At 45.3% G+C, this 576,716-nt stretch overlaps 6 protein-coding genes and 2 long non-coding RNA genes across 9 annotated transcripts; 3 read left to right on the top strand and 5 right to left on the bottom strand.

Moving 5' to 3' along the window:
- Window positions 1-14,739: 14,739 nt before the first annotated feature.
- GABRA4 (gamma-aminobutyric acid type A receptor subunit alpha4) lies at window positions 14,740-100,183 on the bottom strand. The gene is made up of 9 exons (XM_084860321.1): window positions 99,428-100,183; window positions 99,000-99,118; window positions 71,406-71,473; window positions 68,579-68,799; window positions 68,386-68,468; window positions 67,589-67,732; window positions 52,598-52,750; window positions 37,541-37,800; window positions 14,740-15,348 (listed from the first exon to the last, which is right to left on the bottom strand). The coding sequence occupies exons 1-9, from the start codon at window positions 99,508-99,510 to the stop codon at window positions 14,821-14,823; spliced, it is 1,659 nt and encodes a 552-aa protein (XP_084716447.1). The 5' UTR covers window positions 99,511-100,183; the 3' UTR covers window positions 14,740-14,820.
- A 49,949-nt stretch (window positions 100,184-150,132) lies between these two features.
- GABRB1 (gamma-aminobutyric acid type A receptor subunit beta1) lies at window positions 150,133-338,437 on the top strand. The gene is made up of 9 exons (XM_084856854.1): window positions 150,133-150,595; window positions 150,794-150,885; window positions 151,364-151,431; window positions 261,904-262,124; window positions 294,012-294,094; window positions 324,900-325,037; window positions 325,130-325,282; window positions 326,557-326,798; window positions 336,913-338,437. The coding sequence occupies exons 1-9, from the start codon at window positions 150,516-150,518 to the stop codon at window positions 337,258-337,260; spliced, it is 1,425 nt and encodes a 474-aa protein (XP_084712980.1). The 5' UTR covers window positions 150,133-150,515; the 3' UTR covers window positions 337,261-338,437.
- LOC146344183 (uncharacterized) lies at window positions 164,665-180,375 on the bottom strand. The gene is made up of 4 exons (XR_014792590.1): window positions 180,112-180,375; window positions 172,585-172,687; window positions 165,772-165,847; window positions 164,665-165,683 (listed from the first exon to the last, which is right to left on the bottom strand). It is a non-coding gene; the product is annotated as an uncharacterized LOC146344183 (long non-coding RNA).
- LOC146344184 (NADH dehydrogenase [ubiquinone] 1 alpha subcomplex subunit 13-like) lies at window positions 168,686-169,136 on the bottom strand. Its single transcript, XM_084860320.1, has one exon. It carries the CDS (start codon window positions 169,124-169,126, stop codon window positions 168,686-168,688), a length of 441 nt encoding a protein of 146 aa, XP_084716446.1. The 5' UTR covers window positions 169,127-169,136.
- LOC146344182 (uncharacterized) lies at window positions 280,064-283,997 on the bottom strand. The gene is made up of 4 exons (XR_014792171.1): window positions 283,930-283,997; window positions 282,111-282,241; window positions 280,822-280,999; window positions 280,064-280,264 (listed from the first exon to the last, which is right to left on the bottom strand). It is a non-coding gene; the product is annotated as an uncharacterized LOC146344182 (long non-coding RNA).
- Window positions 338,438-352,006: 13,569 nt separating the features above from the next.
- COMMD8 (COMM domain containing 8) lies at window positions 352,007-363,775 on the bottom strand. 2 transcript variants are annotated; one of them, XM_084856857.1, is made up of 5 exons: window positions 363,715-363,775; window positions 359,152-359,307; window positions 356,872-357,024; window positions 354,453-354,608; window positions 352,007-352,529 (listed from the first exon to the last, which is right to left on the bottom strand). In XM_084856857.1, exons 1-5 carry the CDS (start codon window positions 363,754-363,756, stop codon window positions 352,509-352,511), a joined length of 528 nt encoding a protein of 175 aa, XP_084712983.1. In that variant the 5' UTR covers window positions 363,757-363,775; the 3' UTR covers window positions 352,007-352,508. The 2 variants fall into 2 exon arrangements, with proteins under 2 accessions (XP_084712983.1, XP_084712982.1); XM_084856856.1 differs by lacking the exon at window positions 352,007-352,529 and having other exon boundaries at window positions 353,850-354,608.
- A 22,352-nt stretch (window positions 363,776-386,127) lies between these two features.
- LOC146344179 (phospholipid-transporting ATPase VD-like) lies at window positions 386,128-460,361 on the top strand. The gene is given in 24 exon segments (XM_084859778.1): window positions 386,128-389,076; window positions 390,415-390,640; window positions 398,951-399,155; window positions 401,569-401,654; window positions 402,404-402,434; window positions 402,437-402,512; window positions 407,569-407,700; window positions 408,783-408,894; window positions 409,036-409,292; window positions 412,407-412,609; window positions 413,346-413,528; window positions 414,002-414,638; window positions 416,286-416,392; window positions 419,062-419,188; window positions 422,851-423,035; window positions 428,524-428,812; window positions 430,123-430,275; window positions 433,514-433,590; window positions 435,351-435,476; window positions 437,069-437,269; window positions 438,180-438,260; window positions 438,522-438,626; window positions 443,493-443,680; window positions 444,824-460,361. Coding segments are annotated over 24 exon segments (4,194 nt in total). The 5' UTR covers window positions 386,128-388,790; the 3' UTR covers window positions 444,945-460,361.
- LOC146344178 (phospholipid-transporting ATPase VD-like) lies at window positions 446,385-568,921 on the top strand. Its single transcript, XM_084859776.1, has 30 exons — window positions 446,385-446,425; window positions 446,578-446,643; window positions 453,473-453,591; window positions 454,576-454,643; window positions 456,757-456,773; window positions 460,278-460,419; window positions 487,174-487,288; window positions 487,757-487,931; window positions 490,750-490,944; window positions 496,663-496,867; window positions 499,450-499,535; window positions 501,909-502,015; window positions 505,229-505,360; window positions 507,840-507,955; window positions 508,103-508,355; window positions 516,678-516,892; window positions 517,683-517,865; window positions 520,518-521,205; window positions 525,480-525,586; window positions 527,275-527,401; window positions 530,042-530,226; window positions 546,140-546,428; window positions 549,752-549,828; window positions 554,604-554,729; window positions 555,643-555,843; window positions 557,471-557,551; window positions 557,809-557,913; window positions 561,204-561,391; window positions 564,931-565,059; window positions 568,451-568,921. The coding sequence occupies exons 1-30, from the start codon at window positions 446,385-446,387 to the stop codon at window positions 568,476-568,478; spliced, it is 4,566 nt and encodes a 1,521-aa protein (XP_084715902.1). The 3' UTR covers window positions 568,479-568,921.
- Window positions 568,922-576,716: the final 7,795 nt, after the last annotated feature.

Here is a 576,716-nt window from a genome sequence, read left to right as displayed (position 1 = left end):
ATCATGAATTTTGTTTTCCTAGCATTTTAGCACCCTAGACTTTTAGCTGTCCTGTTTTCAATCTGTATTTTAAAACTCTGCATAGCTGCTAGGTTTTATTCTGGTTGTACTTTTATGTTGTAGTTTTAAGCCTTCATATGTTATATTGCTTTACGTTGTACTTTGTGGTTTTAATTTTTGTGAACTGCCCAGAGCGCTTTGGCTATTGGGCACTGTATAAAATAAATAAATAAATAAATGTGCAATCCTACAGTCCCTGGGAGGGCGTCCCAAGAGCCTTAGGACAGATGAGATCCCCCTCTCCATCTGAGGTTTAGATGGAGAAGGAAGTCCTCCTTCATAGGGTTTTCCTTTGTGGCAGCAGAAAACTCCACCATTAATGCTCCAACTGTGGGAACAGCAAAAAGGGGACATGCTGGGGGTGGATTGGAGCAGGCTTTGGATCCACTAGATGCAAAGCCCTGCCTTTCGCATGACATGCTCCTGGAATGGTGAGTGGGCGGGAGGGAAGTATGCTGCCAACCCTGGGGCAGGCATACTTGTTTTCTCTCCCACTGAGACCAACAGGAGAGAAAATCTGAAGGGGGAAAATGTCCCCCCAAAGAAGACAAATAAAAAGCCCCCCTGCCAGCACAATTCTTCCTCCCCGACCCCGATAGGATCACTCTGCCAATGTGTTTAGGACTGCAGCTTTAGCCAGTTTATACTGATCCAGACCAGCTCAAGCTGCAATCCTAACTAGAAAGTAAGCCCCACTGAAGACGGTGCAACTTACTTTCAAGTAGACATGCATAGGATTGGGTTACACAAAATCTGAATAAATGCAATCCAATTGCAGGGTTACTGTGCATTTTTTTTTTTTTAAACCCTCTCCCTAGTCCCTACCCTTTCTATTACTAGAACCTGGAGTCATCCCATGAAGCTTATTGGTGAGATATTCAGGACAGATAAAAGGACTTACTTCTTTACACGGAACATGGAATTCACGCCCACAAGATGTAGTGATGGCCACCAATTTGGATGGCTTTAAAAGGGGATCAAACTCATGGCAGATGAGGCTATCAATGGCTACCAGTCCTGATAGCTATATGCTACCTCCAGTATCACAGCCAGTATGCCTATACGCACCAGTTACTGGGGAACACGAGCGGGAGGGTGCTATTGCACTCATGTCCTAATAGTGAGTTTTCCACAGGCAGCTAGTTGGCCACTGTGTGGACAGAATGTTGGACTAGATGGACCCTTGGTCTGATCCAGCAGGGCTCTGCTTATGTTCTTATGTTCGTATTCCCATTATTCATTGACTTCTTTGATGAATTTGAGGGATTTATCATTCATCTGCTTTGAAAAATAAGTTAGGAAATATTTCCCCCCCATACACAAACATGATCCTGCATTACAAAAATATCAGCAAGGGTGTTTTTTTTCTCCCCATAAAATAATATATGCTACCATAAACATTAATGAAAGAATGCTACTGATTTGCAGGAGATAACTGAACTGAAAATCAAGATTCATCTAAAACTGATGAACTTTAATTCAAAGGTTTTAAGTAGGGATATGTTTAATGCTCAGACCCTGAGGAGTTGACCATACCAGCATCTTCCGTTTTGTCAACACCTTATGTTAAATGCTGGATTCTGAGATGCCCACCCAAAGTTATAATTTGACATTTGACATTTGGGAGGTCAAATCCTGACAATGGCACAGATGCGCATCAGAATATAAATGCCCCAAAACATTTTAGCTGCAGCATCAAACTATAATTAATTAAAGGAAGAACTTCTTAAAGCGTACTTAGAACAGGCACTTCCTTTTTTTTTTCAGGAAAAGCAGCTGTGTGGAGCTGATCCAGGGAGGGTAGGTGGATTTATTCCTTTCCTCCCTGTGCCATTTTCATGCCAAAAAATCCCTGCACCTGCTATTTCTCTCTCTCTCTCACACACACACACACACATACACACACACTCACCCCACAAAGCTGCTATTTTGGGGGATCAGCAACCTGGGGAGCTGATTTTGGCACAAAATCAGCTTGGGAAGGAAAGGGTTAAAACCTGCTGCTTCGTGTATCATGGTCCTGATCCAGATGGGGGCCCGACAAAATTGCTTTTCTTTATTTTTTTAAATTTATTTAAGAGATTTATCAACCGCCTTTTAGAGAAAACTCCCATGACAGCATACAAAATTTCAAACCACAAAACAGTGATAAAAATAACAAAACATTGATTAAATCAAAATCAACAAGTAAAACTAAATAGCACCATATACGCCACAACACCCAATGAAGTCCTCTCTCAATTAGAGGTACATCTTTAGGGCCCACTTGCAGGCTTGTAAGGACAGACGGGGCCTGGCAGACATCAATTGGAGCAGAGTTCCACAAGCAGGGGGCCATTCCCAAGAAGGCCCTATGCCTTGTGCTCGCTAGTCTGATTGCTTCGACAGGTTGGCACACAAGCTGGGCCTCTGATGTTAATCTCAGAGTGTAGGCAGGTTGGTATGCATGAAGGTGGTCCTTCAACTAACCTGGGACCAAACTGTTCTTCTCCTGAAAAAAAGAAAGTGGCTCTATTTCTGAGCGTGATTTAAAAATATATGCTTAATGTTCCCTGTGCTTCATTCCAACAGCACACAGTGGGGATTCAGTCATCATGGGGTTTTAAAAGTAGCAGATATTATGGGTGTCAACCCTTGTTTTGTAATGCTCTGAGAGCAGAAGCACATCCTCCCCATTGAATCAATGAGCACTAGCAAATACTCAGATTTCCAAAGATCAGCACAATGTGCTAGTAATACAGAGCTTAAATGTATAACACTATTTTAATTCTCTCCTCTGTTTTTGTGAAGACAGTGGGAAGCCAAGCAAAGCAGCAAGTTGCTTCCTCATGCCAACACCAGAACCAGGACAACTGGTCATCTGTGCTGTTGCTGTAGTTACAGGATTGGACCACTAACAAGTAACTGGTTAGTCTTGCTGTCTGGCAGGCAATGCAAGACTATGAAATTGGCATTGTCTATGAAATTGGCAATTTCATAGGCATGAAATTGGCACAATGCAATCGGCATCTCCATCAAGTTGCTGCCCTGCCGAATAAGTGGCATGACGTTCAGATAAAATAATTCATCTTCCTACATCTATTATGGCTGAGGACTGTAGGGATAGGACTTGACCTCAAATTCTCTCATTCCAAAAAAAGTTTTTTTCCCATATAATTCTACCATACCCCTGGTTACCCGAACAAACTCTACTTGAGACAAAGTTGTAGCTATCATACTCATCCCTCTGTGACCTCTGGTAAACAGGTTTTTTTGCAGTGCTTCAAAAACCTGCAAAACCTGATTGGCCAGAGGCAACAGAAATTAATGGGTACAACATGGGCCACCCCAATGCCTCTATCATACTGCTTTCAGCTTTTAAGAATGAATGGCCAAGTTCACACGAACACTGCAGCCCACTGTGGCCCATTCTGTGGCCAGAGTGGGTTATGGTGTCTGCCAGCAGCCATTTTGAACATTCAAGCCACAGTGGGTGGTCACCGTAGCTTATCGTGACATCTAAACCCAGTGGGTGGGTTGTTGGCGTAGTTAACCACTCACAACCCTAAAACAGCCCATGAGTTGCAGATGGTTTGTTAACTATGCCAACAACCCACCCTCACCAGGTTCAGATGCCAAGATAAACCACAGCGATCACTCCCTGCAGCTTGAATATTCAAAATGGTCGCTGGCATGTGCCACAACCCACCATGGCTTAAATGATGGTGCAAACTGGACCACTATCTGTCTCCAGCCCCAGTTTTAAATGTAGAGCAAAAACCAGAGAATAAGAATTCAATTCAACTAAACAATGAATGAAGCACATACATCATCGTAATTGTTTCCTTGTCTTCTGTAAATACATGATTCATGGTTCCTCCAATGAATGAAGTCCCTCGCAACTGAAAGGGGAAAAGCTCCCAGCTGCCAGTGAGGCAGTGTCTGATGTTAATTGGTACAGTGATGAGATTCATTAAGCCCTTCAAACTGAAATGCAGGTAAAGCAAAATATTCATGATTTCTGAAGCTCCCTCTTTTCCTAAGTTCCCACATAACAGGACAACAAGCAGCCATGCTTGTTAAGAGTCAAGACAAGCCAGGTTACCATATTTTAACATGTGCTCAGTAGATCCACTGAGCAATTCATGCAGATTTCTGCCTCCCCCATCAATCTGCATTCCACCTTATTTTGTTTAATGTTTAAACATGCTTACAAATAAGAGTGACTTAAAAAGAAACATTTTTTGTACTCTCTGACAGTCACAGTTATATATCTTGTTTCTCTGTAGAATAACACAGTGGCTTGTGATATTCACTCCAGAAGACACCGTAGATACAGAAGGTTGATAAAATGAACAGCAAGCATGCTGAAACCGGATCATTGGCAACAGATTTTAAAAAACACACACACCCCGACTGGATCAACAAACTCATCCAAAGCTAATTACAGTAGCACAATACACATTAGTTCTCTTGTCTCATTATCTTCTGCTTCTCGATGCCCACAAGACATTTGATGTTACAGATGGAGATATATACTGTGTGTGTGTGTGTGTGTGTATGAACCCATTCCAAATGAGCTTTGATTTCTTAAAGGGAAATTTCTGGGGTCAGGGAGGTCCACATTCCAGCCCTGCCCCCCAGAACCGACTGGGGGCTGCAGCCTGCGGGCCACATGTTACCCACCCCTGGCTTAGATGTACAGCTTCTGGCTAGATGCACACCTTGTAATCTTACATCTCCAGGGGAAGTCAGTTGCACGTCGGTCCCCTGAAACCAATGGAAGAACTAACTCGGTCCAATTAATGATGAACATTCCCTTCTGTGGCTCCGGGCCTTGGCTTAAATCCTAAGATAGTTAACTTATCTGAACAATGTGGAATGGGGCACAAGGGCTGCTGAGGAATGGGAGGGCAGGGGGAATTTTCCTTCCATGAACTTCCATACATCAACGTATCTTAGGATCCAAGCCCCCTTTTGAGCAGCAGCAGCAGCCCCCACCCCTGAGATTGTTGAGGAGGGCCCCCAACCCCCCAGAAATGCTTCTGGGGGGGTGTAAGCAGCTGCAGGGGGGAAGAGCGGAGAGAAAACTTTCATTCCCTCAACTTCCTTAAATGAATGTATCCTAGGATCCAAACCAATGGCCCTGATCCAGCTCAAGTTAGTCCTGAAAGCCCCATTGAAAACAATACGGTAATACGGCTTCCGTTACTCACCACTAACTTGTCCATTAGAATGGGACTAAGTCACAACCAGCTGACTATAGCTGGACTGAGGCCACAATTGACTAAACATCTTACAATGGTCTTATTTAGGCCCAGTTCCCACAGTGCCGGCCCTACCATTAGGCAGTCTGAGATGGCTGCCTAATTTCAGGCATCATGAAAGGGCAGCAAATGGTTAGCTATTTTATTTATGATTGTATCTTTACTTCCAGGAAGGGGAAGAGGCACTTGTGGGATTTTCCGCCTCAGGTGCCGAAATAACTTGGCCAGCACCTTGACTGGGCGGTGGGGGGGGGGGGCATTAGCTGTGTTCCATCAGACAGCAAGATCTTTTGGGTCAACCCTGATGACAGCCCCCCACCCAAGAAGCTTGAGAGCAGAGCTGTTTTGAGGAAGCATCACAAGGAGCCACCATTTGTGACAACCAGCTATCTGTGCAACTGTGATGTGCAAAACCACACAAATCAGAGCACCCACATATAAAACCTCATGGAGAAGTACGAAATTACACAAAAGGTGCTTCATCATGAATGAAGCACACTGGCACATTCCGCACGTTCCCAAGGGGCTCCTGAGAGCTGGAAACATTTGTTTGTTTGTTTGTTTGTTTGTTTAAAATGACAAATTCATGTTGTTCTTTGAAAAATTCCTGGCTAGATCTGGGATGTTTTCTGATGCCACCTTCACAGAATTGCTTCTGTTTCAGGGATTCCTGATACATTTGCTAATTTACAAATAAAAAAAGAAGCGATAAGTTCTCTCATTCATTCTCTTCTTCAAAAGGATCAAGGCTACAATTTGACTTCAAAAGGCAGAACACACTGTAATACGTTTCACTTTCCAGGACACTGACTGGACACCTTTGCAATGCAAGAATATAGAAAGGTTCCCCCACCCCACCCCAATAAATCAAATTACTTACGTATTACAAAGCAACACGGTAGAAAATGCTTTTGAAAGCGTATCTGTTGCATTGGTAGACTCACTCGTGGAAACCAAACATACTCAGCAGCGTTGTATCTACTTGGCATTTTACTTCTCAGAGATTTACGCTTGGAACATTAAAGAAGCATGAGATAAAAATGTTAGGCGCTATTGTTATTTCTTGATGTGAAAGAGAAGTATTTTTTGTCCGTATTTTTGGATGCAAATATATCGATGTCAAGATGTATTTAATGCAACCCCTTGACCAATAAAAATACATTTAATGTAAGTTGACAGGGGTTTTTTTTAACAAGAACATTTGAAAATTATCTCAGGAAATCACCTAATATTTTTGGTGGGGTGGGGGGTTGCTTTTCTCCCCTTCTTCCTAATTAGGGGTGTATCCAAACACGTAGGCACCTACTTGCATTCTGGAGTGGTACAGCCCCGTGAGGGTGAACAGATATCCTATTCCTAGCTTCAATTCCTAGCAATCCTTGTGCTGGATCCAAGAATTCAGTGGGGGCAGGGAGAGAAAGAACAGGAGGCAATTTGAGGCTTTCCTCATGCTCATCCGGGATTTCTTTTAAAAGGCCCATTGCTAATAAGGGGCAGCATGAAATGACAAACACCACTGAAGCGAAAGAGAAAATTCAGCAGGGTGCAAGTGAGATGAGGGGAGAATGTCAGTTAGGGATTAAGGCAGGGGGTGGTGAACCTCTTTCAGGCCAAATGCAATTTCAGGGAAGCTCTTGCAGGGGGAGGCAAAAAAAGGTGGGCAGAGCCAACATACTAAAGAGGCTGGGTCCAGGAGGTTGTAAATTCCTCCTTGAGAGAGGGAGTGGTGCCAGCCGCTTTAAAAGAGGCGGTAATCAGGCCACTCCTGAAAAAGCCTAACCTGGACCCGAAGGACGTTAACAATTATAGGCCAGTGGCCAACATCCCCTTCCTGGGCAAGGTGCTTGAGTGGGTGGTTGCAGGACAACTCTAGGCACTCTTGAATGAAACAGATTATCTAGATCCCTTTCAATTGGGCTTCAAGCCTGGTTTTGGAACGGAAACTGCCTTGGTCGCCCTGTGGGATGACCTCTGCCGGGAGAGGGACAGGGGGAGTGCGACCCTGTTGATTGTCCTGGACCTCTCAGTGGATACCATCGACCATGGTATCCTTCTGGATAGGTTGTCTGGGTTGGGAGTTGGAGGCCCTGCACTGCAGTGGTTCCGCTCCTACTTGGATGGCTGGCTCCAGAAGGTGGTGCTGGGGGATTATTGCTCTGTGGCATGGCAATTGTGCCATGGGGTTCCACAGGGCTCTATTTTATCCCCCATGCTGTTTAACATCTACATGAAACTGCTGGGGGAGGTTATCCGGAGGTGTGGGCTGAGGTGCCATCAATATGCGGATGACACCCAGCTCTACCTCTGTTTCTCATCAAACCCAGGTGAGGCAGTGGCTGTTCTGAAATCAGTGCCTGGGCACGGTAATGGACTGGATGAGGGCCAGTAAACTGAAACTCAATCCAGACAAGACGGAGGTACTGTTAGTGGGTGGTTCATCTGCCCGGCTAGGTGAAATTCAACCTGTTCCTGAGGGGGTTGCACTCCTGCTAAAGGATCAGGTTTGTAGTTTGGGGGTGCTCTTGGACCCAGAACTGTCACTTGAGGCACAGTGGCACAGAACACCTTTCATCAGCTTAGGCTAATTTACCAACTACACCCTTATCTGGACAGAGATAGCCTAGCTGCAGTTATCCATGCTCTGATAACCTCTCATCTGGATTGCTGGAATGTGTTATATGTGAGGCTGCCTTTGAAAATGGTCTGGAAACTTCAGCTAGTCCAAAATAGGGCAGCAAGATTAACAGGGACTAGCCAACAAGATCACATTATGCCAGTACTTTTCCAGCTGCACTGGCTGCCAGTCCATTTCTGGGCCCAATTCAAAGTGCTGGCATTAACATCCAAAGCCCTAAATGGCTTGGGGCCAGGATATCTGAAGGATCACCCTCTCCTATATGTGCCTGCCCAGATCCTAAGATCATCCTCAGCAGTCCTGCTCTGTGAGCCCTTGTCAAAAGAACTGAGGTGGGAGGCTATCAGGAAGAGGGTCTTTTCTGCTGTGGCACCCTGGTGTGGAATGAGCTCCCTAGAGAGGTTCACCTGGTGCCTACATAAGTTGTATTCCTTTCGGCACCAGGTGAAGATCTTTTTATTTCCCCAGTATTTTAGCATCCTAGTCTTTTAGCTCTGCTGTTTTCAATCTGCTACAATATTTTAAATCTCTGCATTGCTGCTAGGTTTAGTCTGGTTATATTTTTATACTGTAGCTTCAAGTTTTTATATTGTTTTCAAGCTGTACTTTGTGGTTTTAATGTTGTGAACTGCCCAGTAAATAGAAAGAAAGAAAGAAAGAAAGAAAGAAAGAAAGAAAGAAACCAGCCTATTTCAGCTTAAAGCTTTTACTGCCAGTAATTAAGCCTTAGGGAAGGCATTTCAATCTTTTTTAATGGGAGGAAAACCCACACAAAAGCCAGGAAACCACCAAGCAACAGCAGCCCGGAGAAAGGCAATGGGAGCAGGGAAAGAAGGCGTGGCCATCTGCAGAATCTCAGAGGGCCAGACTGAGATCCCAGGAAGACCAGATTTGCCCCACAAACCTGAGGTTCAACGCCCTGGATTAAGGCAACCCTAACAGAAGAGTACGGTTATAGTCACATCAGATATCAAAGGCACCTACAGAATCATGGGGTAAAATCCAACATACGTCCAACTTAGAGTAGACCCACTGAAATGAATGGGACTTAAGTTAGTCATAACTAAGTCCCATACAATTTAATGGGTCTACTCTAAGTAGGACTTATGTTGGATTTTATCCATGGTCTCCTCTGGATATAAGCACTTTGATGTAACCCAGGTCTTGTTAAACAGAGGGAAAGCAATGCTTTATTGGCAACAGTCCAATAAATGGTAACCATTTGTTGTGGTGGGTTAGGACTCTACCTCAACAGCTGAAAGGAGGAAGTGGGACTGCAAACCCTTCGCTTCTAGGGGCCCAGCTGCTTGAGGGGTTGAAGGCAGAAAGGGTGCAAGAAGGAGGATGTGAAGGCGTCAAGGAGAGATGGAACATGTGGTGGGTACATGGGATGCAGGAGCCAAGGATGTGTACATCCAGTGAGTTTTCTACGTGGAAGATGAGATGTGCAGAAGATTTAATAAGTTAAAATGGGCTGCGTGCTACTTCACAGGAACAAACAGCACTTTTCCCCCACATCATGATGCACTTTAGTCTCTGACCATGTGAAGAAATTTTAGTCTGAAGTAGCTGCTTACCCAGGGACAGCTACAGCGCAGCCACCCCCACGCAAGCAACTAGTTCACTCTCAGAGAAGCCTGCCCAACTCACAGCCCACCAAGCCAAACACAGCCCACCAGCCATAAATGGTGGTCTAGCAGATACCCAGCAGCATGACCTGTCCATGCAGTCCAAGGAAGGCGGCAAAAACAGATGGTTTGTCAAGCCCCTGGTGGCCCACCAGACATGGCTCCTGGGCTTTAGACAGCTTGATGGGTCACCCACTGTCCAGGCCTGCCTAAGCCTGAGGAGGGCCACAGTCTTGTACCCAAATACAAGACAGCACAGAGGAAACGAGCACTGTGGAGACACTGTAACACAGGGATGGACAACTTGTGGCCCTCCAGATGCTTTGGACTACAAATCTCACCAGCCCTAGCCAGCATAGCCAATGGTGAGGGATCATGGGAGCTGTAGGCCAAAATATCTGGAAGGCCACAAGTTGCTCACCCCTGCTCTGACGTAACCCACACTAAATGTTTTTACTATATACTACTCATAGGCCCTTGAAGTCTTTAAATCATTGTAGTAGATTTTCAGCAGCGTCTAAGGTTCGCAATGCACCATCAAGAGTGCTCCTCCAGCCGCCAGCTCTGCAATGGGGGTTTTACCTGCCCCAGATCCTCTCCCCAATGGGAGAAGACATGGGGCAGGCAAAGCAGTTTCAATGCACGCAGGCCTTCTCCAAGGGAAGAAGACCCATGCACAGCAAAGAGAATTCCCAGGGGACAAGTCAGGAAGGTCTTCCTTCCGAAGCAACAGCTGGGGACCAAATGACACCGGGGGGCATGGCCTCCCCCCAGCCTCATTCTGCCCACAGAGAGCAGGGGGATCATCCTTCCCCTGGACTGCAGCCTTAATCAGTAAAGGCTTAATCTAAAGATGGAGTTCTAGCAAGCTGCCAAGCACGGGACCTCAATGTTAAAATTGTATGGAGTCAGGTGAATTGTAAGAAGATATCCTGGGAATTGCAGGAGGTTTGAAGGGCATGAAAATGACTTATTAAGATTTTCCTGTGCTTCTCACAGAACTGACCGATTCCTCCATACGGAGAAAGCAGCTTACTTTTGTGAATACTGTATATGGTCTGCAGTAATCCATTATTTTAAAATATGACATTTAGGCTGCAGTCCTATGCACACTTACCTGGGAGAAAGTCCCATGGACCACAGTTGGACGTACTTCTGAGTAAACATGTATAGGATTGCACCGTTATTTTCCCAGACAAGGATTCTGATTTGGGAAGCCAAAATGAAGTCTAGCAGTTCTACCAGAGAGGTAACTGAAATCATAGTTTAAATACATTTAGGGCGCAATCCTATGGGGATAGGCGGCCACCTCCGAACTCGGAGGCGACCGCCTATACAATGCAGAGCAGGAGAAGCATGGAGGGGATTGTTCCCTCCATGCTTCTCCTGCCCTGCATTTGCAGCTAGACAGCCGATTTCAAAAGAGGAGTGGGGGAGGAGGCTGCCAGATGACACATAGGATGTGTCATACCGGCATTTCTGCTTTTCCCGCCCCAGAACACTCAGTTTTGGCCACTCCACGCTCCTCTTCCAAGAGCGGGGCTGTTCCGCGCTGCCTGCAAGACAGCGCAGAAGGGGGGGAAGGTCGGTTCCTGGAAAATCACATATCCTATGGCCATCTAGCCACTGACTAGTGGCCATAGGATTGCTCCCTTAAAAATTTTCATATAAACCAAAAGGTTTTCCTGCTTTTCTTTCACTGGGAAGGAGGCAGTACTTCTTGTACTTCTGTTTAATATATTTTTACAAATCCATCAGGGATGCACAAGTACTTTTATATGTATTGTCCCTGACATTGCAATTTCCTCTCTGTTTAAATTATTGCAAACAACTGATTTTGGAAGGAGTTGTGTTTGTTTCCTTGAATTGAACTTTACCCATATATCTTTAGAAAGAGGGGGCAAACTCTGACTGCCTATTTTTAAAACCACTGGAATGCCACAAAGTAGAATTCTACAGGTGATCACAGTGGGTTCTTCATTCACAACGTAATTCTCACGTGCTCTATGAATACAGATTTGCAATTTGCATTGCAGGTAGGGGTGCACGAAAGTCCCTTACCTGTCCTCGAAGCTTTTCGCGGTGGGGGGGAGGCGCTTCGCTGCTCCCCCCGCAAAGTTCAGGCCAGGGGGGGAGGCTTCCCACCTCGCCCGGCCGAAATTCATGCCGGGGGGGAGGCGCCTTGCCTCGCCCGGCCGCGAACTAAAAAGTTTTAAAAAAAAACACGCTCCCATGATCGGCTACGTGACAATTAACGTAGCCTATCACGGCTAGATCTGCAAAGTCAGCCATGATAGGCTACGTAAATCGTCACGTAGCCTATCACGGGTGACTTTAAAAAAAAAAGAAGCGCGTACGCAAATGGCGGCCCCCATAGGGAGCCGCCATTCGCGTTCCTTATTTGGTCGCTGTAGTCTACGTAAATCTTTATGTAGACTACGGCGAAAATAAGGGCAATGCAAATAGCGTTGCCCTTATTTTCGCCGTAGTCTATGTAAAGATTTATGTAGACTACAGCGACCAAATAAGGAATGGGAATGGCGGCTCCCTATGGGGGCCGCCATTATCCGTACGCGCTTTTTTTTTTTTTTGAAGTCACCCGTGATAGGCTTCGTGACGATTTACGTAGCCTATCACGGCTGACTTTGCAAATCTAGCTGTGATAGGCTACGTTAATCGTCACGTAGCCTATCACGGGGGCGTTTTTTTTTTCTTTTATTGGAAAGGCGGCGGCGGCAGCCGGTCAAAAGACCGGCTGCCGCTCCCGCCCCGGACGAAGACCCGCCGAACCACTGGCCGGACCCGCTGCCGGGAGGGACATTCGCCAAAGTTAAATCCCGTCCCCGGGGGGCATGCGGGGGGCGGGGGGGTGCAGAGAATTTCTCCCCGAAACTTGTTCGGGGGGCCAAACACGTTGGCGCTCGGCCCCCCGAAGTTTCGGGGAGAAATTCTCCACCAACCCTAATTGCAGGCATACATAGCAGAAAGCTGAATGATGGATTGGTGAGTACAGACTACAGTGTACTCCCCACCTCTCATGCACCAAGTGGGCTGTCTTCCTTTTGGTGGCAGTGTTATTGATATCATAGGCACTAGCCAATAGACACATACCACAGTTGGCTCTGCTTCAGTTCTAATGGAACCATGCTCAAAAGATGCAAAACTAGTCTTTAATCCAGGTCCTACCCCCAAGCGATTCCCCCAGGACAGAAAAATGTTAAGTCTGTTTGGAAGGAAAGCTAGAGCACTGTCAAACCACTTCCCTAGCTAAAGTCTTATTGAGAGGCATCTGTGATTAGGTCACATTGATATTATTAGAGAAAAAAATGAAATGAGCAGCAGAGAGATAATGCCCAGTGAGAACTGACTGGTGAAAAATTAAGTGGGGAGTGGGACAAATGAAGGGCAAACCAGGAAGAGATGCAGCAATGAGAGAAGGTAGGAGGAGAAAAAGAATTTTGCTGGAAATAAAACTTGGCAGAGTTGATTTTCCTTTCCTTTTCAGAGGTGAAAATCAAGTAAAACCCAGGCTGCATTCCAGAGTAGTCCTGTAAGACTAAACTAAAGACATTTCCTAAGGATTACTGATATCCTCATCCTAAATGTTTGCTCCAATGCAACATTAGTATAATGTTGCTGCAATGCCACAATAACTTCACATTAGATTGGCTGTGACATAGCTGAAAAAGCCCCATTCTAAGCAGCTTTATGATTTGGCTGAACTGTTTAACCACTGAAAACAATGAAAATCCCACAAACGGCTAATTTCATGTGTTACCACAGTGGTGTGAGATCCTCTTTGCTATGGTCTGATCCCATGTCCAGATGGGAGCTGGACAACTTTGATATGGGAAGCATATGCTTACCCATAGTACTAATTAGTGCCATAATAAAGTCCACAAGACACAGGTAACATATGAATGGATCTTAAATTGCTGTGACTAAGGCCACCTAATCTGGAACAACAATCTTGACCCTGGTTCCGTATTCACATACTCAAGCTAAAATGGATTAGAAATTTAGAACAGTTATTCCACGCAAAAATGTGCATGGCAAGTGGAGGGAACAGTCCATCCTTTTGGCACTCCCTAACTATAAAACAACGGCCAAAGGGTAAAAGTTAAGTGATCTCAAACCTAACATGGAGCCAATGAAAAAATAATGGTTTAAATTGGTCTTCTCCAACCTGACGCACTCTAGCTGTGTCAGGCTACAACTTCCATCATCCCCAGCAAGCACGGTCAATGAACAGGTGTCGTCCAACACATCTGGGCAACACCAGGTTGAGGAAGGCTGGTTTACGGTACAATCCTATGCATGTTTAGACAGAAAAAAAGTCCTACAACTCCCAGCAGTGCTGGGAGTTGTAGGGCTTTTTTTCTGCCTAAACTTGCATAGGCTTGCAGCCTTAAATGATTAACAGAGTACATACAGGAAATGCAGGGTAATACTCCTGCAATCCAGCCCAGGTTCAGCACTTTTGTGTCCCATTTATATTAATGAGATGGAGACTCCTTACGAACCACCCATCCTTAGTTCATAGGCATAATAGCCCGTGCATTGACATATGAAATAGCTTAGTATAAAAATATCTACCGGCTTATTTGCATAATTCTTTTTTTCCCTAAAGCTTCCCAACATGAGGCAAGTAATTTTGCTTCCCCCGCCTGCTACCTGACAAAGGCGGCAATCCTATCTGCTCACTTACCTGGGAGTAAGCCCCAATGAACTCAAGGAGCTTACTTCTGAGTACACATGTATAGGATTGCACTGTAAATATGCTTCCTTTAAGGGAAGGCCTTTACCAGCAAAGGCCTGAATAACTCCCAAGTAACAGCCACCACACCTCATATTGGAACATACAGTGCTGAAGCTATGCAATGAAAATACAGATTTCTAGGGATCTGTGTGCACGTTAGGAAAAGCCAGTCCATACTTCTTGCCCATCTGTATGCCACTGCAGTTTATTTCCATCCCATCTCTGTCCTTCCCAATGGCCCAGTCTATTTCTGTTCAAACAGAACACCATTTGGAGAAGGCCCAGAAGCCTGTTCGTAGCCATTTCTCTCTCTGTTTGCCGAGTTAATTTACCTAATAATATCTGCCCTTTACCATGGGAAAACGAGCACAGAGCTTTGTTTAAAAAACAAGCATTGAAGGTTTCTTTTTTAAAAAATGGTTTTAAAAGAAGAAACTCTGCATTCAAATGTATTTCCAATAAACTGCAGAAAACTACTACATAGCAGCAAGACTACATTAGACTTTTCGATTTTTCCATGGTGTCCTTGGATAGATACACCACCCAGTAGACCATGTTAAAAGCTCCAAAAGTGACAGGAAACAAAATGCGTGCATATTTGTCGATCTTACTGGTGCCAGAGCTTGAGGGTGGGGGAGCGGGACTGGCAGCGGACGGCTTGGCAGATGCTCCCAAAGTATTTCCTGTAGTCTGAATCTGCTCCAGTCTAGATCCAAGTAAATGATGAATGGACGGAGACCCAGCTATAGCTTGCTGGGGTATGTATCCAGTTAAAACTGGGGTAGAGGGAGGAGCCGAAGGAGTTGCTCTCGCAGAAGCCAATGTTTCCGATATGCTGATGCGGCTGAATGGGTTCGGACTTGATGCGGAAGGAGAGCGCGGCGTGACGTCTGAAGGCCCCTGAGTTACTGCTGAGGGCGGCACAGAACTGTTTCCTGCATCGATTCTCTTCCCACTCTCAGTTTCTGGCTGTACTATGGCGTTCGTTCTTTTCCTCACATTTGAATTTGAGTCTGTACTCTGCAGTATTGAAAGAACAACATCAGCAGTTTGGGATAAAAACGCTCACAGAGAAGCCACACAATCTTCAGATAAGCGCAGACATGAAAATATTCTGTAATGGTAAATAGTAAAAAAAAAGCACCCTCCTGAAATTTAGGAATGGGGTAAGGGTGATAAATGCAAAGGTGCTGTTCAACAATAAATCTCTTCCTATCATGTATGGGCAGAAAGAAATAATAATAATATACCAAGTTAGAAATTCACCGTTGTTCTAAGCCTAGACTCACTACTAGATTCCATCTCCCCAAATTTTAATTGTGATGGTAATATAGATAACAGTCAGTTGTAGTAATTATTAGAGATGCTGGTGACTGGTAGCTATTCTGTATATTTCACAAAATGGTGGTACTTTGCACTGCAGTGCTCTCCAAACTGCAGAGTGGGAGCGGGTATTGTTTTAATGCTCTCTCAAATAAAAAGCTCCCTGCATGTAATAAACCAGCACATCAAAGAGCCAGGTATGCTAAACCTTTCTACTTGAAGAGCTAGTTTACTACATATAAAGAATGGTGTTTTTTTTTTAAATATGGGTGGATATATCAAAATCCAACTTCCTCCACCTGCAGTCAGTGGTACAGTCCAGTAGTCTACTGCCTCAGTTTACTACCTCATTCTGTGTAATGTGCTGAACGGTTCTGACAACAGGGAGAATATTTACTGGAAGTCCCTGAAAAACTAACCGCATCAATGGTTCTTGAAATAATCCAGGTGTTCAGCTGTGTTCTATCACAACTCTGGCTCCATTTTTATAAGGCCTCTTTAGATATTTCAACATGTAATGCCCCACATATTTTGTAAGCTGAATTTCAAAACTGGATGTAAAGCTTGTTCATAAAAACTGAATATGCCGATCCTCACCCTAGCTGTGCCTGAATGCTTATCCCAGTGTGAAATGATACAGAGTGACTGACCTTAATACTCATAGCTATGGCTACATGGCTCAAATTTGAATGTTTTCAAGGAGGAAAAAAAAACCCCTCCACATGATTGCACAAATGCCACCAAATAGCTCATCTGACCATTTCTTCTGTCTGACAAAAAAAAATATTCCAAGAAAACACTGTCTCACCCTGGACCAAGTAACATATGGAACTGATGGCACACCAGAAACAAATACACTTATTTCAGTAAAGTCTATTACTACACTATTTTATGCTCTTGATTGGCATCTGTAGGGTTTCCAGGAGGGTAACCATGTTAGACTGTTAGCAAAAAAAACAAACAGCCTTGTGGCAAATTAAGAACTAGCAATTTTATTATAGTATATGCCTTTTGTGGACTAAACTCCATTTTATCAGATAAGCTTATGCCATAATACATTTTCATCTTTAAGATGCCAAAAGACACTTTGTTGCTTTATCTGTAATCTTATTCCCTATGGGCAAACATTATTGGTGGGGAGAGGAGGTTGACCTAACATTAACAGAACCACCTGTATGAATTCAGTATCTGTCTCTGTGGCTTCCAGTGCAAGCAAAATGTCCTCCTCCATTCACCTGCTTATGATGAGCTGTGGACTCATCTATGGTGGATGTTAGATAAAAACATCTGGCAAGCAAAGTGTTGGTCAGAACAAACCACAAAGATTTCAGGAAAGGCAATGTGATCAGGCATTTCGGCCACTACCACATACAACAAATCCTCTCTCAGAGAAGGAGAAGATTCCTATCATTTCACTTCCCAAGATTGAGACGATACACATATGGTTCTCCTGGATCCAGTGCTGCTACTACAGTCTCAGATGGCAACTGTGAACATCAATGTGTTCCACAACTTGTGTCACGCTATTTTAGTGTAGACTGTAAATATTATTTGATTGATTGATTGATTGATAAATGTATTTCCCACACAACTGTGCCCAAGTTCCATATAGTGTTGGCTTCTAATGCTGTAATACTACCTGTGAATTGTAGGTATCTTTTGTGTGGAGCATTGTTTTGTGATGATAAATGATTTTAAGCTAATAAACATTACTACCAATTATACCTAGATTTTAAAAACCTGCAACCTTTCTTGAAGGATAGAGACAGGATCCATCAGATGTAAAGTCTTACACACACAGACACACTCACACACACACACACACACTGCTTTATTATTATTGTTTTAGGGAGCAATCCTATTGAGACAGACCGTCACCTCCAACTTCTTGTGAAGTTGGTGGCAACTGCCTATCCAGTGCAGGGCAACTAAAGCATGGAAGAGAGGATTCCTTCCATGCTCTAGCTGCCCTGCAGTTTTCCTTGGATGCCCAATTTCAGGCACAGTTCGGGGAAAGGACGGGAACAGGGCTGGAGACCACATAGGAAGCTGGCTAAAACAGCTTCCGTGGTCTCTTCCCCTCCCTGCCACTGAGCGTGTCTCCTTTTCGCCCTGTCCATGCTCTGTGTTACGAGCACAGACAGGCATGGAGTGGTAGCTGCCACGGTTCTTTCTGCCCCAGCTACAAGGGGGAGGGGGTGGGGAGTACGGTTTCCCGGCTATGAGCTCGTAGCGCTGTCTACAAGCTCGGAGCTGGGAAATGGAAAAATCCTATCTCCCCAGATCCTGTCAAGTTTTATTTATGACTGTAAGCCACCTTGAGTGCCATTTTTCTTGGTAGAAAGGTAGGGTACAAATCAAATAGATTACATACACACACAGACATTCTCTCTACACACACATCTGTAACAATTCTGCATGAAGCTTAAATGTATACATGTATACAGAGAGCTTCGGCTATTGGGCGGTACAGAAATGAAGTGAAATGAATGAATGAATGAATGAATAAATATGGGACAGGCATGCTGATCATTCACAGCAGCAATAATAGATGATGCCGAGAAGATGGATGGGATTATTTTTCAGACATATTTTTTCACTGGACTATTCCTGCGTTGCCTTTGATTGCTGCTAACTGCTATTTTCTGTCCTCATTTGTAAGGGTTGGATTATTGTTAGAAGGAGGAGAAGGAGAAGCAGAAAAATATACTGATGGCAGGCAGTACTGATGACTCAAGTTGATCTAGAAAGCCTGAGTCACATTCCAGCATGTGCAACCCTAATTACACAGGCAGGCCATTTGTTTATCTTCATACATGATTTGTGTATGACCTATGGACAGGCAAATGAATTTTTAGCATCTTAAAACACATTGCAATCAATGATGTACTCAACAAATGTGCACATGCATTCATACACATGGGGGCTATGGCTATAGCATGTCCGCAAAGTGGAAGCAGAAATAAAGTATAATGTCTACTTTAAAGTATACAAACCAACAGTTATTTAATGCCAGAAGAACAAGAAATATGCTTAATTGCACTATATGAATTTCTAAAAGAACAATTCTATACATGTTTTCTAGAAAGTAAGCCCCACTGTATTGACTGGTGCTTACTTGCAGGTAAGTGTGCATAGGATATTGCCCTACATCTTTTTCTGTACAGATTCTTTTGTACAGTGTTTGTCAATGTCACTTTACATGGGTGAAATTAAATGATAAGAAAACTTGATTGTGCCCCTGAATATTCTTTTCATTTTGAATCATTTGGGGGGCATCCAAAAGCTGGAACACAATTTTGTACAGCCACAGCAATATATGACAAACAGGAATAGCTGTTTCAGGTGGCCTTTTCAACAGTGCTGCTATTAAGCACACGCATTGTTATTTCAGCCTCCACCTCAGCACGTACTACTGTAAACGCACACAGGAATGTTAGGATTGTTCGTAGATAAAAGCTTGTTATCTTTTGGGGGTTTGGTTTGGAGGTTCACCAAAGTGGTGATTATGCAGGTGCAAGTAACATTTTGCCCAGGTGGCCTTGATTTCAGTTAGGGTGAAATTTGTACTATTAACAAAATTGGCTTGTGAAATCCTTCCCACCCTTCATGCTCCACCACAATAAAAGAGCATTTAGCCATCCCCTGTTCCAAACAACAGCTGAAATGTTTTTGAATATTGTTTGGAGCTTTTTACGGGAGGCTGTTTTCCACAGCCAGAAATGACATGATCCTGACTTCTTCATTCATCTCTCAAGGACTCATACGAGATACTGCTTTCATAATCACCACTGCAAAAATCTTATCAGCTTTATTTGCTGCAAAGGCAGGATAACCCGCCAAACGTCTTTGCAGGCATGTATAAATATTGTAATTAATGACACGACCACCTCTTTCCAAACAGAAGCACATTAAATTGACCGTGTGTAATGCAATGGAGTATGCCGTTGGCATAATTTGCTGCAAATCTGTCTAATCTATTGCTAAACATTATGGCAGATCTATTCAATAAGATTGCATGGCTCACTTTAGGGTACAAAATCTATCTCGATTCAAGTAGAAAAAGAAAGAGGAAGTGGTAATCTCTCTCTTACAAAAACAACTCAAAGATAATTTCCTGTTCCTACCCCACCATCCAGACTCTCTAGGTATGACTGCCACCATGTTAAAGTGGTGCTCAAGCACGAGCAATCCAAGTTCTTCAATTTTTAACAAGGTTTGCCTGTTAGAAACAGCTGTTCATCTGCACTGCAAATTTTGAAAAGAAAAAAAAGTCCTCTGGGCCTCCCTAATCCTCCACTAGAGCCAGAAAAGGAAATATTAGATCGTTTTGCATGTATTATGACAAGCAAGCCAATTTTGCACTCCAGTGAAGTTGGATTGCAAATTTAGGATGAGCTGAAATTGTGCATCCTTGCAAAAGTTGAGATTTACAGCAGCCAGTTCACTGGCATATTAATCAGCACTGCTAAAATGGCAAATGTGAGTCACATAATTACGCAACAATGGAAAGAAGCAGGCAAGCAAAAGATATAGATGGAGAGCCATTTCGATGGATAGTTTCAAACCCTTTCCCTTATGTGCTAGCTTACAATGGAAAGGGAACTGTTTTGGTTGAGGGCAGGCATTGAAACATGTGGTCCTCACCTCCAATTTGAAATGGTAAAATCCTGGGAACACCGTACTGTGTGCTTTTTCTGCACGTTTTGAGTAAAATGACATTGGATTGTATTAAAAAAAATGACTAACTCTCTAGCCTTTACAGCAGCCTTCTGCAATCTGGTGCCCTACTATTGGCTATGCTGACAACAATTTAGCACTTAAAAACTAAGCATGGTGAAACTAAGAGAAGACAAGCCTGTCCACAGACTTGCAGTCTAATCTATGTGTTAAAATTAAGATTAAAGAGGAAAGGAGTAACTGCTTGTGGATTTGGGTTCAGAAGGAACCATGAAGGGAGCCCTAAGGGTCAAGGATGACTTCCGTTCCCTGTGGACACCAATCTCATTTCTCTGCCTACTGAAAGGAAGCACAGAAACGTGTTTAGCCTCTGAATGTGAGAACGATTTGGCTGGATCAGAGCAAGTTCATCCAGTCTGTCATTCCCTTTCCCATGAGCCAGATATGGATGCTCATAAACAGGGCATGGTGAGGTTTCCCCAAACATCTGGTCTTGACAGGTATAATGTCAGTGTACTTGGAAACTAGCTATCATGCGTCTGATGATGATGATAAAATAGATTTATATACCGCTTACCATATTTTAAAAAATATCTCTAAGCAGTTTACATGAAAATACATTAAAACAGAACATTTATAGAAACAGTAAAACCAAGTATTCACAATGCGATAATTAACGAGCAAATGTTATAAGGATAACCAATGCCTGTGTTGGTTCTAAGCTTGAACTCACTAAGTGAGCAGAACAAATCCTTTACCATTTCTGCCAGTGTACGCACACCCCATTCCTCCTTCCCCCTGATTATTCCACTATCTTCCAATTAGAGCACTATTTGCCAACGACATAACCCAGCGTGGGCAGCACTCTCTGAAATAAGCTCAACTGGCAGCCTAAAGAAAAAAGTGAGCACGAAAAGAGTGAGCAGGGATGGACAATCTAAAACCAGCTTTGTTTTCACTTGAGCAACAAGCTGTTCAGGCTGAAGAACGCAAGCCAGAGTTGGAGGCTCTATAAGGCCAGGTGGAAACCTCCTGCCCCCCATGTGTCACCATCGATGGGACCTCACAACCAGGGACCGGCGAATGAGCGATGTTCAAGATTGCAGGGATTCTCCGAACACTGTCTTGCTGCTTGTCTCGTGCCTGGTTCCCGTTTGCAATCACTGCTCAACCTGTGCAAATGGGAAATTTGCACAAATTGGGCAGCAATCAAACAGGAGATTTGCACAAGTTTCCCCAAATTTGTGCACATTTCCTCCATGGACTAAAGTGATTCAGGAAATTTGCACAAATTGGACTGCAAACACGAGCATGTGTTCAACAATTTACAAATACTTTTGGAGGACACATGCTCACATTCAGAGCTCCAAACGGGGCATGCCCGCATGTTTTGAAAGCAAAAACGGAATTCTCATACATCCCTACTAACAGCGACAGAGAGAGCAGGCTAACAACTCCCTCTGCAGTCAAGCTACTCCAGTGGAACAGGGGCTATGGCAGTCCATTACCAGAGTCCCTGCTAAGCTTTGACTTCTCTTGCTACGAAGCTGCGCTATAGTGATTCAGGCCGTTTGTCCATCTAACACAGTACTGCCTCTGTGCTTTTGGACAGAGGACTTTCCCTGCTCTGCCACCTGAATTGCTGGAGATGCCAGGGACCTAATGTGGAATATTCTGTATGCCAGGGGTAGACAACTTGTAGTGGTCCTGATGTTTCAGCCTACAACTCCCACCAGCCTTAGCCGGCATACCCAATGGTGAGGAATGATGGGAGGCGTAGACCAAAATGTACGGAGGGCCACAACTTGCCCACTTCTGCTATATGCAAAGCATGTCCTCCTATTGCCAGGCTATACGATGCTGCTTTGTGGGGAAGAGAATCAAATTTGATCTTATCAGCACACATGACTAAAGAACATCTGCATCATCTGTGTAACATGCAGCAATATTTCCTGCAGGATTTGACCTTTTGGTGTTGTGACTCACAGGAAAAATAAAGTCAGCCTATGGTCAAGGCTCCATGAGCTACCTGGCAACTATTACAGAACCTGGTACCTCAGCTTTTGCTTTATTAAAACCATTTCTGCTCCATTTATTTTAAGCAAGCCAACATTTTAAGCCCTGAGCACATAATTAGCTTTCTCCCACTGACGTCAACAGGACTTAAGCACAGCAAAGTCTTGACTGGATGGCACCCCACGTTTTAGAGTGGCTTGGCATACTTTTCGGGCTTGTGGACAGACACTGCAAAGGCTCAGACGCTCTCAGAGCCTAGCAAAACATTCCAGGGATTCACGGCTGCTGCCAATCCACATCTCTCCCACGTGTCTCCACAGTAACATTTACTAAAAGGAAGGACTCTCCAGAATAAGAACCTGGATGCAGAATAAGCTCAACAAATGTACAGCTTAATGTACAGCTTCCTTCCACGTTACACCAACACATACACTCCTGTTCTCCCTTCCAGAATTCTGCTTGTAGTTGTATTCCCAGTCTGGACTAACCTGTGATTCACCTGGGGCATTTTGAAATACTGGCATGGATCATCACAATTATCACAGTGACTTTATAGCATCCAGTGCTTTCCACTGTAAAGCAAAAGACAAAGAACTGGAATAGACATGAGAAAATACTGAATGCAACAACATCATGTCAAGTGTTTCTTTTACTAGACATTACCAGAAAGATGGATGGGGAGGACGCAGGTTGGTGGCGGGCACATGTCTCCCATAAATATCTAGCTAGGCCTCAAGAGGGATTTTAATGAAAATCATGATTCTGTTCTTCATACTCCTAGATTAGGTTTCTCTTTTTTCCCCAATAAATTCTATTTTTAAATATGTATAGATTTTTTTTAAAAAAACCTGGTGATAAAGAGCTTCACTGTGAATCAGGGTCACAGCAAAATGTTTCTTTTTCTGGTAATCTCCTAATCTTTATTAGCACAATATTTAACCCTTGTCATGTACCCCTGGGGAGGGTACAGCTTAGAAACTAGGTCAGCTTCAAGCAAACCCTCTTCTACTGTTCGGTATGTGCTTCAAATTAAATGAGACATTGTCCAAAACAACAGTTAGTGGTAATTTTCAAACTAGCTCAGTATCTTTGGTTATTTAGACTACTACCCCATACACTACAGGAACTACTGGTTATGTTTTGACTTCTGTGAAAACTCAACACAAAGGGAGGCACTAGAGTCCAACCTCAGAATCTTTCCTGTTCTGCTAAGTACATTTCTCTCACAATTGTCCTCCAGTATTCTCTCCACTTGTATTTTATACATTATTAGGTCACTTCGTAATTGTATAAATTTCACAAGAAAAAGAGGGCCTGGAATATTGGCTAACAGTGTAGGGTGGCCAGGTATCCTCTTTTACAAAGGACAGTCCTCTGTTTGAAGGGCTGCCAGAAAGCTCTTTAGGAACTCCATTAAGATTACCTGAAGGAACATCTTCTCCCATATATCTGCATGGACCCTATGATCACCTCCAAATCCCCTCCTCCAGGTGCCCCCACTAAATGAGGTAAGGGAGGGCCTTTCCAGTGGTGGCACCCCAGTTCTGGAATGCCCTTCCCAGAGAGGCTCACCTGGCACCTACATTGTGATCTTTTTAGTATCAAGTGGAGACCTTTTTATTTTTTCCAGGCTTTTTAGTCCTTCATTTTTGTTTTTTAAATGTGTTATTGTGTCTTTAGATCTCTACACTGCTGCTGGCTTTTACCCTTGTTTTTTACTTTGGTTTTACCATGTTTTAAACTACTGAAGTTTTAATATTATATTTTATCATGTTGTATTTCATGGCTTTGATTTTTGTGACCACCCAGACAGCTTTGGCTATTGGGCAGTATAGACATGTAATAAATACATTCTGAAGAACCCCAGTATTCCCCCAAAGGTTAAATCTGAAAACTGCTGAGCTGCTTCGATGGAGTTGGGAGCAGCAACAGGAGCAGGAGATAAAGAGATCGTTGGATGATGCAGAACAACCTTCCACAAGGTCAAATGCCTTGCCACAAAGCAGGACTTCCATCTATCAAGTTTCCCATAGATCAGTCCATACAAGCCAGGCCACAGTGTTACAAGCAGAGAGCAAGTGGTAAAGAGATGCTAGCCCACTAAATAGCAATGAGGGCTTTTCTTTTCTTTCAGAAATTAAATTGGGGTGTTGGACCTCTTTCAACCCAAGGGCTGAATTCAATTTCAGAGGAGCTTTTGGAGGTCATGTTCCGGGGGGGGGGGGGTGACCAAAGGCAAAAGGGGTGGAGCCAAAAATGCTGCCATATTGCAGCTTAAAGCGCTTACTGCCAGAAACTAAGCCTTAGGAGAAGCATCTCAACCTTTTAGAGTGGGGAGGGTTGGAAACGTGCGAAAGCTGAGAAACCACCAAACAACTGCTGGCCAGGGGGAAAGGAGTGTGGGAGGGGGAAAACAAGATGGCCATCCAGGGAACCCAGGAGGCTGAATTGGGAAGCCAGACAGGCTGGATTTAGCCTGCGGGGCTGAGGTTCAACACTGCAGAATTAAATGTTGGGTATTTAACAGGACCAGCTTGAAATGCCATCTGTGGCAGAACTGCCCCATGGTTTCCTTTGTTTAAACACAACGTTAAGGGTTTATAGCTTCTCCATACATTGTAGGTTGCCTGGTGGGGGTGTGAGGATGTATGGGATGGTGAGTGGCTGAGTGCCTGGGTCCGTGTGATTGGTCAGTGAGAATGCGGGGAGGGGGGAGTTAGAGTGAGCTAAGAGAGGCTGTCTGAAGATGAAAGGGAGAGAGAGTGGTCTGATCTATTAGATAAAACATCTCCTGGAGATAGGGAGAGGTGGTTAGCGGTTTTAGGCCTTATAATAATCTCAGTAAATTATTTTGATTCTTTTACATCAAATCTGTACTGAAGTCTTCATCACACTACTTATACTTACCCTAGGTAGAAGTTAAAAGAAGGGAACAACTCACACACACAATTCTACTCTAGGAAAAAAGGAGTATAAGAAAGGTGGTTAAAGTGGAAACCTGAGCTGGGTGGGAACAACCTGCCTAGGTGGAAGCAAAGACCAACCCCCCATCTTGAGGGACCATAACCTGGGTGAAGAGAGGAGTGGTTTCATCACACCATCATAAGCAAAAAGCTCTTCAACTCCATCATGCTACACCCATTCATCCTGTTGCTGGTCTTCTGAGATATTCTCCCAAGCTAGAATGTGTGTGTGTGTTTCCCCCCCAGTTATCTTCAAACTGCAGTAACTACAAATATTAACTTCTTCAAGCCAATTACAGCTTATGAATTTACCTAAGCAAAAAAAAGAAAAACACAATTTTGAACCTAGTTGCAGTCACAGGCCAAATAAACCCTATATGGAACCTTGCTTTGATTTCCAACAAAGAGTCACACATAGCTGGATAGGAGAATTGGGCCCATGAATTTTGCATGATTTCTAGCTTGTGAGAACCAGTTATTCACTCACTGCCTCAAAAATACTGGGTTTAAAAAAAAAAAATATTTAGATAAAGCAGTGCAGCGAACCATTATTTTGATACTATTGTTTTATGGGAAGCTGGAGACAAATAAAAGAGGGAGAACCTGAAAAAAATGCAAAAGGAAGGCTGATTGCTTTTGTGGTGACTATAAGGAAGAAGCTAATAAAGCCAGCATTAGATGGCATCTATATGTATAATACAATAAAGTTACCACATTTAAATTAGCTTACAAGGGAAGTGTGAAAACTGTAGTCTTTGGAGGCCTGTTAGCGAAAGTTATTATACTGGCTGAGCGTGAAAAAGTTGAAATTGTTTATGCTTTAGGCAAAATGTTGGTATTTACAGTAGAAACTGGGGGGGTAATTTAATGATAGGTATAGACGTAAATCTCAGAAGCAACCAGAAGATTTGAAACGCTCTTTCATTTCAAGTGCATTTATATCTCATGAGAGTCATATCATGGCCACAGATGGTCCAAACATAAACATGGCTTTTCAGGCCTCTTGTGATGTGTACACCACCATGGTGTACATTGGACAGGACTTTCTACTGGATTTTCCCATCATTCCATGCAATCAAAAACTGATCTCCATCCGAGGATTAATAGCAGCTGTGTGAAGAGCTCATCTACAGAACCCATTTTGAAAGTTAGGGTCCAGATATGGACCATGAGTGAATACAGATGATGCTTTATCAAATGGAAACTTACCATGTTGTGCAGGTCAACATTTGGTAAGCCAGTTGCTTGTATCATCTTGCAATTGTGAGAATAATGTTACATCGCTGCTTGGCAAACGATACAGACAACCAATTTATCAAGTGGTTACATGAATTTACCAAGCAGTTACATTGTGTTAAGTTAAGGCTAAAGGTTGTATCCAGTGTTAGTCCTCCTTAGAGTAGACCCACTGAAATTAAAGGGACTTAAATTAGACTAGCATTGGATACAACCCTTTGATTCCTGGAAGGCATGTTCCCCCTGCTTTAGAAAGGCAAGATAGCAATAATGTTTTAAGTTGTTAGAGCTACAAACTTTAGTGAAGTAATTATGTTAATTAACGGAGCTGACAATAAGCAAAGATTCTTGGATTTGGATGGCCTGCCAGGCTGAGTCAAACACCACCTCCTTTCTCCCTCAAAGCAAAGCTTTACTTACTAGCTGAAACCCATACTAATATGTCTTTTCAACCGGGATCATCTACAGTACTGATGGTCTTGAACTTCTTTGCTTCTGAAGCCATGTTTTGTTCTGGTTAGGGATGTCAGAGAATTCTGCCACGGATCTCGGTGAGGCCAAATGCCAGTGCATTCGGCCCCCCGAAATCCGTGGCGGAACGAAGGGCCCCCCACACAAAAGGCGCACAAAACGGAGCACTTACCTGCTGCTGTCCGCGCTGACTTGCGAATGGCAGCCGCACTGCGGCCACCATTCGCTTCCTCATCATAGCTGTGATAGGCTACGTAAATAATTACGTAGCCTATCACAGCTAACACAGGCTGTTAGCTCATTTGCAGTTAGCTGTTAATGACTGTTAGCTGTTAGCTCATTTGCATCCCTGAGGAGGCCATGATAGGCTATGTAAGTATTTACATAGCCTATCACAGCAAGCTAAAAAAAACAACAGCGTACGCAAATGGCAGCGGCTGCGGTGGCCGCCATTTGCGTTCCCTTTTTTTCGCTGTTTTTCACGTAGTGGGAGCTATTTGCGTTCCTTTTTTTCCTGCTGTAATAGCTTACATAAATATTTACATAGGCTAAAATGGTGGGGGGGGAAGGAACACAAATGGCACCCACTATGCTATTTGCATTCCCCGTTTTTTTTCGCCGTAATAGCTTACATAAATATTTACGTAGGCTAAAACAGCGGAAAAAAGGGAACGCAAATGGTGGCCGCTGTAGCCGCCGCCATTTGCATATGCTGTTTGTTTGTTTTTTGGCTGCAGGCTGCCCAGCAGCCAGATGTCCGGCTGCGGGTGGCCCCGGCTGGCGGCTCCGCAGAATTTCCACGGAGCGGAGCCGGCCAGGTTAGGTTTTCGGGGGGAGGTGCAGAACGCCTCCCCCAACCATGAATCACCCCGTTGAAAAGGTAAGTGACTTTCGTACATCCCTAGTTCTGGTGTGTTACTATAAAGGGGAATATTCTACATTTTCAAATGTAAGTAAAAAAAACCCTTAAAATATTTTATTTCCCCTTGTAGTGATGAGGAATAATGTTTGCTTGTCAAATTGTATGCTGTCTCACACTTAACAGAAACTCTCTTCTTTCTTCAGATATTACACACCTTGGGAATTACTTAGGGTAATTCCTGTGCATGTTTAGACAGGAAAAAGTCCTACAACTCCCAGTACGCCCTAGCCAGCACCCTTAGCCATTGATACTTTAAAGATCAAACTGGAGATGGGATAAATGTGTATCATGTTCTGTTGAAGTCAACAGAGTCCTTATCTTCCAGAATAGTCAAGAACATTGACATATCTTGCTCTTTCCATTTGCAAAGTCCAAGGAGAAGATCACATAAAGCAGGCCAAATCTGGCCCACCTGGGGTCACAATCCAGCCCTAGATGGCCACTCTTCCTGGCCCCACCTGCTTTCCCCAGCTGCCAATCATTGGTGGTTTTGGCCCCACCCCTTTTGCCTTCAGCCCCGCCCACCACTGGAATGCCACTCCAGAAATAAATTTGGCCATCAGGCTGAAAGAGGGTCAACACTGCTGATATAAACTATACAGATTTGAAATGTCTTACTCAGCAGAGACATTAGTTCAAAATTCCATAAATTTGTTCTGGCCTGTATCAGCTGGAGGGCAGAAGCCTAGGAATTTGCTTCATTTCCCCACTCCCACCCCAAATGGTTAATGTACTGTAACAACTTCAGCAACATCAGCATCTGGCTCATGCCTTGGAGAAACAGCATCTCGAGACTTCAACTAGCCCAAATCAAAAGAACAGGCCATGATGCTAGCTAGGGCAACATCCTTGGCCCACATTCACAACCATGCTTACTGCCATCAAAATACATAAAGCTTCTGATAAGAGCACCGCACTCTTCAGCACATTTCAAATGCTGACTTTTGCAACAGTTAATTGAAGCTGATCACTGAGCACTATAAAAAATACTGCTTATTTCATCTGTCAGCTAATGTATCACAAAATGCAATTAACTCATGTTTGTAGGGCTGCCAACTTTTTGAACTGGCCACTGTCACTGCAACTTTAAGAGCAGATTGACGTACAGACATGAGCAGCAGAGAATGATTATCTCCATGCTGTGAAAAGCTTCCAGTGCTGATTTCTGCACATCCAGCTGCTCTTAAAGACACAGGAGTAGGCCAGACTTTTCCCCCCCCATGCGGAGGCAGCCTTACCAGTAGGCAAGAGAACCCCCCCCCCCATCCAACCAAAACCAATTGGGCAATAATTACAATCCCATTTCCACTCAGGTCAGCCAGCAATGATTTCCGAAAAAATCCAGATAACAGCCTGACAGCTCAATCCTTTGCATCAAACTGGGTTCAGTGGGGCTGATTCCCAGGCACATGTACAAGGATTTCAGCCACAATTTCATACAAACATGATATACTTAATAACAGTTGATTCTTTCACACATTTCAATTGTCAGATGTTCCTCTGCCCCAATCCCAAATGGTCTCACTGCCTAATGTTGCCAACTGACCACAGCCTGATCTGCTCTGGAGCTTTTAACAGTGGTTTTCTCTGAAGAAATCAGTGTGTGAAGCTTTCCGCAGCATGGAAATAAACAGTATCACCTGCTATCATCTGTAGGTCAAGCGGCTGTAAGAGCCACAGCTATAGGGACCAGTTCAAAAGCTGGGAACATTTCTCATTGCCTAATAGACTATTCTGACGGGAACCATTACATAAACCTGAATTATCAATGCTCGACTGTAACAGAGTAAGTGTTGGGATCATGATGTCCTTTGTTATATGTTCTTATTGCGCATAAGGGCTACAGCAGAGGTGGGCAACATGGGCTCCCCTGGCCTTTTTTGCAGCCCCCACTGCCTCCCCACCACCACTGCTGCTAAAGGTAGAGGCGGAGCTAACCAGCCTAAAGGCTGTTAACTTCCTATTTAAGCCTCAGCCTTGCTCTGATCTTTGCTGGAGCAACATACAGACAATTTTGTCTGCTGGCTAACCCCAGCACCACTTGGAGCTGCCTGATCTCTTTCCACCTTGATTCCTGAGAAGCCTGAGCCAACCTGATCCCTGCTCAAGAACTGATTCCTAACAGAACCCTGCAACCCAAGCTACATCCCAGAGCATCATCAGAACTCATGGCCTGAAATGGTACCCTGACCCCCCAGAAGTTGCCCACCCCTGAAATACAGTGTCTCAGGTCCCTTTTTAATGTATGTTTTATATTGTAGTTTAAATCAATCAGGGAAGGATGTGGAATTGGATTGTGCCTACAAAACTGTTCTCCCTCACTAGAAAGAAAGAGGAAAGGAGACTGGAGAGACTGGAGACCTTTGAGGCTTTTTTTGAGTCCTCCCTTTGCCCCTACTGTATGAATTGAATGCTGTTACTCATGGCTTTGGCTAGTAAAAGTTTGTATTATCTAAGACACTCTGTCACTTAAAGTGGCCCAAACTCTCCTTGTGTAAACTGTGACATCTGATCAGCACCAACCATAGATATTCCGCATTCTAACATCACGGAAGCAGGAACTGAGTTGTGGATTTTCAACTGAAATTAAGATAATGCAGCATCAAACTTATAGGTCCCTGGATTTCTTGACTCCTATCCTGCATCCTACTGCTTAGTGCTTTATATATTTATTATTTATTGATTTACTAAAATTTTAATCCACTCAATAACGTTCTCTGGTCAGATTACAGCTAAAAGAATAAAACAAATAGTAAACAACAAAAAGCACAGGAATTATTAGAAAATATATAAAACCAGCCATATAATCTAAAAACTAAACTCCAAAATGCCTGAGAGAAAAGAAAAGTCTTTGCCTGGTGCCCAGAAAATAACATTTGGGGCACAAGGCAAGCCTCCTTGGGGAGGGCATTTCGTAAACAGAACCTCTCTCTTGTAGCCACCTGCCTAGCTTCCTTCAGCAGGGGCACATAGAGTAGAACCTCCAAAGATGTCCTAAAGGTCCAAGTAGGTATATATGGGAGATAGAATCACAGAATAGTAGGGTTGGAAGGGGCCTGTAAGACAATCGAGTCCAACCCCCTGCTCAATGCAGGGATCCAAGTCAGAGTATCCCTATAGAATCAGAGAATAGTAGGGTTGGAAGGGGCCTGTAAGACCAGTGAATCCAACCCCCTGCTCAATGCAGGGATGTTCCTTTAGATACTCTGGCCCCCAGCCATTTAGGGCTTGAAAGGTCAACACCAACATTTTGAATTGGGCTCAGAAACAAGATCAGAGGCCAGTGCAGCTATGTACTAGCATCACATGATCACATCAACCAGTCCCAGTTAGCTGCCTAGCAGCTCTATTTTGAACTAACAGAAGCTTCCTAGCTTTTGCAGTAGCCTATGAGGAGGTTACCAGAGCATGGAGAACTGTTGCCAGGCTCTCTCTGTCCAGACATGGTTGCAGCTGGTACATCAACCTCACCTGATAGAAGGTGCTTCTAGCCCCCGAGGCCACTTGTGCCTCAAGGGACTAAGAGCACCCCTAATCCGTGCACGTGATCTTCCAGAGGTAGTGCAACCTCTCCCCAAATTAGCTGAACATAGGGATGGCGGAGAATTTCTCCCCGAATCTTCAGGGGGCCGAGCGCCAATGCATTCGGCCCCCCGAAATCGGCGGTGAAATTCTCCGCCACCCCCCCCCCGCCACCCCCCAGGATGGGACTTACCTTTGCCGAATGTCCCTCCCAGCGGCGGGTCCCAGAGGCGGTTCGTCGGCCTTTCGTCGGGGGCAGGGGCGGCAGCCGGTCTTCTGACCGGCTGCCGCTGCCGCCATTACAAAGTGTAAAAAAAAAAAACCCAACCGTGATAGGCTACGTAACAATTAACGTAGCCTATCACGGCTAGATTTCCAAAGTCAGCCGTGATAGGCTACGTAAATTGTTACGTAGCCTATCACGGGTGACTTTGAAAAAAAAAAGCACGTACGCAAATGGCGGCGGCCCATGGGCGGCCATTTGCGTTCCTTATTTGGTCCCGGTAGTCTACGTAAAGATTTACGTAGACTACCGGGACCAAATAAGGAACGCAAATGGCAGCGCCCATAGGCCGCCGCCATTTGTGTACGCACTTTTTTTTTTTTTCAAAGTCACCCGTGATAGGCTACGTAATGATTAACGTAGCCTATCACGGCTGACTTTGGAAATCTAGCTGTGATAGGCTACGTTAATTGTTACGTAGCCTATCACGGGTTTTTTGTTTTGTTTTGTTTTTTTAGACTTTGTTTCGCGGCCGGGGAGACGGGGCGCTTCTCCCCGGCCTGAATTTCGGCCGGGCGAGGCGGGACGGCTCCCCCCCTCGCCTGAACTTCAGGAGGAGAAGCGAAGTGCCTCCCCCCCACCGCGAAGCACCCCTGCGAAAAGGTAAGTGACTTTCGTACATCCCTAGTGAACATTACTAAACTGGACAAACCTGCTAACCATACCTCTGCCTAGTCTTGATTGAGCTTCAGTTTACTGGCCCTCATCCAGTCCATCACCCTGTTCAGGCACCATTTCAGGACATCCATTGCCTCACCTGCGTTTGACGAAAAGGAGAGGTATAGCTGGGTGTCATCTGAATATTGATGACACCTCAACCCAGATCCCTGGATAGCCTCCCCCAGTGGTTTCACGTAGATGTCAAATAACATGGGGAATAAAACTGAGCCCTGCAGAAACCTGTGGCACAGTAGCCCTGGAACAGAGCAATAATCCCCCAGCGTTACCTTCTAGAAACAGCCATCCAAGTAGGGATGGAACCACTGTAGAACAGTGCCCTCAATTCCCAATCCAAACAGCTGATCGAGAAGGACACTATGGCCGATCGCATCAAAAGCCACTGAGAGTGGCTTTTGTGTGTGCAAAAGGCAAGGGAAACCTTAGGCTTGTGTGTGTGCATCCATATGCCCATGTGTGTGTGTGAGTGTGCGCACGTGTGCTTCCCCTCTGGTGCTGCCCAATGTAGCCATCAGGGCCAAAGGTTGTGCGCCCCTGTGCTAGAATGTATGCCCATGTAAATAGGGGACAATATAGCAACTTATTCTTTCCTAACTGGATTAGGAATCTTTTTCAGTGTTCAATGCATACCCCTTTGGCCCAAATGATTTGCATTATCTGTAGGCCTCTTCTCATACTCCCCCCATGCAGACAGAGACCACATGAAGGGGGATCAGGATTCTGCCTCCAATCTTTAGCAAAAGCTGAGAACAGTCTCTGTGGGCAAACAATCGACGTAATCAGGGTTCCCAATCACGAGTATGGGCCCTGCACACATACAGTTGGATGCACACAGAGCTCATTTTCAGGTGCATGCACACAAGTCAGTAGCAGGGCCCGTGTATGCAACCCCCCTACATGCATTCACGCTATACATGAGAAACATGTGAAAAAAGACCTTCTATTTCTATCTACAGTGGGGAGAGAATTATGTCCATTTTTAATTTATTCTTTGGACCAACTAGTGTGCAGTACCCCATGTCTGGGGGCCACATCTGGTCCTCCTGGCATCCCAATCCAGCTCATATGGCCATGCCCCTTTACCCTGGTCCCACCCCCCCTTTGCCCCAACTACTGATGGTTGGTGATTTCCTGGCTTTTTGAAGTTTCCCCCCATTCTAGAAGGTTGAAATGCCTCTCCTAAGGCTTAGTTTCTAGCAGTAAGAGTGTTAAGCTAAAATGTGCTGGATTTTTGACCCCACCCCTTTTGCCTTCAGCCCCACCCACCACTGGAATGCAGCCCCCAAGAGCATCTTCAAAATGGAATTTGGCCCTTGGGCTGAAAGAGGTTCCACACCCCAGATCTAGTTATGCCACCGTCACAAGGGGGAAAGGCGTTCATTATCTACACGCTTCTCCTAGACTTCATCATAGACTTCTGGAACTTTAGAAAGGGAAGGAGTAAGCAGGGTTGGGTGTGAATTATCTGAGAAGGAACATTTTGGCTTCAACCAAGAATTGTAATCAAGGCAATTGAAAATCAATGCATCTTCAATCTCATAGAGTGCCCTGATGAACACAGCCAATGCAGTTAGCAGTTGTGCAGACAGAGATGGCAAAATGCTGGGAAAGGAAACAAGCATGACAAAGCAAAGAATGGCTTTCGACAGGGGTGTTGCTAGGCACTTAGAGGGTTCGGCAAGCAGGCCCACAGGACACAAATCTGCACCCTGCCCCAGATCATCCCAACCAAAAGAAAAAGTTTTTCTAAGCCATGCAGGGAGAGGTGGGGGGGGGTGTTGCAGCATGTGGGGAGGGAAGAGTTAACCCTTCCCTTCCCAGCTGCAATCCCCCTTGAAAATCACTCCCTGCATGGCAATTCAGCTAAGAAAAACGCCCTTCTATTGACACCAGTGGACACTCAGGGCTCTGGGGAATAGATCTGGGGCAACGGCCCTGGCTCTGGATCTCTTATATTGTAAAAAACTGTAAGAACCAGGGAAGCCAAAGCACCAGTGCCTCCACTCATGCTTCCTGCTGAGTGTATGAAGAAGAGCGTGGCACATCTTCATCTGTGAACAGATGCACATGCTCGCATTCCAGCTGGAGGTTGCACACTTTCCTGTGGGGCGATGGGCTGCTCTCTACTTTGAACGCTGCTAGGATTGGGAGAACAAGTGATGTCCGCAATCACTGAGATTCTCCAAACTCCAGCTTGGAGCTTGGACTGCCTCACTCCCGTGTTTTCCTGTCTTTTTCCCGTGTTTTCCCGTCTTTTTCCCGTGTTTTCTCGTTTCTTTCAAATTGGGGAAGTGCACATTTCGAATGGGAAAGATTCACATTTTTAAAAAGTGTGCTTCCATGTAACCAAATGCACACTTTTTTCCCCACAGACTACAGCGTGACAGTGTGGATTTGGGGGGGGGGGAATCTGCATTTTTTTAAAGTGCGCATTTTTCAAACTCAAACGCAAGCTTGGGGAAATGCGATATTTTCCCCCAAAAAGTGCTTGGGTTTGTGTTCATGCCGAGACATAAATGAGGCTAATTTGAGTTAAAAATGAACCAAAACGAAATTCTCACACATCCCTAAATACCACAAGATGCAGATGCACCCATTCTTCATCCACTGCCACCCATCTTTCCCAATGCATTACATAACATCTGAAGCCCACAACATACCCATGACAAAGCCCAGGCTGCTTTTAATCCCCATGAGGCTGCTCACTTGCAACAAATGACTAATGCATCCATGTCTGGATGTCACAGGCTAGTGACTTTGGAGGAATTATTTTTGAAGCCTGTACTTCTGTAACAGAAACGGAATCTTGGAGGCCATTAAGGAAGAGGAGATCAGATTCAGACTCAAGACCGCCTGGACTGTAGAGCATTGGAAAGCACCAACTGTATACAGCAGGCATAGGCAATCTATTGCCTTCCAGATATTTGGGGCTACACCTCCCATAATCACTTAACATTGGTCATGCTGGCTGGGACTGATGAAAGTTGTAATCGAAAATATCTGGAGGACACCAAGTTGCCTACCCCTGGTAATGTAGCACCTCTGTGCCTCCAAGGAAAACTACCAATGCAGATTTATTTACATATATAATGCATGTTTTTATTTGGGCCAATGGCTGCACTGTTTGAATTCTAACAAACATGCCTGCAATCAAATCAAATCCCCAGATTTCTGGACAGTGTCCTAAAAAATATGCAACTTTATTTAAAAATGGACCAACTGCAAAATAATGCAGGCACAGTTGTTGATTGTTAACATCTTCTTCAGGCAGCAACATGGTCTGACTCAGCCTCAATGAGCTGAGGTTCCATTTTCTAGAAGGGCTTCTCATTTGGCCTTCTGCCTCCAGTAACACCTTAAAGGAGAGCAATTTCCTTCCACCAGATCCAATGATAACAAAACCCCGCACTTTCTCCATTTCTTTTCTCGCGCTCTTTCATGCTTGGTGCTGAACAGCCTGGTGTATATCCTTCCACCCCTGCCTGCAGTATCCAATCCAGTTGGTTTGGATGGGAGCCATTTGTATCAGTGAAATGTTTTGTGAAGGAGCGGCCTGAAGAATTGTCTCGAAAGGGATGTTTCAGTATGTTGTTCACACACCGTAGTCACCAGTTTGAAATGTCAAAAGCGGGAAGGCTGCTGCTGCTTCTCACTTCGAAAATTGTGGCAGGGTATAAAAGGCGTGGTCGGGGCCCCACGGTCAGCACTTACCTACAGAGGCATGGCTGGGCCAGAGCCAGTTCCAGGAACCAAGCCCACAGCAAATCCAGCCTCCTCCACAGAATTAGGGCCCAGCTCAGGGGTGTTGAACCTCTTTCACCCTGAAGGCCAAATTTCATTTCAGAGAAGCTCTCAGTGGCCACATTCAAGTGGTGAGTGGGGCAAAAGGGGCCAAAGACCCAGAATTCCAGCATATTTTCACTTAAAGTTTTGATTGCCATTAATGAAGGCTTGGGAGAGGCATGGGAGAAGGGTGGGACTGCATAAATGCTGGGAAATTATTGATGGTCAGGGGAAAGCAGAGGAGGCGTGCCTATCTGGGAAACATCAAAGGGCCAGATTTGGACCCCGGGCCTGAGGTTCTGCACCACTGGCCAAACTACACGTTACCTTTTCTGCACAGTTCCGGCCTTGAGCACAGGGTATGTGTGTTTTGTTTTGTTCTTCCTCTCCCCACCCCGCCACCGCAAGAGCAAATTTGCACTGCCAAAAAAGCATCCACTGAACTCCAAGACTACAACTCCAGTCAGCCATCAGATGGACATATTTCAGCTCTCCCAGGGTGGTTAGTAGGTACAGATTGGGTGAGCAGACAGTCAGAGTTCTAGGAAGCAGGAAGGCACGGGGAACCAGACAGACAGTAGCAGCCTGGAGGCCTAAGCCAGCAGCCCCTCATCATCTCAGAAGCTAGGATGTCTGAGGCAAAATCTGCCTTGATTTCCTAGGAGCCTGCGAAGCAGTCTGTCAGCAAACAGCAGGAGAGGTTGAGGCACTAAACCAAACAGCAGGAAAAAGCCAGGCCCCAAGCTCAACCCTGGCAGAGACTCGTAAATGAGCCGACCCCTTCGACCTATATATCGGTCCTGTATCAACAGTACTATGGGGGAATCTCACAGCAATGTGAAGATTTTCCTGACCTCATATATGATTTTCCCTGACCTTGCTTGTCTAGAAAATGAGACCCCCCCCAAGGGAGCAGAGCAAAGAAGTCTGACATAAGGGTGTAATGGCGGCTGCTTTTCTCCTTGCTGACATGGACACAGGGGTCGAGGGACTGAAGGGAAGAGGCAAAGGTTAAGTGCAGGCGTAGCTGAAGCAGCAGACAGAAGTGACACTTTCATGTCCTACTTGTGGGCTTCCCAGAGACATCTGGTTGGCCACTACGGGAAATGAGATGCTGGATGAGATAGGCTTTCGTCTGATCCAGCAGGCTCTTCTTATGAGAGTCCCAAGGGAAGCCAGATGCCAAAGAAAAGCCAGACGGGGTAAAGCCACCTAGTAGAGGAACTGGGGCTGGCAGTTGGCCATCCAACTCAACTCTGACCCATCACCTTTCAATATACATCTGACAGGCATTTTGCTAATAAGCTTCGAACTTGTATTAAATCAACAAAATACCGTGGGTGCCTCGTCTGCACACTTTTCCTTCTGCACGGGAGTCGCTGGAAATTCAGGGGCAGATTTCATGGCTTTCCTTTTTGCTTTTTCCGTTTGAACATTAGTGAAATAGTTGACAGCCGCAAATTCGATAAGTGCAGAGAATACGAAGGCAAAGCACACGGCGATGAACCAGTCCATGGCAGTGGCATAGGAGACTTTGGGCAAGGAATGCCTTGCGCTGATGCTCAGAGTTGTCATAGTCAAAACCGTGGTTATTCCTTGAAAATAAGACACAAAGCAAAATTGGATGCTGTACTTATGCAATTCGGAATCAAATCAGATTTACTTTTTGCAACACTCCTATATATTTGGGCCGGGGGGTCCTCACAAAATGGTACAAAACAAACCTCATGTAACATGTGCCAGTTCAATTCATACTCCGTGTATTCTCTTCCAGTAAGGGAATCAATTGTTTTGAAGCATTTCAATACCCTCCTTTTCTTTAATTTTTTTAAAAAGTGTATTTGAAGATTTCATTAAAATGCAGTGGGGCCAGTTAGACCCCAATTTGAATTAGGGGCGATGAAACGCTCAATGGGAAAGATATTGGTGTCTAAAGCGGCAATCCTATACACATTTACCAGGGAGTAAGTCCCACTGAATTCAATGGGGCTTACTTCTGAGCAGACATTATATGATTGCAATGTAAATGACTCGATTTGGTGAAAACTATAGAATGACAGCACAATCACTATTTTCAGTTGTTCCAGAAGTTACAGTCATAATGAGTGGACCCATTCTAAATTTTTAAACCTATCTCCAGATGACAGGAAAATCTCAGTTATCTTTATTGCATTTAGCCAAAGGCCATTACAGTTTGGTAAACAGTATAACAACAAAAATAATCCATAATAAGATTTAAAAGATTGTATTTTATCTTAACTGTAAGAAACTGTCCATTCAGGAGATATATCAGCAATCCTTTAAAATTTATGATTAAGAATGACTGGAATCACTGATATACATAATTTCCTGGTGGCTACAGCAAACAATGATACTATATAGGAAACAGGGTGTTGCTTATCTGCCAGTAATTGCATCCCTGTATCCTGGGGACCAGGAAAGAGCAAAGTTCCATGAGAGCTCATGGAAATTAACACCGTGTGGTTATTTCACATCCCAGATATCCCAACTAACTTGTTCCATTCATTTCAACGGGTCTACTCTACATAGGATATTATGGGTTGTATCCAATGGTGTAATTCCACTAGTGCAAAGCTCCTACCGGTGGTGGAAACCCCATTTCCAGCCTTACACCAGCATCAAATCCAGTACTTTGATTCTGCATGTGCAAGCTGTTGTGCAAGGCATTTCACAAGGGGTTCCACAGTGCATTAGATTGCACTAGATTCGATGCTGATGCACTACTTGGTCCGCTAGCATCTGTGCAACCACCAGCGGAACAACATCAACTCTTGTAATTTTTCTGCCAGAGCCACACCAAGTAGAACCCAGTGATCCTGACAGCAATTTCATATTTTTACATGAAACTGCAATCATCACATTGGCTCAAGAGTGCTTCACATTGTGTTGCATTGCGGCCACTGTCAAATGAATCTCGTTGTTCTTGACTTAATTGTGACCTGTCTGACCCCAACACTAATTAAAATAATTTTTCCAAGCGTAACGGGGTTTAAAAAGTGGTGAAGGCAAAAACATCAAAACTACTTTAAAGGGTTTTGGAGGGTATCAGAACTGCAAATCTAAAAGGTTCTGCTGAAGCTCAAGACTCTAAACGACAGTGATTCTACTGTACTGTAAACAAATTCTGTTTACAGCTGCTTTTTTCCTTTTCCTTCTTTTAACCAGACGATAATAAGGACGAATGAATTCAATTTTTGCTTTTTTGCTTTAAAATAGTATGAGAGACTATACATTTTAATAAAGCAGCCGAGGAGACAGCAGTATGTGACCAAATACAGCAATACAGTGTTTCTCCTGACAGTTCTGTAATATAACTCTAATGATACGGAACAATCCACTTACAGTGCCTGGACTGAGACTGCAGCTTAAATTAGTACAGAGTATAATCACCTCAGGGAAAGGTTCTCTGTGTTCTGCAATTTGGTGTGCATGCACGTAAATGCACAGACTGTCAGCATTGCCTCTGAGCATATAGAGTGCCAGAGTAGCTCGGATTCTGAGGAAGAGCTGCTACACGTGGGGGAGGAAATTTCCCAGGCTTCAGAGGCACAGCTGCACGGACAGCCCTCCCCTTCACACATCCCTGGGAGTGATAGCGAACAGGGGGAGGCGAGGGAAGAAAAACCTGAACTCTTAGACGCAAGACGCAGGCGCAGGCAAAGCAGGAAGTCGCATGGGCGGAACTTCGGCGCTCTGCCCGATTCGCTCAGCGTCAACAGCTGCGCTCAGATGTGTCACGGGATAGGGGGAGATCTTCCCCTCCCACCCCTTAAGTTAAGAGAGCTTGCCACCTTTTTCCCAAAGGAAGGATCAATTTTCATAGTTTCCCTTTGAACTAGGGATGGCGGAGAATTTCTCCACGAATCTCCAGGTGGCCGAATGCCAACGCATTCGGCCCCCCGAAATTGGTGGAGAAACGGTCCGGCCCCCCCACCCCGGAATGGGACTTACCTTTGGCGAATGTCCCTGGCGCTGGCGGCTCCCGGCGGCGGTTCAGCAGCGGTGGCCGGTCTTCCAACTGGCTGCCGCCACCGCCATTTCCCAGTAAAAACAACAACAACAACAACAACAAACGTGATAGGCTACGTTAAGATTTACGTAGCCTATCACGGCTAAATTTTCAAAAAACACCGTGATAGGCTACGTAAATCCTTACGTAGCCTATCACAGCTGACTTTGGAGAAAAAAAAGAAAAAGCGCATACGCAAATGGCAGCACTCATGGGCGCCGCCATTTCCGTTCCTTATTTGGGCACGTGTAGTCTACGTAAACATTTACGTAGACTACGGTGAAAATAAGGGCTACGCAAATAGCGTTGCCCTTATTTTCACTGTAGTCTACGTAAATGTTTACGTAGACTACATGTGCCCAAATAAGGAACGCAAATGGCGGCGCCCATGGGCGCCGCCATTTGTGTACATGCTTTTTTTTCCCCCCCAAAGTCAGCCGTGATAGGCTACGTAAAGATTTACGTAGTCTATCACATGGCAGACTGCAGGGACGGAAATGGCGGCGGCTACAGCCGCCACCATTTGCGTCCCGGCCGGCCAGGAGGATTCGTGGCCGGAGGGACGGGGCGCCTCCCCCCCGGCCAGAATTTCAGCCGGAGGGACAGGGCGCCTCCTCCCCAGCTAGAATTTCAGCCGGAGGGACGGGGCGCCTCCCTCCCGGCCAGAATTTCGGCGGGGAGGAACGGAGCGCCTCCCCCCCCCACCGCGAAGCAAGCTGCAGGACCAGGTAAGTGACTTTCATCCATCCGTACTTTGAACTCCCTGAAGGCTGTTTCCTTTGTAGTCTGTGGGTCTCTAGCAATTTGCATCTGTATGCCTCATTAGGGTAAATGGAATTAAAGCCTTGGAAATGCAGCCTCTTGTCTGAGTGTTGATTTGGCTCCTGGAGTTCTCAACCGGGCAAAAAGGGAATCCTGACACAGACCTATCCAGCTATGGAAAGCTGGGCTTGGAAGGTTTGTGCTTAGATTGCATCCAAATTCACATCCAAAATCATCCACATCGCAATATACATCTGGACACAACGCATCTAATGTACGTTCACAATTACTGGGCAAAATATGGGTTTGGGGTGCAGATTCTCATCTCTCTTGCAATGTGGAAAGACAAGGAAGGAAGGGAAAGGGCATGAAAAGTGTGGGAAGGGGGAGCAGAGAGGAAGTGATCTCAGCATGTACTAGACCAATTGGCAAACCATGGTTTGGGGACTGGAAGTAGTGCATAGGCTCCCAAGTTCCTTTCTTCCCTGGTTTGCTCTAGTCCAGCCTTGCCCAACCTGGTACCCTCCAGAAGTTTTGGACTTCAGCTCCCATCAGTCCCAACCAGCATGGCAAAAGATCAGAAATCCTGGGAGTTGTATTCTACAACATCTGGACAGGACCAATTTGGGGAAGGCTCCTCAAGTCGAACCACAGTTTGCCATTCTATCTAAACTGGGGTTGGTGCTAACCAGGTATGCCCCCAAACCACAGCTTGAAACTGTTTTGAAGAGAGTCTGCAAACCATGGTTAGTACAAACCATAAATTTCCTCCATTTAGATGCCATGGCAAACGATGGGCTGAATCCAATAGGGCGTTTATGTCCCCACCGATTCCTTTCTGCCTGCAGATTCCATTCTGCAAGCAGTGGATCCCACCAATTCCATTGCACAAGCAGGACCCAATGCTTACACAAGGGAGCTTTAGCGCTTCCTAGGGGAAACACTCATTTCTGGAATGAGGCAGGTCAGCGCAGCTCCCTCATGCGAGTTCCGCCGACCTGCTGCCTTCCAGAAACGAGGGTTTTAGCTTGTTTCTGTTTGCCTTGGAAGTGCTAAATCGCCATTGTGCAAGCGCTGGGGGCCAATTGTGCAACAGAATTAGCAGGGTATGAGAGAATCCGCAGGGGCATGAGCACCCCGCTGGATTCTGCCCTGTGTTTCTAACAAACCAGGAGAGTGAGGAGGGAATCCACTTGTTAAGGGGAGAGGAGAAGAGGGCCTGTCCAGGCCCTAGTTTGGTAGCCACCTGCCATGATGGCTGAACTGAAGCAGATGGAACAGATGGTATCCTTACAGATGGAACCAGCCCCTTACTGAAACAGCATTGATATTGCATTGTGTAGAATTCAGAAATGTGGGGCAGGGACTGTGATGGTAAACTCCGCCCATGCTACCAGAGCCTGCTTTTGTTGATTCTGCACAACAATAATCTCATTCGACACTGGGGAGTGGCCATAACTCAGTGGTATTGCTAGGGATGGAGGGGCATTTTCTTTGATCTGCATTTTCAGCCAAACCAACCTAATTCATACTTCCCAAACTAATATATGGAGTTCTCATTCAAGTTGTGCCCTGCTCCAAATTTTGTGATGCAGTGCTCGGCTGAAAAATTGCACTCAAAAATGCATATATTAAGGAAAGTTGTGTACAAAAATGCATACATTGGGGAAATGTACATACAAAAACGTTTATGTTAGGAAAGTTGCATACAAAAATATGTATATTAATGAAAGTTGCATACAAAATGCAAATTCTGTGTGTGCATTTTTTTAAAAAAACACAGACCCATGCAAGAATTAGACAGAATTGACTTATGTCCAAATACATGTGATTACCACACAGAGCAGAAAGAGGTGTGTTTCGCCGATCCCTATGTAGAGGATCCTATGCATATACAAGGTCCCTGCTTCAGTTTCAAGGTAAGACATCCCAGGCCACGGCCAGCCAGGAGAGGCAGTGCTACCCTAGAGACAGCTACTCTCTGGGTCCATAGAATAGAATACGGCAGCTCTTTATAGCAATCTAAATTGTGCTGCATCATCTAAGCAAGGATTCTATCCTACTGCAAGAGGCTTGCTTTATTTGAGAAGTGGCACATATTATTTTAAAGGGACCTTTCAGATTAATGTAGGAATTCCAAACACAGCAATACACTACTATTAATCCTTCTCATTCTCTCTGAGGGGATACACAGAGATGTGCAGCAGAGAAGCGCTCCCCAGATATTTGATTGTATGCATTATCCTATAATGTATGCTATTAAAAACTCTAGTCTTTTCAGAGAGGATATGAGATTGTCTAACTGGCATGCAAATGCTATTATATTATGTTGTAGCCTAAACCATGGATTTTGTTTTTCCTCTCATAATCCAAAGAGAAGAACTGGTGACATCTATATAAAAGGTAACAATTCACTGTGTAATGCTTTGGAAAAATGGCAGGATTACCACTGGACACTTTGCAAGGCAGCTCCTTGTCTGTTAAAAGCTTTTTGCTGGAAGTCTGCTAGAGACAATATTCAACAGGAAATATCATGGAACGAGACCTATTTTAATTCCAGCATATATCCAGAAAGGTTTTAGCTGAAACATTAACAATAATCTATACATATAGTAACCAGTTCCCAACATTCTGGGCTCCTTCACATGGAACTTTTATCCTTCTATTGAGATTGCTCACTCACAGAAGTTTGCGGGTCCTTTTCACGATGTCATCAACCATCCAGAGGTATCTCCTGGTTATTCCATCTCAAAAAGATCCGGAAATAATGAACTATTTATTTTAAGTCGGATTGTTACGTGATTAAAACAGCCACTAGATGGTGCTGTTTCATGTAGTTCTATGGAACCTTGAAAATTAAAACCTTCACCTCTCAGCAATCACGTGGGCACTATCTGTGAAACGGCCTTGGTCGCCTTGGTAGATGATATGAGGAGGGCTCTGGATAGGGGTGAATGCTCCTTCCTTGTTCTCCTCGACCTCTCAGCTGCTTTCGATACCATTGACCACGGTATCCTCCTGGACCTCCTGGAGGGGTTGGGCATTGGGGACACCGTATTGCGGTGGTTCCAGTCCTTCCTCTCCGGCAGGTACCAGAGGGTAGCACTGGGAGAGGAGGTTTCGGACCCGTGGCCACTTACTTGTGGGGTGCCACAGGGTTCCATCTTCTCCCCGATGCTATTTAACATCTATGTGAAGCTGCTGGGGGCTATCATCAGGAGGTTTGGGGTGCAGTGTCATCAATATGCGGATGACACGCAGCTCTACCTCTCATTTAAATCTTCACCAAGGTTGGCCGTAGGATGCCTGTCCAAATGTCTGGAGACGGTGAGTGGCTGGATGGAGAGGAATAGGCTGAAGCTGAACCCTGACAAGACCGAGGTACTTTTGGTGGGAGGCAAGAGGAGGCTGGGGGATGTTGACCTGGTGTTGAATGGGGTACGGCTACCCTTGAAAGACCAGGTCCGCAGCCTGGGGGTCATTTTGGACTCCCAGCTGTCCATGGAGGCTCAGGTGTCAGCTGTGAGCCGGACAGCGCTGTATCAACTCCACCTGATACAGCGGCTGCGCCTCTTCCTTCCCGACCATCTGCTCCCATCGGTAGTACATGCCCTGGTCTCCTCTCGTTTAGACTACTGTAATGCGCTCTACGTGGGGTTACTCTTGAAGATGGTTCGGAAGCTGCAGCTGGTACAGAACGTGGCGGCTCGCCTGATTAAAGGCAGCCGCCGGCGAGATCACATCACTCCAGTGCTGAAGGAGTTGCACTGGTTACCAGTTGTTTTCCGGGCCAAATTCAAGGTGTTGGTTTTGACCTTTAAAACCCTATATGGTTCCGGCCCAGCCTATCTTAAGGAGTGCCTCCAGCAGCACCAGACAGGCTGCTTAACAAGATCAGCCTCAGATGGCCTTCTCTCTGTCCCATCAGCCAGGACAGCTAGACTGGTGGGGACAAGGGAGAGGGCCTTTTCTGTGGTGGCCCCCACTCTGTGGAACTCCCTCCCTAGGGAACTCCGCCATGCCCCCTCTTTAATGAGCTTCCGTCGTGTATTAAAAACGTGGTTGTTCAGGCAGGCATTTGGGGTGGGTTAGGGTATTTTAGAAAATGTTTTTATTGTAGAATTTTATTGTTTTAAACTGTTTTATTGTACGCTATACATCGCCCAGAGTGGCTGGGTGACCAGCCAGATGGGCAATTAATAAATTTAATAATAAATAAAATAATAAAATAAAAATCTGGGAGCCCGCTGTAAACGCATAACGGCTCCACAATGGGAGGACTGTGGGGGCGTTCTTTAGTGTGAAGGCAGCCTCTGTCTCTTTGTCTAGATCTATACATTCCAGAGGAAGAAGTGGCAAGTAAGTGGTAGAATGGACTGCACCACTTTGGAGCACGGGTGGGGGTTGATCATTTTTAAACTGGGGGCTACATTCTACTGGTCAGCAAGGCTGAAGTCAAAGGTGTGGGGCCAAAGCCAAAAGAGGTGAGGACAATACCAGCAGATTTTAGCTTAAAGCACTTACTGCCAGTAACTAAGCCTTACAAAATGCAATTCAACCTTTTAGTATGGGGAAGAAATCACACCGAGGCGGGAAACCACCGAATGACAGGCAGTCAGAGGGGAGAGTGGAAACTGGTGACATAGGGGGAACCTGGTGATGTGAGGAAGGGGGCGTGGCCATCTGGGGAACATCAGATGGATGGTTTAGAACCCCAGGCAGGCTGGATTTGGCCCCCAAGACTGAGGTTCAGCATCCCTGGCATAACAGTGCAATCAAGAACAGGATCGCTACATCACTGGCTTGCTCAGATCTCCCTTGCCCCAATCTGGCTCCTAGAACATGTCACTTGTTCCTAAGTTTTTATATGGTGGGGGGAAGAATCCACAGATCACCGTGTGCGTGCGTGCATGTGTGTGTTTGTGTGTGTGTGTGTGTGTGTGTGTGAGAGAGAGAGAGAGAGAGAGAGAGAGCCTTCTATAAAAAATGTTCCACCCAGAAAAAAGCCTCGTTATGTCAGCTTGCAGATGGAGAGGTGCAAGCAGAATGGCCGTTCGATGCCCTGCTTCTCCCAAGTCAACCCTAACAAAATAAACACAGGCCACCGGAAGCCTGCAGCTCGTTCGAAAGAAGAAGAAGAAGAAGCAAGCACTGAATTACATTCCTTCCTGAAAGGACAGCATTTTCCAAACTTAGCTAAAGGCTGCTGGCTAGAAAATTTCCATAGAAACTAGAGTATTTTTGTAGCATTTACACCTTTGAACACAAAGCAGACTAGCAATTATTTCCTTTTTCAAATGACTTATTACCATAAATGCATCACTACAGTACAGTACAGGTATTGCTATGTGGTCATCAGTCCTGCTTACACAGGACAGTAAAAGACAGCAACCTTCTCTAAATTACCTTGTGGTCTCTCTGGCATCTCCCTCTGAGCTCCGCTGCTGCCATGGCCACTCTAACCAGGGTAGTTTATGTTGCCAAGCCACTGTGGCATGGCTACGCCCATCCTGCACCCCCTTGGTAATCCACATCCACTTGGTGTAGTTGTCTGTGGCGTGCACACACAAATTCTGTCCCGCCATCATCTCTGGTTAAATAATTTTTGCAGATTTTAATACAAATCTGCAAAATCTGTTTGACATGAGACAACAGTGGGATGGAGGTGAAATAAGCCTATAATCCAGTACATGCTTACTTTTGAGTAGACATGCATAGGATTGTGCTGTAAGTTTGCATGCCACAAAGCAACAAAGCACTTTCAACTGCATACAAGTTTAAAAAAAAAAAACTCCAAAAAAAGTAATTATCTGTCTCCAATCTAACAAAAACAGATATCACTGAGAATCAAATTTCTCTTTTAGCAATTAGCAATTTCTTGCTGGAATAAAAATGTGGAGGGATGTACCCATTCAGATTTCTCATTTCAATGAAAAGTTTGCGCCTTCAATTCCTAGCCAGGCCTCATCTTAGCCTCTTTTATTGGTTTCTTCAAAATGTACCATTGAATAGGTCTTTGGGCTCAATAGTCCCCACTTGATTAATCCTTCTACAAGGCATGATAAAGAGGGGGTTTAGAAAGATGTCTTCTTTAGAAAATTGCTTGAGCCACATCTGTATCCTCTGCCCCTTTGTCAGAAACCCAGATTTACCCCTTATCTCCCTGGGTGTTGACTCCATGCAGTTTATCTACTTTGTGTTCAGCGTCCATTGTAGCATCCTCTTTCAAATTGCATTTTAACGTGGTTCACTCTAATATCCAGTCACTGATTTTCCCTAATTGCTTTTTCAATCCACCCTCACCCAGGCAAGAGGAGAAAGGAGGTAGTATGGCGGCGAAGCTGACATTACAAATTCGGGGCCTGAGGGTACCTGCTCCTTACTTGGGCAAATCTCCCATTCCTATCAGTTGGGACATGCACACAAAAAGATGAATTTCTAATCAGGTGGACTTCTGAGAAGGAGCTCTGCACATACACATGAGAGCAACCAACTGTAGGCCTGGCCCCTGGCTTTTGTTGTTGTTGTTCAGTCGTTCAGTCGTGTCCGACTCTTCGTGACCCCATGGACCATAGCACGCCAGGCCTTCCTGTCCTGCGCTCTCTCCCGGAGCGTGCTCAAGTTCATATTCATTTCATCCGTGATGCTATCTAGCCATCTCATCCTCTGCCGTCCCCTTCTCCTTTTGCCTTCAGTCTTTCCCAGCATCAGGGTCTTTTCCAGGGAGTTTTCTCTTCGCATTAGGTGGCCAAAATATTGGAGCTTCAGCTTCATTATCTGTCCTTCCAATGAGCACTCAGGGTTGATTTCCTTTAGGATGGACTGATTTGACCTCCTTGCAGTCCAGGGCACTCGTAAGAGTCTTCTCCAGCACCACAGTTCGAAAGCATCAATTCTTCGGCGCTCAGCCTTCCTTATAGTCCAGCTCTCACAGCCATACATTACTACTGGGAAAACCATAGCTTTGATTAGACGGACCTTTGTCGGCAAGGTGATGTCTCTGCTTCTTACTATGCTGTCTAGGTTGGCCATAGCTTTCCTCCCAAGGAGCAAGCGTCTTTTAATTTCATGGCTACAGTCACCGTCTGCGGTGATCTTGGAGCCCAAGAAAGTAAAATCTGTCACTGCTTCCATTTCTTCCCCTTCTATATGCCAGGAAGTGATGGGGCCAGATGCCATGATCTTAGTTTTTTTAATGTTGAGTTTCAAACCAGCTTTTAAACTCTCCTCTTTCACCCTCAACAAGAGGCTCTTTAGATCCTCTTCGCTTTCTGCCATTAGGGTGGTATCGTCTGCATATCGGAGGTTATTGATAATTCTCCCAGCAATCTTAATTCCGACCTCTGATTCATCCAACCCGGCATTTCTCATGATGTACTCTGCATATAAGTTAAATAAGCAGGGTGACAATATGCAGCCTTGTCGTACTCCTTTCCCAATTTTGAACCAATCGGTTGTTCCATGTCTGGTTCTTACTGTTGCTTCTTGACCCTGGTACAGGTTTCTCAGGAGACAGGTAAGGTGGTCTGGTACTCCCATCACTTTAAGAATTTGCCACAGTTTGTTGTGATCCACACAATCAAAGGCTTTAGCGTAGTCAATGAAGCAGAAATAGACGTTTTTCTGGAATTCTCTTGCTTTCTCCATGATGCAGCGAATGTTGGCGATTTGATCTCTAGTTCCTCTGCCTCTTCGAAACCCCGCTTGTACTTCCGGTAGTTCTCGGTTCGCATACTGCTGAAGCCTAGCTTGTAGGATTTTGAGCATCACCTTGCTGGCATGTGAAATGAGCGCAATTGTGCGGTAGTTTGAACACTCTTTGGCATTGCCCTTCTTTGGAATTGGAATGTAAACTGACCTTTTCCAGTCTTGTGGCCACTGTTGAGTGTTCCAGATTTGTTGGCATATTGAATGCAGCACTTTAACAGCATCATCTTTTAGGATTTTAAATAGCTCGGCTGGAATACTGTCATCTCCGCTAGCTTTGTTGTTACTAATGCTTCCTAAGGCCCACTTGACTTCACTCTCTAGGATGTCCGGCTCAAGTTCAGTGACCGCACTATCATGGCTATCAGGGACATTCAGATCTTTCCTGTATAGTTCTTCTGTGTATTCTTGCCACCTCTTCTTAATCTCATCTGCTTCTGTTAGGTCCCTGCCTTCTTTGTCCTTGATCATGCCCGTCTTTGCACAAAACGTTCCCTTGAGATCTCCAATTTTCTTGAAGAGATCTCTAGTCTTTCCCATTCTGTTGTTTTCCTCGATTTCTTTGCATTGTTCATTTAAGAAGGCCTTCTTGTCTCTCCTCGCTATTCTCTGGAACTCTGCATTCAGTTGGATATATCTTCCCCTTTCTCCCTTGCTTTTTGCTTCCTTTCTTTCCTCAGCTACTTGTAAAGCCTCATCAGACAGCCACTTGGCTTTCTTGCATGTCTTTTTCTTTGGGATGGATTGAGTTGCTGCCTCCTGAACAATGTTACGGACCTCCGTCCATAGTTCCTCAGGCACTCTGTCTATCAGGTCTAATCCCTTAAATCTATTCCTCACCTCCACTGTATATTCATCAGGGATATGATTTAGGTCATACCTGAACGGTTTAGTGGTTTTCCCGACGTTCTTCAATTTCAGCCGAAATTTTGCAAGAAGCAGCTCATGATCTGAGCCACAGTCAGCTCCAGGTCTTGTTTTTACTGACTGTATGGAGCTTCTCCATCTTTGGCTGCAAAGGACATAATCAATCTGATTTCGATATTGACCATCTGGTGACGTCCATGTGTAGAGTCGCCTCTTGTGCTGTTGGAAAAGAGTGTTTGCTATGATCAGCATGTTCTCTTGGCAAAACTCTATTAGCTTTTGTCCTGCTTCATTTTGTACACCAAGGCCATGCCTGCCTGTTATCCCGGTGATTTCTTGACTTCCTACTTTAGCATTCCAATCCCCTATGATGAAGAGGACATCTTTTTTTGGTGTTAGTTCTAGAAGGTGTTGTAGGTCTTCATAGAACCGATCAACCTCAGCTTCTTCGGCATCAGTGGTTGGGGCATAGACTTGAATTACTGTGATGTTGAATGGTTTGCCTTGGATTCGTACTGAGATCATTTTATCATTTTTAAGATTGTACCCCAGTACTGCTTTTCCCACCCTTTTGTTGACTATGAGTGCTACTCCATTTCTTCTAAGGGATTCTTGCCCAGAATAGTAGATATGATGGTCACCTGAATTAAATTCGCCCATGCCTGTCCATTTGAGTTCGCTGATTCCCAAGATGTCGATGTTCAATCTTGCCATCTCATGTTTGACCACCTCCAGCTTACCTTGATTCATTGATCTGACATTCCAGGTTCCTAAACAATATTGTTCTTTACAGCATCGGATTTTCTTTTCACCACCAGACACATCCACAGCTGAGTGTCCTTTCGGCTTTGGCCCAGCCGCTTCACTCTTTCTGGCGCTACTTGGAAATACCCTCCGCTCTTCCCCAGTAGCATATTGGACACCTTCCGACCTGAGGGGCTCATCTTCCGGCGTCATATCTTTTAGCCTTGTGATACGTTCCATGGGGTTTTCTTGGCAAGAATACTGGAGTGGGTTGCCATTTCCTTCTCCAGTGGACCACATTTTGTCAGAACTCTCCGCCATGACCTGTCCGTCTTGGGTGGCCCTGCACGGCATAGCTTATGGCTTCACTGAGTTACGCAAGCCCCTTCGCCACAACAAGGCAGTGATCCATGAAGGGGCCCCTGGCTTTTACCCAACAACAAATGCCAACATGTCATGGACCAGCACCCCAGACCATCATCCTCATAAGATTCTGAACCCTCATCCTCAGAAGAGGCTCTGGAGTCAGTAGGAGAACACTGCCATAGAAAGGCATCATGCACCTTCTATCTCCTCAGGACCCAGTTCTCCAGAGGAGCCTCAGAGGGCAGCTCCCCTGCATCTAGAGGAGGCTCCATTACTGTCCTCAGACTCTGAGAACTCAAGCCATGAAGGCATGCCACAACCACTCCCACGTCACCACAGCCTGAGGCTGCTAAAACAGACTAGGCCCCTTTAAAGGTCACAGCTGCAGTAGATGTAGAGGCAGAGCTAACCAGCCTAAAAGCTGGTAACTTCCTATTTAAGCCTCAGTCTTGCTCTGATCTTTGTTGGAGTAACATACAGACAACCCTATCTAGCTTCCAGCCCCGTTTAGAGCTTTCTGTGGTGCTGATCCCTTTTTGTCTTGCATCCTGAGAAACCTGACCCAACCTGACCCTTGCTCCAGATCTGATCAATAACAGACCCCGGCAGCCCTAGACACATCACAGAGCAGCATCAGAACCTGTGGCCTAAAGTGATACACTACATTGGGGTGGGAAACTTGTGGACATCCCGATGTTTTTACCTACAACTCCCATCAGTCCTAAACAGCCTAGTCAGTGCTGAAGGATGGTGGGAGTTGTAGGCTAAAACATCTGGTGGGTCACAAGTTCCCACCCTTGTCTGCATCATTAAATGGCACAAGAACTAGTTGCCCCTCCCCCTCAACACCTACACACACCTGATATTTCCTCTTGTAGCCTCAGGCAGCTGATTTTAGGTATCACAAACGGGCAACTAATGTTTAGTTTTTTTAATTTATTATGATTGTATTTTTACTGCCAGGGAGGAGGAGAGGCGCTTGTGGGATTTTCTGCCTCAGTTGCCAAAATACCTCAGCTGCCATTGGGTACTGTGTACCTTGAGTTGCGGGACGGGTGCTACGCGCTATTCTCCCTCAGGAAAGTCAGCGTTCTCAATTGTGTGAAGAGCCTCCACAGATACCAGAGACTCTCCTCTTCAGAAAGTTGACCTCCAAGAGTAGAGGGTGATGGAAACAAACAAGGAGGGGGGCAGGTCTAGCATGCTCCCTTTCCTCACATGTTTCGTTTAACCACTGTAAGAACATCTAAACAGAGCTCAAGCAGCAGGTCTTTGCAAAGGTCACCCAGTGAGCTTCGTGGGCTCTCCCACACTGGAAGCATTCAAGATGAGGCTGGACAGCCATCTGTCAGGGATGCTCTGACTTGGATTCCTGCATTGAGCAGGGGGTTGGACTCGATGGTCTTATGGGCCCCTTCCAACCCTACTATTCTATGATTTTATGATTCTATGGCTGAGTGGGATCTGAACCTGGATTTCCCCAGTCATGGCGCAACATCCTAACCCACTGGTAAGGAAACTCAGACCTGGGAGTCAAATCTGGCCCTCCTGGGGTCCCAATCTGGCCCAGATGGCCACATCCCCTTCCTCTGGCCCTACCCCTTTTCCTACAACCACCAGTTGAGCAGTTTTCCCCTCCCAGTCTAGAAGGTGGAAATGCCTCTCCTCAGGCTTGGTTACTTTAAAGAGCTTTAAGCTAAAATATGCTGGTATTTCTGGCTCCACCTCTTTTGCCTCTAGGCCTGCCCACCACTAGAATGCGGCCCTCAGGAGCTTCTCTGAAATAGGATTTGGCCCTCAGGCTGAAAGAGCTTCCCCCCCCCACTCTAACCGCTACTGTTTCAGAACTAGTGACTGCTACGAAAAAGGAATAACAAAGATTAAAAAATACATGGGAAGTCAATGGTGGTACTTACCAAAAACAGTTCGGGCAGGAACAGACTCCTTATTGATCCAGAATGAAACCTGGGAGAGGATCACAGTCATGATGCATGGGATATATGTCTGTATCATAAAATAGCCCATTTTCCGTCGGAGGTGGAAATGCACCGTCATTACAACATATTCGCCTTTTTGGGAAAAGCAAAAATTAATGTTTTACTCACTACAAGATTTTCTAAAAAAAATTCAAAACACCCAGTCTAATTTTTTTTTTAAGGACATCTCCAGCAACTCCAGTGGCATTCAACTGATCTGACTCTGAAGGCGCATGACATCGTTCTGCTATCAAAGTGGAACAGGTCACAGAATGGTCAGTGCCTTGACAGTCTGGAAGTCCCATGTGAGCTTCATGATGGAAGACCAGGATATTTCATAATAAATGAAAGCCACGCTGAGCCCAAGGAAATTAAACAGATCTTAAAATAATGTGCTCCAGGAGACAGAACGTAAAATATGAATCAATAGGCTCTGCTTGACATCCCTTATGCGTTATTAAAAAAAACAGAGTAGGTATATCTGGAGGTGGAGAAATAAGAATGAAAAATATGAGCATCTGTTCTGGTTACTGCAACCTTCGCTAATATGATGCCTCCCAAATATGTTGGACTACAACTCCCAGCATCCCCTGGCCAGCCATGCTGGCCAAGGGATGCTGGGAGTTGTAGCCCAACACACCTGGAGGGTGCCAGGTTGGTGAAGGCTGCATGGCACCATCATTATTACCACCATTTTTTTTGTTAACAGATGAACCAAGAAAACAGTCTTCCTTCCACTAGAGAAAATCAGTTTTGAGCCAATAAACCACAGAAAGGGTTATTCGTCAGGTGCTGACCTGGCACAATCCACTGGGAAGTTGTCCTAGGCAAGCACTGTTGGAATGAGTGGAAAAGGCACAACAGCAGCGCCACATGCTCTTTGGGGGGCTGAGTAGGTCCCATTCATTTCAGTGGGGCCTGCTGGGGAAAACTCCCCATTGTGTTTGGGCCATCTGCCTTCCCTATGAACACCCCTCCCTGCCTGGTCTAAATCCTGGTCCAAAATAGGGCAGCAAGATTGTTAACAGGGACTGGCCTGCGAGCTCATATTACGCCAGTACTTTTCCAGCTGCACTGGCTGCCAGTCCATTTCCGGGCCCGATTCAAAGTGCTGGTGTTAACATTCAAAGCATTCAAATCTAAACAGATTCTGGAGCAGAAATAAAAGATAAAATGAATAAAACACTAGTTAAAAAAAAAACCAGAATACCTATTTAAACTTGGGTTGGTCAATCGGGGAAAGCTTGTTGAAATAAAAATGTCTTCAGCAGGCACCGGAAACAACACAATATTGGTGCCTGCCTGACCTCCAGAGGCAGGGAGTTCCACAGAAAGTGAGCCACCAACACTGAAGGCTCTTCTCTGGGTTATACCAGGCTATAGGTCCATGTGGAACCACCAGGAGCATCCCATCTGATGACTTTAGTGACCAAGCAAGTTGATAGGGGAGACAGTACTCTTCCAAGTACCCTGGCCCCAAGTTGTTTAGAGTTGCATGCCTAAAAGGGGCAGCTCCTGTTAACAGCTGAGCTGCTGCATTCTGCACTAGCTCCAGCTTCCAGAGCAGGCGTAAGGGCAGCCCCACATACAGCACGTTGCAGTAATCTAATCTTGAAGTTACTAATGCCTGTACCACTGTGGCCAAGCTATCCCTGTCCAGGAGAAGACCATAGCTGATGAACCAGCCGAAGCTGGTAAAAGGCACTCCAAGCTGCCATGGCCACTTGGGCCTCCAGCGACAGTGATGGATCTAGGAGTACCCCCAGACTATGAACCTGAACTTTTAAGGGGAGTGCAACCTCACCCACAACAGGCAATGAGCCTATCTCCCTGACTCAGGAACCACGCACCCACATGACTTCCGTCTTACCAGGGTTTTAAAACATTGGTTTTCTACTGGTGGGTAGGGGACCCACTACTAAGCTATAGCCTAGTCCAAGGTGGGTCACAACAGCAGGACTACCACCATAGTGGTAACTGCATGTGTGGGTTCCAGGTCTCAAAAAGCTGAAGGCTAGTGCTTTAAAGGGCAAAACCCGCAAGTTGAATTGAGCCCAGAAGCAAACTGGTAACTAGTGAAGCTGGCAAAGGATCAGTGTAATATAAGAACATAAGAAGAACCAAGCTGAATGAGGCCACAGACCTATTTAGTCCAGCATTCCGTTCACACAGTAGCTGCCTGTGGGAAGCCCACAAGTAGGACATGAGTGCAATAGCACCCTCCAATATCATCCAATCAAATGGCTCCCATGTGGAAGCCACATTCTGAACCAAATGAAGCTTCTAGAATGCCTTCATGCACAACCTCACATAATAGTCCATCAATAAAACTAATGGAAATTCCAGTACATCAACGCTAAGCCAATAAACACCAGAAAAGCTATTTATTGGATAGTGACATGTGGCACAATCCACTGGAGAATTGTACAGGAGAACTTCCCAGTGGACAATGTCAAAAATCTTTCCTGTCCCTCTGCCCCCTTCCACAATAAACACTCAAAAAATAAATTCCAAATGTAAGATCATGTATTACATAGAATCCATTTAAATGGATACAAATTGGTTCATGTTCCAAATGGCAGACTCAATCAAATCATATATAATCCTCCTGAGGTATCCTAAGAACTAGGTCTGTGCAGGGATCCCCCCTCCACCTCGGAGGCTGCTCTGAGGCTTCCGAGATGGGTCCAACTCGCTTCCGACTGCTTTGGGTGGGCCCTGACCCGCTTCAGCCTCTGGAGCCAACGCAGGATTCAGATAGCCGAATCCCACTTTGGGGGAGGGGGCTGCCACGCAAGCCCCCAGCTCGTTACCTGGGATCTGGGGACATGTGCCGGCAGCCATCTTCCTATTCCGGAGTGTTGTCGCCACCACCACCAGCTCCTAGGCCCTTGGTACATGTGCTGGCAGCCATTTTCCCATTCCAAGGAGTCACCATTCTTGAAATGGCGACTCCCTGTATTTCCAAAAATAGATCCTGCACCATTTAAAAAATGGCGACTCCCTGTAACAGAAAGATGGCTACTACTGCACATCCTGAGGACCCAGGTAAGGAGCAGGGGGCTGGGTGGTGGCAGAAGCGGGCTTCTGGACCGCTCCAAAGCGCTGCCAAAGAGCTTCAGAGTGACCTAATCCACTTTATGCCCCCTCTGCCTCCCCTCAGAAGCAGCATGAAGTGGCCTGCTTCAACTCAAAACTTGGGCTTTGGGCCAAAGTGGTGCACAGACCTACTGAGAATTTACTTTTCAAAACCCTTTAATAAAAGCATTGCTTTATATTGTCTAGGAGCATAAGGAGGGACCTCATACCAAGGCAGACCACTGGTCCACTTAGCTCAATATTGTCTGCATCGGCTTTCCCCAACCTGGTGCCCTCTAGATGTGTTGGACTACTTCTCTTATCATCCTCGGCCAGCATGAGCTGCACTATCTGAGGGTGATGGGATTTGTAGTCCATCACTGCCAGAGATTGCTGGGTTGCGGACGGCCAGTCTACACTGATGGGCAGTGGCTCTCCAGGGCTTCAGACAGCCCTACCTGGAGATGTTGGAGATTGAACCTGGGTCCATCTGCACATGAAGCATGTGCTCTGCAACCGAGCTATGTCCTTTTCTGACATGCATCTTCATCAGACACTTTTATAAGGCAACTTTCTCAGATATATTTATAATTGTGTTGCCACTGAAACTGCCAAGTCATACATAAAGAACACTCAGAGATGGTTCAGCCTTGGGATGGCGGAGAATTTCTCCACGAATCTCGGGGAGGCCGAATGCCAACGCATTCGGCCCCCTGAAATTGGCGGTGAAATTCTCCGCCCCCCCCCCGGGATGGGACTTACCTCCCTCGAATGTCCCTCTCGGCGGCAGGTCCCAGCGGCGTTTCGGCGGGGGCGGGGGCAGCGGCCGGTCTTCCGACCAGCTGCCGCTGCTGCCATTACAAAGTGAATTTTAAAAAAAACCACACACACACGTGATAGGCTACGTAACGATTTACGTAGCCTATCATGGCTAGATTTCCAAAGTCAGCCGTGATAGGCTACGTAAATCGTTACGTAGCCTATCACGGGTGACTTTGAAAAGAAAAAAAAAGCGTGTATGCAAATGGCGGCGCCCATGGGCGCCGCCATTTGCGTTCCTTATTTGGGCCCGGGTAGTCTACATAAAGATTTACGTAAACTACGGCGAAAATAAGGGCAACGCAAATAGCGTTCCCCTTATTTTCGCCGTAGTCTACGTAAATCTTTACGTAGACTACCTGGGCCCAAATAAGGAACGCAAATGGCGGCACCCATGGGCGCTGCCATTTGCATACACGCTTTTTTTTTGCGTACACACTTTTTTTTTTCTTTTCAAAGTCACCCGTGATAGGCTACGTAACGATTTACGTAGCCTATCACGGCTGACTTTGGAAATCTAGCCATGATAGGCTACGTAAATTGTTACGTAGCCTATCACGTGTGTGTGGTTTTGTTTTTTTACATTCACTTTTTTATTTCGCGGCCGGGGATTTGTATTCCACAGCTAAGCTCTAAAGGGAGACTCTAGTCATGGCAAAAGTGTCAAGATGTGTCCAAAAAGTTTTAAAAGAGTAGGGATGATTCAGATGAGTCACTGATCAAAATCAGCATGAGGGAGAAGTACATTTCATTAACAGCAATTGGCCTCCACTCTCTTGGCTTTTAGAGAGGTGTAAAGACACATCTTTTTAATTGAGCTTTTTAAATCATGCAGTTGTTTTAGGTAGGGATGGCAGAGAATTCCGCCATGGATTCCAGTGAGGCCGGATTCTAAAGAATTTGTGGAATCTGTGGCGGAACAGCCTCCTGCCCCCCCCCACGGAATCCCCCGGGATGGAACTTACCTGGGGTGGATGCGGCAGATTTGACGGCGGTGGTTCCAGCAGTGGCGGTGGCTCTGGCGGTGGCAGCTGGTCTCCTGGCCAGCCACAGCTGGGCTGCTGCAGCCGCCATTGCCGTCCTTGCAGCTGTGATAGGCTACGTAAGAATTTACGTAGCCTATCACAGCTAACCCCCTCAAAAAAAATCAGCGTACGCAAATGGCGGCGGCTACAGTGGCCACCATTTGCGTTCCCTATTTTTCGCCGTTCTAGCTTACGTAAATATTTACGTAGGCTTTTACAGCAAAAAAAAGAAAGGAACGCAAATAGAGCCCACTATGCTATTTGCAGTTCCCTTTTTTTTCCGCCGTAATTGCCTATGTAAATATTTATGTAGGCTAGAACGGCAAAAAATAGGGAACGCAAATGGTGGCCGCTGTCGCCGCCACCATTTGCGTATGCCGTTTTTTTGGGGGGGCATGCCATGATAGGCTATGTAAATACTTAGGTAGCCTATCAAGGCAGCCTGGAAGGACGCAAATGGCGGCCACTACAGCGGCTGCCATTTGCGTCCGCAGCAGCCCATCCGCGGCCGGAAGTCCAGCTGCAGACGGCCCTGGCTGGCTGCTTCGCAGAGCCATGGCGGAGCACAGCCCGCCAGGCAGGATTCCAGGGGGGAGGACCGGATCTCCTTCCCCCCCGTCGACGATTCCAGGGAGAGGGACGGAGCGCCTCCCCCCCCCAGCAGATGCCCCGACCGGAACCAGGTAAGAGATTCGTAGAGATAGTTTTAGGGTCGATCTACATTGCACCCCCCATCGCAACGAATTCGGTGTCATGTCAGGTTAAACGCTCTCACATTAAAACGTGATTATCCACACTTAGCAATTTTCCCCGTTGCAGTGCTTCATCGAATGCGCGAGCTCAGTTCACACTTGAGTGCTGTACTGTTTTCCTGCTCTTAAAGGCAGAGGCTCTCATTGGAGGATCAGAAACTCTTCCTGTTTCTGCTGATTCCACGCCGACCACGCGGCAGTGGCGCGGGAGAGGCTTGTCGTTTTCCATGTTTTCCTGGCCTTGGGGAAAATGACCAGCTTGTCCCTTGCCGCCGCCATTTTAGCAGGTGGGGGTGGAAGGAAGAAGGAGGCACCTCTCCTCTTCCCCCCCCCCACATGCTTGAGGCCAGGGCGAGTGGCTGGGGGGTGTCTGCCAATGCTCTTTTCACCGTGCCAGCCCTTGACACCCAGCACGAGGAAGAGGGGCAGTGGCAGTGGCACCCAGTGCTCATGTTTTGGGGGGGGGCTGCTGGCATCTTCGAAGATCCGAAGCTTCACGTCGGCCCGGTCAGTAGTTGGATGGGCGACCGCCTGGGAATCAGGCTTCCTGCATTGAGCAGGGGGTTGTTCTAGCCCTTCAAATGAGACTAAGTTTTACCCCCTTCTATCCCCCACATCGGCGTTTTAAAAAAAATTAAGGCATTATCTTCGAAGAATCGTGGCTTTGCCACAATTTTTTTTTCTAATTCAGGCATGATCTTTGAAGATTCGAAGATGTGAAGCTTCGAATCTTCAAATCTTCAAAGATCATGCCTGAATTAGAAAAAAAGTCACAGAGAAGCCACGATTCTTCGAAGATAATGCCTTAATTTTTAAAAAAGCCAAAGCGGGTGATAGAAGGGGGTAAAACTTAGTTTCATTTGAAGGGATAGAACAACCCCCTGCTCAATGCAGGAAGCCTGATTCCCAGGCGGTCGCCCATCCAACTACTGACCGGCGCCGACCCTGCTTAGCTTCCAAGATCAGACAACCTCGCGCACATCCAGCCCTTTCTTGTTGCTGAGGAAACATTGAGTGCTGAGGAAGCTATGCGATCAGCAGCTGGAAGACGACATGGGGCCGTCGAGAACTATGACTGGACAGGAGGGAAATACAAACACCACCATATATGGGCAGGCAGGGGAGGGGCTACGACCAGATACGGTAGTGAAGGCGGAAAATCAGAGCACATTAAGGAGAAATACCGGGATATCAGGGTATTGAAAGCGGGAGCACGGAAGGAGGAAATTCCGGTTCCAATTAGAGGCTGGTACTACGTAGTGTGAAAGACAGGTGGTGAAACCTCATTGGAAGTGAAAAAACCCGTAAGTGTAGATCGGCCCTTAATGTTTTTACTTTTCTTGTTTTCTTATAGGGATGTACGAAAGTCACTTACCTTTCTAGGATTATGTTGATGGGGGGGAGGCGTTCCTCCCCCCCCATCTACGTAAAGATTTACATAGGCTAAAATGGCGAATCAAAAAAGGATGCAAATAGCACCCGCTACGCTATTTGCGTTCCCCTTTATTTTCGCCATCATAGTCTATGTAAATATTTACGTAGATTAAGACGGCAAAAATAAGGAACGCAAATGGCGGCAGCCGTAGCCGCCGCCATTTGCGTACGCATTTTTTTAAAAAAAAAACCCACCCAACCATGATAGGCTACGTAAATATTTATGTAGCCTATCACATTGTGTTTTGTTTTGTTTTGTTTTGTTTTGTTTAAACCTAGCCATGATAGCCTATGTAAAACTTTACGTAGCCTATCACGTCTTTTTTTTTTTTTTTACAAGCCTGGAAATGGAGGCGGTGGCAGCCGGTCGGAAGACCAGCCGCCGCCACTGCCGCCGCCGCCAAAGCTGCCACCAGAGCCGCCGCCGCCCGGAAGATCCACCACAGCTAAGTCTCGTCCCGGGGGGGGGATCCGCAGGGGGGGTGGGGGGCAGGCCGTTCTGCCACGGAGTTCGGAGGGCCAAATGCACTGGCATTCGGCCTCACCGAGATCCGTGGCGGAATTCTCTGACATCCCTAGTTTTCTATTGTTTACATTGTTGTGCACCACTTGATGGCTTTTTAGCAAAGAAGGTGGTATAGAAATTTTAACAACAAATGAAATAAAAAAACAGGAGTGATACAAAAGGATACTGTCAGGGTGGAAACTGAGCTGATAGAACCCCAGAGCACTTCTGATTCTGAGGAGGATCAGCAATCCGTGGGAGAGGAGCCAGCTCATCCCTCACAGGCACAGCAGCTGGCAGAGATTCCTCCTGCTGGCATTCCTGAGATAGTGACCCAGGCAGTGAGAGAGTGCGGGAGGGGGGCTTGCTAGACACTCAACGTGGACGCAGGGAGCGACGAGTGATGGAGGGTGCGGAAAGGAGGCGTAGCGCCCGTTTGGCGCGCAAGCAACGGCCGCGTCCCGTGGACCCAAGGGAAAGAGGGAGGATCTCTCCCTAGCACATAAGTTCAGAGTCTTCAAGTGATTCTCCTTCAAACGGGGACCTACTGCCTACCCGGAGCATAGGCTACTCTGCTGTTCATTGCTTAGTCGCTGGTGATTAGCATCTGAAAGAGTCATTAAGTTGTAAAAGGATTAAAGACTTGAAAAGAATACTTTTGTCTGTGTCTTGAGTTGGCTATTGGAGTGTACTGAAAGAGACCGCTAGGGTGCTCCTGACAGATACATTATTTCACATAAAATTCACAAATGGATTTTGCTTTCACAAAATCACAAGAGAAAAATTGTGGCGATGTTCAGATACGGAAGAGGACCACATGACTCAGTGGATGATAAGAATATCTGCAGTTGCACTTTAAAAGACACAATTCATACAGCAGCTCCTCAGAAATGAACAATAAAAATGATACGGTCTGGATCCAAAGAAACATATGACTATTTCCCATTGCCCAATAGGGTTTTGGACTTGTGTTTCTCAGGCAGTAACCCTCATGCCACACAGGAAACCTCTTCAGAGACTGAGGGAAGTTTCAAAGGCCATGTAGGGTGGTCATGTGTCCTCTTTTACAGAGAACCATCCTCTATTTGAAACGCTGATCTGTTCCATTTGTTTAAAAATAAAGAACCATACAGACAGTTGCCCATCAAGCATTAGCATATGGACAGTGGAATGAACAGGCGGGCACACAGGTCACCTGGTCCCAGCCTTCCGCACTATGGTGAGATGGACTGTATTTCTATAGAAACTGAAATAATTATTTGTAAATCTGCATATATACACATGAATTAGCAAGTGCAAATTTTATGCAAATTGCTATCCTCTTTTGTCCTCTTTTTGGGTGATGCACTTCTTCTTTTTTTGAAGTCAGTGCCACCCTAAGCAGATGATATGGGATGGGGATCTTCCATTCAAAACAGGTTTAAACAAAACCGCTGGGCACACCAAAGCCCTTGGGAAAACCTAAGGTAGCTCTTTGGATCCTGACCTAAATTTCTATCCATCATAGGCAGGTTAATCACCGTTGCCTGCTTTGATGATTCCTGTGTCTTTCTCTGAAGAGACAGGTCCAGAGTAAGAAAAATAAGTTGTTTACCTGTAATTGATGGCTTTTGGATGGTCGTTTGTGGAGTTCCATATGTTCTGAACTTGTACAGAGCTAACTCTAGGAACATGCAAGAACTTTAGCCAGGTGACTGGCACTCTTGCCCCACGCCTTGAGAGATTTTTCACTTTCTGCACATGATTTGAGGACTGGGGCTTGAGGGGATGGAACTGATCCTTCATGGCTGCTGTAAGCGTCAAAAGGTGTCAAGGGCTCCTTGGAGGCCTCTCTCAGTCTAATCCAGTAGCCAGGTCCAGACACAGACAAAGGGATTCTTTTCAAAGCTTTATTCCTCGTTTACAACTTAACAACTCTACTGTTAGCAACTAGATATGAGCAGCAGAGTACCTATGCCCTAAGTTGGAACAGTTGGTCCCCGTTTGAAAGGGAATTACTGGCAGACCCCTGAACTTAAGGACTAGGGAGAGTCCCTCCCCTTTTCCCTTGGATCCTCTGGGTGCAGCCGTTGTTTGCGCGCCAACCGGGCACTACGCCTTTCTGCGCCCTCCATTTGGCGCCTCTCTCTGCGTCGGCGTCGCGCGTCCATCAAGTCTGCTTCCCGCGCTCTGTCACTCCCAGGACTGCTATCTAAGCTAGAAATGCTGGTGGGAGGAATCTCCATCAGCTGTTGGCCCTGGGAAAGAGGAGCACGCTCCTCTCCCAGGAGCGACTGCTCTTCCTCAGAATCAGAACTACTCTGGGATTCTATGGGCTCAGTGTCCCCCCTGACAAAAGGCAATGAGTAACATCGCTCACTTTCACTCGGTTTGTGACTGCACAAATGATCTCTTGAAGAACATCGGTTACAGGTTGGCAACATGATTTGCTTCTTCGTGGTGTTTGTGCAGTCCCACATATAGCTGGCTAGTTCGCTTCCCTGCCTGGGGGAACGTTAGTGGTGTCTTCGGCAAATGAGCCCTGCAGATCTGCTTCTCCACCAGCTACATCTGTGTCTTCTGCACAGGTTCAGAGCTTAGTCCTTCAAAAACATGGATGGTGTGAGCCAGGTGGCCACTTTGCACAAGTCTGTCACAGAGACACCTCTGGGGAATGTGAGAGAAGTGGTCATGCCACTGGTAGAATGGCCTCCACCACAGCTGGGGGAGCTTGCTTTGCCACCTCATAGTAAATGGTGATCATATGGACCAGCCCACAAGAAAGCTTCTATGGAGGAACTTGGAGACCATGCTTAGGACTGGCATAACAAATGTATACAGGATGGGGAGCCTCCAGCCTGAGGGTCAAATGTGGCCTGCCAGGTCTTCCTGAGGCCCTTGCTGGGACCCTGTCCCATCGCCAATGTCTCGCCCCTTCAGAGAAGGGAGAGGGGAGTGACACATTACAGATATGTGTGCGGAAAGACTGGACTCAAAATGCTATATACCCTAACTCTTTGAATTGCTTTTCTTAATACTGTTTTATATATTATTTCATTTATACTCTTTCATTCACCTAATCAAGCTTTCTTACTATCAATAAAGATTGCTTCTTACTAAAGTCCTTTCTGAAAGCTTGCTATCTGTCCCTTCCTCCTTCTTTCTAATTCATGGAATTGGCCTGGATCACTGTAACCCCGAAAATAATCCTTTTAGCCAAAGTCAGTGGAAACATTCTAGCCCAGGTCAGGAAAGAGGGGAGAGGGAGTGTGAATGGAGAGTGAATGGTTTTATTGCAGGAGGCCTGATGGGGGTGCTTGGGTGTGTGCTGAAAATTGCCAAAGTATCCCTTACGAAAGATGGAGACAGACTAAGTCTTTAAAACCTTGAGAGGTGTTGGGGAATCAGAAGGATGTGTCAGTCTGTCAGTAAACAACCATCAACCTTGGAATTTAGGGTCAACAAAGAACGCATCGAACTCCTCTTTGATGCCATAGGCCCCCACAAAGGAAAAAGAGGATAAAATCCCTGAGCCTGCCAGTGTTCAGGAGGGGCGTGGTTGTATCTGGATCGTTGTATGTGCACATACCAACAGTACCCTCGATCCATGGGACACGTGTCAAGTGCTCTGGCCAAGTGCTTGGCAGCGTGTGGTGAGTATGTATTGGGTAGAATTCACGGAATAGGATTTTACTGTCCAGGGCATAGATAAGGCGCAGTTATCTTTGTACTGTCATACTCACTGTTTTGGAGGTTTTCATACAGACAGCAGGTTCTGGCTTGAACCTGGCTGAAACTGTATGCCCGTTACACAGACTAACTGTACATTAGGTCATTTAAGGCACCACGTTTGGGTAACTAAGTTGTGACCAAGGAACATAAAGTTCCTTGAGGTACTGCTAGGTTGTGATTGAGGAGCATGTAGTTCCTTGAGGTGTTTGTAACTAAGAGGTAAACTGCCTCTTAAGCCTCAGATAGTTTGCAACTCTCTGGGGAAGCTCAACTGTTGTTTCTTTATTGTCAATAAATCTCCTTTTTCTTTCACCTACATTGGTCATGTGCATCCATTCTCCACCTCAAAAGATCCCAATTTCCTCAGCCTGATCAACTGAGGGGTCCTGGGTATAAATTAAAATTTAAACCTCACAAGGGGCCAGTTCCATCAGGAGCCATCATTTCAAAGCGCTCCTGGCACTCCAGGGGGGTGTACTGCGGTGGCAGAACAGGTTTCCTTTCTTTTTTTCTTCTTAAACTGTACAATTGTATTTTTACCACAGCAGCTGGCATCCTAGTCTAGCAACTATACTAGAATACTAAAAAAAAATCAAGGAAGAAATGAAAAAAGACACTAAAGCTAACTCTGGAAGAAAAATTCCCCAAGAGAATGATATCTGAGCTTCTGCTAGCATCACTTTCAGAAGGATCTGAGAGACAAAATGCTCATCTGCCCCACAAGGCATGCACAGAATAATATCCTCTCAAGGACAAAGGCAATAACACCAGATCCCTGGCTAGAGTGCTAGAATGTTCTTTGTGCTCAGGGCCAGCATCAGAACCTGGCATCACTGGGCAGCTGACAAGGCCCCAGGACCCGAATGGGGCCCACCTCTGATGCCTGCCTTGGGTCCCCCTTAATCTTTTTTGCCTGACCTGGCCCTCTAAGCTGTGCCTGGTGGCTGGATCTAGCCACCCTTTCAATTTCCCACCTTGTCCCCAACCTAGCACCACTCTGAGGCATTGTGGGAATGAAAGGAGTAACTAGTCTCAGCCACCCAGCACTCCAGGTAGTGCTGCCATCACAGCCTGGTAAGCCCATCAGGGCCCACTAGCAAAGGAGGGGGCCCAGCAGAGGACGCCCTGCCCAAGTTGCACAGGTACCTATATATGGAACTGCACAGAGGCCCACAAAAACAAAGAAGACGAGCAGACTGGGGGCCAAACAAAGAAGACGAGCAGACTGGGGGCCAAACTAAACTTTCTGCTAATCATGCATAGAGTAGCTATACATGATTGGCCTACTTAGTTTCGTGTAACCACATGGGAGCCCAATTCAGATCAGGACCATGGCTCTTCGGGAGCGGGAGGTTAAGCTTCCCCCCTCCTGTAGTCCAAAATTCCACACACACCCATGGCAGGGGGTGTTAAAAAACAAAAAAAGTCTCCACTGGAATCCAGTGCAGATGTTTTTCCTTGCTTTTCCCCTCCCCCGGGGGCGAGATTCCAGGCTGAAAATGGGAGGGAAGGAACTTAACATATACCCCTCTTGAATAGCCAAGGTCCTGATCTGAATTTGGCCCATGCACAATTACACTAAAGTAAGTAAATCAATCACGCATAGCTCTGTTATGCATGATTAGCAGAATATTTAGTTTGGCCCAGGACTTGATTTCTCTGCTACTTCATATCCATCAACGTAACACAAAATAAATAAATAAATACATACATACATACATACATAAATACATACATAAAACATAAATATAACAATAAATAACATAATGAATAAGTAATAAATAATAATAAGAAACCCCTGGAACAGCCAACACTGCGTTATATAGGAAAGTAGCCAATGGACAGGGAGTGGGGAATCAAAGACCTGTGCATTGCAAGAACTCAAAGCAGAGGGAATTACTATGGCAACAAGTAGGCCTTGCACAAGCCAATATTACACGCCATAAACCACAGGACCAGTGAGCAAAATGGGAGAAAAAAGGAAGTGGGATGGTTAAGCCAGACTCAATTACATCTGCCAGAAAGGGAATGAGATGGCACCCCACCCCACTTTAAGCACTGCTCAGGTGCTACCGAAACTCCCACATAAGAGCTCATGAACGTCAGAGCCAAGAGTATAAAGAACTCTTAGCTCTATAAACAAATAAAGGCTTATGTATGTATTATTATTATATGCTGCCTTTCAGGACACATATCCTACGAAGGGGGCTTATACCTCACATAAAATGTAACAGCATCACAATAAACATTATTAACACATTTAAAAACAGATAAAGGCTTATTAAATATATGTCATGCTCACGTGTTCCTCCATGCGCCTATCTAGATAACGTGCGGCCTACAAAACCAAACACAGTCCACCAGAAATGGATTGCAGCTCGACAACCTCTCCCTATTTCTGCTTTTACAGTCTTGGGCAGGCTCCAAACCCAGGTGGGCTACTGCGCTCCTGGTGGGCCACCCGACATGACTGATGAGCCGCCTTTGGCTTGGTGGGACACAAGAGGTTCAAGCCTGCCCTAAAGGTGCAACTGTGCACTATCTACCATATCACTATTCTTTCTTCCGCACAGTAAAAATCCCCCTTTAAAAAAGGAAGAAAGCACAATAGAACTGCTCAATTAATTGCTGCAATTCCACCCATCTTCCCCCACACACACCACTTAAAGGAACGCTATCAACAACGTGAGCCTTCTGGTGGAAATTCTCATATGAACAAATCATTCCCAATTTTGGCTGCTTTTCAAACTTACATTTAAATCAAGGGAAATCAAATGTAAAGGCAATCTGGGTGGGAAGTTGATTCTTTGCTGTTATGCATGATCCAGAGTGCTGAAGAAGCTATCAGTACATACTGCGATCTGATCAAGATCAGGCAGACAGTTTCCTAGCAACCAGTATCAGAGTCTTGGCTAGATGTTCCATAATGGATCGATGATATCTCGCTTACTGATAATATTAAATACATTATGAAAATATTGCTTTGTCTTGCTATCAATAATGCCACTCAGAAATCTGTCGGCTACATCTGTTCCCTCTGTTACTTAATTCTGTCATGATCTCTGCTACAGCATTGTTAACTGCACCAATAATAGACGCTTTAGTAATAGCATCATCATAACAAACCAACAGCCATCAATTTAAGAAAAAAAAATACCCATGGATCTTAAACACCGCCACTTCTCTCACTGTTGCCGCCTGGTGCTATTTTCTAACACTAGCAACAAAACAAAATGGCAGTAATAGCTGTTATGTTTTCATGTGTTTGCTCCGTCAGCATTTCTAATATGAATTTATGTGGACAATCTGCATGCTATTCGTAGTACAAGTCACAACTAAAGATCAACATTTACAACTCTACAGCTATGAAAATATGTCAGTCGCTACAAACTCCCATTTGATTGATTGCATTTTCAACCGTCTTCACTTTGCTTTCTGAAAGGAGACAGTATATTGGCTTCAGCGTAAGCTTGAAGACAAGCCGTCTAAGATCTGTCATCGGCTTATGCCTCTCAGGCTGTTGATATCTCCAGGATATCATTGGCTAAAATAAAACCATTCAACTAATTCCATACCTCAAGTTGATTGTCACCAACAAGATTCTTACCTGTAATGGATTTAACAGTGTCAGTGGATGCTGTGTGCCCAAGCAGGTCATACTGAACTAAACTGGAAGACTCTTCAGGGACTTCCACTGAATTCTTTGGCCCTTTTGTCCAGGTGTAAATCATTTCGCTCTTTGGATATGCATCTGAGCAACATATAATCAGAACACATGAGTGGGATGTTTGTCTGGACTGTACTTAGGAACTGATCTGATCCTACGTAAAATCAATGAAAATATTCTTATTGATTTCAATTGATCTAAGCAAGGGGTGCAGAACCCCTGGCCCAAGGCCCTAATCTGACCCTCTGCAGTTCCCCAGAAGGCCACGCCCCGTCGCCCTACCTGCTTTTGCATGATCACCCATCGTTTGATGGTTTCACAGCTTTTGTGCAGTTTTTCCCCATTCGAAAAAGGTGAAATGCCTTCCCTAAGGCTTAGTTATTGGCAGTAAGAGTGTTACACTAAAATATGCTGTGGGTGGGGGGGAGGGGTATTTTGGCCCTACCCTTTGGCCTTCGGCCCCACCATCACCACTAGAATGTGACCCCCACGAAGTTTCTCTGAAATGGAATTTGGCCTTTGGGCTGAAAGAGGCTCAACATCCCCAGTCTGGACTATAATTAGGAACTGATCTGATGCTAGCTAAAATCAGTGAGGATATACCTACTGGTTTCAATTGATCTAAGCTTCCATATATTACAAAGACACCTGTCTCTTGCTATTCTCTGACCTGTTTCGTATGCAAAACAAAGTTAGGAGGCTCTACCATGATGCAAAACGTTATAACAGTGACTTACAACTCCCAAATTTCAGAGGACAAGCGTGGCCATCCATCGGGAAATCCACCAATCTCATGGGACACTCGGCACTTATGGTGAGCCTATAAGGAACCAAATCGAATTAGTCCTAGGATGGGGTTTTGACTCAGCAGTAAATGTCTCATGAAAAAAAAACTAGAAGTACAGAAACATAGATAGATAAATCAACTACCTCATTGTATATAGGATGGTGCCATTTCTCATTATTCTAAATAGTTTATTTGGGGCTGTCATGTTATGTGAGACAGATTTTTTTCCATTCCGGAAGAAAGTGTCTGGTGTCCACACTTTGGTAACCATTAAGTTGTTTAGTCTTAGAATTTCAATTGGACCATCATATTTTAATCTCTTGTCCACCCATGTCTGGCGGAAGAAAACATCCATCGTGTATTCCTACAGTAATTTGGAGGAAACACAAACTTAATAAGTTTTATATGCATAACCTTTCTATGAAAATCCCTCAAGGACAAATTCGCCATTGGTAACTGTAAACCCCCTAAACACATTTCTATCAATTAAACTGAACTATGTACTCCTTAATACTTTAATTTTCCACATTAGTCATATAAATAAATTGCTATACATATTAAATCAATCAAAAATAATTACTATAATCTAATAGAATGGCAAGAAGCACGCAATTAAACTTGTACTCTAGCACAGAATTGGAAACAAAATGATTAATTCACTAACATACGTTAATAATTTTTTAGGTCCATGTTATTTTTAAAGAGATGGACAGATTAAAATATGCACCAGGGACACGTAATTACTTATATCAACCCAAATCAAAGAAATATTATTTAATTTCAGCAAATAAAACACTGATTGGATAAACCAAAAGGAAAACAGCAGGTCTTCAACCAAATGATATTGCCTCTGATTTAACCATCACTTATCATACAAGAGTCTTTCCAGTGGCCTTTGTAGGACTAGGCAATGTGTATATATTAGTGCTATGCTGAATCCTGCCCTTAATTTTTGGGAACTTTTTCTCTCCCTGCAAATGGCATTGTTTTTTTCTCCCTCTTTTGCAGGGAGGGGGAGAATTTCGGAGAGTTGTTTCTTTGGGGAGCGGGATAGGGTTTCAACATACCTTTTTTAAGTGTAGTCAATTGTTGAAGGGTTTTCTATTTTTTTTTATTTTTTTAAAAAACACTCCATGCACTTGTGGAAGCCGAAGGCTCTTCTCCAGTTGGGAGTTCTTCCTGAATGCCTATTGGAGAGGGCGAGGTCACATGGTCTCCTGGGAGGTCAGAAAGAACTGCCAGGCTGGAGAAGAGTCCTGGGATCCTGCAAGCACAGGGGGTGTTGTTTAAAAAAATAAAAAATAGAAAGAAGACCCATCAATAATTACCTACACTTAAATGGTATGTGGAAATCCTGTCCCCCTCCCCAAGGAGAAAATTCTCCAAAATTCTCACCCCTCCCAGCCTCTTTCGCCAGAGTTTTTGTTTTGCCCCCACCCCTCCACGAAATGCTGAAATCGGATTTTTTGGCACAGCACTAGTATATATGCCCTAATGTGGAGCTTCCTGTAAAGCCCAGTGTGCATATGGAGATCCAGTGCAAATTGACTACAGAGCAAAGAGGCATAAGCCTTAACGGGGAAGGCAGCTGCAGACAGGATGTGCACACGGAGCTATTCCTTCCACTGAAATCAGCCCTTATAGGCTCCTAATAATGTTTACTTAGAAGTAAGTTCCACTAAATTCAGTTGGGTTTCGTCCCAATCAAACATGCAGTGGATGAAGATCTCTATGATCCAGTCACAAGATCAGTAGGCTCTTCAGAACCACACATCAAACAATGCATGGATCAATCAAGAACAATGCAAAGGCTGAAGTCATGGCTGTGAATTCACTGTGACTTTATTAAACAAAACAAAACAAAACAAAAACCCACCACAGAATGTGAAATTGGATGGAGAATTCAACTTCCTGAGAATCTCAGTTTGCGTGTTATTATTTTATTTATTTATTTAATATTATTGTTAGGCCGCTTTTAAGGGTAAAAGCCTCTCAAGGAGGCATACAAAATAAAAACCATGCAAAAACATACACATAAGCAATAAATATACAATCAAATACTATAAAAACTATTTTTAAAAAATTACACCAATAAAGTCTGCAGCCCACAGACTATGGGAAAGCCAGCAAAAACAGGTGGTTCTTCAGAGCCTTCCTGAAGACCTGCAAAGAAGGGACCTTATGTACCTCTGATGGAAGCTGATTCCAGAGTTGCAGGGCCACCACTGAAAAGCCCCTCTAAGTCTAACCAGCCTAACTACCCCTGGCAGGAGGCAAATGAGAAGTACCTCTGATGATGATGATGATTTTAAAACAACTTTCTAGCTAGCCCTTATAGTTGTAACAAGATATGCTTGAGTGTATGGTCAATACTTGGTGAAATCTCAGAAGCTGGAGGGGTTACTGAAAAGCTTTCTACTTGTTGGGGGAACAGCTTCAGTGTCCTGCATAGCTTGTTCCCCCCCCCAATGACTTGCAAGAGCAGCATAAATTATGCAAAATAAGACAAATCAGGCAAATGTGCTTAATTGGCATAAGTTATACAGTTCACAGTATTCAATTGTTCTTGGCTCAGTTTTTTTTTTTAGTACAAAGACTGTAGTGTTGACTCTGGTACCAAAGACCTCTGTGCATGCCATTTTTGTCTTACATTCAACAAGGTTATGAATTATTCTATACTGGATTGATCATTCTTCAAAGAACTGGCTTGATCCTTTCCATAGCAGGTGTCAATCTGCTGAAAGCAAGGTTTTTTTTAACATTGGTCTAAATCCAGCACGCACAGGAGGGCTAGAATCAGGGCTGCCATGTCTAATAATAGCCTGAAAATTAAGCTGCTGCTAATCTTCCCTACTTTGCAAGATTGACAGTAGTGCACAAAGGCACTTGAATTAGTCGTTCACTCGTTTCTGGGGTTCATTACCCCCCCCCCCAAAGCCTACAAAATAAATTAAATCAAGCAGTACATACCATCTCTACATCAGAAACAGGTCCAAAACTGGTGACATAGATATCCGTTTTGACTTCTGTAACAGGACCTAATGTACGAAAAGGAAGTGAGCAAGGAAAATTGACATGTTTCAGGTTAAGAAGCAGAAAAAGTTGTGCTTGCAGGTAACACCACATCTTATGCAATTGTCACTTTGACAATTCATTAGACTAATTGGAGGAAAATGCGCGGGCAGCGCATTCTTCTGAGCAAGCCTGCTGTACTTGGAGTTTCCTGCATAATGTTGATTTTCATACAATTCACTTTGCTTACATAAGTACAATGGTATAATTCATAAGCAGTTTTATAATGCATTGTTTCCATTGACATGGGTAAGAACATGCACGCACAGGAAGATCTGAGAAAAGCATTTTTAAAAGGGGGGTGGGCTGAACCTTCAAACCATAATCACCAGATCTACTTCAGACAGGGGGTGAGGGAATGTACCCCTGCTTTCCCAAATGGTCAGGTCATACATATAACACCAAACCATGGTTTGGCACTACCGGACTGAACCCTTTGCTCCCATGCTCCGTCCTCCACTTGCATACTGCACTTAGTGCCTGCTGGTTTGCAGCAAACCATGGTTGGCAGTTACATCCAAGCTAGCATGCTGTGGTTTGTGCTGCCCTGCAAACCAGGATTGCACACCAGGATGTTTTACAATAAATAAATAAAACAATAAATAATTTAAACAGCTAAAAACATATTAAACCATTAAGCAAGCTAATACTAATTTAAAAACTAAAACAATAAAACAGTTAAAACAGTGTGCTATTGAGCTATACTCCATGGCATAAACAGTTTTATAACAAGTGAAAGGAAATTATCATTATTATCATTATCATGCACTGAGCAGGGGGTTGGACTCGATGGTCTTATAGGCCCCTTCCAACCCTACTATTCTATTATTATTATTATTATTATTATTATTATTATTATTATTAAATACTATGGGAAGGATTCAACAGTGTGCTACCACTAGTGCTACTGATGTTGTGCCAGCAGAAACCAACACTTGAGCAACATCAATAGCACTCGCTAGCAGGACAGATTTCCTGGGAAACTCGTTGCACTAGCAAGCACTATTGATGTTGCAGAAGTGCTGGTTTCTGCTAGCACGACATCAATGGCACTAGCAGTAGCATACCGTTGGATCCTTTCCTTAGAGCCTGTTCTTTCTCTGAAGAGCTCAGAACAGCTTTCATGTATTTCTCAGATGGCAATTTCATCCAAGCAGTCCACAGAGCCGGCCCTGCTAAATTTCAGCAGTTTGTTTGTAATTGTAAGCTGCTTTGTGTTTCTCTTGGTTAAAGAAAAATGGTGCCCAGTTATTAAAATTTAAAACTTAGAAAATAACATTACAACTGTGGAACGTGGTATCAAAGCATTCTCTGGGCCTCCCTGTGTAAAAGCACCAGGCTACCATTCAACACACCCCATTCACAGTCTACTAACTCTCGTAACAAATCAGCTACAAAGGCTGCTTTCAAAGGATCCAGATAATATTCATGCCTGGATCCAATCTTGCTGAGGAAAAGCACATATTACCTGAGAGTATGCTCTGATTTGTGGGTCTCAAGTTTAGAAGCAGCCCTTGGACAAAAGCCCTAAATGACTTGGGATCCAGGAATCTGAAGGAACACCTCTTCCTGAACCTGTGCCCACGCTCTTCTATCTCTGGGGGAGGCCCATCTCATTGTCCTACCATTAGGGGACATACTTCAGGTGGTGACACGAGATAAAGCCTTCTCCGTGGTGGCACCCCAACTTTGGAATGCCCTCCCTCAAGAGGTACACCCTGCATCAATTTTATAGACATTTCGGTGCCAGGCTGAGGCCCATCTGTTCACTCCAGCATTTATGAGTGGTTAGTTGCCTCTGCAATCAATCTGGCTGCTGATTGTTTTAATTGCTTTTATTACATGGATATTCACTGCATTTTATTTCTCTTTTGTTGTTGTTGTTGTTGCATTAACGTTGTCTGCCCTGGGATGTTTTGCAGAGTGGGATATAAATACAGCAACAACAACAACAGAGTATAAATTTCAGCTATACTGATTTCATGGCTGCAAAAAGCACACTTACAGCTCAATCTAATCTTGGCTTGGGCTGTTTTAACTTACCTTTGTAAGAACTGAATGGTGGGCACTGACCAAAATGTTTACAGAATTTGGCGCTTTTTAGTTTAGAAAAAAGGCAAGTCAAGGGGGATATGCTAGATATGTATAAAGGTTTGCCTGGTATTGAGAAAGTGGATAGAGAGAAGTTTTTCTCCCTCTCTCATGATAGTAGAAACTATCATAGAATCACAGGGTTGGAAGGGGCCGACAAGACCATCGAGTCTAACCCCCTGCTCAATGCAGGAAGCCTGATTCCCCAAGTACTAGCCGGGGCTGACCCTGCTTAGCTTTCAAGATCATCCCATGAAGTTGAATGGTGGGAGATTCAGGACTGTTGAAAGGAAACACTCCTTCACATAGCACATAGTCAAACTATGGAATTTGCTACAAGATGTAGCGATGCCCACCAGCTTGGATGGCTTTAAAAGGGGATTCGACAAATTCCTGGAGGAGAAGGCTATCAATGGCTAGTAGTCTGGACACTACAAGGTCCTGCCCTTGCCCACCACCCATCAGAACTATGATGATGAAGGTACCTGAAGCAAGCCTTCCAATGAAGACTTCAGCAAAGTGGTAGGTTCACATGGGCTCATGATATACACAAGTTTTATTTCAAAAATATGTTGTGTAACTTAAGGCGCAATCCTATGCTATGCTGGCTAGGGCACGCTGGGAGTTGTAGTACCTTTTTCTGTCTAAAGATGCATAGTATTGCACCCTTAAAGACCTGTATCACACTTCCAACAAATGCCTACATGCCAGGAATCCAATTGTTATTACGCTGGGCTGCACAGAAGAGGACATCCCATATTTCCTTCAAAGTTCTAGGCTGTTGACTTGATTGGGATATTTTAAACAGCTCTTGCAACCTAGCAGGCATGGTGACAACATTCTTTAAGACTTTGTTACAAAAGGTAAGGCATATTTGCCTTGTGCATAACATGGTTGTGGGCGCAAATGTCTCTGTCAAAATGCAGAAAGAAAGCAATAAGCAACTAGCAAAGTGAAATGATTACTTCTTATTAGCCAGATATGCAGGTTTCAAGCTGCTAACCTCACACAAAATAAAAGCTTGCAAAATTACCTGACTCCAGTTTCTAAATTATGGTTAAAATATCAGTTAGGAAGAAAATGAATGCAGTAATTGCTATCAGTCTTTACCAACAAAACAGGAATATGCATGCTAGGGTCAGATCACAGCCACCTCAATCAGCTCCTGCAGTTTTCTAGTTCAACATTGTCAAAAATCCTTCACTTTCTTCTATATATTTTTTGTTTGATTCATAACTCATCATGACGGTATAACTGCTTTTAAACCAACACCTGGAAATCTCACTGTTTTCCATTGAAATGAAGCCTTTCCAGACACTGCTACATCAGTTTGGGGGCGTTGTTATTGATTTTTTACAGTACCATTTACACCCATGGCACCTCTACAGAGGAAGCAAAAAATACCCCTGCTCCAAGGGTCCTACAATCTGAAGTTGAAAACACGGGCAGAGAACAGAGGGAAGGCAAGGTTCAGATGTAAAAGGCAAGGAAACAAATGTGATCAAATGTACTAGATTTGGGAGGGGGAGATATACACTTACTTGGAAGTAAGTAAGTCCCACCGAACTTAGTGGAACATACCCCTGGTAGGCCTGGAGACCAAGTCCTATGAAGGAAGGTCGAAGGAAATGGATAAGTTTGGAGAAGAGACAATTAAAAGGAGATGCAATGGCCATCTTCAAATATCTGAAAGATGGCCATATAGACGATGGACCAAATTTGTTTTCAGTTGCCTAGAGTATAGGGCCCAAACCAACCAATGGGTTCAATTTACAAGGAAAAGGATTTAGATGAAATATTAGGAAGAATTTCCTGATGGTATGAGCTGTTTGAAAAGAGGACAGACTGCCACAGAAGGTAACAAACTGTCCTTTGTTAGAGATTTTTAAGCAGAGGGTTGGAAGATCACCTATTGGGGGTGCAGTAGTACCAGGGGTAGACTAGATGACCACTGAGATCCCTTCCAACTTTATGATTCTATGTAACATGCATAGGCTCAGGCATAGTCAGGAAAATATTAAGGCCATGTTGCTCAAACTCTGGGAACCTGGGCCCCATTCTATTTGTCTTCTGGGCCTTTGCAACCCAGTACCAACCATCTTTCCTTTGGGGCATGGGTGGGCAACTTCTGGCCCTCCTATTGTGTTTGCCTACAGTTCCCAGGATCCCTCACCACTGGCTATTCTGGCTAGGGCTGATGGGAGTTGTAGGCCAAAAATCTGAAGGGCCACAAGTTGCCCACCCCTGCTGTAGGGGGATGCTGAGGTTCCTGAGACCATCTTCAACCAAAACTACACATAGGAAAAATGTTCATGAGAACCACGCAGTGGCTCTTCCTGAGCTCCCTGGAAGATCAGGTTGGGATGATGGGGCAGTGGGAGACCTGAGAACTTTGACACGAAGGCCTGTTGAAACATGGCTTCCCCCTGAGTGGTATAAAGGCCCACTACATCTGGCTTGGGCTTATCATCACCATGATAAACTCATCTGCACCTATTGCAGGGCATTTGCTTACATGTGTTTACAGAACACGCAGGTTCTGCATCAGCAGGTTCCCCTTTGCATACCATCAAGTACTGCAATAGCAGTCAAAGAAACTTTGTATAGCACACAGTACAGGAGCTTCAGTCCTCATGGAATGCCATACACTCGATGGCTGCTTGTTTCAAATGTACATCCCACCTATCTTCCAGAAAGAACTCAAAGCAGGTTAAAATAAAAAATAACATTAAAGCTACTAAAAGTGCACATATAACATAAATCCTTCAGCCCATTTCTTCCTTCCCTTCGTTGTATCTCACACAGTTGATTGTAAGTTCATCAGGGCAGGGGCCTGTCTTTTTGTTTCTTTTTTAAAAAAGTCGTATCCTCTGAAGGTTCATGTACCACGATGGCAGTATATAAATTAAATTATACTCAGAATTACAGGCACCTAATACATGCCACACTTATATTACAGGCACCTAATACATGCCACACTTATATTAAATAGTCAGCAGTTGGAAACATTCCTATTAAGATCTATTACCTAAAAAAATCAAGCTAAAAATCCGAGTATGCATTCCCTGAAGTGTGAGAATTTGAGTAGTGAGGACATTTCAAGTAATTAAAATGCCAGTTTAACACCACTTCAGACAGTGTCTTCATACTTCCTTGGGCGTTTCATTTGCAAGCTCAGGTGTAAGACACAAACATGAAATACCAGTCAGGGCTTACTACGTGGTCCCTAAATTTATTTTGGCTTATAATTCAATACACCCATGACATGTAGAACAATCTGTTAATGAGCAAAATTGTTTAATTACAATATGTATAGTTTTTAAAACCTAGCTTCTCATGATACAGTTGAACAATCAGACATTGTTATACCTAGCAGACAATGATTATATAGGAGCCAGTTCATGTCGCATTTGATAAAGCTGGCTGCAGCTTTTCGGTGGACCTTCTAAAGTTCCACCAAAATAAACACCTTCTAAGGTTCCCAGTTTGCATTCAGCACTCTAGGAACTGTTTGTAGATTCAATTGTGAGCATTTTTAATGTCAGCTAAATAGCAGGGGAGCTTTAAACACTACAGTGGGCACTGTCAAATATGAATCACAACTTACAGGAACACATATTTCAAAGAATGAAAAGCAACCCAGTGCAAAATCCAACTATTACTCAGTTTCACGTCATTCAGGGAGAGAGTTCAGCATCGCAATAAATGGGCTAACCAGACGGCAGCTGTGCTTCTGGTCTTAGGGCTGTTCCAAGACATTTGTTGCCTGAGGTGAAGAACAAGATGGCGCCCCCCACTCCATTCCACCTACAAAAGCCAACTGGACTAGCAACTGAATCTTACTTCAACACCAGTGAAGGGACAACATTCTCCACTTCCCCTGAGAGCAGCAAGTTAGCCGAAGGACTGCAGGACAAGTTGCCTGGAACACACAGCTCTGTCTTTCAACAGAGGGAAACAGCCAAGGGGTTGCTGCTGCTGCTGCCGCCCCTCCACACCAGTCGGCATCTGCCACAAGACCCAATCACTTCACTCTGCCCGGGGCTAGGGATGGCCTTGACCAATCTGTTCTACTTGAATACCTACTCCAACTCTTCTTGTCTGCCCTAGCTCATTAATGTATGGGCCCAATAAGGGTGCTAATCAAAACCTATAAAGCCCTGAACACAGGGCATCTTCTCCAATATGTCTGTTCCTGTTCTTTGACATCTGGTGAAGCATAATGATAGAATACTGTCATGCCTAAGAGACTGAGCTACAAATTAGGAAGTTCCCATTTGGGGCATGAACCTGCTTAGCAGACTTAAGAAAGCCACACTCTCTCAGCCTCAGATTCCCCCATTTGCAATATGCAGATAATAATACTAACCTACCTTACAGAGTTCTTGTAAGGATTAGTACGTATCTGAAACCTTTAAACTCTTGATAGCACTAAATAACACTGCGCATTTATAACCTTTGAATTCAGCCTTGCACTGTGTTTCCATATTTTGAAATGTTATGTCTGCTGGGACTGGGCACAAAATTGGGCCCCGGGGGGGCGGGGGGGGATACTTAGTAATTTTTTAAAAATTTATTACAATATTTCTATCCTGCCTCTGCATCTCATCTCCAAGACCTCCAAGGCAGCTAACATCATGAGGATTTAAAACCAACAATATCACACGCGCGCGCGCCCACACACACACACACAGAAGATAAAAAGAAAACACTTTTTAATATTCAAGAACCAGAAAGACCCAAAGCTCACCATAACAAATATGTTTTCACTAGATGCCAAAATAACATCAGGCTCAGATGCTTCTCCCAGGGGAAGGGAGTTCCATAACCTGGATGGTAACACAGACAAGGCCTTTTACTGCATCCCTTCCAACAGCATATCTGAAAATGGTGAGAAATTGAGCAGGGCCTGAGTGAATGGTCAGAATCATGCAGTAAGAGACTGTCCTTAAGCATCCTGATCTCAAGAGGTTTAGGGTTTTATAGAACCTGTTCCCTACTTTTTTAGATTTGTACCTTTGGATTTTTAAAAAGTGTTTATATGTGATTTTGATCCTGCATATCATAGAGTATAGCATGCATGCATGCATATATATATATACACACACACACACACACACACACATACACACACACACATTTTAAAAAACCTAAGCACTTCATTTACAAACCCACACACACAATTACAAGAGCAAAGTTTTGGGATTCATATCTGTATATGTTTATATTTGCTGCTTGTTTTACATATTTGATTCTGCTTCTGCTAGCCTTGAGAGAGTCATATGCGGAGGGTACTGAAATGAGTCAACTGTACATGGTGACAATATCTTAAAGGAAAATCAGCTGTAGCAAAGAGGCAGAGTTTGAAGGAGGAGGAGGAGACAGTTAGAAGGTCAAGGAGAGAATGTAGGCCCTGTAACTGCTCTGTAAGAAATTCTTTTAATAAAGTACAGTGTTTATATTAAGTTGGGAATTGCTCCTCCCCATAGAAAAATGGATTTCTAGCCTGTGTGGCTGCAAAAATAGGCCTGAAATGGTATCTGGACCCCTTTCAAGCCTATCTTCGTAACTAGCTACAATTTTTTTTAAAAAAAAAAAAGCTGAAGTCTATACCCCAAACCAAACTCTTTGCTTGCATAACACTTCTTCAGACTCATGGAATATACACTGCCCTGCTTTTGCAGAGTCTCTGCAGGACCACAACATGCCTGCCAACAAGTCCCCCTACAAGCTGAGACTGTGCTCTGCAACCTATCCAGAATCCTCTACAATGTTTCCATGGCAGAGATTTGCTGAGGCTCCTCAGTAAACAAACATAGCAGGGCCAGGCAACTGTTTTGGGCCATGGGCACATTTAGCAATTTGAGAAACTGCACTACCACAAAATGGCTGCTGTGGGAGGTGTGGCAAAGGACAAGTAACTTGCCCAAAACACTGAGTACAAGGCAGAGGTGCAGTCTGAGCCCCAACACACTAAACAATTCCTTTGAACCCACAGTTCAAAGCATCAACAGAAACCTTTTTCACAACAATCCCAGGTGCCGGTAAGAAAATGTGTTAATTTTTTTTTTAAGTGTGGAAGGGGTAGGGCACCTAGGTGAGTGCTAAGAAAGATGTCCAGAGGGCACATTGGTGCCCATGGGCACCATGTTGCCTACCCCTGAACTATAGAATTTATAAATGTAAAATATTTCCCGAGGGAAAGAAGTTTGAAAGCAACCACATCTCTGCCATCTTCCTCACTCCTGATCCAAAAAGGCCATGGGTAGAAATGATGAGGTAATTTGCTTGTCACTCTTATTCAGCACTCAACCTACCAGCTGAGGATGCCAACAAGGTAGATAACTGGGGCCAATTTCGTGATCAGGACACCTGTCCACTGGGGACAGTGCTAAGAGTACTATCACATTTTGCCAAGGTCACTGAGCAGTAGACAGATGGTTGTAACTTCAGTCACCACCAACCTGGGAAAGGAATCAAGAAAGACAACTTGCAGGTAAATAGTCCCATATCCTCTTAGCAGTCCCATGAGTCATCCAGTTTTGCTGTTTGGACAGCAGCCTGGAAAAGTGATCAGCCTCACTTCATGGCTCACAGGCCGCTCATAATGTTATTTTTCCATACTAGTCAAATAAGTGCATGACAAAGGTAGAGAAGCGTTTGGATGGATTTTTAATACTCTTTATGTGAACATCCACCCTAATCTGAAGATTCACAGAACATTGCATTCTTTGCATTTCCAGTTCTTCTCTTGTTTTCTCATATACTAGCTATTGCCCATGTGCCATGTTTCTGGGCTTCTAGGGGCATCTAATTGGTCACTGTGGGAAATCGGATGCAGAAATGTACCTGTAGAAGGAAAAGCAATGGGGAAGGTCGCTAACTGGAGCAGAAAAGCAGCCAGCAGGAGAAAAGGGTTAAGACTCTTCCCTCTTCCACTCAAAACTGTCCCCTCCCAAAACTGCTTTCCATTTTAAAATAAAAGATCTCTGAGGCTTTGTCAGACACATTTGTATGTAAGCATTAGTTTGCTCTTATGAGATGGGGTTTGCCCAAGGCAACCCACTGAGTTCATGCATCAGCTCAGATTTGGATCAGGGCCTATTGGTTGAAAGCTCATGCTCTTGGCCACTAAAGGATGCAGTTTTGCTTCACTTCCAAACTTTTACTTCCAACTTAAAATCTTTAAGGTTTCTTTTCAGCTTCTGTGGAAAGCTTAGAAACCAACACATTCTCTGTCTGACTCCTGCAATATGTAGGAGAACAAAACGGCTGTCTTCACAGTGCCAGAGCCATCACTAGCCTCTGTGGAGATATTCCACACAATTCCTGATATTTATTTATTTATTTATTTATTTAAGTAGATCTCTACTCCTTTTTATTTATAACAACAGGGGGAAACAAACAGGCAATGTTCTGCCCAATTGTTCAGTAAGAACTAAACCCACCCCCAGCTTCCATTGTCCGGCCAACAAGTGTAAAGCTACTGATGGATAAGCACATGCCGTTTTTTGAAAAAAAAAAAATTAAACGTATCACCATCATCAAACAAAAGTAGGGGGTTCAGGGTTTTTGTTTATTTGTTTTACTGTTTCACACTAATTTACGAATACGATGAGCCATTCTTCTCACACCCACAAAATTCTGGCTATAGGTCTGGGCCAATCAATCTTATAATGGTGTATTTTGGAAGTGACTACATGTGCAGAGCAATCCTATATATGTCCACTCAGAATTAAGTCCCATTTAATTCAATGAGACTTACTTGCAGGTAAGTGAGTAAAGTATTGCAGCCTAATGGTACAATATTATGCATATTTACCTGGGTGCAAGCACTACTAAATACAGTGGGACTTATTTATACCTAAAATATATATACTTCTGAGTATGTGTAGGATTGCACTGTACATTATTTAGCTAGATCTCTTTTCTGCTTTATCACAAGGGATCAGGGTGCAGTACAATATCACCAGGGATGGAATAATTCATGGCAACTAAAATATGTGCTCCAATGACTTATTAGTTAAGGCTATGGAGGGCTCCACTGGCATGGGAGGAGGTTGAATCCACATATTTTTGTCTTAGTGTTCTCTCTATAGCCAGTAAACTACACTGGCTATCTGATACAGCCCAGCAGCTAAGAATACAAATTCACCTTTACATGTTAGGGTGGTTTTAATGAGCCAACTCCTTCACTGAGAAATTAGAGAGGGTTTTGGTGTGTGGAGATACAAGCACTGTTGCAGTCCTTCTGATTATTTCCTTCTACAGACTGAAAGAACAGCAAACTCCAGTGATAAATGGGAGTGGATAAACTATGCTGTTGCATTAAATTAGTAACAATCAAAATGGCACGTTAGAGATTAAGGCAACCATCTGGGTAATACTTACAAGCTCGCAAATCCCACTGAAGAGAAGGCAAACTTGTAAGTCGTGTGAGGCCTACATCCTTTAATCAGCATCTGTGAGGAACAGCCACCAAATCCAACCTGAGAACACTTATGATCATGGCTTAAATAAGCTACTAAAAAAAAGTTATAGAATAGCCTACACATAATCACACATATTTTCAAGTGGTCAAAGTGCTTCACTTTCAATATCTCAGTATTTTCTGGAAGATGGGCCTGTATCAATATCCCCATACTGCAGAAGGGGGATTGTAACCAATGGTGGCTTGCCTAGGGAGTTTGTGGTTGAGGTGAAATTTGAACCAGCAACTTTTGGTCAGGATAATTCACTAGGAGGTGTGTGGTCAGCGTAAGAAGGATTGAATGTCTGCGTTGTGTTGTGTGGTTGATTTGGTTGCCTTTCCAGAGTTGAGCAATAGAAAAGCTGTAGTAGCCTTCGCCAACCTGGTGCCCTCTGGATGTGTTGGACTACAATTCCCATCATATACCCCATCAGCAGCAATGCTGGCTGGGGATGGTGGGAGTTGTAGTCCAACACATCCAGAGGGCGCCAGGTTGGGGAAGGCTGCGCGAAAGAGACATTTAAGCAGATGTAATAATAGTGTCAGTAGACTCTGGGCTTGAAAGGCAGGATGGATGGATGTTTACACTTGTCACTTTAGAAAAAAGTGCAAGGTGCTTGAGAGGGTGGTGGTGACAGCATTCTTGGAGGATATTGATTGCCTAGACCAATTCCAGTCTGAGTTCTGGTCCAATTATGGGATGGAATCAGCCCTCATCATGATGAATGACCTTTATCAGGAGAGGGTCAGAGAGAGCGCAATTCTGTTACTCTTATCCGATCTCATAGTGGCTTTTGATACCATTGATCATGGTATCCTCCTGGCTTGCCTCTGTGGACTGGGGTTTGGGGCACCGTTTCCACTCCTATCTCCAGGGGAGTTTCCATAGAATAGCATTGGGGAACTGTATATCAGCCCCCTGGCAGTGTTGCCTAAATATCCACTGTTTAAATGTTGGTCCATTCTTTGAATTTCTCAATGCATTCTTGTTAAATAACTGAATTTTCTGTAGTTCTATAATTACGACTGACCAAACTTCCTTTGTTAGGGAGATTACTTATTCTTGGCCCAGGACAGTCAGTTGAGTTTCCTTTCCTCAATGGAAGCTAAATGTTTGAGATATCAGGAGGTCAGAGCTTTGAGAAGTTGACACAGCCCACTCCAGCTAAGAAAGGGCAGCTGATATAAGGTGGAGTGACCTGGTTTGCCCATAACAAGAAGCCACCATGGGGGAATTTCCCTGTTGGGTTTGTCGTCACAGTGGCTGCCACCAGTTTGAATAGTTGAGTCATGGCGGGGGCACGCCATAGCTTATCGTTATGTGCAAACCCAGCAAGGGTGGGTTGTTGGGTGGTTGACAATCCACCTGGAACCCATGGGCTTTTTTAGGGTTGTGGGTGGCTTGTCAAGCACCCCAACAACCCACCCTCGCTGAGTTCTCACATAACAACAAGCTACAGCAAGCATGCCCCCATCGTGGCTCAAATATTCAAAATGGCAGCTGCTGCCACAAAAAGAAGCCCTGCAGGGAAATTCCCCTATGATGGCTTTTTGTTACATGTGAACCCACCCTGTATGTGTGTGTGTGTGCATGTGAAAGTATAAGTGAGCATGAGAAGAACAAAAGAAGATGTTTGTGGACAGGCAGGGACAGAAGCATAAAGAGAGAGTGTGCTGAGAGTCAGCTGAAAGCTAACAGCATGCGTGCACATCTCTCTGGGGATCTGATCTGGGCTACTAGGAGTACATATGCTGCTTGTCACCATGCTCTACTGACAGAATATGACAAAAACACCATAACCTTCCAGTGCGCTCTCTTCCAAAGGAAGCCAAGGCTGAATATAGCTGCCCCTTCACACCACTTAGAGAAGTGGGGAGCACAAAACAGCATAAAGACCTCATCACTGTTCTGATCCTACCAAATGTTTTGTCCCAACAACAATATGTCAATCTCACTGTGCAGTTTGTTGAGTGTATGGCAGGGGAGCTTTGTAAGTTTCAATGCCTTTTTAAAAATATTCCATCAACACATGGCCTTTTTTCTTTTTATCACACATTGGTGTGCACTCTCTGTTCTATTATGACATGGAAGAAAAGCAGAGCCCACTGCTGATGTCACCGTGCCTTCCATGGATTTCTGCCACCACTTTCTGTAAAGCACCACAGAAGCTGTAAAACACTACACAGCCAATGGATGCTATTATATTGCTCAACTAAAGAAGCCAAGATCTGGCCATATACTAGCCAGGCAAGTTATGATCGTTTTAAAGCAACTGAGCATAGACATCTGTGTGCTCATTTCTTGGCCCTAAATAAATTAATGAAAGATGACAGTAATGTCATAATTGTAAGATGGAAATTTTGAAGTTCAAAGCACTGCTACTGTAGAAATATGGCCACTCAATGAATTACTACTGAGACACTAGCCTTTCAAGGCTGGGAGTTGTAGGACTTTTTTCTGTCTAAACATGCATAGGATTGTGACCTAAATCTGGTACTCAACCCCTATAATGTGAGTCTTCCCGCACAATAAATTTGTGGACTTAACTCCCGCTCAGCTCAGTTCTCTCAGCTCCAGCTACAAGGGGGCGGGTGTGGGGACCACGGTTTCCCAGCTACAAGCTCGTACCTCTGTCTACGAGCTTGGAGCTGGAAAACCGAAAAATCCTACCTCCCCCAGACACTGTCTTGGGGACACAGGATTGCTCTCTCTGGGTCTGTCTATACATCACAATAAGCCATGGTGGGTTAATTAACTCCAGGGGCTTAGCAGCATGAGTGGGCGGCCATTTTGCATATTCAAGCTGCGATTGTGGCTTGTCGTGTTGCACGAACCTGGAAAGGATGGATTGTTGGTGTGGTTAACAAACCACCCCACAACTCATGGGCTATTTTAGAGTTATGAGTGGTTTGTTAACCATGCCGACAACCCACCCACGCAGGGTTTGCACCACACGACAAGCTGTAGTTGGGGCTTCAGTATGTAAAAGTCACTCGGCACGCACCCCAACCCACCATAGCTTAAATAAATGATCATGCAAACCAGGTCTTAGTGTTGTTCCAAAGCATTGTGGGGGAGTGGGAGCCACTGCTACCAAAAAATGGACGGGAATATTCAAAGAAGATTCTGCAAGGATGCATTCTCCTTCTAGGTGGGTGAGAAAAAGAAAAGCCTCAGAAATTTTCTCAGGAAAATGTCTCCTGCTCAAGTTTTGGCTCAGCTCAAGTCAGAGTAGAAGTTAGAATTATTTTTAACTTTTAATTTATTTTTTAAGTGGTACATGTGGCCCTCCAGACTTTATTGAACTACAGACTCATCAGCCATGACCATTAGCCATGCTGACTGGAGCTGATAAGGAGTTGGAGTCCAACAACTAAAGGGACACAGGTTCCCCTCCCCTGGTCTAACTGTTCAACAAGCATGACAAATTTGCAGAGGCATGAGTACTGGGGAGGTTGGGAAGATCCCACGGTCAAAAGGAGCAGCAGTCACAGGCCAGCTGTGGGATCCACCCTCCTAGGAATTCCCTCCAAAAGGGACTCCTACTCTGGAGCAGAAATCATCCATAGGGATCTTACGGCAGAGTGGAAAGCTTACTGCAAATCCCAGGTGAGATTTTAGTCAGAGTTTGCAATACCCTTGAAAAGGAGGGCTTGTCCAAACCTCCTTAGATGAGCGGGTTGCTTACACCTCCCTTCTCCCTTATGTCCCTTAACCCTAATGCTCCCAGATGCTATAAAGTGTACAGACTGGGGCTAATTTTAAGAGTCTGAATCAATATCATGATTGATCCAATTCCTACTGAAGCCAAGGAAGTTTTGCTGTCTTTGATTATGGATACAGCCCATCTTTAGGAAATCTTCAGGAAGCCAATAGTATTTCCACGTTCTCTCTCCAGGAAAATCGCATGACAAATTATTACTAAAGAAAGATTGCATCATTGGAGGCAGGGGGTGAGGAGAAAGAAAAACATCTGAGCTTCATCAAACACTTAAGACTTCATTCTGATCTAACCTAGAAAGCAAAAATGTTACATGCTTATTTATTGCAATAAACCAGTTGGATTTTATTTATAACTCACAAGGGGCGCAACGTAGCAGAGTTAACATGTTTAAGGCCCATTTATTTGTTATTTATATGTTATTAAATTACATTTATATTTTCCATGTTATTTCAACAGGAAAGTTACGTACACGCTTGACTGTCTCTGAGCTCCATATAACTTTAAACTGCTTAACTTTGGCTGGATTGTGCCCCAACATGTTTAGCAATGGAAGTGGAAACATTTTTATCTAAGGCAGCAACATCTACAAGTTAGCTACCAGTGCAGTTTTAAAGGGGGGAAAGAAATGGATCTTACCGGACATTGGCAGAACTAAGATAGTAGAAAAGGTACTGGGACTGAGGATCTCATGGAAGGGTAGAGAGGTATGGAGAACGGCCCACAGCCCCCTCAAGGTAGTGCTTTAACCTTTTAACATATCGCATGGCCTCAAGAACTAGAAACTTGCTTTTTGTTGTTGATATTTAATCCACTGTTTATTATTATTATTATTAATTACATTTCTATACCACGCCATAGCCGAAGCTCTCTGGGTGGTTTACAAAAGTTAAAACATTAAAATACAAAATACAAAGTTTAAAAACCATTTACATAAAAACATACGGGCAGACAACACTGAACTTTTAAAATAACCTTTACAATAACTTTCCATAATGTAGTAACCTAAGAGGGAACTGATACACATAAGGGGGGAGAAACAGGATGAGCAGGAAGGACGTAAGAACATGAGAACACGAGAAGAGCCCGGCTGGATCAGACCAAGGGTTCTCCTAGTCCAGCATTCGGCTCACACAGTGGTCAGCCACCTGTCGACCAGGAAGCAGGGCCTGAGCGCAACAGCACCCTCCCACCCACGTTCCCCAGCTCACTGCCTCTGGTACTGGAGGTAGCACATAGCCATCAGGACTAGTAGCCACTGACAGCCTTCTCCTCCAGGAATTTGTCCAACCCCCTTTTAATCCCATCCAACATGGGACTAGTCTTCTTCTCCTAGGGGTTAGCATGCCAGTCAATTTCCCAGTCAAATATTGACAACTGAATGGTCACTGTTTGTCTGCTATTTGACTGTGGTGAAATATCATCAAATATTGTTGACTATATTTACGTACTGACTTTCTGAAGCCAAGCATGGTGGTTTACAAAAAGTTCAGAAAACAACTTTTCAGTGAAGCCAAGAATGTCACTGTGTAGCTGGCAGCTTACCTTGACAAATGACTTTAAAAAATTACTTATTTTGTAATACTTGCTGTAACTTTGCTTTATTTCTGTTTTAATTTTAAAAAAATACTTTTAAAACACTTGACCATTATTAGACAATATTTGACTGGTCATTCAAACAAATGTTTTTTTGACTGGTCAAATGCCCAGACCCATCTTCCCCTTTCATGCATTTCCCCTCCTGCCTTAAAATCATCCGAGGAGGCCCTGCTTTGAGTGTGTCCATTATCAAAGATTTGGACGATGGCTACCAGATCCAGAACCTTTCCCAGGATGCCACCCTCTCTGCTCAAAGAAGCCCATCTGCCTTAATTTTCAGAATATACAGAACCAGTGTGGTTTAGTGGTTAGAGTGTTAGACTAGGACTGGGAAGACCCGGGTTCTAGTTCCCCACTCCGCCATGAAGTTCACTGGATGTCTTTGGACCAGTCACTGACTCTCAGCCTAAGCTACTCACAGGGTTATTGTGAAGATAAAATGAAGAGGACGATCATGTACTCCAACTTGGGCTCCTTGGAGGAAAGGCAAGATATAAATGTAACAAATAAATAAATACTGATAAATATGTTCTTGTTTAGGAAGGAATTTGGGTCACTGGATAGAGATTTGGGCTCACTCTTATTGGCTGGCTGATTTATGGATCTGTTTTTTTCTCATTATATAGGATGCTGCAATTTTTCTATTGTGATTTATGGTATTATTATATTTTTAAAGCTTCTTTGCCACTTTTGAGCCCTGTGGGTAAGGAATACAGACATGAGTTTTAGAAATAACATCATTTTGAAATAAAAGCAAAAAAAAAGGTGATGAGAAACCAAATTCCACAATGGAAGGCATAGCAATGTCCATGCCGTACACAGATTATTTCACAGAATCTGGCAACATCAACCCAGCCACTGTGATCTGTGCAGAACCTTTCAAGAACTGGATACACTGACATGGTGAATTAGCTCCCACATTAAATATTACATTGCTTGACAACAAGCAAAACAACTTCAACATTAATTTTTTTCTGCTCTCCAACATTTGTTTACTATGTTTTCACTGGTGAGTGACCCACTTTTAAAAAAAAGTCACTTGTATTATAAATATTTATCAGCAAAAAAGCCCAAAACCAAGAGGAAAAAATACTTGATTTTGGGTTGTAAATATTTTAATGATTATTCAGCTGCTATTACTCTAGGTTATGTCAAAGAAACAAATCTTTGCACACAGCTGCATGATTAAATCATAAAATGAGTTCTTTCTAGTTCAGCCGAAAGGTACCGCTACTCCAAAAAAAGCAACACAGGGCTAGAGATGCTATCTCCAATGCACTCCAAAAATCAGAGTGCATTGTTCAATATATTTCTTACAAGCTTTAAAATGCAAAAAAGCATTCACCTTTTAGTTTGAGCTAGAGAGCAAGATCCCCTTCATGGATCACTGCCTTGTTGTGGCGAAGGGGCTTGCGTAACTCAGTGAAGCCATAAGCTATGCCATGCAGGGCCACCCAAGACGGACAGGTCATGGCAGAGAGTTCTGACAAAATGTGGTCCACTGGAGAAGGAAATGGCAACCCACTCCAGTATTCTTGCCAAGAAAACCCCATGGAACGAATCACAAGACTAAAAGATATGACGCCCGAAGATGAGCCCCTCAGGTCGGAAGGTGTCCAATATACTACTGGGAAGAGCAGAGGGTATTTCGAAGTAGCACCAGAAAGAGTGAAGCGGCTGGGCCAAAGCCGAAAGGACACTCAGCTGTGGATGTGTCTGGTGGTGAAAAGAAAATCCGATGCTGTAAAGAACAATATTGTTTAGGAACCTGGAATGTTAGATCAATGAATCAAGGTAAGCTGGAGGTGGTCAAACATGAGATGGCAAGACTGAACATCGACATCTTGGGAATCAGCGAACTAAAATGGACAGGCATGGGCGAATTTAATTCAGGTGACCATCATGTCTACTATTGTGGGCAAGAATCCCTTAGAAGAAATGGAGTAGCACTCATAGTCAACAAAAGGGTGGGAAAAGCAGTACTGGGGTACAATCTTAAAAATGATAGAATGATCTCAGTACGAATCCAACGCAAACCATTCAACATCACAGTAATTCAAGTCTATGCCCCAACCACTGATGCCGAAGAAGCTGAGGTTGATCGGTTCTATGAAGACCTGCAACACCTTCTAGAACTAACACCAAACAAAGATGTCCTCTTCATCATAGGGGATTGGAATGCTAAAGTAGGAAGTCAAGAAATCACCAGGATAACAGGCAAGCATGGCCTTGGTGTACAAAATGAAGCAGGACAAAAGCTAATAGAGTTTTGCCAAGAGAACACGCTGATCATAGCAAACACTCTTTTTCAACAGCACAAGAGACGACTCTACACTAGGGATGGCAGAGAATTTCTCCCCGAAACTTCAGGGGGCCGAGCGCCAATGTGTTCGGCCCCCCGAACAAGTTTCGGGGAGAAATTCTCCACACACACCCCACCCCCCGCACCCACCCCGGGACAGGACTTACCTTTGCCGAATGTCCCTCCCGGCGGCGGGTCCGGCCAGCGGTTAGGCGGGTGTTCATCCGGGGCGGGAGCGGCAGCCAGTCTTTTGACCGGCTGCCACCGCCACCATTCCAGTCAAAGAAAAAAAAAAACACCCCCGTGATAGGCTACATGACAATTAACGTAGCCTATCACGGCTAGATTTGCAAAGTTAGCCATGATAGGCTACGTTAATCGTCACGTAGCCTATCACGGGTGACTTAAAAAAAAAAAAAAAGCGCGTACGGATAATGGCGGCCCCCATAGGGAGCCGCCAATCCCGTTCCTTATTTGGTCACTGTAGTCTACGTAAAGATTTACATAGACTACAGCGACCAAATAAGGAACGCGAATGGCGGCTCCCTATGGGGGCCGCCATTTGCGTACGCGCTTTTTTTTTTTAAAGTCACCCGTGATAGGCTACGTGACGATTAACGTAGCCTATCATGGCTGACTTTGCAGATCTAGCCATGATAGGCTACGTTAATCATCACGTAGCCTATCACGGGGGCGTTTATTTTTTTTAAAAAAAACTTTTGAGTTCGCGGCCGGGCGAGGCGAGGTGCCTCCTCCCCGGCCTGAATTTCGGCCGGGCGAGGCGGGAAGCCTCCCCCCCGGCCTGAATTTTGGCCGGGCGAGGCGGGAAGCCTCCCCCCCCGGCCTGAACTTCGCGGGGGGAGCAGCGAAGCGCCTCCCCCCCACCGCGAAAAACTTCGAGGACAGGTAAGTGAGTTTCGTCCACCCCTACTCTACACATGGACATCACCAGATGGTCAATATCAAAATCAGATTGATTATGTCCTTTGCAGCCAAAGATGGAGAAGCTCTATACAGTCAGTCAAAACAAGACCTGGAGCTGACTGTGGCTCAGATCATGAGCTGCTTCTTGCAAAAATTCGGCTTAAATTGAAGAACGTAGGGAAAACCACTAAACCATTCAGGTATAACCTAAATCATATCCCTGATGAATATACAGTGGAGGTGAGGAATAGATTTCAGGGATTAGACCTGATAGACAGAGTGCCTGAGGAACTATGGACGGAGGTCCGTAACATTGTTCAGGAGGCAGCAACTCAATCCATCCCAAAGAAAAAGACATGCAAGAAAGCCAAGTGGCTGTCTGATGAGGCTTTACAAGTAGCTGAGGAAAGAAAGGAAGCGAAAAGCAAGGGAGAAAGGGGAAGATATATCCAACTGAATGCAGAGTTCCAGAGAATAGCGAGGAGAGACAAGAAGGCCTTCTTAAATGAACAATGCAAAGAAATCGAGGAAAACAACAGAATGGGAAAGACTAGAGATCTCTTCAAGAAAATTGGAGATCTCAAGGGAACGTTTTGTGCAAAGACGGGCATGATAAAGGACAAAGAAGGCAGGGACCTAACAGAAGCTGATGAGATTAAGAAGAGGTGGCAAGAATACACAGAAGAATTATACAGGAAAGATCTGAATGTCCCTGATAGCCATGATAGTGCAGTCACTGAACTTGAGCAGGACATCCTCGAGAGTGAAGTCAAGTGGGCCTTAGGAAGCATTAGTAACAACAAAGCTAGCGGAGATGACAGTCTTCCAGCTGAGCTATTTAAAATCATAAAAGATGATGCTGTTAAAGTGCTGCACTCAATATGCCAACAAATTTGGAACACTCAACAGTGGCTACAAGACTGGAAAAGGTCAGTTTACATTCCAATTCCAAAGAAGGGCAACGCCAAAGAGTGTTCAAACTACTGCACAATTGCGCTTATTTCACATGCCAGCAAGGTGATGCTCAAAATCCTACAAGCTAGGCTTCAGCAGTATGCGAACCGAGAACTACTGGAAGTACAAGCTGGGTTTCGAAGAGGCAGAGGAACTAGAGATCAAATCGCCAACATTCGCTGCATCATGGAGAAAGCAAGAGAATTCCAGAAAAACGTCTATTTCTGCTTCATTGACTACGCTAAAGCCTTTGATTGTGTGGATCACAACAAACTGTGGCAAATTCTTAAAGTGATGGGAGTACCAGACCACCTGACCTGTCTCCTGAGAAACCTGTACGAGGGTCAAGAAGCAACAGTAAGAACCAGACATGGAACAACCAAGTGGTTCAAAATTGGGAAAGGAGTACGACAAGGCTGCATATTGTCTCCCTGCTTATTTAACTTATATGCAGAGTCCATCATGAGAAATGCCGGGTTGGATGAATCACAGGTCGGAATTAAGATTGCTGGGAGAATTATCAACAACCTCCGATATGCAGACGATACCACCCTAATGGCAGAAAGCGAAGAGGATCTAAAGAGCCTCTTGTTGAGGGTGAAAGAGGAGAGTGCAAAAGCTGGTTTGAAACTCAACATTAAAAAAACGAAGATCATGGCATCTGGCCCCATCACTTCCTGGCATATAGAAGGGGAAGAAATGGAAGCAGTGACAGATTTTACTTTCTTGGGCTCCAAGATCACCACAGACGGTGACTGTAGCCATGAAATTAAAAGACACTTGCTCCTTGGGAGGAAAGCTATGGCCAACCTAGACAGCATAGTAAGAAGCAGAGACATCACCTTGCCGACAAAGGTCCATCTAATCAAAGCTATGGTTTTCCCAGTAGTAATGTATGGCTGTGAGAGCTGGACTATAAGGAAGGCTGAGCGCCGAAGAATTGATGCTTTCGAACTGTGGTGCTGGAGAAGACTCTTACGAGTCCCCTGGACTGCAAGGAGGTCAAGTCAGGCCATCCTAAAGGAAATCAACCCTGAGTGCTCATTGGAAGGACAGATACTGAAGCTGAAGCTCAAATATTTTGGCCACCTAATGCGAAGAGAAAACTCCCTGGAAAAGACCCTGATGCTGGGAAAGACTGAAGGCAAAAGGAGAAGGGGACGGCAGAGGATGAGATGACTAGATAGCATCACGGATGCAATGAATATGAACTTGAATATGCTCCGGGAGAGAGCGCAGGACAGGAAGGCCTGGCGTGCTGTGGTCCATGGGGTCACGAAGAGTCGGACACGACTGAATGACTGAACAACAACAGAGAGCAAGAAACCAAAACAACAACAAAAAAAGTGGTCCAGGTTCAATCCAACTTAGATTTAAAAGGCTTTTCTCCAAGGCTTTCTATGAATTGTCTTTGAGCTTGAAATATGAACTTAAATTAAACCCCATCTTACAAACCTTATACTTTCCAAAGCTCCTAGGTTACAGGGCCACTTCACACATTACATGGCACGAACCCCAGTTTTGCTGCTAAGTCTGCACTCAGCAGGAAGCCCCAAGCCTATTCCATACATTAAGGGTGCAATCCTATGCTGGTTGGGGAAATGCTGGAAGTTTTAAGACTTTTTTCTGTCTAAACATTGCACCCCAAGTAACCTTGCAGTGTCTCACCTTGGTCCATCCATGTCCAGCCAATAAACTGCTGCAGAAATTATTTGCCTCTTCTTGTCACTTTGACCATGTGACCACCAACCCCTTAAATTCCTACACTTGGCTTCATGTCTGCTACAAGATCCTGCACATTCTTCCTGTCCTTCCCTTCAAAGGCCTGCATGACCTGGCTGATATTATTTCTCTGCTCTTTTATCCCAACATATCCCTAACCAGGATTCCTTCACTTGTCTAGCTCCACCACCCTCAGCTGCCCAAATGCTCCATGAAAGAATTTTCCCCTTTCTCCCTTGCTGCCCCTTATGTCTGGAATTGACTCCCAGAGATCCCCCTGCCTGACTTTCTTCAAACCCCTCCTCCAAACTCACTTTTTCTGGAAAGCCTTTGTAACAACTCCCTAGTAGTCCCAATGCCCTGCTATAACTAAGCCACATGTACATGTGGGCCGGAAATAATCACATATTATTCCCCCATTTACCCCTACTTCAATTTCCCTCCCCTACCTCTTCCTCTTGTTTCCCTTGTGTCTATTTTTTTTTTTTTTTTTTTTTACTGTAAGCCCCTCAGAGTAGGGACCTGCCAAACCTGTCCTTTGTCAAGTGCCAGGTATGGAAGATGCTCTACCAGGGGTCAGCAACTTGTGGCCTCCAGATGTCCTACAACTCCCATCATCCCACACCATTGGCTATACTGGCTAGGGCTGATGGGAGCTGTAAGCCAAAAAATCTGGAGGGCCACAAGTTGCCCATCCCTATGTTATATAAACAAATACCAACAAACTAACTTGGGTTTGCCATCAGATGTACACTCAGCCACTCCTGCCACTCAGACTAATGTACCTGAATGATAGAAGTGTTTCCAAGCACATCTTTGTATCATTCATACATTGTATGTTAAGGTGTACCCCAGCTTTCCCCGACTTGGTGCCTTCCAGATGTTTTGAACTTCAGCTCCCATCAGGCAGCATGGCCAATGTTCAGGTATCCTGGGAGTTGTAGTCCAAAACATCTGGAAAGCACCAGGTTGGGGAAGGCTTTTGTACAGCTATAAATTCAGTGTGTAAAGCAGCCCAAAGATTCATAGTCTGTTCCATCTAGCATCTAGAACTAGACCCATGTCAGTGTGAACTCTGTGTAACAATACTATTAATCTGGACTTCCGATCAGCCAACTAACACGTGACCCTGTGGATCTCTTTTAGCTCTACAATGTGTATGCATCCCAGCCATTCCAACAGATGAACTCACATAGAGTCATATACAGTTTAAACCACAGAGTCATATACTGCTGAAACTCTTTCAGCCTGAAGGCCCAATTCAGTTTCAGAGAAGATCCCAGGGGCCACATTCCAACGGTGCTCCACTGGGTTGAAAGCAAAAGGGGTCGGGCCAAACATACCAGCATATTTTAGTTTAAAGCTCTTCCTGCCAGTAAGCAAGCCTTGGGAGGAACATTTCAACCTTTTAAAATGGAAGAAAAAAAACATGCAAAAGTGGGAAGGGCATGACTGGGACTCCAGGTGGGCTAGATGTGGCCTGCACCCCTGGTTTAAACTGATTAAACCCCAGTTCTCTGGATTCAAGGGATCCCTCCCTGTGCATGCCCAGCAGCAAGCATGAGCCGCTTACTATGAATGACACCATTGTGTGGGTGGGACCGATTGTGTGGATCTTTCCAAAGGAATCTGACCACACTGAATCAACTTCTACCCTGCTAGCTGTGCTTGGGGAGCTGACCTCCAGATGACTGGGATTTTAACTTTATGTTTGTGGTCGCTCTTTCTTACCAGGGACAAGCCCTGCCGTGGAACAGGAGGAAACACCATGCATCAGGTAGAGCCACTGGGGAGGGAGAGATGAAGGCCAGATTTGGCATCCGAATGGTGCAGCAAGACAAGCGTTGGCCCTATGTGAGGCAGCAGAAAGTCTTGGGCCAGCACAGGGGCACAGGAACCCCGAAGACAATGACATTTTAACAATGACATTTGGAACGGGACCCTAAATGTAACATTTCCAATTGTTTAAGAATATCTAACTGCCTCTTTCTCAGTTGATTATGAGATATGTAGGAGATACCAAATATGTATGGTAATATATTTTAGTGAGTCAGCTTTGGTAAGTGGGCCACATGGTGGAACTAGGAGTTGATGCACCTGTTCATTCAACACCTAGATAGCTGATTCTCAGCTGTTACGAAAGCACAGGTACTGACTAATGCAAAGATCTAAGTCACTTCAGATGAATAATGTCATAATTTTGATTTATTTTTCAATTGCCATCCCATTTTTTAGCCCTCTAAACATTTTAAATCTCAAAGAAGGAAAAACAGGCTAGCAAGAAATACATTTAAGTTCTTGGGCCAGTAGAACATTCTGTAACTCCCAAAACCATGGGCTCTTGGGCATTGCAATTGTTTCTCAACAAACAAATATAAATATTTGGAGAGAGAACAAAAAGACTTGTGATTAAACTGATATCTATCTGAAATAATATTTTAAACACTATGCATTATATATTTGATTTTGTTCAAAGTATAGCAGCCTTTCCCAACCTGGGGCCCTCTAGATGTTTTGGACTTCAATTGCCATCAGCCCCAGCCAGAATGACCAATGGTCAGGAATGCTGGGAGTTGCAGTCCAAAACATCTGGAGGGCACCTGATTGGGGAGGCTAAAGGATAGGCTAGAACAGGGATGGGAAGATGTTTTGGACTTCAACGCCTAAAACCCCCTGCCAGCGAGAGCAATGGTCAGGAATGCTGGGAGCTGAAGTCCAAAACGTCTGGGGACCTACTTTCTGCCTACCCCTAGGCTAGAACACCCTTCCCCAAATTGGCACCCCCCAGATGTGTTAGGCCACAACTCCCATCTTACCCATGTTATCTGGGAATGGTCGGAGTTGTAGTCCAACACATCTGGACAGCACCAGGTTGGGAAAGGCTGGGCTAAAATCAAAGGATTTTATCAAAGGACTCCTGGGCTGCAATCCAAAACTCCCTCACTGAGAACAAGCCAACAAAGTGAGGGTTAGTTCCGAGTAAACACGTGCAGGGCTGTGCTGTGCTTAAGCAGCTGGACCCAGCAGAATTTTTACTCCCTCTGCCCAACTGAACAGCAGGCTCCCATGTCATATCCCAAAGTGCTTTTGAAACTAGGCTCATTTTCAAAAGCAGTTTGCCACATGACATGGGAGCTGCTCTTCAAGAAGCAGAAGTCCAAAGCCCTTTATGTGTGCCTGTGTGACTAGTGGCACGGTGCTTTGGAACCTCGCTATAGAAAATTGGCTGCTTTCCCATTCTTCCTCAAAGAAAGCTCTCTATCACTCCAAGATTTTCATCATCTTACACGAACGGAAGCCAGCCAAACAAAAGATATCACCCCGCTGATGCACCTCCAAATATCTATGACAAGCGGATATAACATTTTCATATATACACGCCCAAGACAGAAACATACGGAAAAGACTGGGAAAGTCAAACTGCTTTTGCGTAACTGATTGTCTCTGACACTTTGATAAGGTTAGTTTCATCTACACTTGACATCCTTAAACAGACTTCAAAGAAAGCCCAAGTTCACTGAAAGGATGTCTAAAATAAGCAGAAGCTGATAGTGCCAAGTTGCTTCCCATTACATTTATGCCTGTCCTGGCTAACTGCATCTATGGAAATTACTGGCATAGATACCAGCGAAGGTGTATCACATGCCTAAACAAAGCGCTTAAGGGAAGGAGCACAATGTTTTCACAGAACAAGGCTGGGCAAAGTCTTCTCTCAATGCTGGTTGCATAGTAGCCCAGAAATACCTCCATCATCACTTCATCCTGCATTTGGGCAATACCCATCTCCAGCAAGAAGGAACAGCTGAAACCAACCATCAAGAATTCATCATGAAAGTAGGGGGATGGAGGACACTTACTGTTAGCACAACCTTCCCCAACCTGGGGCCCTCCAGATGTTTTGGGAGGCTGAAATTTGAGTCAACTTGGGTTGACTCAAATTTCAGCCATCAGCCCCAGCCAGCATGGCCAATGGCCCGGAATGCTGGGAGTTGCAGTCCAAAACTTCTGGAGGGCACCAAGCTGGGGAAGGTTGAGGGATAGGCTAGGATACCGTTCCCCAAATTGGCACCCTTGTAGTTGGATTGCAACTTTCATCATCTGGGATGATGGGAGTTGTAGTCTAAGGCCAACAAAAAGGGGAGCCCCACAAGGAATGCCAAAATGCCAAAAGCAAAGGGGTAGACAAGAAGGATGTTTTATTCAACAAAAGAAAAAGGTTCCAGTGAGTTTTGGACCACTTGCAAGTCCTTCAGGGAAATCTAAAAAACAATATGCAACATTTACAGACTTTCAATATTCCCTGTGTTCAATAGCATATACCATAACACATTTGGAGGGCACCCAGTTAGGGAAGGCTGCTGTAGGACTTTTAGTATCTCCCCTGGGTCACAAGCCGAAACCATACTTGCCCCACCTCCAAATCTGGCCTTGGGTTGACTCAAATTTCAGCCACCAAACCTGCTGCATCAAAAGAATGAAGAAGTATAACTGAGGGTGGGGTGGGAATTAAAGAAAACCAGGAGAAACTGCTGTTAAAAACACACACACACCAGAGGATCCCAGTATTGGCTATTTATCTTTTCTAGATCTAAGAGATGTGGGGAGCATGAACGTTATGAAAAAGGGGCATTAAGACTTCTTGCTGCTATAATCCATAAAAAAAAAACCACACACACGATGGGATTTTTGGAATTGTGAACATGGTTGCCAAGATCAAGTCAGAAGCAGGTGCAAGATTTCAAGCCTTTGCGTATATATTTCTTTCTTTTCTCCCCACCATCGCCACCAGGGTGTCAGAGTGTGCGGGTGTGTTTTTAATCCAGAGGCAGCAGCTGCACTTGCTCTCCGTTGACAGAAAGCCAAGTGACTGCTGCCCCCAACATGGCAGGATCCAGGCAACCAGCTCCCAACTTCTCTCATCTCATGATGTACTGGATCCACAAATGAGGCGGGCGGGCAGGCGGGGGGGGGGTGGAATGAACAGCTGCTAACTCCCTGTTTTCTCCGCTTCACGTGGCAGGATCCGAGAAGGAGAGGGGCCCACCAACTGGCAGAGAATCTATACAGCAGTTGCAGCCTTGCCACTTGCTGGATCACCAAGGGTGCACGGGTTTGACGGGGAAGATTTTTGTGAACCGCCCAGAGAGCTTCGGCTATTGGGCGGTATAGAAATGAAATAAATAAATAAATAAATAAAGATGCAAAACTTCCTCCCTCCTCACCTTACATGTAGTGGAATTTTGACGGATGGCTGCTGCAGAAAGCGGAACAAGGGCCCAGGAAACTGGTCTTGGCAGATGTGCTGGACACCGGTGCGTGGCTTTGGCATTTGCAAGCTTCGAAAGAGCAGGTTTGGGCGCCACAATTTGGAGCAGCTGGCGGGTGCTCCAAATCATAACCAGAATCAGCATGATCTCCCCCACTCCCCAATTCCCCTCCTCCCCATCCAAGCAATCAGATGCAAGAGAGCTGGAGCAAAAAGAAGCGCGTTCAACATGCCTGCGATTTCTCAACCACAACGTCAAAATAAATAAATAAAAAATTTACAAAAGGAGAAAGATCATTACTTTGTTTGTTTGTTTGTTTGTTTTGTTTTTGCTTTTTGTTTTGAAAGGCACAGGAGCATACCTAGGCGAATTTTTCCCCCACAGACTAGACACACAGGCAGACTCATCACAGACAGCAGGGACCGTACACAGTAACCATACCCCCAAATCCAGGACGCAGCCTGTTGTCATAACCATCCAGGAGACGGTCCAGGATGCGTGTGAAATTCTCCGGCCATAATTTCTCCTCCTTTTTGGGCTGTCCCGGGGGCACGGTGAGACTGCAAGGCGGAAGCGCAGAAAAAGCGTGGTTATGACTGAGGGGCGCGGAGGGCCGGGGAGCGAAAAGCGATAGGGCATTTTAAGCTGCGAGAGATAAGAGAGCCACCATTAGTGGGGAGAGACGATCGGGTAGCTTCGGTTTAGCCCCCAACTCTCCATCATCTCTCTCTCACACTCTCTTCCGCTCGCCTTCCTCTCCGCAGCCACCCAAATCCAGGGCATCAGGTGAGGGTGCAAGAGAATTGCGGGGCGGCCCGGGGTGAGGTGGGACGCGGGGAGGCGGGGGAGGGTGTCGTCCTACTACTCACCAGGTCGTCAGGCACAGGAAGTGTACGAAGGTGACAGACAGACCCGAAGACATAGCGATCGCTGGCTCCTTGGCAGAAACCATCTTTGCTTGCCATACTTCCCAGCCTGGGTGCACGTTCCCCCGGCGCTAAACGCCTTGTCCAGAGAAAGGATCACACAGCCGCGAAAGGAGGGAAGGCGGGGAGGTGTGTGTGTGTGTGAGGGGGGGGGGGGAGATGGAGAAGCCGAGCGGGGTGGAGCGGGAGAGGGAAGCGATCCCACCACCGGCGCACACGCTCTGCCAGCCGCCCGCCCGGAGATCGAGCAAGGGAGCCGGGCACACGCCAGGAGAAGGGGAAGCAGCCGAGGGGAGGGAGGGGAGCCTGGGCTGGGCTTGGGCCCCGATCCCTCGAGCCAAAGCCCCGGCCGCGCAACGCCTACATCTCGTCGGGACTGCTGGGCGCCGAACGCGCGGCACGTCGAGAGACGGGACGCGCCCGCCGAGTTCCCCTCCGCCGAATCCCTTCTCCTTCCCTCTTGGGGGCAACAGGCTTCCCGCAAACCCCACCGCTTCCTCTTTCTCCGGCCCCTTCCTTCTCCCCCGTCGTCTGTCCCCGCCCCGCTGCTCGGCCAGAGAAGGGAGGTTGGCAACTGGGCGTCGGGCGGATTTTGCCCCCTCTTTGGCCGTCCTGAAGTGTGGACTCTCTCTCCCTCTCGCCAGCAAGATTGGAAGCGGGCAGGGAAGGCTCCCGCAAGTTCCCTGGCTTCGTCTGACTGGCCGCCGCCACCAAGAGGTCAGCCCCTGAACCTGTTTTCAAACGCTGGGGCTCAGCCTCGGGATATGCCAAGCAATTATTACATATTTATCACTGCGCGCCTCTGCGCATAGGCAGAGTGCCTTTCCGCCCAGCCTCAACCTACCCCCTTCCCACGCTGAATCGGAGACAAGGACTTTCATGTCGAAAGGCTGGTCTTGCAAAAAGGGAGACATCCAAGCGCCTCTCCCGTTACAGTGCAAGGATCGCCGAAGGATCCCACACCAGGGGAATGTGAAGCTGCCCAGGAAATCTGTTCACAATGTCCCAGACTCATGCCCTGGAACATATGAAATTATAGGAAAGAGTGTATTTGAGCATGCACAGAGTGTTATTTCCTCCCGTCATTGGCTACACCGCAGCCAATCTTTGTAACCTCTGGGATGAGGAGGAAAGGCGTCTGAAGCCACAGAGGCTTCAAAAATACTGCTGCTAAGGCTTGAGGCTTCTTAGAAATTGGAAACTGAGACCTGATCGGCAGCAGCACTAGCAGTTATTCCTTCCTTAAAATGGATTAAAAATTGCTCGCCTCCCTCAAGAGTTAATTTTTCTTTGGGAAGGAAGAGGAGAGCGGGCACGTAACAACTGACAAGAATTGTCATTCTGCAAAGTCCAGCATGGACTTCCTGCCCCCCCCCTTTTTTCAAACAGCATCAATTGCTACTTCTCTCATCTTCCACCTTACCCATCACAATGGCCCATCAGGGACCCTTTTCAGGGTCATTATTAAGCCTCCGTGACACTATCACTTTCACTTCTTCGAAGCCCTATTTTCCAGAATGACGCAGACTTGCTGTCACAATTCCGTTCTTGCGCGCGCGTGTGTGTATGTGTGTCTGCCTTTCCTATTCCTTCCCAGATGTCTTGGCCGTGATCATGGTGATGAAGTCTTCATGTGTCTTGATTGTCTTTTGTTTTGAGAGAGAGAGAGAGAGAGAGAGAGAACACCAAAAACAACCGGGGGGGGGGGAGGAATAACACATTTGTTCCTTTGATATGAGAGGCTGGATTACAAGGCAATTTCTTCCTACAGAGATGAGATTCTGGCATGGAACTGAAGTGGTGCGGCTGGAGGAGTATGCAAATCACAACTGTACTGCAATGTTAGAAACAATGCCTGCCCTCCCTGCCCACCCCACATATGCAACTGAGTTAATTATCCCTGGGCACTAAACACAGAGATGTCAACCCGGCAAGAGTGGGGGTGGGGGCAGTCAGATATATGCCTGTGCCTTCAGGATATTCCTCACAATGATCAAGCCAGATTTTGGTGACCCAAATAATTCCCATCACATTTGCTGCAAGGGATTAGGCGCCGGTTCCCAGGATCTATTTAGAAATATTTTTCGGCCCAATCGGAGCTCGTCGGATTTCTTCAGGCGGAAGTGCTTCATGCAAACAGTGGGTCCACCTTATGTAGCAGGGGGTCCTTCGACCTGAAGGCCACCGTGTACCGTGTACGTCAGTTTTATCTGGGATATTGACGTCTCCCACAACTCCTAACCACCAGGGCTGGAACGAATGCTGGGAGCCGTAGTCCAACACATCTGGTGGGCATCAAGTTGGGGAGGCTGCCCTGGATGTAGGAGAACTTCAAATCAAATGACTCATATATTCCAGTAACACTAGCTGATACACATCAGACACTTAATGCATTACTTTAAACAGGGTGTGTGTGTTTCTGCCATCGAAATAGAATCTGATGATCTTCAATGCTATTGCGTCCTTCAATTCTTCCAGATTGGACTTCAGATCTTGTTCCTATAAAGGTGCCCTCCTATGAATCCTTTTCATAAAACATACACACTTACTCTCTCCTTGAAATCTAGTTCATTTTATCACTCTTTCGAAGGCCTTCATCTATATAATAACTCTTCAGAATAAAGGCCTGCTTGGTTTTGTGAAGCTTGTCATATTCTACTCACCTCTGTGTGGAATCTAAGATCACTACATGAAAGTAAAGGTAGCACTATTAAGATTGACGAACACATGGACCACAGTACTGGGTAGATTGGGGATCAGCAATTGGAGGACCCATGGCAAAAATCTGGCCCCTTGGAGAGTACCAGCTGGCCCCCAGACACCAGCCCCAGAAAAGAGGGGTGTCAAGAGAATAGTGACTATGGCAATGAGATTTGTTGGCAGTTCACTCTGGGGCTGATGGATGGGGGGTTGGCTCACCACCCCTTGCCCTCTCCTCCAAGTGCCACCCTCCATAAAACTAGTTTGCTGCGTGGGACAGTAGATTTACTTACAGTCAGGGCCAGAAATATCAGAACAAGGATAACTGTTTTGGCAGTTGGGCCCTGTACACCACCACATTGAAGTTGAAAGGAAACTCACCCAGATGGGAGCGAAGTCAGGACTTTCAGCTGTAATTCAAGGGACACCTGAAAAAAAGCCTGCCCAGTTCTGGAATAAGATTCTTTGGACTGATGAGACCAAGATTAACTTGTACCAGAATGATGGGAAGAGAAAAGTATGGAGAAGAAAAGGAACAGCTCATGATCCAAAGCATACCACATCATATGTCAAACATGGTGGAGGCAGTGTTATGGCATGGGCATGTATGGCTGCCAATGGAACTGTGTCACTGGTGTTTATTGATGACCTGACTGCTGATCAAAGCAGCAGGATGAATTCTGAAGTGTGGAGGGCTGTACTTTCTGCTCAGATTCAGCCAAATGCTGCCAAACTGATAGGATGCCGCTTCATATTGCAGATGGATAATGACCCAAAACATACAGCAAAAGCTACCCAAGAGTAGGGATGTATGAATCCCTTACCTGGTTCCAGTCGGGGCATCTGCTGGGGGAGGGGGAGGCAATCCGATCTTCCCCCCTGGAATCCTGCCTGGCCGGCTATGCTTCGCGGAGCCGCCGGCCAGGCCAATCCGCAGCAGGGCCTCCAGCTGCTGCCGGGCTGGTGGTGCACAAATGGCGTCCTGTGTAGGGGACACCATTTGCGTCCCTATGGTAGCCCTACGCCATTTGCGTGGCCGCCTTTACCGTGATAGGCTACATACTTACGTAGCTTATCATGGCTGCCTGCAAGCACGCAAATGCGGCTGCTACAACGGCCACCATTTGCGGCTGCAGCAGCCCGGCAGCGGCCGGCCGAGAGACCAGCTGGAGCCGCCGCCGCCACCGGAGCTGCCACCGCTGGAGCCGCCACCGCCGCTGGAGCCACCCCAGGTAAGATCCGTCCCGGGGGGATTCCACGGGGGGGCGGGGGCCATCCTGCCATGGATTCTGGGGGGGCAGATTCTAAAGAATCTGGCCTAACTGGAGTCCATGGCAGAATTCTCTGACATCCCTACCCAAGAGTTTCTGAAGGCAAAGAAGTGGGATGTTCTTCCATGGCAAGTCAGTCACCTGATCTCAACCCAACAGAGCATGCTTTTCACTTACTGAAGATAGGACGGAAGGCAGAAAGCCCCACAAACAAGCAGCAGCTGAAGGCAGCTGCAGTAAAGGCCTGGCAAAGCATCTCTCGGGAGGAAACACAGCATTTGGTCATGTCCATGGGTTCCAGACTTCAGGCAGTCATTGACTGCAAAGGATTTTTGTCCAGGTTAAGGATTAAAGGCGATCCTTAAGTTTGAAATGATGTTGGTTTGTTCCATTACTTATGAGCCACCAATGATGGGGGGGGGGTGCATGCCACTGGCTGTCCTTCCTGAATGGTTAGTGTCCCACTTTTGTCACACCCCTTCAATTACAGCTGCAAGTCCTGACTTCACTCCCATCTGGGAGTGTTTCCTTTCAACTTCAATGTGGTGGTGTACAGAGGCCAACTGCCAAAACAGTTATCCTTACTACAATATTTCTGGCCCTGACTGTATATCACAGTTTATTTGAAAGACCTGAGAGAATCCTTCCCACTTAGCAACACCCCTCATCCCACCACATCAAGTGAGCACTTTGCTCTGCTGTAACCCAAAAGGTTTGCTCCAATGCTTTTTCCTGCAGCTTACCCTGACACTGTGACCTGGTTCACACATAACACTTAATCCATGGTTCGTGATATCTGAACCCAGCTGCACAATCCATGGTTTGTTAACCACAAACAACCCAGAAAGAGAACCCATGGTTTTTTGTTCATGGGCTGTGTCCCCAGGCTACAGAAGTGACAAGAGTGGTAAAAAAAAAAAACGGGAAAAAACAAAACACAGCTGCTCTACATGCCAGTAGTACAGCACCACAAAGGCATTTGGGACATAGGGAGGGAGTGGGAGAAGGAAATGAGAAACAAACAACTCAGGGATTGAGAAAACTAACCATGGTTTATTCAACTGTCTGCCAGACAAACGCTGGGTAGAGCAACAAACCATGGGTTAGCGTTATGTGCAAACTAGGTCTACTTGTCATTCCCATCCAGGGAATGGTGGTAAATTTCAGATTGCGGGAGCTCATTATGACAGCCCCTTTAGCCATGCGCTCAAAGAGAATCCATAATCATCCCCCCCCCCCCCCCGGCAGGGTTGAGAGACAGAGATACTGACCTGGTTCTCATGATCATCGCAGGCCATCTTGGCTTATTAGCCATGGTGGGTTGCAGTGCCAGCAGGCACCACATTACCAGTGTAAACTGCCACTACCATGCTTCTTGTGTTGTCCAAACCTGACAAGGGTGACAATCCTACAAGAGGCCATAGGTTCTGAGTGGTTTGTTAACCACCCCAATAAGCTACTTTCACTGCATTCTGACAACACGAGAAGCTGCGCCTGGCAAGGGTAATTATGCAAATCAGCTGGCACACAACTGGCACGTGCAGGGTGGTTAACAAGCCACCTGTAATTTTGTGTAAATGGGCTCTTTACGGCTGCATTTTGCACAAAATCAGCCTTTCTGTAAAAGGCCAAGCTGCCATTTTTATGCAAAATGGCAGCTTGGAGAGGAATCTGGAGGCCATGAACTTGACGCACGCTGAGTCAGGCAAGCGCAGGGATCTGTAGACTGGTATTCAGTGGGCTGAGCCGCCGAGAAATCACCGAGCTTCGAGCCCCAACCTGGCGCTTGCGACATCCCTAGCTGGGAGTAAGCACCACTGAACTTAGGGGTGCTTTCCTCTGACAGAATCGTTTCAACTTGTAAGATACCCTGAGCTTTAATTAACAAAAGATCTTCAGCCAGCTAAAATGCCTTAAGCTTTTAGTTGGAGATGCAAAAAAATCTTGCAATTAAGTGTTATCATTGAAATCGCTAGCGTGAAGTAGGGACTGCATCAAAGTAAAGACATATCCAGCATCTGCTTGAATATTTTCATTTGCTGACTTCCTCTATGCTTATCTGTCACAAACAATAGTGAAAACTTGAAAGCCTTGTTATCACCTCCTAATGCCAGAGCATACAAGATCTGACAATTACTCTGGTGCTCTGGCAGATAATGACATCTCTCCTGCTCTGAAAAATGTCCCAGAGCTATGTTCCCTACCCCACTGATGATTCCCACACACTACTCCTGCAGTAGATGTAAGTCTCAGCCTGCTCTCACTGACCCAGAGCATAGTTTTAGAAAGCAAATTTTTATTCTGACTTCTGTTGCTGTCCTTAAAGCAACCCTCATTATCTGGTGCATTTTGCAATAGTTGGATCACTCTCACAAGCTTACGGGCTGCTGAGATGGCAATTCTACAGGGTTTGGGGTAAAAGGGGAGCTCTGGTAAGGGCCAACAACCAGGAATAACTAATTGTGTTCCCACAGTGGCCAAGGAAGCTCTCAAACAGCCTTAGGAAGTTCACACCCCAAACATGGTGATGAAACAGAGCCATGCACTTGTGGCTTGTCTCTAGCACTCAGAGGGATGCAGTGGTAAGAACATGAGAACAGCCATGTTGGATCAGACCAAAAGCTTATCTCGGCCAGCTTTCTGTTTCTACCAGATGCCTTTGGGTAACGCACAAGGAGGACATGAGTGCAACAGCACCCTCCCACTCATATTCTCCATCAGTTGGTAGTTAGAGACAGACTGCTTCTGATACTGGAGGTAATATAGAACCATCAGGACTAGTAGCCACTGATAGTCTTTCTCCTCCATGAATTTGCCAAATCCCCTTCTAAAGAGAAGTATACTCTTTCTTGACCTAAAAGTGCCATTTAAGGTGCAATCCTAGGCATGTTTAGACCAAAAAAAAAAAAGCCCTACAAGTCCCAGTATTCCCCAGCCAGATATGCTGAGAGTTATAGTCCAACATGTCTGAAGGGCTTCAGGTTGGGGATGCATGGTGTACTGAGATCCACTGGAATAAAATTCAAAGTCCACAAACTGGTATGTGAAAATGTTATATTAGATTCTGTCTTATTTTTAAAGATGTAATAGTAAACTCCCATCAATCATATGTTCCCCCAAGGTGCAATTAAAGAGAATTAATTCAGGGTTAAATGCTGTATGTACAGCTCCTGAGACATGACTTCAGAAGAATGTGCTATAAGCCTTGTGGTTGCTTCAAGGTATCTCCTCCCTGCTTGATCCAGAGTCCAGCACTCAGTTTGCTTTCAAGCTGATACTTGCTGCAAAGGTTGTGTCCTCTACGTTTGCTGGAGTCTTCAGTATCTGGGTCAACCGCTTAGGAATTTTATTACATTTAGCAGTATATAAATATCACAAATAAATAAATAAATTTGAACCCTGAACCACACACAGCGTCCATCTCTCCTCTTCTTCAACTCCACCCATCCCTTCTCATGTGTCAAAAATTCATTTAGCAGAGTAATTTTGCCTGTGTCAGACAGGAGAGGGTTGAGGAGGTGACACTGGCATCTGCGCTGAGAAGTAGAAGGCACCTGCATTTGTGCACCAGTTTCCGGTGACTCCCACTCCTCCTGCTTTGCTTGCCTGCAGTGTGCAGCAAAATGCATCTAGGTCTGGAGAGTGTGTGCTCTGAGATCGTAATTTGTTAGGGTAAATTTGCAGGGCCGGCCCTACCATTAGGCAGAGTGAGGCAACTGTCTCAGGCAGCAAGTGCTGGGGGCCAGCAGTGGCAGCCCTCCAGCTGTTCCTCCCAAGCCCTCCAGCCACTCTCCTCTCCTGGAGGGCAGAGCTGTGTATCCTACACAGCCTGCTTTGCACCTCCTAAACTAGTTGCTGCCCTCAGGTGTGGTGGAGTACACTCTCCAGGGGGCAGTGTTGCAGTAAGATCCAACTGGCAATCCAGCCGGCTTCTGTACATGGAATGGATCATGGGTGCCTCATCTCAGGCAGCAAAATCTTTTGGGCAAACCCTGTAAATTGGTGAAATTGAAATCATGGGACGGATCAAATTTGCACTGCACAACCTGTGATCATTCAAGCTAAACATATCCTGCCAGACGAGGCATGTATAGCAGCCTGCCAGGGCAGGACTGTTCCACTTATAGGGCTCAATAAAAATGACCTCCCAAAATTCTCCACCTTAGTTGCAGACAGTAAATTTGGAGTGAGGGAGAGGATTTCAATGATGATTTCAGCAGGAGGGGGAAAGAATTCTTCCACTCTTTGAGAAAAAAAAAATCCTGAACATTTACCAGAAAATTCTTTTCTGAGGCATTTCAGCTCTATTAATTGTGAATGAAGCCATTGTCAGTCCATACAGGTGAATGAAGGAAGCAATGCACTAAAATATTTTAAATATTTTAATTTTGTATTTTGACTCTGTTTTCTTTCTTTTATTGTTGTTCATGGCTTAGGAACCCTGTTGGATGTAGAGTGCCATATAAATCTTATAATTGAACAAATAAATTGGGGTTAGGCAATCTTTTTGGACTGTGGGCACATTTGGCAATTTGAGAAACTGTCCTGGGCACTACCACAAAATGGCTGCCATGGGAGGCGTGGCAAAGGACAATTAACCTGTCCAAAGGGCTGAGTACGAGGCAGAGGTGAGGTCTCAGCCCCAATACACTAAACAACTGCATTGATCCCACAGTTTTCAATACCAACAGATACCTGTTTCACAGTAGTCCCAGCAGCCGGTAAGAAAATGTTTTTGTGTTTTAAAGTGGGACGGGTAAGCCACTTTGGCAGGTGCCAAGAAAGATGTCTGAGGGTGTATTGCTGCTCATGTGCACCATATTGCCGACCACATACATACATACATACATACATAAGAGGGGAGAGCTGGAAGGAGTTCAGGACTAAGCCCATTGCTTACTTCAATAATGCAAAATAATACTAAGCAATATTAAAAAATAGATCCACAGTTGTACCTCAAACACTCTATCCAATTCACACATGAAGGGGGACATTTTTTTTCAAATATTCACAACTGTTGAAAGTTTCCAACAGTTGTGGGGAGTCCAAAAAAAGAAAATTCTCAGAGGATTCATCAGAAAATTGATTTCTGGGAGATTTGGCTCAGCACTCAGAAAGAAGCAGTGTTTGATCTCAATACTGGCCATGGCTTTGCTAAAGATGCTCTCCTCCTTTGCTAAAAATGGCCCCTCTCTAGGATTTTGCACTGACTGGCTTTTGATAGTGAACCACAGAGTCCCAACTGGCAATCAAACCAGTCAGGCAGTGGCTATCCAAAGTTCCTGGCATGTGTCACACCCCATTTGTTAGGGTGAGAGCTAAAAACAGTCTAGCCGGGAGAGTTGCTGCAAGGAACAGGTGTGGAGTTGAAATTTGTCTAGATTTTTTTTTTTTAAGCATTCTAAACTTTCTGAACTTGGGTCCAAGGGGTGGCACCAATGCTGCTTGGGCCTTATGCGACCTTGGGACTAGCAGTGCCTGCTCGCTCGCTATCTCCTCAGTCTGCATTTTCAGGAAAAAGAGATGTTCCACAATGAACCCTTTGTCTTGTCCACAGGAAACTGATCCTATCAAACTTCCCTGTAGCTTTGATTAGTAGTGCTGTTAGGTCATTTTAGACGCTTTAAGTCTTATGCATGGCCTTCTTTATTCACTACAAAATGTGATAAGTCCTGCTGCATTTGGGTGGCCCTCCTGTTCAATCTGCTGAGTGGGGCCCTGGACCTCTGCCCCAAAGTCCTTACCAGTGACACCTCTGAGCTTTTATGGTGCTGTGGGAAGTCAGTGCTTTTGTGTCCAATACAACCTCGGTGCAAATCCAGACTTATCTTCAGCAGCAGGTAGCTTGGCATCTGTCTCCATCTTGGACATCCATCAGAGGTCCTGTCAGAGGATTTTATATTTTGAAGGGAAATGCAACAAGCTTGGCCAAATACATAGCCTGGAATTGTTTGCTCTGTGTTTCCCCCATACTAGGGCTCGAGGAAGCAAGTGCAAATGAGAAACGGGAGGAGGCAGGTGAAAGGAAGGATGCCTAAAGGCCACATCCTGTTCACTTCATGGTTGCTCCCAGCTGTTTATTAAATGGCTGTTTTGACTTCTGCAGTGAGGGGGCCAGAGCTAGGATGCTGGGAGGAGTCTTGGGGAGAGCTGTTCAGCACACAATGTTCCCCTTTTGAGGCTTCTAAATTATGATGCAAAACATATCATAAATTCTGGTTGCCCTGAGCAACTGTAACAATCCCTCTGCAGTTTTCACACACTGCTGCAGGGCCAAGGGAAAGTGGCTCACAGGCAGCTCTGAAGCAGTGAAGAGAAAAGACCACTTTAGAGGTGCTGCCACGACCATGAAGGTGAAAGCCAAGGGGCTGAAGCCCTAAGGTTCGCCTTCGCACTCCTTTAGAACTAACAACAGGAGCTCCAGGTTGTCCTCTCTGCTCATGGCTCCTGTTCCCTGACATAATGTACTGCATGAAATATAAACTTAAGAACCCTGCCGCTCCTAAGGGTTGAACATTGGGGCAGAAGTCCAGGGCCCCACACCCCAGGGGGCCCAAATGACCCCTCAGAGAGCAGCAAGTGAGTGGGGCAGCAGCAAACAGGCCTCACCTCAACATCTGGGCCAGCATGGGCATGCCAGGGCCTACCAAGGCCAACACTGGTTGCCACAGCATCCATTCTTATTTTTATAAACATTGTACAGTCAAGGGGCAACCAGGTGGGCATGCACATGGTTTCAGATGCTCATGTTATTATTTTTGATTTAAATACAGATTATCTTTTTCTACAACAAAATGCTGCTTATTCCCAAGTCAATGTGTTAGCATCAGGGCAGCAGAAGCAGAGTCCATTTTATTCCTGTGGTGTGATGGTGCTATGATTTCCGTGAGTTTAAAATGAGAAACTGCCCATACTCTGAGTATTTCTTTTTCCTCTGGGTTGGCAAATAGTTTTGTTTGTTCGCTCGTTTTGTCTGTTTTGCTCTAAGATGTCAGGAAGGAATGTAGAAGCATTTGTAAATGCGGTGGGAGGGGCGGAAGAGAAATGTTAGTTTCGTGCTTCACAAGTGTAGTAATACACACAGCAGTCAAAAGGAGGTCCCTTTAGGAACATAGGAACATAGAAAGCCACCTTATAATGAGTCAGACTGTTGGTCCACCTAGCCCAGTATTGTCAACACTGACTGGCAGAGGCTGTCCAGGGTTTCAGACAGGATTCTTTCCTCACCCTACCTGGAGAAGCCGGGAATTGAATCTAGGACCTTCTGCATGCAAATCATGTGCTCTGTCACACTGAGTTATAAGACAGAGGCAGGGAATCTGAGTTTCAGGGCTGGGAGCCAAATCCAGCACTCTGGGGTTCCCCAAATGGCCACAGCTCCTTTCCGTAGCCCCATACCCTTTCCCCCAACCATTTCGTGGTCTCCTGGCGTTGGTGCAATTTTCCCCATTCTAGAAGGTTGACATGCCTCTCCTAAAGCTTCGTTACTGACAGTAGGAGCTTTAGGCTAAAATATGCTGGTATTTGCTTATATTTTTGGCCCTCCGTCAAAATCCGTCAGTCTCACCCACCACTAGAATGCGGCCCCCGAGAGCTTTTCCGAAATTTAATTCAGCCCTTAGGTGGAAAGAGGTTCAACACTGCTCTTGTTGTGTTGTCATAAAGTTGTGTTGTCTTGTTGTGTTGTCATTTTCTTGTCATAAAGCCATTAATCCCAAGCTCTAAGATTACCTGGCTGCACTGCTGCTTAAGAACACACTAATCAAGGCAAGCCATGGTTGTAGGACAGCTCCAGGCACTCTTGAATGAAACGGATTATCTAGATCCTTTTCAATCGGGCTTCAGGCCTGGTTTTGGAACGGAAACTGCCTTGGTCGCCCTGTGGGATGACCTCTGCCGGGAGAGGGACAGGGGGAGTGCGACCCTGTTGATTCTCCTGGACCTCTCAGCGGCTTTCGATACCATCGACCATGGTCTCCTTCTGGATAGGTTGTCTGGGTTGGGAGTTGGAGGCACTGCACTGCAGTGGTTCCGCTCCTACTTGGATGGCCGATTCCAGAAGGTGGTGCTGGGGGATTATTGCTCTGTGCCATGGCAATTGTGCCATGGGGTTCCACAGGGCTCTATTCTATCCCCCATGCTGTTTAACATCTACATGAAACCGCTGGGGGAGGTTATCCGGAGGTGTGGGCTGAGGTGCCATCAATATGCGGATGACACCCAGCTCTACCTCTCTTTCTCATCAAAACCAGGTGAGGCAGTGGCTGTTCTGAACCAGTGCCTGGGCACGGTAATGGACTGGATGAGGGCTAATAAACTGAAACTCAATCCAGACAAGACGGAGGTACTGTTAGTGGGTGGTTCGTCTGCCTGGCAAGGTGATATTCAACCTGTTCTGGAGGGGGTTGCACTCCCCCTAAAGGATCAGGTTCGTAGTTTGGGGGTGCTCTTGGATCCAGAACTGTCACTTGAGGCACAGGTGAACTCAGTGGCACGGAGCACTTTTTATCAGCTTAGGCTGGTATACCAACTACGCCCTTATCTGGACAGAGATAGCCTAGCTACAGTTATCCATGCTCTGATAACTTCTCGTCTGGTTTACTGCAATGCGTTATACGTGGGGCTGCCTTTGAAAACGGTCCGGAAACTTCAGCTGGTCCAAAATAGGGCAGCAAGATTGTTAACAGGGACTGGCCTGCGAGCTCATATTACGCCAGTACTTTTCCAGCTGCACTGGCTGCCAGTCCATTTCCGGGCCCGATTCAAAGTGCTGGTGTTAACATTCAAAGCCCTTAACGGCTTGGGGCCAGGTTACCTGAAGGATCGCCTCCTCCCATATGTGCCTGCCCGGACCTTAAGATCATCATCAGTGGCCCTTCTCCGTGAGCCCCTGCCAAAGGAAGTGAGGCGGGTGGCTACTAGGAGGAGGGCTTTTTCTGTTGTGGCACCCCGGCTCTGGAATGAGCTCCCTAGTGAGGTTCGCCTGGCGCCTACATTGTACTCTTTTCGGCGCCAGGTGAAGACCTTTTTATTTTCCCAGGCATTTTAGCTTTCTAAATTTTTATCTTTGCTGTTTTAAATCTGTATTTTAAACTCCTGTATTGCTGCTAGGTTTTATTGTGGTTGTATTGTTATATTGTGGTTTTAATGTTCTATATATTTTAAATTGTTTTATTGTGTGTTGTTTGGTTTTAGTTTTTTGTGAACTGCCCAGAGAGCTTCGGCTATTGGGCGGTATAGAAATGAAATAAATAAATAAATAAATAAATAAATAAATTTCTCGCAGTATTTGTATAGCACAGTATTGTTTATATTGCATGAATAGGTAGAGCAACCCTAGAGCTAAATGCTTCAAAATGATGACTTCCACCAGCAGGTTAAGGGGCCCCTGTTTGGGTTGTATGCATCAGAAGTAGTGTTGAGAGAGAACGTCACTATCTTCCTAGAGACAGTGATAGTCATCCAAACAACAGATGCAGCACTAAAACTGTTACTGGACTCTACCGTATCAGACTGCAGGTCACGGAATCACATGATTGAAACATCTTCTGCATAAAACAGAGGGATGATGGGAGTTGTAGCCCAAACCACCTGGAGGGCCACAACTTACCCACCACACCAGGGGTATACACCAGGGATATTTTCCCTTGACAATTTGGATTACTGCTTACCAGATACTTCTAAGGGTAGACCTACGTATATCTTACAAGGAAATTGCGGGTTCCCTACAGGATTCATAGAGTTAATGCAGGGACCTGAGGGTACTTGCAGGGGAGAATCAGGGGCCAAGGGAGAAGTTAAGTACCCATCTTACCCACCAGTCCTCCCTTGCAAATAATACCTCCATTTATTATCTCAGCCTGTTTGGGGAAATGTGTTTCCTGAATCCTGAGATGACATCATGTAGGTCTGTCCCAAGTTAAGCAGATGCTTACTATGCCCACTACATCACTTTGGCAAACGCCAATACTAAGGGGGGAAATGAAAAACCTCATGACAAGACCTCAAAACAAAAGAATGTCTTGGTTCCATTTCTAATTACATATCAAGATGGAGGAGCATGAACCTGTTGCTAGTACACAGGACCGGTGTCAAGGGTAGGCATGGTTAGGCGTCTGATAAGGGCCCATGCCCTAGCATGGGCCCACTGACAAGTGGCCCAGGAGTTGCTCCTCCTCTTCACCATTGCAACCTGCACTGAGTTTCACTCTGGCCCAGACAATTATGGTGGTGAGAAGGAGGAGCAGTAGATGCTACTGCCTACTTGCTCACTGGCTCTCTCCCTGTCAAGCAAGCGAGCTGTCACAACGATGAGAAAGAGGATGAGAAGCAATAGCAGCCGGCTGGTGACAATGGTGGTGAGAAGAGAGACCCACTGAGGGAGGAGGTCCATTGAGGGTGTCTTGCCCAAGAGCCCCCAACCAAAACCTGGAGCCAGCACTGCTAGTGCATCAGAGCTATTCTTAGCTCCAAGTCCACGCACAGCTACTTTAGCTTATGTTTAACCTAAGACTAGAGAGAAGATCAGTTTGGAAGATTAAGTTATAACCTGATACCATATCTCTAAATTTCCACTCTCAGTGGGTTCAGAATGAAATTCCGGAATGGAAATGTATTTACTGAATCCATTTCACCTCACAGTGAACAAATCTCTACAGTCAGGCTGAAATCCATGCATTCCTGCAACATTAACAGTCTATTGCTTACCAGCAGGAAGAACACTGCACTTAGATGTATTCTGAATTAACTATCAGAATGTATTCATCGTCGGGCAAATAAGGAGATTCAGCCAGCTGGTTGTTGCTTAAAAGAACCAAGCACTGCATTTGTTCTAGCTGATAATATCACTTTGTAGCACACATTCACTGGTTGCATCATGGGGTGTGAAACATCTAGCTATATGCCCTTACCTACCCTAATAATTCATCTTGGGGGGAATCTCCACAGCGACAGGCTTGGTTCTCTTTCTGCTTTGCTGCACTTTTTGTTGGAGTCGAATCTGCTCTGTCTGGGGACACATGAGGACTGAAATCCCAGATTATCCCAAGGCTAGCCTGGGGCTCTCGGCAGGTCGCATGGCCATTTACTGCAAATTGTTTGGGTGGCTACTGGGAGGAGTCTTGTCCATATCATCACCTACACAGCCTGTCCCCCCCCACTCTCACCTTGTTCCACCTCTTCTGCTTTCTCTGGCCAGTGTGTGTGTTAGCACCCCCACCCTCCCCATCCTATGTCCAGCCCTCCCCACGCGATTTTTAAAAAACTTATTTTCCATCAAAAACCACAATAGCACAATAGCGCGACAGGACTAAATGTACGGACCCATTGATTCCATTTTATTTGGGGTGCTGGAACCATCAGATGGAGTAGTCTTTCCTAGGGGACTTTGCCATCTTGTTTCCCCAATGGAAGTAGTTTTTCCCATTCCCATTGAGAAAATCCCCAGGAACACTACAGCGACCACTCACATTACCGCAATAGTGGGGACACTCAGTCACTTTAGGTAGCCTACTTTCAATCTTCAACATATCCCCCCTTCAGTGCATGTTTACTCAGAAGTAAGAAATAAATCTCACTCCCCTGCAGTGAAAGGATGAAGGCTAACTTCAGTAACTTGCACTCTTTCGCTTCTCCAGTGCTCCCTTAGATCACTATAGCAATGTTATGCTTCTTTGATATTCTGTAGTTTCTCTGTTGTTATGTAAAGTCCCTTCTCTGCTTTATCACTTTATCGCAGTAACAATCTTTCCTTCTCACTGCGAGCAGTGGAAAAGAGAAAGGGAGATGGGGGGGTTGGAAGTGCACACATGGAGGAAAATGGGGTGGAGAGCAATAACTCTGCAGCAGATTGCAGGGATGCAGTGAAATTGGGGTGGAGGGGAGCTCTCAGGAGCCTTCAGATGCTGCACTTGAGGACTGGGGATTTTAGTTTCTTCAGGGAAATTTGCACACACAGGGAAAATTAGTTGCTCTCCATTCATCATGTAGTAGCAGCAGGGAGCCTGCGAACAGGGGGAAGGAGAAAGGGAGAAGTGACCCCTCACATTACCGCAGTAGTAATTTTACTACTTTAGGTTGCCTGCTTTCAATCTTTAACATACCCTCCCCCCTTCTGTGCATGTTTACTCAGAAGTAAGAAATAAATCTCACTCCCTGCAGTGAAAGGGTTAAAGGCTAACTGTAGTAACTCACCCTACAGCACTCTTCTGCCTCTCTGATGCTCTCTTAAATCACTATTGTACTGTTGTGCTTCTTTGATGTTCCTTAGTTTCTCTGTTATGTAAAATTCCTTCTCTGCTTTATCTTTATCTTTATCACAGTAACTTCTCATTGCAAGCAGGGGGAAAGTGAAAGGAAGAAAGGGAGGGTTGGAAGCAATAGGCAAAAGTGCACATATGGGGAAAAATGGGGTGGGAAACAAGCCTCACTCATTGGTGTCCCCACCTTTTTTTGCTCTATGTCCACCCACCCCATACCCCACTTGTAAATAACTCCACTACCCCCCCCCCCCCCGGCAGTTGTGGTTGGTGAAACGGGAGTGCTTACTTCGGGTTTACAATATAGCAGCAATGCGCTATTTTGACATTGCGCTTTTATGCAGTATTGATTTAAGAGGATTATTTTTTTTAAGGTAGAGACTGCTGAGCAGAGCACACCTAAACTTTTGGGGGGATAGCCATCAGAGATTAATGGTAGGCAAGGCAAAGTAAATACCATGAGGCAGCTCAGAACTCCTGAATGGCCAGCTGCAAAATGGCGGAAACATCGGGGGGATACAGGGAGGGGAAACATTGGGGGAACACCCCTTAATCAGGGTCAGTGAGGTGAGAGCCAGGTGAAAGACACACCCCTGGGCAGGAGTATCATGCTAAAGTAAATGCAGCAGGTCGGTAGACACCGCAACCCAAGTGCAGACAAACTGAATGAAGGAAAAGAATCAGACTAAAAGTAGTCACAGAAAAACCAGTTTTTCTGTGAAAATCTCTGGGATGGCTGCGAGATGGCCATGATGTCATGTGCCCTGAATGACCTCAAAACACAGCCAACTTGCAGGAAATCCTCCATGGAGACACTCCCTTGGTTACTGATACTGCACCATCCTAAAACTAGGGACTTTTCAGCACTCCTAATTTCCCAACCAAGTCCCTTCAGTCCCCATTCTTGCCTTTTGTGATCAGCCTGAAGGGCAAAAACATGCAGCCAGAGCATGATCTGAAGTCCCATTCAGTCCAATGGGAGAAATTTTAGCATATGCTCTAAGTATGCATGCGTGCATATAGTTAACTTTCCCAATAACACTTAAAGCAGCTTAACGTCGGATGGATTGTGCCCTGTATATCAAATAAGTACCTCTAAGGAAAGGAAAGTAGGATTTAGAGTCGTATCTAAATAGGGAGGGTCTACTGCAGTATTCCCCAACCTGGTGCCCTCCAGATGTTTTGGATTTCAACTCTGATCAACCCCAGCCAGGAGGGCCAGTGGTCAGGACTGCTGAGAGTTGTGGTGCAAAACATCTGGAGGGTACCAGTTTGGAGAATGTTGTTCTACTGTCTTAGACATCCTTACAGCCTACCCCTACAAAGAGAAACAGCAGAGCGAGTGAAGTCAGAAATGCGTGTTAGTAAAAGAAAAGAAAAGAAAAGAAAAGAGTCTTGCGGCTACTGCTGTTCTTAGTCTTTTAGTCCTGTCCCATCCCCCCCCCCCTACTCTTGGACATTCATCCTCCTTAAAGAAAGCAAAAATGAAGTGATAATATAAAGAACAGTGCCTGGAAGGATTGACAGTTGGGTAGCCACTTATGCATTGCCAGAAGTATTACACACACGCACCCCAAAAGGGACAGAATTACATATGCTAATTATAAGTATAGATGCACATTTGAAAATAATGACGATAATTTAGATAGAAGTACAATGTATGTCTCACCATAATGGAAAAGACTCTGACCCAGGGACCTTTGTGCTTGCTCAGTCTCCTGAGCACGGAGTCAACCTCAGACTCAACCTCAGTCTCCAGGTTGCCAAGTGCAGAAGATGGCATGGGCAACTTCAAGGCCCTGACACACCCTTCTTGTGGTTCTTTATCTTTAAACTGGGTGTAGACTGGGCAGCCTTTCAATTCAAATAGATGACTGTAGCGTAGGACACTTGGCCACCATCGTAATTGAGTGTCTTTCCGTCATCAACCAAATATCTGCGGCCCGTTCCCACATACTTACAGTAAAGGAGCAGTGTTTCCATCAAGGGAATTCAGCAAATCTTTTATATACAAACCTGAGAAATGGAACCCCCTTTAAAAAATAAAAATTAAAAATCATCATGCCCATAACTCTGTCAATCCGCATTCTGAGAACACAGTCCAGTTTCTTTGATAATCTCTAGAGTTTATACTTTGCAAACCTTATACCACAACTAGATACCTGATCATATCCATTCATATTCAACACTTTACTGGGCCAGTTTGATCACACATTTATTACATCCTATCGTGCATGATTTTCCCCAGTGCGCCAAAGACCTCACCACTTACAAATTGATTGTGGTGCGTACACGTTGTGTGTTCTCAAACTCAAGTGTAGTTGGTTTTGAACTTCAGCCAGGACAGACAATAAGAGCGCAATCCTGTCAGGATAGGTGGCCGCCTCCGAACTTGGAGGTGACCGCCTATCCAATGCAGGGTATTGGGGATATTCTCCTCCATGCTCCGGCCACCTTGTATTTGCAGCTAGATGGCCAATTTCAGCTGTCTAGCCACGGGACTTAGGAGCAGGGAGGGGAGGCTTCCTATGCATCGTACTGGCACTTCAGTGCTCCCCGCCTCTCCCCACTGCTGGGAATGCCCCCTTTCGCCCTGCTCTGAGCTGCTTGTCCAAGGGCAGAGACTGGGGAGTGGGGACAATCCACACCGCCTACAAGGGGGACGGGGAGGGGAGGCAGTTTTCCAGGAACCAACCTTGGAGTGCAGACTTCGACACCAGTTCCCAAAAACCGAACAATCCTATGGCCATCTAGCCACTGTCTAGCAGCTATAGGATGGCACCCTAAGTTCACTTTATAACAGAGCAGATGCTTTGACAATAGACATAAAAGTATTTGACATCCCAGGGGAGGAAAACGACTGTAACTCCAAACAGGCCAGAGAAATCAGACTTCTGTGCACTTCAATGAACTGGAAAGAGCTGAGCAATCCAGCATTTAGAAATGAACTTGTAAACTGTAACTTCATTTGGCAAACGCTCAGTAAGCCACGGTAGTATTATGCTTAATTCTCAAAGGGCATGCATCCAATCTGCTCTTGATTACCATCTGCTGGTTACTGCACAAAGCAGTGTTTGCAGACGTATCTCTAAAATGAACTGCATTATAGCATCCCATCAGAAAAACAAAACTACTACAGCAGAAGTTCTAAAGGAACTTGGTTCTAAAGGAAGCAAAAGCCGAGTGTAGACAAACCTGTACCCTGGATTTCCGTACCCAGGAAAGCTGATTTAAATAAACTCAGAACAATGATCAGTAAGGTCCCATGGCAAGCGACTCTAATGAGAAAAGGAGTCCAAGATGGGTGGGAGTTTTTTAAAAAGGAAATTCTCAAGGCACAATTACAAACAATTCCAACAAGAAAAAAAGGTGGAAGACAACAGAAGAAGCCAATGTGGCTTCACAAAAAACTTAGAGATGACCTGAAAAAAAAAAAGGATACATATAGGAAGTGGAGAGAAGGCCAAGCGACAAAGGAAGAGTACAGGCAGATAGCACAGAATTGCAAGGATGGCGTCAGGAAGGCTAAAGCTGAGAACGAGCTGAGGTTAGCGAGGGATGCTAAAAGCAACAAAAAAGCTTTCTTCAGCTACGTGCATAGTAAAAGACAGAGGAAAGAAATGGTTGTTCAGCTATTAAATAAGGATGGCAAAATGATAACAGATGACAAAGAAAAGGCAGAAGTGCTCAATTCCTACTTTGGCTCAGTCTTCTCCCAAAAGAGGGTCTATGACCCCCCTGGCAAAGGCGAAATACAGGCTGAAGGGGCAGGAGTGCAGCTTGAGATCAATAGGCATATGGTCAAGGAACACCTAATTACTTTGAATGAGTTCAAATCTCCAGGGCTAGATGAACTATAACCCTAGAGTAATAAAGGAACTAGCAGAAGAACTCTCAGAGCCACTGTCTATTCTCTTTGAGAAATCATGGAGGACGGGTGAAGTGCCAGATGACTGGAGGAGGGCTAATGTTGTCCCTATCTTCAAACAGGATAAAAAGGAGAAACCTGGGAACTACAGACCAGTCAGTCTGACATCAATTCCTGGGAAAATTCTGGAGCAGATGATAAAGGAATCCATCTGTAAGCATCTTGAAAACAATGCAGTGATTACTCGAAGCCAATGTGGATTTGTCAAGAACAAATCCTGCCAGACAAATCTGATCTCATTTTTTGATCAAGTAACTTCCCTTGTGGACTGTGGGAATGCTGTGGACATCATATACCTCAACTTCAGCAAAGCTTTTGACAAAGTGCCCCATGATATCCTGATGAGCAAACTAGCTCAAGTGGGCTAGAGGAAACAACAATCCAGGGGATCCACAGTTGGCTACAGAATTGGACTCAAAGAGTGCTTATCAATGGGATCTTTTCAAACTGGGGAGAGGTAATGAGCGGGGTACCGCAGGGCTCAGTCCTGAGCCCAGTGCTCTTCAACATTTTTATTAATGACTTGGAGGAGGAGGAGGTGCAGGGAATGCTGATCAAATTTGCAAATGACAAAAAATTGGGCAGGATAGCTAATACTTTGGAAGACAGAAACAAAATTCAAAGTGATCTGGATAGACTGGAGCGCTGGGCAGAAAACAACAGAATAACATTTAATAGGATAAATGCCAAGTTCTGCACCTAGGAAAAAGAAACCAAATGCACACTTACAAGATGGGGGATACATGGCTCAACAACACTACAAGCGAGAAGGATCTTGGCACTGTTGTCGATCACAAGCTGAATATGAGCCAACAATGTGATATGGCTGCAAAAAAGGCCAATGCCATTTTGGGCTGCAGTAATAGAAGCAAAGCTTCAAAATCCCGGGAAGTACTAGTTCCCCTCTACTCAGCACTGGTTAGGCCTCATCTGGAGTACTGTGTCCAGTTCTGGGCACCACACTTTAAGAAGGATGCAGACAAGCTGGAGAGGGTGCAGAGGAGGGCAACAAAGATGATCAGGGGACTGGAAACAAAGCCCTATGAAGAGAGACTGAAGGAACTGGGCATGTTTAGCCTTGAGAAGAGAAGACTGAGGGGAGATAGGATAGCGCTCTTCAAGTACTTGAAAGGTTGTCCCAGAGAGGAAGGCCAGGATCTCTTCTCGATCATCCCAGAATGCATGACATGGAATAATGGGCTGAAGTTACAGGAAGCCAGATTCCGGCTGAAAATCAGGAGAAACGTCCTGACTGTTAGAGCAATACGACAATGGAAGCAATGACTTAGGGAGGTAGTGGGCTCTCCCACACTGGAGGCATTCAAAATGAGGCTGGACAGCCATCTGTCAGGGATGCTCTGACTTGGATTCCTGCATTGCGCAGGGGGTTGGACTTGATGGTCTTGTAGGCCCCTTCCAACCCTACCATTCTATGATTCTATGATAAGTGTGTGTGTGTGGGGGGGGGGGTTAGCAATGGTAATAAACAGCACACAAGAATAGTGGGTTTGATACTGTGTTATTCATGAGCCTGATTTACAGCGTACATTTTAAGGGGTCTTCATACCACTGTACATAAGAACATAAGGAGAGCCCTGCTGAATCGGACCAAGGATCCATCTAGTCAAGCATTCTGTTCATACAGTGTCCAACCAGCTGCCCTCAGGAAACCCACAAGCAGGACATGAGTGCAACAGCACTCCTGCCCATTTTCCCCAGCAACTGGTGTACATAGACTCACTGCCTCTGGTACTGGTGGTGGCATATAGCCATCAGGACTAGTAGCCATTGATGGCCTTCTCCAGGAATTTGTCTAATCCCCTTTTAAAGCCATCCAAACTGGTGGCCATCACTACATCCTTTAGCAGCGAATTCCATAGTTTAACTATGCGCTATATGAAGAAGTATTTCCTTTTACCTGTCCTGAATCTCCCATAAGATGACCCCGGATTCTAGTATTTTGAAAGAGGGAGAAAAATGTTTCCCTATCCACATTCTCCACACCATGCATAGTTCTGTAAACTACTGTCATGTCTCCCCTTACCCTCCTTTTTTCCAAGCTAAACAATCCCAGCTGTTGTAACCTTCTCTCATAGGGGAGATGCTCCAGCCCCTTGATCATTTTAGTTGCCCTTTTCTGCACCTTTTCCAGCTCTACAATATCTTTTTTTAGGTGTAGTGACCAGAACTGTACACAGTATTGCAAGTGTGGTCACACCTTAGATTTGTATAGGGGCAGTATGATGTTGGCAGTTTTATTCTCAATCCCTTTTCTAATTATGCCTAACATGGAGTTTGCCTTTTTTACAGCGGCTGCACACTGGGTTGACATCTTCATTGAGATGTCCACCACAACCCCAAGATCTCTTTCCTGGTCAGTCACTGCTAGCTCAGATCCCATCAGGCTATACTTGAAGCTGGGATTTTTTGCCCCAATGTGCATCACTTTAACCTTGCTTACATTGAACCCCATTTGCTATTTAGATGCCCATTCTCCCAGTTTGGAGAGATCCTTTTGGAGCTCTTCACAATCCCTTTCTGTTTTAACCACCCTGAATAATTTGGTGTCATCCACAAACTTGGCCATTTCACTGCTCACTCCTAATTCCAGATCAATTATGAACAGGTTGAAAAGCACTGGTCCTAATACAGATCCCTGTGGGACCCACTATTTATTCCCTCCATTGGGAGAATTTACCATTTATTCCTACTCTCTGCTTTCTGTTCTTTAACTAGTTACTGATCCATAAGAGGACCTGTGTTCTTATTCCATGACTAAGTTTTCTCACGAGTCTTTGGTGTGGGACTTTGTCAAAAGCCTTTTGGATGTTCAAGTAAACAATGTCTGCTGCATCACCCCTGTCTATATGTCTATTGACACTCTCAAAGAACTCTAAAAGGTTAGTGAGACAGAACTTACCTTTGAGGAAGCCATGTTGATTCTTTTTCAGCAGGGCTTGTCCTTCTATATGCTTACTAATTTTATCTTTAATAATGCCTTCAACCAATTTACCCCGAAAAGATGTTAAGCTAACTGGCCTGTAATTTCCCGGATCCCCCCTGGATCCCTTTTTGAAAACTGGTATTACATTGGCCATCTTCCAGTCCTCTGGTATAGTGGCTGATCTTAGGGACATGTTGCATATTTTGGTTAGAAGATTACCAATTTCATATTTGAGTTCTTTGAGAACTCTAGGATGGATACCATCTGGGCCCAGTGATTTATTTGCTTTCAGTTTATCAATAAAGTTGAGAACTTCATCTTTTGTCACTACTGTTTCCCTCAGTTCCTCAGACTCCCTTCCTGAAAGCATCAGTTCAGGCACAGGTATCTGTTCTATGTCTTCTGCAGTGAAGACGGATGAAAAGAATTCATTCAGCTTCTCTGCAATCTCCTTGTCCTCCTTCAGTACTCCTTTAACTCCATTGTCATCCAATGGTCCAACTGCCTCCCTAGCTGGTTTTCTGCTTCTGATATATTTAAAGAATTCTTTATTGTTGGCGATATGCTCTTCAAAATGGTTTTTTTTTTTGCATCTCTTATTGTCTGCTTGCATCATCTTTGTGCAAGCTTGTGCTCCCTTTTGTTTTCTTCACTTGGGCAAGACTTCCATTTTCTGAAGGAAGCTCTCTTTTCTCTAATAGCTCCCTTAACACTGCTCGTTTACCATGCTGGCGACTCCTTGGACTTGTGGTGGTATACGTTTCAGCTGGGCTTCTATTATTGTGGTTTTGAGTAATCTCCAAGCATTTTGAAGGGATTTAATCCTCTTGAGTCCCCCCTTTTAACTTCCATTTCACCAGTTCCCTCATTTTAGAGAAGTTTCCTCTCTTGAAGTCAAATGTGACTATGTTGGACTTCCTGGGCAATTTCCCACTTAAATATATGTTAAATCTGATAGCACTGTGATCACTGTTTCCAAGTGGTTCAACAACATTTACATCTCATACTAGGTCCTGGGTGACACCATTTAGGATTAAATCCAAGGTCGCCTCCCCTCTGGTCGGTTCCATGACCAACTGTTCTAGGGCACAATCATTTAGGGCATCTAGAAATGTAACCTCTTTCTCGTGGCTGGAACATGCATTTATCCAGTCAATGTGGGGGTACTTGAAGTCTCCCATTATTACAACACTTCCTTGTGTGGAGGCCTCCCTGGTTTGGTTTTCTGTCTCAAGGTCACTCTGAGCATTCTGGTCTGGGGGATGATAGCATGTCCCTAGCACTAAATTAGTTCTGGAGCCTGGTACTGTCACCCACAGAGCTTCTGTGGAAGAGTCTGCCCCTTTCAGGTGTTCTAGTCCGCTCGGCGCTATACCCTCTTTGACGTACAGGACAACACCTCCCCCAGTACACCCTTCCCTGTCCTTTCTATAGAGTTTATATCCAGAGATGACCATATCCCACTGGTTCTCTCTGCTCCATCAGGTTTCTGTAATGAATGACCACTATATCCAGGTTTTCCTTTAAAATCAAGCACTCCAACTCTCCCATTTTGGCACGGAGGCTTCTAGCATTTGAACAGAAACACCTATACACGGTATCCTTCCCCAGATGACTCCGGCGTGTGCATCTTTTGCTATGGGACATTGGCACTGTAGAAACAAGAGTCCAATTTTTCCCTATTCCTCCTCCTCCTCCACCTCATCATCATTCTAAACTATGGTACAAACATGCCTTGAATGGAATATTGGGCTCAGATGTGCAATGGCTGGGTTCAGATCACTGCTCACCTGTAATAGCTATGAGCATGTCTCATCCTCAGTTCTGTAAGTTTGCACCTGTAAAATGAGAACACTACAGGGTTATTCTGAAGATAAACCATGTTTGTAAAACACCTGTACTCCATCTAAAAAAAAAACCCTGAAGAGTTTTTATTACAATGTTCTCAATTATCCAAATAAAGTAACATTCAAACAAAACAAAAGCAGGGAAGTGGGATACAGTGTTTTGACCATGTAAATTGGGAAGACAAATATATTGGACTGCCAACTATGATACATAGACACTTTCACTCTCAAACTGTTACTGAACACACATGGTGAACTCGTGGGTTTGCTCTCTTTGTCATACTTTGGAGCAAGCTGCTCTTCACCCCAAATCTTGGGTGACCTGACTTCACTGGGGAGAAGGTACAATGTATCTCTTTATACAGAGACATATTGCACACATCCATCCAACTTTTTAGAACAGAAAAATAGTAGAGATTCTACTATGGAGTTTCACTTGGGATTTTTTTTATTGCACCTCTCAATATGCATTAACTTTTGTGGTTACCAAGCACTGACAATCCTGGAGAATATCTGAAGCAGTGGAGGCTGGTGGCTCTGATTTTGGTGGGGTTGTGGGTCCAATCTGGGTTTCAGTCAGAACCAGCCAGAACTATAAAGGAGTTATCCATGGTTCTAAAACTATTTGGGGGGATATGGTCCAGAACCTTGAATAGCTCATTTAGAGTCCTGACTTGTTCTGACTGAAACCTTGAATGGATGCATAGCCCCACTGAAATTAGAGGCACCAGCCTCCACCGATCTGAAAGGGTTTGATTTTAACGAACTCTTCAGTCAACCGCAGAGTCTATCACAGGCCCAACTAGGGATAGGACAAAAGGTTCCTGACTGGCAACCACCATTTTTCCCAGAATGCCCCAGACATACTGCTGTTCCAGAGCATTCTGCTGGGGGAAATGGCAGCCACCAAGGGACACCCTACTACATCAGGAAAAACTTCCTCACTGTTACACGACAATGGAACCAATTCCCTAGGGAGGTGGTGGGATCTCCCACACTGGAGGCATTCAAGTCGAGGCTGGACAGTAGGGATGTACGAAAGTCCAACCCCCTGCTCAATGCAGGAATCCAAGTTTCCGCAAACTTACCTTTGCGTAGCTTGGATTCGCGGTAGGGGAGAGGCGCTCCATCCCTCCCCCCAGAATCCTCCCTGGGCCAGCTCTGCTCCACAGCAGCTCCACGGAGCCGCCAGCCAGGGCCATCCACAGCCAGAATTCCAGCCGCGGATGGGCTGCTGCGAACACAAATGGTGGCCGCCATAGCGGCCGCCATTTGCATCCTGCAGAGCTGCCGTGATAGGCTACATAAGTATTTACGTAGCCTATCACAGCAAGCCAAAAAAACCCAAAACCAGCGTACGCAAATGGCGGCAGCTACGGCGGCCACCATTTGCGTTCCCTATTTTTAGCCGTTTTAGCCTACATAAATATTTACGTAGGCTATTATGGTGAAAAACAAGGGGAACGCAAATAGCGTAGTGGGCGCCATTTGCGTTCCTTCCCCCCCCCCCCCCGCTTTAGCCTACGTAAATATTTACGTAGGCTATTATGGTGAAAAAAATGGAACACAAATAACGCCCACTACGCTATTTGCATTTCCCTTGTTTTTCGCCATAATAGCCTACGTAAATATTTACGTAGGCTAAAACAATTAAAAATAGGGAACGCAAATGGCGGCCACCATAGCCGCTGCCATTTGCGTACGCTGTTTTTTTTGGGGGGGGGCTTGTCATGATAGGCTACGTAAATACTTACGTAGCCTATCACAGCCTCCGCAGGGACGCAAAAGGCGTCCCTGCGTTAGCTGTGATAGGCTACGTAAGTATTTACGTAGCCTATCACGGCTATGATGAAGAAGTGAGTGGCGGCCATAGGGCGGCCGCCATTCGCAAGTCAGTGCGGATGGCAGCAGGTAAGTGCTCCATTTCACGCGCCTTTTGTGGGTTGGGGAGGCGGGGGCTTCATTCTGCCATGGATTTTGGGGGGCCGAATGCACTGGCATTCGGCCTCACCGAGATCCGTGGTGGAATTCTCTGACATCCCTACTGGACAGCAATCTGTCAGGGATGCTCTGATTTGGATTCCTGCACTGAGCAGGGGGTTGGACTCGATGGCCTTGTAGGCCCCTTCCCACCCTACTATTCTATGATTCTATGATTCTACCTGTAGCAGAGCTTTCAAAAGTAAGTGAGGGTGCGATCCTATGTGTGTTTAGACACAAAAACAGTTCTACAACTCACAGCTTGCCCTAGCCAGCATGGCCAGCCGGGGCATGCTAGGAGTTGTAGGATTTTGTCTAAGGATTGTGCCCCAAAATAACAAAATTAAGAGGGTGAGGTGAATGGGAGTGTGAGTTTGGGGAAGGGCACAAACTTTACAGATGAACTGCTTCCACTTACTTTCAAATATGGGATAATTATTACAAAAGTCCATGTGCCATGGTGGAAGAAAGCTGTTCATCTGAATCTACCCGTTCAGCTCCCCCTAACTCCTGTTTTTCTTGTTTTTAAGCCATAAGGAGCTGGCTTGTTAAGCACAATGAAGAGCAGGAGCCAGGTCTGTAAATGATCATTAAAAAACACAGCTTTTTAACTACACAGCTACAATGTCTAAATAAACCATTTTAAAATGGGGAATGTGGCATAGCAGAGCTGCATATCATGTAACTATGTTTCCATTTTAAAATAAAATACATTTTTATACCAAATTTTGTCTAATTCCTGATGTTACACATCAGTCCAACCCTTTCATTTCATGTGTGTGTGTGTTCCTCTGCCAGTCCTGCTTTCTATTCAGACCCATTTTTAGGCTCATGAGGATGTCTTATCCATTAACATATTAGTAATATTTATTCATTGCTTTGTCAATTGCCCAGTTTCTGTTTCTCTAACTTTTCTCATTCACACTTTTCCATCCCCAAAGTGCCAACATAGATTACTGTCTATTTCTCAGCCTTCCCCCCACCCCCAAATCCATGATTCTCCTTCATCAAAGTTCAAGCTAACTTTTTCAGACTTCTTAAATCAAAACTGGATTCACAGTTCATCTTCACACCCATTTTCATTCACATTACTTTGCTTCAGCCAGTGGTGAGCAGATGGTGAGTGCTAGATGTTACAGGAATGTATGGGAAACCATTTGGGTGGGGCACGGGGGGCGGCGGGAGTAGGGAAAAAAATGGCTACAAGATTTGCTAACAGTATGATGTTTATGGGCCATTCTGTCCTGCTTTTCAATGTCAGTTTTAGTTTTGTCCACAGAGCTAAGAAAAAATGAGAGTGACACCATGGCATTTTGCTACCTCAGGCAAAGGACAAGACAGCACTGCTTCCCACCCGCCCACCCCAGTCCTGTACAAAAGCCACCCAAACTGGTAGATGATTTTGTTTTCAGCATTGTTGATGGGACAGTGTCCTCCCTCCACTGCACCGGAGAGCAGCAGCATATCTTAACAGGCCAAGGGCAGGCCATGAGAGCTCGCTAAGATATCCTGCTGTTCTCACATGGCACACAAAGCTCTCTGACAGCTTACTGCCACTCCCTGCCTCTTGCCAGCATCTGCTGCATAAGGTGGCCACCTCACCCTGCCCAATGGTAGGGCTAGCCTTGAGTGAAATGCTGACTCCACTCCTAGATCCCATTGAAACCTGCCATTTCAGGGACAGATAAGGGGGCATGTTCTACCCCAGCCTTCCCCAACCTGGTTCCCCCCATATGTTTTAAACTACAGCTTCCATCACCTCTGATCATTCGCCATGCTGGCTAGGGCTGATGGGAATTGTAGTCCAAAACATCTGGAGGGTACCACATCGGGGGATGCTGCCCTACTCCTTCCCCTCTAGCAGGCAAGCCCCATTTGCCTGGCATTGGTTGCCAATGCCATCCAGCTAGTCATATTCCAGTAGAAGCAGGCAAGGCCAACCCAAATGCATGGAGCATTTGTTAGAGCCAAGCCAGAAGTGCAAGGTCTGCTCACCATGTGAATATGGCCCCTAAAAGTTTCACTGAAATTGAATTAAGCCATCAGGCTGAAGAGGTTCGACACCCCTGTTCTCTGGACACCTCTGGCAGGATGGATTTTTGGTCATTCTGGTTGCAAAGACCTGGCTGAGGAGTCAGACCGGACTCAGAAGCTTTGTAAGAACAGTTGGAACCAGTGGAGGCTGGTGTCTCTGATTTTGGTGGGACCATACATCCATTCCGGATTTCAGTCAGAACCAGCCGGAACTCTAAAGAAGCTACCCAAAGTGCTGAACCATATCCCCAAACTAGCTCCAGCACCTTGGATAGCTCCTTTAGCATTCTGGCTGGTTCTGACTGAAACCCAGAATGGATTTACAGCCCCACCAAAATCAGAGCCACCAGCCTCCACTGTTACAGATCTTCTATGGGGTTGTCAGTGCTTGGTGACCGTATACTGGTAACCCTATTGGCCCTTTGTGTTAAGCAGCCCCTGCTGAATTGGCAAGTGCCCCCCCCCCCCGAACCATGAATAGTGGTAGTAGTGACTAGGCAGGAGTTTCCGCTACAAGAGTCCAGAGTTTCACATACACGTGCACGCGTGCGCGCACACACACACAAACCCTTACACTGTAATGTTGGAAATGTAGAATTGAATGGGGTGAAAGTCACAGAATCATAGAATAGTAGGGTTGGAACAGGCCTACAAGGCCATCAAGTCCAACCCCCTGCTCAATGCAGGAATCCAAGTCAGATTTCACTTTTTGATCTCTACCAGTGGTATAGTGGAGCCAGGGCTCAGAGAGACACTGCCCAGGCACTTTTTTGTTAGCACAGACACTGGTGTCCTCTGCCACCCCCACCCCCCTCAGAATTCCCTGTTCCCTCTGAGATCAGCTGCAATCCTCAGGGGAGCAAGGGAGAACTTAATTTTACAAGTTGTAATGCAAAGTATTCTGGGGCGGCTTGGTCTTAAATGGGCACTTATTAGCTGTACAAAAGACCTGCTCCTGTTGGAGAGGAAAGCTGCTAGAACTGGCGTGTTGATGTGGATCAACTCAGCTGGCTGAATGTTTGGAGTCTCCTTGGGAGCATGGCTATGGGGACTGTCATGATTAACACCTGCACTTCAAAACTGACCACTGACCCCTACAGCATCATGGACACACTGTCACAAGACCAGCTTGTCCTCAGTTGTAAATGACGTGGTTCCAGGGCTGTGGTTCAGGATCTCTGCTTTCCCCAGGCATAGAAGAAGAATTGCTGCATGCTAACGAGGAGGAAGCAAACAGTGACTAGATCCCTACTGTCAGGTTGTCACCATTACTGAGAGCCAGATCCCAGGCTCACTTTCTCGACACCAGGAGTCAGGTAAATGGCTCTGTTTGAGGCATCCTTCAGGAGACACAGTGCCCACTTGGTGAAACAGAAAACCCCCAAGGAGCATGAATACAACCAACATGAGGCCTTTGTATCTGCATATGGGAGGACGACTCCAAAAACCAAATGTGAAATGGCTCCATCTGGATCTGCTGGTTCTTTAGAATCATAGAATCATAGGATAGTAGCGTTGGAAGGGGCCTACAAGACCATCGAGTCCAACCCCTGCTCAATGCAGGAATCCAAGTCAGAGCATCCCTGACAGATGGCTGTCCAGCCTCGTCTTGAATGCCTCCAGTGTGGGAGAGCCCACCACCTCCCTAGGTCATTGGTTCCATTGTCCTATTGCTCTAACAGTCAGGAAGATGTTTCCTTGTATAGCATCCTTGCTACCCACCTCCACGGATGCCTATTTCTTCATACAGATCTCCTGATCCTGGGAGCAGGCAATGCCGTGGCTCTTGATCAAGGCTTGGACACGGAAAGCCCTGTAGCTCTATTCCCACGGCCTGGCAGGCTCCTCCTTGCTGCCTCCTTGCTCTAGCAACTTTGACCTTGAACCATCTTTCCTGGTCATTGCTGCCAGTCAAAATGCTGCAGTTGCCTGTACAGTTGAACAACCTCTCAGCTGGTTGTACCAGCTGTAGCAAGGGTAGGCAACATGGCACCAATGCACCCCCAGGTATCTTTCTTGCTGCCTGCCAACATGTCCTATTCCTCTCACTTAAAAAACAATAATTAACACATTTTCTTAGCAGCGCCTGGGATTTCTGTTGTGTTTGAAATGGGTGCTGAAACTTGTAGGGTCAAATGAATTGTTTAGTGTGTTGGAGTTCTGCCTTGTACTCAGTCTTTGGAGCAGGTTACTTGTCTTTTGCCATGCCTCACATGGGATGGCAGCCATTTTGTGGGGGTGCCCCACAACAGTTTTCCAAATTGCCAAATGTGCCCATGGGCTGATAAAGCTTGCCTACACCTGAGCTATACTAACTTATTTGTATTTTTAAAAGTTCTCTTGGCTGATTGAAAAGCTAAGATAATAAAAAGAAGTTGTTGGGAGCAAGTCCCATTGAACTCAGTGGAAATTATTTCCAAATAAGCATGCCTTAGATAAGGGGGCAAGTCGTTCTTCATTAGAGTTTCTTTCTTCCCATTGTCTCCTTCACATCTTGTTCATTATCATCCACACCCATAGGAGAAACTTGCTTGGGTTGCTGGCTTCTGACAAGTTTCAACACACTCTCATTAATCAGCTGTGATTCCCTGAAGAGCTTCCTCATCTTTAGCACTTGAAGAAAGCCAATAACATGCTGATGCAATTAAGAAGCGCCAGGCTGTTAATTTAATGTTGCATAAAGCAATGATATAGCATGGGTCTGAACAGATCCTCTAACATGCTCACAATTTCCAGCAAAGCTTTGAGCACCAAAACCCTCTGTCATGGAGTCAATAAACGTTAAAGGCAAATTAAGCAGTCTTCAATAATTGGGCTGCTGTTAATAAATTAGACCCAAGACTGCCTCTTCCACATAGAGTTGGAGATGTGAAACATGGATCTCTGATTTTAACCAATCCTCATACAAAAACTAGGCTTCGGGTGATGGAACAAGGCAGCCAAAAGCCTCCACTGAAACATGGCATTTCTGGCAGAAGCTGAGAATTTAGGTCACATTAAAGTCAGGAGTATCGAACCTCTTGCAGTCCAAGAGCTGAATTCAATTTCACAAAAGTTTTTGCGGGATACCTTCCAGTGGTGGGCAGGGCCAAAGGTGAAGGGGGTGGGGCCAAAACATCAAAAATACCAGCCTAGTTTGGCTTAAAGCTGTTAGTGCCAGGAACTAAGCCTTAGGAGGGGCATTTCGCCTTTTAGAATGGGGGGCAGAGGGGAAACTGTACAAAAGCTGGGAAATCACCAAATGGTTGGTGGTTGAGGAAAGGGGGTGGGGCCAGGGAAAGGGAGTGTGGCCATCTGGGGACCCCCTGAGAGACAGATTGGGACTTGGGCATAATCTGATTTGATTTGACCTGCAGACCTCAGGTTCAACACCCCTGTATTAAGCAAAAAAGTGGCTTTGGGGGAATCTATCCCAGTCAATTTATTGATGCTATATGTTGAGTAACTATTACTGCTGTTAAGGCTGTAATCCTATATACTTGCCTTTTTTGCAATTTAATCTTGAATATACTAAAGAGTTGTCCTTTAAACCTTGCTAAGAATCTTGCTGCCATCCACAAACAGACACCCACACAAATCTGCAGAAAAGGGCAACCCAAATGATCAAGTGACTGGAGCAACTACCCTACGAATCAATTTGGGGCTATTTAGTTAGCTTAGAAAAAGGGGGGGGGGATATGACAAAGATGTATAAAATTATGCATGATGTGGAGAAAGTGGAGAAAAAGAAGGTTCTCTCCCTCTCCCATAATACTAGAATATCTAATAAATACTAGATCCTTATGTCATCTAACAAAGATGAATAGTGGGAGGGTCAGGAAACAAAAAGGAAGTACTTCTTCACACTGCAAAAAGTTAAACTTCCTTAAGATGCAGTGATGGCTACCAACTTAGCTTTAAAAGGGGGTTAGACAAATCCATGGAGGATAAGGCAATCAATGGCTGCTAGTCATGATGGGAGGGGTTGTGGCTCAGCAGAGGACCTGTGTTGCATGGAGAAGTTCCTAGGTTCAATCCCTGGCATTTCCAGGTGGGACAGGAAAAATCCCTGCCTGAAACCCTGGAGAGCTGCTGTGAGTCAGTGTCGACAATTCTGGGTGGGATGAACCAATGGTCTGATAACAGCTTCCTATGTTCCTATGATGACTACACCTTACTTCCAGTGCCAAGGACAGTACGCCTCTGAATACCAGTTGCGGAGAACACAAGTGGGAGGGTCATTGCACCCATGACCTCCTTGTGGACTTCCCAGGGACATCTGGTTGAGGCAGAGAACTTATCAGTTCTTCTTTGTAATATATCTCTCATTTTGTCAATAGCATGATCGAAATGTAACTAATACAAGAGCATATACTATCCACAGACAGAGAGACCGAGAGAGATGGAGAAAGAGAGAGAGAGAGAGAGAGAGAGAGAGAGGGTGCTGAACTTCCCTAGATGCGTCAATCAGACTTTGAACTTTGCTGTGAATCTTGCTGTTCCTGCTAAACCCTTTGCCTTTTTCCTCCCACCTAAACCTCAAATGGTGTCACTGGCCATCTGTCTTTCAGAAGGGGCTGGAAGATCATTTTGCTCCTCTTTGATCATATGGCCCTAAAAGGGGTTTCATGTGTGCCTTCACTGAGCAAGCGAAGTATGCTCAGGCAGGGGGAGAGCAGCTCACTTAGTCTTATATATCACCTTCTGTTTGGGGCTCTGTATGTACATGGTTGGAGCAAGTAATTGGCAGGTCTCCTGCGACCAAAAGATGTGACACTCACAGTGGATGGCACTTAAATTCACACACATCCCATCCCTACCCCACCCCTGCTTCAGTCGGCAGAACTTATGGCTGTGCTGCAGGGACTCATTTGCAGCACTTTCTACATCTGAATTGTCGTGGGGGAAGGGACACACATAAAAAGAGATGGATGCAGTGGAGGCTGGTGACTCCTATTTCAGTGGGGTGGTGTATCCATTCTGGGTTTCAGTCAGAAACAGGCAGAACTCTAAAGAAGCTATCCAAAGTGCTTAACCCTAGCCTCAGACTGGACCCTTGAACCTGCAACTGCTCAGACTCTGGAAATGTGACAGCAGCCAGAGATTTTGGCTGCTCTGTACCTTACCTGTTTGTGGAGGACGGGGTGTGGACAAAGCAAAGGGAATCCCCGTTGTAATCTCTGATCACAGACAGGACATTACAGCAGGCATCCCTCTCCCACTTCATCCCACAACCCCTTAGCAGCCATGGGATGGGACTTTGGGAAAGGGTGGGGCCTCATCTGAGGTGGGATGGGCTGGCCTGGCAGGCCAAACTGGGCCATGGGCTGCCCATCCCTGGATTAAGATCATGGCTTTCAAACTTTCTAACTTCAAGGAGGCTTTCTATAGGAACTTTACTGCTGAGCGACCCCCACTTGTTGCAGAGGATCATGGGGAGTGTTTTAGAGGTCATAGCTAACTTGAGGCACTGGCCAGACTTGCTGGGCCTTGTTCCCCCATACCACCAAGAATTAGAGCTTGCTCCTCATTTTATAAACACCCCCCAAAGGCTAGTTATAACCTTAAAAGCCCTACACACCTTAGGCAAGCATCATTCCTCCTAATACGAATTCTAGCCTTTCCGTGCTCATGCTTACGCAGCCAAAGCAACAGCATCCACAGAGAACAGAGGGGTATCAACAGGTACCCATGGTATCACTGAGGTTTGCCGGAGTACAAAAAAATCTTCAAGAAAAACAAATAAACATTCCAGAACAGTTTCATAAGAACTCAGTGACATGGAACGTTGAGAGACTAAAAAAGAGAAAAACTGACCATCAGGTAGCAGGCAGAATGGAATGGAGTGTCTGGAAAGGGAGGAGGAGGTATATGGAGAGTAGAAAGAACTATCACATTATCTGGATAAGTCGATTCCTGGTTCACACTGAGAAACTACTTTAAAATGTCCCCAGGGATGGAACAAAGAACTTCCCATAGAAATCAATGAAGAAATCCAAATTTTTAATATAGCTAGAATTGGGCACAAGGGGGAAAAAAACCTAAAATGAAGATTAAAAAAAAACCAACAGACCAATGAGGACTAGGCATGCTCAGTGGGCATGGAAGGCTGACTAACACTTGGAGGGGAGGAAAATTGGGGGGAAGGGAGTGGAGTGATTGGACAGCTGAATAGAAGCGCTCCAAACTGCAACACTTTGTTGCAGGGCTCCACTTGTACCTTAGAAACGTGATTTTTCAGATAATTCGTCTGCGCGTTGACTTGTCTGCTGAGGACTCTCAGCCCATCTGCCAGCCACACACAAAAATGTGGAAGATTCTTGTGAGAATTCTAGAGTGACACTAGCGAAGTGTCCCACATGAACTAAGAATGTACCCCAGCACATATTGAACATGCTTCTTGTGGGTATGCATTGCAGAATAAGATGGATCGTGATGGACAAGCTGATTTTTAGGAATGTTTGTCCACTATTACTGGTCTTCCCTTTGAGGAACTCAGATAAGCTTCTAAGGAACCCCAGCATTCCCCAGAACACTATCTGGAAACCACTGGGCTAAGGCATGTTCATTGTAATGTCCTAATGGCGGGAGGGAGCTATGAACATGGATCACTTTAATGGAGGAGAAGGCTCTGGAAGCTTTGCACTAACAGAAAGCATTTCTGCTTGCCCACAGTAGAACACCCAGTTTTTGCCAATCCCCCCGCCCCCGAATCCACTGTAGCTCCCTGTGCCCCCTGAAAAACTGCTCCTGGTGGTAAGTTGGCCCACTGAACAGTATGGGATATGGCATAGAGGATTGCAGTAGGTAAGGGGAATTGCAGTAGGTAAGGGGAAAACTCAGTGCCTTGCCTTGCACAAGAAGAACTGCTTTCTGCATGTGAGTAGGCACCACAGGATACAACCCAGCACACCAAAGCTGCCGCCTAAACTTTCCATTGAGATACCTATGGTTAACCAGCCATGTTTACCAGTCCTAGTCATTTTAGTTCCTCAATACAGGGCTGGTTCCACATTTGAGTAGCGCCTGGGCAAAGTGCCTCTGGTGGGCCCTTTTGTCCATCAGTGAGTCCTGGAGGGCTTATCAGTGGTGGCTCGTGCTCACTGGGGCTGGTGGGTTGGAGGGCAGGGCAGACACTCAATATTCTTTCTACTGAGATTGCGGGCAGAGGGCAGAAGAAGATTGTGCATGGCCATCGGCAGCTGCAGACCCTGCACTGGGGCAAATGTACCTGGTTGGGGGGGGGGATTTCTCTGCCACAAGTGGGCAGGGGAGAGATGGAGGATTGCCACCCCATTCGCCCCAAATGTAGAGCCACCTCTGGGACTTCTCTGGTCATAGCAGCAGCAGCATTGTGCCGAGCAGATGCATCTAGCTGCCATTTGGATTTCCCACAATAACATGACGTAGTGTTGCTCCAGGGCATTGTGGGAAACTTCACTGGCAGGTAGACCTGCTTAGAGCATCAGCCTGGGTAGCAATTAAAGGGGAGCCCAAGGCACAGCCAGTGGTGGCCTCCTGCCAGAGCATGGGAGCTCCAGCACCTGCCCATTGCCCAAGGATGCCAGATGCTGATGCCATCTCAGAGCATACGTCCTGTGCCTGCCTTCCCATAGACAGAAAACTAGACAACTGTGCCTGCATAATTCATGTGGATGCAGATACAATTGGAACTATTTCATATTTGTACAGTGACTTAAAAATGTAAAGCACTTTACAAATGCTGTGCATCACCAACTAGGTCAGTATTTAACCCCAAGCCTTGATATTATGCATTTTGCACCTTCCTTCCAGTTGGTTAATCCATAATCGGCTTTCTAAATATTTCTTTTATTGGACATAGGCCACCACAGTACATGATATTAATGCTGTGCAAAGAAATAAACTGCCTTTGGCTGAAACTGCAGACTTGGAATGGCTTAGCCAACAGGCTGCCTACACAAGAAGGAAACACACTGCCACTTCACTGATTACTTGGCTTGCTGTGATAGAAGGAATGGTGTTGCATTGGGTGGGTGGGGGGTTAAGATGAAAAAATTAGAAGGTAGTGGATAGAGGCAAGTAAATTATGCCAATCTATTAAAAATACATTTAGATGAGCTTCAGGCAAACTTTGAGCAGACTGAATTTTAACAGCACAGTAGAGTTCTGCATACATACAAGCTTAAGTGGGCCTGTGGGTAGGCTTGCCAACTTTTGATTTTAAAAGCTAGCCCTCTTAGCAGGACCAGATGCATGACAGAGACAGTGTTCCGATGATTGACTCTTGGCTTAATATGCTGAGATATGAGCGAGATGTTTGGCTGCACATGCAGCCCTTTCCTTTCTCCCTTCATGCAAGCGAGTGAACAAACCAGGAAGTCTTCAATTATCCAAACAAGGAAACTATGGTTAACAGCTACAGAACAAGCCAGGATTTTAAACCATGGTTTGAAGAACTGAAGTCAGTTTAATATCCTGGCTTGTTCCAAAGCTGGTAACTATAATTTCCTGGTTTGGGAAGAAATGGGAAACAATGGTTAATTGATGACTTCCTGATTTGTTTTGCTCACACCACCAAGGGAGGAGCATAGGGGCTGAATATGTGGCCATAAGCCTTGTTCATACTTTGGCTTATTATGCTGAGATACAGTCACCCAAATGCCTGAGTCAGGGTGGATGAGAAAGCAGAGTGAGAGCAGAACCTAGTGGAGTTAAGGGGAGGGCCCAGCAGTTTTACCACATGATCTACACAAGCAGATGTGGTAAGACTGTTGCTGAACTGTACTGCTTTAGATTCCAGGTGGGGATTGCGCAGTTGAATGCCCCTTCACCACACATAAAAATTCCCTGCATAAACCTCACATTTCAGAGACATAGGTAGGCAACCTTCTCCCCGATGTGTGAGCCTATAATGAATAGGGTGTTTTTATATAAAGAAAAACAACAAAGAATCTTCTGGCACCTTAAACACGAACAATTTTATTATATCCTAAACTAGGGGTGAGGAACCTGTGCCCCTCCAGATGTTGTTGGACTCTAATTCCCATCAAGCCCAGCCAGCATAGCCAATGGCCAGGGCAGATGGAAGTTGTAGTCCAGCAACATCTCATACATAGAATCATAGGGTTGGAAGGGACCTACAAGACCATCGAGTCCAACCCCTTGCTCAATGCAGGAAGACTGATTCCCAGGCAGTCTCCCATCCAAGTACTAGCCAGGGCTGACCCTGCTTAGCTTCTGAGATGATCAGACAAGATCGGGTGGAGGGCCACAGATTCAATCCTGCCCTATGTGTTTCTGGACTATGTGAATCTGATGAAGTGTTGTTCTTAGTTCACACACAGACATACACACGCTTGAAGAGGGTAGAAATGGTTTATGAACAATGAGATCAGAGGGAACGCAAGTTGAAAAAGAAGTACAGAGTTTGACAATTATGTTAAAGCTTAAATGTGTGTAAAATTATTTCAGTGGCCATTTGCAAATGGTAACACAAACATCCTGGCATTGGGTTTTTTAAAAAACTATTATCTTTCTTCAAGCCAGAGGCAAAAGAACTGAACTTCATGATAAAGTTGTAATTCAGCAGTTTCATGCTGGAGTCTCCCTCTGAAGTTTCTTTGTGCAAGAATGGCCATTTCAAGGTCAGTAACAGAGTGTCCTGGGGGACTGAAATGTTCTCACGCTGGTTTCCGAATATTGCCCTGTCTTATATCACATATCTCCCAATTTAGATAATACTTCTTATATCTGATGAAGTGCTCTCTAGTCCATGCAACCTTATGGCTTAATACATTTGTTCATCTTTAAAGTGCCACAAGACGTTTCGTTGGTCTTGCTGCAACAGGCTGACATGGTTTCCCCTCTAGACATCGTTGGTATGAGGAAGCATTCAATCATACATTCCTGGTGTGGTACAGTTTTGCCTCTTCATCTGCCTTCGTAGATTAAATCCAAGTTCCATGCAGCATGGCCCTGGAACCAAGATCCAGACTCCAACCCTGTTCAGGCATTCTAGTCCATGGGGGCAGGGGGGTGCACTTGCTGGCCTTGCCCCATCTGTCATTATGGATGGGAGAATCAGAGTGGCCCCAAGCTTGTCAAAGTTCTCCCTGTTCCACCTTGAAGCTCAGCCCAGATCTACACCTTGTGTCACATCATGATGACCCTGTCATGGTAAAGCTATATCCCTCTTACGCATTCATGCCTCGTAGGACACACAGTGATATTTGTTGTGGTATATTGGATAAGGTGGAATTAAAAGCAGGAAATAACACTACAATAGCGGTATATAGAATGTGTAATGTGCCCCAACAGTTATTAGTGCACTTTAATACCACCATAAAGCATTAGGGTAGATCTAACCTCAGTCCACCTCCTACCTGTTCCTGAATATGAGCTGCTGCTGTTGTTGTCTGAATGGGGGAAACTGCACATTTCTTTTAAGCGTGCACCCAAGCAGACACATTTCCCCCATTGACTAAGGCAGGGATGGGGAACCACAGGCCTGGAAGCCAAATCTGGCCCTCATGGGGTCTCAACTTGTCTCTTTGGGGTTCCTCAGATGGCCATGCCCCATTTCCCCCCCACTGCCAATCATTTGGTGGTGTCCTGGCTTTGGTGCGGGTTTTTCCCCATTCTAAAACACTGAAATGCCTCTCCTATGGCTTAGTTATTGGCAGTAAGAACTTTCAGCTACAATATGCTGGTGTTTTGGGTGTTTTGCCCCTCCTTTTGCCTTCGGCCCTGCCCACCACTGGAATGGAGCCCCCTCCTTTGAAATTGAATTCAGCCCTCAGGCTGAAAGAGGTAGGGGTGTATGAATGGTGCAAGACCTGTTCCGTCTGTGTTTCATGGATTGTCAGACGCCTTTCATTCCGTCCACCCATTGCCTGAATCTGATTTTCTTTTTTGTTTTGATTCCAAATTTGTGCAAAATGCACATTTTCAAGCTTTAGCCTACGGGGGAAATGCACATTTTTGGCCACTTTAAGAAATTTTTGGCATATTTTCCATGCCAGGGAAGTTAGAAAACAAGTCTGCAGAATCTGCCCGACTGGGGAAAATCTGATCCGCTCTGGAATCCGTGGGCCGGATTCATGAAAATCTGAACTCATTTGGTTCCATTGCAGATTTCTCCAACATTCCTAGAAAGAGGTTCCCCACCCCTGGACGTAAGCATGAAAATGCAAACTTTTTTCAAAATGCATGTTTTGAAGGTGCACATTTTTCTAATGAATGCATTTTGTGAACATGATTGCAAGCTTGGGAACATGTGAGCTTTGCCCAAAAAATGTGTTGGGGAATGCGAATGGGGCACATTCTGTTCAAACCTGAATCAAAATTAGATTCTTGTACATCCCTGTCTGTGACATCACTGCCTTCCAGCCCCACCACCCCCACACACAGGAGGATGAAGTTCCACAGTAGGGGACCTGCTGTATGTACCCAGGTTCCCCATGCGTTTTAGAACCCTGAGTCATCCAAGTTCTCAGTCATGCAGGGAGGCACATGGTGGCAGCAAGAGAGCCAAATGTGGACTGAATCTATCTACAAGATACACCACCTTCCTAACAATCCCACATTGGGTCAATCTGGGTTCAAATATGGTTGTGTGAAAGTGTCCTGAAATACATTCTACAGGGCTGGTATCAAACTGATGTTGCACATTATGTGTTATTAAATAAATCTGAGCATAGAAGGGGAAAACATCAAGCTTTTGCCTCATCTTTTGGAGCCAACCCTCCTACACGACTGCATAGATGGTCAGCAACTTGTCAGCGATGACATAAATAAAAAAACATTATCTTGGAAGAGCCATTTGCTTGTTTTGTTTTATTTTGAAAGGGTCTCAGCTTCCTTGTTTCCATAAATCACTGAACGTTTTGGATCTACTTTCAGAATGTAATTTTTTTTAAATTAGAGGTGCTCAGGTTCATGCCTAAATGGTAATCAGCCCTCTTTTTCAGAAGCCTCTCCCTTGGTGTCTCCATTCAAATGTGCAAAAAAATAGTATGTGGTAGAGTTCTTCCTGGAGTGTACCGTTTTTGAGGGGAGTTGTATGGGAGTTGGATATTGGAATTAATCACAGAGACCTCAGAGGTCATCTAATCCAACCCCCTGCCAATGCAGGAGATCTACCGCTACAGCATCCCTGCTAGGTAGCCATCATACCTAGTGGCCATTAAGTGTAGTAAAACAAAGAGGCAGAAGGTGGGGAACTGGCTATATGTATCTAGACCAGATTTCGCCAACCTGGTGCCCTCCAGATTTGTTGGACTACAAGTCCCAATGGCCAGGCTAGCTGGGGATGATGGAGGTTGTAGTTCAATGCATCTGGAGAGCGCCAGGTTGGGGAAGACTGATCTAGACAGTCAATGGGCACAATCAAGAATTTTTAAGTCCCATTGAGTTCAGTAGGAGGAAGCTAATCATATACTTAACTCTCCCATAGAAACTGATAGGACTTAAAAAATACTTAACCATGGCTGGAGTTTGAAATGTACCCCCAAGCTTTATATGTGACTTCTTTATATATTTAAAAATAACAGTGTTTTCCAAATGTCATGTTTCATTTTGTCCCCTCTTCCCCCCAACCCCGATACATTTATAAAACCTATACACAATTATAGGTCAGGGTGTCATTCAGTTCTTCATTTCTTGAACAAGAGGTGCAGGTGATTCAAGCCTACCCCTGGAAGTCTTCTCCTTCTAGATGGGGAACATTTTATTACTCAGTGGCAAGGGGAAGGAACTCTGTTCATTCACAGTGGTACTCTGCCCTTATTCTTTCACATGTTCCAGGATTGAGTTCTGCCATTGGAGAGGAGGAGAGTTTTGGAACTAAGGCTGGGTAAGCCCTAGGTCAAATTAAATCTTGCTGTCAGAGTCACATTGATCTCATAGAGAACGGGACATCATGCCTGCCTGTATGAAGATGCACATAATATTATTTCTTTCCCATTATTCCCTCTGAGTATCTATGCTTTGGAGCCTACCAATGGTTCCAAAGTCTACATTAAAAAAAAAGTAAAGATGCTCCAATAAAATATGTTAATTACCTTCTTTCACAGAAAACTCTGAAATCAAGAAATCTCAATTCCACATTCCCAGGCCACTGAGCAAGGGAGTATATGGAGCATGGATCAGGAGGGATGAAACTGAGAAGGTTAACTGTTATATCTGCTGAGCTACTGAGCAGGGAAAGGAGTCAGTGACATAACAGATTGTTCACAGAAGCCTGATTAATCAGTCTGAAATTGCTTGTAGGAGGTCGGAATAGGTAACAGCATAACACTATATACTGGTGCTGTTTTACTCACTCTTGAAGGAAACATCAGTTTCTTTGTCTGGAAAGACAGTGTCTTATTAATTGAGAATTGGCTCAATCCAGCCACAAATGAAGGGGTGATTTTAATCAAGTTTTACCAAGGTTGAACCCCCAGATCCTTAGTGCATGCAGAATCTTGGCTAAGAATGAAAGACCATGGGCTGATACATATGAAAACACATCCCTTAATCACTGAACGCCTGATGATTAATAGGTAAATACTGTGGACTTCCCCTGATTATGTTTTATTGGACAGTTCTGGGTTGTAGCCGCAGTTGTATGGTAGGTTTTGTCTTATGCTGGTGTGCGTTGATTTTATGAATATTTGCTGTTTTATCACCATATTGGTTTTTATTATATGAATGTTATTGTTGTAAGCCACCTTGGGAGAGGTCCTGTCTTGAAAGGCAGCCTAGAAATATTTTTAAATGAATAAATAAAATATAATAAGAATAATTCCATTGGGTTCAGTCGGTGGTGATTAATCTGCTATGGTCAGTGGGATTGCAGAGCAAACAGCAAAGGGTTGACTCCTCTCCTCCTAAGGCAGAACATTTTAAATAGAAAATGTTCCTTCTGGAAAGAGTGAACCCCTCCGTCTTTGGCTCAGCAGGGTTGGCCCAACGCTCTTGAACACCCGCGTAGCAGTAGTGACTTCCTAGGCCTTAAGCCCCAATTTCTCTTCTTTCCTCCTTTGTTATGTGCCTAGGCCAGAACAGTTGGGGGAAGAAGTTGTGTCTTCACCATCTTCTGCATTCAGCCTTTTGGTGCCATCCAGCACAGCCCAAAGGAGGGAAGAGAAGCAGAAGGGCAGCTGTTTTCTTCCAAGCAGCTCTCTTTCCCCTGGCCATAGCCAACTGGGTGTGCCTCAGTGTTCCCTAATAACCAAGTGTTAAATCCAATGTTAGTCCAACTAAGAGTAGGCCCATTGAAATGAATGGGACTGAAGTTGGTCATGATTAACTAGAGCCCCATTTATTTCAATGGGTCTATTCTAAGTAGGACTATGGTTGGATTTAACCCCTAGCACTCCAGAGGATGCCTCCACAGCTCTTTCTTGCATCCAACCTGGCTCATGGCCTGAAGTGGGAGAGCGACAGGCTGCGGAGAAGGTGGCCTGAACATGGAAAACTCAGCAAGAGTAGGCTGTGATTGACATTATGAGGACAGGTCCCACAAATGGGTGTCTGTCAGCTGGCACTGATCGCTCTCTGCTCACCACCCCATGGGAAATGGTGGGTCAGTCACTCCCTCTTACCCAGGGATAGGGGCCCCTCACCATTCTGATCTCTGGCATCCGGCTAGTCAGCAATGTGGGGTGTGATGAAAGAAACTTCTTAGATAGCAGTTCGTCCCCCTTCTCTTATTCTCTTCAACCCCTTCTTCCTGCTCAGAGCAGGGCCAGATCCAAGCAGCACTGCCATTGCCTCTCCAAGTCTCCATGCATGCTGTCACACACAGAGAGAGACAGGCACATGTAGGATCTAGCTGTAAGGCTGCAATAAGGGTTTGTTTGTTTTTAATTTAAAAGAATTTCAGATTCCACTATGCTGGAGTACAGGCACTCCAAGCATATGCAAGAGCTGGCTATTTTATTTCTTTTTAGAAAGGAAAGAGGAAGGTGAAACTAACACATCTTGTCAGTTTCAACTTCTGCTTTCCCTTCTCCCTTCCAAGAAACAGCATTTCAAAACAATGAAACATAGGAGCCCCTTCAAACATCAGGAGAAGGGATCCAGTTGAGGATGTAATGACATTCCACAGTTTTTTAGCCCCCTTCTGAAACTGAAAAAGATCATGGGGTTGAATTTGAAATTAACTAGAAAATTGGTCAGGCAAGTTTCCTAGCAAGGAGAGAGGTATGAGTGGAAACATGGGAGAGGTATGAGTGGAAAATGATAGCATTTGGAAACACATGCACACCCCATAGCATTTTGTGAATGAGGCAGAATGATGGCACTATAAAAGCCTCACCTGGAAGCATTCTACAAACTTCAGTAAAAGTAGGGATTATTTATTTATTTTATTTATTACATTTATATCCCGCCTTTTTTCCTCCAAGAAACTCAAGGTGGCGTACATAATCCTCCTCCTCCATTTTGTCCTCACAACAACAACCCTGTGAGGTGGGTTGGGCTGAGAGTCTGTGACTGGCCCAAAGTCACCCAGTGAGCTTCCATGGCTGAGTGGGGAGTAGAACCCACATCTCCCAGCTTCCAGTCCAGCACTCTTGCCACTACACCGCACTGGATGTACAGTTTGTGTTAGATCTGTTTTGTCCACATTTCATGGATTGTTAGGCATCTTTCATTCTGTCATCTGCTCTTTGGTGGTATTGGGGGGGTGTTAGGGTTGTATGAGAATTACGTTCCACTTGCACAAGTGCATATTAGCACTAATGTGCAAGTGCGAATTTGCACAAATCATCCCCCAAGTTTTATTGTTTTTTAACCACTCCAAGTCCACATGACTTAGAAAATGCTGGTCCACTGCAGGAACTGCAGGTCGTATTCATCAAAATCCAAACTCATTTGAATCTGTTGCAGATTTCCCTAAGGAAAACCCACTTGGGCATCTCCTACCTGACATAACATTTTTTATTATTATTTATTATTTATTAAACATAAGAACTGCACTACTGGATCAGACCACATAGTCCAGTATGTTGTTTTCAACAACAGACAGCAAGATGCTTCAAAGAGGGTCAGAAGATGATGGCCAATGCCATCGCCATCGTCATCATCGTCATCATATGGCATTTTAGAGACCTATTTTTAGATTTTTCTGGCTGTTTCATCAATTCCTTTGCTGTTTGTTGTTTTGAATTGTATTTTATTCTTTTAAGTATTTGTATTATATATTTTTAAGTGATAGTATGGCATCTTAGACTTGTAATTATTTGTATTCTGCCCTGAAAACATTGGTTATTGGAAGGAATAATAATAATAATAATAATAATAATAATTGCCCCCAGCTTCTAGTATTCATCAGTGTACGTCCCCTCTAGACCTTTCTCTATGAATTTTTATACAACTATAAAAACTGTGTCACCTCGTCTTGCAATTAGTTTTCTGCGCTTTCAACTTCTGGGATGGGGAGGTAGGCAAGCCCACCAGTGCAGGTGAACTGTGGTCATGGATCATTGAAACATCTGGCTTCCTGGCAAGAAGCAGCCCACTTGTTATCAATTACCTCTTCATTAGCATTCCAACCATGTTTGGAAGCAGAAGAATACATTGACCTTTCCAAGGGGCACATGCCTCCTCCATGCCCTGAAGCACCATAGGGGAGAGGTAAGGAGAAGAAGCAGAGAATACTTCCTTGTGGCTTCCTCACATTCTGCACAGAGACTGTAGGCCACAGTCTCTAGTCTCTAGTCTATAGCCTATATCCTCTTGCAGGTGCCATTCTTCTTAGTCTTGTAGCCCTACCTTTCTTTCCCAATGCATGCCCACTTATCACCATGCCATCCCATCTATGGCCATGCCTAGTAGAGGCTGGTGGCTCCGATGTCAGTGGGGCGGTGAATCTGCTCCAGGTTTCAGTCAGAACCAGTCAGAACTCTAAAGGAGCTATCCAAGGTGCTTTTGAACCTTGGATAGTTCCTTCAGAGTTCTGACTGAACCCCAGAGTGGATTTATCACCCCACTGACATCCGAGCCACCAGCCTCTACTGGCCATGCCTCTTCTTAAAAGACACAGGCACAAAGAAAGATCTATATAGAAACACAAGCCTGGCATTCCATCATGCTCTGGCACAGCCTTCCCAGCCTGGCGCCCTCCAGATGTTTTGGACTGCAACCCCCATCATCCCCAGCCAGGATGAGTATTGGCTACGCTGGCTGGGAATGATGGGTGTTCCAGTCCAACACATCTGGAGGGCACCAGGCTGGGGAAGGCTGCTCTAGCATGAGCAAGAGAGAGAGAGACCAGGTTGAGACTTGGGAGGGAAGAAGTACGACTCAAGAGAACACTGAATTCTCAGTGACTGGGGGTCCCCAATGTAGCCCACCCTGGTTCAATTGTGTATCTGACTGCACTCTGACCAATCACAATTCACACCTGTCCCACAGCACACATGAACAGTACACTGTGCTTGTCATTTAAGGCCCTCCTCCAGGTGCCTCCTCGGGGGGGGGGGGTTCAGAAGGTGGCAACAATGGAGGGGGCCTAGTGGGTGGCCCCCCAGTTATGGAATGAATTCCCCAGCAAGGCACGTCTGGCACCAACATTGTTATCTTTTCAGAACCAGGTTAAGCCCTTCCTCTACTCGCAGGCGTTTGGCGGCATAGGGTAGGTTTTTAATCAGATCAAGGGATATTGTTGGGATATGAGTGTGTGCATATGTGTGTCTCCTCAGCTTATATGTTTGTAGCTAAACTGTTTTTATATTACACATAATACTGTCTTTTAAAGGTTTTTAAACACTGTAGCGAGCTTTGGCTATTGGGTGGTATGGAAATGTAATAAATGGATGGATGGATGGATGGATGAATGAATGCCTGCAGCCTCTTAACTGCTGTACTTCAATCCTGATCCTCCCTTCTCCCATAAGGTGTCCCACCCCATGCCCTTCCAATTTCTGCCCCCCAGAAAGACCCCCCTTTTGCCCACAAAACCTTCCAAATGAACCTAGAAACCCCCATATTATCTTTGCCTGTCTTAAAATACTTTTATCTTTTTCCTATAAATGAAACCTCTTAAGGGCCTAACTACACGTGAGGTTAAACGCGGATTCATTTACGTTGTTCCTTTTCGTTTAAAGGAAAAGCAGCTGACTGGTGAGGAGAGGTGGTGGATCAAAAAGTAAACAGTAAATAGCCATTTCTCTGCCTCTCCCCTGCTCTGTGTCAGAGACTGGAAAGGGGGCAGGGTGACTTCCCCAGCCAAGAAACTGCCTGCAACCTCCCACCACCACTGTGCCCATTTCTTAGTTCTGCCACTTCTGGGAGGAGCAGGGCAGTGTGCAAGCAAGAGAAGGCAGCAGCCACCCCTCCCTCCCGCTCACCCACTCTGAGCACTCTGGCAATGAAGACTAGGCCCACAGCGCTGCCTGGAGACAGAACATGGGCAGCCACCTCTGGCTGCTCTCCCTCCCTCCAGGTGGCGCAGCATAGGGGGTCGGTCATTGAAGGAGCAGCCACCTGCCCACCTCATCCTCTCACTCACCCACCTGCACTCTCCAAGTGGTGGGGTGGTGGAGATTGAAGCGAATAGCCCATTAGCCTCTACACACCAAGCAAGAAATGAACAGGCCAGGTGGCAGCTGCTCCTCCAAGGAGCTGTCACCTTTTGCTTGCTCAGTTCTTCCTGCTGCATCACCCAAAGAGTCAGGAAGTGCAAGCAGGTAGAGCACTGCTGAGAGAGAGGGCAGGTGAGCAGCTGGAGGGAGCAGCAACCGTCACTTGCCCAGTCAAGTATAGGTTGGCAGCTGGAGGGAGCAGCAACCATCACTTGCCCAGTCAAGTATAGGTTGGCAGCTGGAGAGGGAGCAGCAACCGTCACTTGCCCAGTCAAGTATAGGCTGGCAGCTGGAGGGAGCAGCAACCGTCACTTGCCCAGTCAAGTATAGGTTGGCAGCTGGAGGGAGCAGCAACCGTCACTTGCCCAGTCAAGTATAGGTTGGCAGCTGGAGGGAGCAGCAACCGTCACTTGCCCAGTCAAGTATAGGTTGGCAGCTGGAGGGAGCAGCAACCGTCACTTGCCCAATCCTTCCTGCTGAGAGAAGGGAAGTGGAGCAATTGTGTGGCAGCAGTGGCTATTCCTGCAAGGATCAAGGTGCTGCTCCCTTTTGCTCACCTTTCTCTCTCTCTCTCTCTCTCTCTCTCTGGGTGGTGCCACATACAGGGTTGGAGTTGGACATGGAAGAAGTAGCCACCTCATCTTCTAAACTGCTTGTCTGGATCCTCCCCTGGGTGGTACAGTGACATGGTTTCTCTCCAATGAACCAGATCCTCCTTCTGTGCTACCAAGAGAGAGAGGGTGAATGGGGAGGGGGGGCAGTGGCAGCAGATCCTTGCAGAAACAGCCCCTGCCCCACATGACTGCTCACCCTTTCTTTCTCTCTCTCAGCAGCCGGAATTGGGCAGGTGACAGTTGCCGCTGTCTCAGATGCTCCCCTGCCCTCTCCCGCTGCTCCGCGGCTGCCCCTCTTGCACCTCCTGTCCCCTTGAGCAATGGTGCAGGAAGGAGAAGGCTTTGCAGGGGCATCCAGAGGGAGGGAGCAAAAAGAGCAAGCGTCTTGCTCACTTGCCCTCTGCCGACTCTCTCACTGGGTGGTGTGGAGGGGAGGGAGCCGTGGGTGCCTGCTCCAGCTGGACCTTGGGGCCAAAGTCCAGAGCCCTGCAGCGGGGGGGGGGGGGGATGGCCACACAAAGAGTGGCAGGTGATGAGGGTGAGAGAGGCAAACTGTTGTATTCCTGCAGTCATGACGGTGCTATGATTAAAGTGAGTTTAAAATGCAAAAGTGCACATGCATATTTCTTTTTAAAACCAGGGTTGGCAAACAGTTTGCTATTGCTGTTGTTCTAACATATACAGACAGGGCCAGAAATATTAGAACAAGGATAACTGTTTTGGCAGTTGGCCTCCATATACCACCACATTGAAGTTGAAAGGAAACACACCCAGATGGAGCGAAGTCAGGACTTTCAGCTGTAATTCAAGGGGTTTGACAAAAGTGGGGCACTAACCATTCAGGAAGGACAGCCAGTGGCATACACACACACCCATCGTTGGTGGCTCATAAGTAATGGAACAAACCAAGATCATTTCAAACTTAAGGATTGCCTTTAATACCTGGATGAAAACCCTTTGCAGTCAATGACTGCCTGAAGTCTGGAACCCATGGACATGACCAAATGCTGCATTTCCTCCCTCGAGATGCTTTGCCAGGCATTTACTGCAGCTGCCTTCAGCTGCTGCTTGTTTTTTGGTCTTTCTGCCTTCAGTCTTGTCTTCAGTAAGTGAAAAGCATGCTCTACTGGGTTGAGATCAGGTGACTGACTTGGCCATTGAAGAACAGCCCACTTCTTTGCCTTCGGAAACTCTTGGGTAGCTTTTCCTGGAAGTTTTGGGTCATTATCCATCTGCAATATGAAGCGGCGTCCTATCAGTTTGGCAGCATTCGGCTGAATCTGAGCAAAAAATATAGCCCTCTACACTTCAGAATTCATCCTGCTGCTTTGATCAGCAGTAGGGTTGGCAGAGAATTTCTCCCCGAAACTTCGGGGGGCCGAGCACCAACGTGTTCGGCCCCCCGAACAAGTTTTGGGGAGAAATTCTCCGCACCCCCGCACCCCCCGCACCCCCCCCAGGACGGGACTTACCTTTCCCGAATGTCCCTCCTGGCAGTGGGTCCCGGCGGCAGTTCGTCGGGTCTTCGTCAGGGGCAGGGGCGGCAGCCGATCTTTCGACCGGCTGCTGCCCCTACCATTCCAATAAAACTAAAAAAAAAAAAACGCCCCCGTGATAGGCTACGTGACGATTAATGTAGCCTTTCACGGCTAGATTTGCAAAGTCAGCCGTGATAGGCTATGTAAATCATCACGTAGCCTATCACGGGTGACTTTAAAAAAAAAAGCGCGTACGGCTAATGGCGGCCCCCATAGGGAGCCGCCATTCACGTTCCTTATTTGGTTGCTGTAGTCTATGTAAAGATTACGTAGACTACGGTGAAAATAAGGGCAACGCTATTTGCGTTGCCCTTATTTTCGCCGTAGTCTACGTAAATCTTTACGTAGACTACAGCAACCAAATAAGGAACGCGAATGGCGGCTCCCTATGGGGGCCGCCATTTGCGTACGCGCTTTTTTTTTTTTTAAGTTCGTCGAAGAGAGAAGAGAGGGCTCTGGGTTGCCCCTCCGCCCCGTCGGCCGCTTCTCCTTCCACACAAAAGCGGCGAAAGCTCCAAAGGTGGTGCGCGGAAGCGCTCCGTCGCCTCTCCTCGCCACCGTGGTCACAGCGGACGACACCGGCTCAAGGCGCCAGCCGGCTCGGCCTCCCCTGAAGGGGAGCGGCAGGGGAGGGGGGCGACGAGGAGAGCCTGGCTCTGGTCCAGGCCCAGGGGAGGCTGGTGGTCGGGGGGGGGGAGTGAACCCGCTTTGGGTTTCAGCCAGAACCAGCCAGAACGCTAAAGGAGCTGCCCAAGGTGCTGAGCCTATTTGGGGGTTGGGTCCAGCACCCTGGACAGCTCCTTTAGAGTTCGGGCAGGTTCTGGCTGAAACTCGGAGCGGATTCGCGGCCCCGCGGACCCCAGAGCCACCAGCCTCCACCGCTCCGGTCTCCAAGCGCCGGGCCGGCACGGGGTGAGCGGGGAGGCGGTGGCGGGTCCCGGCCGGGGCGGGCGGCGGCTGCCATTGGACGCCTGAAATCCGCCCTTGCCCCACGTTGCTCCTGGGCGAGCGGCAGCCTCCAGCAGCGATGCGCGACGCGGGCTGCGTTGCCAGTCCGCCCGGGCCCAGGCTGGAGGAGGCGGAGGCGGAGGAGGCGGAGGAGGAGGGCCGCCTCCCGAGGCCGCAGCCCGAACCCCGCGCCGCGAGATCGGGGACTTTCAAGGTCCCGCCGCCTCGCCGCGGCTCGCTTGACCTGACATTGCTGCGGGGCTTAAAGGTGCCTTCGGAGATTGGGCCGGCGCCCGCGCATGCGTCGCGCTCTCGTCGGCATCAGAGCCCTCGCCTGGATCGAAAGTTGCATTCCTTGAATCTTCACGGGAGGGGGCGGGGAGCGGAAAGGGGGACGGCGGGGGGGAGAGGCAGCAACTCTCCACCCGGGGGAAGGAATGCGGGCAGTTCAGCTCCGGGAGTGCGCGGGGATCGCGTTCTTCCCCGCGATGATCGCCATGGTCTGCTATGCCAAGAGGTGAGGATGGAGCTTGGACGCGGGCGGACGTGTGCGCGCGCGGTTAGATCCCATCCCTCGGGAGTCCAACTCAAAGGATTCGCTTCTCTCCTGGGAGGCTGGGGGGGGGGGCGGTCTCGTGCGCGCGCGTGTGTGTGTGTGCGTGTGCGTGCGTGCGCTCGTCCTAAATCCTCTCCCATCTGCCTTGTTCCACCTCAGCGTGAATGAGCCCAGCAACATGTCCTACGTGAAAGAGACCGTGGACAGATTGCTCAAAGGATACGACATTCGCCTGAGGCCGGATTTCGGGGGTAAGTCTCCTCGGATTTGTTTACAACGGGAAAAGGAGGCTGCCTTGCGGTTTCCTGGAGGCAAAGGTCAGCTGGAATGCGAATTAGCCTACAACTTGCTCCCCTCCACCCCCCATCTCCTGGGTATATCGTACTATGGGATTATGTATATGTCTCCTTCTGACACACACCCTGACACATCCCTTTGACACACACGCACACACAAGAATGCACATCTATAGTAACTCCAAACATATTGGGTCTCAGTTGGTTCTGTTAAGAGCTTTCCCTATATCGAATAGCTTTCGGATTTCATGGAACTGTTCTTCACACAGGTAAAAGAGTGCACCTCCATTTAAGCATGTGCGCGTGTATTCCACGCGTGCGCGCACATTCACGCTGCTAATGCAATATTGTGAGCCGCAGGAGTGTGGTCTTCTGACTCATGCCCCTGCTGACCATTTAAAAACAAACAAACCCCTTTTTTTCCGGTTTCCAGGCTCTCCCGTTGATGTTGGGATGAGAATAGAGATCGCCAGTATAGATATGGTCTCAGAAGTCAACATGGTGAGTGCTCCCTTGGAATAATGTGTAGAAAGTCCTGGGGTGCAGACCAGGACGGGAGGGGGAGGGGAGGCAAGGAAGTGAGCTGCATTTCCTATAGCAGAACAGCGTTCGCGAGAGAACGGAGATTTGTCGAGTTTAACGCCGTCGCGTCCTGTAATTCTTCGGTATGTTGGAGAAATCCGTTCGGGGAGAGTTTGTCACCTTGCCCGCTTCACACACACACACACACACACACACACGAGTGGTTTTTTTCCCCCCGACTTCCAAATGTGGAACGGCGCCATCTGCCGACCGCCACGGCTTACCAAGGAGTTTCAGCACCGCGGACAGCGACCTATTTCTAGGCTTTTCTCGCGTTTCTGTACTTCTCTCTCTGTGGCGTCTGGTTAGGCATGTGCTATAACAGGGCATCAAATTGCGAGAGCATATTGGAGAAAGAAAGAAAAACGGGGGGGGAGAGATAGAGCAAGGCTGAGTGGTTATGAAGGATGGGGGCTACTTGGGGATCAAATGCTGAGGAAAAAAGCAGGGCTGGTGGGAGACTATGGATCTCATCTGGACTGGTATGCAACTTGGAGTTTTCTGTATTCTTGCTGGCGCAGCTCACATTGCAGCAATCTAACTCTTGGAATCCATGCGATGGAGCACAATAGACAGGGCAAGATGTTTCTACTAAGAATTCATATTTATTTATTCCAGCTTAAGGTTGCACTAAAACAAACCCCTGCTATTTATTCTGTGATCGGCTAAATGGCAGTGACCGTGCTATCATATAAATGATGTTGCCACTAGGCAGGTCTGACAGCTGCATTGCTGCCTGGGATATCAAAGCCTGCTGATAGCCCCCTAAGGTTCTGGCTGTCTCTTGTGAAGATGAACTGTAATTGCTGAGTGATGATTGTTGAATATCAGTACTGACCTGAGGAACTCCTGCTGAGTAATAAAAAAGGATGACAAGAATTAAGGAGGAAGGTCTGGAAGACCTGATGCAAGACACAAGCCAGATCATGAATTTGCTAACTACTAGCTTAACAGAGCAGACCCACTGGGGTTTCTTGCTTGCTACTGGAAAATGAGGGGCATGTTATATTTATTTCTTTAATTACTCAAGCTTAGTAGATGTTTAGCCCACTTTTCAATTACACTCTTCAAAGCAACTCACAGCATTTATAAACATACAAGCAATGAAACAAAACCATATAGCTAGGCTCAAGCAGGAGCTAGCATATGGTAGTAGGTGATGTTAAATGGCCCTTTGATGGCAGAGAGAAGTCCAGCTGGAATCCAAGTAGGCATCTGGTGTTGTCTTTGCTTGCATCTCTCCCTCTGTATGTTTCAGTTTCCTTCATTGAGTAAATAGTAATTCATGTAGAAGTCTTGATGGCCAATTTGTACTACTATTTCTGACGGTATTGATTTCCATCCAAGTTGATTTTTAGTGAATGTGAGTACAGATACTCATAGATACTCATAGAATCATAGGGTTGGAAGGGGCCTACAAGGCCATCAAGTCCAACCCCCTGCTCAATGCAGGCAGCCTGATTCCCAGGCAGTCTCCCATCCAAGTACTAACCAGGACTGACCCTGCTTAGCTTCCGAGATCAGACGAGATTGGGCACATCCAGCTATATAGTTATACACATTCTCTTCCATACACACTATCTCCACTCTTCTTGACTTTGGGGGTATAGGCAAGTGTTTTATCTGTTTTAGTGATGGTTTTATTGTATTGTATTATGTTTGTAATTTTAGAGTTATGATTTTAATGGTGCTTATATGTTGTACTGCTTTATATGGGTTGTTAGCCAACATGGCCTCCTTGGGAGGAAGGGCAGGATATAAATCAAATAAATAAATGCTAATGATAAAATTCATCAGGCTCCACATCTGACATTCATTCTGGCTATTCCAAATTCTAAACAGCAGAAGAATGTGAAGAAAAGGGGTGCTTGGAAAGGAAATCTCTTCCAGATGTTATCTTGTCAAAAAATGATTCCCATAGTATAGAGCTGCCTCTTTCTTTCTTTCTTTCTTTCTTTCTTTCTTTCTTTCTTTCTCTCTCCATACATATAATTTATCTGTGGTATTCTCTGCATGAGCACTTGAAATTATTTATAGCACAAACTACCTAAATCACAAAAAAAGCCACAAAGAGTTACTTAGCAGTAAGCATATTCTTCAGTCTAGTTCTGGGTACCTGAACCCAAGTAAAATTTGCATGTTTTACTACATTCAGTGCAGTGATCCACACAAAGAAATAATTAGGAGAAAACTGTCTACAACTGGAACATTTTCCTTTGTAGATGGGATTATGGTAACCAAAGAATCATGCTTGAAATCTCAACTATTCTAGAGAGGAAAATTACAATTAGTTGACAAAGGTTGGGATCTCCAAACAGGGCAATCTGTTCCTTCTGACAAAAAGCTGTAAATAATGGTTCATTTAGCCTGACACAACTTGTATCAACCTTCTTGCCTGAGTGTGCATTTAATACTGCCCCTAGCAAAGTTGAAGACATTGCTCCAAGAGGAGCCTATGAATTTCCAGACATTGGGAATAGCTATTAATCTAACTGAGAGTTGAGGGGCTCCAAAATGTCCTTATGGCTATTCTGAAGAGCTGTGTGGGATCCATGTGTGTTCTTTATCCCAGCCATGTTTTGCCTGGATCTGGAGGGCAGTAGGATTCATAGCATGTTTGCCCTATGTCAAGCCTTTCCATGGCTCCAAGCCTTGCTGAGGTGACATACATGTGGTTTGTAGTATCTCAAGAGACTGTTCTCTCTAGGCCAGTAAAATTGGTCTAAATGGCTTATAACAATCGGGATGCCCAAGCTGGCCAATTGGGTTTACTGGCAGGAAGGCAAAGAATATTGCTTCCTCCACATCTGGGTGCAATGTGTCGCAAGTGGGGCAAAATATCAGGTCACTCATCCCTACGCCCCCCAGGCAGAGTGCTTTCCTGGGCCTTGTGGACATACCGTCGCAAAGCATCCTTCTATTACTATGGATACACCTACCTTTTCTACTGGGTACACTATACCGGTCTTTAACGTTAGATATATGAGAGAACTGGAAGATATCTGCAGAGGCACAGAGGGTCATGGGAGTATTGCCATGGGACCAATGACATTTTGTACAGATTTCAGGTTTTAGGGGGCCCTGGGTAAGGTGCTTTCCACCCCACCCCACCCCATGACCCTCCTGGTTTTCCACATTGCCATGCTTTATTTTTATTTTACCTGGTAACAGTGGTGATTCTGACAGCAACTCTGGCTCCTCCTTCTCCTGCTGCTGCCACCGCACTGCCAGAGGAAAGCGCCACAATGGTGGCAGCCAACCAGTCAAGGCTGCAGCCCAGCTTTCCTTTGGTAGCATGGTGCCAGGGGGAGAATTGTTTATCTGGATTGGGCTTGGGAGGGACAGTTTTAAAGTGGTTCCAGTCCTTTCTGGAGGAGCGGTCTCAGAAGGAGGTGCTGGGGAACTTCGGTTCAACCCCATGGCCATTAGCCTGTGGGGTGCCGCAAGGTTCTATCTTGTCCCCCATGCCTTTTAACATCTACATGAAACTGCTGGGGGAAGTCATCAGAGGTCTGGGCCTAAATGTCATCAATACGTGGATGATACTCAGCTCTACCTCTCATTTCCATCTGCACATCCCAGGGATGCTGTGGACCTCTTGAACCAGTGTCTGGAGGCTGTTTGGGGATGGATGAGGGTGAACAAGCTGAAACTTAATCCAGACAAGACAGAGGTACCATGAGTTGGGAAACCAACTACTTCAGATGGAGGTTTACAATTGGTCTTAGATGGGGTTGCACTTAGGGGTGGACGAAAGTCACTTACCTGTCCTCGAAGCTTGTTCGCAGTGGGGGGGAGGCGCTTCGCTGCTCCCCCCGCGAAGTTCAGGCCGAGGGGGGGAGGCTTCCCGCCTCGTGTGGCCGAAATTCAGGCCGGGGAGGAGGCGCCTCGCCCGGCCGCGAACTCCAAAGTTTGTTTTTTTTAAAAAAAACGCCCCCGTGATAGGCTACGTGACGATTAACGTAGCCTATCACGGCTAGATCTGCAAAGTCAGCCGTGATAGGCTACGTTAATCGTCACGTAGCCTATCACGGGTGACTTAAAAAAAAAAAGCGTGTACAGATAATGTGGCCCCCATAGGGAGCCGCCATTCGCGTTCCTTATTTGGTCTCTGTAGTCTACGTAAAGATTTACATAGACTACAGCAAAAATAAGGGCAACGCAAATAGCGTTGCCCTTATTTTGCCGTAGTCTACGTAAATCTTTACGTAGACTACAGCGACCAAATAAGGAATGGGAATGGCGGCTCCCTATGGGGGCCACCATTATCTGTACGCGCTTTTTTTTTTTAAGTCACCCGTGATAGGCTACGTGACGATTAACGTAGCCTATCACGGCTGACTTTACAGATCTAGCCGTGATAGGCTACGTTAATCGTCACGTAGCCTATCATGGGGGTGTGGGTTTTTTTTCTTTTATTGGAATGGCGGGGGCGGCAGCCGGTCGAAAGACCAGCTGCTGCTCCCGCCCCAGACGAACACCCGCCGAACCGCCGGCCAGACCCGCCGCCGGGAGGGACATTCAGCAAAGGTAAGTCCCGTCCCGGGGGGGGGTGCGGAGAATTTCTCCCCGAAACTTGTTCGGGGGGCTGAACACGTTGGCGCTCGGCCCCCCGAAGTTTCGGGGAGAAATTCTCCGCCATCCCTAGTTGCACTCCCCTGGGAAGCCCAGGTGGCTGTGGTGTCCAGGAGTGCTTTTTACCAGCTTAGGCTGGTACATCAACTGCGGACCTATCTGGAGAGGACAGTCCTTGCCTCAGTTATCCACACACTAGTCATGTCAAGCCTGGACTACTGTAATGCACTATATGTGGGGCTACCTTTGAAGACAGTTCAGAAACTCCAGCTTGTACAGAATGCAGCCGCCCGAGTATTGGTGGGGGCAAGGCGATTCGATCACATAACGCCTATGCTGTGCCAGCTGCACTGGTTACCGGTGCGTTTCTGAGCCCAATTCAAAGTGCTAGTTTTGACCTTTAAAGCCTTAAACGGTTTGGGACCAAGTTACTTGAAGGACTGCCTACACCCATATCAGCCTGCCCACACTTTAAGATCTGAAAGAGAGGCCCTTCTCATCTGCCTACCCATGAGAGCAGTCAGGTGGGTGATTACACGTGAGAGGGTCTTCTCTGCAGTGCCCCCCCCCTTTGGAACAAGCTGCCATCGGAGGTCCGCCATGCTCCGTCATTGCAGGCTTTTAAGAAGGCCTTGAAAACATATTATTTTACCTTGGCCTTCTCTTAATATGACTGTTATTGTTGCTGTCGCTGCTGTTAACATTGCTGTTGTCTTTTATTGTTGTTTGTATTGTTTGTATATTTTTATCACTTTTAATATTTTAACTGTTTTTGTGCATTTCATTGCTGTAAGACGCCTTGAGAGGGCTTTTGCCCTGAAAGGCAGCCAAGAAATATTATAAATAAATAAATAAATAAGCAAGCCACCACTGCTGCTCATGTCAGGGTGTTGTTTGGGGCCTCCAGTCCTTTGCCCTATGGTCCAGCCCCACATGACTGTAGATCATTGCATAAATTGATAGCCTCATGTACAGTCTGGTATGTAAAAAGGATCCCCGTAGGGGCAGCTACATGCATGCATCCCTTTGGCTTGCCGGAGCTGCTCTTCTGTCCAAATGAATGCTGAAGCCCATGGACAAGGAACTTCTAGATTGGACTAGAGCTGTGCAGGGAACTCTATGCTCTGCTATATTTACGTTTGTCATTTTTAGCCACATTTATGAGCTGTTTAGCAGACGTTTCCAGCTTGTAGCCAGTAGTATTATTGTAACCGCCAGACTGGTGGCTCCAATGTCAGTGGAGCAGTGAATCCACTGTGGGTTTCAATCAGAACCAGTCAGAACTCTAAAGGAGCTATCCAAGGTGCTTTGAGTCCATAGGAGCCAGGACCCAGAGGCCCAAAGCATCGGGACTTTTTGATTAGCAGGTGACATCATCTGCCAGCCCCTCAGAATCCTCTGTTCCCCCTGAGCTTAGCGGCAGTCCTCACAGTAGATGGGGTTGTGGGGGATGAATTTCCCCAGCAACAATATATTGTTGTGAGCAATCCCTGTTGTAAAGATCCCTGTTTGGAGTGGGATGGTCTAGAATGGGCATTCAAGATCCATTTGAGTGTACAAAAGACCTACTCCTGGTGGCAATGAAAACGGCTCAAAGTGGCTTCTTGATCTGGATCAATACAGCTGCCTGCATTGGGGGGGGGGGCTCTCTTGGGGGATGTGACGATGTGGGGACTATCATGATGAGAACCTGTCATGATTAGCTATCCCAATACCCCTGGTAACCAGATAGCAGAGTTCAGGCTGTAGATTAATTCTTCACAGTTGCTATCAAGTGTAAAGCCAAAAGGCTTATTTTCTATATTAATTATATAAGTTAAATCACAGAAGACTTGCCATATGAGTAATGCTTTATGCAAACTGAGGCAATGTCTGGTATCCATCAAAATAAGAAATCTCCCACCCTGAGCAGATGGAACTGATTGATCAACACACCACTGTAATGCAACCCAGAGCACTGGATCCTCTTTCTATCCTTATTGTCTAGCAGATGTGCTCCATACCAGTGGAGGCTGGTACCTCCGATTTAAGTGGGGCTGCAAATCCATTCTGGGTTTCAGTCAGAACCAGCTAGAACTCTAAAGGAGCTGGGGATAGAGTTCAGCACCTTAGATAGCTCCTTTAGAGTTCTGGATGGTTCTGACTGAAACCCAGAATGGATTTACCAGTCCCACCGAAACCAGAGCCACCAGCCTCCACTGCTCCATACCCCACACGATAAAATCAAGCTCCTCCCATGTCTAGAAATTGCGATCTAGTTCTTGGATGGCCGGCCTATTCAACTGGAAGAGGAACAAATACTTTAGAACTCAGTTGCTTGGGAGCCAGTTAATTCACACACTCTGTAAAAGTTGAATAGTGCTGTGTTTAAGGGGAGGCTGGTAGTGTCTCTCTCTTTGCTCTTCTGTGGCTCTAGATGGCCATAGTTGACTTTATTTTTCAGGCTGCTGGGGTAGACATTGAGCTTCCTACCTTGAGAACACATTGGGTACTTGGCATTTAAAAAATAATATTACAATTACGTTTGATTTTTATTTTACTGTTTAAGCGATTAATTAAGTTGAGCAACATCAGTTTAAAGATATTGGGCTATTATAGGTTTTGCTCTTTCACCTCAGTTTCTGATATATTCATGTTCCCAGTGTGTTCTCAGCCTCCACTAACACTCCCCCAGAATGTCTGGCTATGGTCCTGAAATGCGTCTTCCTCCCTGATACGCAGAGAAGGAGGGCAAGCAAATCTCACCAAGAGACTGAGGGTGCTCCTCAGATAAAGGAGGAGCGTCCAAGGGATCCATGTTCAAAGCCAAGGATCTCTATTGCTCTAAAACATGGGTGTTGGACCTCTTTCAGTCAGAGGGCTGGATTCCATTTTGGAGAAGCTCTTGGGGACCGCATGCCAGTAGTGGGCAGGCCTGAAGGCAAAATGGGCCCAGCCAAAATGCCAGCAAATTGTAGCTCAAAACTCTTCCTGCCAGGAACTCAGCCTTAGGAGAGGCATTTCAGCCTTTTAGAATGGGGGAAAACCTGTACAAAAGTTAGGAAGCTACCAAACAATGGGTAACTTGAGCAAAGGGGCCAGGTCCAAGTGAAAGGGGTGTCGCCCTCTAAGGAACCCCGGAGGGCCAGATTGGGACCCTAGGAGGGCTGAATTTGGCCCCCAAGCCTGAGGTTCTGCACTCCTGTTCTAAATGGAGGTCTTTGTTGTAAAAAATGGAGGTTGTTGTAGTAAAAAATGGACGTCTTTATTCTAAAAAAATGGAGGTCTTTCTTCTTAATAGAGGTCTTCATTTAAACCAGGTGGAGTACTTTGAGATCGTGTTTGAAGTTATAATTTTTTTTAAAAAACTGTTAAGAAATGCACTTTTCCAAAAGATCAGAAGCCATGTTACCATCATTTGATGCAAGACTGGGATATTAAGCATGCAGTGATTGTAAAACACAGACACAGATATGTTTGTGGGGCATTTTACTATCCCAAGCCATTTTCCAAAGTATTGTGGGGTGGTAAAATGCCCCACAAACAAACATATGTCTGTGGGGTTAGAAGAAGTAAGTTGCAAACTCAAAGTATTAGAAAAGTATCATAAAATAACTGTCAAGGTAAAAGTTTAGGTAAAACTATATTCTTACTAAGAACTAAGTAAGTTCTTAGGGGTTAGTTCAACATTTTGGGGTGTTGAACTAACAGTCTGGGGCATTTTCTAACCCCATAACAAATCTGTCTCTGTGAGGTAAATGTTCCTCAATAAAATCCCATGTTTTGTGCCAACCTGCTGTCATTCAGAGTACTTGAGCCTGCTTCCCTAGACCAGTTTTCTTTGGAAAATCCATGGAACATTGTTATACTCCTGATACATTGCCTGGTTATGGGGACATAAAGACACCCCAATGGCAAAATCAATAGACTCAGGGTATATTTCACATCCCACATTGGGATTTCTTTCCAGAAAAAAAATGGTAAGTGATAAGAGGCTGAAATCTGGGGACATTATGCAGGTGACAGAAAGCAACCATGTCATGGGAGGATTCTGTTGTAGTAGTAAGTCTATAGCAGCATATGAAAAGTGCTTGGGGGGCAGGCTTTCAGGCTGCCTGGTTGTAGCAAGGTTAAAGGAGGTAGATATACCATTCCTGCTCACCACCAATGTCAGAAACCTCAAAAGCACCTATATTTTTGGCCTACTCAGTTGTTCAGCAAACTGAGAAACTATTTATGTAACACTCAAATGGGTGTATACGTCAAGTATTCATACCTTTTCTTTAAAATGAGAGGAAGATAGTTTATTATATTTATTTTATTTTATTTTATTTTAAATTATTATATCCCACCCTTCCCCCAAAAGGAGTACAGAGTGGCTTCCAATATTAATTACACAAGTACCAGCAAAACAACAATATAATCCTACTGTCACCATAAAACACCTTAAAATACAACAATGATGATCATCTAACCTAAAAAATACCAAACGCAACAAGTCAGGAACCAAGTGCTTTTGTATATAAAAAGGTCTTTAACTTGTGTTTAAAGGTATTCACAGTGGGAGCTAATCGCACCTGTCCTAGGATGGAGTTCCATAATTGCTATAGCTACTATTAGGTATTAAAAAGTAATCACAACAAATGCTGTTACCATTCACTGCTTTTGAAGAAAATATGCAATTTAAACCTGAATTGACCCTAAAAGTGATCCTTTAACATGTGCTAAGAATCTTGCCCTTCCCCCCCAAAAAAAAAACCCATTGTCCCTCCCTAATGAAATGGTTCCCCTTGAAATGAGGGGGTAGTAAACATTCCGGCCACATGATATATCTACATTATGTGGAATAACATGATCTGGGCATAAATAATATGGCAAGAATATGGAACAACAAAAGAAAACCATGCTTAACTTCCATGGACGAGTCAATTGGACTTGGCAGCAAAGGGCAGCCAAACTGCATCAAAATTGACAGAAATTGAAACTGCCTGGGGATGATGGCATGCTAAAATTGTTGATGGAAATATTTAGTAGCTGCCATTAAGTCCGTGCTAGTGACTCAGTTAGTAGAGACATTAAGGAATCCCTTCAGGAAATTCCTTACCAGACATTTGGACAGAGGAATGAAACATGTATGGGTTTCATCCAAAATGCAAGGATGAAAACATCCATAGAACCACAGGCTAATTGCTTCTCTCTTACAACATACATGATTATGGCATCTCTCATCTCAAATCAACTTGATGAGCATGGAACTGTTCACGGTGCTCTTAACAACAGGGGAGAATGGAGGTTTACAAGTTCCAGGGATGGCAGCGAGTGGCTAATCATTGTTGCTGTTCTGACTCCGGATGTTCATCCCTGGCTTTTGTGAATGCTTCAGCTCGCTCTGGCCCAGGACTGCCCACGAGACAGGCAAGCACAAATCTCTTTTCTCCTCTTATCAAGATGCAGTCTCACAAGATGGTCAGCCATTTAGCGCAGACGTCGTTTGTGCAAGAAGGCTGGCACTTACCTGTACCAGCCCCATTTTCTCTACTGCCACAGCATTCTTCAGCTCCACTGTCGCCGCCACCATTTCCTCAAATCCCAACTCTTATGTCTGTGCTGCTTCTGTTCTGCCTTCGGTTATCCTCCTTGGCACTCCTGTATCTGCCTCTGCTTTTTCTTGTCAACAACATGCAGCCACTCCCAGTGGTGCGATTAGATAATGTTAGACCCTGGCGGGTAATGGCCTTGGTGGTGGGAGGCTTTAGACAGCCATGTGCGTTTCTTCAGTTGCAAAGCACACAACTAACATTTCTCTTCTCCCCCAACCCCACTGCCATTCCATGTTTTACAGCTGCTTCTACATTCCTGTTACTTTAGAGCAAACCCCCAAAACAAGGAACTCCTCCTTCCACCTTGGTCCCAGCCACATTTCTGGTTAATAAAGGCCAGCAAGGATGTCACATAAACATGATGGCCTCAGCGCCACCTGTTACATCTTTGCCTGCCCCCTTCATCTTGGTTTTGCTCTATTTTTTTGCCTCTTGAAAATTTATTTTGAGCATTTGCTGATCTGTGTACATGGGAGGATGTATGTCAGTCACTTACACTTTACTTGATTGCTGTAGCGCAGGGGTGTCAAACCTCAGGCTCGTGGGCCACATTCAGCCTGGTAGGGATCCCAATTGGGGGCCCTTGGGTTCCCAGAAGGCCATGCCCCCTTCCCTTGGCCCTACCCCCTTTCCCCCTGCTGCAGATAAATTTCCCAGTTTTTGTGCAGTTTTTCTCCATCCTAGAAGGTTGAAATGCCTCTCCTAAGGCCTAGTTCCCAGTAGGAAGGGCTTTAAGCTTAACTAGGCTGGTAATTTTGGTATTTTGGCCCCTCCTCTTTTGCCTTTGGCTTCACCCACAGCTGGAATGCAGCCCCAGAGAGCTTCTCCTAAATTGAATTTCACCCTCGAGCTGAAAGAGGTTCAACAGCTCTGCTTTAGGGAATGCTGGGGCAACGTGAGGGCAGCTGTGGCAAACACAAGAACTGCATAAAGGGCTGAGCTCTTCCAGTTAACTGATGGTGTGTGTGTCTGGTCAGAAACTTCCCATGTTCCTGGTTCAGTGTATAGGAGAAAACCAGAAGCGAATTGTAGGAAGGAATCCCACTGAGAGCCAGTGTGCTGTAGTGGTTTGAGTGTTGGACAGGGAGCTGGGAGACCCAGGTTCTAGTCTCCACTCACTTGGCCATGAAGTTCACTGGGTGACTTTGGGCCAGTCACAGACTCTCAGCCCAACCCACCTCACAGGGTTGTTCTTGTGAGGATAAAATGGAAAGGAGGAAGATTATGAACGCCGCTTTGGGTGGCTTAGAGGAAAAAAGGCGGGATATAAATGCAATAAATAAATAAATTGTAGAGATCCACATTTTTCTGTGCTGTGATTTCATTAACCATGCTGAACCATGTCATTCAAACTCCCATGAGAGCAGGGCAACGTCTACCCACTTATCAACCCAACTTAATGCGCGTTGGATGCCTGCAATTTGTGCATCTCAGACCGGGGGGGGGGGGGGAGTCTGAATGGACATGCCTCCATGTCACCAAGCAATTCAAGGTGTTTCTGAAATCAAAGACCACCAATGAGAGTGAACTGAAGAAGTCACAATCCCCTGGTTTAGCACACTCTGTCCCAAACTCCCACAATATGTTAATGGAATTCCATTCTGCCTCTGGTTTTGTTTTGTTGTACATATGCCCTGAAATGTACAAAGCATCTTTCAGATCTACAAGGTGACCCTCTGGCATAGCAGCAATTAATAGCAATTTAACAGAATTTCACTATAACAAAACCCTAGTGGAACGTTTACAAGAATATGAAATGAGTTCATTAGCAGCAGGGTTATGACAACGACAAAGTTGATTAGACTCCATCAACAGGAGCTGTCTGTGTTTTCCTAAAGCAGCAAAGCAGCATGTTCTGAGTTAAACAGGCTGTTTATAAGAGTCGTCAAAGAAGGATGGTATGTTTCTGTCCACTAGAAAAAGGAATTGTGTACAAATATTCCCTGAAAGGGAACATCTGCACCCAATACAGTAGTCAACCACATTTTTATTCGTTGATGTTTTCCCTAAAAGCTCTCGCCAACCTCTGATCAGGGGGGAGAGGAAAACCTCTGGCATGAATGTGTGGAGTAAGTTTGGTTACTGGGTATGGGGGAGCATCTTGTGGGAGGGGATCTTTTGGTGTGAATATAAAGGTGGCTGCTGAATACTGGTTATGTAGAAGAAGTTCCTACTTCAGCAGAGGGGAACCTTCAGCCCCGGGGCGAAACGTGGCCCTCTGGGTTTCCCCAGATGGCCACATGCCTTCCCCTGGCCCCACCCTTTTCACCTCTGACCACCAATCATTTGGAGGTTTCCTGGCTTTTTTGCAGTTTTTCCCCATTCTAAAAGGTTGAAATGCCTCTCCTAAGGGTTAGTTCAGTAGAGGCTGGTGGCTCCAACCTCAGCTGGGTGCTGAATCAACTCTAGGTTTCAGGCAGAACCAGTTAGAACTCTAAAGGAGCTCGCCAAGGTGCAGAAGCACCTTGGATAGCTTCTTTAGAGGGCTGACTGAAACCCAGAGTGGATTCACCACCCTGCTGACATCAGAGCCACCAGCTTAGTTACTGGCAATGAGATCTTTAACCTACAGTGTGCTGCTGTTTTCTGTATTCTTGGCCCCACCCTTCTGCCTTTGGCCCCACCCCCTTGCCTTCATCCCCACCCACCAGTGTAATGTGGAACTCGAGGAATTCTCCAAAACTGAATTTGGTCCTCAGGTTGAAAGAGATTCGATTCGAGACCCTTTCCTACTTGGCATCTGGATTTCCGAGTTTAGTTTTGGTTAGTAGCTGTTTAGTAACATCTTAGGCCTTTTCTAAGTGAGATGTTATGGTGAAATTTGTTTGTTTTTTAATGTGGTTTGCATGTAGGTTTTCTTATTGCAAGACCTGGAACAAATTGTCAAAACAGGACACAAGTTGCTGAATGAGCATGTTAAAACAGTCTGCATAAGAGAGCTGAAGGGAAATAGGGGAGACAGTATGACCTGTGCCCCAAGAACATTATGAAGCTGTATGGAATCTGATACCTGAAGTATTGTTTATTCAAGGGCCTCCAACCTCTTTGGGCTGGTGGTACAGCATGGTGGGATTGCATCGCCATGATGGCTGGGGATGATGGGGGTTGTATTTGTTGATTTATGGATTTGATTTGATTTGATTTGTACCTTGCCTTTCTACCTCAAAAGTGGCAGTCAAGGAAGAGTAGTCCAACACATATGGTGGTCAGCAGGTCAGTGAAAGCAGCTACACAAACTTATAGAACGTAGCTAGCAGCCTTCCCCAGTGTGTTAAAGGCTGAATTCCTAAACATCTTTATCATCATATAAATCCCATTGAACCCAGTGGAATTTTGTGAACATCCTTGCATTTAGGACTTAGTGATAAGCAGTTTTCTCTCCCTAGAACAAGACCTGCAGCTGTTATTGGTTGCACATTGGTCTAGGGAGGTACGGACTGTGTAAAATCCACCCCATCTGTGTTTCGTGGACTGTCGGGCAGTTTTGTTCCATCGTCTGCTCACAGACGGATGTGGATTTTTTTCCATCATGTGGAAAAATACGCAAATAATTATGTAAGAGGGTTTGCAACAATTTACATAATTTTTCTTAGTACGTAACATTTAGCATATTGTCCCCCATTCCATTCCACTTTTCAGAAACATGCTTGTTTTCCTACGGATAAATATCCGTACATTTTGGGAAAGTAAAAAAAAACATCCAAAAGTCCACAGACTCTGTGTGGCCTCGGGGGGGCGGGTGTCACTCCACAGCGGATTCTGCAGGTTGGATTCTTAGAAATCCAAGCTCATTTTAGTCTATCTCATATTTCTCCAGCATCCCTACATTGGTCAGTATGGCACAAACTCCCCTCCCCCTAGAATGACAATGGGGATTATGGGAGTTGTAGTCCAACACATCTGGAAGGTTCCCATTTTGGGAAGGCTGGCTTACATCCAGTGAGTCTGTGGGTTGTGTGTCTTGGCTGTTTATGGCTGCTGTTCCAAAGCTATGCTAAACATCCACATCTCAGGAACCTAAAAAGAAATCAGGAAAGATAACTGTAAATAGGGCATCCATTTAAGCAACCAATACCAGAACAACATTAGAACCTGAACCACTTACCAGGGCTTTTCTTCATAATCATCATGACTCACCAAGTGTTGCCATGGGAACAGCTATATTACATGGCACTCTGTCTCTGAAATACAAAAATATCTGCATGGAAAATATTCATTTATGCCCCTTGCATTTTGCAGCACCTCTCCTGTTTTCAGATACTAGCTTTGCAGAATTAATGAATTCCACCATACCTGTGGATGTAATTCCACAGGCTGACATCATTTGCTAAGAAGGCTTTCTGTAAAGATGTACAGTATCCTATAAAGATGAATCCTATATTTGTTTTTAATTAAAGGAAAATAATTTAATCAAAGGAAAAGAAGAGCCATGGATTCAACAGAAGATGTAAATGATATTCCAGTATGGCACAAATCTTTAGTGCGGTTCAGTGGACAGGGCGCTGGGTTGGAAGGTGGGAGAAGTCATGTTGAAATATTTGCTCAGTAATTGAAATACACTGGGTATATGTTTTTTTTAAAAAATAGCAGGTGCAGATAGGGACCCTGGCAGGAGGGGGGCTTTAACCCTTTGACCTGATGCAGTAGCAATCTGGATTGAAGGTTGGGCAGCACCAGCTATTTGCATCAGAAGGAAAGCTTCCATTGGCTCCAATGAGAGATTGCATTTTACTTGGTCCCAAACAATTCAATGGGAGTCATTGGCACCCAGACGCAACCCTTCAACCCCTGCCTGCATAGCCGTGTCCTGGTTTCTGTCTCTTGGTCATGCTAGAGTGTGACAGAATGTTGAAATAGTAGGATGGAATGTTGGGAACTGGCTCTTATAGATAGACGAGTGAACGGACCTGGCTTTGCATGGGTGGAAATAGCCCTTCTGTTGATACACTAAGCCTTCAAGCAAACTTAACAGCTGTCTGAGCTGGACACATTATGCCCGCCCCATCTAAGTGAAGCCACGCCTGCTGACACACCTAGGAACAGCCCCTGTCATGATGCACCCCTATAGCCCCCTGAGGGAGGGGGCTGTCCCTGAAGGGGGCTGCCCCACAGCAGGGAGAGGGTCAGGTGTATAAGTGTGTCCTTTGACCTGCTAATTTGCTGCAGCTTCAAAACTGTATGGAGTGCAAAGACAGACCGAAAGAAGGACAGAGACACATCCTCCGTATGGATAAAATCTGCTTGCTGCAATGCTGAATCAGGATGCAAAGTTTGTTTGAAATCAATCAAATGGTACTGAAGCAGTACATCTTTAAAAATTTTGATTGGCTGCCATTTTGTTTCAAGATGGGAGATGGAATTTTCACTGTGCCTATAACCATCCCGGATAGAGGTAGAACAAATCCTGAACGTTTCATAACAATCGGATGTACAGTTTTTGAGTCCATCGAGGACATACAGACAAACACTCCCTTTTATATAGATAGAAGATAAATTGGCAGGTGTGATGACTGATGATGAATGCTGAGAATCCAAATCCATCTCTTTCTAGTCAGCAGCAGCAGCGGCAGCAGCATGGCTCCAATCCTATTCTCATTTCTCTTGGAGTAAGACCCACTGAATTCAGTAAGACTTCTGGGTTAGACATGCAAAGCGTTGCACTGCAAGGTGGTTTAAACTGGCCTTCTTTTGTTATACTTTAGACATTTCAAACACCAAGATTTTAGAGTTTCTTTACAAGCAGAAAAAAAAGTATGATGGCAGGAATGGTAAGATATTATGGGATGCTGCCAGATCAGTACTGTTTGTTCTACTCCCATTCATTCAACAGCCCTATATAAAGAATTCCACAGACATGAGGTGAAAGATAGGTTACATTTTATGCCTACCAATTTTCAGAGAGCCCGCTTAAATGTGAAAGGTTAGGGGGGTTGCAATAGAATCTTAGCCATTTAGGTCTTTTTTCCCCAACTCTATATTTAGCTCAACATATGGCACTGTATCAAGAGTTAGAAATGAATAAGAACTCAAAGAGAAATATGGAATTAATGGCAGGGCTCAATCAACTAATGCTACCACCCACTGTTCTAGCAGTTTCATTCTGCAACTTAATAACAACCTGAGGCCAAAGTTTCTCCAGAATCTAAAGATCCACTGACCTGTGAAGGAAAGCTTTCAGTGTTTTCTTCTGTAATTGTCCCTATTTGTGGGGAAGACATTTGTGATAACAAAGCCGAGATGAATAATATACATGTATTTCTGAGTGGGGATTAGACCCCAGTCCTAGACAGACACTCAACCCCACGGGTGGGCAACACTGAGCCTGCAGGCCTCATGTAGTCCTTGCCACCCCTGAAAAATGTTTTAGAAACAAAATGGCACTCCACAGTGTCTACAGAGCACAAAACGTGTCAAATTCATAATCACAGAATCATAGAATAGTAGGGTTGGAAGGGGCCTACAAGGCCATCGAGTCCAACCCCCTGCTCAATGCAAAAATCCAAGTCAGAGCATCCCTGACAGATGGCTGTCCAGCCTCGTCTTGAATGCCTCCAGTGTGGGAGAGCCCACTATTCAGCTTAATAGCTGGCTAAATTTAGCCCTTTGGGCTCCCCTCAGCACTGTGCAGCAGTTTGCCACTGCCAATATAAGAAATGTATTTCCCACACACACACCTCTCAGTATTGCCCATGGTGCAGGGTGTCCTGGGGGCAAAAATGGCCTCTGGACCTCCCATCGTCGCCCTCCCCAGCCCTGTCCATACCACACTGGCTCTGTGGCCCAAAGTTCTGAATTCGCTGGCTTCAATGCTTTTTTTCATAAGAACAGCCAGCGGAGTGGAGGGGACACAGACAAGCCAGAGAGCTCTACTTGCTGTTTCCACTCAGCCAGAATTTCCCAGTGCATTGCTGAGCACATGCCAAGGCCCACACATTTCATTTTCATTTTCATTTCATTTCATTTCTATACCGCCCAATAGCCGAAGCTCTCTGGGCGGTTCACACAAACCCTGCTGCCGCTCACACGTAAAACTGGCAACCAAATTTAGCATTGTCGAGCACGCTCTGCGGGTGCAGGTAAAAGAGCTCGTCGAGCGTGGGGGGCACCCAGCGTGTGGTGTGGAACAGAGACTCACCGACCTGCCAGCCGGGGATGTCCTTCATGATCTTGGCCTCCTCGTCGAGATTTTGACGCAAGATGCGTAGCATCCTGCGGTCATCCTCAGCCATAAGAAGGGGAAAGATGGCCACTCGCGTCTCCAGGTCCTCGATGTTCAGGCGCCGCCTCTCTCGGTTCCATGTCACAAGGGAATAATAGCCATAGACGAGGGTCCCAATTCCAATGGCGAACAGGCTATAGCCCGAGAGCCCCCGCCGGGGCAAGTTCCTCTTGTAGTCAATGGGCCCGTACCCGCCCGGCGGCGGCATGTCCTGCTTCACCTTCCCGGCTCCGGCCGCCATCTTGGGAGCGGGCAGCAGATCCCACAAGGAGATGTGCTGCCATACTCTGGAGCCTCCTGGCCCTCCTCACTGTTGCTGCCTGTTCAGCTGTCCTCTGTGAGCATTCCAACAAGTTCAAGAGGAAGGAGATGGTGCACCCTCTGCTTCCCTTGTGCTTTCCCACCCTCTGTGGGCGACTGTGCAGGTTGACCCCAGAGGGACAGAGTAGGAGGCAGCGGGCCCACAAAGAGGCACTTTGTCCAATGAGAGCAACTTGCTCAAGCCACACACAGCAGAAAACCCAGCGCCAGCACTGGGCGGCCCAGGCTATCCAAAGGCAACTGGAAAACATGGCAGCTGGATCCAAATTGATAACACTAAGATCACTGATCCTACTAAACACTGTAATGCTCAGCGGTCAGGATAGTTTCAGCTCCTGCATACGGGGCTTGTTTTTTGCGTTGTTTTTCCCAAAGTCCTTCCCCTCAGAGCCATTGCAACACAACGTCGACCTACAAGCTGAATATGAGCCAACAATATGATGTGGCTGCAAAAAAGGCAAATGCTCTTTCGGGCTGCATTAATAGAAGCACAGCTTCCAAATCCCAGGAAGTACTAGTTCCCCTCTACTCAGTGCTGGTTAGGCCTCATCTGGAGTACTGTGTCCAGTTCTGGGCACCACACTTGAAGAAGGATGCAGACAAACTGGAGAGGGTTCAGAGGAGGGCAACAAAGATGATCAGGGGACTGGAAACAAAGCCCTATGAAGAGAGACTGAAAGAACTGGGCATGTTTAGCCTTGAGAAGAGAAGACTGAGGAGAGATAGGATAGCGCTCTTCAAGTCCTTGAAAGATTGTCACAGAGAGGAAGGCTAGGATCTCTTCTCCATCATCCCAGAGTGCAGGACACAGAAGAATGGGCTCAAGTTACAGGGAGTCAGATTCTGGCTGAACATCAGGAAAAAAGTCCTGACTGTTAGAGCAATACGACAATGGAAGCAATGACCTAGGGAGGTGGTGGGCTCTCCCACACTGGAGGCCTTCAAGACGAGGCTGGACAGCCATCTGTCAGGGATGCTCTGACTTGGATTCCTGCACTGAGCAGGGGGTTGAACTTGATGGCCTTGTAGGCCCCTTCCAACCCTACTATTCTATGATTCTATGATTCTCTCAGAGAGCAGGACCACAATTGCATCTAGGCAATTGCATGCCAGGTTCCGCACAGCAAGGCAGACAATGCAGCTGGCACCCTCTTCAAGGGAGGACTGTGCTGACAGCTAAACACTGGGGAGATTAAATGCAGTAACCTTGGGTGTTCAGTTTTCAGATGCTGCTCTCTCCCAGGGCACTTTCACAAAGCATGGCTTTCTTTCTAGAGATATGGGGAGAAAGAGAGTGTCATTAATTCAATAAAAGGGGGACATGCTATTGTTACGTGGTCCTCAGCGTAATGACAGTATTTCATATTAGGGGCAGATCAACAACTTGCCATAGCCAGTGGTAGGGTGACCATGTGTGCTACTTTTCAAAGGACAGTCCTCTATTTAAAGGCATCCTCTATTTGAAGGGCTGTCTAGTCTAAATCCACTTAAAATATAAAGAACTGTCAGTAGGGCGAGCTGGTGCCTTGAAGCTGACCCTGCCAATTTCATCCCTGCCAGCCTCCCTCCTAGCTGCCTGGCTTTTCTTTGGGAAGCTGATCTCATCTTGCTTCTCTAATCTACAGCTTTGATGGGATTATTGGGTAATGCTGCCTCCTGTTAAAAAGGCAGTTAGCAGAGTGAAACAAAAGTCAGAATAGAATGAGTGTTTACCAGTTCCACATGCACACCAGGCTAAAAAAAAGATCACACCATTCTTTAGTGAAGAAAAGAATGGTTTACTCAGTTTCTTGCATAAAAATCCAGGTACAGCTTACAGTTTCAGACAAAATGTGTTCAGTCCATTCCTTCGTGTTCTGTAACACTGGCAGGAAAGAGAGAGCAAGTACGTGTGCTCCCAGCAATGGTGAAAGTCCGGGGGGGGGGAGGAGCAAAATCACCGGAAACCACCTTGTAGGCTATAGAGATCCTAAGGTTAGCTGTGGCCACCATCCCATGCATTAACTAACTGCAACACTGTCCCCTTCCTGAAACATGAAGCCGAGGTTGCAATATTCCCAACAGGTTTCCCTTTGCGCTTGGTCAGATGCCTTGGCTAATGAGCTTGCTACAAAAGGTCCAATGTTGCAGAGATCCAGATTCTTCCTTCCTCTCTTAGAAGACCCCTGAGCTTGCTGGGGAGCATGGACTTCCCTGTCCCTTAGCTCCATACCCACCGCAGGCCAGGAATGGAGGCCTTGGTTCTATAGTTTGGGGATGCTTTCTGGAGCTGGACTTAGGAATTCTGACATGTCTTGAGCCAGGGTTTGCAGCTAGGCACATGGTTTGGGTAGATTTTCTCCAGTTTCAGGGGAGAGGAAGTAATTTTAGTTGTGAAATTCTTTGGGGGCATCAGGCTTTTGCCTGGATCGGATAGTCCCAGTCAAGGTGTGGAATTTATCAAGTGTGTAAATCAACAGCAGCACTCCACTGAATGCTATGACATTAAAAACCATGTCAAAACCTGCAGATGTGATCTGGCGATAAGCGGGAGGTGTCATGCTGTTGCTCGGCAACAGCAGAAGGTTGGTGGGGGGGTTACAGCTGTTGCTTCTGAGTCTGGCAAAAGTTGGCAGATGCAAAGGACAGTGGTGTGACAAAGCATATTTGTGGATCATGACCCTACAGGATTGCAAACCAGCCAGCATGTCATCTTCTTGGCCAATTCTCAGAATTGGAGGTTGCAAAGATGAAGGAAAAAATCCATCCAAGCCTTTCTTATTGCACATATATAGTGGCTGCATTTGTAGTGGAGAGTGCATGTGCACTGTTAAGACAGTACATCGTGAATAACAATGTGTGTACACTGCCCTGCCATCTATATACCCCCAGGAGTTAAGATCAGCAAGAGGGATGTTGGTTCAAGTGCCAGAACCACTTCATATGAAGCTATCTGCTACCAGAAAAATACCTTTATTTCTCCAGATGCTCTCTAGAATCATCGATTTGTGGCTTTCTGGTATCTAAACACATGTATTCCACCAAATGATTTGCCTTAGGTCATTTCTTTCTTTTAAAAATTCTTTTCCTTGGGAGAAAGGAACTCTGCATATGCTCAGAGGCACCCAGTGAAAAGTGTCAGAATGTTCATGAACAAAAAGGTATAAAACTCTTCCATATGGAGTCTCCGGCAGATCAAGCACCCTGAAAACATGTGTCGGCTTTTCAACAGCAGGATGACCTGGGTTCAGAAATTCACACTTAGTTGTACTTTAAAATAGTCTTTCCAAATATCAGCAGTCTGTGGGAAAGCACGCTCCTAAATCACGATGTCCCATGTCCCTACTGAGTAATCCTGAGGCTGAACACAAATTGTATGGCTCCCTCAAGAGTACTCACCTTCACAAATCAGTTACCAAATTCAAGGCCATCATTTCAAGTCATTATATGTGATCGTACCAAGGGGATAAGAAAAGGCAGCCATAGTCTTCGGTTTAAAGTACTGAAACAAAACAGAATTTATTTATTTATTTATTTATTTATTTATTTCATTTCTATACTGCCCAATACCCGAAGCTCTCTGGGCGGTTCACAAAAATTAAAACCAAACAACACACAATAAAACAATTTAAAATATATAGAACATTAAAACCACAATATAACAATACAACCACAATAAAACCTGGCAGCAGTGCAGGAGTTTAAGATACAGATTTAAAACAGCAAAGATAAAAAATTAGAAAGCTAAAATGCTAAAATGCCTGGGAAAACAAAAAGGTCTTCACCTGGCGCCGAAAGGAATACAATGTAGGCGCCAGGCGAACCTCACTAGGGAGCTCATTCCAGAGCCGGGGTGCCACAGCAGAAAAGGCCCTCCTCCTAGTAGCCACCCGCCTCACTTCCTTTGGCAGGGGCTAGAATTTCTAGTGTTTGATAACTGGTAGGGAATGACCCATGTATATTTCTGATTGAAAGCAAGTGGCTAATATTGCAGCAAGAAGCAAGCAAGGTTAGCAAGATTAACAGGAAGAACCCTCCAAAATGAACTGGAATGAGAATAGTTCTTAATCCACTCAACTCAGTAGCAGAAATATGTTGAGCAGACCCAGATGCACATCAGTATGTGGCTTGCGTGTCTCTACAGAAGCAGTAGTGTGTGTGTGTGTGTGTGTGTGTGTGTCGAACTTGCAGTTAAAACTCTATTTATTTTGCCAGTGTAGCACCTCTTTTCTGGGGATTTAGCCTTCTGGAATAATGAAGATATTGTTATCAGTGCTAGCCCATCCATATCCTTTGTCAGACAAAAGAATGTTAGTGACTGGTTGAAAATGCCTTGTAGGAGCTAAGGGCTAGAAAATAACTTAGAGATGTATCCGGAATGTGAGAGCCATTTGAAGAAGGCGACATTCCTCCTCCCCCCACAAAACAACAACTCCAAAACAGCTAAAGGTTGCTTATGTGTTGCCAAAAAAAAGGATACATATCACCTAAAAAGAGGACAAGAAGGGATAGATAGCATATTTTTCTATTGCCTCACATCACCTCAAATACAGTGCTCTTCAGTGGAGCCCATTCACATGTAGAGGACTATTTTGAAGGCATCCTCTGTTTGTAGGGCTGTCCAATCCAGGTCCAGTTCAAAGATAAAGAGCCCTCAGAAGGAAGAGCTGGGCCTTGAAGTTGCCCATCAACAGCACCTGGACAGCAATCTGAGCAGCCACACAGGTCACCCAATTCCAGTTTTCCACACTATGGTGAGATGTAGGGATGTCGCAGGAGTCCGAGACGGGAGAGGAGTCTGGTGGACTCCCTCTTGCTCAGCCTCCCAGACCCCAGTCTGCTGACAATTGCACTTGCTGGACCCTATTCACCATGCTACACAAGCTGCTGAACAGTCCGTGAGCACTTGGTGAGCGGTGTGCAGCCACCCATTCCTTCAGCGAGCTGCCATTTGGGCTAAAAATGGTGGGTCTTTTTTTATATAAAGGGTCTTTTACGCAAATGGCAGCTGTAAAGCAACCATTTATGTCTGTAAGCTTTACGGCCACCATTTGCATAAAAGGCCTTTAACATAAAAGAGCTAGCCACCATTTTTATGCAAAATGGCAGCTTTCTGAGGGAATGGTCAGCTCCGTGGTACAGCGAAAAGGGGCGAGGGTCCAGCGAGCGGCACACAAGGTGGACTGGGGGAGTCCATCCATCCCTAGAGAGATCGACTGTATTTCTATTTAAATTATAATAGTAATGGCTAAATTTGCATCTGTGCATATAAATTAGCATATGCAAATGTTATGCAGATCGGTGCCCTCTTTTCTGGTGATATGTGTCCTCTTTTTATTATGATTCGTAAGTGGCTACCCTAGAGGAGCAAAAGCACCAGCCTCTATGACTGCCCTTGTGTGAAGGCAGGCAAAAGAGGGAAAGTGGCATAATGGCCAGGGAAGGATCCCCCGGCCCAGAATGCAGTTCATCCAACAGGCCCAAGGACTGTTCATTCCACAGGGCCTGTGAGGACCAGCAAGGCTGTTCCCATAAGCTCTAGCGCACAATATTCCCTCACACTGACAGCTATTTACTCCTGGCTTTACCTTGCGAGTGATTCCAATGCAGCACAAACCTGTGGCATGATAATTACACTTGGCTCTGTGGGACTGCTGAGTGACATGCTGGGATATAGCAAAAGGCAACTGTGAAGCTAGCTTCAGCCACTTCAGCTATCCGCTGCGGTATGTTTACAAGCGCATACATCAGCAACACGGAGATGAAAAGGAGCCATCTCTAGGTGCTTAGCAAAAGCATGCCAAGGCTTGCAGGGGAGTGGGTGGGGGTGGGAGGGAGGGACAAAGTCATGCTCCTTGGCATCCTGCAGCAAGATCAATTGAGGGGGGGATCTAGGCTGTCTATAGGTAGGCTCTCCAGAAGAACATCCAAATACGCTTTAGTAGAAAACCTAAAAATGAATCAAACGTCCTTGAAGGATAAACCTAGACCTTTTGTCATTCTCTTGGACAAAAGCCAGACTTGTTGGGAAATGCACAGCTAGCCGAGATGATACTGTCAAATGCCTCTACGTGACTGTGCACTTTGGTACCTGTGACTATATGGAAAATCCTTTTTCCACCCAGGCTGTACGTGCTGGGAACTACCTGTAATTGCTAACGTGCTTCTCGGAGCTGCAGCCATGTTCTACATATACACATCAAATGGCTCAGTGTTGAAGTGTGAACTGGCTCTTGATTAACCCAAGATTATTTATTATCATAACCCAATACTGGTAGGAAGAGAGGGGATAAAACACTACTGGGAGAGATGGGCTGTTGGATGACCTGGACTAGCTCCCAACCCAATTTTCTTTTGCAATAGCTCAGCAAATGGCTTCTGGCTTCCATTTGAGAAATGGTCAGGTCTTTGTTTTTGCTGTTGCTTTCCCTTGTAATGTGCATCTTGGCACTCTTCTGCTTGAGCCATAGAAAGCTATTGCTCCACAGGCGCTATTCTACAATGTAATTTCTCTCTATGGTTTGGCTTGCATAGGTTGATTTGCCAGGGGCTGCCTAATGAATGGCCCAGGTTTAGCACAGGGGATCAGGAAAAGATGGTGTTCAGCGGCCTCTCCAAATCGGAGGATCCTATGTTTGCATTTCATTGGGATATCCCCCTATCTCTCTGATGTAGAGATAGATGAATCAGTGTACTTTCAGACCATATCACTTTCACATGCGTTCACTCGCAAATCCATGCCATCTCATTTCCACAGTAATCTGCAATTGTTGTTGTTGTTTTGATCTGCACAGAACTTCATATTTATGTATGTATTTTTACACGCATTTTCTCTCAAAAGGCACATTTTTGGAACATATTTTTATGTTGATGCCTTTTCTGAGCCAAGAAATGCGCTGGAAGATTTGAGAAATGCAAAAAATGGGCGAATAACTAAATTCCAATTGGCACATTGGTCCAGAAAGTGCAGATCAGGTCGATTTGTATCAGAATTTGCAAAGATCAAATTGCTCAAGCATCCTTTACTCTAACGTTGCTCTGCATAAGGCAGTTCACACATACATATTCATCTCTAGATGACTGTAGTATCAACTGGTGACTCACAGGTCTCAGTGAGCCATCACCAGGGATAGAACATTTCTGTTGCCTCACACTGGCTCAAACACAGTGGAGTCCATTCACACATTCACCTGCCAGCCATCAAGTATAGAGAATCAAGGGATGCATTTGCATTTGGGAATCTGCCCAGTGTGAAAAACATATCTATCTATCTATCTATCTATCTATCTATCTATCTATCTATCTTTAGGTGAATCATCATTTCCACCTTGCTTTCCATGTCTAAATGAGAGAATACAGCAATGGCATTCCATCCAATTTGTATGACAAGCTATGGAAAGCAAATCTTCTTCATTACAATATTTAGCCTCTGTATAGCACTTTAGTCTATAACCCTCTATATCAGGGTACTGAACCTCTTTCAGCTGCATTCAAGTGGTGGTTAGGGCAAAAGGAAAAAGGAACAGGGGCAAAAAAAACCCAAATACCACTATATTTTAGCTTGAAGCTCTTATGGCCAGTAACTAAGCCTTGGGAGAGGCATTTCAGCCTTTTAGAAATGGGGTGGGGACGAAGCAAAAACTGGGAAACCACCAAATGATAAGTGATTAGGAGAAAGGGGTGGGGCTGCCAGAAGGGGGCATGGCTGTCTGGAAAATCCTGGAGGGAGGGATCGGGACCCCTAGCAGGCCTGAGGTTTAACTTCCCTGTTCTACTACACACTTAACTTCAGTGGGACTGTCTTCTGAGTAGACACATACAGAATCCTGCTGTTTGCATTGATTATTACATTGATCCATACAAGAACCCTGAAGGATTGGCTGGCCAGCATTACCATCCCAAAACTGCAGAGAAGGAAATAGTGGCTCACCAAAAATCATCAATGGTCACTTGCACTGGCTGCCTATATGCTTCCAAGCCCAATTCATAGTGCTGGTTTTGACCTATAAAGCCCTACATGGCTTGGGACAACAGTACCTGACAGAATGCCTCTCCCAGCATGAACTGACCCACACACTACACTCTGCATCTAAGGTCCTCCGAGGGAGGCTCAGAGGATGGCAACAAGGGAGAGGGCTTTCTCAGTGGTGGCTCCCGGTTTGTGGAATGATATCCCTAACAAGGCCCACCTGGTGCCAGCATTGTCATCTTTTCGGTGCCAGGTTAAAACTGCCCTCTTCTCTCAGGCATTCAGCAGCATATAATGAGTCCCTTGAGTGTCTCTGGCTGATTGTTTTTGTTTTAGATATATGTTGTTGTTGTGTGTTATTTGTTCTGTGTTATTATGTGGATGGTTTTATAGTTTATATAATGTATTTTAATGGTTTTTAATGTTTCTGAACTGCCCAGAGACCTTCAGCTATGGGGCGGTATAGAAATATAATAAATGAAATGAAATGAAGGGAGTGCAAATGGTTTCCTCCTCACCGTGGCCACTGTTTTATTCTTATGAGGCAGATGAGGCTGTTACTGGCCCATGGTCACCCAGTGAGCTTTATAGCTGAGTCTTCCCAGTACTAGTTCAACACTCTACCCACTACACTACACTGCCTCTAGGAACCCAGGAAGTTCGTGCTGAGCCAAGATTTGAACTGGGAACTTCCAGGCAGACAGTTCATACTCTTACCCCATGTAATATAATATAATATAATATAATATAATATAATATAATTAATATAATCTCTCTACCTTTGACATTTAGAAATAAAAATTGTGGATAATCTGCTTTCGTTGCAAGCACCGGCAATCGTCCATTGCCTCTTGTTTTGCAGAGATGACTCGCTGATTGTCAACATCCTACACACCAGGTGTTCATGAAGGGGGAGAAGGAAGATAGGTAGGGGAAGGTGGGTGAAAAAGATGGGAGGGTGATTTCCAGGTGCCTGGCCTTAGGTGTTCAAGGGGTGAGCTTGAACACCTGCCTGGCAAATGAAGAGGGGGGAAATCTGGCAGGGCATAAGAAAAAGCTCCGCATGAGTTTTCGTTCTGGCTTTCACAACATTGGTTTGCCTCCCATGAGGCGTTCTGAATGACATTCAGTGGTTTTATTTGGCTGGCGGGGGGTGGGGAGGAGGGATGATGACATTTTAAAATGGCAGGAGATGAAAAGAAGGCAAATGGTGAATAAGCTTTAACCTCAGTGAGCAACACATGATGCAGCATCACACTGATAATAGCACTTCATATTAATACACTTTTTTAAAAAATCTCATTTTTACATGCTCCAGCATAATAAGGGGAAAGGGCCTCCAATTAAACCTAATTGTTTACATGTCTTATGGATGTGGAACTTTAGCAACCTTTACGGGGTTTATTTTCATAACTCCAGCCGAAAGTTGTCAATAACAAGAAGGATAAACGGATTTATGTCACAAGAGAGAAGGAACAGACATCACATTCTCAGAGTTGCTGAGGAGATTTGATAGCAACATCAGTGCCAAAGTACGTGCATACTTTTGGGGGGGCTTTTATTTTTATTTTGTTTCATTTTTCGCTGTTGTGTGGGAAGTGCTTTTGCAGGTTTTCAGCATGCTTCAAACTTGCCTGTGGGAAAATCCGGTTTCCCCCAGATCAGGATAGACAATGTGGTGCCAGTGAAAACCAAAGTGCCTTCAGGCACCTTCCTTGGTCCCCACTCAGACACCCTACCCCTCCCAATTTATTTATTTTTAATTGTATTTTCGTATTGGCAGCTGGAATTGCTTCAAAGTGAGGTGGAAGTCTCTAGCTGCTGCCATCTTAATGTCCCATGAATGTCTCCGGGCAGCTTACTTGTGACCAACCATGCCCACCCATGGCAGCCATTTTATGGTTGAGCTCAGGGCAGTTTCTCAAATTTCCAAAGGTTGCCTACCCCTGTCCGAGACAAAGGGTGCATCCCCAGATGCGCCTGTGGCTATTGCAGGGACCTAGAAGCAGCACTCAGCTGAGGCTGACTAACGAACTTCCCCAGGGCCTGGAAGTTATTGTACAACTGGTTTAAAAATATACATTTTTAAATGTTTGTGTGTATATATACATAAACGTTCTTTAGCAAAGTGAAGAATGGATGCATTAACATGCGGTCTTGCCAGCTGGCACCAGCCTCTTCACTCGTGTTCACACAAGTCTTTCCCTCATGCTGTCACAACTGCCACTCACCCCTTTACTCACACTCTTGCAACTAGTACCCACCCCTTCACTCACACTCTTCTTCTGAGTAGACATGCTTAAGATTATGCTGCTAGTTCTTTAAAAATGAGTGTCAAAATTCCTACTTGCCTAAATCAAGGGTGGGCAACACGAGGCCCACGGGCAACACGAGCGCTCCCCATAAGGATTTCTGCAGCCCCCACTGGGTCCCTGCTCCTGCACTGCCAGATTCCCAGTACACCTCGTTTCCCAGCAGAATTGCTGGGAATCCATTCACACAGCCACTTCCAGGGGTGGCGCCGTCACTTCTGCCACTGGCAAAGGAGGGTTGCAGCCCATGGTGGGTTCTGGAGGGCCTAATCCATGTTGCACTTCTGCCATACTTGTTCCTAAGGAACAGTCTGACTCTGTGAATACTGTAACACTTACTTGGACAGGACTGACTGCATTGTGCAAGCTTGGAAACTGGTACCTGGCACCCAATTCAGCAGCTTAAGAATCTCCGCTGTAATCATATTTTATTTTTAAAGCAAATTTCTAGCAGGGCTGTGCAGAGACCCTCCAATCTGGCTCAGAGGCCATTTTGGGGCTTCCGAGGCAGGCCCGATTAGCTTTGGGCTGATTCAGAAGGCCCCCGAACCGCTTCAGCCTCCGGAGACGAAGCAGGATTCCGATGGCTGAATCCCGCTTCGCACACACACCCCCGATGCACCACGCGAGCCCCCAGCTCCTTACCTGGGCCCTTGGAATGCGCACCGGCAGCCATCTTCCTGTTCTAGGTGGGAGTCGTCGTCGTCGTCTCCACCGCCACCAGCTCCTGAGCCCTCAGGACAAGTGCTGGCAGCCATCTTCTTGCTTCAGGAAGTCACCAATTTAAAAATGGCGACTCCCTGGAACAAGAAGACAGTAGCTGGTGCGTGTCCCAAGGGCCCAGGTGAGGAGCTGGGGACTGGGTGGTGGCAGCAGCAGTGGCAGTAGCGCTTCAGAGTGACCCAACCCGCTTCGTGCCGCCTCCGCCTCACCTTGGAAGGGTCACGAAGCGGCAAGAAGTGCCCCACTTCATCTCAGAGTTCAGGCTTCATGTCGAAGCAGTGCACAGCCCTAATTTCTAGCCTTTGAAGCTAGCAGTACTAGGTTCAAAAAAAAGTAATCGGAAGTGGGGAAGGGATCCACCAGGATTTCTAAAGGTTGGGTTGTGCTGTGCCCTTCCTCATAATTAACAGAAGCAAAATAAGTGATGAAAATGAAGCGTGCCTACCTATGCAATTCTTCTGAATCTGATAGTCCTTTTGCAGAATCTTGATTTTTCTTGTCTTTGATTTTGTTTGCTTTGTTTTGTGTAGCACAGGTCATGGACTGCTCAGTTTGGAGGATTAAATAGTGGGGTCACATGCTCCAATTGTTCCTTTTATGCAAGCACTGTTGTGTCAATAGTTGCTCCCGACTACTAAATGGCATTCCTGTGCCACAGGGGGGGAAAGGGAACTTAATTGATTCTAGAAGGAACAGAGAGAGTGTAGCATCTGTGACAGCTCCCCACCTCTTATCAGCCCTCAAGTCCTTACATACACTGACTTAACTCTATGACCTGGTTTGCACATAACAACAACCCATGGTTTAATTAACTTCTGGGTTGTTGCCTTACCCAGAGTTATCCCATGATTTGGCTGCCAGACAACTGAGCATACTATGTGTTGTTTTTTCAGTTCCTGGATTGTTTGGTTCCTGCCCGCTTTCCCTCCCTGTATCCCAAATGTCTTTGTGGCATTGTAGTACTGGCATATAGAGCAGCTGGGGTTCTTTTACCACTTTTGCCCACCGCCTTTGTAGCCTGGCAAAACAACCTATGAACAGCCCACAGTTTTGGGTTCACACATAACAACAACCCATGGTTTAAATAACCCAGAGTTAACAACCTAACCATGGGTTCTCATCATGGGTTGTTCATGGTTAACAAACCATGGTTGACCCATAGTTTTGGGTTCACATCTAATGACAACCCACAATTCAACAGCCCATACTGTGGGTTGTTGTTACATGCAAACCAGGTCAATGACTGTGTTCACATATTACTTTAAGCCATCGTTTATGTTAACCATGGTTTGTTGTTTAGCCATGAGTTGTCTTGCAGATGAGCAAACAAACAATGGGTTGTTTTCCCTGTTTCTAGTTTGTTTCTCTCAAGGCCATTTTGCCAGCCTTCGGAGTGTATTCATTTTCAGGCTGCTCGTGCTGAGTGCCTCTGTTTCAGGGCAGAAAGCAGTGCAAATGAACCTGGGATAAGCCACAGTTCTGGGTTCAAACATCACAACAAACCATGTTTTAAATATGTCAGACTGCCAATCTATAGCCAAGGTAGGGCAAACAGTTGCACCGCTATGCTTTCCCCCCACCCCTAGGATTGTGGGGGAAAATTGTCATTTTAATTTGTAACATGACAGACAGTGACAGCCTCCATTGAAAGAATGACAGCTTGTTTTAAGAACAGAAGCAATTTAAGAATAGGACCCTCTAAAAAATTCAGTGAATAAGGCAGGGCAAGCACAACAAAACCTTCATCTGGAAGAGCCTCCCAAATTCTGCTCACTCAAGACTTTCCCAGACTGAGGGTGGATTTTTCATGATCACAGTCACCCTCTAATTACTTGACTGAACCTGGAAAAAAAACCAGCCTGTATAGTGGCATGACCCTTGAAGACCTAAATATTAGAATCTTGTATTATGGGCTAGAGTTAGGCTCCAGTCTTTGGACTTTCCTTTGCTCTGCTTTCCAATTTCAGTTTCAGTTGTGATCTCTACCCAGCCAGCAATAAAGAAGCGTGTTTGTTTGCCTGCAGTAAGAAATAAGAGTTCATTCATTCTGCAGTTCTTATGATGAATAGAGCAGGATTGGGGTGCTTATTGCTAAAGGGTGAAATAAAGAGATAACTTAAAGTGATCTGAAAAAATACCTACCCTAAGTTACCCTTTAATGTTTTAAAGCGCTCACTATGCTCACAAACATAGTGGCTATTTTTGTCTTCTTTTTCTTGAGTACTTGGTGGCAAAGGATAGAAACACGGCAGCGCATGCTACAGTTAGCTCTCTGTCTGGCCATCTAGGCTGTAACTCCGGTGTAATTTCTGATTTTCCCAATGGCTGCAGCTCAGCATGAGGTCTTCGTAGGGTTTCTGGGCAGAAAAACCAACCCAGCAACCAGTCAAAAAAATCCCAGTTGCTTTCCACAATTGGTTTCCAATCACTTAGTTAATCTTTTATATGGCAACCAGTTAAAAAGTTTCCCCTTGAGCGTCCAAGAGGAAGGAAAATCTAAAGGCCAGGAACAAGTCCAGAAGGAGGGACCCTCAAGGAGGAGTTAACCAACCTACCCGGAGGGCACAATCCTATGGGGATAGTCAGCCGCCTTGGAACTCAGAGGTGGCAGACTATTCAATGCAGGGTGGGTGAAGCGTGGAGGGGATCCTCTCCTCTCCTCCATGCTCTGGGTACCCTGCTTTTGTGGCTAGACAGCCGAGTTCACCTGCCTAGCTGGGGCTTATCAGAGCGGGGTCGGGAAGCCCAGATGGTGCATAGGAAGCGTCGTGATGGCGCTTCCACAGTATGCCCCCAGGAACGCCCCCTTTTCACCTACTCCATGCTGTTCTTACAAGCACAGAGCTGAGGACAAACCATGCCACCTACAAGGCGGCGGGCAAGGGGGCAGGGAGTATAGTTTCTGGGAACCAAGCTCAGAGCCCTGGCTCCAAGCTCAGTTCCCAGAAACCGAAAAATCCTATGGCTGTCTACTAAAGTATTTATTTTCTCTCTGCCATTCCCTAAACTTTTAATATGGAAAAGTTTGTTTTTCAGGTGGAATCTAAAACAGGTACCTAATCCAGCATCAAAGCCAAGCTCAGGAGCTCACTGTTAGTACCAAAGCAGTTCAGTTCACGGAGAATCAGAACACAGGGACAGACCACAGATGAAAGAGGACTGTAGCTTTAGGCAAAGTCAAGTTTCTGAGTCTGGGTGAGACAATTCAACAGACTCACACCCAAAGAACACTCTCCACCAGTTGGGGGGGAGAGATTGGCTGGTACTATGCACCTCCCACCCACCCCCAGAAATGCCCCGTCTAGAAATGTGGCTGCCCCACCTAACAAGGAAGGCTGGCTATAGGGCTGCTTCACAAGCCAACAACAAACCATGGGTTCTACTGCTGGTTTATAGCTGGTTAACAAACTATGGTTTATTTGTGGGGGTGGGTTCGAACATATGTTATGTGTGAATCAGGCCTATGACTTGATCTCAAGGGATTTTTACAGATTTGTCATGTAAAGAAGGTAATGCTGTGTGAGTCTCTTTTCCCCATGTGCTACTGCAAAGATCTTTGCCTATGTGAATATAAACAATGCCACTTTTATTAAAAGAAAAGTAGAAAAGAAGGTAGAAAACAAAGAAGATATTATAGAACAAGAATCTGCAGCCTAAACTATTGGTAGCAGTATGGTAAACTCACAGGCATTACTCAGACGTCCTGCATTGGTACTAACCCATAGGAGACCGGGGATTGTTCTAATCAAAGCTTTTCAGCAGTAATTTGACTCATTGAAACAGCGAATGATGTCTGCTAGTGCAGCCGTGCTCTCCTCCACTTATCTGGAAATCAACAAGAATTCTCTGTGGCACATCATTCTGTTTCTGAGCAGAATAAATTTGGGGAATGAGTCTGAAGTCACAATGACCAGTGGCTGTTTTGAGTGCAGATATGCTTTAATGGTACTTCTTTTTCCTTTGGTCACACACTCATTTTATAGACCTGACCCTCAACTTACTTGGCAGGTGTCACAGAAGGCCGGTAGTGTGTATGGATCTGGCAGCTATAACACACATTTTGATGTCAGAAAAATGCTTGGATACAGTGGCTGAATAGATGGTGGGCCTTCATTCATGGGGGGTGGGCTGCATTTGGCTTGGTGGATCACTAGGTCTGCAGGTCTGGTTGAGTTGGTTTATTTTATTTATTTATTGTAGGATTTAGAAACCACTCCACATCGAGAGATATCAGAGCAGTATACAGCAAATTAACATACAAAATACACAAAAATTACAGGAAAAGCAGAAATGGATTCATTCATCTTTCATTTAAGCTCATTAAAGACCGCAGAGCTATCTAATCATAGGTACTGCAAGTTTGCTCCCCTCCCCTTTCTTGGAAAAAGGCCTCTTTGAGGGTCAGGTTCTCATGGGGTAACTAGCTTTGAGGCAACCACCACAGGATTCCCAAATTTTCTTCACAAAACCTTTATCCTTACCCATCATCATCATTAGTTATCTTCTGCCAAAAGTACCAAGAGCAATGTACAGCATAAACATCAAACCATATCATATCCTTGGAATGAGCCTCAAGCCTAAACTATACATGACCTTTAATATATAGCGTGCAGCAGGGGAGGCTGGTGAATCCAATTTCAGTGGGGTAGAGATTCCATTCTGGGTTTTAGTTACAACCAGCCAGAAGTCTAAAGGAGCTATCCAAGGTGCTGTACCCTATCTCCAAAATGAGGCTATACAGAGATTATAATAATTATCTCTAAGTTTGCACTTGTACATACAAATTAGCATATGCAAATGTTATGCAAATCACTTGTCTTTGAGGTGCATACACATACAGACACACACACACACTCTTTTTCATTCATTCATGGCGATCAGTCGTAACCAAGTAAGATTGTCTTTCAGGGGTAGAGTCTTAGCAGTGGGTCTGCAGGTGGCTGTGAAGGCCAATTCTGGATCCACACAGCCTCCACAGTGAGGACATGGGTTTCCAGGTGGAAGGCTGCCATGACAAGCTGGAGAGGGTTCAGAGGAGGGCAACAAAGATGATCAGGGGACTGGAAACAAAGCCCTATGAGGAGAGACTGAAAGAACTGGGCATGTTTAGCCTTGAGAAGAGAAGACTGAGGGGAGATAGGATAGAGCTCTTCAAGTCCTTGAAAGGTTGTCCCAGAGAGGAAGGCCAGCATCTCTTCTCTATCATCCCAGAGTGCAGGACACGGAATCATGGGCTCAAGTTACAGGAAGCCAGATTCCGGCTGAACATCAGGAAAAGCTTCCTGACTGTTAGAGCAATATGACAATGGAAGCAATGACCTAGGGAGGTGGTGGGCTCTCCCACATTGGAGGCGTTCAAGACGAGGCTGGACAGCCATCTGTCAGGGATGCTCTGACATGGATTCCTGCACTGAGCAGGGGGTTGGACTCAGTGGTCTTGTAGGCCCCTTCCAATCCTGCTATTCTATGGGGAAAATGCTTTTGAAGTGCAGGATAGAAATCCCATCAATTAACAGTGCCCATACCTCCCTGTTTCCCATTGGTGGTACTGTGATGGCTACATAAGGGTCAGCACTCAGAGAACTGAGTTCGCTGTTAGTATACGCCAGTGAGACCTGCAACAAAATGTTGCAGTTGCTGTGTAGGATTCCAGCCACTCCATTCCATTCCCCCTGTTTTCCATTCCTTCCCAAATAGCCAGTCAACATTCCATGACCACTGGACATGCTCAGTTCTCATTAGGCTGTTTTTAGGTTCCCAATCCTTGGGTGGGGGGAATTAAAAAAAAAAAAAATACTTCTCCTGATTATTCCCCCTCTTGGGCATGAATGGTGCTGTTTTGGCTACATGAACAGCAGCACTCACAGTCCAAACATCAGAAATAGAGGGAATGGTGACAAGACATGACTGTTCCAGCTCCAATGGTCACTACAGACTCTTCAGTTTAAAGATTACCATTCTATAGCTTTAGACACAAGAGTAGTTTGGAGCTCTCACAAGTGCACAAGGAAAGGAAGGAACCCCATAATTATAAGGGTCTCAAATTATGTGAGGGAGAGACCATAGATCAGGTGCAGGCAACCTGGTACCCCTAGATTTTTTGGGACTACAATTCCCATAACCCCTTACCATTGGCCATGCTGGCAGGGGTGATGGGATTTGTAATCCAAAACATATGGAGGGCACCGGGTTGCCTCCACCTGCCATAGATCTGTGACAGAGCACATGCTTTTCATGTAGAGGATCCCGAGTTAAATCTTGGCATCCCCAGTTGAAAGGATCTCACGTAGCACGTGGGAAGATCCTCTGCTGAGACACCAGAGAGCTGCTACCAGATAGAGTAGACCAGAGTTAGAGTCGTTTTGGACTACAACTCCCAGCATTCCTTGTCATTGGCCATTCTGGCGGTGGCTCCTGGGAGTTAAAGTCTGAAAATGTGGAGGGCACCAAGTTGGGGACAGCTGGAGTAGACAATATTGGGCTAGATGGACCAACCCCCTGGCCATCTTTTAGTTGCCCCCTCATTTAGACCTATATTTCCCTTCAGTATTTTGTGTGGCTTCCATACATTGGGCCACCAGGAGAAGATTTTGCTCCTGATCCTTTACTTTCTCTCATGTAAGTGAATGCCTGCCATTAATTCCTAATGGGGAAAAGTAAAACACTAGGGTGGCCAGGTGTCCTACTTTACAGAAAACAGTCTATTTTTGGAGAGCTGGCAGAGAACATTCCGCTATCTGAAGCTGTCCTGCATTTGAAGAGGTGTCCAATCCAAGTTGGGTTTAAAGTCATCAAAACATCAGAAAGGAATGCAGCGGCCTTGAAGCTGCCCATCAGCGGGGAGTGCCTGGATAGCAGACTGCAAGGCACCCAGCTCACCTAGTCAGTCTCCTCCCCTATGGTGAGATGGCTTGTGTTTCCATTTCAATTATATTTATTCATTTTAAATCTGTAGCCATATATATGGATATGCAGATGCAATTGTTATGCCAATTGGTGTCCTCCTCTGCCCTCTTTTGGGGGGGATGCATTTCCTCTTTTGGGGCGATGTATAAGCAGCCACCCTAGGGCTAACCCTGTGCACTCCCCACTGGGTGGCTCAGCTTCCACCAACATGTAGTCCATGGAAGGGGCATTCCAGGGTTCCCTACAATACAGAAGCCTTCCCTCCTTGTGGAGTCCAACCCTCATAATGCGAGCATTTTGCCAGAAAACATAGATTTGTGAGTAAAATCCCATTTGGTGCATTTCCTTGTTACATAACAAAAAGCGGGCCGTGTCACTTCTCCCCAAAGGCCTTTGTGTATTGTGCATTTCACAGTTCCTTATGCACATCAATAAAGCATCAATAAGTCTGTCTCTCTGTTTAAGGGCATTTGCTGAAATACAATTTAAACAGACACTGTGAACTTTGCAAAGACCGTTTGCAATACACAATGGAGCATGGGAAGAGAAATCCGGCAGTGACCTTTGGGAACGTTTCTCTGCCACGAGATATGTTACGAGAATAGGGCTTGTTGTTATAGGATCACCCGTGATAAGATAAAATGAATTAATCATGATTAAATTCTTACAACGAGCACTCAAGAAGCATTACCAACATGAGCATTTAAACAGGGGGCACATTTTTGCTAAAATGACTTCAGATAACTGTGCTTTCTGACAGTACTGCTTATAAGAATGTCAGGATTCAAGTTGTTAATGGTCGTTATGTGTTTTTTAATATATTTATTGATGTCAGCCACTTCGGGAGAAAATATTTGTCTGAAAAACAAGATAAAGTGAAATAAAAGTTAAATAAGCACATCCACACTATGAATGGACAAATCTGTCAGTTGCACCTTCTCCCGCATTCACATTTTTTGAACCTCAAGTTCTTCCCATCCCAAATATAAAGAAAATGCGCAAGTTTTCATCCATTCATTCTTTCATTACATTTCTCTACTGCTCAATAGCCAAAGTTCTCTGGGTGGTTTACAAAGATTAAAACTGTGAAAATACAATATATTTATATATATATATATATATATATATATATATACACACACACACACACACACACACGCACTATATATATATATATATATATATATATAGTATAAAAATACAATAAAATGCAAAAATACAATATAAAAAATACAATATAAAAACCATTTTCAAACAAAAATATAAAATAATTTTAATTTTTCACAATCAACAATAAAAATCCCAGGACTTGTTAAAAATCTTATCATATGCTGCCAAATGCCTGAGAGTGGAGCAAAGTCTTAACCTGGGACTGGAAAGATGACAATGCTGGTGCCAGGCAAACATCACTGGGCAGAGTTCCATTATCAGGGGGCCATCGCCAAGAAAGCCCTCTCCCTTGTTGCCGTCCTCCAAATGTTTCAGGGAAGAGGCACTCGGAAGAAGGTAACTTACGAAAAATGAACTGAAACAAAATTCTCACTCATCTGCACTGGCCTAATTCAATAGGCACCGCTATTCCCAGCAACGGGAGAACCATGTTTTACCTGCCTGATAAAAGGCTGTTAAAGATAAGGAGCTTGTAAGAAAAGGGGAGAAGAGAGGAGCAACACTAATTCAGCACCACAAACCTGGCTGAACAGAGATTTAAACTAGGGCTGTGCACAGACCCACTGCTTCACTTCAGATGCTGCTTTGGACCTTCCCACTTTTCAAAGTGGCCCCACTTTGCTTCAGATGCTGCCTAGGACCTTCTGAAGCAGCCCCGCTTCTCTTTGGACCAATTCAGACCCTGTCCACTTTGACTTGGATCTGAATCCAAAGCGAGATTCAGACATCCGAATCACTCATTTTTGGCGTTTTCCCATTGACTTGCATGGGAAAACACAAACAGCCATAACTTTTTCAGTTTTCAAGATAAATACATGAACCTTGGGGAACTCTCAGCCCCCTGGGAGGGCATCCCGCCTGCCAAAGCTCAGACAGCTTGGCCCAGTAGTTTTTGGGCAAAGCACAGGTGAAATTTGATTTTTTTTTCAAGGAAATCTCTCAAAGCAAAGAGCTGTAACTTTTCACTGCTTGCACAGAAGTGCATGAAAGTTGGGGAATGTGCAGCCCTCCTGAGGGCATCCCACCTGTCAGCTTTCAGACAATTTGGCCCAGTAGTTTTTGTGCTAGGCACAGGTAAAATGTGCTGTTCACAGAATCTCAAACCAAAGTTCATAAAGGGAAAATCAAGTTAGGTGTTGAAGCAGTGAGGAGGTCACTATCCCTAAACGCTGCTGCAAGTTTCTTTGAAGTGCAAATAGCACTACTTTCCTATTCATGGTCAATAACCTCAGGGTCTCTTTGGCTGAATTGCCTGGGAAAACACTGGCTGGTAGGCAGGAAGAAAACAAAGACACCCTGCCAGGTGGGCACACTGACTTCAACAAAGAGCAACGAGGGTTGTCTGCTGGACTGGCAGAGGCAGGAAGCAACACAGCAACCCTGCCAGGAGGGCACAGCAGCACCTCACCCACCTCTGCCTCTGCCAAGACCCCAAAGATGGATGCGCCCGATCTTGGCTGATCTTGGAAGCTAAGCAGGGTCAGCCCTGGTTAGTACTTGGATGGGAGACCGCCTGGTTCCTGCAATGAGCAGGGGGTTGGACTTGATGGTCTTGTAGGACCCTTCCAACCCTATGTCTACGTCTATGCCTCATATTGGGCTTGCTGGCTTTGCAACACACAGTATAGTATTATATTTTTAAATAATAACTGTTAATAGGTGTAGTGCTTTCCCCACTGTTTTCAGAAATGTGGACTGTGTGTAGTCGTTTGACACACACTGTTTGCTTGTCCACACAGCGCAAGCACACACACACACACACACACACATACTAAACAGTTTAGTTTACACTAAACTACAAGCAAAGTGGGGCGGGGACTAACTATAATCCTAACAGAAGAGAAAGGGGGTTTTAATTTTTAAAAAAATAGGGAAAAGAGATCAAAAGTGTGAAGGGAAGGAAGACAGGAATTGAGAAGGGGGTAGAGGGGAGCCAGGAACAAAGAAAGGATAGCTAGATAGACAGGTACAATCTAGACAGAATCAAAGTAAGGACAAACTAATGGTTGAGAGAGAATTGAAAGGTGGGGGAAGATAAGCAACTACAGTGACATTTTCTGGATTTTTAAATGAACAAGCAACAAGAATGAATGGTAAACCTATTACAGAAAGGTGGGGTGGGGTGGGATGGGATGGGGAGACACTAACATAGCTGTCATAGCACGCACTTTCTTCTCAGCTTCGTTCTGCCAAAGGAGAGTGGGAAGGGTCAATCTCCTTCCTGCTCTCCTTCAGCAGTAGACCAGCTGCTCAGTTGCCGTGGCTTCCTCTGCCGTGCCTGGCAGAGACTAGCGCAGTTGCTCTCGGTGGCCACGGCAGAGGCAGGATAGGACTGGAGCTGAGCGAGAAATGCCATGGAGCTTCCCTCTCAGCAACCATCCCATCCTGCTGCTGCTGCCGACATCACCATCATTGCACACAATAGAAGTTCATCAGGGCAGCAGGAGGCTGCTCAATTGCCAGGCGGCTCATGCACCCCAGTGGATTGTCTTTAGGGATGGCAGAGAATTCCGCCATGGATTTCAGTGAGGCCGAATGCACTGGCATTCGGCCCCCCGAAACCCATGGTGGAACAGCCTCCCCCCCGCCCCCCCGTGGAATCCCCCCCGGGACAAAGCTTACCTGGGGCGGATGTTCCGGTGGCGGCGGCTCCAGTGGCGGCTTCGGCGGCAGCAGCAGCAGCTGTCCTCTCGGCCAGCTGCTGCGGACTCAAATGGCGACCGCCATAGCGGCCGCCATTTGCATCCGGCCAGGCTGCCGTGATAGGCTACATAAGTATTTACGTAGCCTATCACGGCAAAGGCAGCCACACAAATGGTGGCCACCACCCCATTTGTGTAGCTGCCTTTGCCGTGATAGGCTACATAAATACGTAGCCTATCACGGCAACAACAACAACAAAACCGCATACGCAAATGGTGGCGGCTACAGCGGCCGCCATTTGCGTTCCCTTTTTTTCACTGTTTTAGCTTACATAAATATTTACATAAGCTATTATTGCGAAAAAAAAGGGGGAACGCAAATAGCGTAGTGGGCACTACTTGCGTTCCCCTTTTTTTTTGCTGTAATAGCTTACGTAAACATTTACATGGGCTAAAACAGCGAAAAAAAGGAACGCAAATAGTGCCCAGTACGCTATTTGCGTTCCCCTTTTTTTCATCGTAATAGCTTACATAAATATTTACGTAGGCTAAAACAGTGAAAAAAAAGGAATGCAAATGGCGGCTGCCGTAGCCACCGCCATTTGCGTACGCTTTTTTTTTTTCCGGAAGGCTGCCCAGCGGTTGGATGTCTGGCTGCAGGTGGCCCCGGCCGGCAGCTCCGCAGAATCTCTGCGGAGCGGAGCCAGCCAGATCAGGATTTTGGGGAGAGGTGCGGAGCGCCTTCCCCCCACCACGAATCACCCCGTCGAAAAGGTAAGTGACTTTCATACATCCCTAATTGTCTTGCACACCAACTGGGGTGCATGCACCCCACTTTGGAGACAACTGCTCTAGCTTCTAGTCCTCTCCTCTCTAGTAACACCACCTCTCTCACAATGAGCAAACAGAGGCTGACTCACAGCTTCTGCCCCTCCTGGTGGCTGGATCTCTCTCAAATTGATACATTTGGTGCCTCTGCCTCCTCTGCTTTCCCCTTCCCCCCTCCCTCCTCCTCCTTCACATGATCTTTCACAAGTTGATGCATTTTGGAGACAGCCTGTCTGGGTTGCTCAGAAGGCATAAGAAGAGCTCTGAATATACGAGGCAGACCGAGGCTCCTTGTAGGTGACCCGTTTTGCTTCGGGGCACCTCCGTGCTGTTCTGATCTGCCTTGTATTACACTGAAGAACCTCCCAATCAGCTTGCTTCACCTCATTATTCGGGCTTCCGACCGAAGCGGTGCACAGCCCTAATTTAAAGCCAGACTTTTAAGAGCTGAGGACTCAAAGCCCTGGGCCCAGATGGATGAATCTGTCAGTTTTGGGTTCTCCCGCATTAGATTTTTTTAACATCTCAAGTTCTTTCCATCCTGAATATGAAGACATTTGCAAATATTGTAAACCCTTATCAAAATGAACTGAACCAAAATTCTTACTCATCCCTAATCCACACCCAATCGCCCGCAAAGCCCTTAATGACTTGGGCCTCCCATGCTTCCTAGATAGTTCTCTCTCTTATACACCATCCTGAAGATCAAGGGAGAACTTCTTAACTTCAGTGAGGGGATAAAGGCATTCTTGGTGGCTGCTCCTCAATCATAGTACTCAAAATGCAATGCAGCAACAAATGAAGATGAGGCATTAAGAAGTATCCAAGGCCTGAGCTACATGGGTGGGACATCTAGGAGAGCTAGCTGAGTAGAGCCCTGGTAGGTCTACTGGGCGGGGAATCCGTCTACTTGCAGATCTGAGAGGGGACCATCATATTCTGCTTTCTTCTGCAGTATAGAGGAGCAAAATGTTTGGTGCACTAGCTTTCAAACTGGCCACAGCAAATGGGGGATGTCCTGCTCTTAGGAAATCCATGGTTCTCAATCTGAAATACAAATTTCAGACATTTCTGCATTGGGCTTATTATCCACAAATAGGGCTGATCTGAATAAATCATAGGAGAGGGAACAGTGACTCATCAGCATAACTTTCTATTCAGGTAACTCTAGCAACGATGCCAATATAATTTGTATGGAAAGAAGACAACTGAGTGAGGCTTGGCATTGGCTCTGTATAGAAATGCCTGTTCCTTGTCTTCACATCAGTGGTGCTTCTAGTGGACCAGTTCCAAATTAATCCATTTGCTAGGATCGCACCCACCTAGCCTTTCTCTCACTGGCCTAGAATGTGTAGCTAGAATCTCACCACCATAATGAGAAGAGCAAGAGGAAGAATTTGTATGATTTCTAAGGACCTAATTTGGCAATGCGCTTCTTGAGGCATTCTGGGTTTATTTCATGATTCCCCCCCCCATGTGTGCCTTCCCAGTTAAGAGCTAAACAGAATGAACAGAGGCCCTACACCGGAGGTTATTGTCACTGGGCTGTACCACATCAGACCTCAGGGGAGAGACTGGATGTTTAAATGCTGCCTACAGAAAATGCTCTCCCCGTGTGCAAAACCAGGGTTCCAGCACCAGCAGGAGGGTGGAAATGGTGTAATTCGTAAATATTGTTCCAGCCAGAGAAGATCAGTTCTTTAATCTATATCAGAGTGGAGAAACTGTGGACAGCCAAATGTTGTTGAACTCCAGTTCCCAACATCCCCAACCATTGACCATGCTGGCTGGGGTTCATGGGAGTTGGAGTCCAACGACACCTGGAGGGGCACAGGTTCCCCACCCTGGTCTATCTCCTTGATCTTCAACATTTCTAACTATGAGTCCCACATCTAACTCCAACCCCTAGCATGGAACCTGGCATTTTGTTGTTGTTGTTTATTCGTTCAGTCGCTTCCGACTCTTCATGACTTCATGGACCAGCCCACGCCAGAGCTTCCTGTCGGCCGTCGCCACCCCCAGCTCCCTCAAGGTCGAGTCCGTCACCTCCAGAATATCATCCATCTATCTTGCCCTTGGTCAGCCCCTCTTCCGTTTGCCTTCCACTTTCCCTAGCATCAGCACCTTCTCCAGGGTATCCTGTCTTCTCATGATGTGGCCAAAGTACTTCAGTTTTGCCTTTAATATCATTCCTTCAAGTGAGCAGTCTGGCTTTATTTCCTGGAGTATGGACTGGTTTGATCTTCTTGCAGTCCAAGGCACTCTCAGAATTTTCCTCCAGCACCACAGTTCAAAAGCATCTATCTTCCTTCGCTCAGCCTACCTTATCATCCAGCTCTCGCAGCCATATTACTTTGTTATATTTCTGCACCTCTTCCCCACCCCTGCCTCACTTCCACTTTTTGCCATCCCCGTCTTCTTTCATCCTACCTGGACCTTTCCATTGGATGCAGATACACTAAATGGTGCACAGCTGCTTATTCCCTTTGCACTCTTCCTTTTCTGCCCTGACCATTAATATTAAACACACTTTAAAAAGAGAGAAAACCCTCTGTCAAGTCGTGATCCCTTGTCAGTCACCACACACTAGTTTAAGTCCAGTTATATGGTGCAGGGCAACCTTGACCATCCTGGTGCTTTCCAGCTGTGTTGGACTTCAACTCCCATTAGCCCCAGCCAGCATGGCCAATGGGCAGGAATGCTGGGGGTTGCAGTCCACAACATCTGCAGGGAACCAGGTTGGCGAAGGCTGGCATTAAAATGATCAGTGGAGGCGGGCGGCTCCGATGTCAGTGGGGCGGTGAATCCGCTCCAGGTTTCAGTCAGAACCAGTCAGAACTCTAAAGGAGCTCTCCAAGCTACCTTGTATAGCTCCTTTAGGGTTCTGACTGGTTCAAACTGAAACCTGGAGTGGATTTACTGCCCCACTGACATTGAAGCCACCCGCCTTCACTGAAAATGATCTGTCAAAATTGGTCTGGGAGAGCCCATCTTTCAAAACTATAAACTCAACCCTATATTTCTTAAAGGTTCCCAAAGGCCTCCAGGTTGTGGGGCGGGGGATGGGGACACATTCAAAAGGATGCAATGTTATGTTATTAATGATGATGTTTTTAAAATGCATAAAATCTCATCAGAACAGATGAATAAGAATCCCTATGGTCTTGCTGGGGTTTTTTAATGGGTTGGGGGTTTTTTTGCTTCAAACTTCATATTTATTGGATAGACTGGCCTTAATAGCGGTAGATTCATTTTAAGTATTGAAAGGAGACATCGGGGGATTTCTTGTTCTTAGGAAAGGCTTTAAAATCAAGCTTATTGAAAAATATGCCCCATGATACTCAACTGCCTCTGTAGCAAGATTAGAAATATTCTAAGCATACACTTTATGAGCCTGCTAATCACTGTTTGGATTTGGTATGAAATATTTAATAAATGCTGTGCGGTAAGTGAAACCCACTTACTAATGAAGGATGCATTCCACTGGAAACTTTCCTTGAGCAAGCCTTATTGAACTTAATAGCTGATTCATGAAAGCATGATGAATTCCCATTCATTTCAACTAGGGCTCACTCAAGAGATGTTCCCAGTGAATAGAGCCCAAAATAACAAGCTTCCCCAAATGGCAAGGTATATGGCAGCCTTCCCCAACCTGATGCCCTCCAGATGTGTCAGACTGCATTTCCCATCATTCCCAGCCAGCATGGCCAGATTCAGCATCACCTACCACAAGTAGAACATCTGTTCTACACAAAGAAGGTCACAAAGAATCACATGCGTATGGAAAAGGGCAGATCCACCAACCTGCCTTCCACAGGAACAAGCTGATGCATGCAGAAAACCCGAGCATTCCTTATTTTGTGGGAGACTGGATCCACTCCTCCACCTCCAATTATGGAACAAGCTGCAGAGATTTGAACCTGAGGATCTCTGGGCTGGAACCTTAGGGTGTAAAGGTTAATAGCTGTAGATAATTTCCAGAGGGGCAGCCATTTTAGTCTGTTGCAGCAAAAACAAAGTCTTGCACCACCTTAAAGACTAGCATATTTATTATGGCATAAATTTTTAACAGTCCACTTCATCAGATACATGACATCATGTGGTGTAGTGGCAAGAGTGTTGGACTGGGAGCCGGAAGATCCAGGTTCTAGTCCCCACTCGGCGATGGAAGCTCACTGGGTGACTTTGGGCCAGTCACAGACTCTCAGCCCACCCACCTCACAGGGTGGTTGTTGTGAGGATAAAATGGAGAGGAGGAGGATAATGTAAGCCGCCTTGGGTTCCTTGCAAGAGGAAAAAAGGCGGGGTATAAATGCAATAAATAAAATAAAATAAAATCACATGCTGGGGGGTGGGGGGGTTATGAACAGTGAGGTCAGAGGGAATTACAGTCAAAATACAGACAGTGATAATTACTTTTAACAGTTTCCATTCCCAAAACATTGCTGGGTAATAACACATACTGGTGAGCGGATTAACACATGTAGTGCGATTTATTATTATTTTATTTATTTTAAACCAGTTGTACTTGTTCAAACCACAGAAAATAAGAGCTGAATCTCTGGATGAGTTGTACTTCAGCATATCTGTCTTTGAAATTCCTTTGTTCAAGTTTTAGATAAGCTCTTTTGTCTTAAAGTATTTTAGCACCCCTTTGATAGATTAGGCAGGCCGCAGGTAACCTGCTGCAAACTGATATTTTACCATTCTCTACAACACTGTGTTTTCTTTGTTTTTATGCTATATTTATATTATATTTATACCCTTTAATTCATGAACTTCTGTGGGTTGAAACTACTGAGTAAAAATCAAAACGAAAAGCATCTCTTTTCCATTAAATCAAATGTATCATGTCCTATATTCTTTATATGTGATATAAACCTTTACATCATGTTTGAAATTTGCTTCTTGGAGGATAGTGGTGGAATCCAATGGGGCGCTTACAACCCCACTGATTCTCTTGCACCCCACAGATTCTGTTGCACAACTGATGGGTCCCACCGATTCCGTTGTGGGACCCACTGCTTATACAACAGAGATTTAGCACTTCTCAGAGGAAGCCCTGAAATGAGCGGAAATGCTCATCTCTCAGTCAGGACAGGTTGGCGGAGGTCCTTTATGTGAGCTCCACCGACCTGCCCTCTGCCAGAAGCAAGTGTTTTCACTAGTTCCCAGTTGCCCCGGAAGTGCTAGATCTTAGCTCCGCAAGCAGGGGGCACCACTGGCAGATGGGAATTGGCAGGGGGTGAGAGAATTGGCAGAGGCGTAAGCACCGCACTGGATTCTGCCCACATTGTGGAATGATGCTAATATTATCTCAATAATATCAACAATTGTTGATTTAGAATGATGACACTTTTGGTAAAGTAATATGAAAGTATCTTGAATATTTTCTGAAAATAAAACATATCACTATCATTTGATATTGTGTATTTCCCTCTTCAACTATGACAATAAATCTCCCCACCCACCCAAATCAGCCGTTCCAGTACAATCCTGGGCCCTGTCTCCATGACAATGGAAGGAGAAGGGAGAAGTGGCTCACCCGCATTTTTGTAGGAGCTGCTTTTGGTCCAGGCAGGGCTCCACGGGGGTATACATCGCACCATTCTAAGTGGCTTCACGTGACATACTTCCGAGTGGGGGTGGGGGTTGGAGTGAATGTCATCTGAGTGGCAGGGGCTGCTCTACCAATAAGAGAGGCTTCGCCCACATTTCCTTAAAGAAAAAAGAGGAAACACTGGTTAAGTGCTCCTAAAAGCCACATGACATCAACAAAATTTCAGAGCACCTATGGGTAACCACAGATGTAGTATCTTGAAAGCACTCACAGCATGTTCTTCACCTGTGGTATGGATCTGGCTTCTCAACTTGTATTATAGAAATAAATACCACGCCTCCTGCCCTTCTCCTCATACATCAGGTGGGCTATCAGCTTTATAAGGTCCCAGGGCATAGCCTGAAGGCACATGAGGCAGCCACCTTGCTGAAGATAAGCAGGTTTTGGTTTGGTCAGTGCTTGGAGGGGAGACTGTCTGGGAACCACATGTAGCCACCTTGAGTTCCATGATGGAAGAAAGGTGGGATGTAAATGTAATAAATAAATAAATAAATAATATAAAAAATAATAAAGAGTCACGTATGTTTATTCAAATATATGAGGACTGGGGAACCTGTGGCCTTCCAGATGTTGGTAGACTACAACTCCCATCAGCCTCAGCCAGCATGGCTAGTGGTCAGCTATGATGGGAGTTGTAGTCCAACAAGGTGTGGAAGGCCACCGGTTCCCCACCCCTGATATATTAGCATCTTTCACCGTATGACAAACAGGTTCGTAACACTTTATAATTTAAACTTGCAAACCTGCTATGGGGGTCAGGGGAAGTTTTTTACTCATTCAAGAGTGCTAGCCAGTAGGTGCCCTCTGCAGTCAGCTTTTCCTCATTCCAGTTGAACTGTTGCAAAAAACCAGATGTATTTTCCAAAGCTTGCCCTGTGTGTTTACAGAGCTGCAGAAGCACTGTGTAACTGCTACTATGAAAGAATGGGTGGTGCAGGATGGTTGGTTCATAATGTTCTGGAAACAAATAAGATAGTCTGTGATGCAGCAGAAAAACTGCTTATTTCAGATCAAGTTGACCCAAATGCTGATATTAAACATGTATTCATTCATCAGCTCTTTGTCATATTTGTTAGTAAACTACAAGGCTGACCTAAAGAAAGATGGAAATGGCAAATATGATAAATCTGGTTAAGTTCAGTTCAATCAGATTTGCTAGCCCTATTTTCTGCTTCTCATATAGTTCAGCCTGTAGGTTTAACGGTGAATAGCATGCCTGGGTTTCCATTTTATGGTCAGTGGCCAGTAGAATCCTCCATGCAGAGGTAGCGCACTGCAAATAAATGTGAATTGGGGGTGGTGAAGGGAGGATAATAGAGAAATGCTTCTGGGTGACTGGCTCATTCTGTCGAAAAATCAGAGCAGAAAAACCCAGCATGTTGCTGCCATTTCATTAACTAACAGAAAATAATCTACCTGCTGAATAATACATATTATAGCAGGAGCTGCCTGCCACCTTCCATCTGCCAGTAGTAGGCAGAATGAAAAGTAATTTGGACTTACCATATACATGGGTGAGAGTTTAGCTATTTGTATGCAATATTTATAACAATCCATCTTTCTCACCATGTAGTAGGTAATGCTAGAGTACCCACTTGAGCAAAAGGCATTAAGAAAAGGAGGAAGACAGTTCCAGAGGTTTCACATTTCAGCACAGCTAGATGCAAGTGATGATGAACATAAACTATACGCAAGAGTGGGCAACTTGTGGCCCTCCAGATAATGGCAGTCTACAACTTCCATTGGCCCTAGCCAATGGTGAGGGATCATGGGAGTTGTAGGCCAAAACATCTGGTGGCCAGAATTTGTCCACCCCTGAACTGTAGAGATCTACCCTTAATTGCTGCCCTACTGTGAATGCGAGTGGAAGAGTAGTATAAGGGTGGATTCAGACCACTCTTTTCTTAATAAGAAGTGACTTTTGGGTGAAAACCCACACTGATCCCTAGCTCGTGAGTGAGCCCATTGCCATGGCTCCATTTGTTGAACATGGGAAGGCCATCAGGCATGTAATGATTCCATTCACAAGACCCAGTCCCATGCACATTTCAGAGTGAGAAAACAGTATTTGGATAAATCTGTCCCAAAGTGTGTGTTAATAAGAACCTGCTCCAGAAATTTTATCTATAGAAACAGTAAAACAAATGCTGTTATCTCTGGGTCTATTCAGATGCCTCCAAAGTTTCTGCTTGGACCATCCCCACGGACACAATCACATGGGAAGAAGTAGCATCTGAGCCTGGTTTGATCACACTGGCAGGTGCTGCTTGCCACAGTGTTTTACAGGAGCATACATGGCAGTAAAAAAAAAAAGAGTCTTCCATGCTTACACCAATTGCCACTGGAACAGCATCAGCCAGTATGGATCCCATTGGTTCAAATGTTACTTTCATCAGCAGAGGTGGGGAACCTGTGCCCTGTAGCTCACATGTGGCCCAGGGTGTGAAAGCATTGGAACCAGACCTATGAATTTATTTGGACTGTAGAATGGCTTTCATTTAAAACAAAAAACAAGCATTACTGTCACATCTTGACACAACCAGATAGGGTTCCTTTTATTTTCTGTTTTATACTTGGCTAGTCGTAGTGCTTTGCTTCCCCACTTTTACAATAGTAGTTCTCACTGTAGGAGACAGAAGTCTCTGTGCAGTTTTTTTAAGGCTTGTCTCTTCAGCAGAGGGAAATACTGCACTGAAATCAAAAACCAAAGCTTCAGCTTCACATGGGGCTCTCTCCTGTATTTGCAGGTCCCTTCTTTGAAAGCTGTTTTTTTTTTTTGGTCAGGAATCCACATATAGTTTAATAAAGTCCACGATCTCTCTCACACATATATTTTACACACATGCTCACTAACCCCTGCCCAGGGGCATCTCTACACCAGCCTAAAATCCTGCATTTAAAACGGGGCTTTCTGCTTCCATTTTAAATGCAGGATCATGACGACTCCCTTTTTCAGGTGCTTCCTTTTCCCCCACCCCTTCCCCCTCCTTCTCCCCGTATCTGAGTCTTCCATTATCTTTCATTGATCTCGTTCCTCTTCTTGCCGCTTTTCCTCTTTTCATGGAGGGAACTCAAGCAGAAAACAACGGGGTAATTTGATAGCTCATTATCTGCAATCTATTTAAAAATGGAGCAAAGGGCATTTAGTGCAGGAGACGCTTTGAATGATCACGGCGTCATGTAAAGAACCCGCAAACTTCCATGAAGGAGCAATCTCAATCACAGGATAAAAGTTCAGTGTGAACGAGCCCCAGGAAGACAGTGAGAGCCCATCAGTCATGGGCTGGAGTGCCTCTCCACGCCCAGGTGGAGAGGGGTTCACCCCTCCAAGCCTAAGTAGGGTTTGAATGGGCGGAGCCACCACGGGCCACAGGTTCCCCATCTCTGCTGGAAAAGAAGGGACAGTGTGTGCTGCTATTTACCACAGATACAGGGAAAATCAGGAGGCTATCGAGGCAGCTATTGCAATAGGAGCTGGCAGGGCCCAGTGCTGAGGCCTCGGCTGGCCCTTCTTCTTTTTTCTGGTCTGACACTCCAGGCAGAACCAGGCAGCTGGTTTTAGCCTCCCTTTTAATTTCCCACAGTGCATCTGACCTAGTGTGGGCATTCTGAGAAATTAAAAGGGTGACTCCATCCTACCCAATGCTGCTTTGCCCCTCAGACATGGAGCTGGTCCTGATAGCAACCACAGTCTATGGATACTTCATTATGTCAGCATAGTTATTTTCATTTGCGAATGCACAAGCTGGAAAACAGGCCACTAAGGCTTAATCTTCCCTACACAGCACTTTCCATTTTCAGAGTGAGCGTGGCAACATTCCTCTGTCAATTCTATTTCTGCAGAAGATTTATTCCAGTGTCCTGTTCAAGACTTGCTTTTGCTCTTTGCTGCCTCTGGAAGCCTCATTTCTCAAACACATATTTTTTGGAAGCCAGAAGTGAAACTGATTGATAGGACTGATCATAATTTACATCCCTTCCCCCACCCCCTAAATATGAACCAACTCTGTCCAAGAATACATTTTCTATTTATGAATATGAAAATGTGAAACAGCCCATACAAAGGATGAACAGGTGGTGGCACTAAGGCATTCTGCACTGGCTGATCAATGAATTGTTGTAAACTCTCTCATCCATTGACTACTGGGACTCATGTCTAGCCTCTATTGGCTCCTGCGGAAACTTCCACGTTGCCTCTTGGTGCCATGTTCTCCCCACCCTGGTGTGGTGCAGGTCTGTGATTTGATTTATTAAAGATATGTGCTCTTCTCTTCCCCAGATGAGCACTTGCTAATTTACTCAGAAATTACTCTCTTTGGAATTTATTATTAAAAGGACATGAAAGCTGCTTTCTAAAATCAGCTGCCTTGAGACTGCATCTTAATCAACTGTGGTTCTAAAAGTGCCCTTCCAGCACATATGTCCAGAAAGAGTATGCAAATCGGTTTCTTAGTGCAGTCCTCTGAACACTCCAAGGAACAAAAGGTAAATTCATAAACTCAGGGGTGGGGGTGGGGGTTCATCACATGGAGCTTTTATCCTGCTATAGAGATCGCTCTCTCCTGGAAGTTTGCAGGCTCTTTAGATGACACCATTACCCTCCAGGGTGCCCCCCGCCATTTCCTCCAGCCTATCTTGTGTTTTCCCCAAATGCAAAAAATGTGGCCCATACTGCTGTGTCTGCCTGCTGTGGGCGTTTGTTTTCAGTTGTTGGGGGCACAGTCAGGGTGAGATTTGACAGGAGCGAGGGCAAGAATCGCCTGCTGATTGCGTCTCCTGCCTCTGCATTTCTCAATTGGAGGGAGAAGACGGTAAAATACCTCCCTGCAACGAAGGGAGACACATCTGATACCCCACCCCACCAAGCTCAGAAGCAATGTTTCAGAGCACCCTATTAAGTTCAGTGGGGCTTGCTCCCAAGTAAGTGTGCCGAGGGTTGCAGACTTACAGGGTGATCTTATGTCTACTCAGAAGTAAGTCCCACTGAGTTCAATGGGGCTTACTCCCACATAAGCGTGCCAAGGGTTGCAGACATACAGCACAATCGTACATTTTATGTCTACTCAGAAGTAAGTCAGAGGTTTCCTGGGGACTGCGGGAAAACAGTACAGCAGAAGTTGAGCTACGAAAACAAGACTCCCCCCCCCCTTTGCACACATACCAGAGAGGGAGGGATGCACTCCCTCAGTCCAAACCACATGGCTGCCGTGTAAAGAAGCCCTTCCTAATCCCACAGACAAACCGAAAGCAGGAAACTCTGGAAAGGATGTGGGGATTTGCGGGGGGGGGGTTGCTTAATGTAGAAACACCCCCAGTGACAGCATAACATAACACTTAGCCAAGCTCAACGCTAACTATGGTTTATTGCCTTATGCCAGGGAGGGAGTACCTCTAGCTAGGGATGGTGGAGAATTCCACCACAGATTTCAGTGAGGTCTAGGGATGGCAGAGAATTCTGCCACGGATTTCAGTGAGGCCGAATGCCAGTGCATTCGGCCCCCCGAAATCCGTGGCGGAACGGCCTGCCACCCCCCGTGGATCCCCCCCGGGATGAGACTTACCTGGGGCGGATGTTCCGGATGGTGGCGGCTCCATGGGCGGCTTCAGCAGCGGCGGCAGCTGGTCTTTCGACTGGCTGCCACAGCCGCCATTTGCGTACGCTGATTTATTTATATTTTTACCCAGACGTGATAGGCTACGTAAAGACTTACATAGCCTATCATGTCTGGGTAAAAAAAAAAAAATCAGTGTACGTAAATGGCGGCGGCTACATCAGCCGCCATTTGCGTTCCTTATTTTTCGCCATTTTAGTCTACATAAATATTTACATAGACTATTACGGTGAAAATAAAGGGGAATGCAAATACCGCCCACTATGCTATTTGCATTCCCCTTTTTTTTGCCGTTTTATCTTACATAAATATTTACGTAAGATAAATCGGCGAAAAATAGGGAACGCAAATGGCGGCCACCGTAGCCGCCGCCATTTGCATACGCCGTTTTTTTTTTTTTTTTACCCAGACGTGATAGGCTACATAAATTCTTACGTAGCCTATCACGGCGGCCTGGCTGGACGGAAATGTCAGCCGCTACGGCGGCCGCCATTTGCGTCCACAGGAGCCCATCCGCGGCCGGAAATCCAGCTGCGGATAGCCCTGGCCGCGGAGCGGAGCCAGCCATTGAGGATTCCGGGGGGGAGGACCAAGTCGCCTCCCCCCCATCCCCCCACCACGAAAGATTCCACGAAAAGGTAACTGGGTTTCATACATCCCTAGTGAGGCCGAATGAACTGGCATTCGGCCCCCCGAAATCCGTGGTGGAACGTCCTGCCCTCCCCTGCCCCCCCTGCAGATTCCTCCCCGCGGATTCCCCCAGGGACGAAGCTTACCTGGGGCAGATGTTCCGGAAGGCGGCGGCTCCGGTGGCGGAAGCGGCAGCTGGTCTTTCGACCGGCTGTCATGGCTGCCATTTGCATCCTGGTCTTTGCTGTGATAGGCTACGTAAGTATTTACGTAGCCTATCACGGCAAGCCAAGCAAAAAAAAAAAAAGTGCATGCAAATGGTGGTGACTACAGCAGCCGCCATTTGCGTTACCTATTTTTTGCTGCTTTAGCCTACGTAAATATTTACATAGGCTATTATGGCGAAAAAAAAGGGGAACGCAAATAGCGTAGTGGGCGCTATTTGCGTTCCTTTTTTCTCGCCGTTTTAGCCTATGTAAATATTTACGCAAGCTATTATGGCGAAAAAAAGGAACGCAAATAGCGCCCACTACGCTATTTGTGTTCCCCTTTCTTTTTGCTGTAATAGCCTACGTAAATATTTACGTAGGCTGAAATGGCGAAAAATAGGGAACGCAAATGGCGGCTGCCGTAGCCACCACCATTTGGGTATGCTGTTGCTGTTTTTTGCCCAGCCGTGATAGGCTACATAAATACTTACGTAGCCTGTCACGGCAGCCTGGCTGGACGCAAATGGTGGCCGCTATGGCGGCCACCATTTGCGTCTGCAGCAGCCCATCTGCGGCCGGAAGTTGAGCTGCCACGCTCCGCGGAGCGGAGCTGGCCGGGCAGGATTCCGGGGGGGAGGACTGGATCGCCTCCCCCCCATTGAGGATTCTGGGGGGAGGGACGGGGCACCTCCCCCCCACCACGAATCAATTCCACGAAAAGGTAAGTGACTTTCGTACATCCCTACGCGCCAGCCTCCTCAGCTAGCCTGCAGAAGCCTGGGCTTCCTCTGCAAGCCCTGCCCACTTCCCAAGCCTCACCCCCTGACCTTGGGGCTACTAGGCGCTTGCAGAGGAGGCAGGGAGAGGAATCCCCTTGTTAGCTCAGATCTGTGCTCAGAGATAACCAGGGTATTCCCTTGTAAAGTACTTCCCCTCTCAGTGGGAGAGGCAGCAGCATGAAGGGGGATCCCCTTGTTATCTCTGTAATAACAGACCAGAGATAACAAGGCCACTCCCCTGGAAGAGCTGCACACCAAGTGACTGGCACTTGCAGGAGTACCTAGGCTTAATCCAAGTTAAGATTCCAAATGTACAGTAAACTGCGGTTTGGCTTGCCAAGCTAAGCCCAGCTCCCTACCCCTAAGGTATGTACCAGTGAGACCTGCTTGTCACCATGCAATCAGAGAGGCTTGAGAAGCAGGGAAGCTACTGTAACTGTTGGTGCAGATATAATGCTTAACTATAGTCAATGCAAAACTGCAATTTGCAAACCCACTTCAAACTCTGGTTTCACATCCTGATTTGCAGCTCATCTTAGAGTTAGAGGGTCCTTGTAGGCCATCTAGTCTAACCCCCAGAGCTGTAGCATCCCCAACAGAGGGGTACCCAGCTATCAGGAGCGCCCTAGCTACCTCTTGCAGTCCCCACCAATAGCCAACTCAGGACACAGACGATGAGAATTCTTTCCAAGGCTTTATTCCTTTATTCCTTTATGACTCTTTCAGAAACTAATCACTAGCAACTAAGCAAGGAACTGCACTGGGGAAAGATAGCAGAGTAGCCTAAGGTCCAGGTAAGGCAGTTGGTCCCCGTTTGAAGGAGAACCATGGGAAGACCCTGAACTTATGGGCTAGGGAGAGATCTTCCCTCTTTCCCTTGGGTCCTCGGGACGTGACCGTTGTTTGCGCGCCAAATGAGTGCTACGCCTCCTTTCCGCACCCTCCATCTGTCGTCGCTCCCTGCATCTGCGCCAAGTGTTCAGCAAGCCCCCCTCCAGCGCTCTCTTGCTGCCAGGGTCACTATCTCTCCCAGGAATGCCAGCAAGAGGAATCTCTGCCAGCTGCTGTGCCTGTGAGAGATGAGCGAGCTCCTCTCCCACGGATTGCTGTTCCTCCTCAGAATCAGAACTGCTCTGGGGCTCTATTGGCTCAGTTTCCACCCTGACATCAGCCTCCAGTTGAATACCTCCACCGAGGAAGAAACACGCACATCCCTGAGGTAATTGTCTCCATTATCAAACTGTTCTTTTCTAATGTTCAACCAAAATCTACCCTTCTATAACTTCAGCTCATTAAATTTGGTCATCTGGGGCAGCCCAGAACAAGTCTTTGTCCTCTCCTGTGCAACAGCCCTGTAGACTCAATCTACTCCCATTTATCAGGACTACCACTGAGGCTCATGAACTATAGTGGCCACCTCTAAACCCAACTGCTCCTAATTTGACCAAAATGTTGCTTCTTCTTATTTCACCTAAGATGACTGTTTTTCTTCAAAACTACAGTTCAGATTAAAACTGCACAGGAATTATTCATAAACTTTGTTGGCCTTTATTATGATGCAATTAAATTAAGCACACAGCATGGGATCTGACTCTGAATAAGAAAGCAGAGAGAATCTAGTTGGGGTTAAATGAAGTTAGGATTTTTTTTAACTGCTCTAGGCACTTATCTTGCACACATTGAAGTTGATGTTATTGAAGCACTCTAAGCAGGATTGTAGCCAGAGCCATTATCAGTTTAATAGAATGCAGGGAGCAAAACTCCTGAACAGTGAATTGGCTCCCATAATAGCAATCAAAGATCTCCCAACTGACTGCAACAGGATCATCACATCCCATATATTCAAAGTGCTGATTATCTATATATCTGTAAACCAGCTGCCAATACTCCATACTTCTTTCCCAATTTTGTCATACCACCATGTGACCAGGCCCCATCTATATGGCACCGCTTTGACTCCCCACCCCATCGCAACTGCACAGCAATGCGGTTTCTAGTCAACATGCCCTGCGATACACTCGCGATGTACTGCACGCTTCCATAACAAACTCGCTGTGCCCTCTCTTTTTTTGCCATTTTACTGAAATCAGCAGCTTTGCAGTCCTGTGAGTGTGGGGGTGTGACACTTCAGTGGCTATTTTGTATTTGAGGAGCTCTGCTGTATCTTTCCATCCCTTTTTAGGTAAAAAGTGGGTGTTTTGTGCTCCTTCATTTCCACACCATCAGTTTGGCATTTCTCCAGCCCGAGACTCGCACAACGGTTTGCACTCACAGATGTGAGTGCTACGTGCTGAGCCATCGCTCTGAAATGGTGGCCAGAGTGATGTTGGTCCTTCCCCAAGACACACACCCGCCCCTTGGTTACTGAGTCCACAACTGTTGTGAAGGTACGAAGCTGCAAAACTGTGTGAAAGTGTGATTAAATAGATGAAAACGCCCCTCTGTGCCTCTGTAACTGTGCAGTTGCAAAGGGATGGGGGGAGTAAAGGGGCATCACAGAGTGATGCAGGCACTACGCACACCTACAACACGCCCACTGCAAAATGCAAAGTCAGTTCGGGGAAGGAACAGAAGGCCCGCAACCAAGGGGAAACCCTCAGCAAACCCCCAAATCACAGTAAAACGACTCCTTGGGACTCCTCATTTTCCAGGCAAAAACCATGGATGACTGTGAAGTTGCGACTGTGTCATCTATCATGAGCGACCTCGACTCACACCCGCCCCGGAGTAAAAGCCTGGTGTAGACGGGGTCCAAGAAGCAGACTCCAGGACAGACTTTCCTCTTAATAGTTGGGACCATTAGGGGCAGAGAACATGTATAAACCCTATCCTCATATGTTCCCAAAGGTACCACTTTACTTTCTCCTATACAAAATATGTGGCTTCTATTCATTCTTTTCTTTTTCCTTTTAGCAGTTTATTAGATCTTTCCCCATTTTTCAATACAATACGAACAGTAAATCCTTCCCCGCGCCCACTCCCATTCCCTCCCCTGTAGTTTTCCCCTTCCTTTCTTCATATTCATGCTTAGGCAGAAAAGTAAACCGCAGACCTTGAGAACACAATCTCTGGTGGGGACAAAACTATTCCCCATTAGGGTGTCCACTTACACACTGCCAAAAAAAGAGGAAATGTATCACCAGAAGGGAGGGCAAAAGCGGACATGGATTTGAACAAAGTTTGTATTATGTAGAGCTGCAAGTTTAGAAATAATTGTTACAATTTAAGCAGAAATAACAATCCATCTCTCCGTAGTTGGGAAGACTGTGTTCAGGTGACCTGTGTACCTCCTCAGTCTGCAGTCCGGATGCTAACTTCAAAGTCCCTGCTCTCCTTTCTTATGATTCTTTATCTTTAAACCAGATTTGGTTAGCTATCCCTTTAAACAGAGGACACGTTCTTATGGAGGACTGTCCTCAGTAAAGTCAGACAAATGGCCATCCTAGCCCACCCCATGGACTGCATGAGATGGGGAGTGGTTCCTCCTCTGCAGTGTCCCTTATGAATGTAACTCCAGCATTGTGGAGAAAAGGGACAATATGTTTCTGAACTCAACATACAGGAGACATGTTCAAGAGCAAAAGAGGCAATGCAGAGAATGTCCTTCTCATCCCTCCACAGCTTACAGCAGGGAAGGGACGGAAGCATTCCTCTCTGACCCTAGAGAATATGGTTGGCATGGAGTAACAGGGAGCAGTGCCAGCTCCAGATTTATGATGTCCTTTGAGAGAGACACCTTCCCCAGTTGTCTCCAGCTGCTGTTGCTCCTCTTCCTCCTCCTCACCACCGCCACTGTCTGGGTCAGAACGACAGGCAGGTGAACGAGTAGGTTGCAATGGCAAAGAGGAGGAGCAAGTCTAGGGGGGCTCTTGTCAGTGGGCCCCTGCTGGGGTGTGGGCCCTCGGCAGGTGCCTGAGCATGCTGATCCTTGAGGCTCGCCCTGACAGGGAGTAGAGCTTAAGAAAAGCAGACACGGATCCACTCCTTGCTCCACACATGAGGGTGGGGGATTTGTGGATGTAAAGTCTCTCACCTCCCCATGCTGTTAGTCACTGCTATAGTCGGCAGCCCAAACGCTGGGATCAGGCCAGCTTTCCCATTTCCGGCGTGGCGTAGTGAACAGATGTGTAGGGTGTGATGGGATTATTTGGTAATGATGCCTCCTGTTAGAAAGGCAATTAGCAGAGAAAAAACAGAAAGGCAGAACAGAATGAGCGTTTACCAGTCACACATGCACATGAGGCTATCTTAGAAGAATAAAAGAGACCATACCCTTCTTTAGTGAAGAAAAGGTAAGTAGGTTTACTCACAAATGTTATTGCATAAAAACAAACAAACAAACAAACCAACGCAGAGACAGCATAGAATTTTCAAAAGAAGTTTGTTCAGTCTATTTTGTGTTCCATTACACGGGCAGGAGTGAGAGAGCAAACGCGTGTGCTCCCAGCAATGGTGGAAGTCAGGGGGCAGGGGCAGCGCAAAAGGAAGAAATCGCAGGAAACCGCATTGTAGTCTATAGAGAGCCTAAGACCAGCTGTGGTCAAAATTCCCATGAACTAACTATAACACTGCCCTCTTCCAGTAACTTGCAGATGAGGTTGCAATATTCCCAACAGGGTGGTGATTTATTTATTTATTTATTTATTTATTATTAAATTTATTAATCACCCATCTGGCTGGTCACCCAGCCACTCTGGGCGATGTACAGCATACAATAAAACAGTTTAAAACAATAAAATTCTACAATAAAAACATTTCCTAAAATACCCTAACCCACCCCAAATGCCTGCCTGAACAACCACGTTTTTAATGCACGGCGGAAGCTCATTAAAGAGGGGGCATGGCGGAGTTCCCTAGGGAGGGAGTTCCACAGAGTGGGGGCCACCACAGAAAAGGCCCTTTTTGATGAGAAAGGTTGGGGAAAGGATGTTTGCCAAGCTTGATGGGCCTTTAGCTTCGGGTTTAATTAAGCTGCAGCTGCTTTAACCTAGCACTGATTGCTGGTGCTGCTAATCTGAAAATTCTTCGAGCAGTGTCTTCCACCTAGCAGTTCTGACAGGACTCTTTGAATGATTCAGCCTTCAGGTTGCCATAGTAATTCCTTCAATTGCTTGAAAGGACACAAGACTTTGCAGGCACACCACCTGAACTATGTCATCCAAGAAGGGCGTCCAAGATTGATTTGCATTTAAGTCTTCTGAAAGCAAAATATGAACTTCATGGAAGCCTCAAATCTTTTCTTTCCTTTTTCAGCACATCTCCCGTTTTTCTCCCAATTTGTTCTTATCAGAATAAGAGACATTTTGAGGATGAGCTTCCCTCTTCTGAAACTGTACTATTGGCCTGTTCATATAAGGCACAATCCAGTCAATGTGTTACATCCAATGTTGTGTGAGTGGATATCCATTTGCACAACAGATTTTTCCCTTCCTCTCCTCTCCCCTGCAGTTCCTTTCCCACCCCAGTCTGCTCCAGAGGCTCTCCCAATCCTCTGGAGAAGATGGGGGTGTAGTGGAGAGGAAAATCTATTCTGCTGTCAACAGGAACCACCGGTTGGATACATTCTGATGCTAAGCATTTTAAAGACCAGTTGATTCCAATGGGGAAAGATTTAAGTATTCTCTCTTTGGATTCAGTGGGATCCAAAAGTCTTTAACATTGACTGGATTGTACCCATTGCAATTTAATGACTGGGTTCGGATGATCAGAGAGGGAAACAATGCAGCTTTGATTGTTTCCCTGCCATTGTGCCGGTCATATCACTGGGATTAACCTAATTACCCACACCACGTCAGTGTTGTCCAAACCTGGCATGCACTGCGGCCATGGCAACTTTTCACCCAGCCTACAACCCCATGGCTTGCAGCAGGGGTTGTAGGGTGGATGAAAAGTCACCACCACCATACGCCGGGTTTGGACGACAGCAACCCACGATGTGGTGTGGATCATTAGGGTAATCCCAGTCACGTGACCAGCACACGTGGGGGTGGGGAAAACAACCAATGCTGCATTGTTTCTGCTGCTGATCGACTGAGTGCCCCCAATATTAGGTACACATCTAATTTGCTTTCGGCTTCCATAAACAAACAAACCAATTTGTCTTCAGATGAAATAGTGTAGGTGCCCTACACATCATTGAAAGTGAACACACAAAAGGCTGAGTATTTTTAGATCATTAATAACAAGGGAATTCTCTTGTTTTTACCTTGAAAATAGCACACTTAATTGGATAATTAATTGCAAATGTTCCAGTCGTTAATACAACCAGGAAATCCAGTGCGGTTGCTGATTTATGGAAAGCCCACAATTAAAAGCAGGTCCAAGTTGCTCAAGAGAAGGACATGCAAAATAACACAAACCATCACCAATGCATTTGAAGACATGGGACTGAATATTAGACACATCCTAAGTATTGGCATTGGTGTGTCAGGCCCCACGGGGCTCAAGCTAGGAATCCTGCCAGTCAGGATCCTGATCTCCTTCTCCCCAACAGCACGTTTGCTCTTGGTTAGAGGAGAGAATTGCAGACAGTGCAAGCCAGGACACACTACCAGAAGTCTTTAGGTCCTGGGAATCAGGTGATCTCAAAGAGCCAATTCCGTGCCGCTACCTGCTACAGAGGTCTCATGCTGTCCTCATTCCCTCAGTCTGGGCCATGAGTCTGTTTCTGAGGGAGACCTGCCTGCTTGCTCACTCGCTTCAGATATTTGGCAGCACCTGAGCACCAAGCGGTCCACAGGGGAAGGATAATGGCTCTGCAATGTCGAGACATCACAGCTTGTGAGGCTTCGCTAGCTCAGCAACAGTCCTTTAATTTATTTGTTATTTTAGAACATTTATATTCCACTCCCATTTTTTACGTCCCGAAGCAGTTCGCGACATATTACAAAACATCATTATTTAAAAGCATAACAGTATTTAGATAAGGATAGGGAAAGCCAGGGTAAACAAGTACGTTCTTAGTAAACGTCAAAAGCACATGGTCGTTGGTGCCTGGCTTATCGCAAGGAGAAGGGGGCCGTTGCCATGTTACTGTCAGATGGGACTCTGCAGGGTGTGGCACAGACAGCAAGGCCTCTCGTGAAGGTCATAAAGGTCTAATGGGTCTATATAGGGGAAGATTATCTTTCCAATAACCTGGTCCTAAGTTGCTTAGGGCTTGATATCTCAGTAATAATACCTTGATCCTGGCTCAGTAGCAAATCAGCAGCCAGTGCAGCTCTTTCAGCAAAGGTGTTATATGCCCATGGCCAGGTGTTCCGTTCAACAGCCTTGCTGCAGCATTCTGCACTAACTGCATCTTCCAAACCAACCAGATTACAGTGGTTAAACTAGCCCAGTCCAGAAGTGGGCACACCCCCGAACTGAGTACCCATTCTTTCAGGGGGAGTGCAACCCCATCCAGAACAAGTCAACTCCCCAATTCCCGGACCTGGAAAATGCTTACTCACAATGCTTCTGTCTTTTTGGGATTCAGCTTCAGTTTATTGGCCCTCATCCAGCCCACCACTGCATCTAAGCAGCAGTCCAGGTCATGCATAGCCTCTCCTGATTCAGATGTAATGGAGAAATGGAGATGAGTTTCATCAGCATATTAGTGACACCTTGCCCCCAAACTCTGAATGGGGTGTGGAATCACAGTAAAACAGTGGCCACACTTCCCAATTCACAGAGTGATACCATAATCAATGGTATCAAAAGCCGCTGCGAGATTGAGTACGAGCAACAGGGTCGTGCTCCCTCTGCCCATCTCTGGAGAACAGTCATCCATCAGTGTGACCAAGCCTGATTCTGTCCCATATCTAGGCTGTAATCCAGACTGGAATGGGTCTAGATAATCAGTATCCTCTAAGAACATCTGCAGGTGGTTCGCTGCCACCCTCTGAAGCACCTTGCCCCAAAAGCGGGTTTGTGAACAGGCTACAGTTATTATAAATCCCTGGATCCAGAGAAGGCTTCTTCAGAAGTGGTCACACCACTGCCTCTTTAAAGGCAGTAGGCGCCATTCCCTCATGCAATCATGTGTTTACCGCTCCCTGGACACATCTGATTAACACTCCTTTGCTAGTTCGAATCATCCATGAAGGGCAAGGGTCAGGAGGGTTGGACAAACGTATGCAAGCATCTTGTCCACATCCTCAGGCCACAACAGCTGGAACTGTTTCCCGCCTCCCAGCTGAGCAGAGCAGAGCAAGCTGCTCCAGCTGCTCCAGGCAGGGACTACAGAAGCAGGCAAGCTCCCAGAGAGCGAGTGACCAGAGCGAGCAGACAGGGGGAGCAAACACGAGTTGGCCAGGGGAGTTCGGCAGGGGAGGTCAAGGGGGAGGCCCCTAACATTTTTTTTATTTTTTTTTCATTTTTCATTTTATTTTATTTTTTAACTAACTTTTCTTCATTTATTTGAATTGTAACACAGACTTCCACACTAGCGGGACTGTGCTTTTAACCTCTACTGAGTAGAGGAGCAGGCAAAGGCTAGTCTAGAACAATCAGAAAGCTAGACACAAAAAGGGAAAAGAGGCTATGGAAGGACAGGACTCTCCAGTGTTGGTGACCTGCAAGGTATGTGTAGGGGTGGACGAAAGCCACTTACCTGTCCTCGAAGGACGTTCGCGGTGGGGGGGGAGGCGCTTCGCTGGTCCCCCCGCGAAGTTCCGGCCGGGAGGGGAGGCTTCCCGCCTCGGCCCAGCCGAAATTCAGGCCGGGGGGGAGGCTTCCCGCCTCGCCCGGCCGCGAACGCGAAAGTTTAAAAAAAAAAATGCCCCCTGATAGGCTACGTGACGATTCACGTAGCCTATCACGGCTAGATCTGCAAAGTCAGCCGTGATAGGCTACGTCAATCGTCATGTAGCCTATCACGGGTGACTTTAAAAAAAAAAAGCGCGTACGCTAATGGCAGCCCTCATAGGGAGCCGCCATTCGTGTTCCTTATTTAGTCGCTGTAGTCTACGTAAATGTTTACGTAGACTACGGCGAAAATAAGGGCAATGCAAATAGCGTTGCCCTTATTTTCGCCGTAGTCTACATAAATCTTTACGTAGACTACAGCGACCAAATAAGGAACAGGAATGGCGGCTGCCTATGGGGGCCGCCATTATCCGTACACACTTTTTTTTTTTTTAAAGTCACCCGTGATAGGCTACGTGACGATTGACGTAGCCTATTACGGCTGACTTTGCAAATCTAGCCGTGATAGGCTACGTGAATCATCACGTAGCCTATCAGGGGGCATTTTTTTTTCCTTCTTTCATTGCAATGGTGGCAGCGGCAGCCGGTCGAAAGACCGGCTGCCGCTCCCGCCCCGCTCGAACACCCGCCGAACCGCCAGCCGGACCCGCCGCCGGGAGGGACATTCGGCGAAGGTAAGTCCCATCCCGGGGGGGTGCGGGGGGCAGGGGGGTGCGGAGGATTTCTCCCCAAAACTTGTTCGGGGGGCCGAACACGTTGGTGCTCGGCCCCCCGAAGTTTCGGGGAGAAATTCTCCACCAACCCTAGGTATGTGCAATGTTTGTTTTCTTGCCTGAGAACAACATGGCCTACACCTGCAACAAGTGCAAGTTGATCACGCTGCTGGAAGAAAAAGTAAGTGGACTGGAGCAGCAACTGTCGACCCTCCGGGGAATAAGAGAACACGAAGAGTTCTTGGACAGAATGGGGGAACTACAGCAGCAAAGGGAAGACCAGAAGCTTGAAGAGCAACAGCAAGAGGAGGCAGTGGGAAATGCTGAGGTGAAGAAAAATGGAATAGAGGATACTTCTTGGAAAAGGGTGACAGGAGAAGAAGAACTAGACGCCACTCTGCACCAGTGGAAGCAGTGGAGCTGTGGAACCGATTCCAGGTACTTACGGATGAGACTGGAGGACAGCCTGCAGAGGAAGAATCACAGGGGAACCTACATGAGAGTGAGCAAGAGGCTGAAGGTCAGTCAAACAGAGGCGATGAAACCCAGGCCTACAACAAGAAGAAAAGAAGAGTGGTAGTAGTGGGAGACTCCTTGCTGCGTGGGATCGAGACCCAAGTTTGTCACAAAGACCCGTGGACTCGCCAGGTATGTTGTCTCCCAGGAGGACGGATTAGAGACGTGACTGAAAGGTTGCCTGCACTCATAAAGCCCACTGACAAGTATCCCTTTCTTCTCATCCATGTGGGAACAAATGATACCGCCAAGCGGAGCTACAAAGAAATCACGTCAGACTTTGAAGCTTTGGGAAGGAAACTCAAGAACTTTGAGGCCCAAATAGTTTTCTCATCCATCCTTCCAGTAGTTAGAAGAGGGAAAGAAAGGGAATGAAAAATACTCTGGGTGAATGACTGGCTACAAAGGTGGTGCCGACGAGAGAGATTTGGATTCTGGGACCACGGGCTATATTTCCTAGAAGATGGGCTGTTGGCAAGGGACGGGTAGCACCTCACAAAGGATGGGAAGAATGTGTTTGGCCACAGCATGAAGAACTTAATCAGGAGGGCTTTAAACTGAATCCTACGGGGAATGTAGTAGGGATGTCAGAGAATTCCGCTACGGATCTTGGTGAGGCCAAATGCCAGTGCATTCAGCCCCCCAAACTCCGTGGCAGAACGGCCTGCCACCCCCCGCCCCCCTACGGATCCCCCCCGGGACGAGACGTACCTGGGGCGGATCTTCTGGGTGGTGGCAGCTCCGGCGGCGGCGGCTGGTCTTCCGACTGGCCGCCGCCATTTGCAGTCTTGTAAAAAAAATTTTAAAAAAATGACATGATAGGCTATGTAAATCTTTATGTAGCCTATCATGGCTGGGTTTAAAAAAAAAACCAACAACCCGCGTACACAAATGGCAGCGGCTATGGCCGCCGCCATTTGCGTTCCTTATTTTTGGCCATCTTAGTCTACATAAATATTTACATTGACTATGACGGCGAAAAGAAAGGGGAATGCAAATAGCGTAGCGGGCGCTATTTGCATCCCATTTTGATTCGCCGTTTTAGCCTAAGTAAAGATTTACGTAGGCTAAAACGGCGAATCAAAAAGGGACACAAATAGCGCCTGCTACACTATTTGCGTTCCCCTTATTTTCGCTGCAGTCTGCGTAAATGTTTACATAGACTAGATGTGCCAAAATAAGGAACGCAAATGGCGGCGCCCATGGGCACCGCCATTTGCGTACGCTTGGTTTTTTGTTGTTTGTTTTACTCAGCCATGATAGGCTATGTAAAGATTTATGTAGCCGATGACGGTATTTTTTAAAAATCTAGCCGTGATAGGCTATGTAAATCTTTACATCGCCTATCATGTTTTTTTGTTGTTGTTGTTTTTTTACTGGAATTGGCGGCGGCGGCAGCCGGTCAGAAGACCGGCCGCCGCAGCTGCCGCCGCCGCCAAACCGCTGCCGGAGCCGCCGCCTCCAGGAGGATTCGCCCAAGGTAAGTCCCGTTCCGTGGGGGGCGGCAGACCATTTCGCCACCAATTTCGGGGGGCCGAATGCGCTGGCATTCGGCCTCCCCGAGATTCATGGTGAAATTCTCTGACATCCCTAAGAAAGCCAGACTATGAAGCACATGGTCTTCGATGCCTATATACTAATGCCCAGAGTATGGGAAACAAACAGAACGAACTTGAACTCTTAATACAGGAGGGAAATTATGACCTGATAGGTATAACTGAGACTTGGTGGGATGACTCTCATGACTGGAATACAGCAATTGAAGGATATCACTTGTTCAAAAAGAACAGGAGGAACAGAAAGGGAGGTGGGGTTGCACTGTATGTGAAAAATACATATCTCTGCACAGAAATACAGGAGGAGGAGCTTGGTAGCCCCATTGAGAGCATCTGGATCAAAATAAATGGAGCAAAGAATAAAAGGAACCTGGTGGTTGGAGTCTACTACTGGCTACCCAATTATTATTATTATTATTATTAAATTTATTAATCGCCCATCTGGCTGGTCACCCAGCCACTCTGGGCGATGTATAGCGTACAATAAAACAGTTTAAAACAATAAAATTCTACAATAAAAACATTTCCTAAAATACCCTAACCCACCCCAAATGCCTGCCTGAACAACCACGTTTTTAATGCATGATGGAAGCTCATTAAAGAGGGGGCATGGCGGAGTTCCCTAGGGAGGGAGTTCCACAGAGTGGGGGCCACCACAGACTCCCTCGTCCCCACCAGTCTAGCTGTCCTGGCTGACGGGACAGAGAGAAGGCCATCCAAGGCTGATCTTGTTAAGCGGCCTGTCTGGTGCTGCTGGAGGCGCTCCTGGGCCGGAACCATATAGGGTTTTAAAGGTCAAAAACAACACCTTGAATTTGGCCCAGAAAACAACTGGTAACCAGTGCAACTCCTTCAGCACTGGAGTGATGTGATCTCACCAGCGGCTGCCTTTAATCAGGCGAGCCGCCGCATTCTGTACTATCTGCAGCTTCCGAACTGTCTTCAAGGGTAACCCCATGTAGAGCGCATTACAGTAGTCTAAACGAGAGGAGACCAGGGCATGCACTACCGATAGGAGCAGATGGTCGGGAAGGAAGGGGCGCAGCCGCCGTATCAGATGGAGTTGATACAGCGCTGTCCAGCTCACAGCTGACACCTGAGCCTCCATGGACAGCTGGGAGTCCAAAATGACCCCCAGGCTGCTGACCTGGTCTTTCAAGGGTAGCCGTACCCCATTCAACACCAGGTCAACATCCCCCAACCTCCTCTTGTCTCCCACCAAAAGTACCTTGGTCTTGTCAGGGTTCAGCTTCAGCTTATTCCTCCCCATCCAGCCACTCACCGTCTCCAGACATTTGGACAGGGATTCTACGGCCAACCTTGGTGAAGATTTGAACAAGAGGTAGAGCTGCGTGTCATCCGCATATTGATGACACCGCACCCCAAACCTCCTGGTGATAGCACCCAATCAAGGAGAAAATGAGGATGAAACTTTCGAAAAGCAAATAGCCAATATTTCAAGGAAGCATGATGTAGTAGTAATGGGGGACTTCAATTTCCCCAATATTTGTTGGGAGACAAATTCTGCAAAACATGGCCCCTCCAGGAAATTCCTGACTTGTGTGGCAGATAACTTCCTCCTACACAAAGGAGAGGAAGGAACTAGAGGATCAGCTATCCTTGACTTGATCCTAACCAACAGAGATGACTTAGTGGATAAAGCAGCAGTTACAGGAACTCTGGGGGAAAGCGACCATGTTGTACCTGAGTTCTTGGTTCTAAGGGAAGCAAAAGCTGAGTGTAGTCAAACTCGTACCCTGGATTTTAGGAAAGCTGATTTTAATAAACTCAGAACAATGATCAGTAAGGTCCCATGGCAAGCAACACTAATGAGAAAAGGAGTCCAAGATGGGTGGGAGCTTTTAAAAAAGGAAATTCTCAAGGTACAATTACAAACAATTCCAACAAGAAGAAAAGGTGGAAGACAACAGAAGAAGCCAATGTGGCTTCACAAAAAGCTTAGAGTTGACTTGAAAACAAAAAAGGACACATACAGGAAGTGGAAAGAAGGCCAAGTAACAAAGGAAGAGTACAGGTAGCACAGAATTGCAGGGATGGCGTCAGGTAGGCTAAAGCTGAGAATGAGCTGAGGTTAGTGAGGGATGCTAAAAGCAACAAAAAGGCTTTCTTCAGCTATGTGCATAGTAAAAGACGGAGGAAAGAAATGGTTGTTCAGCTATTAAATAAGGATGGCAAAATGATAACAGATGACAAAGAAAAGGCGGAGGTGCTCAATTCCTACTTTGGCTCAGTCTTCTCCCAAAAGCGGGTCTATGACCCCCCTGGCAAAGGCAAAGTACAGGCTGAAGGGGCAGGAGTGCAGCTTGAGATCGATAGGCATATGGTCAAGGAACACCTAATTACTTTGAATGAGTTCAGATCTCCAGGGCCAGATGAACTGCATCCTAGAGTAATAAAGGAACTGGCAGAAGAACTCTCAGAACTGCTGTCTATTCTCTTTGAGAAATCATGGAGGACGGGTGAAGTGCCAGATGGCTGGAGGAGGGCTAATGTTGTCCCTATATTCAAAAAGGGTAAAAAGGAGGAACCTGGGAACTGCAGACCAGTCAGTCTGACATCAATCCCTGGGAAAATTCTGGAGCAGATGATAAAGCAATCCATCCGGAAGCACCTTGAAAACAATGCAGTGATTACTCGAAGTCAACGTGGATTTGTCAAAAACAAGTCCTGCTAGATGAATCTGACCTCATTTTTTGATCAAGTAACCTCCCTTGTGGACTGTGGGAATGCTGTAGACATCATATACCTCAGCTTCAGCAAAGCTTTCGATAAAGTGCCCCATGATATCCTGATGAGCAAACTAGCTCAAAGTGGGCTAGATGAAACAACGATCCGGTGGATCCACAGTTGGCTACAGAATCGGACTCAAAGAGTGCTTATCAGTGAGACATTCTCAAACTGGGGAGAGGTAATGAGTGGGGTACCACAGGGCTCAGTCCTGGGCCCAGTGCTCTTCAACATTTTTATTAATGACTTGGAGGAGGAGGTGCAAGGAATGCTGATCAAATTTGCAGATGACACAAAATTGGGCAGGATAGCTAATACTTTGGAAGACAGAAACAAAATTCAAAGTGATCTGGATAGACTGGAGCACTGGGCAGAAAACAACAGAATGAAATTTAATAGGGATAAATGCCAAGTTCTGCACCTAGGAAAAAGAAACCAAATGCACAGTTACAAGATGGGGGATACGTGGCTCAACAACACTACAAGCGAGAAGGATCTTGGAATTGTTGTCGATCACAAGCTGAATATGAGCCAACAATGTGATGTGGCTGCAAAAAAGGCAAATGCTATTTTGGGCTGCATTAATAGAAGCTTAGCTTCCAAATCCCAGGAGGTACTAGTTCCCCTCTACTCAGCACTGGTTAGGCTTCATCTGGAGTACTGTATCCAGTTCTGGGCACCACACTTGAAGAAGGATGCAGACAAACTGGAGAGGGTTCAGAGGAGGGCAACAAAGATGATCAGGGGACTGGAAACCAAGCCCTATGAAGAGAGACTGAAAGAACTGGGCATGTTTAGCCTTGAGAAGAGAAGACTGAGGGGAGATATGCTAGCGCTCTTCAAGCACTTGAGAGGTTGTCACATAGAGGAAGGCCAGGATCTCTTCTCGATCATCCCAGGGTGCAGGACACGGAATAATGGGCTCAAGTTACAGGAAGCCAGATTCCAGCTGAACATCAGGAAAAACTTCCTGACTGTTAGAGCAATACGACAATGGGAGCAATGACCTAGGGAGGTGGTGGGCTCTCCCACACTGGAGGCCTTCAAGACGAGGCTGGACAGCCATCTGTCAGGGATGCTCTGACTTGGATTCCTGCACTGAGCAGGGAGTTGGACTCGATGGCCTTGCAGGCCCCTTCCCACCCTACTATTCTATGATTCTATGTTAATTGATCCCAGAAAACTGGACAAGGTGGAGCATTAGACACCTCACCAGGACCTAATGTTAAGATGGTTACGAAAAGCAGCGATTTTATCCTCAAAGTACCTTGCAAAATTGTTACAATAGGCCTCCAAGGATTTCAACATACCAGTCACTGGGGTAGTTGTTAATAACCGCTGAACCACACAAAATAGCTCTATTGGGCAGCTCCTCAAAGACTTCTTTGCTGCCCTCAGTGCCACAATATAGGCACGATTATGCACACTTACTTGTGTTCAATCAGCTTCACACTCAGTCTTACACCGCTATTGCTCTACCCGTCGTCCAGCCTGTTTCGTTTAGGGGTGGACGAAAGTCACTTACCTGTCGTCGAAACTTGTTCGCGGTGGGGGGGAGGCACTTCGCTGCTCCCCCTGCGAAGTTCAGGCCGGGGGGGGGGAGGCTTCCCGCCTCGCCCGGCCGCAAACTCCAAAGTTTAAAAAAAAAAAAACACGCCCCCGTGATAGGCTACGTGACGATTAACGTAGCCTATCACGGCTAGATCTGCAAAGTCAGCCATGATAGGCTACGTTAATCGTCACGTAGCCTATCACGGGTGACTTTAAAAAAAAAAAGCGGGTACGCTAATTGGGGCCCCCATAGGGAGCCGCCATTCGTGTTCCTTATTTGGTCGCTGTAGTCTACGTAAAGATTTACGTAGACTATGGCGAAAATAAGGGCAACGCAAATAGCGTTGCCCTTATTTTCGCCGTAGTCTACGTAATCTTTACGTAGACTACAGCGACCAAATAAGGAACGGGAATGGCAGCTCCCTATGGGGGCCGCCATTATCCGTACGCGCTTTTTTTTTTAAGTCACCCGTGATAGGCTACGTGACGATTTACGTAGCCTATCATGGCTGACTTTGCAAATCTAGCCGTGATAGGCTACGTGAATCGTCACGTAGCCTATCACGGGGGCGTTTTTTTTTTCTTTTATTGGAATGGCGGCGGCGGCAGCCGGTCGAAAGACCGGCTGCCGCTCCCGTCCCGCACGAACACCCGCCGAACCGCCGGCCGGACCCACCGCCAGGAGGGACATTCAGCAAAGGTAAGTCCCGCCCGGGGGGGGGTGCGGGGGCGGGGGGGTGCGGAGAATTTCTCCCCGAAACTTGTTCAGGGGGCCGAACACGTTGGCGCTCGGCCCTCCGAAGTTTTGGGGAGAAATTCTCCGCCATCCCTAGTTTCGTTGCTTACAGCTCTCCTGAATCCCCTCCCCCCCCCCAAGTTCAGCAGTGTCAGAGAGGGCACTCCGGAGCAATTGCATCAATAGCCCGATACAAGCCCCTGCAGGGAGGGACAAACACCATGAGATCAAACATCACCAGGAAGTGGTTTGACCATGACAACCACATAACAAGCCTTCTTTTCCTAATACAGCAAACATAGTGGTTAGTCTATGAATCTGTCCTTGAAGTAAAAAGGCAAGAAAAAAGGCACTTTGAATGGTTTGATACAGAAAGTTGCATTCAAACTAACATCAGCCACTGAGCAAGATACAGGAATGGTGGAAGAGTGCTGTTAGTATTGAGTGACATGTAATGCCTATCGGTGTGAGATCCATGGATTCAGAGAGTCTGTCTGTAAATTATTGACATAGTACCCAGAGGCGCTACAAATACTATTGGGCATCTCTGCACCAACCTAAAATCCTGCATTTAAAACTGGGCTTTCTGCTCCCATTTTAAATGCAGGATCACAATGACTCCCCTTTTCACTCACTTCCTTGCCCCCTCCCTTTTCTCCCCCCTTCTCCCCATATCTGGGTCTTCCATTATCTTTCATTGATCTCACTCCTCTTCTTGCCGCTTTTCTCTTTTCACGGAGGACACTCAAGCAGAACACAATGGGGTAATTTGATCGCTCATTATGTGAGATCTATTTAAAAACTGAACAAAGGGCATTTAGTGCAGGAGACACCCTGGAGGGTCATGGTGTCTTGAGCCCACCGTGAAAGAGCAATCTCAGTCACAGGATAAAAGCTCCGTATGAAGAAAGTCATTGTGTTATTACTAACAACTTATATGTCAGCATACCATAGCAATCCTGGATATGTGGAGGATTCACATCCACAGGTCATGGAGTGGTTAATCTTTACCTCAGGACACTTTAACCTAGCGGTCAGTGCATAATATGTCTCAGTGCACCTATCATTTAAATGTCCATATGAAAATTTATGTATGAGAAACAACACTTGCAGGTTTGCTAAATGGGGTAGTGGGGAGGAGGAATTTGATAAGAAAATTCAGTACATCAGTGCACTATCACATGATAACGTTTTAAAATTAACCATGCATTTTTATTGACTCACTCTTATTGAACACTATCCCTCAGACAAAATGGCCTTCTGGGGTTTTTCCCCACAATAAATCCAAATCCACTCAAGGTCCTCCTAACATGTATTCTATATGCAGTGGGTTATTGAAATGAGCTTTCAGATTCTGCGCTCCCCTTCATACACACAGAGGGAGAGAGAATGAGAATAGTCAGTGTGATCCCCTAAAACAAAGGTAGGGAACATATGGCCCTCCCCAAATTGGTGGACTACAACTCCCATCACTCCTAGCCAGCATAGCCAATGGTGAGGAATGATGGGAGTTTCAGTCCAACAACATCTGGAGGGCCACATGTTCCCCATTCCTGCCCTAGAATTACCACCCATTCATAGTTTTATGGACTTCAATATTGATTAGCTTCGTCCATCATAAGTAGAAAATAGGTTATGGATGGTGTTTGTCCATCTTTTCTGTCAACACAAAACTACATGCCTGAACAAACTTCATTTAGAAAAATATGTTTGAATGGGGAAAGGGCTTCTGTTCTGTAGGCAGAAAACAACAATAGCCTGTATGCTTAAAAAAAGAAAAGAAAGAGCTGATTATTTTGTTTGCCACCTCCACTCTGACAATGAAATTGCCATGAAGGACAGTAAGGGGCTACAGTGACTATTAGACATTAGTGGCCCATTCTCCATCTTCATATTTAGTAACAAATATAATTAGTGCTGTGCCAAAAATTTCTCCCACATTTTTTGACCATTCTCATTCAATTTGATAGAAGAGGAATTGCTTTTGAAAAGAAATTAAATGGTGAAGAAATTTCAGAGATTCTCATGGGTTGGGGTTGGGTTTCTTGGGCTTACCTCAGGAGGTGGCCGAGGAGTGAGCACAAGTGTCCTGTTTTCCAGTGTACAATCACCTCTCTGGCCTCCTGTAGCTTCCTCAGCTTCCTTGTTTGTTGTTGTTGCTCAGTCGTTCAGTCATGTCCGACTCTTCATGACCCCATGGACCATAGCACGCCAGGCCTTCCTGTCCTCTGCTCTCTCCTGGAGTGTGCTCCAATTCATATTCATTGCATCGGTGATGCTATCTAGCCATCTCATCCTCTGCCATCCCCTTCTCCTTTTGCCTTCAGTCTTTCCCAGCATCAGGGTCTTTTCCAGAGAGTTTTCTCTTCGCATTAGGTGTAGGGGTGGACGAAAGTCACTTACCTGTCCTCGAAGCTTGTTCGCGGTTGGGGGGAGGCGCTTCGCTGCTCCCCCCGCGAAGTTCAGGCCGGGGGGGGGGAGGCTTCCCGCCTCGCCCAGCCGAAATTCAGGCCGGGGAGGAGGCGCCTCGCCTCGCCCGGTCGAGAACTCAAAAGTTTTTTTTAAAAAAACCAAACGCCCCCATGATAGGCTACGTGACGATTAACGTAGCCTATCACGGCTAGATCTGCAAAGTCAGCCGTGATAGACTACGTTAATCGTCACGTAGCCTATCACGGGTGACTTAAAAAAAAAAAAGCGCATACACTAATGGCGGCCCCCATAGGGAGCCGCCATTCGCGTTCCTTATTTGGTCGCTGTAGTCTACATAAAGATTTACGTAGACTACGGCGAAAATAAGGGCAACGCAAATAGCGTCCATACGCGCTTTTTTTTTTGTCCTCCTTTTACTTCAATGATGTGGTGAATGGTTTTTCCACATCATGCTGGATTGAAAAGGTAGCAGCTATGGTGAGCCCCTGATTATGCACCTGTTGTCATATGGAAGTAGGCCCTGCCAGGTGACTAACTTGCACAGAAAGCGAGGTAGACCATGACAGAGGCTCCAGACCGTGGCCGGTATCCACGCGGTGCCATTCTGCAAACTCAAATATTGGTAACGGAGCTCCGCCATATCTTTCTGTTGCACAAGAGCTGCACATTATGCTTGCATAAATGGTTGTGCAAGCATAATGCACAACTGGTTGCACAACCGCTTGTGCAAGCATAATGTGCTACCTGTTGCACCATGGCTCGCACAAGAGCACTTGCAGAAACGTCACTTTCCTTGGATTCCCCTCTTGTGCATAGTTCAGAACCTAGTTTCCACTAGTGCAATGCTATTTGCACTGCCAGAATGACACAGTTGCATACTGCCCTATGAGCATGATGTGCAAGTTTTACGAGAACCAGGATATTAGTCAGAGAGTGACTGCTCCAGCAGACAGAGAAAGAGAGTGAAGTGCACAGACTATATTATCCGCACAAGATTTTCAACCTAGACAGAGATATTAGTCCAAAGGTCTGTAGCTTTCAGTTCACACAACTTGCGCCATGTAATTTACACATCTTTTCTGCCAGGAAGAGGCTTGAACTTAAACCAAAATTGCACATGCATTTCCAAGGACTTTAATGAGACCTGGGAATCTTCTCCACTTCAGTTAATAATGCACATTACCGCCATTCATAAGTTATGCTTCTTCCACTTTAACTGTCAGCACATGCCCTACAGTTAGTGCAGGAAGAGACACTCTTCCCCACCTACCTGCACCAATGGTGACCCATATCACCCTGTGGCTAGACTCAGACCTTGATCTGGATGCATTACCCATCTCATTGCAATTACCCCCACTCTGATGGCAAGTGAATCTGACAAGGTCAGGGGAAAGCCGTATCAGTTTCAAGGATGTCTCAGCGGGCATTTTTAAATAGGTTTCCATTTTTGGTTTTTGGTTTTAAATGGGAAGTGAAACTAAAAATGTACTTCAGATAGGACACAAAAAGGTAGATGGTGACAAAAAGTACAAGAAGATTGAAGTGCAATTGTAAATCCACCTTCCTGCACAGACCTCAATGATTTAAAAACCTGACACACGTGGACTTCAAATGGTATTTCTGACTTTCATACATTCATGCCAACAGCGATAAAGAGGCTTAAAACTGCACCTGGAATGTGTGAAATTATACTTATTTTTCTTGTTCATAGGAAACAGCTTGGCATTTACAGATACAATTATGTGTGTTCCAATAACTGATTAAATAAAGATTGTGCGCCTTTCAAATTGCTAAACAGGTTACCAGTCCATCTGAGCCCTGGAAACAACTTGGGGTGGCTTTTCCAGGATAGAATTAAAAAAAAATTAAAAAAAAAATAAACAAGTTTTTTTTTCTGAATAGCCTCGGGTCTAGATAATCTATTTATGAGTCATATGAAACTTCTAAGTACTGCAAATAATGTAGGAGAATATTAAACAGATTCATCTCCTGACACCTAACATACTGTGACGTCTGTGACAAAATGGGCCCACTCCATGCATATTTGGAACTTACGGCTCTTGGGAGATGGTTTAAATCCACAATTCGAACACCCACGTTGTTTGCGGCATAGAAGGGAAGCCATTTCAGGTTAAGCTTCCAAGAGATGCCATCCCAGATCTTTCTACCTTTCATTTCAAGCGTAAGATTCTCATCTTTGACCTTTTCTTCCACAAACAACAGTCCTGAACAGCATGTGTAAGAAGTGAAAATAAGCCAGGAATTTGGAGGGGAAATTCTTTAGGCAGGAACATATGTAAATGGATTTCTCTTAACATGATCTGAGCTCAGAATTACTGGCTGCTCTTTTAAAGTGAACTTATTTATTACAAAGTGTTAGCTTTAAAAACAAGAACTGCAGCCTGCTAAGGAAACAATTATATTAGTGATATAAGCCTATTATTAATTAGTGAAAACCATTCCTCTGATATCAGAGCTTCAACATCAAGAAAGGGAAGAAAATGGACAGATGGTTGCGGGGAGGGTGTGGCAGGGGCAGCTTTAGATGTTCAGTATCCAAAGTCTTCCCAAAGATCCACCATTCCCCCAACACGGGGGGGGGGGGAATAGACCAACCCAAAAGCTAATCTAAATGTTTTCCTCCCATTGCTCACAATGGGAAAGAATTTTTTTTTAAATGGGAGGAAAGAAGTGGCAAATGCCACTCCTTCCTCCCAGCAGGAGCCCAGCAGGGTTTAGAAAATGTCAGAGCGCTCCAACCTCAGAGCTCTCTGAAGGAACAGTAGCATTGCCCTGCTCGTGATATGTAATATTTTGCTTTTGCTACCCATTCTTATTTGTTTCCTCCCCTGCTCCCATTTGCCAATGTAAAGACAAAAAGAGATGTGGTGAAAGGGGCATTTGTGGCAACAGAACTTGCTGTCAAGCTGCTACAAGAGGTAGAGACTGAGGCTGTGGCTCAGCATTACACCTCTTAGTGACCCTCCAGGAAAACTAGTTGCTGACCAAGGCATTGTACTATATGTTTATTGTTCTTCACTGCAGTCTCAAGATGTTATTTCTCTTCTGAACTGGTCAGAATCTCCAGATTATATAAAATAACAACAGTTTGTTTGGCGGCTAGGAGGGAACCTCTCTTGTTCTGGAAATACAATATTTCAGAATATCAAAAAACAAACACATGCATTTCTAAAATTAGTTTACTGGGGGTTTTCTCATATTGAAATAATCTGGAATGCTCAGGCTAAACAGATGAGTTCTGGTGTTTTTATACTCCTTTGGATTCACTGATTAGATTTGCCATTCTGTTTTGACTTGCTTTCCAATTTCTTCACATTCCCTCTGCAGTTCATGACTCAGACAAACTCCCAGATGCTTATTACCTGCAGGAGCCTGAACATGCTTATTTATCCTGGTGATCAGTACCTTGTAAATGCTAGAAATATTCACAGAATGTGTGTCAAGTTGCTCTGACAAATACTCAGGAGGAAGAAGAGTTGTGTGACTTAGGGAATTCTTGAACCATGGTTCCAAATGGAGCACCCTGATTGCTTGAACATCCTGCACTCTTTTCTTGACTCTAGCCTGACCAAACTGAGCCTCAAGAAATGGCAGGGGGAAGCTACATACTGCAGAGATTTGTCTGGTTTACTGCCCAATGGCTCTCCTAGCCATAATGGAATGGTCCAAGAGCACCTTTGCATTTAGCCATTCACCTGCTTTCATGGAGCAAATAAGGATTACTCCCAGGTGTACAAATCAATGTTGTCCTTCCTACCTCTCTTAAATTTGCTGATGTCCATATAATTCTTAACTATATACCGGAAATAGGTAACCTGTCAAACGGACAAAGGGAGTAGATGCTGTGAGCCCTAATGGTGGCTAAAAAGGAGGTTCTTCAACATTAAAAGAGGAGAAACAGCCACATGAATTTATACAACAGTTTGTCGTTGTTGATGAGCACATAACACATCAGAGAGAGCATCATCTTGAGATCTAGTCAACCCATTTGGGATGCATACCTAGAAATATGCATAAAAGCTGTATTAACCACAGACAGTAATAACTACCTATGAACAATCATTTCATTTCTTGAATTCTCTCTCTCTCTCTGTTAAGTTCGGCTACAGAGAGCTTCGGCTATTGGGCAGTATAGAAATTAAATGAATGAATGAATGAATGAATAAATAAATAAATAAATAAATAAATAAATAAATTTGGGGCTGTTAAAAACCATGGGTTCCAACTTCAGGTTGTCTCTCCCCCAAGAACACAAAATTCCTGGTTTGGACATCATGTGAAACAACCCAGGGAAGAGCATACATGTGTTGCTTCATTCATCCTGCTTATCAGGAGAGACCTGGCAGCAGGAGCTAGCATGCTCACTTGCTCCCACTCATTCACAGCAGTCCAGGCTTCAAAAAACCCTGGGTTGCTGTTGCATGCGAAGCAGGCCAGTATACCAGATTCACAAATCCATAGATGTCGCACTGCCTGCCATTTGCAGGTGCTGGTGCCGTACTTCAGCAAGGCTCTATGGCTTGAGTCCATATGGGCCCAGATAGCTCACCTCAGACCCATAGAGTTACTGGCGCAACCCTGGGACTCCCTGCGAGGCATCTGGTTTTATCCACTATTTTAAGCTTTGACTGGGTCCAGGTTCCTGCACTGGAGTCTGGTCTAGCTTCTGCATGTTCTTGGCCAGGCTTCCCCAATCTGGTCCCCTTCAGATGTGTTGACCTACAACTCCCAACATCCCTGATAATTGGCCATGCTAGCTGGGACTGATGGAAGTTGTAATCAAAAACTTTTCAAGGGCACCAGGTTAGGGAAGGCTGTTGGAGACTATTCTTTTCTATGGCATGCTAATGTTAAATGTGTTGGGAGTTTTTACCTATGTGATAATCTTCACCTGTAGTCTGAAGTGGAAGAACACAGCAACCTGGATCTGTTGACTGTGTAACTTGAAACACAGTAAAAAGAATAGCTATACTCCATATCTCGATGCAAGATATTTGCTAAAGCCTTTGCTAAAGCACAATGTAATCTTCCCTGTAGTCATGTTGTACCTTGGTAGATGTTTGAGCAACCATTTCATCACTGAACTCTGCTCTTTGCTAAGAGCTGTCCATTAAGATTTCAGTCAAAGATCTGGAATAAACATCTTTGGAATGGCCTCACTACCACTCAGTCAGAACAGAAGAAAAATATACAGGACAATTGATTTCTGTCTGTATGCGGTGGCATGAGCATGCCATTTATCTGGCCTGCTGGAAAAAAGAACGGTTAAGAACTCTAATTAGTGTATGAACAGATCCAGCTAAATAAAATGGTCTTGTTCTCTGTACACTTATTTTAGTCTTTTGAAAAGAATAAATTAAAATGTACAGTCACTCTATGACCCTGATATATGGAAAGTGGTAAGCGAACTCAGAATGAGTAACAAATGCAAAGACAAGCAATAATCAGGACTGTTTCACACATGGTCCTTTCCATGTATGGGTGCAGGGGCATCATTAGAAGAGGGCTCACCTGGGCACAGGCCCTGGATCTTTTTTGAGCTGTGTCCTGGATCTTTTGAGCTGTCCTAATTGCCATTTTTTAACATGTTCCCATTGACTTGCATTGGAAAACAGAAATGGCCATACCTTTTATCATATGTACAATAAATACATGAAATCTGGAGATTTGTTAGCCTGCATGGACCTGATTAAACCTGCCCAATTTTGGGCAGTTAGGTCCAGTGGCTTTTGTGCTAGTTACAGATAAAATTTGCAAATTTCAAGAAAATCTGTCAAAGCAAAGAGCTATAATTGTTTTACTCTTCCACATAAGTGCATGGAATTTGGGGACCTGACAGCCCTCATAGAACTGATTGAACCTGCCAAATTTCAGACAGTTAGGTCCATTGGCTTTTGTGCTAGCCACAGGTAAAATTTTTATTTTCAAGAAATCTGTCAAAGCAAAGAGCTATAATTTAGGACTGTGCACCACCTCGTCATGAAGCCTGAATAACGAGGTGAAGCAGGCTTATTTGAAGGAAAAGCCTCATGATATGAGGCAGGTCAGAGCAGTACCAAGGCTCCCGAGGGCGAAGTGCCCCCCCCCCTGCCACAATGTGCCTCCTCCGCTTCGTATATTTGGAGCTCTGCTTAATGCCTGAGCAGTCCAGACAGGTGATCTCCAAAATGTATCAACTTCTGAACATTCATGCAGAGGGGCATGAGGAGGAGGAGGGAGGAAGGGGGAAGGCAAGCAGATGTGGGAAGGCGGGGGAGGTGGGAAGGTGAGCACAAGAGGAGGGATTGTACTTTGGCAAATAGGAATTCTCAGCCAGAACCGACTCCAGCATTCTCCAATCAGAGAGAGTGGTAGAGGAAGGGGGTATATATACTTCGGCGAAAGGTTGTGTTTGGTTATTGTGCTAGCTGTGTCTCTAGGAGAGGGGTGGTGTGGGTAGATGATTGCGTGTGTGCGTGAGCACGCATGCATTCCTAGGAGTTGTTCCTTCAATTTATTCAATTTCGCTTGCCATTAGCCTTTCCTCAAAACTTAAATTAAAAGGAAACAGCTTGGTTGTACTGGGAGCATTCCGTTCCCTCGCTCCTTGATCATCCATAGCCATTGGGACGGTGTCTTTTGCAGCACTTCTTCCAGCTGCCTTCTCCTATTTCTTTCTACCTCCGACTCATTTGTTATTTGTATTTAATTAGATTCATCTCTCATTTCCATATTTTTTCAAACTAACATAGCTTTTCCTCACTCGTTGCTGCTACGCTCCCCCCTCCCCCACCATTCCTTTGTTTGTTTGTTGATCTCAATTTCAGACTCTGAAAAAGGCTGTGTTTGTTGTTTAAGGTTGACCCTCACTGCTGCTTTCTCCATTCAATCTCCTTGTTTTTGTCTGTCAACTCTGTCCCTTTTAGATTATTAAAAACCCAGTCTTATTTTGATTCTTAAAAGCAAACATTGACTTTTGGGCATGTTCCCCCCCACCACCACCCTTTTTAAGTCATACGCAAGCATTTAGTTTTTTTCTTTCTAAATTCTTAAAGAAAGACATATTATAGCAACCTATGTGTGTAGTGTTTGGTCGTCCCATCCCCCCTGCCCTTGCTGAAGTGAACCATCTGTGTCTTCTCTCTGTGTTGATCCTCCCAAAACAGAAATTAAAGACGTTTTTTAAAAAAATATTGTTTGATTTCTCTTGGCTCTTATCTTATCACCTGCGCTGTCCTGTATTTCTTGAAGTTACCCTGCCTTCCATAAAAGAACATGAAATATAAAAAAAGAAATTAAAGACACCCATCATTTGCTTAAGTAGTTCTGCTTTTCTTTATCTCTTGTGTGTCTGTGTCTATGTGTGTGTGCGTGCTAGGTTGTTGTTCCAACAACACTATACATCCAGATTTCAAGGCAGTGTTGAAAAAGCACAAAACACATAGTATTTATATTAATTATCTTCTATTTCAAATAACACTCCACTGTGTAGCAAAGCAATCCAGCATAATATGAGGCATCTTTGGGGTGTTGGCAGGAGCACAGGTGGGGAGAAGTTACAGCTAGGGATGGCAGAGAATTCTGCGACGGATCTCGATGAGGCCGAATGCCAGTGCATTTGGCCCCGCAAACTCCGTGGCTGAACGGCCTGCCACCCCCCCTGCCCCCCCACGGATCCCTCCCCCCGGGATGAGACTTACCTGGGGCAGATCTTCCGGGTGTCTGCGGCGGTGGCGGCGGCTGCAGCGGCTGGTCTTCCGACCGGCTGCCGCCACCATTTCCAGTGTTGAAAAAAAAAAAAAGATGTGATAGGCTACGTAAAGATTTATGTAGCCTATCATGGCTAGGTTTTAAAAAAAAAAAAAAAAAGACGTGATAGGCTACGTAAATCTTTACGTAGCCTATCACGTCTGACTTTAAAAAAAAAAACACGCGCATATGCAAATGGCGGCAGCTACGGCCGCCGCCATTTGCGTTCCTTATTTTGGGCCGTCTTAGTCTACGTAAATATTTACGTAGACTAAGACAGCGAAAATAAGGGGGAATGCAAATAGCGTCCGCTACGCTATTTGCGTTCCCCTTATTTTTGCTGTCTTAGTCTACATAAATATTTACGTAGACTAAGATGGCCCAAAATAAGGAACGCAAATGGCGTCCGCTACGCTATTTGCGTTCCCCTTATTTTTGCTGTCTTAGTCTACATAAATATTTACGTAGACTAAGATGGCCCAAAATAAGGAACGCAAATGGCGGCGGCCGTAGCCGCCGCCATTTGCGTACACACGTTGTTGTTTTAAAGTCAGCTGTGATAGGCTACATAAAGATTTACGTAGCCTATCACGGCTGACTACAGGGACGCAAATGGCAGTGGCTATGGCCGCCGCCATTTGTGTCCCTGCTAGACAGCGGCCGGATGTCCAGCTGCTGGCGGAGCCGGCTGGCGGCTCTGTGGAATCCCCGCGGAGTGGAGCCAGCCGGCCAGGATTCTGAGGGGAGGGATGGAGCGCCTCCCCCCCCAGCGGAACCCGGCGGAGCCAGGTAAGGGCAATTTCGTACATCCCTAGTTACAGCTCCATGCTTTTGGAGTTTTCCTGGAAAAACTCAAATTTCACCTGCGCTTAGCACACAAGCTGGTGGGCCAAACTGCCTGGGCTTTGGAGGGTGCAATGCCCTCGAGGGGGGCTGGGAGGGGCAAAGGTGATTCTTCTGAATAAGCCGGTGACTCTTCTGAATAAGGGTTGTTTTGCACTTCAAATAATCCTGCAGCAGAGATTATGGCCCTCTGCTTCAACACACTTTCCCTTCTGAGTTTGGTCTGAATTTCTGGGAATATTAAATTCAACCTGCACCTAGCAAACAAGCCAGTGGGCCAAACTGCCTGAGCTTTGAGGGGGTGTGATGCCCTTGAAGAGGGATGGCAAAGGCCAAGCTGTCACATGCATGTGTGGAAACAGGGAGAAGTTACAGCTCTTTGCTTGAGAGTTTCTGTGGAAAACATCAGATTTTAACTCCATCTAGCACAAAAACCACTGGGCCAGACTGTCTGAAATTTTGCAGGTGGCCTCCTCTCCAGGGGGATGGAGAGATTCCCAAATTTCATGCCAGTATCATAAAAACTAAAAAAGGTATGACCATTTGTGTTTTCCCATGCAAGTCAATGGGAAAATGCCAAAAGGGCGATCCAGATATCCGAATCTCGCTTTGAATTCAGATCTGAGTCAGAGTGGAGAGGGTCCAAATTGGTCTGAGGCAGATAGGGGTCACTTCAGAGGAACTGAAGTGGCATCCGAAGTGGATCAGGGGGTTCATGCACAGCTCTAGTATAATTTATTTGTTCTTCTACGTACATGCATAGAATTTGGGGACCTGGCAACCCCTATGGAGCTGATTGAACCTGCAAAATTTCAGACAGTTAGGACTAGGGATGGGGGAGAATTTCTCCCCGAAACTTCGGGGGGCCGAGTGCCAACGTGTTCGGCCCCCCGAACAAGTTTCGGGGAGAAATTCTCCGCACCCCCCCCGCACCCCACACCCCCCCCGGGATGGGACTTACTTTTCCCGAATGTCCCTCCCGGCGGCGGGTCCCGGCGGCGGTTCATCAGGTCTTCGACAGGGGCAGAGACTAAGCTGCCACCGCCGCTATTCCAATAAAAGTTAAAAAAAAAAACGCCCCCATGATAGGCTACGTGATGATTAACGTAGCCTATCATGGCTAGATTTGCAAAGTCAGCCGTGATAGGCTACGTAAGTGACTTTAAAAAAAAAAAAAAAAGCACTTACGGCTAATGGCGGCCCCCATAGGGAGCCGCCATTCACGTTCCTTATTTGGTCGCTGTAGTCTACGTAAAGATTATGTAGACTACGGCGAAAATAAGGGCAACGCTATTTGTGTTGCCTTTATTTTCGCCGTAGTCTACGTAAATCTTTACGTAGACTACAGCGACCAAATAAGGAATGCGAATGGAGGCTCCCTATGGGGGCCGCCATTTGCGTACGCGCTTTTTTTTTTTAAGTCACCCGTGATAGGCTACATGATGATTGCCGTAGCCTATCACGGATGACTTTGCAGATCTAGCCGTGATAGGCTACGTTAATCGTCACGTTGCCTATCACGGGGGCGTTTTTTGTTTTGTTTTTTAACTTTTTATTTCGCAGCCGGGCGAGGCGCCTCCTCCCCGCCCTGAATTTCGACCGGGCGAGGCGGGAAGCCTCCCCCCCCGGCCTGAACTTCGGGGGGAGCAGCGAAGCGCCTCCCCCCACCACGAAGCAAGCTGCAAGACCAGGTAAGTGGCTTTCGTGCACTCCTAGTTAGGACCAGTGGTTTTTGTGCTAGCCATTCATAATGTTTCCTTTTCTCAAAGACTAAAACAAAAAGTAAAAAACAGTCAAGACACACAGGGGATTAGAGATCCTAAACAGAAGGTGTTTAAGGTGACCGTTAGGAGGTCACTGCCCCTAATCTCTGCTGTGGGTTTTTTTTTGAGGTGTAAAAAACCTCTCTCCCCTTACTTTTCTGCTCTTACATGCCCACTGTTGGGCGCTTGCTTGCAATGACATTTTGAAGAGGGAGAAGGAAGGGAAGAAAGAGCTCCATGTGACATACTGGTATTTCACACCGCATCTGATTTTACTGCCCCAAACTGGAACCTTTGGATTCTGCCGAAGTTTAGTAGCTTCAGTACAACAAAGGATCCAATCAGCCTCCATAAACTTCTTTCCCCCTCACAACTTTAATTTCTCCTAAATAGCTGTAGAACTCAAATTATTCCAAAAGGAGGAGTAGGACTAGGTGGTGTCATGATCGAAGAACTGCCAAGGCTTTTAAACAGGTTCTGTCATTTTTAAAAAGCTAGAAAAAGCCTTCAACCACCTCACCTCATAAAGTTAATTTAAATAGGTGCAATCCTTACAAACCCTCCACAGCCTCCTAAATTCCTCTGAAGTAATCCCTCTCTGAAAGGAGCCACTCGGCTTAGGGAATTCTCTCTAACACTGCCCCCACCCCCTGCACGCACGCATTTCCAATCACCATTCTTCTTTTCTTCTTCCTTCCCCTATCCTGTTCTTTCTTTCTCTTCTTTATTCCACTCAGACCATATCTTGGGGGATTCTTAAAGAGAATTCTCTTTGGTGGGCAAGAGAAGTTCTGACTGTATTTGACTTTATACAAACAGACAAGAGGGTTGGCTTTTCTCCTTTTCCACACTCAAGCCTTTGAGAAGAGTGGGTTCACATGGTTGCAGAGAAACAAATCTGGGGCTATTTTGTTTGTCAGCTGTCATTATCCAGCAATAGGAAGGGCTGTAGCTCAGTTATAGGGATGTATGAAAGTCCCTTACCTGAACCCGAAACTTGATTCGCGGTGGGGGGGAGGCGCTCCGTCCCTTCCCCCGAAATTCTGGCCAGGGGGGGGTGCCCCATCCCTCCCCCCCGAAATTCTGGCCGGGGGGGAGGCGCCCCATCCCTCCCACCGTGAATCCTGGCCAGCCAGGACGCAAATGGCGGCAGCCATAGCTGCCGCCGTTTGCATCCCTGCAGTCAGCCATGATAGGCTACGTAAATGTTTACGTAGCCTATCACGGCTGAGTGAAAGAAAGAAAAAACCGCGCGTACGCTAATGGCGGTGCCCATGGGTGCCGCCATTTGCATTCCTTATTTTGGCATGTGTAGTCTACGTAAACATTTACGTAGACTACGACGAAAATAAGGGGAACGCTATTTGCGTTCCCCTTATTTTCGCCGTAGTCTACGTAAATGTTTACATAGACTACACGTGCCAAAATAAGGAACGCAAATGGCGCTGCCATTTGCGTACACGCGGTTTGTTTGTTTGTTTTTTCACTCAGCCATGATAGGCTACGTAAACATTTACGTAGCCTATCATGGTGTTTTTTAAAAATCTAGCTCTGATAGGCTACGTAAATCTTTACGTAGCCTATCACGTTTTGTGTTTTTTTACTTGGAAATGGTGGCGGCGGCAGCCGGTCGGAAGACCGGCCACCGCAGCTGCTGCCTCTGAACCACCGCCGGAGCCGCCGCCGCCAGGGACATTCGCACAAGGTAAGTCCCATCCCGGGGGGGGGCGAGGTGGGTAGACCATTTCGCCACCAATTTCGGGGACCCAATGCGCTGGCATTCGGCCTCCCCGAGATTCGTGGCAAAATTCTCTGACATCCCTAGTGGTAGAGCACATGCTTGGCATTCATAAGGTCCCAGGTTCAATCCCCAGCATCTCCAGGTAGGGCTAAGAAAGAATTTGGCATGAAACTCTGGAAAGCCACTGCTGCCAGTCAATGTTGACAATACTGGGCTAGATGGACTCAGGGTCTGACTCAGCATAAGGCAGCGTCCTCTGTTCACCTATGAACAGAAAGCTTTAATAAAAATAGGAGTTTGGGGTTTGTTTTTTAAGTGGAGTGGAGATAAATACTGCTCATTTATACAAGCCTATGTATGCCTACTGAGAAGTCCCATTATGTTTAATGAGGCTTACCCTCAGGAACGTGTGCATAAGATTCCAGCACAAGTTACTTTTGCAGGGAGGTATGCACCCTGATGTTCTGCATATTTACTCAGAAATAAGTCCTGAGTTGTGAGTAGGGATGGCGGAGAATTTCTCCCCGAAACTTCGGGGGGCCGAGCGCCAACGTGGTCGGCCCCCCTATGGGGGCCGCCATTTGCGTACGCGCTTTTTTTTTTTTAAGTCACCCGTGATAGGCTACGTGACGATTGACGTAGCCTATCACAGCTGACTTTGCAGATCTAGCCATGATAGGCTACGTTAATCGTCACGTAGCCTATCAGGGGGCGTTTTTGTTTTTTTTTTAAAGTTTCGCGTTCGCGGCCAGGCGAGGCGGGAAGCCTCCCCCCCAGCTTGAAGTTCGGCCGGGGCGAGGCGGGAAGCCTCCCCCCCCGGCCTGAACTTCGCGGGGGGAGCAGCGAAGCGCCTCCCCCCACCGCGAACGTCCTTCGATGACAGGTAAGGGACTTTCGTCCACCCCTAGTTGTGAGCATAGTACTGCAGGATTAATACAGTGCCTACCCAATTCCATCTAATGAATTTACTACCCTTTCATCTCAGTCCTATGCATGTTTTGTCGTGTGTGTGTGTGTGTGTTTCATTTTGCATGAACTCTAGCTTCAGTGGTGTGGGAAAGGCACTTAGTACATGCTCAGAGTTTCTCCATAACTTCTCTCTAGTTTTGAAAACAGACTCATTGTCTGAATCCTGGTGAAGTCTTGGCACAAATGAAGTTATGGGGAGGAAGATACAATGAGAGCTTGTGCATAACAAGGAGGAGGTAGAGGAGAATTTCACAAAACAAGACATCTGTTTTTATGAAGAGTTGCTGGAGGATGGTAGGATGAGGATGGAGGGTTGCATGGAGGGGAACAGAATTGGTAGAGGGAGAATGTAAGTGCTCAGTGGTGAAAAAAAGCATTCTGCATATGCTGAGAGGCATTTAAGAAGAACTTAAGAAGAGCCGTGCTGCATCAGACCAAGGTCCATCTAGTCCAGCATTCCGTTCACACAGTGGCCAATCAGATGCCCATGGGAAACGCACAAGCAGGCCATGAATGCAATAGCACCTTCCCACCCATGTTCCCCTGCTGCTAACATTGGTGAAATGTAAATAAATTCTAGTAATTCTAAATTTGCATGCATGTATATCCTTCAGGAACTTTGCAGGTTTCTTGTCTGGGGGACACCTCTAATGACCTGTGCAATTTCATACAAACTTACCCAAAAACTATTGGGGAAGGGGGGAAGGAAAAGGAAAGCAAATCACTCCCTCCCCCAAATTGGAGAACTCCCCTTCCACATGAACTACTGCAGCTATTCTTCTGAGACTTTGCTGTTTCTTACTTAGAGACAACTCTAGACTGTCTGTAATTTACAGAACAATGGCCCACAAGGAACATAGAGAGATAACTATGTCCTCCTTTGGAGACCTCAAAATGTCAAGGCCACCCTTGCACAATAACCCTTGTGGCTATCATTCTGAAATTTGGCAGACATGATCTCCTCTGATGCGACAATTAATCCTGAAATGTTTATCCAATTCTTCCAAGTAATAAAAATGTTATTGCCAGTTCCCTTTAAAAGAAAATCAAAATATAAAACCTGCATCTATTTTTCTGACATTGGGCAGGTGTAATCTCCTTCTAGGGGGAGCTTCTAGGGGGAGCTGAGTCTAAGCTCCTTCTAGGGTGAGCTTAGACTCAGATATAGATATAGATACAGATACAGATATATGCACATTTGTGTTATGGGCCTGTGCCCCGGATCTTTTAAGAACCTAGCAACGCCCCTGTATGGGTGTGCAGAAATGCAGTGTAAAGCCATTCTGAAGCATGGCCTGAGGTAACTAGAGATATTTGCAAAGTCCCCAGCACATCTTGACTGTGACAACCTATGGTTCAAACAAGTTAAAAGGGGGGGCTGGTTTCTCACTTTGAAAGTGGGCAGTAACCCCTAGGAACTGCCATTACCCCATTACCTTGAAGGCAGCTGAAGCAGGCATCTAACAGTATATCTAGGACACCAACCATGCCAGGAACCCAGGTCCATTTGCTGTAGCACCATTTTCATTTGGCCATTGGCCCCCCACAAAGAATTTTAATCAACATGCAGAAGTGGAGGGAAATGGAACAAAAGATTAAATATCTGGCAGTCAGCAGGGCTGCTTCCAGGAAAACTTTTTATTCTAATTTGTTCCGCTCTGAGAGGATGTTTCCTCACTGTGGGAGTTGGAAGAGACACCGTTTGGAGAAGTTCCACGGAAATCAGATTAATACGAAGAGAAGCCAATTTCCTTCTGTGGTTTTATAATCATGAAACAGCAATTAGGTATCAGCAAAAAGGAAATCTATCTGTGTGCCAAGTTGACCTTTTTGTCAACGGGTGTCAGGGCCAGGCCAAGGCTGTGGACAGCCATACCTGAGTCCAGACGTGGAGAGCATGCTCTCCCTCATGGGTCACTGGGATGAGTCACTGGAGGCCAGGGCCAGCCCTGCCATTAGGCAGAGTGAGGCAATTGCCTCAGGCAGCAGAGGCTGGCGACTGTTCCTCCTGAGCTCCAAAACCATTCCTGTCTGCTGGAGGGCCGAGCTGCTCTGGAACATGATCTGTTCTGGTGCCCCTAAACTAGCCTGGTGCCTTAGGTATGGTAGAGGATATTATCCTGTTAACTGCTAGTCCAGTTGACTTCTGTCTGAGCAATGGGGATGGAGCCCCAACTTGTCCTTAACCTCAGGCTGCGAAATCTCTTGATCCAGCCCTGTGGGAGGCAGAGCCGGAAGTCAAGTAAGAAAGCAGATGGCACTGCTCTGTTGCCTTGGCAAGGGCAATGGGCCAAGCTGTTTGCACCAAGGGTGGCCAATCCAGAGGCTGTGATGAGAACAGACAAACTGGAAAGCATCCACCACAGAGCCACAAAGAGAGAACTGTTCTCAAGATGCTGGAAAATGTTACTTTCTTTATAATAAAACCCCTGCCAATGATTTTACACATAAGAGTTGTTGTTGTTGTTCAGTCGTTCAGTCGTGTCTGACTCTTCGTGACCCCATGGACCATAGCACGCCAGGCCTTCCTGTCCTGCGCTCTCTCCCGGAGTGTGCTCAAGTTCGTATTCATTGCATCGGTGATGCTATCTAGCCTTCTCATCCTCTGCCGCCCCCTTCTCCTTTTGCCTTCAGTCTTTCCCAGCATCAGGGTCTTTTCCAGAGAGTTTTCTCTTTGCATTAGGTGGCCAAAGCTCATGGCCTGCAGGAATTACACATACAGTTTAATCTTAACTTGCTTGTAGGGATGGCGGAGAATTTCTCCCCGAAACTTCGGGGGGCCGAGTGCCAACGTGTTCGGCCCCCCGAACAAGTTTTGGGGAGAAATCCTCCGGACCCCCCCCCCCGCCCCCCGCACACACCCCCGGGATGGGACTTACCTTCGCCGAATGTCCCTCCCAGCGGCGGGTCCGGCCGGCGGTTCGGCGGGTGTTCGAGCGGGGCGGGAGAGGCAGCCGGTCTTTCGACCGGCTGCCGCCGCCGCCATTCCAAGAAAAGAAAAAAAAAACGCCCCCATGATAGGCTACGTGACGATTAACGTAGCCTATCACGGCTCGATCTGCAAAGTCAGCCGTGATAGGCTACGTTAATCGTCACGTAGCCTATCACGGGTGACTTAAAAACAAAAAAAAGTGCGTACGGATAATGGCGGCTCCCATAGGGAGCCGCCATTCCCGTTCCTTATTTGGTCGCTGTAGTCTACGTAAAGATTTACATAGACTACGGTGAAAATAAGGGCAACGCTAAACATTTACGTAGACTACAGCGACTAAATAAGGAACGCGAATGGCGGCTCCCTATGGGGGCCGCCATTAGCGTACGTGCTTTTTTTTTTTTTAAAGTCACCCGTGATAGGCTACATGACGATTAACGTAGCCTATCACGGCTGACTTTGCAGATCTAGCCGTGATAGGCTACGTTAATCGTCACGTAGCCTATCACGGGGGCGTTTTTTTTAAAAAAACACAAAACAATGGAGTTCGCAGCCGGGTGAGGCGGGAAGCCTCCTCCCCGGCCTGAATTTCGGCCGGGCGAGGTGGGAAGCCTCCCCCCCAGCCTGAATTTTGGCCGGGGTGAGGCGGGAAGCCTCCTCCCCTGGCCTGAACTTCACGGGGGGAGCAGCGAAGCGCCTCCCCCCCACCACGAACAAGCTTCGACGAAATGTAAGTGCCTTTCGTCCACCCCTACTTGCTTGTGGACCTCCGAATTCAAATTCTAAAGCCTTTCCATTCACTCTTAGCGTTGGATCGCCTGGCTGAATGCTGCCCAGCCCCTCTGTGACATCAGAGCAGGAAACCAAATTGCAGCCAGAGGAGCTGTGACTCCTTTGCCCTCGCAGGCCTGCTGTAACATCAGAGCAGATCAGGTACTTGCTGCCTGACATTTGCAGCCTGTGACTGTGAGCTGTGATTGTACAAATAAGGTAGTGAGGTTAATGGATAGAATACTAATTAACTAATAAAACTAATGGTTTGTACAGTTATATTTGATATTTTTTAAGGAAATAGTTACATTTGATCAGGGTTTGGGAGGCTTTTTCTAAAAAAGGAAAACACACACCTAAGGCTGCATTTAACAAATTTATTATTTATTTTATACATTTTATGTGCCACCAAGGTGGCTCACAAACAAGGAGAAAATAAAACAACAATTAAGAATTACACAAGATGAAACAGTATTCATAATATCAAACATATTAAAAATGTCATGCTTGATTAATTTATTTTTTAAAAGAGGTGTGCAACTGTTGCACCATAAAGACAGGGACACTTTGGTCTTTAACAACAAAGTATGCTTCATTCAGCTTGGTCACTTTGGGGTGTAATCCTATGCATGTTTAGACAGATATAAGTCTTACAACTCCCAGCACTTCCCAGCCAGCAGACTTCTTTCTGTCTAAACATGTATACGATTGTGCCCCTGGTGATCTGCACTGTTCCAGAAAGAGGGACAAGCCAAAACTTGCAACAGAGAAACTTATCCTAGTGGATACATAACAACATCTCTCTCATTAAGTTTTAATTAAATCCACAATAACAACAACAACAACAACAACAACAATTAATACAGATGCCATCATTTTATACTATATACCTTTTCAGATGCAAGGACATATCTCATGCATATATGGCTTTATTATGATGTCAGCAAATAGCAATTTCTTCAATAGGCTGGCATTGTCAGAACCAGAGGTAGATTATAGCAAAGAGTCTTGTAGTGCCTTATAGACTGACAAATTTATTATGGCATAAACTTTCATGGGCCAATCCACTTAATCAGATGCAACAGGTAAGCTCTAGCACATCTTGTCAGGTATATTAGGAATAGTAGTTTTGTCTAAGTTTTCTTTATTGTCTGTCACATTCTCAGACAAGCATTTAACTGGACTTTTGAAAAGTGATAGGTCTGTACCAGAAGCAATTATCTCAAGGTGTCTGTAGGAATTCTAGGAGAGAGGGAGGGTACGAGGAGCATTTCGCTCAGAAATGGACCTGCAGTGCCCTTGTGTATTTTTCTCCGAGGGCCATTAACAAGGATGAGGGGAAAGCCATTGTAAGAGGGATCTTTAAAACGTTATTTACACATAGTGCAGGTCTAAGCCCTAATATCAATATCTAGGTCCATTCCAAGCCAGCACATGTAGCATCAGTCCATGGCTTTATCTGTAAGTCTGCCACTGGTGGAGTATCGATGCAACCTGTTAGTGATACTCACTCCTCATTTTGCACTGTTGTAAAAGTCTCCGGCAGCAGCAGCTGACATTCAAGGCAACTGCAATATCTATTTCCGTTCCAGTTCTGCACACAGTGGTATACCCATAGCCCCAGAAGGCCGCAGCTACCCTCTGCATCCTAGATGGAGCCATCTATAACACGGCTCTCATCTCATTAAATCATTAAATGAGGGTCCAGTGTGAAGCAGTGGTGAAAAGTTAAATGTTGGCATGCAGCGGCTCATCATGACAGTCCCCACAGCCGAGCCCCCAAGGAGTGCAAAAATGCAGGCAGCCATCTCAACAAACCAGTTCTAGCAGTTCTCATCTCCACCAGGAGCAGGCCTTTTGTAAAGCGGATGGGTCTTATTTACCCCTTCAAGACCAAGCCACCCCAAAATACTCTGCATTACACTAGGGAACAATCTGTTGTGCTGGGAAAATCCATTTTCCCACCAGGTACTATGAGGATTGCAACTAAGCTCAGAGAGAACAGGGAATTCTGAATAGGGTGGTGGTGGCAGATGATGTAAGCATCCCTGCTAATAAAAGAGTGTCAGGGCTGCATCCCTATGAACCCTGCCTCCACTACACCACTAGTGTTCAGTGCAAATTGTACATTTCCCATCCATATATGTACTTATATAATTATGACATTTCTTTACTTCAGATGATTCTGGTTCAATAGGACCACCACCCTCCTGCACTGCCTGAGGTGAAAACTATGGTTTTAAAATTATGCCGCTAACCTTTCCTGGACCAATTGTGAATAACTGTGTTCAGCAGGTAATAGGCTTTGTGACACAAATCCTATTGATTTCTCTGATCCAGCCTCAATCCAATAAGCTAACACTGTTCCAGTCCCCTGAGCAGCATCACTTGTCAAAACCAACTTTTTATCAGGCTGATAGTGAACCAGAGCAGCTATGATCTGTAACAATTGCTTGCAGTCCTTAAAAGTTTCTTCTTGAAAAAAAGTAGCGATGTCACTTGATACTTCGTCTTAAGGAAATTATATAGAGTACAGTGAAGTCCTGAGCACTTAGACAAAAACCTATTGTAATAATTTAGCAACACTAACAGTGCAGTTATTTGCTCGGAAGTAAGTCCCCCTGGCCTGGTTTGCCTATAACAACTATGGTTTAGGGTGGGGGGTGGGGACAGCCCACAGGTTGCATGCACCCCCCTGCACCCCAAATTAAAAAAATTCAACAAACAAAATTGCACTCCATAGTAACTATGGAGCAATCAAACAGTTCATTTTAATTATCCACACCTGCTACCGAGTGCTATTAAGTGGTTCAGTGACAAAGCACTGATTTTTTTAAAGTATTTTATTTTAATTTTTCCCTCCCAATACAGCCCATGGGGGGGGCAAAAATGCCCCCCTGGACCTCTCACAGTTCCCCACCCCACCCCTAGTTTAGCATTGCATGCATAAGCATCAGAGCTCACACACTCCTTTTTCTTTTTTCACTTCCAGCATAGCTGCAAGGAGAACATTGTCAGTTTTTGACTTCCATTCTCAACTAGCCATAATTACTCATTATGTCCAAATCTGGACAAACTACAGTTAGTGTTAACTTGGGTTCAGGGAAAGAAGCTAACTTCAAACCATGGTCTACAATCCTGGCTTGTTTCTCTAGAGCTGAATGGAGTGTGTGTGAGAGAGAGAGAGATTGGGATGAATAAAGTGTGTGTGTGTGTGTGTGTGCGCGCACGTGCGTGCATGTGTGCATGCGTGCGTCACAGGGCAAGCACCTGGGGCTGCATCTCAACAATGGGGCTGTGGCCTCACCCACTGCTGAAATGTGGCCTTCAACATCCCTACCTGGAGCCAGTTTGGACCTCAGTCTAGAAAAGCTTCCCTAAATCAGAGTTAACACTAACCACAGTTCTTGGTTCGGACAAAACAGGAGCTAAGCTACACACTATTCTAAAGACACAGCTAGCAGCTATGTCACTTTTTTCCCCAGCTCAAAAATAAGGATGGGGACCCCAATCCAGATCAGGTTACTTACTAGTGTGGGCAATGAGGCAGCTTTAACCTTTTGCCCCTCCTGTGGTCCCAATTCAAATGGAGGGCCTGCACCTCCAATTTGCCTTGGAAAAAGCCCCCATTCACTTCAATTGAGGCATTTTATTCTATGCAAATTGCAGATGCTGGGTGGGGGTGTCGATCCAGATCAGGACTACAGTGGGGGGCAAACGTAAACACTCCCTTACATGCCACACTAAGGTTCCTATCTGGATCAGGGATACATGTTTACTTTTGAGTAGGGAAAGAAAGAAAATATAGCTGCTAGCTACATCTTTAAAGTAACATGTAGTTTGGTCCCAAGTCACTGTGGTGTCTTCTTGAAAACAAAAGCAAAAAACTTCCAATTTCCTCCTTGTGTAGGAAGGGGGAAGGGGAACACATGAGCCCAAGGTTTCCCCAGGCTCATTCCTGTAGAATTAAACTGGTGCTAGTATTCCATCTGAACCCGCATGTGCTGGTCATATGCTGCCCGATTCACCTAACTACCCTTGCTGAGTGCGGCTTCTTATAGGATTGAGTCCATGCTCTGCTGTAGGGTTGCTGGGTGGTTTGCTCACCACCCCAGCCATCCACCCTCACCAGGTTCAGAGATCATGACAAGCCGTGCCCAGCAAGGGTAATCAGGTAAATCAGGCTGCACACAGCCAGCATGCGCCCAGGTGGTTAACAAGACACCCTGGCTTATTAACCACCCTTGTGCCATGCAAGCCAGCCCATTGGATCCAATGGGACTTACTGCCCAGTACGTGTATTTAAGGTTGCCCCATAAAGTAGTCCTTTTGCTCAGACATTTTACTTTTATTTTGTCCAGCGCGGGGCGTAGTCCATGGACTTCTACTTTCTATCCCAAGTCGGTCAGTTTGGGTGCTAAGGAAGAGCACACTTTTCAATCTGTTTAAAACTCCTGATAAATTTTACAGATCTCCCCATTTTGTAGCCTGTTTAAGATATCATCAAAGTATACTACAGGTGGAGTTCCTTGAACCAATTCCTCCATGGTCTTTTAAAAGATAGCAGTTGCGGAAGACATTCCAAAAGGGTAACAATGGGCTTCAAACAACACTTTGTTTAATCAGGTAACATTTTGCTAGGAATTTGGAGCCAATATAAGCTGAGGCATGGCTCATGAGAATAGATGTACTTCTGCTAATATTGCAAAAAGAATTTCAGTTTGGGGGCTAGGATAGTTGTCGTTGGAAAATAGGAAGCAGCCTTATACCAAGTTAGGCCAATGGTCCGCCTAACCCAGGGCTGATCTACATTGCACCCGCCATCACAATGAATTTGGTGTCCTGTCGGGTTAAATGCTCTCGCATTAAAATGTGATTATCCACACTCAGCCATTTTCCCCATTGCGGTGCTTCATCGAATGCGTGAGCTTGGGTCACACTGGAGCGCTGTGCTGTTTTCCTGCTCTTAAAGACGGCAACTCTCATTGGAGGATCAGAAACTCTTCCTGTTTCTGCAGATTCCACGCCCACTGCGCAGCAGTGGCACAGGAGAGGCTTGTCATTTTCCGCATGTTTTCCTGGCCTTGGGGAAAATGACCAGCTTGTTCCTTGCTGCCACCGCTGTAGCAGGTGGGGGTGGAGGGAAGAAGGAGGCACCTATCTTCTTCTCCCCCCCCCAACCTGCTGGAGGCCAGGGCAAGCGGCTGGGGAGTGTCTGCCAATGCTCTTTTCCCCATACCAGCCCTTGACAGCTGGCATGAGGAAGAGGGGCAGTGGCGGCGGCACCCAGTGCTCATGCTTGGGGGGGGGGCTGCTGGCATCTTCGAAGATTTGAAGCTTCACATCGGCCCGTTCAGTAGTTGGATGGGTGACCACCTGGGAATCAGGCTTCCTGCATTGAGCAGGGGGTTGTTCTAGCCCTTCAAATGAGACTAAGTTTTACTCCCTTCTATCCCCCACTTCAGCTTTTTTGTTTTTAATTAAGGCATTATCTTCAAAGAATCGTGGCTTCTCCATGATTCCCCCCCCCCCCTAATTCAGGCAAGATCTTTGAAGATTCGAAAATTCAAAAATGTGAAGTGTTGAATCTTCAAAGATCATGCCTGAATTAGAAGAAAAAAAAAATCGCAGAGAAGCCACGATTCTTCAAAGATCACACTTCAATTTTTTAAAAAAAGCCGAAGCAGGGGATAGAAGGGGGTAAAACTTAGTTTCATTTGAAGGGATAGAACAACCCCCTGCTCAGTGCTGGAAGCCTGATTCCCAGGTGGTCACCCATCCAACTACTGACCGGGGCCAACCCTGCTTAGCTTCCAAGATCAGAGAAGCGCACGCACATCCAGCCCTTTGCTTGTTGCTGAGGAAACATTGAGTGCTGAGGAAGCTATGCGATCAGTAGCCGGAAGATGACATGGAGCCATCGAGAGCTGTGATTTGACAGGAGGGAAATACAAACACCGCCGTATATGGACAGGCGGTGGAGGGGACTATGACCAGATACGGTAGCGAAGGCAGAAAATCAGAGCACATTAAGGAGAAATACCAGGATATCAGGGTATTGAAAGCGGGAGCATGGAAGTGGGAAATTCCGGTTCCAATTCGAGGTGGGTACTGAGTAGTGTGAAAGACAAGCAGTGAAACTTCATTGGAAGCAAAATAACCCTGTAAGTGTATTGTCAACACTGAATGGCAGCAGGTCTCCAGGATTTCATGCAGGCGTCTGCCCTAGCCCTTCCAAGAGACACTGGGGATTGAACCTGGGACCTTCTGCATGCAAAGCAGTTGCTCTACCACTGAACTACAGCCCTGTCTGTTTTGCCAAGCTGCAAAACCCTATTTATAGTCAAATTTATAATCTCCACAAAAGTGTACTATTTCCACATGTGCACACACAATTCCCAAAAGTGGTGCCTTTAAATTCTATACACTTTTATTCCTAATTCCATCACTAGGACTAGCTATAAAGTGGAGCCAGAGGTTACTTGGGGTTCAGATTGTAGATTTCTCTGCATTTTTTTCCAAATTAATTCCACGTCTTAGCCTGTCCCTTAACATCTATGTTGGAGTTGCACTGTAATTATAATTCTGAGAAGACTTGATCAGTTCTGCCACAAACTCTCCAACAGTCTCTCAGACCTTCTCGATTGTGAGTTTAATTTAAATCACTCTGCTATTTCATTGCAAGTTGGGTTACGTTCAGCACGTTCACCTACTCATCAAAGTTCAAGCTTTTCAGGATGTAATAGATGTCTCATTAAACTGTAGGTGTAAGCCTCCACACTATTGACTGCAGTTGCTTTTTATCTTCATCATCTGTTGTATCATTGGCAGTGAAAACATGAGTTGATATTTCACAGTAGCCTTCCCAAGTCTGCTACTATTGATTAAGCTGTGAAAGGGTCCCCAAAGTGGTCACTATTGGCTACAAGTCTATATGCACTTACCCAGGAGTAAGCCCCATTGAACATAATGGGCCTTCCTTCTGAGTGCATAGGATTGTGCTGATTATCTTTGAGCAGCTGGAAGTTCTTCCAAAATAAAATAGCACCCCTTCTGTGTTCCTTTCACTGAACAAGACTGCAGTTCCAGCTACGCTTTGTCACTATAAGATATAACCCATGGGCATAGGAGCACTTTTTCATTTTAACAATATTTATGCTAGTATTACAGTGCAATCTTACGCATGCTTACCCAGAAACAAGATCCACGAAGTTCAATGGCAGTTACTCCCAGGAAAGAATTGCAGCCTTAGCAAATATTAATTACAATATTCTGTACTGTTCTAGAAGGAACCTACAGGAGCACAGCAAGGACCCACCAAAATCTGCAAAACAGAAACCTATCTTAGCAGTTGTTTGTACACAATGATCCAGTTCACTGTATTGCCCTTGCATTTAGAGGTGCTATGACAGTGATAAATCAGATCCAGATTTACTTACAAGGAGTACTTTATTGAGTACCATCAGCACACAGGCATAGCCAATGGTTGGATCAGACAGCTCCTCTGAACCCAGAGCCAAGGGGTACAATGGGTTTTATACCAGACATGTCAGCAGTGAGGCAGCATGACAGAAGCAAGCATTAATTAGCGTTCATTCCCAGCATAGACTAACAGTGCTTGTTCAGAAGGAAAACCACCAGAACTTCCCCAGCACAGCCACCTGTAACTCAGCATAAACATAGCCTCACTTCTCAGGCACATCCTAGGCCCTGATAAGATACTAGCCTTCATTAGCATGGAATGTGCTGAGGCCACGCTATCAACCATTGACTCATCTCACATGCTCAGAGGCCCATTAGCAAGGTGGGCCCACTAGAAAGGAAATTGCACGTATAATGAACCTAAGCTAAGCATTATGGAACTCTAGGCCCCTCTAAAACTACAAGTGACTTGGTTACACTCCTGGGGCCATTACGTTCACCCAATCAAAATGAGGCCATGGGATACTTGAGGGTTATTTCCCTCGCAAACCAGGGGGGGGGCCTAGACTAGCTGCCAATAGGTGCCCACACCCCCAAACCCCAAAGACAGATCTAGGCTGAGGTTTCTGGTAAACTGGGAAACATTTTGCCCCTATTTTCCTCTGGTGTTTTTTAAGTGTATTTATTTAAACAGAGCCATAATTCTTAGGGTTTCCATCCATCCATCTGTCCAACCAAAGTTTCTGAGATCAGATAAAATAGAGACATGAATTTTTCATTTTTATTTGCGTGTGAGTTTTTTATGTGTAGTTTTTTCCTCGAATTTGGCGCTCCACCCCTAGGTGATGGCCTAATTCACCTACATGGATGGGCTGCCCCTGGTCATGCTGCTTTGGTTCAGACAACACGACAAGCTACACTTGGCCTTGGGTGGATAATTTGGCAAATGATGCCCAGCTCGTGCCAGCACGTGCTGGGGATTTTGAGCCTTTCTATATGAGGCATGTATTGTGCGCTCATGATTCCTCAGTCACAGTAGTTTGGGGAGCATAAGCTTTATACGATGTGCTCATGCTCCAGGGCCTTTCCCGTGCTTTGCAATCATTATAGCATGTGTTTATTTCTAGCCAGGAAAGTGGTATTTCTGTGAATGGTGGCATGAAACCCTGGTGTACCACAGTGCCACCTAGTGGCTGTGTAAGGGAACATATAGAAAAGCAGAGAAAGAAAACCTCTGGATAAAACGTGTGTAAAGGAGCCAATCTTAATCCCACAAAGAATCTGGAAACAGACGCCTCGGTACAGTGGCGAGTTAAAAGCCTCATGTAGAAAAGTCCTAAAACAAGCTACAGTGGCTTGTTTGTTCATGCAAACTGGCCCATTAAACATCACCTTGATTTGAAATCAAGTCCCCTGAGTGGAAACCTAGGATTCTAAAAGTGTGCTGTACTATAAATTAACACGTTCTAGCAGATAAGGTACTAAAACTCTGTCTGGATTGTACCACTTTAGACTATAGGTGGGGGCTCATATGATGGAATGCTCTCTCATGGGGAAAATAATTCTATGCATACAAAACTAGCACTTCAAAGGAAAGCCTAGGCTAGAACTGTTTTCACTTATGCCTAGTTTTCTATGTGTAGGGAATTGTTCTATACGAAGGAGCATTTTTAAGAACGTAAGAAGAGCCCTGCTGGATCAGGTCAAAGGACTACCTTGTCCAGCATCCTGTTTCCCACAGTGGCCAACCATATAGAAAGCCCACAAACAGGATGTGAGGGCAACAGCACCCTCTTGCTCAAGTTCCCCAGCAACTGGTATACAAAGACATACTGCCTCTGATGCTGAAGGTAATATAGCCATTTTGACTAGAATCCATTGATAGTCTTATCTTCCAATGCATTCATCTAACCCGCTTTTAAAGCCATCTAAGCTGGTGGCCATCATTACTACATCAGTCATCTATGCCCCCAGCACTAGTCTGAAGTGGCACAGGGTACCACCTCATCTGCTGTTTAAGAGTACTTGTCCTAGTTAGTGCAGTGAAAGAACTAACTTCATATACACTTTGACTTTCATTTTCTACTCTCAATTATTCAGATTTTCACCAGAGAGTCTGCTTAATTCTCAGCATGTCATTTTATCATTGTATTTCACTGATAGGAACACCAGCTCCATCTTCACAACTTTCCAGTGGGGTTAGAAAGTTGCCTTCAAAACATCAGTTGCCGTAGCAACTGGATAATAATGGGAGTTCTAAAACATAACACAGTTTTGCTGAATGACACTGTCAGATTTTATGTCTTGGGTTTATTCTTAGATATATGACACGTGATGCTACACTGAACAGTAGTTGTGTAACTTGCCAGCAATGGAAATAAACCAAGACTTGAAACGTAACCATGTTAGAATTGTCATTCGCTCTCTCTCTCCCTCTCTCTGTCGCTCATATATTGGTTGCAGCATTTAAAAGTATAATGTTTAGGAACCAAACGAGATGCGACATGGGCAATCGATGATAGATATCCTGACATATTTTTCTTTGGTTAAAAATAGTCCGTTTGGATCAAGGCCACAGCACAGGGAAGTGAGGATTAGACTGGTACCTATATTGTACCTGTGTTTTTTACCTGTATGTAACCCAACAGCTTCAGGTAGGGTGTTGTAAGTAATGTAAACAGCACGGGAGAGGGTTAATCCAAATTGTTACCCTCCTCCCTTAACTGCTTTAACCAAAGAAAAATACACTGATCAAAGATTTCCCATGTCGCATTTAGTCAGCCCCTAAGATGAGCATATCTGCAGGGTTATGTTTCCCTTTTCGTTATAGAAATGCAGGGCCTTCTTAAATTATGAGATCACTTCAAGGAATATGGTATGGTCATGGGAGTGACCCAAGGACAGCAAGAACCATATAAACTAGTGCCCATATGCCCTGGAGCACAGGGCACTGCAGCTGTATTTTCAGAACCAACAAAGGATTGGAAAAGGGAATCGTGATGAGTGCAGCTTTTCTCACCCCTGCAGCACCATGACATGGGGCACTTGCCAACATTGTGTCCTCAAACACAGCTGCTGAATGTTCAGGAGCCCTGGCTCTATTGCGATTGGTCACCTTGGCGATGTAGTTAGTGGTGCCATCCTGGTAGGGCTCTGGGGCAAAGGTCCAGGGCCCCATTCAACAAAATGAGTAGGAGGGCCCCCAGACTCAACAGGGCTGGTTTGCCACATTTTGAAGTATGTGAAATAATACACATTACCATCTAAAAAGCCCCACCCCCACCCCACTTCACTGGTTATGATCCCTGTCCAGAGTCTAAATAGACCTAACTTCACCACTGTATGTGGTACTTGATCTCTTTGGGTCGCTCATATATGAACAGTGGAGGCTGGTAGCTCCAATATCAGTGGGGCAGTGCACCTTGGATAGGTCCTTTAGAGTTCTGACTGATTCTGACTGAAACCCAGAGCAGATTGACTGCCTCACCAACGTTGGAGCCACCAGCCTCCACTATATATGAAGTAATATCATAATTAAGAACTTGCAACAAAAAAACCCAGCACCACAGTTCCATAATACAATTTTGCTAAGGACACTGCATTGAATATGAATCTTCCTGCTCCCTAAGGTCCATTGGGAAGGGTCTGATCTTGATGCCCCTCACTCAAAAAAAGCACAAACTGGCCACAGTTTTGGAACAGTCTCCTCAGGTGTACAGCTTACACTGCCAGATTAACATTAAAACTTTTTACATGTTACTGTTTAGAAAATACTCTCCGGCTTTAAAAGAAAAGTATACATCTGATCAATATACATAGTGCTTTTTAAAAATATTTTTATGCTGTCATATCTGGTTTTGCCTGTGTTTTTAAATATATGTGTTTAACCTTTACACATCCATCTGAACACTACAAATGGGAAAGCAGGTAACCAAGCTTATAAATTACTCAAGAACAGAGAGGGAGAAGACTGGAGTATTCTTACAAAAATGGAAGAAAATCCTCCAAACCAGAAAAGTTCAGTTCAAAAACATGTTGTATGTCAGCCTTCCCCAACTGGTGCCCTCCAGATGGTGTTGGACTACAACTCCCATGATTCCCAGGAAGTGTGGCCATTGCCAGGAGGACACCAGGTTGGAGAAGGATGTTGTATGTTCACAATAACTATGTTTGAATGCCATACCATAATATTTCCTGTATATAGAAAGGTAATACATCATAAGAAGGCTAAGCCAAATTCTTCTCCATGAAGCGTTAGCTGTCCTTGGAGCATTCTGATGTGAGGAAGCATTCAAGACTCCCAAACCCCCACCTGCATTCTGAAGTGGTTTAATCCTAGGAAGCATGTACCATATGGTACAGCTCTCAATCACAAACCATAGTATTAATTTCATGACATGCTGGGTTTTTTTTTTCTCTTCCCCTTTTGGGGAGCACTTCACTATCTAAATATTTGTTACCAGTTTTGCTTTTATGAGAAACTAAACATACCGCACGGATAAAAATTTTCATAATTTACCAAAGTAACACAAAGGGAATTTGTTAACTTTTGTGAGTTTGGGATCATGCTCCATTAGGATTAATTTATATTGCTTTGCCTTTCATTCCACTCTGAAAATGTATTGGCTGTCAAGTAAGCTTTTTTTATTGCTTTGAATCTTTGACTCTTTATATGTTTTGCTTCTGGCAATGAGAGGTGTTGAAAATACCCCGTTTTGCAATAGCAACTAAATTCTTGCATTGCTTTTGATATGTTCTGTTATTTGTCACTGCAGATCTTTCTGCACAAACTTACAAGCTTTCATGCAGTCTAATGTGTCTTTGTTACTGTTTCGTCTTTGCTTGAGCTCAGTTATTATGGGGAAAGGAGACATGATCAGACATAAGACCAGAGGCATTGGTACAGGTGAATACTGATATCCAAGCTAAGCCTGTTATGCATTGAAAAATTCAATAAATGCATCAAGTGCTATAGACTTAGCTTTCAAGTGTTTGTGGAAATTCATCTGGCGGGACTTTGATATGAGGCGGCATTGGCGTGAAAGCATAAAAGATGGATGGCAATGCATTGAATATCAAATTAGAGATGAGAGGCAAGATCAGAGTGGCATCTTCATTTAAACTCAAAGAAAGAAACTGATTTTGGATCACATCAAATGAAATCACCAGTTTCCACATTATGGAAAACAAGTCAAAGGATTTGTTCATCATTGAGGCATCGGGTTTAAAGAAAATCCCATCCTTTCCTTTGTAATTTGGGGGGGATGCTAAAAGTTAATTAAAATTCATTTCCTTCTTTAAAAAAAAAAAAAAAACTTCTGAAGTTCTCTTAGTTTCATCTTCAAGCACCACCATCAATTAGACTACAACTACAGTGTCTGATAGATTTTTCATCCAGGACCTTTATCTACTTTATGGTAATTATTCCTTCCACCCTTTCACTCTAGAATAGTTATTCTGGCCAGATGTGATATGGAATGTAAAGTGGTTAATTGATAGAATATATATTTTAAATTATCTATTATAAATCAAGGCATGTTTTACCAATGTATTTTAAACTAGACCAAGAGTTTTGTTACCATCCATGGCTAATATGTAAGCAATGATAAATGTTAGAAGCATTGGCTTGGATCTGAACTAGGCTTCTGTGAATGGAAGGGCTCCTTTTATTTACATATGGGGCCAAGATCCAGCAGAGGATCACACCAGTGGAAGGCAGGAGGCAATTTTTGCTAATTCCCCCTCGACTGCTACACACCCATACTGATCCAGAGCCCCCCCCCCCCACTTTCCAGAGCAGATTTTTGGGTGGCTCAAGGGCCCACTTATGCATTGTCAGAAAGTAGGATGTAATTTAATACCTCTCACCATACTGGGGAAGGCTGTGGCCTTGGGGGAATCTACATGGCAACAGATTCTGAAGCTTTTTGTGGTTATGTCCGGATTTTCATGAGATCACTTTGGTCTATCAGCAGCACACAAAGGAAGAAAAACAGTGTATACACTACCTAAAAACCTGCTTTCACTAGTCACATGGCATTGAGACCGCCATACTTTGGGGTTGGGTGGGTGGAGTGCAGCAAGTAAAACTGAACATCATCAACTGCTGCTCAGCCAATGAGAGAGGTTTGTTCCCCACCTGTGTCCATGCTCCCCTACTCAGGAAAGTTTAATGGAAGTGCTAAATTAAGCCTGTGTAGTTTACCCTACACCTTTCCCCTCTCATCCACCATTGGGATATTGTAAAAGGTTAAAAGAGCTCTACTGCAATATTGTGAATGGTTAAACCAGGCTACAGACTGTGAATGGGTAAAGCAGGCTACTGTGATATTGTGAATGGGAGAACAGTGCTATTGCGATATTGTGAATGGTTAAAACAGTGCTACTGAGAATTAGTAGAGAAAGGAAGCCTGTGTCCAAAAAGTGCCCTGGTGAGAATGGGGGAAAAGGGAGAAGGGGGGAAAGGGCGGACCCATCCCTTGACCATCACTGCCAGGTCAGTGCCAGGTCACAGAAACACCCCTAGTCATGCTCAGGATTTAATGCAGGGGGATGGGGCACATTGCAGTGGAACCGTGTGGAAGCTGTGTTTAAGGAAAACAACACTCTAAAACGACTTTGCGAAAATGCAACGTTTCCAGAGGGAAGCTGAAGGGTTGCTTCAGGTTGGTGACAGCATCATCTGTCATAAAGGACCCTGATGTGTTTTCACTCCGCACTATGTAGATTGGGCCCAGGTGACCCGTGTGCCTGCTCAGTCTGCTGTCCAAGTGGCAACTGCTGATGTGCAGCGTCAAGACCCCTGCTTTCCTTTCTTACAGTTATTTATCTTTAAACCAGATATGGATCAGACAGCCTTTCAAACAGATGATGCCCTCAAACAGAGGACTATCCTCTGTAAAATAGGACATGTGGATACCCGTTGTCATTGGAGATATGAGATGCAGTGGAAAAGGCAGACCAATGTTTTGCATTTATCTATCTATCTATCTATACAAGAAAGCAGATGGGAGAGAAGGGGGGAAACCCTTAAAACTAGATTATCTGTGAGAAGAAACTGATAGAGTATGCCTGGGGTCACCACTGAGGGGAGAAGGGGAGGACACTGCAGTGTGTGTCAGCTCAGCTGTTCCCCAATACTTTGGCAGTGAAGCATCTTATGTGTTAATGTGAGAGAAATGATGAGCACAGCAGGAGGCTAAGGGTTGAATCCCCTCATCCCCCACCCCTCCAGGTATGAGAGTTCTGGACAAACCCTGAGAATCTGGGAGCTCCAAGACAGCCCTTGCATCACTACATGGCATTCATGGGCAGCTGCTGGGCTCCAGCACAATGACAGGGCCTTCTGCCCTGAGCCCCCCCCCCCTTTTTTAAACATCCCAGTCTCAGGCAGTTGGGTGGGTGCCCTTTTAATTTCTCCACAATACCCCCACAAGGTGTCATTGTGGGAAATTAAAGGCACCCTCAGACATTTTAATTTACCACAATGCCCCCAACCGATGCTATGTCAGAGCACTGTGGGGAAACTAAAATAGCAGCTGTCCAGTGTCTATCACTGGAGCACCACCATTTCCAGATAAGCTCACTGGTGTAGGAAGTGTAGGAAGGGGCCCGGTGCTGAGGGTCCATTTGGGCCTGGAGCTGGCCCTGCTCTGAGGTGAGGATTTCAAAAAGATAATCTAGCAGCACTGCTCCACGTGGCCAGGCAGCCTTGAAAGATTCTAGTAAGTCTAATTTTATCCTTCTTATGCCAACATTTTTAAAATAACATTCACCTTGTTTGCTTTAATAAGCTCTGTGAATCTTCCTGTATCTATGGAGTATCTTACAACGGGCTGGGTTTCATTGGTGGATCATAAGCACTGCAGACTTGGCTTAGCGCACAAGGAGGTTGATTTTGATTATACTTTTTCTCCTCACAGATGAAGGCCTGCCCATAGTCAAGTTGCTCAAATACCATTGAAAACAATTAGGCTTAAGCAACATGTATGCAAGACTGCAGCCAAACTGAAGAATTTTAATAGGCTGTGACACTAAGATAATTGCTAAGGTATTTGAGGAATAATAGTGTGTTTTGGTTGATGAAACATTTTCCCCATGCACTGTTCAACTCTCTTTCCTAATAGGTCTTTATGTGGGATTGTTCTGCCAATAAGGCAACAAATCCTCCCTTAGCCAAAGGTGTCAGTCGGCCTGTATTGAACAGAAAATAATCACCAGAAACAGACATCAAAACAACTTGATTGGTAGCACATTAGAAATCTACCAACAGGAAGGTGACTGTGTCCTTGATACAGATTTTTATATGAAGCCTCTATGAAAAATGACCCGAGGAAGCTGAGTTAAAGTTACAGAAATACGTTACCAGTAAGAGCTATTGTTGTTGTTGTTTTTACTGATCTGTTGTACTAAGGCAAGTTTGGGACATTAAGAACTGGAAATTAATAAGGCATCCTGGACAGGACAAAACTCATCAATCCATTTGTCCACGAATCACAATTTTATGTCAGTTGGCTTTTGTTTTATGTTGCAACTTCTCCCATGAAAGGGCTTGAGTGCTATTTACACTGCTATATATCATGTGAATCTTTTCATTCAGGCCTTGTGGCTAATGACCCCACACCAGCTGAGTGGTAGGATCCCAGCACGGGCACAATTCATTGTTTTGCTGAGGCTGGTATGGTTTCAGCCCCTAAGGCGAGTGCAGGCATAACCGTCCATTCATCTGCAGCTGCCATCTCCTCTCCCTCAGCCCCTGCATGGCAGCATAGTGCCACTGCCATGCAGAGCATTTATGAAGGGAAGGGAAGGGAAGGGAAGGGAAGGGAAGGGAAGGGAAGGGAAGGGGCAAACAGGAAACACATAGCAACCAGTTCCTTGAAACTGTTGCTGAAGAAGTCTCCATCCCATGCATCTGAGGTCTCCAGTGTGGTACCAATGGGCATCAGCTGCCTGCAGACACCTCTCTGGCTCTTTGACAGGCTCCCTGCCTCTCCCTAATTTTTATTTTATTTCTGAAGATGTAAAATATTATTACATTATTATTATTATTATTATTATTATTGAGAGGCTAGCATGCTGCCTGCAACCCGAAGTGCTGCTGTCCAGTACTATCTTAATTTCATTTCATTTCATTTACTTAGGGAGCAATCCTATGGCCACTAGACACTGTCTAGAGGGCCATAGGATATGCTTTTTTCCGGGAACCGACCTTGGAGCTCATGTTCTGAGGTCGGTTCCTGGACAACTGACCTCCCACCATGTCCGCGCTGCCTCAGAGGCAGCACGGAGAAGCCCCGTCCTCCGCGCTCAGAAGAAGAGCGCGGAGCAACTGAAAAGGGGTGGGGCTGGGGGCTTTCCGAGGCAGGTACAGCGGAACTGCGCAGCCTCCTCTCCCAGTCAGCCCCCCACGGCTAGACAGCCAAAAACATCTGTCTAGTGGAAAATAGCAGGGCAGGAGAGGCGCAGAGGGAACAATTATCCCCCCACCCCCTGTGCCTCTCCTGCCTTGCATAGGATAGGCGGTCGCCTCCGCATTCAGAGGCACCTGCCTATCTTGATAGGATTGTGCCCTTAAACTACTTATATACCACTCAGTATCATAAGATCTCTAAGCAGTTTACATATGAAATTTATCAATACAATATAAAAGCCAAAATAAAACAATATAAAATAATAAATACATTAAAACATTACAGAAACAGAGCAGTACAATTACACATCAGAGTTATTTGGTTCAAAAGAGCGATTTTGTGTTTTGGAGCTCAGACTCCATCTCTGCCTTATGCTCAGGTACTTGGACAAGCTATTTTTCCTTTAGCCTCACCAGTTTGCCTTCTGGGAAATGACTGTTTTGTGACTGGCCAGACCCACCACAGTAGTCATTTTATGAATGGGCAAGCCCCCTCCATCCCAGCCATTTTGTAAGAGAACCCACGACACTCTCTCAAAATTCCAAATGTGCCCACTAGCACAAAACATTTTGGGAGCCCTGGTGTGCATAAGCTGTGGTGTGCACTTATACTGTGGTTGCAGTATAAGGCTGTAACTACAGCTGTATCATCTTAGGGAGAGCATCGTAAAAGCGGCTACATCCGTCTTAGAGAGTTTCAATTGCAAGAGGCGCTGAACTGCTTATCCTTGCTGCACCACGTTCTAGTGTAGAAGCAGCGATGCAGCAAGGGCAGGAGCTCAAGGCTAAATCCCAAGCCCCCACAACCCACGAGGTGTGAAATGACTGCCCAGAGAAAGGGGGGGCAGCAGCAACCACCTCCCCAGTGGGAGTACCTGGCCCATCAGGGTTGATGTTGCTTGCCACAGCATGTTTAATCTTTCTTCTTATTTTAAAAAAGATTTTCTAGTCAGGGGGGCAGCCATCTGGGCACAGACATGGTTACAGAGGTTCATTTTATTATTTTTACTTTTAAAATATATTATCCTTTTCTATGACAGAGTGGCGCTTATTCCTAAGTAAATGTGTTTAGCATCAGGGCAGCGGAAGCAAGCTCCACTTTATTCCTACAGTCATGATCATGATGCTGCTATGATGCAAGTGAGTTTAGAATGTGGAACTGCACATGCTTGGAGTATTTCAGGTCTGGGATGTTGTTGTTTTGCTTGGGGTGTGTATTGGATTTGGTTTTGGAAGGCTGGTGAGGAGTCAGGTGTGAACTTACAGAGTCATATGCAGTGTCTGTGTAGCATATGTAGATTTACTTGGTAGACATAGACATATATATGTATATGTCTGTGTAGCATATGTATATTTACTTGGTAGAGCAGTTGGCAACTATTATGAAGTTAGAGTTGGTTCCCATAGCTGTACCCACATACACAGGGATGATCAGCACCTCTTGCTGCTAACACCAAAGTTAGATAATTCACAGTGCTGTCTGTACATTTTGTACTTGGACAACTGATAAGAATGTTCCTTTCTCTGCTGTGAGAAACTTCCTTTCCTGCCAAGAAATTAAGCCCCCCCCCCTTCTCCTCCTTGGTGAAGGGAGAGAGGTGTGTGTGAGTTTTGGCCTGCTACCTGTTCTCCTGAATGGTGACATGAAACTTTTGCATATTTCCACAATTTTGCTATACCACAGCACCACCTAGTGGTTGTGTAATGGAATATATAGAAAGTCAGATAAAGAAAACCCCCAGAAAAAAGCACGTGTAAAGGAGCCAAGCTTAATCTCGCAAAGGGTCCAGAAGCAGAAGCTTCAGTAAAGGTGCAGGATAAAAGCTTCATGTAGAAATGTCCTTTCTTAGCACCAGAAGTGACCTATTTTGGATAGAAAGTAGATGTCCATGGATTAAAAGCCTCATGTAAAAAAGCCCTTTGTCCCTTCATGTGATCCATGCTAGCTCCTGCTCACAGATCTTTTCTGAGAATAACTGGTGTGAATGGTACATTCTGACACAACATTTATTGCATGTATGTCTCCGTGGGAATAGAGAAATCCAGCAGACACAACATTTATGTCAGAAGAATTCTTGTGCTGTGCCTTGTACTGTACAAAACTGCCACCAAAATACTATATAGAGGCTGCAAAATGCAGCTTTAGGAGGTAAGAATTAGGAACACACAATCATGAAGTCAAACACAAACATGAAGTAAAATAAGAGGCAAGGTAAAATAAATGGCCTTTTCATAAGATAAACAGGATTGTCTTATATCTCAGAATGTGATGCTAAAAAGATTCACTTATAGGGACAGTTAACTTGTTTGTAGTTCTGTAAAAAAAATAAGGAGTTAAAATACTGGTATAAGTGGGTGTGATTCAGCAAAATGTTAAGAAGTCATCAGCAGGCCACACACAATTTGCAAATGAGGTGTTTTTGAAGAGTATATGCCATTTTCTAGGTCTGAACATTGAGCTTTTGTCCTGCACGGTGGCAAGGAACACAGGTCTTAAATCTTCTCTGTGCTTCTAATTAAAGGCCTTATAGTAGCCCAGCTGTTGTAGTTTCTTTCCCTTTGGGTTCCCAATTGCCTTTCCCACCCCACACAAACTGTCATAGATCATGCACAACATCTAGTAAGATGGAGAGGCTTGTCATGGTGGCAAAACCTGGCACTCCAATCCCTTTTCTGAGGAAACCTGAAGAGCTGCCATATGGTAGCAGCATGTATGTACCATAGTGCATCTGCAAACAATTAAAAACCCCATCATGGTTGCATTAATAGACAACTTCCTAGGGAGGCAGGCCCAGCTTCACCATAATAAGTGACATTACTTCTAGAACCGGATTCCTTTGGGCCTACATTTATAGTTTATTACTCTGGACCACTAAGCACATTCATTTATATAATTTGAAGTAGGAGGTCCAAATAAGCCTTTTCCCCTCCTAAATTGAGGTTTTGGATATGAATGAAAGCTGCTATAAATGGAGCTCCAACAACATTTTAACTGTGACAGGAATAGAACTGGCTTCTGTCTTTGAAGAAAAATGGTAGTCAGCAGCCAAACCTCAAAAGGGAAGTCTTTAGGAACTAGTTTTGAAGAGATGGTACCAATATACTGAAGTCAGCGGTGGCCTCACCACCTACTTCCCTCAGAAAGTAGGGAAGAGGAAAGGTTACAATGTCTGGGACTGTTGTGCTTAGAAAAAACGCAATAAGGAGAGACATGCTCAAGGCATACAAAATTATGCATGGTGTGGAGAAAGTGGATAGGGAGACATTTTTATCACTCTCTCATAATACTAGAACCCATCTCATCCCATGCAATTCACTACAGGAAGATGTTGTGATGGCCATCAACCTGAATGGCTTTACAAGGGGCTTAGACAAATTCATGAAGGATAAGGCTATCAATGGCTAGAAGTCATGATGGCTATATACTACCTCCAGTATCTGAGGCAGTGAACATCTCTACACCAGCCTAAAATCCTGCATTTAAAATGGAGCTTTCTGCTTCCATTTTAAATGCAGGATCATAACAGACTCCCTTTACATGTGCTTCCTTTTCCTCCTCTCCTTTCCCCCACCTTCTCCCCCTTATCTGAGTCTTCCATATGTTTCATTGGTCTAGCTCCTCTTTTTGATGCTTTTCCTCTTTTCACGAAGGGAACTCAAGCGGAACACAACTGGGGTAATTTGATAGCTCATTATCTGCCATCTATTTAAAAACTGAATACAGGCCATTTAGTGCAGGAGACGCCCTGGAGGTTCACGACATCATTCAAAGGGCCTGCAAACTTCCATGAGTGAGCAATCTCAATAGCAGGATAAAAGCTCTGTGTGAAGAAGCCCAGTATGTCTCTGTACACCAGTTTTTGGGGAACACAAGCAGGAGGGTGCTACTGAGATTTTGTCCTGTTCGTGGGCTTTCCATAGGCAGCTGGTTGGCCACTGTGGTGAACATGATACTGTTCAGTAGATAGGCCTTTGGTCTGATCCAGCATGGTTGTTCTTAAGTTCTTAACTAGAGATCAACAAATATACTCATGTGGTGAAGGCATGGGTTGTGACTGAGGGTGAAGTGAAATAATAGTGTGTATGTGTGAGCAAATGAAAAACACCTCCATGTGAGGGCTGTCTTCACATGAGAAACTACCCATGAGTCTACAGCTGATGTAAATACAGTTGGAGACATCCATGTAATGAAGCTTTTTGAAATACTATGGCTCCAACATGGGTCACTGCCACCAGGAAGCTCTTTGTTTTGTGGGCATCCACAGTGTGCCCCCAACCTAGAGAAGCTTAGTTGCACTAAAGTCTCATTGAAATCAGTGGGATTTGTTAGCCAGAACTAACTTATCCAATTAGATTCAAAGGGACCTGAGTGCAACTAGCTTTCTTTGGACCGGGGGCCATAACATTTGAATTGACCCTGAGGTCAAGCATAATGACATCGAGCCCATTGTCAAGCATAGCGTGCAGTATTGCCCTTAAGCTGAACAAAATGAAGGTCTGTTCTTCAAACTGTTTAGGGACTCTCTTAAGGTGTTGTAATACCTCTGTGCAGAGTATCCTCAGTTCCATCCTGGAGTTCAATACAAGATTAGTTTGGATTACCATCTCTAAGAAGAAAGCTAACATCAACAAGCCAATGCAAGCAGCACCCAAGAAGCTTTGGGGTTTGTTTTAGCTGATCTTAAAAGTATAGTGGCAACAATTGCAATCTTCAGATCATAAGAAAGAATACAAAATACACACACATTGAATTACTTCTTTTTCTTTGTTTCCAGGACTACACACTCACTATGTATTTCCAACAATCCTGGAGAGATAAAAGACTATCGTACTCTGGAATACCCTTGAATCTAACTTTGGATAACAGAGTGGCTGACTATCTCTGGGTACCAGATACATACTTTCTGAATGACAAGAAATCCTTTGTTCATGGAGTTACTGTGAAAAATCGAATGATTCGGCTACATCCAGACGGAACAGTCCTTTATGGTTTGCGGTATGTAACATTTAATCTTACTTCACAGCTGCTTACTGGAATAGGTTTCCTCATAAGAACTGGCATACTCAATGAAGTAAGACAAAAACTGTTTTCCAGTTTAGTTTATTCAGGGATTCCTCACACCCCAGCTGATTTTATGTGGCTCCTGGTGGCCCTAACAAACTATAACCAAGGTGTGACGAAGCTTGTGCCCACTCATAAAGAAAAGAAAAATGTTCTTAAGTTGTTCTTTTTTCCCATGAAATTTTATTTTATTTTGCAATAAAGTTTTTAAAAGGCACAAAAAGAACATACATATAACATAACAAGATCACTATAGAAACAAAGAAATTCGCTAATTGTTATTCTTAGTCTATCACTGACAGATATGGAACATCAACAGTAAAGCAGCTCCTGAGCAGGAGCTCACTATCTAGTCATTCTAATGAAAGTATGAAAATACAAGTTATACAGCTCATATAAGGAGTGTATGCTAGTGTCTGTTAGTGTGTGTGTGTGTGTGTGTGTGTGTGTGTGTATTAATCAGCAAAAAGATTGGCAACTGTACTTTGTTAGAATTTGATCAAAAGTTTGAAGGGCTTTAACATAGGAAATAAATGGAAACCATGGTGCTATAATATCTTTCTTAAAAATTAGGATTCCTTGCTTGCTGCACTTGCTACACATAGTCATAGTCTCCCAAATTTTATAAACCCACTGCTGTTTACTTAGGGAGCAATCCTATGGCCACTAGACAGCAGCTAGACAGCCATAGGATATTTGGTTTTCCAGGAAATGACCTCCCTCCACTTCTGCGCTGCCTTGGAGGCAGTGCGGAACAGCCCCATCGTCCGCTTGCAAGAGGAGCATGGAACAGCTGAAAAGAGGCATTCCGGGGGGGGGGGGGGGATGTCCAAGGCAGGGAGGGTGGAAATGCCTGTATGACACATCCAGTGTTGTACAGCAGCCTCCTCCTCCATTCAGCCCTCCCACAGCTAGACAGCAGCAATCAGCTGTCTAGCTGAAAATGCAGGGCAGGAGAAGCACGGAGGGAACAATCCCCTCCGTGCTTCTCCTGCCCTGCTTTGTATAGGAGGTGGCCGCCTATCCGAATAGGGTTGCGCCCTTAGTTGCTTTGGAGACTTCCAGTTGCGCACTAGTTGTGTGACTTTGCAGCTGTTTACAATTGCTTTAGAAGGTCTTTATGCAGGAATTCAGGGTCACTATGATGAAGAAGCATAGCTTTAGGAGTTACCAGTTGTCTAATGTGGAGAAATTCCAGTCCATAATAAGCAACTATGTTCCAAAACTCCTGCACTGTTTGTTACAGATATTCTACATGTTAATGTTACACAGTAGCCCTATTCAGGTGTTCTCAAAGCACTTTGTTTAATCATGCAAGGATGGGGAGCACTCAAGCCCCACCCCTGTCCTTCGTCACTCTCATCGCCCTGTACATGTGGAGGATGACTGTCTGAAGACAAGAGCCTCCTGTATCCATGGGGGCTCTCTACTCAATCCAGAATGTTGATTAAAGAACACGCTTTGAGAATGCCTGAATAGGGCTTCTGTTTTGCTTATACATATGTCCATGTACTATTATGCCTGGGAATGCATGTGCTCCCTAACAGGGAAAACCTTACAGCTATATAGTGCCAACTTTATCAAGGTCTTTTGAGGAAGTCAATTTATACATTCATTTCATTCCATTTATTATTACATTTCTCTGCCGCCCAATAGCAAAAGCTCTCTGGGTGGTTTACAAAGATTAAAACCCTAAAAATACAATACGATAGCATAATATAAAATAATTGACTTACAAAAACATTTCATATGTAGTCATATTCATATGTATGGCTCCCAGACAGGGAGTATTTATATTGAATGCTTCCAAATTGGCTCTGCTGCTTTACTGAAGTTACATCTGTTTTCACCATTTAGCAGCAAATTTTCTATGCGTATTGCTGGAAAGGAATGTGATTCTTAACCTGTGTTATATTATCTCTGCACAGAGACCAGGTGGTTTAACCATCTGCCTTGCCCATGATGTTGGCAGGTGTTCCCCATTTTATAAGGTGGTGGGTTGGATCCAGACATAGTCATACTTACAGCAGACTCATTGAAATCAATGGCAGTGAAATTGTTGACTAACTTAATTGCATTGATTGCAATGGGTCTACATTAATTATGACTAAGTCTAGATCCAACCAACTATCATTTCACAATGGTAAGTATCTAAGGCTGCAATTGTATACCTGGGAGTAAGCCCCAGTGAATTCAATGGGGCTTACTTCTGAGTAGGCATGTACATGAATGCACTGTAAAGATGCAATCCTATGCATGTTAAGACAGAAAAAAAAGTCCTACAACTCCCAGCATTCCCCAGCCAACCATGCTAACTGGGGAATGCTGGGAGTTGTAGCATTTTTTTTCTGACTAAACATGCATAGGATTCCTGGTCTTCCACAACTCAACACTATGGACAACTCCAATTCTTTGGACACATCTTCAGTATCTATCTTCTAGACTATCATGTATTACAGGCAGAGAGCAGAAGAAACCTATATCTATTTCAGTTCTATTTCAGTTTTGTTGGTAATGTGACATTCTGCTATTTTGCAAACAAAACACAAAAATCAATAATACTAGAGACAGTACAACAGAAATATGGAAAAGCCACCATAGACTCAAGAGCAGTGGCCAACCCAAAATAAATAACATGGCACCAGCCAGTGTTTCCCCACTTAAAAAATACTCAAGCAAACTAATTCCCCACAAACAACCTAAAACCCTGGGAAATCTTCCTGACTGAAATTATTTCACTGACCCTTCAACAGTTCCATCTACTATTATCTCCATATTGTAAATGAGAGACTGGGTACAAAGGCAGGACTGCACATTACACTCATAGGTGTGTAACAAAAGCATTATGGCTGCTCTTCTGAGGAAAAAGCAGCTGGCAGGGGGTGGATTTGGAACAGAGAAGTGGCAGAGAGAAGAAGTGCTTAGCCCTTTCCCAATCCACCACATCTCCACTCCACATCACTCCACTCCAAATCACACTTGTCATCCTCTGGGTTCCTGATCAGGATTCCAGATCACAGGTAGAGCCTTCACATCTTCAGTAGGCTTCCTCATTGCAGGCATTCCCCCAACATGTGGACAGAGCAGGGGCAGGGCCTGCAGGGGACACAACAGTGGGGGGAAGCCAGTGGGGCACAGCCCTGCTTTCCCTCTCACACAAGTGTAAATTATGTAAGGAGAGACACGTGAAGAGGGCTATCATTTGTGTGTGCTATGTAGACAAGTCCCAAGACAATAGTGGCTTCCCTAAGGGTACCTGACAAATTCATGACAGAGACAAGACAATGAGGGACGTAGGCACTATGCCATGCTAACACTCTCAACTGCTAGCTAAAATCCTGCTCTAACGTGTGGAGAAATGCCATCAGACCTCTTAGCTCTTCTCCTTAATATTGAGGAGAAATGCAGGCTGCACTTGCTTGGTGGAAAGTGAAATGCACTCTGTATGTGCTCAGAAACACTTTGATTATATTCCCACAGGCTAGTAGAAACCAACCCTAGCCACAACTTGTGGATCTCAGCTCTTCCCGTGTTTGCAGCAGAAAATACCAGTGGGTCCTGCTGCCATTGTGGAGCTGTCCTAGAGCTGCATTCCAAATGCACACTGAGGCCCAAACTAGATGGTCTCTTGATACCTAGCATGCTGCCACATAACTTTTTCTCCCCCTTAAACTGATTATAGGTGGTGGCAGAATCTTACTTAGAACACAGCACACTGGAGAAGGAAGTCTTTCCTCTTCCCTCCCCAGCACAATTGGAGTGAATCTTCCTCCCATGTGGCTAGAACACTCAAAAGTCCCCACTGACGCCAATGGGGACTTTTTATCTAAGCCTTCTAGCCATGTGGGGTTGAGGGTCCACTGTGACCCTTCTGGGGAGGGAAGACCTCCCATCTCCATGTGGTAAGATTTCCTACACCTGTCTGTAATAACTTAAGGGCAGGAAAGATAAGAACCTGTACGATATATATCAAGAAAATGTTGTCTTTGGGCCTTACCTGAGAGTAACCCCAACTGAATGCAGCTGGATATACTTCTGAGTAAACAAGCATAGAATTGGGCTGTATGCAAGAAATCCTACACATATTTATTTTAGGAGTGCACGAAAGCCACTTACCTGGTCTCGCAGCTTTTCGCGGTGGGGGGGAGGCACTTCGCTGCTCTCCCCCCGAAGTTCAGGCCGGGGGGGGAGGCTTCCCACCTCGCCTGGCTGAAATTCAGGCCGGGGGGGAGGCTTCCCGCCTCGCCCGGCCAAAATTCAGGCTGGGGAGGAAGTGCCTCGCCTCACCCGGCCGCAAAATAAAAAGTTAAAAAAAAAAACACGCAATTTGCGTTGCCCTTATTTTCACCGTAGTCTACGTAAAGATTTACATAGATTACAGCAACCAAATAAGGAACGCAAATGGTGGCTCCCTATGGGGGCCGCCATTTGCGTATGCGCTTTTTTTTTCTTTTTTTTTAAGTCACCCGTGATAGGCTACATGACGATTAACGTAGCCTATCACGGCTAGATTTGCAAAGTCAGCCGTGATAGGCTACGTAAATCGTCACGTAGCCTATCACGGGTGAATTAAAAAAAAAAAAGCGCTTACGCAAATGGCGGCCCCCATAGGGAGCCGCCATTCGCGTTCCTTATTTGGTCACTGTAGTCTACTTAATCTTTACGTAGACTACAGCGACCAAATAAGGAACATGAATGGCGGTTCCCTATGGGGGCCGCCATTAGCTGTACGCGCTTTTTTTTTTTTTTTTTAAGTCACCCGTGATAGGCTACGTGACGATTTACGTAGCCTATCACGGCTGACTTTGCAAATCTAGCCGTGATAGGCTACGTTAATCGTCACGTAGCCTATCACGGGGGCATTGTGTTTTTTTTTACTTTTATTGGAATGGCGGCGGCGGCAGCCGGTCGAAAGATCGGCTGCCGCCCCCGCCCCTGACGAAGACCCGACGAACCGCCGCCGGGACCCGCCGCCAGGAGGGACATTCGGGAAAGGTAAGTCCCGTCCCGGGGGGGTGCGGGGGGCGGGGGGGTGCGGAGAATTTCTCCCCGAAACTTCTTCGGGGGGCCGAACATGTTGGCGCTCGGCCCCCTGAAGTTTCGGGGAGAAATTCTCCGCTAACCCTAATTTATTTGTAAGTCTCATTAGAACAAACAGGACTTACTGCTTAGGAAATGTGTTTACGATCCAGGCTTGAGATTATTAGTTCTATGTGCGAGCAATCACAGATAGCATGCAGTCATTTCAGAAAGAGTGAAATATTCTTTTATGTAACAAATATATGAAAGCAAGGCTAAAATGAAGCTCAGGTGGCACAGAAAATAGTGGCATAGAAAAAGGTCTGCACTGTCATTAATTTTGTACCACACTACTTAATTCCTTTGTGAGTGATTCAAAGCAAAAAAGAGAACCCTGTCATTAAGTCTCTCTTGGGGAATAGTAGACCTCACTGATGTAGATAAATGACTTTTGTTAAGGGAAGGTGGGGTGGAATTGGTATTTCAACTGTGAAAGAGAAACAAGGTACCAATGAGAAAATAGTTGATAATTCTAGAATCTGGTTATTGTTTGTTAAACAGAGCATGAGGGAAATGTGCCTTTCTAATTGCCTTCAGTCTTCATGGCTGCCGTTCCTTTCCATCAAACTGACTGCTGGAAAGCCGCTTGTAAGCAGTAGTATGCTTAAAGAGATCTTTGGATAAAGCAATGTTTTTGAAAACATGTTGGACTCTCTTTCCTTGCCTTGCTGTAGATAGACAGCCATCCATTTATTCCGATAGGTGAGATGGGAATACATTTAGCAGTGGTGTTAACACTGTATATTATCCCAGCACAGAAAGGTTTGGTAGTTAAAACTGCATACAAACGTAGCAGGAGAGAAAACATTTCAGATTTCCAAAGTTTATGATCATTCCCATGGGTGATTCGTATACACATGTTCTCCATTCATTGATTGTACCGTTAGGTGAGTTGTGAACAAACCACATAGATTAATCACCACAGACAGGAGACTGGGCAGAAATACAACTATAATCAATGGAGTAAGATCTGGTGTAGTCTAGTGTCAAAGATTATGTGCTAGAAAGGCTCTGGTTCAAATCTCTCTTCAGCCGTGACTTTGTGAGGCAGACTGTGGCAAGCCGGGTTCTCTCAACTGTCCTAGCTAGGCCCCCATCTGCTATATGAGGCTAATACTGGCATTCCTTGAAGGGCTCTTATGAGAATTACCCAAGTCTCACTATCAGTCTGAATCTGCCTTGTTGGCTCTCTTGTTATGTTGCCAAGTCTGATTCGCTGTCACCATTCCTAGTCAGAAAAAGACTATTTGTGTGTTGGGGGCAGATGCTGAAGGAGCACTTGATTGTGGTTGCAAAAATCACCATTCTGGATTGCAGCCAAATACTTGGAAATGCAAGGTATTTGGAGGTATTCCCAATCTTCCCCTTCTCTGCTGTGATGGGAGGCAATGCAACAGTATGGGAGGACATGGAATATCACCTGGTTGCCTTAGCAACACGCTCTTTCCTTCCCCCTGCCTCCACACAATGAATGCATAAATATTTTTACCTGTTTGTGTGCTCCCCTAAAAAAAAATCAACAAAAGAGGGGGGGACAATTGTGTCCCTTTATTTTAGCTCAGCTCTAGTCTGTGATCAAAATGTAACCCATTTAAGTGATGAGCCCCCATGTAACCCCATTCAGGCGCTAGAATCTGGACTGAGCTTTGAAAAAGAGCATACCCTCCCAAGGGAGGGAACAAAGATTCAGAGGGGGTTGGAGAAGGAGGAGGGGGTCTGAAACAATGGAGGAGAGAGTGCAAAAAGTAAAAGGACTATGATGATTAGAGATTCATTATGGATATGTCTTTTCATTATTCATTTGTTCATTAATAATTGTTTATTTCATTTGTTCAATAATCATTTTCTAAATACCTGACTCTGCCTCTTCTATTCCTTTGAAATATAGTTAATACTTACTGAGCAGCTGAAGTTGAGCAAGGAGCCCACCAAAATGGGACCGCTGTTAAGGCCTCTGGGAAAATATTACCCATACATAAATTAAAATGATTATTTACATAAATTAAATAATGAAAAATAATTTCGATACATGCTTACATCCTTACCTTGTACACTTTTGACTAATCAATCATTTTAGATTCTTGAAGGCATGATCACTGTTGGGACAACTTCCCATCCCAATACTAAATGTTCTTAAGGCGCAATCCTAAGCACGTTTAGACAGAAAAAAAGTCTTACAACTCCCAGCATTCCCCAGCAACCATGAGTGCAATCACGTACATGCCTACTTAGAAGTAAGATCCATTGAATTCAATGGGGCTTTCTCCCAGGTAAGTGTGTATACAGGTGTGTCTAAACATGCATGGGATTGTGCCCTTAGCATTCTCACCTTTGTAGGCCCTAACATTTCACTCCCTTAAGGTTGTAGGTGACTCTTAGAGGTTCACTCTGACCATTAATAAATAGGTCTCTTTTTATTTTCTTTGGATTTTACCTTTAATTTACTTTTGGGTGGAATGTCATTGGTCACTGGCACAATAGGTCTTGCAAATAACATTGCCTGATTCTTAGACAGATTTTACACTAGCAAGCAACTCATTTGAATTTTTTGGCATTGCACCTGAATTCCCCAGCCTGTAGGGGAAAAGAAAAACCAGACATGGCTAATTCATACTGAAATGCATGTTACCTGATTTTTCTTGATCTATATTAGTGTTGTCATCAGTATGCCAGCTAATTGCATGCAAATCGGAAATCCACTGTAAGGTAGTTTTAATTACTGCCCCTTTTCTCTTTATTTCTGCAAGACTGCAATAGATTTTTCAAACAATGCTGTTAAGGTCCAGATCAGGACCCTTCCATAGGGGGTAGGGGGGCTTTTAAGATCTGGACTGGGGCCCTGCATCTACTCTGGAGTAAAAGTGAAAAGAAGGCAGAGCTGCTAGATACGTATTTAACGTAATCTCTGGTTTGGCCCTCAGTCCATTAGGTGGGGGAAGTGAATCCAGACACCCTCAGAATAGATACTCAGTGCTATCAGATCTAAGAATACTGATTATCTATTTGGCAAGGGTGGAAAAATCCTTACATGCAGGTATGGACATCCAGCACAGGCAGGCCTGGCTCCAGGTTTTTGAGGGTCCCCAAGAATCCTGCAATACCTTCCTTGAGCTGTGGAATTTTCAATTTTCCTTCCGCTATGGAGATTATATATATATATATATATATATATATATATATATATATAATTTCTATACTGCCCCAAAAGCTCTCTGGGCGGTTTACAGAAGTTAAAACATTAAATACAATATAAAAAGTTTAAAAGCCATTTACAAAAAGCACATAAAAGCGCACAGACAATATACAGAAACAACATATAACTAAAAACAACATTGAACTATCAGTCATAACTAAAGACACGCCCAGGACCGATTAAAACTCATCATGTGCTGCCAAATGCATGGGGAAAGAGATAGGTCTTAACCTGGCGCTGAAAATATAATAATGTTAGCGCCAGGTGGACCTTGGCCCAATCTACACTCATGGTTTGTCACGCTTCCGAAGAGTTTCCACCCCCCTCGGTGCACATGACATTCACGCTGTATCATTTCTGAGCTGCAAATTTTCTTTGACCTGTTATCGTATTCATTTCCCTGAAATACTGTAACATACAAATAGATTTCCATCCATGTGGTCCAATGTTTCGCTTCAGGTACCAGATATAGGCGTGGTGTGCTCCTAAACCTATCCTTATACGGTTGATCTCGTATTTCCCTACTGGCCAATCTCAGCTCTCAACCCCTCTATCGGCTCTTCAGGCAGCTTCTAGCATTGGTAGCTCACTTCCCTGTGTGTTCACCCATAGTTCTCTCTCCTCTTCGAGCTAATTTTTTTTATATAGTACTTTATTCTCTTCGGATCTTCAAAGAATGGCGGAGTGTCTAGGGACAATCTAACTTCATTCCAGGTAGGCAGCACCAGATCCTGCTTGCACAGACAAACGCACACACAGAGAAACACACACACAGGAAAAAGGGAAGACAACAGCTTAAAATACAGCCATGTACAGATTCTGATCTTCATATCATGCCAAAAATACAGCACACGGAAGGAGCAGTCTCTCCAAAGCTTCAAAGTTTCAGAGAGTCAAGCTGACAGAAAAAAAAAAGGTAGTTTGAAAAATATCCTGGGATCTCGATCCATATTTCCGTGCTCCATTGTCATCCAAATGCTACTACACTGCTAAAAAAGGAGTGGATCTACAGATGTGTTTAAATCCATTCCATCTCTGTTTTGTGGCTTGTTAGGCATCTTTAATCCAGTCCATGTTTTCTGGACCACTGTTTGCAAATTATAGGAGATGCATTTGCCAGTGCTTGCCTCTTCTCAAGGAGGGAGGAAAATCCCATTGAAAGCAAATTCCCTTCAAGGACTGTTTCTGATTTGGAGGTGACAGAGACTGCCTTTCCCACCCGAAAAAGGAGAACCCCCCCTGCCCCCCCATCAAAGCACAGAACTCATCTTTGTCCAAATATGCACACTAAGAATCCCAGATCTGCTGCTTCACCTCAAATGGTGTCAAAAATCATATGAAATCAAGAGGATCCTTGCCCTGGAATCCCACTTTTGTACCGTGGCTGCTCCCATGAGTGGCACATCTGTGATTTTCCTGGTTAAGTCCATGGAGGCAGATGTGCTGTGTGATATGATGGTGTTTGGGGGTCTGTGTCTTGTAAAACTCATGAGGATCACTGAGAATCCCTGCCTCAGATCCCTACTTTGTGGCTGTGGCTGCACACATGGTGGTTTGGGGGGTCTCCCCTTTAAAAATAATATGAAATAGTGAGAATCCCTTTTTGATTTCATAGATCCTTGTTTTACTTTCTTCCCAATGTGTTTACTCAATGTGCTTCCAGCCAATGTGTTTACTCAGAACTAAGCATTGCTGTGTTCAGTGGGATCTCGGAGAAACTTTGTGGAATTTACAGCTTAAGCCTGTGCATGTCTACTCAAAAGTAAGTCCTATTGATTTCAATGAGAGTTACTCTCAGGTAAGTATTAGATTGAAGGCAAGAATGCTATCAATGGATGTTTTTCCTCTCTGCAGGCAACCTCCCAGCAAACAACCTTTCTGGAATGCCCATTAAAGGAACTGGAGCCCTTTTATGGAATTCCAGGAACTGCATCTTCTCGGCCACCTCGGCCAGGGTAACCCAAAGCAGAAGCAATATTGTCCAGTTTCATTCCAGAGGGGCTTCACTGGGTCCCGCGTACACAGGCACATGCACACACACACAGGAACACACACACAGAAAATAGGGAAGACTGACAGCTAAAAATATAGCCATGTACAGATTCTGATCTTCACATCATACAAAAAAAATAATAATACAGCACACGGAAGGAGCAGTCTCTCTTAAGCATTGAAGTTTCAGAGAGTTAAGCTGGCAGGAAAAAAAAATATCAATGGGGCCAGGTGCCGAAACAGTTAATGTTGAGGTCCTTAGAATAAGGAAGGAGGGAGAGAGGGCAGGGAATTGGGAGAACCAGTAAAAAGAGACTGTTCCCCTTCTGCGATCAGCCCACTTCTACCACACTGAAGACTCTCCTATTGAACAGTATGAATCAAGGTTGAATCAAGGTTACTGTTTCAAGGAAGTACTGAAATGGGGAAACAGGCTGTGTGAATTATCATGTTTTAATAGATTAACAGCAATAGTCTACCAGCTTCGTTGCAATTACGTGCTAAGTGTAGATTGCCCCCTCATCAGGGAGCTTGTTCCACAGATGGGGTTATAGACTCAGACCTTGAACCATCATCCTCAGAGGATCCCAACCTCTTGTCCTCTGAGAAGGCTCCAGAGTAAGGAGCTCAGGCAGAGGATTTGGTCACAGAAAGGAATCATGAGGCTTCCATCTTCCAGGACCTAGTTCCCTAGAAAGATCCCAGGGGTCAGCTGCCATGCATCTAGAAGGGGTTCCCTTGCCATCTTCAGACTCCGATGACTCCAGCTATGAGGACACTCGCATGCCACAGCCGCTCTCACATCATTGCAGCTTAAGGTTGCTAAAACAGGCGAGTCTTCTTTAAGAGACAAAGCCTCAGTACGGAGACAGGCCCAACCACCCTAAATTCAGCAACACCTTTATTTAAACTTCAGTCTTGCTCTGATCTTTGTTGGAGCAATATACAGACAGTCCTGTCTGGCTTCCAGCCCCATTTGGAGCTTTCTGTGGTGCTGAACTCTTTCTGCCTTGCTTCCTGAGAAACCTGACCTAACCTGATCCCTTCTCAAGATCTGATCCCTAGCAGAACCCTGCAACCCAAGCTACATCACAGAGAATCATCCAAAGCTGTGGCCTGAAACAGTACCGAAGATAATGCTGAGTGTGCTCTTCTATCACTGTTAATCCACCCTTCCTTTTGGTGTCCCAAGTAGCGAGAGAACAGTGGGGAGTATGTGTTAGGGCAGGGATGGGCAACCTGCAGCCGTTGGGCTATATGCAGCCCTAGGGCTACATGTAGCCCTTGGCCTAATTTCAAGACCCTTCTGCAAGCAATCAGTTTAGACTTCTGACAAAAATGGTCTGCCTTCACTTGGCTGCCTGCTGATTGGGAAGAGAGGCGTGGGGAGCAGGGACAGGAGCAGGGGATTGGCCCATCCACCACTGGCTCTGGCCACACCATCCACTGTCATGCAGCCCCAAGAGAAAAAAGGTCCCTGACCCCATGTTAGGGGCTCCTCTGGAATTAACATGACTAGAGTGATGATCTCTCATGGGATCAGGTACACTATATGGAAACAGTGCAGCATTCCTCTCAGGAAGTTGGTCTTTCTAGTAGCAAGAGTGCACTGCTTGTGTCACTTCTGTGATCCTTCCTGCTGGTCTCCCAAATTGTCTGCATAGGAGTCAGAGAATGGATTAGGAATCCTGCTGAGTCAAGGGGCTTGGTGGGCTCTTCAAACTGTTAGCAGAGTGCTTGTACTGCGGAGAAAAATGAGTCTGTTTTGCACACACAGCAGTACTGTGTTATAGAAAACGTTGATTGCAACAAGAGACTGTAAAGGACGTTACCCAGCGTGACTTCAGCAATGTATTGTAGTGGTCAGAGTGTTGGACTGGGGAGAGCCAGGTTCAAGTCCCTGCTTGGCCATGATGCTCACTGGGTGACACTGGACCAGTCATAGACTCTCAGCCTAACCTACTTCACAGGGTTGTTGTGAGGATAAAATGGAGGGGAGGAGGATCATGTATGTCACCTTGGGCTCGTTGGAGGAAGTGGTGGGATATAAATGTAACAAACAGGAAGTTAAGAGGAAGCTGCTTGGATCAGAGAGAAAAAGAGAATCAACATGTTCTAACTAGGGATGGGTGAACATGCGATGTTTGAGATCATTGAGGTTCTCTGAATTCCTTCTCAAAGCTCCTCCTGTTCCCAAGCACAAACATTCTTTTTTTTTTTTCTTGATTTTTAAAAAAAATGCACATTTCCCCCATAGGCTAAACTGAAAATGTGGATTTTGGGGGCAAATGCCTATTTGCACAAGTGTGCACTTTTGAATGCAAACTCAAGTTTGGGAAATTGTGAAAAATTCTCAAGAATTGCATTCCAGCTCGTGTTTGTGTTTGGCGTTGCGAACGGAACACGTTTGCATGATTTGCAAACAAGAACAAAATTCTCCTACATCCCTACAACCAATGAAATCAGTTACAACTCCATCTACTGTTGGAGCAGACTAATTGCACATTTAGTAATGCATTGATTCAAATCTATATTGACATCTTGTTTCTTTTCCAACACATAATGGTAGGGCCCTGGCAAATGCTGGCCCTTTCTGATTTCTGGCATAGACCACGCATGCATGGAACAGGTCTAATGTGTTTGTTCTTTTATAAATGCACCTGCATATACCCAGAGAATAACTACTGCTCCTTTCCTCCCAACAGAATGACCTTTGCTTGAGCTAGAGCATAGGCCCACTGACAGAGTACAATGCATGTTTGTGTGTTTTCCTCCTTTAGCAAGCTGCATCCACAGATGTAAGAGCTCCTGCACTGGCAGAGCAGAAAATAGGAAGGCTTTGCTCCATTGTTCAAGCTCACTGTGTCAAATCAGATTCAGACTGCATATGCCAAGGACAGTGCAGTGATTCCATTGTCAACCCAAATAATAGCATTGTCAAATGCCACATGTTTCAAAACAAATACACCTATCGTCCTAAATAGTGAAGTAACACTCAAGAGAAATCTCGGCACTCCCACCTACGTCACTGCGATTCTATTTGTCATGGCAACAAAGATGCCCCACTTTCCCAGACTGTGTTCCAGCTAGTTTTTCCTTTTGAGATTTATGAAGTGACTTGGGCCCGACTTACATTGCGCCCACCACCGGGCTGAATTCGGTGTCCTGTCGGGCTAAACGCTCTCGCATTTTTATGTTATTATCCTCAGTCACCCATTTTCTCTGCTCCACTCCCTCCTCGAATGCGGGAGCTTGGTTCACACTCCGGTGCCTCGCAGTTCCCCAGCTCCAAAGCAGAGCCGCCCTGATTGGAGGAGCAGCAACTCCTCCCACCTCCTCCAATAAACCACCCACCCTCCCATCAACTCGCCTCCTCTCCCGTCCCCTGTGTCCTTCCTCAGCCATTTGCTGGAAACCTCACCGTGCCTGCATCACCTCGCCCCATTGATCCCCTGTTAGCTCTTTCTGGACACATTCTATCTTCTTTGGTGTCCGAATCTGGCTGGAGCCCTGGGTCCTGAACTGGCAATGTTCTACAGGCTGCTGTTTCTCTCTTCAAATGCCTTGATATGTACTCTCCAGGCACTGATCGCTCTGGAGAGGCTGTCGTCCGAGCGGCGGAGGTCTCGTCTCCAGGTACTGTGCTGCTACCACCATCGCCATCAGAACTTGTGCTTGAGGATGCTTTGAAACACATTGACCATGGTGCACAATGTGGCTCTTCTCCCCATGCCTCAGGTTTTCCGGAGGTATTGGGTGTGCCCGAGCAGCCAGGACTGGTGGGAGAGGCTTGTTCTGCAGGTGTGGAATGACGAGCGCTGGATCGAACACTTCAGGATGCCTCGTCGCACCTTCTTTCAGGTGGTGGGCAAAGTGGCCCCACTCTTGGCCAGACACTCGACACAACTGTGCAGAGCCAATCATGCCTTGTACAAGAATGCGGCAGAGCAGTTCGGGGTGGGGAAATCCACAGTCGCAGGGATCTTTGTGGAGCTGTGCCTTGCTCAGGAGCATGCTCTACTGCGGAGAATGGTGACCCTTGGCGACGTGGATGTGGTGAGTGTGGCTTGGGGGTGGGGGTGGGGACGCCCGGCTTTTTGGGGGGGAGGGAACATCTTTGATGCTTCAAATCTTCAAAGAATCGAAGACCCGTCTAATGTGTTGGTTTTGAGGTTGGGGTCGCATCTTTGAAGATTCGAAGCTGTGCTCACTACAGCACGGTATAGGCAAGGTTCACATCGGGGGATGAGATCTTGTCTGCACGGTTTTTGAGAGGTACTCCCCAGTTCATGGTGATCGCCATCCTCCTGGACATGTGTGTGAGGCGGGGGGAGCGCGTCACACAACCCTTGCGGTGGGTGCTGTGTGCTTTGTGCTTGACGGGGCTTGTCCAGGCAAGTGTGTGGGGAGATGGGGGCACGAGCGGGATGCATCTGTTGCTTGGCAATGGCCAGTCATGCTTTGGCTGCCTCCCACCAAATATGGTCTCTCCTCTCTCTCCAGGCAATGTTCGGCTTCTCCGCCCTTGGCTTTCCTGGGGCATTCGCGGCTTGCGATGGGACACATATCTCGATCGTATCCCTGATTAGACAGGGCAGCGAGTTTATCAGTCAGAAGCACTACTACTCAATGCTTCTGCAAGGTACAACGGACCACGCGGGATGATTCATCAATGTCGAGATCGGGTGGAGTGGCCGAAACCATGACGACTATGTATTTTGGAACTTGGTGCTGTGCGAAGCGATGGACGCAGGGAATTTTGTGCCTGGGAACCCGATGTGGAGAGCGGGCGGTGTGCTTATCCCTCCGCTGATCCTGGCCGATGGAGCTTACCCCATGCAATGTTGGCTGATGAAGCTTTTTGAGGGACACCTCTCACCAGAGGAGGCTCACTTCAACCAGCGCCTCAGCAGAGCTAGAAACGTGGTGGAGTGCGCTTTTGGCAGGCTGAAGAGAAGGTGGAGATGTCTCACGGGATGACTGGAGGTGGCAGAGGAAAACATCCCATCACTGATTTCTGCCTGTGTCATTCTCCACAACATATGTGAGACTACCAGGGCTGCTTTGACAGAGGCGTCCGGGGACAGTAACCGCGTGGTGTTAGACACCCTGGGGCTTCCCTACGTGAATGACGACCAGGTGCATAATGAGCGGGGGAACGAAGTCCGTAGGGCTTTTTGCGACTTCATGTGGGAGAACAGGGGAGGACTGCGGTGAGGGGACATCTCCTGGGAATCCCGCTGGGGCCGGCCGTGTTTGGGCGGTTGGTGGGCTCATGGTTTCAATGTCTGTCTTGTTTTTAGCTCACCCCTGATGGCTTCCTCATTTTTGTTCATGCCTTTTCCTCTCTGATTAAAAGTGTTCAAACAACCGTAATTGCCTCCTGCCCCTCTCTTCTTCGCGTGCGCAAGAGATGGCACCCCCCCCCCCACTTTTCGAACAGCTTCTTCAAAGAATCGGAGATTCGGAGCTTTGTCAACAGGTAGCACTGAGAGGAAATAGGGGAGGTAGAACGCTCTATGGTCTTGTCAAAACGGCCCCACTGTCATTCTCCTGCCAGCGAAATGGCGCCTAGGCGGCCTGCGTATTGGCAGGAGAGGGAGGTTGACCTGATGCTCCAGATGCTGCTCCAGGGCCACCAGGCGGAGATGGTCTTGCGGAGCTCCACAAGGGGGAACGAGGCGGTTTACAGGGCAGTAGCGAGGGGGGTCTCGCAGGTGGGGTTCCCTCACTCTGCTCTGCAGGCCCGCACAAAGTTTAAGGCCTTGAAGGCCCATTTCTTCGAGGCCCTGGAGCAGCACTCTGGGATGCCTCCCCCTGAGGCGCAGCCTCCTCACTACAGGGAGATGCACGCACTGTGGGTGTGCGCCGGGCAGCCGAGCCCCACCGATAGGCGCAGCGCAGGTCAGCCATGGGGAGTCTCCGCCACTGTGTCTTGGGTGCTGTGCCTGTGGAGTGTGTTGTGTGGTGGTGTCTGGGGAGGGGCGGGTGGTGGCCCTCCCAGAGGGAGGGCTTGCGAGGGGTCCAAGCAGGGTGATGATGCCCGGGGTTAAGCCCCGCTGGTGGCTCTGGCCGTGCATGGTGCTGGTAGGCCCCCCTTGCCCACGTGTGCCACAGTGGCGCCCCCTTGCCAGCGCTGAACATGTGGCGCACCCCAATACGCAACATCCCGAATGGGCCCCCCGACTGCGCTGTCCCCACTGGGGGGGGTGCTTTGCCCGGGGCTGCCCGGGAAAGCTGTGGGCGGGCGATGGGGCATGGCCTGGGCATGCGAGGACAATACCCGGGATTGCCCCTCTCAAGGGCCCCTCTGGACAGGGGCACAGCACTCCTTACCTCAGTGCCACATTTCTGGGCAGCCGTGGCAGCACAAGCCAAGGAAACTGCGCGCTTGCTCAAGTGTGGCCGAGCGCCAACGCCCTTGCACGCACGCACGTTTCCCCATGCATGCGCCTGTGGGGCGACTGGTGGGAAGATTGTCATGGGGCAGGTGGGAATGCCACCAAACCTGCACGTGAACTCGGTTGGGGCACCCCCCCAATCCTTGGGGCCACCCTGTTCCTTAGTGCAAACCTCTCTTTTCCAGCACTGCAGAGAGCACTGGTCAGGCGGCAAGTGACGCTGTCGGCAGCTCCAGGGGGGGGGGCAGTGCCATCCTCCTCCAGAGGCGGACCTGGGGCTAGGAGCCAACCCGCCCCTGCAGTGGCCACTGTGGGACAGGTCACACCCAGGAGGAGGACCGCAGGTGAACCTAGAAAGAGTGCGGTGGAGGCCCTTCTTGGCATGTCCTTGTCCTGGGGACACCGCTCCTGTAGCGGCGCATGGCCCCAAATGGCCCACGGACAGCAGGTTTTCAGTGGGGGAACAGCCAGCTGTCTGGGAGCAGCCCATTGTCACACAGCGAGGGAATGAGCGGAAAAGGCGAACAGGTTCCTGGCCTGCCGCAGGGCAAGCACTCCTCCCTGTGGGCAGCCTTACGCTCGCTTTCTCCCTGCTCTGCTTACACGCCAAATTTCTCCAAGAGCGGCCCACCGGCGTGCGATCATCCCCTCCACGGGCATCCCATCACTGGGGTTGCGCTGACACAACTTCCCCTTCTGCCAACGCAGGTGCGGCCGCGCCGGGGAAGTTGGGGCAGCCTGCCCAAGGCTCGGCGGGGCCTGCTATCAGGGGGCCCAGCAGAGAGTCTCCGGGGCAAGCGGGGACAACCACCACTGTCCTCGGAGCCATCATCCACCTGGAGGGCTCGGTGAAGAAGACCAGTGAGTATCTAAGGCTGGCAGCTTCTGTGTGTGGGCAGCACACAGGTTGTTATTCATGGGGGCCCTGATCGGGATCTTTCCCTTTTTTTCAGTGGGGAAGATGGAGAAGTGGCTGTCACGCCTTGAGAGGAAGGCCTAGGAAAAAAAGAAGACCTGTCGGGAGGAGGCTCGGGGGAGGGGGCGAAGCGTTAATCTGGGATCTATTGCACTGGGGGGGGGGTGGGCAGTTTGTAAATAGCACTTATAAATAACACAAGCAAGCACTTAAATAAATTTTTAGCATAAAGCCACCTTTGTGGTGCCACACTGCTCTCATAAGTAACACAACTTGTGGGAGAGACTTGTTTGGTTTCTAAAGAATTTTACTATGGGGATGATGGGGAACACACAGGGGAGATAGATACTTGAGCGTGGTCCTGCACAGCAGTGTGGGGCACTTCTCTTTGGGCGCTCGAGTCTCGCTGGAGCCTCTTTCCGGCGCACAGCCAATCCCGCCATACAGGAAGCTACTCCAGCCAGCTCAAGACAGGTTCCATCATGGCATCCCCCTGAACCGCAAAGAGAGCATGATAACAACATGGGGGCAAAACGTAGCATGGGGAAAACAAAGTTTGGAGACCATACCACAGCTCACCCACTGTGGCGGTCACGTGTGGAACTTGGGGGGTGCCCTGAACAGAGGAGGGAAGCAGGGAACTTTCACGGAGAGTCCCTCATGTGGAGAATTGCCTTGTGCAACTATGCAGGCCTCATCCATGCACCCACAACATGCCTTGGTGTGGATGTCCAGGGGCAAGGAACCTCCTCTTGAACCCGGGAGGGGGTCCCCGCAGTGGCCAAGCCTGGTCTCATAGGGTTCCTCTCATGTTCCTGGGAGTCGTGGTGTCCCCGAGTGTGCAATCGGGGGGCTGGCCCCTGATGTTCCTGGGTATGCCTACCCCACGCCACCTCCCCCACCAGGGGCAAAGCTTCCCGCCCTGCGCGCTAATCGGGCATCTTTGCCAGCATTGTCCAGAGAATGTCTACATGGGCATCTACGGAGGCAATGAGTGCCCTCCTATCCCTGCTCACAGCCTCCTCGTCCAGAGCGGATCTTCTTACATACTCCTTAAACACCGCCGCGTCTCCTTCCATGACCGCGAGGGCGCAGTCATTCTCCTCCATGGTGTGATGCATGATGCATTCAGCGATGTCGTTGGCCGCTGTATGGCTTCTTCTATTTCTTATTTGTGACAGGTGTGTAGCAGGGGATAACGTGGTCTGCCTGTTCGTCACTAGATGCTCTGTTAGAGAGAGTTGACAGGGTTTAAGCATGCAGTGCGGTACAGTCTCTGGTGGCCGGCATAGAGCAATAGCTGCGCACGGGGCCTGCGTGTGAAATGCCCATTGCCGGGACCCACGGTTGTCTCCCACTAGCAGCCATCACTACCCGAGGTAAAGCCCGGGAATGTGGGAGGTGTGGCAGGCATTGCTGCAGTGTAATTTCTGGGTGGAGACCGGGGTGGGATAATACCCACGCTTAGGGCTCCGGGCAGGTATAGACCCTTAACAATACCACAGTAACCGCGAACTTCCCTCCCTACACGCAAATAGCGTTGCCCTTATTTTTGCCGTAGTCTACGTAAATCTTTACGTAGACTACAGCGACCAAATAAGGAACGGGAATGGCGGCTCCCTATGGGGGCCGCCATTATCCGTACACACTTCTTTTTTTTTTAAGTCACCCGTGATAGGCTACGTGACGATTCACGTAGCCTATCACGGCTGACTTTGCAAATCTAGCCGTGATAGGTTATGTGAATCATCACGTAGCCTATCAGGGGGCGTGTTTTTTTTTTCTTTCATTGCAATGGCGGCAGCAGCAGCCGGTCGAAAGACCGGCTGCCGCTCCCGCCTCGCTCGAACACCCGCCGAACCGCCGGCCGGACCAGCCACCGGGAGGGACATTCGGTGAAGGTAAGTCCCATCCCGGGGGGGGTGCGGGGTGCGGGGGGGTTCGGAGGATTTCTTCCCGAAACTTGTTCGGGGGGCCGAACACGTTGGCGCTCGACCCCCCGAAGTTTCGGGGAGAAATTCTCCGCCAACCCTAAGTGTGTCTCCAGTTGCCTGCTGTGTCCTTGGGCATGTCCTTTTTAAGGAACCCGATAACCCTGTCCTTCTTGTGCCCGGACCGCTCCACACATGCCCCCCAACATCTCCCCAACCTGCAACCAGGGAGTATTGTCAAGTATGTGGGTGGGCCCGGGCCCGGTTGGCCAATGGGGCAGTCTGTGGTTGTAGGTGGCGGGGCTACACCAGGACCATGCGGAGTGGAATATGTGGCCATGCCCCCGGATGATAGCCAATGCTCCACACACACTACCCCCAGACACCGACCCGGGCCACAGTACCTACCCACGTCACGCACTTGCAAGGGAAGGTGATCCTCCTCTTCCTGTGATCCCTCTGGCATCTCCAACGTTTCCCCTTCCAGGGGGTCCATCTCCGGGGTCTCCATGCGCACTGCGGCACGAGCAATCTGCAAACTTCCAACCACACAAGGGGCAAATGGTGGCATCCCCCCGGAGAATGCTGTGCAGCTTCGCGTAATATGGACAGGTGGCCACATTGTTCCCTGAATGGGAGTTATGGTTAACTACCCTCCTGTACTCCTGCCGCATTGACTTTGTCTTCCCCCTGCACTCAATGGTGCTATGGGTGTGGCCTCGCTCAGTCATCTGCCTGGAGATCTCGAAGAAGTCGAGGTTCCTGTGGCTGCTAGGAAACTGCTCCTGGATCTTCTGCTCCCCCCAAATATTCAGCAAGTTCACTATCTCTGCGCGCCTCCACGACCCTCTTCCCTTGCTAGTGGAAGCCATCCTCTGTTGACAGGAATGGTGGAAGGAAGGGTGGCCTGATGCAGTAGATCTTTCTGAGAACTGTACTGGTCGGGATTTCCAGCGGGGGCAGTGGGATCTCCCTGCTGTTGAAGGTCACCCAGTGACCCGCACAGTAAGAGCTTAAGAAAGGAACACACGGAAGTAAATTTCAGGGCGGAGGCTGGCCTGCCTAGCCATCACAGTTCATGGTGGGCATCACAGGGTAGCCGCATGTCATGCCCTGATTTGGAGCACCTTCTGTGCAGGGGGCACCCCACCACGTAACCGGCTGGATGCTCTCATGTCTGCCTGCGAAAGTGAGACAGAACACGTCACCAAAGCAGGGAATAAAGGAAAGAGGAGCGGGCAGGCTTTGCAGCCTTTTCTGAGGGAAGAGAAGCAGGGGAAACTGCCCTGACTCACACTCCAGGGCAAATGCCATCCCATGGGACCGTGTGCCCATACACGTCACGTGTCCCAGGAAAGCCGATCAGCCATCCAGCGCACAATCCCCATAATGCCAGTCCGGCAGTCTCAGGCCACATTGTTTTCACAACAGCGGGCGTACCTCAACTGTCTCAGGGAGGGGGGAAACACACCTCTCGTGTGGAGGGGAATAACACCATGAAAACTCTGGGGAAGGTGTTGATGGGGGGACGTAGCCACCACGTGCAGTACACAGGGGCGCTCCTGGAGAAGGGATGGCATTCGCGGCGACAAGAGCAGTGTGGAAGTCTCCCCAGGAAAAATTTACCCACGCTGCCGCGGAGGGAGCAGCTCGAGGTGCTGCAATACATGTCTGGTGGGGGGGCGGTGAGGAAGAGAGTGGTGTCCAGACGAGGGGAGGCACGGTGGGTGCCAACCGATGGTGCCATGGATGGAAGAGCAGAGTGGCGGGGGGGGATACACAGGGTGGAATGCAATGCATGGACAAATGTGGGGGTGGTTTTTAGGCGCCCACCGCATGATCCAGAGAGATGAGGAGGCTGCACCGATACCGCCAAGCCCCAAACTTCGATTCTTCAAAGAGTCAAAGATGGTCCCCTTGTCTAAAAATAAAGCCCAGGGCAGGGGCGCAGGGGGGCCATGTGTTTGCTCACGGCCACTGGCCGCTCAGGAATGGACGCGAGCGATACCGGGAGAATACCTGGGGGAGTGGCGGGTAAACACAGGGTGGAATGCAACGCGGACACGAGAGGTGGGGAATGTTCATTAAGCGCTTAGCGTAAGATCCGGGCAGACGGGGAGGCTGCAGCGATATCTACAAGCCCCAAACTACGATTCTTCGAATCTTCAAGGAAGTTATCCTGTGTTTTTTTTTAAAAGACAAGGGTGGGAGCGCGGGGGGGGGCTACCTGCTTGCTCACGGACGCCGACTGCTCAAGGAGAGACGTGATCGATAGCCAGAACACAACCTGGAGGAGTGGTGCACTCTGATTGGCCAGCAGGGAAATACAAACACCGCCGTATATGGCCATGTGTGGGAGGGGACCATATACGGTAGTGAAGGCGGAAAATCGGAGCACATTAGGGGGAAATCCCAGGATAACAGGGTGTTGAAAGCGGGGGCGCGGACCCCGGAAACTCCGGGTCCAATACAAGGCGGGTACTGTGTAGGTGAGACCGAATTGGAAGCAAGAAGAGGCGGTAAGTGTCGATCCAGCCTTGTAGACAGACATTTGTATTTCATGCCACTGAATGAACCTGGCTTTGCGCAGGTTGGAATAGCTCTAAGTTTGTTACAGCAAAGTCCTCATGCAGCTATCAGAGTTTGTGCTCGTCCCTTCTGAATGAAGGCGTGCCTGCTGTCACCACTAGACATGGCTCCTGCCATGGTGCACCCCCATAGGCATCTAAGGGAGGGCTCTGTCGGCTTCATTCCCCTGAGAGGTCTGTCCCACAGCAGGGGGAAAGAGGGCAGGCATGTAACTGTCCCTTGGCCTTTTAAAGCTGCCCCTCACTACATGTTGTGGTAGCAAATTCCATAGTTCAACTATGAACTGTGTGAAGAAGTCCTTCCTCTCAGCTGTACCGTGGCAAGTGGGATATGAGGCAGAGGAAGGCATGGACCATCTGCAGCCATCATGGCAGCTAAGACTTCAAGGGGAGCCCCAAAGACAGCAAGGGAGGAAGTGACATGGCGGCAAGGAGGGCGCACGGTGAAAGGAATAGGAGAAGCAGAAATCTCAGAGGACAGCCAGGAGCATCCAAACCCTTGAGTAAAGAAGAAACGCCCAATGTGCCAAGCAGGTAATTCCTGCTTTGCTTGTCAGGAAGTGGAGGGGAGATACTAAAAACTCTGCCCTGAGGCAGCCATGTAATGGGGAAGAAGGGGGAAGAACAGATCACCAGAGAAAGGGCAGATGGATCACTTGGGGAAGAAAGAGGAAGACAGAAAGGAAGAAAGAGAGAGAGAGAGAGAGAATCCCAGCGCCTTAACTAGGCATTCTTCTAGTGTAAACACACTGATTTTATTTATTATGTTTCAAATACATCCAATAACTAATGTACGCTTACCTGAAAGTTACCTGTGGGAGTGAAAGTATACTCAGCTGAAGGAAGAGTCCTATATCCTGTTTAAGAGCTGGGGGTGTTTCTTAGAGCCAGAATGTGGGAGGCAGACTATTTCACATATTGCTGAAAGCCTTTCTTAAAAGATTAATGGAGTTCACTCGATCCCCCTAATGTGTTGAAAGAATGTGTGAGAGTTACAAAGTTGCACCATGAAGCACTGCCCCCCGGGGCATTATAGGTGTTGGCCATGTCCCCCACTGGTTGCGCATTCATCCATACTGTACTGATATACGCACACGGAGCATTCTGGACCAATCAGGATACGCTCTCATACGGAAGAGCTCTATGTGCGTACGTCAGGATACACATAAGGCCCCTTCACATAGCCACTGATTGGGAGGCCCCACATTGGTAGGAGAGCACAGATAGCCCATGTGGTTCTGCAGCTTCCACCCAAACGCTTTTTGTGCGTGAGGGGACCCATCTGAATCCTCCTATTTAAAGCGATCATGGACCTGTTGGCAACGAAGCTGGGAGATGAACATTCATATCCTGGCTCAGATAAGGAAATGTGCTCTTTCAGCTCAGTTTCATGACCGTAAACTGGACATAGTAGTGACCTACTTCATGAAGATAAGCATGATAAGCATGGTATAGCACAGCCTTCCCCAGCCCAGTGCCCTCCAGATGTGCCGGACTACAACTCCCATAATTCCTAGCGCATCTGGAGCACACTGGGTAGGGGAAGGCTAGTATAGCACTTCTGCACATAAGGTGTGTATCAATAACAGAACATTTAGCGTCTCTTATTCTCCTGAAAGTTTGAATGTTAAAGTCTAGCTTCTAATAATACATTTTAAACCTTAAGGCACATCAGAAGCCATACTTAAGAGCTTTTTCAGAAAACTAAAGTATCCTGAAGCAGGGTAGATTGATTTAAAGCAAGGCAATTTAAAAGCACTGCAGTGGCTGCTTTTTCAAGGTCATAACAGCGCCCTCTAAAGACAATGAAGAGCTCAAAAAGGGAGTGGGACAGTGGGAGAGGAGAGACCAGCATCCGTAGGAGGCAGGGTTTTAGGAGGAACAGGAAGCGAAATTACCTCCATCATTCCTCCTGCCTTGCTTGAGTCTTGCCAGCAGAGCACAGGATAGACAGAGGACTCAGATCTCTTAGTATTTTATTTATGGTTTTTTTTAAAAATTAAAATCTGATTTATTTATTTCTAATCCAATTTAAAATTCCAATTTAATGTTTTTTTAAAAAAAAATCAGATTTTAATTTAAATATCAAATAAAATTAATTTAAATTTGTATTCCTTGTGCCCTGGAGTGAGCCCTCTCATCTCAGGGTAGCTGGATTATCCCTATCAACCTGCCAGTTGGCAAGGAGAATTTTACCAACATCAGGTGCAGAGATGTGGTAAAATGTGTGGTAAAATGGGCATCTGCAACCACACTCTGCTTCTTGATTTCAAAGCCACTACTCTAGAGAAAGTAATAAGACAACTGTGGCAAGGTACCTAGGTAGGCATTTGCTATATGGGATATCTTTCCCCTAGTATTCCAAAGCAACTGGAAGGAGAAGGAGGCATGGATGGTTAGGGAGATGTACTAAAGCCAGAAAGGTACAGAAGGGAAATAATAATGTTTAATGGTTGGTAAGCAGCTTTCCATTTTCTACTGCTCTCCTTTTCATGTTCCATGGAAAAAATGAAATCCTTTAAATATCTGTTGAGTACATCTGGAAGGCATGAAATATCACCAGAGATGTAATAGAGAAACCCAATGAGGATTAAACCTAGTAACATCCTCTCCGTTGGTTTTATTTGAAGAGTTTCCTTGAAGTGATGTATAACTTTGAAAGGAAAATAAATGAGGCTATTTATAAAAACTTAATAAATCTTAACACTGCAGAAAAATGACAGTTTTGCTGTCTAAATTCAGGCCATCATAAAACTTGGGAGAAAATTGCTAAGCATATTACTCCTGTCTTATTTATTGTTTCTGCAAAAGAGAACTGGAGTTATGCCTGTTATTCTCTGCCTTGTATTACAACTTATATTTCCACCATAGATGAAAGTGAAAATAAATGGCCAAGGCATATGCTATTGGATGGTTCTAGTTTACTGTAGCCCATGCCATCACATTTGTCAAGGTAGGTTTGATCTGCACATGGAGCTGAATGAGGTGGGAATGACGTGTTAGAGTCCTGAGGTGATAGAATGAACTGCCCCACTCTGGACTGCAGGTGGAATAACATGTTTTTGATGCTTTCCTACCCAAAAAGAGATTTCTTGCATGCAGAAGACTAGAACTAAAGCACTGGGCTAGAACCTTCCTTCCTCCTGCACGTGTTCCACATCTTCTATGCAGAGAAGTATTCAGAAATGCACTTCCTAATTGCAGTCTTGATGGGTACATTCCATTCTACCGCCTCATTCTGCTGCACATGCAGACCAAGCGGTACAGGGGTAGTGCCTTAGGACTGCAGAGCACAACACAGTCTAGAATTGCCTTCCCCATCCTGGTGTCCTCCACATGTTTTGAACTTCAACTCCCATCAGCCCTATCCAGCATGGCCAATGGTCAGGAATGCCGGGGATCATTGTTCAAAACATCTGGAGGGCACCAGATTGGGAAAAGCTGTTCTAGAAGGTACACAAACAAATGTATTATGAGTTAACTTGGGCAGAAGAATATATGCCAGTATATATCCTTGGATTTTAGTATAATCTGCTACAATAGGTTTCCCACTGAGGGAAGGCTATGGCTGGAAACACACCGCAAATTCATCTGTCAACTTAACTACAGTTCGAGGGGGAAAGAATCTACTGGGACCTGGATCACTTTATAAACCATCCCACAGTGAACAAGCATTAATGAACAAACCACACAACTAAAATTAAGTTGCTCTTCCTCTCCTTGTTCCGTATTAGGAATGGCGGTACAGTCCTCAAGTTTGCTTTTCTCTTAGTGCTTTCCTAAACTTGCCATTTTTGTCCACTCCATTTGGGGTTTAAAAGACACGTGCGGACACACAATTGCAGTGTATTTGCTCTGTCAAACACAACTGCTGTTTGCAATAAATTTTGCTTCCCATTCAAGGACAACTTTTATTACAGTATCTTGTTTGCAGGACTATAGTTATAGCTCTGTCAGAATTTCTGCTATACATTTTATTTTATTGTATTTATAGCCCTACAGTGAAAAGGTCCAACTGCACTGAAGTTTCTTCAATAAGCCTCAACTCCACAGGATATTTTTTTCATATACAATACAGTGAAATGTTACTTTGTATTTTTTTTTATCTTCAGAGCACTTGGTAATTAATCTTCATGGTATCCTGCAAAATAAGTTTGCCTTGATTCAGCTATGGGCTGATGCTATACACAGATGAAGTGGGCTTCTGCCCACTGCCCTTGGCTGCACGGGAAATTCGGTGTAAATTACTATTGCGGGCATGATTGCACAGCCTAACCTGGAAGCTGCTGCCAAACTCTCTCTGGGTGGGCTCTATTTGTATTTAAAACATTTAATCCATCCTTCAATAAAGTTGTTCCAAGGGCAGTTTACGTAAACAGTATATAAAAATAAGTTTTTAAAACACAACATAGAATAAAAGCAATAACAACCATCAATGTATAAAAGCAGCATAAAGTTATTTGTCAGAGATAAAAGTCACTTTAGAAGTTAAACAGTTTAAAAGCCATGCAAAAATACAAAGGTCTTTGCCTGGCAAAGAAAAGACATCAAGATAGAGACCAGGCAAGCCTCTCTGAGAAGAGCATGCCATGCCTTAATTGGAGTGCCACCACTGACAAGGCCCTTTCCCCAGTGACCACCCACCACATCTCACTGGCAGGGGCATTTGGAGTAGGGCCTGAGATGAAGTTCTTAAAACAGCCTTACCCAAGCTGGTGCCCTCCAGATATTGAGGACTTCATCTCCCATCAGGCCCAGCTACCATAGCCAATGGCCAGAAATTATGGGACATTGTCCAGAACATCTGGAGGGCACCAACTTGGGTGAAGGCTGCCTTAAAGTTTGGGTGGGCATATCTGGAGACAGGTATTGTACTTAGTCTTGTATAAGGGGGAAAGAAGTTTGCATGAAGGGATTCATATGTTCTTTTTCTTGAAACTTTTCCTTTTTTATGTTGCAATACATTTTCTCCACCTCATAAAAGTTGGAAAAAATGGCACTCGTGTTTAGAAATTTGTTTACAAAGAAACATCTGTTGTCAGCTCCACATGCCTTATAATACTAAGCAACTAGCTCCTTTGACCCACTGACGCATCCTAAAGCAATATTGCATGAGAAGAAATCAATACTGTTGATATTCAAAGCATTCATTCTTTACAGTATATATATATATATTTTAGTAAGTAGTAATACAAAGTCCTCCTTAAACCAGTCAAATGCTAACTGAAGTTGTGGAAAGGAGCTCTTTTAAAGTGCTGCTCCCCTCTTCCCCAAGTAGTGGAAAATTCAAGGTAACCTTTAGCCCTATTCAGGCATTCTGAACCTGAATAGGGTAAACACATGAGGAGAAAGAGCACTCTAGCCACACCCCTCTCTTTGCCTTTGTTGCCCTCAAGTTGTGGAGGGCAGCTGTCGGAAGTGGAGAACCAGAACAAAGACATCTCACTCCTCTCCTTAAGCCCCAGCTCCCAAAGGTTATAATTGTTTTCTCAAGTCAACTGTCAACTCCCAGGGAGCTCCGCTGACCAATCCCACCTCAGGAAAGAAGTCCCATCACAGTGAGGTTCTATATCAGCAGAACTAATCCAAACAGCATATCATGATTATTTGGCCTCTCTTCTTCTTTCATAGTAACCAACATAACACTTCATATTTTCTCCAAGTAAATACATATATAATCTTTTGGGGGCCCTGCCTAATGTGAGAAGAACCACCGCTGGCATACACCCCCCTGCCCCAAATTTTAAAATGGAACAAAGGGCATTTAGTACAAGAGCGTCATGGCAGGGTCACTATGTCATGTAAAGAGCCTGCAAACTTCTGTGAAGGAGCAATCTCAATTGCAGGATAAAAACCCGGTGTGAAGGAGTCCCAAGTCTTATAGGACCACTTGTTCACTTTAAAAATGCACAGGTTGAGAAGAAACCACAGGCACACAAGCAGCAAGCCTAGACAGCGGTGGCCCCAAGGCAGAACCAGAACTAAAGATTGCTTCATGAACTGCTGGCAAGCCATAGAAATTAATAACAACCTCACATTCACACTGCGCAGTATGCAACTAATTACCTGAAACATGATCAGCTGGGATTGTATCAAGGATTTTTTCTGTGAGCATTCCATGCTGCTGGGACGGAAGAAGAAAAAGGAAGAAAATAGATGAGATTATTTTTGAAGAGGAAGGGGAAGGATGATCTGGCCCCAAGACACTGATCAGAGGACCAAAAGAGACAGGGGGTACCTCCCTCCCTCCCTGGAGAACACCAGGAAGGAGAAGACAGGTCTGGTCTAAGTAGAAGCAACCGCAAGGCGCTGGTTTCCACAACCCTCCGGAAGCATGCGGCTGCAACTACTTGTTGCCCTGTGGTTCCAGAAGGGCAACTACTGGCATCGGTCACTGGCTATAAGAAGCTGCCTTTTATACCAAGTCAGTCAGACCACTCGTTTATTATTGTCCACACTTACTTAGAGTGGCTCTTCAGGGTTTCAGACAGGAGACTTTCCCAGCCTGACCTGGAGATGTCTGTGATTAAACCTAAGACCTTTTGCATGCAAAATGTGCGCACTGACACTACAACCCAGGGCTGCTAGGTAATTGCCCTACTGTCAACCCAGCAAGAGTTCCAGAAAAGGAACACCAGTCTAGGCCCAAGTAGATTGAAATTAGAAACTGTTAGAAACTCGCCTCGTTCTTCTGGCATTGTCATATTGATTCCTCCCTTTCCCCTGTACTCCCCTTCTCTAGTGCTCCAGTTATTTAGATTCTGAGCCTAAGGAAAGGACTTGGGTCTGTACTTTGATTTATGTACAGCAGCATCTAGGTAATATAGAGGCGCTCCATAAATAAGTAAATAACAGAATTGCATCTTAATATTGTGGAGTTGGCATCTTTGTATTACAAACCTTTTCTCATCAAGATTCTGTACTAAGGGCTGTTCCTTTGCTGGTATTGCTAACATCAGTATCCTAGGATGGTCAGATGTCCTCTTTTACAGAGGACAGTCTCCTATTTGAAGTGCTGCCAGAGAACCATCCTCTATTTGAAGGTGTCCTCTATTTGGAGGGCTGTCCTGCCCAATTCCAGTTTAAAGATAATGAACCATAAGAACTCTTGCCCATCAGTAATACCTGGACAGCAGGTAAAACAGGCAAGTAGAGGCAGGTCACTGGGTCACAGTCTTCTACACTGTGGTGAAATTTAATGCATTTCTATTTAAATTATTATTATCATTTATATTTCTATATCACCCCATAGAAATAATAATTTCTAAATCTGCATCTATACATTTAAATTAGCATATGCACCTGTTATGCAAATCACTGTCTTCTTTTTTGGGGATGCATTTCCTCTCTTTTGATGATTCATAAGTGGCCACCCTAGTTTTATTATTGTGTGTGTGTGTGGGGGGGGGTTATCTCTGATTTTAGTGGTTTTATAAGCTGTTTTGAACACTTTAAACGGAACAGCAGGATGTTCATTCATTCTTTCAGGACACCATCCCATTGCGATAGTTGCCCATCTCCCAACTCGGAGGCGGCCAACTATCCAATGCAGGCAGAGCACAGAGACGGTTGTCTCCTCTGCCCTGCATTTGCATCTAGACGGCCAATTTTGGCTGTCTGGTTGGGGGCTTTGGAGTGGGGGGGGGAGGTTGGATGATGCCTATGAAATGTAATGATGCTTCTGTGGTCTCTTCCCCTCCCCACCCCCTTTTCACTCACTCCATACTGCAGTCATGAGCGCAGAGATGGGGAAGAACCGTGCTGCTTACCAGGCAGCAGGGGCGGGGAGTGTGGTTTCTGGGAACCGAAAAATCCTATGGCTGTCTGGACACTGTCTAACAGCCATAGGATTGCTCTCTTATATTATTAACATGGATATACCCCCTTATTTGCTTGAAAGCCATCAAGACAGTACACAGAAATTTAAAACACCAAAGCCTTAAAACAATCAAAATAACAGTAAAAACAGTAAAAAAAAAATTAAAATTAAAGCAACTACATAATTTAAAAGGCTAGGTTAAAAAGATGTGTTTTTGAACTCTTTCTACACCCCAAGATAATGGGGGCCAATCATAACTCCTGAGGAATCGTAGTCCACAGTATGGGAGCAGCACCCTTTCACACATGGTCAACAAACGGGCCTGTCTGGGAGATCTTAACACCTGGGCAGGTTCATAATGAGACAGGCAATTCCTTAGATCACCAGGTCCTAAGCCACTTAGGGCTTTAAATGTTAAAACCAACACCTTGAATTGCACCTAGCAAACAACTGGCAACCAGTGCAGATCTTTCAAAATAGGTGCAATATGGTCTTTATACCGTGTACCAATTAGCAGCCTAGTTGCTGCATTTTGCACCAATTGTAGCTTCCAGATGCTCTTCAGGGGTAGCCCACATAGAGTGCAATTGTCTAAATGTGATGCAGCCAAGACATGGATAACTGTTGCTACCACGGCCACTTGAAGATCCAGGGACAGTGTAGGATCAATGAGCACTCCCAAGCTTTGAACCTGATCCTTCAGGGGGAGTGCAACCCCTTCCAGAACAAGTTGAATCCCAATCCCCAAGTCAAGCTGCCTACTGACTAACATCACCTTCTGTCTGGTCTTAACTGCAGCTTCTTCGCCCTCAAACCCAAGTGACGTTCACGGGTTTCAGCTGCTTCCTTGGTTTTAGGTGACAAAGAGCAATAAAGCTGGGTGTCATCAGCATACTGGTGGTACCTTACTCTAAAGCTTTAATCACCTCTCCCAGTGGTTTCATGTACATGTTTACATAAATAATGGCTGAACTACACATTACAGATCGGCATCCCTGTGCAACAATCTCCACCCCTTACCTGTTACATGTACACAACTCTTGCCATGTGATACATTGTCATACCATGTAGCTTGCTCTGAAATAAGAGGACCAGATATGTACAGAATGGTGGGATTAGAATGCAGAGTTTGTGACCCAGCAAGCCAAACTAAGACTGAGCTAAACATCATCAGTCTCCGGTATGAATCTTGCCTTTGCCCTGAACTCACTGAGAGTGCAATCCTATGCATGTTTAGACAGGAAAAAGCCCCACAACATGGCTGGCTGGAGAATGCTGGGAGTTGTAGGGCCTTTTTCCATCTAAATATGCCTAGCATTGTGCCCTAAGTGGCCTTTATAGGCAAGCCACTTCCTTTCAGCCCTTCATCTGGAACATGGGGGTAATAATACCCACTTACCTTACAGGGTTGATGTAAGGATCACATGATGATGCATATGAAGCCAAAGTGTCTGAAAGCACAGCAGAAATGCTAAATATTATTCTTGTGGTCTGCCAAGTGCTTCACAAGCATCTTCCGTGTTTTGCCATTCCTGGCAGGCAGAAAACCCACTGGTGTACTCCCATACATGGGTAGTGGCCTGCTTTTGGCTTATGGGATCACATCACATATGCCCTGACTAGAATGCACCAGAAAGTTATCTGCCCAGGAATCTGAAATCCATGACATACTTTAAGGCAGCCTTCCTCAACCTGACACCCACCAGATGTATTGGATTACAATTCTTATCATTCCCAGGCACCATGACCACTGGGGATTATGGGAATTGTAATCCAACACATCTGGAGTGTGTAGGTTGGGGAAGTCTGCTTTAAGAGAACAAACTTGTTTTCAAATAGTAAAATAACTTACCAGAAATCCTTGCTTCCTGATCCAACCTTCTCTTTCTCTCTCTCCCCCAGAATCACTACCACAGCTGCTTGCATGATGGATTTACGCAGGTATCCTCTGGACGAACAGAACTGCACACTGGAAATTGAAAGTTGTAAGTTGTCTTGTCATTTTCCATTGGTTTCTGTAAAAGTACAAACTTGCTTTGAAACAGAATGCATGGTGCAAGAACGAAACAATAGATTGCAGATATTTTCAGCATAAAGCAACATTCATCTAAATTACTGGTGTTTTTCTGAGCTCTAATGAATTTGCTGATAATACCCCTTGCCTCATTTGATTGACACATTGTGTATTGTGAAGGGGTGGGAAGGGGGTTAAGAGGGGTTGCCCCCAAACTCCCAATTCCCTGCAGTAGGGGCAGCAGGCAAACAAATTATTCGGTAGACTGCCACCATCCCTGAACATCCAAACCCAGGCTGAGCCAGGGGATACTCAGATTTTTCAGGGCTCACTTGGGGCACAGAAATAAGGGTTCAAGCTGACACCCTCTATTTCATACCCCAGGCCCAAAATTCTAAACAGTAGCAAGACCAAAGCAGAAGGCTCTGAATTTGGTACTGAGGCTTAAGTGGAATAAAGCACACACAAACTTTGAAATAGATGTAAAGTTTATTAACAATAAGGAAGGGCGAAAGGGGTAAAAAAAAGGTATGCAAATATCAGAGGAAATAAAAGAAAACCCAAAGCAATCAGAGAAGCCCTTTAAACAATGGAGAAACCTTTTGCAGCAATGCTACAGGCAAAAACAATAAAGCAATACCTATGCTATCCTAAACGTTATCAAAGTAAGGGTCTTCCTATAGGGCAGGGCCCAATTCAGGATCCCAAAGCTCACAGGCCCACAAACCAATAAGCAGACAAAGACTAAAGATCAAAACAAAGACCAGACTGGAGACAAACAAAAATGAAGATCAGATTGAAGACCAAATACCAAAAGTAGCCCCCCCCCCTAGTTTTATACTCCTCCCGGCCCTTGAGATGTGTGAGGTGAGCCTCCATAGCCAATTACAGTTGGGCTGGGTAACTGTCTTGGCTTCCAGGAGAGGTGGGGGAGTGAAGACCTCTCACTGCAACCCAGCTGAAATCAGTCTAATTTTGGCAGAAATTCTGCTCTGACCTTGGAAGGCCTGGAGACTAGAAAACTTTATGATAACGCACACAGGTGGTTTTAACAAATGTGTGCCAGGCGCCCAGGCCCTCCTTATGAAATGGAGCTTGTTACCAGCAACTACTCTCAAAAAGAAAATGGATTTCTTGACAGGTATGATATGGATCCGAGTTAATAATGGGTATTCCAGATCTGCTATTAACTCCTTAAAAAACTTTAGAAACATCATTTTGCCACCTTATCTTTAAAATTGAACAAAAATAGCTGTTCCCATGACAGAAGTGCATCTAAATTAATTACTGTTACTGAAAACGTTTGGTATAATCCATTATATGTACCATACAATTGCAACTGTGTAACTGCATTTTTTATCGTCATCTGGGTAGCAAAGTCTAATTTGCAGATTAATCTACCGAGCCTTCAGTTGATTAATCTGTAAGTGCCAATTTTAATCAGTGCGGGCAATTTTTAATGGGTGGAGAGTGACACTAGTTTATTTTAAAGGGTGTTTTATTTCTGTTGTACTACTGTAACAGGGAATGATAAAGGTATTATTAAAGATATTGCTTCTCCTAACAGTGATAAAGTTGTTGTTGTTGTTGTTGTTGTTCAGTCGTTCAGTCGTGTCCGACTCTTCGTGACCCCATGGACCATAGCACGCCAGGCCTTCCTGTCCTGCGCTCTCTCCCGGAGTGTGCTCAAGTTCATATTCATTGCATCCGTGATGCTATCTAGCCATCTCATCCTCTGCCGTCCCCTTCTCCTTTTGCCTTCAGTCTTTCCCAGCATCAGGGTCTTTTCCAGGGAGTTTTCTCTTCGCATTAGGTGGCCAAAATATTGGAGCTTCAGCTTCATTATCTGTCCTTCCAATGAGCACTCAGGGTTGATTTCCTTTAGGATGGACTGATTTGACCTCCTTGCAGTCCAGGGCACTCGTAAGAGTCTTCTCCAGCACCACAGTTCGAAAGCATCAATTCTTCGGCGCTCAGCCTTCCTTATAGTCCAGCTCTCACAGCCATACATTACTACTGGGAAAACCATAGCTTTGATTAGACGGACCTTTGTCGGCAAGGTGATGTCTCTGCTTCTTACTATGCTGTCTAGGTTGGCCATAGCTTTCCTCCCAAGGAGCAAGCGTCTTTTAATTTCATGGCTACAGTCACCATCTGTGGTGATCTTGGAGCCCAAGAAAGTAAAATCTGTCACTGCTTCCATTTCTTCCCCTTCTATATGCCAGGAAGTGATGGGGCCAGATGCCATGATCTTTGTTTTTTTAATGTTGAGTTTCAAACCAGCTTTTGCACTCTCCTCTTTCACCCTCAACAAGAGGCTCTTTAGATCCTCTTCGCTTTCTGCCATTAGGGTGGTATCGTCTGCATATCGGAGGTTGTTGATAATTCTCCCGGCAATCTTAATTCCGACCTCTGATTCATCCAACCCGGCATTTCTCATGATGTACTCTGCATATAAGTTAAATAAGCAGGGTGACAATATGCAGCCTTGTCGTACTCCTTTCCCAATTTTGAACCAATCGGTTGTTCCATGTCTGGTTCTTACTGTTGCTTCTTGACCCTCGTACAGGTTTCTCAGGAGACAGGTAAGGTGGTCTGGTACTCCCATCACTTTCAGAATTTGCCACAGTTTGTTGTGATCCACACAATCAAAGGCTTTAGCGTAGTCAATGAAGCAGAAATAGACGTTTTTCTGGAATTCTCTTGCTTTCTCCATGATGCAGCGAATGTTGGTGATTTGATCTCTAGTTCCTCTGCCTCTTCTAAACCCAGCTTGTACTTCCGGTAGTTCTCGGTTCGCATACTGCTGAAGCCTAGCTTGTAGGATTTTGAGCATCACCTTGCTGGCATGTGAAATGAGCGCAATTGTGTGGTAGTTTGAACACTCTTTGGCGTTGCCCTTCTTTGGAATTGGAATGTAAACTGACCTTTTCCAGTCTTGTGGCCACTGTTGAGTGTTCCAGATTTGTTGGCATATTGAATGCAGCACTTTAACAGCATCATCTTTTAGGATTTTAAATAGCTCGGCTGGAATACTGTCATCTCTGCTAGCTTTGTTGTTACTAATGCTTCCTAAGGCCCACTTGACTTCACTCTCGAGGATGTCCGGCTCAAGTTCAGTGACCGCATTATCATGGCTATCAGGGACATTCAGATCTTTCCTGTATAGTTCTTCTGTGTATTCTTGCCACCTCTTCTTAATCTCATCTGCTTCTGTTAGGTCCCTGCCTTCTTTGTCCTTGATCATGCCCGTCTTTGCACAAAACGTTCCCTTGAGATCTCCAATTTTCTTGAAGAGATCTCTAGTCTTTCCCATTCTGTTGTTTTCCTCGATTTCTTTGCATTGTTCATTTAAGAAGGCCTTCTTGTCTCTCCTTGCTATTCTCTGGAACTCTGCATTCAGTTGGGTATATCTTCCCCTTTCTCCCTTGCTTTTCGCTTCCCTTCTTTCCTCAGCTACTTGTAAAGCCTCATCAGACAGCCACTTTGCTTTCTTGCATTTCTTTTTCTTTGGGATGGATTGAGTTGCTGCCTCCTGAACAATGTTACGGACCTCCGTCCATAGTTCCTCAGGCACTCTGTCTATCAGGTCTAATCCCTGAAATCTATTCCTCACCTCCACTGTATATTCATCAGGGATATGATTGAGGTCATACCTGAACGGTTTAGTGGTTTTCCCGACGTTCTTCAATTTAAGCCGAAATTTTGCAAGAAGCAGCTCATGATCTGAGCCACAGTCAGCTCCAGGTCTTGTTTTTACTGACTGTATGGAGCTTCTCCATCTTTGGCTGCAAAGGACATAATCAATCTGATTTCGATATTGACCATCTGGTGATGTCCATGTGTAGAGTCGCCTCTTGTGCTGTTGGAAAAGAGTGTTTGCTATGATCAGCATGTTCTCTTGGCAAAACTCTATTAGCTTTTGTCCTGCTTCATTTTGTACACCAAGGCCATGCCTGCCTGTTATCCCGGTGATTTCTTGACTTCCTACTTTAGCATTCCAATCCCCTATGATGAAGAGGACATCTTTTTTTGGTGTTAGTTCTAGGAGGTGTTGTAGGTCTTCATAGAACCGATCCACCTCAGCTTCTTCGGCCTCAGTGGTTGGGGCATAGACTTGAATTACTGTGATGTTGAATGGTTTGCCTTGGATTCGTACTGAGATCATTCTATCATTTTTAAGATTGTACCCCAGTACTGCTTTTCCCACCCTTTTGTTGACTATGAGTGCTACTCCATTTCTTCTAAGGGATTCTTGCCCACAATAGTAGATATGATAGTCACCTGAATTAAATTCGCCCATGCCTGTCCATTTTAGTTCGCTGATTCCCAAGATGTCGATGTTCAATCTTGCCATCTCATGTTTGACCACCTCCAGCTTACCTTGATTCATTGATCTGACATTCCAGGTTCCTAAACAATATTGTTCTTTACAGCATCGGATTTTCTTTTCACCACCAGACACATCCACAGCTGAGTGTCCTTTCGGCTTTGGCCCAGCCGCTTCACTCTTTCTGGCGCTACTTGGAAATACCCTCTGCTCCTCCCCAGTAGCATATTGGACACCTTCCGACCTGAGGGGCTCATCTTCCGGCGTCATCTCGTTTAGCCTTGTGATACATTCCATGGGGTTTTCTTGGCAAGAATACTGGAGTGGGTTGCCATTTCCTTCTCCAGTGGACCACATTTTGTCAGAACTCTCTGCCATGACCTGTCCGTCTTGGGTGGCCCTTCACGGCATAGCTTATGGCTTCATTGAGTTACGCAAGCCCCTTCGCCACAACAAGGCAGTGATCCATGAAGGGGAGTGATAAAGTAGCTTTTGTTAAACTGGAAGATCTTTCAAAGTTCCTTGAGTATCATAAAAAGCATCTGTTTTAAGGCGCTGATAATATGCAAATGTATTTTACTTAAATCGGTTGCTTAACTGGATAAAAGGAAGATGGTTAATCAGCTAAAATGACTATAACTAATTGATAGCCCTAATTAAGTAGCCAAAGGCCAGTCAAGTTTGATTGGCGAAGGACGGGTGGGTGAAAAAGTTCAGTCCTTTCCCAACTGATCTTACTACCACCCCATAGACCTGCTCAGTACCTCCGTTCCCAAAATGGAGAAGCTAGGCTGGTCCCATCCCTTTACTCCACCCCAGGGATATTGAACCTCTTTCAGCCTGTGGGCCAAATTCAATTTTGGTGATGCTCTTGGGGGTGGCATTCCAGTGGTATGCAGGGCTAAAAGAAAAAGAAGTAGGGCCAAAAACTAAAACAAAAATACCAGCATATTTTAGCTTAAAACTCTTACTGCCCGTATAACGAAGTCTTAGGAGAGGCATTTCAACCTTTTAGGATAGGGAAAAACTGCACAAAAGCCAGGAAACCACCAAACAATTGGTGGTTGGGGGAAAGGGCGTGGCCTTCAGAGGAACCCCAGAGTGATAAGTAGGAGAGGAGGGAGCAGAGAATTTTCCCTCCCTGCCTGTGCCTCCTCATCTTGTTAAGAGTTATATTTGTTTGATAAGTATAGTTGTGTAGTTTCAGCGTGTAACTGGTCCAAGACAAGTACTATAGAAAGAAACACCCACATACTGCCCCTACAAAAGCAAACAGCATTGTAGAACACTTAATACCATAGAACACTTACTACCAGTGAAGAAGGAAGGAAGGAAGGAAGGAAGGAAGGAAGGAAGGAAGGAAGGAAGCTGGAGAGTTGCAATCTACATCAAAGGCCCCATCTACATGGCACCGCTTTCACCTCTCACCCCGTTGCAACTACGCAGCATTGCAGCTTCGAAGTAGCTTCTGGTGGTATGCGCTCACAATTTGCTGTGCGCTTCCCTAACAGACTCCGCTGTGCCCTTTCCTTTTATTTTTGTCATTATACTTAAATGCACAGCTGTGCAGTCCTGTGAGCGCGAGGGTGCAACACTTCATTGGCTGGTTTGTATTTTAGGGGCTCTGCTGTGTCTTTCTGTCCCTAGTTAGGTAAAAAGTATTTTTTGCGCCTTCATTTCCACACCATCTGTTTGTCAGTTCCCGAGCCTGAGACTCTCACCATGGTTTGCACCCATCGCTCCAAAATGGTGGCTGGAGCAAAGTTGGTCCTCCCCCAAGACCCCTCCCCTGGCCCTTGGGTACTGAGTCCAAAAGCAACCATTGCGAAGATACGAACCTGCAAAAGTGTGATTAAATAGATGAAAATGCCATTCTGTGCCTCTGTAACTGCGCAGCTGCGAAGGGATGGGGGGAGTAAAGGGGCATCACAGAGTGATGCAGGCATTATGCACGCCTACAACACGCCCACTGCAAAATGCAAAGTCAGTTTGGGGAAGGGACAGACAGCTCACAAGTGTGGGGAAACTTGTAGCAAACGAAAAACATTGCAGCAAAACAACTCCTTGGAGCTCTGCATTTTCCGGGCGAAAACCACAGATGGTTGCAAAGTGGCGACTGCATCATCTGTCATGAGGGCCCTCAACTCGCACCCACCCCGGAGTAAAAGTCAGGTGTAGATGGGCCCAAAGAGTAGTTACAAGAAGAAACTAGTGGAGGAAGAAAACAAGATCCCTTTTGTCTATCCCCACCCCCCTTACTGATTCAGATGACTTATCACAAGCATTGTTGCTTTACTCCAGCACACCCATCATTTAAGGCAGGGGTCCTGAACATGGCACCCACGGATACCAGTGAAAGGGTCCCCAACATGGTGCCCGCAGGCACCCACAAAACTTTAACTTTTTTTTTAATCCTGTTTTTTTAAATATATTTACCTGGATTTGTATATATCCATAGCAATGAATACATATGACATGCATACAACTTTCTAGCAATTATACATAGGTTTCAACAAAAGCGGACCAAATATCCATTTTGTTTATGCCACCCATTCAAGTACTGAAAGTGTTGTAAGGTCCTCAGTCTGTTGCATTATAGGAGTTTATCCTTCCAATGTTGAAATATCAGTCTTTTTAGCTGTCAAAAGGGCGTGGAGGATCCATTTACACTGACCATTTGTTAATTTCCATGAAGCAAGTGAATAATTTAAAAGAGTGTGTACATCAGTGAATATTAAAGACTGTTCCAGTACAAAATTTATCTGCCTAATAACCTCCCCAAAAGACACAATCACTGGGCATTGCCTAAACATATGTTTAAAAGAAGCATTAGCTGTATTGCACCACCAGCAATTAGCTGAATTAGACAATCCCTTATTAAAGAGACATTGCGGTGTCCAATAGAAATGAAACAAATGTTTTTGCTGAATAAGACGCAGCCTAAGGTCCATAGACATGACACGAAGATGCGAAAGTAGCGATCCACTGATTAGGCATTTTGTAGTGGTGCCTACAGCAGTTTCTCAAATTCCCAAATGCGCCCCAGGGTCCAAAAAGGTTGGGCACCCCTTATTTAAGGCATTCACCCAGGCAAAGCAAAGGGTAGGGTCAGGCCTGGCCCTGTACCTATTAAGTGAAAACTACCATGGCCTCCAAACTTTACTCCTCCCCACCCCACCACCTTAGTTTCTGATTGGAAAGTTGCTGCAATCAGGGTCAGCATCAAACGTAGGCATGGTTGGGCTCCTGCCAAGGGCCTACACAAACAGTGTAGGGCCCTGAGGAGGAAAAGTTTTCAGACCTTCCCAAGAACTACAACAGGCTGGGGGTATTCTGACACTATAAGCCTTTATTAAGCAGATTCTGAGCAGAGCATACTAGTATGGGTGGATCACACACACAGGAGGAACACACCCTGGTACAGATAAGCAGTAACTTATATACTTTGCAATTTCTTGCTGCGCCACCATGCTCAGCCAATCAGGTACTGACATGCTTACAGAGGTTACTACAGTTAAAGCACATACACACAGAAAACAAGAAGTTTCCAGCACACTCTTCTTATCTACTTATACACATTCCTTTATATGGCAATATTCTCGAACACTCAGAGGGAGGCCTGTCTTAATAGCTGCAGCCTGAACAGAACTACAGTTTTCCTTCGCAGCCCACACTGAGGGCCCACTGACCAGAGCCTCCTGGAGTTGCTCCTCCTGTTCACCATTGCAGCCTGCTTGTTCAGCTGTCTCTCAATCTGGCCCAGACAATAGTGGTGGTGAGAAATATGTCACAACCTACTTGCTCCCTGGCTCTCTGCCTGTCAAGCAAGCAAGTGGTAGCAATATTGAGAAAGAGGATGAGGACCAATAGCAGCTGGTGATCCTGGTGGTGAGATTCACTGAGGGAGTCTTCAGCGTGTCTTGTTGCCCAAGGGCCCTCAAAAGCCTGGAGCCAGCACTGCTTGTAATGACAGAGATCATATAGCATAGGAACCACAGTGTTCAGTTTGTTGTTGCAACAGAGGGAAGTCATTCTGTGGGACACTGCAAAACCTCAAAATTTGTTAAATAACAATTCTATTTTATACAATCATTGGCTACTATGCATGATGGCTATAGATTAATTCCAGTATTAGAGGCAGTATGCCTCTGAATACCTGTTGCTAGGGGACATGAGTAGGCAGGTGCTATTGAGCTCATGTCCTACTTGTGGGCCTCCCATAGGCCCCTGCCTAGTCAGCATGGGAACAGAATGCTAGAGTAGATATTCCTTTGGTCTGATCCAGCACAGCTCTTTTTGTGTTCTTAAATAAAATCCTTTTGCTTTCTACTCCAGTCTTGGTGTGAAAGAGTAAATGCAGGCCCACACAATTTGTGACCCACCAAACCAAATACTTCTAACCAGCCTTGTGTGGAGGCCTACCAGGAACTTGATAAGCCTCTTGTAGCCTGTGTGGTATAGCGGTTAATGTTGGACTAGGCCCTAGATGACCTTGGTTCAAATCTTCACTCAGCCATGAAATTCACTGTATGACTCTGAACCAGTTACTATCTCTCAGCAAAACCTACTCCACAGGGCTGCTGTGAAGGGTGGAGAACCATGTACACTATCCCAAGCTCCTTGGAGGAATGGCAGAATCGAAATGTCAATCATCATCATCATCATAATACCTGCCTAAGACTGCAAGAACTGGACTGGGGGGAGGTTGTCAAGTACCTAGCAGACCATAATATATGGCTGTATTAGGCTATGTGTAACTCAGTGGGTCACAAATTGTGCATGCCTGAATAAGTGGCTCTCTGATTTTGTGTTTGCTTTAACTGGCATCCCTTCTGTTTGCTTTAGCATCCTTGTCATCTTTTACAATATTATCAACCATCATCAATTACTATCAAATATAGAACATCAGTTACTGAATACTAATTGCCAAATGTAAAACACTAAATATCACATTGTGAGCATTCAGCGGGTGACACCATAAAATTGGCTTCCACATGAAATAAGGGATCGTGGGCGGAATAGAAAATGTCTCATTAAGTCATTTATGTTTCTGAAACAGTCTGTTGCTGTGTTTTCTCCTTTCTGCAGAAATAGGTACCATCTTAAATGTATATAATGTTTGAACATAGTTAGGGGTCAATTTGAAGAGGCACTGGTATGAATCAATTAAAAATACTCCAGTAGACTCTCTCGATGGTTGTTGCCAGGAAGGAGGAAATGCTCCAACAGCTGTGTTCCGATCAAAACCTTCATTACCACTTACATTGGCAAAAAATGTTATGACAGATTTGAGCAGAACGATTATCAGTTTTTCTTTGCAACGAGACTGCATTGATAAAATGATTGCTTATGGAGAACACGCACTTTGGGTTGAAAGGGTTTCATACTAAAGGAGAAAGTCCACTTCATACCATTGCGGCTGGGCCAATTCATTGTGCCGCCTTCGTAAGAACATAAGAAGACCCATGCTGAATCAGCCTGAAGGCCTATCTAGTCCAGCATTCTGTTCACACTGGATGCCTATGGAAAGCCCACAAACAGACCAAGAGCTGGGTAGCACCCTCCCGCCCATATTACCCAGCAACTGAAATGCAGACACATACAGCCTCAGATACTGGAGGTAGTATATAGCCATCATGACTAGCTTTATCCTCCATGAATTTGTCTAACGCCACTTTAAAGCCATCCAAATTGGTGGCCATCGCTACATCTTGTGGTAGTAAATTCCACAGTTTAACTATGTGCTGTGTAAAGAAGTACTTCCTTTTATCTGTCCTGAATCTCCCACCATTCAGCTTCATGGGATGAGACCAAAAAATAAATAAATCATCCCCTTATCCACTTTCTCCACACCATGCATAATTTTGTATGCCTCCATTATCTCCTGAAGAACGTCGGGAAAACCACTAAACCGTTCAGGTATGACCTCAATCATATCCCTGATGAATATACAGTGGAGGTGAGGAATAGATTTCAGGGATTAGACCTGATAGACAGAGTGCCTGAGGAACTATGGACGGAGGTCCGTAACATTGTTCAGGAGGCAGCAACTCAATCCATCCCAAAGAAAAAGAAATGCAAGAAAGCAAAGTGGCTGTCTGATGAGGCTTTACAAGTAGCTGAGGAAAGAAGGGAAGCGAAAAGCAAGGCAGAAAGGGGAAGAAATATCCAACTGAATGCAGAGTTCCAGAGAATAGCAAGGAGAGACAAGAAGGCCTTCTTAAATGAACAATGCAAAGAAATCGAGGAAAACAACAGAATGGGAAAGACTAGAGATCTCTTCAAGAAAATTGGAGATCTCAAGGGAACGTTTTGTGCAAAGACGGGCATGATCAAGGACAAAGAAGGCAGGGACCTAACAGAAGCAGATGAGATTAAGAAGAGGTGGCAAGAATACACAGAAGAACTATACAGGAAAGATCTGAATGTCCCTGATAGCCATGATAGTGCGGTCACTGAACTTGAGCCGGACATCCTCGAGAGTGAAGTCAAGTGGGCCTTAGGAAGCATTACTAACAACAAAGCTAGCGGAGATGACAGTATTCCAGCCGAGCTATTTAAAATCCTAAAAGATGATGCTGTTAAAGTGCTGCATTCAATATGCCAACAAATCTGGAACACTCAACAGTGGCCACAAGACTGGAAAAGGTCAGTTTACATTCCAATTCCAAAGAAGGGCAACGCCAAAGAGTGTTCAAACTACCGCACAATTGCGCTCATTTCACATGCCAGCAAGGTGATGCTCAAAATCCTACAAGCTAGGCTTCAGCAGTATGCGAACCGAGAACTACCGGAAGTACAAGCTGGGTTTAGAAGAGGCAGAGGAACTAGAGATCAAATCGCTAACATTCGCTGCATCATGGAGAAAGCAAGAGAATTCCAGAAAAACGTCTATTTCTGCTTCATTGACTACGCTAAAGCCTTTGATTGTGTGGATCACAACAAACTGTGGCAAATTCTGAAAGTGATGGGAGTACCAGACCACCTTACCTGTCTCCTGAGAAACCTGTACGAGGGTCAAGAAGCAACAGTAAGAACCAGACATGGAACAACCGATTGGTTCAAAATTGGGAAAGGAGTACGACAAGGCTGCATATTGTCACCCTGCTTATTTAACTTATATGCAGAGTACATCATGAGAAATGTTGGGTTGGATGAATCAGAGGTCGGAATTAAGATTGCTGGGAGAATTATCAACAACCTCCGATATGCAGACGATACCACCCTAATGGCAGAAAGCAAAGAGGATCTAAAGAGCCTCTTGTTGAGGGTGAAAGAGGAGAGTGCAAAAGCTGGTTTGAAACTCAACATTAAAAAAACGAAGATCATGGCATCTGGCCCCATCACTTCCTGGCATATAGAAGGGGAAGAAATGGAAGCAGTGACAGATTTTACTTTCTTGGGCTCCAAGATCACCGCAGACGGTGACTGTAGCCATGAAATTAAAAGACGCTTGCTCCTTGGGAGGAAAGCTATGGCCAACCTAGACAGCATAGTAAGAAGCAGAGACATCACCTTGCCAACAAATGTCCGTCTAATCAAAGCTATGGTTTTCCCAGTAGTAATGTATGGCTGTGAGAGCTGGACTATAAGGAAGGCTGAGCGCCGAAGAATTGATGCTTTCGAACTGTGGTGCTGGAGAAGACTCTTACGAGTGCCCTGGACTGCAAGGAGGTCAAATCAGTCCATCCTAAAGGAAATCAACCCTGAGTGCTCATTGGAAGGACAGATAATGAAGCTGAAGCTCCAATATTTTGGCCACCTAATGCGAAGAGAAAACTCCCTGGAAAAGACCCTGATGCTGGGAAAGACTGAAGGCAAAAGGAGAAGGGGACGGCAGAGGATGAGATGGCTAGATAGCATCACGGATGCAATGAATATGAACTTGAGCACGCTCCGGGAGAGAGCGCAGGACAGGAAGGCCTGGAGTGCTATGGTCCATGGGGTCACGAAGAGTCGGACACGACTGAACGACTGAACAACAACAACATTATCTTCTCCGTCGCACTAAGCTAAACAGTCCTAGACGTTGTAACTTTTCATCATAGGAGAGGTCTTCTGGCCCCTTGCTCATTTTTGTTGCCATTTTCTGCACCTCCCCTTTGACACTGTGGTTAGGGCCTGCAAACCCTGTAACCCGCCTAGCCCATTGGAGCCCACCTGTCGCAGGTGACTGCCTACCAGGGGCTAGATAAGACTCCTTTTCCCTTAGCTATCTGGGGTGGCAAAATCAGGGAGTACTCAAGCCCCTGGCAGGCCACAATGCATTGCTGGATGGTGTGTTCAGTTTGTTGGGTCACAAACTGAACAGGGTTGGGTTAGAGTGCCACCATCCTAAGTGGGCAATTCCCTCTGTACAGGATATTTTTAAGACGCTGAACTGCAGACTGGAAGGTCGGCAGGTCAGCAGTTCGAGACCCAAGTGCCGCGTGACAGAGTGAGTTCCCGTCTTCAGTCCCAGCTCCTGCCAACCTAGCAGTTCGAAAGCAAGAAATTGCAAGTAGATAAATAGGTACCGCTTCGGCGGGAAAGGTAACAGCGTTCCGTGCACCTCGGTGTTCAGTCATGCTGGCCACATGACCACGGAAGCGTCTTCGGACAGCGCTGGCTCTTCGGCTTAGAAACGGGGATGAGCACCGCACCCTAGAGTCGGACACGACTGGTTGGGGACACCTTTACCTTTTTAAAGGGATTATACCAGAATGCATAGACACACACACCACCACCACCAAATCTGCACAAGTGGAAGGGGTTTCTAACAATCATTTTTGCTTGGCTCAAAGTCACTAAGTGCAGCTAAGACAGCCTTCCCCAAGTCGGTGCCCTCCAGATGTGTTGGTCTGCCACTCCCATCATCCCCAGCCAGCATGCCCAATGACCATGCTGAGTAGAAATAGCAGGGGTTGTAGTCCAAAACATCTGGACGGCACAAGGTCAGGGGATGCAGCACTGAATTATTGGAGCTGTTGGTATGGCCTGTGCTTAAGGTGCTGGTTGGTACTGAGACTTTCACCCTGCGGCAGCATGATGGTGGTGCTGATTTGTGCTAGCACCACTTCTCCCACTCTCAACAGATAATGTCATTGCCCATTAGACGGGGAAGAAAAGGAGAACCTAGCCTAACCGTTTGCCAGAGTGTTGGTAGTGCTGCCACAGAGAATCATGACCACAGGCCAGACATGTATGTTACTGGAGTTAAAAGATTAGACAAATTCATGGAAGATAATGCTGTCCCTGGCTACTAGCCATGATGGCCATATGCTGTCTCCAGGTTCAGAGGCAGTACCACTATCTGGGGAACACAGGCAAGCGGGTGGTGTTGCCCCCTGCTTATGGGCTTCCCAGAGGAATATGGCTGGCCACTGTGGGAAACCGGTTGCCGCACTAGATCGGCCTTTGGTCCGATCCAGCATCGCTCTTCTTGTGCTCTTTGTGGTGGCGGTGCTTCTTCCACATAGCTTCCCACATCATGTTGGTCATGTCTGGATGACTGACGCATGTGGAGTCTGTAGGATCCCATGGGTACTACCGTACATTATTCTAATCCAGGCTATGGAATGAACTGGTTCTCAGAGTGGACTAGGAAGTGGCTGATAGAAGCCCCCATCTCCTGATAGATAAAAGGGACTGGGGGTTATGTTTTTGCTATAAATTGGCAGATGAAATATCTTTCACTACCAATGCATAAATAACTGACACTACTGTAGTATTCTAGCACCTATACATTGAAATAGTAGCAATATCCGATTTTGGGGAAGCAGCAGTCACATGAATGTTATGACTCTGTCTACAGGACTATGCTTTTTTGTGTGTATAAGATGTCTATTTATCTATTTATCTATTTATTACATTTGTACCTTATCTATCCTCCAAGGAGCTCAAGGCGGTTTACATGGTTCTCTCCCCACCCCCATTTTATCCTCACAATAAACATGTGAGGTAGGTTAGAGACAGCGATGGCGACTAGCCCAAGGAACTTCATGGCTGCGTGGGGATTTGAACCTGTGTCTCCCCATTCCTAGTCTGACACTCTAATCACTACACCACACTGGATCTAGGTTGTGTCTGGGTATCATTCAGCCTGCCCACCGCACAAAAGCTGATGCAACCTGCTTGTAGGTTTGAGCCAGGTATGGATTTAATATGTCATGGCTGTTCAGCGTAATGCATGCTAGATCTGTTTTACCATTTTGGATTCAGTGAAGCCGTTAACACTTTTAATGCATTTACTGTAATGACCATTATGTGATATATACCTTTTAAAGCACTTACTGAGCTCATATATACAAATACTAACAGAGCCAAGAAAATACCACTGGTGGTGGTATTGGTCGTATTGGATGGCTTCCAGATGAGGCTTTTATTGAGCAATCACACTGCCTCATTAACGGAATTGTATGGGGGTCTCAACCACATCATCTTCCATTGGTACCCCTCCCTTGTTTTCCTACCATTCCTTTTGTGTGTTTTCTTACGAGAGGAAGAAAAGATGGAGTAGCGTCATAATGCCATTCGAGCATTAGCAATTGGATCCCTTCGTCTGGAAGCCCCCTCTGTAAGAACTGACCACTGCCATTGTGGATCGTCTAGGGCAAGGGTGGGCCACTTGTAGCCCTCCAGATGTTTTGGCCTGCAACCGCCACCATCCCTCACCATTGGCTATCCTGGCTAGGGCTGATGGGAGTTGTAGGTTAAAATCTGGCCACAGGTTGCTTGTGCCTGGTCTAAGGGTACCTGGTAAATTCACATCTCCTGGTGTAAGAAATGTTACCGCAGGCCACCTGGTGACATACTTTATAATCAATATGTTCTGTGTGGCATTACATTTCCCCCAAAATAATTCTTGTTATGCAGGGAAGGGTGACAAGTCCACCCCACTTACCACCAGGTGAATTTTCCAGTCAGCTCAAGCAAGTAAGTGCTTATGGCGGCTCATCAAAAACCTTGTCATGAGCTTCAAAACCATGGATTTCTAAAACACAGTGAAGCCATCGATTGTTTCATTTTGCTTTCTGGTTTCTGAGCCTTTGGGGCTTGCCTGCAATCATTTTCTAAAGCTTTGCTCCCAATTCCCACCCACCCCCTTTTCTCCACACAAAAACCCTTCAAGCCTGTCTGTATGTGTCTAGTCAGCTGTGACATTCCTATCTGACACACAGGACAAGTAGCCCCTTTGCTCACTGAAACTGGCACACGATCACCTCGTGAATTTAAACATTCCTGCAGCTCCACACAGCAAGCAAGCACCTCTTACACTAATATCAGTCCTGACTGATGGCTGCAGTTTCACATGGTCATACAGCTGCCATACAGAGATTGTCTTTAAATTGCTCCACATGGTGGCTGTCACCACGTGGGAAGCTCTTTACCATGCAGTTCAAGCTATTTTCTGAAGGCCATTACAAAAGTCTGCAAATAAATGTTTGAGGAGGTGTGAAGAAAAATCACTCCAGATGAACCACTGGACATGAGCGGCTTAACTCAGCTTCCCACTGAGAATTAATGTTTCTTCACCAGATTGTTGATTAAGCACTTAAGTCAAGCAACTATCACATCTGCTTCCTATTTGAAAATTATTAACTAACTACATCATGGACCTCAATGCACTTTAGTGCTGCTTAGTTACCTCTAACGTCAGTGAAGCCCTTACACATTTAGATGTCAAGCAATGTGTTGATGAACTTAGAGAAGATGTAAAGGGGTGTTGCACTGGCCATTTAGGGCACACGGTATGAGAGCACATGTAGTTGAATGCTTTCTAAGGATAGAAGATGGCCCAGAAGAGGTTCCACTACCCCTAGGAAGCATTCCATTACATTCCTGGAAAAGGGATATGGGAGGTATTTTACTACCTTTGAACTGGTACCAGTCTTATTTAGTATTTACCACATTTGCATCTTGCCCTTTCTCCAAGGACATCAAAGTGGTGTACAAGAAGCTGTCCCCCCCCCATCTTAACCTTACAAAACCCCTGTGATATAACTTAGGATAAGCAATAGTGACTGGTGCAAAGTCACCCACTGACATTGCTGGCTACATGGAAATTTGAACTCAGGTCTCCCATATCCGCTGCCTATGCTCTTGCTACTACATTATACCGCACACCTTTAGGGGGCTCTGCCCATGACAAAAGAAATGTCCACTGAACTGATTTGCTTTCTGAATTAAGGGAATTCAACAAATCACTCCTGGATCGCTCCTTCATGCTGTTTGGCCACAGCATGAAGAACTTCATCAGGAGGGCTTTAAACTGAATCCTACGGGGAAGGGAGATGTAATGTTGGGGGTAACGATGGACATAGGCACATGCACTGCAATGGAGAGAACAGCTCTGATAGCGCCCAATAATAGTCGTCAGACACATGTAGGAAGAAAGCCAGACTATGAAGCACATGATCTTCGATGTCTATATACTAATGCCCAGAGTATGGGAAACAAACAGAACGAACTTGAACTCTTAATACAAGAGGGAAATTATGACCTGATAGGTATAACTGAGACTTGGTGGGATGACTCTCATGACTGGAATACAGCAATTGAAGGATATCACTTGTTCAAAAAGAACAGGAGGAACAGAAAGGGAGGTGGGGTTGCACTGTATGTGAAAAATACATATCTCTGCACAGAAATACAGGAGGAGGAGCTTGGTAGCCCCATCGAGAGCATCTGGGTTGAAATAAATGGAGCAAAGAATAAAAGGAACCTGGTGGTCGGAGTCTACTACCGGCCACCCAATCAAGGAGAAGACAAGGATGAAACTTTTGAAAAGCAAATAGCCAATGTTTTAAGGAAGCATGATGTAGTAGTAATGGGGGACTTCAATTTCCCCGATATTTGTTGGGAGACAAATTCTGCAAAACATGGCCCCTCTAGGAAATTCCTGACTTGTGTGGCGGATAACTTCCTCCTACAGAAAGTAGAGGAAGGAACTAGAGGATCAGCTATCCTTGACTTGATCCTAACCAACAGAAATGACTTAGTGGATAAAGTAGCAGTTACAGGAACTCTGGGGGAAAGCGACCATGTTGTACTTGAGTTCTTGGTTCTAAGGGAAGCAAAAGCCGAGTGTAGTCAAACATGTACCCTGGATTTTAGGAAAGCTGATTTTCATAAACTCAGAACAATGATCAGTAAAGTCCCATGGCAAGCAATGCTAGCGAGAAAAGGAGTCCAAGATGGGTGGGAGCTTTTAAAAAAGGAAATTCTCAAGGCACAATCACAAGCAATTCCAACAAGAAGAAAAGGTGGAAGACAACAGAAGAAGCCAATGTGGCTTCACAAAAAGCTTAGGGATGACCTGAAAACAAAAAAGGACACATATAGGAAGTGGAAAGAAGGCCAAGTAACAAAGGAAGAGTGCAGGCAGATAGCACAGAATTGCAGGGATGGCGTCAGGAAGGCTAAAGCTGAGAATGAGCTGAGGTTAGCAAGGGATGCTAAAAACAACAAAAAGGCTTTCTTCAGCTACGTGCATAGTAAAAGGCAGAGGAAAGAAATGGTGGTTCAGCTATTAAATAAGGATGGCAAAACGATAACAGATGACAAAGAAAAGGCAGAGGTGCTCAATTCCTACTTTGGCTCAGTCTTCTCCCAAAAGAGGGTCTATGACCCCCCTGGCAAAGGCGAAGTACAGGCTGAAGGGGCAGGATTGCAGCTTGAGATCGACAGGCATATGGTCAAGGAACACCTCATTACTTTGAGTGAGTTCAAATCTCCAGGGCCAGATGAACTGCATCCTAGAGTCATAAAGGAACTGGCAGAAGAACTCTCAGAACCGCTGTCTATTCTCTTTGAGAAATCATGGAGGACGGGGGAAGTGCCAGATGACTGGAGGAGGGCTAACGTTGTCCCTATCTTCAAAAAGGGTAAAAAGGAGGAACCTGGGAACTACAGACCAGTCAGTCTGACATCAATCCCTGGGAAAATTCTGGAACAGATCATAAAGCAATCCATCTGGAAGCACCTTGACAACAATGCCGTGATTACTCGAAGCCAACATGGATTTGTCAAAAACAAGTCCTGCCAGACAAATCTGATCTCATTTTTTGATCAAGTAACCTCCCTTGTGGGCTGTGGGAATGCTGTAGACATCATATACCTCGACTTCAGCAAAGCTTTCGACAAAGTGCCCCATGATATCCTGATGAGCAAACTAGCTCAAAGTGGGCTAGATGAAACAACGATCCGGTGGATCCACAGTTGGCTACAGGATCGGACTCAAAGAGTGCTTATCAATGGGACCTTCTCAAACTGGGGAGAGGTAACGAGTGGGGTTCCGCAGGGCTCAGTCCTGGACCCAGTGCTCTTCAACATTTGTATTAATGACTTGGAAGAGGAGGTGCAGGGAATGCTGATCAAATTTGCAGATGACACAAAATTGGGAGGGATAGCTAATACTTTGGAAGACAGAAACAAAATTCAAAGTCATCTGGATAGACTGGAGCACTGGGCAGAAAACAACAGAATGACATTTAATAGGGATAAATGCCAAGTTCTGCACCTAGGAAAAAGAAACCTAATGCACAGTTACAAGATGGGGGATACGTGGCTCAACCACACTACAAGTGAGAAGGATCTTGGAATTGTTGTCGATCACAAGCTGAATATGAGCCAACCATGTGATGTGGCTGCAAAAAAGGCAAATGCTATTTTGGGCTGCATTCATAGAAGCATCGCTTCCAAATCCCGGGAAGTACTAGTTCCCTTCTACTCAGCACTGGTTAGGCCTCATCTGGAGTACTGTGTCTAGTTCTGGGCACCACACTTTAAGAAGGATGCAGACAAACTGGAGAGGGTTCAGAGGAGGGCAACAAAGATGATCAGGGGACTGGAAACAAAGCCCTATGAAGAGAGACTGAAAGAACTGGGCATGTTTAGCCTTGAGAAGAGAAGACTGAGGGGAGATAGGATAGCACTCTTCAAGTACTTGAAAGGTTGTCACAGAGAAGTAGGCCAGGATCATTTCTTGATCATCCCAGAGTGCAGGACACGGAATAATGGGCTCAAGTTACAGGAAGCCAGATTCCGGCTGAACATCAGGAAAAACTTCTTGACTGTAAGAGCAATACGACAATGGAACCAATTACCTGGGGATGTGGTGGGCTCTCCCATACTGGAGGCCTTCAAGACGAGGCTGGACAGCCATTTGTCAGGGATGCTCTGACTTGGATTCCTGCATTGAGCAGGGGGTTGGACTCGATGGCCTTGTAGGCCCCTTCCAACCCTACTATTTTATGATTCTATGATAAAGACAGTATAAATCGTATGTTGAAGTTTATGTTAGAAAAGATTTAGGAGCGATTGAAATAATGACTGGGTTCACACGACATGTTTTGTGGAACAACCCATGATGGGTTAGCGTATTGTCTGTGAGCTGTTTTTCCCATCCACAGTGGCTTGTTTACCCCAAGCATGTTCTGCAGTAGGGGTTGTTTTACCTATGGTGGGTTAGCATGTTGTCTGTCGCGCCAGCGTGGGTTATGGAGATCGCCTATAGAGCCTCTCGGCAAGAGCAATAAAAAACGCTCCCACCACTCTGCTCCTCTCAAGCAATCTCTGGTCCCGAGATCTGCCTAGCAATAGATTGCGCCACCGGTGGTGCTCCAGCCCCTTTGCCGCCTGACTCCTCCCTACCCCCTCCTTCAGCAATGCGCTCTGCTGGCGCATGACAAGTGTGTCATTGGCAGAGTGACTTTGAGCAAACTTGTTTTCCTACCACATTCGGCTGTGTATCTGACTCCAAAGCATCCCTCACCCCCATGATTCCCAAACAGTTTCACCTGCAGTTAAATCCTCACTTTTCCATAGAAAAGCAAAGTCATACAATTATCCAGTAGTGCATCTTGGGCCTCCCCATAAGCAGAACCTGTATATTAAATTTCGTCCCATTCCTGCAAACTTTCAAGGAACTGGAGGCCCCCCACCCCTTTGGGGGTAGAATGTTCCCACCACATAAGCATCCCTCCATTCTAGTCAGGCCATCCCTTCCCAGCTCGGCAGATGCTTCTTCTCCCTCCTACAACCCACAAGACTGAGAATATCTCTGCATTAAAGGAAGATCCGGGAGCCCCCCCCCCGAGCATTTTCTTCCATCTCCCATGGCGCAATGAGAATTGGCTCATTAGATGAAGAACGTGACCAAATGTCCTTTCTCCAAATGACCTTTCTCAGCAGCCCATATATCGTTCAATGAAAAATAGCACTATCTAGTGGCTGAAAATGGCAGTGCACCCCATAGTATTGAAATACCTCATTTAAACCAGGGGGTTTTTACTACACTTTTTGTGGGGGATAACCCTGGATGACGACGGCATCATGCAATGGACCCACAAACTTCCATGGGTGGAATGAGTGCACTATAAATGAGTGTCATGAGTGCACTATATGATAAGTATATCACATATAAGTCATGAGTGCACTATAAATGCCTCATGTAGAGATAGCCTGAACCTCCCTCCCGCATCTCTTCTTCACTGCCACCGGCAGCCCCCAAGCTAGCCATCCAATCCCCCGCCAACACAGAACTGATTCCAAATAGTACCTTAGTAGATTCAGAGCAGTATTAAGCAAGCCCAGTATTAAGCAAGCCAAATAAGCCACTTTGTATGCCAACAAAACATTCTTTTTATTCTGTGTTGTTGGCTGGCTGCTGGTAAGGGGGAAGCTGTCAAAGTCTTGGAAACTGGGGTGGTGGGTAAGGAACAAGGAGTGGGGAAGAGGGAGTAGGAGCAGGAAGGGAAGCAAAGGGAAGGGAAGGAAGCAAACAGTTTGTTTCAGGTGTGGTTAAATCCTCACTTTTCCATGAAAAAAGCAAAGTTGCACAGTTACCCAGTAGTGCATGTGGTGGCTCCCCATAAGGGGAACCTGCATATTGAATTTTGTCCCATTTCTGCAAAGTTTCAAGGAGTTGGAGCCCCTCCCCCCCCATTGGGGGTGGAATGTTCCCATGGGTAGGTTCAAGGCAGTCTTAAGCAAGCCAGATAAACAAGCCATATAGCCCGCTTTGTATACCAATAAAAAGTTTATTTTTATTTATTTTTATTCTGTGTCAACTTGTTGGTTTGCTGGTGAGGGGCGAGGGGCGAGCTGTCAAAGGCTTGGGAACTGGGGTGGTGGGTAAGGGATAAGGACTGGGGAAGAGGGGGTGGGAAGGGAAGCAATCAGGGCAGCAGGTGAGGATCCACATGGGGTTGAGAACGGAGAGGGTGGGGCAGAACCAGCAGAGGCAGAAGAAGACACCCCTAGCGCAAAGCGGACCGATCCGAGAGAGACTGCTGAAGCAGCAGCAGCATGAGGGACAGCAGGATATGGTTTCCACCACAAAGGAGGCTGGGATACCGTATGATCCAGCCGTGGGCTGCTAAGGTTTGGAGGTGCCAAGATAGTGATAAGCCAGATCCAGGTTTGCTTACAAGGAGACTTTATTGAGTATTTACAGCACACAGGCGTACCCAATGGTTGGATCAGACAGCTTCTCTGAACCCATAGCCAAGGGGTAAAATGGGTTTTATACCATACATGTCAGCAGTGAGGCAGCATGACAGCAGCAAGCGTTAATTAGCGTTCATATGCAACTTTCCCCACACAGGCTAACAGTGCTTGTTCAGAAGGAAAAACATCAGAACTTCCCCAGCACAGCCACCTGTAAACAGAGCCTAAGCAGAGCCTCACTTCTCAGGTGCTTCCTAGGCCCTGATAAGATATACGGTAGCTTGTTAGCATGGAATGTGCTGAGGCGGTGATATCGGACTTTGACTCATCTCACAAGCTTAGAGGCCCAGTAGCAAGGAAATTGCACTTAATAATGAACCAAAGCAAAGCATTATGGATCTCTAGGCCCCTCTAAAACTACAGGTGACTTGGTTACAGGCCTAGGGCCATTACAGATACCTGGCTGTCTGGGTGGGAGGACTACAGGAGGAGGAGGGGCGAGGGAAATAAACCATGCTGTGTAGCTTGTTTGCCTGATTGCCTGACAGGAGCACAGTAGGTTGTTCGCAAAACAACCTACTTTGCACAGCTTATCGCCCACCATGGGTGAGGTTGACATGTGAACAGGCCCAATGGTTCATTAGATTCCAACTCAAGTCACAACTTTGCAAGATTAACTAGCCATATTGTGTACCTCAGTGCTCAGTTACCTCTAATGTCAATGAAGGTTGCAGAATGAAAAGCACCTCGTAATCCAAAAGGCCTCAGCGGAATTGCTCTTTCTCGACTACAGCCTAGTCACTTATATTTCCACCATGCAGTGGGTGCTACAACCATGCTTCCTTCCAAAGTCTGCATGACCTACAAAGTTTTCCCAGCTATGCAGAGCTTTCATATTATACAAATGCTGACAATCAATGTGAATGTGTGGGCAATTCTGAGCCAGTGAAGTTTCCAGAGCTTTTGAACTACCAGCCTGTTGTGATAGCTCTTGGCAACTTTTTATTCAGTCAGGTCACAATTAAATCTCTACATGCAGGCAGCGGAAATTGTGAGTCGTGTCATTTCACATTTTTATGAGGGGAAAGGCATACACTGTTTGGCGGCAATGCATTCATCCTCCAATTATTGGCCTTTGGCACAGTTTATGCATTTACTGGTTTGCTGCCAATGTGTGAACAGCTGCTTGAAGCACAGACTCTCTCTAAGCAAAGAATGAATGTAAAGGTTTTATTTGTCTGTTGGTGAACTCAGTGCAGCATCTGATAAATTATTCCTGTCCTGGCTGCAACAGAAACTCCATTTTCATACCCCACTTTATCCAAACTCATGAATTCAGTGTGTGTCCTCCATTATAGATCCTCTCTCCTTTTTTATATAGCAAAAGAGACAGCAATCAACTGCAGACATAGTAAGGGTGCAATCCTATGCATGCTTAGACAGAAAAAAAGTGCTACAATTCCTAGCATTCCCCAGCCAGCACTGAGTTGTAGGGCTTTATCTGTCTAAACTTGCATAGGATCGCGCCTTTAATGGCCTAATGTAACCTAACATGGTGCTCATGGGCACCAATGGCCCCACAGACAACTCCCTTGGCACCTGCCAGGCTCCCTACCCCTCGTTTTAAAAAAAAATGGTTAGGATTTTTTAAACCCAAAAGATGGGAGGGCAGGCATGCTGCAACGTGAAGCACTGGCCTCCAGGGCCATCTTCATTTGCAAGAATTCTTCTTGGCCCAACAGACATCCTTAGAAAACAAAATGGCAGACAGCCCACTGTTTTGTTTTGAAGTGTGACCAGCCACCCAGAAAAAAAATAAAAATGTAAGCTGGGGTGGTAGGGAGCATCCTTGGGGCTGGAGGGTGGTGATACGGAGGAAGGGGGTGTTTTACCTGTGCGCTGTGTGTGTGTTTTGCCTGGCTTTTGTGCGTGCGTGCATGTGACTTTTTATCATCTATTTACTTCTGCCCTTAGACCATATCAAAGATGTCATAAGAACATAAGAAGAGCCATGCTGGATCAGACCAAGGGTCTATCTAGTCCAGCATTCTGTTCACACAGTGGCCAACCAGCTGTCGACAAGAAACCCACAAGCAAGGCATGAGCGCAACAGCACACTCCTGCCCATGTTCCCCAGCAACTGGTGTACATAGGCTCACTGCCTGTAGTACTGGAGGTAGCACAGAGTCATCAGGATTAGTAGCCATTGATAGCCTTCTCCTCCAGGAATTTGTCCAACTCCCTTTTAAAGCCACCCAAATTGGTGGCCATCACTACATCCTGTGGTAGCAAATTCCATAGTTTAACTATGTGCTGTGTGAAGAAGTCCTTCCTTTTATCTGTCCTGAATCTCCCACCAATTAGCTTCATATAATGACCCCGGGTGTCAGTGGCACCTCACAACTTTTGATGTAACTCCTAATGCAATACTGTGTGATTCTGACCCAGTGAAAAGTTTGGGGCAAGCTCAGCGTGAACACTTTCTACAAATGTATGAGACCCACAGCCACCCTCCTAGAGCAACATATTTATTTATTTATTAAATTTATTAATCGCCCATCTGGCTGGTCACCCAGCCACTCTGGGAGATGTACAACAATAAAAACAGTTCATACAATAAAATTCAACATTAAAAACATCACATGCCTGCCTGAATAACCATGTTTTTAATGCGTGGCAGAAGCTCACTAAAGAGGGGGCATGGCGGAGTTCCCTAGGGAGGGAGTTCCACGGAGCAGGGGCCACCACAGAGAAGGCCCTCTCCCTCATTCTCACCAGCCTAGCTGTCCTGACTGATGGGACAGAGAGAAGGCCATCCGAGGCTGATCTTGTTGAGCGGAAGCAGCCTATCTGGTGTTGCTGGAGGCACTCCTTGAGATAGGCTGGGCCAGAACCGTATAGGGTTTTAAAGGTCAAAACCAATACCTTGAATTTGGCCCTGAAAACAACTGGTAGCCAGTGCAGCTCCTTCAGCACTGGAGTGATGTGATCTCGCCAGCGGTTGCCTTTAATCAGGCGAGCCACTGCGTTCTGCACCAGCTGCAGCATCCAAACCGTCTTCAAGGGTAACCCCACGTAGAGCGGATTACAGTAGTCTAAATGAGAGGAGACCAGGGCATGTACTACCGATAGGAGCAGATGGTCGGGAAGGTAGGGGCACAGCCGCCATATCAGATGGAGTTGGTACAGTGCTGTCCGGCTCACAGCTGACACCTGAGCCTCCATGGACAGCTGGGAGTCTAAAATGACCCCCAGGCTGCGGACCTGGCCTTTCAAGGGTAACCATACCCCATTCAGCACCAGGTCAACATCCCCCAACCTCCTCTTGTCTCCCACCAAAAGTACCTCAGTCTTGTCAGGGTTCAGCTTCAGCTTGTTCCTCCCCATCCAGCCACTCACCATCTCCAGACATTTGGACATGGATTCTACAGCCAACCTTGGTGAAGATTTAAACGAGAGGTAGAGCTGCATGTCATCTGCATACTGATGACACCGCATCCCGAACCTCCTGATGATAGCCCCCGGCAGCTTCACATAGATGTTAAATAGCATCGGGGAGAGGATGGAACCCTGTGGCACCCCACAAGTAAGTGGCCACGGGTCCGAAACCTCCTCTCCCAGTGCTACCCTCTGGTACCTGTTGGAGAGGAAGGACCAGATCCACCGTAATGTGATGTCTCCAATGCCCAACCCCTCCAGGCAGTCCAGGAGGATACCGTGGTCAACGGTATCAAAAGCTGCTGAGAGGTCGAGGAGAACAAGGAAGGAGCATTCACCTATCCAGAGCCCTCATATCATCCACCAAGGCGACCAAGGCCATTTCTGTCCCATGCCCAGGCCTGAAGCCCAACTGAAATGGATCTAGATAATCAGCTTCTTCCAAGTGTGCCTTCAACTGCACTGCCACCACCCACTCAATCACCTTGCCTAAAAATGGCAGATTTGAGACTGGGCTAAAGTTGTTCAGAACTTGGGGATCCAAGGAGGGCTTTTTTAAAAGCAGTCTTATCACTGCCTCCTTGAGGGCTGATGGCATCACTCCCTCCTCAAGGAAGGCATTCACCACCGCCTTGATCCCCTCACCCAGCCTCTCTCTGCAGCTCATAATGAGCCAAGATGTGCAAGAATCAAGTAAGCAGGTGGTCAGCCTTACAGATGAAAGCACCTTGTCCACTTCATCAGAAGAAAGAAGCTGGAACTGATCCCTCAAAACCGGTGTACCACAGACCACCTCTTGCTCACTAACTGTATCCACAGCACACGGAATAACACTCCTAATCCAATCAATTTTATCTGCAAAGTGCCTTGCCAAGGCCTCACAGGAGGCCTTAGAATGCTCCAGCGGTTCTGGATCAACTGGACCGACCAGGCTCTGGACCACATGGAACAGCCTCCTGGGACAGCACTCTGCAGACACGATAGAGACAGCATAATATTCCTTTTTTGCTGCCTTCACCGCCACGTGATAGGCTGTCCCAGCTCTAGCCCATGTCTGATCACCTTTGGAGCGAGTCTTCCACCACCGGCGCTCTAGCCGTCTTATGAACATACTTTGAAACCCATGAGTGATTCAGTTAGTAGATCACATGGATCCACTTCAGTCTGAAATAAGTGTGTGTTATGTATCTATGGATATATCTGGGAGTACAACCATACAGCTAGCACTTGGAAATATCTATAGGTGAATTTCTTGAATTGGTATGCAACTAAATTTCAGACCCCGGCCCGCCGCCAAAAAAAGAGATTATATTAGGACTGAATCTGTAACCAAACTATAGCCATTCTCTATAAAAAGCCATTACCCAAACTAACAAATTGTTATCCTTCTGTCTGTTATTTTACCTTCATTGCTGTTTTACAAAATGAGTTAGCATGAAACTTCCTTTCAGGTTGCAAGTTGTAGTGATCACATGTGGGATGAGTGAAAAATAGGTGTGAAGAGTAAGAAATCTGAACCTGTGGGGATTGCAGGGGAGGGGGGAGCCAGCTAGTTGTTCTACCAGAGAGCCATATTGCAAGTCGTGACTGCCCCCTGCAGCTTCTCTGAGGGCTAATTCACATTTTGCTTTGCTTGAGAAATCTTTGTTCTGCAGCACACTTGCCAATGATTTTATCCCCTACTGCTAACACTAGCCAGATGCTGTATTTTTCAGCACAATTCAAGAAAAATCTTGTTTCGCAAGCTTTTCTTCCTACAAACATCTACTGTTATTTGTGGCCAAAGCAAGGCTGCAATCCTGTACCCGCTCACCTGGGAGTAAGCCCCATGGAACGCAACTGCACTTACTTCTGAGTAGATATGTATAGTGTTTGAGTCAGTGGTGTAAGGGGGAAGTTCTGGCAAGGATTGCTGATCTCGTTCTTGTAGCCCAGGGGTAAGGAACCTCAGGCCCAGGTGCCAAATCCGGCCCTCTGAGGTTCCCCAGATGACCACACCCCTTTTCCCCCAAACACTGATCATCTAGTGGTTTCCCAGTTTTTGTGCAGTTTTCCCCCACTAGGCGGCAGTATTGCAACCGAAACTCTCCCCATGACCTGAGTTCGACCCCAGCGGAAGCTGGGTCCCGGGTAGCCGGCTCAGGTCGACTCAGCCTTCCATCCTTACAAGGTTGGTAAAATGAGTACCCAGCTTGCTGGGGGAAAGGTAGTCACGACTGGGGAAGGCAATGGCAAACCACTCCACTATAGTCAGCCAGGAAAACGCCAGGGAAAACGGCATCCCTCTAGGAGTCAGCAATGACTTGGTGCATGCACAGGAGGAACCTTTCCTTTCCTAAAAGGTTAACATGCCTTTCCTAAGGCTTATACTGGCACTAAGAGCTTTAAGCCAAAATGCCTCTCCTATGGCTTAGTTATTTATCTATTAGATTTCTATATTGTCCAATAGCCGAAGCTCTCTGGGTAGTTCACAAAAATGAAAATGATGAAGTACAGAATAAAAACAGCATAAAATATAAAAGCTTAAAACTACAGTATAAAAATACAACCAAAATAAAACCTAGCAGCAATGCAGAGATTTAAAATACAGTAACAGATTTAAAACAGCAAAGTTAAAAGACTATAACGCTAAAATGCATTTGTTACTCGTAGTAAGAACTTTAAGCTACAATATGTAGCCATCTGTCAGGGATGCTTTGACTTGGATTCCTGCATTGAGCAAGAGGTTAGACTCAGTGGTCTTATAGGCTCCTTCCAACCCTACTATTCTATGATTCTATGTTGGTATTTTTGGTATTTTTAAGCCCCACCCTTTCTGCCTTTGGCCCCACCTCCTTGTCTTTGGCTCCATCCGCTACTGGAATGTGGCCCCCAAGAGCTTTTCCAAAATTTAATTCAGCCTTTGGGCTGAAAGAGGTTCCCCACTGCTGTTGTAGATTTACCTCACCTCCATTAACCGAGAGGACTATTAAACAACTCCATCTTTGGTCATACTCCTCCTTTAAATAAATAAAAAAAAAAGATGAGAAGTATCATTAGATAATAAAGGTAAGAATACCTGAGCATATGCAGAATTTCTTTCCCTCATCCCTGAGAAACTGTAGCCGCTCCTCTTTAAACTACACAGCAAGGCTTCTTTCCAAGGTAGATAGCAAGGCTCCTACACAAAGCTGAGGAACAGGCTTTAATTGTTATTGCAACCAGTTAGTATGCATTCTTGACCTGGAAATATCTGAATTTCAAAATGTGACTCTTCCATTTAAATCAATGATTTAAAACACATTGATTTAAATCAATCCACCTTGGTACCTGCTCGTTTTCACAATGAGTTGACAGTATATGGCAGACACCTTCCGTCAGGTGACACTTCATCCTCTAAGAATCACAAGAGCATCAGTTATAGAAGGTGTAGGGACCTTGGAGGTTTGGAAGAAGAAAACAGTGCTCTTTGGCAAACTCCGTTAAAAATGCTAAGAGTTACAGGGCACAGGGTTGTGCTTCATTCATGGATGTTTAGGGCCAACTTCTGGGTCCAATTTACATATGCCATGTTAAAGCAGCAAGAAGAGGGCAAGATGATGAGTGGTGGATGGTTGATGAGCAAGGTATTGGCTACCTTTACATTCAAGAAAATATCTGAATGTAAAGATATTGTGGGGCCGTTGTGGGGCCTTTCTGCATTTACAGTGGGCTCCCAGACAGAGACCACGTGATTGCCGAGAAAGAGTTTTTAATTTTCAAGTTTCCATAGAACTCAATGAAACAGCGCCATCTAGTGGATGTTTTAATAGCGCAACAATCTGATGTATTTTAATACTTCATTATTTCCGGATCTATTTAACATGGAATAACCAGGAAATACCTCTGGATGTGCCCTGGAGGTTGACAAGGTCATGAAAAGGACCCACAAACTTCCGTGAGTGAGCAATCTCAATAGCAGGATAAGACCTCCGCATGAAGAAGCCCTTGGTGTGGTCTTTTGCATCTCCTATTGGCCATATTGCCCCATGTTCATTTCTTTAGCTCATCACAAAATTGCCCCAATGCTGGATCAAGTATTTGCCAACTTTCTATTATGTCACAGCAAAATAGCAGTGAATAAGGAATGGACATATAGAAGTTGTACTAGAAATTATGTCCTTTTTGGAGCTAATAAGCTGTTAAATGGGCAAGAATGGAATTGCTGTTGTTATGGAAACTACTCTATATCACTACTCTTATTCAGAAATATGAAGACAAAGCATAATAGTATTTATTTAAAAATTTACGAGCTAGTTTCCTGCCATATGGCTCCCAAAGCTTTAAGGGCAGCTGTTCCTTTCCTAAAGAAAGAAACGTCAAAATATGATTGTTAGTTAGAAAATGTGCAACTTTTTCTGTGCAGCACAATCCTATGCATATTTCCTGTACACACTTGGAGAGAGACCCATTGAACTCTGTAGAACTTACTTCTGAATAGGCATGCATAGGTTTATGCTGTTAATCCGCATCACGTGCAGGAAAGTGTGCACAGGATTTCTGCCTGATAGAAATAGTGCCGTGTGCAATTCCAACAATAACATAAATCCATCTTAAATTAAGCCTTCTGTTCTCCAATCTCCATATTGCCTCTGGCAAAAGGCTAGATAAACATCTAAATAAATAATCTTTAACTTTGCTTATTTTTATCAGAATTTAATGTATATCATAAAAAAGGAAAGGGTAGACATAATCCTCAGTAAACGTATAAGAGTAGTTTCTTTCTCATAAGTAAAGGTCGCTTGCTCAAAAATCTGGAAGGCAGTAATGACGACAAAGCTTAAGTATAATTTTAAGGAATCAGAAATGGTATTATAAGAACTAATGATTTCCAGTTAAAATGAGAAAAGCTCACTCAATTAAACTTGATTTGTAGACCAGGGTGAGTAGAAGGTAGCTTGGGCTCATCTGGTAGATCTCTGGGCTTACTTACTTATTACATTTCTGTACTGCCCAATAGCCGAAGCTCTCTGGGCAGTTCACAACAATTAAAACCATAAAATACAACATCAGATGCACCAATAAAGTTTAAAAGATTTGTAGTATATCAGCAAGAGTTTCCAGCTCCCAAATCTTTAACAATAGCAAGAACCAAATGATTTCTCCCATCCAAATTAGGCTGCTGAAATGAAGGGAGGGGGGAAGAAAAGCTTGGAATAACCAGGAGTGAACATTTGTAAGAAAGGACTGACTTCATTGCAGTTCTGGTAGTGAAAATGAATTCCCAGGCTTAGAATGTGTTCAGAGGCAGCCCCCCCTGTTCTTTCACTCCAAGAGTTATGTCTCTTTCGCACCTGGCTCTGGTTGGTGGTTCTTGGGGTTCTAGTGAAAAAAAACAAAGTAAATCTGACAAGCCTGATGTCTGTCTATCCTTGTTGTAGACATACAACATAGCAGCTCTACATTCTTTTCAATGCCATGATTCAGATTGTGGCTGCTAATGTCTTTCTTTTTATTCTGTCATTTGCTTATTTTTGTGATTTTATTAAAAAACATACAACTGAATTATAATATATTTAGTCAACGCACTAACATGCTTGATTATATATTCCTATTGCAGATGGATACACAACTGATGATATTGAGTTCTACTGGAATGGAGAGGAATCTGCTGTAAGTGGAGTTAATAAAATTGAGCTCCCTCAATTCTCAATTATCGATTACAAGATGATCTCAAGAAAAGTAGTGTTTGCAACCGGTAAGCACTGAGCATCTCAAGACGTATTCTGGAAATAGCAACAAAAAGAGATACATTCCTGGTGTCACTTTTTCATTTATTTATGTTAATAGGGGCATACCCTCGGCTGTCACTGAGTTTTCGGCTTAAGAGAAATATCGGGTACTTCATTTTGCAAACCTACATGCCTTCTACTCTGATTACAATTCTATCATGGGTATCTTTCTGGATCAACTATGATGCATCTGCTGCAAGAGTTGCACTAGGTAATTTATTCTTTGGACCATGCAGCTATTTAAATATTCTAAACATGTCTTCCAGCAAAGTTGCCTGTCCTGCACCGCTATCACAACATCCCTGAAACTGTAGCATGACAATGTTATCGTTTGTGGCTCTGTCCTGGCCCAACAAATCTTATGACTGAGGTGTCAGTCATAAAATAAGAAGTGAAGTATGGGTTGGATTCAGGCACATGCAACTGGGCTAGTGGAAGCTGACTTCTCTGCCCCTTCCTCCCCACAGTAGCCCCTCCACCCCACCCCCAAATGCGACACAGATGGGGGTGGTGGGTCCTGCTGAATGGGTTAGGCTGAGGTGGTGCTGCAGGAATGGAGAAATCCCAGGAAAGAGAGCTTCAGCTGTTGGGCAGAATAGGAATGTAATAAATACAGCAGTGGCACCTTCCGTAATGAAAGCTGTGCTTAATTTCTGTGATTTATGCAATTGCCCCTCTCTCTGCCTGGATCACATTAGAAAATAACAGTGACCATAGAAGATGTTCAAAATAGATAAAGCCATGTGGAGCCCGTGCGTCCTTGGCTCACAAAGCATTCCCTTCTTCTCTACTTCTGATGACCCATAGCTGATAGCAGGGTCTGAGAGACCAACTTCCATCACCTTTAGCGGTATCATTATCACTTGCACAAAGCTGCATCCTATGCTGATTTGGTCATTTATCTAATGGAGAGAACATCTGGCAGGCAGGGGTGTGTGATGGGGTTGTGGTCCTTGCTGCTGCCAAGCCAACACTGCTACCTTAGAGCATGGGAACCAGCAACCATGCTGCTAAGGTGATGAAGAAATGGGGTCTATATTTCAAATGCATCTGCGTTGTGCAAGTGAGACTGCAACAGAATGTTGCAGTATGGAGTCTCCAATTCAGGGTTCTGGCCAGACAGCCATGTCCTCTTCTGGGATACTCCATCCCATTCTTCTTCCCATTTTGCAAGTTTTTCCTCTCAAGAGTCAGATAGCATTGCAGACCCACTGAGCACACTTCATCCACATTGGGCTGTTTGGGGGTAACCCATCCTTTATTTTTCTGAAGGGCTTTTTTTTGTACTTATGCAAATCTTAAGGTTCCCTCAAACCCACTGATACCTCCCACTTGTGCATGGATGGTGCTGTTTTGGGGGCTACATAAGGATTGGCACTCAAAGAATGAGTAGCTCTTAGTATATAATTTTTAGACATGGTTTATTGATGGCATTGTCCCACATGAAGAGTTGCTTTACGCAGTAGATGCTTTCCTTCTTCCTAGGAATCACCACCGTGTTGACAATGACCACCATCAGCACTCACCTCAGGGAGACACTGCCAAAGATTCCATATGTGAAGGCAATTGACATCTACCTAATGGGATGTTTCGTGTTTGTGTTCCTTGCTTTGCTGGAATATGCATTCGTAAACTACACATTCTTTGGTAAAGGCCCTCAGCATCAGAAGAAAGCAGCTGAAAAGGCCTCCAGTGAGAAGAGGAAAATGGAGATGAATAAAGTTCAGGTAACTGACTCCCTGAGTTTTCATATATTATCATTTATATCTGGATGAGGTTAAAAACGTTGAGGAAGCAGAAGTTAAGGAAACCCATACAGAGCTATCTCCCTTCTGCCACATTGCATAAGACCATATGGAATGCGGTAGCCAGCACAGTTCTTGGATTCGTCAGGCACTTGGCTTCATTTTGGAGCTGGAAAGGCAAGATATTAAACTCTTAATAAATAAATGTAAAAATGTAAAAAAAAAAAGTTTCTAGCCCTCATGGTTGTGGGAAAGCTGCTTTTTGAATTAGACATTAAGAAAGGAATATGCACCAACCCTCAAATGAATTAGAATAAAGCTCTTAATGGCTGGTGTGTGGCAATAGCATTACCAATATTATCTTTGTTTATAAAGGATCTTTCTGTCAGTATTAGCCTAGAACAGGGTAGGCAACCTGGGGACCTCCAGTGTTTTGGACTACAACTCTCAGCAGCCCCAGCCAACATGGCCAATGATCACAGATTATGGGAATTGTAATCCAAAACATCTGGAAGGCACTGGAAAACATAGTGACCTGTTCACATGACACAACAGCCCATCATGGGTAAATTTTAGGGCTGTGCATGGACCCCCCCAATCCGCTTCAGGCCCTCCTAATCAGACCTGCTTTGACTAAGACTGATTCAGACCCCATCCACTTTGACTCGGTTCCGGATCCAAAGTGAGATTCAGATATCCGGACCACTCGGTTTGGGTGTTTTCCCATTGATTTGCATTAGGGATGTACGAAAGTCACTTACCTGTTTGCGGATTATGTTGATGTTGGGGGGGAGGCGTTCCATCCCTCCCCCCGGAATCCTGGCTGGCCGGCTCCGCTCCGCAGGGCTTCTATGGAACCGCCGGCTGGCTCCGCCAGCAGCCGGACATCCGGCCGCTGGCTAGCAGGGACACAAATGGACACAAACACACAACACTTGCATCCCTGCAGTCAGCCGTGATAGGCTACGCAAATGTTTATGTAGCCTATTACATCTGACTAAAAACAAAACAAAACATGCGTACGCATTTGCGTTCCTTATTTTGGCACGTCTTAGTCTACGTCAAGATTTACGTAGACTAAGACGGTGAAAATAAGGGAAACGCAAATAGCGTAGCGTACGCCCGTTGTTGTTTTATTAGTCAGACATGATAGGCTACGTAAACATTTACGTAGCCTATCACTTTTTTTTTTTTAAACCTAGCCGTGATAGGCTACGTTATGTAGCCTATCACATCTTTTTTTAAAAAAAAAAAAAAACTGGAAATGGCGGTGGCAGCAGCCAGTCAGAAGACCGGCCGCTGCCACCGCCGAACCGCTGCCGCCCAGACGATCCGCCCCACTTCCGCCACCGATTTCGGGGGGGCCAAATGCACTGGCATTCACCCTCCCCGAGATCCGTGGCAGAATTCTCTGACATCCCTAATTTGCATAGGAAAACACAAATGGTCATAACCTTTTCAGTTTTCATGATAATTACATGAAACTTCAAAACCTCTCTGCTGACATGGAGGGGATCCCACCTGTCAAAATTCAGGCAGTTTGACCCAGTACTCTTTGTGCTAGGTGCAGCTGAAGTTTGATTTTTCCACAGAAACTCTCAAAGCAAAAAGCTATACCTCTCAGTGCTGCGTGTTTTCATGACAATGGAAGGAGAAACTAATGGAGGAGTGCTGGATTTTAATTTAAAAGGAATCAGCTTTACTGTAATGTGGTCCATGTAGGGCTCCACGAGCAGGTTCTCCGCACCAGTAAAAATCGCTTCACAGAACATACTTCCTGGTGGGGGTGGGGGTTGAACATTATCTGACTTGCAGGGGCTGCTCAACCAGTGAGAGAGGCTTCCCCCCCTCCCCCCTTTCTCCTTTCCCCTGAAAGTCCAGATGCACCCGCATTTCAGGAGCAAGCCTCATTGAGCACAATGGGAGTGACTTCTGAGTAGACAGACATATACTTGTGCTGGGAAAGACAGCAGTAAACACAAAGGGGACTGGGAAAAACGAGGATCCAAAAAATCATGAAGGGGTCCACCTGATTTCATATGATTTCTAAAGAGGAGGCCCACAAAAACACCATCCAATCACAAAGCACATCTGCCTCCATGGACTGAAGCAGAGAAATCATGGATCCACCACTCATGGGTGCAGCCATGGTGTAAAAAATTGGATTCGAGGCAGGGATCCTCATGATTTTTACAAGAAAGATACCCCCAAACACCGTCATATCACAGAGTACATCTATGCCCATGGACTGAGTGACAAAAACATAGATTTTGGGGCTTCATAGCACCATCATTTTATAAAGCCGTGGATATGGATCCTCTGAATTTTGGGCAGGTCCCTCCTGCCCAACCCCCATCAAAGCACAGAACTCACCTTTGTCCAAGTATGCACACTAAAAATCCCAGATCTGCTGCTTCCCAGCAGATCCCAGATCTTCTTCTTCACCTCAAATGGTGTGAAAAATCATATGAAATCAAGAGGATCCCTGTCTCGGATTCCTGTTTTTGCACCATGGCTGTGCCCACGAGTGGCAGATCGGTGATTTTTCTGCTTCAGTCTGTGTGGAGGCAGATGTCCTCTGTGACTGGATAGTGGTTTTGGGAGTAACCCCTTTAAAAACCATATAAAATCATAAGGATCCCTTTTTGATTTAATGGATCTTTTTTTTACTTTCTTCCAACACGAAGACAGAAACCAGACTCCATTTTAACCCTCAGGATTTTTATAATGAAGGGGCACTGTGCCTTGTCAATTGAGGGGGTAAATTGCTGGTGGAAACTCCCCCAAGGACTGCTAACCGTCTCCTGCTCACAAGGAAGAGACAGCTAGCATGCGGCAGGGACGTGCACCTCACCTCCTCCTGCTGACTGAGCGATTCACAGCTCTTTTTGCGTATAAGTCCATGTGCACATAGGGGCCGCGGTGGCTTAGTGGTTAAGACGCTGAACTGCAGACCGGAAGGTCGGCAGGACAGCAGTTCGAGACCCGAGTGCCGCGTGACGGAGTGAGCTCCCGTCTTCATTCCCAGCTCCTGCCAACCTAGCAGTTCGAAAGCAAGAAATTGCAAGTAGATAAATAGGTACCGCTTCGGCGGGAAAGGTAACAGCGTTCCGTGCACCTCGGTGTTCAGTCATGCCGGCCACATGACCACGGAAGCGTCTTCGGACAGTGCTGGCTCTTCGGCTTAGAAATGGAGATGAGCACCACACCCTAGAGTCAGTCACAACTGGTTGGGGACGCCTTTACCTTTTTTTACTATGTGCACATAGACTTCCAATTAGGGATGTCGGAGAATTTCTCCACGAATCTCCGGGAAGCCGAATGCCAACGCATTCGGCCCCCCAAAATTGGTGGAGAAACGGTCCGCCCCCCAGCCCCCCCCCCCGGGATGGGACTTACCTTGCACGAATGTCCCTGGCGGCGGTGGCTCCCGGCGGTGGTTCGGTGGCGGCGGCGGCCGGTCTTCCGACCAGCTGCCACCGCCGCCATTTCCAAGTAAAAAAACAACAACAAACGTGATAGGCTACGTAAAGATTTACGTAACCTATCACGGCTAGATTTTCAAAAAACACCATGATAGGCTACGTAAATCTTTACGCAGCCTATCACGGCTGACTTTGGGGGGGGGGAAGCACGTACGCAAATGGCGGCACCCATGGGCGCCGCCATTTGCGTTCCTTATTTGGGCACGTGTAGTCTACATAAACATTTACATAGACTACGGCGAAAATAAGGGCAACGCTATTTGCGTTGCCCTTATTTTCACCGTAGTCTACGTAAATGTCTACGTAGACTACACGTGCCCAAATAAGGAACGCAAATGGTGGCTCCCATGGGCACCGCCATTTGCGTACGCGCTTTTTTTTTTCTTTCCAAAGTCAGCCATGATAGGCTGCGTAAACATTTATGTAGCCTATCACAGCTGATTGCAGGGACACAAACGGCGGCAGCTACAGCCGCCACCATTTGCATCCCGGCTGGCCAGGAGGATTCGCGGCCGAAGGGACGGGGCGCCTCCCCCCCGGCCAGAATTTCGGCCAGAGGGACGGGGCGCCTCCCCCCCAGCCAGAATTTCGGTGGAGAGGGATGGGGCGCCTCCCCCCCACCCAGAATTTTGGGGGGAGGGACGGAGCGCCTCCCCCCCACCACGAAGCAAGCTGCAGGACCAGGTAAGGGACTTTTGTCCATCCCTACTTCGGACCAAAGCAGTGCACAGCCCTAGTAAATTTGCCCTAGAGGAGCTGCAGCAAATGCCGGTCTCTGTTATGAATATGCAACCCCCAACCAGGGGTTGCCATGGATTGTCATGTTGTGCAAACTCAGCCAGTGGGGGTTATTTGAGGGTAGGGTTGGCGGAGAATTTCTCCCCGAAACTTCGGGGGGCCGAGCGCCAACGTGTTTGGCCCCCCGAACAAGTTTCGGGGAGAAATCCTCCGAACCCCCTCCCGCCCCCCGCACCCCCCCCGGGACGGGACTTACCTTCGTCGAATGTCCCTCCCGGCAGCGGGTCTGGCCGGCGGGTCGGCGGGTGTTCGAGCGGGGCGGGAGCGGCAGCTGGTCTTTCGCCGCCGCCGCCATTGCAATAAAAGAAAAAAAAAAAACGCCCCCTGATAGGCTACGTGACGATTAACGTAGCCTATCATGGCTAGATTTGCAAAGTCAGCCGTGATAGGCTACGTCAATCGTCACGTAGCCTACCACGGGTGACTTTAAAAAAAAAAAAAAAAGTGTGTACAGATAATGGCGGCCCCCATAGGGAGCCGCCATTCCCGTTCCTTATTTGGTCGCTGTAGTCTACATAAACATTTACGTAGACTACGGCGACTAAATAAGGAACGCGAATGGCGGCTCCCTATGGGGGCCGCCATTAGCGTACGCGCTTTTTTTTTTTAAGTCACCCGTGATAGGCTACGTGATGATTGACGTAGCCTATCACGGCTGACTTTGCAGATCTAGCCGTGATAGGCTACGTGAATCGTCACGTAGCCTATCAGGGGGCGTTTTTTTTTTTTAACTTTCGCGTTCGCGGCTGGGCGAGGCGGGAAGCCTCCCCCCCGGCCTGAATTTTGGCCGGGGCGAGGCGGGAAGCCTCCCCCCCCGGCCTGAACTTCGCGGGGGGAGCAGGGAAGCGCCTCCCCTCCACCGCGAACGTCCTTCGACGACAGGTAAGGGACTTTCGTCCACCCCTATTTGAGGGTTAAACAACCTTCGCATAACTTATGATCTGTTTTAGGATTATGCAAGGGTTGTTTAACCCTCAAATAACCCCTGCTGGCCAGGTTTGCATAACACGACAACCCACCGCAACCCACAGTTGGGGCTTGCATATTCATAATGGCAGCCAGCATGCACCATGGCTCCTCAGGGGTAAATTTACCCATGATGGGTTGTCATATGGTGCAAACTGGCCCATGTCTTTCACAAAACAACTACACAGAGAATGGATGTTAGAGAATTCCGCCACGGATCCCAGAGGGGCCGAATTCCAGTGAATTCGGCCCCCCGGAATCTGTGGCGGAACGGAGCCCCCCGCCCCACCACCCCGCGAAAGCCCCGCGAAATGGAGCCTACCTGGTGTACGAAACCCCCCTTACCTGGCTCCGCCAGGTTCCGCAGGTGGGGGGAGGCGATCTGTTCCTCCCCCCCCCGGAATCCTGCCCAGCCGGCTCCGCTGTTTGGCCAGGTTGCGGAGCCGCGGGCTAGGCCAACCCGCAGCAGGGCCTCCAGCCGCTGCCGGGCTGCTGCGGCCACAAATGGCGGCTGCCATAGCAGCCGCCATTTGCGTCCCTACGCCGGCCTGTGATAGGCTACATATATATTTACGTAGCCTATCACAGCTAAAGCAGGGACGGAAATGGCGTCCCCTATGCCATTTGCGTCCCTGCTTTAGCTGTGTTAGGCTATGTAAATATTTACGTAGCCTATCACGGGCTTGCATAGGGATGCAAATGGCCCGGCAGCAGTTGGAGAGCAGAGCCGGCTGGGCAGGATTCCGGGGGGGAGGAATGGATCACCTCCCCCCACCTGCAGAACCTGGCAGAGCCAGGTAAGGGGGGTTTCGTACACCCCTAGTCCTGATAACTCTACAATTTGATCATGATAGAATCAGGAGCCATTTTCTTGTAAACACAGACCCTTTAATAACCTAGATAAATGGCCTTTGACCTTTTCAGACCCAAGGCCCACCTTCTGAATTCAACATAGAATCATAGGGTTGGAAAGGGCCTACAAGACCATCGAGTCCAACCCCCTGCTCAATGCAGGAAGCCTGATTCCCAGGCAGTCTCCCATCCAAGTACTAACCAGGGCTGACCCCGCTTAGCTTCCGAGATCAGGTGAGATCGGGCGCATCCAGCCCTTTGCTCAACTTGGGACCCACTTGACAATAGTATGTTTTATGTTATTTCTGGAGCAACCATATATCTAGACAGATCCTTCTTTGTCACCATTCATCTTGGTCCCCTCTCCTTTCCTAGACAATGTAGAAGTATCTGCTGTTTGGGATTTGGAAAGAGTTATGTGGACTGGCTGTGTGTGTTCCCAAAGTGGGTAGGAATGTCACATTATAGTTACATGCCTCATGTTTCCCATCGGGAAAGATTTTGCTGTTTTTGTACAAATGTATTCTCAATTGGCTTAAGGTTGAAAACAGTAGTTCTGAGAACATGAGCCAGCTTTGGGGGGTGTTTGGAGTACCTGAATAATAATTGCTTCATGTTCCTCTGATCTCCAGGTCATTAGTTTTAGCTATGCAAGTAAGTTTCTGTCCATAGCAATTCTGCTCTCATTTTAGGACACCCTGTATTCTTCACTAGCCATTAAAGGGACCACATTACTTATTAAGTCAACTCATTGACGTTTGTAGAACTGGGCAAGCAGAGAAGCAGGGCAAAAGGTAGATGATAAAAGATACATATTATTTCCTCCTTCCATTTGGGAAAATGTGTTAATTTCTTAGCAATCATGATAAACTCTTTGTTATGAACTGTAAAACCTATTATTGAGAGAAAATGAATAGTCTGATGATTTATACAGATCAGGAGGCTCCAAGTGATTTAGAAACTCATTTTAAAATGAAACAGTCTTGTTCATAATGCTTTAAATTAAAACAGTAATTCATCTACTACTTGCCTTGTAATAAGCAATGAGTGCACAGTACTTTAAACAAAGGGACCCACGTGAATCATCAATTTAAGCCATTAGCACTTGTGAGTTATATGTTTAACAATAGAGCAGAAATAACAATAGAGCAATATTAATGATATTTACACTCCCACTGCAGATGACTACACAACAAAATTTGGAAGCCCTGTAATTTACCAATTGGGTTTAGTAATTAAAAGTCAATTTTCACTTCATGAGGCTTTTTATTATATGGTTTTGTCCAATAATACAACAGCCCTGTCTTGTTTGTCCCCAGCCTCAGATACTCCAGTGTATAGTATCTCTGAATGTGGACATCCAATTTAGCTAGGATGGCTAATAGATCTAACCTCCATGAATTTGTCTAATCCTCATTGCTGGTCGTACCATTAGGTCAAGTGAAGAAACTGCTTCAGGCAACAGATGTTGATGGATGGCAGCAGCAGCCCCGCAGCTCTTCATCCTGAACTCTCTAGATGTTCCCTACTTCTGGAGGAGAGGGCTATAGATTATTATTATTATTATTATTGTTATAGCAGCTTACAAGAGCTTCTGCTATTGAGCAATATAGAAATGTAGTAAATACATGCTGACTTTTTTCTTCTTGTGAGGAACCTGAGGTGGCTTACATGACCCTCCTCCTCTCCATTTTTATCCTCACAACAACCCTGTGAGGTAGGTTAGGCTGAGAGTTAGTGACTGGCCCAAGGTCACCCAGTGAGCTTAATGGGCTGAATAGGGACTAGAACCCAGATCTCTTGAGTCCCAGTACAACACTCTAACCACTACACCACAACGGGCTCTCCCAGGCTTTCTTCACACAGAGCTTTTATCCTGAGACTGAGATTGCTCCTTCAAGGAAGTTTGCAGGCTCTTTACATGACGCCGTTACCTGCACTAAATGCCCTTTGTGACTAGCGTCTCCTGCACTAAATGACCTTTGTTCCATTTTTAGATAGATTGCAGATAATGAGCTATCAAATTACCCTGCTGTGTTCCACTTGAGTTGCCTCTGTGAAAAGGGGAAAAGTGGCAAGAAGAGAAGTGAGATCAATGATAGATAATGGAAGACTCAGATACTAGGAGAAGTAGTGGGAAAGGTGGGGGGGGGGGAAAGGGAGTAGTTCCGATCCTGCATTTAAAATGGAAGCAGAAAGCTCCGTTTTAAATGTAGGATTTCAGGCTGGTGTAGAGATGCCCCCAATCTGTCCTAGCCTGCTGCCTCAGGTGTCTCATTGCCAGCGGTGAAGCACAATTCAACTGCCAGGCCAATCAGCTTCTGCATGTGGACTGGGGAGGGGCACCATCTTGTCCTTCGTCTCAGACAGGTGAATGTCTTGGGCCAGCCCTGCTAATTCTTCTTTTTTAAAGCCAGAGGTTATCACTATGTTTGGTGGAAGCATCTTGATTTTCATAAGAAGAGCCATGCTGGATCAGACAAAAAACTGAGGTTCTCTTCACCCACTCAGGAATCTCTATTAGAGCCGGGTGGAAAGAACTCTTAACTTCCTGCTGAATTTCCCCCGTGAGATTTAGCCCCCAACTGTGTAACGGGTTACCCTTTGGGGATTCTGCTCCCTTTGCTGTGCCCTTGTTTTGGCTTCAGCTGATGACTTGTCCACCACAGAGTCCCTGCGGAACGTTACCAGGCACTCAATCCATTAACACGAAGCCCTGCCCAGGCTGATTGGGAAGCATCATGTGGTCTGAGAGAGCACACCCTCCTGTAGCTGTGCATTGCAGGGGAAAATCACTAATGGTGCACGAGCGACTTTCAGGGAAGCTATACTGCCACTTCTGATCAAGTGATTGCTGATTAATTTCCCAAGGACCCCAGAGTCCCCAAGAGCACACATGGTCTCAAAGTCACTGTGGTAGTGAATCCTGCAATAGTTCCTTACATGTTACAGACACAGACACTTGCCCATGGCCGAACAGAGAGTTCAGCCTCTCTCTGTCCAGCACACCACTCTCCATGTCAACAATATTTCTTTCACTGTACATTCCTTCCTGGCATTGGATTTTTAAATGGACACTTAGTGAGGCTACTATGTGACTCCAGGTGTCTTCTTTCTATTTTTTGAGGGTGATACCATTGGTGAACTTTAAAGACTTTGCAGTTGCAACGGTATGCAATTGCCCAGGGCCGGTGGGAAAACCACTTATCATTCGTAGCATGTATGCACAATTGCCGCCTTCCTACCACCTAGCATACCTCTGGCAACTTCCTGTTGTACACATTGGAGATTGTGAAGCCAGTCAGAGGAAAGCAGAAAGTAATCTGCATTATTGCTGCTAGAAACGCCCAAAAGAACAAATCTGAAACCTAACAAAGGCCAAATATTCAGAGAAATGAGATTTAGCATTAAAGTACTCTCCAAACCAAGGTTATGTCTCAGAATATAGCACAGGGGTGCCGAACCTCTTTCAGCCCAAGGGCCAAATTCCATTTAAGAGATGCTCCCAGGGATCACATTGCAGTGGTGAGCAGGGCCGAAGGAAAATGGGGTTCAAACACCCCCAATAACAGCATATTTTAGTTTGTTATTTAGCTTAAAGTTCTTGCTGCCAGTAACTGAACCTAAGGAGAGGCATTTCCACCTTTTAGAATGGGGAGTGGGGGAACTGTCCCCAAGGCAGGAAACTAGCAAATGATTGGGGGCTGGGGGGAAGGGGTGGAGCCAGGGGAAAGGGGCAGGGCTTTCTGGGGGTTCTTGGACAGCCAGATTGAGACACCTCAGCCAAAGGTCCTGCACCCCTGATTTGGCATTTCTTCAGCAATGTAGGTCTCAGAAGGGGCAGACGTGGTAGCTTAAGGCTGCCTATTCTCTGCCCTTTCTGATATTACCAATGCATTTTGGGCAAATGTTTTATTAGCAACTCGCTAATTTTCAAGAGTGTCACAGAGCACTAATGACTGAGAGGCCTTCTCTAAAGTGTACTCCTTCCTTAGATTGACACCTGTGGGAATATTCTTCTTACCACCCTGGAAATGAGAAATGAAGTCAGCAGCTCGGATGTGCTTGCAAGTTTGAACGACCCAAGAGCTACCATGTATTCGTATGACAGCGCCAGCATCCATTACAGGAGGCCTGCCACGGCAAGAGATCTCTACAGCAGAAGCACTTTGGATAGACACACAGCGCACCAAAAGGGGCGCTTACGGAGAAGAGCATCACAGCTCAGAGTCAAAATCCCAGATTTGACTGATGTCAATTCCATAGACAAGTGGTCCAGGATGGTCTTTCCTATCACATTCATCCTTTTTAATGTTGTCTACTGGCTTTATTATGTGCACTGAGTTATGCTGTGATCCCTCACCCACCCAGCTCAGACTCCTTTCCCTCTTCCTCAATTCTGCCAATCTTACGAACTGCAGTAGCCACCACGCTACATGTCAAAGTACAGTATTCAGCCATTCAGTGGGTTAGGGTGTCTTTTTAACCACGTCCAAAAATTGCACCATGTTTACTTCAAAAGAAGACAGTATCTATTTGAACATACTATCATTCTTTTAGATCTGCTTTCCAAGTGCTACAGCATTGAAGATGTAAGTGCTCTTCTTCTGTTTCATTTTAAGATTATTTCTGGTGATCTTTCCTTTCCCTTTTTCTTAGCATTTAAAATATGAAATGACAGTCTGTCTTATTTTCCAAAAACACATTGTGTAACCCCCCCCCCCCCATACCATTTGCCAAACAAAGCTCAAGTGTTGTCTGAGAAAAGACAGACTATGGCTGCACACCTATGCACACTCACCTGGGAGTGAGCTCCATTGAACAGAGTAGGACTTCCACCTGACTTAACATGAATAGGATGGCACTGCACATCCTCTACTGTAAATGAGCACCCAGAACAAAAAGAACAACCTTGTGAGAAAGCATGTATACACATATGGAAGGCTGCCAACACCAATGGTACAGAATTAGGGCTGCAACATTTAATCAGTTTAACCTGTTACTTCATAGATTTAAAATATTTTGATAAATCAAAAGACTGTCCCTGATTAATAGTCAGCAGATCATTTTAAAATTGTTAATGATTTTTAATGCAAGTCTTATGCATTACAAAAATCACACATGGCAGGGAGCATCTTAGAAGAAGCCTGGCTTTCTCTCACACACGGAAGAGAGTGCTTCTCCCAAAATGGCGCCTGCTGCGACATGCACATACATTTCTAAAAAAAATACTTTTTCCCCTTCAGAACAATTCCTTTATTCATATGTACATTTAGGCAGATTTAATCAATAATTGATTAAAACTCGTACAATCTATCAACAAAGATTTCTTTAAGCAGGTGATAGCTCTAGGGTCTGTCTAGACAGAATATATAACCCCTGCTCTTAGGATCTGGGCCAGTAGCTAGTCTACAACAGAAATGAGGCTGTACCTGAGTCATACATTAAGGTTTGCTGGAAGAAAAGAGGAAACGTCAGATTTTGCCCTTCCCACTCTCATTAAAGGCTACTACAAACCTGTATCAGGTTTATACCAGTTTATCCATCATAATGCCCCTACACACACACACGATACTGGGAATTATGGTTTTGTGAGTGCTGAGAATTCTTTATTGGCGATTCCTGATCCCTATCGGAGAATAATGCTCCCTGGGGAGACAGAGTGCTTTTCTACACAAGGCATTTGTGGTGCACTCATTCCCTACTCATAGTTGTTTATGGGCTCTTTAGACAACATCATGACCCTCCAGTTTTGCTTTTGTTTGTAAACAGAACTTTCCATGAGTTTTTTTAGAGCAAGAAAAATGGGGTATTATTTCTGATTGGCGAAAGAAAGTGCGATTTCCTCTTATGTATTTGTGTGATTCTGCTATACCACAGTCCCACCTAGAGGTTATGTAGTAGAAAAGCAGTAAAGGAAATGCTCCTCATATAGTGCTTTCACAATTAAATGTCCCATTCTCCCTGCTCTAAAAAACTTGCGAAAAGTGCTGATAAGACCCAGAAGTGAAACTGGAGGATCATGATGTCATCTAAACCATAAACAACTGTGAGTAAGGAATGACGACTGCACAATAAATGCCTCATGTAGAAAAGCTCTGTATCACCATTGCTGTACCCTTTGACCTTATTGTACTACCAGGCAAACTGTTCACTTGTTTTTTCTTAGTTACACTGGAAAAAAATCCAAAGACACCTGATGTGGCTGCATTCCTGATGCTAAACAGGGGAAACCCAGACCAGTGCCTGTACTTCCACACTGTGCTGAGCCCTTCGGAGAAAGGACGGAATATTTAAATATACAGGGATTTTGTAAAGGGGTGTTCAATATGTCAACATGCAAGAGCCACCCGTTTTCATGTCATATGCTTATTAAGGTCAGCTAATTACATAAACTATTTCCCATAAATGGGAGGAACAGGGCCGGTTCACACAATAGCTGAACAGACAACCTTCTGCACTATCGTGTGGTAGCAATCTCAGGCACATGACCAGAACCTGGGGTCAGATCCAGCACAGTGCGAGCAGAAGATTGCTCATGCAATGGGATACCCTTGTTCTCTCCTCCCCCCAGTAGTCACTTGTGCAACCCTCTGGAGCAGATGGGGGGGGCAAGGAGGCTGCATAGGGAGGGGGAATCCATTCAGCCAGCGGTTTCCCTTCTGCTTGTGGAAGAGCACCACTGAATCCAATCCCATGCATATATCATTATGTAGAACTAGCGCAAAGGCACGTGTATTTGTATGCACACAGACTAAAATCCCTCACATGTAACATTTCATGTGCAGTGGGGGACGCTGACTCATCAGATATGGAGATTCACCGGTTTGGGAAATGCATGAACTGACCCCAGCCCCCAAGAATCATTTTATACATCGGATGTCACTGCAAATTGATTAGGCACAGCAATTCCACTTTGTGAATTTGGTATCTCAAAGTACCCTCTTATAGTGAAATCCAGTATTTACCACTTACCTTATGTATGTATTACATTTATATCCTGCCTGTTTTCCTCCAAGGAACCCAAGGCAGCATACATAATCCTTCTCTCCATTTTATCCTCACAACAACCCTGTGAGGTGGGTTGGGCTGAGAGTCTGTGACTGGCCCAAAGTCACCCAGTGAACTTCCCTGGCCGAGTGGGGACTCGAACCCAGATCTCCCAACTCCCAGTCCAACACTCTAGCCACTACACCACAGTGGCTTTACCATATCAGACTGAGTCACTGAAAAGTAAGGGGTACAAAGTCAATACAAGATGTTTATCCTTTAATCGCTAACATAATTTCAATCTTTTTTCTCTTAGTTCGTAAATGTACAGCACATAAGCAACTGGAAATGCAAAGGTTAATATACATATTTCCTGAAAAAATATTTTCGGGGCAATTGTTGAAAAACTGGATCTAACACAAAGGAATTGGATACACACACATTTTATCAAATATTTATTTCAAATAATAGTCCTGGACAAACCATTTAAAAGCCCCCAAAAGATGCTGATTATGTTTGTCTCACATAGAAACCTCACTTTCTAGCTGTCAAGAACTTGGCCAAAGCAAAATTGGCAATAGAACTAAAATCAAGAAAATCTAAATGAAGTTAGCACATCCATCTGAAAAGGTAACACTACTAAGACTGCAATCCTGTGTGACTTATTTAGGCGTGAGCCCCACTAAATATAGTGGGACTTACTTCAGTAATCATGGAAAGGACTGAGCTGCGGGATACAGTAGTTAACAGCCAGAACCTAGAAACAGCTAGCAAAATGCAGAGATGCAACTAAGAGCAACCATTAATCTGCATAGAAAGAAAACTAGAGAAGGCCAAAAGGAATGAAAGGTTGAGCAATTAACTATAAAGTATGTGGAGGATAGGAGAACAGGCTTTTGACCACCTCCCCCTTACATTTAGTTAATATTCTTCAAGCTACATTGTGTGTGGTGTAATGCCTCCATCTTAAAACTATGTATTTGCATAGAAATACTATTGATCTATTAAATTGGGTTCCCTGTGCTCAGAACAACAGTATGAGAAGGGAATCATCACTAGCAAATCTGCCATCCTAAAATTCCCTTGTGAGTTGAGTCTCATTAAAATGACTGAGGCTGCAATTCTATGCACAAGTACCTGAGAGTAGGTAAACCCCTTTGAACACAGTGGGACTTACTTCTCAGTAAACATGCATAGGATTGCACTATGAGTCTTACTAAAGAGTAAATCTATTAGTAGGATCCATCAAAAAGGAAGCTGGTCTTTCATTGCCAACTAAAACTAGTTAAACTAAGGGAGGTATATCTCAATAAAATAAAATTTAAGATTTAGTTACATAAATATATGTACCATTGATGAAGATATCCAATTTATATCGAAGATGCACTGAACATTGCTAGTAGCCATGAAACCTGCTATGTTCCTGCCAGATCAGATATTGCTTTCATATGCCGTCGTGTGTTATATTTAGTGTTTTAAGACCTACTCCTGCCCAGGTAGGGTCAATGCCATTCTGTGTGAGGTCCCAGAAATGGCCTCCTGGCTGTGTTCCATGTGCTTGGCATCACATATAAACCCAGTCACTGATATTGCACATACAACATTAACATGCCAGTGTACTGCGGCTGGGGAGTAGGCAATGTTGCAGGCTAATAATGCACCTATATGGAAACAACGCAGCACACATGGAACACTGGAGAGGGGTACAGTGTTGCTATTGTTTAAAAAAAAAGAGACACCCAGTGTCACAGTTAAACTGGGTCCGACACCAGTCTAATAAGACTTTCAGAATCTAAGCAGATTTATAACACAGTACATAGGAACATATACAGTAATTGCACAGCTGATAATTGTCAGTTTTTTTGTTCACTGGACAGCCACCTATTGAAATACAGAATCTTTAAAATGAATCGCCAGCTTTTTGCATAACTGAGGCTGCAATCCTATACATGCTTACTTGTAAGTAAGTCCCATTGAACTCAGCAGGATTTACTACTGAGTAAAAATCCATAGGACTGGGCTGAAAGTGCCTTACCAAAATAGGTACTGTTCCTAAGAAACAAAACAAGAAACAAACATATTATGTTATAAATGAGATATTCTCACATACCACCACACAGCCGGCTCCAGCTGGACTGACACCTCACCCTCCACTGTGCCGTTACCACCAGCTGCCCTGTGGAAAGAATTCTAGAAGGGAGAAAGGGACAGGGGCAGGCAGAGACCACCTCAGGCCCCTGCTCTGGCTGGCCTGTCGTTCCTTCCCCTACGGAGCCATTACCATCAAATGCCCTCTGGGAAGAATACATAATAGTTATTTAAAATATTTTTATAGTGACTTTATTTGCATATCTCTCTCTTACTTGTCAACCACCTTGGAAGGATTTCTAACCTGAAAGGTGGGAGATAGAAATCATTGTAATAAACAAATACATAAATAAAGTTGAGCTCCTCCTATCAGGACATTTACTGTTTTAGCTGAAGCTTTTTGCTAGGAAATGATGGATTTCCATGTATTAGACATTTCCAGTGGACGATGGACATCCCGTCAGAAAAGTAAAAACCCTAGTTTGGCCCAACGCACTGTTGTTATTAGCAAGCAACCCCTCATCGAGGTCTAGAGTCACCAGAACAAAACTTTAAAAAATGAACAAAAAAGACATTTTGGAACAGTGATGTCTGAAATAGGAATTCTCTGTATCACTTGGATGATCTTCATAAAACCAAGGGCATTTCTATGCAAGGCTTTTATTGTGCGGTCATGATTGCTCACTCACAGTAGCTCACAAGTCCTTTAGACGATGTCATCCTCCAGGGCAACTGCTGCTCTTCGCAACCATTATCACAGGTTTTTTCATAACAAGGAAAGTCCAGATTTTCTCTCAATCCTGCCATAGAAGCCCTGTGTAAATGTGCAATTCTGCTATACCACAGTGCCATCTAATGGTTTTATAATGAAACATGGAAAGGCAAAGAGAGAAAAAATGCCAGAAAAAGGCACGTGTAAAGGAGACATTCTTAACTCTGCAAAGAATCTGGAAGCAGAAGCCCCAGTAAAGATGTGGGATAAAAGCCTCATGTAGAAATGCCCTTATAGGACACAACATTACCTTTCCTGCTGCAGCTTCTCAAACCATACCCTAGCAGCCATCTTACAGTTCTACAGCTTCTCCTACTCCCTTCCAAAATGCCCTGGCTTTGATGTCCCATTACAATATCACCCCAACAAGACTTTTTCTTATTTATGTGTTTAAACATTATCCTAAAATTCATAGAGCCAAAGGAACATCAGAACAGAAATGCCAAGTGGGAAGTAGAATTTTAAGCTGCTTTTTAAAAAGTAGTACTAAGATTGAGTTGAGAGAATTCACTCACATTGTGCCTTCCTATACATCCACTCTTGAGTGTAATCTGAATCCATGAAAAAAAAAATCCATGAAAACAAAATGCTCCCAGAAGTGCCTTGTTTATATGAATCTTGATTGAATTCCCTCTGAATTAAGCCAAACATTTTTATTATTAAATGAGGGCAAAAAGGGCTGATGTGCCTAAAAAGAGACATATCTTCCCTACCCCATTTGTTCTACCAAAATGTACACTGAAATATTTAATATTATGATTTTGTTTTTTAAAACTTGCATTTACTGACATGTGCTATCAGTTTGGAGAGAATATGTGCAGAAAATACAGGACAGACTCAGGAAAATGGTCAAAGGTAGCGGAATAAAGAAACTGAGTAATGTCAATATTCATGATATTAAAAGTTTGCACAGCTTTGCTGAAATTTCAGATCCAAAACCATTTGTTTTAACTGCTTCTCCCCACCCGCCAAGGGATTGTACAAATAGCCATGAAAGCACAGAATCTTAGGCTGCAATCCTACACACATGTACCCACTGAACAGAGGGGGACTTATTTCTGAGTAAACAAGCATAGCTTGTGCTGCTTGACTTCTGGAATGAAGTCTCCCTCCACAGTTCTCAGAAGCTCGTCTTCGTTTTTTCTTTTCATGACTATGGGACTGCTTAAATTCATGTGGGTTTTGGGAAGGTCAGCCCCATAAACATCTCATATACTCTCTGCCCCCCTGTCATTCCTACAGCTGGTCATCATTATAGGCTGATCTCAACTACTTGCTGCTCATACGACTGGATGCACCTGTAAAAACCCAGTAGGAATTAAAGACACATTTGTGGAAATTACAGCTGTATTTCTATTCACCATTGCCTGTAGAGTCTAGCCCCTTGAAATCAGGGTGCATATCATCTGTCAAGCCAACAAAATAAACTGGAACTAATGGCTTGCCCTGAAATTTCCAAGTGACAGTAAAAGAGTTCTCTCTCCCCCTCTCCCCTCATTACCCCTTTGAGAGCCAAAGCTTGTCTTTGGTGCCATCCCAAGATTAAAAGCAAAGTAGCATTAGCAGATAAATTAATCCATCAAATTGCATCATAGATATAAGTGTGGATTAGTTTTGCTCATAAAAGCCCCATCAAATTCTTCCCTTAACCAAGCAGACCTGTCATTCAACCAGCTGTAAAAGAGACCTCTAATAATAGACACTATGTCTAAGGAATGACTGGAACCATTTATTAGGAATGGTGAAACATTTGAGGCCTAGAGCCTCAAACGACAGTCAACCATCTTACAACAGCATACATCTGACGACAACAATCAGAGTTCTTCCCAGACTGCCTGGGAGAGGCTGATGCCCCCTCCAACAACTATTTACTCTTCATTCACTACAGTCTGATTTCATGCATTTAACCTTACAACCAAGCAGACACTGGCTGCAGTTAATGTAATGCTGAAGGTGCATGGCCATACAGCTCAACCCTTAGACTTTAATTGTAACAAGGAACATAATCCATATGTTCACATCCAGGGCTGGTGCCAAAGGTAGGTGTGGTCAGGCACCTGCCAAGGTCCCACACCCCAATAGGGGCCCATTGACAAAAGCCACCTGGAGTTGCTGCTCACGGTTGCAACTTGCTTGCTCCCTTGCCTCTCACTCTGGCCCGGCCAACAGTGGGGGGTGAGAAGGAGGAGCACTAGATGCAACCGCCCACTTACTAGTTCTGCTTGTCAAGCAAGCAAGTGGCGAGCATGATGAGAAGATGGACAAGGAGCAACGGCAGCTGGTGACAATGGCGGTGAAAAGGCAGACACCCCGAGGGAGAGTGTCTTGCCCAAAGGCCCTCAAAAACCTGGAGCTGGCACAGTGCATATCCATCACCATTTGTTAACTTGATGGCCTACTCAGTCCCCAAACTGCTGTTTGACCTATGCCCATTGCTCACACCCAATTCAGAAGCTCACACCACCACTTTAAGGCTGCACTCCTATACACCTTTACCTAGGAGTAAGATCAATTGAACGCAATATGATATACTTCTGAGTAGAAATTCATTGGATTGCACTGCATATCTGCACCTTGTCACCCAGATTCCATGTTATTAAAGAAGCATTATTACCTTTAGTGCATAATGGACCTCTGCCAGTAGAGAAATCTAGAGAATGAATGTTTGCACATCTCCAGGAAGAGCCCTAAACGTTGTACAAAAAGCCACAGCTCGAGTCAGCTTGACTTTACTTGCCAAAATAAATTGCAGCAAAATGAAAAAGGGATCAATGCTTATCTACCATGGCTAGAATATCCAATTGACTTGTCTGATGTTTTCCCTGCAAATATAAAATCATGCAAATGAGTATATTACATCAGCTAATTCACAAGAAAGATTAATCATTGTGTCAGAGATAACATGGCAGCAAATCTACTTCTGGAATTTTTACATTAGCCCTTAGGGATTCAGGTACCCAATATTTAAACCTAGCAAGTTACCACCATATAAATTCGGTAGAATAGTTTAACTATTGTTGTAATATGGTAGTCCCATGTTTGAAATTACTCTTCTCTCAAATTTTACAAAAAGAGAAGATATATTAAACATAGGGTAGTAGGATAAAAGAAAGAATATATTAACAGTTACAAGTTATTTTATTACTGTGTGGCAGAAACAATAAAATTAAACTTTCTTCTTAGCCAGTAATAGACTATGTGTTCCTTCTGCTACAAATACATTGAAAACTGAAAGACAGTACGCAGTCTGCACAACCTGTGATCCACTAAGCCCACAGGTCGTATAGACCCGCTGCCCCTGTTCATTTTCTTGCAGTTTTGGTTGACTGTTGTACATGACAGCAGGGGGCAGTAATCAGCTCAATGGGTCACAAGTTGTGCAGACATGCTATAATACTATGACATATCAGGTTCCAATGTCATATTAAACTACAGCACCTCCTGTCTAAAGATGTAGCTGTCCATATGGCTTCTGATTGCACTTACACAGTGTGGGGACTTGGTCATCCCTTGCTACTCTTCCTCTACCATTGGTGCCTTCAGACACCGGTGAGTCAACAACCTGGTGCAACCTCTTGTTTAGCCACTAGACAGCTTGGGCTGTTCTTGTATAGGACTTCCCAATAATCTTGAAAAAAATGGTATAAACCTTCTCTGTATAAAATAATTTTGCCTATTAATTTTTTAGTAGGAATAGAAGTTTGTGATTGTTCTAGACTTGGCCATAGCTCAGTGATAGTGATATCTCAGAGTTGGAATTGGAGGCAATGTATCTGAACTCTACAGGTCTTCATCCACAAAATGTGTAAAAATGAGACACCAACAAGTTTACAACAGGGGCAGGGAACCTCAGGCCTTGGGAGTAAAATCCTGGGCCCCCAATCCAGCATTCTGAGATTCCTCCAGATGGCCATGCCCTCTTTCTCCTGGCCACCAATCATCTGCTAATTGTTTGATGGTTTTCCAGCTTTTGTGCGGAAATTTTTGTGCTGGAAATTTTGTTTTCCAGCTTCCTCATTCTAAAATGTTGAGATGCCTCTCCTAAGTTCTATTTACTGGCAGTAAGACCTTTAAGCTATTAAGCCATTATCATGCTGGTTTGGGGTGTATTTTTGATCCCACTTTTTTTGCCTTTGGCCCTGTCCCCTTTGCTTTCAGCCCCACTTACTACCAGAATACAGACCCCAAGAGCTTTTCCAAAATTGAATTCAGCCCTTGGGCTGAAAAGGTTCTCCACCTCTGGTCTACAACAAAAGATATTCATGACTGGTATCAGGATGAGACCCTCCTCATCCAAAGGCAATCAGTTAATGCAAACTGATGCATGATATGATGGTCCAAAACTACCGTTGGTTGTTTGAAACTCCTACCGCTCACCAACTGAGATATCTCTTTTGCAACAAACTTTAAACTGCCAGACCAACTTTATGTGGTCATCAAAATCCTGCTCCAGCAACAAATAAAGGAACTATTTCCTCATCATTGGGCTGGATGATTTTTGACTTTGTCATACTTAAGAATAGATCTGCTGAAATCAATGGGCCTTAAGTATGACTAAATCTGGATCCAACCCATCATTTTTCACTTTGAATTTGTCTAATTAAAACAAGGCTCTAAAACAAGTGCACACATTATAGAATTGCCTTATGAATGAAGAAGATACCCTTCCCCCTGGCTCATTTTAATCTCATTTATAGGTCCTTCAAGAAATATTTTAATGGAACCATCTTGGGTTGTTGAGTTAATTTTATAATGAAACTATATAAATTCAATCTTTGAATTTAAATTGCAAATACATAAAATCAGAAACATTTTTCAAACCATTCCTCTGGTATAGTTTAGAAATGTGTTTTCCCAAATATAGTTTATGGAGTTCAGTTGCTAAAAGGATCCCTTTAAATGTTTGTTTTCCAAAATGAAAGGAAAGATTTCGAGGAAATAAGATCAAATAAGAATGCCAAGGGAGGAAAAATAGACTAATTTTTTTATGATTAACTTTTCTACTTTGTATAAAGATATGCTGCATTTTCTGATTCAAATTCCTGATCTGTGTGCCATGTGACTTTCTGTATATGCTTTTTACACATTCAAATCTAACTTTTTAGAGTGTGTTTTGTGTATCATTTTTGTTGAGGCTTTTCCTTACTATATATAAATGCATGTGGAGGGGGGAGCAGTTTGCACATAGTTAAAAAAATCTGCATAATGTAGCATTAGAATCTTTTGCTGTCAACACAAATGTTCTTTCAGATGTTTTTCCAAAGCTGTTTTCCTGGACTAGATTGTACATTTTTATATGTTTAAAAAAATCCTGTAAAGCCCACAATACTGTGATAATTTTCATATGCTGATTCAACTGATCTAATATAGGGCAAGGGCCCAATCCACCACAAAGGCATCCTGTGCAAACCCCATTACTCTTGCTCAGTTCTCATCCATTGCATTGGGGCCCACGGTGCCATTGCAGTTTGGGGACAAGGTGACATTCACCAAAGCCCATTCTTGGCTATATTAAAGATTAAGCTGCAAAACAAAAGCAGTGTGTTGTAAAAGCGTTCGTGATTTTTCTTTTAAACCTCACAATAGATGCAGCAGCATTACCATCATAGGATGAACAGCTTTCCTTCTTGTCTTTAAACAAAGGTTTTAATGTTTAATATTTGTGGTAGATTTCGGCTTTTGGTGCATGCAGACCCAGTGAACTGGCCACAGAAATGCTTCCGAAGAATAATCACATGCGAAAGGAACACTCCACCCCCAATGTCCTCCCTATAGAGTGCCCCTATAAAGGGCTTGTGGCAGAACTCACTGGATTGTACTCCAGATCTTATAGCCTTCATTCAAGTAAAACACTCACTGCTTTCCTTGGATATTTTGTATGTACTCTGCAAGTCTCGAATCATGACAACAATTCACAGAAGCCATGAATTCCAATGACAGAGAAATCATGCCTTTACATCAAATTGTGCTAAGTGTCTAACTGTAGCATCTACATTGGCTAAGTACCCACATGCCAGAAAATATGAATTTGCACAAAAAGGGTACATTTCTACAGCCTCAGGTGAATAAAAGTTACAGCCCAACTAAGACAGTAACAAGCTAGATATCATCAGCACATTTCACACATTGACCATTTGCTACCAAAGTGCATGCATGTTGTGTTAGCAAATTCTACAGATTTTAATGCTCTGTTAGCATTAATGGATCATATTTGCTAAGCAGTACAGTGTAAACTCTTCATTTTAATTTACAGCTTTACTCATTGCCTTATCGCAATATTGGTGTTCTAAAGCAATCTACAGTTAACAAGTCCTTTAGACCCTTCAAAGCAATCTTATGTGGCTAATGAGATCTTTGTAATCATAGAGTTGTTTGTACTTTAGCATTGGTAATCCAAAAAAAATGGCACCAATCCTAAATTACATCTTAATACAGTCTGTGTTCACCTCTTTCATTTGTACTATGTCCTTCCTCAGGGTACCCTTAGGATTATCCATTTTATCCTCCCAGCAATCCTGTGAGATAAGCCAGCTTGATTAATAGTAACCTTCTCAAGCCCAGCTAGTAAGTTTCATGGCTGAGCAGGAATCTAAGCCCAGGTCTCACTACTACCAGTTAACATTAGATCCCTCACATCACACTGTATCTGAGGAATGATCAAGTCCATACAATCAGAGTTGGAATGTGCCTCAAGGTCATCTAGTCCCAATCCCTGGCCAATGTAGGAAACCCACTGCTACAGCATTGGTGGCCATCTAGCCTCTCCTAGAAAACCTCTATAGAACGATAAATCTTTCTGATCTAACACACTGCAACACATGAGCCATCTTCCTTTAAAATTATTCATTTACTCTGGGCCATTTGTATATCCACATCACAGATTCATCCTCTTTCTAGGTACACAGATATGGCAGCTTTTCTTTTAAATACAAAAAAAAAAGGTTTCAGACTCATCTTTTGATATAAGGTTCAACATTCCTGGTCCCATCTTTTCTCCTTCCACATTGACTTCCATCTGTGTTTTTTTCTATACTTTGATTTTAGTCACTGCATGTTGTAGGAACTGATGCCACCAGCTTGGAAACGTAATACTCAGAGAAATGTTAATTATTGCCATTTCCCAGCAACTATTGGCCTCTTTGTTTTTCACACTCGGTATTTAGTTTCTACTTTCCTGTTAAATGCTGCAATAACTGGCAGGTAAAAACCAAGAAGATACAAGAGAAAAAGTAGCATTATCTACCTGTATCATTAAGCCATTTTTCATAGCTTCTAGAAGTGTAATAAATGTAAATTCCATTAGCTGATGTATTCCTAGTAACCAAATAAACATTATTTTTAAAATAGCTTTCCATTGTACAGACTTGCTGTGTACACGCTGAAGATGTGAGAATTCTAAATTTATACGGAGACTCCAATATTTGTTACAAAGTTTTGTATGTATGTGTATAAATTGTCTGCCCCTTATATTAAAAAAGAATGTGTTCACAATGCAATTAAAAAAAAAGGTCTGACAACTAAGATGACTCACAGAAAAGGATATTGCAACATCTCTTCTCTAGTCACATTTTATCAGTCAATTGTAAAGGCATTTTAAACATTTGAAAAGCACTTGATATCTAAGTACTGCTTCAACAACACATGTTAACATAATTATCTTCTCCATGACTATATGCAATATTACTAGTGTTTATAGACAAACTACACAACTTGCAGCACCAAAAGGTATGTCATTAGGGTGGCTCTGCAGGCAGATTGACAAAGATTCAGATTATCATGAGGGGAAAAGAAGCCGTCATGATTTCTCCCCATGTGTGCCACACATGCAACAATTGTTTACATAATTATCCACGCTACAGCACGGGTTGGCGCGTCATCCAAACCCAGCCTTCGTACCTCCCCACAACCCATGACACGCACCCACACGGAGAAGCCACAATGGCTTTTTACCCCTGCAGTGGTGCAATCCCAGCCAAAGACTTCTAGAGCATACTTATTCACCCTACAATTTTTTTTTCTAGTGCTCCTGCACACTTGCCTTCCACTGAAACAATTCAAAATTGTTTGATGAACTTCTTTTTGTTTGATTCTACCCATGATTCCAGCTCTTGTTTTCTTTGCAATTTCTTTCCTACCCTTCTAGTAAGTTGAACACCAAGTTAGATCCCCAATTTACATATTCAAAGTTTTATGCCTGCCTTTCCAGGAAGGAAAAGTCACAATACGCCCAAATCCCCCAACTGTAAACCTGTCAACAGCACTGTCAAGCAGCCAGCATTGCAGTGCCCTACCATGACTTTCAGGTGCTCCAGTCTAGTCAGGCCCTGGAATCACCTCTGGCAGTTACAACTGCAACACACTCTCTCTCTCTGATTGATTGATTGATGGACTGCATTTATATCCCGCCTTTTTTCCTCCAAGGAACTCAAGGCAGCGTACATGATCCTCCTCCTTCCTCCATTTTATCCTCACAACAACCCTGTGAGGTGGGTTGGGCTGAGAGTCTGTGACTGGCCCAAAGTCACCCAGTGAGCTTCCATGGCCGAGTGGGGACTAGAACCCGGATCTCCCGATTCCCAGTCCAGCACTCTAGCCACTACACCACACTGGCTCTCTTAGCCATTGTTCTAGCTAAAGAAGAACGCCGCCACCACGTACAGAGCAAGGACAAGTGCTCTGAAAGTTTTCCTTCAAGAACATTCTTTAGGGAATTATATAGATACACACAGAATTACAGCAGAGACTAGTTCTTGTTCATTCTCATGGGCTACTATCACTTAAGATTCTATACGCTATTCTCTTGATAAGTATCATCTGGACCACTCCAATAAGGAGGGATAGTTGTGTAGGCTAAAATCTTTCAAAAACACTCTTGTTGCTGTTTCATAGTCAAACTGTATTTGTTTCATTAAGGAAAAATTATTTATTTCACACACAGGTCACAAACCTTAGTTAGTTAGAATACTTATGATGGGCCTGTGATGGTGGAATGCCTTTATAGGTTATTAGTGACATAAACAGCTGCTTAAGTTCTGTTAATTTCAGAATTGCAGCCATGAGCTTTCAAGACAGTCAGTTCAGTTGTATTAACCAAATTATCAATTTATGATAATATTACCAACTTTGTTTATGAATTCTCCCAAATAAGTTCCCCACATATGAAGGCCCAGTCTATGGTCAAAAGTCTGCTTGGCAAGTTTGATAGCGCTCCCAGAACACGGTCAATCTGACACACATAGTTGTGGACACATTTTATTGCATTTAAGAATTGGACTTATTCTGGACAACAAAGCATCTTTCCTATGCAGTGTGGAAACACAGCAGAACATTTTGCCTTTAGGTCTACAAAACATTTTCATACTTAATCTGTAATCCACTTATGTAAGTTCCAAGCAAAGCAGAAAAGGAATGTTTGCACCAAGTTCTTTGAGGTAACTGTTTGCTGCTTTGCTAGAAACACAAGAAGACAAAGTGCAGGATCTCTGATTAATTCTTTCACACAGTACCCACAACTTCAGATAAATGCTGCAGCAATCTGACAAAGCTATGTTCCTTTCAACATGCCCACAAGTTCGTTGTAATGTGCCTTACTATTTATATTGATCTGGTAAACTTGTGATTAAAGTTAGTCATTTCCCACTTTTATGTGCTGATATCAGCAGTTCAAAAGCATAGTTCCTTTGGTTTTGAAGAATACATGTCTATTTTTCCATCAGTGAGAAGTATCACGGGTCTCTGGAATCATTTCAGTTGCTGGACAACCTTCAAGGAAAACAAATTGGAAGCGGTAAGTCTAAATGACAAATCAGAACAACTCCGCATGTTCTCAAACTTAGACAATGTCTTACATAGACTTTTTAAATGTTCTGAAATATTTCAGTTTACCGTATGCCCGTACATTTTTTCCTTTGTCTTCTCATATGAACCATATGATAAAAGCCCATTCTTTCTACAAAACCAACAGGTGAGTTCCCAACCTTCTCCCATAAGATAAATGGTAGGCTTTCACTTGACTAATTAAACAATGGCAATTCCTGCTGATGGGTGTGCAAGGAAGGCGATGGGCCATAATCTCGATTCCCAACTTTCTTTAAAAAAAAAAAAAAGCAAGTCTCTAGCCCTTGTGGAACCTGAGATATGGAGCAAAATGTGCAGCCACTATTCTCAGTGTTTTTCACCAATTAATTAAGCCATAGCAATGGTTAACACACCCACTATCTAGAGAAGGAACTTCCTGGTTCATTTCTGAGCCTTTGGGGTGTCTTCCCTGTTAGGAAATAATTGCTGTATCCTAAAAACCAATTTAGAAATCCAAGAGTTAAGAGTTGCTGGGATAGGAAAGTAGTAAAAGGGTAAAGGTGTCCCCAACTAGTCGTGTCCGACTCTAGGGTGCGGTGCTCATCCCCGTTTCTAAGCCAAAGAGCCAGCGCTGTCCGAAGACGCTTCCATGGTCATGTGGCCGGCATGACTGAACACCGAGGTGCACGGAACACTGTTACCTTTCCCGCCGAGGCGGTACCTATTTATCTACTTGCAGTTTCTTGCTTTTGAACTGCTAGGTTGGCAGAAGCTGGGACTGAAGATGGGAGCTCACTCCGTCACGCAGCACTCGGGTCTCAAACTGCTGACCTGCCGACCTTCCAGTCTGCAGTTCAGCGTCTTAACCACTAAGCCACCGCGGCCCCTAAGAAAGTAGTATGTATGTATACCCAAATAACAACAACAGGAGAGGACTGCAAGCTGAGCAGGTCACACATAGACACTTAAACACCTTTGAAAGTAGTTAATGAAAGAAAGGTTTCAGCTGCAGGTAGAAATACATTGTTCGGACACCAGGCCTACTCAATGGGAAACAGAGGGGCAGACCTGGGATACACATTTCTCAGAGACCAGATCTATCTATCTTGGTGGACCTGGTGCCCAGGACTTGTCACTGCTCAGTTACTACTAGAAATCTACTAGAAATGGTGGACCGGTTCTCTGACGCTATCACAGCTTTTTTAAAATGAGCAACCATACACAAACTGTGCAGTTCCAGGAAAAATATGCATTTCCAAAGGAACATTGCTATAGTTTGAACACTTTATTTATTGAAAAAGGAATTTCAGAACAGTTTACAAAGAATAACAAGAGTCCTTGTACTCAGTCTTTCAATCTGCAAGATACAACACAAAAAGAATACAGATTTAGAGGGAGGAGGAAAAAAGAAAATTCAGGCACCAGTTCTTAGTTACAAAGTTCTTAGTAGTGTCTGTTTCAGCAGAGAAGGGCCAAGCGAGCTCCCTACAGCTGCTCCAACTCTGACCAATGTATGGTAGTCTCCTCCTTACCATGATGGTCTTTCTAAAAGGCAGTGGGGAGTAGCTTCCTAGAGATCCTTTGTACCCTGGCCAACGGCAGAGTCCAGAGAATGCTGCTTTTCAGACAAAATTTACACTGTCCTTCCCTGGTGGTTCCACTGCAATCCAGGCACAACTGGCATGTCCTAAATCAGAAGTCTTCAACTGATATAGTTCACAGAAGTCTGCTTCAGCCCCAGAAAAGGTTCCCATTGTGCAATGACATACACCTGTCCCATGACATAAGGACATAACTTGTATCTTTATAGCCAAGGAACTATCACTAGATGTGTCAGGGGAACTATTTTGGCCATTTCAGTTGTTGTTTTTTTAATGGGACACACACCTTATTAGCGGCTTCCAACACATTTATTAGGTTCTGTAGCTCTTCCTTATTCATTTCTATGGAGAACAACTTGATGTCACCATTCTCTGTCAAATCCAGATCAAGATTTAGAAGTGGCATTTGCAGCATGGATAGCTTATCACTAGAGAGGGCAAGCTGTACAGGAGAATAAAACAAAAAGCAGCTTTACATCACAATGAATGAACTTCATATGAATGGAGGCTATAAGGTTGACAATACTTTCTTTTCTTAACTCTACAGTAATGATTGTGTACATTCAAAGGAACCCACTTCTTGTAGTGTTTTCACAGTTTGGGTGCAAACTTATTTCGTGAAGGTTACTATCATTATACATGTTTGAAGGTGAAGAAAAATAACATTTAAGACCTCTGCTTAGACAGAAAGCTGGTCTTATTTAATGGCTTCCAGAACAAATTTAAGTAATACTGCCACAATTAAGTCAGCCAAAGTACATTAGAAGAGTAATTACTCTTCTGAGCAAACATTTCATGTTATGGACAGATGTTCTACAAACTACTGGTTGTGCTACTCTCATTAATGTGACAGAACTGCTATAATAGATCTAATTCTCATCCTTTTATATAGATTTTAAAACACCCTGGAGGTTCTATATATAACCCAAGGAGAACTGCATGATGTGTTAGCATATTTTTTCTTAAAACCATCATGTTATACAATGCAGCAAACATAGTATAAGCCAGTCCAATTCAGGGGAGTGAGGAGATACTATGTCAGCCTTTGCCAATCTGGTGCCTTCCAAATGTTTTGGACCTGAACTTCCATCAGGCCCAGCTAGCAAGGCCAGTGTCCAGGAATGCTGGGAGAGGTAGTCCCAAATATCTGGAGAGCACCAGGTTGGGAAAGGTTGTACTATGCTCCATCAGTTACATTACCTGTGTATTATGTAACACATAATAGCCCACTTTCTTCCTATGTCCCTTCACAATCTTTGATCTACCTCTCAGGGGCAATATCACGATTATATAAGCAGCTAGATAACTGAACAGTTGTGCAAATCTGTTGCTAGATACTGTACACTATTATTTCATTTTTTAATTAGTAGGGGATATCTTTGTAGCTTATGGAAATTTTCAGGCTTCTCAATTAATATTATATTTCTAATCTATTTGTTTATTATCACATCCTGCCATGTTCTGTACACAAGATTTTATCAGTCACCGGTTTTTTTTAATCATTCATGAGGGAGTGCTCATGTTTTCCCTCCCTGACAATAGGAGCTTCTTTCCTTCTTATTGATTTTCCTTTTAGACTAGCAGTGTGCCAACTTCATATGACCGTGACTCCTAGCCATGGTGGCTGTTCCTCAAGTACAGAACAATTTCCTTCCCTCTGGAGACACATGCCAAAATTGAAAGTACTCATGGCTAATCACAGTGATGAGGGGTTTCCAGAAAACTTTAAATCAAGGAATTTTCTGATCAGACAGATTGGTTGGGATCTGATTTTGTATTATTTTGTCATATAATTTAAGAGAGAAAAGCAAAGTATCCCATGTTACTTTTATTTGCAGAATAAGCATCTCAAATGTTTTTTCACAGAAAAAGGTATTTGACCTTAAATATCTTATACAGGGGGCAAATCAGGATTGATTTTGTGTAGGGCAATTCTCACCTTCATCTTTAATGCATATTTTAAGACCTTAAAAATATTAAGTAAAAGGAGCAAGTTTTTATCAACAATTTCTTACTTTTATGGCGGTTTTGTGATTTATGGATTTCCTTGCATATTCCATCCTGTACTGCTGTCCTTCCTGCCTCCGTTCCACAGGTCTCCTATCTTTACTTAGATGGTAAACTTTGAAGCATGAACTTGCCATTTTAACTTCTCTGTGAAGGATTTAATTTCTCTTGATACAAATTAATTAATAATAGAGGTCACCTTTCCTTAGCTGTTGGAATGGAGGTAAGGCAAAACCCAAAGAATGTAGTGGCCTGATTGCAATATTTAACCCCTGTAGGGTCAATTGGCCCATTATTAATTTATGACCTTTTATAGTCCCAGCTAAACATTTTCCTCCTTCAGGAAGAAGAACACCTGGGCTACATCACCCACCCCTTTCTGGTTATTTTCCATCTGAGTCCAGAACTGAAATTGCACCAGTCTAGAATTTTCAGCAGCACCCAGCCATCCTGACAGAGGCAAACTACATGACACTAGTCCAGTCTAGTCTAGTTGCCAATTACCAAGCTAAACAAAATGCATATATATTAATCATATACTTTGACGAGTAGAGGTAAAGAAAGGAACTTCCTTCAGTTTCTTCTCATTTACCTTTGCTTCATCCTCAGTTGGTCTGCCATAGTGTACACTTCCAGGCTGGACACTGTATATTGTGTAAATGTTTCTAGACAATTGAAAATGAAAATATTGGTCTAACCTTTAGCTGCCAGTCAAAATCCAGGAGCTGTGATGAACAGATAGCATTTGTTCTTTCAACCAAGGCATGCCTTATATCGTGTCTCCTGCCTTTCAAGCAAGTCATTACTGCTCTTTGAGAGTCAGAATTCAGCTCACTCAATGGCTGAATGGCCTACAAAAGAGAGACCATCATTAAGTAGCTTTTAAGAATACTTGTCGCATATAGCAGGAGCGAGATTAAGTAGGCACAGAAATAACTGGATGCCATTTCTGCTGTTATTCCAAGCACTGACTAAAAATATGGGCCTTCAGTCTTGCATTTGGGAACCACACATGTACCACCTCTCCACAGAGTTGCTCCCACTACTCAAATAGTCATGGAATAACAAGTAACTGAGCCAGCACATTTATATGCGGTACTGTGAGATGCCAAACAGCATATTTAATTAGCCTTGTAGAGCAAAGTTACCATGCAAGGAAATGCCTGAAAGAGGGATATACCTATGTGGTACACTGTAAAAAAAATGAGGCCAGGAATGACATGGCATCCAGCAGCACCTAGCACAACCCAACAGCTCCAGCAGGGAGAGATGCACAGCTCTTTGGTTGGGCTGCGAATGTCTGCATTTGACACCACTCATCTGTTTGATCATCTGGGGACTATGCGTCCTCGAACCATGTAACTGTGGATGTATGCATGTTTCCTGGCTGAATAATTAAAGCCATGGTTGAAAACAAGTCAAGTACTTCTTAAAAAAAAAAAAAAGTGACTCAATTGGAGAGAATTAAGCATGTACTTAACTCTCTCACTGTAACCCATGGGACCTAAAGTGTTTAACTTTGTCTGGATCGTGCCCCTGCAATTTTTTTATACTTTATGAATTACACTTGCTTATTGTGAAAGTATATTGGATCATTGCTTTTCCTTAACCCTATTCACGTGTTCTGTACCTGAATAGGGTAAACATGCAAGGCGAAGGAGTGCTCCAGCCCCGCTCCCCTCCGTTATTGCATTTGTTGCCCTCTATTTGTGGAGGGTGACTGTTTGAAGAAGAGAGCCTGCTATAGCCATAAAGGCTCTCCATACAAGCCCCAAAGCAGATTTTCCAGAGTTCTTGCTCATGTGGAGAATCTCCAAGGATAAAGGAGGCTCTCCTCTTCACAGAGTTGTCCTTCACGAGTTGAGAGTAGAAAGACATGATGGAGGAGAAGGGCAGGGCTAGAGCACTCCCCCTCATGCATTTGCCCTATTCAGGTTCAGAATGCCTGAATAGGGCTCTCATCTCACAAGCATGAGATTTTAAATGCATACAGAACTTAACAGAAAAATGCAAAGGACATAATTGTTCTTACAGTATGCATTGTTTTTCTATTTTTATATTTAATTGTTCTCAGTAAATCTTGGGAATTCTTATACTGAAAAGTGGTTTAGGAATGGTTAAATATGGCCAGAGGACTAATGGCCACTGAGATGCTGTACCCCCTGCTTCCCAGGAAGAAAGAGCACCCCATCACAGCAAAGAGAAGACTAGCCTAGCCATATCCATCAACCAGAGAAGGAGCAATTGCACGAAGCTTCCTTCCCCCCACTTGTTTTGGTTCCACTGCTGCTGGCACTAACCACCTACATTCACTATTAGAGGGAGGGATGTTCTATAAGATCTATCAGAAGTTAGAAAAGGGGCTAATATCCAGGGAATAAAAATTCAAACAGTACAGATTATTCAAACAGCTGTCTGAGAAGAAAAGCCCGTTAAAACTGAATGTTACCTTTATAAATTTAATTAGACAATATGTGATAAAAATATTAGATTATTATTAGAACCTACAAAAGGTATAGAAATCACTGACCCGGTTCACACGATCACCACAGCCCACTGTGGCTTAAGCAGCTCTCAAATAACCCTACAACAGAGCATTGGTTATTTGAGGGTTGTTTAACCCTCAAACAACCCCTGCCGCACAGGTTCAGACAACATGACAAACCATGGCAAACCCCCGTTGGGGGTTAAATATTTAAAATGGCTGCCTGCATGCAGTGCAGCTATGTTGGGCTGTGGTGATCATGCGAACCTGCCCATTGACTAAAGTACTCATTTATAATCTGTTTTAATTTAAAGTTACACACTGAATTTATCTCTGCTAATCTTGCAGTGGATGCATGCTGAAGATATACAAAGTCCTGCTTATAACTTTTCTGATAACAGATTTTCTTTACCTATATACATTTTGGCCTAGAACAGCAAAACCAAGACTTTCTTTTCCATCTCAGATCTGATTAACAGGTACTCATTCATACCTCTTCATCCGAGAGATCTTTGCCAACTGTGCTTTTGAAATACGCCGCAGTTTGTTCCAGAACCTCCATCCACTCTGTCAAATTCCAAATAGTGTTATAGTCTTGATATCGAGGGTATGCACGACCACACATCCCATCAACTACTTTGTGAAAGAACTGGAAGAAATTAGTATACACAAGGCTTTACAAGGATAGTTGGTTCCATCAACGGGTCACTCTTTATTTAGTATCAGTACAAAATGATACCATAACAGATTGCTGTATGGTTACAAATGTTACAATTGGTAAATTTGTAATCACAAGCACCAAACAGGACCGTGGAATATCTACATCGCTATTTAATACTGAATCATTTTTAATTAAGAGTTTAGTCACATGCAAACTGTGTGTTGAATTTAATTAAAAATAATAATAAAAGTCTCCTGTGGGGCTCTGGGAATGCCTTTCAGAGGACAGACAATTCTGCGGAAGTTACTGACTGAATAATCCAAACCTTCCCTAATGTAGAGATGGGTCGGAATCAGCTACCCTCGGAGATCACCTGTTGTACCTCATGCTCAGGCTGTATGTACCTCCTTTCAGTCTTTTTAGGTGCAAGCGTGTAGTATAAAAATACAATAGGCAAAGCCAATAAAGGTGCCATTTGTCAGGGAAATTGTGGCTATCGGCAGTGATCTAATCAGGCCCACTGTAGACACACGGAAGAATGATTGTCCCCCAGCAGAGGCCAAGCGGGAGGAGGAAAATTAAAAATACAAAGAACACTAGCAGTTCTTTCATAGCACACTACACATGTAGTAGTATAAAATTACTGATTTAAGGCCTAGCAAGAGTTGAATAGGATATTGTATTAAAAAAAGCTTGGAAATAAAAATGTATCTAGAGAAACCATGTAATGGATAAAAGAGAATTTGACTTAACAAGCAGAGAAGGAAAGACTGATCTTGACATGAAGTGCAGATGAGGGTACAATAGCAGGAGTCAAAGCAGGCCCACACATCTTATGACCAATCAAGGACTCAATAAACCTTTGTTTTTCATATTGTACTTGGAACTGCAAAAACAGGGAGATTGTCAAGTACCTGATACATCATAATATGTTATCTGTGGGATGCATTAGGTCGGCTATGCTACGCAAGCCAGAGTTGAAAAAAAGAACGAAGATACCATTTCACATTTTCCCATAAAGGAAAAGCAAGACACGTGTTGTGTGAACCCTGTCACACACTCTATAACTTCACCAGTGCAGAGGCACCTGTTCTTCTGAAACACTCAAAGTCAAAAACCTACTACCTACATTCATCTTAATAACAGATTCACATTTATCTACAAAGGAGCTGTTGTATAAATGATTCAAGATCAGGAATAATCTTCATCCAAAAAAATATTTTACAGGAAAAGTAAATATTGTAGTAAATATATAGATATACAATATCTATATACTGTATATAGGCACACTGTTTCAGGATGATCAAAGTATTTTATCTTAGGAAGTCAGCAGCCCTTACTTATGCTATTCATATCCTGCTCTTCCTTTAGAAAGTTCAGAGCAGCTTACACAGGTGGTCTCCCTTCCAGGTACTGATCAGGTCTATACATGCTTAGTTTCAGCAGTATTACAACATTCGGTACTCACAGACTATATACCCCTAATCCCAGTTTCTTCCATTCTCTCCTTTCAACCAATGAATCCTACGCTTATATGGATGACCATATATTTAAAAAAGGGGTATAGTTCCTATTTTTTACGGGACTGCAAAAGCAGGCAACTAGCAACAGTCCCACCATTAATACCACTGTTGGTGGATTCTTACATTAACTGAGAAATGGGAACCACTGCCGTATCACCAGGGCAGCGCGACAAGACGTTGGGCCATGTGGGAAGAGCCCATGCAGTGGCACCTCCCCACATCAACTTTCAAAAGCTGATGTAATGCCAAGATGGGGAGTAGTCTCAGCTTGGGCTCTTCAGCAGTACAGGAAGGACCTACCATTGCAATGCAAGAAACCACTCTAGGAAAGTCTCTGTGACAGAACTTAACTAGCAAGCCACATCCTCAGTTGCTACTGTAAATAAAACATCAGCTTGGCTAATGCTTGTTTACACTCCCAAGAAAAGCCACATAAGACTCCTACTAGGCATTAAAAGAAGAAAACTCTCAACGTACCTCCTAAAGCTTGAACGGGTGAATCTGAAAACAGTTTCACCATAGAATTAGTGCCACGGCAACTCAAGTGTTAATACTGAACAAAATTAGACATGTCCACAAAACAAGTGTCCCTAGATTGTGTCTAGTGACCTGAAGTATGATCACAGCGAGGGGATACAAGAACATTAACTCTCTTAGCTGGCATACATATGGGCAGGTGTGGGAGCCAATGGTGTGGGAGTTGCAGTCACTCTCTCTCCATCCCTGCATTAGGGCTTTTCCACAACACAAGTTGCAGCAATGCCTCAGAGCCCTATGTGTTGACCAACACCCAGCAGTGGCATAAGCCAGTATCAGGGGAGAGGGGAAATGCCAGAATAAAAATGGCTCACACTCATTTGCTTGACTGAAAACAGAAGTCTCTCAAACGAACTCCACACACCACCTTGTGAACCCACATTGCTGAGTAATGCCAGGTTTGAATTCAACCGTACAGATTTTTTTTCAGTCACTGTAAGCAACAACAAGGAAGTACTGCATAGTCCTTAAGAGCAGCTATGGGCAGGGAGTTCTGAATGTGGGGTTCAGCTCTGGGAAAGGGTGTTTAACTCTTTCTTCCCCCGGGGGAAAACATACACAAAGACCACCTAGAGACCTGTTTTTTTTTTCCTGAGAGGTAAGTAGCAACTTCGGGGGGGGGGGGGGACTGAATGAAAATGGTATTGAGGTGGAATGGTCTTCCAATGTTTCTCCCCAATTCATTTTTCAAGGGTGGGGGAGGCAGGCAAGTTCATGGGTGCTTTAAAACAGAATAGAACATGGATATCCAAAAGTTTCACCTAGTTTAGCCAAAAACAGACAATGTCCTGAGTAGCTAATTCTTAGTGAGGTGATTTACTAAGCCAAACACTTCAATTCACTTCAACTTTTAGAACTTCAGGCAGAAAAAAAAAGTACTTTGAACACTAAACGGGCTTTCAGAACAATAGAACATTCAACCCTTAAAAAATCTAACCTTGCTGTAAATAGCAACTAAAGTATTTTATATTTTCCTTGTATAACTTGTTGTGGCAAGCAATAAATGAATAGGGAAAATTACTGTGGAAGGCATAATAGGCTCCTAACATTCTAGCATGGAGAACACAAAGATGGGGTTTTTTTTTCTGTTCTCTCACAGTACTAGAACTGGGACAAGACTACAGACGTTTAGAAGTAAGTTCTATTATATCTTCTACACCTCACTCAAAGGAGAGTATGCACTGGATTGCAGCCTGAAAGACCCAGCGTAATTGGCCATACATTCAGGACTGAAGGAGGTAAGTGTTGTTATTGGTATAGTATAGTGTCTAAGAAACTACAGCTGCAATCCTATGCACATTTATGTGAGAGCAAGTCCCACTGAATTAAATGAGGCTTACTTCTGGGTAGACATGCATAGGTTGCACCAGGAGCTATGAATCAGGAAGTCCCTGGTTTGAATTTCACCTTTTAATGACCACTGGCTTTCAGCAAGTCACTCTCTCAGCCTTGGTCATCCAGTCTACAATATAAGGGATAATATAGACTTGACATCCAGGGTTGTTGGAAGGATTAGAGCTAGAGAGTGCATGGGAAGCACTTTGAACACCTGAAAGTGGTCTACAAAAGCAGTTGTATTCTTCACACAGTGCAGGATTAATTGATGGATATTTGGCAGTGTACACTAGCTTAGACAGCCTTTTCTGTAAAGGCTTAGGCAAACAATTTTACTTTCTTTGGCATTTAGACAGGAAGGCCTGGCGTGCTATGGTCCATGGGGTCACGGAGAGTCGGTCACGACTTAACAACTGAACAACAACAACAACAACTTCTACACCATTGTCATTGCTGTTTTATTGTCTTTTTTTATCATAATCACCGAGGTAAATCCCCTTAAAGGGTGGGGGGTTAGTAGAAGAGCTTAATTTTTTTCAAATTAAAAAGTAGATATTTTATTTTGGCATAACCGAACACAAACAGGTTTACTGTTTGTTACGAATAAAAACATTCCTGGGAGGACAGGTCCGTCAACAGACACAAGGCAGGGGGGCTAAAAGTAGCGCCCCTCTGAGCCCCAGATGCCGGGCTCACACAAGAAGGGGTGGCCGTCGCCTGCGTGCCCTGCTTGTGAGGCCCCAGAGACATACGGCCGGCCACTGGTCCCATGGGACGGTGGCGGAGGCACCCGGGGTGGTGGTAGTGAGGGCTACCGCAGTTGCGCCTGCCTCCCTCACAGCCCCCGGGAGAGAATGGGCTTGCTGCCCTCCCCTCGCTCAACGCAGCTGCTCCAGCGCAGACAAAAGGAAAGCGCCTTCGGCCCAACTCAACCGCGGCGCCCCCGCCGCTCCTTCCCGCTCCGCGGACGCACACAGCCCCTCCCCCGCCTCGCGCTCACCTTCAACGTTTCCTCGACCGGCAACTTGTCGAGCAGCTTCATCTCGCCCCGCCCCGCGCGTGCAGGCCGAGCCCACCGCCCTCCCGCCCGGCGGGAAGCGAGCAAGGAGAGTGGAAGGGCCACGTGACCTTATCTCGGCTTGTCAGAGGATCCGACGAAAGTCGCCTCGCCCCCTCCCGCGCAGGAAAGGGGAGCAGCGCGCACGCGCAGCGCCTGGGAAACGTTTCTCCCGTCCTCCCTCCTTTCGCTTTCTAACGACAGGAGGAGCGCCGAGTGTGCACATCCGGGCAATTCTTGAGTTAGGCTGGTCCAGAGCTCTCGCTGCTGGCGTGGGCCGTTTCTCGATGGAATGGCGATTTATTCTCGCCGCGCGTGGCCCTGCTCATACAGATACTATCTTATTTTCGGAAGAGTAGCCGTGGTAGTCTGTTGCTGCAAAAACAACACTCCTGTGGCACCACAAGTCCCTATTATTATTGTTATTATTATTTTACATATATAATGAAATAAAACGCTAATCTGGGTTTCCAGATGGGTGGCTGCTACCAGCGTCAATCCTGCTGCCAAAAGGGCCGATCCTGCTCTTTCGAAGTCATTAGCAAAGCTCCCTTTGAATTTTAGGGATGCAGCTTTGCAAGTGAAATGTGCACGTGGACTAGTGCTCCTTAACGTTTATAGAATCTGCTTTCTACGGTTAAGATTTTATAAGTATTGCTATATAAATGCTATATATGCAGTGGAGCATGCTTCAAATCGGGTCAAATGTAAATTGGTTCCATTCTTTTGAAAACAAGACTAGTAAATTGTGCTTTTTATTAGCATAATTTCTGTTGGTGGAAAAAACATGCAAGCTTTCCATTTATGCAGAAGTTGGTCCCCATAACGTATACAGAACAATACCTTATTTGCCTGTCACTGATCACCACCAAATGGCTGGGTACTACTGGGGGGCGGGTTGAGGAGAGCCCATCAAATGACATTATGTGCCCTTGAATTTCGTGTGCTTTGGCTGGTAGCATTTCAACGTATTATAAATACGGATCAGTTTGTGTGTCTTGATGGTCTTTAAAATCTGTATGTCCTCTAATCCATTACCCTGTTATCCAAAATCTCTCTTTAGCTTTGGGATTGTTTGGATTCCAACAATGAATGTTGATTTAATATTTTGGAATAGTGTACAATTCTGGTCATCATGTCCCAATAAGGTTATTGTTGTAGAGCTGAAAAAGGTACAGAAAAGGGAAACTAAAATAATCAAGGGACTAGAGCACATCTCTATGAGGAAAGGTTAAAAGTATTTCTTAATACATCAATAACTTGCGGAATTGCTGCCAGAAGATGTGACTGCCACCAACTTAATCCCATTAATAATAGGGGGCTAGATAAATTCATGGAGGGTAAGGCTCTCAATACTACTAGTCATTATTGCTATGTGCAGCTTCCAGGTTCAGAGGCTATATCTTCTGAATTAGCAGTTGCTGAAAAACAGCAGTGGGAAAGGGCTATTGCCCTCATGTCTTGCTTCCCATAAGGCATCTGGTTGGCCACTGTAGAAGACAGGATACTGGGCTAACAAGAGAAGCCAATGGTCGGATTCAACAGGGCTCTTATGTTCTGGAGATAGAACCATGTTTGTTTGTTCATTACATTTCTATACCACCCAATAGTCAAAGCTCTCTAGGCAGTTCACAAAAATTAAAAACCTAAAATACAACATGATAAAACATGTAATATAAAGAAAACAAAGTTGGAATGAAATAGATGGGTAGGGAGAAGAGATTACACTCAAGATTTATTTATTTATTTATTTATATCCCATCCTTTTCCCAAAACTGGGACTAGTAGTAGTTACACAACATGTCTGAAAAAAAGGAAAGCATAGAGTGATTAAGAAAATACTACAAGAAGAAACAGGTTACATGCAGGTAGGACTAGAAAGTCTCAACTGAACGTTATCAGCATAAGCAAGATAAATGTTACAACAGATATGACCCGTAAAAACTAATTTGCATCTCATCTGGTGATAGGATAATGAGGCATAGAACTGCTAGTTGGTGTACAGTGGTTCATAAATAAAACAAAAACAGGTCTGCAGGTTTACAATCTAGCTGAAGATGAGACAGGCTTTCATCACAGAAGCTGTGATTGACACAGCTGAATGAGCTGCTTGAAAAAGAACTGGTTTATATGCCTCTGCATATCATCCAAAATAATTTTTGAACAACCTCGTATCATATATTTTCCTGACCAGTAGACTGTCTCCTTTGACATACACTATTCTTTAGTCTGGTGTTGCTTTTGCACAATGTGAAAAACAGTTCTTCAAGTATGGTCTTAAGCCATTTAGGGCACAATCCTATGGATGTATAGACAGGGAAAAAAAAATCCTACAACTCCCAGCATTCCCCAGCCAGCCTTGCTGACTGGGGAATGCTGGGAGCTGTAGGATTTTTTCCATCTTAAACATGCATACCATTGTGCCTTTAAGGCTTTAAGGGCGCAATCCTATGGCCACTAGTCAGCGGCTAGATGGCCATAGGATAGGTCAGTCCCCGGGAACCGACCTCAGAGCCCGTGCTCCCAGGTTGGTTCCCCGAGAACCAACCTGTATCCCTTCCCATGCTGCCTTGTAGGCAGCATGGAATGGCCCCATGCTCCGTGCGTGGAAGAGGAGCACAGAGCAGCAAAAATTGGGTGTTCCTGGGGGCAGGGTGGGGCAGTTGGAAATGCTGGTACAACATACTACATGTCGTCTAGCTGCCACTTCCTGCACTCTGAGGTCCCATAGCTAGACAGCTGAAATCGGCTGTCTAACCGTAAATGCAGGGCAGCTGAAGCACAGAGGGGACAATCCCCTCCACACTTCTCCTGCCCTGCATTGGATAGGCGGTCGCCTATCCCGATAGGATTGCATCCTAAATTAAATAACCAGCATTTTTAATTGGGCTCAGAAATGAACCAGCAATCCGTGAAGATGATATATCAAAGACATTACATGCACCTGATGACTGACTGGTCAGAATGCTGGTGTGGCATTCTTAAAAGGCAGCCTCTCAAGTAGAATGCATTCTAGTAATACCTTGCACTATAACTATGATCAACACACCATAGGAACCTGGAATGTAAGATCTATGAGCCAGGGCAAATTGGATGTGGTTATTGCGGAGATGTCAAGATTAAATATGGACATTTTGGGTGTCAGTGAACTGAAATGGACTGGAATGGGCCACTTCACATTAGATGACCACCAGATCTACTACCGTGGACAAGAGGACCACAGAAGAAATGGAGTAGCCTTCATAATTAATAATAAAATGCCTAAAGCAGTGCTTGGATATGATCCAAAAAACGATAGAATGATCTCAATTCAAATTCAGGGTAAGCCATTTAACATAACAGTGATCCAAATATACGCCCCAACCACAGATGCTGAAGAAGCAGAAGTAGATCAGTTCTATGAGGATCTGCAGCACCTACTGGATAATATGCCAAAAAGAGATGTTATTTTCATTACAGGAGACTGGAATGCTAAGGTGGGTAGTCAAACGACACCTGGAATTACAGGCAAGCATGGTCTGGGAAAACAAAATGAAGTGGGACATAGGCTGATAGAATTTTGTCAAGACAACTAACTGTGCATAACAAACACTCTCTTCCAACAACCTAAAAGACGATTTTATACATGGACTTCACCAGATGGTCGACACCAAAATCAGACTACATCCCTTGTAGCCAAAGGTGGCGGACATCTGTACAGTCAGTAAAAACAAGACCTGGAGCTGATTGTAGTTCAGATCACGAACTTCTTATTGCACAATTTAGAATCAGACTAAAGAGAATAGGGAAGACCCACAGATCAGTTAGATATGAGCTCACTAATATTCCTAATGAATATGCAGCGGAGGTGAAGAATAGATTTAAGGGACTAGATTTAGTAGATAGGGTCCCAGAAGAACTATGGACAGAAGTTTGCAACAATGTTCAGGAGGCGGCAACAAAAAACGTCCCAAAGAAAAAGAAAACCAAGAAGGCAAGATGGCTGTCTGCTGAGACACTGGAAGTAGCCCAAGAAAGAAAGCAAAAGGCAACAGTGAAAGAGGGAGATATGTCCAATTAAATGCAAAATTCCAGAGGTTAGCCAGAAGAGATAAGGAATTAGTTTTAAACAAGCAATGCGCGGAAGTGGAAGAAGATAATAGAATAGGAAGGACAAGAGACCTCTTCCAGAAAATTAGAAATATCAGAGGTAAATTCCAGGCAAAAATGGGTATGATCAAAAACAAAGATGGCAAAGACATAACAGAAGCAGAAGAGATCAAGAAAAGGTGGTAAGAATATACAGAAGATCTGTATAGGAAGGATGATAATATCAGGGATAGATTTGATGGTGTGGTCAGTGAGCTAGAGCCGGACATCCTGAAGAGTGAGGTTGAATGGGCCTTAAGAAGCATTGCTAATAACAAGGCAGCAGGAGACGATGGTATCCCAGCTGAACTTCTTAAAATCTTGCAAGATGATGATGCTGTCAAGGTGATGCATGCCATATGCCAGCAAATTTGGAAAACACAAGAATGGCCATCAGATTGGAAAAAATCAACTTATATCCCCATACCAAAAGGGAAACACTAAGGAATGTTCAAACTATCGAACAGTGGCACTTATTTCACATGCCAGTAAGGTAATGCTCAAGATCTTGCAAGGTAGATTCCAGCAATTCATGGAACGAGAATTACCAGATGTACAACCTGGGTTTAGAAAAGGCAGAGGAACTGGAGACCAAATTGCCAATATCCGCTGGATAATGGAGAAAGTGAGGGAGTTTCAGAAAAATATCTATTTCTGTTTTATTGACTATTCTAAAGCCTTTGACTGTGTGGATCATAACAAATTGTGGCAAGTTCTTGGTGGTATGGGGATACCAAATCATCTTGTCTGCCTCCTGAGGAATCTGTATAACGACCAAGTAACAACGGTAAGAGCAGACCACGGAACAACGGACTGGTTTAAGATTGGGAAAGGAGTACGGCAGGGTTGCATACTCTCACCCTACCTATTCAACCTGTATGCAGAACACATCATGCGATGTGCTGGGCTTCATGAGTCCAAGGCTGGAGTTAAAATCGCTGGAAGAAACATTAACAATCTCCGATATGCAGATGATACCACTTTGATGGCTGAAAGCGAGGAGGAGCTGAGGAGCATTCTGACGAAGGTGAAAGAAGAAAGTGCAAAAGCTGGGTTGCAGTTAAACCTCAAAAAAACCAAGATTATGGCAACCAGCTTGATTGATAACTGGCAAATAGAGGGAGAAAACGTGGAGGCAGTGACAGATTTTGTATTTCTATGCACAAAGATTACTGCAGATGCTGACTGCAGCCAGGAAATCAGAAGATGTTTACTTTTGGGGAGGAGAGCAATGACAAATCTTGGTAAAATAGTTAAGAGCAGAGACATCACACTGACAACAAAGGTCCGCGTAGTTAAAGCAATGGTATTCCCCGTAGTAACCTATGGCTGCAAGAGCTGGACCATAAGGAAGGCTGAGCGAAGGAAGATAGTTGCTTTTGAACTGTGGTGTTGGAGGAAAATTCTGAGAGTGCCTTGGACTGCCAGAAGATCAAACCTCCATACTCCAGGAAATAAAGCCAGACCGCTCACTTGAGGGATGATATTAAAGGCAAAACTGAAGTACTTTGGCCACATAATGAGAAGACAGGATACCCCGGAGAAGGTGCTGATGCTAGAGAAAGTGGAAGGCAAAAGGAAGAGGGGCCGACCAAGGGCAAGATGGATGGATGATATTCTGGAGGTGACAGACTCGACCTTGGGGGAGCTGGGGGTGGCGATGGCCTACAGGAAGCTCTGGCGTGGGTTGGTCCATGAAGTCACGAAGAGTCGGAAGCGACTTAACGAATAAACAACAACAATTGATTGAGCAGGGGATTGGACTCGATGGTCTTGTAGGCCTCTTCCAACCCTATGATTCTATGATTAACAACTCTACATCTACTGCGATCAAACACTAAGCACAACCAAGCCAAAGCTAAGCCCCTTGGTCTTGTTGGTTTTAGCAGGAAGTATTTAAGCATGTGCTTAACTTTCACAATGAAATAAAAGGGGCTTTGCCCATCTTTTGGGTGTACACTCACATCATTTACTTCAGATACCTTTAGGAACCTGTCATATTCCCAATCAGGATAAAAACAACAAAGAGTGTTTTAGCACCCTAAAGTATAACAAATATATTGTTGCGTATGTTTTCATGGGCTACTGAAGCCCTCTTTTCTAAAAGTCTGAAGTGGTTTAGGAAGTCAGAAAGAATATAGCCATGGGAACTGATGGGATAGGAGAGATAGTTACACTGTACAGCTGGAGTCAAATAAATTGCAGAGAAAAGAGAAAATTGTTGGGATTCTAATCTGCATTAGTGGTAGATATGGGACTAGAGTGATAGTTACTGTGGTGGCATCAGAGACTATTGTTACCCCTGATAGATATAGTGTGTATTCTAGTCAGAAATCATCCCATTTTTTCTGTTGTATTAATTATAAATCTCTGTATTTGTGTGTGCAAGTCACTTCAAGGCTGCTTTTGTGGTGAAAGTGGCACATATATTTTCATAATAATAATAATAATAATAATAATAATAGGCAAGGTAAAGCAGTTGCCTCAGTCAGTGGATTTCGAGCACCATTAAGGACAGAGTGGCAGGCTGGCAAATCTGATTCATAGGACACAATCCACCAGGAAGAGTTCCAGTTAATTTGCAATGGATTATACCCTGTGAAAAAGTGAGAGCAATTGTCATTCAGATTCTCCCCTTCAGACAACAAAACTAACCGTGATCCCGATGTGGGGTGCCACAAATGCCGGCAGAGAACTCTGATGGAGAGGATAGCTCAAAGGCATTTTTTGTAGGTCCATAATTATGGCTAGAGAGAGAGAGGAACCCTCTTACAATTAGTAAGAGGAACCCTTTCATGACAATTTCCTCTCTCTCACTTTTTCATTTGCACTGCCTATGCTTGGCTCAGGTTTTTTTTGTTCTCTACTCGAGGCGTTTGAACATCCATCACGGGTCTGCTGGAGATCCCCTTAAAATATTCAGAAAGTTGGATTCAAACATTTTTCCTTTCTTATACATGTCTACTCAGACATAAGCACCATGGACTTTAGTTGGACTTACTCTTATGTAAATGTGCATAGGATTGCACCCTAAACCAGGGTTTTATTTTTATTTGTTCTTCATCAAAGTCAAAGACAAAAATTGCACAGGCAAATCTGCCTACACCCCCCTTAGGAATATCTGATCCCATCCCAGTGCCACTTGGAGCAAACCGTGGGCATTGTTCAGACAGATTCAGTACTCTCTTGAAAGAAAGAAAATTCTCCATTGGCATCAAATGCAAATGGTTACATCCCAATGCTTAGTTAATGAATTTGTGGCATACTGGATGGCACCAGTAGGAGGGCTGTGCTGCACTGCTGCCTACTCCCCAGCTCAGCAGAGCACTGGCAAAACTATGCCAAGGCATGGCGTAGTTGTGCTGCACAATGTGCTGCACATCTGCTATAATAGGCTACCTAATACTTTGGATTTGATCTGTGGTACCTTTTCCAAAATAGGTTGGCCAATATTGCCCTAATCAAACACAAATGAGAAACTGCAAGGGTCTTATTTTTTACTCTAGTGTAAGCAAGTGCAGCCCCAAATCAGGTTTTGGCACCCCAATCAGTCATTAGTTTTTTCTATGTGTAGCATCGTTCTGTCCTGCTCTTTTCAATTTTAGTACCTTTCAGGGCCATTATTATATCCCAGGCGCTATAACTTTAAGAGGTATTGGTGCATATACACACAAACTCTCCTAAATTTTGCTTGTAAATAATTGGTTTGCAGGATACTATGCTATTGATTTTATATTTCCCCATCTTTAAACTCTCTGGATTCTGTGCTTGGCTTTAAACAAGTCTCAAGTCATCACTGCATAGTTAACTGTATCAGGATGGGTGGACTTCAGAAGTTCAGACTACCACAATCTACGTGGTTGTTTTTTACTTGAACTGCAAGGCACACCAACTGGAGTCAGGTGCAAAATAGTGGCTGAGGAAAGACATACACCTAGTAGAATTCAGGAAGAGAGTGTCTCTGGTTAACACCAGGAATTTGTTTTCAGTTATAAGAACTGACCTTGCAGTCTGTTCATACAAAACTCCACTCCTGCCCTGCCCTCAGCTTTTTTTCATTTAGCAGCCTAATTTTTTTTTTGGGGGGGGGGGATTTCTACTGCTGTTAAACAACTCAGAATCAGAAACCCTTGATGATCTACTGCAAATCACCCAGAGATCTACCAGTAGATTCCAATTTACCTTTTGGCCACCCCTGATGTACATAAGTAACATGAAATAAAGAATGATGAAATAAACAGGAGTTAAATATGCTAGATAATTACCTGCTAAGGTCTGAATATACCTTTAGACCTTCAAACACAATACTGGAGTGTGCACTGTTTGCATCTCTTCAAAGCTTTATCACTCAGGCTCAGATTGGTAGTCTATTTTGTTTGTGTGTGTGGGGGGGTGAGCCCTCAGGAGTTTATGCTCACTCTATTTCAGTGCTACGATAAAGACTTCTCTTGCTAAAAGAAAGATATCTGTAAATTCAGCTGTAAGTACGGTCTTTTCTTGCTCCCTCTATGGTGGTTGGGGAATTTCCAGTAACCACGGTAGCTTAGCATGTCATGTGTGGGGAATTACTAACCCACCCTGGGTAACCACCCCCTGTACATGGGTTAAGGGCCCCCACGATGGCTTACCATGTCATCTGGCAGGCTCCCTGGTGGCTTAAACAGGCTCCGGAGGACCTCCAGGCTGGAACCATGGAGTCTGCTGGCTAGAGCATCCACTACTGCAAGCCACACTAGCTGCCATGTACTTTCTCTATTGTCATATGGCCATTTGGGATGCTGGAGTGGGCACTGGTAGCCCGTTCGCACCGCAGAGCTCGTCGGGATGCACCCTGACCACTCAGGTAAGCTCATTCGGTAACTACAGTGGGGTGAAGTGGGGGTAGCAGAACCACATGGTGCTGCGTGGTTCCCGGTCATCTGACAGGCCCGCATGTAGTGGTTTTGTTACCCCCTTCTGTAGTTGCCCTAACCACCCTCCCCTGTGCATGTGTGAATAGGCCCAGTGGAAAAGGGAATCTCATGAGCCTGAGAAAGAAGACTGTAACACAGCAATCCAAGCGGCCAGTTTTGGTGTCAGCCTCATACCCTCAATGGTTGAGAGCCACCAGACACAGCTTTGCTGCTCTTTCTCCTTCTGCTTCTCCTTACAATACCCTCTGTAGTTATCGTTCTGTCTTTCCTCAGCGGACTCCGCTGCCACCACCTCTCCTTTGCTTCCCATAAGAGTTCCCCATAGTCCTCTCTGCTCCTGCTTCTTGCTCTCTCCTACCTCAACCAGCATCCCTACCTCAGTCCTTTTCGAGGCATAATACTGTTCCTTTCCTGCACTTTCCATCTACCACTGCTATCTCCTCCTGTTCCTCCTGCTCTAACGTATGTTTTGGGATTCGTTGCCCACTTGTGTGGCTAGGATACTGTGTGTTTCCTAACCCGCACACATAATTCAGGGTTTATTCTTATAGATCAGCTTCTATTCATCTTGATATGATCGCGCTCTTCAAGTACTTGAAAGGTTGTCACAGAGGAGAAGGCCAGGATCTCTTCTCGATCATCCCAGAGTGCAGGACACGGAATAATGGGCTCAAGTTACAGGAAGCCAGATTCCGGCTGAACATCAGGAAAAACTTCGTGACTGTAAGAGCAATACGATAATGGAACCAATTACCTGGGGAGGTGGTGGGCTCTCCCACACTGGAGGCCTTCAAGACGAGGCTGGACAGCCATCTGTCAGGGATGCTCTGACTTGGATTCCTGCATTGAGCAGGGGGTTGGACTCGATGGCCTTGTAGGCCCCTTCCAACCCTACTATTCTATGATTCTATGATAAATTTACCAGGAGCCATACGCCAACTGCATGGGAGCCATGTGTGGTTTATGAGTAACAGTTTGACCACCTGTAATATAGCACCACAGTATGGGGAGGGCGGTGGTGCTTAAACATTATTTTTAAAATCCTCTCACACCATTTGCAAATATCTTCAGCAACAATGGCTAAAGAGGTGTTAAATTTCATTGCATACAAATATTATTAGTTGCTTTGCAGCTGAGTGGATCCCAAACAGGTAAGATGCTACTTTGTTTAAATTGGATCACCTTTTGTTGCAGCAGTAACAGAGCTGGAAAAATTCTAGGTGCCTGGACACGTAAAATTTGATGTTGGCATCTAAGCATTTGGAATACCTTTAGCCTTTTGCAGGGCTGCTAGGACTGCTGCACGCAAGTGTGGGAAGGCCTGTTTGCCCCAACAGTCACTGCCAGAGGTGCCACCATCAAAGAAGATCCTTAGCATGTGTCAGTCCTTGCTGGCTGAGGCTGACTGCAGCTGGCCAGCAAACAGCAGCAATAACTCACTGACTGATAAGCCAGGTTGTAAATCTGTCCAAGGCTAGGAAAGGAGGAGACTAGAGCAGGGGGGCTTTACCAGTTTGACAGATTCAAGACAGCATGGCAGAGAGAAGTCTGTTTTCTAGTCCAAGGTCTAACATAGGGATTCACAAGCAAGGCTGAGGTTCAGGTAGGGATGTCAGAGAATTCCGCCACGGATTCCAGTGAGGCTAGATTCTAAAGAATCTGTGGTGGAGCAGCCCCCCGTGGAATCCCCCTGGGACGGAACTTACCTGGGGCGGATGCAGCGGTGGCGGCTCCGGCTGGTTTCCTGGCCGGCCACGGCTGGGCTGCTGCGGCCGGCATTTGCGTTCTTGCAGCCATGATAGGCTACATAAGTATTTACGTAGCCTATCATGGCAAAGAGCAGGGAAGCAAATGGTGGCCGCTATGCCATTTGCGCCCCTGCTCTTTGCCGTGATAGGCTACATAAGTATTTACGTAGCCTATCACGGTAAAGGCAGCCACACAAATGGAGTAGTGGCTGCCATTTGCATGGCTGCCTTTACCATGATAGGCTACGTAAATACTTATGTAGCCTATCATGGCAAAGAGCAGGGGCGCAAATGGCGTAGCGTCCGCCATTTGCATCCCTGCTCTTTGCTGTGATAGGCTACGTAAGTATTTACGTAGCCTATCACGGCTGCTTGCAAGGACGCAAATGGCAGCCGCTACGATGGCCGCCATTTGCAGCTGCAGCATCCCAGCCACGGCCGGAACTCTGGCTGCGGCCGGCCCAAGCCGGCGGCTCTGCAGAGCCACCTGGGGAGGATTCCGGGGGGAGGGACGGAGCGCCTTCCCCCCACCGTGGATGCCCCAGCGCGGAGCCAGGTAAGGGATTCGACAGATTCGTACATCCCTAGGTTCAGGTTTGAGGCAGGGCTGATGAGATCTGGTGTATAGAAACAATGTTGTTGTCCAGTAGCTTTGTCGCTGCCTGCTTCCCGCTTTTAACAGCAGTGTCCTGAAACAGCTGCTGGCAATCAGTCCTCTGGCCTCTGGGAGCCTCTCTGTCTTGAAGTTACAGACAGAGGGTCGTCTTCGTTGGTCTTTTACATGAAGCCGCCTTCACTCCACTGGGGTTAGCGGATCTTTGCCCTCTGAATCCTCTAGAGAGGCTGCAGCCGGGCATGGCTCCTCCACAGGGTGTGAGGGGGCTCGGGCTACTTCTATGCTAGTCCCTTCCCCTGTGTCTGGAGCCTGCCATTTCCCTTCATGCTCAGAGGAGTCTGAGGGAGGCATGACAGCATGGTCCATTTGGGCTGTCTGAGTATTGTCTCTTTTCGGATGGAATGAAGGTAGAGGAATGTAGACAAAGTCATATCTTGGGTTTAGCTTAAGGCTGTTTGGGGACTCTAGTTAGGAATTGTGTTGTGTGAGAGGGCATTTGGTAAAAACCTTTTATTCCATTTATCAAGTGGGTGAAAAAGTAAGTTGCCACACTGAAACCACTCTTAGTGGCTCTGTTCATTGAATTGCTTTATTTCTGGCAGAAATTCAGCAGGTGCAGCTTCCCCTCATTGCATCTTCTTATGCGGCACCTGATTTTCTATCTGTTATTGAGCTGTTCAAATGGAAGGGGACATTAGGGGAGGGGTCGTAGCTCTGCCAGATCACCAGCTTTGCATGCTGAAGGTCTCACGTTTAAACCCCACCATCTCCAGGTGGGGTAGGAAAAGTTCCTGCCTGAAATCCTGGAGAGCTGCTGCCAGTCAGTGTTGACAGTTCTGGGCTAGATGAACCAGTGGTCTTACCCAGTACAAGGCAGCTACCTACGTTCCTAAATACACAGAGCTGCCATTAGCAAAAAGGTGGCAACTGTAGGACTTCACAGTGAGGTTTGTCATGTGGAGCCAATCCATCCTGAGCAGGAGGAATGTTAGCTGCTTATCTTGTTCCTCTCTTTTCCCCCCGGAGGATGAGCCCCATAGAGCACAGCATTCTTTAAAACGGGGAAAAAACATACGGGGCAGATAGTTTAGGAAAACCAGCCCACCAAGGGCATCTGAACTTCTACTTCCTGTACAGATTTGTTTTTAATAAGTGTCACACTCCCAGCTTGAAAGTAATTTCCCCCTTCAAGTGGTGTCCTGAAGTTGCCCTGTCATATGATGCCACTGATTCAGTACGGGTGCTTCCAGTTGAGGCTTTTATTGTGCAGTTTTCCTGCCACATTCACTGGATTTTTTATGGGGGGCCCAGACAAAGTCCTCCACTCATGGCCCTCCCATATTTTCCACCACTTTCATCTTTTTTTCTTACCACAGAAAATCCATCGAAGTGGGAAAGACAGAATAGTTGCACATTGCCTTTTGATTGGTACACTAGGAACCCTCCATCGGGAAGCAGCCTACATTACCACATGTCACTGGAGAGATTTGCCAACATCAATTAAATATTTTGTGTTCATAAGCTTAATAGAGAGATATACCAATATGATATGTCTGGCTGTCCAGCTCTGGAAGAGTTCTTTCAGCCAAACACTTCTGGATGGTCTGAAGTTCCACTCCTAAATACATGTGAAAGACTGCTGAGTGATCTGGAATAAATACATAGGAAATCTAGAAAATATCATACTGAAAACTTTACAGAATCTATATTGTTAAGGTTCCATCCACTCAGTATTTTGAAAGGGAGTAGCTTCACATTTTACTTGTCAAACAAGTTTTGTTTGGTAAGTAGCCTTAAAGATAAAAACTTGCATGACTGTAGTAAGGAATAAAAGAAGTAATTAGGGTGCAATCTTATTCATATTTAGACAGAAAAAAGTCCTACAACTCCCAGCATCCCTATCCAGTAGGCTGGGGCATTCTGAGAGTTGTAGGACTTTTTTGTGTCTAAACACGCAATAGGATTGCACCCTTAAGTGCTTTGGGTGTACATGCACAAAACAATTAATATATAATGATTTGCACCCATGCATTGGAATTTCATATTAATGAGAATTTGGGATTTAAGCATTTGTGGAGGTGTTAGAGGAGAGACAGACCCTGACTACTCATTCACCTAGTGCCAATCCCTATGTAGCTACAATGGCACCACCTATGCACAAGAAGGAGAAAAGGCTCAGGGAAACCTCACAGTTTGCAGAACTAAAAAAAAAAAGCAATAAAACCCTGTACAGTTTGCAGAACTACTACAAGTGTGGTTATGAATAGAGGAAAATATGGCATTGGGAGGAGGGCTAGCCAGGGTAGGGGAACACGGTCCAGACAGTTAACAAGTGTGCCATGTTCCAGCCCTACCCCCACCTGCAGGTTTGGTGGTTGCCCTGTCAGCCTGCCCTGGGGTCACCATATGCTGCTCTTAAAGGCCAGATAGGTTCGGAAGAAGACCTTCCTCATTCATAACTTAATAACGGATGAAGTGGCCGATCTGGCATGCATAAGCAAGACCCGGGTGGTAAGCAGGAAGGAGTTAGGCTCAACATCAGGATAGATTTGAGGGCCTGGGGGTAGGGGGTGGGGTTGCTGTGGTCTATAGGAATTCCATTTCCCTCTACAGGCTCCCTATCCATCTGACTACTGGTTTGCACCTTGTGTTGGGCCAGCAGAACAGATTGAGGATTCTGTTCTTGTACCACTCACCCTGTTAATAGTCTCCCTATCTGAACTGTCAGAGGTGATTTCAGGTGTGCTGTTGAGATCCTCCAGACTATTGGTTCTGGGGGATGTCATCAATCATGCTAAGGGCACCTTGTCCAGGGAGGCTCAGGAATTCATGTTCTGCATGACAACCAAGGGACTGTCCCAACATGTCATCGGCCCAGCACATGGGCGGGGCATACTGTAGACTTGGTTTTCTCAACTGGACATGGAGATGATGATCTGAAGGTGGTTTTTTTTAATCAGTCTCTTTGTCATGGTCAGATCATTGCCTACTGAGGTTTAGAGTTACGGCAGCTTTTCCCCTCTGTGCAAGGGTGGGGAACCTATTAAGGTGGTCCATCCCTGGAGACTAATGGATCCAGATGGTTTCCACAGGGTTTGGGGGGGGGGGGTCCGTCTGATATGACTGGCTCTCCTGTAGAAACCCTGAGAGCAGTGAAGCAAAATAGGAGATGGCTTGAGTGTAGATGGAGGAAAACTCCTAGTGGATGCAGCTGAACACTGGTGTGTGCCTATGATCACATATATTCAGGGGGAGTAAGAACACAGCTTTGTCCAGTTTTCTTGGATCAGTTTCAGTTGGTACAGCTCAAAGATGCTGACAGGCTGTTTGGACAGGTTTGTAGGTTCACTCCCGCACAGCTGGCAGCACACGCCCTCACTTGCTCCTGCGCAGCCCCACCATTTCATGGGTCGTTTAACTCATGAATTGGTGTTACGTGCTAACCAGGTCATCAACTGCCCCGTTAAATGGAAGCACTCCACACACCAGCAGCATTTCGTTTGCAAGTTCCAGTTGTTACTTTCTATTATAAGATATTGGTTCGTGTACCAGTAGTTCTTTCATTTTGAAGCAGAAGGTTATTTGGAGCTGAATAACCTTTTAGAGCTGAATTCAACTCTGCTGAGCCTCTGTCAGTTTTGTTTGGATAACACTTTTAAAGACATTAATTTATGTTCCTACAGATTGCTCTGATTACATAGGATGCATAGATAAATGCTTAACTGATGCTAATTAGCATCTTGCTGAGTAGCTTGGTGGCTTGTTAAGACAAGACTGAACAGTGCCCTGAGTCAGGTTGTCTGCAGATGCTCAGACAGGTTCCACTATTTCTATATTGCCTCTAGGAATGGTACAGGAGCCCGATTCTGTCCGGGAATCTGGCACACACACACACCCCGCACCCCCGAGCTGCACCCCTGCCTATGCTCGCCAAGCTGCTCACACTCACCCAGTGACGTCATCGAGCTCCACAATCATCATTTTTGGGGGGAAATTGCGATCATGAAAAAGCTCATATTTGCATCAACGCAAAATGGGGCCGGGAATGGCCCATATAGGCAAGATTACAGGCATTGGCTTGCCTGTAGTCTTGTGTATATGGGTCATTCATGATCCCATTTTGCATATATGTGATTGTGCGCATTTTCACATCTCTGGTCATTATGACTGCATATAAAACTACTTAAAAAAAAAAAAGCATCCTTCTCCTTTTTCCCAGATGTTAATCTCTATTCATTGTCTTCAGGGATGAATGGGAGTGGCTGTTCTGCATGTTTTGCCAATAAAGACTTTAAATATCCATGACTTCATAAATTCTTGCAGATAATGCACAATAGGTTTACACTGTCAGCTCAGAGTTGGAGTTCAAGATCTGTGCAGAGTTTTCTGCTGCCCTTCAAGTGAGATCCTACATTTGTTTTAAAGGCACCCTTGTTTTCTCAGATTGGTTTACAAGCTGGATAAAGTAGCAGCCTGTAATACCACTGAAAGCAGTGGTATTACAGAAGTGTCATTAGCCACTGAGTCTTCCCTTCTGCATCTTAGGAACACCAAAGAGCTCGTAGCAGCCAGGTGGCTGGTGTGGGCCTTGTATCTTTGGGGTGAAGCTGAGATTGGAAGCAGAGTAGTTCCTCTTTCCCATGTCTTCCCATGATGGGCTTTCCGCATGCCCAATTGCCATTTATCTTAGTCAGAACCAGGGCCTGTTCAGTCTGTAGTGTGAACTCACGAGCTGAGCAAGTTACTAGCATTCATTCTCTAAGGGAGTTTCCAGAAGAGGCTTTTGTTGTGCTATCACCCTGCCTCATTCATGGGATTTTCTTGGGTGGTGGTCCAGCAGTCGTGGACTTCCATGCATAAGCCTCCTGTGTTTTCCCAGCACTTCTTCGGTCTTCTTTCATACCCGAGAGGGTGTTTCCAGATGGAGACCTGCTAGCGTTAACAATGGGAAGGTGCTGTGCAGTTATTCCATCTTCATTAACAGATTCTTCGCTGTAAGAAAAAGGATAGAAGAAGTGATGGGAAAGAACTGGAAAGGTTATGAGCAGAAGACATAATCTTCTGGACCCCCCTGTAAAATTCCATGAATGGCAGGGCGATGGTGTGATAAAAGCTTCATCAGAAAGTCTGTTAAGGAGGGAATGGTGGAGTAGCTACACAATGCCTTTTGAGAGCACCATGAACCGTCTGTCTGGAAGCACCCGAAGTGCCTAACCCCCAGCAGTGGGTCAGCTGGAGTAGCTGAGTAACACAACGTTTGCGTTGTGCATACGCTCTTATGAAAGTGTCAGGCAGGCGGCATTTCCTTGGGTTTTTCTATCGAGAAGAACTTGTTAGGTAGCATGATCTTGCCACGCTTTTCACAGATAGGCCCCTGGAATACAATGCTATCCAGTCTCTTTCATCAGCAGCAGTTACACTGATGCTGACTCATGGATCTGGATGACCAGCTGTCAGTTTAAATGACTTTTCTTTTTTAAATGCTGTTATCAGCTCAGGTTCACAGCTTTTCAGGTTGTGCTATCCACAGTTAGGGATGGCACGGGCGCCCAAGTACATCCAAGAGTCTGTCGGGCTCCCCGCCTCCCCGCCCACCAAGCCTCTGGCCTTGCTTGCCCCCATTCGCACCCTCCTGGATGTTCCCTGCACTCACCCAGACCCGTGCACAAGCACCCACCATTTTCCTGAGCTTTTTACCAAAAAAGTAGGTCATTAAAATATGCATATTTAAATATGTACAAATTAGGACTGTGAAAGGCTGAATTATGCAATATTAGAGACATAAATGGCCAATTTACACCTCTAATATTGCATATATCAACATTGCCCTAATTTGCGCATATTTAAATGCACATTTTTAAAGACCTCCTTTTTTCATAAAAACAAACTTGGGAAAATGGCGAGTGATTACAGACGGGATCCTAGGTGAGTGCAGGTGGTTCAGCAAGCTTGTAGGGGCTCAAGCACAGGTCCAGGGCGGCTCAAGTGGGGGCAGCACTTCAACAGGCACCTGCCAAAACCAGACGGCGGTGGGTCCGTCCGTCCCTATCTACAGTAGCCTAGGAAGCTGCTGCTGGGATGTCTTGTCAAGGTATTATTCTCCATCTATTGCTATGGGAGTATCTACAGGCTGTTGAAGCAACTACAGAAGGGAATATATAACAGTACCAGTTCATGGAGGGATACAATGGATAGGATTTATTCTGATAGACAGATAGATAGATAGATAGATAGATAGATAGATAGATAGATAGATAGAACTTTATTACGGTCAAAGACCAGCCCAAAATAGATAGATGAATTTAAAAAAGAAGTACATTAAAATTATCTGTCATATATCCCCAATCAAATTAATAAACACTTCAGCACAGTGTAGTACTAATGTAATGCATATCAGCCATATTGGGTGGACGGCATTACTCCCCACACTTTATCTTTCATCCAGCTAGGTAAATCCGAGCTCCCTCAGCATCCTTTTTCGAACACCTATCACGGCCGCAAAAAATTTGGCCACATTATATGTAAATATCGGATTAGTATCAGACAACAATATATAGATATATTGTTGTCCTGTACGACCCGGAAAGCGATTCATCAATGGGGAGATGAGTGCAGCACGAATGTCTCTATAAAATATACACCACAACAAAACGTGCTCTGTAGTTTCTATCTGTTCCATGCCACAGGGGCAAAGGCACTCTGACCAGAGGATCTTTTTGTACCGTCCCTCCAAAACTGCCAAGGGGAGTCCATTGAGGCGGGCCAAGGTAAATGCTCTTCTATGTTTGTACAGCTCCAGTTGTTCAAGATAGGGGTGCAGCTATTACGATGTATCTGTAATCATCCCTAAGATAGAATTCTGGGGCACTATTGAGGTCACTTTGTCTCTCAATGTCTGCAATGCGCTGCTTGATAGTTTCCATTGCCTGTTCAAAACCCATATTTAATAAAGACCGCAAGGGAAGACCCAAGAGAGCTATTTTCCATTCAATTAACTGAATCCAATTGGATTTAAAATCATCTTGCAAAATTAGTGGGGCAAGGCCAGTTGGAAAATATGACAGTCTAAGCCAGTATACAAGAATAGCCACCCAAACCTTAGCTTCAGTTTTGATCTGGCCAGTCTCTAATCTTATCTTTGCATTGGAGACATCCCTAGGAACACCCAATATTGCCCTCAAAAATTTTGATTGTACACGTTCTAATATTTGGGTATTTCGGAAAGGCCCCAGTTGAGAGCCATACAATAATTGAGCTAGTACTTTTGCTTGGTATAATTGGAGGGCTAAAGGGATATAGTGGCCGCCTTTCATTCTCATAAATTGTGCTATTGCTGACGAGCTTCTCTGTGCGTTTAATGCCACATATTCACCGTGAACCTTCCTGGAACCGTTTGCTTGGAGGACTACACCTAAATATTTGAATTGGGAGACCTGCTCAATCTTGCGTTGATTTATCATCCATGATCTGATTTTTAGTCTTTTTGCAAAGGTCATAATTTTTGTTTTTTGATAATTGATCATCAGATCTTCTTCCTCGCAGTATTCCATCAACTTCCGCAATGCTTTTGTAAGCCCAATTGGAGTCCTTGAGATAATAGCTGCATCATCTACGTATAGTAAAGTAATTATATGCCTTTCCGCAATTTTGGGGGGATGAAAATCGGTATGGTTTAGCTGGTCTACCATTGAGTTGATGTAAAAATTAAACAGAAGTGGGGTGAGAATGCAGCCTTGCTTGACCCCTTTTTGTGTTGGAACAGTCTTTGTAAGGTGGCCGTGAGCACTACATCTGACCTTAAGGGAGGTGTCCCTATATAGAATCTGAATGAGTAGGAGCAGGTGTCTATCAATGTTAGAGGCCTCTAATTTCTTCCATAGTTTGACCCTCGAGATAGAGTCGAAAGCTGCCTTAAGGTCTATAAAGGCTACATAGAGCGAGGTGACTTTGTTCGAAATGTATTTCTCAATGAGATGCTGTAGCACCAAACATTGATCTATAGTAGAGCGACCCTCCCTGAAGCCTGCTTGCTCCTCCGCCAATATCATATCCTGTTCCAGCCAGTCTTTGAGCTTCCTATATAGGTGCTTGGCGTACAATTTACTAATAATACTTAATAAACTGATGGGCCTGTAATTTGCGGGATCATCTCTCTTTCCCTTCTTGAATATAGGCACAATAATGGCAGAGCCCCAATCTTCTGGCATCTGCCCAGTCATGTCAAGGTAGGAAAATAGCGACACTAGAGCCGGGGCCCACCATTCTACGTTATTTTTGACCACCTCTGGGGGGATCAGATCTTCGCCCGGTGCTTTGCCCATTTTCATCTGGGCAGCTAGATCATAAATTTCTAAAGCCGAGACCGGGGGCCAAGGCGGAGCATCTTCAAGCGCAATATTCCAGGCTAGATAGGCAGCATTAGAATCCTTGTATAGTTGATGGAAATGCTTCTCCCAAGCCCTTGGATGAATATAACAGTCTGGCAATGTTGGTCCACAGATTGGTGAGATCTTTATCATCCACCAGAACATGGTCGGGTCCTTAGATTTGGCTGCTTCAATCAGTTTCACAGAGTTCTCCTTCCAAGCCTTTTTTTTCTTTTGTATCAGTAGCTGTTTGTAGGATTTTTTCTGTTCAAGATCTTGAGCTGCCTTCAGATCAGAACTAAATTTATACATTTTATAAACCTTCTGTAAGGCTTCTTTTGCTTGAACACATTCCTTATCAAACCAGGGCTTTGAGGGTAGGTGGTGCTGTTGTTGAAGCACCCTTGCTCTCCGAGTAAAGGCTTGTGTCAGTTCTCGGGTTAACGCCTGATATAATTCCACTGGGCTCCTTGTTTGGATGTTAAGTATTAGAGATGCCCTGCATGTTGTCTGATGCAAGTAAGGCACATAATTCCATATCCATCCTTGGAGTCCATTTGACACGACAGTAAGCTTCCCCCTCAGGGAGTATCATAGGCATGTAGCGATTGGCACTTCGTAGATAGGGGTGCGGAGCTTTCCAAGTCAGTAAGACCGGAAGATGATCACTGTGAAGTTTTGGGACGACCTCCTTGTCCTTCAAAAAGGGAATCAAGTTTGTTGATACAATAAGACAGTCTATTTGACTCATTCTGGTTCCTGCCAGATAGGTAAATTCCGCCGGATGGTCTTTCCCAAATGCACCATTAAGGGTGTGCAGGTTGACCCTTGTAGTCAATTGATGTAATAAGAGCCCAGAATAGTTACATTTTATGTCTTTAGATTGTTGGATAAATGGAAGGCCATTTATACTAGGTGTAGGGGGATAAGCTTTTTGCTGGGAATATAGGGCGTGATCACTTGGACCCATCCTGGTGTTAAAATCCCCTCCCAGAACCACTTACGTATTGGGATAGGATTGGAGCAGATCTGCTACGTATGTTTCAAATCCTGTCCAAGTTTCCCCAGTCTGTGATTTCTTCTTTTGAGGGGGAAAGTAGACATTTATTATCAACAGATCCCATCAAGCAAAATGAGCAAGAACAGCCATTGCATGTTGCTTATAGGGTGGCAACATCCTTGTGCTTACGCACAAAGATGTAGCAATTAAAATTCCTAAACCTCCTTTACATCTTCCATGTCCCTCCCCAGGGACTGCTCCAATAGAATATGATTGAAAACCATTAAACACCAAATTCCCCTGGACCCATGTTTTTTGTAGCAGTACAATATCCTTGGAAGAAAGATAGTCTTTTGATTTGGGGTCCTGCAGGATTCCGGCCCAACCATTTATGTTCCATGTTGTAAGGCCAATTTTATTTGTATGGTGGTTGTTTGCATGTCATTGGGTCTCAGGAGTGGTACTTTCCAACTCCTGGGCGCCTTTTTTTCCTTCACTCAGCTCGGTTGTTAACTCTAAGGCCAGTCCGGTCAAGGGAGCACGTGAGTCCATCCGATTCTCTCCCAATGGGGATTCAACTTGAGGATATGTCACACCTGATTTTAAATGGTGTCTAGGCATCCCTTGAGGACTAGTGGCATTGACTTGGCATATCGGAGGGGCCTGGCAATTTGTTTCTGCAGCATCATCTGGCTCTGTACTAAGCTGAATACTTGTTGAATTTTGTAATCCTTCTATGAGTTCCTCAGTAAAAGTCTGAGGCCTCCAGGTCTGGATCTCATCCAACGTCCTTTCTAGATCTATTGAAGATATTTCACACATAACACAGGGGCTGTAGTTCTTCCTTTCCATTTCAGGAAATGGCCTTATTGGAGTCAACTCCCTTATCCCCATCAGTGCCTCCATCTCTAGTTCCACTTCCTCGTCCTCCGTTATGTTAGTCTGTGGCATACATATCTCAGTTGACTTTCCAGTGCCAGATTCAGCCATTCTGCTATATGATTGTAGATTTAAAATTGCTATTATTTCTGGGTTCATTGTTACCATAGGCTTTTCCTTGGTCAATGAAGAGTGAAGCAGCCTATTATCCAATCCAACGTTATCAGCTGGCTTCATATCAGAATCTAAATGATTATCAAGGGTGCCCAAATTTAGGTCCAGGGGGCTCATGAGTGCTAGGCTTGCCTGAGTAGAAGAGTCAAGATCTAAAGTATCACTGTCTCTCTCCAAAGCCAGATTTTCATCATCTGGCTTTGGAGAGAGACAGTCATTCTCGTTGGCATTAGTATCTCATCTAGTTTGTTTAATTTTAAGAGTCCATCCTGCTCGACTGGGTGATTAGCAGCCAGCTCACGATGATTATTCTTTAGCGGTTTATCTTTCTTGTCAAGGCTAGACTCCTCCACAGCTGTCCGAATTGTCGATGATAAAGTGGTGCCATAGTTAACCCTTCTAACTCTGGCAAGGGCTCTAACTCTGAGCTCTTTAAAGACTCTCTGAGGGGTTATACCATATCCTCTCAGGTACTGTGCTGAATGGAAAAGTTGTAAAGGCACAGTTGTTGATTTAAAGTCTAGGAGTAATCTTTTGCAGTCCATTTGCGATGGCAAAAAATGGAAGTGTTTTAAATCCAATGGAGATATAATACAATTCAGTAATTCTGTCAGAGAGGTAAGAATTCTTTTCTTATTTGTCCAAAGCTGTGCATCTTTCTTTGGGAAGCATATTAGAACCTGATTTGTTTGGAGTATTCTTTGTACTTTCCCTTTTGTCTTACGTTGTACATGGTGCGTTCGCTCAGAGTTAAAAGAAGGGAGGCATGTAACAATGGCGTCTTCCTTGTTCTCACCTCTTTGCTCTAACTTAGATACTAGATGAGCATACGTTTGAATTAAGGTGCCTAATTGCCTTTCAATTTTGCTTAAATGCTCTAGAATTAAAATTAGGGTTTCTGCAGATATAAGGCAGATTTCACCCAACTGTTGAGGAAGGCAATTTGGCTAGGCGGGAGCGTATTCTGCCTTCTGACTGCTTGCTTTCCACCTAGCAATTTATGCTTTCCTGCATTCTCCTTCACAGGAGTTTTAATTAATAGGCTGCTTTCTATCTCTTGACATACTGAGGTGCTGATAGGGATTGTGGCCAATACCACAAGTCTATTCTTTGTGCTGTTTTTGATACTCATGGCATACATAGCCCCATTTGAGGGAAGGAAGCTTTCAATTCTAAGCTGTTTCTTCTTGCTCTCCTTTTCCAACTTTTCTTCTCCAGGACTTATAGTGTGCTGACTCTTTCTTAATCTCCTCCTCCCTTTGGCTGTGAATAAATCCTTATTATTTTTCATATTTGCGACTTCAATTGTCCCAGTATAGGTGGGAGCTGCATCTAGTCGATGTTACTCCATCGCCATCTTCCCTCCCTCCTCCGATATATTCTGTTGCTGATATCATAGAGGAGCAAAAGCCCCCTATTTGCCACTGTTTCTGAGTTGGAAAAATCCGATCCTGGTAAACAGGACAGGAGAAATAGCATGTATAGAAGAAGTCCGACGTCTGGGTATAATCTGCATTAATAGGCATTATTTATTGCTTCCCTTCTCCTAACTGCTCAGGACAGTTAACCTCTTTTCATTGCCTACATCCCCACAATGACCCTGTGAGTTTGGATCACTGGGCACTATCCAGTCTATGCATGTGTGGAGAGTAGATTCTGGAGTGGCTTCCCATAGGACAGGGATGGGCAACTTGGAGGCCTTCAGGCATTGTTGGATTGCAGCTTCCATCAGCCTTGCCAGCATAGCCAATGGTGAGGGGTGATGGGAGCTGCAGTCCAGCAACACCCGGAGGGCCACAAATTGCCCATCCCGCTGCCATAGGAGCTGAGCAGCATCGCCTACACCTCTGGCCTGGCTGAGCAGTGGCTGCACCTGGCCTGCACACACCTTCTTGTAGCCGGTTCTCTCAAGCAGAACCCTTCTACACTTTGCGTAGGATGATCCAGACGCCCAGTCATCCTTTGCCTTCCTCTCCCACCCCACCACGGTGTTCAAGTGGGGTGTGTATAAAGCAGAAGCGGGGCCACATGCAGGGCCTACGGACAAGCCGATGGCTGGATCATCCTGGGCAGAGCACTGCTTGACATAGCGTGCGTGGCTGCAGTGGAGGACTTGCTCATGGCCGTGGCTCCCCCAGTGTGGGAGCAGCAAGCAGGAGGGGCTTGGCTCTGTGATCTGCTCTCTGCACACGCACAGCTGGGAAAGCAGTTTGCCCAACTGGAATCATGGTGTGGGTGATAAGCAGCCTGTGGTTCCTTGATACTCCAAGTGGAACTCCTGAACAGAGAGGGCGATGCCATTGAGGATTCCTTTCTGAGCCATGGAAGATACTAGAGAGGTTCCAAGGATATGGGTGTGCTGGAATACTCCTCGGGCAAGGGGAAAACAGGTCTGTTTGTTAGTTTATGGCATTCACAAGTCACCTTTCCAGTTCCCCATGGTGACGAACAAAATATAATAATGACAGTATAAAATAATATTTTAAACATTTAACCTTCCCAGGTACATGAAGGGGAGTGTCTGGTGGGCTGACCAACCTGCCGGTTGGGTCCTGCTCACTGTTGGAAAAAGCAGGCTGTGTCTGTTGCTGCAGGAAAGGAGGGCTAAGCTGAGTGAGAGGCCACTTGGTGTGTTGGCAGATAGAGGCCGGGTGTATCTTGTCACTCTCAGCTAGATGAGCATTTTGGGATTAGGATTGTTGGCCACTGCTCCTGTACCCTGCCTGGGGATGCCTGGACAGAGCTCTCCATTCAGGCACGGAAACAGAAAGTGAACCGGTTGAAAAGTGTGTTGTGTAAGGTCCTCTGATTTTATGTTCACAACAAAGGAGAAGTAGCTATCCTCTGGCCTGAAATGTAAGTCAGACCCCAATAAATAGCTCTCTAATGTCATTGTCCCATTATATTAATTACATCTGAGATTGCAAGTCTCTTTGAAATGGTTAGTATCTGAAGTTGAAAAGTGATAATTTGTTATCATATGGTTACATATATATATATACACACACACACACACGTACATATACACATGCATGTTATATTTTCTCCACACAAAATGGCAATTTGGGATTTGCTGTTGCTTGTAATGTGTATTTCAACTAACACACCAGCAAGTTTACATTTGTTACTTTGGAGGGTATTTTCTAATGCTCCTAAGGAAAGTACACGACCTGGTTGCAGAACCCCTCTGAGAACATGGCAAAGCTACTTCGATGGGACACTTACTGCTGGCAGCGCCTGATGTCTCCAGTGGGCAGAGGTCCTCACAGGACTGAACCTGCCACTTCAGGATTGGACCGTTTGCAGGATCCAGCCAAGCCAACCAGTAAACACAGGATAGTCACACCGTGTCTGGAGCACTGTAAGGAAGAATATGACAAAGGACTAAGGCTGTAAAAGAACAACAGAATACGGACTACGAAGTACAGGTTATGGAACTTTATACCAAAGAACTTATTTGAGCAATTTCACAGGTAAAAGCGTGCCTTCCTGAAAATAAATAAGGCTGTTACAGCTCCCACACTGATAGCCATGGCAGTCTGTGCAGCAGACGCCGCAGAGAGTCAGAATGACAAACATCTTTCGGCGTCAGATGCATGAAGTATTTTACTTGGTTGGCAGGTAAAAAGATTTAGAAACATGGGGTGAAATGGCAATGAAATGCCAAAAGTACAGTCTGTGACAATTCAGTTAAAGCTTAAATATATGCAAAATAAACAGTGAGCATTCACAGCAGCAGTAATGGTTGATAACAAAAACACAATCTACCTTTTCCTTCCTCTCCTCCTATCACAGACTGCACTTTTCTTCTGGGGTAGAGATGTCAAATTTCTAGAAATTTTGAAGCCATAGAAAAAATGGCTTTTTCTGGGTTTTCAGAAAAAAAATTGAAATTTGCGGAAAAATGGAAAACTAAGCAATACTTATTTTTGTAGCTCTCTTTACAGACCTAAATTCACTTTATTGCTTTAGGACAGCGTTCCCCAAACTGGTGCCCCCCCAGATATTTTGGACTTCAGCTCCCATCACTCTCAGGCAACATGGCCAGGAATGCTGGGCATTGTAGTCCACAACATCTGGAGGACACCAGGTTAGGGAAGGCTGCTTTAAGAACATAAAGCAGCCTTTATGTTCCTAAACTTATATTAAGTAAAACTTGGTTTGCTCATAAACATATCAGTACATTTTAAAAAATTTAAAAAGTAAACTCAGCTAAAAGTAACCTAACTAAACTTTGGCAAGTAGTCCTTTTTTGCTCAAGGAGACCTATACTGTTTTTTAACATATGGAAACTACTTTGGGAAGTATGCATATGCCTGGCTTCCTTTTGAGAATCCGTACTGTCTTGCCCTTAGTGCTGGCTTTCCAAAACTACACTGCTTCTATTACCCTACTCAATATAGAAAGGATATGTAGACAAGTTCACTGAAGGGGATTTAAAGAATGGTAAACACTGGATTTTTTGTTCTCCATCAGTGCATGTTAATGGTGAATAACGATTCTAATCACACCATATATTGTGTCCAAAAGTCTCAAAAGTCTATTCATTTATATTTTATTTATTTAAATATTTATAACCTGCCTTACTGGGCCAAGGCCACGCAAGGCAGTGAACAAAATATAAGCATAAAAATACAACAATATAATATTAACATTTTTAAAAACCTAAAAAAGATCAATTTGCTATCCTTCCATTGGTGCAAACACAAATCTAAAGCTAACTGCTACTCTGTGAGTTGAGTCACATCCAGCGGTAGGAATTGTTGTTACATGCATTGGCCGACACCCATATCCTGTGTGTTTTTTTGCTTTGTTTCAGATTTATATTTCTTATTTATAATTTATATTTTATATATTTATAAATATTTCTTATTTATAGTTCTGCTCAACTGGGTTCCTGTGGTGGAGGCCTTTAGAAAAGAAATCACAATGATCCCTCTCATGGTGGTTCTTACAATCATTGCAATAAAAGATGCCCTGGAGGATAGCACAAAATACAAATTAGATAAACAGATAAACAACTTGGTAACCCAAGTCTACTGTAGGTAAGTAAATCAGAAGCAACCTTACCGTTGCCTTTAACAAATACTGGCGTTACGTCTGTTCGCTTTTTCATGAGACTAATTGGACTTGCAACCCACCAGTCCGTCTCTGACAATAGCCAGATGTGTGTCAGATCTTCTTATCTGCCTTTGAATGTGGTCACATCTCAGCTCCAGGGTTTCCTGGAACTGATTGTTTAGATCCATTCCAATCTGGCTTCCAGCTCAGTTCTGGGACTGAAACTGATTTGGTCATCCTCTGGATGACCTGTGTCTGGAGATGAGTAAGAGGAGTGAGAACCTGTTGATATTCCTGGACCACTCAATGGCTTTTCATACCATTGATCAGGGGTAAGCAACCTGGTGCCCTCCAGATGTTTGGACTGCAATTCGCATGATCGTTGGCCATGCTGGCTGACTCTTACGGGAGTTGTAGTCCAAAACATCTGGAGGACACCAGCTTGCCTACTCCTGCCCTTGACCATGGTATACTTGTGGGTCACTTAGCATGAATGGGTTTATGGCGCTCAGTTCTTCAGTGCCTCCAAGAATTCCTGGTGGGAACAGCCCCACCATGTAGTGCTGGGAGACTGCTGTTCTGCTCATGGCCGTTGGCTCAGGGTGCCACTGTCTCCCATGCTTTTCAACATGCGCATAAAGTCACTGCATGATGTTATCTGCAGGTTTGGGCTGAGGAGTTACCAGCATGCTGATGACACACAATTCCATTCTCTTTTCCATCATCTAATACTAGACAGGCAATGGAAGGGATTAATCGGTGTCTGGTGTTGGTCAAGAAGTGGATGGGGTAAACAAGCAGAAACCTAATCCAGACAAGATGGAGGCTCGTTTAGGAATTCTGGCAATCTGGGAGAATATAGTGTTTATCTCCTGCACCCCACTCCTGAGGGGGGAGAACTTGCGGGGGCTTCAGCACTGACTCAGACTTCCATTTCCTGGAAGGAGGGCACAGGGGACTTGTGGCATTTCTTTTATAAAAGGTTTATTTACACTGTGTGGAGGATGAAGGCCTGCAACATCCCAACTCCCAAGCAATCCCTGCTTCCTCTCAGCTGCCCAGCAATCTTCCTCTCCAAGACAAAAGCCAGACTCTGACTTTGTCCTGGATTCACCCTTCCCCCTGATTCTCTCTCTCCTACCCCCTCAGGCCTTGTAGAACAAAGGTTACCAGTTCAGTATACCCTTTGGGTAACTTGCCCGAAAGACTGGGTTGGGAGAAATCCTCAGTCTCTTTGTAAGTCAGCAACACTGAATTGGAAGTGATCCTGGAGGTCATTTAGACTGACCCCAGTAAATAACAATAGTTAACCTATTTATCCTATCCTGGATGGCATGGCACTGCACTTTCCCTGAAGGCACACATACACAGCTTATGGGTGTTTCTGGAACTAACCCTTTCCCTGGATGCTCAGTTGGTGTTGGTTGCTAGGAGAGCCTTTTATCAACCAGCTACAGCCTCTCTTAGAGATGCTCTTAGAAGCAGCTGCAGTGGAAACATGAAAAGAAACTCCCAACTTTGAACATAGTTGTCACAGCACAGGCTGTGGAACAGGAGAGGGAGGGGAGTAAGCCAGCTAACTTAATTTTCAGTTTTCCCCCTGTCGTCCACTGCTATGAATAGAGGCTGCTGGCTCCGATGTCAGTGGGGCAGTGAATCCACTCCGGGTTTCAGTCAGAACTCTAAAGGAGCTATCCAACCTGCAAAGCTATCCTAGGATCTGTGCTTTAAATCAAAGCTTCCTAAACTTGAGGAATGATGGTTTTGTGGGGAAATCCAGCTACAGGGGTTTGCTAAAAGGAGTGGGGAGCCATAAAGCATGGAAGCCTCTTATTCCGGAACCTTTCTTTTCTGTTATGGCAGGGATGAGGAACCTCCAGCCCACAGACCTAACCTAGACAATGGAGTTCCCCATCCAGCCTGCGGAGGCTTTGGCTCCCTCCACTTGGAGGGCAGGGGCGGCGAGTCCCGCTGTTATCTTGGATCAATGATAGGAATATCCCTTATTTCGCCTGCCTTTCACCCTCCCGCATGGGGACGCGGGGAGCAGTGTGCTAACTCCTTCACAAATCCTGCATCCTCCCCAGCTGGGGAAGGCAAAGCCACTCCAAATGAGACACAGGCTGGTGGATCGCTCCTCCACCTGCACCTTGGTCGGGACGCCTTTGGGCAGAGCTGGGTCCCAGCCGACGTGGCAGCTGGAGGAACAGTCAAGGCTGCGTCACTTCCCGTGGTCTTTCCCCACGCCCAACCGAAGGGCCCTCTGAAGCTCCAGCCTGTCTGCCAGCCACACCACCTGATATCAGCCAGCCCACATAGAGCCGAGGGGGGGGCAGGGTGCCACTTCATTTGGCCTGCGGCCCAGAAGAGGTCCTCCACCCCTGTTTCATGGGGTGGGGGAGAAGGATGTGCTTCAAGCCAGAAATTTTAAGGCCAGACTGTACATGCTGTTAATCACGTAGTTTTGCTTTTAACTGCAGGTATATTTTCCCACACACAAAAATAATTAGCATGGGAAGGGGGGGCTGATCCAGAATGGAACTCTGGCTGGGGAGGGAGTGAGGAGGGTTTTAGCCTTTTGTCCCCTTGTAATGCAGATGGGGGGCTGCACACTACCTACTTGCTGGGGGGCGTGGGGAGAACTCCAATAGGAGTGAATGGGAGGATTTCCTCCCACCCCCACCCCCCTGCCTGTAAATAGCCAGTGCAGAGGGCCTGGTCTAGATTGGGACCACAGCAGGAGGCAAAGGATTAAAGCCCCTCTTACAACCCCCCAGCCAGAATCCTGATATGGATCCCCCTCCCGCACCCACACAGGCTATCTGGGGTAGGGCAAAACTACGTGATTAACGTCAGGTGTACTTGGACCCTTCGCTGTCTATAATTACTGTTACGTGCTTGGGGTCAGTCTAAATCGCCTTCCGGGGTTCCCTTACCACTCAGCGCCTCGGATTATGAAGAGACTGAGGATCCTCCCAGCTCTGAACCTCTTGCGCTGGGAACATTCGTTGCGCTAGGCCAAGGGGAGGGCCCGCGTGAGGCCTGTGCTGCAGCAGGAAGTCAGGCGGGCTGAGGGGAGCAGGGAGCTGTTGGGCTCCCAGTGTTCTGGACTCTCATCTCGAGCCCAGCAGGGCAAATAACCTTCTATGAAAGAAACGCCACATGTCTCCATTGTCCTCCTTCTGACTAAGTGCTGCACCCCACCCCACCTTTGCTTTGGCCTGCAGCTGATTGAGGAAGGGCAAAGCAGCTAGGAGGTAAATTTCACAACCCTCTCTCTGAAGGGTTGTGAAAGAAAGAAGACACTGGTTTAGAGTTGGCAGCCTTAAACTGCTCTTCTCTCTCTCTCTCATATGTAGCATTTAAGATGCAGTCTTATTAGGGATGTACGAAAGTCACTTACCTTTTCGCAGCTTGGCTTCGCAGTGGGGGGGAGGCGCTTCGCTTTCCCCCCCGAAGTTCAGGCGAGGGGGGGAGGCGTCCCGCCTCGCCCGGCCAAAATTCAGGCCGGGGAGAAGCGCCCCATCTCCCCAGCCGCGAAACAAAAAGTAAAAAAAAAAAAAGACCCCGTGATAGGTTACGTGACGATTTACGTAACCTATCACAGCTAGATTTCCAAAGTCAGCAGTGATATGCTACGTAAATCGTCACTCTACGCAAATCTACGTAAATCTAAGTAAATCGCAAATAGCGTGCCCTTATTTTCGCTGTAGTCTACGTAAATCTTTACGTAGACTAGACGTGCCAAAATAAGGAACGCAAATGGCGGCACCCCATGGGCGCCGCCATTTGCGTACGCGCTTTTTTTTTTTTCAAAGTCACCCATGATAGGCTACGTGACGATTTATGTAGCCTATCACGGCTGACTTTGGAAATCTAGCCGTGATAGGCCACGTAAATCGTTACGTAGCCTATCACGGATGTTTTGTGTTTTTTTACTTTAGTTTTTTTTTTTTTGCAATGGCAGCGGCAGCAGCCGGTCGGGAGACCGGCCCCCGCCCACGACGAAATGCTGCCGAACCACCGCCGGGACCCGCCGCCGAGAGGGACATTCGCAGGAGGTAAGTCCTGTCCCGGGGGGGGGGGGGCGGCGGAGAATTTCCCAACCAACTTCGGGGGGCCGAATGCGTCGGCGCTCGGCCTCCCGAAGATTCGGGGAGAAATTCTCCGCCATCCCTAAGTCTTATACATTTCCACTCACTAGTAAGTCTGTTGAATTCAGTCCATGTTACCCTGGGTAAGTAGGTACAGGTTTGCAACCTTAAGGTGGAAAATTGTTCTTGGATACTTGGCTTACTCCATTGGTTTTTAAGAAGCAATCAGTAATCCGTGTGTCTGCAAAAACTCAAGCAACTTCAAATATATACTATCATCCTTATCCAGATGAATTAGTGCTTCTGAATTTTTCAAGAGTTTTGTTATTTTATTGAATAATTCTACTAATAATAACAATAATATGCGCTAGGAACAAGAACTGGATGATACCATCAGAAAATGAAAGTTGTTTTAGCCCTTCCTGTTTCTTCAAATGGAAGAAGCCTCCAGGATAGAAGAATGAAGTAATGCATATAATATCCCCCTTTGCTTAAGCTGATAAGCTGCCATTGTCATCAAATTGCTTCAGAGTGCAATCCTATTCATGTTTAGCTGGCTGGGAGATTCTGGGAGTTGTAGGACTTTTTGCTGTCTAAAGATACATAGGATTGCACCCTCAGGGGCTGAAGTAGCCTAGTGGCTTGCAACCTCAGCTGCTTCTGAGTAGACATGCTTCAGACTGGCTATACTGGGGCAATTGGCATTTGGCTCCCCCTAAATCATGCTGCAGTTCATTTGCCACACCAGACTGAGCCTGCATCAGCACTGGATAGGGGCGGGGGCACTTTACACCAGATCCAGTCCCCTCAGCCCTGGATTGCAAAGTCCTGAACTCCCAGCAAGGGCCTCCTGGGACTCTCGCCTGATTCCACCTCCCTTGTGCTGGCTGTGCACGTCAGCAGCCGCGCTTGTGTCTTTGGAAGTGGAGGAATATGCGCTGAATTTAAAATCTTTTCAGACTGAGCTCTTGAGAAGGCAGTGAGCTCATTATGCGTTTTAGGAAATGTGCGGTGCTTAAAAGTGGTAATTACAGCTCGGTGGTATCGTTTGGGGATGCGAGAGGCTCCTGACAGACGTTAAGGCAGCCTTACTTGTGCTTTGTAGCTGTACTGCTGTACTGATTTTGCACATTGATTTTTGTGGCCTCTTACAAAACCGGTGATAACCATCTAGAAAGGGAAGTAGGCAACTGACTTGTACATAGTATTTTGAGACTGTGTAGTTCTTTCCGTTGTTCATTGCTCTTGATTCCCTTGCACTTTGGGGGAAATAGGCCCCACAACAGGAAGGACGAATGGCACATATTCTTTTTCTCCCTCTCTCTCACCCCCTCTTTTTATTAGGCTTCTACTTTGTTGAATGTTTGCTGACAATGACTGTGTGGCCAAAGGGAAAATTAAGAAACAAAAAGAGAGGGGAAACCTGTTGCAGTTCCCCAGATACGGGCAGATGGTCCAGCACATTTGGGAACAGCACCAGTATATCATGAGCCATAGGCCGTGTTTGCATTATTGTAGGGGAAAACCATTAGTAAGAGTTGTTTCCCCAGTCCCAGAGTGTGCCACTCGCATGTCTGGCATTTGCTTAATTACCCACTCTGCATCGCAGGTTGCTGTGTCGTCTGAATGCAGTGCAGCGGGGGTGGCTTCTAACCCACCTCACAACCCCTAGCCATGGATTGTGGGGTGGGTTAAAAGCCACCCCTGCCACACTGCACATGGATGACACAGCAACCCGCAATGCCTTGTGGGTAATGAAGGCAATGCCAGGCCAGGGGCGGGGGAAACAACCCATACTGCATGGTTTCCCCCGCTGATCATGCAAACCTGACCATTCAGTCCTAGTTAATTTGCATATTCTGGTTATGTGTAATTAACATACGTTACATGTCATTTACAGAATACTAGTAAATGCCATTGTCCAGTTGGTTGACATGTTGCATGTGATTTCTAAAAAAGTATTGTACATAATGTTGAGCTTAAAAAAACATTTTGACATCTGTGCGGTCATAGTGATGGCAAAGAGGTTATGTGCATGAGCAGAGAAGGTGATTATAGGCATGTGCCCAGTGATGTGGGTAGTCTGGAAAACTATGAGCTGGAGTATTTTCTAGAAAAGTTTTCAATGAAAATTAGGTTAAATTGCATGGGGTCATTCAGTGCAAATGTTCAGTTTGCATCGGAAAATCTTCTTATGTCCTCGAGGAATCTAAATTAGCATGTTTATTTTTCTTGTATTTTGTAAACAACAAAGTTAAAACCAGTACCACATGTTAATTTTGTCCCAGCTCACCACAAGTAGTTGACGTGACGTATTTGAGGAAAAAATTAAATCACACTTAAACATTTCTACGTAATAACACATTTTATTGGAATAAGTGCAATTTTTTTTAAGACAATAGCATGTACTTCCCTTACATTACTTCCATTTAAGGGGGAAAAAACGAAAGTACTGAAAACTGTTGACATGCTAATTAATGTTAGCAGCATAAAGAAATGTGCATGAGATGCTGACAAGCGCTCATTTATTTCAACAGAGTTCAACTTGCCTCTACAACTCGCTGTTGGGGCACTTCAGGTTCACTGTCCCTATTCTTTAGTTCCATTTTACCCTCGGATATATATGTATTTCAGTGATGTATATGTATTCTCTCACACACTTGCTAGGGATAATCTCTTGAAAAATATTATTTACAACTTTGAAACTGCCCAGCTTGCCTATTATTATACTTGCAATTGGCTTACATGCATTATCTGCAAGATTATCTGGAAAATTACCTGTGAGAAAATAAAGCACTTGAAAATTTTCTGAATGTGCCACAATTGAGCTCAACCAGAAAACTAGTTCTGGATCTGAGAAGCCCGCACAGTTCTAAAAAGCGCCCCCGCCTCCATGGAGATAGTCCCTGGCGCTGCTGGACACTGGATTTGCTTGTCTCCTCTCTGGAAAAGTAACCATCATGCCTCCTGCACAACAAGCTATACCTGCTGAAACACCCTCTCCTCCACAACTGCTAAAGGGGCAGGTGCCCTGTCCTCTCTCGTATCTGGCCACCCTAGTTGAGGCTCTGACTGCGAGATCTCAGTTGCCCTCTCCCAGTGCACCGTAGCTGGTGGCTGTGTTGGCCATCACATTGGAAGAGGGGCCTGTGTGCACTGAAACCGGTGCAAGTAAATCCTATCTGACCATCACATCTCCATGGAGGATGGATAGGGTGATAGCACAGGTTGGAGTTGCATGTATTGGACTGTGCACATGTGGCCTCAATTCCAGGAATGCCTGCGGTGAGTCTTGGGTGCAAAGACACACACAGCCGGTTCGCACATAACAAGAAGCCACCATAGGTGAACTTCCCTGCAGGGTTTCTCATTGTGGTGCCAGCCGCCATTTTGAAAATTCAGAGGTGCACTGCGGCGGAGGTGCACTGCAGCTTGTCCTTGGGTGGGTTATTGGGTAATTAACAAGCCACCCACAACCCAAAAACAGGCCATGGGTTCTGGGTGGCTTGTTAATCACCTCAACAACCTATCCTCACCAGGTTCACATGTAATGACAAGCTGCAGCATGCCGCCAGCACGGCTTGTATTTTTAACATACGAAAAAGCAAGCCGCATAGGGAAACACACCCATGGTAGCTTGCTGTTATATGCAAGTCTCTGCCCAGTCAGTCTCATCAAAATAGAGCACTTTTGTGTGCAAGGTACAGATAATCCTGCATTCTTCTTGATTTAATTTAAAAATTCAAAAAAAGGAGGGGGGATGAATGTTTCATAGCACAGAATATTTTGACCATGACTTTTTCTACCTCTGGCTGAATTATTTTTTAACATGGTATTGGGATTTCTTTGGTATTTTTTGAATTTTAAAGTTTTATTATAATATATTATTGTATTTTTATGTTTCTGTTTCTGTTTTATATCTCCTTGGGCTTGGTCCAGAAAGGTGGCTTATAAATATTTAAATAAATGTGATTACTAGTTTATATTCCTAGTCAATAATGTCAAAGAATTTCCTTTTGTTAATGCAAACCCAAATAGAATGACTCTGTTACAAATGCTTGTTTTCATTTCATTTTGTTTTTCCTTGGCAAAGAAGTTGGTGGATTTTAAAAATTATAATGGTGTAATTATTTATAATTACAGAGTTTTCCTTTTTATTCCTCCTTTTCAAAGTCAGAGGTTATTTCCCCCTGTTTTCAGAAAAGAAAAGCAATATAAAGAGAAGTTCTGGAAAGATGTTCATGTTGGTGATTTTATCCGACTCTCTTGCAATGACGAGATTCCTGCTGACATGGTGCTGATATATTCTAGTGGTGGAGATGGAATCTGTCACCTTGAAACATCGAGCCTTGATGGAGAGACCAATCTAAAACAGAGACAGGTGGTAAAAGGATATGCAGAGCAGGTATGCACTGCTCATGTTCTGTGAGCTGGAAAAAGGGTGTGGATATAATCCACGTTCTACCGATGATGTTAGGAAACGTTCTATAGACTTTTAATTGTTCTTGAAAGCAACAGTGCCCTTTATGCCTGATTTGGGACTCCTTGTTTTGTTCATTCTCTTTCCAGGATGCCTCCTTACGATTTTTTTTTTGGAGGGGCGGGGTGGGGGCTTCCCCTATTGTTGGACCCCTTCTTTCAAGAATTCCACAAAAAATAATTATTGATAGGTTGCTATCAGTCAGGATGAACCTCTTGGCATGCTAATCTGTCCAGCTGCTTGGAGAGCTTCTGAGCCCTTCACAGTGTGGGAAAACAAAGTAAAGCAGCAATCATATACAGAGAATTCCAGATAAAATTGGTAAAATCAATCTGACTTATCTAGTTACATATTACTTACTTGAGAAGGGTTCCAGAGCATATTCAGAGTTCATTGCAGAGTGAATGGTCTGAGAGAATGCATCTCTGCCTCCAATAAGATGTTACATGGAAGGCTCCAAGGAGTGACCCAAGTCTTATTTTATGCAGGGGTGGGCAACAGGCGACCCCTGGGCTGCATGCGGCCCACCAGGGGGAGTTTTCTGGCCCTCACCGGGTCCCTTGCTTCCGTGGCACTGCCCCCGCTGCTGCTACGCCACAGCATTCCCAGCAATTGTGGTGGGAAACAAGGCGCATGGGGAGCTGTTTGGCGGCTGTGGGGAGGGTAGCTCTGCAGAGAAACAAGGCACGGTCTTCCATTGGACCTTGTTTCCCAGCAGAATTGGTGGTTTTGCAGAGAAACAAGGTGCATGGAGATCACACACCTGCTTCTTTGCAGAATCACACTCTCCCAGCCTGCCAAACAGCTGTTTGGGCGGAGGGCAGGAATGCAACTCTTCTGAGAGACAAGTTGCATGCTTGTTTCCCAGGAAAATCACCAGGAAGGCAGCCTTATATCTACCTCCAGTTGCAGCTGTGTCCACTTCCGATTGCAGCTGTGTGCCCCTAGAGGGTTCCAGGTGGTCCAATACAGCCCCCCAATTGCCCATCCCTGCTTTTATGGGAGTCTGAGTTCAGTAATCTCCTCCCCCTTCACCGAGACTGATGCTTGTGTTGTCCAATTATATGATACTCTGCATTTTTGATATCACTGGTTTAATCAGGAAAACAGAAAATTCCTTAGTGGCTGGACCCAACGTACTAACGACTCTGAACTTGAATTATAAAAAACCTGGCCAGTTCTATCTGGACAAACTATTGAGCAAAAGAGCTTACGTTTTGGATGCATATTGGTAAAGAAAGAGATACGCTTGTTCAGATGTCCCAGCATGGTGCCAACTTACCAGAGGGTCTAGGGGATGCTATTCACACACCTCCATGTGCAAGTGGTAGCGCTTTTTTCATGAGCAGAGGTGAGACACAGACAACATATTTCCCTCTGGCAGTAACCCTTTTGCATTCCAGAGGCCCTTCTGCCCTTGATGAATATTAACATCACATTTTACCGCCTTTACTGCTAAGCATTTCACTGCATGTACTGTATTTTATTACGCCATATATTATACACTCACATGTTATATTTACATGGGTGTCTACGCAAAGGAGTCACTAAAGGAATCACTAATGGGTGGTGGAGGGGTTTCCCCCCTTCTACTTATTTGTCAGTTGTGTTTCTATGCCCTTTGTCAAAACGTAACTAAACCTGTATTAATTATATTAGCATATGAAGCTTCCCTAAATTAAATGAGGCCAGTATTTTCTATACTGTATATTCTACTGACTCTCTAAGATCTCAGATCTGCTATTGAAGATAGCAGGTTGGAGCCTGTATATTTTTTAAGAACTCAGTGGCTTCTGCTGCTTTTTCCTTTCCAAATGTCACCCCCACCCTCAGAGGGGTCGAATAAGCCTTAAAGTAGGTTTTACTTTATAGCCAGGAGGTTTTTCATTTATAGGTCTTCTCTGAGAATCTAGATTAGGGATGGGCAACTTTGAGGGCTCCAGAGACCACTTTCAACCCACCGGGGGCCACTTCCTTGCCATGGTCCACATCTCGGCAGCAACAAACAATCAGGTTGCCACCAAATTTGGACAGCAAACCACGACGGTGGCCTAAAAAGGCCAGATTTAGCTTTAAAACAAGATGCACACTGAGTGTTTTGCCATCGCAGCAGCAAATTCAGGGGCAGCAGGGACTGCGCTTCAGGTCTGGGGGGTGCATGCACATTTCATACCTGGATCTAGTTTTATCTGGGCTTTACATCAGGTTCTTGCATGAACTAGCGCGGACAGGTATGAAAAGACAATAGCCAACAAGAGAATTCATTTTTTCTTGAGGTTGCTGCATTTCCTTTCTGAGCTTCACTTTCTCCCCCTTGTCCTCCCCCATGTGCATACAGGCTACCGAACTTAATCCTGAAATGTTCTCAGGCAGAATAGAATGTGAGGCCCCTAACAATGATCTTAACTTGTTCCGAGGCTTTATGTAAGTAACTTGGTATCAGGTCTAACACTGTTTGTTGTGTCCCTTTGATAGAACGTAAAGATTTTCAAGCAAGGATCAGCAACTAGCAGACCCCAGGCCAGGTCTAGCCACCCGACACCTGCTGTCTGGGTCTCAGTTGCCAGCCCATAGGCCAGTGGGGATGGAGAGATGAGTGGCTCTGGGGTGCAACTTGACAGCCAATGGCTGTGCGGGAGGATCCTTGGCCTGCTATCCTTCACTTCTTCATCAGCGTGGCCTTCTGGCAAATCGGTCACTCATCACGAGTACTGTGGGGCCCATGAAGAACCCTTAGTGTCAGGGGAGGTTCCTTGTTTACATTTCAAAAGAGAGGGCTAAATTGACTGAAATCCAAGTCGTTTGGCCTAACGGTTTTCCTTTACTAGGCTATATCATTGCATCATACGTATCATGGATGGACATCGTATGTCAATGAATTTGATTTAATACAAATATGAAAAATAAAAACAAAAACAAAGTTGTTCTGTTAAAGGTGTCCTTATCAGAATTTTCTATCTGTTTCAGGCACCAAATACACCAAAACTCCACACGTGGCCAGATTTTAAAAGATGCTGTATGATACATTATTTCAAAGGTGTATCCACAGGTGTTACAATGTGCCAAGAATTTGTGAAATGCTGGCCTAGTGTGGCTTGATAGCATGAGTGCCTTGCGCTTGAGGACTATCCCGAAGATATAACAACAGCTGGATTTCTCTTATGTCTTTACAGTGAGAATTCAAATAAGGAGCGAGTGGGACTGAGAGTAAGGAAAACTTGCTGATGCAAGGATGCACTGTCAGAAATACAGAAGCTGTAGTTGGCATTGTGGTGTATGCAGGTCAGCCATGTGGATAGATAATGCTGGGTTGCACAGCCTGAGAATTCTTTGAGAGTGTCAATAAACACGCAGATGTGTGATCTAGGAGACATTGTGTACTTGGGCTTCCAAGAGGCTTTTGACCAAAGACTCCTGAGCAAACTTAGTCATGGAATAAGAGAGGTTAGATCAGTAACTGGTTAAAGAACAGAAAGGAGGGAGTAAGAACAAATGGTAAATTCTCCCAGTGGATGGATGAAAATAGTGGGGTCCCACAAGGATCTGTATTGGGACCAATGCTTTTCAAGATCCCAACTTCAAGTATAACCTGATGAGATCTGAGCTAGCAGTGACTGACCAAGAAATAGATCTTGGGGTTGTGGTGGACAGCTCGATGAAAATATCAACCCAGTGTGTGGCTGCTGTAAAAAAGGTGAACTCCATGTTAGGCATAATTAGGAAAGGAATTGAAAATAAATCTGCCAATATCATACTGCCCTTATACAAATCTATGGTGCGACCACACGGAAAATACTATGTACAGTTCTGGTCACTGCACCTAAAAAAAGATATTGTAGAACTGGAAATAGTGCAGAAAAGAGTAACTAAAGTGATCAGGGGGCTGGAACATCTCCCTTATGAGGGAAGGTTGCAACAGTTGGGATTGTTTAGCTTGGAGAACAGATGACCAAGAAAGACATGATAGAGCTTTATAAAATTATGCATAGTATGCAGAATGTGGATAGGGAGACATTTTTCTCCCTCTCTTATACCGCTAGAATCTGGGGTTGTCCCATGAATATGATTGTTGGGGGATTTAGGACAGATAAAAGTACATCTTCAGGCAGTGCATAGTTAAACTATAGAATTTGCTACTACAAGACATAGTGATGGCCACAAATTTGGATGGCTTTAAAAGGGGGTTAGACAAATTCCTGGTGGTGAAGGCTATCAGTGGCTACTAGTCCTGATGGCTATATGCCACTGGATGTGAAGAGGAAACAGCAATGTAAGTAACTGTGCAAAAAGGGGGAGACAAGCTCCGGTGCTCACGAAAACCATATTTATTATGCTCGACGCATTTCAGAAGGTTTCCTTCCTTTGTCAGGAGCTATAAATTGAACCAAACATTTACATTAGAAATGCTGTGTTGCAGATAACACGCTGTTCCTATATTTTAAAATTTCATACAACCTTTTAATATGAAAATGTTAAAATTCCACCATCTATGGCCACTCAACAAAGCAGCAATTACCATTTAAGCATAATACAGAAAAGTCTCACATAATATCTTTTAACATAAGAGATTACATTAGCATTAACCGTCCCATGGCTGCATGACTTTTTAACAAACAGAAGAAAAGTTACATCAGGTTTTAGTCTCTCAAACAAACACTGACCTATTGGAAGCCATTTGTTTTCTTACTCTGGAGTGAATGAGTGTCCTTGCTTCTGAGTGCTTGTACACGCTGTAAATCACATCTACTGCTCTCATATCCCATGCAGAGCCTGAGGCATGCCTTATATCATATCTCCTGAATGATTTAAAGCTGAACACCACCCCATTGTGCCTGCTATCATGTACTACTCTTATTACAACTTATAGGTAACATTTCGCATATAGTGTTTTTGATCATTGTTGTTAACGCATTCTTGTAATCTTCTCTGTTCCATTTTTTATTATTACATTATATTGTACATTATTTGGTTGATTCTAATTTTATTCTTGCCTTTATTTTAATCCCGAGAATCCAAATCCTCATTAAGCCCCATGGGCCACACACTTTTAGGGAGATGATTCAGAACAGTTCTCTTTTGTTTAATAATCTTTCATCCCCATTCACCTTTTCGATAGCCCCTCAAATGATGTCATTTGTTTTATGTTGCTTCTCACTGAAATGCTTGACCATTGGTGCTCCTGCCCTTTGATGTCTTAAATTGCACAGATGTTCTTCTATTCGGAATTTTAAAGGTGTCGAGGTCTTTCCAGTATAGATCTTGTGGCAGGGGCATGAGATTGCATATATCACTCCTGAGGAGTTGCAGGTCAGAAAATCAGAGATCTGAATGAAATTACCAGTGTTTGGGTTTACAAACAATGTTTTCTTTTTGGTGAATTTACAATATGCAGAGTGGCCACATGGATGGTGTCCTTTTGGTCTTGGTGTGTGAAACACCGTTGCCTGTACTGTCCTTTTCGTCTTTCATGTAGGTTCCATGTGCACTAGCCAGTCCTTGAGATTTTTTGTTCTCTTGAAAGTTATTCTGGGTCTTGTAGTTAGACCTAGTAGATCCTGAACCAGATGCCAGTAGGAAAAAATATGTGTTTGTAATTTTTTTGTAACTGGATTGAAAGGGAGAATGCATGTCGTTCGCTGCTCTGTTTGTTGTTTCTCTGTTCTTTTTTGCTTACCCAACAGAATGTCTCATTTACAGGCCTTTGCTTTATTCATTGCTGTTTTTATCACCTGGGTAGGGTATCCCCTTTCTTGAAAGCATTGCACTAAGGAATGTGATTCTTTGAAAAAATCTTGGCTTCTTGTACAGTTATGTTTTATTCTTAAAAACTGGCTATAGGGCTATATTATATTATTAATAATAATATAAATTATTTCTGAGATGTGCTGGATGATAGCTGTTGTATCTTTAGAAAGTATTGTTATCTGTAGGTTTGTGAAAAATGGTAGTCAAAAGCTCATCTGTGTGCTTTTTTACAACAACATCAAAGAAGTTTACCTGCTCTGTACTATATGTTGTTTCAAAGCTGAGATTTAAATATCTTGGAAAACTCCAAACCACTGGAAAAACTCTTCTAAGTTGTGATGTATGCCCCTCCAAATCAGAAATACATCATCAATGAACCTTAGCCATGTGATTATGTTGTGCCTGTATGGATTATTATAAAAAATAAATTGCTGTTCAAAATTTTGCATATATAAATTAGCAATTTCTGGGGCCATGTGGCATCCCATCACCACCCCTTTAGTTTGCCAAAAATGTTCTTATTGAATGAGGAATAATTCTTTCACAAAGCTATATCGGCCAGTGAGGTAAAAAAAATGGGTTGGTGGATTTCTTTTTTCACGTTTTTGTAATGGATTGAATACAGTATCAATGCTTCATCTTGCAGAACGCTAGTATACAAGGACCTCACATCCATGGTGGCTAAGGTATCTTCTTGCTGCACCTTGATAGGTTCAATCTTCTGTAGAAAATATGTGGAGTCTCGAATATATGATTGCATAGATGGGATGAAAGGCCCATTCCACAAGATGAAGTGTTGGATATAGGAACAGGGTGTTATCTGTAACACAGCATTTCTAATGTAGATGTTTGGTTCAATTTATAGCTCCTGACGAAGGAAGGAAACCTTCCGAAATTCATTGAGTGTAATAAATATTGTTTTTGTGAGCACCAGAGCTTGTCTCCCCTCTTTTTTATGGCTACATGCCACCTCCAGTATCAGAGGCAGTATGCCTATATACACCATTTGTTGAGGAACATGGGCAGGAGAGTGCTGTTGCACTCATGTCCTGCTTGTGGGTTTCCCGTGTTTAGCTGGTTGGCCACTGTGTGAACAGAATGCTGGACTAGATGGACCCTGGGTCTGATCAAGCGTGGCTCTTCTTATGTTCTTACATTCTTGTGACAGTGAAGGAACCCACATCCATTGCCATCTCTGGCAACCCAAAGGGTTATGTATGGAAATGAGTGCCCTAGAACTGTAATAGTTAAATAACAAGGACTATCCCACTTTAATGCCAAGTGAGGTTTGGAAGGGCAGTGCCACAGATTGCAGGGCCACCTTGCATCAGTGTGTAGGACAGGGGACAGGTTTTGTTCATGGCTTTTTTTGTTGTTGTTCCATAGAGAATTCAATATTTTTTATTTACTTATTCGTTTAAAACATTTCTATACTGCCCTTCAATTCAGAATTTCCAAGGCAGTTTTAAAAATACAATAAAACCAAATTTACAACAGTAAGGGAGCAATCCTATGGCCTCTAGATAGCATCTGATAATTTGGATTCCTAGCTTCAAGGTCGAAGACAGCACCCCAGCCTCAGAGGGGGAACTGGAGATCCGGCCTCCGCCTCCCCCTCACAGCCAGCACAGAAAGAACTGCATCAGCTGCCCTCCAAGGTCAAAAAAGAGGGGAAAGAGGGGGCACTTCAGTGAGCGGAGAAGGGAGGCAGCTAGGGAGGCCAGGATACGAGCTGTTCTGAGGCCTCTCCAACCTCCTTCCCTCCCCCTCAGAAACTCCTTCATTAGACTGGCAAAAAAAAAGCCTGTCTAGCAAAAAATGCAGAATGGAAGGATGGGAAGGAAAAGATCACCTCTACCGCCCCTCCTGCCCTGTATAGGAGGACCGTAAGCCTCTGAGTTCAGGGGTTTACTAACATTGGGAGCACAACCCATAGGACTGCACCCTAAAAGGCAGCGCTGAAATTATCACAGTATAATTTTTTTTTAAACAATCAGTGGTTAAAAGCCTGGAAAAATGAAAAGGTCTTTTCCTGGTGCTTAAAAGACATTAACACAAATTCTAGGCGAGCCTCTCAGGAGAGGTTTCCAAAAGTGGGGTGCCACAACTGAAAAGGCCCTCTTTCCCTATGAGCTGCGGGGATTAGGCCTGCTCCTACAGCAGGGACAGGCAACTGGAAAGCCTTGGGCTATAACTGGCCCCTGGAGTATTCCCATCTGGCCCAGTGGAGTTGCCCAAGGACCCCCTCCCCAACCCAATATTCACCTCAGCCACTTTTCCTGGCCAATATTGTCATATTAGCCCTTTGCTCACACTTGCCTTGATTCTTTGTGGCTGGCTACATGGTGACATGACCCAACTACCACCATTAGTCCAAATTGTACATTTGGGTTTGAGGATTTTCTCCAGCCCTTTACGATTCAGATGGCCATTTTATCTGGAAAGCATCAAGGGTCCCAGGCACAAATAACACAAAAGCATAATATTTAATATAAGCATTATCTGAACGTTTTACTGTTCTTAGCCTTTGTGGGACATATATTGAAGCCTTTCGATGGCAGTAAAAGATCCACTGTGCTTTGTATGCCTAAAGGTCACGAAACCAAAGCAATGTTAAACAACTCCGCGTCTCGTTACAAGCGAAGTAAACTAGAGAAGAGGGTGAACCGCGATATCATCTGGTGTGTTCTGCTTCTAGCTGTGAGGTGCTTTATAGTGGCAGTGGGTAAGTTAAGAGCTAAGATCCAATCAACAAAGTAGGATATCCTCTCTTCCTAGGGTTGATTGGGTCTCTCTCTTTTCAGGATTTTGAGATGGAGCTTTGGGGGGGTGGGGTTGGTCCATCACAACTGCCCATCTGCAGCACGAAACAGCTGCTGGCTCTTCTGTAGCAGCCTTTTGTTCAGGTACAGACTGGACTCCTCACTGCTTGCATCCAGATGACTAGCCCTGACCTGGGCCTTGCAACCTGTCTGGACTGTCAGGAGCAAAGTTCCCACGAATCTCCTCAAGACACAGCAGCTTAGTTTCACTCTAGTAGTTTTCTCACAAATATGTTCTCATCTCCCCTCAGTGATCCTTCAAGTTCCTGCATAGTTAAGCCAGAAGATTTTTGGCCCCAATGCCACACCTTTTGCCACTCCTTGCCTAACGTAGCGTGCCCCAGTCCTGATTTATTGATCTTCGGAATACCATACAGGTCTTTCCTATTTGCATTCATGCATTGAATGAAGAAACAGTTACATCTTTGATTTTTATACTACATCTTATTGTATTTTATGTAAATATGCCTCCATTCCTTTGGAGAGTGGGTGCATATTTGAAATCTAAGTATTATTAATGATGTCCATTAAGCTTTTTGCAACCACATACAGAATCATCGCTCTTTAATCTACTAAATCCTTTTTCTCACTACTCTGCCTTGTGGTTCTCTTTAAGTAGCTCTTAGCCCCTCCTTGTTGGTTATTTTGAAGGCCTTACATCACAATCCTATGCATGTTTACTCAGAAGTAAGCCTGACTGAATTCAGTAGAATTTGCTTCCAGATAAGTGTGTATAGGATTGCTGCCTAAATGGCCTCTGTTTGAGTTCTGGTTACAGAGATCATGTTTAAATGTTTGGTTAATGTGGTGAACAGATCATTGATTTCATCTGCCACTGTAGCTCAGTGGGAGAGCACATCTTTTGTCCCAGAATTGGTTGGTTAGAAGTTGTTTGAGCATTTGCCTACTAGGCTAGTATCATTGCATTGAGCGACAATGTCATATGGTTGACATTGCTAAATGTTTCTGTGTTTCCTTTTTAAAGGTCATGGATTTTGGTTAAGCAGCCATTCAGATCCACCTTTCTACAGTAGCGGAAAACAACTTTCTCCAACCTGGGGAGGCTTTTTAAAGTTTTGGACAATGATTATTTTGTTAAGGTAATTTCACAGCTTGCTCAGGCTTTGCTACTTAATGTATATTGCTGGAGTAACCTGAATTTGTTTCTGGTGCAATTGAGAGCAGGATCTGGCCACATGAGCAACCCATACTCAATCCACTTCTCTTTTTTTGCTTTGACAGGTCTTGATCCAAATTTCTCTTTATGTTTCTATTGAATTTATCAAATTGGGCCCCATCTATTTTATCCAGAATGACATTGATTTGTATGATGAAGCCACAGACAGCAGGATTCAGTGTGGATCATTGAATATTGCTGAAAACCTCGGGCAGATAGAGTACATTTTCTCTGATAAGACTGGAACCCTCACTGAGAATAAAATGTTTTTTTGGCGATGCAGCATTGCGGGACAGGAATATGGCCATGAAGAGAATGGTAAGGCTGAGGCAGAATGGTAATTTGGTGCTTGAGTACAGTGGCTAGAGCTGGAAAGTTTAACTAGCAGCCTCGTCCTTGACCTAAGGAAGAAAAGCCAGTGAGGCAAACAGCCATCATCGCCTTCTCCATCGCCTCCTGTTCCTCTGCTGGGATTGGGGCCTTCCTCCCCTCACAGAGGTTATACCAATTGCCCTGTGAGCAGGAGACAGAGAAGAAGTAGAGAAACACCACCTCTTTAAATAGCCTGTTTTTTCTGCCTTAATGATAGATTATTATTCTTATTGATCTAATATAAACTGCTCTGGAAACTTTGACAGATGTTACAGTGGCCCAAAATTGCATTTAATAAATAAATAAATTGCTTCTAAAGCCAACTTTTGTCACTTGGGCAGCTTGCAGCATGTAAGAGATTTTTACTGGGTTTGGATATCACAATAACCCACACCAGGTTAAATAAGCCATGATGGCTTATTTAACCCATCATTGGTTCTTGTGTTGTCGGTCAATTTTTTTTTAAATCCACGGTGGTTTATTTGGCTGAAATAACCCACGCTGATAGCCCACTGTCTGCAGTGAGGGTTATTTAATCCACTGTGGATTATCATGTTGTCTGGAGCTCACTGTGGCTTATTCTGATCACCTACAGACTTGGCTGGCAAGAGCAGCCAAAACCTCTGCAGCTTCTCTGCTCCAGCCTGCAGAGCCTTTTTTCCAAGATCCAACAAGCAGCCCAGGGACAACTGCCGCCAAACAAGCACAGCCTTCCGTGATACCATGCTACAGTTACAAAATGACAGCTTTCCCTGAGTACAATGACAGCTTCATGCTATCGCACTATCCCACTACAGTGAAGTTACACAATGGCAGGCTTCCCTCAGTGCTACTTTGAAACTGTGCAACTTGGGAAAGAACTCACTTTTCCATGAAGAAGTGCTGTTCCATAATTATCCAATACAGCATCTGAAGGCTTCCCATGAGGGCACCCCACCTGTGCAATTTCACCCCATTCCAGCAAACTGTCAAGGAGCTAGAGCTCCCACTCCCCCCTTTTTTTTGTGACCAGCCCTCCCTGATCACACGATCTGCAGCCACGAAATAACACAATGACAGCCTCCCCTGTTGAGAGTGCCAGCCTTCCCAGATCACTGCTGTGAAAATGTGCTAATGCACATTTTGTGTAAAAGAAAAAGTAGAGGAAAAAATCCCTGTTTGCAACTCTGAAGATGCACAAATTCAGAAATGCACAAAACTGCAAAGGAAAAATAAAAGTAAAGAGGAACAGCAATGGCTATTGGGGGGAAATGCATAATTGTTTTGTTGGTGCGTCAGGTGCCTCCCAAATAGGGGAGGCTGCCTATGAACTTTTGTCCTGATCCTTGCAACCTCCCCCCCCCCACACGGTTTATTTGTGCCATGCCCTTTTTGCTGCACTTGGGATTTCTCCTTCTCTGGGGGGAGAAGTTTGGTCCCCCTCCTGCAAACTTCCAAGGGTTTATTTGTGCCATCCCCTTTTTGGCGCACACTGGGATTTTGCTGCTTGTAGCCCCTGCCACAATGTAATGAATGGGTGAAGCAGTGCCACTGCTCAGGCAGGAGGACTGCAGTGGAACAAGGGGTGGGGGGATGGGTCAGATTAAACACAGTAGCTTAATAAGCAACGCACAGTAGCTTATTAGCCCAGTCATTTGGCAGGGCATTGTGGACTATTTCAAAACTAAGCTTCTGTGAGTAGTTTATTAAGCCACTATGGCTTAAAGTGACGTCTGAACGCAGCCACTAAAGACATTTTGGTCCTAAAAGTAGCAGCCCCCCTTTTTCTCCATGGAGTTGTGCACAAGTCATGTTTTGCCCTGTGGTTACTGTACCATGAAGCAACTAAGAGTCAGACTGCACTGTCTGGTAAATATGTAGTGTGCAGCTGACTCTATTTCAGTTTTACTCACAAGGAAGCCCATGGGTCCCAGATCAGGACCACCACACAGGTAGGGGAAGTTTGAACCTTCCCACTGCAACCGTTTGTTTTCCAAAATCCCTTGCATGCACGGCGGGGGGTGGGGCGGCTAGAGAAAGAAAGGAAAAAAGCATCCTACTTTGCACCCTCGAGCCTCTTTGGATCCTGTCCTCCACACTGAAGTAGTATCACCGGTCTCTTGAGGTTTCCTGTGGTGGCACCCATAGCACCTCTCACTTACAATCCCCTACCTCTGTTCAACAGGTATCACTCATAATCTGTATAACCAGATGCACTAGAAAGAGATAGAAATGTTGGAACTGCTAACACAAACTTCACAAAAACAGGGAATGTACCTTTTGATGTGGGCCGTGCTTTAGCTTCTGCTGGGTACATACCACTTTATTGTGTGGTCCTGTGCAGTCTAAGCAAATGCATACAATTTTGAATAGGGTGAAAGAATAGAACAAAATCAAAATTGTGCGTATTGCACTTTCATCCATTGAGTAAAGATTATATATTTTTCTTATCATTAAGGGTCATATCAGATCAAAAATGATAATTTGTATCTCTACAGGACATGGTTTATAGTTCAGTTTAGCCTCCCTGGTGATCCCTGAAGAACTTTGCCCTTTCAGACAAGAAGACCTAATTCTATATGAAATCAGAAACAGAATCCATGGCAACGAAGGATGACTCATTCTTATATACATGACTGCCATAGTCTGGGCCATCTTAGTTAGGAAGCCAGTGCTGTCCTCTGGTGGTTGTAGTCAGAAATCAGCTGAAATCATGGAAACAAAGTGAGCCAGATAACTCTCTTAAGTTTTCAATACATTCTGATAACAGAGCTGGTCAATGAGATCCACTAATACTAGTAGTGGTCCTCAATATCTTTCTGCCTACTCACTTGTTTCCTACTTTGCTGCTGGACCATAAAGCTACTAGTCATGTTTTATGGCTAAATAAAATGATGGACATTTTGAATTGTAGTCCAAACTCCTCGGCCTTAGCATGGCAGTTTTTATACTCACACACTCACTCGGAATTCCTTGTAAATCTTCGTAGACGTTTAGACAGCAAATGGATTCATTCTTCTACCTTATAGAACTGTGGTCTTTTCTCTTTCCCCCCGCCCCACCCCGGCTTTCTCTCCCTAGCTAAGAGGCTAGAAGCATATCTAGATGAGGATGAGAGACAGTCGTATCCTTCACATGCCTCTTTGCCACCTCTGTCCAGATCAAGGTTTTTCATTCGCAAATCAAGTGCTTTTCTGGCGAACAAGTCTTTGAGCCGCATGTTCCGCAGCACCAGTACCGTGGGCGTTCCAGGCATGAGACAACTGGCTTTCAGTAGCCCAATTGTAAGTGTTCCCTGGACCTCAGTCAGCCTTGCACCTAAGTCTACTAAAGCTATTAGTTCACCTGCTCATACATACCGTTCGTTATTTATGCTCTAAAAGACACCTGATTTTTGTAACGCTTAGCTGCCTAGTCGTATGGGAGGGATGGGGAACCCCTCTTTTGCCAGGGGCCAAATCAAATTTTGGAGAAGCTTGGGGGGGGGGGTGCTGCACTCCAGTCCAGGGCAAGGCTGAAGGCAGAAGGAGGTGGGACCAAAATTGCCGGCATATTTTAGCTTAACACTCTAGTCTTATTGCCAGTAATGAAGCCTTAGGAGGGGCATTTCAGCCATTTAGAATGGAGAAAAAACTGCACGGTCATGGGGAAGGGAGTGAGGCCAGGGGAAGGGGCTGTGGCCTCCGGGGGAGCCCAAAGCGCCAGAATGGGTCTCCAGGAGGGCTGAGTTTGGCCTTCAGGCCTGAGATCCCCCACTCCTCTCACCTTCAGGCAGTTCTGGCCTGGCACAGGTGACCAGGAGGTGGCTGTTTGCAAGACCGCCCTAAATAAACCTGCAGGCACAAAGAACAATGTTGTCAGCAGCTCCAGCCATTCACCCTCAGCCTCTGTCTATGCTCTGACCACCTGAACTTCCCAGGGACATGGTCCCATCAGTATGACTGATCAAAAAGCTCCTTCTTAACAAGATGCCATGAAAGTGAAAGAATCTGACTGTCCTTATTTTGGCTTGGCCAACAGGAGACTGATGTTGTGCCAGACATGCGACTTGTAACAAAATTTAATCGGATCTCTTTGGAAAATTATACACTGTTTGACTCGGCAGAGCCTATGCCAGAGCTGGTGTACATCAATGAATTCTTCACTGCTCTAGCAATATGCAACACAGTTGTTGTTTCAGCTCCTGGTCAACCGCGTCTAAAGGTAAGTACCTGAGATGTTCTGTAGCACACTTCAGTCTGCTGCAGCATAAAACCTCTTTTTGGTGCCTTGCACTCTTGTTTGCACTGAGAGAATACAAGCTGTCTCTGATAGATGAGGTTTCTCCTCCATTGGCTTGTCATGCTTGCCAGGGGAAAGAAACCACGATTTTGGTGGAACTGCATGGTACCATGAGTTTCTACCTAGTAAAAGTCAGGCAAAAAGTAAAACTTGACACGGAAATTTTCTGTTTCTTTTAGAGAGGGAGGTTTACATGGGGGAGAAGTCTAAATTAGAATGAAGTCTAAATTAGTTGATGGAGTGGGGGGGGGGGTTTAAACGAATGGCCTGAGCATGAAGGACTACCCTCTGGAACTGTGGAGCCCGGTCAGCCCCCAGTTTACCAAAGAGCTGTAGGCTTTGAAACAAGCAGGACAAAATGTAGATCATGCTACTCTCCCAGTAACTGACTGAACACAAGAAGAGCACATTATTGGACCTATTCCATGTCAGTGATGGCCATGATCGCATCCTTGGGTAGCTGTATGGCACTGTTTTTCAAGGTGATAAAAAGATTACAGAAGTTATCCTCCCGAAAAATTAACCACATGTCTATTCAAGCCACAAGCTCAGGTGAAGCACATTCTGAGAGCCTGAAGAAACGACCGAAGTCGTCTGTTTGTCATGTCACGTTTCCCTCAACTCTATCTAACAAAATAACTGCGTATTCTGAAGGCGCACCAATCTCTGTAGTACCTCGGCATGAAGAAATGGATCCCTTAAGTTCACTTGATAGCACTAAAGATGGATTATCCAGTGAACCATCAACGCCACCTGAACTGCCTTATGAGGCAGAGAGTCCTGATGAAGCAGCACTAGTCCATGCCGCCAGGGCTTACCAATGCACTTTAAAGGCTAGGAATCCGGAACAGGTGACAGTAGAACTGGGTCCTTTGGGAACACAAACATTTCCATTGTTACACATCTTGCCTTTTGACTCCACACGAAAACAAATGTCTGTAGTGGTTAAGCACCCAATTTTAAACCAGATCGTGGTCTACACAAAAGGGGCAGATTCTGTCATTATGGATTTACTGAAGACCAAACCAGCAGGTATGGATGAAACCTTTTTTTTTTTACTTTACAAAGTGACACTACAAAGCCTTTTGCCTAACTCAGATTTTTAAACATTGATTAATGTCTGGTTAATGATGTAAGTAATATGAGAAACAGCCATTTTCCACATAAATTCCAATAATCCTTTAATTCTGGGATGGGGAATTCCTGGCCTGCAGGCCTAATCCAGCCTGTGGGAGTTTGGCCTCCATCCGCACACCCCCGTCTCCTGGCCCCACTTCCTGTACTAGAGGCTACCAAGGGCTTGGGGAAGGGGTGGATCTTATCTCCAACCCCTACTAAGCATGCCACTCCCCCGCCCCCCCAGTTGAGATGGGGGGCAGCGAGCCAAGTGCTACAGCCTCAGGCGATGCTGGCAGCAGCTGCTACAAGTGCTAGCTGGGGCGCTACATGCCTGTTCCTTATCGCCCATGTGGGGAACGGGAAGCAGGAGCGATGCCCACTGCACAGACGGGCGGAGCTTGGAGGAGGTGCTGTGAGCGCTGGCCAAGTGTACTTCGCTTGTCCTTCGCCTTCCCATCCCGCAGGCAAGTCGAGGGACAAGCCAGTTCCACAGCCGAAGCACCCGCTGGAAGAACTTCGTCTGTCGCTCCGGCTGCGGACCCGATGATGTCAGGGTCTCGTCCGGTCCAGGTGGGGGAGGGGCTGGGGAATCTGGCCCCCGGAGCTAATATGGTTCCCACCCCTGCTTTAAAACGTAGTAACTAAAATTTCTGCCACAACAGAAAGAGCACTTTCAGTTCAGGCCCTCCATTGGTGAAACCTGACACAGGTGCTACTCATTTGACCCATTTAAGCGTGCTGTCAGAAGATTTTCACTGAGAGAAGCATCCGTTCTCTCATGGGAAAGACATTTACGTTTGCTGAGTTTTAGTACTATTCCTGCTGGGTGAGAAAAGGTGCTGATTTGGTTCTTATTCCATAATTAATGAGGGGCAGAATCTACCCAGATGTTTTTCTGCATAAATCTCATTGCAAAGTACAGGAGATGTGTGGGGTAACTTCATGGTGTTGCGTCCATTGTATCTCTGAATCTGCTTATCCTTCATGACATCAGGTTGCCACTAAGGCAATTTCCACCTGAATAACCTCAACAGCCATTTTTTGCATGGGCCCATGTGTGTTCTTTCAATTGACAATGTCTAATTTAAATGTTTCTAGAAAACTATATTTGTTTGAAATTGGAAGTGTCTTTACGTTTTATTTTTTATTTTTCTGAGTGTTGGATCCAGAGGTTCATGAATGGAAGGCATTGTCCATGAGTGGAAGAGCTTTTCCTAACTTAGTGCAAGGTCTTTATTTGAGAATAGAGAACTGACATCCAGTGTTTTGCTTCTGTTAGCACAAGGTACTGGATAATCTCTCGCACAAGGCCTCAAAGACATGTGCTTGAGCTAAGATCGTGTTGGTCCAGTTGTTCTGCTAGCTGTTACACAGCAGCTTGCAGAACAGCACCACTGTCAGCATTTCTTCTGCTGGTGTATCTCTGGATCCAGCCCATAATCTTTTCACAAATATCTTTTTACAAGATTAATCTTTCTACATAGATGATCCACATGTTTAGTATTTTGCGGGTCTCTCTCTCTCTCTCTCTCAATAATATATTTATTTATTTAAACTCAGGTACTAAAAAAATAGACCTGCAAAGGAAAAGAATTAAGGAAAGAACACAGATGCACTTAGATGAGTATGCAACAACAGGACTACGCACTCTCTGTATAGCTATGAAGGTAATAATGAATCATAGGTAATTGAGAACACAGTGAAAGTAGGATACTATGTGTATTAGACAGGCACCTTTTTCCAAATTTAGGCTAAAACTCTGAGACACTGTCATGGACAGATTTCTACTGCATTTCTTACTGGGATTTGGGCAGCATCCCATCCCACCTGCTGCCTTTGGGAATGAAGTTTTAAAACGTTTCAGTGTTGGTGTGTTCCTTACCTCCACCTCTAAAAGGTCCTGGCAACCTCAGCACGATCAACTGAGATTTCTGGTTTAGTAAAAAGTGAGTGTCACAACACTGATCAGCAGCCATGGAACATTCAAAAATACCTGGTTGTGATCTGTGTTCAAACTGCAGTTGAAAGCATGGGTTATAGTTTAAAGACAAAGTCAGAGCCACCATCTTGGACCACATGATATTCCATCGCAACTGAACTTCCCCATTCATCTCAAAGAAAGGGCAAATTCTGCCTATACAAAGGGATGGTCAAATGGAGCTGCCCCATTCATTGAAGTGAATGGGCAAATTGCACACACGCTGAGCTCTGTCTATATATTGCAACTCCCATGTCTATATGTGGAGGTCTTAAGAAATATCTTTTCATATCAGAAAAATAGCTGATACTTTGAAGAGGAATTTTTTGTTACTTTAAGCAAGAAGAGCAAGTTGCCCTGTTGTTTTACTTTTAGGCTTTCAATAGGTGGCAGTGGAGGATAACAGGTAACATTGGCTGAACTTCCCCCAGAATTTTGCTATCCCAACCCTAATCAATATATGTTGCACTGCATAGTTCTGTAAAACCAGCCCCTTGATAACACACATTACTGTTGCTTCATATAAAATATTCTACTTCTAATTCTTGCAGTATCATTATCATTCTCTCTAAAACCTAACTCCATTTGTAAGTGAAATGGAGTATCACAAAAATAAGGTAGTCATTTCTGCATATTTCAAGACCTCCAAAAGAATGCAGAAGTACATTATTTTGTACATTTCATAGAAACATAGAATAGTAGGGTTGGAAGGTGCTTACAAGACCATCGAGTCCAACCCCTGCTCAATGCAGGAATCCAAGTCAGAGCATCCCTGACAGATGGCTGTCCAGCCTCGTCTTGAAGGCCTCCAGTGTGAGAGAGCCCATTGCCTTCCTAGGGAATTGGTTCCATTGATGTATTGCTCTAACAGTCAGGATGTTTTTCCTGATGTTCAGCCAGAATCTGGCTTCCTGTAACGTTAGCCCATTATTCTGTGTCCTGCATTCTGGGATGATCGAGAAGAGATCTTGGCCTTCATCTCTGTGACAACCTTTCAAGTACTTGAAGAGCGCTATCCTATCTCTCCTCAGTCTTCTCTTCTCAAGGCTAAACATGCCCAGTTCTTTCAGTCTCTCTTCATAGGGTTTTGTTGCCAGTCCCCTGATCATCTTTGTTGCCCTCCTCTGAACCCTCTCCAGCTTGTCCGCATCCTTCATCAAGTGTGGTGCCCAGAACTGGACACAGTACTCCAGATGCGGCCTAACCAGTGCTGAGTAGAGGGGAAGTAGTACTTCCCGGGATTTGGAAGCTATGCTTCTATTAATGCAGCCCAAAATAGCATTTGCCTTTTTTGCAGCCACATCACATTGTTGGCTCATATTCAGCTTGTGATATGCAACAATTCTAAGATCCCTCTCGCTTGTAGTGTTGTTGAGCCAAATTTAGACACACATTAATTTCAGAAAACCAGCCCAACAAGGGTCTGTGTTTAATGCATTCCAGAAAGTTGTCAAAAAGAGAGCTAGGGAGAGGGAGAAAAGGGGGTGGCATAAAGAGAGGGAGAAAAGGGGTGACCCCGCTCATATTTGGCTCTGGCCCTGCACACTGCTGGTGTTAGCTTCACCCACTGCTGTCATAACAGCTCCCAACAGATTACCCCCAAGAGAATGCATCTCTTGACAGAAAAAGGGTTCCCCACCCCTGGTTTATAGTATCCTTGGGGGGTGGGGATTAGGATTGGGTGGATGCATGTTGTGAGGGTAAAAATCTTCCCACTCCACACTATATGGGGAGGATTCAGGAGGGCAGAAAGGGAAAAGGACATCTTTTCCCTTTCCCACTGTCCATAAACCTCCACTCTGGCTAAATGGCAATGAAGTATTCCAAGTTTGTTGCATCCGCCACTGAACCCGAGTCCTTTAGCTTGGTATAGCACAGCATGGGAAGATCTTCAGGAGGGTGGGAAAGGAAAAAAGCAGTCCTTTGCTCTCCTAAAACCTCTCCTCCTTTAACTCCGCTGAATGCTAGAATACTCCTGTTCCCAGCTGACTAGAGCCCTGAAGAGGAGCACTTCCTCCAGTTAGGGGCTGATATGAGGATGCACTGCATCATTTTGCTCTGTGTTCCCTACTTGTTGCCTATTACTCTTGATGGCTTCCATTTGGCATCTGGTGGTGACATAAGACTTTGAGCTCCCTGTATTCGGTTGTTCTCTTGCTCCCTTGATTTTAGAGAAACACCAAATAATATGAACCATTACATACTATTACAAACGTCAAGCATTTAAAAGAATCAGTATTCTTAATTCAGTCAAATGATAATGGATAAATTGCTGCAATGATGGGAACTTCTGTGGATTTTTAAGTGTTTTTTTACATGTATTATTTTGACCAGCATGTATTTTTGCTGATTCTGCAGGTGTTGAGCAAAGACGAATATGAAGAATGGTTAAAAGGACATTATTTAGCAGAAAGCAGTATAGAAAACAGGGAAGAGATGCTCCTTGAGTCTGCACTGAGGCTTGAGAACAACTTAACATTGCTTGGTGAGTTGAGAAGAAAACTGATGTTTACTAACACTGAAAAATATAGGTGCATATCTAATCAACATCACTTAATTTCTCAAACTAACAAGGCTCATCCCAAAAATGTGTTTTTGCCATTTAGGGGATTCATTTTTGATGGAAGGAGGATTTTTTTAATGAACAGTATACAACTTAACTAGTGTTTCAAACTTGAAAACCTACATCCCAATATATATCTTACATTTTGGCAACTGGTGGCATAGTATCAGTATATTTGTTGCCAAACTCTCCTCCCCTTCCCTGGGCTTCTTGGGTAGCGTGATGTAGGCACATATGTGCATGAGGGAGAGGAGGAATTGTGCTCTTACCATCATGCCCAGCCTCAACCTGGGGGGTGTCTCCACAGTTGATTTGCTGCAAGCTGGCTCCCTTTTAAGGTCTTCCAGGGCACATGATGTTGTGGCCATCCTGCAGCCACCCTGGAGCTTTTTGCGGAAAATCTGGATTTCTTGAGACTTCTTTAGGTCTGATTCCTTAAGTCGGGTTCTCCGTGGTATAGTTCTTGTGTGCCCCAATCCCCACATTTACCTCGGGTATGCTAGCCCTGTCCACGGGTGTGCCTTTCACCATGACACTGGTGAAGGGGTTTTTCCTATCCCTGTGTTTCCCAGCACAAACCAATTAGTGTCTACTCAGAAGTAACTCCCAATTTGGTCGATGAGGCTTGTCCCCCACATGCACACTTCAGAAGTTACAGAAATTCCCCTCAATTGAAACAGCACATTTTAAAGCACTAATTCCATAAAGGCTGTAAAGTGCGATCTCAATGCTGCGATTCTCAGTGGTTTGGTTTATTGCCTTTCAGAAGTAACTAATCCGCACCTTCGACTCTGCGCTACGTCGGATTAGAAAGGGGGCTGGTTTCCTGTCCCTGTGTTTCCCAGCACAAACATATGTGTGTCTACTCAGAAGTAATCCCATTGTGGTCAATGAAGCTTGTTCCAGAAATGCACACTCCAGAAGTTACCAAGATTCCCATGCATCGAAATAAGGCATTTAGGAGCCTTAACATCAAAGCTGCATGTATTTGATGTTTGCTTCCTTTCTTTTCAGAAGTAATTAATTCGCAGTTTTGATCCTTTGCAGCATCGGGAACTTCAGCAGAAAGAAGAAAGGGAATTAGAAAGGGGGCTAGTTGGAGCCATGGTGCTTCAAGTATTTAGAGGGTTAACTCCCCTAAAGGCTGTGAAGTGCTATGTCGAAGCTCCTTTCTCATCTGTAAGGGAGTAATTAATGCGAAGCTTCGATTGTTCGCAGCATCAGGATCTTCAGGAGAGAAAGACGGCTGCACCTGTGTTCCTTTAATATTTGCTTTGGAGTAATAATCATTGCATTTATTTGTTAGGCAACCAAGTAAAGGTTATAGCCAAAGAGACCAACAACAGACACCTATCAATACAATACAGGGTATTAACAAAACAAATTATATCATCAGGTTAAAATCCAATATACAGTGCCTGTCAGGATTGGAACTGAGCTCATAGAGCCCCAAAGTAGCTCTGATTCTGAGGAAGAGCTACAACCTGTGGGAGAGGAGCCCGCTCATCTCTCAGAGGCGCAGCTGCAGGGAGATGCCCCCCATGCTCACATTCCTGAGAGAGATAGTGGCCCTGGCAGTGAAAGAGCAGGAGATCGGTTGTTGCTAGACGCAAGGCGCCGGCATAGAGAGAGGCATGCGGTGGAGGGTGCCGAGAGGAGGCGTTCAGCCCGCTTGGCACTACGGCAATGGCTGCACCCCGATGCCCCACAGGTAAGAGGGGGGAGCCTCCCCTCCTAGCCCATAAGTTTCAGAGCTTTCCTGCCCTTCTCCTCAAAACAGAGACCAACAGCAGATACCCTTTGCAGTTCCTTGCTTAGTCACTGGCAATTAGCATCTGAAAGAGTCATTAAGTTGTAAAGGAATAAAGCCTTGGAGAGAATCCCTTTTGTCTGCGTCTTGTTTGGGCTACTGGAGGGGACTTTAAGGGGCAGCTAGGGCGCTCCTGACAGTGCCTTACAAGAATATGTGACTGAAAAGACCACTTTCCTTAAGAGAAACATTTATCTTCTTGGGCTGTTCTGAGTTGGGCTGCTTTTACCGCTAATCTAGCTGTGTTAAGCATAACAGACGTGGATGTAGTTGACAACAAATATTTAATTTTATCCATATCATTAAGGTTAGCTACCAAAATTTAGGTGCCAAAAATCTCATTAAATATTTATCTCTTGGAATTGTATATAATTGCAACATAGCACATAGTGTATTGTATCCTCAACCACATGACTGCCGCAAATTCAGAAACATTGTTCCCTGGGGATGTTCTTATATCTTCCTTCCCTAAAGTTAGTTTTCATTGTCTGGAAGCACAAGGCTATTGTGATTTCAGACAGGTATTCCTCTTCCCCATGGTATGTTTTTAGGGAGGGGTAACAAGAAGAAAATCTGGATACTCTAATTGCTTCAACATCCAACCTAACATAATATGCCTGCATCTGTTCTTTAATAGATTTGAAACCCTGAGCGGATACACCACCCCACTGACATTGCAGCCAGCAGCCTCCACTGACAGGGGGTGAGGTTAAGGATGTGACTCTTGGTTTTGTTCAGTACACAAAGAGAATAAAGGACATTTACACACTGGCATCTCCTTCCCCAACTTGAGCCCAATTCCCTCCTCACTGCAACTGAGCGGGATGGTGTAAATAATATCAGTAACCCAGAACAGGGGTGGGGTGGGGCCTGGAGAGAGTCCAGAGGTCTCGACTGAGAGGCTTGGAGGTCTGCATTTGGCCTACAGGATGGAAGTTCTCCACCTCTGGAATATATAGTTTTGTATATTTTTGCAGAAGCTGTGAACTTGTTTGAAAAACTGTTCCACTTACTGCACAAATCAAGCCAAGGCGCCACCAAAGGCATTTTCAGGCACCACACACTCAGCCTAGTTTCTTAGGATTTTTTTTTTTTCCTCCAATTCTTCTGGAATGCTCTCACAAATAATACCTGTTGTTCAGCAGGACTGCAGGGTTGTGAAATGGCACAGAAGTTGATTCCTAATATTGAAAAAACCTTATACTGGAATATGGGTGGGAAACATGTGGCCCACAGGCCACATGCAGCTCCTGTAGCCCCCCAGTACGACCTCTGCCACCCCCCAAAATTCAGGGGAACCCCCCCAAAAAACATCTAAAAAAGAACTCTCTTTTTGCAAAAGAAGGGCTGCCAGGACAAACTAATTTTTACCTTTTGGGTGCTTTGCAGAAGCTTTTGGATGCTATTTTGTTTCTTTTTATTTATTTTAATTTCCCGTATTTTCAGCACTCACAGGGCAGAGAGCGGTTGGGGTGTGAAAATGGCCCGCTGACCTCTCAAACTCCTGCATTAAGAAATGGAACTCCAGCCATCTGGCTCAGAAGTTTCCCAGACCATTTCAAAAAATATTGGTAACTGGGCCATTGATACAGTTTTGGAATCCCACCTGAGAAGTCCTTGAAGTTCAAATCTCACCAAATATTGGTTAAGATAAACATGGTGTTCCCCAGCTCTCCATATTGCCAATCCAGCCTGCTAGATAGTTTCTACTTTTATTTGCATTGTTCTAAAAAGCTGCTATTGTTTGACATAATCTACCTGATTGTCATCATAGGTGCCACTGGGATTGAAGATCGCTTGCAAGATGGTGTTCCTGAAAGCATAGAGGCACTCCGAAAAGCAGGGATTAGTATTTGGATGCTGACAGGCGATAAACGTGAGACAGCCGTCAATATAGCATGTTCCTGTAAATTACTGGACCCAACTGATGAAGTCTTCACCCTCGTGGCTGATAGTGTGGTGTGTGTGACATTCAGTTTTTCCACAGCAGGATTTTGCTAAAAGAATGTATGTTGCGGTATGATTGAAGGCCTGAAGGTGACCAACTTGGCCGTGGCTAGGAGACAGTCCTCGTTCCACCAGAAAACACAAAGAACAAACATGTCCACTGGGCCACTCCAGTTGCTTCAGGTTAATTCATTTTGTACTTGAGGAGGGTTGCCACCCTCCGCATCCCACCCCACTGCTGCTGCCTCATTTCCTCTTGACCAAAGCCTCCACATTGGGCTGTTCAGTTGTGGGGATGGGGATGGGTTCACTTTGCTTAAAGGAAACACCAACCATGCATTTTTTGTAGGATGAACTTTCTAAATTAATATTTCGCACATGCACATTACATTAACAAAGTGGTTAATGAATGTGGCAGGTAGTGTAACATAGAGGCGAAGAGTGTGAGCTGGAAGTTCTTACTTCAGATCTGATATCAGCCATTAATGCAGCTCATAGCCTTATGCAAGACACTCTCAGTACCTTCCCTGCAATACAGGTGCACTAATACATACCTACCTTGATGTCAAAGTTACTGATGTAATTACATGAAGTGATTTGAATTCTCAAAATGCATTATATCAGCATTCTCCAAGCTGGTGCCCTCCAGATGGCTTGTTGGACTACAACTCTCATCACCCCCAGCCAGCATGCCCAGGAGGACACCAAGTTGGGGAAGAGCCTGTGCCATATACAGTGCCTTGCATAAATATTCACATGCACACACACACACACACCTTTGACTTTTCCACATTTTGTTGTGTTATAACCTGGAATTAAAATGGATTTATTTAGGATTTCTTGTCACTGATCTACACAAAACAGTCCATGAAGTCAAAGTGGGGGGAAAATCTACATAGTTTACAAAATGATTTATAAATAAAAAACTGAAAACTCTGGATTACATAAGTATTCACCCCTTTTGCTGTGACACCCCCAAATAAGCTCTGGTGCAACCAACTGCCTTCAGAAGTCACATAATTAGTTGAATGGAGTCCACCTGTGTGCAATTCAAGGGTCACATGATCTCAGATTTAATACACCTGTTTCTGGAAGGGCCCAGAGTTTGTTAGAAAGCACATCTAAACAAACAGTATCATGAAAACCAAGGAGCCATCAAAACAAGTCTGGGATGAAGTTCTGGAGAAGCACCAATTGGGGTTGGATTATACTAAAATATTCAAAATTGTGAACATCCCCCGGAGCACTGTTCAGTCCATTATTACAAGATGGAAAGACTATGGCACATGACTCTGCCTAGAGAAGGTCGTCCACCAAAACTCAGTGACTGGGTAAGAAGGGCATTAGTCAGAGAAGCAACTAAGAGGCCAATGGTAACTCTGAAGGAGCTGGAGAGATCCCCAGCTGAGATGGGAAAAACTGTCCATGGGACAACTGTCACTCCGATGTTCCACAAAGCTGGGCTTTATGGAAGAGTGGCGAGAAGAAAGCCATTGCTGAAAAAATTTCATATCAAATCCTGATTTTGACAAAAGGCATGTGGGAGACACAGCAAACGTGGAAAAAGGTTCTCTGGTCTGATGAGACCAAAATTGAACTTCTTGGCCTTACCGGAAAACACTCTCTGTGGCACAAAGCCAACAGTGCTCATCACCCTGAGAACACCACCCCTGTAAGGGCCCAGCTTCAGTACTGCAGTGGGCCTTGGAGGTTATAGCCAGGATTTGATTAGAAGTAGCCTGGAAGGGCTTGGGCCTATTCAGTTTCTGGAATGTCAGAGTCTGTGTGAGCTTATCTCTGTCAGTGTTCTCGGAGCAGAGCCAGGGGGAGTCACCCAACTCCCTGTCCACCTGCTGGTCTGGCCTTGGGAGGCAGGGAGGCTGGAAACTGTCCATGAGAACCTGCAGAAGGGTCACCCAGGTTGAAGCATCACTGCTGGAGGGCTGAGCAGTGTCGCCCTGTTTAGACAGGGGCCTTGCTGAAAGGCTAAAGGCCCGTGTCTGCCAGGGGATCTGGAGGGGGTGTCCTACACTCACGCCTCCCCTTTTAAGCTGATGCAGAGGTGAAGAGCCTTTGCTAGGAACATCTCATCTTCATTGCCCAAAGCCTTCTCTGTTTGGGTCCATCATAGTCTGAGCTTTTGGAGGCACTCTGCACATGGACTGGAACTTCGGATTGTTAAGGACTTGTCATGAAAAGTGCTGTGAGGCTTTTCATAGACTTGAACTCTCGTTGCTCTGGATTATGTGTCTGTGTTTGTAGTCAGCTCAGTGTACAGCAGGTTGGGTTTGATCTATGACTTTTGGACTTCCCTCTGCCAGAATTCATGCAGTGTGGAGTTGCCAATACAAAAGCGGTGGCCTGGAACTCCTTGAGTGTGTGGGTATGCCCTTCCCTTGATCTTGGTGGGTCTTGACCATGTAGCCTAGAGTTATCAACAAAAGATTCAAAGTTCAACTCTCTATGGGTGTTGGCTATTAGGCCATTCAAGAAGTTATCCCCTGTTTGCCTGATGGGTTCTTTCCAGGAATCATTCCCTTTCCATGTCCAGGGTTGGAGCCTTGTGAAAGGATTGCCTGGGTTAGGTACCCAGGAATCCAGAGTCCCTTCCCTTGTGTTCAGTACCATGGAGATGGCAACGGAGAAACCGTGTTGAAGATCTCAGTCACAGTAGTAGTGTTTAGCTTTGGACTGTTCTGGAATTACACAGAGCCTATAGCTACTGACCATCAGCTATATGATTTCTGAAGAGTGTAACCATTAAGCTTTTGCCATGGGATTCCCTGCAATAAAGAAATCTCACAGATTTGGGTGTCCAGTGTCAGACTGCCTGAGCGTGTACACTGGGGGGATCGGGAAACCTGACAATCCCCATGGTGAAGCATGGTGGTGGCAGCATCATGTTGTGGAGATCCTTTTCTTTGGCAGGGACTGGGAAACTTGTCAGGATTGAGGGCAGGATGGACAGAGCCAAATAAAGAACAATTCTAGAGGAAAACCTGTTTCAGTCTGCAAGGGATGCGGGACTGGGGCGGAGGTTCACCTTCCAGCAGGACAATGACCCTAAAGTCATAACCAAAGTTACACTAGTGTGGTTTAAAAACAAGAACCCAAATGTCTTATAATGGCCCAGTTAAAGCCCAGACCTCAATCCAATTGAGAATCTGTGGCAAGACTTGATAATTGCTGTTCACCAACAATCCCCATCCAACCTGACAGAGCTTGAGCAATTTGCAAAGAAAAATGGGCAAAAATTGCAGTATCCAGATGTACAAAGTTGATAGAAACTTACCCCCAAAGACTCACAGCTATAATTGCTGCCAAAGGTGCTTCTACCATGTATTGACTCAGGGGAGTGAATACTTATGCAACCCACAAATGCCAGTTTGTATTTGTTTAATTAACTTTGTGCCACAATAACAATATTTTGCACCTTCAACGTGTTAAGTATGTTGTATAAATCAAGTGGTACAAATGCCAACTAAATCTATTTTAATCCCAGGATGTAATACAACAAAATGTGGAAAAGTCAGATGGGGGTGGGTGGGTGAATACTTATGCAAGGCACTGTCAATTCTTAAAATTTAATTCTGCTCAACCATTCTTCCCAAATATAAATCCCATGTGGCAGTTAACTATCTAAATTTAGTCCTCCATTTTATTTGTCTCTCTGCCTTGGGTAAAAAGTTGTCACACTTTAACATCTTGTTAAAGTGCTTTCAAGAGCTAGATGCTAAATCATATCAGCCATGCAGAAGGCAGACTACTGAGCTTGGATTTGGAAATTGGAACAAATGTAATTTTTGTTAGTTGCTCTTTGTCATATCTTCCTGCAGCCCTGCTTAATTGTCATGCATGTGCTAAGAATTATCTCATTAGAATAGCATTACATATGGTATTCCAGAAAATTAATCTACTTACATTTTCTAATGAAGCAAAATCTTAAGTGTTTTTGTGTTCTCTGAAAATATTCAGTAAAGGAAATTGTGTTACAAGAAGAAGCCAATTCCTTTGTTATGTTAATTATGCTTTCTGGTGGAAATGTTTTTATTAATATTATCTTATTCTAATCATAGCCAGAACTATTAAAGACTGTTTTAAAAAACAAGGAATGAAAATATTTGTGTGTGTTTTCCTATTAAAAAGGATTCAAAAGAATATTGTAAGGTGGTGGGAACAGTTATTTCGTTGGTCAGAAATTCAGGTATTTGTTTACTCAGATAATGCACTTGAAGACTGATGAATCAGTAGAATGACATGTTAAAAAAAACTAGCTAGACAGGGTAATGTTTCTTTTAAATGTTCTTCCATAGCACCGTTTTAATTAGATTTTTAGAAAAACTGTCCCATATCTGAAAATGCAGACCCCTTATTTCAGATTTGTAGTACAAACACCTGCAGACGTTATGCTATGAATCACCGTGTATTTCTAACATGCAACCTGCTATATAGCTCCTATTCATTTCAGAGGGGGATGTATCAATCAGCTCCCAGAATGTCCCTGTATTCTTTTGCAGATCCCATTTATTTCACTGGAGTTATGCAAGTGAGGTTACTGGTGCTTTGTGCCTTTTATTAGTGGGTTTAAAACACACACACGCAACTGTGGCTTTATATATGCAGTATCATTTCATTATTCAACCCCTTCTAAGAATCGGATTTTAAAAAAGCATATTGGAAAAGATAACCGTTCACAGTATTTGCTGCAGCTGTAGGTTTCTTGTTCCAAGCTAACTAAAAACTAAGTCTGTGGCTCATTTGCGAAGTATTTAACACAGCCCCTGCCCGTGTGACACCTGGTTTGGAGGTCATGATAAGCCATGGTTTATTATGATGGGAATGAGCCACAGCAAGCCTTGGGTTCGTGTGCTCCCTCTTCTCCTCCTCCTCTAGCACAGCTGTGAGATGGAGATTGGAAGTTTTCCCTTCCATTTTGGATTAATTGCAGCTTGTCATTTAGTCCAAACTTGACACACTGTGGTTAATCTTAACTATAGTGTGTTTGAAACCATTCCAACTTCAGTCCATAGATTATGAAACTGCCTTATTTCCACTAACCATACTCAAGATTAACCACAATTTAGGATTTGGATGTAATGCTAAATTGTGGTTAATAAAGCATGAAAACAAAAGCTTCCAATCTCCTCTTTACAGCCACACCAAAGGAGGAGGGGGCAGAAGGAGTATGCCAACTCAAGGCTTTCTGTAGCTTGTTCAGGTCACAATAAAACCATGGTCTATTGTGACATCCAAACCAGACCTCACTGATGTTGACTTTTCCCATTATAGCCTAAAAAATCTTTTGAAGAGCATTATTTTTCTATTGAGAGTTAAAAGTGCCACATCATTCTGTTAAACACCCACAACACCTGTACACCTGACAGACCATAACATTCATCTAGATGTGGCCTTACACATAATGTTGTAATGTGCACTTGCAAGAAACTGAACCAAGATCAAACAATCATCTCACCAATGATCTCTTTGATTTTCCAACCAGGATGGCTGTGAAAAGATAATGGGCAGCGTTTTAAACAACATCAGGACAAATGCTCATTCCCGGGAAGCGGAAGGCACTGCTTTGGAAACCACCATTCCCCAGTTCAGCTCTGCACTCGTTATCGATGGACCAACTTTAGAATTTGCCTTGCATCAAAGTGTGCAGAGTAAGTTCCTGCAGCTCACTAGAGGTGTCCGAGCTGTCATCTGCTGCAGAGCAACACCACTGCAGAAGGGCCGACTAGTGAAGCTGGTGCGGAAAGAGCTGAAGGTGATGACACTGGCCATCGGTGAGTTGCTTCTTTCTCTGAAGGGGGTGGCATATATGCTATGTTACCTTTGCGTTTCCTTTGAAGTATTTCATTAGTTTTTCCCTTCAAAAAGTATTGACATAAACCAGGGTGCTCCGGCAGACAGAAGGTTAATGGTAGAGTACTGGGGTTCCCAACCAGGACTTGGTTGATGAAAAACCTCGCTGCTCTATAGAGTAAGCAAGAGAGAGGGTGTCTCTACACGTGGCATTTGTTGTGCACTCATGATTGTTCACTTATGGAAGTTCGCGAGTCTTTTTCACAACGTTGTCAACCTCCAATGCCTCCCCCACCATTTTGAAGCAGGAATTTACCATTTTATAAATCCCTGAAAATGCTGTAATAAACCAAAATCACGCAGTAAAACAGTGCAATCTGCTGGTGGTATAAATGAAACATATGGGAAGGAAACCGGCAAAAACAGGGCTTGGGGATGGGGGGAGCACGTGTATTGTGCTGATTGTTATACCTGCGAAGACTCCAGAAGACAAAGCCCCAGTAATGCTGCAGGATTTTTGTTAAATGTGGAGAAGCCCAGACAGTATGCCACATAGAGTGTATGCTGTTTGGAGGCAAGGACCTGTCCTCTCCCCAACCTTTTATGGTACCTGCAAAACACCATATACATTGATTATGTAATATGCTTTGATGCGCAAAGCAGGCATTTCCGTCTGCTAGGCTTTTCCACTCAAGAGTGGAGTTGCCCCCTTCCACTGAAGTAGACAGGGAGCCTTGTCTAGGACCTTCATGTACATCAGGATGGTTCCAGAATTTTTATTCAGAATAACAATGGCCACATTCACATATCATGTTAAACCATGGTTTAGTGCACGCAACATGCACAAGCCACAGCAAGCATTGGCACATGTAATTCTCCTTCCTCCGTTTCTCTCTTACAGATGAAAAGAAAAGTTCAGATACTCCTGCTTTTAGTTTACCACAGTTTCCATATTCTGTGGACCTGGGACCCATCTACATGGGGCTTTTACTCCAGTTCTACTCCTCCCCCAAGTTGATTGTGTCAGATGACGTACGCCACTCCCCATAGCTAGCTCAGCGTTTCTTGCCCTAAATCAGGGTTTTTTTTCAAACTCATTTGGTGTCAGATTTTCCCCTCACAGCAGCTTCAGTGCTGTTTCGGAGCCCGTGTGAACTCAGCGTGGGCTGGTGGAAGCGGCGCTGATTGGCAGAAGGGAAAGTTCCATGGGGTGGAGCCATGGGGAGAGCAGAGGGGTAAACATGTCTACCCAGCAGTAACTCATTGCTTTCAATTCCACTTTGCCGACTAGGAGCAGCCCTGCTGTGTGGAAACTCCACTGTTGCGAACATGGGCTCAGCGTCTGCCTCTCACTTTAAATATCGATTGAGCGCGGGAGTGGGGAAGGGAGCCAGCCCTGCTGTTCTGAAACTGCACAGCGACGAAGGAGCACAGCTAAGAAACGGTAGATGTCTGTTGATTCGTAGCTGCGTAGCTTAGAAAGGGTGGATCCCAGGGTGGATGATTTTCATACACGTGTACTCAGAAGCACTTTATTGAGCCCATGTGTGTGTGGGGGAGCCTGTTCATTGGGCAGTTAATATACATAAAAGACAACATGCTAGTTGTCGCTGGCTCCTCGCTGGCTCCATGCTCTCTGCTGTCAGTGCCTCTTGCACTCCCACTCATTCTGCTCAGTCTCTGGGCAGCGGCGCCTGCAAGCCTGCCTTCCCGGCCTCATAAATGTGTGTGTATGTGGGGTTTGTCATGAACGTCTACGCGTAAGCAAGTCCTCCATTGCATGTCATTGAACACGCGAGGGAGGAAGGAAGGGGGAGCAAACCTGCACTCATTGGCTGCCCCGCACCTATGCAATTGATGACATTCATTCCTACTCGCCCACCCCACCCCAATTAATGTGGCTTCAGTTCCCATTTGCTCCGCAAAAGCAGAGGAATACAGCACTGTGCCGTGGAAAGAGCTAATTTGTTTCTGTGAAAATGTGGATTTTGGCCAAATCGCTTCACAAAGCATTTCTGTTTAGATTGGCCCCTGGACTTAGAAATTATGGGCCTGTTTGAAAATAACCACAGTTAGTCTTGACCACAGTTTGTTGCTCTGGATGACATGACAAAGAAAAACAACCAAACCTAAACTCTTCTGAACTCTTCCTCCCGGCCCAACGTTTGTTGTAGCTTGTTGCTGTCAGGAGAAGCTGTGGCTTATTGTAACTTCCGAACACTGCCAATCTTAGGGTGGCTTCACATGCGATGTGGAATCACCAGAGTAGGAATGGTGAATTTGTCACACTTACTCTGTCGAAGTTCCTCTCAAGTTCAAATGCAAAGAAGTGGGTGGGTTTGCATATATATCCAGCCCATAGTTATGCACAACTGGGAGACAGGTGGAAAGGTGAAGCATGCCTCATTTGGGTTTCCCCATAACATGTGAAGTCACCCTCAGTTCACCACCAGAGGAGTCATAATCTACCTCACAGGCTTGTTCTTGGTACAAACAGGATAAAGATTATGCAGCACTCCCCACATTTGAAGACCATGTCTCCTTACATCTCACAGATGGATAGTCCTATTTCATCTTTCTAGCACACGTTGCTTCTAGAGGAAGAATGCATAATGTAGCTATTAAAGCATGTTTTATGTAGATCAGTACCTTGAAGTACAATATTGTTAGAGAGAGAGTTCTGTATTGAGTAAAATGTTTTACAGTTGGATTCTGCATATGTTTACTCAGAAGTATTACCAAGTACGATTGGACTCTCTATGATGGGACTAACACCACATTCTTCTTTTAAAAATTAAAAAAGTAGGGATAGCAGAGAATTCTGCCATGGATTTCAGTGAGGCCGAATGCACTGGCATTCAGCCCCCCGAAACCCGTGGCAGAACGGCCCCCCGCCCCCCCACGGAATCCCCTCCGGGACAAAACTTACCTGGAGCGGATGTTGCGGCAGCTGGTCTCTCGGCCAGCTGCTGCGGACTCAAATGGCGGCCACCATTTGCGTAGCTGCCTTTGCCTATCACGGCAAGCAAAAAAAACGTGTACGCAAATGGCAGCGGTTACGGTGGCCGCCATTTGCGTTCCCTTTTTTTCGCTGTTTTAGCCTACGTAAATATTTACGTAAGCTATTATGGCGAAAAAAAGGGGAACGCAAATAGCGTAGTGGGCGCTATTTGCGTTCTTTTTTTTTCGCCGTAATAGCTTACGTAAATATTTGCGTAGGCTAAAACGGCGGGGGGAAAAGAAATGCAAATGGCGCCCACTACGCTATTTGTGTTCCCCTTTTTTTCACCGTAATAGCTTACGTAAATATTTATGTAGGCTAAAACAGCAAAAAAAAGGGAACGCAAATGGCGGCCGCCGTAGCTGCTGCCATTTGCGTACACAGGGGTTTTTTTTCCGGAAGGCTGCCCAGCAGCCGGATGTCCAGCTGCAGGTGGCCTCGGCCAGCAGCTCCGCGGAATTTCCGCGGAGCAGAGCTGGCTGGATTAGGATTTCGGGGGGAGGTGCGGAGCACCTCCCGCCCACCGCAAATCACCCCGTCGAAATGGTAAGTGACTTTCGTACATCCCTAAAAAAAAGTAGCTGGGGAGGGACTTTGAGCAGAGAAGTGGGGGGTGGAACAGGACAGAGTGCTTAATCCTTTCCCACTCCAAATGGCCCCTTTCCTGTGCAGCTTTTCTGCTTGTGGAGTTCAGAACAGGTGTTTGCCAGGCCTTAAAACAGGGATGTGCAAGTAACAAAACCGGAACTCGTTAAGTTTCTCTGATCTCCACCTTGAAGCTTGTTCTGACTTGTATCCAGATCAAACTGCAAGATTTTTTTTTATTTCTGCATAAAAGTTTGTGCATATTTTTGTGCACATTTTTCCAAGTGTAGGCATGCGTTGTCTGCCTTTTTTGAAATGTACACATTTTCTCCCATTGATTCAAATATATCCATTTATTCATGTACATTTTTTGAAATGTATGCATTTTTGAATGCATTTTTTTGTTGCGGAAATCACATCACAAGCTCAGACATCTATGGAATCTGAGCATGGATTGCATTCGGTGCCGTGTTCAGGTCAGGGAGAAAATTGAGCAAATCTAGTCAACAATGACCTGAAACAAATTTCTCATACATTCCTGATTTAACCCTTATTTGGAAAATTCCATTGCGAGGTAACGATTTGCAGTAGAGAAAGGATGAGCAGTAAAACTGTGGAGATGAGAGGTTGATAGTTATTGCCCAATGGACAAAGCCCTTCCAATACAAACAACATCTTCACAAGAGGGATTTTACCTTCAGTATATTAAAGGATGCTCTGGAGACACTCTCCAGTCTGGCTGTCCTGCTGCAGGAAATGCCGTGGTTGGGGAGCACCTTTTGGAGGTGCCGGCCACAGGCCCTCCTGATGGTGGCGGGAGTGTGAGCAGCGCAATTCACTGCTCTTCCACCTGACCCCAAGGATTCACCCTGTCTCATTTGAGGGCCAGCCCCGCACCTGCAATGATTCCAGTAATGCTCAGCCTTCCCGGCTGATGCTATTTGCATTTTTAAGAAATGTAAAGATGCATTTTATGGCATGTATAGTTTGACATTGAATGTGTAATACATTTGCTTCTTTCATCAGATCTGTGTACAAAGTAATAGCCTCCCAAGCCAATTTCATTGCAAGACTGTTCTTTTCCCTCTCTTGGTAGGTGATGGAGCCAACGATGGTGGTATGATTCAAGATGCTGATATTGGAATTGGAATCTGTGGCCAAGAAGGCATGCAGGTAGGATGGGTTGATAGATCCATAAGTGAAAGCAGTGTTGCCTGTAGATCTGAAAGGCCCGATATTCACATAATATATTGTCAGTGGGATCAAAGGCTGAATACTTTGGAACTTGCATAACCTGTATCAATAAGACTTCATCTACTGGAAAGACAAATACCATGATATTATACAACTGTAGAATTATAAGGGTCTTGAGAACCGTTTCCTCATACTACATTCTATCAGATTCTACCATAGCCTTATGTTCCTAAGAAATAAACTCTGTGTTTGGAGAAGGTGCCTGGAAATCAGAGGGTCCACAACCATGAGTATCTTCATGGGATGTCTTCACTAAAGCAGGCTTGGATCTAAGACTCTTAAAGAGGATTTCCCAGGGTTGCTTTAGTGCTCACAACAGCCATCTACTCATGTGAGCTACTTTTCCTAATTTGTGAGGCACCAAAATGGCTCTTGGCATTAAATCAGAAGGACATAGGTGGATGAACTGGTAATGAATAGATCACTAAATAGTAGATAACTAATAAATGATAATTAACAAATAATTTAAGGAAAAGAGGAGAGCTTGGGGCAGAGCTAGGACGGACAACTGGTTTGAGAAGAAGGTTGAGGGGTAGAGGGCAGGTTAAAAAGGAGGGTTTGGCTTGAAGCCTATGTGGAGCTTCATTTTGCAACTGATGATGGGGAGACATGATCAAGCCATATAGAATTATGCATGATAGATAGGAAGAAAGTGGATAGGGAGAAGCTTTTCTCCCTCTCATAATACTAGACTACATAATCATCCCAGGAAGCTGAATGGGTGGGGAGATTCAGTATAGAAAGGAAGTACATAGAGCATATAGTCCAACTATTGGATTTGCTACTGCAAGACGTAGTGATAGCCACCAATGTGGATAGCTAGGGGTGGCATGGGTGCCCGATTCAGTCCAAGAATCCAGCGGAACTGCCCCTGCCCGCACCACCAAGCCCCATTCGCCAAGCCCCTGTGCCTGCTTGCCCCCTGCCTGCTTGCCCCCTGCCCGCACTCATCCCAGTGGCCTCGTCGAGCTTTGCTATCGCCATTTTTTCAGAAATAAAATGGCGATCGCAAAAATGTGCATATTTGCACACACACAACTGTGAGCCTTCACAAAAAAGCGCATTTTGCACATGAGAATATGCACTTTCACAGAAATGCGCATTTTCACATGTGCGCAAATATGCGCATTTTTGTGATCACTATTTTATTTTTCAAGAAAATGGTGACCACAGAGCTCGACAAGTCCGCTGGAGTGAGTGCAGGCTGCTCGCTGAGCATGGAGGGGCTCGAGCTCAAGTCCAGGGACCAGCAAGCGGGGGCAGGGGCTGGGTGGGCATCTGGAGAACCCAACAGGGGTGAGTTCACACATCCCTATGGATAGCTTTAAAAGACTGAGATATATTACCCCCAGTATTGGGTAGTATGCCTCTGTATATCAGTTGCTGGGAACATGAGCAGGAGGGTGCTACTGTGCTCTTCTCCTACATGTGGACTTTCCATAAGCATCTGGTTGGCACTGTATGAACTAGATGGACTAGATGAACCCTTGGTTTGATCCAACATGGCTCTTCTTGAGTTTTTATGTTCTCATGTGCAGTTGGCTTCAGTTGCGGGAGGGGGGTGGAAGGTGGCGAACAGGTGGTAGGCAATTCATTAGTCAATGGAAGTTGATAAAAGCCATCATTCTCTACCTGTCTTCTTGATTGCTCTATTTTACTTTCTTTGTGTTTGTTTTCAGGCCATGCTGGCAAGCGATTTTGCCCTTTCTCAGTTCAAACAACTCAGCAAGCTGCTGTTTGTTCATGGTCACTGGTGTTACACCTGACTGGCCAACATTATCCTTTACTTTTTCTACAAGAATTTGGTATGTCACTCCCCAGGGATGCCATAATGCTTTTGAGAGTGTGCAAGAACAGTGCCTTAATACCTAGAAACATGGGGAGGATACAGAGTCTGTATGCAGAATCTGGCAGCAGAAATTGAGTCTGCCCATCTGTCTTGGGTTAAGGATCAGTGTTCCCGAGGCATTTACAGTCGAATATGGTCTGTGCCAAAAAGCTGTCTCTCAGCATTGATGAGAAATTGTGACAGGTTGGCTCTATTATTGAAACTTGCAAATTATCAAAGGGATCTCTTAATGGAGTGTGGAAGTGCTGGGAAGTCCCCAGGCAGACACACTGCCTGGGGAAGTGTGTCTGAAACAGACTGGCCTTGCCAGCTGTGATGATGAACTTGAACTACTGGGTTTTCTACTAAGCAGTAAGCACTCGGGAGAAGCTTCGGTATGTTACAAACCTGGAATGGAGATGACCACTACCCATGTATTAATTCCTCAAAAACACCTGTTTCAAAGCTCTAACTGCAGGGAGAGCTGATTGTCTGTAACCTCTGCCAATGGAAATAAAGTGAGCCTTACTGCATTCTGGTAACCCCAGGTCTCCAGCATGGTGCCAGTTGGCAACCATTGTGCCTGTGGACACCCCTCTTAGTGCCCTCCAGGCTCCATGTCCCTCCTGACTTTCCTTTTATTTCGTAAGATTGTTTAATTAATTATTATTTTTTACCAGGAATGCTGGCATGCTGCAAAGCAAAGTGCTGCCTCCACCACTATTGTTTGGGTTGAAAAGAGAGGGTTTTTTGATTTTGGAGCTCACAACCCACTTCTGCCTTGTACTTAGGTTCTTGAGCAAGTTACTTTTCTTTTTGTCTCACCATTTTCCCTCTGGGAAATGAGTGTTTTGTGACCAGCCATGCCCATTGTGGCAGCCATTTCATGAATGGGCAAGCCCATGTGGCAGCCATTTTGTGAGGGCACCCATGACACTCTCTCAAAGTGTCATATGTGCCCACTGCCCCAAAAAAGGTTGAAGACCCCTGAATTTGAAATTTCAGGAGAGGAGGGGTAGTGTAAGACTCAGCTTCCATATGGCTGAGGCCACAGCAGTTTGAGCTACCATGTGTCATGTTTTTAATCAGCTACTACAAGGTGAGCTCTTGTCTCTTTCTAACCTTGCACTATTATTAAATTTCATCATCATCATCATTATAATATCTAGCCTTTTTCTCAATACTGGGACTCAAGGCAGCTTTACAACATTAAAAACTTGTACAGTTAAAACATATAAATAAACATATACAACAGTTAAAATATGATTAACTCATCAATCATATTAAAATTGTATAAAATATCAGTATCATGGCATCTCGAAGGAATCTTAGGAGTTTGGTGCTGAGAAATATTAGAAATCTCTACTGCTCAGAACTATTTCCAGGGCTTTGGGGGTGTGGGCTTGACGCATTAACATGCTACATTCCTGTAGGCTACTGTAAGGATTATTTGACTTCACACACACACACACACACACACACACCACCACCACCACCAACAACAACAACAACAACACTGGCTCCCATTTATGGATTCTCACTTGTAATCCCTGTGTCTCATCATAACAGGCACATGTAAGCCTCCTGTTCTGGTTCCAGTTCTTCTGTGGATTTTCAGGAACCCCCATGACTGATTACTGGGCTTTGATTTTCTACAACCTTCTCTTCACATCAGCACCACCCATAATTTATGGCATTTTAGATCAAGATGTCTCAGCAGAAACGCTTTTACGGAGGCCAGAACTTTACAAAGTTGGACAAAGAAATGAGGTATTTCTTAGCTTGGCACAAGTGCTTGAAAGCTGAAGTGACTCCTATGTTCTTGGTTACATGTTCCTTGCCAGTTGAACCTGAATGCTGATGGGGATGTATAGATAAAAGGCATCATCCTTCACTAGTTGCCAGCGAACAGATGTAAGTGGCCTTAGAAGGGTAGCATAGATTATATACGAGACAGTCATTTGGTGGATCATTCGATGTTATCACCAGGTACCACACTGACTGCTATTGTTATTTGTGTTTCTGTACCGTGTTCAGGGAAGCTTCAGAAAACTGTGGCCCTCATTCTATACTGTGTGCTAGAGAGACATGCTGTAAAAGTCAGCCTGAATATCTCTAGGAGGGCCTCTGGACTAAGTAAATAAGAGTGCTGAGAAGGGAAATCTGAAGTGAAATGATTTGTCTGAAGTGGCACAGCAGATCAGCTTTAGAGGTGGGAATGGGTCTTCTTGTGCAACATAGATCACAGAATCTCTGACCACTGCCAACATACTCTCCCTAAGTGGATCTCACAGGATGTTCTGGGCACATCCACCCACAACTCTTGATTATGAGCATCACAGTTAGCTTGGTTCCTTGAAAATGAGGATGTCTCTTACTGATTCTGGTTTTGCAGCTTACATGTTGCATTTCAATACCACCAAATCTTGGTTAGATAACAAGGTTTGCATTCTCCCATTTCAGCCTCTCACAATGTGACTTGGCATGCAGCAGATCAGCTCACTCAGACTCCCACTGAGGACGGAGATACAGGTCTTGGACAGTGATGCTGTCCATGCCTGCCAAGTGTTGGAAAGGTCACTAGGGGGAGATGCAGGCATCTGAGCATGCAGATAATTGAAAATTACTAGAATCTGTAATGCCCAAAGCTAAGATGTATTTCTCCTGTGTTTCTTTTCAGCTGTATGTGAGATCAGCCTTTGCATGGAACTTAGCAGATGCTCTTTATCAAAGTTTGGTTTGCTTTTTTATCCCTTACTTCATAAGTATTAGGACTCCCCTCCTCCCTGCTGTTCTTTTACCTTTAAAAAAAAACAAGGTGAAGCCAGTTTTCCCTGTTTATTTGTATAAGGTTTAAACTCCCTCCATATTCACAAGAATAATCATTAAAATTTTGTATGTGAAAAACCAACTAGTAGTCTTACAGTGCCATGCGTTATTACTGCAGCCTGCTTTATGGACTTGGTTGGGAATATAGGCACAGAATACATAAATAATTCTTTAAATAATTGTTCCTTTGCAGACCTTCCGTAACTCTGACATTGACATCTACTCCTTTGGGAGTGCAATGAACACTGCCATGTTCTTTATAATTATATTACATCTCATGACTGAAAGTAAATCTTTGGTGAGTAAATTATTTATTCTCCTAAGCTCTTAAACAGGGCTGAGTCAGCATTTATGACCTCATGGGCCATGTTCACACAGAATAGTAAGCCAGGATTCCCCAGCATCCTGGCGTACCGTGAACAAGCTGTGTGCCTGTTCCCTCCTGCTTGGCTCCTCCCACAAGCAGCTGAACCAGAGGTGCAGAACCTCAGACCTGAGTTCCTAGTCTGGCTTGCCTGGGGTCTCAATCCGGCCCTCCGTTGTTCCCCAGATGGCCACGTCCCTTCTGCACAACCACCCATTGTTTGGAAGTTTCCCAGCTTTTGTGCCATATTTTCCTCATTCTAAAAATGCCCCAATCTGAAATGCCTCTTCAAAGCCTTAGTTACTGGCAGGAAGATTTTAAACCTAAAATATGCTGGCATTTTGGCCCTTCCCAGTTTGTCCCTCCCACAACTGGTATGTGGGCCAGGAGAGTTTCTCCAGAATGAAATTTGGCCCTTGGGCTGAAACAGGTTCTGCGCCCCTGAGCGAAACAAACCTGAAATTATTCCTGACTTGCCAAATCAAGGATGCTATTCTGTTAAAAGCCATTTTATTCCTGGTGTTCAAATATTTGCTTGTTTGAGAGCAGCAGTCTTGGATCCCTGCTTCAGATGACTTCCATTAGCCAAACAGGAGCTTAAGCCTGGATTCCATTTGAATGGGGCCATTGTCCCATGGTAGATATGAAATGTATCCTCATGTAGTGAGTGATGGTGTTTACAGCACCAGAGCAAAAAGTCTTCAGTAACCGATACAATCAATAACAGTTCTATATATGTGAGAGCACTACATTTCCCATGTGAAATGGACATAATAAAATCACTTTACGGTAATTTCATCTTGTCCAAAACTCTGAGACTCTGGTCTAAGGGACCTATTTTTATCAAAAATGTGTTCCTCCCTTAACATCAGTAACTGATATATTAGCAAGCATTGTCCCTCCACCCCCCACTCCACGTTCCTAGGATCCATACTTCAACACATTTCTTTGTGGATGGATACCTACCTATGAGTCAGTGGATTGTATCCAATGTTAGACCTACATAGAACAGGCCCACTGAAATGAATGGGACTTGTTGGACTAATATTGAATACAAGCCACTGGATACAACCCAGTATGTTTAGGATGATGAAGGTTGCGAACGATACATCAGGGTTATTCTGGGCCTGTGGTGGAAGAGGAGAAAGAGGCTGACTGTCACTTCAGCCTTTGGATGGGGTAAGAAGAGAGAATCCTCCTTGCAAAGCCTTCAGGCCCCTCAGTCTAAAGGTGCTCCTGGGTTGGAGTGGCAGCAAGGGTGTTGGCACTTCCTGTGCCTCCATTTAAGCAGGTCCATCCAGAACCCCACAGGACAGCCAGTGGCAGCAGTGAAGCACCTCCCTTGCAATCGGGGGAAAGCACCCTGCAAAGGCTTTCTGTGCCTCCCAGGCCTCAGACCTTTCCTTCTGCTGCCAAAACTCCTCAGGCCAGCCTGCAGCAGCTGCAAAGCACCTTCTCTGCATTCAGGCTGTCCGTTAGCTGATGCAAACGAGCAGCAGGTCTTCTCTTCTGGGATCAGCCTCGCTGCATGACAGATGGGAAACAACAAAAGGCTGTAAAGATGCTTTCCTCACCTTTCCCCCGTGGTTCTTAACATTGGAAGAGGCACAATGAATCCGAAGCAAACCAAACTCCTCCATGGAGATCAAGCTCAGCCAAAGTTCCTGAAACTAGTCAAATCCCAACTGTCGAAGAATGTCAAGGGAACGTTACCTAGTTTGAACAAAGGAGCAAGTCACTCCTAATCACGGTCTCTGTACAAAAAGCCTTGCAAAAAGGAAAAAAGGATATTAACACAAGAGCCACTCCCAAACATAAGCACTGCAAAAGGAGCCATTGTTCATTATCTAGTGGCTCCTCCAGGCAAAGCTTCCTTTATCTTTGGCTACACCTCCTCCCACCTTGGGTATAACCCAGAAGGGAAACAGGCTGATTCATCCCCTACAGATGGTGATCCCAATGGAATGTTTTTTCACCTTCCACCATTGTGGGTACTAGAATACTAGAATCTTCGACGTCTCAAAGCAAAATGCCTGGCAGGAATAGGCCCAAACTCAGTGGCAGGCTTGTTGAGCAGAACAGCCATCAGGGCACTGAAATGGATTCTGCCTAGGCAGACATTCCAGAAGGCCACCAGACACTACAGGATTATACTGGTGAACCTGTTTGCAAGACCAGATAACACCCAGTTCCAACTATTCGTGACATGAACAAAGACTGCAGGCACCATTGAATCAAACAGACTGGTGGAAGATTAGCCAAGAAGTGTAACGTGTTGATCTCTGCCACACTGCCTCATGCCTAGAGGACCATGCAAAAGAAAAGAGAAGAGGACTGAGGTCCGCTTGATGATGCCCCACCATGGAGGCCATGGTTCCTGGAGTTTTCGGCCATGTCATTTCACCACCATTGGATCCTATCAAGGTCTCCTATCAGACCTGCTGACCCAGTGCAACATCCAAACACAGACATATTCCATCAGATGGAGACCAGATGGGAGTGCTTTAAAAAGTTTGGATACTCAGACATGGTGTTGTCAACCTTGTTGGCTTTTAGGCACAAACTCACTAGCAAAGCTTATGGAAACACATGGGAAGCTTTTCTGTCCTGGTGTTCTTGGAAGTGCCAAGCCCCAGATAAATGGTGTGGGACTTTCTGCAGGAGGGCCTAAATAAGGGTATCAGTACTAGCTAGTACTCAGTACTAGCACACCGAAGAGGCTGGCTGCAGCTCTTGACAGCATCTCATTTGCATGTTCAGCACTTGCTCCAAGGAGTTGCTCTTCTCAGTCCACCTCCTAGTCACCATCCCCCTGCCCCCTAGAATACAAATGGGGTTAAGGCATTTATTCATGCACCATCAAGCTAAGCCATCCCAGAAATCTTCCCCCACTTTTGCGGGACATCCCTCCCGTCCTTGGAAATAAGAGGATTTTCAGCTCTTTTTAAGAGAGTGGGAGGAATTTCTCTAGTGTTTTTGCAGGGAGTGGTGGCTTACCGTTGTTTTTTTAGATGGGGTGGTGGTGTGGGGGTATTTGTTTTTGTTTTTTAAAGAAAAGAAAACTCTCTCTTCAATAGCACTCCTTGGGTGAGGAGCTGTTTACACCAGCTTGCTTTCCCTAAGGTTGCAAGACTCCATTATTCTGGCCTACAGGACCATGGGAAAGGGTCCACCCCAGGGTGTCATCGCACATTTACTGAGGGGAGTGACAGCTTCCACAGTGTTCAGGGAGGGAGTGCTCTGCACAAGATGAGATCTGTTGGGCAGCAAGATGGGCGTCGTGCACATGTTCACTAAGCGACGTAAGGTGGATGTTTTTGCCATAGCCGATGTGGCATTTGGTAGATGGGTGTTTCAAAGGATTCTGGTGTGAGGGACTTGCGCTACTACCAGTTGCCCACCCTCTGTCTGATTGCCGCTCTTCTCTCTCTCAGGATATGGGCTGCCCTTCTGCCTCTCCCAGGGGAAACAGTGGTTCTTACTTACTATAAGGTCCTGTCCCTGAAGAAGGCAGGGGGGCAGTCCCCTGCTGCGTTTGGGCATATTTTGCCCTCCTAGGCAATAGGCACATGTGATGTGAGGGAGGCAGTTGGGGCCTCCTGTGGGCTCAGTCCTTTATTTCTTCCTGTGTGTCTTCTACTGCTGCTTATAAGTGCCCTGTTGGCATTTGACAGCCTTAAACGTGCTTGTTTGAGAGCCCTTGTGCTTTTCCTGTCCAGGCTGGGGAAGGTTGGGGGCCTCCCCTGAGGAGGGCTCAGTCAGCAGAGGGCCCTGCCCTGCCCTGCCCTGCCCTGCCCTGCCCTGCCCTGCCCTGCCCTGCCCTGCCCTGCCCGCTGAATACTCCAAAGGATGTGAACTGCCTTCCTCAAGAAGGGGAATTCATGGTAGGGAAAATGCCTGTCTTCTTTGTTCATCAGCTCTCATCACTCAGATCCAAGAGGAGAAATGATACAGGAATAAACAGAAGCAGCTAAAAGGGTTGGCGGCAGTACCTAGGACAAGTTCCTTTTGGGGGAGTGAACAGTAGTTGGACCCTCTGCCTTCCACAGTGTAGACTAGCCTCCCCCAACCTGGTGCCCTCTGGATGTGTTGGACTGCAGCTCCCATCTTTCCCAGCCAGCATGGTCATTGTTCTCTGACAGCTGGGAATAATGGGAGTTCTAGTCCAACACATCTGAAGGGTACTGGGTTGGTGCATGCTGATGGAGACATTCCTAGTTCCATAAACGGCATGCAGCAGAAATTCTAACATGCACAAACTACCCTGTTTTTCCAAGCTCCATCCTTCTGAAAGGCTCCTGTCTCACTCCTAAGCCCCATCAAACATCACTTGGATTTAGTGTCGAAGTGCGGCTTCCCTCGTTGTGTTTCTCATGTTATTCTCAGTTGTCCCTCACTTGAGGAAGGATTTAGATGACTGGGCGACACAAGATAGCTCCATGTATTGCACCTTTACTGCATCAGGAGGGATTTTCCCTTCCAGCCTTTGTTCACGTGATTTAGCCAAGACGTCCGAAGCTACTTGCAAAGGCAAAGGGGGAGTAACACTCAGCTTCAGTATGGGAGGAGGTCAGAGACAATGATTCCCCAGCTTCCAGTGCACATGAGATTTTAAGCAACTGCCAGGCAGCACTTATCCCTTAAGAGGGTTGAGAAGATGGAGGCAGTACTCGTTGGGAATGGGGGCGGGGGGGGCGCCTGCCTGCCTGAGTCCATAACTCAGCCTTACAGTTCTTCAGAAATGAGAGCGGATTCAGTCTCATTGTTTTATTCTTCTGTTGTTGTTTTACTTTATTTCAGAACTGGATACACACGTCTGTTATAGCTGCTAGCGTCGTACTGTTCTTCAGCATTAATGGGATTTTTGGAGCTACCTGTGTCCTCTGCAATCCACCAGCCAATCCATACTGGATCATGCAGAGACAGCTGTCCAATCCAATGTTTTATCTGGTTTGCATCATCACAACCGTCGTGGCTCTCCTTCCGAGGTATTTTACTTCTTTAGAACCAAGCATATCAGGGTAGATAGAAATTCATTTTTGTGTGACCCACAGTGCTATGGCCCAAGCGCCATTGCATACAAGACGAAACCACAAACCTGGGTTTCTCACTGCATGTAGACTCAACAGGGAACTGCAGCCACAGGTAATTCTGGCCCTCTGCTCAATGTGCCTATACAATGTCTTTTCAAAGGCCTGCTTGTTACATCCACATTTTGCATTCTTGGATGTTCACCTAAAAAAAGACTTCAACAGTATTCAAGATCTTTTGACTCAGAAACACTGTAAGAAAGAGGTATCCCAGTCAAAGTCAAACAAGGAGACTTCATTCTTCATGTTAGGTCCAGCTCTGATTGAGGTGCTTAATCTTTGGCCTATATCACTTCAGGCTGCAGGTGGGGACTCGCGCGACTGAAGGCTCTTACGCACCAAGAAAAATCCTCCATACAGAAAGCTGCGTGCCAGGAAGAAGAGGCCTAGCTTAGCCTTTGTAGAAAATGGACAGGGAGATGTTTTTCTCCCACTCTTATGATACTAGAATTGGGGCCATCCTATGAAGATGAATGGTGGAAGGATCAAGAGTGATAGGGTAGAATCCCACACTTGGATTACGCTAATGCTAATGACGACCCGCTAGTGGAAACCATCACTGGAGCAAGACCTCCCATTGCCACTGTCATCCTCCTCTCTTCCCCCATGCCTGGGCAGCCGCTGCATGCTTCTCCCTCAGTGCCTTGCTCTGAGGGGTCCTTCCTCAGAGCGAGGCATTGGCAGGGAGGTGGCCTTGGAGACTGTCTGTGCTGCAGAGCACTGGGCATCTCCAAAGCCATCTTTCCCAAAATGCCTTGCTTTTTGGAAGGACCCCTCTGAGCAAGTCATGTTCACCAGACAGGCGGTCAAGAGAGCTATGCTGGGTGCTCTCCAGCCACAGCAGGAGAGTAGGCAGCATGACTGCACTATGAAGGCCAACGATTCACTCTGAGAAACCATGAGGCATCAGCTCTCCGGAGGGGTCACCTACCCACCCCATGCCTTGCTCTTCCTATTGCACCAGCTTTGGTTCCCACTGGTGGAACTGGGGCAGGGAGGTGGGGTCGCAATGGGCTATCATGATTCTGTCCCCCTGTCTAGGGAGAAGACATCTCACAGCCTTCCAGTTTCCAGTGTGTATCAGAAGGTGGGTGTTTTGGACCAAATAGGGATTCTGTTGGTGTATTGCCTGCCTCGACTGCTCAACAGTCTTCCTTCCTGAACGTGGTCTCAGGGTTGGTGCTGGAAGCTCTACAGCTTCATGTGCTGGGAGACCTCAAAATACATGGTGAGACCACTGTGTCTGAAGTGGCTCAGGACTTCATGGCCTCCATGGCAACCATGGCTCTGTCTCTGGCCCAATTAGTATCTGGCCCCACTCATTCTTATCCCCCATGCTATTTAACATATCCATGAAAATGCTGGGAGAGACTGTCAGGAGTTTTGTGGTTCGGTGCCACCAGTATGCTGCTGACATCCAACTCTATCTCTCCTTTCCATCCAAATCCAAGGAAGCTGTTCTAGTTCTAAATCGGTGTCTGTTGTCAGTAATGGACCGGATGAGAGCAAACAAACTGAAGCTTAATAGAGGTGCACCTGTTTGTCAAAAGGCAGATCAGGGAATAGGGATTCAAACTGTGCTGGATTTGGGTTACACTCTCCCTGAAGACTCAAGGTCACAGTTTGGGTGTACTTCTGGACTTGGCCTTGAACCTGGATGCCCAGGTTTGGGTGGTGGCCAGGAGTACATTTGTGCAGCTGAGGCTAGAGTGTCAATTGCACCTGTTCCTACAGATGTCTGATCTGGCCACGGTCATGCATGCCTTAATTGCAACTCATGTGGATTACTGAAATGTGCTTTATGTGGGGCTGCCTTTGAAAACTGTTCAGAAACTTCAGCTGGTCCAGAATGCTGTGGCCAGAGTGTTGACTGGTTACAAGGAGCATGTGTCTCCCTTGTTACAAAACCTTCCCTTCCGTTTCCAGGCAGAATTCAAAGTGCTGGTTATGACCTATAAAGCCCTACATGATTTGGGACCAGGTTACCTGAAAGACCACTTTCTCTCATATGAGCTTGCCTGGGTCTTAAGACGTATAAGTCCTTGTAAGTGGCTCTTTTGGGTTGGATGCTGTTTTTATTCTGTTATTGTTGTGTTTCAGAAGTAGAATCAGAATCATAGGGTTGGAGGGGGCCTACAAGGTCATCGAGTCCAACCCCCTGCTCAATCAGGAAGCCTGATTCCCAGGCGGTCTCACCTCCAACTACTAACCAGGGCTGACCCTGCTTAGCTTATGAGATCAGACAAGATCACGCGCATCCAGCCCTTTGAACATTCTTAATTGTCTTTTAATGCATTTGTTTCATTGTTGTTTTAATCAAGTTTTATTTATGATTGTAAGCTGCCTGGAGTGCAATTTTTCTTTGTAGGCAGGGTACAAATCAAATAAATAAATGTCATTAGCACTAGTGGAATGCCAGCATTGGATACTGCCCATAAAATGAAGTACTTCTTCACATGACACATGGTTAAAGTATGGAGTTTATTGCCACAAGACTTAGTGATGGCCACCAACTTGGATGTCTTTAAAAAGGGTTAAAAGGGGTAAATTCATCAATGGCTACTAGTCATGGTGGCTCTATTACCTCTATATCAGAGGCAGTATGGCTCTGTATAACAGTTACTGGGGAGCACAGGCTGGAGGGTGCTATTGCCTTCATGTCCTACTTGTGGGCTTCCCACAGGCAGCTGATTGGCCACTGTATGATCAGAATGCTGGATTAGACAGGCCTTTGGTCTGATTTCACATAGTTCTACTTGCATTCTTCTCTCTGACATGCTTGTTTCTGTATGCAGAAATGTTTCCTCCACCCACATGGTGGAAGCATTCTATGATGTGACCCTCACTTGCAGGATGAAGTGGTACAGTTGAGACAGGTTTGCCACTGCAGTGTCTTAAATAGGAACCTCAGAGCTGCCACCTCATCTCTATTCAGGACACTCTGAATTATTAACTAAAATATCCAGTTTATTACAGTAAATTAAACATCCAGTGCATTCCGATCATTTCATTCATAGTCTTTGGCTGCACAGTAACGGATCCCATCAAATATCTACCAAAATTGAAAATAACTGTTGGTAGCTCCCTAGTTTGGATTCTAAGACCATCCTTTTCAAGTTTCCTATCCAAATGGTTGGTTAGTGCTTAACGTTCACTCAGGCATCTCTTTTAAAGCTGATGATTGAGCTTGGGACAGATTTTTCAGGAGGGGATTTGACCCCTTGCTTAAGACTTCAAAATTCAAGGTTTCTATGCCGGAGTATGGAAACCAGTCCATACTCCAGGAAATAAAGCCAGACTGCTCACTTGAGGGAATGATATTAAAGGCAAAACTGAAGTACTTTGGCCACATAATGAGAAGACAGGATACCCTGGAGAAGATGCTGATGCTAGAGAAAGTGGAAGGCAAAAGGAAGAGGGGCTGACCAAGGGCAAGGTGGATGGATGATATTCTGGAGGTGACGGACTCGACCTTGGGGGAGCTGGGGGTGGCGACGGCCGACAGGAAGCTCTGGCGTGGGCTGGTCCATGAAGTCACGAAGAGTCGGAAGCAACTGACCGAATAAACAACAACAAATGCCAGAGTTAGGGTGGTAGGAGTTACTGGCATAGTTGGGATTTCATCCTGCTGGTTTTATGTTGCATTATATTTATATCAAGGGGTGCAGTGGTAAATTTTGAAGTGCAGGCTTTTGGAGTGACAGTTCCCATAGCCAAATTCCCAAGGAGAGTCCTAAGATGCAGGCAGCCCCTTGCTCCATATCAACAAAGCAATTGTAGCAATTTTCATCTCCACCAGGAGCAGGTCTTTTGTAAAGCTAATGGGTCTTAATTGCCCATTCAAGACCAAGACACCCAAAATAGGTTGTGTTACAACAGGGAATAATACATTGTTGCTGGGAAAATTAATTTTCCCCTAGCTACTCTGAGAATTGCAGCTCAGAGGGAGCACGGAATTCTGAGGTGTGTGTGTGACAGATGACGTCAGTGTTCCTGCTAATCAAAAAGTGCTGCACGAGCCCTGGCTCCACTACACCACTCACTGTTTATACTGTTTCCTCCAGGAACATGGAACTGTGTTTTACCCTCATAATAGGCCTGAAACATAGAGTAAATAGAGAGAGAGGGTGCCTTGCCAAAGGCAACACAAATAACTTTATAGCTTGCTGGGATTTGACCACTGGCTTTCCTATGTCTAAGGCCAACACACCCTAGCCATGATATGTTATTATCACCCTGAACTTTTTCAGACAGAATGTGGTAAAAATATAAATAAATTCTTGCCTACATCTATAATCCCCAAACCATTACCTCACCATCAGTTCTTTATTTTTTTTCAGCATGATACAGCACTAGCATTTGCCGGGACTAAGTGGTTTTGGGTTGTGACCTAAATCCTGTTTCTCAGTGGTGGAGATAAGGGGGAAGGAGAAGAAAGAGCTTTATGGGTGTGTGGGTAGTGAGAGCCTATTCTTTCCTCATTCACCATAGTACTATTTCACAAAAGGCCACTTGACAAAAATAAAATTTAAAAAAAAATCTGTGCCAACTATGTTCAGGGTGATCCAATCCATACTATTTCCAAGTCCCATGGTGCAAGCCAAGCAACTTGAAGGAATGGCCCTGAAAGGAGGGAAGCATCTGTTGCACAGTTCAAGAACAGTTCCAGTGTGAGGGGAATTGTTGATCATCAGGGGACAACTGGGAATTCTGTGTCTGCCAGTCCTACAAACTCAGCAGAAGAAAACAATACCAGTGCTTGTGGTTTGTTGCTGCTGCCAATGTACCTGACCCCATTTCAGAAGAGTTTTGGCGACAGCCTGAGCAGGGGTGCCTGTTCAAATCCATCCTGGACAGTGGACACATCTGGCCATGGTGGCAGGTTGAACTGTGAGGGCATTGAGATGCTTAAGCCCCTTGAAGGAATGCTATTTCAGCGTGTATAGAGCTAGTGATCCTTAAGATGGAGTCTTGGACTTTACTTCCTGAAGAGGACCATATGGATATTTCTCTAAAGAAGAAGGCTGTTTCGGATTCTTCCTAAGGCAAATAGGAGCCTTTAACATATTCAGCCAAAAATGGAACGTTATTTTTATGTCCAAAACTGGGAGGGTGGTACATTTTAAATTACCTTTCTCCTACAACTTTTCCTTTTCATATGATACACAATCACAATCCACTGCTTGAACTTTTTAAAAAGAAGTATTTACAATAATGTATTCAAGAAATAAGCAGGCATTATGCATTCTTGAAATGCCAAAAAAAAAAAACCCTCTGTCTCTTGCCCCACAACAGAGAAATCATATGAGGACTCATTCAATATGACAATGGAAGAGATATTGAAGCCTGGCCAGACAGGGAGGCTTTGGGTCTTATTGAACTTTGAAATAATTTTATTCTTTCTCGTATTATTATTATACCCTGTCCTGGGACAAAGTTAGAGCAGCTCTCTCTAACAAGGTGCACAGCAGTTCCCTCTGTCAGATTACCAGTGCAAAACATTTAGCTTAATTACTTTTATAATAAGCAATATTTGTAATTCTTCATGCAACAAGATTCATACACAAAATATGGCATATTCGGAACCATTTCTCTGGAGAATAAACCAGCAGAGGATGTGGGGCAGACAGATTTCTACACATGTACAGCATTTTGTATATATTATGATGGTTATCTGAATCTAAGCAATGCTGTCAGTGTTTTTATTACCTTATGTAAGAAACAGTGTTAAATCTGTTCTTTTACAAATAGATGTTTATACTATGAACACTACCTGCTGTGGTGTGGCCCCTCCTCTCTGTTTCTGTAAAAAGATGTGTTTTGAGACAGCAGACCAATTGGTACCTGCTTGAAAGGAGGCTCCATCAATACCAATGTAAAGGTGTTTAGGATTGGGGTCTTGGCGTAGGGCTCAACTAGGCATACAGCTAAACTGGGAGTATTCTGAATTATTTTGCATATGCCTCCTTCTATGTCAGGAATTGCCTCACGCCTTCAGTAATCAAAAACATTTCTAAAGAAGATTACTGGTGATATCCTCTTGAGGCCCTCCTGCATCATATCTTGTATCTTACGAGGAAGTTGCTCATCTAGTCCACACACCAGCCACTCCACAATCCCATTCAATGTCCATCCTTATCTATACCTCAGAGTTTTGCTTTTTCATAGTCAACTGTGATTGCCATCATCTGCAGCCCTTTAGAATTAAAATATGGTTTTCCTCCAGATGACTTTCAGGGGGCAAATGAGGACTAATTCCTAAAAGGGTTACTAGCTCGCCTTGTCACAGCTCAGTAGTCATCTCTGTTCAGTATGCTGCTGTGGTTCCAGGTTGTTGTGCTCTAATGTTGTGCCACTGTGGCCAATTCAAATATGCTGTTTCTGATATGGTACAGTCCTCCTACATGACTGAATATACCACCTCACAAGTAATGCAGAGACCCAAAAATATCTGACAGGATGGAATTTTACAGAGCAAACTTTACCAGTGTTATTCTAATCACCAATGTCATTCGCTACCCCAGTTACCTATATGCCAGGAGCCACTTCGCTTGTTATATTACTTACTTCTGTAAATAATGTAGCACACCTGTATAGAGGAATTAATGAGAAACCCAGGTTAAGATTGTCAGTTGTAAGGACTGCATACTATTATTTATTGGGAAATCACAAGAGGGAGGTTCACATCCCCTCCCCCAGCGCATTGAAAGAAAGCGTGAGGGGGTTTGCGAGGCCACACAGGCTAGCCCCACCCACTGATGTGCAGAAACACTTGCCTGACATCCATATGTTCGAACAACATGGGAAAGGGCCCTCCACAGGTACTGATGCACAAACGTAGAGCTCCTCCACATGAAGAGGAACCCTGGACACATCAGGGCTCCTCACATGGAGGAGCTCAATGCACATATAGCCGTGCCTTTTGCGTGCCGTCTGAATAAGTGGAGGATGAGGACACAGTTTCACTGCGGGTGTCAGCAGCGAAGGGCATGGCAGGAGGTGGGTTTAACCCATGTGTATTCCCCAGGTGTTCTTTCAGTGCATGGGGGTGGGGGGTGGGGCGTGAGGGTGGTATGAACCTCCATGTAGAGCTTCAGCTTCCTCAGCCCTTACACACAGATGGAAACAGGAATTAGTCACGTGGGATAATCTATACATTGGTTTCATATTAATCCCTACATAGGTATGGTGTAAAATGCCAGAAAATTGACTCAGGCTATCTGTGCAGTCAGAACTTTTTGATACTCTTTTACCCCATAGTTTATGTTTATAGGGCACAGCAGCTGGCACATTGGCGTTCCCTTAACTGATACATGAGTCAGATTTCCAGACTCAGAAATTACTGTATTTGAATGAGATATAAGCCCTGTACCAGCTTTCTGATTCTGTGTAGGTAAGCACACGAGGAGAGGGAACGCGCTAGTCCTTCCATTGTTTTTCATCACCCAGAACCCGTGGAGGTTGACTTTCTGAAGAGGCGAACCTCCTGTATCTGTGGGGGCTCTCCATACGATTGAGAAGGCTGAAGAATCAGCATTCTGATGTGTGTAGAGCCTCCACAGATACAGGAGGCTCTCCTCCGCAGAAAGTCGCTCTCCTCAACTTCAGGGCCACAAAAATGATGCCCAAGGGGAGCGGAGCTAGCATGCTCCCTCTCCTTGCGAGTTTAGCATACACAGAATCAGAACATGTGCATAACGGCTATGGTGTTCTCAGCCTGGAAAAAAGACTCTGGAATATGGTTGCCAGTTATTAACGTAAGACTGCCTGCCTCTGTTCAGAGGCAACGAGAGCGTCTGCAGTGGAGGCATCCCTTTCTACTCCACCTGTCCCTTAATCGATCCTTCTTTTTTGCCTGCTGTAGCAAAACAAACTAGAAGTAGATTCTGCTGTGGATTCTTTTGCTGCCTCTGTGCAATCTCTGGAGTAAGAACTGTAATCCTATTCATGAGTGGCAGGAAGTATTGAAATAAGTTGTTACAAAATTATTGTGCTTTATGGAAACACAGTAAGACAAGTGAGAATCTTACAGTTACTTCGGCGAGGACTTATTGGGACAACAGCCTTATTTGTGGTGCTGAATTTATCTGAGTTTAAAGCAAATTAAATTCCAGTGATACCGGGAACATCTAAGACAGAGGTACACAAGCTTTTTGGCTCCAAGGACCATATGTGGGTGTGGCTGGAAGGCCAGGGCAACTTGTGCACATGATCACTTACACGTGCACACAAAGATACATGCCCCTCATTGGGCAGGAATGAGCAAGTTTAAACCTCACCTCCCCACCTGCTGAGACTTAGGGATTGCTGGCAGGGGGGGCAGGGGGTGACAGCCTCTCCCATCCCTCAGCTATCTCCTTGGAAATCACTGTCTCCATGCTACTGCTGGCAGTGGAAATACAGCGATCTAGAACTGAGTTGGCTGGGAGACTCTTTCACCTCTCCCACCCCATCCCGCCCCACCAATTTCCACTGTGGCTGCTGGGGAGGGGGGGCTTTCACCTCCTACCTCTACTGATCTTGGAAGATTCTGCTTTCCTGCTTCTATTAGTAGCAGCAAAACAGTCTCATAAGCAAGACTTAGATGGAGGAATTTGTCATGAGTGTCAGCGCACCCACGGGGGCTGCATCCCAGGCTGTGGTCGGCTGACTGTGGCCTACAGGCCACAGGCTGGGCACCACTATAAGAGATGAAATTTAGAATGATGCATCCTCCAATCAGGGTATTTTTTCCTGCAGCTGTCTAGCTGATGTTTGGAAACAAAGCATGAAATCCAGCGTAAGCCCTACTTTGAGTAGACCCATTGAAATGAATAGGACGTAAGTTAGTTATGACTAACTTAAATCCCATTCATTTTAATGAGTCTACTCGAAGCAGGACTTACCAAATCAGCCCCACAGTCTCTTAAGGCTATTATATTAGCATACCTGCATTCCACTCACTTGTTCAAAAGGTCCAGGGTGGCTAGCAGCCTCAATAAAAAATAACTTTAAAACCAATCCCAAAAACACAAAATCACAAATCAACCACAAATACAATAGCATCAACCAGCAGCAGAATTAGAATAAATAACTCATGAACTTTCTCTGTGATCCAGAAGTCTTATGAGATTCAGCCTACTTTTGAATAAATATGGTTAGGATTGCACTGCATGTCTTTAAAAAATAAGGGAGAAAACAAGACAACCTCATACATCCTTGACTTGAAGGACATCTGGAATATGGATATCACTCTGAGAGGTACCTTTTAGAGGCAGATAAAATTAGGCTTTTCAGTTGATTAGGGCAAGGAAGTTTTGATTCACTCAGCATTGTATTTTTGCTTATGTTATCAGAATGATTTCTGAAATAGCTCTTTCCAGTAACTGTTCAAATAAGAGGACTTCTCAGTCAAAGTTGTCGTAACTCCTCGTGACTCAAACTGTAGCATTAACTTTGATGGGACTACAGCAGCGTAAGTGGTCTGAGGCCCGTAACCTATACCTACCTTTATGCAATTTCCATGTGGTTTAAAAACATGTTTAGCTTTTATCACAGATGAGTAATGCATACAGGGTCAAATCCATCCCACCTGCTATATATAGTATTTACCGTAATGATTGTACCTCTGGTTCCAGCAGCAGCAGTGCTCATGTTGCGCTTGCCTTAGACCCAGGAGTAAGCATTGGTTTACCTGCCCTTCCATTTCAGCAACTACTGCTCTGCTGTTGCTACCTCCTATGCTATCTGTGACATTAGCGGCAAGTGTGCCAATAACACTCATGCTACTGGTGCTACCATTAACATCACCATGCACTCTTCTTACATTGGTAATTCTGGGTGTTCACATCTCTTCTGCAATGGGGTTGTGTGAGGGGGAAGGCCATATACAGCTGTCAGAGAGTAGCTGGGATCCAGTAGTTACACCAAGGAGTCAGAGCTATAGGCAGTGGAGCAGGGTCAAACCAGGAGCCAATGATGGGAAACAATGTGAAGAGTCAAAGCTGAGGGATCCTGCTTCTAGGCCAAGTGGCTTCTGACAGGTCCCTTCCAACTCCCCTCCGGAGTTTGATAAGAATCTTCTGAGGTCCTTTCTGCCTTCCCCAGATGTCTCGTTATCCAAGAGGGGCTTTTGACTCTCCTCACATCCAGTCACCTACCATCAGTCTTCTCTTCAGGACTCAAATCCACTCCTTTCTCAACACCTGGGACTCCCATCATAACAGAAGGTCACTGTTATTCATACCAGGTATGCAATCAAGCTTTGCTCCCTTCCACCATCTGGACTCAATCAAGTCACACACAAATTCCTTCAAGAAGTACAATCCCTCCTCAACAAGAGATCCACAGCACCCGTGTCTGCCTCCTTCACAAGTTGTTTTATTCCCAGTACTTCACAGGACCAAAGAGGAATGGCACTGAGACCTATTGACCTTTTATCATCCAAAGCAACTTCCATGTTATTTCATTTTCCATGATGCATCATTTCATAAACAAGGAGGATTGACTTGCTGTAGTAGATCTCAATTATGCCTATTTTCATATTTTGATCTGTTCAAAGCACAGACAGTATCTCCATTCTGAAGCCTATGTATCACACTGTTCCATTTGGACTGCCAACAGTATCAGATTTCCACCGGGCACATGAGACTTGTTGCCATCTTTCCTTCTTAGAAGTTTGAACTGTGCTGCCTTCTCATTCATAAATCAGGCCTCAGTTTCTCCTTGCCTAGAGTTCACCTGAGTGCCATTTTGGCCTTTCACATTAAGGTTTCTGGTTACTTCCTCTTCTCTTGGTAAACATTTTCTGAAAGGTCTGGTGAACTTATGTCCTCTGAAGGGTTCCATTATCCTAGTGGTTGGTTCCTCTCATGAGTTCACAGTCAGTGCATCAGCCTTTTGAGCCAAGGGTTATGTGTGACTTGTACCTTCTATCCCAAGATGAATTTCTTGGAGGCCATCACTTCAGCTTGCAGAGTTGCGGAAGTGTGTGCTCTCCAGCATCCTTATCTCTTCCTTTAAATTGACAAGGTGGTTCTCTGACCCTGGATGGTCCTTTTGCCCTGAACTTTTGCCTCTACCAGACAGCACTTTACCATCAGGACCAGAGACTGTTTTCTACAGCACACCTCCTAATGAGTTACTGGTGTCTTTGTAGCATCATGCCAGTGTTTAACTGGTGCTGTGGGAGCACCTCCTCGTAAGGCAAAGAGGTAGTAGCAGGCAGCTGCACAACTCGGCTCCTCCACACTGAAGTAGCTCCATTCTGAGAACGGCAACAGCACCTCATGCTGCACACAGCCTGCCCCATTTATTTCCACTGTCCAGTCCTCCACAACATGGCTGCGTGAGGCCCACCCAGGACAGGTCAGTAAATTAAACCTGGGGTGGGATGAGATTCCATTGAGCTCCGTTGAGAGTGGCTGCAATGCAAATGGTAAAATATGGACCTGGAAGGGGCAGTGAGGCCAGCTTTCTAGCAGGTCCAGCCAAGCAGCACTGAGGTGTGTTAGACCTTCAGTTTGGTACTGCAGCAGCACTTGCCTCATAAAGCATCCCTCACCTACTGTGACTATGGAAATCACTGACTCCCCATCCTATTCTTCCTGGCTTGGGTCCCTGGCTGAGTTCACTTTAAATTAAGTGAACCAATGAGTTGTTTTCCAGCCCATGGGTCAGGTGGGGTGAAGTGAGGTGGGGGGACAACACAGGAATGTTAACCATCTGGGAAAGGGGGGGGGGGTTGCTTGAAAAGACAATCCCTGCCAGTCCCAGAATCACAAGGGAAGATGCACTCCTTATGTACACTGGCTTTTTGTGGCTTAACCTCCCCCCCCCCCCAAATCTGGTAATGTCAGGGTGGAAACTGAGCTGATAGAACCCCAGAGCAGTTCTGATTCTGAGGAGGATCAGCAATCCGTGGGAGAGGAGCCAGCTCATCCCTCACAGGCACAGCAGCTGGCAGAGATTCCTCCTGCCGGCATTCCTGAGATAGATAGTGATCCTAGCAGTGAGAAAGTGCGGGAACGAGGCTTGCTAGATGCTCGACGCAGACGCAGGGAGTGACGAGCGATGGAGGGTGGGGAAAGGAGGCGTAGCGCCCGTTTGGCGCGCAAGCAACGGCCGCCTCCCGTGGACCCAAGGGAAAGAGGGAGAATCTCTCCCTAGCCTATAAGTTCAGGGTCTTCAAGTGACTCTCCTTCAAATGGGGATCAACTGCCTATTCGGCACATAGGCCACTCTGCTGTTTCCTTGCTTAGTCACTGGTGATTAGCATCTGAAAGAGTCATTAAGTTGTAAAAGGATTAAAGCCTCAAAAATAATCCCTTCGTCTGTGTCTTGAGTTGGCTATTGGAGTCTACTGTAAGAGGCCGCTAGGGCGCTCCTGACAGATAAAATGCATAGAATTGGGATGTTAGTGTTGGTATGGTATAACCCTGTTAAAACAGCTTCCATGTCATCACCGGGGAGGAGAGGGGGCAAATACCTCAGTCAGCCCAGCCAGCAGCAGGAGAAACTCCACACAGAGGAGAAGGCTTGCAGCCTGGGATTTATTTACTGAGAATTGTGCCTAATTTTACAGGTATGTGTGGCATCCCAAATCAGGCACCTCCTTGATTATTAGTTTATGTTGTAGAGAGAAGGGAATAAATATTTTCTTGTAAAAGTGTAAAGTAATTACTGTACTGAGGCCTGGAGGCCTACATTTATCTTTTATTTATAATATTGTTAAATGGGTATGATGTACGTTTTGTTTTATTGTGTAACAAGTAAAATACCGCAGTTAACCCAGCCAGCAGCAGGAGAAACTCCACACAGAGGAGAAGGCCTGTGGCCTGAAATTTATTTACTGAGATTATCCCTAATTTTACAGGCCCAACCTGCAGTACAAATATTGGACTGAGAACTCCTAAAGCACCTTGGGGGGGGGGGGGGTTCTCTTGCTTTGTTGCTCTGGTGGATTGCACACTCACACCCTGCTTGTTTGTGTGCAGTGTACCCTCTTGGAGAGGTACTGAAGAAAATGGCATTGTACTATTTTTTAAACACATGTTGCAAGTTATCTTGTTTTACCCTTTTGTGATAAAATATCTGTTTGAATATTTGATCTGTCTGATTTTGTTTGCTTGAAGCAACTTTATGATTTTAGAGCCATACAGGGTAAAGTATTTGTCCTTGGCAGTTGGCAGGGTTACATAAGCACCTTAAAAACCCTATGCTTTCACCCACAAAGGCTGGGAAAGTGCTGAAAGAGAACATACAGGAAAGGGAGAGATGGCTGACTGACACATTATGAGGATAGCTATTCCAAATTTCATCCATGCTCAGGCACATACATCCACAGGAAGGGGCAAGGAGGGAAAACTGATCCCCTGGGTGATGAGCCATAGTCTCCAGATTCTCAGCTTGCTTGCTTGCAAGCAAGTCTCTAGCCCTAGTAGAAACCAAGATGCAAGGTAAAATGTGAAGCTGCTATTCTGGCTATTCCTTCTGTGAGAAACTAGCTGGCTCCCACCTTTTAGTGTTTTTAGCTGATGTATGAATTCACAGGAATGGTTAACATGCTCACAATTTGGGTGTGTTAACTGTTCTGGTGTGTTAAGCCTTTGGGGGTCTTCCCTGTTAGGAAGTAATTGCAGCCTCATAAAAAAAAAAATTAGAAATCCAAGAGTATCCTGTAGCTGGGTTTGGACAGTAGTGTGTCTACCAAAAACAAAAGGTAGCAGCAAAGACAAGAGTCAATAATCTTTCTAACTCAGGCTTTTGTTAATACTTTTTCTGATTTTATAAACATTTAAAGAATTACTTTGACAATGTGTGCAAAGTTCATCTTTATTACACCCATATTGCAGGAGGCAGCTCAGGCAGGGCTGTGGCTGAGAAAGTGTGGGTTACACAAGTCCTGCAAAGTAGCCCAGTGTTGTTATTCTTATTTTGTGGAAGGGGTGTGTTAGAGTAGCATATGACAACTCTGCAGTGCAGTCCAGTGTTGTTGGTATTTTTAGGGAAATGCAGATGGGGCTGTGAAATTGATTGTAGCAGCAGTGCAATTTATTAAGGATTAGAATGGATTGTTGTGATACATATATATAGTTTAAGCGGAAGAAAGTACTTTTTCACACAGCACGTAGTTAAATTATGGAATTCGCTACCACAAGACATAGTGATGGGCACCAATTTGGATGGTTTTAAAAGGGGTTAGACAAATCCCTGGAGGATAGTCCTGATGGCTATATGCTACCTCTAGTACACACACCAGTTGCTGGGGAACATGGGCAGAGGGTGCTGTTGCGCTCATGTCCTGCTTGTGGGTTTCCCATAGGTAGCTGATTGGCTACAGTCTGAACAGAATGCTGGACTAGATGGACCTTTGATCTGATCCAGCATGGGCTCTTATGTTCTTAAGACAACCTGCCATTTTTAGCTCTTGCAGGAGGCCCAAGTGGAACCTCTCCCCATCTCTCTCTCTTATTGTTGGAGCTGAGACAGTGTGCCACACAGCTTCACAGTGTTGTCTCATGGACTGTAGACATAAAGAAACCTCTTGTGAAGTACTTGACCCCATTGTGCATTGCCTGTAAAGCAGAGCCTAGCAGTTGGCTGCAAGTTGACCAGACCGCCACCACCCCACCCCAATATTAACCATGCCCTTCAACTCTGTAATGGCCATTGGCCAAAGAGAATCATGGAAAGAACTGAGGGCTTCAGCACTGGGTGGGAAGGCATTGCTGAACAGTGAGTTTAGCCACTGAGAAACAATAGAGGAGTAGACCTGGTATACACATTTCTCAGAGGCTAGATCTGCCTGTTTTGGTAGACCTGGGGACCAGGCCTTATTGCTGCTCAGTCACCAGATCTACCAGAAATGGTAGACCTGTTGTCTTATTCTGTCGGGGCTTTTTAAAAATATGCAACCATATATACAATGTACAGTTCAAAGAAAAATATGCAGTCCCAAAGGAACATTGCTGTAGTTCAGAATTCAAGCCATGCAAAGGTTGTATTGTTAGCTGATGTAAGAGTGGCTGATAACAATGTGAAAAGTGAGTAATCCAGGCTCCTCTAGAACCCTAAAACCTGATCAGGCATACTCAGTTCTTCCATTGCGAAAGACACTCCTCACAGACTCCACTGCTACTCTCTAGAGCTGCCTTCCCCAACATAGTGCCTTTCAGATGTTTTAGATTTCAACTCCAATCAGCCCCAGCCAGCGTGACCAATGGTCTGGAATGCTGGGGTTGCAGTTCAAATGATCTGGAGCCTGGAGGGCACCAGGTTGAGGAAGACTATTCTAAAAAATGTTCACCAATGTTCCCAAGATGAAGGAAATCATTCTAGGTCGAGTCATGTGAAGTTGTAAATGTTATGAAAAGGGCACTGATGCCATATAATATACAATATGATACTCTTAAGACAGCTGTGCTGTGTTTGCATTTGGATTTTTTTTCTCTTGTTCTAGGTGTTTTCTTTTATCCTTCATTCCAAATACAGTTTTGTTGGAGCTCATAATGCTTCTTGAATATAACACTCTTCTGCATTAATGCTATTCAGTTCCACAGCCTTCTACTACTGTGTCTGGGCTTCTACACATAGAATGTCACAGAATGTAATGCTCAGCAACAAAGAGCAAACACAAGGAAATTGTGCAGGTGTGTTGTCTCAGTGCATGCTATGCGCATGAATTACAACTACAAACTGCTGTGCAGCTTTGCCCCCACCCCTGAAAAATTCCAGCAAACGTCCATGGACTGACCTGCCCAAAACTTGCCAGTATTGCTGAACTATGTAGATTTTCTCACACAACAGACATACTGGTATTTTGTGCTCTTTGGTGGCTGAAATGACAAAAGTGCCATACATACATTCAATCCTTGCTGGAAGAAAAATCCGCTACCATTGCCACTACCATAATTTAAATAATCTTGCGATTAGCCTGTTTTGTATTACTGTATTCACAGGTACATGACTGTGTGAAGAATAGTTAGCATGAAATGAGCCATTTTCCATGAACGTGGCTGCATTTTTTCTGGCAGCTGAAATCATGAAGGTGGTCACCATAGACAATTTTCTTTATGCAGTAGTGTACCACATACACAGTCACATGGAGGCATTTGTCAGTGTGCAACTTTCTATTGAAATGTAATATTATCTTTGAAGTCCAGGGAAGAAATTTGCTCGGTTTTGCTGTCCCTCAGTCCCACAGTTCAAACACAAACATATAAAGGTTTAAGGTTACTTTTTTGTTGAGAAAATGAGGTATAATGCCGAATCACTTACAGTTTTTCAATTCACATAAATAGTAACATTTAGCAATACAGTGGACATTGTCCATTACACACTGCATAAGGTGCATCAGAAGAGAAGAACACAGTTACACGTCTTACTCTAACAGTAGTCTGGACTATGTGGCAAGGTTCAGCAAGGTATGACCCAGCAATAAAATTCCAAACTTGTTCTGCAGCTTTATTGTTTCAAAGCCTTTTTCAGCGTTGAAAAATATGTTTCTGATCTCTAGGTATGAAGTCTATGAAAGGCATTACTGGGCTGTGTTTGCAGGGCAGGCCCTCTGTGGATGTAGAAGAGAGGACTGCAAAATGGTCAACTGTCTCGTTATTGTTTCAGGTGCCACTCCTCAAGATGGGCTGTATCAAAGCAGGGTAAGGATGGGACAAATTACGGTGAAGACAGTACTGAGTCAGTGAAGGTTTCATGGCAGCCTCCGGAATGGAGCAAATCAATTTAGTCTGGAACCAAATGCAGCCAGGTGAGGCAAGGGTTGGTTTACCCTATAATGCCCGCAAAGGAATGATGGCGAAGTGGCTGTCCTGCATAGCCTCACCAGGAAGCTGCTGCTCTGTTGTACAGTGAACTTTAACCTGTCTTGAGGAGAAGCCCCAGAAGCCTTCCGTTTTGCATTAGCTTTGTTAAAGCCTTGGGGTGTGTTTCCACCAGCGATTTACTCCAACCTGGCTGCATGTTGAAGTCGCATGGTTTACATGACATCGTGGCCATCCAGCAGGCATTCCGGAGTTTATCACAGAAAAACTGGTTCTTCTGAGACTGGTTGTAGTCCAACTTTTCCTCCTTACTTCAGCTTGGTTACGGTCCTGTTGGGGTGTGTTCCATCACCTGCACTTGCGTCGGTATCATAGTCCTCCCCATCGGGGCGTGTATCCCTACCCATGGGGGTGTGTTGCTCACCTGCCTGTGACCTCACTGACCCAACCCTTTCCCCCCCTGTTTTCCAGAAGTTTCAACGCCATTTTGGAGCAGGATGCCGAGGGACCAACTTTTTAAAAAACATTGAAAATAAGTGCTAGATCACTAGTGTGTATAAGCGTGCTATCACGGGCAAGCAAGTACTCCCACTGCAGCCTGAAAAGCAGGTTTATCTCAGGTCGCTTCCCAGAACTACACATGGGGAGGATCCACGGCTAATATTCCTTTTGTGTCCGGTTCCGTTTCGCAAGCTTCACAGTTCAGCTTTCATATTACATGCTAAGGCGCTATCTCATTATAACACTAATACACAGATCTTCTATCAATACGCATACCCTCTATGTCAATATCTCGCTGTCACTCTGTCACAAAATAGCACTAACACGAGCACATTAGTTCCGGGGCGCCTTCTGACTCCTGTTAGTGAATGAGGCTTGTTCCTGAAAATGGACTATCATGCGATAGCACATTTAGTCAGGGTGCCTGCTAATGTGGTAGCCTAGTATTAGAGGGAAAGGGGAAAAAGAGGGCGGAATGGGGCATTGGTCCAGGAAGTTTACTCAGAAATAACTCCCATTGTGGTCAACAAGGCTTGTTCCCGAGATTGCCATTAAGGGGAGTAGAGCCTGGAGCAGGGAGCCTCTCTTACTGGTTGAGCAGCCCCTGCCAGTCTGATGACGTTCACTTCCAATCCCCCCACCCCACCTGAAAGTATGTTTCTGTCAGTGACTTATAATGGTGCAGTGCAGTCCTTCGTGGAGCCCTGTGTGGAGCCATGCCAATTCCATGTAAAATCTGGTATTCCTTCGTTTGCTTCACCCTTCCATTGTCGTGGAAACACAACCTTCGGCTCTCTTCACACCTCGCATTTTATCCCACTACAAACTAGGGATGTCAGAGAATTCCACCACGGATCTCGGATTTCCCCCGAAATCTGTGGCGGAACGGCCTGCCACCTGCCCCCCCCCCCCCGCAGATCCCCCCCAGGACGAGACTTACCTCGGGTGGATCTTCCGGGCGGCGGCGGCGGCTGGTCTTCCGACCGGCTGCCACCGCCGCCATTTGCAGGGGGGGTTTTGGTTTTTTTACAGAGACGTGATAGGCTACGTAAGTTTTTACGTAGCCTAAAACGTCTGGGTAAAAAAAAAAAAAAAAGGCATACGCAAATGGCGGCAGCTACAGCTGCTGCCATTTGCGTACGCCTTTTTTTTTTTTTAACCCAGACGTTTTAGGCTACGTAAAAACTTACGTAGCCTAAAACGACTGGGTAAAAAAAAAAAAAGCGTACGCAAATGGCGGCGGCTACGGCCACCGCCATTTGCGTTCCTTATTTTGGGTCTTCTTAGTCTACATAAATAATTATGTAGACTAAGACGGCGAAAATAAGGGGAACGCAAATAGCGTAGCGGACGCTGTTTGCATTCCCCTTATTTTCGCCATCTTAGTCTACGTAAATGTTTATGTAGACTAAGACGTGCCAAAATAAGGAACGCAAATGGCGGCGCCCATGGGCGCCGCCATTTGCGTACGCGCGTTGTTTTTTCTTTTAAATCAGTCGTGACAGGCTAGGTAAACATTTTCATAGCCTATCACAGCTGACTGCAGGGATGCAGACGGCAGCAGCTATGGCTGCCGCCATTTGTGTCCCTGCTAGCCAGCGGCCGGATGTCCAGCCACTGGCGGAGCCGGCCGGCAGCTCCACAGAATCCCTGCAGAGTGGAGCCGGCTGGCCAGAATTTCAGGGGGGGAGGGACGGAGCGCCTCCCCCTCCAGCCAGAATTTCGGGGGGAGGGACGGAGCACCTCCCCCCCACCCCAAATCACCCCGTCGAAAAGGTAAGTGACTTTCGTACATCCCTACCCTGGAGGTTCACAGCATCATCTAAAGAGCCTGCAAACTTCCGGGAGAGAGCCATCTCAATAGCTCCGTGTGAAGAAGCCCTTTCTGCTTAGACTTAGTTAACAATGCAATGTCTGTTCTAAAGCTGAATCTAAAAAGCTTAACTGCTCTCCTTAGGGCTGGCCCAAGACATTTTGCTGCCTAGGCGGAATAGCGAATGACCCTCTCTCCCCCCTGGCTCAAGTCAAGTTGCATAAGCCAGTCAAGTTATTTTCATACTTGAGTCCAGTTGACAAAAGCTTATTATGCTATAATAAATTTGTGTGTCTCCAAGATGCCACAAGACACTCTGTGGCTTTTGAACACAGAAGAGGAAGAGCTTCCTATGCTTCTTCACATCTATTCACCTTTCTCTAGCAAGTGTAAACCCCGTCTGTCAAGGAGGGCTATGCATCCACAAGAGCCTGGCCTTATGGATCGTGCAACCAGCAGGTGTTGTCCAGAAAGATGCTTTCAGAGCCAAGGAGATCCAGACACACACAAGCAAGTCAAGCCAAGCCACACTATACACTCAGATATTACTTTGCCTCTAGTCCAAACATTGCTGCTCATATCCCTTTTTTGCTGCAGTACTGCTTCTGTTCCCCTGACCCAGATAAGGGGCCTAGGCGAGCTTGGAAGAAGCAACAAGTAAGGAAGGCTTCTGGCACTCCATTGATAGAGATGGCATGGGCATCCGGTTAGGGTTTGAAGCCTGATGATTTGTTGCTGGCTTGGGCCCCTGGCTGCCAGTTCATGGCTGCCCACGCTTGCCCAATTTGGCACACACCGAGTCGAGCAAGTGCGTGGCTGACTGCTTCCTTGCCAAGCTGCCTGTCCACTGTGGTAGCGGGGTCAGGAGGAGGAGAGAGGAAGCACTTTCCCCCTCCTCATCTATCCCCGCTACTGTGGCGGGGGCGGGAATAAGCCCTGGTCATTTTACGTAAGTGTCTGACACATAAAATGACCGACCTGTCCCCATTGCTGCCGCTGCCACTGCAGTAACAGGGATGGGAGGAGGAGAGGGGAGTGGCACTCTCTTCTCCCCCTCCCGTCCCCCCTCCCATCCCCACTACTGCAGCTAATTGAGCACAGGTCGTTTGGTGCAAGTGTTTCTCCCTGAAGGGGCCATAAGCATTATGTGGTCCATGAGGTTTGTTCTGCTGCTTCATGAGGAGTATCCCTTTTTCCACGGAACCCTGCACATGATTTGGTGGAAGTGTGCCAAGGCCTGATTATATGCTCGAGGCCCCTAAAATAGTTGCAAGGAGAGCATCTGATTGAAGGTGTGGCTGTTTCACACAAAGAATGGACAGCTACCTCCATGCCTGCCTATTTTTCTCCCTCTGTAGCTGTGTCTTTTTCTGTAGTTTAGGCCTGGTTGCTGCACCATCCCACTGAGTTAGCATGGTTTTAAAGCATTAGCTCCTGCGGGAAAGACAGCAGACTGAAGGAACTGCAGGGGCATCTCTACACCAGCCTCAAATCCTGCATTTAAAATTGGGCTTTCTGCTTCCCTTTTAAATGCAAGATCACAGCAACTCCCCTTTTCACCTGCTTCCTTTCCCCCCTCCCCTTTCCCCCTCCTCCTCCCTATATATGAGTCTTCCATTATCTTTCATTGATCCCACTCCTCTTCTTGCTGCTTTTCCTCTTTTCACAGAGGGGACTCAAGCAGCACACAATGGGGTAATTTGATAGCTCATTATCTGTGAACCATTTTAAAATGGAACAAAGGGCATTTAGTGCAGGAGGTTCACAACATCATGTAAAGAGCCCACAAACTTCCATGACAGAGCAATCTCAATTGCAGGATAAAAGCTCCATGTGAAGAAAGTCCAGGTCATGGCAGGGGTTACATTGGCTTCTGCTGTCTTATTCAATAGTCAGCCCCTGTAAGGATGGTCTTGGGGTGCTTCCAGATGGAGGGCTCCTAGCACAAGCAATCAAAAGGCATTGCACGCCTATTCTGCCTATCCCTTCTTAATGGATTTTTTTTCTGGTAAGAAAAAAGATGGAAGAAGTGGTGAGAAAAACAGGATGGATATATATTGAAGATAACATAAATTGAAGACGTAAACGTCCATGAATGAGGCAGTGCAATTACATAATAAAAGCGTCGTCTGGAAGTATCAGTATGTGCATTCGGCCTCCCACCCCCCGCCATGTGGCATGTGTGCAAAAGAGCAAGGTGGTCTTGTTTGCATCACTTAACTTGTGCGTTCCTCATAGCCCCCAGGGGGGAATCTCCACAGCAACAGGTTAAGTTCACTCTCCACTTCATTGCAGTTTTTACTAGAGTCGAATCTGCTCCATCTAGGGACACATGTGGGTCAAAAACCCAGATTATCCCAAAGCTAGCCTGGGGCTTTCGGCAGGTCACATGCAGTTTACTGCTAATTGTTTGGGTGGCTACTGGGTGGACTCTCGTCCACGTCATCATTTAGAGAGCCTGTTCCCACCCTCACACTCTCACCTTGTTCCACCCCTTCTGCTTTCTCTAGCCAATATGTGTGTTAGCGCCCCCACCCTCCCCAACCTGACCCTCCCCACCAATTTTTTTTTAAATTTCCCTCTAAAACCGCAATAGCAGCAGGACAAAATGAGCACCAGCGACCCCTCACATTACCACATTAGTGGGGACAGTCAATCACTCAATCACTTTAGGTAGCATGCTTTTAATCTTTAACATTCTGTGCATGTTTAGTCAAACGTAAGAAATAGATCTCACTCACCTGCAATGGAAGGGTTAAAGGCTAACTGTAGTACCTCACCCTAAAGTGCTCTTTTGCTTCCATTGCTGTCTTAGATTGTGATTTTGTGCTTCTTTGATGTTCTGTAGTTTCTCTGTTATGTAAAATCACCTCTCCACTTTATTGCAGTAGCGATCTTGCTTTCTCATTGAGAGCAGGGGAAAGGAGAAAGGGGGTGGGTGGAAGCAGTAGGCAGAAGTACGCACTTGAGGAAAAATGGGGTGGGGAGCAATAACCCCACAACAGATTGCTGGAATGTAGCAAAACTGGGGTGGATGGGAGCTCTCAGAAGACTTCAGATGCTGCACTGGAGGACTGGGGATTTTAGTTTATTCAGGGATATCTGTGCACATGGGGAAAATTAGTTGCTCTCCATTCATAATGTAGTAGCAGCGGGGAGCCTGCGAGCAGGGGAGCCATTAACTTTTATTACCAGCATATCTCTGATCTTTTTGAAAGTGGGATAAAAGGGAAAGGTGTGGGAGATGTCCTGGAGGCTGACGTAGTCGTGTAAAGGACCTGCAAACTTCCGTGAGAGACCAATCATGAGCATGCAATAAATCGTTCATGCAGAGATACCCAAAGTTGGAATGAAACAGATGAGTACGGAGAAGAGATTAGATTCAAGCAGTAGTTACACAACATGTCCGAAGAAAAGGAAAACATACAATAATGAAGAAATACAAGAAGAAACAGGTTATGTGCAGGTAAGGCTGGAAATTCTCAACTGAAAGTTATCAGCATAAATAAGATAAATGTTACAACAGATATGACACTTAAATACTAAGTTGCATCTCATCTGGCAATCAGATAATGATGCTTAGAACTGCTAGTCGGCGTACAGTGGTTAATAAAACAAAAACACCCTGTCAGCAGGTTTACAATCTAGCTGAAGATGAGACACAAGCTTTCATCACAGAGGATGAAGCACAGTCCTCATGTGACACAGAGCTGAATGAGCAGCTTGAAAAAGAACTGGTTTATATGCCTTTATGTGCATCTGTGTATAATCCAAAATGACCTTTGAACAATCCCATATTATATATTTTCCTGACAGGTAGACTGTCCCCTTTGACATACACCATTCTTTACTCTGGTGCTGCTTTTGCACAATGTGCAAAACAGTCCTTTGCGTATCCTGGTCTTAAGCCATTTAGAGCATAATCCTATGGATATTTTGTTGTTGTTGTTGTTGTTCAGTCGTTAAGTCGTGTCCGACTCTTCGTGACCCCATGGACCATAGCACGCCAGGCCTTCCTGTCCTCCACTCTCTCCCGAGTGTGCTCAAGTCCATATTCCTTGCATCGATGATGCTATCTAGCCATCTCATCCTCTGCTGTCCCCTTCTCCTTTTGCCTTCAATCTTTCCCAGCATCAGGGTCTTTTCCAGTGACTTTTCTCTTCGCATTAAGTGGCCAAAATATTTGAGCTTCAGCTTCAGTATCTGTCCTTCCAATGAGCACTAGGGTTGATTTCCTTTAGGATGGACTGATTTGACCTTGAAGTCCAGGGCACTCGTAAGAGTCTTCTCCAGCACCACAGTTTGAAAGCATCAATTCTTCAGCACTCAGCCTTCCTTATAGTCCAGCTCTCACAGCCATACGTTGCTACTGGGAAAACCTTAGCTTTGATTATACAAAGCTTAAACCCTACAACTCCCAGCATTCCCCAGCCAGCCTTGCTGTAGGACTTTTTCTGTCTTAACATGCATAGGATTGTGCATGTAAGGCTTAAAGATAATAACCAACATTTTTTATTCGGCTCACAAATGAACCAACAACCAGTGAATATGATTTACCAAAGCCATTACATCACCTGATCACTGACATGTCAGAAGTGTCATAGCAGCATTCTGTACCAGTTTCCAGACATTCTTCAAAGGTAGTTTCAAGTAAAATGCATTCCAGTAATATTTCTGTATTACTATGGTATTAAGTATGGTATGGACTGATCGACAACTTTGCATCTACCGCAATCAAACACGGAGCACAACCAAGCTAAAGTTAAGCCCGCTTGGTTTTGTTGGTTTTAGTGGTAGGTATTTAAGCATGTACTTAATTTTCACACTGAAATAAAAGGGGCTTTAACCATCTTTTGGGTGTGCACTCTCAGATCATTGATTTACCTCAGATACCTCACCTTTAGTAACCTGCCTTATTCCCAATCAGGATAAAAACAACCAACAGTCTTTTAGAACCCTAAAGTATAACAAATATATTGTGGTGTATTTCATGGGCATATAGCTTTCTTTTCTAGAAGTTTAAAGTGGTTTAGAACATCAGAAAGAATATAGATATGGGAATTGGTGGGGAGGAAGGGAGAGCTCTATGGACGTATAGGTCTTTCTTCTATGCCTAATAACAATATTATTAGGTCCAGAAGCAGGGACAGATATAAACGTGCACTTGCGTGTGTGTCTGGGTTGACGTAAGTCAGAACCAGTGGAACTCTAGGCAGACATCTTGTGGTCACATGACTCTCTTTCCAGCTCTTCTAGAATTTTAAAACAATGGGAGTCAGTTGGTGGATTTGAAGAGGACTCTCAGGAGCTTGAGAGAGGAGACTGTAGCATAGCAATCCAAGTGACCAGTTTTTGTGACAACCTCATACCCTCAATGGTTGAGAGCCACCACCAGACACAGCTTTGCTGCTCTTTCTCCTTCTGCATCTCTTTACAGTACCCTCCGTAGTTATCGTTCTCTCTTTCCTCAGAGACTCTGCCACCACCACTTCTCCCTTGCTTCCCGTAAGACTCCCTCTCTGTGCTCCCACTTCTTTCACTTTCCTACCTCAACTGGCATCCATTCCCCAATCCTTTTCCAGGCACAATTCTAAGTGGATCCCAAACAGGTAAGTAGGTAAGATGCTACTTTTTATTTTAAAAAATTGGATCACTTTTTGTTACAGAAGTAACAAGGCTGGAGAAATTCTAGGTGTCTGGATCACTTTTTGTTACAGTTTTCTATACGGCTCGGGGCCAGGTTATCTGAAAGACCATATTGTTCCCTATGAGCCTATTCGTGTCCTGAGATCTTCAGGGGAGGCCCTTCTTGCGGTCCTGCCACCATCACAGGCATGTCTGGTGGGAATGCGGGAGAGGGCCTTCTCAGTGGCTGCCCCAAGGCTCTGGAACTCCCTTCCCAGGGAGGTGAGAGTGGCACCCTCCTTGATATGCTTTCGCAGGCATGTAAAAACTTTTTTTTTCCGGCAGGCCTTTGGGGATAGCTAATCTGGACCTATGAGAATATGACGGATGGATACTGTAGTTATATTTCTTGTTATCTTTTAACTTTTTTATATTTTATACAGTTTTAATATTATTGGTGATTTAATTATATTTTAACTTTTGGATACTTCTATTTCTATTTATAGATTTTAATTGTACAAGTTTTAATGTTGTAAAGCCGCCTTGAGTCCCAGTATTGGGAAAAAGGCGGGAAATTATGATGATGTAACAAGACTGGAAAAATTCTAGGCATCTAGACATATAAAATTGATATCAGCATCTAAGAACCTGGAATACTTTCACCCTTTTGCAGGGCTGGTAGGACTGCTGCCCTTGAGTGTGGGAAGGCCTGTGTGCCCCAACAGTCACCACCAGAGGTGCCACCATCAAAGACGATCCTTAGCATGGCCTGGGCTGTCTGAGAATTGTCCCTTTTTGTGTGGAATGGTGGATTAGTGTAGACAAAGCCGTTTCTTGGGCTTGGCTTAAGGCTGTTTAGGGAGTTGTGTTGTATGAGAGGGCTTTTTGTAGAAACCTTTTATTCCATTTATCAAGTGGGTGAAAAAGTAAGAAGAAGTTGCCACATTCAAACATGGCTGTCACATTTAGTGGCAGTGTTCATTGTACAGCTCTTTTTCTGGCAGAAATTCAGCAGGTGCAGCTTCACCTCATTGCGTCTTCTTAAGCTGTGCCTGATTTTCTATCTGTAGTTGAGCTGCTTAAATGGGAGGGGCCATTGGGGTGGGGTCATAGTTCTGGTAGATCACCAGCTTTGCATGCTGAAAGTCCCAGGTACCTACGAACCCAGGCATCTGCAGGTGGGGCAGGAAAAGCTCCTGCCTGAAACCCAGGAGAGCTGCTGCCAGTCAGTGTCGAAACTTCTGGGCTAGATGAACCAGTTGTTGTTGTTGTTGTTCAGTCATTCAGTCGTGTCCGACTCTTCGTGACCCCATGGACCATAGCACACCAGGCCTTCCTGTCCTGCGCTCTCTCCCGGAGTGTGCTCAAGTTCATATTCATTGCATCAGTGATGCTATCTAGCCATCTCATCCTCTGCCGTCCCCTTCTCCTTTTGCCTTCAGTCTTTCCCAGCATCAGGGTCTTTTTCAGGGAGTTTTCTCTTCGCATTAGGTGGCCAAAATATTGGAGCTTCAGCTTCAGTATCTGTCCTTCCAATGAGCAGTCAGGGTTGATTTCCTTTAGGATGGACTGATTTGACCTCCTTGCAGTCCAGGGGACTCGTAAGAGTCTTCTCCAGCACCACAGTTCGAAAGCATCAATTCTTCGGCGCTCAGCCTTCCTTATAGTCCAGCTCTCACAGCCATACATTACTACTGGGAAAACCATAGCTTTGATTAGACGGACCTTTGTCGGCAAGGTGATGTCTCTGCTTCTTACTATGCTGTCTAGCTTTGCCATAGCTTTCCCCCCAAGGAGCAAGCGTCTTTTAATTTCATGGCTACAGTCACCGTCTGCGGTGATCTTGGAGCCCAAGAAAGTAAAATCTGTCACTGCTTCCATTTCCTCCCCTTCTATATGCCAGGAAGTGATAGGGCCAGATGCCATGATCTTAGTTTTTTTTAATGTTGAGTTTCAAACCAGCTTTTGCACTCTCCTCTTTCACCCTCAACAAGAGGCTCTTTAGATCCTCTTCGCTTTCTGCCACTAGGGTGGTATCGTCTGCATATCGGAGGTTGTTGATAATTCTCCCAGCAATCTTAATTCCGACCTCTGATTCATCCAACCCGGCATTTCTCATGATGTACTCTGCATATAAGTTAAATAAGCAGGGTGACAATATGCAGCCTTGTCATACTCCTTTCCCAATTTTGAACCAATCGGTTGTTCCATGTCTGGTTCTTACTGTTGCTTCTTGACCCTCGTACAGGTTTCTCAGGAGACAGGTAAGGTGGTCTGGTACTCCCATCACTTTAAGAATTTGCCATAGTTTGTTGTGATCCACACAATCAAAGGCTTTAGCGTAGTCAATGAAGCAGAAATAGACGTTTTTCTGGAATTCTCTTGCTTTCTCCATGATGCAGCGAATGTTGGCGATTTGATCTCTAGTTCCTCTGCCTCTTCGAAACCCAGCTTGTACTTCCGGTAGTTCTCGGTTCGCATACTGCTGAAGCCTAGCTTGTAGGATTTTGAGCATCACCTTGCTGGCATGTGAAATGAGCGCAATTGTGCGGTAGTTTGAACACTCTTTGGCGTTGCCCTTCTTTGGAATTGGAATGTAAACTGACCTTTTCCAGTCTTGTGGCCACTGTTGAGTGTTCCAGATTTGTTGGCATATTGAATGCAGCACTTGAACAGCATAATCTTTTAGGATTTTAAATAGCTCAGCTGGAATACTGTCATCTCCACTAGCTTTGTTGTTACTAATGCTTCCTAAGGCTCACTTGACTTCACTCTCTAGGATGTCCGGCTCAAGTTCAGTGGCCGCACTATCATGGCTATCAGGGACATTCAGATCTTTCCGGTATAGTTCTTCTGTGTATTCTTGCCACCTCTTCTTAATCTCATCTGCTTCTGTTAGGTCCCTGCCTTCTTTGTCCTTTATCATGCCCGTCTTTGCACAAAACGTTCCCTTGAGATCTCCAATTTTCTTGAAGAGATCTCTAGTCTTTCCCATTCTGTTGTTTTCCTCGATTTCTTTGCATTGTTCATTTAAGAAGGCCTTCTTGTCTCTCCTTGCTATTCTCTGGAACTCTGCATTCAGTTGGATATATCTTCCCCTTTCTCCCTTGCTTTTCGCTTCCCTTCTTTCTTCAGCTACTTGTAAAGCCTCATCAGACAGCCACTTGGCTTTCTTGCATTTCTTTTTCTTTGGGATGGATTTCGTTGCTGCCTCCTGAACAATGTTACAGACCTCCATCCATAGTTCCTCAGGCACTCTGTCTATCAGGTCTAATCCCTGAAATCTATTCCTCACCTCCACTGTATATTCATAAGGGATATGATTTAGGTCATACCTGAATGGTTTAGTGGTTTTCCCGACGTTCTTCAATTTAAGCCGAAATTTTGCAAGAAGCAGCTCATGATCTGAGCCACAGTCAGCTCCAGGTCTTGTTTTTACTGACTGTATGGAGCTTCTCCATCTTTGGCTGCAAAGGACATAATCAATCTGATTTCGATATTGACCATCTGGTGATGTCCATGTGTAGAGTCGCCTCTTGTGCTATTGGAAAAGCGTGTTTGCTATGATCAGCGTGTTCTCTTGGCAAAACTCTATTAGCTTTTGTCCTGCTTCGTTTTGTACACCAAGGCCATGCCTGCCTGTTATCCCGGTGATTTCTTGACTTCCTACTTTAGCATTCCAATCCCCTATGATGAAGAGGACATCTTTTTTTGGTGTTAGTTCTAGAAGGTGTTGTAGGTCTTCATAGAACCGATCAACCTCAGCTTCTTCGGCATCAGTGGTTGGAGCATAGACTTGAATTACTGTGATGTTGAATGGTTTGCCTTGGATTCGTACTGAAATCATTCTATCATTTTTAAGTTTGTACCCCAGTACTGCTTTTCCCACCCTTTTGTTGACTATGAGTGCTCCTCCATTTCTTCTAAGGGATTCTTGCCCACAATAGTAGATATGATGGTCACCTGAATTAAATTCGCCCATGCCTGTCCATTTTAGTTCACTGATTCCCAAGATGTCAATGTTCAATCTTGCCATCTCCTGTTTGACCACCTCCAGCTTACCTTGATTCATTGATCTGACATTCCAGGTTCCTAAACAATATTGTTCTTTACAGCATCGGATTTTCTTTTCACCGCCAGACACATCCACAGCTGAGTGTCCTTTCAGCTTTGGCCCAGCCACTTCACTCTTTCTGGTGCTACTTGGAAATACCCTCTGCTCTTCCCCAGTAGCATATTGGACACCTTCCAACCTGAGGGGCTCATCTTCCGGCGTCATCTCGTTTAGCCTTGTGATACATTCCATGGGGTTTTCTTGGCAAGAATACTGGAGTGGGTTGCCATTTCCTTCTCTAGTGGACCACATTTTGTCAGAACTCTCTGCCATGACCTGTCCGTCTTGGGTGGCCCTGCACGGCATATCTTATGGCTTCACTGAGTTACGCAAGCCCCCTCGCCACAACAAGGCAGTGATCCATGAAGGGGGATGAACCAGTGGTCTTACCCAATACAAGGCAGCTACCTACGTTCCCAAATACACAGAGCTGCCATTAGCAAAAAGGTGGCGACTGTATGCACATATTCACAGTGAAGCTTGTCATGTGGAGCCAATCCATCCTGAGCAGGAAGAATGTTAGCTGCTTATCTTGTTCCTCTCTTTTCTCTCAGAGGATCAGCCCCATAGAGCACAGCAGTCTTTAAAACAGGAAAAAAAAAATCATATGGGGCAAATAGTTTAGGAAAACCAGCCCACCAAGAGCATCTGACCTTCTAGTTCCTGTACAGATTTGTTTTGTGGAAGTCTCACACTTCCAGCTGGAAAGTAATTTCCCTCTTCAAGTGGAGTCCTGAAGTTGCCCTGTTGTATGATGCCACCAATTCAGTATGGGTGCTTCCAGATGAGGCTTTTATTGTGCAGTTGTCCTGCCTCTTTTACAGGATTTTATTGGGGGCCCAGACAAAGTCTTCCACTCCACTGGTCAGCTCCAGAAAGTAGTGCTTGGGGAACATTGCTCAGCCCTGTGGACTCTCCAATATGGTATTCTGCAGGGGTTGGTTTTGTCCCCCATGCTGTTCAACATCTACATGAAACCACTGAGTTCAGTCATCCAGAGTTTTGGAATGCATTGTTATCAATATGTTGATGACATGCAGCTCTATTTAAGCTACTCATCTTCAACAGGTGAGGCTGTGAATGTGCTAGATCGGTGCCAGGCTGTGACAATGGACTGGATGAGGGCTAATAAACTGAAACTCAATCCAGAACTTCTGGTTGGAACCAATGTCACCCTGGCAGCATCCCACGGGCTCTCCGTGGAAGCTTCCTCAAACAGCTTTTTAAAAGGTTGAAAAACCTTTTCATCTCCCCCATGGAATTAAAAGGTGGGGAGGCATCATCTGGATAACATCTTGGAGAAAAGTACTCCCCATGAGATAGCGGGGTGGGGGCTGGATTCCAGGATTATCTCCCCAGAGCTTTACCAACGCAAAAAGCTGTTCTGAAATTCATATTTAATAGGAGAAAACAGGGCTGACGTGTTCCATTGTATTTATGCTTTAAGAAATATCAACAACTCCTGGGGGATTATTTAAGAAATATTAACAATATTTGAGAACATCTGAGGATCTGCAAGATCTGTTCGAAGAGAAACATGGCTACACCAAGGAGAAGAAAAGGGCTGGCATCACGGTCAACTCCCCCCATACCTCCTGTGTCAAAAGTTTCGAAAACAGAAGATATAGGGGAATTATTTACTCTGAGAAAGACTTTATCTTCGCAATTTAGAGAGCAAGCCAAAAGGTTGGATTTAATCCAAAATTCCATCACCATCACCATTAGCTATGGATCTAATTAATGCGTCTTGGCAAAAAATTGAGACAAAATTAACGAGCTAGAAGACCGAGTGGCAAGGAATGAAACTACGACACGCAGATTCAATGTACGTATTATTGGGATTAAAAATCTAATGATGTAAAATTGCCATTTTTGTGGATAAACTTTTGCATGAGATACTCCCTGTCCCATCTGATTATTTACTTGATATTGAACAGGCATTTCGTGTGCCAAATGCTAAAGGGACTGGCTATACATTCATAGTCCAATTTGCAAAAGTCTCCACAAAGAATTATATCCTGCGTTTGGCAAGAGAGGGTGGAAGCCTTTCTGGAAACAAGATGAAGTTATGTTATTTCCAGACTACATCAAAGAGGTGGCAAATAAAAGAAGGCAATTCATCAAAGCGAAAAATATGGCAAAACAAATGAACTTACAATATTACTTAAAATATCCTGCTACACTTTGCATTGTGTCTGAAGGTCAGATGAAGAAGTTTCTAAATCATGAAATGGAGGAGGCATGGCTGAACGTAAAAATGCGTGAGATTTCTGTTATAACCCCATGAACGGGAATCTTTAAACAATCTCTGTTAACTGTTTATGTTTAGTCTACATGATCCAGGCTAGGTCAGAAGGTAAATGATTATACATATATTTGTTTATTCTCTTTCATCTCTCTTTTCTTTTCTTGCTTTTCTTTTTTATTTCTTTATTCCAAAATAGATATGATACGCTGTATTTAAATATATTGTTTGAGGGTGTATTGTGCACATGCATTTATATATCTAGTATAAAATATATTACTGATTGTTGAAGGTTTATTTTAATTTTTATTATTATATAACACTATATTTCATTATTATTATTATTATTATTAACAATAATAATATAGGCTACTGGGAATGAACTGTAGTTTCTATATCAAAGAAAACAAAAATTTCTTTGATATAAGATTGATGATATGATCTTGAAATGTAAGGTTGTTTATTAAACTGTAAGATTGTTAATGTTATAGATACAGTTTTTAAAAGAGAATGGCATCGGAGGCCAGGGGGTATTGGAGTTTAAACTTAATCCTTTAAAGGGGAGGGGGAGAGAAAGGGAAAGAAATTTCTTTTCTTTTTCTTTACTTCTTTTCCTCTTTTCTTTTTGTTATTGTTGTGTCCTCATAAGAATATTGTATTGCTGGGAAATTGTAGTATTGATCAGGTTGTTGGTATTCTTGTATTGTCTATTTCATTTGTAAAGATAAAATAAATAAAAATATATTTTTAAAAAACTGAAACTCAATCCAGACAGGACCAACATGCTGTTAGTGGGTGGGTCTTCTGACCAGATGGAGCATGCTCAGCCTGTTCTGGATGGGGTTGCACTCCCCCTGAAAGAGTAGATTCATCACTTGAGGGTTCTCCTGAAGCCATCCTGAGGCTCAGGTCACCTCAGCGTCACAGAATGCCTTCTACCTACTTTGGTTGGTGGCCCAGCTATGCTCCTATCGGGACTTGGATAACCTGGCTTCAGTTGTCTATGCTCTGGTAACCTCCAAATTAGATTATTGCAATGTGCTGTCTGTGGAGCTGCCTTTGGAGACAGTACAGAAGCTGCAGCTCACGGAAACTGTGGTGGATAGATTGATTCTGGCCTTCTTATACTGGCTGCCTGTATGTTTCTTTTTCTTTCTTTTTAATACTTTTTATTCTATTTTTTATTTTTATAAATGAAATAAACAATACCAACAACCTAATCAATAACTACAATTTCCTGACAATACAATATTCTTAGGAGGACACAGCAATAATGAAAGAGGAAAAGGAAAAAAAAAAGAGAGAGAGAGAGAAAGAAAAAACATTGGCAATATTACAATTCAATACAGTATAAATAATCAACCTTACATTTCAGTATCATATCGTCAGTCTTATAGCAAGGAAGCAGGCCTACAATTCATTTGCAGTAACCATATATTGCCCTTCAGCTAACATATAATATTAGAGCTTAACAATTTAACCAGCCAAAAATCTTACTAACCAATAATGATAGTAATAATAATAAAAATAAAGGAGATTTAAAAGGATTAATAATAATGCTAACAAATCACTAATAAATTTTTATAATATTATATGATAATAAATCCTAAAATCAACCTTACAACAATCACTAATATATTTTGTACTAGATATATAAATGAGTGTGCACATTTCTATACACCCTCAGACAGTAAATTTAAGTACAGTATATCATATCCATTTTAAAAAGAAAGGATTTAAAGAAAAAAGAGAAAGAGAAAAGAGAAAAAAATGAGAGAGGATAAAGAAAAAGAACGGATATATATATATGAGCAGTTATCTCTGGCCTAGCCTGATGCTTCTAGACTAAACATAACCAGTTAGCGAAACATGTTTGTAGATTCCAGTTCATAGTGGTGAAGCAGAAATCTCACGCAATTGTCCATTTAGCCACGCCTCCGCCATTTCATGATTTAGAAACTTCTTCATCTGGCCTTCAGAAAAAATGCAAAATGTAGCAGGATACTTTAAGTGATATTATAAGTTCATTTGTTTTGCCAGATTTTTCACCTTGGTAAATTGCCTTCTTTTATCAGCAACCTCTTTGGTGTAAACTGGAAATAACAACTTTATTTTGTTTCCAAAAAAGGTTTCCACCCTCTCTTGCCAAACGCATAGGGATGTACGAAAGTAACTTACCTGTTCACGGATTCTGTTCGCGGTGGGGGGGGGGCGCTCCATCCCTCCCCCCAGAATCCTCAATGGGGGGGAGGCAATCCGGTCCTCCCCCCCGGAATCCTGCCTGGCCGGCTCTGCTCCACGGTGGCTCCATGGAGCAGCCGGCCAGGGCTGTCCGCAGCCGGACTTCCGGCTGCGAACGGGCTGCTGTGGATGCAAATGGCGGCCGCCGTAGCGGCCGCCATTTGCGTCCTTTCAGGCTGCCGTGATAGGCTACGTAAGTCTTTATGTAGCCTATCACGGCATCCCCCCCCAAAAAACCACATACGCAAATGGCGGCGGCTACTGTCGCCGCTATTAGCGTTCTTTATTTTTCGCCATTCTAGCCTACGTAAATATTTATGTAGGCAATTACGGCGTGGAAAAAAAGGGAACCGCAAATAGCGTAGTGGGCGCAATTTGCATTTCTTTTTTTTCGCCGTAAAAGCCTACATAAATATTTACGTAGGCTAGAACGGTGAAAAATAGGGAACGCAAATGGCGGCTGCCATAGCCGCCACCATTTGCATACGCTGGTGTTTTTTTTATTGGCTTGCCGTGATAGGCTACGTAAAGACTTATGTAGCCTATCACGGCAAAGACCAGAATGCAAAGGCGGCTGTGGCAGCCGATCGAAAGACCAGCCGCCGCTGCCAAAGCCGCCGCTGGAGCTGCCGCCGTCCAAAACGTCCACCCCAGGTAAGTCTTGTCCCGGGGGGAATCCGCGGGGGGGCAGGCCGTTCCACCACGGATTTTGGGGGGCCGAATGCCAGTGCATTCGGCCTCACTGAAATCCGTGGCAGAATTCTCCGCCATCCCTACAAACACAGGGATATGTGGAGATTCTGGCAAATTGAACTATAATCGTATAACCAGTCCCTTTGGCATTTGACACACGGAATGCCTGCTCAATATCAAATGAGTAATCAGATGGCACAGGGAGTATCTCATGCAGGAACTTATCTACAAAAGTAGACAAATTTACAACAGTAGGTAAATTTTTAATACCAATGATATGTACATTTGCCCTGTGTACAGAAGCCTCCAGTTGAGAGATTCTGACAGAGAGATTGTTGAAAAAAGCTTGTGATGTTGCTTCATTCCCTGCCACCCGATCTTGCAGCTTGTTAATCTTCACCTCCATTTTTTGCCAAGAAGTGTTGATTAAATCCACCACAGCCCTTTGCAGGGCGGTGATGGAATTTTGAATAGTAACCAGTCCCTTAGCCTGTTCGGCAAATTGCAAGGACAAAGTTTTTATCAAAGCAAGTAACTCCTCTGTATTTTTGTCCTCAAATGTTGTTGATATATCTTAATCCATTCCTCAAATGTTGTTGGTGTGCCTTAATCCATAAACTACAACGGAGGTCGTCAGCCCTATTGTCTCCTATTTAAATAGGAGGTTCAAAACAACTTTGAGTGATGATTAAGCTCTGGCAGACTAGCTCCAGAGTCCAGCCCCCCTGCTAATACGCAGAAATAGCTAATCTTCCGAACTCAATCCAAAGCTGCTCCTGCCCCCACTTTTCATTCCAGGGGAGAGATGAAAAGGGTTTTCAACCTTTTAAAAAGCTGTTTGGGATAGTGTTCCACGGAAGCTCCACAGCATGCTGCAAGGGAGACATTGACTCTGACTGGAAGTGCGCTGCCCGTATGTTTCTGAGCCTGATTCAAGAGGCTGGTTTTAACCTCACAAGGCTCGGGACCACAATACCTGATGGAGCCCCTGCTCCTCGCCCAAGCTGCAATGGCAGGATGGGAAGCCTTCCCATCCTGCCACCGAGAGCAACTGCACCCCTCTCTGCCAGTGTTCGGCAGGGAGGGGCACAGCTGCTCTGTGTCACCACGCCGCTGCCTCCCATAGCAACTGCACCCCTCTCTGCCGAGCGGTTGCTCTGGGTGGCGGTAGAAACAGCAGGATAGGAAGTGAGAGGGAAGCAGCGTTTCCCTCTCACTTCCCATCCTGCTGCTGAGAGCAGTTGCGCCCCTCTCTGCCAGTGCTCGGCAGAGAGGGATGCAGTTTCTTGCAGCAGCGGCAGCAACAGCGCAAACTGGGCCCCTGCAACCGTCAGCTGGCTCGCGTCCCAGCCTCAGCTGGGTCCGGCAGTGGGCAGGGATCCGGCGAGCAGGTCGCGGGGCTGACTCGGGTGAATTCACACAACACCTCTCTCTCAGCATGCACCTACCTGTACTCTATGCTCAGCATCTAAGGACCTCCTCCAGGTGCCTCCTCCAAGGGAGGCTCAGAAGGCAGCAGCAAGGGAGAGAGCCTTCTTGGTGGTGGCCCACAATTATGGAATGCTCTCCCCAACAAGGCCTTCCTGGTACCAACATGGTTATCATTTTCGACACCAGGTTAAGACCCTTCTCTTCTCTCCTCTCAGGCATTTGTCAGCATATGATGAGGTTTTCATGATGTCCTGGACTTTTCTTTTTGTTGATTTTTTAAAAATGTTTTAGATGTATGTGTGTCTCTGCTGTCTCTCTGTATGTTAGTATGTCAATGGTTTTTACACTTTGTAGAATGCATTTTTAATGTGTGTTTTTTCATTTTTGTAAATCACCCAGAGAGCTTTGGCTATTGGGCAGTATATATGCCCAATTGGTCTATTGGGCATGTATAAATGGATGTGCCCGATCTCATCTGATCAGGGAAGCTAAGCAGGGTCAGCCCTGGTTAGTACTTGGATAGGATTCTGCCTGGGAATCAGGCTTCCCGCATTGAACAGGGGGTTGGACTCAATGGTCTTGTAGGCCCCTTCCAACCCTACTGTTCTATGATTCTAAGTGAAATGAATGAAAATGTATTTGGGGATAAAGCAAACAAAACCTGAGGGTGGTGGTGGGATGGAAATGTCCCAGAACAGGCCAGTGATGACTCAGCATGCTCAGTGCCAGTGGCTACAGAATACTGTTGAGAAGGGAAAAGCTGGGTGGGATGGGAGATAGAATGGAAGGCCTGGAAAAGAGGACAGAGGGCGATAGATGTAAGGGCACCTACCGATTCACTCACTCTCCCAAAAGCTGGCACCCATCCACTCACTTGCTCTGGGCAACCTCCTGCCTGGCAAGGAGAGCTTTGAAGGCTCCCCTCCAGACACACAGAGAACATTTTGTTTCAGGGCCCCACTTACTCCCTCCATTTCTGATGTTCAGGTGTCAGTGCTGATGCTTACGTAGCCAAAATAGTGCCACCAACGCACAAGCAAGACATACCAGCAGGTTCGGTAGAGCCCCGATGTTTGAAGACATACAAAAAGCATTTAGGAAAAATCCTAAGGGGAAGGGGAACCCCCAAAACCAGCCCAGTGAGGACTAAATGTGCTCAGTGGCCAAAGAATTCTGACTGCTGTGGGGGTGGGATGGAAAAGCAGATGGATTGATTGATTGATTGATTGATTAAATTTATTAATCGCCCATCTGGCTGGTCACCCAGCTGCTCTGGGAGATGTACAATAATAAAAACAGTTTAAAACAATAAAATTCTACATTAAAAACATCATATTTCTAAAAATACCCTAACCCACCCCAAATGCCTGCCTGAACAACCACGTTTTTAATGCATGGTGGAAGCTCATTAAAGAGGGGGCATGGTGGAGTTCCCTTGGGAGGGAGTTCCACAAAGTGGGGGCCACCACAGAGAAGGCCCTCTCCCCTGTCCTCACGAGTCTAGCTGTCTTGGCTGATGGGACAGAGAGAAGGCCATCCAAGGCTGATCTTGTTAAGCGGCCTGTCTGGTGTTGCTAGAGGCACTCCTTGAGATAGGCTAGGCCGGAACCATATAGGGTTTTAAAGGTCAAAACCAAGACCTTGAATTTGGCCCGGGAAACAACTGGTAGCCAGTCCAAATCCTTCAGCACTGGAGTGATGTGATCACACCGGCAGCTGCCTTTAATCAGGCAAGCCGCCAGGTTCTGCACCAGCTGCAGCTTCCGAACCGTCTTCAAGGGTAACCCCACACAGAGCGCGTTACAGTAGTCTAAATGAGAGGAGACCAGGGCATGTACTACCGATGGGAGCAGATGGTCAGGAAGGTAGGGGCGCAGCCGCCGTATCAGATGGAGTTGGAACAGTGCTGTCTGGCTCACAGCTGACATCTGAGCCTCCATGGACAGCTGGGAGTCTAAAATGACCCCCAGGCTGCTGACCTGGTCTTTCAAGGGTAGCCATACCCCATTGAACACCAGGTCAACATCCCCCAACCTCCTCTTGTCTCCCACCAAAAGTACCTCAGCCTTGTCAGGGTTCAACTTCAGCTTATTCCTCCCCATCCAGCCACTCACCGTCTCCAGACATTTGAACAGGGATTCTACAGCCAACCTTGGTGAAGATTTGAACGAGGGGTAGGTCGTGCTTTCTCTCTGGCAAGTACATACAGAATTACACTCTCAAAAGTATAAATGACTCACAAGTGCAATCCTATACACATTTACCTGACAGCAAGTCCCAATAAACTCAGCTGGACTTACTTCTGAGTAGGTATCCATAGGATTGTGCTGTTAGTTTTATGTAAGCAAGTTGTGAATATATCCAATACCAGAGAGAGAAAGAGAGAGAATGAGCTGTAAACTGTTGCACTCTCTGCTACCCTAAGCACATGTATTTTGGTGATCTTGCCATCAGAGTGGTAGGAAAAAAACAGAAGTTGAAAATAGAAACCACAAATGTTGTAGAAAACAAAGGTGTATTATTTAGATAGACAGAAATAGTTTTATACAGTCACAATATTAAGGGCAAAAATATTGAACTCTGCAGTATACACAGGAATTATCATTCCCTAATGCTGTAGATCAGAGCTTTCCAAACTGTGTGTCGCGACACATTAGTGTGTCGCCGGCAGTGTGTAGGTGTGTCGTGTGAAAATTGTGCGGAAGGGCACCGCGGAGTTCCCTTACTCACGGTTGCTTCACTTGGTCCCTCCCCCGGAACTTCCTAAGGCAGCTAATGTTAAAGCTTAGGTGCTTTAACATTAGCTGCTTTAGGATCACGTGGCGTCTTGATGCAGGACGCACGTGATTGGCGGTGTTGGAGCGGTACGGCGAGGAGTGTGGTAATGCTGGCTGCACGAGGAGTGTAGATAATTAGAAGTTAGCAGAGCAATTAGTCGAGCAATTTGCAGTCAGCTCGGGCAAGAGGCTTCCCCACGTCCTTGGTGTGGCTGCAGGGTGGCGGGGGAGAACAACGGCCCGCTGCACGCCCCCAGAGCAGGGAGGGCTGCGCCGGGCAGGCGAGGAGCTTCGAGCCTGCGCTCCCCAGAAAGGTAGAGGCGCGGGGCGAAGAGAGGGGAAGGGAGGCGCTGCCCTGGGAGCAGAGCTCAGCTGACACCGGTGCGGAGAAGTGGCAGCGGCCACCAGCCCTGCGTGGTTTCAGGCGTGCCCTTTGTGGACTTCCGCACCGCGCTGCCACGCGGCCAGGCCAAAGTACCACACAGGTGGAAACGCCACCTGGGACTGCACCGAGCGGGCCGTCCGCCATCTTGGCCAGTCGGAACGGAGCTCAGTTGATTTCTGCCATTTATTTTTATTTTTACTCTGCTGTAATTGTGGATTAACCACCCACTGGCAGTGTACCACCGGAGAGTGCTGGAACTGGACTCTGGACATAAGCATTGCAAATATTTACAGCAGTATAGCCTTGTAGTGAGACATATATATTTACACCATTTTTGTTGGACTTTTGCTGGACTTTTGCTTTTGCTTGGACTTTTGCTTTTGCTTGGACTTTTGCTTGGACTTTTACATTTTTGTTGGACTTTTGCTTCTCTACTTCATGTGTTTTTGCAGCTGAGCTCCTACCTGGACCTATGTGTCCTAATATATATTGTAAATACTTTAGTTAATTTTGTTTATTTTTCACATTTTCTCCTGGTCCTGATTCCTATCTTTATCTCACTTTATTGCTGTGGGAGTGGAGCGCAGGTGCTGTTATTTTCATAAGAAAAAACAGAGAAAGATAAGCACTAAAAACATGAAAGTATGGTGCCAAATAAATTAAAGTGTCATTTTACCTCAAAACACTGTCATTTGTCAGAAAAACCAGTAGGATACTTTATTGAGCTTTCAAAATCTATAAAGAAGCAATCTGCATCATTTACAAAGAGAATGAAGACATCAGAGAAAGCTCAAAAGGCAAGTTACTTGGTTGCTCAAATAATTGCCAAAAACAAGGACCCACACGCTATTGCCGAAACCACCATAAAGGAATCTTGCTGTGCTATTGTTCAAACAATGTTTGGGCCCGAATTTGAGATAGAAGTTAATAAAATCCCTTCGGCAGATAACACAATCGGAAGACGTATTCAAGACATGTCTGATGACATTAAGCAGCAAATGAAGGATATTTTTCAAGACGATAATATGATCTTTACATTGCAATTAGATGAAGCAACAGATGTCAGTGGGTTAGCACAATTATTGGTTTTTATACGCTTCATTCATACTGACAGAATTATTGAGCAATTCTTGTGTTGTCTAGAACTTCCAATGAGAACTAGAGGTGAAGATATATTTAAAACTTTTGATTGCTTCATGAAGGAAAATAATTTGCAATGGTTAAATTGTGTAGGAATATGCACAGATGGCGCACCCTCAATGGCTGGTTCAACAAAAGGTTTTATAGCTTTAGCAAAGAAAGAGAATGAAAATATTATAATTACTCATTGCTTTTTACATCGTGGAGCACTAATCGCGCAAACCATTGGAAATGAATTAAGAAAAGTTTTGGACAAAGTGGTTCAAATGGTCAATTACATTAAAAGTAGACCTCTTCAATCAAGATTATTTGCTCATATTTGTGAAGACATGGGGGCAAGGTTTAAAAAGCTTCTACTACACACAGAAGTTCGTTGGCTCTCAAGAGGTCGAGTGCTTTGTTGTGTATATGAATTGAGGGAAATGCTACTTAAACTTTTTGAGGAAAATCAGCAAAATGAATTCTGCGATCTAATTCAAAGCAAACTTTGGTGCACAAAATTGGCATATCTTGCTGACATATTTGAACATTTGAATAAAATAAACACCAGTATGCAAGGAAAAGGAGAAAATATATTAACAGCGGTAGATAAAATTTGTGCTATGAGAGACAAAATAGCAATTTGGAAAAGGAAAGTGAAAGAAGGAAATTTTGAAATGTTTTCCAAAACTGCTTAGTGCCAGCTAAAATGTGATATCAGCTCGCTAATTGTTGACCATTTAACATTGCTTGGAGAGAATGTTCATCATTACTTCCCAAATGTTGAAATCCAAGACTATGATTGGATCAGAAATCCATTTCTTTCAACTGCAATGAGGAATTTTTCACTTATTGAAGAAGAAGAATTAGCTGACATAACAAATGATCAAAATCTGTTAATGATGCATGAACAGGGTGACTTAGACAGCTTTTGGATTCACATTTCAAAAATGCATCCAAACATAGCTAAAAAAGCGTTAAAAATTCTTCTGCAGTTTTGTACTACATACATTTGTGAAGTATCCTTTTCAACGATGGCAAACTTAAAGACACTGAAACGTGGAAGCTTAAAAATGCTTGATGACGAAATGCGAGTGTCTTTATCTAATATTCCACCAAATATTGAAAAGTTGTGTTCATCCCATCAACCTCATACATCCCATTAAAATGATAAGTAGTTATTGGTGTTATTCAACTTTTTTAAATTCTTGCACATATTTACATACTGTTACTCATAAATGACAACAATGTATATTATTATCTTACAAATCATATATTTTTAAAAATATAAATGAAAGGTTTTCATGAGGTATGTTGTATCCCCATACATTTTGTTATTACAATTTATGTATGTGTCCGTATCTCTTATAACGGGTTAGTTTAACCTCCGGTTTGATAGTAAAACTGAGTTACCGTGTCACGAAATGATGCATGTCTAAAAAGTGTGTCACCGACACGAAAAGTTTGGAAAGCTCTGCTGTAGATTGTTTTACGTAAAAATGTTCATACCACACATTTTGAGTGAGTAAAACCCTTTCTGAAAAAGCATTTAACTCATTCCAAATATTTCATAGGAGGTCTTTTTCAGTGTTCCCCTAAACTTACAGATTTTCCATTGGAAAGAACTGGAAAAAAGGCCTGGATGTAGGAAGTTTTTCCTGATCTCCTGCCCTGGGTTTTTTTCATTTTCAGATTTTCGCATCTCTGGTCACTGTGATATTGCATATAAAACTAGTTTTAAAAAGGGAAAGAAAAAGGCATCCTTCTCCCTTTTCCCAGACAAATGAGATGTTAATCTCTGTGCTAATCTCTGTGTTAATCTCATTCCCAGGTATGACTGGGAATGGCAGTTCTGCATGCTTTGCCAGAAAAGACTTTAAATATACTCACTGCATAGAGTATTCATATATAGGGTTATAAATTGAATACTAAATAAATAAATATCCACGACAGTTCATAAATTCTTGCAGATAATGCACAATAGGTTTATGCTGTCAACTGGGAGTCTGAGTTCCAGTTCTGTGCAGAGTTTTCTGCAGCCTTTCAAGTGAGATCCTACATTTGTTTTAAGGGCACCCTTCTTTTCCCCAGATAGGTTTACAAGCTGGATAAAGTAGTGGCTGCTATATCACTGCTTCTGAAGACAGTGGTACTACAGAAGTGTCAGTAGCCACTGAGTCTTCCCTTCTGCATCTTAGAAACAGCAAGGAGCTCGTAGCAGCCAGGTGGCTGGTGTGGGCCTTGTATCTTTGGGGTGAAGCTGAGATTGGAAGCAGAGTAGTTCTTCATGTCTTCCTGTAATGGGCTTTCTGCATGCCTTATGGCCATTTATATCAGTCAGAACCAGGGCCTGTTCAGTCTGTAGTGTGAACTCATGAGCTGAGCAACTTACTAGCATTCATTCGCTAAAGGAGTTTCCAGAAGAGGCTTTTCTTGTGCTATCACCCCACCTCTTTAATGGGATTTTCCTGGGGGGTGGTACAGAGATCATGGTCTTCCATGCGTAAGCCTCCTGTGTTTTCCCACCACTTCTTGCATCTTCTTTCTTACCCCAGAGGGTGTTTCCAGATGGAGGCCTGCTAATGCTAACAGTGGGAAGGTGCTGTGCGGTTATTCCATCTTCATTAACGGATTCTGCACTGTAAAAAAGAGGATAAGTGGTGGGAAAACACAGGAGGGTTAAGAGCAGACACCCTGTAAAATTCCGTGAATGGCAAGGTGATGGTGTGATAAAATCCTTGTCAGGAGGCCCCCAGAAACTCAGAATAGCCACTCAATGCCTTTGGATTGGTAGCACCATGGAAGATCCCTAAGTGCCTAACCACCAGCAGCGGGTCAGCTAGAGTAGCTGAGTAACACAGGTTTTGCACTGTAGATACACCCTTATGAAATTGTCAGGTGGGCAGCACTTTCTTGGGGTTTTCTAATCTATTCTATCGAGAAGAATTCATTAGGTAGCACGATCTCGCCACGCTTTTCACAGATGGGCCCCTGGAGTACAATGCTATCCAGTCTCTTTCAGCAGCAGCAGTTACACTGATGCTCATGGATTTGGATGGCCAGCTGTGAGGTTAAAAGGCTTTGCTTTTCAAAATGCTGTTATTGGCTCAGGTTTACAGCTTTTCAGGCTGTGCTATCCACAGTAGCCTAGGAAGCTGGGAATGGGATGTCTTGTTGAGGGGCTATTCTCCGTCTGTTGCTATAGGAGTATCTGCAGGCTGTCAGAGCAACTACAGAAGGGAATATATAATAGTACCAGTTCATGGAGGGATACAGTGGATAGGAGATATTCTGTTGCTGATATCATAGAGGAGCAAAAGCCCCCTATTTGGGATTGGGATTGTTGGCCACTGTTTCTGAGTTGGAAAAATCCGATCCTGGTAAACAGGACAGGTGAAATAGCATGCATAGAAGAAGTCCGACGTTTGGGTATAATCTGCATTCCTTGGTATTTATTGCTTCCCTTCTCTTAACTGCTCAAGACAATTAACCTCTTTTCATTGCCTAAATCCCCACAATGACCCTGTGAGTCTGAATCACTGGGCACTATCCAGTCTATGCATGTGTGGAGAGCAGATTCTGGAGTGGCTTCCCATAGGACAGGGATGGGCAACTTAGGAAGGCTAAGCTGAGTGAGAGGCAACTTGGCGTGTTGGCAGATAGAGGCCGGGTGTATCTTGTCACTCTCAGCTAGAAGAGCATCTTGGGATTGGGATTGTTGGCCACTGCTCCTGTACCCTGCCCGGGGATGCCTGGACAGAGCTCTCCATTCAGGCACGGAAACAGAAAGCGAACCAGTTGAAAAGTGTGTTGTGTAAGGTCCTCTGATTTTATTTTCGTAACAAAATGTTATGAAATGTCTGAAATGTTAATAAAAACCAAATAAATAGCTCTCTAATGTCATTGTGCTATTATATTAATTACATATGAAATATCTGATCTCTCAAAATTGTTAGTACCTGAAGTTGAAAAATGAGAATTCGTTTTGATATGGTTAAAAATTGGCTTTGTATGCATTGGATTTTCTCCACATAAAAGGGCAATTTGGGATTTATCCTTGCTTGTAATGTGTATTTCATCGAACACATCAGCAAGTTTATTTTTGTTTTTTGTCTTTTGTTATTTTATAATGCTGCTAAGAAAAGTACACAGCCTAGTTTGCAGAACCCTTCTGAGAACATGGCAACACTACTTCGATGGGCCAGAAGCCGCTGGCTGCGCTTGATGTCTCCAATGGGCAGAGTTCCTCACAGGACTGGACCTACCTCTTCAGGATTGGACCGTTTGCAGAACCCAGCCAAGCAAGCCAGTAAACATAGGGTAGTCACACTGTGTAGTAAGGAAGAATATGACAAAGTCTCTACGGTTTATAAGAACAACAGAATACGGACTACGAAGTACAGGTTATGGAATTTTATACCAAAGAACTTATTTGAACAATTTCACAGGTAAAAGCGTGCCTTCCTGAAAATAAGTAGGTCTGTTACAGCTTCCACTCTGATAGCCATGGCAGTCTGTGCAGCAGGCTCAGCAGAGAGTCAGAAAGACAAACTTCTTTTGGCATCACATGCATGAAGTGGTTTTCTTGGTTGGCAGGTACAGGGATGTAGAAAAGTGGGGTCAAATGGCAACAAAATGCCAAAAGTAGAGTCTGTGACAATTCAATTAAAGCTTAAATATATAGGAAGTAAGCAAAATGAGCATTCACAGCAGCAGTAATTGGTGATAACACAATCCCAATCTACTTTTTCCTTCCTCTTCACCTATCACAGACTCCAGTCCTTCATCTGGGGCAGAGATGTAACATTTCCAGAAATTTTGAAGCCATGGGGGGAAAACTCGTTTTTTCTGGATTTTTCAGAAAAAATGGAATTTTTGGAAAAATTGGAAAATAAGCAATAAGGGTTTTTTTAGCTCTCTTACAGACCTAAAGGCACTTTGTTGCTGTGGAACAGCATTCCTCAAATTGGTGCTCTCCAGATATTTTGAACTTCAGCTTCCATCAGCCTCAGGCAACATAGCCAGGAATGCTGGGCATTGTAGTCCAAAACATCTGGAGGGCACCAGGTTAGGGTAGGCTACTTTAAGAACATAAAGCAGGCTTTATGTTCCTGAACTTATGTTATGTAAAACTCGGTTTGCTCATGAAATTATCATTATATTTAAAAACTTTAAAAAATAAACTCAGTAAATTTGTAATTATTGTCTGAATATACTATACTTTTAAAGTTTAATTTAATTGTATGAGTTATACATAAGCTAATACATGTTATATATAAACAAGTTATACATAACATGTATAACCACTCTCTAGGGGCCACAGGATTGCTCTCTAGACCACTAATTTTAATAAGTAATGGAAGAAATAACTTTGCTGGGCATTTTACAGAGAGGATTAAAAAATTGTTTCCCCCGTGGTGTCATTATTTCCAGACATTTTACATCTCTAGTCTTTCTATAGAAGTGTTCTTATTACATAGTTTTTAGAAACAATTTGCAGGGAATAAAGGCTGAGTAAGAATACAGAAACATCTTGTTTTAAATTGTAAAAGAAAATATTTAATAATCCAAAGCTGTTCAATTTTTCAGGGGGGAAAAATGACCTTTGGGGAAAAAAAAACCTGGGGAAAAAAATGTGTTGTCCCCCCACCATTTTTACATTTTTTTTACTGGGCCTTCACATCTCTAGTCTGGGGGCCTCAGCAGCATAGAAATGCCCCCTGAACACCCTCCGCGATAGTGACATTCTGAGCTCACAGCTTCAGAGGTGTTGCGATGCACTGTGCATCACAGTTTTCCTTGGCTGCCCTGGAAAGACTGAGAAGAGTCATCACTGCATGCCGGCAGAATCCAATCTTTTGCAGCTCCACAGAAGGCAGGTCTATGGGTGCACATCCATCCCAGCTTTTGAATAATCATTTGTCTCCCCAATACAGCAAGAGATCTGAATGCGCAAGCAACCTTCCGTGAGCATGATGTGGATGTACAGTCGAAACCACATCCACATTTGCAAAGCTCATCCCAGACTTATTAGATTGGCTGGATGGGTATTGTGATAACAGTTGGGATGTGCATTCACAACTGGGACTACTAGTTATTATGCGTGAATAGTTGCCTGCAACTACAGTTGGATCAGAGCCGACCTATTGTAATATTTTGCAGAGCACTTTGCTCACAATATCACATCCCTGCAAGACCAGCAAGATCCCTTTTGATTTCTAGCTCCTGCAGTTCTAGAGGAAGAGGAGTTTAAGGATGCTTTGGCAAGTAGTCCTCTTTTGCTCAGAGAGGGATATACTGATTTTTTTAGCATATGGTAACTACTTTATTTGGGAATTATGCACATGCCTGGTTTCCTTTTGAGAACCATCGCTGTATTGCCCTTAGCACTGGCTTTCCAAAACTACACTGCTTCTGTTCCCCTACTCAGTATAAGAAAGGGTATGTAGACAAGTTCACTGAAGGGAATTTAAAGAATGGTAAACACTGGATTTTTTGTTCACTGTGCATGTTAATGGTGAAATAACGTTTCTAATCACACCATCTATTGTGTCCAAAAGTGTCAAAAATCTATTCATTTATTTAAATATTTATAACTGCCTTTCTGGGCCAAGTCCACTCAAGGCAGTGAACAAAATACAAGCATAAAAATACAACAATATAATATTAACATTTTAAAAAGCAAAAATTACACCCCCTCCCACAATATATTGAAATATAATTTGCCATAGAAAAGAACGTTCCAGAGCCACAAGGTTCCCACCCAAATCTGCTGTTGAGCATGGATCCAAAAATCCGGATCATTTTGGTGAGAAATAGTTTCAGATATTCAGCTGGCCCTTTTGAGCACGTGATTGACATTCTGATACTGATGATTTATGACAGGTTGTCTCCTCGAGACTCTGGCCTGCTTCGGATGTCGTGGGGGAACCTTGGCTTATTGTGCCCGATGGGTCCCGCTTGGCTGCTCCTGCAAGTGGGAGTGGCTAAACCATCTGTGGTCTGCTTAATCTGAACACATTTTCCAATCATATTGTCATCTTACGAAATCTTTTCTGATTTTAGACCCATGGAGTTCAGGCAAGGTCACAATATGCACACATATATTTTGCTACACAGAGGTCAATTTGCTCCCTTTCAGTTGATGCAAACACAAATCTAAAGCTAACTGCTACTCTGTGAGTTGAGTCACATCCAGCGGTAGGAACTGTTGTTACATGCATTGGCCGACACCCATATCCTGTGTGTTTTTTTGCTTTGTTTCAGAGCTGCCAATTTATATTTCTTATTTATAGTTCTGCTCAACTGGGTTCCTGTGGTGGAGGCCTTTAGAAAAGAAATCACAATGATCCCTCTCACGGTGGTTCTTACAATCATTGCAATAAAAGATGCCCTGGAGGATTGCACAAAATACAAATTAGATAAAAAGATAAACAACTTGGTAACCCAAGTCTACTGTAGGTAAGTAAATCAGAAGCAACCTTACTGTTGCCTTTAACAAATACTGGTGTTACGTCTGTTCGCTTTTTCATGAGACTAATTGGACTTGCAACCCACCAGTCTGTCTCTGACAATAGCCAAATGTGTGTCAGATCTTATCTTCCTTTGAATGTGGTCACATCTCAGCTCCAGGGTTTCCTGGAACTGATTGTTTAGATCCATTCCAATCTGGCTTCCAGCTCAGTTCTGGAACTGAAACTGATTTGGTCATCCTCTGGATGACCTGTGTCTGGAGATGAGTAAGAGGAGTGAGAACCTGTTGATTTTCCTGGACCACTCAATGGCTTTCCATACCATTGATCAGGGGTAAGCAACCTGGTGCCCTCCAGATATTTGGACTGCAATTCGCATGATTGTTGGCCATGCTGGCTGACTCTTACGGGAGTTGTAGTCCAAAACATCTGGAGGACACCAGCTTGCCTACCCCTGCCCTTGACCATGGTATACTTGTGGGTCACTTAGCATGAATGGGTTTATGGCGCTCAGTTCTTCAGTGCCTCCAAGAATTCCTGGTGGGAACAGCCCCAACATGTAGTGCTGGGAGACTGCTGTTCCACTCATGGCCTTTGGCTCAGGGTGCCACTGTCTGTCTCCCATGCTTTTCAACATGTGCATAAAGACACTGCATGTCTGCAGGTTTGGGCTGAGGAGTTACCAGCATGCTGATGACACACAATTCCATTCTCTTTTCCATCATCTAATACTAGACAGGCAATGGAAGGGATTAATCGGTGTCTGGTGTTGGTCAAGAAGGGGGTGGAGTAAACAAGCAGAAACCTAATCCAGACAAGATGGAGGCTCTTTTAGGAATTCTGGCAATCTGGGAGAATATAGTGTTTATCTCCTGCACCCCACTCCTGAGAGGGGAGAACTTGCGGGGGCTTCAGCGCTGACTCAGACTTCCATTTCCTGGAAGGAGGGCACCGGGGACTTGTGGCATTTCTTTTATAAAAGGTTTATTTACACTGTGTGGAGGATGAAGGCCTGCAACATCCCAACTCCCAAGCAATCCCTGCTTCCTCTCAGCTGCCCAGCAATCTTCCTCTCCAAGACAAAAGCCAGTCTCTAACTTTGTCTTGGATTCACCCTTCCCCCTGATTCTCTCCCTCCTACCCCGCTCAGGCCTTGTAGAACAAAGGTTACCTATTCAATATACCCTTTGGGTAACTTGCCCAAAAGACTGGGTTGGGAGAAATCCTCAGTCTCTTTGTAAATCAGCAACACTGAATTGGAAGTGATCCTGGAGGTCATTTAGACTGACCCCAAGCAAATAACAATAGTTAACCTATTTATCCTATCCTGGATGGCATGGCACTGCACTTTCCCTGAAGGCACACATACACAGCTTATGGGTGTTTCTGGAGCTAGTCCTTTCCTTGGATGCTCAGTTGGTGTTGGTTGCTAGGAGAGCCTTTTATCAACCAGCTACAGCCTCTCTCAGAGACGATCTTAGAAGGAGCTACAGTGGAAATGTGAAAAGAAACCCTCAGCTTTGTACATAGTCGTCAGCACAAGTTGTGGGGACAGGTGAGTGGCAGAGCGGGGCGGGGGGAGTAAGCTAACTGGAGTGGGAGGGGAACGGAGTAAGCGAGCTAACTTAACCCCCAATTTGCAGTTTTCCTCCTGTAGTCCTCTCCACTGCCATCAATGGGGGCTGCTGCCTCCGATGTCAGTGGGGCAGTGAATCTGCTCTGGGTTTTAGTCAGAAGCAGTCAGAACCTTAAAGGAGCTGTCCAAGGTGTGAAGCAATAGGTTCTGTGCTTTAAATCAAAGCTTCCTAAACTTGAGGAACAATGCTTTTGTGGGGAAATCTGGTTACAGGGGTTTTCCTGAAAGGAGTGGGGAGTCACAAAGAATGGAAGCCTCTTCTTTCCTAGGCTTTCCTTTCTTTATGGCAGGGATGGGGAACCTCCAGCCCACGGGCCTTATCCAGACAGTGGAATTCCCCATCCAGCCTGCGGAGGCTTTGGTTCCCTCCGCTTGGACAGCAGGGAGGGGAGTCCTGCTGTTACCTTGGATCAATGATAGGAGATAACTCGGGAATATCCTTATTTCACCTGCCTTTCACCCTCCCATGTGTGTGTGTGGGAGGGGGGGCAATGCGCTAAGTGCTTCACAAACCCTGCATCCTCCCCAACTGGGGAAGGCAAAGCCACTCCGACTGAGACGTGGGCTGGTGGATTGCTCCTCCACCTGCACCTTGGTCGGGGCGACTTTGGGCAGAGCTGGGTCCCAGCCGACATGGCAGCTGGAGGAACAGTCGAGGCTGCATCACTTTTCGTGGTCTTTCCCCAGCCAAGAACGTCCACACCCAGCCAAAGGGCCCTCTGGAGCGCCAGCCTGTCTGCCAGCCACACCACCTGATATCAGCCAGCCCACAGAGAGCCGGGGGGCAGGGTGCCACTTCATTTGGCCTGCTGCCCAGAAGAGGTTCCCCACCCTTGTTTCATGGGGTGGGGGAGAAGGATGTGCTTTAAGCCAGAAATTTCAAGGCCAAATTGTACATGATGTTAATCCCGCAACTTTACTTTTAACTGCAGGTGTATTTTCCTCCACACACAAATAGTTAGTGCGGGGAGGGGGGGCTGATCCAGAATGGGACTCTGGGTGGGAAGGTAGGTAGGAAGGTTTTAGCCTTTGATCCCTTCTGCTGCAGATGGGGGGCTGCATGCTTGCTACTTGCTGGGCAGGTGGGGAGAACTCTGACAGGAATGAATGAGAAGATTTCCTTTCCCTCCCCCCCCCCATAAATTGCCAGTGCAGAGGCCCTGGTCTAGATTGTTATGTGCTTGGGGTCGGTCTAAATCGCCTTCCGGGGTTCCCTTACCACTCAGCGCCTCGGATTATGAAGAGACTGAGGATCCTCCCAGCTCTGAACCTCTTGCGCTGGGAACATTCGTTGCGCTAGGCCAAGGGGAGGGCCCGCGTGAGGCCTGTGCTGCAGCAGGAAGTCAGGCGGGCTGAGGGGAGCAGGGAGCTGTTGGGCTCCCAGTGTTCTGGACTCTCATCTCGAGCCCAGCAGGGCAAATAACCTTCTATGAAAGAAACGCCACATGTCTCCGGTGTCCTCCTTCTCAGGAAACTGAAGTCTAAGTGCTGCAGCCCACTTCTGAAGAGGTGGGAAGTTTCAGGGGCTTCAGCACTTACTCAGACTTCAGTTGCCGGAGGAGGAGGAGGACGCTTGGAGACATTACAGTTTTAGGACGTTGCAGGGAGCTTTTGTGTCCCAATACTGTTTTAGTAGCTGTTTTCGCTAATTGTTCAGGAAGGGTGGCTTTTCCTGTCAACTCACCAGAGCGTTGGAAGTATTTGCACTTTAAATATGGTAAGTCTGAGGGTGTCCAAACTCCAAAAGGTTTCATCACATCATTCTGTCCCCCTCTTACCTTTGCTGTGGCTTGCAGCTGATCAAGGAAAAACAAAGCAAATAGAAATGCTGAAAGCCTCCCTCTCTCTGCAAGGTTGTGAAAGAAACAGGACACTGCTTTACAGCTGGCAGTCTTAAACTGCCCTTCTCTCTCTCTCTCTCTCTCTCTCTCTCTCTCTCTCATGTACAATTTAAGATGCAGTCTTGTATACATTTCCACTCACTATTAAGTCCTTTTGAATTCAGTCCTCCTTACCCCGGTAAGTAGGTACAGGTTTGCAACCTTAAGGAGGAAAATTGTTCTTGGATACTTGGCTTACTCCATTGGTTTTAAAGAAGCAATCAGTAATCCATGTGTCTGCAAAAATGCAAGCAACTTCAAATATGTACTACTATCCTTATCCAGATGAATTAGTGCTTCTGAATTTTTCAAGAGTTTTGTTATTTTATTGAATAGTGCTACTAATAATAACAACAATAATAATATACACTAGGGACAAGAATTGGATGATACTATCAGAAAATGAAACTTGTTTTAGCCCTTCCTGTTTCCAGGAAGAAGCCTCCAGGATAGAAGAATAAAGTAATGCACGTAATACCCCCTTTGCTTAAGCTGATAAGCTGCCACTGCCATCAAATTGCTTCAGGGTGCAATCCTATGCATGCTTAGCTGGCTGGGAGATGCTGGGAGTTGTAGGACTTTTTGCTGTCTAAAGATGCATAGGATTGCACCCTCAGGGGCTGAAGTAGCCTAGGGGCTTCTAACCTCAGTTGCCTCTGAGTGGACATGCTTCAGATTGGCTATACCGGGGCAATTGGCATTTGGCTCTTCCTAAACCAAGCTGCAGTTCATTTGCCACACCAGACTGAGCCTGCACTGGCACTGGATGGGGGTCTGGGGGCACTGTGTAACAGATCGAGACCCCTCAAGCCTGGATTGCAAAGTCCTGAACTACCAGCAAGGGCCTCCTAGGGCTCTCGCCTGATTCCACTTCTCTTGTGCTGGCTGTGCACATTAGCAGCCGTGCGTGCACTAGGAAATTTTCTGAATGTGCTACAGTTGAGCTCTACCCAAAAATTAGTTCTGGATCTGAGGAGCCTGCGCAGTTCTAAAAAGCACCTCCTGCTCCGCCCCCTCTGGCACTGCTGGACACTGGATTTGCTTGTCTTCTCTCTGGAAAAGTAAGCATCATGCCTCCTGCATGACAAGCTACACCTGCTGAAATGCCCTCTCCTCCTATTAAACTATTAAAGGGGCAGGAGCCTTGTCCTTTCTTGTATCTGGCCACCCTAGTTGAGGCTCTGACTGCGAGATCTCATTTGCCCTCCCACTGCAAGGTAGGTGATGGCTGTGTCACAGCCTGTGTGTTGGCCATCACATTGGAAGAGGGGCCTGTGTGCACTGAAACCAGTGCAAGTAAATCCTGTCTGACCATCACATCTCCATGGAAGACAGAAAGAGTGATAGTGCAGGTTGGAGTTGCATGTACTGGACTTTGCACATCTGGCCTTAATTCAAGGTATGCCTGAGGGGAGTCTTGCATGCACAGACGTACTCCCCAAAGACATACAGAGCCAGTTTGCTCGTAACAAGAAGCCACCGTAGGTGAACTTTCCCACAGGGTTTCTCACTGTGGTTCCAGCCGCCATTCTGAAAATACAAGCCATGGCAGAGGTGCACTGCAGCTTGTTGTTGGGTGGTTGTTGGGGTGATTAACAAGCCACCCACAATCCTAAAACAGGCCATGGGTTCTGGGTGACTTGTTAATCACCCCAACAACCCATCCTCACCAGTTTCACACATAATGACAAGCTGCGGCACAGTGCCACCATGGCTTGCATTTTTAAAATGCAAAACAGCAAGCTCCATGAGGAAATTCACCCACGCTGGTTTGCCGTTGCATGCAAGTCTCTGCCCAGTCATAGCCACATCTAAATAGAGCACTTTTGTTTGCAAGGTACAGAGAACCCTGCATTCTTCTTGACTTCATTTAACAATTCAAAAATGGGGAAAAATGCATTTTTCATGGCACAGAATATTTTGACCATCTCCTTTTCTACCTCTGGCTGAATTAGTTTTTAATGTGTGTTGGGTTTTCTTTGGGTTTTTTTGAATTTTAAAGTTTGATTATAGTATATGATTGCATTTTTTATGTTTCTGTTTTGCTTGTCTCCTTGGGTTTGGTCCAGAAAGTGGCTTATAAAGTTGGTGGATTTTAAATATTATAATGGTATAACTGTTTATAATTACAGAGTTTTCCTTTTTATTCCTCCTTTTCAAAGTCAGAGGTTATTTTCCCCCGATTTTTCAGAAAAGAAAAGCAATATAAAGAGAAGTTCTGGAAAGATGTTCATGTTGGTGATTTTATCCGACTGTCTTGCAATGACGAGATTCCTGCTGACATGGTGCTGATTTATTCTAGTGATGGAGATGGAATCTGTCACCTTGAAACATCGAGCCTTGATGGAGAGACCAATCTAAAACAGAGGCAGGTGGTAAAAGGATATGCAGAGCAGGTATGCGCTGCTCATGTTATGAGAGCTGGAAAAAGGGTGTGGATACAATCCACGTTCTTCCGATGATGTTCGGAAACGTTCTATAGACTTTAATTGTTCTTGAAAGCAACAGTGCCCTTTATGCCTGATTTGGGACTCCTGGTTTTGTTCATTCGCTTTCCAGGATACGACCTTAACAACAACAACAAAGAGAGAGAGAGAGAGAGAGAGTGTGTGTGTGTGTGTGTGTGTGTGTAGAACATTTCTTATTGGTGGACCCTTTCTTTCAAGGGTTCCACAACAAATAATTATTGATAGGCTGCTATCAGTCAGGTTGAACCTCCTGGAACGCTAGTCTGTCCAGCTGCTTCGGGAGCTTCTGAGCCCTTCACAGCAGGAAGAGTTTTTAGTGAGAAATTTCCTTTTAAAACAACACAGCCAGATGTCCAACTATAAAAGAAGAATTTATTTGGGAGAAAAACAAGGTAAAGCAACAATCACATACAGAGAATTCCAAATACAATTGGTGAAATCAATCTAACTTATCTAGTTACATGTTACTTACTTGAGTAGGGTTCCAGAGCATATTCAAAATTCATTGCAGAGTGAATGGTCTGAGCGAGAGCATCTCTGCCTCCAATAAGATGTTATATTGGGGCATGCCTCTCCCAAAATGAACTGACCCATACGCTACGCTCTGTATCTAAGGTCCTCCTCCAGGTGCCTCCTCTGAGGGAAGCTCAGAAGGTGGCAGTGAGGGAGATGCCCTTCTCGGTGGTGGCCCTCCATCTGTGGAACAAGCTCCCCAATGAAGTCTTCCTGGCACCAACATTATTATCTTTTCGGTGCCAGGTTAAATCTCTTTTCAAAAGCATTTGGCAGCACATGATGGGTTTTACTTGGTTCTGGATATGTTTTTAGTTATGACTGAAAGTTCAAAGTTGCTTTTAGTTATATGTTTGTGTATATTGTCTATGTGCTTTTATGTAAATGGCTTTTAAATTTTGTATATTGTATTTTAATGTTTTAACTTCTGGAAACTGCCCAGAGAGCTTCGGCTATGGGGTGGTATAGAAATGTAAATCATCATCATCATCATCATCATCATCATCATCATATGGAAAGCTCCAAGGAGTGACCCAAGTCTTAATTTATGCAGGGGTGGGCAACAGATGAGCTGTGGGCTGCATGCGGCCCACCACGGGGAGCTTCCTGGCCCCCACCAGGTCCCTTCGTTCCATGGCATTGCCCCCACTGCTGCTACGCCACAGGATTCCCAACCATTGTGGTGGGAAACTAGGTGCATGGGAAGCTGTTTGGTGGGCTATGGGGAGGGTAGCTCTGCTGGGAAACAAGGCATGCTCTCCCAGTGGACCTTGTTTCCCAGCAGAATTGGCAGTTCTGCAGAGAAACAGGACACATGGAGATCACACACCTGCTTTTCTGCAGAATTGTGCTCTCCCCAGCCTGCCAAACAGCTGTTTGGTGGATGGGCTGAGGGCAGGAATGCAACTCATCTGGGAGACAAGATGCATGCTCGTTTCCCAGTAGAATCACCAGGAAAGCAGCCTTGTATCCACTTCCAGTTGCAGCTGTGTCTACTTCTGATTGCAGCTGTGGCAGGGGAGGGGTGCACTCCGGAGGGTTGCAGGTGGTCCAGTACATCCCCTAACTTTCTGCAGTGGCACACCCCTGCTTTTATGGGAGTCTGGGTTCAGTAATAGTCTCTCCCTTAGCTGAGACTAATTCTTGTGTTGTCCAATCATGTAGTACCCTGCATATCTGATATCAATGGTTTAGTCAGCAAAATAGAAAATTACTTAGTGGCTGGAACCAAGCTCCTAATGACTTTGAACCTCAATTATAAAAAAAGCTGGCCAGCTTTTTTTTTGTTCTGTCTGGACAAACTATTGTGCAGAAGAGCTTACGTTTTGGATGTGCATTGGTAAAGAGATGAGATAAGCTTATTCAGACACCCCCGCATGGTCCCAGCTTACCTGATGCTCTGGGGAGCACTGTTTGGTTTGTTGCGCACCTCCATGTGCTAGTGGTAGTGCTTTTGCATGAGCAGAGGTGGGACACAGACAAAATATTTCCCTCTGGCAGTAACCCTTTTGCCTGTCGTGGTGTTATTCCAGAGGCTCTCCTTCCCTTGGTGAATATTAACATTTATCACATTTTACCACATTCACTGCAACACATTTTACCACATTCACTGTCTTTTATTATGCCCTTTCTTATAGACTCACATGTTATACTTAGAAAGTATATACTTCTAGTATATACAAAGTATATACTTCCAGTCAAAGGAGTCACTACAGGAATCACTAATGGGTGGGGTAGGGATGCACACTGAGTGTTTTGCCATTGCAGCAGCAAATTTAGGGGCAGCAGAGGACACACTTCAGGTCCGAGGGTTGCATGCACGTTTCCTACCTCTGGTTTTAACCATATCTGGGCTTTACATCAGGTTCTCACATGAACTAGCATGGACAGCTGTGAAGAGACAATTGCCAACAAGAGAATTCATTATTTGTTGAGGTTGCTGCATTTCCTGTCTGAGCTTCACTTTTTCCTCCTTGTCCTCCCCGATGTGCATACAGGCTACTGAACTTAATCCTGAAACGTTCTCAGGCAGAATAGAATGTGAGGCCCCTAACAATGATCTCAACTCGTTCCGGGGCTTTATGTAAGTAACTTGGGATCAGCTCTATTGCTGTTTGTTGTATCCCTTTGATAGAACGTAAAGATTTTCAAGCAAGGATCAGCAACTAGCAGATCCCAGGCCAGTCCTAACCACCTGACACCTGCTGCCTGGTCCTCAGTTGCCAGCCCAGAGGCCAGTGGCGATGGAGAGGCCAGTGGCTCTGGGGTGCAACTTGACAGCCAATGGCTGGGAGGGAGGATCCCTGGCCTGCCATCCTTCACTCCTTCATCAGCGTGGCTTTCTTGCAAATCCGTTACTCACCTTGAGTACTGTGGGTCCCATGAGGAGTCCTTAGTGTCAGGGGAGGTTCCTTGTTTGCATTTCAAAAGAGAGGGCTAAATTGACTGACATCCAAGTTGTTTGGCATAACAACTGTCTTTACTAGGCTATTTATCATTGTATCATATGTATCATGCATGGACATCATATGTCAATGAATGTGATTTAATACAAATATGAAAAACGAAGCAGTTCTATTGAAGGTGTCCTTATCAGACTATAGGCAGCTTGATTTTCAGGTACAGAGAAGGCTACAGAAGCAGACACCCAGAGATGCTTAATCAACATGAAATGAGGGGGCAGCTCTGACTTGACATGCATAATATCTTACAGGTCTGAGCACTGAAGCTGTTGAGCAATAGGTCCCACAGTCCTGTGGTTCAACAGTCATGTGGGCATCGCAGTGAGCTGCTGCCCTTCACTTGCTGCATATGTTCTGGTCCCTTTGCCCAAGGCGTGTTGTGGTTTGAGAGGGAGCTGGTGTTATGGTGAAAGAATGATTTCCCAGCTTTTGTGTGTTCAGTTCAACTATAACTCACGAACCACTTTAGGTTTTGCCGCTGATATGTTTTCTTAGGAAAGTTTTAAAGACATGTTCTTGGTGCACCCCTCCTGCTTCACTCCTGACTACGGGGCTGATGCTTGGGATGGGGCTTCAGGGGGGTGTTATTTGGGGGAGGGGCTTGGGGGATGGGGCAGGTGTTCCAGTATAGGGGGGAGGGTGTGCCTGACTTTTGACACCCTGGCCTTGCCCCAGGAATCACCCCCCTGAGTGCTCACCATGTAGACCCAAGCACAAGCTCCCCCAACTGCTCTCTGAACCACCACCCCAACCTGGAGTCTCCACCCTCACTCTGAGCTCCCCTCCATCAACACTCACCTCCAGAACGGGCTTCCACCTCCAGTTACCAACCCCAGACACCCACTTGCAGATACCCACATCCGATAAGAACCCCCACTGCCAGACTAAAGACTCCACCCACCCAAACCCCCGCCCCTGAGCCTCCTCCACAGGCATCACCTCCTCAGACCCCATCTTGCAGACCCAGGCATGAGCCACAGCCTGGACCCCCCCCCCCCCATCCTGCAGACATCCACCCCTGACATGAGCACCCTGACTTCCGTGCCCCCTGCACTTGCTATTGCAGCCTTGTTAAAAAATGCACTGACTTTGGTAAATAAAGAAATGTAACTCAACCCCCCTTCTGCAGGGACAGGGCACAGCCCCTTTAATTCCCTTTCCCTGCCTTAAACCTTGATTGATTGACCTGGACTATGCTGTTCTACCATCCATGGGACTCCCTTTAAATCCCCTTTAAATCCTCTCCCTCTGGCCACATGCCACAGCTCAACGTAAACATTCCAAAGCCTCCATCTGATTTCCATTTTTGGGGAGAAGCTCATATCTCCCCCAATCCTTGCTGGATTTCAACCTCATTGCTAGTTGGTCTGTTCTCTCCCAGCCTGGCAAATTTGGTGGCTTTCCATCCATATTTCACGTGGCAGGCAGGCAGTCATGCCTTTTCACACTCAAAAATCATTTCTACCATAGGCTATGCACTAGAAGACCTCTTCACAGACCGATATCTCAAAGGGCAACTCTAATTTCTGTCCATGAAGCCCTACATGGGGAGCTAATCCTTTTTTCGCTGTTACATCCCATAATGAGCTTTGTTATTCACCAAGCATAGCTAATCTGCTAGCAAATTACCATAGCTATGTACATGCAAAATTTGGGCAGATAAGCCCCCAAAACGGATGTTTTACCCCTAAAATGTGCAAAATGGTGTTCTCAACTGTAACTGTGGGTGGTCCAACCAGACCACCCACAATAAAACAAAACAAAGTAGTTCGACTGAAGGTGTCCTCATCAGAATTTTCTGTCCCTTATCCAGACACACCTGGCCAGGTTTTTAAAGATGCTGTATGATACATTATTTTAACAGTTTATTCACAGGTGTTGCAAGAATTTGTGAAATGCTAGCCTAGTGTAGCTTGATAGCATGAGTGCATTGCTCTTGAGGACTACACCAGAGAGATAATAATTACAGCTGGATTTATCTTATGTCTTTACAGTGAGAATTCAAATAAGGAGCGAGTGGGACTGAGTAAGGAAAACTTGCTGATGCGAGGATGCACTGTCAGAAATACAGAAGCTGTAGTTGGCATTGTGGTGTACGCAGGTCAGCCCTGTGGGTAGATAATGCTGGGTTGCACAGCCTGAGAATTCTTTGAGAGTGTCAGTAAACATGCAGACGGGTGATCCAGGAGACACTGTTTACTTGGGCTTCCAAAAGGCTTTTGACAAAGTCCCTCACCAAAGACTCCTGAGAAAACTTAGCAGTCATGGAATAAATGGAGAGGTCCTTTTATGGATCAACTGGTTAAAGAACAGAAAGCAGAGAGTAAAAATAAATGGTAAATTCTCCCAATGGAGGGATGTCAAGAGTGGGGTCCCGCAGGGATCTGTATTGGGACCAATGCTTTTCAACTTGTTCATAAATGATCTGGAATTAGGGGTGAGCAGTGAAGAGGACAAGTTCGCCACTGACACCACATTGCTGAAGGTGCTTAAAACAAAAAGGGATTGTGAGGAGCTCCAAGAGGATCTCTCCAAACTGGAGAATGGGCATCTAAATGGCAAATGCAGTTCATTGTAAGCAAATGTAAAGTGATGCATGTTGGGGCAAAAAATCCCAACTTCAAGTTTAACCTGATGGGATCTGAGCTGGTGATGACTGACCAGCTGGTGATCAAGAAAGAGATCTTGGGGTTGTGATGGAAAGCTTGATGAAAATGTCAACCCAGTGTGAGGCTGCTGTAAAAAAGGCAAACTCCATGTTGGGCATAATTAGGAAAGGAATTGAAAATAAATCTGTCAATATCATACTGCCCTGATACAAATCCATGGTGCGACCACATTTAAAATACTGTGTACAGTTCTGGTCACTGCACCTAAAAAAGATATTGTAGAGCTGGAAAAGGTGCAGAAAAGGGCAACTAAAATGATCAAGGGGCTGGAGCAACTCCCTTGTGAGGGATTGTTTAGCTTGGAATAGAGGAGGTTAAGGGGAGACATGATAGGGGTGTATAAAATTATGCGTGATGTGGGGAATGTGGATAGGGAGACATTTTTCTCCCTCTCTCATGATACTAGAATCTAGGGTTATCCCATGAAGCTGATTGGTGGGAGATTCAGGACAGATAAAAGGAAGTACTTCTTCACATAGTGCATAGTTAAACTATAGAATCTGCTACCACAAGACATAGTGATGGCCACCAATTTGGATGGCTTTTAAAGGGGGTTAGAGAAATTCCTGGAGGAAAAGGCTATCAATGGCTACTAGTCCTGATGGCTCTATGCTGCCTCCATATCAGAGGCAGTATGGCTATGTGCATCAGTTGCTGGGGAACGTGGGCAGGAAGGTACTGTTGCACTCATGTCCTGCTTCTGGGTTTCCCTTTGGGCAGCTGGTTGGCCATTGTGTGAACAGAATGCTGGACTAGATAGACCCTTGGTCTGATCCAGCAAGGCTCTTCTTATGTTCTTACATTCTTATGACAGTGAAGCAACCCACATCCATTGCCAACTCTTGCAAACCCAAAGGCTTATGTGTGGAAAGAGTGCCCTAGAACTGTAATAGTTAAATAAAGAGGATTATCCCATTCTAATGCCAGGTGAGGCTTGGAAGGGCAGTCCCATAGATTGCAGGGACACCTTGCATCAAATGTCTAGGACAGGGGACAGGTTTTGTTTGTAGCTTTTTTTTATCCCATATAGAAATCTTTATTTAAAAAAATACTTATTCATTTAAAACATTTCTATATGGCCCTTCAATTCAGAGTTTCCAAGGCAGTTTGTAAAAATACAATAAAACCAAGTTCACAACAGTAAGGGAGCAATCCCATGGCCCCTAGATAGCATCTGATAATACGGCTTCCCGGTTCCAAGGTTGAAAACAGCACCCCAACCTCAGAGGGGGGAATTGGAAATCCAACCCCCTCCTCTCCCTTGCAGCCAACACAGAAAGAACTGCATCAGCTGCTCTCCAAGGTCAGAAAAGAGGGGAGAAAGGGGGCATTTCAGTGGGCGGAGAAGGGAGGCGACTAGGGAGGCCAGGATATGAGCTGTTCTGAGGCCTCTCCAACCTCCTTCCCTCCCCCTCAGAAACTCCTTCCTTAGACCGGCAAAAAAAAGCCTGTCTAGTGAAAAATGCAGGGTGGGAGGATGGAGAGGCAAAGATCACCTCTACCACCCCTCCTGCCCTGCACAGAATGACAGTAAGCCTCTGAGTTCAGGGGCTTACCAACATTGAGAGTGCAACACATAGGACTGCACCCTAAAAGGCAGCGCTAAAATTATAACAATATATTTTTTAAAAAAAACAATCAGTGGCTAAAAGCCTGGAAAAATGAAAAGGTCTTTTCCTGGTGCCTAAAAGACATTAACACAGGCTCTAGGCGAGCCTCTCGGGAGAGGTTTCCACAAGTGGAGTGCCACAACTGAAAAGGCCCTCTTTCCCCTGCAAGGCACGTGAATTAGGCCTTCTCCTACAGCAGGAACAGGCAACTGGAAAGCTACGGGCTATAACTGGCCCCTGGAGTATTCCCATCTGGCCCAGTGGAGTTGCCCAAGGACCGCCTCCCCAACCCAATATTCACCTCAGCCTCGTTTTCTGGCTAATATTGTCATATTGGCCCTTTGCTCACACTTGATTCTTTGTGGCTGGCTACATGATGACATGGCCCAACTACCACCATTAGTCCAAATTGTGGATTTGGATTTGAGGATTTTCTCCAGCCCTTTACAATTCAGATGGCCATTTTTATCTGGCAAGCATCTAGGGTCCCAGGCACAAATAGCACAAAATCATAATATTTTGTATAAGCGTTATCAAATGTTTTACTGTTCTTAGCCTTTGTGGGATATTTATTTAAGGGAGCAATCCTATCAAGATTGACGGTCGCCTCCGACCCAGGGGCGACCGCCTACCGAGTGCAGGGCAGGAGGAGAGGTGAGGAGCGGATCTCCTCCTCGCTCCCCCAGCCCTGCTTTCGTGGCTAGACAGTGGATTTTGGCTGTCTAGCCGCACAACCTCAGAGCGTGGGGAGCAGTGGCCGGATGACACATACGATGTGTCGTCCTGGATTTCTGACTTCCCCACCCCGGCCTGCCCCCGGGAATACCCCGTTTTGACCTCTCCGCGCTGCTCTTACAATCACGGAGTACAGGGCCAATCCGCACTGCCTATGAGGCGGTGCAGGAGGGGGTGGGGGTTGGTTTTCCAGGAACTGACCTATCGTATGGCCGTCTAGCCACTGACTAGCGGCCACAGGATTGCGCCCTAAGTCTTTCAATGGCAGTAAAAGATCCACTGTGCTTTCTATGCCTAAAGGTCATGAAACCAAAGCAATGTTAAACAACTCCGGGTCTCGTTACAAGCGAAGTAAACTAGAGAAGAGGGTGAACGGCGATATCATCTGGTGTGTTCTGCTTCTAGTTGTGATGTGCTTTATAGCAGCAGTGGGTAAGTTAAGAGTTAAGATCCAATCAACAAAGTAGGATATTCTCTCTTCCTAGGGTTGATTGGGTCTCTCTCTTTTCAGGATTTTGAGATGGAGCTTTGGGGGGGTGGGGGTGGTCCATCACAACTGCCTATCTGCAGCACGATACAGCTGCTGGCTCTTCTGTAGCAGCCTTTTGTTCAGGTACAGACTGGACTCCTCACTGCTTGCATCCAGATGACTAGCCCTGACCTGGGCCTTGCAACTTGTCTGGACTGTCAGGAGCAAAGTTCCCACGAATCTCCTCAAGACACAGCAGCTTAGTTTCACTTTAGTAGTTTTCTCACAAATATGTCCTCATCCTCCCTCAGTGATCCTTCAAGTTCCTGCATAGTTAAGCCAGAAGATTTTTGGCCCCAAAGCCCACATGTTGGCACTCCTTGCCTAACGTAGCGTGCCCCAGTCCTGATTTATTGATCTTTGGAATACCATACAGGTCTTTCCTATTCGCATTCATGCATTGAATGAAGAAGCAGTTACATCTTTGATTTTTATGTTACTTCTTATTGTATTTTATGTAAATATGCCTCGATTTCTTTGGAGAGTGGGTGCATATTTTGAAATCTAAGTATTATTAATGATGTCCATTAAGCCTTCTGCAACAACATGCAGAATCATCGGTCTTTATCTGCTATATCCTTTCTCTCACTACTCTCCCTTGTGATTCTCTTTAAGTAGCTATCAACCCTTCCTTGTTGGTTGTTTTGAAGGCCTTACAGCACAATCCTATGCACGTTTACTCTGAAGTAAGCCTGTCTGAATTCAGTGGGATTTACTTCCAGGTAAGTGTGTACAGGATTGCTGCCTAAATGGTTTCTGTTTGAGTTCTATTTACAGAGAGCTCCCTTACAAAACAACATGTTTAGATGTTTGGTTAACATGGTGAACCAATGGCTGATTTCATTTGCCACTGTATCTCAGTGGGAGAGCACGTGTTTCATTCCAGAATCGATCCCTGCCATCTCTAGCTAAATGATGGGGTAGCAGATGATGCGAAAGACCCCTGAGACCCTGGGGAGCTGTTGCCAGACAGAGTCGACAGCAATAGGTTAGATCAGGGGTGAGCAACTTGTGGGCTTCCAGATGTTGTTAGGCCACAACTCCCAGCATCTCTCACCATTGGCTATGTTGCATGGGGGTGATGGGAGTTGCAGTCCAGCAACATCTGGAGGGCCACAATTTGCTCACCCTTGAGCTAGATGGTCAATATTGTCTGACCTGGTATAAAGCAGCTTCTTATATTCCTAAATCCAATATGATTTTAACCCATGGGTATTAATGAGAGAGATTGCTCCATATAGCTGTATCAGTATTGTTGTTGTTGTTCAGTCGTTAAGTCGTGTCCGACTCTTCGTGACCCCATGGACCATAGCATACCAGGCCTTCCTATCCTCCGCTCTCTCCCAGAGTGTGCTCAAGTTCATATTCATTGCATCGGTGATGGTGATGCTATCTAGCCATCTCATCCTCTGCCGTCCCCTTCTCCTTTTGCCTTCAATCTTTCCCAGCATCAGGGTCTTTTCCAGTGACTTTTCTCTTCGCATTAGGTGGCCAAAATATTTGAGCTTCAGTTTCAGTATCTGTCCTAATGAGCAGTCAGGGTTGATTTCCTTTAGGATTGACTGATTTGCCCTCCTTGCAGTCCAGGGGACTTGTAAGATCACCACAGACGGGGCTCCAAGATCACCACAGACGGTGACTGTAGCCATGAAATTAAAAGACGCTTGCTCCTTGGGAGGAAAGCTATGGCAAACCTAGACAGCATAGTAAGAAGCAGAGACATCACCTTGCCGACAAAGGTCCATCTAATCAAAGCTATGGCTTTCCCAGTAGTAATGTATGGCTGTGAGAGCTGGACTATAAGGAAGGCTGAGCGCCGAAGAATTGATGCTTTCGAACTGTGGTGCTGGAGAAGACTCTTACGAGTGCCCTGGACTGCAAGGAGGTCCAATCAGTCCATCCTAAAGGAAATCAACCCTGACTGCTCATTGGAAGGACAGATACTGAAGCTGAAGCTCAAATATTTTGTCCACCTAATGCAAAGAGAAAACTCTCTGGAAAAGACCCTGATGCTGGGAAAGACTGAAGGCAAAAGGAGAAGGGGACGGCAGAGGATGAGATGGCTAGATAGCATCACCTATGCAATGAATATGAACTTGAGCACGCTCCGGGAGAGAGCGCAGGACAGGAAGGCCTGGCGTGTTATGGTCCATGGGGTCACGAAGAGTTGGACACGACTGAACGACTGAACAACAAAAGTCTACTTAGGACTTATAGCCATAGCTTAAATTACAGTTTAGTCTTCAGATGATTTTTAAAAACCCATAAAGCCAGGGTAGTTTAGAAGCTGTTTGATACTTGGCTTACTGCTATCATTGCATTAAGCGACAATGGCATTTGTAGTCCTCCTTTGCTAAATGTTTCTGTGTTTTCTTTTTAAAGGTCATGGATTTTGGTTAAGCAGCCATTCAGATCCACCTTTCTACAGTAGCGGAAAACAAATTTCTCCAACCTGGGGAGGCTTTTTAAAGTTTTGGACAATGATTATTTTGTTACAGGTAATTTCACAGCTTGCTCAGGCTATGCTACTTAATGTATATCATTGTAAAGCTGGAATAACCTGAATTTGTTAAAAGTGTTCTAGACCTTTTCTGGCCTCATGAGCAACCCATACTGAATTCATTTCTCCTTTTTTGGTTTGACAGGTCTTGATCCCGATTTCTCTTTATGTTTCTATTGAATTTGTCAAATTGGGCCACATCTATTTTATCCAGAATGACATTGATTTGTATGATGAAGCCACAGACACCAGGATTCAGTGTGGATCACTTAATATTGCTGAAAACCTTGGGCAGATACAGTATATTTTCTCTGATAAGACTGGAACCCTCACTGAGAATAAAATGGTTTTTCGGCGATGCAGCATTGCGGGACGGGAATACGGCCATGAAGAGAACGGTAAGGCTGAGGCAGAGTGACAAATTGGTGCTTGAGTGTGGTGGCAAGAGCTGGAAAGTTTAACTAGCAGCCTCATCCTTGACCTAATGAGGCGGACAGCCATCATTGCCTTCTCCATCGCCTCCCATTCACCTGCTGGGATTGGGGCCTTCCCCCCCTCACAGAGGTTATTAAAACCAATTGCCCTGTCAGTAGGAGACGAAGAACATAAGAAGAGCCATGCTGGATCAGACCCAGGGTCCATCTACTCCAGCATTCTGTTCACACAGTGACCAACCAGCTGTCGACCAGGAACCCACAAGCAGGACATGAGCGCAACAGCACTCTCCTGCCCATGTTCCCCAGCAACTGGTGTACATAGGCTCACTGCCTCTGGTACTGAAGGTAGACTAGTAGCCAGTGATAGCCTTTTCCTCCAGGAATTTGTCTAACCCCCTTTTAAGACCATCTGAAATGGTGGCCATCACTACTTCCTGTGGTAGCGAATTCCATAGTTTAACTATGTGCTGTGTGAAGAAGTACTTCCTCTTATCTGTCCTGAATCTCCCACTAATCAGCTTCATGGGATGACCTGGGGTTCTAGTATTTTGAGAGAGGGAGAAAAATGTCTCCCTATCCACATTCTCCACACCATGCAGAATGTTGTAGACCTCTATCATGTCTCCCCTTACCCTCCTTTTTTCCAGGCTAAACAATCCCAGCTGTTGTAACCTTCTCTCATAGGGGAGATGCTCCAGCCCCTTGATCATTTTAGTTGCCCTTTTCTGCACCTTTTCCAGCTCTACAATATCTTTTTTTAGGTGTAGTGACCAGAACGGTACACAGTATTCCAAGTGTGGTTGCACCATAGATTTGTATAGGGGCAGTATGACATTGGCAGTTTCATTCTCAATCCGTTTTCTAATGATGCCTAACATTTTCTAATTATGCCTAACATGGAGTTTGCTTTTTTTTACAGCAGCTGCACACTGGGTTGACATCTTCACTGAGATGTCCACCACAACCCCAAGATCTCTTTCCTGGTCAGTCACTGCTAGCTCAGATCCAATCAGGCTATATTTGAAGTTGGGATTTTTTGCCCCAACATGCATCACTTTACACTTGCTTACATTGAACCACATTTGCCATTTAGATGATCCTTTTGGAGCTCTTCACAATCCCTTTCTGTTTCAACCACCCTAAATAATTTGGTGTCATCCACAAACTTGGCCACTTCACTGCTCACTCCTAATTCCAGATCATTTATGAACAGGTTGAAAAGCATTGGTCCTAATACAGATCCCTGTGGGACCCAGCTATTTACTTCCCTCCATTGGGAGAATTTACCATTTATTTCTACTCTCTGCTTTCTGTTCTTTAACCAGTTACTGATCCATAACGGGACCTGTCCTCTTATTCCATGACTATTAAGTTTTCTCAGGAGTCTTTGCTGTGGGTCTTTGTCAAAAGCCTTTTGGATGTCCAATGTCTCCTGGATCACCCCATCTACATGTTTATTGACACTCTCAAAGAACTCTAAAAGGTAGAGAGTGAGACAGGACTTATCTTTGTGGAAGCTGTGTTGATTCTTTTTCAGCAGGGCTTGTCCTTCTATATGCATACTAATTTATCGTTAATAATGTCTTCAACCAATTTACCCGGAAAAGAAATTAAGCTAACTGGCCTGTAATTTCCCAGATCCCCCCTGAATTCCTTTTTGAAAATTGGGGTTACATTGGCCATCTAACAGTCCTCTGGTATAGAGGCTGATCTTAGGGACATTTTGCATACTTTGGCTAGAAGATCATCAATTTCATATTTGAGTTCTTTGAGAACTCTAGGATGGATACCATCTGGGCCCAGTGATTTATTTGCTTTCAGTTTATCAATAAAGTTGAGAACTTCATCTTTTGTCACTACTGTTTCCCTCAGTTCCTCAGACTCCCTTCGTGAAGACATCAGTTCAGGCACAGGTATCTGTTCTACGTCTTCTGCAGTGAAGACGGATGAAAAGAATTCATTCAGCTTCTCTGCAATCTCCTTGTCCTCCTTCAGTACTCCTTTAACTCTATTGTCATCCAATGATCCAACTGCCTCCCTAGCTGGTTTTCTGCTTCTGATATATTTAAAGAATTCTTTATTGTTGGCCTTGATGTTGTTAGCGATATGCTCTTAAAAATGGTTTTTTGCATCCCTTATTGTCTGCTTGCATCGTCTTTGTGCAAGCTTGTGCTACCTTTTGTTTTCCTCACTTGGGCAAGACTTCCATTTTCTGAAAGAAGCTCTCTTTTCTCTAATAGCTCCCTTAACACTGCTCGTTTACCATGCTGGCGACCTCTTGGACTTGGCGCTACCTTAACCTGTGGTATACATTTTAGCTGGGCTTCTATTATTGTGGTTTTGAGTAATCTCCAAGCATTTTGAAGGGATTTAATCCTTTTGACTCCCCCTTTTAGCTTCCGTTTCACCAGTTCCCTCATTTTAGAGAAGTTTCCTCTTTTGAAGTCAAATGTGATTGTTCTGGACCTCCTCGGCAATTTTCCATTTAAATATATCTTAAATCTGATAGCACTGTGATCACTGTTTCCAAGTGGTTCAACAACATTTACATCTCGTACTAGGTCCTGGGCGACACCACTTAGGATTAATCCAAGGTCGCCTCCCCTCTGGTCAGTTCCATGACCAACTATTCTAGGGCACAATAATTTAGAGCATCTAGAAATTTATCTTCTTCTTCATGGCTGGAACATGCATTTATCCAAATGTGGGGGTAATTGAAGTCGCCCATTATTACACTTCCTTGTTTGGAGGCCTCCCTGATTTGGGTTTCCATCTCAAGGTCACTCTGAACATTCTGGTCTGGGGGACGATAGCATGTTCCTACCACTACATTAGTTTTAGAGCCTGGTATTGTCACCCACAGAGCTTCTGTGGAAGAACCTATCCCTTTTAGGTGTTCTAGTCTGCACAACACTATGCCCTCTTTGACGTACAGGTAGGGATGGCAGAGAATTCCGCCACAAATTTCAGTGAGGCCGAATGCATTGGCATTCAGCCCCCCAAAATCCATGGCGGAACAGCCTCCCACCCCCCGCCACCCCGCGGAATTCCCCCCGGAACGAAACTTACCTGCGGTGGCGGCGGCAGCTCCAGTGGCGGTGGCTGGTCTTTCAGCTGCCATTTGTGTCCTGCCAAGCTGCCGTGATAGGCTACGTAAGTATTTACATAGCCTATCACGGCAAAGAGCAGGGACGCAAACGATGGCTGCTATGCCGTTTGTGCCCCTGCTCTTTCTGTGATAGGCTACGTAAGTATTTATGTAGCCTATCATGGTAAAGGCAGCCACGCAAATGGTTGCCATTTGCGTGGCTGCCTTTACCATGATAGGCTATGTAAATACTTACGTAGCCTATCACGGCAGCCTGTCAGGATGCAAATGGCGGCTGCTACGGCAGCCACCATTTGCGTCCGCAGCAGCCTGGCCACGGCCGGAACTCTGGCTGTGGATGGCCCTGGCCGGTGGCTCTGTGGAGCCACCGCGGAACAGAGCCAGCCAGGGAGGATTCCGGGGGGAGGGACGGAGCACCTCCCCCCCACCGCGAATCACACCTGCGAAAAAGTAAGTGACTTTCATACATCCCTACGTACAGGGCAACACCTCCCGCAGTACGCCCTTCCCTGTCCTTACTATAGAGTTTATATCCAGGGATGACCGTATCCCACTGGTTCTCTCTCCTCCACCAGGTTTCTGTAATGCCCACTATATCCAGGTTTTCCTTTAAAATCAAGTGCTCCAACTCTCCCATTTTGGTGCGGAGGCTTCTAGCATTTGCATAGAAACACCTATACATGGTATCCTTCCCCAGATGACTCTGGCGTGTGCATCTTTTGCTATGGTACGTTGGCTCCTTTGATTGGCTATTATGTTCTACCATGTGTTCCTGGCCTATTTCCTCCCCTTCTACATTTGGGCAATCAAAAACATTTTCATCTTCATCCCTTTGGGGAGATTTAACCTGAACCTGATGCTTCCCAGCTCCTGTCGGCTTTTGCCCAAGGTTTAGATTAAAAGCTGCTCTGCCACCCTTTTTATGTTTAGCACCAGCAGTCTGGTTTCATTTTGGTTCAAGTGGAGCCCATCCCTCTTGTACAGGCCCAGCTTGTCCCAAAACATTCCCCAGTGCCTAACAAATCTGAACCCCTCCTCCTGGCACCACCATCTCATCCACACATTGAGACTCCTCAGCTTCACTTGTCTAGCTGGCCCTGTGTGTGGAACAGGTAGCATTTCTGAGAAAGCCACCTTGGTGGTCTTGGATTTCAACCTCCTACCTAGCAACCTAAATTTCACTTCCAGGACCTCATTACTACATTTCCCCACATTGTTGGTACCAGCATGGACCACGACCACTGACTCCACCCCATCACTATGAACTAGGCTGTCTAGTTGACACATGATATCCGCAACCTTTGCACCAGTCAGGCAATTCACCATGCGGTCTACATGCTCATCACAAACCCAACTGTCTATGTGTCTAATTAGGGATGTTGTGAGTGCAGTTCCAGGTTGGGGAATTCATCGAGCAACCCCCACCTGCGACCCCCGAACTGCGCCCGCTGAGACGCTGTCCTTGTTCACCCCCCACTCGTGCCCACTCGCGCTCCCCAGTACTCACCGCGAACCCATTTGGTGAGCACCGCCATTTTCGCACCTTTGATTTCTGCATAAAACAGGAAGTTAAAAAAATGCACATATTCAAATATGCACAGTTTGGAGCTGGGAAAGCTAAATATGTGCAATATTAGAGGGATTATACCTCTAATATTGTGCTAATTTAGCTTTCCCAACTCCAAACTGCGCATATTTGAATATGCACATTTTTTTAACTTCCTGTTTTACGCAGAAATCAAAGGCGCGAAAATGGCGGCTCTCACCGAATGGGTTCACGGTGAGTACTGGGGAATGCACCGAACTTGTGGGTGGCTCGAGCACAGGTTTGGGGGGATGCAAGCAGGGGCACTGCTTCAGCGTGTGCCTGGAGAACCCAAACTAGGGTGAGTTCTTACACCCCTATGTCTAATGATCAAATCTCCCCCGTACCACAAGCCCCACTCCCCCCGGAGGCACATTCTCAGCACAAGAGGATATTTGTTCATCTTCTGAGGAATGGGTCCCTTCTAAGGGATCATTTTCCTCTTCCTCAGAATGATGCCCTCCTTAACTGAGACCAGCATTCCCCCTGACAGCAGAGGAGTTGTCACCCTGGGAGTGGGCCACAGCTAATGGGTCCCTGAAGGTCTCAGCCACCAACCTCTCTGCCTCTCTTAGCTTCTCCAGGTCAGCAACCTTGGCCTCAAGGGAACACACTTGTTCCCTGAGAGCCAGGAGCTCATTACACTGAGCACACACGCACGACTTCTGTCTAGCAGGTAAATAGTTGCACATGTGGCATTCAGTGCAATGCACTGGATAGCCCCCTCCCCACTGCTGGCTTTCTACCTTCATAACTGTTTTTTTGAGGGGGGGTCCCTGGAAAACTTAGTTGTTTGCTATGAGAAGGTGGGGAAACTATTTATAGTTATTTATTTACAGTTACTTACTGTGAAGAAAAAGTAGAGAAACACCAACTCTTTAAATAACCTGTTTTTCTTGCCTTAATGATACATTATTATTCTTACTGATCAAATGTAAGCCACTCTGGGAACCTTGACAGTTGTTCCACTGGAGCAAAATTGCTTTCAATAAATAAACCGCTTCTGAAGCTCAGCCCTTGATTGCTTAGGCAGCTGGCAGCAAGTAACAGATACTAAGGACATTTGGTCTAAAAGCAGCAGCCCCGCCCCCCCCCCCCCTGTCTTTTTCTCCATGGTGTAGTGGCCAAATCAGGTTTTGCCCTTTGGTTGCTGTAACGTGAAGCAACTAAGAGTCAAACTGCGCTTTGTGTGAAATACAAAATGTGTGGCTGACTCTATTTTGGTTTTACTCACAAGGAAGCCCATGGGTCCCAGTTCAGGACCACCACACACAGATACAGGAAGTGTCAACCTTCCCGCTGCAACTTCTTGTTTACCAAAATTCCCTCTGTGGGTTGGGGGGGGGGGGAGGTGCCTAGAGAAAAAAAGAAAAAAAAGCCTCCCGCTTTGCGCACTCAAGCCTCTTTGGATCCTGTCCTTCACATTGAAGTAGTATCACCGGTCTCTTGAGGTTTCCTGTGGTGGCACCCATAGCACCTCTCACTTACAATCCCCCACCTCTATTCAACAGGTATCACTCATAATCTGTATAAACAGATGCACTAGAAAGAGATAGAAATGTTGGAACTGCTAACACAAACTTCACAAAAACAGGGAATGTACCTTTTGATGTGGGCCTTGCTTTAGCTTCTCCTGGGTACATACCACTTTATTGTGTGTTCCTGTGCAGTCTAAGCAAATGCATACAATTCTGAATAGGATGAAAGAATAGAATCATAGAATAGTAGGGTTGGAAGGGGCCTATAATACCATCAAGTCCAGCCCCCTGCTCAATGCAGGAATCTAAGTCAAAGCATCCCTGACAGATGGCTGTCCAGTTTCATCTTGAATGCCTCTAGTGTGGGAGAGCCCACTACCTCGCTAGGTAATTGGTTCCATTGTTGTATTGCTCTAGAAAAGAAATTGAAATCATACACATCACACTCCCATCCATTCAGTAAAAGTTATATAATTTTCTTCTAATGAAGGATAATATCAGGTCAAAAATGAACATTTGCATCTCTACAGGACATGGTTTATAGTTCAATCAAGCTTCCCCAGTGATCACTGCAGAAGTTTGCCCGTTCAAGCAACAAGACCTAATTCTACACAGAATTACAAACTGAATCCATGGCAGTGAAGTATGATTCTTTCAAATATACATGACTGCCATATAAACAGTCGCTTTTATATCTGGGACATCTGAGTTATGAAGCTGGTGATACCCTCTGGTGGTTGTATTTAGAAATCAGGGTTGACAAAAATCAATGAAGTTTAAAAAAAATAGGGGGGAAAGGGATTGTAAAATTCACATTGGATTTTGACATTTTCTCAAAACAATTAGTAAAAAATAGCCTAGGTCAAAGATATCATTATGAATACTAATGATACAACTTCTCATTATATTCTATGAATATGTTAACAGCAGTTTATGGGGATGGGAGATAACCTGATCAGTCCTATTCTGCACTGCAGGTGGTGTACAGAAGTGCATGTTCTCTCTCTCTTGCTCCCTCCCCCCCTCCCCCCTCCCCTTGACCTTGCCTCTCTCTCTCTCTAAGTGCAAAAATAGAGAAGGTCATTGAATAGAGAATTTGGGGAGATGGCGTAGATCTGAACAAGCAGGAGGAGTCTGGATATAAATGCAAGGGATGGGGGGGGGGAATAGAAAGTGAAACCAAAAGCAAACAACGTATTCATGCAGTCCTGACTCCTGAAAGAAACTTCTGCTGCATGTATCCTCCACTGTGTACCTACCCTCTAATGAAACCTACATCTCTGAATATGTATTAAGGTTATATTAAACAATAATGTACTTCTAAAAAAAAATGCTGATTAAGTAGAATCTTTCTCACTAGTGGTTTAAACTGTGATTTAAATAATTAAAATTGAATCCTTCAGAGAAGTGATTCAAATCATGGTTTAAATGATGATTTAAATCTAATCAACCCTGTAAGAAATTGTTTGAAATCATGGAACATAGTGGGCCAGATAACTCTTTTCAATTTTCAATACATTGTCAGAGCAAATCAACCAGAATCAGTAATACTAGTAGGAAGTGATGGCACAAGCATGGATGGCACAAGCCATGAATCCCCTCTACAACCACTTTGGAAGACTGCAGAGTTGTACAAATCCATTCTCCATAGGATTTACCATGTTGTACCAGTATTATTCCATTGTTTTTCTTTAACTCTCTTTTTGGGGGGGACAGGGGAACTGCTCCGACAATACTAAACTTATGGCCTCTTCTGCTGCTTTGCATGCCCTCCCTCGTGGGCTTTTCAACTCCACTCATAAAAGCATATCTGTGTGTTAGGCACATACTGATAAGCTTAGCCTGGTCCTCAGTATCTTTCTGTCTACTCACTTGCTTCCTACTTTGCTGCTGGACCATAAAGCCAGACATGTTTTTTTTAGCTAAATAAACGATTGGCATTTTAAAATATAGTACAAACTCCTTGGTCTTAGCATGGAAGTTTTTATACACATGTAGTCTGAGTTCCTTGTAGATTCTTGGAGAAGATTAGATAGCAAATGGATTCATTCTCCTACCTTATACAACTGTGGTCTTTTCTCTCTACCCCCTCCCCCCGCCTTCTCTCCTAGCTAAGAGGCTAGAAGCATATCTAGACGAGGATGAGGACGAGGATGAGACACAGTCTTATCCTTCACATTCCTCTTTGCCACCTCTGTCCAGATCAAGGTTTTTTAGTCGCAAATCAAGTGCATTTCTGATGAACAAGTCTTTGAGCCGCGTGTTACACAGCACCAGTACCGTGGGCATACCAGCCTTGAGACAACTGGCTTTCAGTAGCCCAATTGTAAGTGTTCCTCGTATCTAAGTCAGCCTTGCACCTAAGTCTACTAAAGCTGTTAGCTCACGTGCCCATACATATCTTTGTTTGCTATTTATGCTTTGAGAGAGAGAAGTGTTACACCCAAATTTTGTAACAGTTAGCTGCCTGCTCGTACAGCAGGGGTGGGGAATCTCTTTTGGCCCGGGGGCCGAATCCAATTTCAGAGAAGCTCTCGGAGAGGGCTGCACTCCGGTGGTGGGCAGGGCTGAAGGCAGAGGGGGTGGGGTCAAAGGCAAGAGGGGTGGGGCCAAAATGCCGGCATATTCTAGCTTCACACTCTTACTGCCAGTAACAAAGCCTTAGGAGGAGCATTTCAGCCATTTAGAATGGGGAAAAAACTGCACAGAAGCCAGGGAACCACCAAATGATCAGCAGTCAGGGGGAAGGAGTGAGGCCAGGGGAAGGGGATGTGGACTCCGCGGGAGCCCAGAGCGCCAGACTGGGTCTTCAGGAGGGCTGAGTTTGGCCTCCAGGCCTGAGTTCCCCCACTCCTCTCACCTTCAGGCAGTTCTGGCCTGGCACAGGTGACCAGGATGGTGGCTGTTTGCAAGATTGTCCTAAGTAAACCTGCTGCCACAAAGAACAATGTTGTCAGCGGCTCCAGCCATTCACCCTCAGCCTCTGTCTATGCTCTGAACACCTGAACTTCCCAGGGACATGGTCCAATCAGTGTGACTGATCAAAAAGGTCTTTCTTAACAAGATGCCATGACAGTGGAAGAATCTGACTGTCCTTATTTTGGCTTGGCCAACAGGAGACTGATGTTGTGCCAGACATGCGACTTGTAACAAAATTTAATCGGATCTCTTTGGAAAATTATACACTGTTTGACTCGGCAGAGCCTATGCCAGAGCTAGTATACATCAATGAATTCTTCACTGCCCTAGCAATTTGCAACACAGTTGTTGTTTCAGCTCCTGGTCAACCGCGTCTAAAGGTAAGTACCCGAGACGTTCTGTAGCACACTTCAGTCTGCTGCAGCATAAAACCTCTTTTTGGTGCCTTGTACTCTTGTTTGCAATGAGAAAATACAAGCTGTCACTGATAGATGAGGTTTCTCCTCCATTGGCTTGTCATGCTTGCCTGGGGAAAGAAACCATGATTTTGGTGGAACTGCATGGTACCATGAGTTTCTACCTAATGCACAGTAAAAGTCAGGCAAAGAGTAAAACTTGACATGGAAACTTTCCATTTCTTTTAGAGAGGGAGGTTTACGGGGGAGAAGTCTAAATTAGAATGAAGTCTAAATTAGTTGATGGAGTGGGTTTTTTTTTAACTGAATGGCCTGCGCATGAAGGACTACCCTCTGGAACTGTGGAGCCTGGTCAGCCCCCAGTTTACCAAGGAGCTGTGGGCTATGAAACAAGCAGGACAAAATGTAGATCATGCAACTCTCCCAGTAACTGACTGAACACAAGAAGAGCACATTATTGGACCTACTCTGTGTCAGTGATGGCCATGATCACATCGTTGGGTAGCTGTATGGCACTATTTTTCTAGGTGATAAAAAGATTAATGAAACAAGACCTTGGTAGATTATGGTAGAAATGTTGGAGGCCTGCTAAGTTTGCAAGCCTCTTTGAGGACAGAATAATTCCTATTCACTCTGAACTTGATGCTGTTACTGAAACAGTTTCTGTGGAGCTGTCCAGAACTCCATTTGGTCTTGTTATATGGGATCATTCTCATATAATGTGAACTAAGTGTTTGGCGGGGTTTGGCCAAACACCTGTTGGTTTGATCCTTGCCCATTCTGGCTCATGCAAGAGGGAGTGGTCCTATCCACCTTGAAGTAAATGGTTGTGTGGCCACTCTGAAGAAACCTTCTGTGGACCCAGAAAATTGTAACAACTATTGCCCAGTTGCCCCTGTTTGGACAATGCACTCAAGAGGATGGACGCAGCTCAACTCCAGGCACTTCTGGATGAAATGGATTATCTGGATCTATTTCAATATGAATTCAAGCCCAGGTATGGCACCAAAACAGCCTTGGTTGCTCTGATGGATAATGTTTTTTTAGGAGGGAGACAAGAGGAATGAGGTCCTGTTGATTCTCCTCTCCTTGATCTCTCAGCTGCTTTTGATACCATCAGCCAGGGTGTCTTACTGGATCAGCTCTGCAGGTTGGAGGTAGGGGATGTTGTGATATAGTGGCTCTGCTCCTAGCTGCAGGGTGAACTTCAGAAAGTAGTAATGGGGGGCTTCTACATATCTCTATGGCACTTGTGCTGTGCATCCCACAAGTTTCCATCTTATCCCCCATGCTCTGTAACATCTATATGAAGCTGTTGGGTGAGGTCATCAGAGGGTTTGGAATAGGGATATACGAAACTCCCCTTACCTGGCTCTGCCAGGTTCTGCTGGGGGGGGAGGCGCTCCGTCCCTCCCCCTGAAATTCTCGCCGGGGGGGGAGGCGCAGAGCGCCTCCCCCCCAGAATCCTAGCCGGCCGGCTCTGCTCCGCAGGGATTCCGCAGAGCCACCGGCAGGCTCCGCCAGCAGCTGGACATCCGACCACTGGCTAGCAGGGACGCAAATGGCGGCGGTCGTAGCCGCCGCCATTTGCGTCCCTGTAGTCAGCCGTGATAGGCTACGTAAAGACTTACGTAGCCTATCACATCTGGATTAAAAAAACAAACAAACGCGCGTACGCAAATGGCGGCGGCTACGGATGTAAATCTTTACATAGCCTATCACGTCTGACTTTAAAAAAAAAAGATCTTCCGGGCAGTGGCGGCTGCAGTAGCAGCTCCGGCAGCGGCTCCGGCAGCGGCGGCTGTGGCGGCTGATTTACCGACCGGCTGCCACCGCCGCCATTTCCAGTGTTAAAAAAAAAAAAGACGTGATAGGCTACGTAAAGATTTACGCAGCCTATCATGGCTAGGTTAAAAAAAAAAAACCCAACGTGATAGGCTACGTAAATCTTTATGAAGCCTATCATGGCTGACTTTTTTAAAAAAAAACCACGCGTACGCAAATGGCGGCGGATACGGCCACCGCCATTTGCGTTCCTTATTTTGGCCCGTCTTAGTCTACGTAAATATTTACGTAGACTAAGACGGCGAAAATAAGGGGGAACGCAAATAGCTATCCACGGGGGGGGCGGGGGGGCAGGCCATTCCGCCACAGATTTCGGGGGGCCGAATGCACTGGCATTCGGCCTCAATGAGATCCGTGGCGGAATTCTCTGCCATCCCTAGTTTGGAATGAAGTGTCATCGGTATGCTGATGGCTCCAAGGCCTGTTTCTCTCTGAGTCAGGTGAGCCTGTGGAGGTGGTAAACTAGAATGTGGATTTTATACTAGACTGGATGAGGAGCAATAAACTGAAGGTGAATTCTGATGAGACAGAGGCACTGTGGGTAGGTGGTTCTCAAGTCCTGGAAATGGGTGTGCAGCCTATTCAGAGTGGGGTTTCACTCCCCCTGAAAGAGCAGGCATGTAGTTCAGAGGTACTCTTTGATTTATCTTTATTTCCCCCCTCCCCTTAAGACAAAAGGGTAAATAGAGTGCATCTGTGTTCCTCTTCTGGGCAGAGACTGTGGATTGTGCTATTTGGATGGCTAATTAGTGATGAATTACTGTTTTACAGAGGCGGTGGTCTTCAGTAGTCAGAATGCCTGTTTTACCCGTGGTTGATTTTAGACATATGTTACAGAAGTTATCATCCCGAAAAATTAGCCCCATGTCTATTCAAGCCACAAGCTCAGGTGAAGCACATTCTGAGAGCCTGAAGAAACGACCGAAGTTGTCTGTTTTTCATGTCAAGTTTCCATCATCTCTGTCTAGTGAAAATAATGTGTCTTCTGAAGGCCCACCAATCACCATAGTACCTCACCATGAAGAAATGGAGCTCTTAAGTTCACTTGATAGCACTAAAGATGGATTGTCCAGTGGACCCTTAAGTTCACTTGATAGCACTAAAGATGGATTGTCCAGTGGACCCTTAAGTTCACTTGATAGCACTAAAGATGTTTTATCCACTGAACCATCAACGCCACCTGAACTGCCTTACGAGGCAGAGAGTCCTGATGAAGCAGCACTAGTCCATGCCGCCAGGGCTTACCAATGCATTTTAAAGGCTAGGAATCCTGAAAAGGTGACAGTAGAACTGGGTCCTTTGGGAACACAAACATTTCCGTTGTTACACATCTTGCCTTTTGACTCCACGCGAAAACGAATGTCTGTAGTGGTTAAGCACCCAATTTTAAACCAGATCGTGGCCTACACAAAAGGGGCAGATTCTGTCATTATGGATTTACTGAAGACCAAACCAGCAGGTATGGATGAGACCTTTTTTTTTTTTACTTTACAAAGTGACACTACAAAGCCTTTTGCCTAACTCAGATTTTTAAACATTGATTAATGTCTGGTTAATGATGTAAGTAATATGAGAAACAGCCATTTTCCACATAAATTCCAATAATCCTTTAATTCTGGGATGGGGAATTCCTGGCCTGCAGGCCTAATCCAGCCTGTGAGAGTTTGGCCTCCATCTACACGCTCCCATCTCCTGGCCCCACTTCCTGTACTAGAGGCTACCAAGGATCTGGGGAAGGGGTGGATCTTATCTCCAACCCCTACTAAGCATGCCACTCCCCCGCCCCCCCCAGTTGAGATGGGGGGCACCGAGCCAAGTGCTACAGCCTCAGGCGATGCTGGCAGCAGTTGCTACAAGTGCTAGCCGGGGCGCTACACACCTGTTCCTTATCGCCCATGTGGGGAACGGGAAGCAGGAGCAATGCCCACTACGCAGTCGGGCGGAGCTTGGAGGAGGTGCTGTGAGCGCTGGCCAAGTGTACTTCGCTTGTCCTTCGCCTTCCCATCCCACAGGCAAGTCGAGGGACAAGCCAGTTCCACAGCCGAAGCACCCGCTGGAAGAACTTCGGCTGTCGCTCCGGCTGCGGACCCGATGATGTCAGGGTCTCATCCGGCCCAGGTGGGGGAGGGGCTGGGGAATCTGGCCCCCGGAGCCAATATGGTTCCCATCCCTGCTTTAAAATGTAGTAACTAAAATTGCTGCCACAACAGAAAGAGCACTTTCAGTTCAGGCCCACCGTTGGTGAAACCTGATACAGGCTGTACTCATTTGACCCATTTAAGCGTGCTGTCAGAAGGTTTTCACCAAGGGAAGCATCCGTTCTCTCATGGGAAAGACATTTACGTTTGCTGAGTTTTAGTACTATTCCTGCTGGGTGAGAAAAGGTGCTGATTTGGTTCTTATTCCATTCCTTGATGTTTTTGATGTTTTAAAATTTTGTTTTATATTTTGATGGGGTTCTCCAGTTTGAGAATTCTTTAGGGATGTCAGAGAATTCCGCAACAGATCTCGGTGAAGCCAAATGCCAGTGCATTTGGCCCCCCGAAATCTGTGGCAGAACAAAGCCCCCCTGCCCCCCACCCCGTGAAAGCCGCACGAAACGGGGCACCTACCTGCTGCCGTTCGTGCTGCTTTGCGAATGTTGGCCGCGTCTGCAGCCGCCATTCACTTCTTCATTATAGCCGTGATAGACTACGTAAATACTTATGTAGCCTATCATGGCTAACGCAGGGATTCCATTTGCGTCCCTGCAGAAGCCATGATAGGCTGCGTAAGTATTTACGTAGCCTATCATGGCAAAAAAAAGGAAACAGAAATGGCAGCGGCTATGGCGGCCGCCATTTGCGTTCCCTTTTTTTTTTGCCATGATAGCCTACATAAATATTTACGAAGCCTATTACAGCAAAAGAGAGAGGCGCAAATCGCGTAGTGGCCACCATTTGTGCCCATCTCTTTTGCCGTAATAGGCTACGTAAATATTTAAGTAGCCTATCACGGCCAAAAAAAAAAGGGAACACAAATGGCGGCCCCCGTAGTCGCCATTTGCGTTGGCTGTTTTGGGGTTTTTTTGCCGTGATAGGCTACGTAAATATTTACGTAGACTATCACGGCAAAATACAGGGACGCAAATGACGGCGGCTCCCACACCAGCCCTCTCTTCCAAAGACACAGCTAGCGCAATAACCGAACTCAGTCTTTTGCTGAAGTATATATACCCCCTTCTTCCACACTCCCTCCTCCTCCTGCACTCGCCCTCCCGCCTCCTCCTCCTCCTGCCCTTCCACATGAGCATTGAGAAGTTGCTACATTTTGAAGACAGCCTGTCTGGACTGTTCAGGCATTAAGTAGAGCTCCGAATATAAGAGGCAGAGGAAGCGCTTCGTGGGGGGGGGGCTTCACCCCAGGGCACCTCAGTACTGCTCTGACCCACCTTGTATCATGAGGCTTTTGCTCCAAAGCAGCCCACTTTGTCTTGTTATTCAGGCTTCGTAACAAGGCAGTCCACAGCCCTCCAAAAAGGGTTCCCTGCTCCTGCCATAGAGAACATAAGAACATAGGAAGCTGTTTCATACTTAGTCCATAGGTCCATCTAGCCCAGTACTGTTGACACTGACCGGCAGCAGCTGTCTGGGATTTAGGCAGGACTTTTCCAGCCCTACCTGGAAATGCCAGGGGTTGAACTTGGGACCTTCCACCTACAAAAGATGGCCTCTCCTACTGAGCTGTGTCACTTCCCCAAGAAATGTTACACCTCTGCTTTCCTCCTGAAGGTGCAATTACTCCATCACTAGAAAACAGTGGGCATGGTATTTCCGGGAACTTGAGAACATGAACATTGGAACCAGCCTTGCAAATAAGTCTACAGAAGTTACTAGCATCCCTGGCTATATGTATCTATAGTAGTTGTCTGTGGAATATCAACAGCTGGACAAGGACAAACTTCTTTTCCATTTACTAAAACCTTTGCTGCCTGCTTGGAGCAATTGTCACTCGCCACACATGGCCACCTTAAAGGCTGATTTGAAAATAGATGTGGATAGGATATCAATTTACAGATGTGGAAACCTATGTGATGGTCCTTATCTTTTTCTTTGTAATTCATGAACTGTGGGTGTCAGTGGAGTCTTTGAATCAATACCCATTTGTCATGATCAGAGTGTTGCTTTAATTTTCTTTATTTAAAACAGTTCTGCACTGCCCTTCCATTAGATTTTAACAGGCTGGTTTGCAACAACTTATAAAACACACAAAAAAACCCATAGTGCTTAGGCATTTAGGGCTGCCACTCCTCCATCCTGCCTATACAGTGTTCTTCACCAATATGACACTTGTGCAAGGCCTTGCTAGTAAAGCTGCACTGGTGTAGATTCACACCTGAATTTGTTGCACTGTTACAAAGCCTGGGTGTATTCCTACCCCCATGTAACACCACAGCTGGTGGTGCTTTATTACTGACTCCACATCACGAAGACTCCTATAACTTCTGGTGTAAGGTAAATGCATCATTCATTGTGAGGCACATTGATGTAGCAACCACTTCCAAAATCTGTAAAAGCATTAGTTTCTGGTGTTGCATCCATTGTATCTCTGAATCTGCTTACCTTTCATGACATCCAGTGTTTCACTTCTGTTAGCACAAGTTTGCACAATGTCTCAAAGTTGTGTGCTTAAGCTAAGGGCTTCTCCACACAGGGCTTTTATCCTGAGATGGAGTTTGGTTACTCACATAAGTTTGTGGGTCCTTTAATAGGGATGTCAGAGAATTTCTCCACGAATCTCGGGGAGGCCGAATGCCAGCGCATTCGGCCCCCCGAAATTGGTGGAGAAACAGTCTGCCCCCCGCCCCCCCCCAGGATGGGACTTACCTTGTGCGAATGTCCCTGGCAGTGGCGGTGGCTCCGGCGGCGGTTCGGCAGTGGTGCGGCGGCGGCTCCGGTGGCTGGTCTTCCGACCGGCTGCCGCCATTGCCATTTCCAAGTAAAACAACAACAAAACAAAACGTGATAGGCTACGTAAAGATTTACGTAGCCTATCATGGCTAGATTTTTAAAAAACACCGTGATAGGCTACATAAATGACAGCCGCCGCCATTTGCATTCCTGGCCAGCTGGGATTCACAGCGGGAGGGATGGGGCGCCTCCCCCCCGGCCAGAATTTCGGGGGGGGGGAGGGACAGAGTGCCTCCCCCCCACCATGAATCAACATTCGGGATCAGGTAAGTGACTTTCGTACAGCCCTACCTTTACATGATGTAGTCAACCTCCAGCACCTCTCTAGTGTTTTCGAAGCATTTTCCTGGCTTAATCAGCCTGGTTCCAATCAGCCTGAATTTGCATATGAAAAGAGGACGTGGTGCTATATGGTTGCATATGAAAAGAGGACGTGGTGCTAGTGGCTGTATAATGAAACATAGATCTTGCAGATAAATGGGGAAAAGGGGCGGGGAGGGAAGTTCATGTAAAGGGCTGATCTTAATCCTGCAAAGAGTCCGGAAGTAGAAGCCCCAGTAAAAGCACAGGACAAAAAGCCTCAGTGCGGAAAAGCCTTAAGACGGTGTTGTGCCAAGTGTTCTGCTAGCTGTTGCACCGCAGTTTGCAGAAGAGCACCACTGTCAGCATTTTTCTGCTGGTCTGCCTCTGGATCCAACCCATAACCTTTTTACAAATATCTTTCTACAAAGATGAACCACGTGTTTAGTATTTTACAGATAAATACATATTTATTTAAACTCAGGTACTAAAAAGGTAGACCTGCAAAGGAAAAGAATTAAGGAAAGAACTCAGATGCACTTAGATGAGTATGCTACAAAAGGACTACGCACTCTCTGTATAGCTATGAAGGTAATAATAAATTGTAGATAATTGAGAACACAATCTACTCAGCAGAGTAAGATACTATGCGTATTAGACTATGCGTATTAAAAATACTATGCGTATTTTTCCAAATTTAGGCTATAGCCCTGAGACACTGTCATGGACAGATTTCTACTGCATTTCCTACCAGGATTTGGGCAGCATCCCACCCCACCTGCTGCCTTTGGGAATGAAGTTTTAAAACGTTTCAGTGTTGGTGTGTTCCTTACCTCTGCCTCTAAAAGGTCCTGGGAACCTCAGCCTGATCAAGTGAGATTTCTGGTTTAGTAAAAAGTGAGGGTCACAACACTGATCAGCAGCCATGGAATATTCAAATGTACCTGGTTGTGATCTGTGTTCAAACCGCAGTTGAAAGCATGGGGTACTATTTAAAGACAAAGTCAGAGCCACCGTCTTCGACCACTTGATATTCCATCGCAACTGAGCTTCCCCATTCATCTCAAAGAAAGGGCAAGTTCTGCCCATACAAAGGGATGGTCAAATGGAGCTGCCCCCTTCACTGAAGTGAATGGGCAAATTGCACACACACTGAGTTCTATGTATATATTGGGACTCCCATATGTGGAAGCAGAGGTCTTAGGAAGTATCTTTAGCTATATTTTCACACCAGGAACATAACTGATAGTTTGAAGAGGTATTTTGTTGTTTTTTTAAGCAAAGAAGAGCAAGTTGCCCTGTTGTTTTAGGCTTTCAATAGGTGGCAATGGAGGATAATAGGTAACATTGCCTGAACTTTCCCCAGAATTTTGCTATCCCGATCCTGATTAATGTATGTTGCGCTGTATAGTTCTGTAACCAGCCCCTTGATAAGAGTCATAACTGTTGCGTCATATAAAATACTCTACTTCTAATTCTTGCAGTATCATTATCATTCTCTCTAAAACCCAACTCAGTGAAATGGGGCATCACAAAGGTAGTCATAAGGTAGTCATTTATTGCATATTTGGAGATCAGAAAACCAACAAGGACTTGTGTTCAATGCATTCCAGAAAAAATGTCAACAAGGGAGCTGGGGAGAGAGAGAAAAGGGGTGATCCTACTCTGGCTCTGTGCACCGCTGGCTTTGGCTTCACTCACTGCTGTCATACAGCTCCCAACAGATAACCCCCAAGAGAATGCATCTCTTGACAGAAAAAGGGTTCCCCACCCTTGGCTTATAGTGTCCTTGGGGGGTGAGGATTAGGATCAGGTAGATGTATGTTGTGAAGTTAAAAGTCTCCCCATCTTCCCCTCTATGGGAAGGATTCTGTTGGGAAGAAAGGAAAAAGGACATATTTTTCCTTTCCTACTCTCCATTAACCTCAACTCTGGTTAAATGGAATACTTTCTTGCAAGTTTGTTGCATCCACCACTGCACCTGAGTCCTTTAGCTTGGTATAGCACAGCATGAGAAGGTATTCAGAATGGTGTGAAAGGAAAAAGCCTGTCCTTTGCACCCCTGAAACCTCTGCTCCTTTAACTCCTCTGAACACTTCTCTTGCTCCCTTGATTTTACAGAAACACCAAATAATATGAATCCTGACCTATTACAAACTGCAAGCATTTAAAAAAACTCAGTAACTCAGATGATGGATAGATTGCTTCAATGATGGGAACTCATTTGTGATTTTTTAATGTATTATTTTGACCAGCATGTATTTTTGCTGATTTTGCAGGTGTTGAGCAATGAGGAATATGAAGAATGGTTAAAAGCACATTATTTAGCAGAAAGCAATATAGAAAACAGAGAAGAGATGCTCCTTGAGTCTGCAATGAGGCTTGAGAACAACCTAACATTGCTTGGTGAGTTGGAAAGAAAACTGATGTTTACTAAACACTGACAAATATAGGTGCAAATCTAAACAACATAATTTAATTTCCCAAACTAACAAGGCTCATCCCAAAATGTGTTTTTGCCATTTACAAGGTTCATTTTTTGATGGAAAGTAGAGGATTTTTAAATCTTTTTTTTTAATGAACAGTATAGAACTTAATCAGTGTTCTGAACTTGATAACCTACATCCCAGTTCATATCTTACATTTTGGCAACTGGCAAATTCTTAAAGAGATGGGAGTACCAGACCACCTTACCTGTCTCCTGAGAAACCTGTATGAGGGTCAAGAAGCAACGGTAAGAACTGGACATGGAACAACTGATTGGTTCAAAACTGGGAAAGGAATATGACAAGGCTGTATATGTTCGCCCTGCTTATTTAATTTATATGCAGAGCACATCATGAGAAATACCAGGTTGGATGAATCACAGGTCGGAATTAAGATTGCTGGGAGAATTATCAACAACCTCCGATATGCAGACGATACCACCCTAATGGCAGAAAGCAAAGAGGATCTAAAGAGCCTCTTGTTGAGGGTGAAAGTGGAGAGTGCAAAAGCTGGTTTGAAAGTCAACGTTAAAAAAAACAAAGATAATGGCATCTGGCCCCATCACTTTCTGGCATATAGAAGGGGAAGAAATGGAAGCAGTGACAGATTTTATTTTCTTGGGCTCCAACATCACCGCAGATGGTGACTGTAGCCATGAAATTAAAAGATGCTTGCTCCTTGGGACGAAAGCTATGGCCAACCTAGACAGCATAGTAAGAAGCAGAGACATCACCTTGCCGACAAAGGTCCGTCTAATCAAAGCTATGGCTTTCCCAGTAGTAATGTATGGCTGTGAGAGCTGGACTATAAGGAAGGCTGAGCGCCGAAGAATTGATGCTTTTGAACTGTGGTGCTGGAGAAGACTCTTACGAGTCCCCTGGACTGCAAGGAGGTCAAATCAGTCCATCCTAAAGGAAATCAACCCTGAGTGCTCATTGGAAGGACAGATACTGAAGCGGAAGCTCAAATATTTTGGCTACCTAATGCGAAGAGAAAACTCCCTGGAAAAGACCCTGATGCTGGGAAAGATTGAAGGCAAAAGGAGAAGGGGACAGCAGAGGATGAGATGGCTAGATAGCATCACCGATGCAATGAATATGAATTTGAGCACACTCCGGGAGAGAGCGGAGGACAGGAAGGCCTGGCGTACTATGGTCCATGGGATCACGAACAGTCGGACATGACTTCAACGACTGAACAAAAACAACAAAATTTTTATGTCGAAAGCATAGTATCAGTATGTTTGTTGCCAAACTCTCCTCCCCTTCCCTGGGCTTCTTGGGTGGGGGTGAAGTAGACACATGTGTGCATGAGGGAAAGGAGGAATCATAGTCTCACCAGCCTGCCCAGCCTCAGTCTGGTTTCAGAAGACAAGACAGGAGCCAGACAGAGCATTTCTATACCAGGCTAAAATCCCACAACTTTACTGGAGCTTCTGCTTCCAGCTTCCTTGTGGGATTATGATCTGCTCCTTTCCACGTGGTTTTCCCCCCTCTTTTTTCCTTTCTCAGCAAGTTCTGTATGTTTCATTACAAAGCTACTAGATGGCAAATATTACTAATACTGTAGTATTATTTGCAATAAAGCACCATTTCATCAGTACACCATAGATTTACTACGGTTCATAGTGGGAGGAGGGAAAATGCCGGACTTTCATCGTCATAAAAACCACACAATAAAGTCTGCAAAGAGCAGGAGGTGCCCTGGAGGATGACATCATCATGCATAGTGAACTTCAATGAATGACCAATCATGAGTGCATGATAAGTACTCAGGTAGAAGCTGCCAGATGGGACAGCACCAGTGAGATCTGCTATTAGTATATATCACAAGTGGGTAACCTTTTGTCTGTTGAGGTCTGCATTACCTCAGCTGAAACCTATTGGGGGTCTGCATTCCAGCAGGGGGTGGGGTTAAGGATGTGACTCTTACCTTTGTTCAGTACACAAAGGGAATAAAGGACATTTGCACCCTGGCATCTCATTCCCCAACTTGAGCACGATTCCCTCCATCAGCATTGTAACTGAGCGAGATGGTGTAAATAATATCAGTAACCCAGGACGGGGCTGGTGGTGGGATGTGACCTGGAGAAAGTCCAGAGATCTGGACTGAGAGGCCTGGAGGTCTGCATTTGGCCTACAGGCTGGAGGTTCCCCAGCTCTGGTATATCTGAGTTTGTATATTTTTGCAGCTGCTGTTCCATCTACATCACAAACCAAGCCAATGTGCCACCAAAGGCACTTTCAGACACCACAGACTCATCCTGGTTCCTTATGATTTGTTCATTTTTTCCTCAAACTCTTCTGGAAATGCTCTCACACTTAACATCTGTTGTTCAGCAGGGTTGTGAAATGGCACGTAAGTTGATGCCTAATCTTTTAAACCTCTTATATTAGGACAACGGTGGGAAAGATGTTGCCAGAACAAGGTAATTTTGACTTTGGGGCACTTCGTAGCCGCTCTGGATGCTATTTTCACTTTATTATTTATTTATAAATAAATACATGTATAATTTATTTATAAATGTGTTTGACATAATTGACCTGATTGTTGTCATAGGTGCCACTGGGATTGAAGATCGCTTGCAAGATGGTGTTCCTGAAAGCATAGAGGCACTCCGAAAAGCAGGGATTAGCATCTGGATGCTGACAGGTGACAAACGTGAGACAGCCATCAATATAGCATGTTCCTGTAAATTACTGGACCCAACTGACAAAGTCTTCGACCTCGTGGCTGATAGTCTGGTGCGTGTGACATTCGGTTTTTCCATAGCAGGATTTTGCTAAAAGAATGTGTATTGTGGTATGACTGAAGGGCTGAAGGTGTCAGACTTGGCCGTGGCTAGGAGACAGTCCTCGTTGCACCAGAAAACGCCAAGAACAAACTTGCCCACTGGGCCACTCCAGTTGCTTCAGGTTAATTTTGTACTTGAGGGAGGCTGCCACCCTCCGCATCCCACCCCGCTACTGCTGCCCTGTTTCTTTGTGACCAAAGCCTCTGTATTGGCCTGTTCAGTTGTGGGGCTGGGGCTGGATTAGGGATGTCAGAGAATTCCACCACGGATCTCGGTGAGGCCGAATGCCAGTGCATTCGGCCCCCCGAAATCCATGGTGGAATGGCCTGCCACCCCCCCCCCCCGTGGATCCCCCCCGAGAGGAGACTTACCTGGGGCGGATGTTCCAGACGGCAGCGGCTCTGGCGGCGGCGGCAGCTGGTCTTCCAACCGGCTGCCACCGCCGCCATTTGCAGTCTGGTCGCTTCTGGGTTTTTGTTTTTGTTTTTACATAGATGTGATAGGCTACGTAAAGACTTATGTAGCCTATCACGTCTGGGTTAAAAAAGAAACAAAAACCCGTATGCAAATGGCGGCGGCTATGGCCGCCGCCATTTGCGTTCCTTATTTTTGGCCGTCTTAGTCTACGTAAATATTTACGTAGACTAAGACGATGAAAATAAAGGGGAACGCAAATAGTGCCCGCTACGCTATTTGCGCTCCCCCTTATTTTCGCTATCTTAGTCTACGTAAATATTTACTTATGTAGCAGAAATCAGAGTCAGAGAGACCACGGAGTGAAGGAAAATGAGTACTTCTTTATTTAACGTGCGGGCTTAAGGCTGGAATCACTTCCAAAGAGCCAGAAGCCCCGAGGCATAGCCACACATTACTTTTATAGAGATGATGACACACAAGCGACCCTTTCTCCCACCCCCTCTCCTGTGGTTTTACAGTTGGTACAGTTGTTTATAGTACAGGAAATGGGCCACAGGACATTCTATCTTGAGAACAAGGATACAGTCTTGCAGTAAGCAAAAAGGCAAAATCATGACTGTGTTGTGCAATTCGGCTTGCTGACAGGGGAGGGGAAGTCTCTACATTGCTGTTCCTGCCAAACTATGCTAGCTCAGCAAGAACATGAGACCACTTAGTCTGACCCCCGACATGGCTGCTACATTCCCCCCTTAAATGCATAATTTTATTACAATTATAGCATTTCATTAACAAGTAGACATCTCGGTTGGCAAGGCATAACACAGGATTTTTATGGCAACTTTCTTATTTAATATCTTTGTTGAGCTATTAAAGCATAGTGGGCGGCTGTATTTGTGGCTGAGGCAATAAACAGATTGTTTAAGCAACGCATAAACCAGGGGATGCAGAGGCATAACAGTACCCCTACCACTGCTACTGGTAAAATCAGAACAAATAATGCTTTGAGCCAGCTGAGATCTGTAAGCCAAGAGGTCAACCAGTCGAGCCAATTATGTTGCTCTATTTTGATGTCAGCGACTATTTGGTGCAGTTTGTTGATCTGTTCATCTACAGCATTGCCATTATCAGTTAAGTTAAAGCAACAGAGCTTTTGGTGTGTCTCACAACCCAAATGATGAAGAAGGAAGAGGTAATCTATACCAGCTCTATTTTCTAGAACTGCACCTCTTAGATCACGCAACTTCTTTATTTAATAATGACAATGCTCGTGAGGTGGCATTTATACTTTTGGCCAAGCTGCACGCTAACCGGTTGATTTTCAGACCATCAGCCAAGGCTAAACCTGGAACACCAACTAGTGACATCGCTAAGGCCAATTTTTCTGAGTCAGAGTATAGCTGCACATGACTATTACAATCTTCAGTCAGTTGCAGTGCTCGAGGCTGCCGTTGACGGATTTTTTTAGGCCACGGGGGAAGGAATGGCACTAGGCAACTGAGGCAACATGGTTGGTTATCGGACAAGTTGGCAGGAATAAATGACCAAGTGTGGGAACCACATGTCTAAAACTATCCATGAGGCAAAAGTATGTGGGCCTCATTAAAAGATATATTTTGAATTTCATTACAGTAGAAGGGGGGGACCAGGGATGGCTTTACATTTTCCGGAAGATTTTTGACAATTGGGCATTCGCGCACATGTAGCATTTGTCCCAGCAACAATGGGGGTGCGTAAATTCTGTAGGGGGTAGGATCTTTGCAACCACGCCCCAATCAGCATTTTGGGAGTAAAAACTTACACTATAAACTCTTAACATGGTATCTTTTTGAATTCTTTCAGGATGGTTACAGACAGGTATTAGACGTGCTAATAAGCCTGTTTGCAGGTATATCTATTGGTAAGCAAAAATACTTTATCCCAGTGATGTTAGCTAAGTGAAGCCAGTAATTATCAGCAAATTGCTGGGACAAACTACCTTCTCCAGGGGCAGGCCCCCCTTTTTTACATCTTATTAGGGAAACACAATACAGCACTACTAACACTACAACACTCATGTTTGATCTTTTTTGGGATCTGACCGTACGCCGGACAGCTATTCACCTGGCTAGCTGCAGCAGGGTCTAGTCCCCTTCTTCAATTCTCCAGGTGCAGGTCTGACCGTACGCTGGGTGGACAGTCTCCAGGTGTGCCCACAGTAAGGTCTAGCCTGAGTCTTCTTACTGCCTTTTCAGAATGATTTTTAAAGGATTTTTAGGATGTCTGTTTACAGTCCATTCCCCTCCTTTTGCTCTCCTGACTCGTGTTTAATGTACACGAGTTCATAGCTGTGGGGGTGGAAAGTATAACAGTTTTTGGTCCTCTCCATCTGGGAGTCAAAGGGTCATTTTTCCCTCTTTAACTCATACTTTATCTCCTGGTTGGAAAGGATGAATCTCTGTAATGGGAATTGGGGCTTATTTTCTAAGACAAAGTGACGCTGGGCTTGAAGAACTTTGCCCAGTGTTTAGACTTCTTGTTTAAGGCTAACGTTTGCTTGCTCTTGATGCTGCTCCAGTGTCAATTATGAAGTCAATGTCATGGCCCCTCACAGTGGCAGTGAGTAGGGGCTTCCCGGGGCTGAGATTAAGGGGCCCCGGTCTGTCTTATTTAAGACTTTTGGCTTTAGCCACTTTAATGAAGGGGGCTTCTTTATACATTTTTATAGACCCCTGCTTTCCAGTTCGGTTGCTAACTAAGCTGTCTCCTCCCTCACCCGTTCTGGCCCCTTTGGTTTTCTCTTTCATGTATTTGATTTATTTCATTTGGGCATTTACGCCACCAATGTCCATCTTGTCCGCACTGGGCACACTGGTTTTTTCTTAAGAATCTTCTGCCTCTGCCGGGTCTTTTTTATTTCTTCGTCTATGTTTTCTTGGGCCTCTGGGTCGAGGGGGGCATACTGGCGATAGGCATTTAAAAGACGCTCCAAGTACGCTTTGGGGGCTTCGGTGGCACCTTGCAGCACTTTAGACACTTTGGTTATATTAACTGACTTTTTCATACTTGCTCTCATGGCTTCTAACAGCAGGGTTTGATACTGGGTGAGGCGCTTTAGCCCCGCTTGTGTGTTGGGAGAGAGAAACCTCTCTCCCTCTCTTGCTTTTTCTCTCTTTTGCTGATCTGCCTGTATTGCAGATCATGTTTCAAACTTTTTATATAAAACTTTCCGCTCTATGCACCAGCCTTGTCTTTTTGCAAGTTAAACTCACTTACTTAAACTTTTCTGCCCTACACTAGTCCCAATGACGCACATTTGGGATAGGCTCTTCTTCTCCTTCTAGTTACATTTTCTTATCTTAAAGAACTATTACATTATTGTGGCTACTTTATACACTGGTAATAAGCTCTAGGCATAATCAGCTGCTTCCAATTTACCCTGGGGCAACTATGGCCACGCTTTTTCTTTATAAATGTTTTCTCTCTTTGCTTCTTGCCTCCTTTTTCTTCTTTTTTTTCTTCTCTGTCTGCCACTTTTTCGATTTCTCTGTCTTTTTCTACTTGTCAACCTTTGGGAACCACACTCAGTATCATTTGGAGTTGCAACTAACAGTAAAAACATCTGCAAATATCACATATATTTTATGATATCTAAGAAATCATAAAATATACACAACAAACTTTTTTTTGCAATTTAACACAATGAATGGAAAACACTTTTTGCATGGGTAAGGCATGATGGAGCAGATCCAGCAATTATACTGCTCTTCTGGCTGAAAGCTCAGGGCCCATTAAAATCAAGGGACGGGCATACTCACACACGCAAAGAATTTTAGGTCACCATTTTTGCATCGGCGACTCTATGCTGCCTGAGTTCTGGCAGAAGGAAATCTAAAAGTTATAGATCAAACTTAGCCTGCTGTACACTGAGCTGACTACAAACACAGACACACGGTCTACAGCAATGAGAGTTCAAGTTTATGAAAAGCTTCACAGCACTGTCCATAGAAAGTCTTTGACAATTCAAAATTTTAGTCCAAATTTTAGAGTGTCTCTAAAAAGCCCAGATGATGGAGCCAAACAGAGAAGGCTCTGGGCAATGAAGATGAGATGTTTCCAGCAAAGGCTCCCCACTTTTGCATCAGTTTAAAAAAGGGGAAGTGTGGCCCTACACCCCTTCTGACAGACAAGGGCCTTTAACTTTTTAGCAAGGCCTCTGTCTAAACAGAGCGGCACAGCTCAGCTCTCTAGCCGTGACGCTTTAACCTGGGCAACTCCTCTGTAAATTTTATTTTACTTCCGTCAGGTTCTCACAGACATCTTTTCTAGCTTCTCTGCCTGCCAAGGCCAGACCAGCTAGGGAGTTGGGTGACTCCCCCTGGCTCTGAGAACGCTGACGGAGATAAGCTCATACAGACTTTGACATTTTAAAAACTTACTCTTTTTTCTCTTTCCTTTAATCTGGTACACGAAAGCAAAGTGCAGAAACTCAGGACACTGGGTGGGTGATGGGCGTCGCCTTATACTTGCATTTTTTTCAGGCAGCCATTAATCTTCTTTGGGGAGGTGGTGGGGTGATTTGCAGGACTTCAAAGGCAAGCTTCCCAGTTTGTTTGTATTTGTAAATCCCAAGCTTAAAACAGGACACGATGAGGTACAGGGCAGCCAAATCTTTGCTTTGGCACGGGCAACAAATAATTCAGGTTAGCTTTCTTCGCTGGGGTCTCAAACAGGAAAACAGTCTTAATTTAAAGTTGTAACATCACTGACAGCGTCAGCCAGCCAGCTACACAGATTTCACTGTTTTTCAAGACAGTTACTCCAATATCTTCTTTTCTTCTCATCAGGTTGGGTCTCCCAGCTTACACAGTTTATTGCAGCTTCCAGGAGCATGGTAGTAGCGTAATTTTGGCTTGGCCAGGAACATGCTGTCTGGTTTCTCGGTCTCTTCAGCACACACACTCAGGCAGTTTAACACTGGACACTCAAATCAGTGAGATTTCTTCATTGCAGGGAATCCCATGGCAAAAGCTTAATGGTTACACTCTTCAGAAATCATATAGCTGATGGTCTACAGGCTCTATGAAATTCTAGGACAGTTCAAAGCTAAACACGGCTACCTTGACAGAGATCTTCATCATGGTCTCTCCGCTTCATTCTGCCTTGGGACCGTCCTATGGGCATGGCACACTTTCCACTCGAAGAGGGGTCTAGCCTGTGCTCTGGGGGCTGATTCTTCACTTTTATTTCATTTTGCGCCTTCATCTTCTGGGTCTTCATTTTCAGTTTCCATTTCTTACGGATTTCATCTCAATTAGGCGAGGTGATGATGTTGCACAACTCAGAATGTTGTGGGCAATTCTCCTGCTGCCCTCCCGGCGCACTAGGCTAACGGTTACTTCTTCGGCCTCACACTCCCACGCTTCGTCAAAAGCCAGGCTGTCTTGCAACATTTCTCTGATTAACAGCCTCAGATCTTGTTCTTTTTTTTTCTCTCAGCTTGACCTTGAGCTTTTTTGCTATTCCCTCTCTCTATTCTGAATCCTTTTTAAAAAATCTTTTTCCTTTTTTTTTTAACATACATCTCAAGGGGGTGCAAGTCTTGCTTCCCCCACCTCCCATAGCCTCTCTCCTAAGATAAAGACAGACACAAGGAGAGAAAGGGGATTGGTCAGTGAGTAAGGGGTCTCACTGGCCGACACAAAAGGAATTTCACACCATGCACTTTGCTACTGGCCTGGGCACCCGGACGGTCAACGGTATGCATCAGAAACCGCAGTAGCCACTCACACCATCATCAATCTCTCCACTGCATTCATATGTCCCTGCCACCTACTTTTCCCACTTTTCACTAGAGCGGAAAGCGGCTTCCCCAGCTTCCTCAGCTTCCTGCTGAGTACTGGCCGCGCTGAGTACTGGCGCCCGCTCGGGGGTATGATCAGGCCCCCCTTCTACCCGCAAGGAGTAGGTTCTTTTTGTATACGTATACCAACACTGACCTTCTTCATAAGGCGGGGCCCTCTTTTTTTCTGCCCAGTGGCCTTTCTCCCTAAAGGCAGGGCCCACTTTTACTCCATACTTGCCTTACTCCTGAAGGCTTCCAATGTGGGTTTCAACTCAATTGCAGCTGCGATACAGGCAGGGCTCAAGTTCCTTCCTCCGCTTCCCAAGGTTCTCTTGCTGCTCGCTGCCGTTTGGGCGATCCCGGCGCGGGCTCCCTCCCGTTTACCCGACAAAAAGGTCGGTGGCGCCAAGAAAGGGAGGTGTGCACCGAGCTCTCCCTCCCGGTGCGGCGATAAAGAGCAGGCAACTGCCACCTCTCTGTCTCAGAGCCTGCCACATCCGAGTCACGGCACCATTTATGTAGCAGAAATCAGAGTCAGAGAGACCACGGAGTGAAGGAAAATGAGTACTTCTTTATTTAACGTGCGGGCTTAAGGCTGGAATCACTTCCAAAGAGCCAGAAGCCCCGAGGCATAGCCACACATTACTTTTATAGAGATGATGACACACAAGCAACCCTTTCTCCCACCCCCTCTCCTGTGGTTTTACAGTTGGTACAGTTGTTTATAGTACAGGAAATGGGCCATAGGACATTCTATCTTGAGAACAAGGATACAGTCTTGCAGTAAGCAAAAAGGCAAAATCATGACTGTGTTGTGCAATTCGGCTTGCTGACAGGGGAGGGGAAGTCTCTACATTGATGTTCCTGCCAAACTATGCTAGCTCAGCAAGAACATGAGACCACTTAGTCTGACCCCCGACATGGCTGCTACACATAGACTAAGACAAAGAAAAGAAAGGGGAATGCAAATAGCGTAGTGGGCGCTATTTGCATTCCCCTTTGTTTTCTTCGTCTTATTTTACGTAAATATTGACATAGACTAAGACAGTGAAAAATAAGGAACGCAAATGGCGGCAGCCATAGCCGCCGCCATTTGCGTACGCGTTTTTGTTTTTTTTAACCCAGACGTGATAGGCTACGTAAGTCTTTACGTAGCCTCTCATGGCTGAATACAGGGACGCAAACGGCGGCAGCTACGGCAGCCGCCATTTGCATCCCTGCTAGCCAGCGGCTGGATGTCCGGCTGGCGGCTGCTGGCGGAGCCGGCCAGCGGCTCCGCAGAATCCCCACAGAGCAGAGCCGGCCGTCGAGGATTCCTGGGGGGAGGGACGGAGCGCCTCCCCCCCGTCGAGGATTCCAGGGGGAGGGACGGAGTGCCTCCCCCCCCCCAGCGGATGCCCCGACCGGAACAGGTAAGTGATTCGTACATCCCTAGGCTGGGGTCACTGTGCTTAAAAGAAACACCAACTCTGAATTTTTTGTAGGATGAACATTGTAAAGTAATATTTCACACATGCATATTACATTAGCAAAGTGGTTAATGAATGTGGCAGGTAGTGTAACATAGAGACCAAGAGTGAGAGTTGGAAAGTTCTTACTTCAGAACTGGTATCACCCATGAATGCACTTCAAAACTCTCAGTACCTTCCGTGCAATACAGGAGCACTAATACCTACCTACCTTGATGTCAAAGTTACTGACTTAATTACATGAAGTGCTTCGAATTCCCAAAACACTTTATCTCAATGTTCCCCAAGTTGGTGTCCTCCAGATGTCTTGTTGGACTACAACTCCCAGCACGCCCATCCAGCATGTCCATGATGGCACCAAGTTGGGGAAGAGGCTGTGCCATATAAATGCTTAAAATTGAATGTTCTGCACAACCGTCTTTCCCTAAGACAAACCCATGTGGCAGTTAATTATCTAAATGCAGTCCACCATTTCATTTGTTTCTCTGTCTTTGGTAAAAAGTTAACACACTTTAACATGTTGTTAAAATGCATTCAAGAGCTAGGTGCTAAATTATATCAGCCATGCAGATGGCAGGCTACAGAGCTTGGCTTTGGAAATTGGAAGAAATGTAATTTTTGTTGTTCTTTGTCATATCTTCCTACAACTTTGCTTGATTACCATTAATGTGCTAAGAATTATTTCATTAAAATGGCATTACATGTAGCATTCCAGAAAATTAATCTACTTACATTTTCCAATGAAGCAAAATATTAAGTGTTTTTGTGGTCTCTGGAAATGTTCAGTAAAAGAAATTGTGTTAAAAGGAGAAGCCAATTCCTTTTTATATGCCAATTATGCCCTCTGGTGGAAATATTTTTTATTAATATTATCTTATTCTAATCATAGCCATGATGGTTAAAGATTGTTTTAAAAAACAGGGGATGAAAATATAAGTGTTTTGTTTTTTTCCTTTTTAAAAAAGGATTCAAAGGAATATTGTAAGATGGCAAGAACAGTTATTTTGTTGATCAGAAATTCAGGTCTTTGTTTACCCAGACAAGTCACTTGTAGACTGATGAATCAATGAAGTGACACACACAAATCAGCTAGACAGTGTAATGTTTCTTTTAAATATTCTTCCATAGCAACATTTTAATTAGAATTTTAGAAAAACTGTCCCCTCGCTGAAAATGCAGACCCATTATACCAGATTTTGAAGTACAAACTCTTGCAGACATTATGCTATGAGTCACTGGGCCTGTTCAGACGTCACCCTAAACCATCATGGGTCGCATTCTGAAGTGACCCATGATGGGTTAGTGTGTCGTGGGTGGTAAGCCCCCCCATGATAGGGAGAAAACCACCCTGGTTACGCACCTCTGCTGTGGGGGTAAGGGGCCCTGGGTTGGGTTAACATCACATGTGGCAGGAGGATCATCAATAACTCCAGCTGCTGTGTTGGAAAAAAGTGACAACCATGGAGAAAGCTGCCTAGAGTGTGGCCAGACTCTAGGCATTGCAGCAGGACTCTGTGGTTGCCATCACATAGCAACGGATGGAGCAGCTGCCTTTGCATATTGATGGATGAAGTGGCTGCCATGGCCTGATTTGTGCAGTGATGGCTGCTGCAATAAGCAGCAGCAGCAGCGATGGGAGGATTGGCATTTACCCACAGAGCGGGGATGGGTAAGTAAACCATGGTGTGCCATGTAGTTTCTGGTTGTGTGGGGGGCTTGGCCGTCATGGTTATCTTATCCCTCCCCATGCCATAGGTACCCTACTCAGTACTCACCCTCCCTCCCTGGACATGTGAATAGGCTCAAAGACTGGGTTCACACAACACGCTAACCCCACTCAGTGGTTGAGTGTGGGTTGTTTTGAACCATGGGTTGTTCAACCGTGGGTTAGCATTTGTCTGAACCCAGGACATTTTCTGCTTGTTAACCACATGTGTTGGATGTTAACCACCCTGAAGAACCCCAACCCTCCCCCCCGAAGAACCCAACAACAAACCATGAGCCTCTTTATACACAACGCTAACCCATAGTAGGTCGCGTTCTGGAGTGACCCACAAGGGGTCAGCATGTCATGTGGAAGGTGAAATCCCCACCCACAATAGGTAATGTACCCAGTCTGGGTACTCTGCAGTGAGGGTAAGGGGCCCCGTGGTGGCTTACCATGAGGTGTGGTGGGTGCTCCATCAGTAAAATCAGGTGCTCTTGTTAAATGTGGCCATCCATAGAGATGGCTGGGTAGAGCACTGGGAACTTTTAGTAACGCTCTACTCATTTCGGGTGTTCTTCACGGTAGAGATTGCCGCATGCTGGACATAGATAGCAGCCACTGCAACCCCATTCCAGCCATGGTGGTGGCCAGAATGCACAGCTGCCATGGTGGTGGGATGACAAGGGACCCACGCTGTGACACATGGTTCCGTGGTTGTGTGTTGGGCACGTGCATCTTAGTTCCCTTACCCCTCACCATAGCCTCCCTTACTCACCCTCCCCTAGGTCATCTGACCATGGGTTCTCAAGGTGGCTTGCTCAAGAAAAATAAGCCATGCTGCATGGTTAACAAGCCACCCTGTAGAAAATGTACTGGTTTCAGACAACATGCTGGGCCTGTTCAGACAGTCATGGGGGTCGGGGGGAGGTTAGTAGAACCATGGAGTGGGGAGGGGTAGGAAAACCACAATGTACACTCTCCCCACATGATTGTGGGACCACACAGGTTCCCCTCTGCTATCATATACCACTCCCACTATCCATGGTCCTACCATCATCCTCCCCCTGCTGCAGCCACATATCCCAGTGACCACCACAGCAGGAATGGGATCCAGTGTGTGGCGATCTCTACCATCAAGATCTCCTGCACTACCTAGAGCATCATGGAAAGTTCTGGGCACTCTAGGCAGCCGTCTGTATGGCCGCATGATTTTATCAACCCACCCCAGGGCTTTGAACCCACTCTGCAGAGAGTGGGTTCTGAGGGTGGGAAGTGGACCTACCATAAGCTGGGGAAACACTCCCCACATGACATGCTAACCCCTCATGAGTTGCTCCAAAATTCCGATCCATGGTGGGTTAGCGTGTTGTGTGAACCCAGCCACTGTGTATTACTAGCACGCAACCTTCTGTATAGCTCCTATGCATTTCAGAGGGGCATGTATCAGTCAGCTCCCAGAAAGTCCCCATATTCTTTTGCAGATCCCATTTATTTCACTGGAGTTATGCAAGTGAGGCTACTGGTGCTTTGTGCCTTTTATTAGTAGGTTTAAAAATCACACGCCCTATAGCTCTAGATATGCAGCATCATTTCATAATACAACTCCTTCTAAGAATCAGTTTAAAAAAACGTATTGGAAAAGATAATCTTTCACAGTGTTGCCTGCAGCTCTAGGTTTTTTCTTCAAAACTAACTAAAAGCTAAGAGCCAGTGTGGTGTAGTGGTGAGAGTGTTAGACTGGGAGCCGAGAGATCCAGGTTCTAGTCCCCACTCGGCCATGGAAGCTCACTGGGTGACTTTGGGCCAGTCACAGACTCTCAGCCCAACCCACCTCACAGGGTTGTTGTGAGAATAAAATGGAGAGGAGGAGGATAATGTAAGCCACCTTGGGGTCCTTGCAAGAGGAAAAAAGGTGGGATATAAATGCTATTAAATAAATAAATAAATAGCTAAGGCCATATTCACATGTGCACAGAGGGGTGTGGGTGGGTATGGGAACTATGGAGAGGGGAGGAGTAATGGAACCATTACAAATGGTACTGCCACACGAATGGGAACCAAGCAGCACCCCTTCATTCTGCTACCCACCCACCCTCTCCGTAGTTAGTGCACATACCTCTGCAAATGGGAACTACATGGACAGCGCACTAACCTTCCTTCAGCAGGTAGGTGGTGGGTGTGGGTACTCCGCCCATCGTGGTAGGGGGAAATCTCCCCCCACATGCCACACTGAAACACCATGGATTGCTTTTTTGAGTGATCCACAGTGGCTTAGCATGATGTCTGAACAGGGCCTAAATGTGTGGCTCATTTGATAAACATTTCACACAGCCCATGCCCACGTGACAGCTGATCTGGAGGTCATGATAAACAATGGTTTATTATGACAGGAACAAGCCACAGTAAGCCTTGGTCTCATGCACTCCCCTCTTCTTCTCTAGCACAGCTGTGAGAAGGAAACTGGAAGCTTTCCCTTCCATTTTAGAATAACTACAGCTTGTCACTTAGTCCAAACTTGACAAACTATAGTTAAATTAACCATGACAAACTGTGGTTAATCTAACTAGTTTGTTTGAAACCATTCCAACTTCAATCCATAGTTTATGAAGCTGGTTTGTTTTCACTAACCATACTCAAGATTAACCACAATTTAGGTTTTGACATAATGTTACATTGTGGTTAATAAAAAATGAAAGCGAAAACGTACGATCTCCTTCTCACAGCTGCACTAGAAGAGGAGAAGAAAAGGGGAGTGCATGAGACCAAGGGAGGAGGGGGCGGAAGGAGTATGCCAGCTCAAGGCCCTCTGTCACTTGGTCATATCACAATAAAATCATGGTTTATTGTGACAGCCAAACCAGATCACACTGATGTTGACTTTTCCCCTTATAGCCTCATAAACCTTTTGTAGAGCATTATTTTTATGTCGAAAGTTAAAAGTGCCACATCATTCTGTTAAACACACGCAACACCTGTATACCTGACAGACCATAACATTCATCTAGATGCGGCCTTACATGCGATGTTGTAATGATGTTGTAATCCCCTTCATGGATCACTGCCTTGTTGTGGCGAAAGGGCTTGTGTAACTCAATGAAGCCATAAGCTATGCCATGCAGGGCCACCCAAGACGGACAGGTCATGGTGGAGAGTTCTGACAAAATGTGGTCCGCTGGAGAAGGAAATGGCAACCCACTCCAGTATTCTTGCCAAGAAAACCCCATGGAACGTATCACAAGGCTAAAAGATATGATACCGGAAGATGAGCCCCTCAGGTCAGAAGGTGTCCAATATACTACTGGGGAAGAGCAGAGGGAATTTCCAAGTAGCACCAGAAAGAGTGAAGCGGCTGGGCCAAAGCCGAAAGGACACTCAGCTGTGGATGTGTCTGGTGGTGAAAAGAAAGTCCGATGCTGTAAAGAACAATATTGTTTAGGAACCTGGAATGTAAGATCAATGAATCAAAGTAAGCTGGAGGTGGTCAAACATGAGATGGCAAGATTGAACATCGACATCTTGGGAATCAGCGAACTAAAATGGACAGGCATGGGCGAATTTAATTCAGGTGACCATTATATCTACTACTGTGGGCAAGAATCCCTTAGAAGAAATGGAGTAGCACTCATAGTCAACAAAAGGGTGGGAAAAGCAGTACTGAGGTACAATCTCAAAAACGATAGAATGATCTCAGTACGAATCCAAGGCAAACCATTCAACATCACAGTAATTCAAGTCTATGCCCCAACCACTGAGGCCGAAGAAGCTGAGGTCGATCGGTTCTATGAAGACCTACAACACCTTCTAGAACTAACACCAAAAAAAGATGTCCTCTTCATCATAGGGGATTGGAATGCTAAAGTAGGAAGTCAAGAAATCACCAGGATAACAGGCAAGCATGGCCTTGGTGTACAAAATGAAGCAGGACAAAGGCTAATAGAGTTTTGCCAAGAGAACACGCTGATCATAGCAAACACTCTTTTCCAACAGCACAAGAGAGGCGACTCTACACATGGACATCACCAGATGGTCAATATTGAAATCAGATTGATTATGTCCTTTGCAGCCAAAGATGGAGAAGCTCTATACAGTCAGTAAAAACAAGAGCTGGTGCTGACTGTGGCTCAGATCATGAGCTTCTTATTGCAAAATTTCGGCTTAAATTGAAGAACGTAGGGAAAACCACTAACCATTCAGGTATGACCTAAATCGTATCCCTGATGAATATACAGTGGAGGTGAGGAGTAGATTTAAGGGAATAGACCTGATAGACAGAGCGCCTGAGGAACTATGGACGGAGGTCTGTAACATTGTTCAGGAGGCAGCAACTCAATCCATCCCAAAGAAAAAGAAATGCAAGAAAGCCAAGTGGCTGTCTGATGAAGCTTCACAAGTATCTAAGGAAAGAAGGGAAGCGAAAAGCAAGGGAGAAAGGGGAAGATATATCCAACTGAATGCAGAGTTCCAGAGAACAGCAAGGAGAGACAAGAAGGTCTTCTTAAATGAACCATGCAAAGAAATCGAGGAAAACAACAGACTGGGAAAGACTAGAGATCTTTTCAAGAAAATCGGAGATATCAAGGGAACGTTTTGTGCAAAGACGGCTATGATAAAGGACAAAGAAGGCAGGGACCTAACAGAAGTAGATGAGATTAAGAAGAGGTGGAAAGAATACACAGAAGAACTATACAGGAAATATCTTCATGTCCCTGATAGCCATGATAGTGCGGCCACTGAACTTGATCCGGACATCCTAGAGAGTGAAGTCAAGTGGGCCTTAGGAAGCATTACTAACAACAAAGCTAGTGGAGATGACAGTCTTCCAGCTGAGCTATTTAAAATCCTAAAAGATGATGCTGTTCAAGTGCTGCACTCAATATGCCAACACATTTGGAACATTCAACAGTGGCCACAAGACTGGAAAAGGTCAGGTTACATTCCAATTCCAAAGAAGGGCAATGCCAAAGAGTGTTCAAACTACCGCACAATTGCGCTCATTTCACATGCCAGCAAGGTTATGCTCAAAATCCTACAAGCAGCTAGGCTTCAGCAGCATGTGAACCAAGAACTACTGGAAGTACAAGTGGGGTTTCAAAGAGGCAGAGGAACTAGAGATCAAATCGCCAATATTCGCTGGATCATGGAGAAAGCAAGAGAATTCCAGAAAAACGTCTATTTCTGCTTCATTGACTATGCTAAAGCCTTTGATTGTGTGGATCACAACAAACTTTGGCAAATTCTAAAAGAGATGGGACTACCAGACCACCTTACCTGTCTCCTGAGAAACCTGTACAAGGGTCAAGAAGCAACGGTAAGAACCGGACATGGAACAACCGATTGGTCCAAAATTGGGAAAGGAGTATGACAAGGCTGCATATTGTTGCCCTGCTTATTTAATTTATATGCAGAGTACATCATGAGAAACTCCGGGTTGGATGAATCACAGGTCGGAATTAAGATTGCCAGGAGAATTATCAACAACCTCCGATACGCAGACGATACCACCCTAATGGCAGAAAGCGAAGAGGATCTAAAGAGCCTGTTGTTGAGGGTAAAAGTGGAGAGTGCAAAAGCTGGTTTGAAACTCAACATTAAAAAAACGAAGATCATGGCATCTGGCCCCATCACTTCCTGGCATATAGAAGGGGAAGAAATGGAAGCAGTGACAGATTTTACTTTCTTGGGCTTCAAGATCACCACAGACAGTGACTGTAGCCATGAAATTAAAAGACGCTTGCTCCTTGGGAGGAAAGCTATGACACACCTAGACAGCATGATAAGAAGCAGAGACTTCACCTTGCCGACAAAGATTCGTATAATCAAAGCTATGGTTTTCCCAGTAGTAATGTATGGCTGTGAGAGCTGGAGTATAAGGAAGGCTGAGCACCAGAGAATTGATGCTTTCGAACTGTGGTGCTGGAGAAGACTCTTACGAGTCCCCTGGACTGCAAGGAGGTCAAATCAGTCCATCCTAAAGGAAATCAACCCTGACTGCTCATTGAAAGGACAGATACTGTAGCTGAAGCTCAAATATTTTGGCCACCTAATGCAAAGAGAAAAGTCACTGGAAAAGACCCTGATGCTGGGAAAGATTGAAGGCAAAAGGAGAAGGGGACAGCAGAGGATGAGATGGCTAGATAGCATCACCGATGCAATGAATATGAACTTGAGCACGCTCTGGGAGAGAGCGGAGGACAGGAAGGCCTGGCATGCTATGGTCCATGGGGTCACGAAGAGTCGGACACGACTTAACGACTGAACAACAACAACAAAATTTTTATGTCGAAAGTTAAAAGTGCCACATCATTCTGTTAAACACCCACAACACCTGTACACCTGACAGACCATAACATTCATCTAGATGTGGCCTTACACATGATGTGCACTTGCAAGAAACCAAACCAAGATCAAACAATCATCTCACCAATGATCTCTTTGATTTTCCAATCAGGATGGCTGTGAAAAAATAATGGGCAGTGTTTTAGACAACATCAGGACAAATGCTCATTCCCGGGAAGCAGAAGGCACTGCTTCGGAAACCACCATTCCCCAGTTCAGCTCTGCACTCGTTATCGATGGACCAACTTTAGAATTTGCCTTGCATCAGAGTGTGCAGAGTAAGTTCCTGCAGCTCACTAGAGGTGTCCGAGCTGTCATCTGCTGCAGAGCAACACCACTGCAGAAGGGCCGACTAGTGAAGCTGGTGCGGAAGGAGCTGAAGGTGATGACACTGGCCATCGGTGAGTTGCTTCTTTCTCTGAAGGGGGTGGCATATATGCTATATTACCTTTGTGTTTCCTTTGAAGTATTTCATTAGTTTTTCCCTTCAAAAAGTATTGACATAAACCAGGGTGCTCTGGCAGACAGAAGGTTAACGGTAGAATACAGGGATTCCCAACCAGGACTTGGTTGATGAAAATCCTTGCTGCTTCGTAGAGTGAGCAAGAGAGAGAGAGAGAGAGAGAATGCTATGTAAACTGTATGCTATTTGGAGGCAAGGACCTGTCCTCCTCTCAGCCCTTTATGGTACCTGCAAAACACCATGTACATTGATGGTATAATATAACTAATGGATGAAGATTGCTCCAGCTCAAAGCAGGCATTTCTATCTGCTAGGCTTTTCCACTCAAGTCAAGAGTGGAGTTGCCCCCTTCCACTGAACTAGACAGGGAACCTTGCTTGTCTATGACCTCCATGTACATCAGGATGTTGCCAGGATTCTTATTCAGAATAACAACGGCCACATTCACATGTCATGTTAACCATGTTTAGTGCACTCAACATGCACAAGCCACAGCAAGCATCGGGCCCATGCAAGTCTCCCTCCTCTGCTCCTCTTGTACAGCTGAAAGGAAGAGTTCAAACACTTCTGCTTTTAGTTAACTACAGTTTGCCATTTTCTGTTAACCTGGACTTTGAAATTATGGGCCTGTTTGAAATTAACCAGAGTTAGTGTTGACTACAGTTTGTTGCTCCTGATGAAATGACAAAAAAAACAACCAAATGTAAAATCTTCTGAACTCTTCCTCCCAGCCCAAGATTCACTTTAGCTTGCTCCTGTCGGTAGAAGCTGAGGCTCATTGTGACTTCCAAACACTGCCAATCTTAGAGTGACCTCACATGCAATGTGGAACCACCACAGTAGGAATTGTGAATTCATCACACTTCCTCTATCCAAGTTCCTCTCAAGTTCAAATGCAAAGAAGGTAGAGGAGGTTCGCATATCCAGCCCATGGTTACACACAATTGGGACACGGATGGAAAGCAGAAGCATGCTTCATTTGCATTTCCATATAACGTGTGAAGTCACCCTTAGTTCCCCACCAAAGGAGTCGTAATCTACCTCACAGGCTTGTTCTTGGAACAAGCAGGATAAAGATTATGCAGCACTTTCTGCATTGGAAGATGGTGTCTCCTTACATCTGGCAGATGGCTAGTCCCATTTCATTCTTCCAGCACACTTTGCTTCTAGAGCAGGAATGCATAATGCAGCTATTAAAGCATGTTTTATGTGGGGATGTACGAAAGTGACTTACCTTTTTGCGGCATCTGTTCATGGGGGGGGAGGCATTCCGTCCCTCCCCCCGGAATCCTCAACAGGGGGGGAGGTGATCCGGTCCTCCCCCCTGGAATCCTCGACGGCCGGCTGTGTTCCGCTGCGGCTCCACAGAGCAGCTGGCCAGGCCCAGGCCATGGCCGCCCGCAGCCGGATTTCCGGCCGCGGAGGGCTCTGGGTAACAAGAACAACAACAAATGCATATGCAAATGGCGGCGGCTATGGCCGCTGCCATTTTCGTTCCTTATTTTTTGCCGTCTTAGTCTACGTCAATATTTACGTAGACTAAGACAAAGAAAAGAAAGGGGAATGCAAATAGCGTAGTGGGCGCTATTTGCATTCCCCTTTGTTTTCTTCATCTTAGTTTACGTAAATATTGATGTAGACTAAGACGGTGAAAAATAAGGAACGCAAATGGTGGTGGCCATAGCCGCCGCCATTTGCGTATGCGTTTTTTTAAAAAAAAAACCCAGACATGATAGGCTACGTAAGTCTTTACGTAGCCTATCTCTTCTATGGGGGGGGGGAAAGACACAGACTGTAAATGGCGGCGGCGGCAGCCATTCGAAAGACCAGCTGCTGCCACCACCGAAGCCGCCACTGGAGCCACCACTGTCCAGATCATCCGCCCCAGGTAAGTCTCGTCCCGGGGGGGATCCGCGGGGGGTGGGGGGGTGGCAGGCTGTTCCGTGATGGATTTCGGGGGATGTGCACATTTGTGCACAAAAATATGCACACCTTTTTATGCAAAAAGAAAAAAATTAAGCACTCTGTCCTGTTGCTTAAGTTTTTCAAATGTATGCATTTTTTAATGCATTTTGGGTTGCGCAAATCATATCACAAGCTCGGAAATCTACAGGCTTTGACCATTGATAGCATTTGGCTGTGTGTTCGGGTTAGGGAGCAAACTGAGTAAATGTAGTCAAAAATTAACTGAATCAAATTTCTCATAGATCCCTAGGTTTAACCCTTATTTGGAAAATTCCATTGTGAGGTAGTGATTTGCAGCAGAGAAAGGATGGGCAGGAAAACAGCCAAATACCCCCTTCCCTCCTCTCACCACTCTGTGCTCGGCCCTGCCCCCTTATTGTTCTCTGTGTACTAAGGTAATAAGGGCAGGGCTCAGTTCCATACACTGGCAAATAGCATCTCTTTAGACCTTTAACAGAGGAATAGAGGTGCAACCTTTGCTTTTCATTAAATTGGGTAATGGCAAATTTCTGGTTAGGTGATACTTCCTACTGTTCTGATGTCTGAGCTGTCAAGTTACCACTTTAAAAGGTTCAACGGATATTGGCATACTTTGACAATAATCCGAGGTTCCCTGTTTGATGACCAAACCAAATGTGATATTTTAAATGTGTCTTTGTGTTTAACATGCAGGTTTTAACAAAGTGTATCAGTGGAAGCGAGAGGTTGATAGTTATTGCCCAACGGAGGATTTCCTTCCAGTGCAAACTGCATCTTCACAGGAGGGATTTCCCTCAAGATGGCAGCAGGGGAGGAGAGAGTTAATTAAATTCTTTCCCCCTGCATGCACCCCCTCCCCTACATAGCCCAGTGCAAGAATGGAGCCAGCGGGGCTCTCTGGAGCACCAACTAGTGTAGCCAAGCAGAAGGCTGCTCCGGAGAGCCCTGCCGGCCCGGCTCTCCCACTGCAGGAATGCCATGGTGGGGGAGCACTTGTTGGAGGTGCCAGCCACAGGTACTCCTGATGGGGGCAGGAGTGTGAGCAGCGCGATTCACTGCTCCTCCACCTGACCTCAAGGATTCACCCTGTCTCATGGAAGGGCTGGCCTTGCACCTGCAGTGATTCCAGTAATGACCAGCTGTCCTGGCTGATGATATTTGCATTTTTAAGAAATGCAAATATACATTTAATGGCATGTCTAGTTTGACACTGAATGTGTGATACATTTGCTCCTTTCATCAATCAAGTCTGTGTACAAAGCAATAGCCTCCCAAGCCAATTTCATTGCAAGACTGTTCTTTTCCCTCCCTTGGAAGGTGACGGTGCCAACGACGTTAGTATGATTCAAGTTGCTGATGTTGGAATTGGAATCTCTGGCCAAGAAGGCATGCAGGTAGGATGGACCAATTGATCCATAAATGAAAGCAGCGTTGCCTGTAGATCTGAAAGGCCTGATATTCACATAATATATTGTCAGTGGGATCGAAGGCCGAGTACTTTGGAACTTGCATAACCTGTATCAATAAGACTTCATCTACTAGAAAGACAAATACTGTGATATTATGCAGCTGTACAGTTCTAAGGGTCTTCAAAACCATCTCCCCCTTCTACAGTATATCAAATTCTCCCATAGCCTTATGTTCCTTGGAAATAAACTCTGTGTTAGGAGAAGGTGCCTGGAAATCAGAGGGTCCACAGCCATGAGTATCTTCATGTGATGTCTTCATTAAGGCAGGCTCAGCTAAATATCTAAGGGGGTGTCTCCATGAGTAATTTACTCCAGTCTGGCTGTGTTTGGAGGTCATTAGGGATATATGATGTCGTGGCCATCCAGCAGCCACCCTGGACTTTATCAGGGAAAACCCAGATTGCTTAAAGTCCGATTCTTTTCCTTCAGTCGGGTTCTCCCTGGTATAGTTGTTGTATGCCCCAACCCCAGCATTTACCTCGCGTATGCTAACCCTGCCGAGGGGTGTGCCTTTCACCGTGACCCCAGTCAAGGGGTATATCCTGTGTGTTTCCTGTCCCTGCACAAACCAATTAGTGTCTACTCAGAAGTAACTCGCATTGTGGTCAGTGAGGCTTGTCCCCTGAATGCACACATCAGAATTTACAGAGATCTCCCCCAACTGAAATAGCATATTTTAAAGCCCTAATTCCCCAAAAGATGTAAAGTGCTTTCTCTAACCTGTGATTCTCCATTGTTTGGTTTATTGCCATTTGGATGTAACTACTCCCACCGTCGATCATCCCGATCCTGTGCAGCATCGGGTTAGAAAGGGGGCTGGTTTTCCATCCATTTCCCCTCCATGACTTTCCCAGCACAAACATATGTGTGTCCACTCGGGAGTAACTCCCAGTGTGATCAATAAGGCTTGTCCTTGAACAGCGCACTCCTGAAATTCCCATGAATCAAAATAACGCATTTAGAGAGCCTTAATGTCAAAGCTTCAATTGATCACAGCAGGGCAACTAGAACATGGTGTTCCTTTCATGATTGTCGGAGGTAGGGGAGGGAAGAGAGAGAGAAAGAGAGTGATTTCTGTGGATACAGGGGAGGAAACTTCCCAGGATTTTATCAAAGAAGAAAGGGGGGGAGCCTGGAGGGGTGGAGAGAGCCTTATTGGTTGAGCAGCCCCTGCCAATCAGATGACGTTCACTCCAACCCCCCTCCCCACCTGGTAGTATGTTCTGTGAAGCGGCTGTGATACACTTGCTCATGGAGACCTGCACTAGGGATGTTGGAGAATTCCACCATGGACTCCAGTGAGGCCGGATTCTTTAGAATTCAGCCCCCCGGAGTCCGTGGCGGAATGGGGCAATCTCCCCCGCCACCCTGCGGAATCCCCCAGGGATGGAGCCTACCTGGCAGCAGCTCCAGCGGCTCTGGCGGTGGCTCCGGCGGCGGTAGCGGCTCTGGGTGGTCTTCCGGCCTCTGCCGGGCTGTGGCCGCAAATGGCAGCCACTACGCTGGCCTCCATTTGCATCCCTGCCAAGCCGTGATAGGCTAGGTAAGTATCTACGTAGCCTATCACGGCTAACGCAGGGACGCCATTTGCATCCCTGTCTTTTGCTGTGATAGGCTACATAAATATATACATAGCCTATCACGGCTAACACAGGGACGCAAATGGCATAGTGGCCGCCATTTGCATTCCTTCCTTTTGCCGTGATAGGCTATGTAAATATATATGTAGACTATCATGGCTACTGCAGGGATGCAAATGGCGGCTACTACGGCGGCCGCCATTTGCGGCCCCAGCCCAGCAGCCGACGGAGGGCCAGCTGTGGGCAGTCCCGGCCAGCAGCTCTGCGGAGTCACCGCGGAGCGGAGCCGGCCAGGGAGGATTCCAGAGGGAGGAAAGAGCGCCTCCCCCCACCGCGGATGGCCCTAGCGGAACCAGGTAAGTGTTTCGTACACCTCTAACCTGCGCAGACCAAAGTCAGCCCTTGAAAAATCCAGGTAGGCCATGATTGGCTTCTCCTTCTGCCTCCTTCTGTTGTTGTGGAGAAACTAGGGATGTCAGAGAATTTCTCCACGAATCTCGGGGAGGCCGAATGCCAGCGCATTCGGCCTCCCGAAATTGGTGGAGAAACGGTCTGCCACCCCCCCCGCCACCCCCCCCCGGGACAGGACTTACCTTGTGCAAATGTCCCTGGCGGCGGCGGCTCCGGCGGTGGCTCGGCGGCGGCTTGGCGGCAGCGGCTGTGGCAGCCGGTCTTCCAACCGGCTGCCGCCACCGCCATTTCCAAGTTAAAAAAACAAACAAACAAAAAAGCGTGATAGGCTATAGCCTATCACGGCTAGATTTTTAAAAAACACCGTGATAGGCTACTTAAATGTTTACGTAGCCTATCACGGCTGAGTGAAAAAACAAAAACAAAATGCGCGTTCCCCTTATTTTCGCCGTAGTCTACGTAAATGTTTATGTAGACTACACGTGCCAAAATAAGGAATGCAAATGGCGGCGCCCATGGGCACTGCCATTTGTGTACGCGCGTTTTGTTTTGTTTTTTTCACTCAGCCATAATAGGCTACGTAAACATTTACGTAGCCTATCACGGCTGACTGCAGGGACGCAAACGGAGGTGGCTACGGCCGCCGCCATTTGTGTCCCGGCAGGACAGGATTCACGGCGGGAGGGATGGGGCGCCTCCCCCTCTGGCCAGAATTTTGGGGGGAGGGACGGAGCACCTCCCTCCCACCACGAATCAACTTTCGGGTTCAGGTAAGTGACTTTCGTACATCCCTAGGAGAAACCCCCTATGGCTCTTAAAGAGGATTTCCTTTAGTGCTCACAGCAGCCATCTACTCATGTGAGCTACTTTTCCTAATTTGTGAGGCACCAAAGTGTATCTTGGCATTAAATCAGAAGGACAGATGTGGATGAACTGGTAATGAATAGATCACTAAATAATACAAAACTAATAAATGATGATTAACAAAGTACTCCTTCTTACAGCGCATAGTCCAACAATGGGATTTGCTACCACAAGACGTAGTGCTGGCCACCAATGTGGATAGCATTAAAAGATAGATAGATAGATAGATAGATAGATAGATAGATAGATAGATAGATAGACAGACAGACAGACAGACACTACCTCCAGTATTGGGTAGTATTAGGGTTGGCGGAGAATTTCTCCCCGAAACTTCGGGGGGCTGAGCGCCAACGTGTTCGGCCCCCCGAACAAGTTTCGGGGAGAAATCCTCCGAACCCCCCCGCCCCCTGCACCCCCCCCCCGGGACGGGACTTACCTTTGCTGAATGTCCCTCCCGGCGGCGGGTCCGGCTGGCGGTTCGGCGGGTGTTCGAGCGGGGCGGGAGCGGCAGCCGGTCTTTCGACCGGCTGCCGCCGCCGCCATTGCAATAAAATAAAAAAAACATGCCCCCTGATAGGCTACGTGACAATTCACGTAGCCTATCACGGCTAGATTTGCAAAGTCAGCCGTGATAGGCTACGTCAATCGTCACGTAGCCTATCACGGGTGACTTTAAAAAAAAAAAGTGTGTACGGATAATGGCGGCCCCCATAGCGAGCCGCCATTCCCGTTCCTTATTTGGTCACTGTAGTCTATGTAAAGATTTACGTAGACTACAGCGACTAAATAAGGAACGCGAATGGCGGCTCCCTATGGGGGCCGCCATTAGCGTACGCGCTTTTTTTTTTTTTTAAGTCACACCGTGACATGACGATTGACGTAGCCTATCACGGCTGACTTTGCAAATCTAGCCGTGATAGGCTACGTGAATCGTCACGTAGCCTATCAGGGGGCATTTTTTTTTCTTTTATTGCAATGGCGGCGGCGGCAGCCGGTCGAAAGACTGGCTGCCGCTCCCGCCCCGCTCGAACACCCACCGAACCGCCAGCCGGACCCGCCGCCGGGAGGGACATTCAGCAAAGGTAAGTCCCGTCCCGGGGGGGGTGCGGGGGGCGGGGGGGGTTCGGAGGATTTCTCCCCGAAACTTGTTCGGGGGCCGAACACGTTGGCGCTCGGCCCCCCGAAGTTTCGGGGAGAAATTCTCCGCCAACCCTAATACTACCCAATACTGGAGGTAGTGTCTGTCTGTCTGTCTGTCTGTCTGTCTATCTATCTGACTTTGCAGATCTAGCCGTGATAGGCTACGTGAATCGTCACGTAGCCTATCAGGGGGCGTTTTGTTTTTGTTTTTTAAACTTTCGCGGCCGGGCGAGGTGGGAAGCCTCCCCCCCGGCCTGAATTTCGGCCGGGCCAAGGCGGGAAGCCTTCCCCCCCCGGCCAGAACTTCACGGGGGGAGCAGCGAAGCGCCTCCCCCCCACCGCGAACGTCCTTCGAGGACAGGTAAGGGACTTTCATCCACCCCTAGGTAGTATGTCTCCGTATACCAATTACCAGAGAACATGTGCAGGAGGGTGCTGCTGTGCTTTTGTACTGTGTGAGAACTTTCTATAAGCATCTGGTTGACCACTGTGTGAACAGAACACTGGACTAGATAGATCTTTGGTTTGATCCAGCATGGCGCTTCTTGTGTATTTCTGTTCTCATGTTCAGTGGGCTTCACTTGGGAGGGGGGTGGAAGGTGGGGAACAAGTGGTAGGCCATCCATTAGTCAATGAAAGTCAATGAAATCCTTCATCTTCTTGGCTGCTGTATTTTACTTCTTTTGTATTTATTTTTATTTTCAGGCTGTGTTGGCAAGCGATTTTGCCATTTCTCAGTTCAAACAACTCGGCAAGCTGCTGTTTGTTCATGGTCATTGGTGTTACACCCGACTGGCTAACATGATCCTTTACTTTTTCTACAAGAATTTGGTATGGATCAGTTCTCCCAAGGCATTTACAATCTATTAAATATGGTGTGCACCAAAAAGCTATCTGCCAGCGTTGATGAGAAATTGTGACAGGTTATGGACTTGAACTGTTGCGTGTTCTTCCCTCCAGGCTCCCTGCTCCTCCTGACTTTCCTTTTATTTCTTAAGATTGTTTAATTCTTATTATTTTAATGGGGATACTGGCATGCTGCAAAGCAAAGTGCTGCCTCCGCCACTATCATTTGGGTTGAGAAGAGAGTTGTGTTTTTTTAATTTGGAGCTCAGAACCCACCTCTGCCTTATACTTAGGTTCTCAGCAAGTTACTTTTCTTTTTGTCTCACCATTTTCCCTCTGGGAAATGGGTGTTTTGTGACCAACCATGCCCATTATGGCAGCCATTTCATGAATGGGCAAGCCCCTGTGGCAGCCATTTTGTGAGGGTGCCCATGACACTCTCTCAAAATGTCATATGTGCCCACTGCCCCCCAAAAGTTGAAGACCCCTAAGTTTGAAATTCCAGGAGAGCAGGGGCAGTGTAAGACTCAGCTTACATGTGGCTGAGGCCACAGTGGTTTTAGCCACCATGCGTCTTGTTTTTAATCAGCTACTACAAGGTGAGTTCTTGTCTCTTTCTTTTCTCACACTGTTATTAAACTGGGCTGTCATGGCTTCTCCAAGGAATCTTAGGAGTTTGGTGCTGATAAATATTAGAAATCTCTACTTCTCAAAACTATTTCTAAGTCTTGGGGGGTGGGGGCTTGACAGGTAGGTTTCAAGCATTAACATGCTACGTTCTTGTAGGTGCTGTAAGGATCATTTGATTTCCTATACACACATGCACACCACCACCACCAAGAACACTGACTCCCATTTATGGATTCTGACCTGAAATCCCTGTGTCTCATCATAACAGGCATATGTAAGCCTCCTGTTCTGGTTCCAGTTCTTCTCCGGATTTTCAGGAACTCCCATGAATGATTATTGGGCTTTGATTTTCTTCAACCTTCTCTTCACATCAGCACCACCCATAATTTATGGCATTTTAGATCAAGATGTCTCAGCAGAAACGCTTTTACGGAGGCCAGAACTTTACAAAGCTGGGCAAAGAAATGAGGTATTTCTTAGTTTGGCACAAGTGCTTGAAAGTTGAAGCGACTCTGTGTTGAAATGGTATTTTGTTTTGTCATTTAATTGTATGTTTGGAAGTTTGTTTGCATGAATCATGTATTCTAACATATCCTTTCTCCTAAAGGCTATGGGAAGTAGCCTGAAACTCTCTGGGAGGGCCTCTGGCCCAGGTAAATAAGAGTGCTGGAAAGGGAAATCTGAAGTGAAATGATTTGTCTGAAGTGGCACAGCAGATCAGCTTTAGAGGAGGGAATGGGTCTTCTTGTGCAACATAGTTCACAGAATCTCTGAACACTGCCAGCAACTCTTCCTAAGTGGATCTCACAAGATGTTCTGGGCACATCCACCCACAACTCTTGATTATGAGCATCACAGTTAGATTGGTTCCTTGAAAATGAGGATGTTTCTTACTGATTTTGGTTCTGCAGTTTAAAAGTTGCATTTAAATACCAACAAATCTTTTTACTATGACTAGGGGCCTGTCTACATGGGAGTTTTTCTCTGATGCTGCTGTGGCTTAAAGTCATTAGGGACACATGATATTGTTGCCACTCTGCAGCCACCCCGGAGTTTACCTGTGGGGAAGCTGTACTTTTGCAGAGTACATTTACTCCGTTGTTCTTCTTTAATTTGGCTCCCCTGTGATTCAGCTGCTGTGTGTCCATCCCTCCTCTTTAAATCTGGTATTCCTAGGGGTGTTCCTAGGGGTGTGTCTTTCACCTGGCTGTGCCCTCCATAACCTAGGTAACTGAAGTAACTCACCTCCTTTTCCAGCACATCAAAGCTCTAGAGCGCTCTTTCAAGCCTTCAGAATTGCCTTGCACTCCCATTTCGCCAGTGGGAGTAATTCGCCTCAGTGATTATGCATTTCTGTGATGTTTGCATTACTTCTCTTCCCCACTGTTGTGTAAAGTAACTTCTCTGATGTTTCATAACTTCACTTCTCTGTGATGCTTATGGGAATAAGGCCTTTATTGCTGTAGTGATCTAGCAAGTGTCAAGCATTTGTCTGAAACAAGGTTTTAGGAACACGGTTGCTGAGAAGCCTGTCATTGCAAGCAGGCAGAAACTGCCCACGGAAGGAGAAATGGGGCGTGGAAGCTATAACTCCATGACAGTTTGTTGGAATGGGACAAAATGGGGAGGGTCTGCTCTCAGGGGGAGCCTTCAGATGCTACACTCAAGAATCAGGGATTTTGGGTTCTTCAAGCAAAAATGCACACATGAGGAAAAATGGGGTGAGAGCAATAAGTTTGCTACAGTTTCCACAACAGTTTGCTAGAATGGGGCAAACTTGGGGTGGTGGGTTGCTCTCATAGGGAGCCTTCAGATGCTGTACTGGATATTTGGGTTGTTTCTAGCTATCGGAATTGTGAATTCATTACTCTCTATTCATAATAATGTAGTAGCAGGGGGGAGCCCCTACATGGGCCAGGAAACAAGCCTCTCTCATTGGTTGAGCAGCCCCTGCCCAGTTAATGATGTTCAGTTCTACTCCCCCCCACCCAACTATGTTCCTTTCAAGCACTGTGTGACCCATGCAGATAATCGAAAATTACTAGAATCTGTAATGCCCAAAGCTAAGCTGTATTTCTCCTGTGTTTCCTTTTCAGCCGTATGTGAGATCAGCCTTTGCAGGGAACTTAGCAGATGCTGTTTATCAAAGCTTGGTGTGCTTTTTTATCCCTTACTTTGTAAGTATTAGGATTTGCTGCTGTCTCTGTTCTTCACCTTTGTTTTAAAAACAAGGTGAAGTCAGTTTTCTCTGTTTATTTGTATAAGGTTTAAACTCCCTCCATATTCACAAGAATAATCATTAAAATTTTTGTATGTGAACCAACTAGTAGTCTTATGGTGCTATGCGTTATTACTGCAGCCTGCTTTATGGACTTTATTGGGAATTTAGGCACAGAAAACATAAATAATTCTTTAAATAATTGTTCCTTTGCAGACCTTCCGTAACTCTGACATTGACATCTACTCCTTTGGGAGTGCAATGAACACTGCCATGTTCTTTATAATTATATTACATCTCATGATTGAAAGTAAATCTTTGGTGAGTAAATCATTTATTCTTCTAAGCTCTTAAACAGGGCTGAGTCAGCATTTATGACCTCACGGGCCATGTTCACACAGAATAGTAAGCCAGGATTCCCCGGCATCCTGGCATACCGTGAACAAGCTGTGTGCCTGTTCCCTCCTGCTTGGCTCCTCCCACAAGCACAAGCAGCTGAACCAGAGGTGCAGAACCTCAGACCTGAGTTCCTAGTCTGGCTTGCCCAGGGTCTCAATCCAGCCCTCCGTGGTTCCCCAGATGGCCACGTCCCTTCTGCACAACCACCCATCGTTTGGAAGTTTCCCAGCTTTTGTGCCATATTTTCCTCATTGTAAAAATGCCCCAATCTGAAATGCCTCTCCAAAGCCTTAGTTGCTGGCAGGAAGATTTTAAACCTAAAATATGCTGGCATTTTGTCCCTTCCCAGTTTGTCCCTCCCACAACTGGTATGTGGGCCAGGAGAGTGTCTCCAAAATGAAATTTGGCCCTTAGGCTAAAAGAGGTTCTGCACTCCTGGGCTAAACAAACCAGAAAATATTCCTGACTTGCTGAATTGAGGATGCTGTTCTGTTAAAAGCCAGTTTATTCCTGGTTTTCAAATCCTGGCTTGTTTGAGATCAACAATCTTAGATCCCTGCTTCGGATGACTTGCATTAGCAGGACAATCCAAACAGGAGCTTAAGCCTGGATTCCATTTGAATGGGGCCATAGTCCCATGGTAGATTTGAACTGTATGGTATTTATAGCACCAGAGTAAAAAGTCTTCAGTAGTTGATACAGTCAATACCAGTTCTATGTACATGAGAGCACTGCATTTCCCATGTGAAATGGATATATTGTAAAGTAACTTTATTGCTTGGAGCATAGGCCACTACAAGATACATATTTTAAAAACCAGTACAATACAGTCACATAGTTGTATATACATACACATATCTAACAGAGTCATCCCCCTAAGCCGTTTGAATTTGGCACATATATTCTTTGCTTCCAGGGCAAATTTTGCTGCCTAGGCAGGGGTGAAAATGTCAGTGCCAGGAAGAAGCGCACATATCTGAACTAAGAGGGGTCTGTTTGACAGGCATCGGAGAATGATAGCGAGAAATGTATGCTTAGGGTTGTCATAGAGGGGACATCTTAGTAAGTAGTGGGAAACATCCTCAACCTCTAGATCCACAAATACAAAATCTTCGGCGGACTGGAGTATTATCAAATCTTCCCTCCAGGAATGTAGAAGGCACACATTGTAGACGCAGTGCTGTGAATGATTTTGTTAGGGGGGGCCACTGTCAGAGTTATAAAGTAGCTCTCCAGTCCACATGACATCTTATATAATGGGTACCAATAGGAATAAGACGTCTATGAGATTGTAACCAGATGCAACTGCTTAGAATAGAGATACTGTTTTCCTTTAAGCATCTGCTTGACTCTATCAGAAGCAAAGGAAGGAAAAGACTCAGTATCATTCTATAAGCATGCAGTATAGGTCTTGTCACATTTACCCCAGACTTTTGGAATAAGGTCTGAAGTTGCTCTTGAAAGCATATTTTTAAGACGGGAGTCACTCATATAAGCCAACTTGAACCAATATAAAGCAAGTGCAACATGGATACATGCTATAACAGAAGTCAGTCCTACTTCTGCCCTTATCTGTCTGTCTGTCTGTCTGTCTGTCTGTCTATTAGATTTATTAGCCGCCCATCTGGCCAGCTATCCGGCCCCTCTAGGCAACGTACAATACAATAACAACATGAAATACAACAAATTTACATCATCAACTGAGCAAAACAACATTGCTCTAAAAAACCCTAACCCACCCCAAATGCCCGCCTGAACAGCCAGATTTGCAAAGCCCAGCGGAAGCTCATCAAAGAGGAGGCATGGCAGAAGTCACTACAGAGGGAATTCCACAGAGTGTGGGCCACCATGGAAAAGGTCCTCTCCCTCGTCCTCACCAGCCTAGCTGTCCTGGCTGATGGTACAGACAGAAGGCCTTCCAAGGCCCATCTCATTGAGCGGCATCCCTGGTGTTGTTGGAGGCGCTCCTTAAGATAGACTGGGCCAGAACCATATAGGGTTTTAAAGGTCAATGCCAACTCCTTGAATTGGGCCTGGAAAACAACTGGTAACCAAGTGCAACTCCTTCAGCACTGGAGTGATGTGGTCTCGCCAACGGCTGCCTTTAATCAGGCGAGTCACCACATTCTGCATCAGCTGCAACTTCCAAACCGTCTTCAGGGGTAACCCCACATAGAGTGCATTACAGTAGTCTAGGCGAGAGGAGACCAGGGCATGAACTACTGATGGGAGCAAATGGTTAGGGAGGAAGGGGTGCAGCCACCATATCAGATGGAGTTGGTACAGCGCCACCCAGCTCACAGCTGACGCCTGAGCCTCCAGGGACAGCTGGGAATCTAAAATGACTCCCAGACTGCGGACCTGGTCCTTCAGGGGCAGCCGCACCCCACTGAACACCAGGTCAACCTCCCCTTGTCTCCCACAAGAAGTACTTCAGTTTTGTCGGGGTTGAGTTTCAGCTTAGTCCTTTCCATCCAGCCACTCACTGACTCTAGACACTTGGATAGAGTTTCTACAGCCAACCTTGGTGAGGATTTAAATGAGAGATAGAGTTGCATGTCATCTGCATATTGGTGACACTGCACCCCAAACCTCCTGACGATAGCCCCAGCGGCTTCACATAGATGTTAAATAACATCAGGGAGAGAATAGAACCCTGTGGCACCCCGCAAGTGAGCAGCCAAGGGTCTAAAGTCTCCTCTTAAAGTCAACTCTTAAGCCCCATCAAACGTCACTTGGATTAGTGTCCAAGTGCAGCATCCCTCGTTGTGTTTCTCGTGTTATTCTCAGTTGTCCCTCACTTGAGGAAGGATTTAGATGACTGGGCGACACAAGATAGCTCCATGTATTGCACCTTTACTGCATCAGGAGGGATTTTCCCTTCCAGCCTTTGTTCACATGATTTAGCCAAGACGCCCGAAGCTACTTGCAGAAGCAAAGGGGGAGTAACACTCAGCTTCAGTATGGGAGGAGGTCAGAGACAATGATTCCCCAGCTTCCAGTGCACATGAGATTTTAAGCAACTGCCAGGCAGCACTTATCCCTTAAGAGGGTTGAGACGATGGAGGCAGTACTCGTTGGGAATGGTGGGGGGGGGGGCGCCTGCCTGCCTGCATGTCTGAGCCCATAACTCAGTCTTACAGTTCTTCAGAAATGAGAGCAGATTCAGTCTCATTGGTTTGTTCTTCTGTTGTTGTTTTACTTTATTTCAGAACTGGATACACACGTCTGTTATAGCTGCTAGCGTTGTACTGTTCTTCAGCATTAATGGGACTTTTGGAGCTATCTGTGTCCTCTGCAATCCACCAGCCAATCCATACTGGATCATGCAGAGACAGCTGTCCAATCCAATGTTTTATCTGGTTTGCATCATCACAACCGTCGTGGCTCTCCTTCCGAGGTATTTTACTGCTTTAGAACCAAGCATATCAGGGTAGATAGAAATTCATTTTTGTGTGACCCACAGTGCTATGGCCCAAGCGCCATTGCACACAAGACGAAACCACAAACCTGGGTTTCTCACTGCATGTAAACTCAACAGGGAACTGCAGCCACAGGTAATTCTGGCCCTCTGCTCAATGTGCCTATACAATGTCTTTTCAAAGGCCTGCTTGTTACATCCACATTTTGCATTCTTGGATGTTCACCTAAAAAAAGACTTCAGCAGTATTCAAGATCTTTTGACTCAGAAACACTGTAAGAAAGAGGTATCCCAGTCAAAGTCAAACAAGGAGACTTCATTCTTCATGTTAGGTCCAGCTCTGACTGAGGTGCTTAATCTTTGGCCTATATCACTTCAGGCTGCAGGTGGGGACTCGCGCGACTGAAGGCTCTTATGCACCAAGAAAAATCCTCCATACAGAAAGCTGCGTGCCAGGAAGAAGAGGCCTAGCCTAGCCTTTGTAGAAAGTGGACAGGGAAATGTTTTTCTCCCACTCTCATGATACTAGAATTGGGGCCATCCTATGAAGATGAATGGTGGAAGGATCAAGAGTGATAGGGTAGAATCCCACACTTGGATTACGCTAACGCTAATGACGACCCGCTAGTGGAAACCATCACTGGAGCAAGACCTCCCATTGCCACTATCATCCTCCTCTCTTCCCCCATGCCTGGGCAGCCGCTGCATGCTTCTCCCTCAGTGCCTTGCTCTGAGGGGTCCTTCCTCAGAGCGAGGCATTGGCAGGGAGGTGGCCTTGGAGACTGTCTGTGCTGCAGAGCACTGGGCATCTCCAAAGCCATCTTTCCCAAAATGCCTTGCTTTTTGGAAGGACCCCTCTGAGCAAGTCATGTTCACCAGACAGGCGGTCAAGAGAGCTATGCTGGGTGCTCTCCAGCCACAGCAGGAGAGTAGGCAGCATGACTGCACTATGAAGGCCAACGATTCACTCTGAGAAACCATGAGGCATCAGCTCTCCGGAGGGGTCACCTACCCACCCCATGCCTTGCTCTTCCTATTGCACCAGCTTTGGCTCCCACTGGTGGAACTGGGGCAAGAAGGTGCCTGCCCAGATCTTAAGATCATCCTCTGGAGTCCTTCTCTGGGAGCCCCCGCCAAAGGAAGTGAGGCGGGTGGCTACCAGGAGGAGGGCCTTTTCTGCTGTGGCCCTTCAGCTGTGGAATGAGCTCCCTAGAGTGGTTTGCCTGGCGCCTATGTTGTCCTCCTGCTGGCACCAGGTGAAGACCTTTTTATTCTCCCAGTATTTTAGCATTTTAGCTTCCTAATCTTTTAGCTCTGGTGTTTTAAAACTGTGTTTTAAATCTCTACATTGCTGCTAGGTTTTATTCTGGTTGTACTGTTATATTGTGGTTTTAAGCTTTCATATTTTATGATGTGTGATGCTGCACGTTGTGGTTGTAATTTTTGTGAACCGCCCAGAGAGCTTCGGCTATTGGGTGGTATAGAAATGAAATAAATAAATAAATAAATAAATAAAATCATCAGTGGCTACTAGTCATGGTGGCTATATATTCCAGTATCAGAGGCAGCATGGCACTGAATATCAGTTAGTGGGGAACACAGGCTGGAGGGTGCTATTGCCTTCATGTCCTACTTGTGGGCTTCCCACAGGCAGCTGATCACAGTATGATCAGAATGGTGGATTAGACAGGCCTTTGGTCTGATTTCGCATAGTTTCACTTGCGTTCTTCTCTCTGACATGCTTGTATCTGTGTGCAGAAACGTTTCCTCCACCCACATGGTGGAAGCATTCTATGATGTGACCCTCACTTGCAGGATAAAATGGTACAGCTGAGACAGGTTTACCATTGCAGTGTCTTAAATACGAACCTTAGAGCTGCCATCACATCTCTATTCAGGACTCTCTGAATTATTAACTAAAACATCCAGTATATTAAAGTACTCCAGTTTCCCATAATTCTCTTCATAGTCTTTTGCTGCACAGTAATGTATTCCATCAACTCTCTACCAAAATTGAAAAGAATTGTTAGTAGCTCCCTAGTTTGGATTGTAAGACCACCCTTTCCAAGTTTCCTATCCAAATAATTGATTGGGGTTTAACATCCGTTCAGGCATCTCTTTTAAAGCCGGCGATTGAGCTTGCGACAGATGTTTCAGGAGAGGATTTGACCCCCTTGCTTAAGACTTCAAAATCCAAGGTTTCTATGCCAGAGTTAGGGTGGTAGGAGTTACTGGCATAGTTGGGATTTTATCCTGCTGGTTTTATGTTGCATTATATTTATATCCAGGGGTGCAGTGGTAAATTTTGAAGTGCAGGCTTTCAGCATGACAGTTACAGTCCCCATAGCCAAGTCCCCAAGGAGAGTCCTAAGATGCAGGCAATCCCTTGCTCCATATCAACAAAGCAATTGTAGCAGTTTTCATCTCCACCAGGAGCAGGTCTTTTGTAAAGCTAATGGGTCTTAATTGCCTATTCAAGACCAAGACACCCCAAAATACATTGTGTTACAACAGGGAATAATATATTGTTGTTGGGGAGATTAGTTTTCCCCTAGCTACTGTGAGAATTGCAGCTAAGCTCAGAGGGAACAGGGAATTCTGAGGTGTGAGTGTGTGTGATGGATGATGCCAGTGTTTCTGCTAAGCAAAAAGTACTGGGGAAGGGCTGCGTCTCCACAAGCCCTGGCTCCACTACACCATTGTTTATATCCCATCTCCCTCCAAGGAACTTACAACAGTGTTTTATCCTCATAACAAGCCTGGAAACATAGAGTAAATACAGAGAGTGCCTTAAAGGCCAGGCAAAGAACTTTATAGTTTGCTGGGATTTCTTCTGTTTAAGGCCAACACACCCTAATAAAGATCTCAGTATGTTGTTATATCATCCTGAACTTTTTCAGGCAGTGATGATCATGGAGGGGGGAAGAAGTACCATGGCTATGCATGTCTTTGCATAGTTAACCGCAACGCCATGTGGGTTCTCACGTTGTCCAAAATTGGCACAGTGCATGGCAAGGATGGCTTTTTACTCAACCCACAACCCATGGCTTGTAGTAGGGATTGTGGGGTAGGTAAGAAGCCACCCTCTCTGCAGACCACACTGGGTTCAGACAACGCAGCAAACCCATGTGGCATTGCGGTTAATTATGCAAATGGCAGTCACACCACGGTGGCTTCTTCCCCCTCCCCCCGTGATCATCCAAACACAGCCAGAGTTTGATAAGAATATAAATAAACCCTTGCCTACGTCCATAATCCCCAAACCATTATCTGACAATAAGTTCTTCATTGATACCGTGCCATCATCATCAGGACTAAGTAGTTTTGGGTTGTGACCTAAATCCTGTTTCTCGGTGGTGGAGGTAAGGGGGAGGGAGAGAAAGAGCTTTATGGCCGCCTGCGTAGTGAGAGCCTATTCTTTCCTCATTCACTGTAGTACTATTTCACAAAAGGCCACTTGCCCAACACATATTAATCTGTGTTGACACAGCTTATTTGCCTTTGGCCTTACATTGTAGGTATATGTTCAGGGTGATCCAATCTGCTATATTTCCAAGTCCCCTGATGCAAGCCAAGCAACTTGAAAGAGCGGCCCTGAAAGGAAGGAAGCGTCTGCTGCGTAATTCAAGAATAGCCCAGCGTGAGAGGTAGAGTAGCTCACCAGCAGACAAATGGGAATTCTGCATCTGCTGATGCAGCAGAAGAAAACAGGACCGATGCTTGTGGTTCATTGCTGTGGCCAATATACACGACCCAATTCCATAATAGTTTTGGAGTCAAGGGCTGCCTATTCAAATCCCTCATCCAGGACAAGGGATGTCGAAGGAGTCTGGTAAGGGAGTGGTGTCTGTTGGATATCCTCCTGCTGCCCCACCGCACAGCTCGAATCATCATCCCCCAATTCGGGCTGCCTGGCAGACTCTCAAAGGGTTTTGAATGGTGCCGTTCTGCGCAGTTTCTTCTGCCGCAGAGCCTGACTCAGCGTGTGCCGAGTCAGGCTGTGGACCATGCTTTTTTGTTTTGCAGTGCAATCCTGTGCATTTTTTGTTGCTCCGCTTTTTACTCAAATGCATATTTTTGTGATTTTAGGCAGGGGAGGAAGTGCACAGGGTTTTTTACAGGGCTCCCAATCTTTCGCAAGTTCTGTATTACTTAATCCCTCGCAAACCTGGGTCCAGTGGCAGATGCTCTGGCCTCTACCTAGCCTGCCCTCCCTCCAGCAGGCATGCCCCCCCTTCTCAGTATCTTTCTGAGTTCGATCATCTAATTACTTTGTTTACCCCAGCCCAGAGCTAAACTTTCCTGAAGCTGTTCCCAACAATTTGCAATGTATTTATTCCTTTGTATTTATGGAACACCTTGATTATATCATTTTATAATAGGGATGATTTCTATTCCCCAGAAACTATATGCCCTCATTTGGGGTGGGGTGTGGCAGATTTCTGTATGTTTTCAGACTGAGTCTTCTGACATTGTTTTGGGACAGCGCAGCTCGGCAGTAGAGTAACTATGGGTATTTGGCAAAATTGTGCAGATTCCCCCAAAGTGGGCTCTGCATGGTGAGAGGAGATCCCCCACACTAAGTGACTAAGCCATGCTTCGGCTATTGGGCTCCATTAGAAATAAATAAATAAATAAATAAATAAATGCTTCCATCACCCCTGGTGCTGACCTGTACAGTCATTCTCATTTCAAAACCAAATATATATATAATATATATATATATATATATATATATTAAAACATTTATATTTGTTTTAATTCTTAACAAAAGGAAAAGAACACACACTCATAAATAAGCTTCGCTCTGTTCCAGTGAGCATCCCCATCTGTTCATCCAATGAACTGTGCACACAACAGTATTGAAAAACAGACTATTATTATGTTAGGGAGAGAACCAATCACTAGCTGCTGGTAGGAGGGGACTGTCTTTTGCAGCAGCTGCAGTGATACTGCTTCAAGCGCTGTTTCAGGTAGGGATGGCAGAGAATTCCACCACGGATTTCAGTGAGGACGAATGCACTGGCATTTGGCCCCCGAAACCTGTGGTGGAATGGCCTCCCAGCCCCCACCCCCACCCCACAGAATCCCCCCCCGGATGAAAGCTTACCTGGGGCAGATATTTTGGCAGCGGCAGCTGGTCTCTCGGCCGGCTGCTACGAACTCAAATGGCGGCCACCACACCATTTGCATAGCTGCCTTTGCCGTGATAGGCTATGTAAATACTTATTTACGTAGCCTATCAAGTAAAATAGACAAACAAACAAAAAACCACGTACGCAAATGGTGGCCGCCATTTGCGTTCCCTTTTTTTTGCTGTTTTAGCCTACGTAAAAATTTACGTAAGCTATTACAGCGAAAAAAGGGGAACACAAATAGTGTAGTGGGCGCTATTTGCGTTCCTTTTCTCTCTCTCGTCGTAATAGCTTACATAAATATTTACGTAGGCTAAACAGCGAAAAAAAGGGAACGCAAATGGCGGCCGCCGTAGCTGCCACCATTTGCGTACACAGGTGTTTTTTTTCCCAGAAGGCTGCCCAGCGGCCAGATGTCCGGCTGTGGGCAGCCCTGGCCGGCGGCCCTGCGGAATCTCCATGGAGCAGAGCCGGCTGGATCAGGATTTTGGGGGAGGTGCAGAGCGCCTCCCCCCCACTGCGAATCACCCCGTCAAAAAGGTAAGTGACTTTCTCACATCCCTAGTTTCAGGTCAGCATCTGCATTTGGAAATAGGGATGTACGAAAGTCACTTACCTTTTCAAAGGGTGACATTCATGGGGGGGGGAGGCGCTCCGTCCCTTCCCCTGGAAATTCTGGCTGGGGGGGAGGCGCTCCGTCCCTTCCCCTGGAAATTCTGGCTGGGGGGGAGGCGCTCCGTCCCTTCCCCTGGAAATTCTGGCTGGGGGGGAGGCGCTCCGTCCCTCCCCCCCAAAAAAATTCTGGCCGTCTGGCTCCGCTCCGCAGGGATTCTGCGGAGCCGCCGGCCAGCTCTGCCAGCGACCGGACATCCGGCCACTGGCTAGCAGGGACGCAAATGATGGCGGCCATAGCCGCCGCCGTTTGTGTCCCTGCAGTCAGCCGTGATAGGCTACGTAAATGTTTACGTAGCCTATCACGGCCGATTTAAAAGGAAAAAAAACATGCGTACGCAAATGGCGGCGCCCATGGGCGCCGCCATTTGTGTTCCTTATTTTGGTACGTCTTAGTCTACGTCAAGATTTACGTAGACTAAGACGGCAAAAATAAGGGAAACGCAAATAGCGTAGACGCTACACTATTTGCGTTCCCCCTATTTTCGCCGTCTTAGTCTACGTAAATCTTGACGTAGACTAAGATGTGCCAAAATAAGGAATGCAAATGGCAGCGCCCATGGGAGCCGCCATTTGCGTACACGCATTTTTTTTTCCTTTTAAATCAGCCGTGATAGGCTACGTAAACATTTACGTAGCCTATCACGGTGTTTTTTAAAAATCTAGCCGTGATAGGCTACGTAAATCTTTACGTAGCCTATCACGTTTTTTTGTTTTTTAACTGGAAATGGTGGCGGCGGCAGCCGGTCGGAAGATTGGCCACCGCAGCCGCCGCCAGGAAGATCCGCCCAAGGTAAGTCCCGTCCGGGGGGGGGCAGGGGGGCAGACCGTTCCGCCACCGATTTCGGGGGGCCGAATGCCCTGGCCTTCAGCCTCCCCGAGATTTGTGGCGAAATTCTCTGACATCCCTATTTGGAAAAGAAACAATCAGTAAAACAAAACCACAACTGCTTCTTGCAGGTTGCTGGAATGACCACCCTTTTATTACTGATTTCAACTCTCATCAGCCCCAGTCACTATGGCCAATTATCAGGAAAGCTGGGAGTTGAAGTGCCACAGCCAATTAATTCTAGTTTTTTCTCCTATGGCCTATTACATAACCTATAGGAGACGAACCACTGAAAAAAGCCTCTTGGTTAGGGGGGGAACTGGCTGGCTACTTCTAGTTCAGGCGCACTGGCTCAGAAGAGGGCATTTTCGACCTAGTAACTAACTTAGGTTCTTTCTGCAGGGCACTGACTTCTTCGCGCAAAGTTTGAATGGTCTCTTCTGCTGATCCACTCAAATGCTGCTGAACTGTCCTGGCACCATATTGCATTTCTGCATCTGATTCTGAGATTGACCTTGGACTCCCTGCAGCTGCTCCTTCTTGGTTCTCCTTAGGCCCAACAACAACAGTGTCTCTCTCGTCCTGCACCGGCTATAGAAGGGCACCATGTGCTGCTGCAACTGGAGGCATACAGATAATTGTTTCCTCTTTTTTGTGCTGCTGCCTGCTGTTCACAATCCTATTCCTAACAGGCCTCTGAAAGAGAACGCTGAAATATCCCCGTAATTGTCAGCCAGTATGTTTCTTACACAAATTGCTTAAGCACATAAGCCACTCTGGATCAGTCATAGGGTCCATCTACTCCAAATCATAACGGGGACAGTGAAGGGATAGTTGAATGAGTTAATAAATCAACAGGTGTATATGTACATCAGTCGGTCTCTGAATGATAATGTTTAACAATAGAAAAACACTCATACATTAATGAATGCAGTAGATATATATCCCTTTTATACAAATCATGATACTGATGCACCAACCCAGAACATCTTTGGTGAATGCGTTGATGACAACGCCGGACTGGAATATTGTTTCTGCACTTCCTCAAAAGAAACAATTGTTTATATAACCAAATGTTTAATATACAGCCAGACTGTGTTCTCTGCTCTTACGCCTCAATGCTGAGGCTAAGAAATAAAAGATAAAAGAGGGGAGCATGAATAAATCTCATGGGAGCCTGAGATAATTAATTTGCCGCTGTCTGAAATCGTTACCTGAGGGATTTTTGAAGAAATAATTAATTGGAGTGCTTCAGTGAATTTTATATTATTTATTATTATTAAATTTATTTATTATTAAATTTATTAATCGCCCATCTGGCTGGTCACCCAGCCACTCTGGGCGATGTACAACATACAATAAAAACAGTTTAAAACAATAAAATTCTACAATAAAAACATTTTCTAAAATACCCTAACCCACCCCAAATGCCTGCCTGAACAACAACATTTTTAATGCACGACGGAAGCTCATTAAAGAGGGGGCATGACAGAGTTCCCTAGGGAGGAAGTTCCACAGAGTGGGGGCCACCACAGAAAAGGCCCTCTCCCTCGTCCCCACCAGTCTAGCTGTCCTGGCTGATGGGACAGAGAGAAGGCCATCCGAGGCTGATCTTGTTGAGCGGCCTGTCTGGTGCTGCTGGAGGCGCTCCTTAAGATAGGCTGGGCCGGAACCATATAGGGTTTTAAAGGTCAAAACCAACACCTTGAATTTGGCCTGGAAAACAACTGGTAACCAGTGCAACTCCTTCAGCACTGGAGTGATGTGATCTCACCGGCGGCTGCCTTTAATCAGGTGAGCCACCGCGTTCTTTACCAGCTGCAGTTTCCGAACCGTCTTCAAGGGTAACCCCACACAGAGCGCATTACAGTAGTCTAAACGAGAGGAGACCAGGGCATGTACTACCGATGGGAGCAGATGGTCAGGAAGGAAGGGGCGCAGCCGCATCAGATGGAGTTGATGCAGCGCTGTCCAGCTCACAGCTGACACCTGAGCCTCCATGGACAGCTGGGAGTCCAAAATGACCCCCAGGCTGCGGACCTGGTCTTTCAAGGGTAGCCGTACCCCATTCAACACCAGGTCAACATCCCCCAGCCTCCTCTTGTCTCCCACCAAATGTACCTCGGTCTTGTCAGGGTTCAGCTTCAGCCTATTCCTCCCCATCCAGCCACTCACCGTCTCCAGACATTTGGACAAGGATTCTACGGCCAACCTTGGTGAAGATTTAAACGAGAGGTAGAGCTGCGTGTCATCCGCATATTGATGACACTGCACCCCAAACCTCCTGATGATAGCCCCCAGCGGCTTCACATAGATGTTAAATAGCATTGGGGAGAGGATGGAACCCTGTGGCACCCCACAAGTAAGTGGCCACAGGTCCGAAACCTCCTCTCCCAGTGCTACCCTCTGGTACCTGCCGGAGAGGAAGGACCGGAACCACCGCAATACGGTGTCCCCAATGCCCAACCCCTCCAGGCGGTCCAGGAGGATACCGTGGTCAACGGTATCGAAAGCCGCTGAGAGGTCGAGGAGAACAAGGAAGGAGCATTCACCCCTATCCAGAGCCCTCCTCATATCATCTACCAAGGTGACCAAGGCCGTTTCTGTCCCATGCCCAGGCCTGAAGCCCGACTGAAATGGGTCTAGATAATCAGTTTCTTCCAAGTGTGCCTTCAACTGCACCGCCACCACCTGCTCAATCACCTTGCCCCAAAATAGCAGATTTGAGACTGGGCGAAAGTTGTTCAAAACTTTAGCAAAAACCTATCTACTCCAAAATGAAAACTTTTTTGTTTCCCTAAAGTAAAGCTTACCTTGTATGTTCCTGGTAAAATCATGTTCCTGAACATAAAGAATAATGCCAAGTATGTTGGAGATTATTCGTGGCTTTTGCAGTGGAAAATGCCATTGAGTAAATTTATATGGTGTAATTAGTCAACTGCAGCCGCATAAGAAAAGTAATTAAAGGGACCAGTTACTATTTAAGATAAGAGTGATATCTGTGAGTTAAGGTCCAAATAATATGAGGGAAACATGTAGATATAATGGCTGGGGGGGAAATTGAAGAAGAAATGCAGTTACAGAGAAACAGATGGATTTAACTTGTCCTTTAGGCCCATTGGGGCCATAGAATTTAATTTATATGGCCAGAAGGCTTCCCTCTTAGCCAGTGTCTCTGTCAGCACAGCATGCTTAAAAGGAATCGGTTGTATGTGTTCCAAAGCAACAACAACAAAAAATTGAGTCAGGTGGTTGAAGCGGGTGGTCAATGGAGCTTCCAAACAATGGGTGCGTATTTTGCTGTTCTGCTCTGTAATCCTTAGCCTGAGTGGTCTAGAAGTCTGACCCACATATAACTTAGGACAAGGACACCTGATGACATAAATGACATGATCTGAACTGCAGTTAGTAAATGATCTTAAAATACACTTTTTATTGTCCACTGGATTGCAGAACACCTTGATCTGCAGAGATTGTGGACAACACCTGCAGTGTCCACACTTGTAATGGCCACTGACAAGCACAGGAAATAGTGTGAGAAAACATCTGCATGTGCCAGTCTGCCACCCAAAATCAAGGTCCTGTGAAATCCCACAAGTGGAAGGTAATTGCAGCCTGGTACATCCTGGACTAAATGCCAGTGTTCGTAAATAATAGATTTGATTCTCTGTGAAAGGTGGTTACATTCTAGAGACCAAAACAGTCCTTACTCTAGTGCGGGGCTCAAACAAAGACTACTGATCGTGTTTACTCTGGATCTAGATAATGTGATGTCATGTTTTGGATAACCCCTGTTCATGAGTTCCTTAGTGAAGAGGTCTGCATGTATATTATACAGATGGTCAGATGTATTGTTTCTTTTTAGACATCAGTATCAGCATTATATCTGATTATATTACACACTTTGTGGTCCCATTCATCTGGCTAGTGTCTTCAGTTCAGGGTTCCCCTCCTTTCATTCTATTCCTCTAAAGTGGGTCTTCATGTCCCAAGCCCACCACTATATTTGCCTAAAGCAGCGGTTCTCAACCTGTGGGTCGCGACCCCTTTGGGGGTCGAACGACCCTTTCACAGGGGTCGCCTGAGACCATCGGAAAACATATATTTCCGATTTTATTTTTAAGTCTGGCAAAGTTCTAATGATGCAGCGCGAGTGGGGCCAGCTGTTGCTGGTGTATGGGCGCCAGTTGCTTAGAAACTCCAGGCCCTGCTCGGGCATTCCCTCCCTGGCAGCAGGGCTTGGGCAATGAGGTAATAGCCAGAGAAGAGGGGAGGGCTTGCAATTGAGGAACCGAGCCTCTGGCCCACCCAGCCAACAAAGGAGGCACTGGCGCCAAGAAGAGCAGCCGGTGGCGGCATCTACCGCGTTAGCCTCTTTCTGGACCGAGTCTAGGCCAAGCGGAGGGAAGAGAAGGGCCGGGGGCGGCGGCGGCATCAGATCTTCTGCCAAGCGCGCGCGCCTATGGGAAATGCCGCGAGGCCCTCGAGTGAAGGACGAGGCGCTTGAAGAGCGCAGCTTTTCCCGCGAGCCTCAGGGGCGTGAGGTCACGGCACATAGCGCCCGCGAGCGACAGCGCCATCCTGCGCCGGCCGAGAACGGAAGCTGCTCTCCGCACGAGCCGGGCTTTCTCTTCTTGCCCCACGTGCGGAGCCGGCTGCTGGCTGCATGCATGCAGCCTGAGCAGGCCTTCTTGCAGGCGGGGAGGTGCATTTCCAGCGCCCGGCTGCCGGATCCGTTTTCTCCCTGGGCACCCCAGGAAAGCGGGTGGAGTCCGGAGCCACTTTGGAAGTATGAAGTAGCAACAAAAATAATTTTGCCACTATGAAGTAGCAACGAAAATAATTTTATGGTTGGGGGTCACCACAACATGAGAAACTGTATTAAAGGGTCGCGGCATTAGGAAGGCTGAGAACCACTGGCCTAAAGTGCACACAACAAAAGAGCATTCATTGAGATCGCGCTGAAGATCATGGCCATACAAGACATAAATAATACAGTAATGTATTCTCAGCAAGCTGTCTTCCCGTCGTATTACCTGCATGTGTTTTACTATAAACTCAATATTTCAGTCTGTGAAAGGCAAAAGAAACACACAAAGACCACCACCAACAATATTAACCACGCACCAATACAAATGCACACATCAACAGCTGCACTACAGAAGTGCTGTTTGCTGCGGTGGGCTAACAACAGGAGCCCCAACAGTCTTGCACAGCAGCATACTTACTACAGCTGGCAGCCAAAGATGCAACACAGATATAATAACATCAGTAAGTACCTATGAGAAGAAGCACGCTCTCACTACGGTATAGGTGACTGACACCTCCCCTCCAAGAGTTCATTCTCCTCCACGGCAGTATCACATTCTGAATCTTCATCATCAGGGGGGCATGACATAGTCCTCCTCTTCATCAGCACCTCCTCTGACCCTGGCAGCGGAGGAGGTGCATGATTCCATGGAATCCATGCCCTATTTGCCCTGATGAACGCCATCCATGACACATGTGCGGCTGTAAAGGCGAGTTCCTAGTTTTAGAACTATATTACCTGCCATGAAAAACAGGTGCTCTGATGGAACACTAGAAGGCTGGCAGGACTGATGCCACAGAGCTACTGTTGCACGAGAGGGTAGATTGAGGCAGTGCACAATGCATGGTATGTGTGCCACACTGTTCTGGCACACAGCCTTCAAGAAATAGGCACCATTGTCTGTGGAAATGCATCTCATTTCCAAATGTGAGGGAGACGACCATTTCAAAGTGACATTCCGCAGTTGGGTGGCAATGTTCTCTGAGGTATGGGAGCTGGAAGACAAGTGCAGCCAAGAGTTGCGCCTCTCCTAGCCATATGTCAACCATCTGTGGAAAGCCAGTGTGCAGTGATGTACAGGTGTACCCTTGCTTGGTTGCTTGTCCAGCTGTTGTTGGTGAAATGCACTGTCCCACCCACAGCACTTGCAAATCTTTGCATAATTCCTTTTGAATGCCCTTCTCTACAGCAGGGAAGGCAATGTCACAGAGATAGTGGTGTGTTACTGCCCACCATGGACAAATTGTTCTCACAAAGTCCAGGAATGCTTCATCTTCCACAGTAGAAAATGGAAGCATCTTGCTATGTATTCCACCTTGCTATGTATTCCACCAGGGCACGGTTGTACTTTGTCACTACAGCACTGTGTGGTGCACGTCTCTCGGTGAGTGGCAATGTTTCCTCTAGGGAGATCTTGTTGTTGTTGTTCAGTTGTGTCCGACTCTTCGTGACCCCATGGACCATAGCACGCCAGGCCTTCCTGTCCTTCGCTCCCTCCCGAAGCGTGCTCAAGTCCATATTCATTGCATCGGTGATGCTATCTAGCCATCTCATCCTCTGCTGTCCCCTTCTCCTTTTGCCTTCAATCTTTCCCAGCATCAGGGTCTTTTCCAGGGAGTTTTCTCTTCACATTAGGTGGCCAAAAGATTTGAGCTTCAGCTTCAGTATCTGTCCTTCCAATGAGCAGTCAGGGTTGATTTCCTTTAGGATGGACTGATTTACCTCCTTGCAGTCCAGGGGGCTCGTAAGAGTCTTCTCCAGCACCACAGTTCGAAAGCATCAATTCTTCGGCGCTCAGCCTTCCTTATAGTCCAGCTCTCACAGCCATACGTTGCGACTGGGAAAACCATAGCTTTGATTATACGAACCTTTTAGGGAGATCTGTTTTGCACTAATTGCAGGCAGCAGTGACTTCACTGTGGGGTAGATACTGGGGCCTTGTGTCTTCTCAAATGAGAGCTGCGCAGTGCTATCATTGGCATTGGCAGGTGAAATAGTAGCAGAAGATGGTGGAGCCCTTGGAACCAGTAGGGGGTGATGTATCTTAAGGTGGCATCTCATGGAAGGAGTTCCAACCCTGCTACACCCACCCTCTTTTTCCAGGTGCACAGTCACTTTGCATCAGTCACAAACCACTGCAAACTTGTCTGTGGAATGATCCTTGAAGTAGTTCCACAAACAGGGTTTTCACCTTCCATTTCAGTTGGTAGCTTGAACACTTGGACCAGGCTGTCATATGGGAACTTTTTGCCCCTGATGTACTGGGAACGGGAGCACGCTCTTGGTATGCATGTACAAGTGGGTGGTCATGGTTTGCTGTTGAACTAGCCAGGCCACAGGGGTCAACATTCCTTGGTTGCTCCTGGGGGAGGTTTTCTACAGGACTGTTGGTCTCAGCATCCACCATAACACAATAATCTAGACAGTCTGTGTCATTCTCTGGAAAAAGGGATGGTGAGGGAACAGAAGAGAAATTACTGCTGTACGTAGTAGTATGGGGCTGGGTTCAGGGATCAGATCTTGCGCGGGTTTTCGCCATGGTCATTGTCCACATCATGCAAGACCACAGAAATGTCCTTCACCTTGGGGATGATGTAGATGGAGTTAGCATCACCTGCACATAGGGAACTGGTGAGGGGACCAGTTCTGGCTCTATATTTTGGGATGTGTACTTTGCTTTGCACCCAGGGATTGCCCAGTTTTGCTGGGTGCTCTGAGAGGCTGACACCGCTCGCCCTCTCTCGCCGTGCCATGCGAGGCTGCCTGTCCTCTTAGTGAGCTGCCATTTTGCACATTTTCCCCTTTTCTCCTTCTCTGGGCGCATTCTCCCTGCTTTCCATGACAGGGTCCTGAGATGTCACCAAATGGGAGAAGCGACTTTACATAACGTCAAAGAAGCAACTTTACACAATATCGGAGATGCAATTTAACCCAACAATGGAGAAGTGAAGTACTACAAACATTAGAAAAGTGCATCATCGCAGAGGCTAATTACTGGCGAAATGGGAGTGCAGGGCGATTCTGAAGGCTGGAAAGGCTCAGTGAGGTCAAGATCAGGTGAAAAACGCAGCCCTTGTCAGGGTTATCATGCTGAAGTAAATGTGGAGGAGCGGGGCACACAGCACCAGAAACGTGGAGAACCTGAATTAAAGAAATAAAATGGAGTAAAAGTGGTCTAAGAAAAACTCACTTTTCCACCAGAAATCTCTGGGGTGGTTGCAGATTAGCCACAATGTCATCTGCTGCCAATGACCTGAAAATGCTCCCAATTCACAGCAGATCCCCATGAGGACAGCCCCCTGATCTCTTTTGTTTTGTATTGAAAACAATACAATATGGTAATAAGGGAACTGCATGCACTGAAAATATGGGAGAACTGGAGAGTGGCAAGCAAGACTTCCCTTTTTTCGTCTTGAACAATTGATCCTAGAACAATATAGAAATGAAAAGACATGTCATTTCTTAAAGTACAAAAGCTATTACTTAGGGGGAAAAATGTCCCTTTGGCACCAATGGGACACATTTTCCTAGGTGTAAGCGCTGTGTGTGGCAGATCCTATTTGGATACATGGGGAGGGTTAATCCCTCCCTCCCCAGCCATGATCCTAATTGGTTTCCCCAGGAGGCAGCTACACTTGGGGAAAAAATGTCCCTTTGACATCAATGGGACATGTTTTTGTAGTTGTAACCTGCTGTGTGCTGTGGAACCTATTGGTATCAAGCCAAAATTGTCTTTCAAAAATAAAAATACCATCATATATTTTCTATATCATCCTCTCCCCAAGGGTCACTGGCTGTCAGTAGGGGCTTGGTACTATTTCGGTCATGGTTTTAGTATATGTTATTGTGCCCTTTATT

Source organism: Heloderma suspectum, chromosome 5, assembly GCF_057233095.1.
Source record: "Heloderma suspectum isolate Gila_16-S chromosome 5, 16-S_ref, whole genome shotgun sequence".
Classification (NCBI taxonomy): domain Eukaryota; kingdom Metazoa; phylum Chordata; class Lepidosauria; order Squamata; family Helodermatidae; genus Heloderma; species Heloderma suspectum.
This window is presented reverse-complemented; position numbering and strand designations above follow the sequence as displayed.

Excerpts from the sequence above, each read along its gene's own strand:
- GABRA4 (XM_084860321.1), bottom strand. The coding sequence starts at position 99,510 with ATGGTTTCTGCCAAGGAGCCAGCGATCGCTATGTCTTCGGGTCTGTCT. Across the intron at positions 99,119-99,427 it reads TTCCTGTGCCTGACGACCTG|TCTCACCGTGCCCCCGGGAC; the intron begins GTGAGTAGTAGG and ends TCCGCCTTGCAG. Across the intron at positions 37,801-52,597 it reads TCCTGCCCGAACTGTTTTTG|GAATAACCACGGTTTTGACT; the intron begins GTAAGTACCACC and ends CTTATTTTCAAG.
- GABRB1 (XM_084856854.1), top strand. The coding sequence starts at position 150,516 with ATGCGGGCAGTTCAGCTCCGGGAGTGCGCGGGGATCGCGTTCTTCCCC. Across the intron at positions 150,596-150,793 it reads ATGGTCTGCTATGCCAAGAG|CGTGAATGAGCCCAGCAACA; the intron begins GTGAGGATGGAG and ends GTTCCACCTCAG. Across the intron at positions 325,283-326,556 it reads TGCTGCAAGAGTTGCACTAG|GAATCACCACCGTGTTGACA; the intron begins GTAATTTATTCT and ends CCTTCTTCCTAG.
- LOC146344184 (XM_084860320.1), bottom strand. The coding sequence starts at position 169,126 with ATGGCGGCCGGAGCCGGGAAGGTGAAGCAGGACATGCCGCCGCCGGGC.
- COMMD8 (XM_084856856.1), bottom strand. The coding sequence starts at position 363,756 with ATGAAGCTGCTCGACAAGTTGCCGGTCGAGGAAACGTTGAAG. Across the intron at positions 357,025-359,151 it reads AAGATCTCTCGGATGAAGAG|GCCATTCAGCCATTGAGTGA; the intron begins GTATGAATGAGT and ends TCTCTTTTGTAG. Across the intron at positions 354,609-356,871 it reads ATTTTGACTGGCAGCTAAAG|CTTGCCCTCTCTAGTGATAA; the intron begins GTTAGACCAATA and ends TCTCCTGTACAG.
- LOC146344178 (XM_084859776.1), top strand. The coding sequence starts at position 446,385 with ATGGCTCTGTATAACAGTTACTGGGGAGCACAGGCTGGAGG. Across the intron at positions 530,227-546,139 it reads ACCTCGTGGCTGATAGTCTG|GATGGCTGTGAAAAAATAAT; the intron begins GTGCGTGTGACA and ends TTTTCCAATCAG. Across the intron at positions 565,060-568,450 it reads AGAATAGCCCAGCGTGAGAG|GGCACTGACTTCTTCGCGCA; the intron begins GTAGAGTAGCTC and ends TTCTTTCTGCAG.